The sequence below is a fragment of the Dermochelys coriacea genome, chromosome 5 (genome assembly GCF_009764565.3).
Source record: "Dermochelys coriacea isolate rDerCor1 chromosome 5, rDerCor1.pri.v4, whole genome shotgun sequence".
Taxonomy (NCBI): Eukaryota; Metazoa; Chordata; order Testudines; family Dermochelyidae; genus Dermochelys; species Dermochelys coriacea.
This window is the reverse complement of record NC_050072.1, coordinates 25,309,720-25,803,834: the sequence shown is the minus strand read 5'-3', so window position 1 is coordinate 25,803,834 and position 494,115 is coordinate 25,309,720. Positions and strand designations below refer to the sequence as shown.

General features: G+C 42.4%; 5 protein-coding genes and 5 long non-coding RNA genes across 18 annotated transcripts; 5 read left to right on the top strand and 5 right to left on the bottom strand.

Moving 5' to 3' along the window:
• The first annotated feature begins 10,420 nt into the window (after positions 1-10,420).
• LOC122460345 lies at positions 10,421-12,254 on the top strand. The gene is made up of 2 exons (XR_006281600.1): positions 10,421-10,560; positions 12,075-12,254. It is a non-coding gene; the product is annotated as an uncharacterized LOC122460345 (long non-coding RNA).
• Positions 12,255-19,264: 7,010 nt separating this feature from the next.
• Positions 19,265-57,017, bottom strand: LOC119856406. Its single transcript, XR_005293275.1, has 3 exons — positions 56,958-57,017; positions 34,778-34,993; positions 19,265-19,424 (listed from the first exon to the last, which is right to left on the bottom strand). It is a non-coding gene; the product is annotated as an uncharacterized LOC119856406 (long non-coding RNA).
• On the top strand, positions 27,935-48,530 carry CAPSL (calcyphosine like). 4 transcript variants are annotated; one of them, XR_006281599.1, is made up of 7 exons: positions 27,977-28,046; positions 32,604-32,740; positions 34,032-34,209; positions 35,035-35,244; positions 39,393-39,552; positions 46,466-46,469; positions 48,518-48,530. XR_006281599.1 is itself a non-coding variant. In XM_043515062.1 (5 exons), the coding sequence occupies exons 2-5, from the start codon at positions 32,604-32,606 to the stop codon at positions 39,492-39,494; spliced, it is 627 nt and encodes a 208-aa protein (XP_043370997.1). In that variant the 5' UTR covers positions 27,935-28,013; the 3' UTR covers positions 39,495-41,820. The 4 variants fall into 4 exon arrangements, 3 of the variants coding, with proteins under 3 accessions (XP_043370997.1, XP_038259807.1, XP_043370996.1); XM_043515062.1 differs by lacking the exons at positions 46,466-46,469; positions 48,518-48,530 and having other exon boundaries at positions 27,935-28,013; positions 39,393-41,820; XM_038403879.2 differs by lacking the exons at positions 46,466-46,469; positions 48,518-48,530 and having other exon boundaries at positions 27,938-28,046; positions 39,393-41,820.
• Positions 57,018-60,359: 3,342 nt separating the features above from the next.
• Positions 60,360-94,704, bottom strand: IL7R (interleukin 7 receptor). Of its 3 annotated transcripts, none has more exons than XM_038403809.2 (8): positions 94,500-94,703; positions 87,369-87,495; positions 77,573-77,724; positions 75,114-75,268; positions 67,507-67,681; positions 66,254-66,341; positions 65,028-65,103; positions 60,360-64,040 (listed from the first exon to the last, which is right to left on the bottom strand). In XM_038403809.2, exons 1-8 carry the CDS (start codon positions 94,600-94,602, stop codon positions 63,537-63,539), a joined length of 1,380 nt encoding a protein of 459 aa, XP_038259737.1. In that variant the 5' UTR covers positions 94,603-94,703; the 3' UTR covers positions 60,360-63,536. The 3 variants fall into 3 exon arrangements, with proteins under 3 accessions (XP_038259737.1, XP_043370994.1, XP_043370995.1); XM_043515059.1 differs by having other exon boundaries at positions 77,573-77,727; positions 94,500-94,698; XM_043515060.1 differs by lacking the exon at positions 66,254-66,341 and having other exon boundaries at positions 60,360-64,042; positions 65,029-65,103; positions 77,573-77,727; positions 94,500-94,704.
• Positions 94,705-143,032: 48,328 nt separating this feature from the next.
• LOC122460216 lies at positions 143,033-147,315 on the top strand. Its single transcript, XR_006281368.1, has 2 exons — positions 143,033-143,280; positions 143,395-147,315. It is a non-coding gene; the product is annotated as an uncharacterized LOC122460216 (long non-coding RNA).
• LOC122460214 (sperm flagellar protein 2-like) lies at positions 146,358-180,856 on the bottom strand. Its single transcript, XM_043514617.1, has 8 exons — positions 180,730-180,856; positions 170,888-170,994; positions 168,867-169,049; positions 165,064-165,156; positions 162,982-163,155; positions 156,426-156,611; positions 156,084-156,206; positions 146,358-146,498 (listed from the first exon to the last, which is right to left on the bottom strand). The coding sequence occupies exons 2-8, from the start codon at positions 170,906-170,908 to the stop codon at positions 146,421-146,423; spliced, it is 858 nt and encodes a 285-aa protein (XP_043370552.1). The 5' UTR covers positions 170,909-170,994; positions 180,730-180,856; the 3' UTR covers positions 146,358-146,420.
• A 1,387-nt stretch (positions 180,857-182,243) lies between these two features.
• On the bottom strand, positions 182,244-234,752 carry LOC119856156 (sperm flagellar protein 2). Its single transcript, XM_043514616.1, has 23 exons — positions 234,634-234,752; positions 234,294-234,367; positions 233,113-233,216; positions 232,315-232,571; positions 229,040-229,148; positions 228,101-228,258; positions 227,162-227,317; positions 226,599-226,664; positions 224,923-225,062; positions 223,628-223,755; positions 223,380-223,518; positions 221,206-221,343; positions 215,834-215,994; positions 214,790-214,976; positions 213,427-213,598; positions 210,019-210,141; positions 203,042-203,180; positions 200,116-200,345; positions 183,590-184,779; positions 183,259-183,476; positions 182,964-183,172; positions 182,746-182,869; positions 182,244-182,623 (listed from the first exon to the last, which is right to left on the bottom strand). The coding sequence occupies exons 1-23, from the start codon at positions 234,680-234,682 to the stop codon at positions 182,248-182,250; spliced, it is 4,647 nt and encodes a 1,548-aa protein (XP_043370551.1). The 5' UTR covers positions 234,683-234,752; the 3' UTR covers positions 182,244-182,247.
• Positions 234,753-241,954: 7,202 nt separating this feature from the next.
• On the bottom strand, positions 241,955-286,425 carry LOC122455345 (sperm flagellar protein 2-like). Of its 2 annotated transcripts, none has more exons than XM_038403345.2 (11): positions 286,221-286,390; positions 281,648-281,750; positions 276,437-276,689; positions 276,014-276,184; positions 273,721-273,861; positions 270,167-270,249; positions 265,791-266,007; positions 256,616-256,804; positions 255,398-255,585; positions 249,026-249,194; positions 241,955-242,454 (listed from the first exon to the last, which is right to left on the bottom strand). In XM_038403345.2, the coding sequence occupies exons 1-11, from the start codon at positions 286,276-286,278 to the stop codon at positions 242,158-242,160; spliced, it is 1,869 nt and encodes a 622-aa protein (XP_038259273.2). In that variant the 5' UTR covers positions 286,279-286,390; the 3' UTR covers positions 241,955-242,157. The 2 variants fall into 2 exon arrangements, with proteins under 2 accessions (XP_038259273.2, XP_038259274.1); XM_038403346.2 differs by lacking the exon at positions 241,955-242,454 and adding an exon at positions 247,300-247,477 and having other exon boundaries at positions 247,699-249,194; positions 286,221-286,425.
• On the top strand, positions 286,419-378,210 carry LOC122460215. Of its 3 annotated transcripts, XR_006281365.1 has the most exons (6): positions 286,450-286,543; positions 306,156-306,284; positions 309,257-309,318; positions 356,971-357,074; positions 374,928-376,561; positions 376,754-378,210. It is a non-coding gene; the product is annotated as an uncharacterized LOC122460215 (long non-coding RNA). The 3 variants fall into 3 exon arrangements; XR_006281366.1 differs by lacking the exons at positions 356,971-357,074; positions 376,754-378,210 and having other exon boundaries at positions 374,928-376,741; XR_006281367.1 differs by lacking the exons at positions 306,156-306,284; positions 356,971-357,074; positions 376,754-378,210 and having other exon boundaries at positions 286,419-286,543; positions 374,928-376,741.
• Positions 378,211-387,816: 9,606 nt separating this feature from the next.
• On the top strand, positions 387,817-402,118 carry LOC122460318. The gene is made up of 3 exons (XR_006281563.1): positions 387,817-387,886; positions 401,691-401,748; positions 401,934-402,118. It is a non-coding gene; the product is annotated as an uncharacterized LOC122460318 (long non-coding RNA).
• The last annotated feature ends 91,997 nt before the right edge of the window (positions 402,119-494,115 follow it).

Sequence of the window (494,115 nt, the reverse complement as noted above, 5' to 3'; positions counted from 1 at the left end):
GGGAGTTTTTCCTAATCTCTAACCTAAATTTCCCTTGTTGCAGATTAAGCCCATTACTACTTTTCCTGCCTTAGTGGACATGGAAAACAATTGATCACGTCCTCTTTATAACAGTCCTTAACATATTTGAAGATTGTTGCCAGGTTCCCCCTCAGTCATCTTTACTCTAGTGTAATCATGTCTGGTTCTTTAACCTTTCTTCTTAGGTCAGGTTTTCTAAACATTTTATCATTTTTGTTGCTGTCCTCAGGACTCTCTCCAATTTGTCCATCTCTTTCCTAAATTGTGGTGTCCAGAAGTGGACACAGTACTCTAGCTGAGGCCTTATTGGTGATGAGTAGAGCAGGACAAATACCTCTTGTCTTACATACAACGCTCCTCTTAATACACCCCAGAACTGTATTGGCTTTTTTATAGCTGCGTCATATTGATGATGACATATTCAGTTGGTGATCCACTATAATCTCCAGATCCTTTTTGGCAGTACTACCATCCCAATGTATTGGTTGTGCATTTGATTGTGCAGTTGTATATTTAATTCCTGGTCACCTACTGCCAAATTATCACAATAGAAGTCATGGAACAATCATCTGTTCCATCTTTCAAATGTAGATGCTTAAATACAATACAATCCCTACAACTACCGTTGCAACCATTCAGTTGCATCTGAAGAAGTGGGTTTTTTTACCCACGAAAGCTTATGCTCAAATAAATCTGTTAGTCTTTAAGGTGCCACTGGACTCCTCATTGTTTTTGTGGATACAGACTGACACGGCTACCCCCTGATATTTAATCCCTACAACTGTTCAATTTAATCAAAGTTTAAAAGTCAAATAATTGACTCAAATTAGAAAAAGAGCATAATCCTAAGTAAACAGCACCAATCCTGGGACCTGCTTCTGTATTCCCTATTCACCCAAAGCTCCCATAGACTTGAGAGATTTGCCTAAATGAGACTGCTGGAGTTATTATGTACTGTTTATGTTGTAGTCGGAACCTAACGTCCCAAACATGAGCATGGTCCCATTGTACTCAGTGCTATAGAAACACACAAAGATAAGGTCCCTGTCCTAAAGAAATCTCAACAGGCAGCAGTTAATCTTCTCATGAGAAATCACTGAGCCAGCAACTAACTTTTCTGGCTGCACTGCCTCAGGAACAGGACAAGGACCCCATTGTGATTCTAAGAGTTACAATCTGCTCCCCCAGTTTTGCCAGCCTTTTCTTGTGGTGTAGCTTGCTTTTTCCTCTGCACCACTCTTCTTCATGGGAGTATGATAAGCAGCTGCTTTCCCTCCTCCTGTGCAGAGTTTGCTGTGGGCAGTGCACAGCCGAGCTCACGATTGAGCCCTAAGGGGCAGGTTCATAATCATGGCCAGCGTCAAACTTCAGAGACCAGTTCACAAACACCAGGGTGCTACAACATTGTGATATACTCACAGAGCTCACACAACAGGGAAAGCTCAAAATCGGGACACAGGTCATGGCAAGTAAAACAAGGTAAAATTCAAATACTTTATTTCATGCTGTGTGTCATTGTTGAGTCTGCCTGTCTTGCCTGTTAATCACTGAGACTTCAAAACAGTTTTCTGTATTTGTTTTGAAATCATTTGGCTCATTTTTAAGTTGCAGGCTCAGAAGCTACTCTCCATTCAACGGTATATATCCCCTTTTAACTTCTCAGAAGTTACCTGGGATAGGAAGGATTCTGGTTCCAGTCATACAGCATCGCTCACACACTTTCAGAATCCCATTTAGCAAAGAAATAAATGCTCCAGACAATATCATCCATCCACTGAGGGCTCAATCCTGCAACATGCTGATCACTCTGGGTCCAGTCAGCAAAGCACTTACTTATTTTCTTCACTTTAAGCCAAGTGAGTAGGCCCATTGAAGTCAATGAGAATACCAACATGATTAAAGTTAAGCAAGTCTAAGTTCTTTTGATCAAAGCCTGAGTGCTAAGCACCTGGCAGGATCAAGCCTTAAGTGATGCCTTAAAAGAAGGAACATAAATTATACGTGTGAATTTAAAACAAAACAAACATGCAGCTCATTTTGTTTTTTCATCAAATGTTTATTACTTTATTCCATTACAGTTAGGTCATATAGAATGCTTGGATTATCCAAGAAATGTATCATTTCCCTTAGTTTCCTTCAAGCAAGTGAGTCATATCTACTAACAGCTGCTTATCATTTTTAAAATGATGGTGTTAACCAAATATGCAATGTTTAAAATTATGTTTGTTTCTGTTTCCCTGAACTGCAGATCCTAAAGACAGAAGTTCTTACGAGCTTAACACAAAGGTAGGTAACCCCCAGGACAGACCCTGACAGGAACAACAAAACATCCAGTAAGTATTTCTGATACCAGGACTGCTGAAAGGCATAAGGCTGGAGGTGAGCTCCTCCCCTTGCCTTGAGGACATGCTTTATCCATCGTCCCAGGCGTTGATCTGGCAGGCGCAATGAATTGTGCTGAGTGACTTTACTGCAGATTTATACCTCTGTGAAAAGATTAAAATGCAGAGACATGTGGTGATTAAATTATCGTAGTTTAAAGCATGGCCAAATGAAGTTCTAAGCTATTGCTCCTGGGCAGGGTTAAGTTAAAGCAACCTGGGCCCTAGCCACATCTTTTATGGGGCCCTTCATGGACTCACTCTTGCTCTGGCTCTCCTTGGGATGGCAGCAATCAGAATTCAGATGAATGGGGCAATTCACAGCTCTTGGACCAAGGGGTCATGCCTGCCTGAGTTTGCACAGTTATGTTTTGTAGGTTCTCTTTGCATCTATAAGGCAAGGTCTACGCTAAAAAGTTAGGTAGACCTAGCTACGTCGCTTAGTGGTCTGAAAAACTCGTGCTCCTGAGTGACACATTTAAGCCAACCTAACCCCTGGGGTAGACAGCACTAGATTGACAGAAGAATTCTTCTGTCTTCCTGGAAGAAACCCCTCCCATTGCTGTAGTGAGTGTTTACACTGGAGCGCTACAGCAGCACAGCTGCAGCACTTCCAGTGAAGACATAGCCTCGGGGTTAGAAACATAATTTAATAAACAAATTAAGGCTGCAATTCTGATCTCATCATGGAACTCCATGAGTGGGGCCCAAGGCAAAGGTTTGTAATGTCTGTGCCTTAATCTAGACCTACACAAGGCACTTTAGTTGGGAAAATATGTATATATTTATTCTGTTTTAACTTTAATGTTAACATGTATAGAAAATCTAATGTAAAGAATCATCATCTAATAACCCACTGGCCTCATTTCCCACAACGTTTGCTTTTAAAACTTGTAATTTTTGAGACTGTCTTTAACTCTATCCTTGAATGATCCAGTTTTGAAGGGGCATATATAACCAATAATGTGCAATGAAAATAATAACCAATATGTGCAATGAAAACAAAACTAAAAGCCCTGAAACTGGGGCACAGCTTTTGAACATCTAAATTGTTCCAGAAACAAATATGTGACATGTAATAACTTTACTGGCTACAGATGTGTACTATACGGCCCAATCCTGTGAGGTACTGACTCCTCACAACTTCCCATTGAAGTCAACTGGAATTGTGGCTGCTCAGGACCTCAGACTTAAATCAACACACATAGCTGACTGATATTTTTGGCATTGACTTCAGTGGGGATCAGGAATGAACCATAAATCAGCCTGCATCCTGTATGCATTTAAATCAATGGTTAAAGTTTCAGGCCTTAAAAACAATAGGAAAATTCAAATCCATAACTCTTTCTTGCTGCAACTCCCTTGGTGGTAGCAATGGTCAAATCTATAGTTAGGATTAAAGTACAGGGGAGTTGGGAGAGCAGAGTTTTCCTGCCTTTTCTCCTCCATTTGAGGAAGCAATGTTTCCCCACAACTCTCCCTCCTCGTTGGATGGAGATCTCCCCCATCCAATTTTGATCTACTTTTAACAACTGCCTGTAGGAGTAGACCGTATGGTAACAAAAGTGCCTACACCCTGTCTACACTAAACTGCTGCTTTTGTTAACAATATTAGAGAATTGTGGGTCCAAACTAAGCCAATATAGACCTCATACCACTGACTTCACAGGGAACAGGATCAAGGCCTAACTACGGACAGAAACATACCTTTTGTCTTCTATAACTTGCTTCATTATGCAAGTGAATTTGTCAGCCTTAAGCTGGTCTATTCGGAGAGCAATGCCCATATTTTTGGTCTCCCCTCAAACCAGGTTGTCCTACTGGTCTCCAGAAAGGAGTATTCCCACAACAGGAACCCCATGATAGATAGATTCCCATCAAACTGTTCAGCCCCCCATGGATAACAAGCAGACGAGCCATAGGATGTCCTGGCCCAAACCAACAAAACATGTTATGTCAGCGGATGAAATTTCACAGTGTTTTAAAGTTTTTAAACAGGTTTTAAAAGTAGTAATTCTTTTGATTTCTATTCATAAATATAGAATGTATAGCTTTATAACTATTATTTATGACTTGTAGTATAATAGTGGCTAGAGTCCCCAATCAAGATCAGGGCCTTGTTGTGCTAGTGTAACGCCGAGAGACCCCAGTCGTCGATGGGCGGGATCAAACCTGGGACTTTTGAATCTTAGTGCATGAGCCCCCCCCCCCGCCCCCCCACTGCTTGAGCTAAAAGCCATATGGCTGTAGAGCAGACTCATTAATCTCTAGTCTTGGTGCCACTTGACAGGACAGAGCACCACACCTAGGAGGTGTGTGGGTTACACTGGGTACTGTACAAACACAGTATGAGACAATTCCTTACCTTGAAGAATTAATAATCTAATCAGACAAGACAGTCAAATGGGGGCAGGAGACAGATAGAGGAACTATAATAGATAACTGTGACCGTTTGGGAAATCTGTCTCTGTAAAACTTGTGAACTCTAGTTAGATTTTATGAACTTTGTATCATTATGCCTCAGTGAATATTGAATCAGCCCTTTGCCAACAGGGACTGTCACCTACAGATAGAGAGCTGTTACAGGAACATCCAGGCTCATTAATATTTGAATAGGTCTACCCAGTGATGAGCTGCCAAAATCTTAATAATGGGTTCCCTCCTCACCCCACGAGGGGGTCGTTGCCCACCCCCGCCCTCCGGGACTCCTGCCCCATCCAACCCCCCCGGTTCCTTGATGCCCCCCCAGGACCCCTGCCCCATCCACCCTGTCCCCTGACTGCCCCCAGAACCGGGCAGGAGGGTCTCGTGGGCCACCGTAGTGGGTGCCCACCCCTAAGAGCCAGAGGCACCTGCCGGGGGCAAAGTGGAGAGTCCCTGCGATGCTGCTGCTTAGCCCGCCCTGGCTTCCTGTGCAAACAACTGATTTGCGGGAAGCCAGGGGGGTGAAGCAGAGAGGGGCGACGCATTCAGGGGAGGAGGCGGAGGCAGAGCGGAGGTGAGCTGAGGCCAGGGGTGGGCGGGGATCTGCTGGTGGGTGCTGTGCACCCACCAAATTTTCCCCTTGGATGCTCCAGGGCTGGAGCACCCCCGGAGTAGGCGCCGAAGGTGCCACTTTTGGCCGGTTAAATTTAGAAGCCCTTTTAGAACCAGTTGCCCTTCATGGAACAATTGGGTCTAAAAGGGCTTCTAAATTTAACAACCAGTTCTAGTGAACCGGTGTGACCCGGCTCCAGCTCACCACTGGGTCTACCTTGGCCATACAGTGGTTGGCTATAGAGAGTAGTTGAAAGGCAATAAAGTAGTTTTTCCAGTTTGGACTTGATCTGAGAAGTAACCAAAAAATGGATCACCTGATGGTTCACCTTGATAAGATGATGGGACTTTGAGGCTGACCAGGAAGTTCACCTGACAGAAGGGACAGGAAAGTTATAGGAGACAAGGTCTACTCTTAGTTGTGACACACTCTCACTGACCAGAACAAGACTCGACAGGAGGAAGGAAAGAGGAGAGAAGGGTCTTGGAACCCTGAAAGGACTGACCAAAACCCAAATGGGTCTTGAACAGGTGAGAACACTGAAGGCATGTTTTTTGTGTGCAGGTTTTGTTGTATTTCTGCATGGATCTGTAAGTCTCTATGCTTTTGTATGAGTAAATGTGTGTGTTTAAGAGTTTTTACTTTTCAAAGCCTCTGAGTTCCTTGCTTTACTTGTCACATGTCCCCAAATGGGGTAAGTTGTAAACTGGAATGTCCATGTGGGTGGAGCTCTGGGGAAGGTGAGTTTCAGCTATTGGAGAGACTTGAGTGGTTCAGCACCAGTCTCGATTTGCTTTATATAATGAAGAAGATCTAACAGAATAGCTGCTCTTTTTGTACTGAATGTTTTATCCTGTTCCATGCACTAAGTTGGAGGGAAAGATACTGCAGCAGATCTTAGATACTTTTGCATGAGCTGATATGTTGTAAGAGTGACCACCTCCTACCTGCCCCCCATGTAGCCACCCCATCTTCTCTGCTGCAGTGGCCACTCCAGCCTCTCCTCTGGGTTCCACTTGTATCTCATGTGTATGGAGGGAACCATAGTGGTGTCCTTCTCTTGCTTCTGTAAGAGTGCTGGGGGGAGGAGGGGTTGTAAAATATCAGGGGTGATAGAAACAGGAGCAGTAGCTTGCTCCTGCTCTCCCCTCCCCCTGGATCTGCCACCCCATTGCTCTTTTGCATTGGTCTGCTGGTCCCATGCCCACTGACGAGCTGAGTGTGGCATATTGAAGATGGTGTTGGAATTGCAATTTATCACTTTGAGGGTTGGGGTGTGAGGAGGATGGTGTTCCTTGTCCTGCTTGCAGGTTAGGGCACTCTGTAGTAGAGCATGCAATCTGGGATGGAAGCAGCAGTCAGTCTGGAAAAAAAATAGCTTCAAACAAGGAGAGGTGAGTTGTGCCTCTCTGCTGTACAAAGCACCCTGCTTTGTGTGTGTCAGTCTTTGGTCACTGTGTGTTCTTGTTCTGTGTTCCAAGAATAAAAGTAGCACAGCCTTCCAGACAGAGTATTTTGTGTGTTTTTTTTTATAATCTAATTTCTGTTTGTGTGCTGTGAAGATAATACTGACCCATGCCTGCCTTCCTCCAAATCAGTGATTTGCAGAAGAGACTTCTAGCAGCATCCTTCACTGTGCTCAGAAAGCCATAGGTTCTTCAAGTAGTGTCCCTATGGGTGCTCCACTTTAGGTGTCTGTCTGTGTGCCCTGCACCTCTAATCGGAGATTTTTGGTAGCAGTGTCCCGCATGTGCTCTTGGTCTGCCTGGAGGCTATTTAGCACTGCACAGGGGGAACCCCCCTCACTTCCTTCTCTGGCTTCCTTACCGGCTTTGGCCTTTGAGGAAGGAGGAGTCCTCCCTTCCTTATCTGTGTCATTAGCATAAGTAGTGTTTGTTTTGTTACCTTTGTTCTCCCTAAAAGTACTCAGGCTTGTGTTTTGTTTTGTTTTATTTTATTCCTTTGGTTTAAAGAGAAAAAGGAAAAGAACTTCACTTTCCTTCCCTGTCTGGGGACATTTTCCCCCCCTCCCCAGGCATCTAGTAGACTCATAATTATTTTCTTTTTCAGTTTAAAAAAAAAAGTAAAGACAATGTTCTTCTGCATATTCCTCCCTGCTAGAGGATGACAACCCCCTGTCCAGGGGCTTGCCTGGCTCTCTCTGCTCCAAGCCGTGCCTCTCCTGCCAGGAGTCAGTTCCTGCAATGGCCAGACACTCACTGTGCTTGGGAGACCCTCACAGAAGTGCTTTACCTGCCACACCTAAAACTGCAGCCTCACAGGAGCTGGGAGCTGAAGTCAAAATTCCTCCCAAAAGAGAAAACACTTCAGTGTGCAGGGGACTCCCGGTGAGTGTTGACCCCGGATCATCCCCGGAGCCTTCACTTCAAAAGGGGTCGAGTAGTGAAGAGGAGGGGGGGGGGGGGAAAGGCACCAGCAGACTCCCCCTGGAAACGAACAACTGGCCAGCCAGAGGGGTGTTCCCCAGTGCGGCCATCTCGGCACCGAGTAGCTGGCCAGCCAGTGGGATTCCCTAGAGCGAGCAGCCACCTCCGTAGGACAATACCAGCAGAGGAACCTCCTGCTGTGAGCTCAGCTGCCGCACAGTTCTGGAGGAAGCTCTGGAAGCTGAAACCTGAGAAGGGGCTTCCTGCTGTGAGCTCTGCCCTGCTCTGAGCTCTGCTCTCAGCACTGACAAGGGGCTTCTGTAAGCTCTGTGCTGCTCTGAGCTCTTCTCTGGGCAACTACTGCACCCAGAGGGGACAGTTACCGTACCATCTCTAAAAAGAAAAGGAGTACTTGTGGCACCTTAGAGACTAACAAATTTATTAGAGCATAAGCTTTCGTGAGCTACAGCTCACTTCATCGGATGCATTTAGCTGTAGCTCACGAAAGCTTATGCTCAAATAAATTTGTTAGTCTCTAAGGTGCCACAAGTACTCCTTTTCTTTTTGCGAATACAGACTAACACGGCTGCTACTCCGTACCATCTCTAAAAGAGCGACACAGAGAAGCCCTGCTGTCAACTCTGCTTTGGCACCAAGACACCGGAGGCTTCCACCATCATGCTCTGAGGCAATGGTACCATCCCCTAAGGAGAGGGGACAGTTACTGTACCATCTCTAAAAGAGTGGCATAGAGAAACCCTTTGGTACCAGATGCAACAAAACTCCCATCTATGAAGTGTTCTGCACCTCCCAACCATTGATACCAACTACAGACACTCCTCTGGGGTTCCAGATGAGCCCATGGTAATACAGGAGACCTGGAGACCTGTGGCCTCAGTACCCAAGGAGAGAAAATTACCATACCATCTTTAAAAAAGGGGGACCAACAAACTTTTTCTACTGGGCAAAACTCTCATTTAGGGAGTGCTCTTCCCAACCATCGGTACTAACAATGTACCACGGACCCTCCTCTGTGGTACCAAATGAACCCATGGTACTGCATGATCTCTGGTACCCTGAAGACCTGATGATTGGGGAAGAACCACAATCCCCATTACTTGGTACCAGGACCCCAGTATCAAGCATGTTCTGGCACCCAGAATCACTCTTAGCACTGGGCTGTGTACTGCCAATACCCCAGTCCTTGCGGCACCCTTGCCCACTGACACTGGCCAGGAGGAGATCATTCCCTCTCAGGGAGAGTCCACCAGATGGTTTGCTACAGCCTGGCACTTGAGCCAGGGCAGGAGAGCACCTGAGCCAGGACAGGAGAAAGCTTTTTCAGAACAGGAAAGGGGGGGAAACCCGGAAGAGGACGCTACCTCTTCAGCACACTTTTCCTCAACTCTCCCAGGTGAGACTGTGTTGCCCACTCCTCATCACTAGAAGAAGATTTAAGAACTTTCTGGATCTTACCAAGAGGGAATCTGCAGCTCATCTGCCACTTTTATAGGAGGTGGCAGATACACATCACAAGTTGGTGGAAATTCTGCACACTACCTTCTCATCTAGAACTGTCCTCCCAATTAATGAGCTGATTCTAGATCCTACCAAAATCATCCGGCAGAGCCAGACTCCATCGCACCAACCAGCACAGAGCATAAACAAAAAGAACCCTACATCTCTACCCAAAGAGGCAGACTTTGTTTTCAACATCCACAACCCAACTCCATCATAGTGGGTGTGGTTAATGCATGAAGCAAGCAACATAATGCCAAGTCAACTCCATATGATCAGGCTTCGCAAGATGGCGTATTCATCGACAACATTACTGTTTAGAGTCATAAATTACCAAACTGTCATGGCCAAAACAATTTTGTTAATCTTCGGAAACCCAGGATGTTTCTGAAACATTACTGGAAACACAAAAAGAACAAATTCAGACCATTCTTAGAGAAGGTCAGTTAAATGCCAGACCGGTCCTAAAGATACCACTGGATGTAGCTGTTACAGCTACCTGCCCAGTCTCCATGACAGTGGTACTGAGGTGGGTTGTAGTTTTTTTTCGTTTTTTGTTTTTGTTCGCTACACTTCTCTAGATTGCCCAAAGAGCTACAGACTTCCAATTTGAAGGGCCAAACTCTTTGCAGAGAAGACGGATTTTTCTCTCCACATCCTGAAGGATTCTCAGACGCACTACACTCCTTAGGAATCTACACTGTGGAACAGAAGAGAAGACCTCTCAACCACACCACAGATCACAATCTTCTCAATACTCACCATCTCTGTGCTGTTATGAGCCACAGTGTAAGAGGCCCAGGGCTCTCAAGTGTGAACAGTCTACACCCCAGTCCATGACCTCTCAAACTGCCTCTTATAAGTACTTGGATGAGCTGGTCGGGGGCCTGAACAATACCACCTTTCAGCATCAGCTGCCATCTACACACCTGTTATGCCACTCAGAAGTCACCTTACCTTATTTCACAGCAGTTAGGACCAGCTCTAGAGCAAAGAGATTGATTTCTAGCCCTAAACCTACAGGGTGCCTACTTCCATATCTCAATACAACCATCGTGCAAGAGATTTCCTACTGCTTACCTTTGGGGCAGGATCATTATACGTACAGACTGCTCCACACAGGGTAGTCTCCAAGGTTCACTTCATTGTAGTGGCATACTAACCCCGGTACAGTGACTGGACTTTATCAGCACCAACCTGATGCAGTACAAGTGAGGTTTCAGAGTAGCAGCCGTGTTAGTCTGTATTCGCAAAAAGAAAAGGAGGACTTGTGGCACCTTAGAGACTAACAAATTTATTTGAACATAAGCTTTCATGAGCTACAGCTCACTTCATCGGATGCATTTGGTGGAAAATACAGTGGGGAGATTTATATATATACACACACACACACACACACACACACACACACACACACACACACACACACACACACAGAACATGAAATAATGGGTTTTATCATACACACTGTAAGGAGAGTAATCACTTAAGATGAGCCATCACCAGCAGCGGGGGGGGAAAGGAGGAAAACCTTTCATGGTGACAAGCAAGGTAGGCCATTTCCAGCAGTTAACAAGAACATCTGAGGAACAGTGGGGGGGGGGGGAGAAAAAACATGGGGAAATAGTTTTACTTTGTGTAATGACTCATCCATTCCCAGTCTCTATTCAAGCCTAAGTTAATTGTATCCAGTTTGCAAATTAATTCCAATTCAGCAGTCTCTCGTTGGAGTCTGTTTTTGAAGTTTTTTTTGAAGGATAGCCACCCTCAGGTCTGTAATCGAATGACCGGAGAGACTGAAGTGTTCTCTGACTGGTTTTTGAATGTTATAATTCTTGACGTCTGATTTGTGTCCATTTAGTCTTTTACGTAGAGACTGTCCAGTTTGACCCATGTACATGGCAGAGGGGCGTTGCTGCCACATGATGGCATATATCACATTGGTAGATGCGCAGGTGAACGAGCCTCTGATAGTGTGGCTGATGTGATTAGGCCCTATGATGGTATCCCCTGAATAGATATGTGGACAGAGTTGGCAACGGGTTTTGTTGCAAGGATAGGTTCCTGGGTTAGTGGTTTTGTTGTGTGGTGTGTGGTTGCTGGTGAGTATTTGCTTCAGGTTGGGGGGCTGTCTGTAAGCAAGGACTGGCCTGTCTCCCAAGATCTGTGAGAGTGATGGGTCGTCCTTCAGGATAGGTTGTAGATCCTTGATGATGCTTTGGAGAGGTTTTAGTTGGGAGCTAATGGTGATGGCTAGTGGCGTTCTGTTATTTTCTTTGTTGGGCCTGTCTTGTAGTAGGTGACTTCTGGGTACTCTTCTGGCTCTATCAATCTGTTTCTTCACTTCAGCAGGTGGGTATTGTAGTTGTAGGAATGCATGATAGAGATCTTGTAGGTGTTTGTCTCTGTCTGAGGGGTTGGAGCAAATGCAGTTATATTGTAGAGCTTGGCTGTACACAATGGATCATGTGGTATGATCTGGATGAAAGCTAGAGGCATGTAGGTAGGAATAGTGGTCAGAAGGTTTCCGATATAGGGTGGTGTTTATGTGACCATCACGTATTAGCACCGTAGTGTCCAGGAAGTGGATCTCTTGTGTGGATTGGTCCAGGCTGAGGTTGATGGTGGAATGGAAATTGTTGAAATCATGGTGGAATTCCTCAAGGTCTTCTTTTCCATGGGTCCAGGTGATGAAGATGTCATCAATGTAACGCAAGTAGTACAAGTGAGAGTGCTCCTCTCACTACCCACATTCATCACCCTGGGACACATCTCCCGAATATGCTGGGGAGCTCACCTACACAACAACAAGGTTCAGGACAAATGGCCTTCCACAGAAATGACCTTCCATATCACTCTTTTGGGGCTAAGGGCTGTCAGGAGTGTCTGTGCACAAACTCTGCCTTTCATCAAAAACAACATGCAAAGATTATGATGGACTTAATGTGACCTGTATGTTTTGTATAAACTGCCAAGGAGCTGCCAGATCTCCCTCCCTCTGCAAGACAGCATTCAAACTTTAGAATTGATGCACCCATCCCCATGTGCTCATCTCAGCTGTCTGTCTACAAGGGATACACATTTGAATAACCAACAGTCTCAGTTGGAATTTTCTCACGACAATGAATGTATACTGAATTCAGAGGTGCTTCAAGATATAGCCACCCTTTGGGGAACCCGGCCTATGGATCTCTTCGCTACTTATCGGAACAAGAAAGGTCCTTATTACTGCTCCAGGGCTGGCTTGGGGAAACTGGCAGTTGCCTTCATCTTCCCAGCGGACAGGGCCCTCTTGTATGTCTTTGCCCAGTTTCCTACCCTGTCCAAGGTTCTGTTGAAAATTCAATGAAACAAAGCGAGAGTTATTGTGATAGCCCCTCTTGACTATGACAAGTCTGGCTCCCTCACCTGATGCAGATGGCAATATGCCCTCCTGTTCCTCTGATGTCCGCCCATTCCTCAGCTGCTCTCTCAAAACAATGGGCTGACCCTTCACCCCAACCCATGGGTCCTCTGCCACTTGGATCTTTCTTTGTTCCAAGGCTTAAAAGCAGAATGCTCTGAAAAGCTGAAACACATGTTGCACCACAAGTTGACCGCTCCACATAGCTATCTACAAAATGGAAACGACTCCAAATTTGTACCATTCCAAATGGACAGACCCAACCTCATCTTTCCTCCCTCTGATTTTTGCACTACATTTTAAACTCTGTCAGCTCCCTTAAGGTACATCTCATGGCGAAAATGGCTTCCCACTAGGAGTTTGCTCAACGACTAAGACGTAGATTCTTTAAGGGCATTGGGACTTTCTTCCCCCACCACCTGCTCCAGCCTGGAACTTTAATCTAGTTCTCAGGGCTTGGATTAAACCTCCCTCCGAGTCCAGGCCAAATTGTTCTCTCTCACACCTATCCATGACGACAGCATTTCTAATTGCCATCACCTCAGCTAGGCACATAGGAGAAATAGCGGCTCTGATGGCACACCCATCATTCACGGCCTTTGTCTTTTAAAAATAAAAGAATAACTCTAAGACCATATCCCAAGTTTCTCCTTACTTTTTCTGCACTTTCTATATGAATCAACAGATCCATCTCCCTGTTTTTCCCCAAAACCACATTGTAACAACTGAGAGACAATTGTGCATATGCTAGATATTAGAAGGACATGAGCATTCTACTTGGACAGGACTAAGGACTTCAGGAAATCCCCTAAACTCTTCCTTTCATTGACAGAAAGATCCAAAAGCTCTGTGATATCTCCTCAAAGATTATCAAATGGGTCTCTAGTTGCATTCATCGCTTAGCAAGGGCGCAACTTGCTCCCGTCCATACGTACTCCATGAGATCAGTTCCTACCTCAGTCACATTCCATAAGGATACCCCATCTCCCCAATCTATAGAGCACTGATTGTGGCCTTTGTCCATACTTTCACAGAATATTGTGATCACTGAAGATTTGGCTGCTGACACCATCTTCAACTCCACAGTACTCTATGTAGTAAAAGACTCCGCTCCAAAGTCCCAGCCTTCAGTGGTGGGTACTGCTCTGGAGTCACCCTCCCTCCTCCCCTCTACTTCGCAGTTCTCTATAGGGCTCTGCGGTAGAGAAGGAAATGAGTGGGGTTCGCCCGTGCAGTGCTAAATAGCCTCGAGGCAGACCATGAGGGAGGGAGAGCACATGCGCGGGCTCAGCGGGACACTGCTACCAAACATTTCTGATTAGAGGTGCAGGGGCACACAGACACATAAAGTGGAGCACCCGTAGGGACACACATCTCAAAGACCATCATTACTGCACAAGGTGAGTAATTTTCTCATTCTGAAGGGCTCATGTTTTTTAGTGTGGATTCACCTCAGCTCTCTCTCTTGTGGGGCCTCTGAAAAACCCACTGAGCTTTGACACAGGCTTAAAGAAGGGGAAGCATTGACAGACCCCGATTCCATTCCTGTGCTCCCCTACAAGCTGCAGAATGGAAGGCCCTGAGTCTTTACTCAAGCAAAACTCCCACCGAAGAACTTCACAACTGGATCTGGTGTGTTTGTAGTTGGTCTGGGTGGGGGAAAAGAAGATTGTGAAGGGGTTAATTTGTTTTTATCATCTCCATTCTTTTTCACTAGTTAGTACATGAAGTAACAGAGAGAATGCTTGCTGTTCCTGAGGCTGAAGTGAGGCATAGCCAGGGGATGTTTCCTTACAAGTCTAACTAGCTGATTATAGGTTTCAGAGTGGTAGCCATGTTAGTCTGTATCAGCAAAAAGAACGAGGAGTACTTGTGGCACCTTAGAGACTAACAAATTTATCTGGGCATAAGCTTTTGTGGGCTAAAGCCCACTTCATCCGATGCATGCAGTGGAAAATACAGTAGGAGTGTGTGTGTGTGTGTGTGTGTGTGTGTGTGTGTACACATACAGAGAAAATGAAAAAATGGGTGTTGCCAAACCAACTCTAGCAAGACTAATTAATTAAGATGGGCTATTATCAGCAGGAGAAAAAAAAACTTTTGTAGTGATAATCAGAATAATCAGAATTATAACATTCAAAAACTGGTCAGAGAACACTTTAACCTCCCTGGTCACTCAATTACAGACCTAAAAGTCGCAATTCTTCAACAAAAAACTTCAAAAATGGACTCCAACGAGAAACTGCGGAACTGGAATTAATTTGCAAACTGGACACCATTAAATTAGGCTTGAATAGAGACTGGGAGTGGATGGGTCATTACACAAAGTAAAAACTATTTCCCCTTGCTAATTTTTCCCCTACTAAAAAGAATGAGGAGTACTTGTGGCACCTTAGAGACTAATACATTTATTTGGGCATAAGCTTTCGTGAGCTACAGCCCATTTTATCGGATGCATGCAGTGGAAAATACAGTAGGAAGATGTATATGCACAGAGAACGTGGAAAAAATGGGTGTTGCCATACCAACTATAACAAGACTAATAATTAAGGTGGGCTATTATCAACAGGAGAAAAAAAAACTTTTGTAGTGATAACTGTCTGTTGAATAACTAAATTTTAAGATTTAAATCAACTAAGGTGATGGGTATGATTATTTAAAGAATTGTTTTGCAATGTGTTAGGATTGGTCAATGAATAATTTTGTAATATTTTAGTAAAATGATTGGCTAAGGTAGAACTAAGTGTGATTCAAGTTTCACTATATAAACTGGGGTCCAAGAAGGAGACCAGCTGGAAAAAGAATATGAAGAAGGAACAACCTGGAAGAACTCACCTCTAAGACACAGCCTAAGATCAGAGCTGCCAAGAATCCCCTGCACAGCTGTGACATGCAGCAACCAGAATCCAGATGAGACTGACCTTTGCCTGGCCAACAGGTGAAGTCCACCTGCATGATCAGGATAGGTGAGCATAGCATTGTATGGTTAGCGTGTATATTCTGCTTGATAATTGTTAATAAATAGAGGATAAGGATATTACTGTGTACGGCTCCTTCACTGGTAAAAGGTCCTGCAAACCCACAGAAGATTGCAGCCTGAGGAATTGGGCTCTAAAAAGGCCTCTGGTGGCTCTGGTCAGCACCGCCGAATGGGCCTTTAAAAGTCCGGTTGGCGGTGCTGCCCAGCTAAAGCAGGCCAGTCCCTACCTGTTCTGACACCACACTGTGCCCCGAAAGTAGCAGCAGGTCTGGTTCCTAAGCAGTGGGGTCACGGGGCTCCGTGCTCTGCCCCCACCCCAAGCATTGGCTCTGCACTCCCATTGGCTGGGAACCAGGACCTGCTGCTGGCCGCCTCTGGGTGCAGCATGGTCCGTGGTGTCAGGGCAGGCAGGAAGCTTGCCTTAGCACTCCCGCTGTGCCACTGACGGGGAGCTGCTGGAGGTAAGACCGTGCCCCAACCCTGCACCCCTAGCCCAGCCCTGAGCCCCCCAAACCTGGGGTTCCCTCCAGCACCCCAAACCCCAAAGTCTCTACCCAGCCCCATCCCAGAGCCTGCACCCCCAACCCAGAGCCCTCAGCACCCTGGCACCCCTACCTCAGCCCAGAACCCCCCTCCCACACGCTGAACCCCTCATCCCCGGCCCCATCCCAGAGCCTGCACCCCCAGCCCAGAGCCCATACTCCCTCCCACATCCCAACCCCCTGCCTCAACCCGCAACCCCCTCCCACATTCCGAATCCTTCGGCCCCACCCCCCAGGCTGGAGCTCCCTCCTGCACCTCAAACCCTACCCCAACCTGGAGCCCTCTCCCACACCCTGAACCCCTCATTTCTGGCCCATGCCCCTAGTTAGAGCCCTCAAACCCTCCTGCACCCCAACCCCCTACCCCTGCCCAGTGAATGTGACGGGGGGGGGGACAGCGAGCCCCCAAAAGAGGGAAACTGTAGTGAGTGGGGGGCGGGGCTAGGGTGTTTGGTTTTGTGCTATTAGAAAGTTGGCAACCCTAGGTGGCCCTGAGCCCTAGGAACTGGGTAAGGGTAGGTGCCTTTAGCCCAGAGCCCTAGGAACTGGAAATGGTGGGGGTGCCTAAATCAACTGGGTTATGCCTTGAGCCCTAGGTACTGGGTAAAGGTGGTGCCCTAGAGTGTGTGTGTATAGTCACCTCTTGGACCAAAACATGTGCTCCACTTAGGACTAAATAAAGAATTTCCTCTCCCCTTGTGGGTTCCAGGACTAGCTGCTTAAGAAGCAGTTATTAATGATGTCTAGGAATTGTATCTGATTAAGTTGATTAGTAAGTTTGTACTTTGGATGTGTGGTATACCCTGTACCCACTCCCTACGTGTGAGTCCAATCAGCTCCGTGTAGTTTGATATTATGCCACTAAAGAAACCTTAGTTATGAGTTTGGAGTTTAGCTGAGTTCTTAGGAACTGAGTGCATAAGGTCTCTGAAGCCACTCCAACATACTCCTGAATGAATAATAGGGGCTACCCCAACCTATTGTAAAATAACTTTAACATGAGGCTGCACTATAACAATTCTACCTTGTGGGAAAGAACAAAGCTTTAATCTTGACGAAACATTTGTAGGTATTAAGACACATTCTTCATGTTGTTCTGTTTTAAATTCAGATGCAAAAAAATCACATTCAAATATTTTTCTAGAGCTGGTAGAACATTTTCTGACTATGTTTTAATCTTGTAACATGATATTTCATTAGAATTGAAACTTTCTGAGGGAACATGTTGATTCAACAAACTCAGAAAAATTAATGAAAAACATTTTGATTTTTGTTTTGAAATTACTTTTCACTTATAATATAGAAAGTAAATATGAACTCAGTCAAATATTTTGATTTTATCATAATGAAATGTTTTCATCAGGAATGAAATTTTTTCAGAAACTTTTGTTGTACAGGAGATTTTGGATTTTTTTTTGTTTTCATTCTGATTCAGAATGCAAACAGAATTTGAAATGTTAGACTGTCTCATGGAATGGATATTCTGAATTTTAATCAGCTCTACATTTTTCATTGTAACATTTTAGCGAACTATCCCCTATGGGCAACTTCAAAGCAAAAGTGTCATAAAATACTAGGATTTTAGATGGCACTTGCAAATGAGTTAGTTTTTAAGCATTCTGGTGGGAGTTGGCCATTTAACTCCCTTGGGTCCTTTGCAAACCCCAGCATTTATGTTTCATGCATCCTTGCATCCAGAGGAAGTTGGGATTAAAATGTTGAAAGGATTGTTACTCTTTTTTATTGCTTGAGAAAGGTGCCAGACAATTAAATCTTGGAATGGTGGGCCCACCAATGCAACAAATAACTCACCCCCCATGTAAGGGAGAGGATACAGAACCCAGAATCTAAGTGATTACGGGGGACAAAAATGAAAAAACTGGGAGACAGTACAGGTCACAGTGTCAAAATGAGGGACCTAAAGGGGGACACCGAGCAGAAAGCATTGATAGTTCAGCCAATCACAATCCTTCCCATTTAACCACAGAATAGCTACAGCAAGGGCAGCAGCAGTACAGACTTTATTCTTTGCCAACCCAACATGCCTCAGCCTTAGCCTGGAGGGGTTAGCTGGTAGCTCAGTCACTGTGACCTGTGGGCCCTGTGTGGGGGTGTTACATTTTTGTCATCCTAAAGGAAACTATATTTTTATTTGAAGTAATTGTAATCATGAATCCCCAGGAAATGCCCTGAACCAATGGTTTTTATAGTTGTTGTAACAAAGATGCTCCAACGTTATCATTGTCCAGAGCTAATGATAGGAAAGAGCTCCATCATGCTGGGCATTATGATTATGTATGGACCACCTTCTATATACACCCTGCTCCTCCAGGGTTTGGTTTCCAAAATGTTTAGTTATGACTCTTGCAATGGAACAACCATAATTGGATCTATAAATCTGTGAATTACTAGGAAGAGCTCCATGGGTCACTGACAGGCCACAGAGCACAGTGTGAATCCAACTGTGGGTGGCACAGACCATGGAGCTGTCATTCCATTTGGTCATCTCCCTCTCTACCTTTCACTGCCCTGCTTGTGTATTACAAATAGAGGGAGTAGTTAAGTCATGTTGGGCCATGATGTGGTTACAGTTGAACTGAGTGCAGCTTCATTACAGGCTCTGACTGTGGTACTCTGTTGTTCATGTGTCCATCTCCCCCATCCCATGGAGCTATGGAAAGGACAAATAGCTGCTGCTGCTACTAGCCACCAAGCGGTTCATTGGCTGATAAGCTGGCTCGTCTTTTTGCTCGACATACACTCAAATTAAGAGTCCCCCTCTGAGGGCTGCTCCATATAAAAAGTTTTTGAATCTACTACTTGTGGCTCCATACAGCTATTGAAATGAATCCTTTAGATCAAGTCATAGCTGCACATGCAAGTTAACACTGAGGTCAAGCTCTGCAGTTGGCCCAAGTGGGGTTGTATATGCTTTCATTTAGATTCGGTCTGTTTTACACAGAGTTTAAAAAAAAAAAAAAGTCTCTACCTTCAGACAGTCTGGTCAGTGTGTCCTGTTTTGTAGAGGCCAAGGTGATGGGCCGCCCTGGAAGGCTTTGAGTCGGAGATGTTCTGACTGGGTATTTGTTTTTCCTCTGGTATTTTACCTGATGCTTTACTTGCATCCAGCGCCTGATCCTGTGGTGAGAGGAGCTCTATCAATGAGAGATGAAGGTGGTCAGAACCTCACAGAATTGGGCCCTCTTCAATAATTAAGCTTTACTCCCTTTGTGGATTTAGGAACTTCTCTCTAGCTGTGTTCGCAAAGCATTGTGTGCGTTTACAGCACTACCCTATGTAACTAGTTTGTAACAACAATGGAAGCTGGTTCTTTTGCTTTCTGTTCCTCTCTGTACAGTGATTAGAACTTTCTGCCCCATTCCATCTCAGATTTCAGCATTCCAGGAAGAGATGCTCTGTTCTGCCTGCACTTGGCCCTCCTCATAAGGGCTTTGCCTGGGTTGTGTCTCCTTGCTGACTCCTGGGTTGTTATTCTGAAGAAATTTCTTGACTCTCCCTTTTCTCTGAAATGCTTTAAACTCCTCACATGCCTCATCTGAAACTTATCAAGAAACTGGAATTTCTGATCACCGGCCAGCACAGGCACTTCAGGTTTATGTTTTATGGGAAAATCAGTTAAATGAGGCCTTGCTGATTCTCACTTGACAGATCCATTGAATTGAACAAAAATAATATTTTGGAGCAGTCAATTAACATTTTTTGTAGGTGTGCACTTGTATGTCAACACAGTTAATAGCAGTTAATCTGGGCTTTTACTCAAGTATTAGCCCCAAGCCTCCTACTGTCCACACAGAAAAACCTCTAACCCATTTGGAGATGCTTTTAAGCTTGGGCTAGCTTACTTGGCTGGGTGTACAGATTTGAGCTGGGCTCTGGTTTAACTCAGGTAGAATCCATCTACTTTGCAGTGAAGATGTAGGCAAAATCACTTACGTGCTGAGAATTCTCCAATGCTCATCCCCACAATTCCCCACAAATTCTTCTGCAATTGACTGTGAAAGAATCTTACAGCATCTCAGCACAAAGAACCATGGGCTATGTCCCCAGACACACATGGGTGAGTGCAGAAACAGTGAGGACACAGTAATTTGCGTAGGGGTTTGCAGTGGGGACCCTTACACCTGGGCTAGGCTAACCCAGATGTTCAGACCCTGGTGCCAATCACTGGGCAACTTTGCAGTGCGGACAGCCTCAGTCAGATGTAAAGTCATTCATTAATCTGTGGCTCCTGGAATCCTCCATCTCATTCTTCTCCATAATAAAGTGACACTCATTGATTAAAGCTACTGTCTAGATCTTTTTTCAGAGTAGCAGCCGTGTTAGTCTGTATTCGCAAAAAGAAAAGGAGTACTTGTGGCACCTTAGAGACTAACAAATTTATTAGAGCATAAGCTTTCGTGAGCTACAGCTCACTTCATTGGATGCATTTGGTGGACAAGATCTACATCTTGGCACTCTCAGGAAGCAGAACTCAGTGCAAACAAATAAGCAGGAGTAAAACAACACTTTGCTGAGCCATTATTCAACAATCCAACCTGGCTGTCAAATTGCAGTCATGAAGCTAAGGGTGGAGCAGTGCCAGCCAAGCAAATGCAAACTGGATTATTTATTTAGGTGCACAGTAAATGCCTCTGAACACTGGTAAGGCTGAGAGCAACCATTACAATAAGAACAACCCATCTCTTCACCCCATAACACAGCAACATCTTTTCTCTTTACTTACACAAGTTTCTAGATTTTGTGGAGGTGATCAGCAGATAGACCTGCTTTGCAAAGTGATCAATTTTGGCTGTTTTGGGTTAAAATTAACTTTAGCAGGAGGGGTAATGATGCCAAATTCAACTGGAAGTCATAGGGGGTGGAGACAGGTGTTCCTGCCTGGTGGTGTGAACTCTGTTTAAAGAGTCCTAAATACCATTTGAAACCCGCCGCTTCAGTGTTTTAAGCACAGAGCCAATCAGACTCAATTTAGAGTCCTTGCTTCTGCTCAGTGATTACTAGACCTAAAACCACTGATAAGCAGATCTAGGGGGCTGAACCTTAGACCTCATTTGGGGTGTGTGGTGGTGAAAGACAGTGCAGAGGGTGCAGCAGCAAAGCCGGCAGTGAGTGGCAAGAAGTGACGAAGACTGATGAGCGGAAGCAGCAGGGATGAGGGTGAACCCCCTTGAAAACACCCTTGAATTCTGGGACTTTGCTGACTTTGGACACCAACTTTGAATGGGGTGCAAGGAAAGGAAAGGGGAGTGGTGTGTTTAAAGGTACATTCACCTGTTGGACTTTCACACCACAAGCTGGGAAACTGAAGAAAAAGCCTACTGCCTAAGATACTGTAGGGTGCGGGTGTTTACTTCCGGCTTGCATACTTATGAATTATTGTTGCAGTGTTTTCCCAAATTAATGCTGCATTCCATCTCCCTTTTTAATAAAAGTTTTCTTTTGTTATAGACTGACTTGGTGCTAGTGAATGGGGTAGTATTGCCTTTTGGAGGAATCCAACGATGATGAGTTTTCCCAGTTTTTGGGGTGGGTCTCAAGCTGGTTCTGTTTTGCAATGTTACGAGAAACCTCTAGATACCCTAAATATTGAACCTGGTCCTTGTTGCTGCCAACACACCCAGGCAGAAGGGTTACATTTTGGGGGGGCTTATTCAGGATCCTGAGTCAATACCCCTCACAAGCACATTTTGAGTTAACCATTACTTCTGGGAAACAATTTTGTTATATTTTGGGGTAATTACAGTTTGTCTAATGGCGATGTACACGTTAGAGGATTGGTGCAAGGGGATGAATATTGACCCTGAAGACTGCATTCTCGTAACAGGAATATTTGAGGCATTGGATGAATCCATTTTACTAAGTGCCTGAGCAAGTGCACAGTGTGTGGGCAGGAGTTCATCAGGGCAGAGGGTGCCTTTGCAGACTATGTGGGTTGCCAGTGGAACCCACACAAGTTCCAAGTGAGACAGCAATAGTGGACGGCATGTGAAAGTTGATAGCTTCTGGAAGCCGCCACGCCACCCCCTGCCTCAAATGTAGAGTTTTTAAAGAAGATGTTGGCCTTCTTAGGAGCAGAGGAAAAGATCATGGCTGATGTACCAGGTTTATTAGGCCTTGACTCAGCAGCTCCAAGCCTGGGGGATGCAGCCTTCCCCAATGTGAGGGCAAAGGCTCTGGGACAAGCACTGGAAAAAGTTATGCAACACCATCCTGAGTGAAGTCCCTATCATAAATTAAGGTTATTCTCTAAGGATGTGTTTCCAATAGCTGGGGAAGAAGGCTTTGTACCCTGGCTGGAACACATCCCTGAAATGCTTCAAGAATGGGCAGTACCAGATGATTGACACTGCTGTACTAGAGAGTTCTTTTATCTAACACAAAACTCTGAACAATGCCAGTGGGCTAAAACAGTGATTTTCTGTGTGGACGTGAGACACACTACTGGTAAGTTACTGGCCTCCTCAGACTCTATAAATCTTTATGTTGTTCTTCTTTTTTATAGATCCTTAGATTCTAAGGCCAGAAGGGACCATTGTGATCACCTAGTCTGAGCGCCTGCATGACACAGGCCATAGAACCAACTCAAAATAATTCCTAGCACAGGTCTTCTATAAAAATATCCAGTCTTCATTTTAAAATTTTCAGTTATAGATAATCCACCACAACCCTTGGTAAATTGTTCAAGTGATTAATTACTCTCACCATTCAAAATGTACAGCTTATTTGCAGTCTGAATTTGTATAGCTTCAAATTAAATTGTTATAGCTTTCTCTGCTAACACATGCCGGTTGTAAAGCACCATATACACTTCCAGTGCTGTTCAGACATTTCATCTATGTATTGTATTACATTTAACTGTCCATGTGTCTTCTGCTAGATTATTATTACTATTAGTTGTCAGTGATTTTATCTTATTACAAGTTTCTTTTTGGTCCCATTATTGTGGTATCAGGGCTCTTTACTGGGCTAAACTGAGACATTCAAAATCTGACAAGGATCAAACAAATACCATGCTCTCTGACTGAGGGCAGCTTTACAGGTATCTAGGAGAGTAGGATTAATCAATGGGAAGGCTCAAACAAAGAGCTCTTTCTAAAATTAGACAAATTCTTGCTGAGTCCTATTTCTACAGGGAATTAATTCCATAGGTGGCGAATCTGTTACCAAGAGAACTGTGCCAGCACCAGTACTGTAATTGGCTGGCAGACTTGTACATGAGTGATCATCTCTCCATCCATTGGCTACATATTACCACAAAGCTACAGCCCTGACATTTCTAAGTATGTGCAATGACATTACTCCTATTTGCTGTAGCCTTCAGGGGCTATAAACCTTACTGCTGCACAAGCATGAATGTTTCATGGATTACCACTACTAATAGATAATAATAATAATTAATAATGACTGAAATTGTGAGGCTAGGAGGATTTTTCTTCTATGATTTTATATCAAGACTTTTAACAGCATATTAGTACTGCTTTGTTGGAGATCAAGCAACATACACTATTAGCAGAGTTTGACTTGCAAGCCTCTCACACTAACTCTTTTTAGATTGTAATTTTATAAGCTCCTTGAAAACATGTAACAGTTTCATAGCTATAAATTCCTCAGTTAAACATTGTAGTTTACAAAAATTCTTTCTATCTTAGTTTTTTATAATAACATCCATCACCATATTAGTATCTGAGCACATAATAGGCTCCTGAGGGAAATATTGAAGGAGAATTTTTCTCCTGTCCTAAAATAATAAACATGCTCATGTAGACCTCTGTAGAAAGCAATAGAGCTTGCCCATGAAGGAAGGCATTGGGATCTGGATGAATTTGTGCTCATTATTAGGGTGACCAGACAGCAAATGTGAAAAATCGGGAAAAGGGATGGGGGGGGGTAATAGGAGCCTATATAAGAAAAAGACCCCAAAATCGGGACATCTGGTCATCCTACTCATTATAGTGAACTTTGGATAGTCCTGTTTACAGCCAGGCATAGAGAGGACAGGCCGTAGGCAAGCTTCCCAACAGACATGTCAGTGCATCACAGCACATCCCTCTCTGAATCTTGAGCCTCTTCTGAACACCGACTCCCAGCTGTGCAGTGACTTTGTTACATGAGCAAATTTCAATCAGGGAATAGGTGGAGAGATTTTCAGACTCATTTCATTTGTGAGCTTTGGAAAGATTTAAATCCATCTAAGAACACATTGTGCCTCTCGAGCTTTATAAAATAATTTAAACAAAGATTTTGTGTGGGACTTTATTCTCCTTTGGTCATGCAGCCATTGTCTGTTAACCCATTGTTTAGGCTACTAGGCTAGGCTGGGACTCTAGTTTTTTCTGTCCCACTAACACAGTTTGTAATGTCTCCCTAGCTCTGGCCCAGAATCTGCAGTCATGGATTTCTCTTTGAAGTTTCAGGGTAGAAATTAAGGAGAGTGTTTGTTGCTGCCTAAAGTAGTGAGACTTGCTCATTGTGAGTAAAAATGACATGAGTATGTGTGTGCAGAGTTGTAGCCATGTTTGTTCCAGGATATTAGAGAGACAAGGTGGGTGAGGTGAATTCTTTTATTAGACCAACTTCTGTTGGTGAGAGAGACAAGTTTCCAAGCCTACACAGAGCTCTCTCTCTCACCAACAAAAGTTGGTCCAATAAAGTATATTATCTCACCCACCTTGTCTCATGCATAAAATATATGGCATGCAATGACTGAGAGCCAGATCCTGCTGGCTGCTGAATGTAGAACTCCCATTGACTCAATGGGAGTTGCACAGAGAGGACCAGCAGGGAGCTCACTCTAGTTCTCTGCCTGCTCGCGCTTGTGTGCAATGGTTAATATGTTGTCATAAATATAAAGGGAAGGGTAAATACCTTTAAAATCCCTCCTGGCCAGAGGAAAAACCCTTTCACCAGTAAAGGGTTAAGAAGCTAGGATAACCTCGCTGGCACCTGACCAAAATGACCAATGAGGAGACAAGATACTTTGAAAAGCTGTGGGGAGGGAGAAACAAAGCCTCTCTCTCTGTCTATGTGATGCTTTTGCTGGGGACAGAACAGGAATGGAGTTTTAGAACTTAGTAAGTAATCTAGCTAGATGTGCGTTAGATTCTGATTTCTTTAAATGGCTGAGAAAATAAGCTGTGCTGAATGGAATGTATATTCCTGTTTTTGTCTTTTTGTAACTTAAGATTTTGCCTAGAGGGATTCTCTATGTTTTGAATCTAATTACCCTGGAAGGTATTTACCATCCTGATTTTACAGAGGTGATTCTTTCTACTTTTTCTTCATTAAAATTCTTCTTTTAAGAGTCTGAGTGCTTTTTCATTGTTCTTAAGATCCAAGGGTTTGGGTCTGTGGTCTCCTATGCAAATTGGTGAGGATTTTTATCAAACTTTCCCGGGGGGGGGGTAACTTTTGGGAGGATTTGGGGGGGGGAAAGATGTTTCTAAATGGACTCTTTCCTAATATACCGGTTAGATGTTTGGTGGTGGCAGCGAAAGTCCAAGGGCAAAAGGTAAAATAGTTTGTAACTTGGGGAAGTTTTAACCTAAGCTGGTAAAAGTAAGCTTAGGAGGTTTTCATGCAAGTCCCCACATCTGTACCCTAGCGTTCAGAGTGCGGAAGGAACCTTGACATATGTATTTAGAGGTTGTTAGCAAATGAGGAGGAAAATCTCCAACATTTTGGTGAAATCTTTCCTTTTTTTGATGAAAAGTTGGAATTTTCCAGCTGGATCTGTTATAGACAGAGCCTACAATGGCAAGGCAGACAAGGCAGGTATGATGAGATACTTTGTCACAGCCAGGTCTTGCACAAAATACCATGTAAGCACTTTAGTAACTATCCAAATTCATAAATCATTAACTGGGATTTTGCTTTGAAACCTGGAATGTGCAAACTATGTGCTGAAGGTAGATAGAACAGCAGGGGTCTGGATGTGAATGTGTGCAGTAGTGTGCATTGCGGGGGCACGAGCTGTAGTGGAGGGGAAGAGAAGTCAGACATTTATTTAACTAGCACCTCTTATTGCCCTCCATCCTATTTAAAGGTCTGTTCCCTCTGTCCTAACACACTCGCAACTCCTATTGAAGCGAATGGGAATTTTGCATACAGAAGAATTGCTTTTCTGAGGCGGGGGCTCTGCATTTTATGGGCCATGTTCTCTGCCCGTATACATAGTGACCAGCAGAAAATCTGGACTTAAATCTTAGTCTCTCTCTCTATTTATTTTTTAACTCATGCTTTTGCTTTGATACTCCATTCACATGCAACACATGCTTGAAGCCATTTGCGGGCATTCCTAGTGCTGTGGCAGCTAAATCAATCTTCCTTTAGAGGTTTTTCTCCTCTGTCATATTCCCAGAAGATAAATCTAAAAATAAACCCAGAGCTCTCATGGAGGCTAAAGATTAAAAAAAGGTTTTACATTGACTTAGAATCAATATTTTTCTAACTAGTGAATGATTAAATGTGCATTCCTTCCTGGCTACACAACAACTTAAAATCAATTGCCAAGTGAAAAAACCAGGCATATTTTTAAGTCTTACTCATTGTGTAGCTTGGTACCAGGATGTGCATGTTGATGAAGGACAAACTATCTGTCAGGATGCAAAAGTCATCACACAAGTGTTTGTCCAAGCAGCCTAAATCATTTTCTGCTCTGGTAATTCGTTCTTAAAGTCTGATCCTCCACTCTTTACATATCCCACACCTGCATTGACTTTAAATGGCTTGCATTGCCTTCAGTGGACATGTTGGGGGGTTCAGAAAGCTATTGCAGGAGTCTATCAGCCCCCGAATATAGCATTGCTTGATCTGGTTCACTGGGTTGATTTATTTTCCAAACACTAGGTCTCTACTGTAACTTAGAATAATTAGGTAAATAGAATAATTGTGTCTAAATGGAACACAGCATGATTTTGTATCGTTCAAATTTTCTTTTCAGTTTTCTTTTTTCAGTGGATTAATGAAATCCCAGGATTTCCTTATACAGATTCTTCTTGAATAATTCGTGGAAATAGTGAAATAATCAACTGCAGAGAATACGTCTGCACCTTGATTTTTGTGAACCAAAATGACTAATTATTTATTACTTTCTCTCATCTTATTTGGACACAGGAATTACACCAGTGAGTTTTTTTTTAATCCTATCAAGTCTTGGAGATGTAATTTTTTACAAATGCATGTTTAGATAGAGCACTATCTTGTAATCTTTACATAACCCTTTTATTAAATAGGGAATTTGGATGGCAAAGAAAATGGAGTCAAACCCTCTATTGTTAATCCATATGCTGCAGGAAGATCTGCATACAGCCAGCATGGGCAGAAAGGAGAAGGGTGAAACAATTTAGCAGATTTGTTTGTTTTTTTCTTCTTTCTGTCTTCTAATCACACAACACAGGTGCAACACAGCTAGTCCTAGCTGGTGGCTCAGTCAGTAAGGGAAGGTTTGGCCTGTCACAGCTACCAACATCTCCTTGGAAACACAGGAGGGTAAACTCCAAGCTCATGAAAAAGTGGGGGCTGGGATATGTAAACAAGTAAAATGAGATAGATGGACAAGGAATCCCTCCAGTCAGTTTGGGAGCTTCCTAGAGCCCTGCTTCAGTTACCATGAGCCATCCAATCAAAGCAACAGGGGTGTGACCTGGAGGAGAGAAGGAGGAGGTGGTGGGGACAGAGACAGGACCAGTTTTCCAAGCTGAACAAGAGAGCGTCCATAGTTTCAGGTAGAAGTAACAGGTTGCAGATTAACGTTAAAGGTAAAGAATTTAATTTAGGAATTTAAAGATAGGGGACTGGGGAATTCAAACATTGCAGTTATATATGAGTCTATGGTTTCAGAAAGTCATGCTTTTAAAATGGCAAGTAAGAAACTTGGCAAGCAATTGTGAGGTTTGGACGTTCAGATTATTAGTATGGGTGCTATTGAGGAAAAAAACAAACGAGAGATTGGCACAAGTTTGATCTGTTACGTCTCCATGGAGTGGGACTCTTTGGGACAGTGTGTAATTATGTGCTTTGACAGAAACTAGTACCTTGTGGGCACTATTATAATCCAGAGACCGATGTGTTTTTTTACCTTTCATACCATGCACTTTAGAGTTTTTCAGAGAAATAAAGCAGGGGTTTTTAACGGGTTCTGTTGGGCTCAATATAGGGGTAACTGGGTGAAAAGTAATGGTCTGTGATATACAGGATTTCAGAATAAGTGATCTAATTGTTCCTTCTGGTCTTAAACTCAATGACTCTAAGGGGGTTAGGCATCCAATTTTCATTATATTTCAATGAGATTTGGGTGTCTAACTCCTTAAAGTTTCTTTGAAAAATCCAGCCTGAAATTTCATTTTTATTTTTACAATAAAAATAAATCTTATTTTATTTTTACTCTGGCCAATTTATGTGAAGCACCATAGTCAGTAAAAAGTTAACTCAGGCAACTGTAATTGCTAAAAACTTCAGCAATTATTCAAAACAAAACTCTGTTTCATGTTAAGGAATTAAACAAATCAATGACCAGGTTGTCCTTCTCTTATGAGAGACAGCTGATGATGATGTACAGTTGGGGTAGGAAGCAAAGACATATGAGGTTAGTAGATTGCCTTTTCCTTGCTTTATCAATGGCTATTAATGCATGTTTATAAGGCACCTGTAGAGCTGTTGTTTAGCATGTCTAAAGTGTTTATAGTCACTAAATCTTCTAGTAATCATGCATATTTTTAACTTTCGGAACTCTGGGATAATAAAGTTATGTGTTACCCATAAATCCTTGCCCACTCTGTTACCCCTTTTTGTGCTACATCAGGAAGGCAGTGTTGCAGCAGTCATGTGATTTTTGAAATATCTACAAGGCTGTGAATTCATCACATGTGCAGAAAGAGGTCATACTACTGAGTAGGCCTGGAAGATCCACCATAGAGAACAACTCTGATCCATAAAGGGTCAGATTTAGAAGGGCTTTCCTATCCTTCTCTATGCTACTATGGAATAAAACAACAACATGTCTAGTGTAAGGTCCTGATCTTGCAGATTCACTAACATGGACTCTGCATCTGCATAGACCTCAGTGGGAATCACATGGACATAGGGTCTACATCAGTGTCTTCAACTGCAGGTTCATGGTCTAAGTTGTCGTCATATTTATTATTCATTTGATCAGTTTTTACTGTGCTGTTACTTTAATCCAGTTTCTGCTGTGAATGTAAAAGGGCCAGATTTATCCCTGGTGTAATTTTACTGATGGTTGTGTCTGAAGGCACGGATTGCAAAGGGTGTTCCAGTAGCCATCAGACTGGATTGGCTTGTCTGTGGAAACCTGGTTTAGCACTCCTCCAGGTGCTGCAGAGGTCTGGGGAGCAGAGTAATTAATGCTGCCCTATCCTTACCCCGTCAGAGAGGAGAAAACTGATACAGAATAGGGGAAGGGAATGTGAAGGACAGAAGCATCAACTGCATTGCATGCATCCCATTTGGAAATTCCCTGAGCGAAATCTGCTCCTGCTCCATGCTCACTCCAGTGTATACATGGAGAATGTGACATAGACACAATATGAGTGGCCTCATGAAGAAGCCATGCTGACACTGGGGACGAGGCCAGGCAGTCTGCAGAGGGGTGCCTCTGGGAGCGACTGGAATTTCCTTTCCCCATGGAGGGTCCAATTTTGGAAGCACCATAATTTATTGCAAAATGGTATGATGTGGTCCTAAATCTTTCAGGTATCTCTCACCCCTCATCAGACTGTTGCTATGCCCCTTGATGGGTCACAAGACCCATATATAATATAACCCTTATATTATTTTTGGGGATTTGCACCCATCCAAACATAAGTTATTTTAAAAAGAAAAGGAGTACTTGTAGCACCTTAGAGACTAACAAATTTATTTGAGCATAAGCTTTCGTGAGCTACAGCTCACTTCATCGGATGCATTCAGTGGACAATACAGTGGGGAGATTTATATACACAGAGAACATGAAACAACGGGTGTTGTTATACACACCGTAAGGAGAGCCCCCCCCCTTCCTGCTGGTAATGGCTCATCTTAAGTGATCACTCTCCTTACAGTGTGTATGATAACACCCATTGTTTCATGTTTTCTGTGTATATAAATCTCTCCACTGTATTTTCCACTGAATGCATCCGATGAAGTGAGCTGTAGCTCACGAAAGCTTATGCTCAAATAAATTTGTTAGTCTCTAAGGTGCTACAAGTACTCCTTTTCTTTTTGCAAATACAGACGAACATGGCTGCTACTCTGAAACAAGTTATTTTAAGTATCGGCTAGTGGATACTTTAACAATGAGCAGCTATTGGCTTTGCTGCGATCATGTCTTTCAGAAGAGGATGGGGTTTTTTGTTTTACAGTGACTTGGCTCTATAACCTTTGTCCATTCAAAGATCTGGTGCTAGATCCTGCTCCCATTGAGGTCAAACAGAATGTTGCCATTAAGTTGAACAAATACAGGATTGGTTGCTTTATTTGCTACATATTGGGAGTCTGTGCAAAAGGAACTTTAGGAAGTAGCAGTGCATATTGAAAGCAATATTTTGAGAGGAGGGGAAGGATAAGGAGTTGTTTAATTCCTCTCATGCTAATGTCTTACTAGTGATTCAGAACCGGGCTTCTTGAAGGCATGTCCATGGGTTCCCAAAGGCAGAGCAACAATCCTCAATAGGGCAACAAAACTGCACTTCCTACAGGACTTTAGGGCTTTGTCTACACCATATACCAGCATGATGAAGCTGCACTGGTCCTAGCAATGGCATAAGCAGTAGTGTAGACAAGGTTCAGGCATTTTTACCTTTAACATCATCTTCTCAACTGGATACCTACTGCAGGATGTATTCCGTTGTTTTGATATATATTTATTGAATATGCAGTAAAGATTTTGAAAAGAATATAGTCCTAGCATCCTATATTACATGCAAGTCGTATCCAAGATGTAAGTGTTTTCTCAGTGTAATGTGTTAGTTATGCAGAAGAATATCTTTGTGAATAGAATTCAAACAATTGATTTATTCGGCCTTATCAATGTGTTGATAATTGTGGTGCTGTGAAATTATGTAAGTGTGTGCAGGCCTTACAAGTAATAGTAATATTTAGCACTTGCATTTTTAACTATAAATGTTAAGAGCTGGGAGGTGGAATTACCTCTGTATACAGCATTAGGGTGAACATGACTGAAATACTGTGTCCAGTTCTGTCCACAATTCAAAAAGATTGTTGAAAACTTGGAAAGGGTTCCAAAAAGAGCTACAGATTGTTTTGAGGTCTGGAAAACATGCCTTATAGTGAAAGACTTAATAATTTCAATCTATTTAGTTACCCTACCTAAGAGAAGGTCAACAAGTAACTTAATCTAAAATCTCTAAAAGAGATTTCTGATAGTAGACAGCTCTTTAAACTAGCAGAAAAAGCATAATGAGATCCAATGATTGGAAGATGAAGCTAAGCAAATTCAGACTGGAAATAAGGGTGTGTACATTTTTAACTGTGAAGGTAATTAACCATTGGAACAACTTACCTGGGTACATGGTAGATTCTCCATCACTTGAAGCTTTTAAACCAAGACATGCTATAGCTAAAACAGAAATTCTGGATGTGATGCAGAAATTATTGAGTGAGGTGTAATGCAGGATGTCAGATTAGATGCTTATAATGGCCCCTTCTGGCCTTGAAATCTATGAATTGTGTGACGTTTGTAATGAATGTTGTAATATGTGTTGTTGCTATGGTATATTGGAAATGGATCCCTTGAACAAGAAATGGTTTGTAGCACTAGTAGGGTCCATCTGGTTTGGCTGCCTGGTGGAGTTAGTAGAAATAACTTTGCATTTCTACACAGGGTACTAGAACCTGAGACCTGTTATAAACCTAAACAATTGCTATATATTATTGCTAAATATTTGCTCACATGTGGAAGTATTAACCTCATCTGAATGGCCTACATTTGTGTAGGTTTTTTCAGCATACCACACAGCTACATTATGTTGTTATTTGTCTCAGTGAGAGAGGTAGCATTTGCACATGGTTAATATAGATCAGACTCTTGCTAGCTGTTCATTTCCTCCCAAGGGCAGCTTGCATTTCCAGTTTTGTGCAATGATATTTTTGACTGATGATATCAAATGGCCACAAAAATTGTTCATTAACAAGCAGAAAGCTCTTACAAGTGAAGTATTTGTGCAGTCTGAGGAAGTAAGATGGGTTTCAGTATTCAAGAACATGTTTTAAAGACCGTACTTGGTAATCAGTGCCCATCAGATAAAGCCTTTTTCAGCTCTCTGAATCTTTGCTAAAGGGGGAAATTCTTGTTCTAGATGCCTGGTACAGCGAGGCATGACCGAGACATGGCAATCCAAGCCAAAAGAAACCTGGCCAAAACCACAGACCCAATTGAGAGGCTTCGGCTGCAGTGTCTAGCAAGGGGATCTGCAGGCATCAAAGGACTTGGCAGGTAAATCCAAGAAGCCAAATACATTATTAAAGCAAAGAATTTGAGTAGTAAGATGTTATATCAATATGGCTAAAATGGGCTTAAGCTGCAAAATATCAGCTATTGATTGAAGTCAGTGGCAAAACTCCAACGGACTTTCATGGAGCCAGGATTTAAATGCTCCAGAGTTCAGGGGTGTTTGGATTTGTGCAGTGCAACTGCAACTCCAGTACTATTTTTTTCTTCAAAGTTTTTTCAATAAAAATACAAAACTAACCAACTGAACAAAAGAGAGCAATGGAAAGAACAAGGAATTGAAATTAATGCAAGCATCTGCATCACCAACATCAAAACAAAGGGATGTAAAGGTACAAGGGCCAGATCCAAATCCTTATTCTTCATTGAAATGACACTGATTTGTACCTGCTGATGGTCTGGACAACAAGCTTCCTGCTTTGCACATTTTAACTTCTGTTTTCCTATTTAAAATTTTGATATGGGTCAGGCTTGGCTGTGAGGTAGGACCATTAGTGCATGGCCATAGGATCAGTGTGCACTAGTTACAAGTGTATACTAGTTAATGAGCTCACAATGGAAGTGGACTAGAAAGACAAAGGAAGTATTATCCCCATTTTACAGATGGGGAAGTGAGGCACAGAGAAACTAAAATGACTTGTATGCATGGCCAGACTTCCTTTGTGACCTTGGGCAAATCATTAAATCTGAAAATGTTGTTGCTTTAGTAATTACATCATGTATGAGTCATGTTCTGTCACAACTGCATCTATGTGTCACCAATTTTAATGTAGTTTTCTGTTTCGTCACTGATATAACTTTTTCTCCATCTCAGCTGATTTTGACAATTCTTTCAACCATTCCCAACAGCTATGATTTACCAGATGGCTCAGTTTCAATACAATAATAATAATTATTATATTGGGGTTGGATTTTTAAAAATACTTGAATACTTCCTTTACTGCAGTCCTGTTTAAAAGTAAAACATCTTCCCAACTACCATCTTAGTAGTTTGTGTTTTGTGAAGTTCACGTTTCATGTTCAGAGAGAGGGAATGGAAAATAGGCCTTGCCAAACTGACTAGGTGGGGTAAGCAATGCTGATTGACAGGCATTGCTCATTACCACCTCAATACCGCCTTTTCTCTGAAGAGACTTTACGAAGAGGAAATGTTATCCCAATAAGGTGGTGGTGTTCATTTCTAGTCCTAATAAACTGTATTCTTCTATGTAAATTCTGCCTCTTGTACTACTCTCATTCTTTATTTTATTTATTTTAAACACATGTTTTTTCACAGAGTATTTCAAATTATGGATGACAACAAAAGCAGAACCCTTGATTTCAAAGAATTCTTGAAAGGGTTAAATGATTATTCCGTGATGATGGACAAGGAAGAAGCTCAAGAGCTTTTCAGGATCTTTGATAAAGATGGCAACGGAACAATAGACTTTGATGAATTTCTTGTAACGTTAAGAGTAAGTTTCCAAACAATGTCCTTTTTTGTTATCTAAATGAGAAAAATCCTGTTCCATGACTAGCTGAACAGTCAAGTAATAGGTCAATGCAGTTCTATTTTATCAGTAATACTGGTATCTACATAAATATCAAAGGGACAACATCAGTTTGAAGAATTTCATTTCCATCTAAAAATGAGAAAGGAAAGGTGGTATTTTGGGTCAATCTCTGGACTGAGAGCCAGGGTTCTGGGATTCAGTTCCAGGGCTTTACTACAGACTTCCTTGGGAAAATCACCTACTCTCTCTAGGTCTCACTTCCCTATGTAAAATGGGGATGACAATACTTCCTTTGTCTTGCTTGTCTGCTTACACTGTAAACTCATTAAGACAGCATGGTTTTCTCTTTGCATGTGTTCATACAGTGCCCAGCACAATGTGTGTGTGGGGGGGGGGGGTATCTTGGTTTGGGCCTGTAAATACTACTAAAATACAAATGTAAAAAAAGAGAGATCTTATACCTATTGTTGTTACAAGTGACATCTAATAGAGAGAGAGAACAGAAAGATATTCTAAAAAACATTTTTACCTGTTTTTTCAGTTTGTTTTTCTACCTTTGATAGAAGTCTGAGTACAATCAGTTGCACTATTTAGTCAATGGTGAATTGCATTTCCTGTCTCAAGCACTTGTCCAACAGGATGACTGTCACACTCTTCTCTGGGTAGCATTTATGTGCACGCCATGTCCCAGGCTCTCTGAAAGTCTGTTTACTAGTAACAGCAGGAGCAGAGCTTGAAGCTGAAACTGGACAGACATAGGATTAATCTGTTAATATCTGCTTTCAGCCTCCAATGTCTAATGCCCGAAAAGACATCATCATGCAAGCGTTTAGGAAGTTTGACAAAACCGGTGATGGTATTGTAACCATTGAAGACTTACGGGGGGTGTATAATGCAAAGCATCATCCCAAATATCAGAATGGAGAATGGACAGAAGATCAAGTTTTTAGAGCCTTTCTAGATAACTTTGATTCACCGTATGAGAAAGATGGGAAGGTAAGTGGAATAGCCCAAGGCAACTAAAGGGCGCTCCATTGGAAAACAAGCCCAATATTCAACAATTAAAAGCATGTACAGCGCATCTGTGCCGTGCTTATTGATACATCCTTTGCATTAATAGTAAAATGGATGTACAGCCATGAGGATAATGTTCTTTTGTTTCTTTCCCTCCATTAATACCCAACTGCTTTTTTAATGCAGCGACCTATCTTTTTGAATAATTTGGGCAATCGAAGTATAGTGGGCTAAATCCTGTGTCCTGCACTCATTGGGTCAGGGCTCTGTTACCTGGAGTGAAGGATTGGAATGGAGACACTCTGCAGCTGTTTTTGTACCTCTGCTTTACCCATGGCACAACCATGCCAATGTTTGATGGTATCATGTAGCAGCAGATCCACTGATTTCACCTCTCCAGCCTGTCTCTGTCACACCCCCAAGCCCACTGCATATAGAACAAAATTTGACCATATGCAAAATCATAGAATTTGGGGTATTTTTGTAGTTACTTGTGATTGATTTGCAAATAATGGGATATGGCATCAGACTATGCATTCCACCTCAGGGCAACAGCACACTACATAATTAAGAAAAGTACAATTATTGCTAATACACAGGCCTTGATTTTCAAACCCCCTGTGAGGAGAAGATTCTCCACCCACTAAAAAACTGCAATGCATGGTCTAGTTTAAGCACAGAGTCCCTGATTCAGGAAAGCATCCCTATTTAGGACAGCATTTATGCATGTGCTTAGCTTTAAGCATATGCTTAAATAACTTTGAAATCAATTGGCATTGAAGTCAATCATGAATAAGGAGATGGACTTCATAGAAGATTAGGGTTGGAAGAGACCCCAGGAGGTCATCTAGTCCAACCCCCTGCTCAAAGCAGGAGCAACACCAACTGAATCATCCAAACCAAGGATTTGTCAAGCCGGGACTTAAAAACCTCTAGGGATGGAGATTACTCCCTAGGTAACCCATTCCAGTGCTTCACCACCCTCCTAGTGAAATAGTGTTTCCTAATATCCAACCTAGGCCTCCCCCACTGCAACTTGAGGCCATTGCTCCTTGTTCTGTCATCTGCCACCACTGAGAACAGCCAAGCTCCATCCTCTTTGGAACCCCCCTTCAAGTAGTTGAAGGCTGCTAACAAATCCCCCCCCTCACTCTTCTCTTCTGGAGATTAAACAAGCCCAGTTCCCTCAGCTTCTCCTCACAAGTCAGGTGCCCCAGCTCCCTGATCATTTTTGTTGCCCTCCGCTGGTCTCTCTCTAATTTGTCCACACCCTTTCTGTAGTGGGGGGCCCAAAACTGGATCCAATACTCCAGATGTGGCCTCACCAGTGCCGAAAAATGGGAATAATAACTTCCCTCGATCTGCTGGCAATGCTACTACTAATGCAGCCCAATATGCTGTTAGCCTTCTTGGCAAAAAGGGCACACTGCTGACTCATATCTAGCTTCTCATCCACTGTAATCCTCCGGTCCTTTTCTACAGAATTGCTGCTTAGCCAGTCAGTTCCCAGCCTCTAGTGGTGCATGGGATGCTTCCATCCTTAGTGTAGGACTCCGCACTTGTCCTTGTTGAACCTCATCAGATTTCTTTTGGCCCAATCCTCCAATTTGTCGAGGTCACTCTGGACCCCATCCCTACTCTCCAGCGTATCTACCTCTCCCCCCATCTTAGTATCATCTGCAAACTTGCTGAGGGTGCAATCTATCCCATCATCCAGATCATTAATAAAGATGTTGAACAAAAACGGCCTCAGGACCGACCCTTGGAGTACTCAATTTGATACCGACTGCCAACTAGACATTGAGCCATTGATCGCTACCTGTTGAGCCTGACAATCTAGCCAGCTTTCTATCCACATTATAGTCCATCCATTCAATCCATACTTTTTTAACTTGCTGGCAAGAATACTGTGGGAGACTGTATCAAAAGCTTTGCTAAAGTCAAAATATATCACATCCACTGCTTTCCCCATATCCACAGAGCCAGTTATCTCATCATAGAAGGCAATCAGGTTGGTCAGGCATCACTTGCCCCTGGTGAATCCATATTGACTGTTCCTGATCACCTTCCTCTACTCCAAGTGCTTCAAAATGGTTTCCTTGAGGACTTTCTCCATGATTTTTCCAGGGACTGAGGTGAGGCTGACTGGTCTCTAGTTCCCCGGGTTCTCCTCCTTCCCTTTTTAAAAGATAGACACTATATTTGCCTTTTCCCAATCATCCGGGATCTCCCCCATTCGCCATGAGTTTTCAAAGATAATGTCCAATGGCTCTGCAATCACATCAGCCAATTCCCTCAGCACCCTCGAATGCATTAGATCTGTAGCCATGGACTTGTGTATGTCCAGCTTTTCTAAATAGTCCTTAACCTGTTCTTTCACCATTGAGGGCTGCTCACCTCCTCCCCATACTGTGTTGCCTAGAACAGCAATGTGGGAGCTGACCTTGTCTGTGAAGATTGAGACAAAAAAAGCATTGAGTACTTCAGCTTTTTCCACATCATCTGTCACTACGTTGCCTCCCCCATTCAGTAAGGGTCCCACACTTTCCCTGACCACCTTCTTGTTGCTAACATACCTGTCGAAATCCTTCTTGTTACCCTTCACATCCCTTGCTGGCTGCTGCTCCAGTTGTATTTTGGCCTTCATGATTACACCCCTGCATGCTTGGGCAATATTTTTATACTCCTCCCTAGTCATCTGACCAAATTTCCACTTCTTGTAAGCTTCCTTTTTGTGTTTAAGCTTACTGAAGATTTCACTGTTAAGCCAAGCTGATCGCCACATACTTTAGTGCTTTCCTGAATTGGGGCCAGAGTTCAGATTTCTGTTACCACCTGTGCCACTAATTGGCCTTAACAATGGTTTTTGCACTTTATAAACACTTTCAACATACAAACATATTTAGGAAGTAAATATAATTGTCCCTACTTTACAAAAGCCCAAGATCATAGAAAACTCAGTGTCAGAACTTGCATCTCTTGATTCCAAGTCTTGTGCCAAATCCACTAGACCACAGGTCCTTCTGAACAACAAACTTGACCTCTCTGTGCTGGAGTCTGACCTAAGCCACACCACTGTTGTAAACTCATGGATCTTCCAAAACCTCCTGTTATCTGAAACAAGGGCATGTTCCCTGATGTTAGCAGCGGGGACCTGGGCTTGTTTTTGTTAACAGGTGGTTTCAGATAAGCGAGATTCATATAATGCAGCTGGTAAGGATATCTGGCTAGGACTGAGCTTCAGATAAAAATCACCTTAGCAAAAGCACCATAGACTTGCTGAGTCAACCAAGCTTGGGAAGCTGGATGCCTGTTTATAATAAGTGAAACAGGCTTTAAGGTCCAGATCCCCCAGTTATTGAATCATTTTGGGTGTCTCCCAAACACAAGACTGGAACAATGACTGGGAGATATATTTTTTGTAAATAGCTTTATTCAAAGTACTGCATAAATGGTCCAAAGATTAAAACGTCACAAAAACTATATGCAGTTTATATAAATAAGAGATTGGAAAAATATTTCTCCACATATAAAAGGTCATGCCAATCTAAAATGTGGATGAGCAGACTAGTTGCTTTTGTAAATGGTTTCAACCCAGAAATGCATATCAAAATAAACAAAACTCAGCTGGGATTTAAAAACTGCTTTCTCTCTTTTAGTCAGGTCTACTCTGAAGAATGGCATCTTTAGCTTGATAAATGGATATAAAACTACAATCTCCCAATAGCAGCAGGAACCCATTCCAATTCATTCATTACAATGTAATGAATTTGCTGTCCAAATTCAGATGAGTCAAAGAGAAAATTACATGGCAATATTTGTCTTTTTGAAGGACCAGAGCTTCACTGATTCTATCTTTTAGTTTTCAGGGAAGATGAGAACTGATTTCAACTAGGTTCACTTAGGGAACAGGACCTCTACATTTTAGGACTTTCTATTACTGAAGGAGTTGCACCTTCTTCATTTTCCCTCCTGTCTTAGGTTCCTTCCTAATTCAAGATAACTTGAAGCACAACAAGTATATGGCTTAAATCTTGCTCATTTACAGATGTTTATTTACATATAGTATGTATATGTTATGACATGAAGAATGAAGGTTTCCTTTTCTGTTTTAAAATTTTCTGCTTTAGGTTACAACAGAAGAATTCATGAACTACTATGCAGGAGTCAGCGCTTCAATAGACACTGATGTCTATTTCATTATCATGATGAGAAATGCTTGGAAATTCTAACTGTACGATTAAGGAAACAAGACATTATTTCCAGCTTCTTAGCTCCACATGATTAAATGTGCATAATATTGTGGGAAAGGTGACCATATTAGTACCTTGTAGTCACTGTGCTGATTTCAATATATCAGAAGAGAAAATGCTCACTATACCACATTGTTTTGGCAGAACCATGCTGAGCTGATGGACATCATAGGCTAAGAGGAGATTTGGTAACCCTGCGAATAATCACGCTCCTCCCTTTTCCTCCTGCTCCCCTTCTCTATGTTGTTTCTTCTCTCAGATGAGTAACCAGTTTCTCCTCAGACATGTGTGGTAGGCATCTTTCATTCCCAAACATGTTTCCAAATTCATGTCAGAAGCTGCAGCTGTGTTTCAAAGAAGGTACCATAGCACCAGAGCAGAGGATTCTGGGAGGTATATACTCAGTATAAATGTATAGGCATTTTTCTAGCATGTATACTGTCCTAAAGCTCCATAGATTTATCTTCCTTCTTTTTACTTCTATTCCTTTATCAAAGTCACCAGTGGGATAGATGCTTTACAATGTTCTCTTGTAACTGTGCAATTGGAATACCTACCAGTGCTCCACCCAGTGTCTATGCTGGACCTAAACTGAAAGACTATACATATTACTAAGATACTTCTCCTGGGAATTTTTTATGAACTAAATAACTTTATAATCTTATTTTTTCTTGGCTTTGCTGTTGAAAAAGACTGGACATTAGTTAACTGGAAGAGATAATAGGACTCTCCTGTCATGTCAGTGTCTGTGAGAGCTGATGTCTGGTCAACTACCTGTAAGAAGAAGGATGGTGAGAGAAGGGGCCTGTCTGAAAGCCATACTTCCTCTAATTATCCTTGCTTTGTTTCCTTTTCTCATTTCTCTTATGTCAGTTTGTCTTTGTCCCAGAGTAAATTGTTGTCATTGTGTAAATGGTTTACATGAAGCAGGATTTACTCAAATTAATTTGTGCAAGTGTCATATACTTGTGTTTTCAATCTCTCTATCCTTAGTAAAAGACTAGAGGTTTTGACAACAAATCGAGCCATGTTCAGAGCCAACAAAAAGTGCTATGGGCCACATTTTCACAAGCGCTTAACATCCAGAAGTGGAGCTAGATTTTCAAGAGCTCAGCTCTTATTTACATGCCAAACTAAGTGGCCTGATTTTCAAAAGTTCAGTGTGTGATTTTGAAAATCTGACCTTAAATGTCACAATAGCAGTTAGTAGCTACTGAGCACTTTAAAATCTGGCCCTGAGCTGTTTGGAAACCTGACCTTATGGGATACACACTTGCTATTTTGTTTAAATACAACCTATCATCACAACAGTAGGTATCTGGAATTCCTCACCACAGCTGTGCAATCTCAATGTTTTCCTTGATCTGGTAAGATTCTGCACACTTGCATAAATTAATAACTGTGGAAGTTGGTGCAACTGGAAAGGGAAATTATTTTGATTAGATAATGTGTCATCAAGGAAATGAGGGCTCTTTACATAATGTGATGCTGTTGTGGACCAACAAATAAATTCATGTGCATGAAGTAGAAAGGTGCCTTACCTGAATAATACATGTACCATTTCACATGCTGGCAGTTATATGTAGCCACTTTCTTATTAATTTATTTATTGGGTCTGTAACAGGTATATTGTATACCTTGCACATTTTAAATAAAGATGTAACATTAGTGGGCTGTGAGAGTCACAAAGTGAAAAATGATCCCACTCTGGCATATACTGTATCTGAAGACTCCCAAAATCCACAGTGATATGTTGTGCTGACATTTAATCAAGTGAAGTGAAAAGTTTTGTTTTACTAACCTTAATTCTTGCCCAGTTTGTCTGTTTAATACTAACTATATAAAATTCTAACATTTATTCAAGGCTAAGTGCAATATACCTTTTTCAAATGCAAATTTTTCTTTGTAAATGGATGAAAAGCTCTGACACTGCAAAACGTATTGTCCCTGATCCTACACTATTAAAGTCAGTGGGAACTTTGCCATTAACTTCAGTGAGCAAAGGATCAAGATCATTGTGATTAATGAAAGATCACTGCTTTGAGATTAGATTTCCCTTCTCTTTCTACACCAACTCTGAGTAATAGAACTTTGTGCAGGGAAATGAGTGAGGTGAACAGGGACAGAATTGGTACATCCTATTCTGCAGACAGCAGGACTCTGTGGCCACTATTGCAATAGGCTGAAAACCAGGTGATCTCCCTTTGGATTCTCTGTAAGTAAGTTCTTGGCCACTAGCGCACATGGTCTGCCACATCCTTTTTTCTGGAAGTCATTATACATGAATAAAGAACCCTGAAAACTTCCGTGGAACTGTTACTGATTCTAATCCCTCTGGCAATGTTCCCATTCACTACAGTAGAACCAGGCCCTCAGTCCGCTTTTTAAAACAAAACTTGTAACTTCAGAAAAGGTAGATTGTATGCTGGGGTGGGGGAAGAGCTGAGCTGAAATATTTTTTTACCCGCTAGCAAATATAGTAGAATTTAATGGGGATCTCTACAATAACAAATATAGTTTTATTACAGGTATGCAGAATCATACAAACAAGCACAGCACATTGGCAGCTAAATTGAAAAAGTTATATACTAAGGACGCGATGCAGCCATCCTTGACCTATGGGTAAAACTTGCATTGACTTTAACAGAAGCTCAGTGCACAGATCAAAGGCAGTGTGGACCTAAGGGCTTGAGTCTGGTCTCAGAAGCCATTATAAATAATGCTGTATGCTTGGAGCCAGCACAGTGTCTAACACTGTTGTATGCTGTACTGTAAACAGGGATAGCTATAAAACTGCATTGCATGAAGTTGAATCCATTAGACAGCATCTGTTAAATTATAGTTTCTTGTGCACGTTGGTCTATATGAAGTAAATACTGAAGAGATGCTGTAGAGGCTTCATAGTAGCAGCCGTGTTGGTCTGTATTCGCAAAAAGAAAAGGAGTACTTGTGGCACCTTAGAGACTAACAAATTTATTAGAGCAAATAAATTCCAATTCAGCAGTCTCTCGTTGGAGTCTGTTTTTGAAGCTTTTTTGCTGAAGGATAGCCACTCTTAGGTCTGTAATTGAGTGACCAGAGATTGAAGTGTTCTCCAACTGGTTTTTGAATGTTATAATTCTTGATGTCTGATTTGTGACTCCAACGAGAGACTGCTGAATTGGAATTAATTTGCAAACTGGATACAATTAATTTAGGCTTGAATAGAGACTGGGAATGGATGAGTCATTACACAAAGTAAAACTATTTCCCCCATGTTATTTCTCCCCCCCACCCCACCCCACCCCCACTCCCACTGTTCCTCAGATATTCTTGTTAACTGCGGGAAATAGCCTACCTTGCTTGTCACCATGAAAGGTTTTCCTCCTCCCCTCCCCTCCCTCCGGCTGCTGGTGATGGCTTATCTTAAGTGATCACTCTCTTTACAGTGTGTATGAGAAACCCATTGTTTCATGTTCTTTGTGTGTGTATATCGATCTCCTCTCTGTTTTTTCCACCAAATGCATCCGATGAAGTGAGCTGTAGCTCACGAAAGCTTATGCTCAAATAAATTTGTTAGTCTCTAAGGTGCCACAAGTACTCCTTTTCTTTTTGCGAATAAAGACTAACACGGCTGCTACTCTAAAATGAAAACCATTGTAAACAATGAGCTCTGTGGTGTCCTCCAGTCTGTGCAGGGGCCAAAGGCGCAGGCATTCTGGCCACAGGTTACACTGATTCATAGAAGCAGCAGTCTGCTCCCGTCCCTCTGCCTGAGCCCATAGAAGCCCTCTGGTGCATACAAGCACCATGTGTTTGAGCTCCCCTGGTGTGTGAGAAGTAGAGACCCAGGGAACAACCGCTCCACACAGCATATTGCCCAGGGGGAAATAGTTTTACAGGCAGAAAACACAGCAGAAGTTAATGCTAGTGCAGGCAGACTTAACTTTCATTCTTCACCTTGTACCGCTGTCAAAGATGAGAATGATAAGCAAATAGAGCAGTGGGGGGAGTGGTTACTGGGCTGCTAAACAAGCCATTCTACCTCTGGGGTGGGAGGAATCAGAAATTACATTGAGAGGCTAGGAGTATTTGTGGCACCTTAGAGACTAACAAATTAAGGTGCCACAAGTACTCATTTTCTTTTTGCGAATACAGACTAACACAGCTGCTACTCTGAAACCTGTCATTGAGAGGCTAGTCATCCACATGGGAGCCCCAGCATGTGCAGGTTTGGAGTCAGAATCCTCCCACTGGTCCTTGGTTCTTATTTGACTGACTTGCCATAGGCCCTAATTCCTCAACAATATCAAAACTTCCACTTCATTTTTCCTCTTTGTTAGTTTGGTTTGGGCGGGAAGTGCATGGGGGGCAGGGAGAGAGAGAGAGAAACATTTGGGCTGATATGATCAAAAATCCTTGTTTAATTCACATTAACCTCATGAAGCCTGCAGTTAATATGTAAATCATAAAGTTACTCCCGGTTCAAGATAATTAAGTTCTGAACAATTGGGTAACTAAACATACTCCTGAATGCAGAGGTAGAGTAGAGAGGTCACCGAGATATTCCTGGACATGGGGGGTTCAGTGATATAGCATAGGGAGATCTGTTACAATTGGCTGGAAGTTTCTGGAGATGAGGGAGTCCATTTGTCAGATGGAGGTGCTGACATATGGCTCCAGGATGTGAGGAAATGGATTGGACAGGAATTGTGATACCAGGCAGTGTGGCAGGATTTGGGAGGGGGAGTGACCAAGCTAGTCACTCAGGTGAACCTACCCTGCGTTATGGGTTATATGAAAAGGATCCTTGTAACCCTGGTGCCAGTGATGGGTTATATGATAAGAAGCCCGTAACCGCCCACACTGGAACCTATTAAATGCCTGGTACAGGAGAGTATGGGTGATGAGTGGATACTACCTCTCCCTTGTGTTAAAAGTTTAATAAAAGCTGTGGCCTGCCGCTTGACTCCAGGAATGTGCCTGTCCTCATTCTGTAGCTTCAATACTTTTGGTAACTGAAAAACAATTCTATAGCAGTAAATGAGCCCAGAGCCACAAAAGGATGTAAGTATTGTGATGTTACGCATCACAGCACCTAACTTTTAGGTGCCTAGAAAATTACAGAAACAGCACTATGATCCACAAAGCCTGCATTAGGCACCTAGGTTCCTAAACAGTGAATGGGGAGAGACAGGCAGCTAAAAATGTGATCCAGAAAGGCAGCATGCTGGAAGGAGCAGCCTAAGCTAGCCAGGGGGAGATATTAACCAGAGGCAGGGCCAGATGTACACCTTACACAACCCAAGGCACAGCATCTTCAGCACCTGCCCCCTGCATACAGGGGACCTTCGTGTTGCACACAGTTTTCGAGAGGTAAGGTGCCCCTTGAACACTGGCGCCCCCTAGGCACGTGCCTAGGGTGACCAGATGTCCCAATTTTATAGTTCAGATTTTTGGGTTTTTTTCTTAATAGGCTCCTATTACTCCCCACTCCCTGTCCCGATTTTTCACACTTGCTGTCTGGTCACCCTACACATGTCTACTGGAAATCCAGCCCCAACCAGAGGGGTGTGTGCTAAGTCCTTAAGTCCAGGCTGCAGGGAAGTGACTATCTCTGCTTGCTATTGGTGAACCAGGGAAAGATAGGCGGCTAAATGCATGTGGGGCCCTAAATAAAATAGCTAAGGAGGGCAGAAGTGGCTCTCTCTTAAAACCTTTAGCTTACTGGTTAGCTATTCACCCATGATATGGGAGACCCTGAGTTCAAGTTCTCCCCGCATAGGAGGGAAAAGGGATTTGAACAGGGATCTGTCACCTCTCAGGTCAGTGCTCTAACTACTAGCTTATAGTCATTCTAACTCTTTTGCTGGCCCAATTAATATTTAGTTTTTCAATGGCTTAACTAAAGTGGAACAACTTCAGTAGGAGAGATTGAGAGAGCCCCACGTCAGAATGTTCCATAAGAACCCCCGTCCCGTTCCGCTATTTTGTGTGCACTTACTTGAGGGATTCGATTCAGTAGGCAGCCTCTGAGCATGCCTACCAGATCAGGCCCCTGCATGTGACTTAGGCTGCCAAATGCCCGTCTTCCCCAGTTTGCTAATTGCTCTGGGACTTAGGCGGGAAATAGGTGCACAGATGCCTAGACTGAGTCAGCAGCATGCATTCACAGAGGCAAAAACCATAAGTGTCTAGAGAATGTTTACTGCAAAAACATAGGTGCCAAGTGAGTTTAGGTGCATACATGGTTAGACAGTGGTAGACTACAGTGGAGCCTAAACCTGTGACTTAGGCTCCAATGTATCTCCATGGATCGCACCCATGACGTAGAACAGGGGTCAGCAATCTATGGCATGTGTGCCAAAGATGGCAAGAAAGCTGATTTTCAGTGGCACTCTGTTGCCGGCCTGGGATCCCAGCCGCCGACCCCCTGCTACCCGCTGCCAGCCTGGATGGACAGAACCCCAGGCCAGCAGCTGGCTGAGCAGGGCCGGCAGCTGGGACCCCGGCTGGCAGAGGCCAGCGGACGGAACCCCAGACAGGCAGCAGGCTGAGTGGTCTGGGGTTCTGGCTGCCAGCCCCGCTCAGCCCGCTGCCGGTCTGGGTTCCTGCTGCTGGCCCCTTGCCAGCCGGGGTCCTAGCAGCTGGCCCCACTCAGCCCACTGCCATCCTGGAGACATTGGAAAACTCAGCAAGGAAAAGCAAGGGCAAGGATCACACTAAACTGCATTTTAATTTAATTTTAAATGAAGCTTCTTAAACATTTTAAAAACCTTATTTATTTTACATACAATGATAGCTTAGTTATGTAATATAGACTTATAGCGAGAGACCTAAAAACGTTAAAATGTATTATTGGCATGCAAAACCTTAAATTACAGTGAATAAATGAAGACTTGGCACACCACTTTTGAAAGATTGCCAACCCCTGATGTAGAAGCTTAGGCATTGTGAGCCAGATTGTAAAGATATGTAGGCGCCTAACTCACATTGAATTAGCAGCAAAATACCTTTAAAAACCTGGCGCTGTAAATTTTATATTGAACCTAGCCCTGAAGAAGGAGAATACTTTTTGAAATAGTGGTTTGAGCATTGGCCTGCTAAACCCAGGGTTGTGAGTTCAATCCTTGAGGGGGCCATTTAGGGATCTGGGGCAAAAATTGGGGATTGATCCTGCTTTGAGCAGAGACTAGATGATCTCCCTAGGTCCCTTCCAACTCTGATATTCTATGAAATGGGCACAGCTCTGCTACTGATCTGCATTCAAAACGCCCATTGACGTCAGTGGAAGTTCTGCCTGAGGAATGGTGGCAGGATCCCATTAGCTTTCAAAATTGGGGGGTTGAATAAATGAAATTTTTATGAAAAGTGTCTGTTCTCCACAGAAAAATATATTTTTGTTACAAAACAAAAAACCACCAAAAACAAATATTTGGGCTAAACTCCAAAATATTTTGGGTTTTGGCCAACATTTTTCAGAATTTGAATTTGTGCTGATTGTTTTTTTTAATTTTTGACTAAATTATTTTTGAGGGGGAAAACATTTTTGACCAGCTCCAGTTTTATACCATAATTTCTGTTCTTAAGATATTTCTAAAATGTATTTTCTCTTAATTGCTCCTTTTGAAAGGTACTGGGTTGCTGTTCTAACCTTTGAGCATAAGCGATGAAGTGAGCTGTAGCTCACGAAAGCTTATGCTCAAATAAATGTGTTCGTCTCTAAGGTGCCACAAGTCCTCCTTTTCTTTTTGTGAATACAGACTAACACGGCTGCTACTCTGAAACCTGTTCTAACCTTGTCATTTCTTCTCCATATTCCTGCTGGTAGTGGCATTACTATTGGCCCACTTTACTCTATTGTGATGTCTGAGTTGTGAATTTTATTCCTGTCTTGCTGTGGTTAATAACATCTGGTAACTTTTCTCATATTCACCATTTCAGGACAAAGTGTCCTGCTCCAGTTCTCATTGTAGGAACTGGGAGTGTTTCAGACTCTCAATTTTGATACCTATGTGAGCAGAGATTTTTGCAGACAAGCAAAGTTGCCAGTAACAATGAATTTCAATATTGAAATAGTTGACAATTGGACATAATCAGACATAGCTGAATGATACTAATCAAATGTTTAAAACATTTTTGGAATGTGTTAAACTTTCTGATTTGGTCTATAGCAGCGTATCGTGTCAGCATGGCAAGTAGTTAACTTTGGCTTTCTTGTTTTTAGGTGACAAAAGATGAGTTTTTGAACTATTACGCTGGAGTTAGTGCATCTGTGGATAGTGATGCCTACTTCAATTTGATGATGAAGAAATCCTGGAAACTATGATTTTTGCTGTTACTACTTTTTGCATCAGAGACCGTAAAGAAGTGCAATGTTTTTCAGGAGTTCAGTGTGGGTTTGATCTGTTTCCAGCTGATTCCTTGGGCTAGATTTTCAGAAACATGCAATGACATTGCACCTGCAAAATCAGCGTTTTCCCAATTAAATAACTCGACCCTTGCACATGCTTTAATATTTTCAGTAGGGGGCTCATAATAGGCAATTAACAAGCAGGGTTTAATGACAGTCAAAAGAACTGAGAGAGCTAGGAGATGTGATAATCTATTTAAGTTTGCAATTGCATTTTCAGTGTAATCGCTTGTCTGTTGTATGGCAATTTATTAGATTTGTAATGTAGATATTCCTGATATATATAAAAGCACTAATTTGTAATGTTTTGTTCTATTTACTGATCATCATAATAAGTGGTTTATTTGATTCTGAAAATAATTTTGAACAATTATTTTTAAAGTTTCCTTTGTATTACATTTTAACAAGTTTAAAAAGACAACCTCAAAAGCCTGCAACCGAAACAACGCATGCATAAAACAAAGAACAAATTAACTATCAAATCCCACCTGTGTAATCCAGTATAGATAATTTACATTTATGTTTTTACAAACAAGAGCCCCAATCCTGCAACTACCTTAGCATGTGAGCAGTACAGTGGGACGAGTCACATGTGTAAAGTTACCCATAGGCATAAGCATATGCAAGATAGGGGCCATAGTTATGGTAAATGTTCTTTAAGACTGCTTGTGCTTCCATTGAAGTCAATGGGAGTTTTGCTATTGAACTACAATGAATACAAGATTGAACTTCTTATCCAGGTTTGTTCCTCTAAAAGTATATATACTTTTCCATATAACAGGTAATGTATTTATGGAGAAAAGGCTCACAATCAAGTTATATCTCTGTGTAAGCAAATAGGAGAAGACTGCCAAATTTGTCTATATGATCCCAACAACCTCATGTATATGTTTCCATCATGGGGCTGATTCTGAGCTTTGAGAGCTAGTTAGGGAATGCTATAATGGTAAAGCCCAGCACTGATCTGGCTCCTGGATGTACCGTAACAAGTGCCTAGATTCTAGCATGTGTTGTGCAAGTGAGAGATAGATGTCATGAGGAACACTCATTCCTTTTCTGTGCAGTCCATTTTGCACCCATCTCAGATTCAAGCCCTAAATCTGACACACTGTTCCATCTTTAAGTGTCTGGGTAATCACCCTGTGGTAGAGACTGCGGTCAACACCACATATCTGTGAGGTACAGAGCACCTGCAGCTCTCATGGAAGTCAGTTTTGCTCAACTCCATTCAGGATTTGGCCCGTCAAATAGAATTTGCCTGAGGAAGGACTAAGTGAAAACTGAGTAAGGAGCTGTACTGACCCCGTGAGAGATGGAGATTCACAGCACCTAGCAAAATTGTTGGCTTGATTGTGCAAGCTGACGAACAACCCTTGGAAGTGCTGAATGTATACAATTCCCACTAACATCAGTGAGAGGAGACCAGGCTCAGTGCTTCCTTCTCTTCACCTGCAGGACTGAGACTTGAAACTATACTAAGCAATGCCCTCAACTCCCAATAATTTCAGTAGGAGATGGGCATACTCAGCACCTCAATGGGCGCTTACTCCTGTTTGTATCTCTAGGTGCTTTAATACCTATTTAAGTCTGACCCACAGTCCCTTGCAAGAGGGGGCAAGATTTTGCATGACATAGAATTTACTTTGCTGATCCAGACATTTTCTGCATCTCATCCACTTAAATGCTTCTTGGTCCTGTGCAGGATTGGCTCCCATATATATATCACCTATGTTAGAAGGCCTTTTATCCTCCTAATAAGGCATTCAGGCAAAGGTTTATTTTGCTATTGTTTCTGATGAACAAGTACAAGAGGAATAAGTTTGGTAAACAAACTAATAATGTCTGCTGGGAACAAATTGAGTCTTGGGAGGCAATTAACTCTTCTGGCTCAGCCACACTACAAACAGGCTTTCACTCACTATTGATCTTTTTATTTACAGAGGTCAGCATTTGTTTCACTGATAGGCAGGTGGCTCCTAGAAGTTGTTTACAGTGCAAACTAGGCTGCAAATAGATGGGAACATTGATGCACAAGGGAGCATTGACTGGTGCGTGGGATGTTAGCATAAAAAGTCACCTGAGGAGCCTGACAGATGTATGGCCCTATAAATGTGGACCTCTGTCAGATGTAGATGTGGCATAAATCTGCCACATACCAGTCAAACAATCATACCAGATCAAACTCTGCTGACAGGAGAACCAACAGAACATGTCTGCCCACAAGTATGTAGCACAGGAGAAAAGAGTGTGGTTTAGGCAGGATGTGCTGAAAAAAAGATGTACATATATTTTATCTAATCTGGCATATGCAGACCTATTTAGTACCTGAGCCTGTATGTGTGAAAAATGGCTAAGCAAACTCCTCCACCTTTCAGCTGAACTAAGGAAACTGCATGAATTATTATAACTGCTGTGTAACCTTGTTACACATTGGGGTTTGTGGGGACACACCCGCACGTCATTGCTGGTGGAAGGACGTTTTGTATGATGTCATCCAGAATTTGGCCATGCATCAAAAATGCTGATAGTGCCACTTTTTTAAGTGGATTTTTTTCCCAAAGGGGAACTGAAAAATGTATCTAAAAATGATTCCATTATATTTTTTAATAATTCTGATGATACTTTGCATGTCCAGGTCTACACCCCCCTAAATGTGCAAGCTCACACACACAAAATTTCAAATGTGAATTCAAGGTGAGCACCTGGGAAAATCTCTAATTTAGGAGCCAAAATAATGGTCAATGGCCAGATTTTCAAAGAAAGTCCAATGATAGCCATCAGGTGCCAAACACATCAGATAATCTGGTCCGCTCACATTAATGCCCAGATAGGGGCTGAGCTGTTTGGAAGATCTGTGCATAAAGATCTGTGCATCTGTGCCTGATCCAGCATGCCTTGTAATCAATGGGAGCCTTTCCATTGATTTCACTGGGAATTGGATGGGATGCTTATTTCGGTGCCGAGATTGGAGCTGTTGGGTGCTGGGCTCTTCTGAAAATCTTACCTGTTAGTGCCTAACTTTGGGCATCTGCTTTTTAAAATGTTGGGTACTGCTCTAATGGAACTAATTCCTTATCCAGAGCCTACATTTCCTGTTTCAGCTGCAGCTCATGGAAATGTAGCTCCATATGGCTAACGCTGATTGATGCCATGCAGTGATACATATAAGTAGCGAAGAAAGGCACTACTGATCTGTTCTACTGTAGGCGGTCAGTCGTAAATTTGTGTTTATTGGATAGCTGATTTCTCAGTTTACCTTTTAAATGTATTTTTAAAGTTAAAAATATTATAATAGGACACATCAACTAAGTATAGTCTATGAGCCCAGCATCCAGCGACAGAATGTACAACTTTCTAATTGCACAAAACCGAACACCCTTGCCCCGCCCATTCTCTGAGGCCCCGCCCCGCTCACTCCATTCCCCTCCTCCCACTCGTCACTCACTGTCCCCCACCCTCCCTCACTCACTCATTTTCACTGCGCTGGGAAGGGTCCCTTTTTGACCATGTGTTCTGGTTGAAAACCGGACACCTGGCAACCCTAAGAGCTGCATGCTTATTGCTATTGTTGGTTCATCTTGGTCCAGATTAACTTCTGGAGCTGCCGGCCTGCAGAGCCTTTCTGGCCCTCCTGAGCTAGTGCAGCTACAGATGTGGCAAGCCATTTCCAGGGAAGAGATTGCTGTTGCAAGTACCACTTAGGCCAGGACCATTACCAGCTCTACAGCAATTTTCATGTAGCACTGGAGGTAATGAGGGGGATGACTCTTCCCTGAGTGAGTGTCTTTCAATTAGGCTGGGAAGGAAAGGAAAGCAGGTTGTGTGTGTGGTGTTTGAGGTTCCTATCAGGATTGGGAACCCCTCCCCCTGCCCTCACCTGTGATTGGGGTGAGAGGGTTCCTAAGCATAAACCCTAAAATCAAAGTTTTTCTTAAAAGCATATCTCACAGAGACTGGGCTAAGATTTGTCCCTTTTCCCTCAAATGGAATCAGACAAAGGTGTGCAGGTGCAGGGGGAGGGGTGGAGGGAGATTAGATTATTACAGCTCTACAGTCTTTTGTTAATTTCATGTTTTTCTCTCAGATTTACCCTGTTCAGGTTAGGATCTTTTTGTGTATATAATAGAAAGATATATTATATTAATTTAGGATCTTTTGACTGGTTGTGTGTGTGTGTGTGTGTATATAGTGTGTATATATACACACACACACACACTAAATTAAAAAACTAGCTTATTTCAAACATAACATTTAACCTCATTTCAGATTTCCTTTGTTTTTGAGGGATTGGCTAATGTGCTGTGAACCTTATTTATCTGTCTTGAATTTTAATATTTTGACACGTATAAAATAATTCCATAGTAAAAAATACATTAATTTAAATACTTTCAACATTAAAATGAAAGTGATTTATTTCCCTGTAATTTTGGGTGCCAATTTTCACTTCTTCAGAGGCTTCCTCAGGCAGACAAAGCTGCTTCCTGCTGCCTTATTTTCACTTTGCACTCATCCATCAAGGCAGCAGCACCCTTTTTTGAGTAGCAGTTTAAAAGACTAGGGTAGTGTTTCTTAAACTTTTTTATTGCGCTAAACTTCTACAAAGCACTCTGTAACAGACTGTTTTGTTGTGGTACCTCTCAATCAAAAATGATCAATGCTACTTTTTCATGCTAGATTTTGCTATGATTAAAAATGGTATGTTATCAAAAGAACATAGCTTTAAATTAAGAAAAAAAGGCGGGGGGGGGGGGAGGAGAGTTGGGGTAAGGAGGGGCCTTGAGGCTGTTTCTTCAGATAACAAGGTAAACAGGGTCAGTCTTTATTTTACTCCTTTGTACAGTTAGAAAAATATAGCTTCATGACAAATGGGTACCTCTTTTTGTTTCAAAATGCTGCCTTCTCAATGTCATGTTTAGAGCCAATATAAAAGCATGTTAATAGATCTTTATTTCTAACCAAAAATTCTTTTGTTGCAAAAGATAACAGCTTCAGATAAGAAGGGTGGGCACTGCTGGGGTAGGGAAGGTAACCTTATTTTACTCCTACCTGCAGTTACACAATTTACATGGCTTTTGTCTTTTAAAACTTTTATTGTAAACAATGGGACTATCACATTCATCCCCCCCCAAATCTGACACCTCCTTGTCTATTACTGGGAGTGGACTACATACACCCTGATTGAATTGGCCCTGTCAGCACTGGCTCTCCACTTGTGAGGTAACTCCCTTCTCTTCATGTGTCAGTATATTTATGTCTGCATCTGTAATTTTCACTCCATGCATCTGAAGAAGTGGGGTTTTTAGCCACAAAAGCTTATGCTCAAATAAATCTGTTAGTCTTTAAGATGCCACCAGACTCCTTGTTGTTTTTGTGGATACAGACTAACACAGCTATCCCCTAAAAAGAAAAGGAGTACTTGTGGCACCTTAGAGACTAACAAATTTATTTGAGCATAAGCTTTCGTGAGCTACAGCTCACTTCATCGGATGCATTGGCTATCCCCTGACACTTTACAAAGGCTATCCTGTAAACCAGAGTTACAAAGTTTAAATTAAAAGGTCTGCTTACAGCTAAAGTCAACAGGTGCTAATTTCCAATAAATGTCAAAGGCTCTAAAATACATTACTTTAAGTAGATGGAATAAGGGAGATTGACATAAAGGTTAAACATGACTTTCTAATGACAGCTTATGCTCAAATAAATTTGTTAGTCTCTAAGGGGCCACAAGTACTCCTTTTCTTTTTGCGAATACAGACTAACATGGCTGCTACTCTGAAACCTTTCAAAATGGTCTTTCTACCATTTTGAAAGACCAAGGCTAGAGGGAGTTTAACTCCTAATACAAAACTAAAAACAAATAAGGATATTTGCTATATTTACATACATTTTGTAAATAAAGAATTCTATATGCATGCTCCTTTTGATTAGCGTTTTAAAAGTTTGTTAAAACTTTCCTTGGTTTCACATTTATATTAAAAAAAACAAACAGCAGGAAAGAAAACATCATGTGTGTAGAAGGGAAATTATATGGCGAGGAATGCTATAGAGCAGTTAACTACTCGTGCAAAGGTTGAATTTTTCCATAGCAGGCATTTGCTTTCATCTGCCTGAAACAATGGAGGCAGGAGTACGTTTAATCAGCCCAAGAGATTCAATGCACTCATTCAAATAAAAAAAAAATACACATGAGGATTTCTTAGATGCACAGTCAGCGTCCAGCAAGACTCTGCCTGCTTATTGCAAATTAATTTATTCCTGGTACAGAATTTATGTCCCCTGCAGATGTTTTTTTTTTCTTCAACAGAATTAAACATTCTGCAGGAGAGATCACAGGTTTCAGAGTAGCAGCCGTGTTAGTCTGTATTCGCAAAAAGAAAAGGAGTACTTGTGGCACCTTAGAGACTAACAAATTTATTAGAGCATAAGCTTTCGTGAGCTACAGCTCACTTCATCGGATGCATTTGGTGGAAAAAACAGGAGAGATTTATATACACACACACAGAGAACATGAAACAATGGGTTTATCATACACACTGTAAGGAGAGTGATCACTTAAGATAAGCCATCACCAGCAGCAGGGGGGGAAGGAGGAAAACCTTTCATGGTGACAAGCAGGTAGGTTAATTCCAGCAGTTAACAAGAATATCAGAGGAACAGTGGGGGTGGGGTGGGAGGGAGAAATACCATGGGGAAAGAGTTTTACTTTGTGTAATGACTCATCCATTCCCAGTCTCTATTCAAGCCTAAGTTAACTGTATCCAGTTTGCAAATTAATTCCAATTCAGCAGTCTCTCGTTGGAGTCTGTTTTTGAAGCTTTTTTGTGGCTATACTTCAACAAAAAAGCTTCAAAAACAGACTCCAACGAGAGACTACTGAATTGGAATTAATTTGCAAACTGGATACAATTAATTTAGGCTTGAATAGAGACTGGGAATGGATGAGTCATTACACAAAGTAAAACTCTTTCCCCATGGTATTTCTCCCTCCCACCCCACCCCCCACTGTTCCTCTGATATTCTTGTTAACTGCTGGAATTAGCCTACCTGCTTGTCACCATGAAAGGTTTTCCTCCTTCCCCCCCCTGCTGTTGGTGATGGCTTATCTTAAGTGATCACTCTCCTTACAGTGTGTATGATAAACCCATTGTTTCATGTTCTCTGTGTGTGTGTATATAAATCTCTCCTCTGTTTTGCATCCGATGAAGTGAGCTGTAGCTCACGAAAGCTTATGCTCTAATAAATTTGTTAGTCTCTAAGGTGCCACAAGTCCTCCTTTTCTTTTTGCAGGAGAGATGCTGCAATTACACCTTTTGCCCACCAGGGGCTGCTGTGGCACCAGAAGAGAGGGCAGCCCGCTCAGGAGCCGGAGCAGCCGCTGCTTTCTCACAGCGACGTGCTGCGGGGCCAGGGGAGGGGGACGGGCTGGGGGGGGCTGGGGGCGGGGATGAGCTGCCAAAATCTTAACTGCCGGTTCCCTCCTCACCCCACGAGGGGGTCGTGACCCCGCCCCGCCCCCGCGGACCCCTGCCCCATCCCCCCCGCGTTCCTTGACGCCCCCCTCCCTCGGACAACTCCCCATCTGCCCCATTTGCTCCCCCGCGTTCCTTGACGCCCCCCCTGCCCCATCCGTACTCCATGTTCCTTGACGCCCCCCGAGACCCCTGCCCCATCCGCCCCCCCGTGTTCCTTGATGCCCCCTCCCCGAATCCCTGCCCTATCCGCCCCCCCCACGTTCCTTGACGCCCCCCTCCCCCGGACACCTGCCCCATCTGCCCCCCCCCCGCGTTCCTTGACGCCCCCCTCCCCCGGACACCTGCCCCATCCGCCACCCCCGCGTTCCTTGACACCCCCCCTCCCCCGGACACCTGCCCCATCTGCCCCCCGTGTTCCTTGACGCCCCCCCCCACGTTCCTTGACGCCCCCCTCCCCCGGACACCTGCCCCATCTGCCCCCCCGCGTTCCTTGATGCCCCCCTCTAACCCCTGACCCATCCGCCCCCCCGCGATCCTTGACACCCCCCCTCCCCCGGACACCTGCCCCATCTGCCCCCCCGTGTTCCTTGACGCCCCCTCCCCGGACACCTGCCCCATCCGCCCCCCCCCACGTTCCTTGACGCCCCCCTCCCCCGGACACCTGCCCCATCTGCCCCATCCGCCCCCCCGCGTTCCTTGATGCCCCCCTCTAACCCCTGACCCATCCGCCCCCCCGCGATCCTTGACGCCCCCCCACCCTCAGGACCCCTGCCCCATCCGCCCCCCCCCGCGTTCCTTGACGCCCCCCCTGCCGCGGACCCCAGCCCCATCCGCCCCCCTGCGTTCCCTGACGCCCCCCTCCCCCGGGACCCCTGCCCCATCCGCCCCCCCGCGTTCTTTGACGCCCCCCTCCCCCGGGACCCCTGCCACATCCGCCCACCCGCCTTCCTTGAGGCCCCCCTCCCCCGGGGCCGCTGCCCTATCCGCCCCTCCGCCGTCCTTGACGCCCCCCTCCCCCGGACCCCTGCCCCATCCGCCCCCCCGCGTTCTTTGACGCCCCCCTCCCCCGGACCCCTGCCCCATCCGACCCCCCGCCGTCCTTGACGCCCCCCTCCACCGGACCCCTGCCCCATCCGCCCCCCCGCCTTCCTTGACGCCCCCCTCCCCTGGGCCCCTGCCCCATCCGCCCCCCCGCAGCTCCCAGGAAGCATCTGGCCGGTCCCTCTGGCTCCTAGGGGCAGGGGAGCGTAGCTCGGGGGAGCAGGGGGAGTGGCTGCTCCCCCACGGATCACATCCGAAGTGGCGCCTTAGGCACCGACTCCTGGAGAACCCACGGGGCAATTTGGTGGGTGCAGCGCACCCCCCGGCAGCTCCTCCCCCCACGGCCGGCCCCAGCTCACCTCCGCCTCCTCCCCTGAACGCCCCGCCGCGCCCCGCTTCTCCGCATCCCCTCCCGCCCCCGCGAATCAGCTGTTCGGCGGGAAGCCAGGGCGGGCTGGGCAGCAGGGGGCGGCTTCCCGCTCAGGCGGAGGTGAGCTGGGGCGGGGAGCGGTTCCCCTGCACGGTCCCCCGGGTTACCTGCTGCGGCGCGGGCGGCCCCAACGCCCAGCTCACCTCCGCCTCCCGGGGCCTGAGCGGGAAGCCGCGGGGGGAGGAGCGGGGCGGCGCGTTCAGGGGAGGCGGAGCGGAGGTGAGCTGAGGCCGGGGGTGGGCGGCGAGCTGCCGGTGGGTGCTGTGCACCCGCCAAATTTTCCCCTTGGGTGCTCCCGGGCTGGAGCACCCCCGGAGTCGGCGCCGAAGGCGCCACCTTTGGCCGGTTACATTTAGAAGCCCCTTTAGAGCCACTTACCCCTCGTGGAACAACCGGTTCTAAAAGGGCTTCCAAATTTAACAACCGCTTCTAGCCAATCGGTGCGAACCGGCTCCAGCTCGCCACTGGGTGCGGGGGAGGGACAGAGCGGGCACACGGGGCTGCTGGGGGGTGTCAGATAGACTGGGGGTCAGAAAGGCGAGTGGGGGGAATAGACTAGGGTAGGGGCACTTGAGCTAGTGGGGTGACACCATTGAGCCAGGGGCTGAATGAAAGTGGGAATGCAGGGACACACAAGGACAGGGGGAAGGGGGTTCAGAGACACATGGGGACTGAGGGAATGGGAGGTTCAGGGAAAGACAGGGATGGGGCAGATGTGCCTGAATGAATGGAAGAGCTAGTGGGGTGACACCACGAAGCCAGGGTCTGCATGGGAGAAGCTCCCCAACTCTCTAACAATCTCTCTCCATTCCACAAAAAAACCCTGTTCCATACTTCTCCATCCCCTCACCCAGCAACCCTCCAGGTTCACTCCCAGGCTCCCAGAAATTACTTCCCTCTCCCTCAGCTCCTGCATTACCCCTGACTCCTCCAAGCCTTTGCACTGTTTCTGTGGGATGCGGGAAATTCATTTCTGTGTTATAGTTTAAATGAATTATTACTCAAAGTTCTGTATTAATATGCCTAGTAAGAAATCTGTTTGTTAAAAAACATTTCCTGAATCTTTTTGTTGTCTGTATTGTTAGAGACATTCTTGCTGACAGGTATTTTTAAATAAATCAACAAAATTAATTGAAACTGGCATGATTATTCTGTGTTATTTTGACAAATAAAATATGCAGAATTTTGCAGAATTTTAAAATCTTGTGAGCAGAATTTTTAATTTTTTGGTGCAGAATTCCCTACAAATTGTTATATAATTAAGAATATGAATGCCAACATCAGCACAAAGGGATATACATGGAACTGTGGCACCAACCAAGGACCATGCTAATCTATATATGCTGTTTTGCATCACTGGCAGCTATGATATTTTTTCATTTAATAAGGAATCCAAGCATAATTCACTGTGCCCCTAGGAGCATCGCAATGCCAGAAGGCAAGGGGCTCATTGGTATCAGGTAGTGAATTTCAGCTGGCCTGACCAGTTCAGTGCACTCAAATTCACTGACGTCATAATCTGTATCCAATGGGTGTTGTGTAAGGTACCACAGGAAAACCAGTAACACACTGATCATTAATGTTCTTGCACAGTGCTGGTGTAGTAGATGCTCAAAGGACTGTACAAATGTGAAGGAAACATGGGACTAAAATGTGTTTGAACCAGGTAAGTCTGGGGAGTAGGTAAATAGGCTTTTTCCAGACAAAGGAGAGGCCAACACATCTATCCAGGTGCAAACACAGTCAAGTGGCTATTCACTGGCACATCGGAGGCTGCGGGGACAGATCAATTTGCATTGTAGAAAGCACCAGTGGGGAGAAACCAGGGTGAAATCAGTCTTCTTCATCAGACTCCCAGGCACCTTGCCTCACAGCAGAGGCACTGAACGCTGAGAAGGATATAGTCCACTGAACTGAACTGTAGAAGAAAGGAGCAAAGAACCCCAAGTAATCTTTCACCTATGAAGATAAAGGAACTGAGCTCCCTGGACTTTGTGGGAGATCCTGACCAAGGGAGAGGTCAGCTATCTTGCTGGAAGGAGGTGTGGTAAGAATCTTATCTTGAACCAAGACCATAGCTTTGTTAAGTCTTAGTCATTAGATAACATTTTGTTTTTTAACCATTTCTGACTTTATTCCTTATACTTGGCCTTACTTAAAACCACTCTCTTATTGATTAAATAAACTTGTGTTATTTTTATTCTAAATCAATCAGCCCTGTACTGTGTTGGCTTTAAATGATTATTAACTCCAGTTAGAGCAACAAGCTGCTATGCTTTTGCCTCTCTGAAGGGACAGCGGACCTTACTACTCTGCTGAATGTTCCAGAAGAGGCCCCTGGCCATTTCAGGGCAGATGGTTTTGGGGGAATTTGGGACTGGGGGGTGTTCTGGGCTCTTTTGGCAAGTAGTAACCAACGTTGATGGAGGCCAGAGTGTGGCTGTGGTGTAACAATCAGGCTGCTGGAGTCAGTTACTGAATCTGAGCTGCTCAATACAGAGACACTCAGTGCATGCTTGTATGCTGGCTGGGAGCCTCCATACAGGGAGCTACAGCAGCCGCGCACATATTAAAGCAGTCAGGTTACAGGACCGGTTGTGACTCAAGTTCTCACTTGTCAGAACTGCATCCCAAATTGTGACAGTCACTAATGCATTGCCATGGCATTGAAAGATTATTAGACTTTTATTAGATTATTAGTGTGTTCTTATCTTAGGAGGGAAAATGGGAGGTCAGAGCCATAACATCGACGATTCATTGTAATTCACCAACTTTTATTCACAAATATACAATTTGGCTGCTAACAGACTATGGACACAGTGTTGGTGACTGAAATCCATACATTTCAGGATTGTACAGTGTCTAAAAGTTGAAGATATCATTTCTCCTTGGACAAGTCAAAAGGTCTCCTTCCAGCACAACGCAGATACTTCTCACCTTGGTTGTCCCCTCTCCCCCAAGGTAACCTTTAGGTTACAACCCAAAGACTTTTATTAAATATGAGGTGAAAGCTGCTGAGTGTCCTCAACCCTCATTAACTGGGATCAAGCCCATGATGGTTACCAATATTAGACACAAAGCACATTCTATATAGAGAATTCTATAGTTATAGAGCCCAGATTCCCTCACGAGGGTGTAAATCATGAGCAAGGACTCTGAACTCCATGCAGTAACACTGCTGTAAAACAGGTTTCACAGGGTTAAAAACCGCATTTTCTCCTATTGCTTATTGAACAATGAATAGGGTATAATGCACATTTAAAAACCAGGCAGTGCACGACACTATGTAAGGACATACATACTGGGCCCAATTCTGATTTCACAGAGTTAACTCCTTTGACTTGATTAGAGTTATTCCTGATTTATGTTGCCTGAAGTAGGATCAGAACCAGGCGCACTGGAGGTAGACCCATAGAAAACTAGTTTCAGTAAGTGCAGAATCAGATGCAACAGCTTGTATGGTGGCAGACAGTTATAACATGACAAAGATGAGAGAGAGCCACAAATATATAATGCAAATAGACATCCTTTTAATAGACTAAAACGTTACAAAACAGGTTTACATGTTATTTCATTAAATAAGACAGAAATATGATGGTATTAAGACATTAGCAGCTATGCAAAAAATATATCTAATACATATGGAAGGTATGTATAAGAATTTGCTGTTAAGTAGCGTAGTGGTTAATGTTTACAATAATCCACTCTTACAGTATAAAATAGCAACATGGTTTTCTAGTATGAATAGTAAAACTATTCTTTCATATGTGCATTATTGTTTACAATTGCAGCTAGATGCTTATATAATCCTTTTACCTTTTAACACTGTGTATGTGTGAGTTTAAAATAAGTACCTACATGACCTACAGACAACCTATTATTTTACATGGCATTCTTTTTTCATGTTTTGTAATGTGGTAAAAGAACAGACTAGCTTCCTGACTCAATCTGGTTACATCTACATTTGCACTGTGCAAGTCTGCATATTTTAAGCATTAGCAGCCGTCTTTATGAAATAGAAGCATTATAAAGCAAAGGAATTAAAGTCCAGTGCTTTAGTTCAGTTTTATCAGACTATATCATCTAACTACTATGTGATAAACAGTCATAAAAAATACTGTACTACACTGACTACTTCAGGCCATATCCTTGGCCCTTTTGCATAAACAGACCATAAAGCTGTGCCTGGCTGAAGTTTCCCACAGTGTGGGGTGTGTGTCAGGGTTTGGCTGGGAAGATGGGGTTCATGACTGGAGTGCTGTTGTGCTCCGTTCCTGGCTAATGTAATAACCTTTCATGGGCTGTGACTAGCCAGTGCAAGTTAGAGCAGCCGTGCAGCTTGGAGTCACATTTTCCATCCCGTGGTTCTGTGCTAAGCATAACTCATGCAGACCAAAAGGTTCTAGCCCATTTACCTCCACGAAATTACTCCTGATTTGTATTGGAAAAAAGCAGAATCAGGACCATAAGGTCAAATTAAACATAGATGTCTAGAATCTAGTATCGCTGGGGTGGAACAATAACTGCTCTTCTGTTTCTTTAATTTAATCTGAGAAACAGATAAAAGGAAGATTTTTGTTTAGTCCTTCCCATCGTATTTAATATTGAAAAAGTAAATGGCCTGAAGAGGTTACTTATTATTGCACTAATCAGGTCATCACTCCCGAAAGGGGAATTTAAAGCAGCTAGAGGACATGATACCTCACAAAGGGGCAAACCTTTAGCCTAGAGCACAACAAAGCAGCTTTTCTCTCTTCAGGCCATATTCCTTGGCTGTCATGCAACCATGAGGCTGTAGCAGCTTCTGCAACTCCTGTGGACACCTGCGCCCCAACAGGTAAGGGCCAGGCCAATGGAACTACGTTGTGGATCAACCATCCCTTGGTGACAGAATATAAGGACCCCCATGGAGCTGTGGAGTTAGAAGAAGGGAAGGGACAAGGTTTTCCCTTCATGGAGAAAGCTAAGCACTCCTCTGACATTGTTACTGGTCAATTTACAAGAATATGGATCTTACAGCGGTACCAGCTTTGCCATGTAGTCAGGAAAATTTGTCAGTCCAGGCACAAAATCTAATGACTCACCCTTACCCACAATGACTGGTGATAATGAAAAAATATGGACATGTCAGGTACCCATGACAAGAAGATTGTCCTGGGAAATACTCACAGGCCACAGTAATGTATGCATTAGAAGGCAGAGAAAAAAGGTGTTATGCATGTCACCTATGCACCTGAAGAGATGTCACCTATTTATACCAGCTGAGGATCTGGCCCCACATTTTAATGCACAATCAATGCTGATCAACATAAACATAGCTGAGAGTCTCCCTTTGAATATCTTGCCATGTGTTTTGCTTAATGCTGTATTTGTACTACTCTGTTTTTACATGTATTTTTTTGTTTAGATTGTTAAGAAATAGGATGGTGACTTGGTTGTGCTGCAATTCTGCATCTTTGTAGTTGTGTTTTAATTGGCCCTGGGGACCAGATCCCCAGGTACCTTTTTATCTCCTAGGCATGGCGCAATAAGCCACACCCTCAGCTGGGGCAAAGCAGCATTGATCATTGGAAGTTAACGGAGATAAGCCAATTTACACTAGCTGTAGATCTGGCCCATTGTTTTGTCCAATAAAACCTGTTGGCACAGTAGTAATAAAGACAGATAATACAGCAAACTGGTGGCTGGGCCTGAGTTGCTAAGTTTGGCTCTGGGTCTGAACTTTCCCAGCGTCCAGGGGAGGGTCAAATATGGTGGGGGGGGCATTGTAAGGGGCCCATCCCTATATAAAACCACTATAACTCTGTTTACATGTGTTGGCCCTGGTTCCCTCCGGCCTTCTGCTCCCACCTTCTACCCTCTTACACACACAAGCTGCAGGCTGAGCGGATCTATTTGAAGCCTTTGAGCACCAAGACGTCTATTTTTACTCATTATTGTACACAGTCTCACATGCCAGGCATCAGCACAGTCCTTGCTGTGGCTATGGTAGGATGGTTCGCTTTCTTGAGAGTGTATCAGCACTCATTAGAAAGTGATGCTGTGTGTGCACTCTGTCCCCTGGGAGCTGAGTGCTGGATGGGGAATGAGTTACCAGGCTCAAATCCTGAATCCTAAACTAATACAGGCTGATTCTGATCTCATTTATTCTGTTTTTTAACACCTGGTATAACGCCACTGACTTCAACCAAGTTACTCCGGATTCATTCACCCAACTTAACCAATCTAGACTTTGCAGCCATGTTTCATGATAGGGATTTTATAACCATTAACAAAATCTGTAGCAGTGTAAACTGAGATGTCGATAGGACTGTTAACGAATGTGAAGCACTCACCAATCCTTGGATAGAGGGCAGTAGAGAAGTGCAATGTAATAGTATGTTGTTGTTGTAGGTTAATCACCTCCCATGATTAAGGTCTTAAACCGATTGAAATAAATTTGTTTTCAGTTACACTGGATTTACTCCGCATTGGCACTGGTGTAATTGAGAATGGAATTTGGTCCATTGTCCTTGGAAGCCAAGAAAAATCCATCCCCATTGATTATAGAATTGCACAACGGGGATAGGTACATTATAGAATTTATTATTCACTGAATCAACCAGCAAGAGGCAGGAGACCCAAACAAGAAGGACCAATAGTCTGCTCTGTTACAGCAAATCCTATGTTCCTATGGTTTTTGAGGTTTACTGATTTTTGCAAAAGCTGGACATTGTGACATATGCTTCGTCTTTATTTGATGATCTAACTCCATTATTGGGCTGTATTAGGGACACTGTGTTGGTATTTAGGGGACCTGATCTGGGCTGAACAGTGGAGGCCACTGAAGAGCTGGAATGGGTCATAGGACCACAATTATATAGTTGTGTACCATTGCAACTGCACACCTTATATGGGATGCCATTGCTGGATCCATCTAACATGGAAGGCTGAGTCTCACATAAGTGCCCACTCAACATGTCAGATGGCCAGATTCCTCCATAAGTCACAGGAAGCTTTAGGACACTTTTGTCTACAGCAGTGAGGCTCTTCTTCATATCTGATCCTTTGTTAACTTTTTCTGAAACATCTGCATCTAGAGGAGCCAATGGCTGCAGAAAACATTCCACTTCTGCTTTGGCTTGAATGCCGTCCACTTTATGAATATGAACATACCCAAAACTGTCTGGGTTAAAGCTTATATCAAAATTCTGTGTGACAAAGAGGATAATATGTTCAGTTAACTACAGGTACTAAGTTAAGGGAAGACACTTGCATAAGTCATCAGATTTTAGAAGAATTTTTATTTAGGTACTTTAAAATTTTCATAAAGAAAAAAAGAGAACTAACTTCTTTCCCTCTAATAACCAACCAACCAAAAGATCTTGAATCAAAATCAGACCCAGGTGCAATTCTGGGAACTAACTCATAACAGACACACCCCAGCCCCTTCTCAACTAGCTAGAATCGCCAAGGCCCTCTTTCACGTTAGCAACAAGGAAAGAGCAGGCTAGTCACGATGCCTTCACATCTGTTTTGACCCCAGGTTGAGCATCTATGACCTAGGGTAAATATGAGATGTGAGGCCAAAGGCTAAATGCCTCAGACTTTTGAGTACTTTTGTGTGCTTTTAGCCTATACTATACACAGGGGAGATTTCACAGGGGAGACCAGTGTTTCTCAACCTTGGGGTCCTGACTCAAAAGGGCATTGCAGAGGGGTTGCAAGGTTATTTTAGGGGGGGGTCGTGGTATTGCTACCCTTACTTTCGTGCTGCCTTCAGAGCTGGATGGCCCGACAACAGTGGCTGCTGATTGAGGGCCCAACTCTGCAGGCAGCAGTGGCGCTGCCTTCAGAGCTGGGCTTCTGGCCTTCAGCCACTACGCTCCAGCTGCCCAGCTGTGAAGACAGCGCCTTTGCCAGCAGCAGTGCAGAAGTAAGGGTAGCAGTACTGCAACCCTCCCTACAATACCCTTGAGACCATTGCACAATTCCTTTTTGGGTCAGAAACCCTACAATTACGACACTGTGAAATTTCAGAGTTGAATAATCATGAAATTTACAATTTTTAAAATCCTATGTCTGCAAAATTGACCCAAATGGACAATGAATTTGGTAGGGTCCTAACTCTAATGTATGAGTATTATTTATGTTTTCTATACACAGACTCAGGTAATCACAGCAGTGGAAGCACATACCTTTTTTGGCTTCTTGCACAATTGCTCCAAAGTTTTTTTATGATCCGGAAGTTTTGGCCACAAAACCGGCTTGATTCTGAAACGAGATCCGTAGCAACAATAAAAGTATTCAAGAAGGGATTATGGCAACAGCACTATCAAATCAAAGGCACTATATTAGTAGTATTGGAGTAGCAATAACAGACTTTATATATCATCATACTAATTCCTGTAGACCAGCTGGGTGTTTTGCATTATCCAGCATGAGATATTTGTTCTAAGAAGGCCATTTCTGGACTCTTATTCCAACGGGGAAGGTAGAGGAAGGACATGAGTGGTGTGGAATATATGTCTTATCCCACTGCCTCTGAATGATAACAATATTCTACAGTTAGGTGGACTTTTCATCCACAGTGTACTTCACAACCCTTGGCTAATTAACCCACAAAACACTGTAGCGATAGAGATAATTAGGTACATATTATTCTTATTTTCCAATAGGGATTTGAGGCAGAGATCCTAAACTCCCACTTTATTAACGTGACCAAGAATTTTGGATGCCTCTTTTATCAGATGTTTAACTTGTGACATCTAAGACCTTTTTTTCCAAAGGTGCTCAGTTGCTGGAATTTCAGCTGAAGTTCATGAAAGCCACAGATGTGCAGCACCACCGAAAATTAGGTGCTCAATTTGGGCACCAAAAGTTTGAGGCAACCAAAATTAGTGCCACTTTTCAACAGTTTGGTCTACAAGCTCTAGCTTGACCATTTCTGTTGATTTCAACTGTGGCAGTATATCATGGGAAGAGAGGTAATCTCACTGGTAACCAGCTCCCAAACCTGACTTTATAGATCAGGGCTTTATAGATTAAAACCTACACCATGATTTCCTCTCAGAAGCTCATTGGAAGCCAGGCCAGACCACAGAGTACTGGTCTAATGAGCTCCCATTACTCAATAAACAACCTGCAGTATTTTGCACCAACTTCAGCTTCTGAATGTTCCCAGGATGTAGAGCATGAGACAGCAATCTAATCTTGAGGTGACAAAGGCAATAGACAGTCTCCTTTTGCCTACCTCCTCTCTTGCCTTTCTCCCATTCTCAGTTCTTCTATGATTTGTACATGTTCATGTTGTGGGAGAGGCCAGGGAATGGGGTGAGATTGTTGGGTAGTATAAAAGGAGGAGATGGGATTTCCACAGTCTGATTGGCTTAATAGTCTTTTGATTAAAAGAGATTGAAATTACCTTGTTTTCCAAAATGTTAGGCTCAGACCAAGCATAATAATGAGCAAAATTAAGCCCACAGTAGTTATAACCACAACCATGTCAATGCCTAATCAAAAAAAAAAAGAATAAATACCATATTAGGTTTGTTTCTATATGCATTATTATTGTCCATTTATCATGACATACTCTTTTAAGAAAAAAACAACCTATGATTACTGGGGGATATTGACAAATTTTATACATTTGGCGTGATGTATTGATTCAACTGCCTTGTTTCGCCCATCTGTCTGAAAGTGGGAATAGGTGGCTTTGCAATCCCTTGATCCTTGGCTAAGCACCAGACTAGTCTCCTAGTCCAGATTAGAATAGTTTGAGGGCTGTTCTAAACTGAACTGGCTGCCTATGGCCTCAGGGAAGCATCACCAGCTCATCTGAGTTACAGCTCCATTGATTTATGCCCTGGCTGCCTGGGGAAATTGAAAGGGGGGTATAGCAACTTTTGCTTATCTGCCTCAGGGGTTGCACTGAGTATATCTCAGCCAGAACTGAGGATTGGACCCTTTGACTGAGGACATATTTTCAACCTTCCGAATGTAGGTCACCAGTCTGTATCTGTCCCAGATCCATAGATCAAAAACTTTGCTGTTGCACACAACTGAAATGGTGACATTTCCTCCATAATGTAGTCTGTGACTAAAATGAGGTAAATGCATGTTACAATTGGCAATATTAAAATGAATCTTTTTGTACTGCTCTAACTCTGCTATGGCTAAAATGTTTGATGCAAACTGCTCTTTATCTCTGGAGGCTCACAGCGTCATCAGCAAAACTGAATGGACCAGATTCTCTGCCCCATTCTGTCCACATTGTGCCACCCTGTTAGTATAAACAGGATGCACTCTGGCCCTATTGCCCCTGCTTGGAATTCAGCTGGCTTTGGGGAGTCAGCTGGCTTTGGGGACCCAGAACTGGGGCAGCCAGTTCCTATGTCACCCTCTCTCCAGCTGCTGGTGCAGGGAATAGGCAGGGGCATAGAAAGGGTGAAGAGGTGGCTGCAGTATGCAGCACTCTGGCTATACTCAGCAGTGGATAATCCCTGGAGGACCACTGGCAGCTGGCACAGGCAGCAGAGCTGGGGCTAAGTAGAGAATCAGGGAATCATTAGTAGCTCCTGATTCTCTGCTAGCCCCACACCTGATCTGCTGTACCAAGTAACTTGGTCAGGTTTTAGGCTTTTTGCAAACTTAAGGAAGTGGTTTCCCTTGCCTTACTTTTCTTTCTGGAGTGTTCCACTGCAATTTGAAAGTATTCGGAGGAGCTCCATTCACTCCAGATACCCTTGAAAAACTTTCCATTGGGCTTTGATCGCACTTTCACTTCATAACTTGCGCCCATCTGAAGGCTTTTCCCCTGTAATTTTATCCAAAGATATTTTGACTGTATTGTCTAAACAGAGAAAAATATGATTATTTTTTGTCAGAATGGAAAATTATATTTTTCAGATTCAGTAAGGGAAAGGTTATTTATATATAAATCATGTTTGTAGAGAAGATTTTCAGACTCTGAAACCTTAGTTATCTTATAGAGACAATTGCCCTGCTTTATATGTGAGTGCATCCCAGTAGCAGCGCAGGGAAATGCATAGGAGAGCCATACGCAATCAATTATTCACTGGGCAGAGCCTACTCCTGCAGATACTGCCCAGCCTGAGCATTTCCAAAGGGCAGGACAATAGGGCTGGAGGAATGGCCTCTGCTCTTATAGACAAATTTTATACAAAATGCTAGCTACTCAGAACATTCACACATGAGGGATTTGAAGCTGCCTGGAATAATCAACAGCAGCAGCAAACAGGGGAGTTTGGTGAGGGAGTTTAGAGCGGGAAGGTGAAAGCCAGATACACCTAACATTCTCTAAACATAGACTAATAAACATCCTATTCCCCACCCACCCACCCACCCAAACCCAACCCAAACCAAACCAAACCAACCAAACAAACAAAAAAAGCTGCAGAAGTAAAACAAATGCAAGCAGAAGTCCAGCAGCAGAGTGGGGGCTATTCAGTTTAATGCACTGAATGCAGCATGTATGACTACCTGCCTTGTGGACAAGTGGCGTAAATGTGCATTCTGTGCAAGGAGCTCATGGCTCTCAGAGCCCCAGTACGGGCTCTTGAGACCTGAGTGGCTGAACTGGAGGATAAGGGAGACAGAAAGGTACACAGATGAGACTTTCTGGGGTACAGTAAAGTGGTCCCACCCCCAGTCGGACAGCCTCTGTGCTGTTGAGGAGGATGAAAGTCTCAGGGAAGGAGAACATCAAACTGGTGCAGAGGGAAATGATCCCATAGTTGGGACCCTCCTTCCAGATGACGGTATCCTTTCTCACTTAGGATAGCTCTCTGGTGGGGAGGGAATCCCAGTTATTAGGAAGAGATGGGTAATAGCCAGGCGCCAAATTTTGTTGGTGCCAGTGGGAGCTCGCACCCCTGGTCCCACCCCAACTCCGCCCCTCCCTGCCCCTATTGGATCCCTCCCCAAATCCCTGCCCTGGCCCCACCTCTTCTCCAAGCGCGTCGCAAGTTGTTTCACGGCGCAAGTGCTGGGAGGGAGGGGAAGAAGCAGGATGATTTGGCCCGCTCAGGGGAGGAGGCAGAGTGGAGGTGGGGGGTGAGCTGGGGCGGGAGGGTGGGTCAGGGAGCTGTCGGTGGGTGCTCAGCACCAATTTTCCCCCATGGGTGCTCCAGCCCCAGAGCACCCACGGAGTCGGTGCCTATGGGTAATAGTACGGCAGAGCTGGTCATTAGAAATATAGATAGCTGGGTTTGTGGTGACTGGGAGAAACTCATGGTGAATTACGCCTCTCTCCTAGACAGACTTATATGTAGTAATGGGGAGGAGCCGATGGTCATGGTACACATACGTATTGTGGTGCAAGTAGAATTAATTTCTTATCAGTACGCTGCACTCATGGGCGGGACACAAAGGGGGAGCACCAGCTAAATGGGGGGCATGTGACCTCCCCAGATGACCCCCCCATGTGACTCCACCCCATCCTGAGCCCAGGGGCCCTGTGCTCTCCCTGTCCCTTCCCCAGGATCCATCCCACATTACCTGGGGGGAGGAGCCTCTGTCCTCCACCCGCTGCACCAGAGAATTCTGAACTGCAGGGCTCTCCACAACTGCAGCGGCAAAAGGAGCAGAACGTGGGGCCGCTGGGCGGCTCCAGCTGGCAGCTCCTGCAGTGTGGCTGTACCGCTCCCAGCCCCACCCCCAGCCTTTCCACACAGCTGTGTCTGCGGTCGTACAGCAGCCCTGCCGGAGAACAAGGCTGGGGGCAGTACAGCCATGTCGGAGGAGCTGACGGCGTGGGACTGCCCAGTGGCCCTCCGTTCTGCTCCTTTCGCTGTTGCTGTTCCTGGGAGAGCCAGCCCAGTGGCCCCACGTTCTGCTCTCCTGGGAACTGCAGTGGCAAAAGGAGCAGAATGGGGACCTGCCGGGCAGTCCCACGCAGCCAGTTCCTCTGGCATGGCTGTACTGCCCCCAGACAGGACTCAGGAGACACAGCTGTGTGGACAGGCTGGGGGCGAGGCTGGGGGACGGTACTCCTCCTATATCTTTCCTGTACAGAGTACTGGCTAGAAATATCTTATTGTTACGGCATGCGGGACTGCTGTACTAGCACCACTGTGTAGGTATCAGTGACATAGGGAAAGATAGGGAAGAGATCATGGAGGCCAAATTTAGGCTGCTAAGTAAGAGATTAAAGGTCAGCACCTCCATGGTAGCTTTCTCTGAAATGCTTCCAGTTCCATGCGCAGGGCCAGTTAGACAGGAAAAACTACAGGGTCTCAGTGAGTAGAAGAGACAGTGGGGTAAGGAGGAGGGTTTTAGGTTTATTAGGACCTGGGAAACCTTTTAGGAAGGCTGAGCTCCATCTAAACCAAAATGGAACAAGATTGCTGGCATGTAAAATTAAAAAGGGTGTAGAGGAGTTTTTAACCTAACGGCTGGAGGAACGCTGATAAGTGCAGAGGAGCACACAGTTTGGATGGAGACATCCTTTAAAGGAGGTTCTCTCAATGAGGGTATACCCTAGTAAAGAAGAGAGGGTAGAAGTTGATAAAGTACATGTAGAACCTGAACAGAAACAGTCTAATGAAAAAGTCCCATTCAATTACATCACATGAAAGTAGACAACTAAAAAGAGACAAATTTGATGAGTGCTTGTACACAAATGTTAGAAGTCTAAATACTAAGATGAGCAAACTGAAGTGGATATGTTATGAGGATATCGATATAATAGGCCTCACAGAAACTTGGTGGAATGATGACAACCAGGGTACAAAACATATAGGAATGACAGAGTAGGTTGTGCTGGTGGGGGAGTGACACTATATGTGAAAGAAAGCATAGAGTCAATTATAATAAAAAACTTAAATGAATCAAACTGTAGAATCTGTATGAATAGACACTCCAAGCTTGAATAGTAAGAGTATAGCAGCAGGAATGTACTACTGACCACCTGACCAGTATGGTGACGGTGATTGTGAAATGTTCCGGGAGATCAGAGAGGCTATAAAAATAGAAAACTCAATAATAATGGGGGATTTCAACCATCCCCATATTAACTGAGTACATGTCACCTCAGAATGGGATGCAGAGAGAACATTTCTATACACCATTAATGACTGCTTCTTGGAACAGCTAATTCTGAAACCCACAAGGGGAATTTGAAGAGCAACTAGCAAAGGACACAAAAACTAACAGCAAAAATATTTGTAAGTACATCAGACGCAGGAAGCCTGCCAAACAATCAGGGGAGCCACTGGATGATCAAGGTGCAAAAGGAGCACTCAAGGTAGACAAGGTCATTGCAGAGAAGCTAAATGAATTCTTTGCATTCGTCGTCACTACAGAGGATGTGAGGGAGATTCCCACACCTGAGCCATTCTTTTTAGGTGACAAATTTGAGGAACTGTCCCAGATTGAGGTGTCAATAGAGGAGGTTTGGGAACAAATTGATATATTAAACAGAATAGGTAGGTCTGTCGATTAATTGCAGGTAACTCACATGATAAATTCAAAAAAATTAAACGCAATTAAAAAAATTAATCGTTACTAATCACAATTTTAATCGCAATGTTAAACAATAGAATACCAATTGAATTTCATTAAATATTTTGGATGTTTTTCTCCATTTTTAAATATATTGATTTCAGTTACATCACAGAATAGAAAGGGTGCAGTGCTCACTTTATATTGTTTTTATTTCAAATATTTGCACTGTAAAATGATAAACAAAAGAAACAGTATTTTTCAATTCACCTCATACAGTACTGTAGTGCAATCTTTTTGTTGTGAAAGTGCACCTTACATATACAGATTTATTTTTGTTGCATAACTGCACTCAAAAACAAAACAATGTAAAACTTTGGAGCCTACAAGTCCACTCAGTCCTACTTCTTGTTCAGCCAATCGCTAAGACGAACAAGGTTGTTTACATTTATGGGAGATAATGCTGCCCAGTTCTTATTTACATTGTCACCTGAAAGTGAAAACAGGTGTTAGCATGGCACTTTTGTAGCCAGCATTGCAAGGTATTTATATACCAGATATGCTAAGCATTCATATGTCCCTTCATGCTTTGGCCACCATTCCGGAGGACATGCTTCCATGCTGATCACACTCGTTAAAAAAATAATGTGTTAATTCAATTTGTGACTGAACTCCTTGGGGGAAAATTGTATGTTTCCTGCTCTGTATTTTGCCCACATTCTGCCATAAGTTTCACATTATAGCAGTCTCAGATGATGACCCAGCATGTTGTTCATTTTAAGAACACTTTAATTGCAGCTTTGACAAAATGCAAAGAAGGTACCGATGTGATATTTCTCAAGATAGCTACAGCACTCGACTCAAGGTTTAAGAATCAGAAGTGCCTTCCAAAATCTTGTGACGCCAGCTATAGCAGTGTCATACGAGCGCCTGTTCTCACTTTCAGGTGACAAACAAGAAGCGGCAGCATTGTCTCCTGCACATGTAAACAAACTTGTTTGTCTGAGCCATTGGCTGAACAAGAAATAGGACTGAGTGGACTTGTAGGCTGTAAAGTTTGATATTGTTTTATTTTTGAATGAAGCTATTTTTTGTGCATAAGTCTACATTTGTAAGTTCAACTTTCATGATAAAGAGATTGCATTACAGTACTTGAATTAAGTTAATTGAAAAATACTATTTCTTTTATTTTTACACTACAAATATTTATAATAAAAATAAATATAAAGTTAGCACTGTACACTTTGTATTCTGTGTTGAAACAGAAATCAATATATTTGAAAATGTGGAAAACATCCAAATATATTTAAATAAATGGTATTCTATTATTGTTTAAGGGCATGATTAATCACACAATTAATTTGATTAATCATGATTAATTTTTTAATCGCTTGACAGCCTTAGTAATAGGTCACCAGGACCAGATGGTATTCACCTAGGAGTTCTGAAGGAACTCAAATATGAAATTGCAGAACTACTAACATAATCCCAATCATACACACATACTGATGGGGGTCTAAATTAGCTGTTACCACTCCAAAAAGAGATCTTGGAGTCCTGGTGGATAGTTCTCTGAAAACATCCATTCAATGTGCAGCGGCAATCAAAAAAGCTAACAGAATGTTAGGAACCATTAGGAAAGGGATAGATAATAGGACAATAAATATCATAATTCCACTATATAAATCCAAGGTATGCCCACATCTTGAATACTGTGTGCAGTTCTGGTCTCCCTAGCTCAAAAACAATATATTAGAAATGGAAAACGTACAGAAAACGCAACAAAAATGATCAGGGCTATGGTACAGCTTCCATTTGAGGAGAGATTAAGACTGGAACTTTTCAACTTGGAAAAGAGTTGACTAAGGGGGGATATGACAGAGGTCTATAAAATCATGAATGGTGTGGAGAAAGTGAATAAGGAAGAGTTATTTGCCCTTTTCACATAACACAAGAACCAAGGGTCACCCAATGAAATTAATAGGCAGCAGGCTTAAAATAAAGAAAAGGAAATACTTCTTCACACAACGCACAGTCAACCTGTGGAACTTGTCACCAGGGGATGCTGTGAAGGACAAAAGTATAACTGGGTTTAAAAAAGAAATAGATAAGTTCATGGAGGACAGGTTAATCAGTGGTTATTAGCCAAGATGGTCAGGGATGCAACCCCCATGCTCTGGGTGATAATTGTCCTGTTCTGTTCACTCCCTTTGAAGTGTCTGGCACTGGCCACTGTTGGAAGACAGGATACTGGGCTAGATAGACCATTTGTCTGACCCAGTATGGCCATTCTTGTGTTCTTTTGTTCTTAATGTATGAATACTACATGCTCTATGTTTCTCTGAGTATTGTAAAGATGTTTACTTTACGCATATATTATGTTAATTCAATAGCTTGGCGGTCAGGAAACTGCCCAGGATGTTAGATAATAGCCCACCTAACTACTCCTCAGCACATACCCAGGACTATTAGCTACAATATGATACCTTCAACCCCTGGTCTGACCGGTTCAGAGTCAGACGGCAGACAAAGAACTTTGGGAGTGGTGAAAGGACAAGCTGTGAACAACAAGGGTAAGAGGGGCAGAGACTGCTGGGAAGATGACTGAATCCTAACCCTAGAAGTGGGGGTGTCTAGAATAAGCAAGGCCTACATAAGCTTTAGGTAAAGCAGATACACATATAAGCCTTTTGTTGTTTTAATCCTTTTGTCTTGTTATTCTGTGTTCCTATTGTCAAGAGTAAACAAAACTTTGTTTGAAGAAGGCTGTTTGGGATCACTGTGTTATCCATTGGTCACAACTCCCAAAAGGAAGACTTGCAGGCCATGAAACCCAGCCAGGCCTGGTGAACTATCACGCTTGGCGCACAGGGAACTGTAGCCCAGGACCCAGTCTGAGAGTCAGAGAATTCTGCCCCAGAGAGGAGAAGATTGTGAGGCCTAAGATCTGGAGGCGGTGCACTCAGAAGAGACCAGAACAAGGAACAGAGGTGCAGCTAGCTCGGAACCATGACAGCATATTTAATAATAATTAATAATAATAATTATTAGTTAATAATGAATAATAAATTAATAATCATATAATATAATAATATCTCTCTAATTCATGTATGCCTTTCGTCACAAAATATCTCAAAGAGAGTTGTAAACTTAGCAAGCCAATATTTAGCTATATTATCCACTGGTTTTATTGTATCAGTCTTGCTCCAAAGCTCTGGTTGCGCTATATGCTTCATACAAGTGCATACAAAAGAACTAATGGATTAATAACTGTTTTCGGTTTCTCCCTGCAGCCCACTCTGTCAATTATTACTGACTCCTGCACCAGGTCAGCTGTGCTGCCCAACAGACACAGAATCTGTGCTGGACAGTAATGGGTTCCTGTATTCCCTTGTTTAGTCCAAATCACAATCTAGCCCACTGTAACTGTACACATTGAAATATGGTAATGAACAGCATGCATCTAATGTTACCTATCTATTGATATGTATATAACATAAAAATAAAAACATAATGATCACAATTACTAATATTTAGCACTGTCACGCTTTCTATTTTCATTGCAATAAGCATTAATTAATTAATTAATCCAAGACGCCCCTGTGAAGGAGGTATTGGTGGTCTAATTGATTCAGACCATTTTCAATCTCGAATGGATTTGAAATGGCAACCTAGAAGTGAAATGATCTAATAATAATTACTGCAGTTTCCCAAGTTTTCAGCTAAGGGACAATAGAAATGAAGTACATTTTTTGCATATATTATAAGTACTTCTACTAACATAGACTTTAGCAATTAATAAGACAATCATTTTCACTTACTCCCCAAGTTCCGTTTTCTTGCCGATAGGCTATTTCGTGTATTAATTTGTCCTTTAGATATTTCTTCTTTGAATGCGGTGTACTATATTGAATAAAATACTCGTTTGCATCCTTTTGGAATATGATATTTGTGCCAAATGGAGTCTCAGGCTTAACTGTAAATGATGAGGGGAAAACAAGTCAATGTATCACACAGTGAACAGTAACCTTTATGTGTAACTATCTAATAAATCAATATATTTATTTTTAAAAGACTTCAAAACAACTCCTAAGAAGTTCTCACTTGCTCCAGGGAAGCATCCTGGCACCTGGCTGGCCCAGGATTAGGGGAATGCAATGGAGAGCTTTATGTCAGCTTTGAACTTCCTTACAGAGCTGTGCTGTGTGCTTCTCATTTGTAGTTGAGAATCTGGCGTTGTAACTGGTGTTATGAGTAGAGATAATGCCCCATTGCACTGTGACATCGAATCATTGGAAAGTAATTCCAAAACACATAAAAGTCAAGTATGAGCTTTACCTGATCAATATCGTGAGATTGTGTCTCCTCTCCAGATTTTGAAATATCATATAATTTCAGTAAAGAGTATGTCATAAATTGCTATGCCTGTCTCTTCTGTTGTAAGTATAACTATATTTGTGGCTTCTCCATCCATTAGTGATAGGCTTGTAGTTATGCAGGCAGTGTAGAAGTGACAAAGTATTCTAAAGTATAAGGTGAAAAAAATCTATATCTTGCCAGATCTAACTAGGGCTACTCAATCACAATGGGAAAGTTTTGAATCTTCGATCTAAATTTCTTTTGCTGATCTCAAAGCTTCAGTACTCTTTCTGACCAATTTCCTTGTTATTGTTGGAATTAAAAATGATATGACTTTGATGGGAGCAGGATTGGAGCCCGTCCTGAGAGTAGCCTGAGAAGCAGCAGTTTCTATTCTAGCCTGGACCTTGCTCAGACAGAATGTTCAGATCTCTCAATGATATCACTTGGGGCTTATACTTACTAGAAAATGAGGTCATGTTAATTACTTGGACACCTCCAGTTGTGTAATAACATGACCTCATTCTCTAGTGAAGCCAAGAAGGGACAGATCTTAATTAGACTTAGCAGAAGCCCACTACTAAGCATACTAAGAACTGCCTAATAACTTCTTAAATTTTAACTCTTTCCCCCCAAAATTATCCAGCAGACTCTGTCAGTGTGGACTGGTCATATACCAAATTTGGAGGTGTTCTCATGTAGCTGTTTTCATGGTATGGATGAGCATTAATATTTTTACAATGGTTTTAGAAGAAAAGGTTATTCTCCACCTCACCCATACACACTATCCATAAAAGAAAAATTAGGAAAGAGAACTCTTTCAAACCATTCACAAACAATTTATCCCTGGGCTAAGGCCAAGCATGGAAAGTTTCAGACTCAAAGGAGAATATTTCAGAAAGATATGCAGGCAAATGAATAATAGGGACATCTGACCACAATTTTACTTTAAACCCCTGATCCTTCAGAAGAAAGTCTGACCTAACCATTACTTGAACAGTGTCTTGAGGATTAAACAGTTAAGTGCTTTCTCATACCCCTCATACTGTGCAGAATGTGGCATATAAAGCTGAACAGAATAGAATAGAAGTGAATTCAAGAATCAAGGGTCCTCACTTGAGAACACTCTGACAAGGTGTCCCAGATATTTAAGGGACTGTTAGCTTAACTGTACCAATGGCGCATGGAGAAAGAGGCCAGTTTCTCAGGAAGCTAGGCTCCAAATCATTAGAGCTCAATGCCATAACCTTGAATTGCATCTGGAACCAAATAGGAAGCCAATATAGAATATGGAATACTGTTGTAATGTGCTTCTGACTGCCAACTCCACTACAGTAGTCGGACTACTGCAGTTTGCACTAGTTGGAGTCTCTAGGTGATCTCCAAACACATCTGTCTGTACAGTGCATTACAGAATTCCATGTGGCAGTGATAAAGCAAGGATAACTGCAGGAAGGCAAGCATCCCAATTGGCTACTGTCATTGCACCAAACTCAGATGGAAGAAAGGCACTTGGTCATTGGAGCCACCTGGGACTGTAGGAGAAACTGATCATCCAACAACAGCCCTAAACTGCATAACTTCTTGGCAAAAGAGGGCAAACCCTTTCAGAGCAGCCTTTGCTATCCACAAGTCTCTCCAGTTATAGGGGTAGATTAAAAGCAAAGTAGAATAGGCCAGCACCTAAGCCCCCTATTCTGAACGCAGTTCAATCATGTTTGATTTTGCGGGGAGGGATTGGTAAGGAATATCCTCGTATTTTCTGGTCTTAGGGCCACAAATTACCTTAACTCACCATATCTTGATCCCTCAACCAGCCATCATTTCCTCCATTTTATCAAGAGTGAATGTTGGGTTTTGCACCATTTCCCCCCCAATCATTTACACTTTTTAATATTGTGTAAAGCACTTGACATCTTACCAATATGGGTTACTGTCACACTCCTGCAGTATTTTCTGCATGACTCAAGGACCACACAAACGTCCTTAGGCGAGAGGATTTCGTAGAAATATAAAAAATATGTGCTTTCCTGTTTCTCCATAGTCGAACATATCCGTTCTTCAGTGGTGGTGCTGTTGATCCAACATGACAGAGTTAGTTTCTTCTCAATCATAATGAAAAAATTCTTAAATATTTTCCCAATGATATTTGAGGAGAGATTTTCAGGTTCTAAGCACATCTAGTTCTATAGAGCGGAACACAAGCTCAATCCTGCAGGCACCTACTAAGCCCTTAGTGAAGTGGTTGCAGTCAAGCATCATTTCTTTGAAATCAAAGGGATAATACACAATAGTAAGAAATTTAGTAATATAGGTTTGAACAATCAGGCCCTACAATGGGGCTTTTAAAATTAATTCTTTATAGTTTATTTTAACACAGGTAATAAAGATAACAAAGAAAAGAAAGGTCTCTAACCTCAAGTAGAAAACTATTATCAGATTATACAAAAAGGTAGGTAAGAATCAAACTTCTTCATTATTAATGGCAAAGAATAGTATAACAAAGACAATTGTTAACTGGTTAAGGAGATTTGCCTGAGGAGTTATGTAACAATAATGCTATTTTTGTTATTCACCCCAGTGTGGGGTTCATTATCAAGTAAAATCGTAAACTAATCTCCAGAATTATTCCCTTTTGGGGTGAGGAAAGGGAGAAGCAGGAAAGAAAGAGGAGTGTTGAAAGAGGACCAAATTAAAACCTGAAAGATAAGTAAAAGAGGAGAGGAGAGGAATGATAGGTCAGAGATGGGGAGAGAGGGAAAAGAAAACAGAGGGAGAGGATGGGTTGAGGAGAACGGGAGGGGCTTAGGGCCTCAAGGGGACTGCAAAAAAAAAAAGTGTTCCACTGTCACCAAGCTGAACAAGTGAGAGTTCCATTCTTTGATAGTTGGCACATTTGGGATTTACTTCTGTCACTGTAGAATTAGACATTAGGCTATGATCAGAGTTCTACCCAACCAAAGTTTGTCAAAGGATTTCAGTTTCCAAGATAGATTGGCTCGCCTTAAGATGGCATGGCCAGCTTGAAGTGCCATGTTGTTGGACAGAAAGAAATTGGCCTAAATATTTATCTCTGTCCAAAAGAGACAGATGACAGGGCAATCTAATATGTGGTACAAATTACAGCCTGCTGCACTGAAGCACCAGCATTTGTCAGATTTTGCTGCTCTGGACCTGAAACATCTACATAGAGTCTAGTTCATCCTCCAAAGGATTTTCTGATGGATCAATCTTAATCCCAAATCCAGTGAGCAATGCTTTATGTTGGAACTGATTCCACTGGATGTTGGTAAGGGAAATTGGTAGCTCATGTTCCCATTGCTTTCTGATATTGCCACTGCTGATTGCCAGTTTGCTTCATAGGTAGAAATACAGACTGGCCAATGACCAGTAGGTAGGTAGGTAGGTAGTTTTACTTTTTCAGAAAGCTGTATGGGTCGGGGATCTGGTGCTGCAAAGGCAGGTAGGCCAAATTGGTAGTGTAGAGCATGTTTAAGTTGAAGGTGTTGCCATTCCTTCTTTGGGTCCAGTTGGGCGAGGAAAGGGCATGAAGGAATCATTTTCAGTTATGTGGTTTATGTTCAAAATCCCTTTGGTAATCCAATCAGGCAATAGAATGCATCTACAGGCAATTAAAATTTTGGCATTACCCCAAATTGAAGACTCGGAATGTCAGAAGGAATGACATTTAAACTTAGAAGCAACCAGACACCACACTTTCTTAGAGGCCAACATTGTGACATTGTGAGATTTCTCCCTAAGGTCTTCCTCTAAATACACCCATTGGTAGAATTTGGATAACTGTACATTAATATTTTTTTGATTGGTGATTATCCAGCCTGACTTGAGCGAACTGAGGGGATTTTAGCTTTTAGTGAGTTCACTCCAAGTCTATGCACTAATAATTTCCCAGCTTTATTGCCTGATTTCCAGTATGTCTGTTTTAATCTAAACAAAGCAAATTCAGCCTGAGCTGCAGTTATTTTATTGGTGTCATACCTGAGGTTAGTCCTCTCTTGGAGTTTACCCAAAGAGGATGAAATTAGCATAGCTGATGGTCTGCCTCCTTGAGATTTCCTCTGAAATTCAGCAGTGTGGTATGTCTAGTTCTTTTTTTGTGGGAGGAGTAGGATATTATTCTGCTTCTTAAGTATGCCTTGAAACTATCCCACAATATCACTTAGGAGACCAAGGTGTTCTCATTGATTTCAAAGAAAAAATGTATTTTTTCCTTCACAAAGTTTTTAAATTGTGTGTCTAATAGTAAAGAGGAGTTTAACCACCATCTTCTGGCAGCCTGCAGCTTTTCAGGAGATGAGAGCTGCAATGGCAAAGGTGCATGATCAGAGATCATAATCACTTTTATTTTATTGTTAATAACAGAGCTCACCAAGCCACTTGTTTCCAAAAAATAATCAATCTGTGAGTATGTGGAATGCAGAGGTGAGAAAAAGGTGTAGTCTCTATTTGTAGAGTGCGGCAATCTCCATATATTCTGTACATCCAGTTCTTCTATCTGGGCCTTAATAGTCTGCCTAGCAGAGAATTGGGATGGTTGGGGTCTGCTCAATCTGTCCAAAAGTGAGTTTTATGCTTTATTGAAGTCCCCTTCTATAATCAAATTTTTTAGGGAGGAGTCAATTAATCTTGAAAATAATTGATTGAGAAAGGAGGGATCATCTTTGTTGGGGGCATATAGGATTGTATGTAACATCAGAAATACAAACTTCAACAAGTAAGGGTCTTCCCTCAGTTTCTTTATCAGTTGGTAGGGTTTGTGTGTTCACTTTTTTATTGAACAAGATTGATACCCTCAAGATCTGATTGAGTAATTTCAAAAAACGCCTTCACCAGTCCACACTTTCTAAAATCTTTTCAGCCTCAAACTCAGTGAGGTGGGTTTCCTGGAGGTTATATCAGCTTTCAACTTTCTTAAGCAAAACAATTATTTTTCTTTTTATAGGATTACCAAATCCTTTTATGTTTCAAGAAACACTTTTAACTAAGTTAGCCATAGGTACTCACAAAGGTAAGTATCCCAACAAACATCTTACGCCATACTCACTGAGACCGAAGGGTACAGGTACAGTGAGGAGTCCAGTATGAAGGGTATTTGGGGAGTTCATAAGGAGATTAGAGGAAAAAGAGAAGCTAGAGTGGCAAGAGGTTAAGTGGATAAGAAAGAGTTGAGAGGAGGTAGGACAAGGGGGTAGGAGGGTGTAAGAAAAGGCAAAAGTATGAGAAAGCAGTGCTCTTTAGTCAGTGTGGGACAAAAGATCAGGAAGTTAGAGAAGGGGAAGCCCAAACAACCACATCCCCTTTGCCCCAAGTTGAATGCAAAATAGATCAATATTCCCAACTACCCTCCCCTGCAAAAGGCTGGGATGGGGGAGAAGTGATGCACATCCCAGAGTACATTTAAATAGGGTTTCTGGGCTAAAATACACATATAACTATGCATCAGATGTTAGAGGCTAACAAGACAGATATCTGCTTGGGGATCCACTGAAAAAATATGAGAGGTGGGAAACAAGAAGAAACTAATCCATCTTTTCTAGACAAATGGGTCCAAAATCTCAGTGTATGACCTTTCAATGGCTGGCTCTTAAAAGAGCCATAAGAATTGAAATATTTCCCTCATCCTTGGGTATGTCACCAAATAGCAACACCCACAATTTAAACTGAATACATTACTGGTATGCTGTTCTTAAAAACACTATGAGTAAGAAAAAGAGACAGCAAACCCCTTCCCCCTCCAAAAAAAACCCTATGAAAAACCAAACCAAACCAATATTCGAAATGGAAACCGGAGATTTGGATTGATAAATGACCAATCTCAATTTGAACAGTTTGTTAGGCAAATCAATTACCTCCAGTGTCTCAGTGAGAGGATATGATACAGTGACTGTCTCCACTGGGTTCTTGCTCAGAGGAATGTGGTGTGTTGATTTGAGTCTGTGAATGTCCAATGGTTCTGTCTGGCTTTACATATGGGAAAGATGGAGGATATCGGGGGTGCAAAGCTGTGGGCCCTTTTCCCAATCCTTTTGCCTCTGGTGACAACAACCCAGCAACACAAGGGTTGAAAAGCAAAGGAAAATATCATGGCCACATAAATTTGTCTGTTTAATTATATGGAGGCAATATAGTTTTCTGCTTCTGCCAGTTTGGAGTAGCCAAGGAGTTGGCCAGCCTGCTTGATTTTAAAAATAGCTGGGAAGGCTATAAAATAGGTCAGTCCTTTCTCCTTGACCATCTTCCTTGACATATTGAACAGGGCTCTTTGTTTAACTACATCTCAGATGTAGTTGGGAAATATTATTTTATGCCCATTCCAACTCAGGTTTCCTTTTTCTCTGGCTTTTTAAAGGATGGATTATTGCACATTGTATATTAGGAATTTGAATATAAATCCCATGCGTTTGGCATTAGCTGAAGGTTTGAGGGCTAGGGAGTGGAGAGGTCTTTCTATGTTCAGCTCTGTATCAAAGTATAAGGAAAGAATCTGAAGTAGGGTCTTAGACAATAATTCTATTGGCCTGCACTTTTCCCTTTCAGAGGGAGCCTGACCACCCTCAACTTATTTTTTCTGGACTAGCCCTCCAGATCACTGATTCTATGTTGTAGCTTTTTGATCAGATATTGTTGCTCTAGTGATCCTAACAGAGTCCATATTGTCTTCTAAGATACATATTCTAGTTCTGCCTCCTTGTTTCTGGAGGTTAGTCTCTGCAAACTGACTTAGTGTGCTGCAGTCGTGGCTTTAATTTCAGGATTAATTTAATGCTCTGGTATTTTCCTAAGCAGGTTCTGTTCTTTAGGTGTCTCCATTATCCTTTTATAGACTTGATATAGGCCTATTGGGGACCCTCTTCCTGGGCCATGCTGCTCTGCACAGGACGGTCAAGAGAACCTCTGTTTCTTTGCTATTTGTGGGGAGTTTGGGGAGGGGGGTCAAAATTGGATCAATTTGCTGCTATGATGTTAAACAACAAGATTAACCATCCAGAGACAAAAAAAAAACAGTGGCCTTAGTATTGTGGATATTGATGGATTTTACTATGGCTGAGTAGGAGCTCTAGACATAGGCAGCTATTTTCCCGTGCTGGCTCCCAGAATCTCGCACTGACATCCCTTATTAAGGAGCAGATTCTGTTACATAAGAACATAAGAGCGACCACACTGAGTCAGACCAAAGGTCCATCAAGCCCAGTATCCTGTCTTCTGACAGTGGCCAATGCCAGGTGCCCCAGAGGGAATGAACAGAACAGGTAATCATCAAATGATCCATCCCCATTCCCAGCTTCTTGCAAAAAGAGGCTAAGGACACCATCCCTGCCCATCCTGGCTAATAGCCATTGATGGACCTATCCTCCATGAATTTATCTAGTTTTTTTTTTAATCCTGTTATAGTCTTGGCCTTCACAACATCCTCTGGCAAGGAGTTCCACAGGTTCACTGTGTGTTATGTGAAAAAATCCTTCCTTTTGTTTGTTTTAAACCTGCTGCTTACCTTTATTTATATGAACTTCAGTGAACTCCTTGTGGAATTAGGTACTATGTCATGTAAATAATGGGATCACAATTGCTTTTTAATTCTGGTTCCATGGGCATACTGATCAAATGGTACATCTGTGAAATCACATTAGGAGTTAATGGGCTGTGTAAGGAAAACCGAGGGGAGATTTTATCATTTAATTTGAGATGTGAGTGTTAAAATAACTTTGTTTTTTAAAAATAAATTTTGTCACAATTTAAAAATACAGTTCAAATGAGCCTTGTGGGGGCTGATCCCATTTAAGTCAATGGCAAAAATTCCCATTGATGGCAGCAGAAGTAGAATCACTACGTTAATTAAATGATAATAAATGATAATAAGAGGGGAAAAGTTACATGGCACATGCTCCTCTATCCATGACAACCACAGCTGACATGACCAGAATTTAAAACCAACAATTTAAGACCAACAAATTATAACAACAGGGGAGAAAAAAGTAAACAGAGAATCACTGATTTCTGTCAGAAGCTGTCTGTGATCACACTTTTTAGAACCACATCTGATTATCTGTGCAGTTCACAGCTCAACAAAATCATAGAATGTAGGGATGTATTACAAGTGGTAAATGAGCACAGACTGAAGATTTTAAAGAATGGACATAGATGAAAGAATTTGTGGAAGACAGAAGAACAGTGGCGGAAGGGAGGGTGCAACGAAAATGCACGGCATAAAATAGGAAGTTTAGTCCAGGATATTGGAACTTGGAAAAAATGACGGTTCACAAGGTGGCTGGCCCCTTTAAGAGGGAGTGGAGTCCCGTGCACCAGTGACTAGTCAGTTGCCTCCAAGGGCAATTGGGTCCTTGGGGGAGGAGATTGGCAGGTGAGTGCTGCCTGAGACCAGAAACAGAGCATGAGAGGAGTCAGAGACAGGAGGCAGTAAGAAAGAGCTACAGGAGATCTGGTAGAGAGAGCTGATCTCTGAGTGAGAGTGAGGGATGAGAACTGAGCTGAGAACCAAAGCTGGAGACACCTGACAAGGAGAAGGCCTGGACAGTGGCCCTAGTCAAAAGGGGAAGATCCCGGTTGGTCAGTGGAAGCAAGAAGGTGGACCCTGGAGGGATGTGCCCTGAGCAAGGCTTGGACTCAGGCGGGGAGGTCTGGGAGGGAGCACTCTGGGGAGCATGCAGGGTAAAAGCCTGAGTAGAGGGGTGTGGGAGGTGGCCCAGAACAAGGGGTCGGTTCTGGAAAGTGGTTCCCTGAATAGGATTGGACTCACAAGCAGGAAGGCCTCAGGAAAGGAACAAGAGTTGCCATTTTTGAGGTACAAAAACTTGAGACATCCAAGATGATCCTGAGCCCATAGAACTGGACTGCTGGCGGTGTGTACTGAGCACCCTGACAGATTGCCTGGGACAGCTACCGCAAAAAAGAGACTATGCTGGGGAAAACCTGAGTTGGTGGCAACCCTAAGTAGAACTCTGGGGAGATCTCTTCTAGGGGGCTGTGGTAACAGTCAGGAGACTGGTCACGCTTTGGCAGTAAGGCCTGGTCAGAAAGGCCCTGGCTCAGGGCAAAAGAAACAGGGAACACAGTACTGCCATTGAGTCTTGGGTGAGGGACCTGGAGGTGCTGTCCCTGAAGAGGAGACTGGAAAAACTGTTGTGCGTTCATATGTTTACTGTGGGTTTACTGAGAATGGTTTTACTACAAGGGTTTTGAGGGGAATTACAGCACTGGTGTCTGTGAATATGTTATGCCCAGAGGTGAGCTTTCTATTGGACACTGAGGGACTCTGTTCCTTTCATGGGCAGAAGAAAGGTGAAACTGAGTCAGGGTATATGTCTGTCATACAAGTGACGATAAAGATGGTTATGAGAAAAAGCTTCCCTAATTTAACAAATTACATCCTGACAATGAGCAATTAGTGTGAATACCCTTGATCCATGGACAAAAATGCTATTTTTCAAAAAGTGAGGCCAGGAGTGTGATGTTGCACTCCATATGCTTTATGAAAATATGCTTGGAAAGTGAATATAATGTAACTGGAATATGCTTTATGCAAAAGGTCTCTTGTAAAGTATCATTACAAAGCTTATAATCTACTGAGTGTGTTCATCCTATTTGTATGAATGTATCATTCTTCTATCTGAAGCTAGAAATATGAAGTATTATTCTGAAGTCCTATTGTAATTATGCAAAGTGTGGGCCATTAATGGTGGTTTAGAATCTTGATGGTTCCCATTGACCAGGATAATTGGTTGTAAATGGCTCTGTTTACTTGTAAGCCTTCCTGTGTTCATCTGAGTCAAGCCGGAAATAATGGAGGCTTATAGTCTCACAGGACATGTGACCATGTCACCTGGTACTGGAATCCATCTTAAACGTTTAGAATCCATCTTTCCATTTAGAAGGAAGGGTGGGAATCCAAAATGAGACAAAGGATTCCCGCCTTGTGTCAAATATAAAAAAGGGGGGGGACAGAATAAAGGGGTTGCCAGTCATGAGAAATCCCCTAATTACCACCTGAGCTAGAACTAACAAGAACTTTACCAGGGGAAAGGACTGGGCCCAGACTAAGAAGGAGTCTAGTCTGTGAAAGAAATTTATTGGAACATCTCTGAGGGTGAGATTTACCTGTATTCAGTTTCTTAATGTATTAGGCTTAGACTTGCATGTTTTGTTTTATTTTGCTTGGTAACTTACTTTGGTCTGTCTGTTATTACTTGAAACCACTTAAATTCTACTTTTATACTTAATGAAATCACTTTTGTTTATTAATTAACCCAGAGTAAATGATTAATACCTGGGGAGCAAACAGCTATGCATCTCTCTCTATCAGTGTTATAGAGGGTGGACAATTTATGAGTTTACCCTGTATAAGCTTTATGCAGAGTAAAAAGGATTTATTTGGGATTTGGAGTCCATTGGGAACTGGGTGTCTGGGTGCTGGAAATAGGTGACTTGCTGAGCAGTTTTAGGTTAAAGTCTGCAGCTTTGGGGGCGTGGACCAGGCCTGGGTCTGTGTTGCAGCAGGCTAGCGTGTCTGGCTCAACAAGGCAGGGTTCTGGAATCCCAAGCTGGCAGGGGAAACGGGCTCAGAGGTAATTCCAGCATGTCAGGTGACAGCCTCAAGGGAGTCTCTGTGACTGAACCCATCAGAAGGAGAAAGAACTTGATCAAGCTACAGTATGAGATACAGTTCTGAAGCTACAAAATAATTTGGTAAACCAACAGTCCAATAGGTGCTGAAGGTCATGTCAGACGTCATTGTAAAATTATTTCCAGAAGATTCTTGAAGTCATGCAGCATTAGTGATCATTATGTATGTAGGAAACAAGAAAATATAATGTACATTACTAGACTTTTCTTATTAATCAAATAAGTTAATGAACCTCCATTTTCTAAAATGATACTTTTTATCTGATTATTTCCACGGATAGGAAGCACCATGTCTCAATTTTTATTTCATTTGTCAGGAAAATAGAAAAATTCTAACAAATAAGAGAAAACAAGTAAGGCAACTATTAGAAGAATTGGATGCTGAAAAATCCCCTCCTTTTGCTGATTGTTACCATACTTTCAGTTTCGGGAAAAACAAGCCAAAGGATAAAGCAAAAGTAAACCACAGAACCAAAAGTCTGACAAAGTCTGCCTCAGTGACAAAACCAGGGTTGAAAATATTGCTATGGCCCCATCTCAAAGCAAAGTTTTCTGATTTCATTGATAACTCTGCACATCTTTGTACAGAATATTTATTATAGTGCATGTTTTCTGTGCATGGAGATGATTGGTTAATTTCTATCTTGATTTAAATAATGGACACTTCCTCTTCACCCTCTTCAGTCTGTATAGCTGAATTTTACTAAGATACTTACAGTGACTCCCAATGAAGTCAGTGGCAATACTCCCATTCTGCATAATGACCAGGTAGACTCTGGCCTAGTGAGAGCAGGATCAGACCCATCATGTACATTACAAAGTTATTGGCATGTTTTGTACAAATTCCTTTCAGCTGATTAATTTTCCTATTTGGAGTTTGGATTCTGGCTCACCAAACTCTTGATTTTTCCAGAATATTGTATTCAAAACTGGTACAAAAATCAGAAGCAGAACTTTCCCCCATTCTTAGATCCATGCTTTCCAACCTATGGCATATTGATTATTAGTATTCAGGAATTATAGTACCATGATAGCTGACATAGAATGTAGGTTCTTACCATATTGTAAGGTTAATGTTAGTATTGTTAAGGTCCAACTCTGTAAAGTTGCATGTTAGGGAGTGACAGCATTCCTTAATTTCCAGCTGGCTGAAACACTCAATATCAACGTTCTCTAATTCATCATCTAAGGAGAAATATACAGAATGTTAATGAAGCAAATGACAGGGTTTGTTTGAAATAAAATTTAACAGTCTCATTATGAAACAGGCTCTTTTCTTGTAAGTTGCTATAAAGGAGAAGCATCCAGTAGTTTAAGCCCAACATTTCAGTTTTATAAAATCATAGAAAGGGGTTTTTGTTTTCTTTTTTCTGGGCTTATTATATGTCATCTCTCTGCCAAAGGGTGAATTCCATCCATTGTGACACTCACGCTCAAGGACACACAGGCTAGCTAGTGTATCAGTTATAAAATGACATCATTCAGGAGCTAACTTATTGGTTTAGACATGCCAGTCTTGGCTTTTACCATTAATTATAGTATAAAAGAGTGAGTATTGATTTGATCTTGGAAGCCCTCTGTACATAGAACTCCCTTTGATGCATGCAATACACATACAGTGTGAAGTTATAATATATAGTGTTAATTTGCATGAATTTGAGATGGCCATATTAGTCACAGGTAGCCATATATTAATTGTAAGAACCATGTACAAATGTCATACCAAGAGAAAAATGGGAACTAATCCATTTTCAAAAACTGTCAGCATTTTCTAGAAATCATGATATTGTGATTTTGAAGGTGTGATATCTCATGATATGCTAGGCATAGTAAGAAATGTGTATGGAGCACCAGTAACAAACCAGGATTCCCAGAATATAGCATCAATCTCTAAACATAAACCATATATGGAAAATTATCTTGGCACATCCTAGACTCCATTTTTCACACAACAGCACCATCACTCAGTTTGGCAAAAATAAAAGTTATTGTTTGAGAAGAAGGGGAGTTTCTGGCCAAGACTTAAAGGTTGTCTGTACTGGGGCTATTTGTACTGATGTTTCAAACTAAGCTAAGCACCTTATTACTCTGGTGCAGCACATCTACACTGGAGGATACACCAGCTAATTACATTATTGTAGCTAAACAGGTACAAATAGCAGTTGTCTAGACAGACCCCAAATTGTCTGAGAATATTCATAGACTACAAGGGACCACTAGTCTGACCTCCTGTATAGCCCAGGCCACAGGACTTCCTCAAAATAATGCCTACATCAAATCTTTTAGAAAAAACATCCAATTTTGATTTTAAAATGGCCAGTGATAGAGAATACACAATAACCCTTGGTAAATTGTTCCAATGGTTAATTACCCCCACACCTTATTTCCAGTCTGAATTTGTTTAGCTTCAATTTGTCCAGCTACTGGATCGTGTTATACCTTTCTCTGATAGATTGAAGAGCTCATTATTAAATATTTGTTCTCCATGTCAGTACTTATAGACTGTGATTAAGTGACCTTCTAACTTGTTCTCTGTCAAGCTAAACAGATTGAGCTCCTTGAAGCTATCACTGTTAGGCAAAGTTTTCTATTTCTGTAATTCTTTCTAATACTTCAATCATTCCTGTGGCTCTTCATTGAACCCTCTATAATTTATCAACAGCCTATCTCTGCACAATAGCTCAGGCCCTCCAAACTTATGTTAAATGGAACTGATACTTTTGCTTTGCTGCCAGATTATTGACAAGAGTTAGAAAATTAAGGCAGAATTTTTAGAGGTCTCATTTCATATCCCCTTATGCTGGCACAGGCGGTTGAGCACTGCGGCACATTTTGACTGTGCCATCCATTTCTGTCAAATGTCATACCATCAGGCTTGCAGGGAAATCTCAGACTTTCTGTCACATAACACTGATTCTTCAAAGTTTGCCTTGATGAGTCATAAACCAATTGCTATTTGACTGGATGATGCGTGTTTCAGATCCAAAGCTCTTGCATGTCAGACCAGGGAGAGCAAAATAAACAAAGTTCTGAGAGAAATATTTCCACCCCAAGTTCAGCAGAACTGATAATGAAGGGTTAGATTATGAAAGGCACCAGGGCAGGTCCACCAGGGAAGAATGGAAGGAGCTTCCTCCCCTCAGAACGTCTGCACGGAAGCTAGCTGAAAAGTGAGTAAGAAGCAGTGGTACTGTTCTCTGTAACGGTCCCTGTGAGCATTAGCTGTCTGAAAGCCAGCCTATATTAACTTCTGTTCCCTACTGCTTTCTGGGAATGAGAATGATGATATATGAAGCGTCATCCTCCAAGTCCCACCCATCTTCTTTTAATATTTAAGGGAATTGAATCTGGAGAAAGATGTAGGATTGATACCCGTGGAGAAGGAAGTTCTCTTTTTATCCACAGAACAGGTACAGCCTGGGCAGCATCTGTGCAAGCATCACTCCATTGCCCTGCCAATGTGCCTCAACTCTGAACTGAAGGGAGATGAGGTATTATTCACGGTTATTTATATTACACTAGTGACCTAGAGGCCTCAATTTAAAGCCAGGGCCCCATTATGCTAGACATGGTACACACATATCGTAAAAGACAGCTCTTTCTCCAAAGAGCTTACAGACTAAATGCCAAGAGCTCACAGGTGGATGAAAGAAACAAGCAGACAGGGAGGAGATGAGACAGGACAAGGTAACTATACTAATAGGATGTTTTCTCATAGTCTAGCACTGCACCCAATTTGTAGGTGCAATTGGCAATCAGTAGCAGTAATCACAATAATCATTCTCTATGTCCATTCCATTTTTGGTTCCTTTGCAGATAGAAGCTCCAAGGTTGCCATTTAGTGGCAATTGTAGAGGAAATATTTTTTGTTACATGGACACCTGGATCAAGACCATGACATTTATTTCACTTATACTATTAAAGAGAAACAACTTCTAATCAGTACTAGTCTAGAACTGGCTTTGAACTGGTTTAATAGAGGTGAAAGTCTATGACAAGTCCTCTGAGCCATATAGTGACATATAGACACTCATATCCTATATGATCAGAGATGCTAACTTTTAGATGTAATCCCATTAGTTCCCATCTGCAGTGAATTATATATTTATTATACCAGAACATGGCAGTTTTACTGGTTAGAAGAATATAAAAAAGGGGGAGGGATAGTTCAATGATTTGAGCATTGGGCTGTTAAACCCAGGGTTGTAAGTTCAATCCTCAAGGGGGCCATTTAGGGATCTGGGCAAAAATTGGGGATTAGCCCTGCTTTGAGCAGGAGGTTGGACTAGATGATCTCCTGAGGTCCCTTCCAACCCTGATATTCTATGATTATGCAACACTCTTAAGACTTCTGATACAATTACTTGACTTGAGTTATCCATAATACTGGCTACATATGGGTAACATTAAAATTGTTTTGAGCATAAGCTTTCGTGAGCGACAGCTCACTTCATTGGATGCATCCGATGAAGTGAGCTGTTGCTCACAAAAGCTTATGCTCAAATAAATTTGTTAGTCTCTAAGGTGCCACAAGTCCTCCTCTTCTTTTTGCGGATACAGATTAACACAGCTGCTACTCTGAAACCTGTCACTAAAATTGTTTTGAATTATTATTACTGTTCATTATTTATAATGACATTGTTTTGCATGTTGTTTATATATGTAAATAAAGGCCATGTCATAATACATATAAATCCACGGATTGTATCACATCAACAAGTAAAAAGAAAAGGAGTACTTGTGGCACCTTAGAGACTAACAAATAAGACTCTCAAATAAGAATCCTCTTGTCGGCTGCTACAGTTATCTGAAAAGTTGTATTTATTCAGTACCCATAAGAATGGGACTTAAGTGGCAGAAGCTGTAAATCAGAATCCATCCTGTTGTCCTAAAGACTGAAAAATCTAAGGAAGATGAGCTTCTTTGTCTAGCATTTGAACTGTTGAATGTTTAAATAGTAAAGGGGTTCTTCAGATGTTAGACTAGCATTAAAGGAGGAGGGCAGCTGACTTGCAATGTCTGGCACTGAACTCCTGCACTGTGAATGCAAATTTTTTGAACCATGAAAAGTATTTGTAACAGTAAAAAATGATCAGTTAAAATATTAGATTAGCAATTAGCATGATATGTGCAATTTAAAAAGAATTTTCATGTACCGTATTCTATGGCTTGAAATTAAATTTTGCTATCTGACAATCAACAATATACTTCTTTCCATGTTGGTTCCTGAACTTGCAAATCCTAACTCACACAAATAGCTGTTAATCATGGAAGTGGTTCCAGTGACCTCTACATGACTAATGATGTGAGTAAGGTCTGTTTACATCAGTAAAATTTGCAGGATCATGATCCTTTCCCCCAGATTTTAGGTAATTCAAACTGAACACCTAATCCTGATTTCATTTAAATCAGTGGGGAACTTTGACACTAATTTCAATAGGAGAAGAACTGGGCTCATAATCACTTACACTATAAAGTGTTTAAGGCAGTCTCTTTTCTGTGTTTGTACACCACTCAACACAATGTGGTCCCAATCCTGATAAGGGACTTTGGCACCACCACAATATCAATATTTTCAGAGACTTATTTACATTCTTAACTTTTTGTACTGAAGTCCATAGGACTACTCACAGTATGTACCCTTGATAAATTGTATAGTCAATTGCTTGACTACACTTTGGTCCATTAAGAAATATATTCAAGAGGCCAAATGACGAATATCAGTCAGGTTTATTGCTAAAAGCTAATATTAGAATGTACAGGAAGAAAGTCTCAGTAAGATACCAGTTTCTGGGAAGCTGTCTTGTGCAGCATTGTTAAATTCACCTTACACAGAAAGTGTGTTTCAGCTAGGAGTGTTTTTAGGATGATTTTACAAGTTATAAACTTTTACACGTCACTAAAATCCAACCCACCAGTTTGTCCCAGCCCCTTAACTTGTTTCGCTGTGCCTTGCCTTGTCTTTTTTTGGGATACTAGCATTCCAGGTACTGGTCCATGAAGGTACCTCCCCAGCTTATACCGTAGTAGAACATTAATATATTTTGCCTTTCCTTATTTTCGCATGCCAAAGCTGCCTTCAGCTTTGCAAAGTGTTATGGGATGCTTAGCATAAGTGAACAGAATTATAAAAAGATATAGGACAATTCAGGCCATGTAACTGCTAGAAATATAGATACAATATAATGCCATATTGATATTGTGGGCTTAATGCATATTAATATGTGTGACATCAATAATATATATTGATTAACAATAAAGTTAAGCACAGGTGTAAATGGCTGCAGGATCAGGACCTTAAATTGCCATGGAGCCAAAATGATCATTATTCTGGACAATGAGAGCTGTTTTGAGTAGTCTTTCTGGTGTTGCTGGCATCTGATTGAATATCTGCTATATTTAGAAGTTATCTGGGGAAAAAAACCCTTAAATTAAAATAGTTCTGATCTGAGCTGACCCCATCCTACAAACACTTACCCTGTGAGCAGGGCCATTGAAGTCAATGGGACTATTTACATGAGTAAGAGTTTTCAGGATCTGTTTTTGTTTCTATCCAGGGCCCGATCCTGTTCCCTTTGAAGTTGATGGCAAAGGGAGCGGGTTAATAATATATGTCAGAGATAAGTGGTCCCAGTGATTTCAGAGACATTGATTTCAATATATTTTTATTAATGTTGATGTCAATGGGATTCTGTAAATACAAGAAAATAGGGGAAAAACACATCATAAGCAGGTTTAATTTCTGTAAACCAATTTGTTTTTTATATTCTTCTAACCAGTAAAACTGCCATGTTCTGGTATAATAAATATATAATTCACTGCAGATGGGAACTAATGGCATTACATCTAAAAGTTAGCATAGGTACACAAGTAATTACTTCACCATTAAAAACAGAACCCATACTGCTACTCATCTAATAACAAAATGTTAGGAACCTAAATGACTGGTAATTGAGAGAGACTAGTCTTATGTCTGTAGTCCTTATCTGCATCGTCCCATTGACTTTAATAGGACTACTCATGTGAGTCAGGATTATTCACGTGAGTAAAGGTTTTCAGAATCGGATCCTAGGCAATTTAAAGGATCTGAGTCTCAAGTTGTATGTCAGACAATATTCTCATTAATGGCAATGGGAAATTTTCCTGAATGTAGTGCAGAGCTAGGTATAGAATGTCTAAATTGAGTAGAGTATTTACAAATTTGATGATTTCTGCTGAAAAATACTTTTAACTGTCTAAGCAAAATAATTCAGTTTGTTGAAGTAAGGTCATTTTACCGTAATGCCCCAGATGTAATTCTAGTGCCTTTATGATAAACATACGTCAGTGATGTGCTGCAGGTAGCTCCTAGAAGCTCCTAGTTTAAATGCTGCCCCCACCTCGCTGAAGGAGGGTGGGGAGGGGGCTAGAGAGCATCCCTTGCATCATAGAGCCATTCCCTGCTTGAGATAACTTATCTCTGGGGCTCAAAAATAATCTTCTGAATAGGAAATGTATTGCCTCTGGGGTGGAGGAGATTGAACTATTTCTGGCACTTTAAAACATTTTTCTCTACGAGGATTGTGAGAGCAGAATCAGTGCCTTATGCTTTTCATATGGCACTTTCATGTATTTGCAAAACATAATGGAATTAACTAATTCTTTACTTACCAGCCTTAAACAACTGTAATTCTTATACACAAGCTAACCATAGGTTTCAGAGTAGCAGCCGTGTTAGTCTGTATTTGCAAAAAGAAAAGGAGTACTTGTGGCACCTTAGAGACTAACAAATTTATTAGAGCATAAGCTTTCGTGAGCATCCGATGAAGTGAGCTATAGCTCACGAAAGCTTATGCTCTAATAAATTTGTTAGTCTCTAAGGTGCCACAAGCTAACCATAATGAGAGAGGCTAAATAGGCCCTATCCTACATTCCTTGTGCATCCCACTCTTTCTCTGGTTTTAATAGGAGTTTGGGGTGCACAAGGATGCAAGACTGGGCATAAGTATAGATAGATATCTGTGTAAATAATCCACCAGAATCACATAAATCCCATGCATAAAGAATATGAGAGAGGCAAACCTAACAGCTAAAATGTTAACCCATTGTGTTTAACGGCTGCAGTTGCATGTTGTAGAAATTTGAGGATCTCATTCAAATCATATTTTCAAATTATTCATGATCCTGAAAGCAAATGTGAAATGACTCACCGGAATCTTCTCCTGAGGTAGAACCACTTTCTCCAGAAGTGGTGTGAAGAAGAAAAAAGAGTAAAATGGCAAACGCTGTGCTGGTCTGTGTCATTCTGAGCATATTTGGTATGTGCGTGCCTGTGTGTGAGAGAGAAGCTCACTCGGTTGCTTTATACCCAAGGTGAAGTATGAACCCCCTGCTCTGATAAACCAACCGCAGGCAGGGGGAAGTGTAAACACACTGAAAAGGATGACAAGCCGTGGAGAGTGAGCCAGGAAGCCAGAGTGAAAATACTTGTGGAACTTTTATTTTGAAAATGCCTCCCACTTCCAAACTAAGGGCTTAATCCAAAACTCAGTGAAGTGAGTAAACAGACTCCCACTGACTTCAATGTGGTTTGGATCAGGTCCTAAAGGCCCAATTCTGTTCCTACTGACATCAGTGGGATTTTTAGTAGTGATTTTGGCGAGAGCAAGATAGGGCTCTTAGGTGAGATGGCTTGTGGTCCAGGAAGACCAGACACACCACAGAGCTAGGGGCCAAATTTTGCCTTCAGTTGAAGCTGTGTCACCTCACTGAGCCCAGTGTGGATACATGGTTGTCCAGGAGGGAGAATTTGTAAAGCGCCCTGAGATCTCCCAGATTCAAAGTGGTAGTTAAGAGCTATATATTATTATTAATAAATATAAATGCAATTATGTATTATTTGCTAAACACCAACAGCTTGCTTGATGCTGTACAAAACAAAAATAAAGAAACTTCCTGCTCCAAAGAGATTGCCATCTAAAGGGTCAGTCCTGCAAACCCTTACTCATGTGATTGGTCCGTAAGCGATCTGGAACTACTCACAATTTTCAGGATCAGGATCTAAAAGAGAGATGCAAAGCGAGCAAGCTGCAGAGACACACAGAAGAGGTGTTAAATATTTCCTCCCCCTCTTTTTGTGTCTCCAACGCCTCCACACCAACACATACCAAAATAAGTCGGGGCAGGCTAGTCATTGACTAATGTGGGCTAGTGTTTGTGAGCCTATGTGATGCCCTGCTTTTCCTTCCAGTGAACCACCACCACATAAACACAAATCTATTAAGTGACTGTTTATTTGGTACTGTTGCTGCTACCATCCAGTATTTATTCACTCCTTGTCTCTTCTAGCCTTTTAGAGTTAAACAGTTTTAGCCTTTTATCCCCCAGAACTGGAAAACCCAGAGCTACTTTGTTGCATGGGGTAATTATTATGTAACATCACTTTAAGAAGTGGCAGTCAAGAGTCTAAATAACTTAGTACCCTGTATCAGGCCTAAACATAGAGCTCATGAAAATGACAGATCTTACTTATTATGCTAAGAATAAATATAATCTAACATAGAAGCATTAAATAAATAGTTTTATACACTGAAAGCTCTCATCTTACTCTATGTTAGTTACTCTTGAGCTTCTTAACTATTTACAAATATACACACACAGCGTGCCATGACCTGCCTATATCTGATGTCACCTCTCAGTGCCAGCCCTTGATGCTGGGTTACTGGAATGGCCGTGGGAGTTCCTCACTTTTACTGAGGACTCTCTCCCCTCCAGAGCCCATCACAATCTAAGAGGTGAGGAGCTGCTGGGGTTCAGGACACCATGCTGAGCTCTCTTAAGGTTTTCCATCCTCAGGGCTCTATTAACCTATCTTCAGTCAGCCCTCATCTCCAGGCAAGTCTAGCCAGCCATTCTGTCAGACTCTCCAACTCCCATTCCCAGATCTCCCTCCTTGAAATCCTCCCTCCAATTGTCACTTTGGTGAACCCCCAAGAGTCTCCACCCCGTTTGGTGATGTCACCACCCTCAGCAGTTCATTCATGGTGGGATTTTGACAACAAAGCCATTATTCTAGTTCCTTCTTTGTGTTTCCATGGGGCTGATCCAAAGCCCACTGAAGTCAGATGGGCTTTGGATCAAGCAACCTTGAATTATACAATCTCCCCTCTTCAGGTCCTTTGGATGAGATTACTTCTTATATCTCTAACCCCAACTCTACATGCATCCCAGATCCAGGGTGTTTTGTCTTAGGAAACATTGTGTAAAGTTTCCAGAATCTGGCCCAACAATAGGCACAAAATTAGAAGAACATGAACCCCTTCACTAATATCAATTTTTGCTGCATTTCCAGATGCAACTATTAAAGCCTCAGACTTCACAAATGAATTATATTCTGCTCATGAATCACACAAAAATGACACCATCTCTCTTTAAATTCTTCTTGTTTATCATTTAAGTGGAGTATCATTTTGGTCATCGCTCTCTCTCTCTCTCTCTCCGGCAAAGCAAACTGAAAGAAAAAGGCTTTTTAGGCATAATATTTTGGTTGAGCTTGTGCAATCTTATTATCAGAACAATGTTGTTCAGGGGATTTCCAGTTTGTCACAGTTGTATTTTTTCTGGGTGGGAAAGCCGGGGACCACAATGAAAAGAAAGAAAAAAAAGTATAAAGAAATAAACCAAACATCTATTTTGTTTCACTTTCTGAGCTTTGCTTCAAAAGTCATCTGCTCTGGGACTTTATCTCCCTTCACTAAGGCCCTCATCCACCAAAACATTTAGGCAACTACTTACGTCCATCCCTATTCAATATGTACTTAAGCATGTACCTAAGTCCCATTGAAGTGAAGTTTCAAGATAAAAGTTAAAAGAACATTTGTCTTTTTGAGACAAACTTAAGTCCCTGGGTCTTTGAGTGCTAAAAGGTGGAAGAAAAATGTGGGGGAATTCATGCAGTTCTGAGCTGGATCAGGGAAATACTGTGGAGTAAACTTTTCTGGGCAGGAAGCTTGTGGCATTGGGAACGGTACCTTTAAGTGATTTAAGCTCCCAGACAGGAAGTCTGGGAGAAGGGCACTACAGACACCCATGATCTGTTACGTAGGGGCAGCTGGTAACTGTGTCACTGAATAAAGACTACTGCTTTCAAGAACCTTTGTTCCAGCGTGATTCTGAACACCATAGAGCTAATCTTCACCATAGAGCTAATTTGTTTGTATAGTCCTTAGAACAATCCTGACTGGGGCTAGGATCATTATCAGTAATAGTAAATTAATAGTGGTCTTTGGTAAACAGACATAAACTATACAAAAACGATTCAGTAAGGCCATAGAATTACACATATGCAGGATTTATATGCAGAATTTCTTTTTCTTGAACTCTCTGACTGGCTAAAGAAAAAATGGAGGGTGGTGAAGCAGTTGAAATAATTTAAAAATCTTTGCAGAATATATGTTTTTCGCATTTCTTGAAAATTTCTTGTCAACAAACTATGTGTGCTCATATTTCATATGTACATGCTCAGCATTATGAGAAAATTTAGGGGGCCCTTAAGAAAACCAGGCAACTACTTACGTCCATCCCTATTCAATATGTACTTAAATTGTCTCCTCCCAAATTGTCTCAGACTGATCAAGAACAGTGGTGGCACCCAGAATAACTAGTTACTTTTGACAATATATACCACATTGTATGTTCACAGACACACACATGTGGTGGTAATATCTCTCTGATAAATTGCAGATCTATGTGATTAGACACAATTTAACAGGTACCTTTGACTAACCTGCACTTTTCTCACTAATACATCTCTGATGGGATTACATTCCAAACCTCAAAACATCTACCATTATTTTTTTTTAAATCAGCTTGACAGATAACTATTTCCTTCTTCCATCTCCAAAATAAAATGGTTGCTCACCTTCTTGTAACTACTGTTCTTCAAGATATGTTGTTCATGTCCATTCCAATCAGGTGTGTGTGCGCTGCGTACACAGTCGCTGGAAAGTTTTCCCTTAGCAGCTGGATAAGGAGTTGCTTGTAAGAAGGGTCCCTGAAGAGGGACAGGGAAGGAGGTTGGTAGGGAGGGTAGGAGCAGAACTGGAGAGAATATCCCACTTCTACCATGCAAAGAACCCAGCAGTCTCACGTTATTTGGGACCAAGCATGGTAAAAGTGGGATAGATGATTCATAAAATGGGGAAGGAATCAGTGTCATGGCAGGTGAGCCTTCCTCAGGCGCATTTTCAAAAGGCCTGCTTAGAGCCCAAGGAAGGTTTGGTTGGGCCTTGGCTCTACCCAGAATGGGGATTGGAAGGTTTGCGCCTGCCATTCCTGCCTATACGCCTATAAAAATCCTGCCTCAGCCAAGGAGGATATGGGTCCTGCTGTTGCAGTTGGGGCTTGAAATGTTTTCATTGGGTTGCTAGAGTGTGCATGCCCAACGATTTCATAGTTGCCCTGGAGTCCTTTAAACTGTGCAGCTTGGAGACTGTTTGCTCTGAAAATAACCCCTCACCTTCGAACAGTAGGTCCTGCAGGGTTTGCTGCAGCTCCGGGGGCAACTTGGAAATCTATAGCAGTGAGCTCCTCCTCATGGCTACTCCTGAGGAAAGGATGTGGGTAGCCAAGTCCACCGAGTCCAGCCTAAAAAGAGGTCTGAACTACTGCCTTCCCTTCAGGCGCGCACACACCTGATTGGAATTGACATGAACAAGCTGTCGAAGAAGAATACATTATTCTGAAGAGCAGGATGAGCAATATTCAGTGAAAGGTTTAAGGTTCAAATACCACATGACACTGCAGAGATAGAAATAGGATCTTCATAGTTTTGAAAAGGGAAATTTCCCAACTTTCCATGTAACACTTACAGTTAGCTATGGAATATCCTTTAGTCTGTAAAGTTTTAAATGTCCTTTCCCTCTAAGGCCTGTAGGGTTGACATCATATAGATGGAGGGATAAAATGTAGCAGTAAAAATATGTAAAATTCTCTAAAACATTTCTAGGGTAAATTTCTGTAAAAGATGGGGATGAGGTGGTGGATGCTGTGCCATCTGCAGTATTGACAACCCAAAGCATATAAAAATCAGAAGTCCAGTGCCAAAAAATGATGAGATTGGCTTTAAAATAATCAGGGTTTTTTTTTTAAATAATTCATTTTGGGTTCTTTTTATTTGCATTTTGGTTTCTGCATCTTCAGGATGCAGTCAGGCTCATGTTTTCAACCTTTTTTTCTACAGCTAAGCAAGATAGAAATGTGCTCTTGGGGAAAAAACCCAAAAAAACCTGAGATTCTCATGAGCTCACCTGAACTGGGGCTTTAAGAGAAATATGAAATATTGCAAAACTCTCTATAAAAATCACAAGAGCTGGCAACACTGCATGCATCAGTAAAGCAATCATTTTAAACCTCTAAGTCTTTGCATAATTTTCTTGTTTGAGAAAAGCATGTGAAGCTTTCTCTTATTCAGAACTGTGCCAGAGCAAAGGTGACAGGAGTCTTTTGGTCATTTTAAGAACTCTCCCTTACAGAGTATGTATCTATCTCTCACCTGTGCTATCTGTTTGTTAGACCAAGCGGTCCAAAATGAAAATGCTGACTCACATGGAAAAGCCCTTTTGTTTCTGTGGCTGGCCATCTTCCCAGACAGTCCTCCAACTTCCTCATTTTCACTAGGACTTACAATAGTGAGTGACGATTGTACGTACTGCAGCTGCAAGTCAGCTTGCCAATGTTTCAAATGACTTCTGCAATGCTGTCACCAGACTTCTGCATTTATGTCAGAAGTCAAAGTTGAAGGTCTAGGCCCTAGCCAACAGGACCAAAGCTGGTTGGAAATATTAGGACACAATTAATAATTACAGTCATTATGTTTAGCTGGGCTCCAGTTCAAATTCCAAATGAAAAGGAAGAAACATGCCTAAGAGAGAATAATAATAAAGCCTCTCTACCCTACAGAACAAAAATCTGATAGAACAGGGCCAGCAGAAAAAGAAATATTGTTGCAGAAATAACATACAAAGATGTAATGCTAATCGGATGCTGCCAGAGTGCCAGGTGCCTGGAACAGATAGTATCAGAAACCGGTTCATATTGTTGATGGTTAGTAATAATTGTGAATGTTGTTTGACTATTTTATTGTTTGTTTGTTGTTGTCATTTTTGGTAATGCCTACAGAAATTATGCAAGGAGAGAAGTGAGAGCTGTCCCTTTAAAAGGAGGATGGAGGCACTTGGAGTGGGCCCTCGCTGCTATATTGGGACAGCAGCATACAGCTGGACGTGAGGGAGGACTGAGTGTGCAGGAACCCGCCAAAACAGGTCAGCACTCAAAAAATGAATATAATTATCCTTCAAAAATTAACCCTTATCACTGAACAAGTGTGACAGTGACAAGTGACAAGAGGCAGATGGGTGAGGAAAGCTCCATCCAGCTATGTTAGTTTTCACATCATAAACACAAAGGAAATTTTGCCTGTCTCACCCATGCCCCTGACTGACTCTGTCTCTCTTTCTATGCCTGGTTTCATTTAAAACCATGGCTCATAAGTACCTTACTCTTACTGTTGGCTAATAGGGAGAAAGATAACCCATACCAAGGGGGACAACTAACCCATCATAGGCACTGACTCCATGGGTTCTCTGGGGCTGGAGCACCCATGGAAAAAAATAGTCAGCTCCTCCCTCTCCCTTCCTAGCCTTCCCGCTCAGCAGTGGGCCCCGCCGATCAGCTCCTCCCCATCTCCCCCAGTGCCTCCCACATGCTGGTGATCAGCTGTCCAGTGGTGTGCAGGAAGCGCTGGGGGAGAGGGAAAGTGGGGGCAGGGCCTCGGGCGGAGCCGGGGTTGAGCACCACCCAGGAACTCAGCGCCTCTGTAATGCATAGCCACACTGGTATTTTTTGATGACACAGCTTACTGCTTAAGGTCATGTGGGTTGAATACAGTTTCGTCAGCCAAGCTAAACTGTGTTAAAATTTCCCCAAAATTTTTTTTGAAAATATTTTAAAATATTGAAGCAAATGAGAACTACATAAAAATTACAGGAAAGGTCACAATTAAAGGAGAATAAATAAAGAAAAATCATTCAGTGTTTAAATAACTCTTCCCTTGTGAAAATTCTAAGAATTGGAAGAAAAGGAAAATAATTGTTAAAATTAGAGAAAAATAAAGTTAAAAAGTCATAAATGAAAATACCAAATTGTAAGCAGACAATATCATATAGATGTGTAAAAATGTATATAATTTAGATAACACAGATGTGATTTGAGCAGATGAGAACTTCATGATCTTAGATATTGGAGGTGTCACTAAATGTAAAATACCTTATGCAAGAAAACCACAGGAAAATAAATGGGATTAACCTTAAGGAAATCATCCCTAACAATAAACAAAGAGTGGGCATAAAGACAGCCCTAAACCATATTTACAGTGAAAACAAATCAAATTTCTTCATCCCATTAATTTTGCTTTCTAAAGCAGAAAGAAAAAATAGATACATGAATATGAGGTTAATTACAGAGGAACACATAATTGCCATTGGTCAATCCAGTCATCCAACTGGTCTAGATGCTTCCAAGGATGGAGCAAAAAGCCCCAAAGTGGACCGCTATGATATTGCCTGCCCATAGGAGAAGTTTCTTCCTCATTCTCTATTTTTTCTGTATTTTTTTAGCAGATTAATATCCATTTTGGCTGAAGCAGATGATAAATCAAGCTGCATAACATTAGCTCCGCATTTTAGAAAAAGATTAGTCTTTGTCTGTGTCAAAAAATCTAAAAGTATTTCCTTGATAATTCATTCAGCATTTAAAAGGGGGGAAAAAAAAATGTCAGAGCAGCTAAATCTAAAATAAATGAACTGTTCAGCAAAAATCTCCACCTTCAGCCCAGAGTAGGACTACTGGAAATGGTACTATTTTTTCTCCATGGAAAAAAGCTCATTTAGGGGCTGCTGAAAAAGCGTAAAAGCTGGATTCTATTGTACAACATTAGGAAAGGCACTAAAAGGCTTGGTTCACTAAAGAGCCTTTATTAGGCCTCGTCTACGCTACAAGGGTAAGTCGACCTAAGTTATGCAATTCCAGCTATGTGAATAACTATACCGCACTGGGTCAATGGAAGAAACTCTCCTGTTGACTTACCTTCTGCTTCTTGTTCTGGTGGAGTCCCAGAGTTGATGGGAGGGTGATATGCGATTGATTTAGCGGGTCTTCACTCGATCCGCTAAATTGATCCCTGGTGCATCGATCGCCACAGCGTTGATTCCAGTAAGTGTAGACGCTGGTATAAATCAAACCTGAGATCACAGTTAAGTATCTGACAACTGTATCTGCCCACATTGTACAGTGAATGGTCCTGCACACTGCAGTGTGAGAGCAGACCATAGCAACACTGGCTGTGGTTAGTCACATAACCTGCTGAACCACTGCTAGGGCTAATAATAGAAACAGGAAGGAATTGCTTGTCTAACAAACAGAGAGCATTGTGGGGATCCTAAAGTCTCACTGAGATTGGGGGGGGGGTGTATAATTCACCAATGGAATGCCAAAGCAAGTTATCAGAGTGTGGGACTCTATGCATAAGATGATTGGGTAGCTTGAAGTCTTTTCTTCTGAAATTAAATATTTTCCTTTTTGTGGTTCTTTTTTTCCCTCTTCACTCCCTATTTTCTGTGTCTGTCACTTTTCTGTGGATTGGAATTACAAAAGTAGCATTCAGTTTATCATAGCAGCATTTAACAATATTCTTAAAGAGACAATGGCAGCGATTTCAGGCCCCACAATTCTCCTATCTAAGGGAGGAATCCAGGTCCTTATGTATAACCTGATTAAATGGGCTGACTTAAAAGGGGTGCTTCCACAGGGATTAGGGGATAGCCCCACCCTATTAGTTCATGGGATGGCAATGTTGCTCAAAGACTGCAGTAGTCCTTGAAGCTCACATAACCCGCTATGCAAGAGGTTTAAGCTGGTGTATCTGTGTTCCCCCTGCATGGGCTTTTTGCATGCTGCCCTTGAAGCAGGGGACCTACATTACTTCTGTAATTTCCTGGATCTTCTGTGTCCATGGTGGTGGACAGGATTTGTCCCTAATAAATTACAGGATCAGATTCCTAATGACATATCCCATCCACCTAGTATTAGCACTTGTATTCTTCAAAATGCTTTTCATTAACCCTTCTATTTTCCTACCTTTACAGATGGGGAAACTGAGGAAAAGAGGTTGAGTCTAAAGCAAAAAAGATGGAGTTAGTGCCAGAATTTGCTTCTATCTCTGTTGTGCTCCAATCCCACATATTCACCATCTGCCACTAATCTCAGATCTAATCTCCAAGTATACCCTGTGTTATCACCCCTGAGATCCCACCACAGACTGGACCCCTTCCACAGAGGGATGCTAACTGTGTCAGCAGGACATTTTGGTTCCAAGCTGCAGGGAGTATGCCTTAAACTTGCCACTTTCATAAACACCTTAGTTTTCTAAACTTATTGAGCTAGTTCCTCAGTTGTACCAATTCCTTTAGCTCCCAGTAATGGACCCATCCAGGGGGTCAGTTTGGCCCTGGCACAATTTGAAGACACCTTATGCTGCTCAAAATTGTGCTAGCTGTAACAGTTACCAATGGACCATACTGGCAGAAAGGGAGCATTCAAACTCAGCAGCATCCAAGTCCAAGTCCCTGCTCAACAACATGAGCAGGGTTAAAATTCAGAATAGGCTTAAATGCTTTGCTAAACTGGGGTGTCAATGACTAGAGGATAGTGACTTGATGGGCCAGAGTAAGGAAAGCAATCCAAGCATGGAGGGGCGGGGGATGAAAAAAAGTATATCATTTCTTAATGGAGAAACAAAGAGGATGTCAAAAGGGTCAAGTTGCTATTCATCTGTACAGTTTCAGTTTGTTTGTTTGCATGTTTCTCATAATCATGCTGCTATTGGTTTACACAATACTTCCCAGCATGTGCATCAGCGTAACCTGCAATAATACTGTTGTGGTTGAAATGGCACTATCATTATTATCTCACGTTTTTGCAGAATTATCATTTGGCTAAAGTTCGTTTTGCTTTCTCATAGGGTAATGCTGATTCTTTTGGGACAGTTTGGTAGATTCTGTGCAAAGTGGAATCAAATGCGAAAGAACAAATTACCCACGGAAAAGGAAGGACAAATGAACTCAGTGGGGTGTGTGTTGTGGGTGTGTATTTTGGCCGGTGTGCATAGGTGCTGGAACTAAGGGTGCTGGGGTGGGGGGAGGCTGATGCACCCCCTGGCTTAAAGTGGTTTCCATCATATACAAGATTTACACTTTAGTTCAGGTTTCAGAGTAGCAGCCGTGTTAGTCTGTATTCGCAAAAAAGAAAAGGAGTACTTGTGGCACCTTAGAGACTAACAAATTTATTTGAGCATAAGCTTTCGTGAGCTACAGCTCACTTCATCGGATGCATTCAGTGGACAATACAGTGGGGAGATTTATATACATAGAGAACATGAAACAATGGGTGTTACCATACACACTGTAATGAGAGTGATCACTTAAGATGAGCTATTACCAGCAGGAGAGTGGTGTGGGGAGGACCTTTTGTAGTGATAATCAAAGTGGGTCATTTCCAGCAGTTGACAAGTATGTCTGAGGAACAGTGGGGGGCGGGGGAATAAACATGGGGAAATAGTTTTACTTTGTGTAATGACCCATCCACTCCCAGTCTTTTTTCGAGCCTAAGTTAATTGTATCCAGTTTGCAAATTAATTCCAATTCAGCAGTCTCTCGTTGGAATCTGTTTTTGAAGTTTTTTTGTTGAAGAATTGCAACTTTTAGGTCTGTAATCGAGTGACCAAAGAGATTGAAGTGTTCTCCGACTGGTTTTTGAATGTTATAATTCCTGACGTTTGATTTGTGTCCATTTATTCTTTTACGTAGAGACTGTCCAGTTTGACCAATGTACATGGCAGAGGGGCATTGCTGGCACATGATGGCATATATCACATTGGTAGATGTGCAGGTGAACGAGCCTCTGATAGTGTGACTGATGTGATTAGGCCCTATGAAGGTGTCCCCTGAATAGATATGTGGACAGAGTTGGCAACAGGCTTTGTTGCAAGGATAGGTTCCTGGGTTAGTGGTTCTGTTGTGTGGTGTGTGGTTGCTGGTGAGTATTTGCTTCAGGTTGGGGGGCTGTCTGTAAGCAAGGACTGGCCTGTCTCCCAAGATCTGTGAGGGTGATGGGTCGTCCTTCAGAATAAGTTGTAGATCCTTGATGATGCGTTGGAGAGGTTTTAGTTGGGGGCTGAAGGTGATGGCTAGCGGCGTTCTGTTATTTTCTTTGTTGGGCCTGTCCTGTAGTAGGTGACTTCTGGGTACTCTTCTGGCTCTGTCCATCTGTTTCTTCACTTCAGCATGTGGGTATTGTAGTTGTAAGAATGCTTGATAGAGATCTTGTAGGTGTTTGTCTCTGTCTGAGGAGTTGGAGCAAATGTGGCTGTATCGTAGAGCTTGGCTGTAGGCAATGGATCGTGTGGTGTGGTCTTGGTGAAAGCTGGAGGCATGTAGGTAGGAATAGCGGTCAATGGGTTTCCGGTTTATGTGACCATCGCTTATTAGCAACATAGTGTCCAGGAAGTGGATCTCTTGTGTGGACTGGTCCAGGCTGAGGTTGATGGTGGGATGGAAATTGTTGAAATCATGGTGGAATTCTTTAAGGCCTTCTTTTCCATGGGTCCAGATGATGAAGATGTCATCAATGTAGCGCAAGTAGAGTAGGGGCATTAGGGGACAAGAGCTGAGGAAGTGTTGTTCTAAGTCAGCCATAAAAATGTTGGCATACTGTGGGGCCATGCTGGTACCCATAGTAGTGCCACTGATTTGAAGGTATACATTGTCCCCAAATGTGATATAGTTATGAAGAGGACAAAGTCACAAAGTTCAGCCACCAGGTTTGCCGTGACATTATCGGGATAGTGTTCCTGATGGCTTGTAGTCCATCTTTGTGTGGAATGTTGGTGTAGAGGGCTTCTACATCCATAGTGGCCAGGATGGTGTTTTCAGAAAGATCACCGATGGATTGTAGTTTCCTCAGGAAGTCAGTGGTGTCTCGAAGATAGCTGGGAGTGCTGGTAGCATAGGGCCTGAGGAGGGAGTCTACATAGCCAGACAATCCTGCTGTCAGGGTGCCAAAGCCTGATATGATAGGGCGTCCAGGATTTCCAGGTTTATGGATCTTGGGTAGCGGATAGAATAGCCCAGGTCGGGGTTCCAGGGGTGTTTCTGTGCGGATTTGTTCTTGTGCTTTTTCAGGGAGTTTCTTGAGCAAATGGTGTAGTTTCTTTTGGTAACCCTCAGTGGGATCAGAGGGTAATGGCTTATAGAAAGTAGTGTTGGAGATCTGCCTAATCGCCTCTTGTTCATATTCTGACCTATTCATGATGATGACAGCACCTCCTTTGTCAGCCTTTTTGATTATGATGTCAGAGTTGTTTCTGAGGCTGTGCATGGCATTGTGTTCTGCACGGCTGAGGTTATGGGGCAAGTAATGCTGCTTTTCCACAATTTCAGCCCATGCATGTTGGCGGAAGCACTCTATGTAGAAGTCCAGTCTGTTGTTTTGACCTTCAGGAGGAGTCCACCCAGAATCCTTCTTTTTGTAGTGTTGGTAGGAAGGTCTCTGTGGGTTAATATGTTGGTCAGAGATGTGTTGGAAATATTCCTTGAGTCGGAGATGTCGGAAATAGGATTCCAGGTCACCACAGAACTTTATCATGTTTGTGGGGTGGAGGGGCAAAAGGAGAGGCCCCAAGATAAGACAGATTCTTCTGCTGGGCTAAGAGTATAGTTGGATAGATTAACAATATTGCTGGGTGGGTTAAGGGAACCACTGTTGTGGCTCCTTGTGGCATGTAGTAGTTTAGACAGTTTAGTGTCCTTTTTCTTTTGTAGAGAAGCAAAGTGTGTGTTGTAAATGGCTTGTCTAGTTTTTGTAAAGTCCAGCCACGAGGAAGTTTGTGTGGAAGGTTGTTTTTTTATGAGAGTATCCTGTTTTGAGAGCTGATTCTTAATCTTTCCCGGTTTGCTGTAGAGGATGTTGATCAGGTGGTTCCACAATTTCTTTGAGAGTGTGTGGCACAAGCTGTCGGCATAGTCTGTGTGGTATGTAGATTGTAATGGATTTTTTACCTTCAGTCCTTTTGGTATGAGGTCCATCTGTTTGCATTGGGAAAGGAAGATGATGTCTATCTGTATCTGTACAAGTTTTTTCATGAAGTTGATAGCCACTTTAGTTTAGTGGCTCTCAGCACCCCCATTATACAAATTGTTCCAGCACCCCAGCTTGTGTGTGCAGCAGAACTTATTGCTTTGAGGTTATTCAGAAAGGGAGCGTGCCTCACAGAGGCCTAGACCCTGTTTAAGCTTCTTAATGTCGACGGGGATTTAGGATAGCATAAGCTGCTTCTCTTGTTCTCCAGTGGCCCCCGCCCCACCCCATCCTGTTTGGCACAAAGTGCATCCACAGGGCCATGTGGAGGGAGCAGTTTTTGTTCTCCCCAGGCATGGAGACTGCAGTTGTTCCTTGTCTTTACACTTTTGCTTCCCTCTAGCCCAGGTACCTTCAGAAGGATCAGGCACAGAATCCTTTAATACTACACATGCTGTTCAATGATTTATTACTTGGAGCTGTGAATACCAGTGAGTTTCTTGTGAAAAGAATATTTATTATCTTTACTTTTGATCTATGGTGGTTTGAGCGCCCCGAGTTTTGCTTTAAATTTCAAATTCAAATGAAGGGGGAAATCTTGAAGCATACCCATAAACTTATCCAGGTCATTCAAATCTGGGGCATGGTTCATTTGAAACAATGGAGCAATGTTGACGCAAAACAATAAACATAAGTTGGCTCAGACTGTTTGTGGCACTTGGCCAAACCTTTGGTGACCTTGGTCTGAGTTGGAGACAGTTTGTAACAAAACACGAGAACGGGCACGTTTCACCTGGTTTCACTTTTCTCTGCAAAGACTGCATGCACACAGCTTTGTCAGTGTGGCCAAGTTACAGTTTCGGCGGTAGTTATGGCTCTGCACTTCTATTGGCAACCATAATGTTCTAGTAACCTGCACTGTGTTACCTTAGCTTGAGAAAGAAGAGAGTGAGGAAATAACATATAAAAAGTGAGCAGCAAACAAGAAAAAAGCCAGGCAAACTGCAGCAGATGCTGAATTGTTGAAATGACCATGTTCATTACAGCGTGAGAGTCAGCTGGGAAAACAGGCAAGGAGAATGCAAAGATGCACGTCCGAAAAGAAAGACAAAAGGCAATGTTTTTTTCTTGCCCTAATGCCTGTGCAAGGGAGGGAGGAGGCAGATAGTGCCCCCTGACTTCTTACATGGCTACCAACACATTGGGGTGGAGAGCAGACTCTAGGGAGCTGCTACTCCCCTTCCTAATAGGGAGGCATGGAGTGAGCAAGTGTAACCCACACACTTTTGGGGTGTGGTGTTCTGTCCCATCTACTGGCACCAAGACCACTTAGAGCAGGGGTGGGCAAACTTTTTGGGCTGAGGGCCACATCTGGGTGGGGAAATTGTATGCAGGGCCAAGGCAGGGGTTTGGGGAGTGGGAAGGGGTGTGGTGTGCAGGAACGGGCTTAGGGCAAGGGATTGGGGCAGAGGAAGGGCACGGGATGTATGAGGGAGCTATGGGAAGAGGGTTGGGGTGCAGGAGGGGTGCGGAGTGCAGTAGGGGTGTGGATTGCGGGAGGGAGCTCAGGGCAGGAGTTTGGGGTGCAGGAGGGGTACAGGGTATGACAGGGGGCTCAGGGCAGGGAGTTGGGGAACATGGGGGTGCAGGGTGCAGCACGGGGCTCAGGGTAGGGAGTTGGGGTACAGGAGGGGTGCAAGGTGCAGGCAGGAAGTTGGGGAGTGGGTGCAGAAGGGGTTTGGGCTCCAGCCCGGCGCCGCTTACCTAAAGCGACTCCGGGGTGACAGCGGTGCGCACCAGGACCAGGGCAGGCCCAGCCACCCTGCTCCGGGAAGCGGCCAGCACCACATCCCTGTGCGGCCCCTGGGAGAGGGTGGAGGCACAGGTCTCGGCGCACTGCCCTTGCCACACCTCCAGGTACTGCCCCCAAAGCGCCCATTGGCCGCGGTTCCCCTTTCCCAGCCAATGGGAGCTGCAGGGGGTGTTGCCTGGAGCCAAGGGCAATGCACGGAGCCCTCTGTGCCCCCCGCCCCGGGCCACAGGGACGTGGTGCCAGCCACTTCTGAGAGCGGCACAGGGTCTGCAGCACCACGAGGGGCAATCCCGACGGGCTGGATCCGGCCCACGAGTCATAGTTTGCCCATCCCTGACTTAGAGAGAGATATAAAATGAGCCTGCTCTACAGCCTTAGCTAATAGCCAGTTGGCTTTTAGTTCTTGTGGTAGAGGCTCATGCACTAAGCTCCAGAGGTCCCCAGTTTGATCCTACCCACCGACGTGTGGGGTCTGTCACCGATACACAAGCAGAGATGAGGGCTGGGCAGAGCCTTAGCTCTGTCTCCACAGCACACTGGCCAGTGACACTGAGCCAGCACTGAGAGGGAAGTAGTCTGCACCTGCTGTAGACCAGTAGCAGATTACTTCTCTCTTGGCGAATGGGAACAGCCAGGGAATGAATTGTAACTCAGTACCACTGTTTTGTTCCCTGGTCCACTCAGGTGCAGCCTGCTCCTTCCTCAGGGCAGATTGTTACGTTACAAACTAACACAAAGAGAAGTGTGGGGGGGGCAGGAGGGAGGGGTTTTTTTGGGTCATTACAGGTTTGTGTCATGACTTTGTAATGTGGCTATAACTTATATGGTTCCATTCACACAAGCAACACCTAACATATTCTAGTAGAGCTCAGGCATTCCCCATGTTAAACAATAGTTCCCCTGTCCTCGCCCCTGCCTCAGTAAATTCTGTGGTGTTGCAAGATCCAAATACGTCCACACCAGCAACTTCCTTTATCATTTGCATATTTTCTCCTCTTTACATTTTTTCCAGTTGAGTTTCACATTGCACAGAATTTACCAAACTTTCCCCAGCTCTCACCTCTGTGCTAGGAAGAAGCATGAGACATTTTAGCTCAAAGGATGAATCTTCAGAATCTGCTAAACACTAGAACACATGGGTGTATGATGAAAGAGCCACCCCTGTAATGCTGCACACGCTGGTCTGTATTCTGTAGAATTGTGATCCTGTGATCATGAGCCATGTCTGTCTACAAACAAGCTCAAATGTAAAAGATTAATAGTCATCTGTGTTCCTCAGCGTCTTGCCTTCTTTCTCCCACAAGCATCATCCTTTGCCATTCCACACCACTCACCTCGCTGTGCCCTAAATGACACAGGGGAGCTCTATGCATGTAGACAGGGGGCTGAGTTACAGGTGCTAGGGGAACTATAACTTTGCATTTCCTAATGTATAAACTTTTAATTTCTCACCTATATTTTAGGTTATTGTAGGCCAGGATTTTCATAACTGGGCATTTAAAGTTAAGTTCTTAAGTCTGAGGGTGGGCGTTTCAAGAGTATTCAAGTGACTTAGGAGCATTGCAAGTCACCTAGGTCATTTAGGTGCTTTGAAGACCCACATCTTAGCTCCATATTTAGACATCCACACTCTTCAAACCTGATGAGCATCCTGAAGCTCCAGGTGAGGAGCTGCTGGCTACTCAGTACTTTTTAAAATTAAGCCACTTCTTAAGATGCTTAAATATGGATTTAGAAGCCTGACTTTAGAACCCATTTTTGAAATATTGTCCATAATTTCTTGCAAAGCTATCATTTCAATAACAGTTTCCATATTTTTACAGTACTTTTGCTTAACTACTTGTAGCAGTGCTAATGGTCACTACAGTTTGTCATTGAACTTTCAACAATATGTTTTCATTTTGCAGTTACAAGAAATAGTTGTACACATAGCAGTTGTTATGAGCAATGTCCAGGATTGGCAATAGTTTCATCTGGAATTACTGTGTACTGAAATCACGAGTAATAATGTCTTCCTTGTAGAAAGGAGAAGTCAGAAGTATTAGGCAGCAGATAGAAGGGGGCTCAATCTCATTCTTTTAAGCCTTAGGCCTGGTCTACACTATAAATTTAGTTGATGTAAACTGTGTTAAGTTGATCTAATAATGTATGTGTCTATACTACCGAGTCCCTTCTACTGACTTAAGTGGCCTGTAAAGTCAACTTTTATATTCCACCTCCACGAGAGGTGTAGCACTTGATTCGCCATCCACAGGTCAACATGGGGATAGTGTAGACACTGTGTTGTGTAATTCTAATGAATTGGCCTCCAGGAGGTGTTCCATAGGGTCCGCTGTGATCTCTCTGGAGAGCACTTTCCACTGCATGTCTGCCAGGTACACAGGAAACAGCCTCTCCCTTTTAAAGCCCCAGGAACTTTTGAATTTTCATTTCTGTTTGATCAGCTTGGAGAGCTCGCCAGCACAGCTCATCATGGAGGCTCAGGGCCACAAACGCACTCCAGCATGGAGTACAAAGGAGGTGGTGGAGCTTACTGCTGTGTGGAGAGAAGAGTCTGTGCAGGCAGAGCTCCGATCCAGCAGAAGAAATGCTGACATCTATGCCAAGATTGCACGAGGCATAGGGGAGAAGTGCTACATCAGGGACACCGATTAGTGCCTCATGAAAATAAAAGAGCTATGGCAAGTGTACCAGAAGATAAAGGAGGCAAGCAGTCATTCTTTTTCTGCCCCACAGACATGCTACTTCTATGAGGAGCTGATACGATTCTCGGCGGCAACCCCATCACTACCCCCAAAACACTCTGTGGATACCTCCCAAGAGCCCCGGGCGACCTTGAGCAACAATGAGGAGAACATTGTTGATGAGGAAGAGGAAGAGAAGGAGGAGAATGCACATCAGGCAAGCGGAGGATCCATTCTCCCCGACAGCCAAGAACTGTTTTTAACCCTTGAGCCCATCCCTTCACAGGACCAGTTGGTGGCGGAGCTGGGGAAGGCACCTCTGGTGAATACACATTGCCAATCAAACTGTAGGGGTTACATGCTGTATTTTTTTATGTTTAATCTGAACAAAAAAGTATGTGTAGTGGGTATTGGTGGCCATTCCAGGTACACAGAGGGTGCTCTTATGTGCATGGGGATGGCCTGGGAATTCTCCAGAGAGATCTCTAGGAAGCTTTCATGGAGGTACTCTAAGGGCTGCCTTATTTTGTCCACCACGGTAGGACACTTTCCCACGCCACTCCAGTATTAACTCTGCTGGCATCACTGCAGCACACAGCATTGCAGCATAAGGATCAGATCTGTACCCAGATGCTTGCAGCATCTGCTCCCTTGCCACTTCTGTTACCCTCAAGAGAGTGATATCGCATAGGATCACCTAGGGGAAACAGAGGAAGTTTTCAGTGCTAATCCTTAAACTACAAACAATTCAACAAGTAATCTTACCCCATTTGGTGAAATCTGGGTCACACAACCACGCTTTCCCAAACGTGCCGTGGTTGTGGTTGGAAGGAATCACTGTGTATTGCAAGCAGCACTGAATAAAAGGGATGGGGGGTGGGGTGGCCTCATCCTGTTTGTCTCCCTTCCCCCCCCCCACGTGGTGCCACTTTTGTAAAAAACAAATGAACTGGGGGGCTTTACACTGGTGCCTGTCCTTAAGCACCATCCATGTTGCTAAGGGAAGGAGGGCTTCTCTCAAGTTCCAACCTATGATCCCAAGGATGTCTTCATAAAAGTAGCAGCAGAAGACCTTTCACACATGCCCTGTAGCCTTATTTGCCATTGCTGGAGCAGCAAACCGACTCTTGCAATAGCCAGCAGTTGTGATTATGTTGTCGCTTGCAGTGGAGTGTATTGAGGGGTGTTTTTTTAATTAAAAAAATTAACCTTGCACCAGAAACAATATATGCACTGTCAGTGCTACCCTTGTGCTTTGCATTCCTTGCAGCTGAAACCTTGTCCATCAGCACATCCTCCACACCGGGACAGAGACTTTCCCAGATTGGAAGGTGGAAAAAGAAAACTTGGGAGGACATGTTCAATGAGTTAATGTGCACCTCCGAGAGTGACAAGGCAGAGCTCAGAGCATGGAGAACCTGGACACAGGAGGACAGGAGAGCATGCAGGGAACAAGAGCGTGCCAAGCAGGAAGAGATGCTGCAGATTATGAAGGAGCAATCAGACATGTTGAGGTTCAAGAATGGCAGCTGGATGCTAGAGTCCCTTTGCAGCCTCTGCTGAAACTGCTGCCATCAGCACCCAGTTCTACATCCTCCTCCCCCAACTGTCCTATGAGTCGGGAGGTGGGAGGGAGTTCGGTAACACCAAAGGAGGGTACAAGGACCAGAAGGAACCATTCCCACACCTTTGATTGTTATTGCAGTGCATCTGTAAGCAAGTTTTCTTTGTTTCTACCCCCCCCACAGTGTTATCAGCCCTTTTGCCCCAGGTTATCTTCCTTTTCTTTGCTGTCTCTGTGTGTTTTTGTGCATAATAAAACTTAATGGATTAAGGAGAAAAGGCTCTTTATTCATTCAACACATAATGGTTGGCGGGGCTGGAGTTTACAGGGGATAACATGCAATGGAGGAGTCAGTTTGGTAAGGAACAACACAGATAAGTGTCACATTATTCTGGCTCATTGCTGAAGCTGGTTTTCAAAGCCTCACAGAGATGCAGAGCCCCTCAATGTGCTCTTCTTATTGCCCTTGTCTGGCTGCTCAAAATTGGCTGCCAGGAGATCTGCCTCAACCCCTAACCCCCGCCGAAACTTTTCTCCCTTTGTTTCACAGGTATTATGGAGCATACAGCAGGCAGCAATAACAATGGTGATATTGATTTCACTGAGGTCTAACCTAGTAAGCAAACAACACCAGCAATCTTTTAAATGTCCAATGGCACATTCCACCGCCATTCTGCACTTGCTCAGCCTATGGTTGAACTGGTCCTTACTGATGTCCAGGTTCTCTGTGTCCGGCTTCATGAGCCATGGGACCATGGGGTAGGCTGGGTCTCCCAGGATCACGAGTGGCATTTCAACATCACCAATGGTTATTTTTCAGTCTGGAAAGAAAGTCCCTGCCTGCAGCTTTCTGAACAGACCCGTGTTCCTAAAGATGCGCGCGTCATGCACCTTGCCCAACCATCCCATGTTTATGTTGGTGAAACAGCCCCTGTGATCCACAAGCACTTACAACAACATTGAGACGTACCCCTTTTGGTTTATGTACTCTTTGGCAAGGTGGTCTGGTGCCAAGATAGGGATATGCTTTCCATCTATTGCCCCACCACAGTTAGGGAAGCCCATCGCGGCAAAACCACCCACTAAGTCCTGCACGTTGCCGAGTCACTTCTCTTCTTAACAGAAATCTGTTGCTGGCCCTGCAAACTTGGATCACAACAGATCCCATGGTAAATTTGCCCACTCCAAATTGATGCCCCACTGACTGGTAGCAATCTGGCACTGCAAGCTTCCACAGAGCTATAGCCACTCGCTTCTCCACTGTCAAAGCAGCTCTCATTTTAGTATTGCTGTGCTTCAGGGCTAGGGAAAGCTCTTCACACAGTTCCTGGAAAGTGACTTTATAAATTCAAAAGTTCTGTAGCCACTGCTCATCTTCCCATAGCTGCCTAAGTATGTAGTCCCACCAGTCAGTGCTTGTTTCCCAGACCCAGAAACGGCACTCAACTGTGTCAAGATAATGCGTGACTGTTGCCAGTAAATGTGAATTGCTCCGCTCAATGTCTTCCAGCAGGGCTGCTTGCATGGCATCATATTGTTCCGTGTGGCGGCTCCTATATCGGCTGTTTAAATACTGCAGGATAAGGTGCAAGATGTGTGTAATGCTCACAATAGTGTACAGCTGAGAGAGGTCCATGCTTTTCGTACTATGGCATCTGCATGGGTAACCTAGGCTTACGAAGAAAGGCGTGAAAAAAGGCTTGGTTTGTTTGTCACTGATTTCAGGGAGGGAGGTAAGTGCATTATGGGAATCTAATACCATGTTCCCATTATCACCCGCATCAATGTTTTGGACCCATAAGGCATTGCTCTAACCCAAAATTCCACTTGGCTATGTGCACTGTAGGATAGCTACCTACAGTACAGTGCTCCGTGCAGTGATGCAAGCCCTGCTCGTGAGGATGCACTCCGCTGACAACAATGAGCATAATGTGGATATGCAAGATCGACTTACTTAAATCGGAGGCTCAGTGTCGACTTACATGAAGTCGACTTAACTTTGCAGTGTAGACATTGCCTTAGTGTAGCAAAGCAGAAATAGATGTAATAATAAAAATACCTTAGTGGTATACAGTAAGTGGAGTTTGCACTAGCTTACAACAGCTCTAAATATAGCTCATTGGTAAATAAATATAGAACCCCTTGTGAGATAGGTAAGTATCATCATTTTCACAGATGGAGAACTGAGTCACAGAGGCATTAACTCTGAGTATGGAGCAGGACCAAACACCCTATCTCTCAGTCTCCCCTTCTAACCCCACTAGCTTGTACTTCAGAATTAGAATTAAGCAGATCTGAAAAGACCTGAAGGTACAGTTCAGATAGTCATCTAACAATACGGATGAGGGTCTAAATGATCCTGAATATCTTTGGTTTAGAAATCAGGATAGAAATCTCAGACAGATTTTATGTGAATTTTCTAGTATCTGTTGCTCTGTACCTCTGTCCAGGCTGGAAATTCCATGAAAACAGCCTTTTGTAGCAATAATCCCATTGCTGCAGAGAGCATGGGTGAAATGCTGGCCCTACTGAAGTCAAGAGGATTTTTGCCAATAACTTCAATAGGGCCAGGATTTTACCTCATGTGCTCTTCCATATTTTGTACAGCCCTGCACACACTTTTTGTGCTTAATAAAAATATGTAATAATAACTTTCATTTCCAGCTCATCATACGACTTCCATATGAGGAGATATTAATAAGACTGGGACTTTTCAGCTTGGAAAAGAGACGACTAAGGGGGGATTTGATAGACGTCTATAAAATAATCACTGGTGTGGAGGAAGTAAATACGGAAGTGTTATTTACTCTATCCCATAACACAAGAACTAGGGGTGACCAAAGGAAATTAATAGGCAGCAGGTTTAAAACAAACAAAAGGAAGTATTTTTTCACACAATGCACAGTCAACCTGTGGAACTCCTTGCCAGAGGACTTTGTGAAGGCCAAGACAATAACAGGGTTCAAAAAAGAACTAGATAAATTCATGGAGGATAGGTCCATCAATGGCTATTAGCCAGGATGGGCAGGGATGGTATCTCTAGTCTCTGTTTGCCAGAAGCTGGAAATGGGTGACGGGGATAGCTCACTTGATGATTACCTGTTCTGTTCATTCCCTCTGGGGCACCTGGTATTGGCCACTGTCGGAAGACAAGATACTGGGCTTGATGGAACTTTGATCTGACCCAGTATGTTCATCTTATGTGCTTATGGTTAAAACCGGAAAGTGCAGCAGTTCACATAACTTCAACAAAAATTAACTAGACTTTTCTTTTTGCATCTCAAAGTTTGGTTTGTGTTTTTAATTAAAGTTTGCATTTGTGTTTTCTCTAAACCAGTTCACCCATCTCAAACTACGACACAGCATTTGAATTTAATTTGAATATGTAACAGTACACAGCACTAAACAATGTGAAGTGGAAAAACCATTCTGAATCAAAACACGACATAGTCTCATTCTGCTTTTGCACTAACATAAAGCTTTTTCTCATATAGGTCTGCTGAAACTATCCCAGTCATCTTTGTTATCTTGAAGTGGTTTACACCCTCACAGAAGTGGTATTTTAACCAACACATGCAGCATCTTGATGTTTCCTGATGATTTATTCACATGCATATACAAATGAGAAAATGGTGTTCAGGTAGGGAACTTTACAAAAACTGTGTTTTCCTGTTTACACAGTTGAGTCAATAGTTAAGTCTTGAAAAGTTTATTTTAGCTTTGAACAACCCACAGCTATTTTTACTAATATCTACTTAGCCATTTTTGTGTGTTGCACACCTAAGACTTTCTGCTTCAGGGTACTAGTACTCAGCTGACCATGCAGAGCATCAGAACCCTAGTTGGTACATCGACATATGGCACTATTTTGATTCACAGCAGCCGAAGATCCGGTCTGAAGGTATCTGAAATAGAGGAAATGTAATAATGTGAACTGATTTTTAGTAACTGGGGAAAATAAAGGTTCGGTTGCTTCATTTCTATGTAGAGCTGGCTGAATACCACTAATACAGTGTGTGAAATCCTGGCCCCATTGCAATCAATGAGAATTTTGCCATTGACTTCAGCAGGGGCAAGATTTCACCCAGTATCCATAAAGTTCAATTCAAGCTCTGAGTAGCTGCTCACTTTATGTTCCTGCCTCTTCTTATATATTGTTCACAAACATTTGCAGAGATAGGGTTTCATTTGCGTGAGTATTTGAAGAATGGCTTTTTTTGTTGTTAGAGCAAAGACCTGTATTTGTACATGAAGAAGGGTTTTCATGCATAAATTGGAGTATTTGTTATTCACTATTCTCCTATTTAAAAAACTTCTGTTGTCTAATTAGAAATAGTCTCATGTGATTTATGCGACCAATGCAAATAACTGCAAACTTAGTGATCAATGCACACAATTTGTGAACCACACATAAACTGAAAATTGTTAGTCTGCATTATTTGGTGAATTGTTGTGAATTGCAAATACAGTTTGTGAATGATTTGCAAACAGGAAAACAAGGAAATTAAGATATTAAATTTATTTGTGGGTAATATATGGAATAACTGTAACTATACTGATGGATTTCAGAAGCATGGTAATAATGCTTAGCACGTAATTTATTCTGCCCTTCAGCTGGTGTAAATCCACAAAGCCCCATGAACTTCAAAGAAGCTACAGCTACAGGAGCTGAGAATGGCCCATACTATTCAGTTTGGATTTTTCTGTGTCTATCAGAAGCTCTAGTTTTATTACATCTATAATTTTGTATAGTGCTTTCCCATCTTAGAAAAGCAGTACTAACATTAGGAAATTTTTGCATGTTTTCTTCCACTCCTCTTTCAACCCACCACATTGTAGACAATTTGTTTGTATAAAACATAGAAAAGTATAGTGTTGAAGAAACACTGACCAATGCAGATTTTAACTACCCTAGGGATGTGAGAGTGGTTCCATTTTGGTGTGGTTTGATGTGACACTTTTGCCTGTGGTTTACGTGTGTTAAAATTGCTTTGTCTAGCTAGCGACTGGTACACAATCAGTGGGCTGTTGGTTATATGGCTTGAGAATGAATTACTGTAGTCTGAATGTTTCTCACATAGATCAGGACTCTGAAGTTGCTTAACTGCATAAGAAGAGGAATGGTCTTATGTCTCCTGGAGAAGTTTCAAATGTCAGAGGTGAAAACAGAGATGTTACATTGTCAGGTTATGAAACCTCCACCTCTCTTTTATTTTTCTTCAGAATAAAATAACCCATTGAGGATTTTTAGATTATATGTGGGCTTTTTGTTTTAAATTTTATATTCTATGTCACTGAAGAAAAAAAGATGAATATGACACATATTTGCTGCGGTGGGCTAAGAAGACCAAGATCCTAGGTAAAGGGACACCTGGTTTGTGCAGAGGAAGGGCAGGAAGCCCCACAAGCTGAAGGGCAGGAGAGGGAAGTAGCCTAGGAGAAGGAACCGCTAGTTCTAGTGGTTTACCGCTAACCCTATGGGCCCTGGGCTGGGACCCGAAGTAGAGGGCGGGCCTGGGTCCCTCCGTCTCCACACCCCTCCTCTAGGACACTAGTGGGGCAGTTAATACCCCAGTTCAGGGGCAAGATCAGTGCCCTGAACCCCCCCCCCCTCCCCAAGAAGAGAAAGCGTGAGACCCATCATAGTAGTGCTGGCAATTTGCCACAAAGCCTAAAGTTGAAGGAAGTGATAGGAAACAAACTGTTGAATAGACTGATGTAATGAAAACACATTTTTTCTAAGGTAAAAGGTGATTATTGTCAAGAGTGCCAAATAGTAAGATAAAAAGGATTTGTGCTCATCTCAAAGTGCAGAAAACCATTTTCTATGGATTCTTCAAGATCAGATATGCCATTGAATTAAACTTTGGCCAGGATTTCCATAAAAAGGGCATTCATTTTAGTGCCCCACTATGGATGTAGGTTCCTAATTTTAGGATTTTGTTTTTGAAAATATTGGTTTTAGTGGACTGAATTAGAAGAGCAGATGACTGATGAGTTTGAATGATCCTCCAAATGAGACATTCTTGTGCTATCGTCATCAGTGAAAAGTAGCTAAGAAGACAATTTGGATGTTACCCAAAGCCCAGATAAGTCAATAAGAATCTTTCCAATGATTTCAGTAGGCTTTAGACAAGATACTTATTTCTTGTTCAAGGCCTTTTAGGGTTCATCTACACAGCAATTAAATAACTGTTGGCCCCGGTCAGCTGACTCAGGCTTGGGCTGGGGAGCTGTAAAACTGCTGTGTAGATGTTCTGGCTCAGACTGGAGCCGAAGCTCTGGGACCGCAGAAGGGCAGAAGGATCCCAGAGCCCAGGCTCCAATCTGAGCCTGAACATCTACACTGCAATTTTTAGCCCCACACCATGAGCCCCGAGTGCCTTAGTCAGCTGACCCGGGTCAGATGCAACCATGCCATGGGTCTTTTATTCCATTGTAAACGTACCCATAATGGCTCTTTAACATCAGCCTCCTACAGGAGTAGGTTCTTTCATCTTTGGCATCCAAAAAATGTTGACCATTTTTTGGATGCCAGAGATGAAAGAAGATCAAGTGGCGGTTAAGCCATAAAACAGCTGAACAGCAAAGACTGGAACTGAAAGCTGCAGCTTCCTTTTAGGTTGACAACATCATTTTCAAAGAAGCAACAACAACAAAAACCCATTTAAAGAAAGATTGAATCATTCCACTGTCAGTATAGTCCCACAAGCAAATTTAGAGTTACAAACCCACGCTTTGGTTATGCCATTGACAAAACAGAGGAACAATTAAAAGATCCTTGATCGAAGATGAGAAATTACCCAATAATGGCTTCAAGCATCTATGCACAAAAAAAATGTTCCTAATTAATATGGTTGATTTTACAGCCGAAAAGAAATCATAGATTATTATTCCAACAATGCAGAGAAAGATTAGATAGAAGTTTTGCTATTTGCTCAGACAAAGTAATAAAAGTAGAAAAGATGAAAGACCTTCTCAGGTGAAATGCCTCTGGGAGTGTTCCACATAGAATTTAAATCTTATTCAGAAATAAGTAGCTCCTAACATGGTCATAAAGCAAATTCAAAAGATTGTATCTGTCACTGATTAATATGTTCTGTTTACGTCATTGCTGATACTTCATTTTTATGGGAATGGTTGAAGCAAGAATTTTTTCAGTTTTCTTTCTTTTATATGTTTGTAAAACTATATGACAAATTTCCAAACACAGTTACATGTAGGGAAGCACTAAGGTAAGGACAATTTCAGTGTCCTAATGCATGATCTGAATTAGGTCAGCCAGTATTTGTGAATGTTGTACAGTTGTGACCTACTCAGATCAGATTTGGTCAGCCTGCAATATCCTGCTTATGAAATACACTTTTACAGTGGGGGATACGGACCCTAAATACGGAGCATAAATTGATGAATCCAGAATGAGACAAGATAAAATAAAATTGTGGGCTAAATTCTGCCTTCCATTTCAAGTCAATGGGAGCTATACAAGTGTATCTGAATTTGGCCCTATAAATTAGAAGTGAAAAGTTGAACAGGTAACCTAAAATCTCCTCTGCCAATGAAGGATTATTCTTAACTGATAGACCAATACTATTCAATGGCAAAAAGAGTTAAGATTGCTTGTGGTGTGTTGTCCCCTGGCACTGAGTTGAGCAAAACTGAGATTTCTGAAACTCAGGAAAGGTTGCCTATGCCCTTTGTCAGCAATGCCCCATTAACACACTTACCTTCACTCTGCCAACCCTACAGGTGCTGGAACATACAAGCTCTTTACCTCCTTTTACAGCTCATTCACTCTCTCCCTCTGGATTTTAGCTAACACATACAGGACAAAAAGTGTGTGTGTGTGTGTGTGTGTGTGTGGTAGGAGGGAGAAAAGGTTACCCATGCTACCTTTCTTCTGTTCCCCTGAAGCTGGACGTAGCCAGTGGGAATTAGTTCCATACATTCCAGGAGCAGTCAGCATGTTAGGTGTACCTACACTAAATGGTGGAGGGCGTAGTTGGGCCTGCTTGTGCTTGGTAAATGGGTGTTTGTGGTAGAATCATAGACTTTGAGGTCAGAAGGGACCATTATGATCGTCTAGTCTGACCTACACAATGCAGACCATGGAATCTCACCCACCCACTCCTGTAACAAACCCCTAATTTATGTCTGAGCTATTGAAGTCCTCAAATTGTGGTTTAAAGCCTTCAAAGTGCAGAGAATTCTCCAGCAAGTGATATGAGAACATGTGTGGGTTATTTTGGAGTAGGGAACAGAACTAGCATTTTACTAAGCAGAAGGGCCATCTTACTTGCCCACTGCCCCAAATTTGAGTGGCATCACGTCCTGGTGCACAGGTTCACAATATCACTCCTGTGTCCTGGTTGCCCCTCCTTAAGTGACGTGAACTTTTTCTTAAATACTGTTTACCATTTGGGTCTGCCAAAGACTTAGTGGGTGCCAGGGACTACCTTGGGTAAAAACTGACCAAGACCCTGCATCATAGCAGTAGTTTGACCTCTAGCTCTGTTTAAAAAAAAAAAACCAAAAAAAAAAAACACGTAGAAACTTTTTAAAAAATATAGCCATTTCTTTGGGGTTTGTATCTCTGGAACCTCTTGCTCAAATTACCTCAAATTTGGGTCACTAACTCTACTCTGCACTTCCATGAGGCTTAGCGAATTTTAAGACTATCTGTGCAAGCATGTGTATTTTAAAGCACTGAGAAACATCATCCTTCAAATAGGAAGAATAGAGGAACAATGGCGAGAAGGGCTCCTCTACTCATCCATCTTCACTTTAGGAGGCTCTGAAAGACCTGAAGCTCTGAATGATGTGAAGGCACTGAAAGGTGGGAAGCTGAATGAGAACACCCCATGAAGATGAACACAACCTGGAACAATAGCTCTGAGAATTGTGAACTGTTTCATTCCTCTTAGATGGTGTTCCCATCCACCCCAAGTGTCTTAGAGCCTGTGATATGCATGAAGTATGCCTGTTCTCAGCTTCTATCCAAAGGGGCAGGACTTCCACAGATCCTGGCTTACATAGGGGGCAGAGAGGGGCCTCAGATACTCCCAAAATAGCAAGACCCCCCCAACTTGGTTCATATGAGGGAGGTGGTAGTGGTGGGTCCATCCCCTGTAGATGGGCACAGATCCTGGCATATGGGGGCAATGAGAGGGGCTCAGACACCCCCAAAAGGGCAAGGGCCCCATATCCCAACTCATATGAGGGGGCATATAAAATGGTAAGTATGGAAACCCTTTAGCATATGCTCACTGTGTAGCTTCTTAAATACAGTTTGTTTGGGTCCCCCAAAGGTTTAGTGGGTGCCATGCACTACCTTCAGTGAAATGTAACAGATTGAGACCTTTTTGACTCACATCACATCACCACCCAGCAGGGGTGGGTGGTGAGGGGACCCTACAGTGGCTCAGACATGGCAGGCAGTGAGCAGACCCCAGCCACTCTGGGTGCTGGACCCTCCTCCCTCCCCATTTTGTCAGGGTATTTTTAGTAAATTGTGGATAGGTGCATGGGCTTCGGTGATTTTTCGTTTATTGCCCATGACCAGTCCATGTTTTTTACTAAAAACATCTGTGACAAAATCTGAGCTTTACCAATAAGAACCCATCAGAGTAATAATAGCAATAGTGTTAAAATCTCAGTGATAAAATAGTTAGAAAGGCTTGTGTACCAGACCAGCTCCTGTCAATCCAATCTATTTATGAAATTGCAAAACCATGTTCTATGGGAAGAAGGTATCACCTCCTGGTGAATTGCTGGACTAAAATTGGAAAGGGTTCAGAAAAGAGCCACAAGACTTATGTGAGGTCTGGAAAACCTGCCGTACAGTAAGAGAATTAAGAAACTCTAGCCAGGTCTACACAACAGACCTATATCAGTATAACTACATTGATTGGGGTGTGAAAACTCCACACCCCTGAGTGACGTAGTTATACCAGCCTAATCCCCTGTGTAGACAGCGCTATGTTGGTGGAAGAGCTTCTCCTGCTGACATAGCTACAGCATCTTGGGGAAGTGGACTAACTACACTGTCGCATAGGAGCGTCTTCACTAAAGACCTATGGTGGTGCAGCACTGCACCGCTGTAGCACTGTATGTGAGGACAAAGGCTCAGTCTATTTTGTTTACCAAAGAGAAGGTTAATAGGTTTGTTGATCAGTCTCTAAGTACCTAAGCAGGGAGAATAGGGCTTTTTACTCTAAGGGTACATCTTCACTTCCTGCCAGCTCAGCGGGTCGTGATCGATCTATCGGGGATTGATTTATCGCGTCTTGTCTAGACATAGAATCATAGAATCATAGAATATCAGGGTTGGAAGGGACCCCAGAAGGTCATCTAGTCCAACCCCCTGCTCAAAGCAGGACCAAGTCCCAGTTAAATCATCCTAGCCAGGGCTTTGTCAAGCCTGACCTTAAAAACCTCTAAGGAAGGAGATTCTACCACCTCCCTAGGTAACGCATTCCAGTGTTTCACCACCCTCTTAGTGAAAAAGTTTTTCCTAATATCCAATCTAAACCTCCCCCATTGCAACTTGAGACCATTACTCCTCGTTCTGTCATCTGCTACCATTGAGAACAGTCTAGAGCCATCCTCTTTGAAACCCCCTTTCAGGTAGTTGAAAGCAGCTATCAAATCCCCCCTCATTCTTCTCTTCTGCAGACTAAACAATCCCAGCTCCCTCAGCCTCTCCTCATAAGTCATGTGCTCTAGACCCCTAATCATTTTTGTTGCCCTTCGCTGTACTCTTTCCAATTTATCCACATCCTTCTTGTAGTGTGGGGCCCAAAACTGGACACAGTACTCCAGATGAGGCCTCACCAGTGTCGAATAGAGGGGAACGATCACGTCCCTCGATCTGCTCGCTATGCCCCTACTTATACATCCCAAAATGCCATTGGCCTTCTTGGCAACAAGGGCACACTGCTGACTCATATCCAGCTTCTCGTCCACTGTCACCCCTAGGTCCTTTTCCGCAGAACTGCTGCCGAGCCATTCGGTCCCTAGTCTGTAGCGGTGCATTGGATTCTTCCATCCTAAGTGCAGGACCCTGCATTTATCCTTATTGAACCTCATTAGATTTCTTTTGGCCCAATCTTCCAATTTGTCTAGGTCCTTCTGTATCCTATCCCTCCCCTCCAGCGTATCTACCACTCCTCCCAGTTTAGTATCATCCGCAAATTTGCTGAGAGTGCAATCCACACCATCCTCCAGATCATTTATGAAGATATTGAACAAAACGGGCCCCAGGACCGACCCCTGGGGCACTCCACTTGACACCGGCTGCCAACTAGACATGGAGCCATTGATCACTACCCGTTGAGCCCGACAATCTAGCCAGCTTTCTACCCACCTTATAGTGCATTCATCCAGCCCATACTTCCTTAACTTGCTGACAAGAATGCTGTGGGAGACCGTGTCAAAAGCTTTGCTAAAGTCAAGAAACAATACATCCACTGCTTTCCCTTCATCCACAGAACCAGTAATCTCATCATAAAAGGCGATTAGATTAGTCAGGCATGACCTTCCCTTGGTGAATCCATGCTGACTGTTCCTGATCACTTTCCTCTCCTCTAAGTGCTTCAGGATTGATTCTTTGAGGACCTGCTCCATGATTTTTCCAGGGACTGAGGTGAGGCTGACCGGCCTGTAGTTCCCAGGATCCTCCTTCTTCCCTTTTTTAAAGATGGGCACTACATTAGCCTTTTTCCAGTCATCCGGGACTTCCCCCGTTCGCCACGAGTTTTCAAAGATAATGGCCAAGGGCTCTGCAATCACAGCCGCCAATTCCCTCAGCACTCTCGGATGCAATTCGTCCGGCCCCATGGACTTGTGCACGTCCAGCTTTTCTAAATAGTCCCTAACCACCTCTATCTCTACAGAGGGCTGGCCATCTCTTCCCCATTTTGTGATGCCCAGCACAGCAGTCTGGGAGCTGACCTTGTTAGTGAAAACAGAGGCAAAAAAAGCATTGAGTACATTAGCTTTTTCCACATCCTCTGTCACTAGCTTGCCTCCCTCATTCAGTAAGGGGCCCACACTTTCCTTGGCTTTCTTCTTGTTGCCAACATACCTGAAGAAACCCTTCCTGTTACTTTTGACATCTCTTGCTAGCTGCAGCTCCAGGTGCGATTTGGCCCTCCTGATATCTTTCCTACATGCCCGAGCAATATTTTTATACTCTTCCCTGGTCATATGTCCAACCTTCCACTTCTTGTAAGCTTCTTTTTTATGTTTAAGATCCACTAGGATTTCACCATTAAGCCAAGCTGGTCGCCTGCCATATTTACTATTCTTTCGACTCATCGGGATGGTTTGTCCCTGTAACCTCAACAGGGATTCCTTGAAATACAGCCAGCTCTCCTGGACTCCCTTCCCTTTCATGTTAGTCCCCCAGGGGATCCTGGCCATCTGTTCCCTGAGGGAGTCAAAGTCTGCTTTCCTGAAGTCCAGGGTCCGTATCCTGCTGCTTACCTTTCTTCCCTGCGTCAGGATCCTGAACTCAACCAACTCATGGTCACTGCCTCCCAGATTCCCATCCACTTTTGCTTCCCCCACTAATTCTACCCGGTTTGTGAGCAGCAGGTCAAGAAAAGCGCTCCCCCTAGTTGGCTCCCCTAGCACTTGCACCAGGAAATTGTCCCCTACGCTTTCCAAAAACTTCCTGGATTGTCTATGCATGATAAATCTATCCCTGAATTGATGCCTGTACTCCACCTCGGCAGGAGGAGTAAGTGAAGTCGACGGGGGAGCCGCTGCGGTCGACTCGCCGCCGTGACGTCGGCCAGGTAATTCGAACTAAGATGCTTCTACTTCAGTTACGCGAACAGCAAATAGTTCGAACCTCTCCCCCAGTGTAGCCCAGGCCTTTAACAGACAAAGGCATAGGAAGATCCAACAGCTGGAAGTTGAAGCTAGAATTCAAACTGGAAATGAGGTGCACATTTTTAATAGAGAGTAATTAACCTTTGGAATCATTTGCCAAGTGAAGTTGTGACCGCTCTGTTCCCTGCAGTCTTCAAATCTCGCATGAATGTAGTTCTAAAAGAGATACTCTGATTCAAGCAGATACAGTGCTTTGTACAGGAATTACTGAGTGAATTCTATGGCGTGTACGATGCAGGAGGCAAGGCTAGGAGATCAGAATAGCCCTTTCTGCCCTTAAAATGCCTGGTTAAAATTGTGACTCTACTGAAATATGTGACAAAACTCCTATTGAGTTCAGTGGGGCCATGATTTCACCCTGTGACCCTATGGGCCCCAAAATGGACTGTTGCTCGGAAACAATCTTTGATATTATCTAAGTAGCAAGTCTCAAAAAGAAGGTTGTCCTCATTTTGTTCCATTGTTTTGTTGTCTGAATGTTCAGATGTGGGTAGTGGCAGAGGAGAGGAAACTTGTTTCTTAGGTCTAGTTCAGCTGTTTCTGAGAAGCCTCCATTGCCCTCCCACTCTTCAACTTGGGCTCCTTTACACAGTTTGCTTTCTAACATTCACCACAGATATTTTGGGGAGGCAAAAGGGAAAATGAAGGAATGCAGGGAAAGGGAAGTTTTCAGTGTGCATCACAGCTCAGGAGAGAAACGTCAATCTGGATTACTTTGTCTGGAGGGGAGGAATGGGCTCTACAATGTAAAATTGCTCAGCTAATTTACCCTCCTCTTGGCAAGCAGCTGTCATGGTGCCAACCTTCCTGTGATATGGAATGCCTCTAATTTTAGCCTTCTTTTACCTGTGCCCTTTGCTAATGGGGAAGTGGTGAAGATAGGCGAGATTTTTTAAAATAATTAATTCTTCACTCGTAGTGCAGAGCCCTAACCACAAGACCATCTTTCTTCCCCTTCAGACTTCCTCCCAGAAGCAATGTAAATGACATGCCTGGTTTAAAAAATGCTAGGCTCATTGTCTTACTATTAATCACAATGTGAACTGTATGACATTTCAGCTAATGCAACATTTATTGCATGCTTGCCACCTGTGTAACTGCAATGCTATTGTACAACAAAAGGTTTTTATTTGTCTGTTTCCTGCCAGCCCTGGGTCTTCAGGGCTTTGGGTTCCAATTGATTTCAGTACCTTGGGAGCTTGCAGGACTGGACCCATGATCTTATTTTTGCAAAAATGTTTATTTATATGATCAATGCAAATCAAATTTAAAACCACTTAATAATAACCCTAATCTGGAACAGCAAATGATAATGCTTTAGATATTTCTATAGTAGCAATAATAGTGCAAAAGAACATTCCCCAGTAATGATCAAGATCCTACCCACTAAGTCCCCACTTTAGGAAAGACATAGGAAAACACACAGGTCGTGCAATGCTCCCTAAAGTTCAGCAAACTCAGGGCCTGGCTTTTCACTCTGTTACACAAGTTTTATGCTCATGTGACTCTATTGGGTTCGAGTCTCCTACAGCAAGATCCACTCAGTGTTGCAGAAGGTTCTCTAGAAGCCAGTCATAGCTCTCTGATTCTGAAGCCACTGCTTCTCTGCTCCAGCCTCTGGGTCAGGGCTGCTTTACCCTGAAAATTTTCATCAGCATAGCTCAGTCACATTGGGGTGTGAAACCTCGATGCCCCGAGACATGTAGCTATGCCAAACTGGTGTAGACAGTGCTAGGTTGACAGAAGAAATCTTCCATCAAGTTAGCCACCAACTCTTAGGAAGGTGGATTACCTAGAGCGTTGGGTCACTCCTGTCACTGTTGTATGTGTATGTGCACTGAAGCACTACAGTGCTACAGCTACAACACTGCAGCTGTGCCACTGTAGTGCTTTAAGTGTAGACACAGCCTCAGTCAGAGTTCTTTGGGGCAGAGACTGTCTTCTTTGTTATTCATAAGAACTTAAGAACAGCCATACTGGGTCAGACCAAACGTCCATCTGACCCAGTATCCTGTCTGCCGACAGTGGCCAATGCCAGGTGCCCCAGAGGGAATGAACAGAACAGTTAATCATCAAGTGACTCATTCCCTGTTGCTCATTCATCTATTCATCAACCCTATTCATGTACTCATCTATACAGCACCTTACACAAGGGGACCCTAATCTTTCCTGGGGTTCTGGGGCTCTTAGGCACTACTGTCATACAAATACACTAGGGGGTGTTCCACATTTCACAGCTTCTGCAGGCCAAGCCCATTGCACACACCAGGGGCTCCTTTCATCCCTCCATTCCCCGCACCCATAATCTCCCTGTGTGCCACCTTCCCCTCCCCCACTCTATTTCAGGAACTCCCTGAAATTCCCCCACTCTGTCCTTCATACTGGGGGCTCCAGGTGCCCACCCCATGCTGTTCCACCATCTCCACTGTTTCCCATTCTCCCCATCTCCTTGCTGGGGGTGTCTATGTGCTGTCTCATTCCCCACTTCTCTCATGCTAGGAGCTCTGTGTCTCCCCATGTCCCTCTCCCCGATACCATTGTACCCCCTTCTCCTGCCCATGCCAGCAGTGCTATATGCCCTCCCCTTTCCCTACCACATGCCAGGGGATCTGTGTGACTCCATTCATTCCCTCCTTCCCCCAATGCTCCCCTCCCTCACATATCAGAGTTTCCAAGTCTCCCCCTTGCCAGGGTCACTCATTGTGTCCTCCCCCCATGCCAGGGGCTCTGTGTACAACCCAGCATTTCCTCCCTGTTTTTTTTCCTTCTGTCTCAGAAAGAAGTCATTCAGGGGGTTAGACAGACAACGTGGATGAGGTAATTGGACCAACTCTGTTGGTAAGAGAAACAAGCCTTTGAGGTTGGTCCAATAAAAGATATTACCTCACCCACCTTGTCTCTCTAATATCCTTGCACTGACACGGTTACAACTACATTGCATTCAGGGGCGCAGCATTTGAAACTCTATCGAGATTATGGGCAAAGCTGAGGTGGGGCTATTACACCAGAAGGTATTAATGGTATCAACCAATTCCTTGGTCTATAGCAGGGGTGGCCAAACTGTGGCTTACCATTAAAGTGTGACTTGCAGAGTCGTCTTCCCCCCTTTCTCCACCTACTAGACTGGGGGTGTGGGAGATTGGGACCTCTGCTTTGCAGCAGGGTGGTGGGGTGGGGACTTCTGCCCAGCAGAGATGGGGGTCTCGTGGCTTCAGCCCTGTGGGCACACTTGCCCAAGCCCCATCAAGCGCCTCCCCCAGGACTGAAGCCTTGAGCCACAGCGGGTGCGCCCTGGCTCTCGAACTTCTGAAGATTGTCATATGTGGCTCAGAGTGTCAGTAAATTTGGCCATCCCTAATCTATAGACAATTACAGAGGTGGTTGAAGCTGCTGGCTGTGCTAATCAGATATTAGGAGCTCTGTGTGTCCCTTATTTCCCACTTCTGGTCTTCTGATTTTTCTCCAGAATCAACACTTTTACTCTGAAAAGTGGCTGTGGAAAAAATGGCACCTTTTTTCCTCAACAGACCTGCTACCTCCCTATCTGCTGACTTGAGAGACAAACATTAAGCATGCTTTGCTTTTTATTCTTGTTAGCATGGCACAGCCAAGGCAGGCTAAAGAGGGAGTTGGATTCTATGCCTTCTTCTGTATCATCATTGGAATTGTTTACTAAGGGCTGTCTTCACTAGAGGGATCCACACTGCTAAAATCAATGCAGCAGGGATTGGTTGACTCTGGTACTCCAGCTCTCCGAAAGAGTAAGGAAAGTCAACTGGAGAGCATCTCCTGTTGACGCAGTGCAGTGAAGACACCGGGGTAAGTCAACCTAAGCGATGTTGACTCCAGCTACATTATTCACATAGCTGGAGTAGCGTAACTTGGGACGACTTACCCCAATAGTGAAGACAAGCCCTAAGTTCCAATCAGTCACACCTGTGCAACCTCAATGAAGTCAATGAGTTTGTACTGCAGGGGTATAATTTGAGAACAATGAGATTGCCCAGATATGGTAGTTGGATAATTTCCTCTGAAGAATCTTTATTATAGGTCATGATACATGAGATGGAGAAAATAAAACAGTTTGGTTCTCCAAAGCCAGGCAGAGTTTGTAAAACCAACCATTTGATAAAAACATCATTACTTGTAATCCAAGCACATTTGAGATGGAATCCCTGACAGACAACAAACATAGAATCAACCAATGCCATTTTTAGAGTCACTTTCCAGCGTTGAACTACACTACAGTGGTTGGACTTTCCTGAGTTTTGTTTGATTTCATAGCCATAATGTTGCATTAATGTTAGTGATTCGCATTTAATTTTCAATTTTAGTTAACACACTATGTCCTTTCAAAGCATGTAGTAAAGCTGCACATAAAGATTAATTTACACTTTTCACTCATTATGGAATAAAACAGAACTAAGTGGTTTTTAATAAGCTGACATGCTTCTCTTGTGACTGGCATGAAGAAGGCAGTGGTTGAACCTCGAGTTCACTGGAAATTTTGAGGTATGACCCACAGAGCAAACTAAGGAACATTTCTTGCTAGTATGGAAACAGTGTGACAGCATCCAGTCACATTTTAAGGGGAGAAAAAGACCCTAATGTTTTGAAAAATAGTCCAGGTATTCCCTTTCAAGTGTTCTGCCTCTCACTGGGCCAGATGATGCCCTGTTAGATTTGCATGTGGAGGGAATCGGCGTATGCTGATCTCCTCTTCTCTGTGGGGAAGGAAGGGACCATCCAAATCACTGCCCCTGAGCCTGTGAAAGATTCTCTGCGAGCTGCGTTGGGCGAGGGGTGGTCAAAATTGGCCAGAGGAGGGTGGGAAACAGTGACAGAACTGAAGTTGTGAGTACCTCACTCCACATCTCCCAGTTTGGTGTGACTTATAAGAACCAGGCCAGGTCTACACTAAAAAGTGAAGTTGACAGAGCTATGTCACTCAGGGGCAGGGGCAGTGCTTGGGAGAGGGGGCTTGCAGGGGCTAGAGCCACCCCAAAATTTGCCTTAGCCCCTCTCTCAACAGCTGCCACTCTCCACCCAGCTCTGAAGGCAGTCCTGCTGCCAGCAGCAGCACAGCAGTAAGTCCAGGCAGGGATGTGGGGGGTCTGAGAGCCGCCGCCAGCCTGTGTCCCCACCTGCCAGGCATGCTGCCCAGGGCAGGTGGAAGGCCCGGGGCTACCCAGAGTGGCCCAGGCTGACTGGCTCCAACCCAGTTGCTGAGCCCTGCTCCCACAGTTGCTGCTCTCCGAGGGCTCTGCTGGCCCCAGAGCTGGGTCCGCCCTCCCCCCCCGGATGGCTGTTACCAGCTGTGAACAGTGAAAGGGAAGTAGGGAGCTGAGAAGTAGCCGCAGTCCCAGGGCCTCAGGCACCAGTGGCAGCAGAAGGCAGAGACAGGGGAGCACTGCAGCCACCCACCACCAGCACTGCAGCCGCCCTGCACTGCCCAGCTCTGGCTTCCGGCCTCTGACCTGGCTAGGGGGCAGGGTCGTGCGGGGAAGGAGGGAGGAAGAGGTGAGGCAGGCATTTACCTGAGGAACGGGGACAGGGTCATGGAGAGGATGGGGCCTGATGGAAGGTTGTCCACCCAAGTAGGTTGGGCACCCAGCTCACATTGAAATCAATTTCAAATCAATTGATTTCAAGGGGAGATAGGTGCCTGACTTCTTAGGTATTTTGAAAACCCCACCAGGTGCCTAACTGCATCTTTAGGTGTCCAAATACCTTTGAAAATATGGTTCCCCCAGTCACAAAATGTTGCCAGCCATAGCTGAAAGAAACTGGGCAGCAATGGACATGAACCGGGGAGAGGAGGAGAAGCCCTGATGGTCATTTGTAGTTTAGTAATATGTCTGAGTTACTAGCATGTGGTTTACTAAGCCCTGGTCTACACTACGAGTTTAGGTCGAATTTAGCAGCGTTAGATCGATTTAACACTACACCCGTCCACATGACGAAGCTATTTATGTTGACTTAAAGGGCTCTTAAAATTGATTTCTGTACTCATCCCCGACAAGCTGTATACGTAGGGGCATTGCCAGCAGATCAAGGGACGTGATTGTTCCCCTCTATTTGACATTGATGAGTACTGTGTCCAGTTTTGGGCCCCACACTACAAGAAGGATGTGGAAAAATTGGAAAGCGTCCAGTAGAGTGCAACAAAAATGATTAGGGGACTGGAACACATGACTTATGAGGAGAGGCTGAGGAACTGGGATTGTTTAGTCTGCAGAAGAGAAGAATGAGGGGGGATTTGATAGCTGCTTTCAACTACATGAAAAGGGGTTCCAAAGAGGATGGATCTAGACTATTCTCAGTGGTACCAGATGACAGAACGAGGAGTAATGGTCTCAAGTTGCAGTTGGGGAGGTTTAGGTTGGATAATAGGAAAAACTTTTTCACTAGGAGGGTGGTGAAGCACTGAATGCATTACCTAGGGAGGTGGTGGAATCTCCTTCCTTTGAGGTTTTTAAGGTCAGGCTTGACAAAACCCTGGCTGGGAAGATTTAATTGGGGATTGGTCCTGCTTTGAGCAGGGGGTTGGACTAGATGACCTCCTGAGGTCCCTTCCAACCCTGATATTCTATGATTCTAAAGGGATTAGCACTGAAATCAACATCGCCAGGTCGAATTTGGGGTAACATGGATGCAATTTGACGGTATTGGCCTCCAGGAGCTATCCCAGAGTGCTCCATTATGACCGCTCTGGACAGCACTTTCAACTCAGATGTACTAGCCAGGTACACAGGAAAAGCACCAGGAACTTTTGAATTTCATTTCCTGTTTGGCCAGCGTGGCGAGGTCATCAGCAGAGGTGACCAGGCAGAGCTCATCAGCACAGGTGACCATGCAGTCCCAGAATCGCAAAAAAGCTCCAGCATGGACAGAACAGGAGGTACTGGATCGGATTGCTGTATGAGGAGATGAATCCATGCTATCAGAACTCCGTTCCAAAAGATGAAATGCCAAAATATTTGAAAAAATCTCCAAGGGCATGAAGGACAGCGGCTATAACAGGGACCCGCAGCAGTGCCACGTGAAACTTAAGGAGCTCAGGCAAGCCTACCAAAAATCCAAAGAGGCAAACGGCCGCTCGGGTCAGACCCCCAGACATGCCACTTCTATGATGAGCTGCATACAATTCTAGGTGGTGCCCCTACCACTACCCCACCCCTGTACGTTGACTCCTGCAAGGGGGGAGTCTCATGCAACAGGGATGAGGATCTTGGGGGCGAGGAAAATGATGATGAGGAGGAGGATGAAACCGTTCTCCCCGACAGTCAGGAACTTTTTATCACCCTGGAGCCAATACCCTCCCAACCCTCCCAAAGCAGGCTCCTGGACCTTGAAGGTGGAGAAGGCACCTCTGGTGAGTGTACCTTTGTAAATATAATATATGGTTTAAAAGCAAGCGTGCTTAATGATTAATTTGCTCTGAAGACTTGGGATGCATTCGCAGCCAGTACAGCTACTGGGAAAGTCTGTTAACGTGTCTGGGGATGGAGCGAAAATCCTCCAGAGACATCTCAATGAAGCTGTCTTGGAGGTACTCCCAAAGCCTTTGCAAAAGGTTTCTGGGAAGGGCAGCCTTATTCTGTCCTCCATGGTAGGACACTTTACCACGCCAGGCCAGTAGCACGTAGTCTGGAATCATTGCATAACAAAGCAGGGCAGCGTATGGTCCCGGTGTTTAATGGCATTCAAGCAACATCCATTCTTTATCTCTCTGTGTTATCCTCAGGAGAGTGATATCATTCATGGTCACCTGGTTGAAATAGGGGAATTTTATTAAGGGGACATTCAGAGGTGGCCGTTCCTGCTGGGCTGTTTGCCAGTGGTTGAAGAGAAATCATCCCCCCTGTTAGCCACGTGGTGGGTGGAGGGGTGATGCGATCATCCCAGAAAATTGGGGGGGGGGTGACCTTGTACCAAAAGCACATGTGCTATGTAATGTTAACAGCTTGGTTCACCATGAAAGAATCTACCCATTGTTCTCTAAAATGTGTCTTTTTAAATACTACTTTCCTCTTTTTTCCTCCCGCAGCTGCAAATGTTTCAATGCTCCCCCATCATCTCCGTCCCTGAGGCTAGCGCAGATAAAAAGGTGAAAAAAATGCACTCGTGAGGAAATGTTCTCTGAGGTCATTCAGTCCTCCAGCACTGAAAGAACACAGCAGAATGTGTGGAGGCAGACAATGTCAGAGTCCAGGAAAGCACAAAATGAATGCAAGGACAGGAGGGATGCGCGAGAGGAGAGGTGGTGGGAGCAAGAGAAGAGGTGGCAGGATCAAGATGATAGGTGGTGGCAGCGTGATGAGAGGAGGTAAGATGCAATGCTGAGGCTACTGGAGGATCAAACTGATATGCTCCAGCGTAAGGTTCAGCTGCAGGAAAGGCACAGACCACTCCTGCAGCCCGTGTAATCAACTGCCCTCCTTTCCAAGTTCCATAGCCTCCTCACCCAGACGCCCAAGAATGCGGGGAAGAGGTGGGAGGCAGCCCGGGCACCCAACCACTCCACCCCAGAGGACTGCCCAAGCAACAGAAAGCTGGCATTCAATAAGTTTTGAAGTGCAGTGTGGCCTTGTCCTTCCCTCCTCCACCACCCCACCTGGTGCTTCCCTCCTGGCCCACCCCTCCCAGGCTACCTTGGCAGTTATCCTCCTATTTTTGTGACAAATTAATAAAGAATGCATGAATTTGAAACAACAATGACTTTATTGCCTCTGCAAGCGGTGATCGAATGGGGGAGGGGAGGGCGGTTGACTTACAAGGAAGTAGAGTGAACCAAGGGGGCGGGTTTTCATCAAGGAGAAACAAACAGAACTGTCATACCGTAGCCTGGCCAGTCATGAAAGTGGTTTTCAAAGCTTCTCTGATGCGCAGTGAGCCTTGCTGTGCTCTTCTAACTGCCCCGGTGTCTGGCTGCGCATAATCAGCGACCAGGCGATTTGCCTCAACCTCCCACCCGGCCATAAATGTCTCCCCCTTACTCTCACATATATTGTGGAGCACACAGCAAGCAGTAATAACAATGGGAATATTGGTTTTGCTGAGGTCTAATCAAGTCAGTAAACTGCGCCAGCACACTTTTAAATGTCCAAATGCACATTCTACCACCATTCTGCACTTGCTTAGCCTATAGCTGAACAGCTCCTGACTACTGTCCAGGGTGCCTGTGTATGGCTTCATGAGCCATGGCATTAAGGGGTAGGCTGGGTCCCCAAGGATAACTATAGGCATTTCAACATCCCCAATGGTTATTTTCTGGTCTGGAAAGTAAGTCCCTTCCTGCAGCTGTTCAAACAGACCAGAGTACCTGAAGATGCGAGCATCATGTACCTTTCCTGGCCATCCCACATTGATGTTGGTGAAACGTCCCTTGTGATCCACCAGTGCTTGCAGCACCATTGAAAAGTACCCCTTTTGGTTTATGTACTGGCTGCCAAGATGGTCCAGTCCCAAGATAGGGATATGCATTCTGTCTATTGCCCCATCACAGTTAGGGAATCTCATTGCAGCAAAGCCATTCACTATGACCTGCACATTTCCTAGAGTCACTACCCTTGATAGCAGCAGCTCAGTGATTGCATTGGCTACTTGGATCACAGTAGCCCCCACAGTAGATCTGCCAACTCCAAATTGATTCCTGACTGACTGGTAGCTGTCTGGCATTGCAAGCTTCCAGAGGGCTATCGCCACTCACTTGTGAACTGTGAGGGCTGCTCTCATCTTGGTATCTTGCGCTTCAGTGCAGGGGAAAGCAAGTCACAAAGTTCCATGAAAGTGCCCTTACACATGAAAAAGTTTCGCAGCCACTGGGAATCATCTCAGACCTGCAACACTGTGCGGTCCCGCCAGTCTGTGCTTGTGTCACGGGCCCAGAATCAGTGTTCCATGGCATAAGCCTGCCCCATTGCCACCAGGATGGCAAAATTGCCGGGGCCCATACTTTGAGAGGGGCTTTGTGCTGGGAGAGCAGCTGAGCCCTGATTAGGGGGTGGGGCTTCTGACTAGAGGTCCTATAAAGGTAGCCAGCCGGTCAGGCAGTGGCACAGACAGGTGTAGTGGCACAGGAGCTAGCAAACAGAGCTGTAAACAGGGGAGTTTGAGTGGGAGTTTGTATTGTGGTGCTTGTTTGGGGTTTGCTGTTGCTGGGGGCGGGGTGGTCTTTTTGGTGTGACTTGTGTTTCCCAGATTAACAGGATTTAGGTGGGAAGGCGATGACAGATACAGAGGCAGCTGTGGGAGTGACTCCTGTAGTGAAAGACACATTGAGGATGACTGGCTGTGGAAGCTGTGGTATGTACATGATCCTGGAGGGGGGACCTGGTAAGAGTTTTTTCTGCATGAAAGGCCGTCTGATAGAGCTGATGGAGGAAAAAATCCGAGGTTTGGAGATGCAGGTGGAAAGTCTGGTTGAGTTTAGGAAGGGGTTTGAGCAGATGATGGAGCAAAGATATGAGGTATCTGAAGGGAAAAGCTCAGACTCACAGATGGAAGCAGGGCTGGGGAATTTTGAGGGAGACTGGGTGAGGAAAGTGGTCAGTGGAAGCATGTGACTAAAAGAACCAGGCAGAGGAAAAGATGGGCTAGTGAAGGAGAAATAGAGCTTAGGAACAGGTTTGCAGAGTTGGAAAATGAAGAAGGGGCTCAGCAGGTACTTGTTGAAGGTGGAAGGGTAAGGAAGAAGAGAAGAGAGGCTAGTCCTATAGGAAAAGAGGAAGAGTCAAGGGAGACTACACCAAATATGAGCCCCAGGAGGATACAGGATGGGTTGAAGAGGATTGATAGGGAAAATCGGAATGGAAAGAACTTGCAGCCAGAGGGAACAGGGGAGAGACTGGAGAATAGCACTGTCACCAGGAAAAGGCAGGTCTATGTGATAGGGGACTCTTTATTGAGAAGAATAGACAGGCCTGTAACTAGAGCTGATCCAGAGAATAGAAGGGTGTGCTGTCTTCCGGGTGCTAAGATACGGGATGTAGACCTGAGGTTGAAAAGGATCCTAAAGGGAGCGGGAAAGAATCCCCCAATTATCCTTCATGTGGGAACAAATGATACGGCTAGATTCTTGCTGGAAAGTATTAAGGGAGACTATGCTAGGCTGGGGAAGACGCTTAAGGAAATTGAGGCTCAGGTGATCTTTAGTGGGATCCTTCCTGTTCCTAGAGAAGGGCAACAAAGGTGTGACAAGATTATGACTGTCAACAGATGGCTTAGGCAGTGGTGCTATAAGGAGGGCTTTGGGATGTATGGCCACTGGGAGGCATTCACAGACAGAGGACAGTTCTCTCAGGATGGACTTCATCTAAGTAGGGAAGGAAATAAACTTCTAGGATCAAGGCTGGCACAACTGATAAAGAGAGCTTTAAACTAGGAATTAGGGGGAGATGGTTGGGAGATGTTCAGGTAATCTCCACGCCAGATTTTAGCACTGAGAGGGAAGAAGACGAAGTAAGAAAGGATACAGCCGTGGGTAGGAGAATGTATATAAGGAGCGAGGGCGGTGAGGATACTAGTCTAATAGGTTATACTGGCTGTAGAATGACTGTGCCTAATAGGGTACAAAATGTGAGCGAGGCCAAACAGCAAAAATTAAGATGTTTGTACACCAATGCGAGGAGCCTAGGTAACAAAATGGAGGAACTAGAGCTACTGGTGCAGGAAGTGAAACCAGATATTATAGGGATAACAGAAACATAGTGGAATAGTAGTCATGACTGGACTACATGTATTGAAGGATATGTGCTGTTTAGGGAAGACAGAAACAAAGGTAAAGGTGGTGGAGTAGCATTGTATATCGATGAGGTAGAATGTAAAGAAATAAGAAGTGATGCAATGGATAAGACAGAGTCCGTCTGGGCAAAAATTACATTGGGGAAGAAAACTAGTAAAGCCTCTCCTACGATAGTGCTTGGGGTGTGCTATAGACCTCCGGGATCTAATTTGGATATGGATAGAGCCCTTTTTAATGTTTTTAATAAAGTAAATACTAATGGAAACTGCGTGATCATGGGAGACTTTAACTTCCCAGATATAGACCGAAGGACCAATGCTAGTAATAATAATAGGGCTCAGATTTTCCTAGATGCGATAGCTGATGGATTCCTTCATCAAGTAGTTGCTGAACCGACTAGAGGGGATGCCATTTTAGATTTAATTTTGGTGAGTAGCGAGGACCTCATAGAAGAAATGGTTGTAGGGGACAATCTTGGCTCAAGTGATCATGAGCTAGTTCAGTTCAAACTAAATGGAAGGATTAACAAAAATAAATCTGCAACTAGAGTTTTTGATTTCAAAAGGGCTGACTTTCAAAAATTAAGGAAATTAGTTAGGGAAGTGGATTGGACTGAAGAACTTATGGATCTAAAGGTAGAGGAGGCATGGAATTACTTTAAATCAAAGCTGCAGAAGCTATCGGAAGCCTGTATCCCAAGAAAGGGGAAAAAATTCATAGGAAGGAGTTGTAGACCAAGCTGGATGAGCAAGCAGCTTAGAGAGGTGATTAAGAAGAAGCAGAAAGCATACAGGGAGTAGAAGATGGGAGAGATCAGCAAGGAAAGCTACCTAACTGAGGTCAGAACATGTAGGGATAAAGTAAGAGAGACAGGCTAAAAGTCGAGTAGAGTTGGACCTTGCAAAGGGAATTAAAACCAATAGTAAAAGGTTCTATAGCCATATAAATAAGAAGAAAACTAAGAAAGAAGAAGTGGGGCCACTAAACACTGAGGATGGAGTGGAGGTTAAAGATAATCTAGGCATGGCCCAATATCTAAACAAATACTTTGCCTCAGTCTTTAATAAGGCTAAAGAGGATCTTGGGGATAATGGTAGCATGACAAATGGGAATGAGGATATGGAGATAGATATTACCATATCTGAGGTAGAAGTGAAACTGAAACAGCTTAATGGGACTAAATCGGGGGGCCCAGATAATCTTCATCCAAGAATATTAAAGGAATTGGCACCTGAAATTGCAAGCCCATTAGCAAGAATTTTTAATGAATCTGTAAACTCAGGAGTAGTACCGAATGATTGGAGAATTGCTAATATAGTTCCTATTTTTAAGAAAGGAAAAAAAAAAGTGATCCGGGTAACTACAGGCCAGTTAGTTTGACATCTGTAGTATGCAAAGTCCTGGAAAAAATTTTGAAGGAGAAATTAGTTAAGGACGTTGAAGTCAATGGTAAATGGGACAAAATACAACATGGTTTTACAAAAGGTAGATCGTGCCAAACCAACCTAATCTCCTTTTTTGAAAAAGTAACATTTTTTTAGATAAAGGAAATGCAGTGGATCTAATTTACCTAGATTTCAGTAAGGCATTTGATACCGTGCCACATGGGGAATTATTAGTTAAATTGGAGAAGATGGGGATCAATATGAACATCAAAAGGTGGATAAGGAATTGGTTAAAGGGGAGACTGCAACGGGTCCTACTGAAAGGAGAACTGTCAGGTTGGAGGGAGGTTACCAGTGGAGTTCCTCAGGGATCGGTTTTGGGACCAATCTTATTTAATCTTTTTATTACTGACCTTGGCACAAAAAGTGGGAGTGTGCTAATAAAGTTTGCAGATGATACAAAGCTGGGAGGCATTGCCAATTCAGAGAAGGATCGGGATATTATACAGGAGGATCTGGATGACCTTGTAAACTGGAGTCATAGTAATAGGATGAAATTTAATAGTGAGAAGTGTAAGGTTATGCATTTAGGGATTAATAACAAGAATTTTAGTTATAAGTTCGGGATGCATCAATTAGAAATAACGGAAGAGGAGAAGGACCTTGGAGTATTGGTTGATCATAGGATGACTATGAGCTGCCAATGTGATATGGCTGTGAAAAAAGCTAATGCGGTTTTGGGATGCAACAGGAGAGGCATTTCCAGTAGGGATAAGGAGGTTTTAGTACCATTATACAAGGCACTGGTGAGACCTCACCTAGAATACTGTGTGCAGTTCTGGTCTCCCATGTTTAAAAAGGATGAATTCAAACTGGAGCAGGTTCAGAGAAGGGCTACTGGGATGATCCGAGGAATGGAAAACTTGTCATATGAAAGGAGACTTTAAGGAGCTTGGCTTGTTTAGCCTAACTAAAAGAAGGTTGAGGGGAGATATGATTGCTCTCTATAAATATATCAGAGGGATAAATACAGGAGAGGGAGAGGAATTATTTCAGCTCAGCACCAATGTGGACACAAGAACAAATGGGTATAAACTGGCCACCAGGAAGTTTAGACTTGAAATTAGACGAAGGTTTCTAACCATCAGAGGAGTGAAGTTTTGGAATAGCCTTCCAAGGGAAGCAGTGGGGACAAAAGATCTATCTGGTTTTAAGATTCTACTCGATAAGTTTATGGAGGAGATGGTATGATGGGATAATGTGATTTTGGTAAGTAATTGATCTTTAAATATTCAGGGTAAATAGGACTAATCCCCTGAGATAGGATATTAGATGGATGGGATCTGAGTTACCCAGGAAAGAATTTTCTTTAGTATCTGGCTGGTGAATCTTGCCCATATGCTCAGAGTTTAGCTGATCGCCATATTTGGGGTCGGGAAGGAATTTTCCTCCAGGGCAGATTGGAGAGGCCCTGGAGGTTTTTCATCTTCCTCTGTAGCATGGGGCATGGGTGACTTGAGGGAGGCTTCTCTGCTCCTTTAAGTCTTTAAACCATGATTTAAGGACTTCAATAGCTCAGACATAGGTGAGGTTTTTTGTAGGAGTGGGTGGGTGAGATTCTGTGGCCTGTGCTGTGCAGGAGGTCAGACTAGATGATCAGAATGGTCCCTTCTGACCTTAGTATCTATGAGAGAAATCTGTGTCCATGTCCTCATCACTCTCGTCACCGCGCTGCAGTCGCCTCCTCACCTGCTTTTGCAGGTTCTGGTTCTGAACATAGTGTAGGATAATGCGTGAGGTGTTTACAATGCTCATAACTGCTGCGCTAATCTGAGCAGGCTCCATGCTTCATGGTATGGTGGCTGCAGGAGAGCAGAGTTGCAGCGGAAGTGGTGGCTGACAATGGATACCATGAGAAAAGATATTTACAACAAGAGGACCTGCGAGGTGGATTCATGAGAGCAGGAGAGCACAGATGCAGCAGAAGCAGCAGCCCATGACAGCCAACATGGAGAAATTCACTATTGAGACAATAGCAGCAGAGCAGAGCAGAGTTGCAGCGGAAGCGGTGGATGACGACAGTTAGCACCACGCACATTTCCTGTGGAAGAACACACGTACCCAGGAGCCCATGATAGACAACATGGAGAAATTCGCTATCAAGACAAGAGCAGGAGAGCAGAGTTGCAGCAGAAGTGGTGGTTCGATGACAACGGTTAGCAGTCCTACTGCACCGGCTGCTGAAAGCAGTATGGTGTCCACACGGAAAAAAGGCATCAAATGATTGTCTGCCGTTGCTTTCACGGAGGGAGGGGCGACTATCGACAGTGTACCCAAAACCATCCGCGACAATGTTTTTGCCCCATCAGGCATTGGGAGCTTAACCCAGAATTCCAATGGGCAGCAGAGACTGTGGGAACTGTGGAATAGCTACCCACAGTGTAATGCTCCGAAAGTTGACGCTAGCCACGGTACTGTGGACGCACTCCGCCAACTTAAAGCGCTTAGGGACACACAATCGACTGTATAAAATCGCTTCCTAAAAAGTGGACTTCTATAAATTCAACCTAATTTCGTAGTGTAGACATACCCTAAGACTGATAAGGCAGGGGAACTTGCCTAGGAAGGGTTAAGGAAGTAGCATGCATTTGCCTGTTACCTGCAGCCTAAGTAAATAGACAATAATTAGTAACATCTTTTACAAAGATTGCAGTGGGTGTTTATTGGTGCTCATAATGATCTCTAGGGCAGGGCTTGAGACTTTTCCCAGGGGCAAAGCAGGGGAACAAGAGGGAAGATAGTGCCAGGTAACAGCTGTCTCTTGTGTAGTAGCTTGAGGTTACACTTAAGCAAGAAAGGGTAGAAACTGAATAAGTTTAAAAGAGGAACATACAGAAAATGTTGGTAAAAAATCTTGTGCTAGCAGGAGGACCAGAATCTGGCTTAACTTTCAAACTGTCATTCAGCCTTAATCACCTTGACTCCATACTATAGCATGCTCTATAAACAGGGAGTATATTTTATTGGGGCTGTTATGAATGCTCTGAATCAGGAAACAGGCTTTGAGACTTTGCTCAGGAGAGATTGATTGTTTTGGTGTCTTTCCTCCTACATGATGCCTGAAGAGAAGGTTTCTGACCTTGTGCAGTAACTGTGGCTCTTCAAGGTGTGTCCCCCTATGGGTGATCTACTCTAGGTGCGCTCGTGTCCCCTGCGCCTCAGATTGGAGATTTTAGGTAGCAGTGTCCATTTGACCTGTGCATATACTCTCCCCATCTCGTGCCCTGCACCAAGCCTATATAGCAGTGCAAAGGTGAACCACTCAGTTCCTTCTCTATTGCAGAGGTCATTGGAAAGAACTCTGAAGCAGAGGGGAGGAGGGCAGATAGTGGAGCACCCATAGGGGGACACATCTCAAAGAACCACAGTTATTGCACAGGGTGAGTAACCCTCTTCTTCTTCGAGTAGTGTCCCTATGTGTGCTCCACTCTAAGGACTCTGCAGCAGTACCCTTAAGGGTGGGGTCGGATTTCAGAGGCGAGTCTAGGATTGAAGATAAGACAGTGGAGCCTGCTATGTAACAGCACCATCTTTACGTCCTTGGAGCAGGTCGTTTCTCTCAAACCAACCAGCCACACCTTGAGCTGGAGAACCTGGAGATTGGAGTGATGGATCTGATCAGACTCCTGGGAGAGGAGATGAGTAACAGGCTGGTGAGTGACTGGTTGGCAAATAGTGAGTTGAATAAGGTAAGGGAACCATGTTTGTCTTGGCCACATTGGAACTACATGTATAACTCTAGCTTTTTTTCTCTTCATCTTGAGCAGGACCTTGGATATTAGATGAATCAGTGGAAATGCATACATACTCTGTTCCACTGGAGGAGAAATGCATCTCGGAGAGGGAATTTCACCTTTGACTTCAGTGGGAATAAGATTGGGTAGTACCAAGGCCACATTGAAATCTACATACAATATATGGCAAAATGCCCACCTACCTTGCTCACAGGTTTATTGTTTGAAGATGGCTACATTTTCAAAAACTGGCACAGTTCATCCTGGCTGTCTTTGATAGGCTGCATGTGTCTTCTTTAGAATGGACATTCCTGTAGGGCTATTTTGACAACTGTAGTTTAGTTTCAATTATAATGAGACTATTACTTAATTAAAGCACTGCATTAGCTTTTGTAACAATAGTTGTCTGAGGAATACAAGGGCCTATTATAGTGCTGAACTATTACATCTTTGCTGAGACGTAGAAAAAGGCCATCACTTTTTGTGAAAATTCCAATGTATGTATATTTATGACTGGCACACTACAGATTAAGACTACCATTCAGCAAAGGACTGAAGCTTATGTTTAACTTTAAGTACATGTTGCAGTATTTTGCTGAGTCAGGGCCTAATGGAATCACTGTGCAGCCCTTCTGGATTTGCTCAATACAAAAGACTACCTGAAGATAACATTATAAAAGCAGATTGCGGAACATAAAGCAGAATAATATTTAGGAAAAGACACTCGACTGTAGAAATATAGGGTGTCCCTCAGAGAGTACATACCATTAGTTCAAAGAATTTCTCATCTGACTTTTCAAAGATGCTGAGTACCTGATGCTCCAATTGACCTTAATAGGATGTGGATGATCAGCACTTCTGAAATAAGGCCACTGATTTTTATAAGGAGAACCTTGGTGTATAAGCTTTCCAGTAAAACCACAGCCTTACCCTTTGGCATAACAGCTAACTTGTACCAAATGAAGCTAAATTTGGAATGAAAGTAATAGATGGAGATTCCCCACATTATGAAAAAGGAATAGAATTGTGTTGCAGGTGGAGGCTATTCTTTAAATGAAGGGGGGAAAGCCAAAAGCTTGCTATAAACATAGAAATTGAATGTTTTAAGAATACTGCATGAAATAAAATGATATTTTGACTGAGTTGCACTGTGGTAGGGAAAGAAAAGATGTTGGTAATAGAGTGGATTAGTTTGTATGCATCATACTGTTGTCATAAGTAAAACGAGGATGTGGAGGTTTCAGCATGGTTTGCGGGGGCACAACAAGGTTACGGCTGTTTCTATGATAGTACCTAGTTACAATATACCAGTGTGGTTAGTATGAAGCATGTAGACTGCAGAGACACAACATTATTTGCTTAAAGCTGATGAGCTTTGTATGTCACATGTATATGCTTTGATCTGCTACCACCAGTCTACAACTTTCCTTTCAAATTTGGATTGCCTAAAATCAGCTAAGAAACAAGAAGGGTCAGTGTTGTTATCAAGAAAGGCTAAAATATAAGGAAATATGTTTATTAAGTCATCATGACAGACTGATGCAGACTGTTATAGATGTCTTGTAAGGCTCTAGTCTAAAATATTGACAATTTCTGCTGGATCCACTCTGTATTTACTTTTTTTATACATAACTGCTTTACACTTCAAGCAAACCACTTCCCAAACCTTAAAGAGAATATTTTAATCACAGTTGGCAAATAGTGAGCTTCAGTTAGTACTACAAAATGTATAGGGTATATGGCCAAAATGCAATAAAGGTAGATATATATCAAAATTAGAGAGTATTCTATGCAGAGAGAAATTGCTTAACAGACGTCATAGACTTGTTACTCTGTGTTGATAAAATAGCCCTGATTCAGCGAAGCACTTAAGCATGAGCTTAATTTTAAGTTTATTAGTAGCCCTTTAGCGTTAAACTCATGCTTAAATACTTTGCTGAGGAAGTTTTGATGGTCACCAGGGCATTACCAAATGCAGAAAACATGACAAAATGACAGTGTGTTAGCCAGGTATAAGTAGACAGTCAGAAAGCGGATACTGCCTGTGCATGCTGCCAGGTTAATAAACCAATACAAAAGAAGGGCACTTTTATGTGTCATGTCCTGAAAGTGTAAGTTTATTGATCTGTGTGAGCTAGACAGTCACAAGTACCTAGCTGCTATAGTCATTAGTCAGAATGCTTACAAATGTGCATATGCCACAGGAATGAGCATCATTGGAAAATTAAAGAATATGTTTGCTCATTGGGGAATTCCAGAGAAACTAGTTAAACAATGGTCTACAATTTACAGATACAAATTTCATGAAAAAATACAGTTCCCTTCCTATTACTATTAGCTCTCATTACCCTTAAGAGAATGGAAAAGCTGAAAGAGTTAGGTAGCTAAAGAAATTTTGTCAGGGAAAGGCATTCTTAGCTTAATTAATTTACAGAGCAATGCTGAATGCAATGACTAAATTCAATTCAGCTCTATTGACACTCAATAGACAAATAAAAATTGTATATAGAATTTGCATCCTGCATGGTGAAAGTTTAAAACGTGCTGATACGAGAACAATAAGAAAATATAAAAAAAGTAATCTTGACAAGCGCAATTCTATGAGAACTTTTCCAAAACTTCAACCAGGAGATGCAGTAAAAGTCAAATTGGATGGAGAAAAAGGTTGGACATTCTGTTTTCATTTATATTAGTTTATTAACTAGAAATTGTGAGATGCTGTATACAATTAACAAATATCAATGTTTGTGTTCCATCAATATTAACAAAAGATGATTTTGCACATAGGACTGGCAGATATTCTATTCCTATAAAATTATTAAAGAACATATTACTAGTCAACAACTAAAAACCAACTTCATTTTATTTAGAAGTGTTATCAGAATATTTTATCTGAAATAACCAAACTTCTTTAATCAAATACACTTTTATTTAAAGCAGAGTATAGATAGTATGTAATATACTTAATTATTATAGGACTTGACCTGCAATCCTTACTCACATCAGTAGACCACAAGTCCTAATTCCTACAAATCTTCCCTTACTGCTTAATTTTTTTTTCATATTTTAACATCTTTATATATTTCTCCATCAGTTGATTGTGTCTGTTCATCTCTTTGTAGAATCACTTTAATATCCTACACACAAGAATATTGAAAACAAAGTTAAAAGGACGTGTCAGGTAACTTTTAGGTCACAATTAAAACTGTCATAAATTACTAAGTAACAATCTCTGCCTTTCCAGAAGCTGACTATCCTATTAATGAGCAGGAGATGTAGGTGTGTAACTTGCATTTTAATTGGGATTTATTCATGTAAGTCACTTTCCATATATCAAATAAGATACTCAACATATTCTATTTAAGAAAACATTGGCACTGTCCCTGGGCTCAATAGAAGGCTCAATGGAATATTTTGTGAAGAAAATTACAGCTTTTTATATCATTTGTATAATGCCAATATCACAGTTCCATACTACAGTAACATGATATTATCAGACCAAACAATTACAGGTTAACATGTCATGAATTAAAGAATAATGGTCTACGATAGGCATTAAATATTTGTATTACAGAATAAACCAGAAGAAAGAAAACTTCTTTTTCATTATGGAATTGTTATATGTATTGTTCCAAAGAAATCAGTATATGGTGTGGTGCTTCAAGCATGTGATGGGGATGTCAAGGATGGATTTTAAGTAACCAAATCCAGGAAATTCAGTGTTAAGGCTTAAATCTAACTTCTTATCTAGGCACTGGAGTGTTCTTGAACCAGTGTGTGTTTTGTACTACAAACGCTACAATACCTAGAGAAGAGCTTAGGAAATGGTGGCTGACTTAGAACCTTTCCTTTTGCTGGTTCAATTTTGACAGTTAATCTTTGTGAAAAGACTTTCTTCCTTATTCTATGTAATATGTAAATAAAACAATAAAAGAAAGTCCCATGTTGATGCCACTGATATATGTTCCATTACATATTTGATATAATGGTATGAATTTGCATGGTAGATTTTTTTACTCTCCATGGCAGTATCTAGGTGCTTCCCTGGTAAGTTAGGTCTGCATGGTGGCTTCATGAATCTTTTCCAAGAGAGGAGGCTCTACTTGGCATATGAACATATGTGGTTTTTGTTGCTGTTTTTGTTTGTCCACTCCTCTCTCCCCCATTAACTAGACTATAGTTAGGAACTCTTTCTCTTACTGTGTTTGCAGAGGCCCTAGCTCTTCTGAATCTTGCTCCTGATTGGAACATCTTAGTGCTACAAGTTACAAATAACACAGTAATAAATAATATGCCAGAGAGTAAGATTTTCCTTGAACCCTAAAAATGGTAATTTTCAGTTTAGCCTGACCTCCTCTAGAAGTTCACTCCACAATCAAACTTCTTCTTTGACTACGAGTGATTTGTTCCCAAAGCTCAGCAGTGCCGGCAGTGCATCCTATAGGTATATATATATGCAGAGGCCAGCTTGAACAAGAATGAAAGTTCTTCGGGACAAATTCTGCCTCACTTACTGTTTAACGCCTGTATCTTCAAGATTACATTTTCAGTGACACCTATGCAACCTTATTGCCTTCAATGGATTTACACAGGTATAGCTAATTGGAATTTAAATTGAACAAAGCACTTAAGCATGTATTTAACTTTAACAGAGTAAAGAGCGTTAAAAACTTATTTTGACATTAAACTCAGCAAGTGTGACTCGGAGCACACAGAGCAAACCTGTTGAGTAAGAAGTCGCCTTTTTTAGTAATTCAATTTACAGAGTGAAGCAGAGCTTCAAAGAAATGGAGGTGAAGATAAGGAAAATGAGAAACTGCAACAACATTTGGAGTAATATGTGTTTACATCAAGACAGCATGCATTTACATTTTTGTGCAGTTTTTGGTATTGATAATATATTAACTTATTAGTTTCCAGCTTTTTGTGTCAAGTGATCTCACACAAACTACTCCTCGCCCCCTCCCCCATTTTGATAATATTACCAATTGTGTAAAGAAGATGAACAATTAAATTAAAGACAGTGTACTGTGTTTTCAGTAAAAACATGAACAGCAATCTATTAGCCTTCTAGTGTTTGATATTAAAACACTGGCAATTACAATTTTATCTTAAGCAGAAAACATATGTGAAAAATATTTTTTCCAGGTTGTAGGCTAAATCCCCAGGTTTTATAAAATAAACCAGATTAAGTTCAAATATTTCTTTCTCAGCTAATATATTCTGTCCAAATTTTTAAAGTCCAGCTTTTTCTCTTTTTTTTCAACCATAAAATTATCCATAATTGTTGATATTCCACTAGAGAAAAAGCAATAAAGCATTTCACTGGCCTTTTGTTTTACAAGTTTGTGATAAAACTTTAGGATTAGCTGGAAGAGTGGTTCAGTTTAAAACGGCCCTTTTTCAGTAAAATGAGTCAGAAACAGATGTTTCAGTTCCGGCTATACAGAAATAAGTTAGCAAATGGAAGCTTCAGCAAGTTCATTATCAGTACTTATCACTACCACATGAGGTAAATGCTGATACTAGCTAATTGTAATGCTTCTGACACGCTAGAACGTACATTACTAAAAATATAGTTGTGAAAAATCAGTAAAACTGCAAGAAGTTACTATTTATTATAATGGAAAAAGGGCATCTCTGACATGCTGTGTGGGCAGGAAGCAGAAATTCTGCATACAAGATACACTATACAAATATATTTTAAACATTACTCTAAAAATGAGCAAGGATTCATATGATCCATGATCTGATGCAGTGAGGAAAATGACAGCATAGCATTTAAGAAAACGGTACATGTACAAAGGAAACCCAATTCAGTGTACGTAACTAACAATTACAAAAGAAACCAAGGTTCTCAAAGACCTCAAATATACTGCAGAGGTAACTGTTTCTGCTCTTGATCAGTAGCTCCAATAGACAGAAATGTGGTTTTCTTCAGTTTCATGCAAGAATGTTTCTTGTTATCTGAACCAATAATTATCATTATTAGCAACTGAAGAAAAATATTATTTTTTGACATATGTATACATTTCTTATATCCTCCTTGATGGTACACATGATGGAGTACATTTGAAAATGTACTTAAATTACCTTTTAGGAGCTGAGTTAAATTTTCCGCCCTTTGTGCACCACCCACCACACCACATAGAAAATGTTTCTCAAGTTTCAGAAGTATCATGAGCACGGGCTAAGAGCAGACAGTGATTCATCAATACTCCTCCTGCCCTGAGTATTAAATACCTTATTTACTGTGCACAGGAGGCCCCTGCTTGTAGTCCTTACTAAGTAGGGACTATAGGAATTGTCCTTACAAGTCAAAGCAGGGTATTTCTTCATTGTCAAATGTTGTATCAAGTGTTGAATCCATACTGAGACAAATGTATGTTTAAAAAACTGCTGCTAATGTAAATTTTACAAATATTACATGAAATAGTCTATGTAAACTCTTTGGGACAGGGACTATCATTCCCTGTACGTTAATACAATGCCTAGCACAATGGTACTCTGAATTGAACAAGGCCTCTAGGTGCTACTGATATGTAGATGGTTAATAATAATATTAAGTTACAATTACTTTAGGAGGGGCAGCCTGGAAGGAAGGGCCCAAATAGTTACATTTATTTATAATATAAATTTATATAAAATTTTATATATATGTAACATACACACACACACACATATATATAAAATACTATATAAATGTATTTGAAATCTATTCTTTGATTGCTAAACTAAGAGATTTGGAACAAAAAGGAACTTAAATAATCTTTATGCATAAATAACATAATGGTGTCAAATGCTTTAGAAAAACTGAGAGACGAGGTGGGTGAGGTAATATCTTTTATTGAACCAATTTCTGTTGGTGAGAGAGAGAAGCTCGCACAGAAGAAGAGCTCCAATAAAAGATATTACCTCACCCACCTTGTCTCTCTAATATCCTGGGACTGACACGGCTACAACAACACAGCATACATTTAAAAAACTGTACATTTTATTTTGGATGAGAGACAAAAAAAAAGATAATGGCAAACTGGGGAAAAAAGATACCAATCATCAAACTGTGCCCATTGCCCTCATTAACTAAGATCAAAGTATTCCACTGGAAATAAGTTATTATTTTAAACACTAAGGAGGTATCAGTAGATGTTAAAGATCTATTGCAGACTATTCTTGTAATTTTATTACAATGAAAAGAGTATTATTAAAAATATATTCAATAGAATTTTTTGACAGTTCTGAACTTAAATAAATGCTTACACACACACACACACACACACACTCACAGTCACAGTGTGTTTGCTGGTGACTGCTGTAGACTGACAACCCTAAAGAATAAAGTTGTCTGATAAACCAAAAAATGGATAGGTCATGACAGAGAGCTTGCTCCACAGTTCTAATCTGGACAGAAAAGGCCAGAGGTACAAGGGTAATAAAATCTTTGTGTCTAGTCAGTCCTTGGTCTTTGTGCTGAGGCTAACAAAGACGGTACCAAACAGAGGTGGTGATTTATGATATGGTTACTGGTCCACAAGGAATTGGACCAAGCCAATAAACTCACTTCAAATAGGTCAGCAAACATCCTATCAGAGGATAATTATTTTTTATCAAGATGCTATTGGTTTGATTTGAACTGGTGATCCAGAAGTGAAGGGCTTTCTAATTCATAACCAATTTCCTAAGCCAGTCAGTGCTGCAGCACATATATTTTAAAATCCTGAATTTTATATTTAAAAGCAAATATTTCATCTATATCTACCTAAATATTTTTCTGCAACTAGTGTTTATGACAGCAGAAGTAGCAACATTTTAACCCTAGGAACCACACCCTAGCTTTGCTATACTTATCTTGCAAAAGATCTCAAAATAGCAGCACTGCGGTTGAACTTCATTTTTTATAAAGATTTTTATATTCACTTGAGGATATATGGAAAATCTTTTATGTTAAAATGACTGTATTCTTAATTTTGCTTCCTTGGAAAAGGGAAGTTTACCTACCTATCAAATGTAGTTCTTTGAAGAGGTTGTCTGAATGGAACTACATTTCTGAGAGTGCATGTGTTTTGGACACTGTGGTCAGAATTCTATGGAAAGGATATTGTGGCCACAAGGATCATGAGTATGTTTCTTCATGAATATGCACAATTAAGGCAAAGTTGTATAAAGAGCTATGGCCTTAGTTTTTTCCCACTTGATCAGGATTTTAAAGAAAGATTCCAAAGAATTGAAGATTGTGGAACCACGCCTGTAAGTACTGTTACTGGATATAACTTCGCTTTCTTCTTCAGTACTATGAGTACAGATCACCATGTCTGTTGAGGTTAATTAGCAATAAAAACCCTTAAAAGAGAAAAGACTGAGGGTAATAGTTAAATAAAGATTTCAGGTCTGCATGATCAAGTCAAGTCAAGCTGCCAAGTCAAGATATGTATGTATCAGATCTAACTGCCAGATCAAGAGATAAATGTAGTACTTGAGCTCCAGACTGCCTTATGTATCTTCAGTAATAAAAGTATTCCTGAGACATGCTGCAGAAGTAATTTTGGACTAGAGAAACGATGTTCTAAGACCCTCGGGTACTGTGCAAGTTTGCATACACAGTTTGATCTTCTTAGGCAAACTTTGGAGATTGTGCCACTTCTGAACTAACCTGTAAGCTGCAAACTATGTAGGCGATTTATATATGTTTAGTACTATCAAGATAGCTGCTAAGAAATGTTAACGTATTTAAAAATCTGAGTGCTAAGCTATGTAACAGCTTCTCCTGGAAGTGACTGAGGTTTAGGTTAGACTACTGGGAGGTTAGCAGTTTAGGTAAGACGGAAGAAACAGTGTTGGTTAGCAATTTATTGTGCCCTTGGTTACTACAGTCCTAGCTTCCTATGCTCCTCCTTGCACAGATGGTCCAACAGTGGGAGAAGTTTGTCCCACAAACAGAAATAATACTTCATCAGCAATGTCTGATCATTTGCAATGCACAATCATCCATCACTAGCAATTTTTAAATCAAGATTGGATTGTTTTTATAAGATATGCTCTAGTTCAAAAGGAATTATTTTGGGGGAGTTCTATGGGCTCTGTTATATAGGAGATGAGACTCCTATATGGTCACAATGGTCACTTCTCGCCGTGGAATCTATGAATCGTAGACTTGCTGATGATTTGCTGCTTAGCGCATCAATATACTTTGCCTACTTCTCCTTTGGCATTGATCTGAAAGTTCTCCCTGGTTTGGTTCTTTTGTTGGCAATGAAGACTACTAGTGATCTAGAAACAGGATGCCAATAAATAGAAGAAGAGGTCTGTGTAGCTTGAAAGCTTGTCTCTTTCACCAGCAGAAGTTGGTCCAATAAAAGATATTGCCTCACCCACCTTGTCTCTCTAATATCCTGGGACCAACATGGCTACAACAACATTAGAAACAATGAAAAAACTTACATTTATTTTGGGATACTTGATACTACTTATCTCTCCTCTTTGATACAGCTGGCATATATGCAGGTGTGAGCCACAGTCTTAAGATGGTCCTCAGGAGACCTTTTTTTATTGCAAATGTTACTATGCCTTTATAGTTGAACTGTAACATATTGAGTGATCAGCTAATCTCACCTTGACCCACCAAAAATTCCATATTCAGAGCTTCCACATAATATCCACACAGGACTTTAAAGTTCTAGAAATCATCAGATGGTGTAGTAAAGAAGCTCCTACATTTGCATTCAGGGAGAAAGACACTGACTGGTCTTCTTGGGATCCTGATCATCTCCATTTACATCTGAAGAACCAGAATGCTTATCGATGTACTGTACTACAGACTGTAAATACACTCAAAGTTTTCTCAGGAGGGAAAGAAGTTGGAGCTGGCTTCTCAGAAATCTTCACAGGGAGACCTTCCCTTGGAAAACTGACTCCCAGTGGTTCTCACAACAAATTTTTTGTTTGCCTCAGAGTGCGACCACCAACTCCTGCTGGTGGCCACTTTGACAATTTTTCCTAAAATACTTAATTAGATTTAGGAAAAACAAATAAATATCCACATATACATGTCCAAATTGTAATTTATTTATGTGGGTTTTGTTTTTTCAGACTCAATAATAAAAATAATGTAAAGTTGTCTCTATTCTTTACTGGATCTAAACAGAACAGAAACACAAATAAGGCGCTTTACACGTTCTTGTCTTTTTTGTTGTTGTTTTTGTTGTTTATTTGGTTGCTTTTTATTTTTAAACTTGCTAGCTAGTAAGTCTGCTGCTCTGAAAAGTGATACTTGTATGTTAATATCACTTTTCACAGCCTCCCAGCTAGCTACTAAGTCTGTTGCGAAATGTGATATTAACAAACATACAAATATAACTTTTCACAGCAGATTTACTCAGCCCTGGAAAGGCCAGGGCCAAATTAAGCCCTGGATGGGGAGGTGGGTACAGAGGCAGCAGGTGCCAGAGGCAAAGGCAGGGGGGTGATCTTGGGGCCAGAGCCACCCTAATGGAGCCAGAACTGGGGTTGGGGGAGGGGCAGGGGCCGGGCCCAAGCCAGGGGGCCGAGCCTGAAGTCCCATGGCCAGGGCCTGAGCCTGGCAGCCAGATCCTGAAGCCCCATGGCAAGATCCCAGGGCCTGAACCTGAAGGCCTGTGGCCAGAGCCTGCCACTGAATGATGAAGCCCAGGGCTGGAGAAAGCAGTGGGGGCCAGATGTGATGGGGGAGTGGTGGTGTGCCTGGGGCAGGGTCCAACCCCTGTTGGCTGCCCTGGGGGAGGGGCCACTGCTTCCCCCCCACTGCCCAATCAGTACCCAGGAGGCTTGGCCACGAGAAAAGCCCCTGGTGGTTATATGCGGCTATGTTGGTCATATCTGAGAAACACTGTCCTAGAAGGTGGAGCCTATAAACTCTAATATGGCTGAAGAACACAGGTGAATAATCTCACCTTTCAATAACCTAGTTTACCATCAGAAATGTGAGACAGACACCAAACCCTAAGATTAAATGAGGAAGACTAGTCACTGGGGAGGGTCTCAGATATGAGAATCCCCAGGTGAGTCTCACACTCCATTGTATCAGGCAGAGGCTGATCCGGAGAACTCTCAAATCTAAACTACCAGTTCTGAAGAAGCATGCCAAATTGGAGACCCTTGTGGAGTAATGGACAAAGGAAAATGGAAAAAAATAATTCCTTCCCATAAATCAGCCACAGTCCAAAGGATGAATAGCATCTTCCAGTGAAACAGACACAGAGCCTAGAGCCAATGCACTTATTTAGCACCAAGAGCGAAGGCTGTAGCAAATCCACCCCCGGCGCTGAAATCTTGTAGGGCCATATTTTCACTTACTCTAAGGCCACTTTACAGCAGTCTGGCAGTGAAAAGTGGCTGGAGAGTCAATAAGAATCTGGCCTAAACTGTCCAAAGTTGGAGTTGACAGGAGGTCTTTTTGAACTAAAATATAATTATAAGAAAATGTTTTACTCATATAAGCACCATGGAGTCAACAAATTCCGTCTAATCAGTTAACTGGACCTACAGAATTGCTTATTTCAGGTTTTTGATCCTTGGGAACTACAAAATAGTTATAACAGGCCAAATTTTTTTTAAAATGGGAAGACATGGGGATTTAAGGAATATCAAAAAATACATTTATTTTAATTGGAAACTTCTAATGAAATAAGATTGCCAACCCTTTTACATTTTTCTGTTCTGGAGAGTACTTGGAAACTTACTGAGTGGCATCACTGCCAACACATTGACCATCATCATCATCACTACTTGTTGGGATGTGGGGTTTTATTATCACACCATTGGGTCTTTTCTATCAGCATGAAGAATAGTTTTACTGAACAAGATAAAGAGAAGGCAACTGATCACCTCCGAAGATGTGAATCAAAGGTTCCGTTTCCCTTCCTAATGTGCTGATTTTAACTAGTTTTTTTCTTGTTCATTTGGATAATGTGGATTCAGGTAAAGCATTCTGGTAGCTTTATGTACAACAATGAGATATCTCACACAGTTGTTTGTTTTGTGTTGCCTTACTCAAGACAGTGGCTAAATGCCACAATCTTGCCCAGTATTTAAACCTTAACACGACAGTAGCAATGTTTTTTGTATTTACATACATGTTTTTATTATACTTAATACTTAAATACTTAATTTTTTTATGTTATTTATAAGGTTTCATTCATATGGCATCCTATATGAAATAGAAATGGGTAGATTATCTCATCCTTAATGACTTATGGCCAGAACATGACATTAAGACACTAACTAGGTAGGAGGCAAAACGAAGTCACTCTACCCAAGGAGGAGCTCAGAGAGACTGTACCTTAGCAGGCACAGTCCCTCCATTAGATCTCAGGCATATGGGAGGAATGTGCATGTTGCACCATCCCTTTAGCGGGCCTTGCCAGCTCTACCTGGCCAACTCTAGGATCTAGTCTTTTCCTTGCTCACTTTTGTGTGACTTGTGCCCATGGGGGTGATCATCTCTCCTCTGAGTGCATATATGTCCCTTGTGCATGAGGAAAGGTAAAGCTCCTTGCACCTTCTCCCACACCATGCATCTATGCAATGGCCACACGCAATCTGGACTGAGCAATCTACAATGCCCATAAAGAGTCTATACTTGTGAATTTAAAGTATTTCTTACCATTAAATTTAAATTTCTAGAATAGTACACATTCCAGATTTCTGTACACTTACTAAGTAGACCCTCCCAGAAAAGAAATACTTACAGGAAGTTTGTACCCCTGGTAGTTGTTAATCAAGTCCTGAATGAAAGGATGCTTCAAAAGAATGGTAATTGGAATGGGTTTCAGATCCTCAGAGCCCAGTTCCTTGTATATTTTTCTGAAATACTTCAAGAAAAAAAATCTTGCTTCATTATTAGGAAAACTGAAAAAGAATCACTTCATAAAACAGATATTACATTGTGTATTTCTATAAGACATTCTTGCTAAGGGGTTAAAACATTAATTTAAAAATATGCTATTAACATAATTTACAATGATGTGTTTAATCTAAATGTTGTCCTTATATTGCAACAGATAGAACTTTCTTTAGCTTAACCAACCAACCTTATTATTACTGCCTGCCTTCTGCTGACCACTGAATCTATGGTCGTCACCAGTTTTACTTCCTTCATGATGGAACACTCTTTGTAGAGTTGCCATAGAAATTCTTCCCTCATCTGTGCAATACAAGATTTTTTCTTTTTCCACCAAAGGTTCCTCCTTTATCAGCATGTCAGTGTGGGAAAGAGACTGGGGAAAGAAAGTATTTATATATTATGATTCAGTGGTAAGTGGTCTAGCATTAGTCATACATTTCAGTTTGACATTTATTAAGAATCATTGAGGATGTACTTTCAAATATCCATTATTATATGGAAATCACCATATACAAACAAAATCAGTAACTGGAGTATAGGGCTTTTGAGAGTAATGGGTACCCACAACTCTTGTTGACATCAGTGGAAGTTGTGAATACTCAGCCAGGATCCGGTCCAAAGTCCTGTTATAGTAATACCATTCAGAACACTGGAGGAAGTAGCTGCTTTCAAAATAGTCTTAACTTCCTCAAGTATATATATAGATGTAAACTGCTATTTGCTTTATTGTGTTTTTAATATTGTGTTCTTCATATTAATCACTAATTTACATTAGGGACTGCTAGACCAATATAAATGACAGAATTCTGTAAATTAGACTATAGGGGAAGTCCTCTCCAGGCACTGGGGATGTACACATGGTGAAGATAAGAAGGGATTCTTCTGCTCCAGACCATGGAGCCACTCCATGGAGGTTACATTAAACAAATGGTTGCAGTAGCCTTGCCAGGCCTTTGCAAGGAAATGGGGAAGGAGAAAGAGTTTAGGAGGAAAGATCAGAATTTTTGGTTTTTGACAGGTTTAGTATAAAGGAGTGGTGGGACATCCATAAGGCAGTATCTGATATAGGAAAAGAGAGCCTGGATAAAGAGAGAAGGCCAGAAGTAGAGATTTGTGATAACAAATGTGATTGATTCTTTAGCTATCTCTAGATTAGACTGCTCAATACACTCTACCTAGGGCTAACCAATAAGACTACAAAGAAATGCCAACTAATTCAACATTCAGCCCTTTTTCTGATTAAGAGAGATTCCTGAGAGTATTTCACATTAGTGGTCTGGGCCCTATACTGGCTCCCTCTCCAATATAGGAGGCTCAGGGACTGTTTATCTTTGCCCTGAATAGCTTAGAGCCCATCTATCTTTCTCTCTACCTCCAATCAGCAGGGATTTTGTTACTAATAGAACCCTAAAACTTTTGGGACTTAATTGCTGAGTGTTTTCAGTGAAAGATCCTCAGCTGTGGAATTCATTACCACACAAAATCAAAATGGCAATCATTAGAATGTGTTGCAAGATGCAACTGATAGTTCAAGCCTTCCATCAGCAGCAACATTTGCACTATAGCACAGCAGTATCTCCTTGGAGTATGCAACTGCTGACTGCAAGTTCTTAAAATGCCAGCATAAAACAAATAGCTAAGAGTATGTTTTGTTTGAATACATGAGATACACTTGGATAAAAGATGCTTCCCTTAAATTTACTATGTATGTCAACTAGATATTGTGGAGATTGGCATGTTTGAAACGTCTAGCAGAATAGAGTGTGTTTCTGATTTCTTTATCCGAGTAAACTATTTTTCAAATTTCTGAACTTTCTTGCCTTTTAACTGGTGTCACAATTTAAATTTTTAGTTTTAATTTTACTTTTTTTAGTGGAAAGGGGGAAACAAATAAGTGGAAAAATTAGCTAATTAGAGTCTAACGGTTGACATAATCCTTTAACATATGTATCCATGTTTCAATACAAAGATAATTTACTTGATAGACTAAAAAAAGTATTTATTGAGTACATACATATTCCAGCTCATGTGTTTAAATCATAACTTCGACTAACTTCTCTTTATAAATGATTTCCGAATTAGACACAGACGCTAAAGCAACATCATTTATAATTGCTGTTGTTTTTTAAAAAGTTATGTAAAAACAAAGGACTTCAAAATTATCTTGTAAGCCTTTTTACTTCACAGAGTTTGACTAACTTAAATATATCCTTCTACACCACAACTATAGCTCACAATATATTTTTTATTCCATGCCCCTTGGTGGCTGTTGAACATATTGGGTGACATTTCGGACCCACAGAAGTCAGTGGCAAAACTCTTCCTGACTTCGGTGGAATAGGATTTCAGCCATTCACTCTTTTATATATTTAACACTACTAATAAACTGTAGATGTATGCAAAGAAGAACGTAAGATGAAGGGATATTCTGAAAGAATGTTTTTCCAGTACTGCAATTCTTTGAACGCTAACTCATAAAATAAAGCTGTTATAAAGTGAAACTGTTAAAAACCTGATGTTATCTAAAAGAAAAATATCTGTCTAGATACCTCTGTGCCCCCCTGCTATACTAATGAAGCACCTCACAAACAATAATGTAGAGCCTCACAAACAGAATGTATCCCTCAACATCCCTACCTATGAACATACACAATAACAAAGGAAAAGGGGGAAGGAAAGTGCTAATTAGAATTTTGGCAAGCCAGACTTCAGGCTTTCCTCTGCTTGATACCAAGAAGAATAAGGTACTGAGGCAGTAGAAAGTTCCCCCTCTGATTTATAACTACGAACATTATTGTCTTTTAGTTATACATGAAAAATTGAGTTACAAAGAGATTAAGTGACCTGTCCAAGTTAACACAGGAAGCCTGCGGCAAAACCAAGTTTGAACTTTGATAGCTTTAACCACAAAGCAATCCTTCCTATCTTCAACTAGCAGTTAAATAGGGACAATGTTAATCTTCTTTTACAATCTAAATTCTCCATAAATTCAGTAAAATACCATGTGTTTTACAAGATGTTTATCCTCAAATTACAGAAACTATAATTAAAAATGTATTATCATGCAACTATATATTTGGAAATGTCTATTTTATTTTAGTATTAGCTTTACATTTATTTAAAATGTAAACTACTCAGAGAAATAACTCTAAAAATGGGAGAGTATGGTTTCACATTTATAGTATCTCAAGGATTTTCATATTAAGTATTCTCACCTTACAAGTAAAAATTTTTTTCCCCCTTAACTGCCAGTCTTTCAGACTCTCCCTGGGATCTTAAAAGTCAAGCTGTGTTCTTTATCAAATGTAAGATTCTGCTGGGCAAATTCTGGCCTCAGTTATACTTGCACTCCCTTTCCCAAAGATGTGCTACAGTACTAACAGAGGTAAAGAGTACTAAAAAAACCTAATTTTTGTCACAAAAGTGAGAAGACGTGACTATGAATACACATGGGGTAGATCTGCGCCACAAAACAATGCCATTTTTTACAATAACTTTTCAGAGTAGAACTGCAGTTTAAGTAGGTTAAGGAAGTAGTAGTCACTGTGGTTGTGCAAGTGTGGTGAGAGATTTCATCATGTGTACAAGTATTGAGCTCTTTAAAAGGTATGAAAAGAAATACATTGTGGCATGCATACCTTAAAAGATCAGTCATGATTTTTATACTTTTGTAAAAAGAGTACAAAGTAATCAGTATTGTATTGAAAGTTTTGTCTCATTAAAGACTGGGTAAACAGCTCAGCACACTAAAGAAATATGAACATATTAAATGAAGTCAACATTTTGCAGTATGTCAATATATTCATAATGGTCTTGAACTTTCAGACTGAACTTTGCAATAAATGACTGAATTTACAGCAATATGTTACTAATCCATCTGACTAACAGGTGAACTGAAATATCTGAAAACCATACCAAAAATAAACTTTTTAAGATCCGAAAGAAACACACCAGAAGAGAAAGTTAATAAGAATGGTAATGATACTATGATTGGGGTCCTAGTCGGGGCCAGTTATGGTCACTCATTTAGTGTGAACTGCAAAGAATGGGGAAGCCAAACCCCCAAAAGTTGGTGGATATTCCAATACTTAGATTTACCAAGCCAGCATAAAACAGCTTCTTTATTACCTTACTGGTTACTCAGAAGTCCAAACAACACAGTTCCCTTAAAGTGATCAGTCTCAGGCCTCCATCCAGGTACCCCCGTCAAATATGATGAAAATTTCTGTAAATCTTATTTCATCATATAACAGAAAAGGTTCTACCAATCCCAAAGGATCGGACACATTACCTCCCAGGATAATGAATGTTTCAGATCTTACCCAAATACACGCTACAGAAAATTCTTATTAACTAAACTAAAATTTAGTAAAAAAACAAAAAAAAGAGAGTATGGTTAAAAGATCAATGTACATACAGACATGAGTTCAATTCATTTAGGTGCAGATTCATAGCAGAGATGGCGAGCTTTGTAGTTGAAAAGAGTTCTTTCAGAAAATCGTTCATATTTATAGTCCAATGTCCAAATATATTCAGGGCATACCAGCATAACTGGGACCTCAGTCTTGTGACTCAAACTTTCCCTGAGCAGATCTGAGATGACAGAATCAGGATCCAAGGATCTTTTATACAATTTCATGTCTTTTGACAAATTGGAGTTCCTCAGGGAACAAAAGGTAATTAGGATGACTTGGATGGAGGTCCATCACCGGTATTTAGCTATACAAATTAACAAAAGGCCATTTGCTTGTTCCTCCACCATTCACAGTGTGACACTATTGACATAAACTGTGACCGTATAGATCATTGTTGCAACCAGGGTCCTATGGTTGCACCAGTTCTTGTACAGAGGAGGCCAAGTGGGGTGTCAAGGGCTGGAAAGGTTGTAGTTTGCTGGTTATGATTATGCTGTCTGTATGTGTGTATCATTTTTGTATATGAAGTTATGAATATTAGCCATGTATTTGTTTGATTCTAAGTAGCCTCAATGAAAAATTTGGTCAGCTTCTTGAGAAAGGACTATTCTCAGTAAGTGCCCAAATCAAGAAACACTTAACTGACAATGGACTTTGGGAGACACTAATCCACATCTGAGCTTTCCTGAGAACATTCAAACTAACATGTAAACAATGGCGTCGGCCTGCAAAAAGCTGAATCATTCATAGACATGTGGCTTGTCCAGGTGGCTACAGACTCCATCTTGTTGCTATGATCTTGCACAGGAGAACAAAGGGTTTTTGCCCACAAGAAAAAGAATATAAAAGGCCCTGGAAACCCCTCCATTTTGTCTTCAGCTGGCTCAGAAGATAGCCTCTCCACCCCAAAGAGATGTCTGAAAGAAACTGGAACAAAGGACAGTAACTACAGGGGTGTGAGTGACTGCTGGACCCAGACTAGGAAAGAAGCTTATTGGAACATCTCTGAGGGTGAGATTTACCTGCATTTAGCTCACCTGTATTAGGCCTAGACTTGCATGTTTTTATTTTATTTTGCTTAGTAATTCACTTTGTTCTGTCTGTTATTACTTGGAACCACTTAAATCCTACTTTTTATATTTAATAAAATCACTTTTTGCTTATTAATTAACCCAGAGTAAGTATTAATACCTGTGCATATCTGAGCAAACAGCTGTGCATCTCTCTCTCTCAGTGTTATAGAGAGTGAACAATTTATGAGTTTACCATGTATAAGCTTTATATAGAGTAAAACGGATTTATTTGGGATTTGGATCCCACTGGGAACTGAGTGTCTGGGTGCTAGAGACAGGAGCTCTTCTTAAGCTGTTTTCACTTAAGTCTGCAGCCTTTGGGGGTCTGCGTTTGCAGCAAGCTAGCATGTCTGGCTCAACAAAAAAGAAAAGGAGTATGCAGCTCACAAAAGCTTATGCTCAAATACATTTGTTAGTTTCTAAGGTGCCACAAGTACTCCTTTTCTTTTTTGTGAATACAGACTAACACGGCTGCTACTCTGAAACCTGGCTCAACAAGACAGGGTACTGAAGTCCCAAGCTGGCAGGGAAAACGGGCTCAGAGGGAGTCTCAGCACATCATGTGGCAGTCGCAAGGGGGTCTCTGTGACCCAACCTGTCACACACAGTACATTTCAAAGAGAGATGAATACTGAGATATCCTGTGTTTACAATTCATTTAAATGTTAGGCTCTTCTTTTGACTTCTGAATTATCAGAATACAGCATAGAAGGGACTGTTGATTACATTGTGGACTCTACTCATACATATGTAAATAGACAAAAACACAAACATTATCTCCCCACATGTCTTTTGAGGGTCATTCATTTTGCAGGATATTTAACCCCTTCTAGCCATGCATCACAGATACATTTAAACAAATTTATTTTTTTTTTTGCTTATAATAGCAATAGTAACAACCACAGTGCAGTGTATCTACTGGGAATTAATAGCTAGCTGGCTTTAGTGGTCTGAGGTTAGACCAAAGGATGCTCCCAATTTGCCTGAACTGGACATTAATTACCAGGAAATGCTCTGCAATTGTGTTATTGCTCAAGGAATATATCCTCATACCCTTACTCATATTGAGAAGCACCTTATTTTGAGTATTTCTACTGAAGTTGTTATTGCATAGTCAATGGTACTATTTCTGAAGAAAGTTGCTACCCAAAATGAGTAAGGGTATCAGAATCTGACCTTAAGCCATCAGACAAGAAATTATAACTTGCCAGCACCATAATGGCTCTATTTACTAATTCATATAATCACATTTTACCACATGTGGAGGAGAAACCTCTTTTCTTCTATGGATGTATGTTCCAGTAGCAATACTAAGCGCTCGGTAGACTCCCTCAACAGCATCAGGATGCGAAGCAAAATAAAGCAGCATCTTAGTATAGTCAAGTTGAGAGGGATCTTTTCTGGCATCAGCAAATAAAGTAAAGAAAAACTAGAACAGGAAAAACATTTAAATTAATTCCTGCAAAAGCTATTTGGCCAATTTAAATCAAAAGTATGCAGAGAACAGGATTAAATGTATATGCAAGGTAGTGACTGCTGAAGAGAAATATACTTTCAGAAAGAGTGCTGAGATCCTATGAGAAAATCAAGAAAATCTACATTACAATATTTTGTTTTCAGCAGTGAGGATTCTCAAAGAACCAGTAGGAACCTGTAAAATCTCACAAAAAAATTATGACATTTTACCTCTTCTGTACACATGCACTGTGTCTCTCTCTGTGAATATATATATATCGGTACTACATTTAAAAGTAATGGGTGCAAGATTCATCTTCCTATTCTCAGGTTTTTCTTATTTTTTATAGTAAGTAGGTTTTTTTCTTTTCTTAAAAAAGTTATTTACTCAAAACTTTTGCTCCCACCAGTTATGTTAATTATCATTTTTATACTGTGCAACAATAATTTGTTGCAAAGCCCCCTTCATCAATAATGAAATGTATTCACCACAAACTATATTGAAAACAATATCCTCGAACAGGTGTCAAATTGGAAAAAGCAGTGGTAGTCTTCCAATGTCTTATGTAAAATTAAGTGCTGCCCAGTTCGGACACCAACATGAGACAGCATTCATAGTAGCTTCTACAGAAAGGATTTTCTCTTTTTGTGTGTGTGCTGTAATGAGTAGCGAAATAGTTAATTATTATATTTCATAGTTTCACAGAGTTTAAGGCAAGAATGGACTATTAGATAATCTAGTCTGTATACAGGCCATTACATTTTAACCAGTTACCATTATATTAAGACCAATAACTTGGGTTAGACTAAACCATTTCAACCTTCAGGGACTAAACTGCTGTGTGCCACAGGCAGAAAACAGGGGATTCTGAGGTGTCAGCAATGTCTGAGGCCCTTGCAATAAATTATCATAATTAGGTTTAGGAATGAACAAAACATTGAGGTACATGGGATTGTTTTTTTCCTCTCACGGCTACTGTTTCAGGCTGTCTGCAGATTGAACCAGGCATCACTGTGTCATTTTACACCAATTTACATTTTAAAGGGGTTGGGTTTTTTTTTGAAAATTTAAGGGCTAAAACTTGGGCTAAGGTGTCAAAAATGGATGCCTAAAATTATGCTATTTAATACACCTATAGCTGCCTAAATACATGGCCTAATTTTCAAACGTGTTGAGCATCAAGTGGTTCTGACTGATTTCCCTTTGACTTAGGTGCCTAAATATGGATTCAGAAGCCTAACGTTAGACACCCAGTTTTTTAAATCTTGGACTTAATTTTTAATAAATGAAAGCTTAGATTCTGGAGCATAAGATGACAGCCACCACAAAAAAATACTGATTAAATGAGCCATTGTTATTCAGCTCAATTCAATTCCTTATTATATTTTCATTACTGTTATTTAACACTTGTATTGTATAATTATTCAGAGGCCTCAAACAGGTCAGGGCCCTGTTGTGATAGACACTGTACAAACATATAGTAAATGACAGTCCCTGCCCCAGAGAGTTTAAAGTCCAAAAGACAAGACCTAGCAAAAGTGGAGAGACAAACAAGTGTGCCAAAGTGTTTCGGAGAAGTAACAAAAATTATAGGATGTCATTGTACATATTAGCTATGTGCACAATTTTTAGCCAATCATTAGCAGATATTTAGACTCAAATGTTTTTCACAGGTAACTCGTGTTATCAGTGATAACTGTGGTCATTTATGACTCAACTGCTCCCAAAAATGTTTTTAATAGTTTTCTGGGGAAAAATAATAGCTAGGTAAAATAAGTAAGCATTAACATTGCAAAAGAGGTCATGCAAACTGAGAAAAAGGACCACTGCGTTCAAAATGGCAAATGATACCTTAAATTCTTTACAGTTTTCAATAGTTACCGTTATAAGATGCTCCTGTCTATTAAAAGGCAAAGGCTCTGTAGGATTTTCTGGCATTTTAAAATCTTCACTGCCTTTAAACCATAAACCAACCTAAAAAAAAAAAGTTACTGATTTTCATCACCTTAAAAAAAAAGTGACTGGACTGTTCTGTTCTTAAATCACAGAAAGAGACAGGTTTCAGAGTAGCAGCCGTGTTAGTCTGTATTCGCAAAAACAAAAGGAGTACTTGTGGCACCTTAGAGACAAATAAATTTGTTAGTCTCTAAGGTGCCACAAGTACTCCTTTTGAGAAAGAGATAGGTTAACAAAGTATAAAATCTGTCTCTGCATTTATTCAAGTTCAGAATTTATTGTTGTAAGTAACAATGTACTTAATATGAATAATTTAATTAGATACTTGGACACTTTGCAACAAACTCTTTTCATGAGCAAGTAAATACTGAATGTTATGGTAGCAACTCGAACCTTATACTGCTACTATCTACATAAGAATGAATTTGTATCTAGAGAGTTCCCTGAAAATACCAAGTATTGAAACTTTATTCTTTTTGCCTGTACCTAGGGGTCAACTGTGGATTTACTAAATGCCTCTTCATATAGTTGCACTACCCTAAGAGCAGACTAGGAAGCTGTTTGTGATGCAGAATTGCAATCTGCCTCCTGGTTTTCCCCTTCACCAAATGAGGTGTACCCTTTGCTAGCTCTATAACTGACACACTGTACATCCTCCTGAGGTACCCATACAACTGTACAGGCTGGGATTTTGGGAGGCAGCTTCCCATTTCTGCCTCGCTCCCAGTTCATAATGGCCTAAGGATGTCAGCAGGTGCAAGAAGTAAGGGGACACCTTATAAACCATTCCTCTCCTGCATGGACATGCAGGACAAGCCACAATCGAGTCCCTACTCATTATGGACCAAAACTTGCACCTTTTAGTTAGGCAAAATTCCCATCAATATCATTTTAAAATTCATTTTGGTCAGTAGCCTGTTTATGGAAACTGTGTGTGCATATAGATATAACGTAAGAATATTCTTGTTTTTATTTTCACTGAGGTTTATTTTTTCATAGTTTGCTTCTTGGAATAGCAACATATAGAGTAAATAAATATGATTGTTATGACATTGTGAGAAAGAAATAGAGAATGAACCTCATTTAAAATTTTATAAACCTAATTTTCAATTAAAAATAATACTCTCAATATATTTCTCATTGGATTAATAGAACAATATGGGCATTTTCAAGCCGTCTAAATAATACCTGCAAATTTTCAGAAATGTTGACAAAAGACTATAGCCTATCAATGTATACACTGAGTTCAAAACCTATTGGGACTGTTTTTTTTATTAAAACTTCTTCATGTCCTTTTCTCCCATTTTAGGTGGATCACTACCTTTTCCACTATTCACAACTTACAATACTCTTCATTTTAATACAAATATTTTTGCAAGAGGCAGATTTAATATACAGTATTAAGCTGTTTTTTCAAAAACACAGGAAGTGCCAAGAGAATTTCAGAGGGGAAAAATTGTTAAAATATGTTTCTGTACTGGATGCCTTCTATAGACAGATTAGTAGGAAGAATTCAGAAGATAACAAAGATTAAGTGGATTCTCATGTGAGCTTTGCAGGTCCTAACAAAGAGTGCAGTGGCTTTTCTTTACAGATAACACATCCTTACATGGCTGAATAGTTCTTTTACCAACTCAGTGCTATTGCTCTTTTCCGGACTGTAACTACTGACTCATTAACCCTATAGTGCATTCTGTTCTACAGGTGATGAGTCAGTAATTCTACATCAAAGAGTTAAACATGTAAAAGTGACTACACATCTATAAATGTCAAAGAGAAAGATATGAAGTTTGTAATAGAATAGCTTTAAATGCAGTGAGGCAAATACTGACCTCCATTTCCCCTAGGGTGACCAGGTGTCCCGATTTTATGGGGACAGTCCCAATATTTGGGGCTTTTTCTTCCATAGGCTGCTATTACCCCCCACCCCCAACCCGATTTTTCACAGTTGCTGTCTGGTCAGCCTAATTTCCCCATACAATCTCATTGATTTCAACGTAGTTTCAAGGTGTAACTGAAAGCAGAAATGCCTATTATTTTCAAACTTCGTAAGTCTGAAAAACTCCTGGTTACATTTCCCCCCTATGTATTTATGTTGTAAAATTACAAAAATTGCAATATACAATGCTGTCAGTTAAAAGTATTGGATCTCTGTGGTAGGATTTGTGGGATTCTAAAGGTTTTTGGAGGCATTCTGCAGAATTAAATAGACTTTGGGTAAAGTTTTCAAAAGCAGCTAAGTAATGAAGTCCAAGTCCCATTTTCAAAAGTGACATAGGTACTTAGGCGTCTGGTACTGACTTTTGGTGAGACTGAGGCTCCGAAGTCACTTAGGGTATATCTACACTGCAATCAGACACCCGCAGCTGGGCTCTAATCTTTCCATGCCTATATACTGTCATAGCATTTACTGATGAATAGCTATTGGTCCATGCTATGTTCTCTGCAATAGAAAAGTGAGACAGGTGGAATCTAGGTCTGGAATAACACCTCTTAGCAGAAAATTTTATAGTGCTGACATATTAATTAATGGAGCTACATTTCTTAAGGGATTTTAAAAAAAATCTCCAAAGATCATTCCATGCAAGAAAGTACTTGGTGGAAGGGAGAGGAAAAGATCAGAATGCTACATTTTTAGCATTAAATTATTACAGGCTTACCCTTTGTAAAGAATACCTTCTTATCACAGTAAACTTGGTTTTGTTTTGCTATTCAGACACATTGGCATGGCTGCAAGGCAACTGCTAGAATGTTCATACTTTATAGCGTTCATATCAGATGCTGAGTTAAAAGGATGTTCTAGCATCCTGTGTCAAAAATGCTGCATTAACATTCTGTTGACTTTGGAGCTGTTGGTATATTTTTAATCTCTAGTACCTCAGTGAAAAATACCACAATAATGTGTAGGTGGGTGCACATCTATAGCTACACCTTTTTGCGGCTTTTCCAGCTCTGGCAGGGTTAGTTTCTTTTCAAATGTCTTGGGACACTTGCTGCTGGAAGGTAGTTGGATCAGTGATACTTTGAAGAAAGAAATTCTGAAAATCACAGGCTTCTGGAATTATATTGCCAATATTTAATTCTGCAAGAGGAGCAGTATAGATGCCCGTGAAAGGCAGCTGCTGCCTTCCCCAAAATTCTTTTACTTTCATGAAACCTCGCTGAACTTTGCAAAATGAAGACCCAAATTAAAATTTTCGTATGTATTTGAACCAAAGAATCTTGTAATTTCCCACTTGCTGCAGGATGAAAAATCAATCTTCATTTGCAAAAATTGTTTATTTAACTAAATAAAGATAAAATTACAGATATTTTACAGCCAAAGTAGAGCTGTCAAAAAGAAACAAAAAATCTGGATAAATTAAGAGAGCAAATAACAAGGATCAAATAAGAGTTTGTCAGTTTCTGATTCTCTAGAGCAGGAGGATTTTCATTAGAAACTGAGTTCCCGAGGAAAGAGATAAATGAATGTACAGAGTCCAGATTAATTAATCTGATTCTTGTTATTAAAAACTGTGGATGGGATCTGCAAATATTGGACTCGATCTAGCAAAATATCTTTGTTTTCTCTGCATAAGACTAATTTCACCAAAAGGGATCCCCAAAATACCAAAACTATTAAAATTCAGATTGTTTAGAAAACAGTGACCAAATGACCAAAACTAATAATACACCTTTTGAATAAAAAATACAAAATAATATTTTTCAAAAGAAGAAACAATTATAACCTGATTATAGTATTCCTGTGTAACAAAGCCTGATCCAGCTTCATCAACAGCCTTAAAGCTGTGCAGGGTATTAAGGAGCTGTATCACAGAGGGAACTGGCCATGGTTGAGCCGCTGTTAATAAGAATCTGCGCCAATCAATAAGTTCTGAGTTCACCGTTAATGTAGTTGCCAGATTTTGTAACTATAAAATAAAGTTATAAATAGTTTGGACTATTGTGTGTAAGAATATAATAATATAAGAATATAAACAGTTGTGTGTAAGAATATACATTTCTTACATAATTAAAATAAAACACAATACAATTCTATACAATTATACAGAAGGAATTTTCTTCACTCTGACAGAAGATAGCCATCAAACTCTGACTCTCCACTTTTAGACACTTAGCATCAGATTGCGCCATGTCTTAATGTGGTTTCACAGGTGTGTAAGATAAGCTCTCAGATCCTGAACAGTCATTTTAGGCATCCTTAAACTTTGAGTCCCCCTGCAAGATGAAAGCTGTGCACTTGGTACTCCACTCTAAGATGGTGGATGGGGAGGAGTATGTGGATCTTCAATTCTCTTCATACCCACAGAGAAGTCAATTATTATCTATTTGCAGTAGTGTCCACTATGTGCAAGGCAAAGAGGGGAATATATTATACCTAGTAAAGGGCTCCCCAGTAGGAGTAAGATCCTTCTCCTAAATTCCTAGGAAACTGGATTTGTAGCCGTACAGCATCATCTCCCAGTTCAAGTAATCACTGAGGTTTCCTGCAGTGAAATTTCTAAGAGATGATGGGATGAGGGTTCTTCCTATTTCTTCTTGGAGATGAGGTTTTCACTGTATTTTACCAAACAAGCAGCAATGTCTACTGGTGCACTTTAATGAAAGCCTGGTTTGGGAAATCTAACACCTGTAAGGACTAAAGATACTTAAAGAATGTGTTGTGGGATACATAAATAGATACATATTTTATATTAGTGATATAAGTAATCCTCCATTCAGCCTGCATGCATGTCAACTACTAACAATACTAACTACAAACTACTAACAACACTACTACTAACATACACTAACAACAAACTGAACATGTGACTCATATTCTATTTAATTTCTTTACTATGCAAAAAATATCGATTTATGGCCTGATTGCAAGAGGTACTGAGCATCTGCAATCCAGTTTAAGTCAATGGGAGCTCCTGTTGCTCAGAACCTTTTAGGATTGATCAGGTACTCAGTGAAATTCATCCATGAATGAAGAGTCCACACAAAGTTCTCTGTACCACTTAAGTCCCAATTAAAGTCTTAATGTTAACCCTCTTTCACTGTAAATGCATTTCATCCTCTGAGAGTAAGCCTTTTCCTAGAAGGATCCAAATTTACTAAGTTTGGTAAACCTCCTTATCCCATAGTCTTGGACGCATGTGCTGTTAATAAAAACATAATCATTTGGGAAATCTAATGGTATCACAGAACATTCAAGATTCTTGAAGAAACATATTTAACACTATGCAGGTCCAACCTCTGCCTACTTATTCCCATATTTTGGATTTACAGTTGAATAAAGAGCAAAAATGGTCTTGTGGTTAAGCACTGGATTGACTCAGGAGATGTAGGTTCTATTTGCAGCTCTGCCATTGATTCTACTTCAGTCTTGGGCAAGTTAATTAATGTAGCTGTTTCTCAGTTCCCCCTCTGCAGATAATTCCTATCCCCACAATGATGTTGTGAGAATAAATTAATTAATGTCCAAGACACTCATATACTTTAAGTGAGAAAAGCATAAATAAATACAGTAGTAAAATACGGATTAAATCTTGTCATTGCTGCATCCACAAACTTACTCTTATAGAAAGGAATTGATGGGAGTAATAACTCGGAAGGCCCTTTAAAAAATTTTTTTTTGCTTCTTTATGGTAAGTTTAAGGCCACATTTACTATGTATAGCCCAGAACTACATATTCACCAGGCAAACTGGCAAAGTGTTCAAGTGATGAGATCTACAGAAATGAAAACAGCAATTAAAACTTACATCTGAAACTGTAAGGCGCATCCATACATCAGGAAGGCTGTTTGTTCCAAGGTTCAAAGTAATCAAGTCAAGAAGAATGTCAAGAAATATTTTATTTGATATTAAACCTAGTGAAAAAATAAAAATGTGTCAAATGGATAGCAAAATACATATCTGCAATTTCTGAATCGGAATATTGGTATAAAATAAACTATATTTCTAGTATTTACTTTCTATAATTATAGAAAAATTACTTGTACTGTCAATGTAGTTCTTAAAAGGCAGTAGTATCCTCTTTGTTCCAACTCCTACATTTTTATATATAAAATATACATGTTATTAATTACACCTCATGTATGGTCCTGATAACCCATTTTATAGCCACCTGATAAACTTCAGAAGCATATGATAAATTGTATTTATTTTGCATGTTTGATCTCTTCACTTGTACTATGCTCACTAATCCATCTTTGACTAGACTACATTGACAGTTAATAAGTAGAGAGGCCATCACAAATGCTAGTTGCCACACACCAACATAGTCTTGTGCATGAATATCACCATCGCTACCAATGGTTTCTTTTTGCTTTATAAGACCTACATTCTTCAATTTAGGTTAATTAGAAAACATCAGATGCTTACTCTTGAAAGCAAGTAGATATGAGCGTGTGGAACTTCAGAGGAGATCACAATACATTTGCAGAAAATTCCAGCTATAGTTAAATAATTTAACTTTACTTCAAAACAAAAATTCTTTATACAGCCCAGCTTTTGGAAATTGTAGCTATCTAATTCAAAGAGGGTTTCTAATGATATTAAAAGAAAAAATGACTATATGTCTATTTATCTTTGATAAACAAGTAGGTACTTTTATTTGAATAAATAGAAAATTGAGATTCTATACAAAAATTTCACATGTAAAAAAGGAAGACTGTGGTTGCTGAGGTAAATAAGATAGATGAGTTGAGCTCCTCAGTTTAAAGTTGGACTTTGAGACACAGACAAGGTAGATTAGGATTTATTGTGCAATCACTGTTAATCCAATAAAGTTTAAAATATAGAGCGAGCCTCATATGACTTCAGTTTTGAGAGGCAAAACTTATCTTGCTCGTCTGGCTAGTATTACTGCCATGCTTCTAGAAGACTGGATTTTCATAGGGCCTCTCTAAGTGACATCTTCACCAAACACTATCAGAAAAATAGCTATTTCCTTACGATTCTCTTAGCTACAGCCTGGACTTCTTGTGCCTTTTTTTTTTAAACCACGCACGTAATTATATAGATTTTCTAGTTCTGACTTTATTCACTGCAGACAGAAAACCAAGGACCTTCTATGAAGGCAGTTAATAAAGAAAAATTTTAATGGCAATGGGCACTGAGAATCTGTTTGACTATGACATAGCATAACTACTGTGTTTTAGGAACTGATTCTCTCTCTCTATGCCCCTTCCTCCTTTCCAGCTGTGACTCCCCACTATTGCGGAGCTTACCCAGCTTTTGCGATGAGTGTTCTGAGCTTGATGAGTCAACCTTGAGCCTGTTGAGTCATACCAGATCCTGACTGTTCTGAGCTTGATAAACCATCTAAGGTAATTCCCTGTGAGTCCTATGAGTCCAGCCGATTCACAAGCAAGAGTCTAATAGGTGACTCAATGCAGGTATATAGGCTTTTAATGAAAGCAGCCACTCCAGTCTGTTCAACATCACTACCTTCTCAGGGATAATCCCAGCAGCCTGGTAATTCTGAAAGTCTGCTCCTGCTCAAGCCATGGTTGGTAGTCTGACTGTCCTGACAGTTTGAGCAGACTTCTCCTTACATGTATGGCTCCAGTGCCTGAAATGGAAATCCCCTGGGATGTTCAGCACTGAGATGATGAAGTGGGTCCAGAACATTCAGGATCAACTTGTCCATCTGCAACTGAAGAATGCCTTTGTTTGCTCACAAATCCCAGCAGCTCCAGTAGTGCTGGCTATGGTCCCTCTGGAAAGGTCCATCTCTGGAAAGGTTTGAAGGGAACTGCCAGAAATTTGTGATTTTGTTAACCGATGCTGCCTTTTCTTCTTTATGTTCCCATAATATATTCTGATGACCAGACCAAGGTGGGCTTATCATCAGTTTATTGACCGGTGAAGCCCTAGACTGGGTCTTGCCACTTCTGGAATAGGTTAGCCTAATTTTAATGAGTTCATCCACACCTTTTCATTGACATTCGACTATCTGAATTGCACTTGTAGTACTAAAGCCGCTGAAACAGCTGAAGTTTCTCTGACAAGGCCATTGGCCCATATTGGCACATGCTGCTTACTTTTGGCATCTGGTTACTGATATGGAGTGGAACCAGGCAGCCCAGATCTACCATTTCTGTCCCATTCTAAACTCATATATTGAATTGTATATCTGGACTACCAGTCATTTGTCTGAGCAATGCCAAGAAAAGAAGAGGACACACCCACATCCCCAGTCTATGTCTGCTCCATTTTGGCCATCCCCAGAAGCTGTTCCAGGGCCAGAGCCTATGCAGATGAAAGTGAGGCAAAGGCACCTCACGGATCAGGAAAAGGAGTATTGGTGGCAGAACAGACTTTGTCTACACGGTGGTGTACAAGGCCATTTCACTACTGAATGCCCCTTTAAATCAAGACTGACCCTTGAAAAACCTGGGAAAGACTGTGTCCAGCCCCATTAGAGGGTTTGCAGCTGGACGTAACCATGGAGTCAAGCCCTTCACATGAACCTCCTCTTCTGCCATCATGTATCTCGTATGCAGTATTGTTGTAGCTGTGTAGGTTCCAGGATATTAGAGAGACAAGGTGGGTGAGTTAAGATCTTTTACTGGACCAACTGCTGTTGGTGAAATAGACCAGTTTGCAAGCTTACCTGAAGAAAAGCTCTGTGTAAGCTCTGAAGCTTGTCTCTCTCACCAACAGAAGTTGGTCCAATAAAAGATATTACCTCACCCATCTTGTCTATCATGTATCTTGGCAGCCACAAATTGTTACCTTCCACACCTGCTGGTCTTGCTCTGCCTCTTTTAGGTGAACTGCATCCAACTCTGAGCTTGTGGATTCTGATGTTTAGTAATTTTATGGATGTGGAGTTTGCCAAAGCTAACCATCTTGCAGTGCGGAAGAACCTCACCCCAGACCTAGTGGAGTTGACTGACGGTAGCATGCTGTCCTCAAGTCCAGTCATGCATGAAACTGCACCCCTTCAGGTTGAAATCCAAGACCATCAGGAAACTTTGCAGTTTAATTTAATCAAATCAACACACTTCTTTGCATTTTGCTTTGCTTTGCAAGAAGCATTCCCTGGCTCTCAGACCATGGTCCAAACATCTCTTGGAAGATGTAAGAAATGATTTGAGTCAAGCTACTGCTGCTGACAACTGACACAGACCCTATGACTGCCCCATCAACCTCCAGCCAGAGGGACAGAATTCCATTTGGATGGATTTATTTCCTCTTGGAGCCAGAACTCAGGGCCTTATAATAATATGTTCTTGAGAAACTTGCACAAAATTTAATTTGTCTGTCCAAGTCTCCTGCTGGAGCTCCGATCCTGTTTGTTAAAAGAAGGGTGGCTCCTTGTGTCTTTGCATAGGCTATCATGCGTTGAACAAAATCATTATTAAAAACAAGTATCCCTTTCTAACCCTTCAACAGGTTGTTGGAAAGGATAGGTTATGTCAAGTTATTTACCAGACTTGATCTTCACAGTGCTTACAATCTAGTCTGAATTTGGAAGGGTGACAAATCAAACTGAGTTTCTCACCTGTTATGGCCATTTTCAGCACCTAGTTATGCCTTTCACTCTGTCCAGTGCCCCAGACACATTTCCAAACTTTATCAATGACATTTTCAGGGATGTTCTAATCTAGACCAGTTAATGGTGATCTACCTGGATGGCTGTGATGAAGTGGCATTTTTTGGGTAATATTTCTATAAGTCCTATGTGTGCCTCAGTTTCCTCCTGTACTTTGCATTGCCACCTGGGGGGAAAGGGTTAACACTCCTCCTGGAACAGTGCAGGAGATATGAGATGTGTGAGTATGTGTGTGTCACCTTGTTGTCTGGGTGAAATGAATGGGTTGTTAAGGAACTGGCTGAAACCAACCCAGATCAACAGAGAATCCAGCAGTACAATGGAAGCCCCAATGATTGAACAATCTATACCCAACAGTGGGAAGTTCCTTCAGGTGCAGTTGTGAACTCAGCAAGGCCCTGCCTGGAGAAGAAAGGACTGAGAGATGACCATAAGGAGATAAAGTGTTGGCTTCTGGAAGAGGCTTCCTGCTCTCACCTGGAACTGGAATAAAGAAACAGGGACACAGATGGAAACCATCACAGCTTGGCTGGCATTTACATTGGCTTGGTCAGAATGGACTATGGCTTAACTTTTGCCTGTCTGTGCTATCCCAAAGACATCAGCTTCTGTACAACGGGTAACTAAAAATTGTTATCTTCTTTTGAAAAGGCTGCTTGCTGTTGCTGTAAATACTAAGAGTATTGATCTCTGAAAGGGTACAATACAAGCCTCCTGTAGGAGTCTGCCTTGACTGGATCCACTGTAGGGAGCCATGAAGAGAGACATGGTTCGCTGGTGACTGAAGGCACAGCCTTGGAGTCCTGAGGCCCTACACAGGTCACAAGGGACTGGTTACAGGTTGACTACACTAGACCCTGTGGATCCATAACAATGACATCCTCATCTTTTCAGAAAATCAAGCCCTACACAACCAACATGTCTGCCTGGTACTTGAGTTTCTACAAGCAAATGGCTTGTATAGGAAACCTGAGAAGTTACACCCACCTTTCTGTGAACTTCTTAACTATGTCATTTTCCTCAGCAAGACAGGTATGGACCTCAGGAGTACCCACAATCATGGATTGGGTAGCCCCAAGAATTGTCTGTGATGTCCAGTATTTCCTGGGATTTGTTAATTTTTATTGGCGATTCATCCAGGGGTTTTCAAAGGTGGTGACCCTGATTACTTGGCTGCTCTGGAAAAATAGTATATTTGCTTGTACACAAGAAGCCCAGTCCACCTTTGATCAATTAAAGAAAGCGTTTACATCAGCACGCACCTTGGTACATCCAGACCCAGCAAAACCCTTTGTTGTTGAAGCAGATGCCTCCAATTATGTGACTAGAGTAGTATGGTCACAGCGGCATAGGGTATGCTTCATCCTTGTGCATTTTAAACCTGGAAACTGATGTACGTGGAGCAAAACAATGAAATCTGTGACAAAACTTCTGGCCATTGAAGCTGCTTTTGAAGAATGGTGCCATCACCTGGAAGGTGAATGTTTCCCAGTCCAGGCATATGTGGATATAAGAACCTAGAGTACTTATGAACCGCAAAAGCTCTCAATCAATGCCATATTCATTGGTCCCTTTTTTCAGGTTTCACTTCATCCTGACTTATCCCTCAGGTGCCAGGAATGGTTGTGTTGTAAGAGTAAGCACAAAGACAAAGGAAATGGGACACTCCAAAACCTGCCACAGTCTTGAAACCATGCCAGTTTGCTAATGTGGCAGTGAACAACACCCTTGCTGTCTCTTGTGAAGTCCCTCCTACACCTTGATCCACTTGCAGCTAAGCTTATGTTGACGGAAATGGACCTAGCTCCTGACTCAAAATTCTTGGTCAGGAACAAGATTCACTTGGTTAAAGACCAAATTTATATCTCTAATGGTCAACCACTTCTAGCAATACTCTGGCTATGTTATGATTTGTGCCTGGCTGGCCATTTCAGTCATTGGAAAATATTGAGGTTGGTGTCGAACTTTTGGTTGTCAAAACTGCATTTGTTCATTAAATTGTACATCAACTCCTGTGACATATGCACTTGAATGAAGACTTCCATTGCCAGACTTCCTCTGGGCACTTTGATTCCACTGTGAACTCTGTCTCAACCTTTGGCGTCTATCTACAAGTATTTTATCACTGAACTTCCAAATGCCAGTGCCACACAACTGTGCTAGTCATTGTCAACCTATTTACAAAAATGTTCCATTTCATGCTGTACCTTCAAATTCCCACAGTGGAAGTAACAGAATGACTGCTTTTCAACCATGTCTTCAGACTCTATGTTCTATTGTCTAACATTACATCTGACTGAAGATCACAGTTCATTTCACATTTCCAGCTAGAGTTGTTCAAGCTCTTGGATGTGGCTCTATTGGTCTCCTCAGCTTATCACTGCTAGACATATGGACAGATAGAATACGAAAACCAAATTCTTGACCAATACCTTCACTGTTTAATCAATTAACACCAGAATGACTGGGTTTGACTCCTCCCTTTTGCCAAATTTGCATAAACATTTCTGGTCAAGATTAACCCACCAGAGTTCTTTTTATACCGGCTATGGTTTCCACTCCCAGTTCCATCTGTCTATGCCACAAGTTTCCCATGTATCCATAGCCTCCAACCTAGTGGAACACCTACACTGCATCCAGGAAGAGTTGAAAGCCCACCTAGAACTGACCAAACAGGATATCAAATGGTATGCCACTCTCCATTGGCAGAGAACCTGTTACATCACAGCTGGAGATAGAGTACGACTCTCCATGCTGACTTTGTCTCCACCTGACTTTCACGAAAGCTGGATTACCGATATGTTGGCCCATCTAGTAGATCAGTCTCTGTAGCCTTCAAACTCCAACTGCCCAAGATGATGAAAATGCATCCAGTATTCCATGTCTCAAGAACTCCTTTTCCAGATGAGTTCAGCCTCCACCAGCAACCGTCTTGGTCCAGAGACATGAGGAGTACCTGGTTAAGCAGATCTTGGACTCCAAAGTTCTCTGAGGAAGCTTACGTACCTTGTTGATTGGGAGGTTTATGATCCAGCTGATCATTTGTGGAATGTACATGAACAGCTGACAATGTATATACACCTGCCCTACTTAAAGAGTTCCATCAATCATACCCCAATAAACCTTTTCAGGTGTGTGTGGGGGTATATTGTAATGAGCATTCAGAGTCAGAGGATGAGTCATCTCTGAGTCTGATGAGTCATCCCTGAACCTGAATGTTCTGAGCCTAATAGGTCATCAGAGGTAAGTCCCTGAAAGTCCTGAGGGTTCAGCCAATCCACAAGCAAAGGTCTAATCAGGTGATCTCAAGTAGGTATATTGGCTCCTAGTGAAAGCAGCCCTCCAGTTTGCTCAACATTACTACCTTGTTGGGGATACTCCCAGCTCCCTGGTAGTTCTGACAGACTACTCCTGCTCCAGCCAAAGCCTGTGCCTGCTCTTCTTCCAGCCTGTGATGGCTCCTGTTTCAACCACAGCATACTGTCCAGCTGCCCTGGCAGTTTTCAGTATCTACCTGATCATGGGAATCAGCAGGTCTGACAGTCTGTGTGCTGGGCTTCAATCTTGAAAATAGGTGAGCAATGCACTACGTAAATTCTAATGCAGCAGAGGTAGACTGAGGCCAGTAGTAAGTCACACACGTGTGTGTGTGTGTGTGTGTGTGTGTGGGTAAGGAAGAAACAGGTTGTGACAAGTATGAAGTCTGTTGGTAGAGGCCAACTTAAGAGAGGAAATCCAGAACTTGAACCCCTAAATGGCCCATCATGAATTTCAACACCAAAGGTGATTCCAATAGACTGGGGAACAAAGAAGAAATATTTGCAGGATAACGGACAGATATCACCTTTGGAATAAATCTGGATATATATTATGAGAAAAAACACCTTATAAAACTAGCATTTAGTGGACCATTTGCTAACATACACAGAATCCCAGGTTCGCAGATTTCATAATTTGAAGTTATTACTCACCAAAAAAATAAACTATGATGGAAAAACTCAAGGTTGCAAGAGTCATATGATCAAAAGGAAGCTTTATAAGTTTGGTAAGACCTACATCATTATCTGTGGCATGAAGTGCTTCTTAATGGGACGCTTCATATGCAGCATGTTCTTAATAAATTTAATAATCAGGTACTCTACCCCAATTTACTTTTACTGATTTGTGGGTGGGTGCAGGGGAAAGGAAAGCAAAGTCCCTCAGAAAAGCAGTAGGCAGACTGAGATAATATAGTATATTATTATATATTTTAATAAATTAAAATCTAGAACTTCCCAGTGGTTTGTCATGAACATTTGGAATATCACAATTCTTATTTCAGGTTGTTGATTTTTCTTTCCTCTTCCAGCATGGCCATGATTTGGGTTGCTTTAAGTAACTTTAAATAACCCATTATCAACTTTGTCCTAACCTTGATTTATGCCATTTTCCTCTTTTGGCTGTAGTCACTCCTGCTCTGGACATCTGCCATCTGTTTTCCCTTACATCACATCATTGCTTAGTTTGCTTGTCTCCCCCATATCTCCTCCTCACAGTGTCTCTGTGAAGTAAGATGTACAGGACCCTAATTGGCTCCATGTTCCTGAAAACCCAGTTGCCTCTTGCCTATCTGCAACAACTTCCCAAGATGTAGCTATCCCCTTGTTTCACCTTTTGTAAAGCTACATGGAGTTTTGTAACACCCCTTCATGGATAGGACTAGAATGTGATCGTGAGAAAAGGAAATTAAAGAAATTGAGTCAAGAAGTATTGGAGATACAAACTGGGATGAAAAGAGAATCAGAGGTAGAGAACATTAATCACGATTAATAGCACTATGACTGGCTGGTGAGATGTGGGCTCATGTGGTCCCTATGTAAGCAGGGCTATGTAATCACATTGTTCACATAAGCTAAAGCCCCATCTCTTCTGATGATTTCAGAACTGACTCTCTAAGCCACCTAAGTCTTTCAGTACCTCCACATGTAGCATAGCCTATTTCCCCCTCTCTTTCCCCCGCAACTGTGTCATTAGGAGAGAGATCAGCAGGGAGATAGGGAGAGGCTAATGTCCAGAGCAGGAAAATAAGATTAAAAAAAGATTTTAAAACATAGTTTAGTTTTTTCAGATAGCTTTTTCCAATTTTAATGTATTTCCTTGTTTATTCGGTGAATGATGAAACTTCTTCTGAGTATAAGATTATATTTTAAAAAACAAAAAGGATTTAATTATTTTTCTTCACTTAATTTTGAGATAATATTTGCACAGAATCATCTTAGAACCATAATGAAACATTTCTGAATATGCTTCATGTTGGGATAGCACCATTTCTTTAGTGTTCTGCAGCAATCCACCTAACGCAATGTATCCAGTATTGCCAATCCCCAGCATTCAAAAATCATGATCCAGGCCCCTGCAAAATCATGAGATTGACTTAAAAATAAAGTGATTAAAAAAAAAACTGTAAACTTCAGGAGGTTTTTTTTGTTTGTTTGTTTTCTGGTGTTTGAGCCCTTTGCAGTCAGATTTTCAGGCTTCCCTCCACAACCAAAAGGGCTCGAAACTTCCTTTAAAATAAAAATAAAATTAACACTGAAAATCTAACAACTCCAGGAGCTGATGCTTTAAGAAACATACCAAATGTCATGAAACTCATGATAAAATTGTGAGAACTGGCAACACTATATACCAAATAATGCACCTAGCACAACACATACCATGCCATGTTTTGTTCCTTAATAATAGGATTAGTAATGCTTAGCCAATTGAACGCGGTGGTTGTCTGAAAATTCACGTTTTATAGAAGATGTATCTTTCATAAAGGTACTCTACCATCTTCTGGTGCAGGACGCTGACCTCTTGTTCTGAGCCCGTTAATGAGCTGTACTTGATTAGCCCATCATCCATTAGAGTAAGCATGCATTCAAAGGCTGTATAACTATATTACACAATTGTGTTTATTATATTATTGAATCTGATAACTGTTTAGATCTAAAGTATTTCGTGTGTATACTACATATATACATTTGAGATACCTTCTGCAATTTTCCATTTGAGGTACCTTATATCCAGAGTACACAGTTGATCTTCTTGATTTAGAAGTGAGTGACATCTTGAAATTCCATTTTACCACAAAGTTGTTTCACCTTCTTAAAACCTGTCTGGGTCTTAGTCTCCAGGAAAGTTTTGATGACCATGAATATCATAAGTAATCTCACTCCATTTTTCTTCTGATACAAATTGGATGGCATTATTTGAGAGTAGAAACTCAATTTCCTGGAAGCTGTTTTGGATATTGGTTGTCTTTCCCCTTGACTGGAACTGAACTTTTAGTAGAAAGTTCCAAAGAATGAATTCTGTGAATTCTCTGAACAATCCTGAGTGTCCATCTGACAGAGGCAATCAACAATCAGATAGGTACAAATGGCTCCAATTTGGCTCTCTAGAAAAGTCTTTTGCAGGGTAAGTTTGACAAACGTTAAACTTACATGAGATTACAGTAGTTGTCAGCCAAGATAGAACAGAAAAAATAATCATCAATCCAGTTAGGAAAGATGTGGACAAATTGGACAGAATCCAAAGAGAAACAAAAATGACACAAGATTTAGAAAATCAGATCTGTGAGGACAGGTTAAAAAAACTGGTCATGTTTAGACATGAGAAAAGAAAACTGAGGGGTGACCTGATAACAGTCTTCAAATATGCTAAGGACTTTTATAAAGAAGACTGTGATCCATTGTTCTCCATGTCCACTGGAGACAGGACAAGAAGTAATGGGCTTAATCTGCAGCAGGGAGACGTAGATTAGATATTAGGAAAAACTTTCTAACTATAAGGGTAGTTAAGATCTGGAATAGGCTCTTAGGAAGTTTCTAGAATCCCTGTCATTTGAAAGTTTTTAAAAGTAGGTTAAACAAATATCTGTCAAGGATGGCCTAGGTTTACTTAATCCTGCCTCAGTGCAGTGGCTGGAATTGATGACTTCTCAAGGCACCTTCCAGCCCTACTTTTTTATGATTCTATACCACTTCTAATAAACTGAAAGACACATTTTTGGATGGGGTGTGGCCCAGATTCACAGGATACAGGGGAAAAGCATCATTTGACAGGAATGGTTAGTTAGTATTTCTCATTTGATTGTTTAAAAAAAAAGTAAGGGATTTACCAATGATCTTTCTTAAACAACTATTTCAAGACACTTATTTAAATCAAGTTTGTGGCTGAGATTACAGGTAACCATATTGGATGTAGTGTACTACAATTCAATCATGAATAATAAATGAAAAGAAACTACAAGACATCATACTGTCCCACAAATGAGAGGAGCCACTAATGGCATGAAGTCCTCTAGAGTAACATATCTTTGGGTTTGGTCCTGGTATTGGTTTTATATCAAGTGTATATGGGCAGATGGGAGAAGCTGTTGGAGATTCAGTAGTGGACATATAATGTCTGCCATCTTTGCAATGCTAAATTTTTGTGAATTTAGTGTAATTTTTGCTTTAGCTAAATTTTCAAGGAATGTCACAAAAATTTCCATGCATGATACAAAAATGAAAACTGGTTATGTTGCACTACTCTAATCACTCCCATAATGACTATCAAAATCAGAGTCTAAGGAGCAATCTGATCTTACATTAGTTATCATATAGACAGTCTGTAGTCTTCTATGTCTCTGCCAAGCACTATTCCACAAATGAATAGCCTTCTCTGGGTCAAACTTTTTTATGTCTGGGGAATTCAGCTGAATTATCATGAGATCAGTCACACTTTCAGACATTCCTTTAGAGTGCAATTGCATCATGGTAAGCTTCATTTGACTGAAGCCACGCTCTGCCTCAGCTGAACTTGCAGGAAGTGTTAGGATCAAATCTACCAGCATCAGGATGTTAGGATATTTGTGCGAGTAATCTGAGTTCACTGAATCCCATGTCAAACTCCGAATGTTCTGAAATCTAAAAAGCATAGCAAAAAATAAATTAAAAAATTGGCCATGTAGATTTTGCATAATCTTTAAACGCACCACTTCAAACATTTTTAGTTTGATGAACTTTCACAATTTCAGTATCTTTATTACCTGTCATATAGCTCTAATTTCAGCATGCTCCATTCAGTGTCAACCTCATCAACTTTTACATTGGCACCTTCCAGTATTGGTTCATAATGCTTAGTTAGGATGGACACCGCCCTTTCACCAAATTCTGTACCAAAGGTGAAAGAAAACATCTGCATAACTTAAAGAAAAACACAAATAATTCGGATTTATTCAGATAGCCAGTGCATAGTTTTCCATACCTTGTTTGATCTTGTCTGGCCAAAGTTTAAAACTTCCAATGGTGGTAGCTCTCAAAACATCTTGGCTGGCATCACAAAAGCAATCATGTAGCCTCCTCACCAGATTACTTAATACTTTGGTTCGTTCTGGTAAGATATTTCCATTTCCTACAAGTTGGTGACCATGAAAGTGTGTAACTGCATCAACTAGGCGTTCCTTTGGACCAGATCTGAAAAATGTAGAATACAAAACAAATATTAGTCTTTTCTTACGCTTTAAGGTAAAACATCTGGTGTAATGGTTAAACACACGCACCTTGTTTTATACATTTGGAGTGTTTCCAGTGTCGACTGCATGGTTGCAAATATATCTGCAATGGAAGAGTTACGATCCTGAGTAACACGGGATAGAATGTTGAGGACATTAATGATATCCAGCAGGAAATGAGAGAACTTGACAACCTCCATTTGCAGAAGAAGCTTTAGAAGGCCTTTGACTTTTTGGTGATTTGAGGCACTTGGGTCTCCTTGCATCTGGAACTCAAGAAAAATAATACATGTCAATGAAAATGGTGACAAACAAGTAGCCATGAGCTTGCTTTTTTTTTTTTTTTGGTCAAGATACATAAAAATTTTAAAGTACTTACCATACTCATATGCAGGAGAATTGCAGGGTAACCCTTAAGAAGGATCTGGAGAGCTGTCTGTAGGCGAGAAAGCCATTGGGTGCCTCCAATTCGAGAGGGAATCGCTGGACGTAGCTTAAGGGTTTCATATGTGGAATTGAGATTGCTCTTATTTAGAGGTGAGTTATGATAAAAGTAATATATATTTTGCAAGAGACCACTTAGAGTTGTGTATAGCTGAATGCTTTTCAGTGCTCCCTTATAAGCCAGTTCAAGTCGATGAGCAAAACAATGCACCGACTGCACACAAGGCTGAATTTCCTTCAGCAGCTTAGCTACCCCATTGTTTTCTCCTACCATGACATCTGCACCATCACTCCCAAACCCAACTAGTTTTCTTGACCAGTCTTGACTTGACAGATTGAGCTGAAGATTTATTTGCAAAGTTTTCACAATGGCATTTTTTATAGTTGAAGCATCAGACTTGTCAACTGATTGAACCCCAACAATCTGGCAGTGGACTTTTCCTTCACAGGCGAAGCGTACATATATAACTGCAGCTTCTTTGATTGCATTGTCTGCAACTCCATCACTAATGATGGAAAAGAACTTACATTTTTCGAGTTTTTCTTTCAAGGCCCTACGTTCTACTTCAGCAATATAATGTATAAATGTTCTTGCTGACTTGTCATTTCTAAACATAGAACCAATGTCCACACCTTTCATGTCATCCAGTTTGCACATCCAATCAAGGTCTGTAAAAGGACGTCCACACTTAGCTATAGCATGGCATGTTCTAAAAATATTTTCTATTCTTCCTAAAGTTACTTTGCTCATGCTCTTTAACATCTGCTCAGTAGAAGCTTGATCTCCTGTAGCATTGCTGGCGGCTTCCATGCAACTAGCCCAGGCATGAGCTTCACTGCTGTGATGTATATTTATAAATTCAAGCTTAAAGATGTCAGTCCCAGAACAAAAATTATGTATGTTTTCCCCCAAGTTCACATTATGCTTGCGACACAAGGCACAGAACATTACTCCTCTTTTACCATCATACTTTAACCAGGGGTATTTCGTAAGCCATGTTTTCAGAAACTGGTGATTCCCCTTTGCTTGATGTTCAAAACATTGTTTCTCTTTTCCTTCATCGCTGACTTTGCTCTTGTTAGGAGGGATAATCTTGCTTTTAAAATGCTTCAATGCTTTTATGGCTATAATTTAAAAAAATCATTATTTGGGGCTTGGATGTGATTTGAACTCATACACTCACAAACTTTAAGGCTAGACAGAATTATCATGATCATTTAGTCTGACTCCTGCACATCACAGGCCATAGAACCTCATCTATCTACTCCTATAATAGTGACTGACTAAGTTACTGAAGTCCTCAAATTTTGATTTAAAGACTTAAAATGACAGAGAATCCACCATTTTCTCTAGTTCAAACCAGCAAGTGACCCATGCCCCAGAGAAAGGGGGGGGGAACCAACAATCAAAAACCCAGGGTCTCTGCCAATCTGATTTCAGGTGAAATGCATTCTTGATATCACAAAGAGTTAGACCCTGAGCATGTGGGTGAGACCCACCAGCCAGGGAAAGAAATCTCTGGGTAACTCAGAGCCTTCTCAAACTAGTGTCCCATCTCTGGCCATTGGAGATATTTGCTAACAGCATTCACAGATGGGCTATTTGCCATTGTAGGCAATTTAATCATACCATTCCCTTCATAAATTTATCAAGTTCAAATCTTGAAATGTTAGATTTTTTTGCCACCACTACTCCCCTTGAAAGGCTGTTCCAGAATTTTATTCCTCTGATGGCTAGAAACATTGGTCTAATTTCAAGCCTAAACTTATTGATGGCCAGTTTTTATCCATTTGTTCTCATGCCAACATCTTGTGCCTTAACTTAATAGTTCCTCTCCCTTCCTGGTATTTATCCTCTGATGTCTTTATAGAGAGCAATCATATCTCCACTCATCCTTCATTTTGTTAGGCTAAATAAGCCATGCTCCTTAAGTCTTCTCTTGTAAGATAGGTACTCCATTCTTCTGTTCATCCCAGTAGCTCTTCTTTGCACCTGCTCCAGTTTGAATTAGTCTTTCTTAAAAATGGGAGACCAGAATTGCACACACTATTCCAGATGACATCTCACCAATGCCATATATAATGGTAATAAAAATTCACTCTCTCTATTTGAAATACCTCACCTAATGCACCCTAGAATTGCATTAGCCTTTTTCATGGCTACATCACATTCGCAGCTCATAGTCATCCTGTGGTTGACCAATACACCTTTCTCCTCCTCTTAGCTTCCAATTGATATGTGACCACCTTACAGCAGGAATTGTTGCTGTTGACCTATAAGTGCTTGACCGGCCACTTTGCATTACTAAATTTCATCTCATTTCTATTACTCCAGTTTTCAAGATTGTCCAGATCTTCTTGTATGATATTCTGGTCCTTCACCATACTGGCAATACCTCCCAACTTTGTCAACCACAGATTTTTATTAGTGCACTCCCACTTTTTGTGCCAACGTCACTAATGAAAATGTTCAAAAAGACTGGTTCCAAGACTGATCCTTGAGAAACTCTACTAGTAACCTCATTTCAGCCTGACAGTTCACCTTCCAGCATGACCCGTTGTAGTTTCCTCTTTAACCAGTTCCTTACCCACCCTTCGATTCTTGTACTAATCCCCATCTTCTCCAATTTAACTAATACACCCATGCAAGAGAAAGAGGTGAAATAAGCGCTCTTCTTACTCCCTTGGGTCTAGACTCCTAAGAATAATCTTGTGCTACATGCTTACTTACTTCAACCCAGAGCAAATAGATAGTGCAGAGTTTTGGCTCCACTTATGTTCCTTGCGGGCCGGCAGAAAAATTGCTGCTGGTATAGAGCAGTAGAAAATCACTACTCCCAGGGAACAAGGAAGAAGAGGAAATGTGACTCAAGGGGGTGTCTTGGAAGCACAACGTCTATGAGAACTACTCCTGGGATGGGGAAGCGTGCACATCACCTATTACTCATAGCTGTGCCTAAAATCACAATCTAGCCAATAGTTTCCTGTTCTAGAAATTTATTCTCCTCTTCATAGGTATGCATGAGGTGATTATTTGACTGAAATGACTAATATTTCAAGATATATATTGCAACACATCACTGTTCATGGAGGCAGGCTCCTGCATGCAGGCATGGTGGGAACCCCTCAAGCTTGGTTTCCAGAGAGGACATCTTGCACCATCCCTGCAGTACACACAATGCCACCAACCAGATGAAGAACAACAAGGCAGCAGGTCTAGATGAGATTCCCCACTGAAATCTTTAAAGATGGTGACCTGCTTATCCTTAAAATCTGGATAAAGGAGGAGATACCCAGTGAAGTGAGGGATGCCCTGATTGTCACCCTCTTCAAGAAAGGGGATAAAATGGATTGTGGAAATTATTGTGGTGTTTCCCTCCTAGCCATTGCAGACAAGTTCTGGCATGGATCCTTGCAACCCGTCTTCTGCCCCTGTCAGAAGAAATTTTACTGGAGTTAGAGTGGTTTTTGACCATGTTGTGGAACTGTGGATATGATCTTCACAGCATGGCAACTGCAAGAAAAGTGTCAGGAGCAAAACTGACCACTGTACATGGCTTTTATTGATCTAACTAAAGACTTCGATTCAGTGAATCGCCGTGCCCTCTGGACTGTATTTTATATGATTGGATGTCCTGATAAATACATCAATGTCCTAAAATTGATTCATGATAACATGAAAGCGACTGTTCTGAGCAGCACTAGCTCCCAGAGTGAACCTTTCAAAGTACAAACAGGAGTGAAACAGGACTGTATCATCGCTCTAACCATGTTTGTGTTTTTTACTGCTTTAATCCTTAAAGGGTTGGGAAGTTTACAGCTGGCATTGAAATCATTTGCATAATGGATGGAAAGCTGTTCAGGCTTAGCAGAGTAAGATCTCCACAACATCTACTGTGGAACTTCAGTATGTTGATGACAATGCAATCTTTGTCCACTCTGAGAAAATCTTCAGACTACCCTGAATGTGTTTGCCGATGCTTATGCATGTCTTGTTTTCACTCTTAATATAAAGAAGACTAAAATGCTCTATCAGCCCTGACCAAATGAGGTATTACATGCCCCTCTATCAAAATCAATGGAGTGGCACTGGAGAATGTCGATCATTTCCTCTGCCTTGGAAGTCATCTTTCATCCAAGGCAGATAGTGATGCAGAAATTCAACATGGCTTGAGCTGTGTCAGTGTAGCTTTTTCTCGTTTATGGCACAAGGTTTTTGAAGATCATGACATTCAAACAGACACCAAGCTTCTTGTTTATCAAGCCGTTATTCTCCCAACACTGTTGTATGGATCCGAAACTTGGACAACCTATAGACACCACTTGAAAGTCCTTGAAAGGCACCATCAACACTGCCTTTGTAAGATTCTGAAGATCAAATGGGAAGACAGGCGCACCAATATTAGTGTTCTGGAAGAGGCAAAGACCACCACTATTGAGGCAATGATAATCAGTCAGCAATTCCACTGGTCACATTGTTCGGATGCCACACCATCGCCTCTCAAAACAGGTCCTGTTCTCTCAGCTGAAAAAAGGGCACCGTAACATGGGTGGACAATGGAAGCATTATAAGGACTTGCTGAAGGTCAACCTAAAAAAGTGTAATATTGACATTTGGGAGACATTTGCCCAGGATCGCTTAAAATGAAGTGAAGTCCTACATGATGGGCCCCTGCATTTTGAACTTGCTCGCCAACAAGCTGAAGAGGACAAGAGGTGCAGGAGAAAGGAGGGACTGGCTTCCAGTCATGGTCAACAGCCTCCTGTTGAACCTGAAAACATCTGCCCTCATTGTAATAGAACTTGTGGTTCAAGGATTGGCTGTATTAGCCACCTGAGGACACATAATTCCCATGGAAGATGATCATATTCGGTAACAAGTGATTGCTCATCATCATCATCACTACCTTTTTGTAGGTTAGCTGCCAGTTCCTCCTTAGTGGGAAATGAAATACTTCTACAATTTATTAAAAAATAGCAACAGAAACCTCAAAATACATAACAGGAAGGCAGATTACTGGTGGCCTATCACAACACACATTGCTAGAGAATAGCAATTATAAGAAGCAATTTTCTCTAATCCAAATACATTTCTGGTACATTCCCCACTCTCCAGGGATGTCTCTAAAATAAAAATATAACATCAAAAATTCTCAACAAACTGTAAAATAGTTCCCCTATTGCAGACTAATAGGGAAAAGGGACCAGCTGAAGTAAAAGCAGGGTAAGGTTAGTGTTAACTTAAACTACAACCCCAGCTACAAGGAAAAGAGCTGGGGGACTCCTGTCTTAAGAAGAGATACGAGGGACTGCCTGAACCGCAACTCCAGTTCCAGGCAAACGGCTGCGAGGGACTCCTGTCTTAAGGACAAAGCAAGACAAAAACGGGCTTTATGAAGTACAATCCAGCTGCTACCAAAGAGGCTGGGAGTAGCCTTAAGGAAGCTCCTCAATAACTGGCTGGGGAAAAGCTACATGAGGAAACAGAACTCCAGAGCAGGAATAGGGGAATCTGCAGCCCCTGTGAAAGACAAGGACAAAACAGTAGGAGTAGCCTGAAGAAACAGCAAGGGATTAGAAGGAGCAGTTCTTAGCAGGCCTGAAAGAGATGAGGTCCACATGGGGGTCAAAGGCCTAGCATAAAGACCACTGGACTCTGGATTTTTTCCTCATTGGACTTTTCTGTTGCCCTCAGAAGGGGATTGAACTGAGAGGTGACAAGGGCAGGCTATGGAAGCTGCAGACTGCTACAACACCAGTATGATAGACAATATTGGGTGCTAGAGCAGAAGAACCCCTGCAATGCTGTGTCTTTGCACAAGGGGGTGCTCTGTAAGTTTGCTCCATAGCATCTTACATCCTATTGTAATGGTTAGTGCAATCCTATTCAAAGAGGAATATGATCTAAGAATTGATCAGTCTCAGTTCCTAGTGTCTTCTAGTGAGGAACTAAGGAACAAGTTCTGTACTTATTCACAGTAAGTAGGGGTCTTTTCCACAAGTAGTTCCACTGAAGAAAATGGGATTATTTATTGAGTACTTCTGCTGAGTAGTACTGTACAACAGTGGCAGAATCAGGTCTTAAAGGAAAATTGGTGACCTAGCTATCCAATTCAAAAACTTGGGAAAATATATTTGACCTCTGAAGAGTCACTAGTTTCCTCTGTGCCATAACAGCACTCCTCCTTGTCTTCTTCCTCACAGGTGTCCCTTCAGTCCCAAACAGCCATGCAGGCTGTAGTGCCAGTGGAAAAGTTGGCATTAGTAGCACAGGCAGTCTCAAGGAGCTGTTGAGTACACCATCACAAGGAGTGCCAGTGGTAAGTGTGCTAAGATTAGTACTGGCTGTGTGACAGAGGTTCTGATGGAATAGGGCACAAGTCTTAGCACTAAACACAGACAAAGCTCTCTCTGGTTCTTCTCTGCCTTGTCATCAAGACAGTGCTTTGAAGTATCGATATCAGTGCAAAGGTCCATGTTATCATCAGAGTAATTTGTCTGGAAGTAGACATCAAGTCATGTGATATTCCCTACTGTTACTTTTTAAGATCCACTGTCTCATATACCTGTATAGCACTATTTCAAGCACGGTCACCGGAAGTCTTGGTTGAGTGCCAGCAAATACACAAAGCTGGTCCCCTCTTGACATGGGCTGAAAAGCATAGTTTAAAGCAATGTCTCACTTCACAAGGAGGAACTGGGGTGAAGCACCAACAGGATGGTGCATTGAGTCACTCAAGGCAGTGCACTGTGGAAGAATCTGTTGTATAAACCAGTCCATCCTATGCCACAGAATTGTGAAGTAAAATCTAAACTTTAATTAAGAAGTTAAGTTTCTAGACCTTTTGATTGCCTTAACTCTTCCCATGTGAATAGAATTTAAACAGGTATAGTGTTTTTTTCTTAAGTCTTCAAACAGCCAGCCTGAAAAATGGCTCTGAGAGGTATGAACTGCCACATACAAGTCAGTGCTATGCTACTCAGACAGCGATGACAACTTAAGTTTCAAAATTGTAACAACTTTGCTGCTTAGCATTTACCAGAGACATTTAGCTAATGTACTTATCCATTTTTGTTGACACAGGGGTGGACAATGGAGAAAATAGTGGGGCATCTGGTTACTGTAACGAGAAACTCTGACTTCAAGTCCCTACCATTTCAATAGGGCCCGGAAGGCTTTTAAATGCTCTCTAGAACTTCTGACATCAGGTGACATACAATCACATACTCCAGTTAGTCATGGCTCCGCTGAGACTGCTGAGGTAATTGTGTCTGTCCACGAAGAATTTAATACAATTATAATATGGGCATTTTCTGAAACCACTGGAGTGTCTTCCTTTCTCCATCCTATAAGTGAGGTCAGCAAGACAAAGAGAAAATAAGGCAGCAAGCGTGTTGATATTCAGATCAAAAGAGTTGAACTGTGGGATGGGAGCAGATGAACACTTGGCATGTTGAAAGAACTGAAATCTAATTAGAAACAAGCTTTGTGCTGAGGAGATTCATGAATCAATGCTTAAGGTATTGAGTATTCAATGTGTTGAGGCCTAATCTCATTTGTAATCAGCACCATGAAAGCCAGTAAGTCAATGCCTTGTTGAAACACCAGACAATCAGGTGAAATAAAATCAGGCCAATGCACTAATGGCACAGAAATTACCTATGCTGTAAATGGAGCAGTAACAGGAACTAAGTTCCAAAAGGGTCAGTAGTGTAATTGGGTACCACTCAAAAAGTAGGAGCCATGCAAAGGAAAAATTTTTTAGACCAAAACTACTTTTTTAGGCCCTGATTGTGCAGCCCTTACTCAAATTAATTAATGTTTGTTCAGTAGTAGTCCCACTGAATTGAGTAGTCCCACTAAATTGAGTTCATGAGACTACTTACATGAGCAAGTACTATCCAATGTGAGTACCGGTTGCAGAGTAAGGAGCCTGACCAAGGAAAAACACGCTGAAAAAAATCCTGTACAGCATCACTGCAAAGCAGACCCTCACCACTGAAGTGCTGACAAATTCTGGGAAGCTTCTCTACTGAAAGATGTCAGAAAGAAACTCACCTTGGAATTTGGGCTGCAGCCTTAACTTAACTTAAAAAAGCTGGAACTTAAAAAAGGTGTGCAAGACACCCCTGTGCTCCAACAGCTCAGAAAACTTGAATGATGGGAATTTGTTTGGAATCACAGACCCAAGAGTACAAAAAACAGGACATCCACTGTAATAACCTATAAGTTTTCCAGTGAGACCTTATCTTGTGAAATAAATGGACTGGATTATTTGAAAAGGAGTACTTGTGGCACCTTAGAGACTAACAAATTTATTAGAGCATAAGCTTTCGTGAGCTACAGCTCACTTGAGCTGTAGCTCACGAAAGCTTATGCTCTAATAAATGTTAGTCTCTAAGGTGCCACAAGTACTCCTTTTCTTTTTGCGAATACAGACTAAAACGGCTGCTACTCTGAAACCTGGATTATTTGAAATTTCTATAGTACCTTTTGCTATTGGCTCTAACACACCTGCATTCTACATTAGACTGAAAGCTACACAACAGATTACCCTTAATAGCAACCTTTTGTCTTAAGATACACTTCTGCTTCACTTTAATAGAAGATTAAACAACTAGTCTCTGGCAGTCTGAATGGCTGTTCAGTACAGATTTTGCTGCAATTTTTAACTAGCTGTCAATTTCTACTTATTGAATTAACTTTAATTTTCAATAGTGGGATTTTAAAACTTTTTAACAGCTTTATTCCAGTTGTACATAGTTTATTATTTAGCTTTAACAATAGCTGTAAATGTAGCACAGGGATAGTCTCTCGTGCAGTTCTTCCCATTGATAATCAAATTAATTAATAGCTATGAGCGTGAGCTCATTCAGTAGTTCCTTGGACCACTGGACTACCTCCATCTACAACCTACATATCAGGATCTATACCTTCGTGTCTTGGTATTTGTGTTAGAAGATATCCTGGTATAGGCCCAATCCTGCAAATCACTAAGCATGTGTCTGCAGAATCAGGATCAAACTGGACTCCTCACTAAAGAAGTATGGCCCAGTGGTTTGGGGACTGGCCAGGTACATGGGACACCTGGGTTCAATGCAGAGCATGCCACAGACTTCCTGTGTAACCTTGAGCAAGTCACTTAAACTCTCTATGCCTCAGTTCCCCATCTGCAAATGGAGAGGAGAGGAGATGCGTACCACCAGGCTAAACCACCCATTGTAACCATGAAAAGGACACCTTTACAACCAAGGTGGTCATGAGATATGTAGATGTAGACTCTTCACTAAATTCCTTTCTTTATAGAGATTGTCTGATTTTCAAAATTGAAAAGACAATATAATCAGAACTTTTAGGAGGTAGCAGTCTTCTTTCTTTCCTGCTCATAAGCATCCATTAGCTGCTCTTAAGTCAATACATGCAAAATCTGCTGTTGGATGAATGAAATGCCCTACTGTATCCCTAATTGATTTGACCTTCAAAAATGTTCAGCAGAAGTACAATTTTATTACTGCTTTTGAGAGATAGAAAGAGCGTAGCACTCATCCTTGAACACATAACTTTGCTTAAACTTGCCTCCCATACTCACCAAATAATTTCATAGTTCTGGTATAACATGAGAGGTCATGGGAGGAAAGGCAATATCTCAGACAGCCAGAACCAGTCGTATGTAGGGCTCAGGACAAAAATCCTGAACTCTACACTGGCTCCCTATTGAATAGAGAGTGGAGCACTGGGGTGATGAGTTCATGACAACCTATATCTCACCTTGCATTTTTGGTGATGTGCACCTTTAAGGCAAATGGAGAGACCAGTACTTGCATTCACATAATTACAGGTGATGCATTTGTTGCTGATTCTTTCACAGGGTATGCCATAGGGTGAGAATGAGGCTTCTTGCACCGTATCCCACACCTTCACTAGGAACAGGGAAAATCTGGCCCATGGTATATTAGAGTACCTCAGAGCTCTGTTTTGAGACCCATAGTCTTCTGAAATTATATTCTTCCCGCTCAGTTCTAATTGTCAATATTATAAAAATTTTCATTGGTACATACATACATTTAACTTTTTATAATTTAAATCCATTTCCATTATCAATGATTATTTTAAAGAGCTGTTGCTACATTTGCTATAATATTTTCTGTTTTTCACCTCCCTTGTCCCATTCACCTCCCCTGTCCCCTTCACAGTATGAAGATGTGATTTTTTGTTTTAGCTGTTCAAATCCTGGCTCCTTGAGCCTTTGTGGCAAAAATGCAGTCAAAGCTATGGAGCCAGCTGTGCTCTACAGCCAGAGACACTGAAGAGCATCATGAAGAGATGAACTCCCCCTTCAGAAGCTGCTGCCTAGTGATTATGCCCTACCCAATTCCTTCATATACCCAGAGAGCGGAGACCATTACTCTTTTTCTATACGGGATTGTAGATTATATAGTTACAGCACTGAGTATGCTCAATGGATTCCTGATCTCTCGTCAGGGAGTGTGGAACTGATTCTTTCTGTCTAACAGACAACCAGAGGGGCCTTGAAGAGGACACACCTCCATAATACAACCCTCTTATCTGACAGCTCTGAAATGGTGCCATTGACCAGAAGAGAATGCAGGGCCTTTAGGAAATGAAAGGATGTGGTTTTCCTAGTGAATCTCACCCACCTACAAAAAGATTACCCTTTCTGATTAGTTTATAACTCCTCTTCCCTTGTGGAAGTCAGCTGCATGGAAAATATTGCAGACTTAAGGTCCATGGGCCCAGTGCAGGACTGGGACCCAAGTGATTCTGCACCTCATTCCCTATGACCAGGTGCAGGTCTTTTATTATTATTTCCATTATTGTGGCCTGTCTAGCCTCACTATTGATATGTAGTTGGCTTATATAGCAGTAAAGGAATACGATGCTCTTTACTGGCATTGCTTAAGCCAAGAATTTGGCCAAAAATGATAATGTCATTTATATCATCATACACTTAGATGGATCCCAAAACACTTTACAACTTTCAATAACTGTGTCAGGTTATTCACTCATTCACACACACAGACCCTTTTCAAAAAGAAAAGGAGTACTTGTGGCACCTTAGAGACTAACAAATTTATTAGAGCATAAGCTTTCGTGAGCTACAGCTCACTTCATCGGATGCATTTGGTGGAAAAAACAGAGGAGAGATTTATATACACACACAGAGAACATGAAACAATGGGTTTATCATACACACTGTAAGGAGAGTGATCACTTAAGATAAGCCATCACCAGCAGCAGGGGGGGGAAAGGAGGAAAACCTTTCATGGTGACAAGCAAGGTAGGCTAATTCCAGCAGTTAACAAGAATATCAGAGGAACAGTGGGGGGTGGGGTGGGAGGGGAGAAATACCATGGGGAAATAGTTTTACTTTGTGTAATGACTCATCCATTCCCAGTCTCTATTCAAGCCTAAGTTAATTGTATCCAGTTTGCAAATTAATTCCAATTCAGCAGTCTCTCGTTGGAGTCTGTTTTTGAAGCTTTTTAGTTGAAGGATAGCCACTCTTAGGTCTGTAATCGAGTGACCAGAGAGATTGAAGTGTTCTCCAACTGGTTTTTGAATGTTATAATTCTTGACGTCTGATTTGTGTCCATTCATTCTTTTACGTAGAGACTGTCCAGTTTGGCCAATGTACATGGCAGAGGGGCATTGCTGGCACATGATGGCATATATCACATTGGTAGATGCGCAGGTGAATGAGCCTTTGATAGTGTGGCTGATGTGATTAGGCCCTATGATGGTATCCCCTGAATAGATATGTGGACAGAGTTGGCAACGGGCTTTGTTGCAAGGATAGGTTCCTGGGTTAGTGGTTCTGTTGTGTGGTGTGTGGTTGCTGGTGAGTATTTGCTTCAGATTGGGGGGCTGTATGTAAGCAAGGACTGGCCTGTCTCCCAAGATCTGTGAGAGTGATGGCTCGTCCTTCAGGATAGGTTGTAGATCCTTGATGATGCGTTGGAGAGGTTTTAGTTGGGGGCTGAAGGTGATGGCTAATGGTGTTCTGTTATTTTCTTTGTTATTTTCTGTCCTGTAGTAGGTGACTTCTGGGTACTCTTCTGGCTCTGTCAATCTGTTTCTTCACTTCAGCAGCTGGGTATTGTAGTTGTAGGAATGCATGATAGAGATCTTGTAGGTGTTTGTCTCTGTCTGAGGGGTTGGAGCAAATGCAGTTATATCGTAGAGCTTGGCTGTAGACAATGGATCGAGTGGTATGATCTGGATGAAAGCTAGAGGCATGTAGGTAGGAATAGTGGTCAGTAGGTTTCCGATATAGGGTGGTGTTTATGTGACCATCGCTTATTAGCACCCTAGTGTCCAGGAAGTGGATCTCTTGTGTGGACTGGTCCAGGCTGAGGTTGATGGTGGGATGGAAATTGTTGAAATCATGGTGGAATTCCTCAAGAGCTTCTTTTCCATGGGTCCAGATGATGAAGATGTCATCAATGTAGCGCAAGTAGAGTAGGGGCATTAGGGGACGAGAGCTGAGGAAGCGTTGTTCTAAGTCAGCCATAAAAATGTTGGCATACTGTGGGGCCATGCGGGTACCCATTGCAGTGCCGCTGATTTGAAGGTATACATTGTCACCAAATGTGAAATAGTTATGGGTGAGGACAAAGTCACAAAGTTCAGCCACCAGGTTAGCCGTGACAGTATCGGGGATACTGTTCCTGACGGCTTGTAGTCCATCTTTGTGTGGAATGTTGGTGTAGAGGGCTTCTACATCCATAGTGGCTAGGATGGTGTTTTTAGGAAGATCACCAATGGACTGTAGTTTCCTCAGGAAGTCAGTGGTATCTCGAAGATAGCTGGGAGTGCTGGTAACGAAGGGCCTGAGGAAGGAGTCTACATAGCCAGACAATCCTGCTGTCAGGGTGCCAATGCCTGAGATGATGGGGCGTCCAGGATTTCCAGGTTTATGGATCTTGGGTAGCAGATAGAATACCCCAGGTCGGGGTTCTAGGGGTGTGTCTGTGCGGATTTGTTCTTGTGCTTTTTCAGGGAGTTTCTTGAGCAAATGCTGTAGTTTCTTTTGGTAATTCTCAGTGGGATCAGAGGGTAATGGCTTGTAGAAAGTGGTGTTGGAGAGCTGCCTAGTAGCCTAGCTCATGAAAGCTTATGCTCTAATAAATTTGTTAGTCTCTAAGGTGCCACAAGTATTCCTTTTCTTTTTGCGAATACAGACTAACACGGCTGCTACTCTGAAACAGACCCTTTTAGGACAAGAAATGAGGTAATCGTATTCTTTGGAGTGCCACAGAGGAGTTTGGTAACAAAATATTACTTAAACTGGAATTTGCTAAGAATATCAAGGTAACACTCTATTTGCAAGCTTTTAACACAGTTCCGCATGACATTCTCATAAGCAAACTAGGGAAATGTGATCTAGATGAAATTACTAGAAGATGGATACACAACTGGTTGAAAGACTATACTCCAAGACAGGTTTCAGAGTAGCAGCCGTGTTAGTCTGTATTCGCAAAAAGAAAAGGAGTACTTGTGGCACCTTAGAGACTAACAAATTTATTAGAGCATAAGCTTTTGTGAGCTACAGCTCACTTCATCGGATGCATTTGGTGGAAATAAGCGATGGTCACATAAACACCACCCTACATCGGAAACCCACTGACCGCCACTCCCACCCACATGCCTCCAGCCTCCATCCAGATCATACCACACGATCCATTGTCTAGACAACTGGTTTCCGATGTAGGGTGGGTTGTCCTCAATCTTTTTCTCAAAGTTCCCAGGAAGTAGTGTTTGGCAATTGCCATTTCTCCATGAAAGTGCTAACTGTTCAACATTTTTTTTTAGGAGGGTCAGTGAGATAGCATGAGCTGCATTGCTTTCAACAGATGGATGATTCCAATCTATTATTTCTGTTCCTTCTGCCCCAGATAGTACAGTAGAGTACTTTTTCCAGTGTTTGGCTGTATTGAGAGTGAGCTGGCTAAAGCTCAATCTAGATATGTTGATTGGTTGGGGAAACCAATCGGAAGATACGGTGAGGATTATATCTGCTTCTCTGATAAAGGTGTCTGTCTCTCATTTCTCACTGAAGTATTTGGTTAGATTCCTAATTACTGTAGGATGATCACATTCAGCAGGCACCAGATAGTTTTCTTTCATTTGTGTCTGGCCAGGAGGTTGAGATTTATTGATTTATTTTGGGGGGCAGGTGAAGGGGAAGATAAGTATCTTATTACCATGATTCATGCCTTTGTCACTACAGAATTTAATTACTGCAATGTGCTCTTCATGGGGCTACATCTTAAATCGATTCAATGCTGAACAAAGTGCAGAATGCAGCAGCCCACTTGTTAAGCAAGATATATATCTGTCAGGACATTACACCAGTGCTTGTTATCTTCACTGGGTACCTGTACATTTCTATCATTATAGAGTTTAAGGAGTTGTTTTTGATCCTGTGGGTTCCTGGCCACTAGCATTACCATAATACCAATAACGTAAAATAATAACAAAACGCATGTGGCCCACGACCTGCCTACTTGAGATCAGCTCTATTCCTGTGCTATACTGTCATTGCAGACATCAGTGGAGGCTCTTGAACTGCAGTCCCTTTGGCTTTAAAAGAGAGGGAACTGCTAGTAGGGCATTCTTGACTTGGCTTTGGAACTTGTTCCCCACTTGGTCCAGAATAGCTTGAGCCTGTTGACCTTTCTTTTACTGGAGGGGGTGCTACTTAGGGGCAACGTTGGAGGAAGGAGAGATATTCTACATTTTTTTTGCTATAAGATTTAACTGGTTGTCATCAATATATGATGGAAATTATTGCTGCATTTAACTATATAGAAATGTCAAGGGTGTTAAAGTCTGTGTTAGACACCTTTTTATAGTCTTATACATCTAATAAATAAATCTAAAACAAAAGCTCCTTGAGGCCATGACCAGCCATGTTTGATGTCTGTGAAGTCTGCTTTACTCCTATGGAACTTATAAATGAATGCAAATATAACATATTCCCTGCTTCTTATAATTAGTTATATGCACAATACTATCTGTTATTTTATTTGCTGCAGAGCACTTTGGAATGCTCTCTCTCACACACACATACACAAGACAGATAGACATCTCTTTAAAGGAAAACTGTAAACATGTTTCTCAGCCAAACAGTTTTCAAGTTCAAAAGGTGAGCTCACTTTTTTCTGTAAATATATAGTGAAATGAATTTCAACCTAAAGGACCAAATTCATCCTTAGTGGGCCTTCATGAACTTCAATGCATTACACTGGGTGAATTTGGTTATGATGTTTAACTACACAAGGTATTTCTTAGCGTACTGGCGGCATAGGGGCTGGAACTAGCAGTGCTGGGGGTGCTGCTGCACCCCATGGTTTGAAGTGATTCCCATTACATACAGAGTTTACAGTTTGGTTCAATAGCTCTCAGCACTCACACTATACAAATTGTTCCAGCACCCCGATTGGTGGTAGCAGTCATTTGCTACAAAAGATAATAATTTGTGACACTGCCAGTAATGAATCCTTGTGTAAATGATTGTGAACTATTTTCCATTTAATTTAATATTGATGTAACTAATCAGGAAAATATATATTTAAATAAAAGGTTTAATTTTTAAACACTTAAATTGTTTTGCATAATTCTAAAACCAGTATTAGATCATGCTGGAAACTAATTTAAAATCTTTTACCCAGGGTTCCCAAATTTGGAGGGTGTGTTTATATTAAGTGAAGAGACTCCTATAGGTTCACTAATTGCATGAAATTGTTGGTTGGCTCTACAGTTAAGCTGCTTGCAGGATAAACTATCGCTGAATCTAGTAACTGAACCACAACTGAGCTAAATGCTTCATCTACAAGTGTTGCAGGAAAAAAGAAACATATCTGACCTACTACTTGCAATTAAATGGAATGGTTGCTGTATATTGACAAGAGGCATTCTAGAAGTGTTGCAAGCTCAAGATATCTGAACCAATGCTTTCTTGCCTTTTGGCTAAAAAGGCACCAATGTCATAAATGATGTCATTTTTAATAACATGGCTGCCATCTGCACTGAACTCAGAAGTATTCATTTAATTAAAAACTTGTATTTGAAAATGATTCTTACCATATGAATTTTCAGAATTTCTGAATTAAGCAAGATGGGCACCACTTTTAAAAGCACACACAGCATAATGATAGTTTCAAAGAGTTGCTTTAGATCTGAGTATACAGGAACTCAGATCAATGACTCTTACAGATCACTTAAATTTAGATATTTCACATTAAGACGAAAATGGATACCAGCATTCTGACTTTGCTCTTAGTAACAGTAGCAGCATCTTTACTTACTAGTACAAATTAGTGTACGTAATGCTGTTGGCTAAGTATCAAAAATGGTTTAGTAGCTCCTAACAGTTATTTTAAATCTTGATTAGGTAACTAATTCTATTATGAATGTGTAAAAATATTCTTTCCTACCTTTAGGTGCCACCTGTAGAAATTGCTTATGGAGTGTGCTAAGTTGTGAAATAGTTAGGGTACCATTTACAGATGTCTCTACAGGTGGAGGCCGTGGTGGAGGGATAGGATCTGGAATTACTTTTACATCATTGCTTATGAAGAGGTCTGTCTCATCTAAAACCAGTTCATATTGGATTCTCGTAGAACATTCAATGTGGTGGCGTGCAATCTCAGTTAATTTGTCAACACTAAAAATTGAAGTGCAGGAAGCAAGTATTACTTTAAAATGTAAGATTGTAACAGAGTCAAATTCTGAAATATTTCATCAATGGGAGATTTTCTCTGTTCAGGATCACAAATCCTCTGTGTGGATCATGGGAAGAAGGGTCAACAGGAGGCCCTATGACAAGCTAGTTATTTCTCACTACATCCTAGCAGCAAGCTCTAATTGTGACTGCTATGGAAAGTCTACTTAAAGTGGAATTCCAGCCATAGAGAAAACCCAATGGAAAGATAGTACAGGTTACGATTTTCAGAACTCCATAAGGAAAACGAAGTGATGTGTATTTGCCTGACCTCACCTTGTCCACTTATAGATTCATAGATTCATAGATACTAAGGTCAGAAGGGACCACTCTGATCATCTAGTCCGACCTCCTGCACAGCGCAGGCCACAGAATGTCACCCACCACTCCTATGAAAAACCTCACCCATGTCTGAGCTATTGAAGTCCTCAAATCATGGTTCAAAACTTCAAGGAGCAGAGAAGCCTCCCTCCAGTCAACCATGCCCCATGCTACAGAGGAAGGCAAAAAAACCTCCAGGGCCTCTCCAATCTGCCCTGGAGGAAAACTCCCTCCCGACCCCAAACATGGCAATCAGCCAAACCCTGAGCACATGGGCAAGATTCACCAGCCAGATACCCAGGAAAGAATTTTCTATAGTAAATCAGATCCCATCCATCTAATATCCCATCTCAGGGGATTTGGCCTATTTACCCTGAATATTTAAAGATAAATTACTTACCAAAATCCCATTATCCCATCATACCATCTCCTCCATAAACTTATCGAGTAGAATCTTAAAACCAGATAGATCTTTTGTCCCCACTGCTTCCCTTGGAAGGTTATTCCAAAACTTCACTCCTCTGATGGTTAAAAACCTTCGTCTGATTTCAAGTCTAAACTTCCTGGTGGCCAGTTTATACCCATTTGTTCTTGTGTCCACATTGGTGCTGAACTGAAATAATTCCTCTCCCTCTCCTATATTTATCCCTCTGATATATTTATAGAGAGCAATCATATCTCCCCTCAGCCTTCTTTTAGTTAGGCTAAACAAGCCAAGCTCCTTAAGTCTCCTTTCATAAGACAAGTTTTCCATTCCTCGGATCATCCTAGTAGCCCTTCTCTGTACCTGCTCCAGTTTGAATTCATCCTTTTTAAACATGGGAGACCAGAACTGCACACAGTATTCTAGGTGAGGTCTCACCAGTGCCTTGTATAACGGTACTAAAACCTCCTTATCCCTACTGGAAATGCCTCTCCTGATGCATCCCAAAACCGCATTAGCTTTTTTCACAGCCATATCACATTGGCAGCTCATAGTCATCCTATGATCAACCAATACTCCAAGGTCCTTCTCCTCTTCCGTTACTTCTAATTGATGCGTCCCCAACTTATAACTAAAATTCTTGTTATTAATCCCTAAATGCATAACCTTACACTTCTCACTATTAAATTTCATCCTATTACTATTACTCCAGTTTACAAGGTCATCCAGATCCTCCTGTATAATATCCCGATCCTTCTCCGAATTGGCAATACCTCCCAGCTTTGTATCATCTGCAAACTTTATTAGCACACTCCCACTTTTTGTGCCAAGGTCAGTAACAAAAAGATTAAATAAGATTGGTCCCAAAACCGATCCCTGAGGAACTCCACTGGTAACCTCCCTCCAACCTGACAGTTCGCCTTTCAGTAGGACCCGTTGCAGTCTCCCCTTTAACCAATTCCTTATCCACCTTCTGATGTTCATATTGATCCCCATCTTCTCCAATTTAACTAATAATTCCCCATGTGGCACGGTATCAAATGCCTTACTGAAATCTAGGTAAATTAGATCCACTGCATTTCCTTTATCTAAAAAATCTGTTACTTTTTCAAAAAAGGAGATTAGGTTGGTTTGGCACGATCTACCTTTTGTAAAACCATGTTGTATTTTGTCTTACTTCAGCCTGTTGCCCTGTAATGTGCCCCTGCATGGACTCCTGGATCTATGGAGCACATTCTGCAGGGAAAGGAGTAATACTGTTGTGGAGGCATAAGTACTTGGATATTATAATGGGAAGGGTCTGATCTGCACACAGAAGATCCCCTCTACATGAGAGTCAGGGAGTCATGATTAGGCCCAAATCTAAACACCTCTTGGGCACTGGAGACTAATTTGTGTCACAAAGTAGGCCCTCATGTGCTTATGATCTTTAAAATAACTTCTGTCAACTGCTATACACAGTGGGTTTAACAAAAGGTGGAGGATTCTGGAATAGCAAACATAGCATAGCAAACAAGAGCCCAAAATTCCAAGGTGGCAGGAGCCAGACTTGATATTGTGGCTTCCTGTGAACAAAATTTCAGGTTCTCTTCTGGTGCTCATAAGTGTAACTGTATTTCCTAAGAAAAAAATAAGACTGAATAGTTGTATACAATATTGCAGACTACACTTTTTAACTTTCCATGGTATGCAGCACTATATGGCATATATCGTAAGGCAAGATCAAGTCCCAAGTCCTGAGAGTAAAATTAGCAAGCAAAATGATTAATTTTTGTACATTTTTACAAATTATTTGCTTATGTCACCTGTCTGAACAATTATTTTTACCAGCTTTACTATAACTTTTCTATTCTACTAAGATACCAGGTCTATTTAAAAATCAGCCATATATTACCTGGACATTTCTGCTAGGAACCTGGCTCCAAGCCACTTTTCCATATATTTGTAAGTTTCTTCTGCTTTCATTACTAGTTCATCAACAAATGTTAATGCCTTTGTCTTTATCAGATGTAGTCGAGATTTTGCAGCTTCCTCTGTTGAAATAGTCATTTCAGAATAATAATTTATTTATACAATCTGCAACCTATTTTCAAACTTACTTAGGCATCTAAAGTTAAGCACCAAAACCTGCACTCAGGCATCAAAATGCTTATTTAGGATTCCTGTGTTCATATATTACTTTATATTTTTTTAATTCACTCAGACTCCAGAATTTGTTTTACAAAATATACCTACGGTTGATACCAGAATGTGCATATCATAAGGATATAGCAATGTTAACCAAACTGATGTAGAAGGAAGAAGTGATAAGACATTAATTCAGACAGTACCCTCTGACAGAAGTGTTAGATTTAGAAGCTCAATGATGAAAAAGCAGATGGTCCACTGAAGAGGATTTCAAAACATTTCCCTTAGATCTTAAATATAAAATGTATATATTCTACAGAGGAAGTGTTCCTTTTATTTAAAAATTATATCATTAATATTTAGGTAATTTAAAAAATGAAATCTTTTCAGGGAGAGACCATTCCTTTCTCAGATTTTTCAAAAGGGGAAAAAGCAAATCTCAAATGATACAAATTTTATGGGAACCATAGCCAATGTTTGTTCTTACAATTCCCTCTTTGTGAAAATGGGTGGCATAGTGTGAGGAAAAAACGGTTACCTACCGTTTCATAACTGTTGTTCTTCAAGATATGTTGCTCATGTCCATTCTATTCTAGGTGTGCGCGCACTCACATGCACAGTCATCAGAGATTTTTGCCTTAGTGGTATCCCTATGTAGTGGTATCCCTATGCCCTCTCAGTTCCTTCTTGCCAGCAACTCCAACAGAGGGGCAGGAGGACAGGTAATGGAATGGACGTGAGCAAAACATCTCAAAGAACAACAGTTACAAAAACGTAGGTAACTGTTTTTTCTTCTTTGAGTACTTGCTCATATCGATTCCATTCTAAGTGACTCACAAGCAGTATCCTTGGAGGTGAGCTCAGAGCTCACAGTCTAGAGGCTTGCAGCACTGCTCTACCCAAGCCTGCTGGGTAAGTGCGTAATGGGACATGAACATGTGGACAGACAACCAGATGGCTACCCTACAGATGTCCTGGATAGGAACTTAGGCTAGGAAAGCTGATGAAGAGGCTTGCACCCTGGTTGTCTGAGCAGTTACAATCATCAGAGGAGGCACCTTTGCCTGATCGTAGCAGCAGCAAATGATGCAAGAAGAAATTATTTGATGGGACACTGGACGACCTTTCATCCTGTTGGCCACCAAGATGCATTGATTTGTGGATTGCATTGATTTGTGGAATGGGTTGGTCCTTTCAATGCAGAAGACTAGCACCCTCCTGATGTCTAGGGAATGCAACCTATGCTCCTCCTCCAACTTATGTGGCTTTGGAAAAAAGACAGGTAAGTAAATGTCCTGGCCCGTATGAAACTGTGAGACCACCTGAGGCAGGAAAGCTGGATGTGGCCGCAGCTGGACCTTATCTTTACAAAAGGCTGTATAGGACAGTTCCGAGGTAAGCGCCCTAATTTCAGAGACTTAGCAGGCAGATGTCCGTCCAGGAAAGGAGGAGAGAGCAGGAAGCCAGAGGCTCGAAGGGTGGTGCCATAAGCCCCGAGAGCACAAGATTCAAGTCCCACTGAGGAACAGGGTCCCTGACATGCAGGTAGAAGTGCTCGAGGCCCTTGAGGAACCTGGCAGTCATGTCCTGGGTGAAAAATGACCTACCCTCGAGTGGCAGATGGAAGGCTGTTGGGGAGGTAGACTGATACCAGCCATGCCTGCAGGGATCTGAGACAGAGCCGTGTGTGCCAGACCACGTTAGTGCTGGCCGCCATGTGGCCTAACCATCGCAGGCATGTGTGAGCGGTGGTGAGAGGGTGGACTGGCATCCACGAAATCAGATCCGCTATGGCTTGGAACTGAGCCTCGGGGAGAAAGGCTCTGGCCTGATTAGAGTCGAGGACCATTCCAATTAACTCTATGCGTTGCACTGGAATTAAGGTTGACTTTCTTGTTTATTAACAGCGCCAGGTCATGACAGGTGGCGCAAACCAGATCAAGATGATGCTGTACCTGATCCCAGCATTGGCCCTTTATCGTCAACGTATGGATAAATTTGCAACCCCTCGGTGCCTCAGGTAAGTGGCCACTGGCGCTATGCACTTTGTAAACACTCTCAGGGCTGACGAGAGACCGAAGAGCAGCACTGTGAATTGAAAATGGCAATGGCCTAACACAAAATGGAGGAAACGCCTGTGCCCCGGGAAGATGGAAATATGCATCCTTTAAGTCAAGGGTGGCGTATCAGTATCCTGGATCCAGGGAGGGAATAATGGAAGCTAGAGAGACCATGCGAAACTGCAACTTCTTGAGAGACTTATTGAGGCAGTGCAGGTGCAGAAGGGATCTGAGGCTCCCTTTTGCTTTGGGGATTAGGAAATAGCAGGAATAGAACCCTTTCCCTTTCAAGTCTGGAGGGACCTTCTCTACTGCCCCCAGGGTGTAGGAGGTTCTTGACCTCTTGAATGAGTAGTTGCTTGTGAGAAGGGTCCTTGAAGAGGGATGGAGAAGTGGGGTGGGAGGGAGCCACGAACTTCAGGGTGTAGTCCGAAGATATTATGTCGAGCACCCAGTGGCCCGAGGTCAACCATGACTAGGCCAACCAGAACTACGGCCGGATTAACGTTTTGTGGGCCCGGCACCAAACATATTTATGGGCCCCCATGTACTCAGCATGGGCCCCTTCCGAGTGTGGGCCTGGTGTGACGGCACCATTGTATACCCAGTACTGAATCTCAGAGACATTTTTCATTTTGATCACACACCTCTGCTTAACTATATGTATTGCCATACACAGCTTCCTCAGTCCCCAGTTTTTCTCGTTAAGCTGTACCAATGTGGGTTTCCCAGTGTCCATAGTGAGCAGAACTTTCATAATGATCAGGGAAACTCCACACAGATTTATCTCCTTCCTCATTCAGACATTCTATAGTCATATCTCCAGTACCACCCTATTTCACCTACCACTGGCTATTGGCCTCAGCTCAATAAAGTTCCACAGCCAGAAGATACCTAATCAGTTCTGACAAATCCCTCCCCCAGGACCCATCCTGCCATTTGAGCAAGCCACTTGTAAACATCATTTCTCCAACCTTGGCTCAGTGAGCACTTAGCCCCTGGTAACCTGCAGTCACCAGCCTTCTTTTCCCCTCTGCTCCCATCTACATGCTATTCCACTACCTGGTCACCAGCACCTCTCCCCAGGCTTATTTCCCTTCTACCTTGGACATGCTCCCCAAACAGCTGGTCCTATTCTCCCCATGCAAACTGGTGAAGTCCTCTGAGGGTGATATCTGGGCCAAAGTCTTCTACTCCTTGTGCATACATGTTCCCCATTCACAGTGCCACCTCCTTCTAGCAGCCAGCTCCCCATTCACAGCAAGCCCACCAGCCCTGACAGCTTCCCCACTCCCTCTCACTCCCTTTCCTGTTGATAGCGGCCATGGGAATGCTTGGAAATGTAGTTTCTTCCCTGCTCCAGGGCCAACTCTCCAGGCAGGGAGCTGGCCAAGAAACTGCAGCTCCCAGGGTCCCTTAGGCTCTCGGCTCCCGGGCTGGATCCCTGCAGGCAGAGGATGAGAGTTGGAGTGTTGTTGTCTCTGGACACGGTGTGGGTGATACAATGTAGCAGGGCCCTGGTATAGTGTCCAGTATATCCCGGGAGGGGCAGTGGTTGGCAGTCTGCCTGCCCTAGGGGCTGGCTTGGTGCCTGCGGTGCCGGACAACCTACTTGCTCTTTGGCCGCCAGGCCCACTTTGGGAACACATGACCCTACTAAGGCCAGGCCCCTCTGCCGCTCCTGGGAGCTGGAGGTGGGTGCCTGGCTGGGCTAAGGGGTCTGACTGCAGCGGTAACCCTCAAGTAGCTCCGAGGCGGGCACATGGCCTAACACAGGTCCTTTGCCCAAAGCCCCAAATGGTGCTGGGCAGATTCCGGTGCCAGTGGTGTGTTGTGCACTGATGCCTAACTGCCAGGCATGGAGTCCGACTAAGAGGGCTCCAAAGCAGGACAAAGGGCAGCCTCCATGAGGAGGCCCTCAAGCAGATATGCCATTCCTTTTGAATTTGAGGGTGAACTTTTTTGCATATCCTGCACTTGTCTTTTCTGTGGGACTCCCCCAAACACTTCAAACAGCTAGTGTGGGAGTTGCTAATGGACATGGGCCAGCTGCACAATAAGCGTGGCTTAAAGCCTGGGGAACGGGGCATGCCCTGCTCCGAGGCCAAGTTCCAGCCGGGATTATAACTCCTAAACTACTACTCTAACCCTTAACTTAATGGTCTAACTAAGTACCTATCAACTAAAAACAAAGGAGACAGAACAATGGACTGTAAGAACCACTAACGCTCTTGCAATGCAAGACAAGGTGCTCCGACCAACCATCACGGGCGGTAAGAAGGAACTGAGAGGGCGAAGGGTCGGCAGCACCTAATATACCAGCACATGAGCGTGGCACTCAAGGGGGCACCACAGCCGTCCCTACGGATACTGCTAAGGCAACAATCTCTGATGACTGTGCACGTAGGCACGCACAAACCTAGAATGGAATCGACATGAGCAAGCACTTGAAGAAGAAATATTATTGTCTACAGAGATCTATGAGTAAAAAATTCCATCTAACTTAGAAAAAACTGGCATTTCACAATGAGAGGACTGAAAAAAGACAAAGAATTTGTTGTCATTGAGATGTTAAGAGTAAACAATGGAGGTAAGAGACAGAGAAACAAGGTCTTTGGAAAAGATAAATGTCTTAACAAGGGTATGGAATGTGAGAAAGAGAAAGATATCAAACAGATAAATAGAGGAATGAAAAACCTGAAGAAAAAGAAAGAAGACCAAAGAGTAACACTGAACTAAGAGTATCTCAAATCTTGGAAGATCTACATAGGCATCCAACGTTCAACTCAATTTTTTATTTTGAGACCTGAAGAAGAGCTCTGTGTAGCTCAAATGTTTGTCTCTTTCACCAACAGAAGTTGGTCCAACCTCATCTACCCTGGCTCTCAATTTTTTATTAAATTTAATTTTACCTGCTAGAAAATGTTTTTCTAAACAAAACAAAATTTTAGTTGCTACTGACAGTGACTTCAATAGGTAAAACTGTAAAATAATTTCTGTTACAGACCTTATTCCCATATGCCAATAATAACTTTCCAAAACAATCATCTTTGAGGCTGAAACCTTCCTTAGGCAGGCTCTACAGAAAGATGAATGTATTTGGAAGGTCTGAACAAAATCCCTTTAAAGTCATCTTTGAGTTAAATGAGAATGAAAAAAAATACACAATTCCTATTTTCAGCAAAAACAGCTGACATTTGAAATTTTAAACTTGGCATTAACTCATTTTTCTCTGAGATCTGCTTGATTTGGGAGGGAAAGCTGTAAAATTAAAAAGGTAAAAGCAAGTGAAAACACCTCAGAGGATTTTTAGTGCATATCTATTAAGCTTTTCAGTACAGCTTAACAAACTGCTGCCTTCTTTGGAACTTCTTTGCACGTTTTCCAGGAGCTGCTGCTCTCAGTCTGCTACTGGGACAATGGCATAACAATCTGTAAGTATCAAATTGAATCACACAATTCTCAAAATATCCAGCAACAGAAAATATTCTCAGACCAGGAACACAACTGAAAATAAGGCATATACATGCAACTGCTAAATTCAGTGAGAAATCAAAATTCAAAACTCAGTAACTGCCTACAGATTTGCATGTCTCAAAATATCTACACACTTAATTGGTCGTTTGCATTTCCAGTTATTACAATTGCAGGTGTATCTGTGGTATCTGCATTTGTAAGTTATGTTAATAAGCTATTATGAAAATGTGGCCCTGTATGTTTTAGTTCTCCTTTGATACATACCTTGGCTGTTTTCTTAGGCAGGTCTTTACCTCTTTAAAGTTCCCCTTCCTATTTCCAAATATCTGATTTTAAAAAATATTGTTGTGCTGAGATTGGGTGAAAGATTGTTGAAGCAGGTGAGTGTAACAGTCACCCTTCATTCAGGATAAATGTAAGAAGCAATTAAGCTCCTTTGTAGAACAGATAGTTGAAACAATAGGAGCCACTACCCAAAACACAGGTCACCTGCAAGGCTGATATGGGAGTTGAGCCAGGTAGTGGGAGGGGTTCTCCTTGGAGTCTAAACACAAATGCAGAAGGCTGATTATGGTTTGATGAAGCTCTGTGTCTGTGTATATGTGCATGCAGGAGCAGAAACATGCCAGAAGCACATAAAGGAGGCAGGAAGGAAGCCCCAGAGACAGCCAGAAAAGCTCTTGTAGCATTATCTTGAGAAGCTGAGAGAGAGAGTTTTTGGGTAGAGTGCTGGCTGAAAACAGGCCTGGCACTGTGAGAAAAGGAACTGTCTCCTGCTGTTTCATTCCTACTGTATTCAGAAAAATAGGACTTTATACATTCTTTGTGAATAAACATGATTGCATCAAACAAATATCTGACTCCCTCTAACAGAAACAAACCAGAAGATCCTGAATATTGGTTAACTTCTCAGGTCAATATTATTTAATATGTTCTCTTACAATGAATAGCTGATAGTAGAAGGATGACAGGAAAGAGAAGAAAAAGGCTTAAAAGTACTTTCTCTTCTATTTTGAATATATTTATTTAAAAATGATTGTTTACTACCATTTTTTTATGTTTCCAGGATTCTTCAGACCCCTTTCCTCCCCCACTCACTCAGCAAACTTTCAACAGAACTTTGCAGACAGTTTCAACTATTAAAAAAAATCTAAATTGGGAATGATGATCAACTTCCACAATGTAGCCCACTGATCTAATTACATACCTTCATATTCAAGGGCACTAAAATATTCCTGTTTCATTTTAAGCTTTAATTCCCGTTTCTTTAGTTCCTCTGGTGTTAGAGGAATGGGAATGGCTTCAGCCACAGGTGCTGGAGAAGGAACACCTGAAAGAAAATAAAATATTTTTACCAAAAAGAAAATCTTATAATGTTTGGACTGCATATATGTAGACAACACAGCATAGTAAAATTTGTTTTATGGAAATAATTTCTTTTCAAATGAATCTGATACCATTTTTATGAGATTACAAGTTTGGTGGATAAATGTAATTGTTGACAATATCCTTAGACTTCTGTTAGACATTATTACTGCATGACATCCCAATTTAAAAAAATTAACACTATACTAAATCAGTGTAGCACCTATTAAATGGATTAAAACTGAGTAACTAATAGAGCTCAAAATATAATTGCTAAAGGGAAATGATTATCTAATGGAGTTGTTTCTACTGGGGTTCTAGATGGTCACAATGATCCCTTGTGGACTTCAAATCTATTGATCTATTGATAATTTGGAGGTACACAAAGTACCTTTTGAATGCTAAGTGTCAGTCAAATTCAGAGATGAAGTAAATGGTGATAAAAGTTCTATGATGATAAGTAGGGCCCTACCAAATTCACCACCATGAAAAATACATCACGTGATATCTGGTCTCCTCCCATGAAATCTGTTTTTTTGTGTGCTTTTACCCTATACTATACAGATTTCAGAGGAGGAAATACTATACAGAGGAGACCAGCGTTTCTCAAATTGGGGGTCCTGACCCAAAAGAGAGTTGCTGGGGGTTCTCAAGATAATTTTAGGGGGGTCATGGTATTGCCACCCTTATTTCTGCACTGTCTTCAGAGCTGGGCAGCTGGAGAGCAGCGGCTGTTAGCCGAGCGCCCAGCTCTGAAGGCAGCATCCTGCCAACAGCAGTGCAGAAGTAAGGGTGGCAATACCATACTATGCCAGCCGTATTTCTCCGCTGCTGCCTTCAGAGCTGAGTGTCTGGAGAGTGGCGGCTGCTGACTGAGGGCTCAGCTCTGCAGGCAACAGTGCAGAAGTAAGAGTGCCAATACCATACCATACTATCCTTACTTCTGTGCTGTTGCTGGCAGTGGCTCTGCCTTCAGAGCTGGGATCCCAGCCAGCCGCCACCACTCTCCAGCTGCTCAGATCTGAAGGCAGTGCCAACGCCAACAGCAGCACAGAAGTAAGGTAGCAGTACTGCACCCCCCCTGCAATAATCTTGCAACACCCCCCCCACAACTCCTTTTTTGAGTCAGGACCCCTACAATTACAACACAGTGATATTTCAGATTTAAATAGCTGAAATCATGAAATGTATGATTTTTAAAATCCTATGACCATGAAATTGACCAAAATAGACAGTGAATTTGGTAGGGCCCTATTGACAAGTCAGTATTAGTTACATTAGGACAGTACTGAAATACGATAAGGAGGATGTACAATGCATTAAAAGTAGGTCTTGTCTAGTTCATGTTATACTTTTTTACATCATCCTATTAGTTACTTTTACATGATGGACCTAAAGCCTGCAATGAAAACAACAACACTTTAATATTATAAAGCTATTTTATAATTTTGTTTTTTAATATTGTGTTGGCAGTTTATTTGTAGTTAAAGCACTTTTGACTGTTAAGTGTTGTTAAGTACAGATAATGATAACTTTTCTTCCCCAACAACTGACTTGCAGATGCTGTGGTGGTGCAACAGGATGATACCAGATCAGTATATCAGGTTGAACATGACTCTAATGATCAAATCTAAAGGTGACAAAATTGAGTGCAGAAAATTATATCACTCTTTCAGTAAGTATGCTGCTGCACTGCCTACAAGATAAAAAAAAATTGTATTGTGCATTCCTAGGATGTGAAAGCCAAAAATAAAAGTTGGTAAGCTCTTCCACTCTCGGGAGATGTACAACAGCACTATATTGGCATAAAATGAAAAATGTATCCATTAATATCTTATCTTGTATTGTGAGGAAAAATGGTTCAGGCACTTGACTTAGATTCAGGAGACCTGATCTCTGAAACAGATTACTTCTGTAACCTTGGACAAGTCATTTAGTGTATGTATACACAGCAAAAAACCCCAAACCCTGTGGCAGCAAGTCTCAGAGCCCAGTCAAAAGACTTGGTCTTGTGGTATGGGGCTGAAAATAGCAGTGTAGACATTCAGGCTTGGGCTGGAACTTGGCCTCTGAAACCCTGGTGCGGGGGGGGAGGGTCTTGGAGCTCTGGCTCCAGTCCAATCCCACATATCTACACTTCTATTTTCAGCCCTGCAGCACGAGCCCCACAAGCCTGAGTCAATTGACCTGGGACTTGCTGACGCAAGTGTATTTTTACTTTGTAGACATATGCTAAGTGACTTGCCCAAGGTTACACAAGTAGTCTGTGGCAGAGCACAGGTTGTTTTTTTGCTGTGTAGATATACACATACTTTCTCTGCGCTTCATTTGCCCATTTTTAAAATACGTTCTTCCCCCACCATTTGTCTATCTTCTCTATTTAGACTGTCAAGTCTTTGAGACAGAGACTGTCTCTTATTACATGTACATATGGTACTTATTACAATAGGGCCCTGATCTTGTTTAGGACTCTAGGTGCTAACAGAATGCAATTAAACAATACATTGTTTATACCTTGTCAGAATGATGATAGAGTAGGGACAGACCTGATTGAGCTATCATATTATAAAGATTGCTACATTATACTAAAAAGAAAAGGAGTACTTGTGGCACCTTAGAGACTAACAAATTTTAATTCCATACGGCTAAATTCAGTGCCTTGTATAATGACAGGTTTCAGAGTAGCAGCCGTGTTAGTCTGTATTCGCAAAAAGAAAAGGAGTACTTGTGACAAATTTGTTAGTCTCTAAGGTGCCACAAGTACTCCTTTTCTTTTTGTGAATACAGACTAACACGGCTGCTACTCTGAAACCTACATTATACTGTGGAATAATAGCCTTGGACTATTTTTATCCTGTTCCTTATTAATAAAATAAGAAGTATTTATATGGTTTTAGCTATATCAGGAGATTAATGTTAGAAAAGAACAAGCATTTTTTAAAAAGTTGACATAATTTGATAAAATGGCTGCAATGTGTACATTTCCAAAACAATGCACAGAAAAAGATTAGCAAATATTACTTTCTGGTATTACTTTGAACATTTATCCCTAAATATTATTTATGATTTAATTCACCCAATTATCCCTCAACAATCTATGGATTTCTTTATCACTACCATGTCAACACATTGATATATCATGTTTTGAACTATCAAAAGAGAGAAAAGAATTAAACTTTTGTAACATATGTTCATTTAATTTGAATAGTTTTATGCTCTATTTTTAAAAGAAAAGCACATGCTTCATTACCTTTCTTTTTGGTGGGTGATTTTGGAGGTGGTTTCTTGGCATCTTTGACATCCTTTCCACTACCTTTGCCTCCTGCTACCTGAGAAGGTTTTTGACGTTCTTGTTCTTTCTTTTCTAGCTGCTGGCGTTCTTTTTCTTCCTCGGCTTCTTTTGATTGTATTTCAGCAGTTACCTTAATGTTCATATTAATATTTTAACTTAACTATTCTGGATCTATAACATACAATTAATATTTTGAACAAGCTATCCTTTATTTTCTACTAGTGGTTGCTGCTGGATGTATAATATAAATTAGATATTTTGATTCTTGATTTCATATCTGATCAGTATATGATTATTAAATAAGGAAACAGTTGTTAAACCAAAAAAGCAAGAAGGAAAAAGATGGCAGCTTTAAATATTTCACAGAAGAAATTATTTAAGTATTAAAGGGAAGCAGGGGAAGTAGATCAACTGGTAACCAAAGCAGGGCTAGACTTCAGCGAAGGCTGAGAAGCTGAAGAACTGAGGGTATGTCTTCACTAGCAAAGTTAAAGCACTGCTGTTAAACATTAAAAGCTTTAACAGGGCTGTGTAGTCGCGGCACCAACCCTGCGAGAGAGCTCTCCCAGCGCTGTAAAAAAAAAAAACAACACCTCCATGAGGGGAGTGGCTCCCAGCTCTGGTGAACTGTCTACACTGCCACTTTACAGCACTGAAACTTGGAGCACCCCTGGCGTGGGCGGGGGGTGATGTTTCACACCCCTGAGCAAGAAAGTTGCAGCTGCTGTAAAGTGGCAGTGTAGACAAGACCAGAGTTAAGTTATCTTAAGGCATTCACTGTAGAGGACAACATGTCTGACTATATTGTAAAAGTGCAAAAAGGTGGGAAAAGCTATCAATCCTAGCCACTGATCCAGGACCTGCCTTTCGAAACTAGCTGTGAAGCAACTAGCACACTTTGGGCATTATAAAATAAAACTGGAGAAGTCTTGTGAAGTCTAATTTCTGCTTGAGGATTTATTTTTGGAAGGTTTAATAAAAACTGTACTAAGGGGCAAATACTGATCCCTCTTCCTTATTGCACAGGTCACTTCTAACGCCAGGATTGTTTGGTTCTACCATATAAGGAGGCGTGAGGCAGGATTTTAGTGGATATACACAGAGCAGGGCTCTGAGGAGGAACTGCTACTATGCTGATCCTGCCATTTCCCCGTTTATAGCAGGGATGTATTAGGGCTGCAGAGATTACTGAAACATCAGGAGTGGAATAGCAGCCATGGAGTTGAGATACTGGTGCATGGGTCTGGTATTTGGACTGGAAAGATTTAGATCTAACTATTTAACCAATCTGTGACTTTTTACTAAACAAAGCATTTCTTACCATATTTGATATTGCTGTTACTGCTGCTTGCCATGTATCAGTGATAAGTTTCTCATCTGCCCCAAAGTTAAATATTATACTTTCAGAGGAATTCTCCTCCTTATTGCTCTTTAGTTGAATTGCTTTGCTTTTCTGCTTGATGACATTTATTTCAGGAGAAGGGGGTCTACGAGGAACCATGGGAATCCTTGAAAACAAAATAGGAAATAACTCACTATCCCGATGGTGTAGTATATGTTTACATGGTGCAATTAAGTTACATTAAGAGAACCAGAATCCCATTTTCAAAGTCTGTGATAGCAATGGAAAAAGGAGGAACCCTCCCATGGATCACAAGTGGTAAAATTTGTGGATGACACAAAATCATGTTGATTAGTCTAGAGTAGAAAGGTTTATAAGGAACTCAAAATTGATCTAAACAAAACTAGGGGACTAGACAACAAATAATACACACTGGATGGACTGATATTAACTACTCATATATATGTATATATATTGATGGGGTCTTGATGGACTGTAACCATTCAGGTATCGATATAGGTATTGTTATGCACAGTATTATGCCACTGTTATATACAAGTGGTATACTAGTGGTATACATGGTATACTCTCACCTTGAATATTGTGTTTAATTCCACACACCCAGCAAGGCTGCTTTAACTTATGCTCAGTTGACCACAACCTCAGAGGCCATGCTCATGAAATTTTTATTTTGTCACTGATCCAGAACCGAATGTTTAATATTTAAGTATAATTAGTTGCAAGATTTGTTGGGGAACTGTCATAATTTGGGGGAAAGAAGGAACCTTTTATCTGGCAGTTTTTGTTGTTTTGTTACTGCACAGAGTATAGATGGGGCAGCCAAAAATGTATAATAAATTAAATACATTACAATACTCAACATCTATCATATGGCTGTGATCACCATCGTCTATCTGTTTAACAGTAACACATGGACAAACACACTTTTATGCTATATTAATTACGTTACTTTTTTTTTTTTTTTTTTTTTTTTTTTTTTTTTACACACAATGCAGTTTTTACCTTCTTGACTTGCTTTGTTCCACAGATTGGTCTACATTAACAATATCTAATAATGGGATTCTAGTGAATTCTTGACAGGCCTCTGTTGGCATTTTGCCTTCCATTCCCCTGTAATAGTCATGTAGAAATCTCTTTGTATCTTGGAAACGGTCCACTTCAACCTTCAGAACAGGATGGAACAAAGCAGTTTCTGTTTTTTTATACCCTAAAGTAATGCATACATCATGAGAATGCTTGATGGAGGCTAGAAAATGGGACTGGTTGATCATATGTATTTAAGTATCTTATAGTAGATACATACTACAACATGTACTGGAAAAGTACACTTTCAGAATGTGTGTTCAAAACTTTAATACAGATATTTCTAAGATTTAATAACAATATCAGCTATGAAATTAGAAAATATATTTAATTTGAACATATAAATATATTGATATTTAATTCTAACACATATATATACAAAATTAATTAAAACAAATCTACCACATGCTTCTAAACTGTAATTAAACAGATTTGAATAAATCTTTAATCCAAATTATTAAAAATCTTTAACAATAATATAAAGCAAAATAAATTTGTTTAAATGGCCAAGAAAGAATTGTAATTGTGCAAGCTATTTAAAGAAAAAACAAGTGGATTTTGTAAGGTTCAGGACATCTATTTATTTCAGAGTGAAGCCAAAAAGCATTAGCACCTGTCATGCTTTGATTTATTAAACCAGTAGTGTCAGAGTCTCTAACTGTCAAAACGGCACTGCATATTCATGGGAAAATGCACAAAACCACATTCACAAAAAGAATAAAAATCTCATAGTGTAAAGCAGCCAGTTGGCCATAAGTTAAAGATAAAAATTCTTCTGTCTGGTTACAGAAAATAAAGGAAGTGGATGGAAATCTGTTATAGACTAGTTAGGGATATCAGACCTCGCTAAAATGAGTATATAAAATCTATACTAATACAATAATATAGCGATGTGAAGAACATATTATAGAATCCTATAGTAAAACCTACACCAGAGGATCTCAGCAATAAGGAACTCTCTGCCTGTTTTGTTGCTATTCTTATTGCTTTCTCTGACAAAGCTGTTGAATGTAAAGGTATAGATAGCACAATTTCAGACTTGCTACTTTTAGCACGAATAATTTTACCCATTATTGTCAATGAAGGCGATAGTAGGTAAAATTATTATTAATCATGTTAAGTAACGTAGTGTCTAAGGGCCAACCAAGAATGCAGCCTCCCTTGCACTTGGCTCTGTACATACCCAGAGTGGTAGATGATCCATGCCCTGAAGAAACTAACTGTTGGGGAAGGGGTATAACCCACAAGCAGAGTGAACAATGTGATTGTAGCAAATATCATGTCAATTCCACAGAGGTGGAGAAGGGTTTTGGGTGAGGTTACTTAGGAGGTAACAGTTTGAGGGGAAAACTCAGAAGCAGCTCAGTGACTTCGGAGCCAAAATCCTATTAACTTTCAATGACACTTAGTGCTAGACTACACATAAATTTAGTTCATGGCAAAGTGGGTGCACCCTGCACTAGCCTACTCTGTGCTAACTGTCCGTGTGGACCTCGCTGATGCTTATTACCTATTCATTAGTGCATTTTGATCTACACTCGTTTCAAAGAAGGGTAGATCAAAGTGCACTAACAAACTATTAGTACAGCCTTGTGCGGATACAAAAATTTGGATCTGCATTTGCGGCAATTAAATTGTATCCAACCCGCAATCCACACTCCCCCTTTCATATGCATTTGCATCCACACCCGCACCCTCTAGAGCAGCAGTTCTCAACCAGGCCTACATGATCCCGAGAGGGCCACGAGCTGGTTTCAGGGGGTCCGCGGGCCCTGTGGGGCAAAAGCCCCAAACCATCAGTGCCCCATGCAGGGCTGAAGCCCAGAGCCCCGAGATGAAGTCCTGTAGCATTGTCTTTAGCAACATCTACTTGCCCTGGATCGTGTAAGTGCTGAATTGTGCTCCCTATGCTAACAGAGAGGTGTCCGTTTTTATAATGATCACTGAGGGAAGATGTGCAAATGGATTTTCTGTGCATATGTTGTGATGGTCCTTCCACCGTTGAGGGATTATTTCATGAAGGTCGGTACGGAAAGAAGAATATTTAGACTGTGCCTGGTGTGTGAATAGATGGTTCTGAGCCACCCCTGAAGGCCGCACATTCGAAGTCTGGCATGTTCCGTCATGAAGGTGGTGGCTGCCATGTGCCCCACTAGTTGAATGCAGTTCCTGTTCGTGGTTTGGGGTCTGAGCTGAATTCTCTTTGCTATGTTGGAAAGAGCCACAAATCTGTGCTGAGGAAAGTAGGCTCTTTTTATCATTGCCCCCATCAAGATGTGACCCTGTGAACTCTAGGTTCTGTACCCAAGTCAAGATGGATTTTTGTATGTACAGTTGTTGGCCCAATTTGAGAAAGAGGCCTATAGCCTTGGAAGTTGCCTGAGACGTCAGTTCCAGGGGGCAGCTGTTCAGCAACCAATCGTTCAGATAAGAGAATACTGAAACACCTTTCCTGTGCAGTTGCGTTGCTACCACCAACATGACCCTTGGGGCAGATGATAGGCTAATGAGGAGCACTCCCTATTGAAAGTTATCCTGGCCTACAATAAAATGCAGGGGAGTGGCATGTTGAAGGAACTGTTGTTTACTGGACTTCCTCACCACAAGATGAGAACTTGAGGCAAAGGACACTGCCCAATGTACTCTGGGGTGGGTGTTTTGCTCATGGTCATAAACTTCTGAACCATGCTTATGGGGTTTCCCCAAATTAATGCCAGGTTACTTCCCTCTTTTTATTAAGTTTCTTTTCTACGCACAGACTCAGTCATTGAGAGAGGGGAAGTATCGTCTCTTAGAGGTGCACAGGGGTGATGTGTAATTTCCCAGGTTACTGGGGGGGGAGCTCAAGCCAGTGCTCAGTTGTATTGTAAAAAGGAACCCCTAGATATTGAACCTGGCCCTTGTGGCTGCTGACTGCACCTGGCAGATGAGTTACATGAGTAAAAGAGAAAAATAGAGTTGAGGGAATCTCAACAGGATGACTGCTAGAGCTCCGTCTTAGGCAAAGGCAGTTAAGAAGGAACTGGGAGTGGTTCACCCATGCAGTGCTGTATAACAACGGCATAGGCATGAGACTGACTAACACCCACGAGCAGGCCAAACAGACACTGCTATGAGAAATCACCAATCAAAGCTGCAGGGGGCTCTAGAGCACCTAGAGTGGAGAACCCGTAGGGACATGACTCGAAGAAGAACTGGATAAACAAGTCATTGAAGACAGCAGATGAAGGGTTGATGTTTGACATAGTGAGAGACTAGCCCAACTAAATAGGGAAAGGCAAAATTACTGAGGATGTTGAAGCATAGACAACATTGATTTGATGTTGTGGAGAATGGAAGCCCGTGAAAAAAGGATGTTTTTAAATGTACAGCATCATTTGTCAGTGCATCTATGAAAAGTGATATTTAGAATGTATACTCTTAAATATGATACTGTAAAAGAGCTCCAAAAATATATATAATCAATGTCAAGCACTTAAAAGTTAGGAAATGACAGAATTAAGCTTATCTGTGCAACTTTAATTCAATCCCCTTCCATATAGGCATGATGATAGTTTTTAATTACATGATCACATGATATTTTTTCCATAGACGTCCTGCTTCATTCAGTGCACAGGATGGATGGTGCTCTATTAAGATCAGTTATTCAATATTTTGTTTTATCTGCATGATTCAATGCATAGCCTTTAGTTTATACATAGCATACTATTCAAACCCTGGTCTGAGTACAGAATTATGAATTTCCTCATGGGCTTTTCTATGGCACTGATCAGGGTGCTTCCCAAACATTTATTTATCTTCAAAACACCTCTGTTAGGGGAGGGGATGGTATTATCCCATTTTACAGAGGGTGAACTGAGGCACAGAGAGATTAAAGTCAAAGCTATCCACTAATTTTGGATGCCTAATTGAAGAAGCTTAGGGCCTCATTTTTCAGAGTACTTAGCATTAGATAGCACTTTATATTCAAAGCACAGCTCTCATTGACTTCAGCTGCTGCCATGAGTCTCCTTGCCCACCAAATCCCAGTCCCCAACCTGAGTCTCAATTTCCTCCATCCCCAACACTCACTCACAGTGTCTCTCCTCTCCTCCAGTTCCAGACTCACCAGACTCCTTGCCCCAGTCTACTCCTTTCCCTCCCTCCATCCTTCCCGGTATGAATCTTGTCCTCTATGCAGTCAAGTCAGACAGCTTCTTCATCCATGCTGCCTGGGCACTAAAAGGGAAGGATGTCATTGAGAGCACAGGAGAGGGAGTCTCTCCCTGCTCTCAGTTCTAGTGTCTGTCCATGTCCTGGCCTGGAGCAACTGGAAGTAGCAATTGCAGGGGAAGTCCAGTTTCAACCCTGTAGCCCTGGGCTGGAGCATGCTCAGTCATTCTGTAGTGATGGTGCATGAGCAGTCTGGTGAGCACTAGGAGCTGTGAGGGGCTGGAGTATGTTCACTAAGGACAATACTTTTGGAGATTTTTATCTGTTAAACTCTAGGAAGCTTTTACTGAATATGTGTGATGTGAGGTTTTTCAAAGGTTTATAACTTGGCCAAATGTGAGCAGAATTTCTCAGGATCAGCAAAAGGCACATTCCTGACACAAAGGCCAACCCCTATCAAATTTCAAGTCCATGTTCCAAAGAAAAAAAATGACCAGATTTTTTTACATAGCAAAACAATGTTTTTTCCCTTTGCTTCACTCTTAGAAATGGTTGAACTGTTTTGGCTGAAATTTTCCAAAAGACATCTGGCATCTACAATTTCATCCCAAATGGCTAAAATTTGGCAAAGTTATAAGGAACTGAAAACAAAGTCTTATAAAAGAAAGTGTTGGGCAATCTTAAAATAGGTGGGTCTGGTAACATTGTATATAATTACAGCATTTAGATGGCCAAGTTAAGAACAGAAGCCATTATAAATAGAACAGGATAACCAGTACCAGGATATTTCACTAAACTCATTTGATTGGTAAGCTGAATGCAAATAGCAACATCATACAATATAGCCCCCAATTTTTTTTTACAGGACTATGATAATGGTATTTTTCTCAATCTGCTCTGCCCAGAAGGTGATACAATGCTGGGAATGCACATGCATGTCTTCCTTGTTTTATTTTCTCACCCCTCACTTCAGTCAGCTTCTTTCTTTAGTAGGGTTGAATTAAAGGGATATTTGGTCTTGACCATGTAGTCTTAAGGGACCACATACGTGAAGTCCCACTGAGATAAATACATTAATCCAAGAGTCTGCCTGGGCTATTGCAGGATAAGGACTATATTGATTTAGCTATTTACCATACCTGCATAAGTGAAAAGAAATGGTTCATCAAGATTCCCATATGATCTCGTAACCAGCCATCATTCATGATATCACTACGTTCTTGCTCTGCTTCTTCCCTTCTGTTTTCACAAATATCCCAGAGACGATCCCTCAGATCCTAAATACAAATACTATTGCAAATAATGGATGTGTAAAACCTTAGGCTATCTTTCATATATTTAAGAAATTATATTGGTGTGCATGGCAGACACCTTACTTCAATCCCAATGTTAATTAAACTCAGTATAATAAAAGTATAATAAAAGTCAATCCAAAAGAACCTGGCCAAAAAGTAATCAACAAAATCTAGCTTTGGAGACCCACCAGGGGCATGGACTGACTGAGAAGTAAGAAGACACAACCAGTATTATTGGTACCAATGAATGCACAACTAGTACACGCTGTTTTTTCTCCAATACTGGAATGAGAATTGGTGGTGGTGGAGGCTGTAACCTTCACATTTCTGGGAACCAGAATATAATTTTGCTAGGCCAAAAGCCTCTTATGGCAAACAGGTCTTTGAAGCTGAGATGCACCTGCACTGGCCTTTAAACCTGAAAGAAGGTATCCATCATGCTTTGATCTTAAAAGGCACTCAGTCCTTTCTCTAATGGCAATTTCCCATATTTCTTTTATGTAAACACATCAAAAAAGAACAACATTGAGAACAGACGTACTGGTATACTGACCCATATTTTTGACAAAGGAAAAGAATGAACAGAAAAAGAAACAGTGCTTATTCCAAGTCTTATGCCCACTATAACTAAACTCCAGGATAGTTCCCTAGGCTTTTAGGATTTCATTGCAATGCACTGCAGAAAAATGACACTGCAATTATAACGTCTTGATCCAACATGATGCCAAGTACTTCAGGCCAGATCTAATCAATCATTTCAGCAAAACAGTTGGGAAATTATTTGCAATGTAATAAATTCATCTCTGTAACAGAGTTAATACAAGTAAGATTCACCAGAATACCAACTGCTTTGAAAAGATCTGCTGAAAAGATTTTGCCATGGTATATTAAAACAACTACCACTGTCTCTTTCACAACCACAGAGTATTAATATTCTCTATGCAGCAATAAGTCTGACTCAGGGTAAATTTTTTACCACTCCTACCAGTTTATCAGTTGCAGGCTGTCAATGTTAAAAAAAAAAAAAAAGCAAAGGAAGGTGAAATATAAGTGGCTAAGTTCAGTCCACTAGTAGTAGGTATTAATTTAAATTATTTTCCTACTGATAATATTATAATCACTATGGCCAAGAGGAGGCATTACTAAGTAACATGCAATATGAAAAATTACAATAGTTTTATTTCATTGTATGCAGATCTTCTAAGATGTACATTTGCATTCCATTTCTATTTAATGAAGCTGATTCTTTAGTAGCAACTGCCACAATTTTTTCCATCTTCTGGAATTCTGCACATAAAGTCTATTCTTCTCTCCATGTGACCTTAGGTTTTGCCACTGAGATAGAGCATCACATATGGGATATTCCAACTCCTGTATTTCTTTTTAGCTTCTTGAAATTGTTTTTAATTGGGTTTATGCTATTATCCTGGAAAAAGTACATTTTGACATTTTGATATCAGAAATCATTCTTTTTTTTTGCCAGTCATGTAATCAATTCTTCATTTTTCAGATATTCACCTCACTAGCTGGGCCGCAATTTTGATGGGGCCAGGAGTGGCAGAGACATTTTCTGGGGCTGGAGGAGGGGGGAAGAGGGTGAGAGCTCACCTGGAAAAGGTTGAGGAAGTGTTCCATGTTCCCTTCTACTTTTCTTTCTCCTTCCCCCTACTCCTTTTCTTTCAGCATGCGAGGGCTGCTTTTCCCTTCCCTCCTCTTTCTTCCTCATGCTTAGGGCGGGGAAGAGGGGACATACTCAATCAGAGGCCTACGCTGTGAGACCAGTACCACACACTGCCACTGCCATTGAGCAGCAAGGGTGGTGCCAAAGCTGGCTCTGTTTGGTGACAGATGCTGTTTGGTGGTGGTGGAGAGTGAGAAGGGTTCATATAATAGTTGCCTAGGCAAGGTAGCATTAGTACATTAGTAGTCATATTACATCAATCCTGTGTGAATTCAAATGCCCAAAGATGTACAAAGCTCCAGAGCTAGAAAAACTGAAACATTTGCCATTTACTCACAGTAACCCTTTGGTGTAATTCTGCTTTTGTGTCCTCATCTTCCCACAGATCATCAGCAATGGAGTTATAATCAGATTGCCACTGAGATACAAACTCCTGCTTATGGTCTGGACGCTTCAGGTAATCCTTAAAATGGTTTCTGTGAACAGTGAGTCAAAACAAAGGAGTTTTAGCACTAAAACATACATAGTGTGCTAGAGGAATAATATAAAATGAGAATTCTAATGCAATAAACTACTGTTACTCACCTAGTATCTGCTAAGTAGTGAATCACAGAATACCGTTCTTCTCTTAAACATCTAAGTATAGTTTTGATGGTATTTTCATATGTATTTTCTACCATTTCCCAATAAGGTACTAAAAATTCAGGTATTTCCTGTTAATTATTAAAACACACAAATCTTTACTTTATATACTTCCTACAGCCTGTCCAAATACACTATCAGCAAGTATAGGAAAGAGGTATCTCTGGACATCAGGTTAACAATATATTTCCTTTATTTTATTTATAATTAAGGCTATGATTATGTCACGGAGGCACAGAATTCGTGACTTCCATTGACCTCCGTGACATTTTCTGCCTGGGGCTGGAGCTCCCACCCAGCCCCACCCTCACAGCTCCCAACCTGCAGCTGTCCAGCCGCCCCGGGGCACGGGGGACTCCCCACAGCTGCCAAGCTACAGCAAACAGGAGACCCCAAGCAGCTGCCCAGCCACGGCCGGTGGCCCCCCTGCATCTGCCCAGCTGTGGAGGGCAGGTCGGGGGGATGCCGCGCAACAACTGCCCAGCCACGGCCAGAAGGTGGGGGGATCCTGCGCAGCTGCTCAGCCGTGGCGGGCAGCCAATGGACCCACTTTAGCTGCCAGTCACAGCGGGCACTCCCCACAGCTGCCCAGCTGCAACTGCAGCCACGGCCAGGGGATCCTGCAGCTACCAACTGCACAGGACAAGGGAACCCCACAGCAGCCCAGACCCAGGGGCAGGGAGCTCCCACACACCACATTGTTGGGGGATTTGGGAGCCCCAGCAGCAGTGGGTGCTGAACCCACCTACCCCTTTTGTGTGGAATATTTTTAGTGAAAGTCAGGGACAGGACACGGACTGCTGTGAATTTCTGTTTATTTCCCGTAACTGTACCTGACTTTTACTCAAAATATCCCTGACAAAAACTTACCTTAGTTATAATGTATTACAAATACCCTGCCAAAATATAATATTTACTCTGGATACACCTTTCATAATATTAAAGTGTTACCATTTTGTCAACCATGTGCATTGTCACTCTGAGGAATTATCCATAAATTTCTAATATATGTCATTATCAAATTATCAGATATTTTCAATACTGTACACTGAGTTGCAGCATATTTTTAAAATCACATCTCTTTAGGTATTTATATTTATAATTCATGCTACAATCTCTCCGGCATTCTTTATGTATTAGAAATATCTTTTATAATGAATTCATTTGTAATGGACAAAAAGTTATCTAGAACTCAAAGTACAGTCATATAAAAGATTCCTAATCTTGAACTGCTGCACCTTGGGAAGTGGCTCATCTATATAAACCCATTCATCTGATCCTGGTTTAATTGGCGGTGGTCCTACAGGGGTGGGAGGAGGTACATCTTCAGGTGTAGCTGGTGAAGATTTTTTCCCTGGTGACTTTCCTCGAACAGAGCCTTAAATATGAATGCACAATTAGTACCCTCAAATATATTTTAAATAACAATAAATACATGAACCTAGACACCTAAGCTGCTTAGTTGCCTTCAGATAAACTTTGCAGGTGTTCAAATGTGTCATTCCGCAACCAATATATAGCTGAAGTCAGTAGTTTTGCAGTTATATGATATTTTCCACTTTAGCTTTTATTTTATTCGACTTGCCAAAAAAGTTAGATTTCCTAAAGCTCTGCTGTGAAAGAAATAGAAAGATAATGAAACAAGTTACTTACCACGTTAACAAAAAGTAAATGGTATTGTTACCATTATGACTGACAGTACAGATATCATGACTTCAATGTATCACCATGTAATTTCTGTTTGATGGAGCTTGAACATTGTAAATATTTACAGTTTCTATATAGCAGGGCTTGGAAGAGCTGGAGTCAGACTGAAATAATTTCTAGGACCAATAATCCTTTGAGGTTACCCCATGATTTCATGGCAAGATGCTGTTTTTAAATTCAATTAACCCTGGGCATTAGGGTTACCCACAGAATGCTTCATTTGATATACACTCTACTTTTAACTTAACATGTACTGCAAAATACAAAGTAAATCATAGGTCATAGCCCTGCAAGTGGGGATACACAACACATAGTCTGAAAGGCTTCTAGCAAAAGGAAAAGGAAAGAATGGGTACTTACAATCACTCTCACTACTGGATCACTTTCTAAAGACTAGGTGTTTTTAAATCGTTGAGGAATGAGAGAGAAATGGGCAATAGGAGGGGCAGGAAGATGGTATGGCAAGATTCAAAGGGGGGAAGAAAAGGAATAAAAACAGAAATAGCATAACTAGTATTCCCCAAAGGAACACCTGCTTCTGAAAGTACTGACTTAGTATGACAGAAAGCAGATAAGCTGATAACCAAATAAAGCACTCAAAGGATATCTGTACTAAACATTGTGATGTTCCTGTTAATGCCCTAAAGCTCCTCCCAGTGCTCCCTCACTTAACATCCTACACTCATACCACCTCCTTTGCTCACATCATCCCTCTAGCCTCTGAGAACAGGATTGGACTCCATTTGGAATTCATCAACACAAACGCTGAATTGCTTGTTGTTGACTGACCCAAAGGATTATTGCCCCACGGGGTATGAGTGCTCTGCAGCACCTCCAGACTCCAAGTGTGAAATCCTTGCTCCATTCAAATCAATGGGAGTTTTGCTATTGACTTCAGTGAGGCCGGGCTTTCATGCCAAAGCTCATGCACATAAATGTAGAAGACAAAACCAACCACGTGGTTCCTTGGAAACATTTTATCCAATTATCTGTCATGTGCGACATTTGCAAGAATTCATCATGAAGTGGCTGAATCTCCCTTTGTTGGTATACTACACCAAATTGTCCATATCTCAGTGTGCCTTACAACCTAATTAACAGTTATCAACACTATTTTTAAAGAGAGGAATGGAAGATAAGTAAGAACTATACATCCTTATGTTAATTACCAAAAGAGTAAAAAAAAAAATGCAAACGTGTACTTCACCTGGTTTAATTGCTTCATCTTTCTTTCCCTTTTTCTCTTTAAAGGATTCTGACTTTTTGGGTGGCTCTAAGGAAAGTTTTAAAAAAAACCACAAAGACACACAACAAAGACACCTTTAAGATGCAGGGTTACCAGCATTTCTGAAGTGTTAATATACCAATTTCTCTCTAATGCTAATATGTTGATAATGAAAACTTGGGTCTTTCCTGTATATACATTGTGCTTTCTCAGATGGTGAGGGTACTAACTCTGAGGTTAAACACAGGAAGGAAAGGCTGAAATTAATACTCAGTTACCTCAAGGAATTAAATTATATCTGCTGGACAGCTCCCTTTGAACATTTTAGAACCTCTTCTCAAAATATCTTTGAGAAGGTGTAAAACTGACTCATATTATTGGAAAAAGGTAGACAGGCTGTTCAGAGGTTTGGGACAATTATTTAATAGGAAATACGCTCTAGTTAATCTTTTTGGAAATACACTGAAAGTATTTATTATTTTCCAGGATCTGTTCCAAACAGCTAAGAAAGAGCTTTACAAATAACTTTGCTATGGCTGACAAACCTTTGGGTGATTTGGATTTTGTGGACATAGGCTCCTTATCTTCAGAAGGAGATTCAGTTTCTTTATTTTTATCTGTTAGAACTGTTAGCGTCTCAGCTTGTGGCAAAGGGGTAGGAACTTCTTGCTTTTTCTCAGCTTTTTTTTCCAGTTCTTTTCCTTCAACATAATTTCAATAAAACACATATAATCTGATAAAAGAGGTACTGTAATCATATTATTAATTTTGAACCAATAAATCTTGAAGACTATTCACCATATATCTTATAAAATATCTGTGCGAACAACAAATATGTGTTTACCTTTGTTTTATGTATTTAAATGGATTAGCATTAAAAGAAAGCTACATTTAAAATGGGTGCATCCATTTGCATTTGCACAAGCTGTATATTTATAGAGACTTGCTGAAAATATGCCCTTTTAAATTAAACATAACTTGACAATTTTTTCTCTCAGTTATACCAGTGTAAAACTAGAGTAATATCAATTAAGTTATTCCAAATTTATACTAGTGTGTCTGGGAACAGAATTTGGCCCAGGCTTACACAATCCATATATACATCAACACACACACTACAGCCGAACAATTACCAAAATTCCAACTTTGGTATTTTTGTGAGTCTGATCCAAAGCAAAGTTTTGCCATTTCTGCAAACGAATATAGCTTTTCATGGGCAAAATAACAAAATTTCACCTAATGGGGGAAATTTGTTTGTAATACGGATCTTTGTCAATAAAGTAGATAGTTAGAAAATATTTTTGTCTATATAAAAAAATGTGCAGTGAGAATGAAAAATGTGTCACCTTTCCACAAACCTGCAAAAACATTACACCTTTCAGTGGCAGTGAGATATTTTTAAGCTCCCTTCTGAATTATAAAGGCCCAACCATATATTTTAATATTAAAGTCTCCATATGAAAAACATAAATTCAAAAACTTACTTCTGTTCTGTTTTTTAGCAATTTCCTCCAATATGATTTCCTTTATTCTTTTACACAGGAGGTTCTTTTCTGTCTCGCCATTAACTTTCACTAGAATATTTTGCTGTACTGAAAACCATTTCTCTAATTTTGGCCAGTTGTCTAGAAAGCCTGCAATTCTGTGAAATCATATCAATGTATAATTTTAAAATTAAAATGTTAAAACAAATAGTGAAAAATAAAATCTTATTCCCAACCCAACAAACACATTTAACAGCATAGTGTCTAATCTAAATCTAATGCCAATTCTGAAGATATTCCGGATGCAGAACTCCCAGTGTCGATAAGGCCACAGGTTAAACTAATCTTCTGTTACATCATCATTAAAAATCAATAATTATTAAAATATGAATATAAAACTAATTACATATTTAGAAATGATCAGAATGGTCCCTTCTGACCTTAGTATCTATGAATCTATAAATGCAGGTTGTTGTCTCTTTAAATTTGCTCATTATACAAAATTAAATATTTGGTGCAAATGATTTTAAAAAAGTACAGTACTATTTTTGTATATAAAAATAAAAGAGAAAGATAAAAGAAAGCCCAATTTTGGAAATTTAATACCCTAAGCCAAATTTAGACACAACATGCATTTATGTATCACATAATATAAATATGTAAATAGCTGTTTTGATATGAATTTGAAAAATAATCTTTTCAAGACTTTGAAAAGTAGGAGTATATGAATTATTATTTTTGGGAATCATTTATACTATAACAATATATGAGGAAACCTAGTTGGGCCCCACTTCAGCAAATTTCTTAAGGACATCCTTAACTTTAAGTACATGAACGGTGTCATTAGAAGTCAAGTATACCCTGACTGCTCTGTGCTTAAAGTTAATGTGCTTCAATACTCTACTGAAGTAGAGTCTTACTGTACTAAATATAACAAACCTATGTTGTATCTGGTCCCTGACTAAATCGATCTTCTTTCTTTCTTTGAGTTCAATATCTGAAGCTTGATCACTGTCTTCCAGTTGAATCTGTGATGACCCTGATTTATCTGTTGAGTAGAAAATACCAGAGACTACTGAAACAAGTTACTACATAACTTGTTTTGTGTTCCTGTTAAAAAGTTTATCAAAATGAAAACATCGACTGGCTACTTCACTCCTTCATTTTTAAAACTAGCTCCATACACTCTACACAAAGGAGATAGTAATACAGTACTTTATTAGGAATACATTCTTATTAGGTTCCTGGAACTATGGCATTTACTGTCAAATTTTTAAAGTGTTTTAGCAGCACAATCCCTTTAAATTATTGAGAATTGCAAATCTAAAATTCTAAGGCCTTGTCTTCACTGCATTGTTAGCTCTAGTTGTAACTCAACTTTTACCTTTAACCCACCTTCTGTTCACACATAAAAATCTCTAGCTGGAGTTAAGTGGTGCTTTAAGCTCGAGCTAACTGGCTTGAGATAGTTGGTCAAAGGGTATAGGTTGAAGCTCAAATGATGCTGGTGTTTGAGCTAGTAACACAGTAGGGATGCTGCAGCTCAGGTAACAGCAACTCATCTATTGCTAATCCAATCACTCAATGCTGCTAATCAAATCACTGTGCTTTCCCAGTGTGGCCATCTCACTCGAGATAGGGTAGCCCAAGCGGAGTAACTCAAGTATACTAACTTCAGGTAACTATGGCAGTAAAGACAAGCCCTATGTCATTCTTTGGATATTTAAGGGGCATTCTCCTTTCAGTTTGGACAACATAGGATTTCTTCAAGATAATATGTCCCTCCATATCCACCATGTGTAAGGTGACAAAGAGGATGTGGTCTGAGTGGAGCGTGGGGGTGGCCATTTGTTGCCCTCTTTATCTTTGACTCTACTCTATAATACAATGTGCTTTGGCTATTTTGTCAAAAACACTTATTCCTGCATCCTCAGAGGATTAAATGAACATATATACTGAAGGCAGTGATCAGCGTGGGGGGTAGTGGTGCCACTTGCTCAGGTATGCACCTTCCCTCTTCTCCCTTTTGCTTCTCTCCTAGTTTTCAGTCATTGCAATATGCGGCCCTCAGAGAATGATGTTGTCTGTATATCCATAATTAACTAGTCATATTTCTGCACTTGCTGTATCCTATATTTTTTCTACTTGGCACTTCATTAAATTATGTGGGATACTGCATATCAGCTGGTGCCAACATAATGCAGATTTAAACAAATAAACACAGCATTTTTTGGCTGCAGGCAGATCTCAAAAATTAAGAAAAAAATCTACAATAGTTTGAAAGTACCTGCACTAATGATACATAGTAACTATATGAGATCTAGTGAGATTCAGAGAAATTTGTCAGTAATGATTTTTTGCTCCATTGGATATAAGTTATTGTGAGACATTCTGGTAAATCTTGAGATAACTTCTGTAACTAGTGTGTGATTAGTATGAAATTTATATTTAGCTATACACTATAGCAGGAGAATATGATCTGAAGTCAGAGGCCACAAGGAGCCTGCAAAATATTAAAATACAGCCAATAGCTTCCCTCTTTTTATAACTGCACATAGAGAACAAATCTGATGATGAATCTAAACAACACACAATTCCTATCCATCATCATCATCATCAGGGAAGATAACAGTAAATTTTTAAGAGTTTCTGGTATTTGTGATAAAAATTATGTAAGTTTATATGTGATTTTAAAATTCAGCCCACAAACTCCTGGCACATAACTAATGTGATCCTTGGTATTGTAAAGATATCGCAAGCAAGCACTACATTAATGACTTTAGCTCTCTTGGTGTCATAACTACTTAGCATTTCCCATTTTATCGTGATATGGGTGTCACTAGCTTTTTTAAATGTATGTGTAAGCAGGGGATTAGTCCCACTATTGTGGGGAACTTTCCTGGTTTCTGCACTACCCCAGTGAAGTGGGCTAGCGAAAGTCCTCGCTCCCACTTCCCTTACCCAGTGGCCTCCCTCCATTCTCCTGTTTGGCAGAGTCCTCGTAACCCCAACAAGGCTGGGCCCAGGATTCCTGGGGGGCTTGACCCCCAACCTTGTTGTGGTCACCTAGGACAGGGGCTAGGGTGTCCCCATGCCGGGGTACTCTCTCTACACTGGGCACTTCTCTGACCCACTGACCATTACATACAATTGAAAGCAAATGCAAGTTATTTAATCAACAATTAATTTTAAAAAGAATAAGCAAAAATGGGAAAGGATAAAGGAAACACATCAACCCGCTCTGTTGCAGGGAACATCACAAACAGCGTCTCTGGAATGTCAGGGCAGTTCACAGTCTGTTCCTTGTAAGCCCCAGGCCTTCTTCTCAGGCCCTGGCTGTGTTGTACGGATGCTGTGGGTTGGACACTTGCTCTCGTGGTGGCCAGACGCTCTCAGGCTCTAAGGGATAGGACCCTTCTTCCCAGTGTCGCCCCCGCCCTGTCGGGGTTACAATCCAAGCCTGGCCTGCAGAGCCTCTTGGCTGAGGCATCTCCCTGTGCTGGGCCTGCTGCCCAGGGTCCCCCTCGCTCTTCCCAGCTGCTCACCGCACCCAGCTCCGAACTGCTCCAGCCCCAGCTCCACCATTCTGTCTCAGCACTGCTGCTGCTGCTGCTGCTCTGCTTCCAGCTCCCTGGGCGGTTCTTTGGCCCCTCTGCCTCTGGTTACTACAGCTCTGCTCCCAAGACAGGTCTGCTCTGCAGGCTGCTTCTGTGACTCTGCTCCCAGCACTGAGCTGCTTCCTGGGCTGCTTTTCTGGCCCCTCTGGCTCTGGTTGCTGCAGCTCTGCCCCAGGGCAAGTCTGCTCTCTCTGGGATGTGCCTCTAACTTTGGAGCTGCAGCTCTGCTCTCAGGACAGGGTCTGCTCTCTCTGGGCTGCTTTTCTGGTCCCTCTGGATCTGGCACAGCTCTGCTCCCCAGCTCAACTTGGGCCTGCTTTCTCGGCCCCACTCTGTCTGACCCAGGCAATTCCAGCTCACACGGACGGGACCTCCCTGGCCTCCTGACTCCCTGATTAGCCTGCCCACCCTGTCATTCAGGCTGACCTGGAGCATTGGCCTTTCCCCATTGTTCCTGGGGGCTGTCAGTCTCAGGGTCCTGATTCTCCATTAAGCCTTCCCCCTTTTTAGTACTGGGAGCTAGCTACTAAAACACCCTCACTGAATGTTAGTAAGGGGCCAACAGTCCCCTTACATATGCAGTGAAGTATAACTCACCTTTCATTCCAGCCACGCGCTCCAGCACTGTGGTGTCTGAAATGTCTAATAACAGAGCAAAATCAAATGCAGGTGGGGATAAAGGTGGATCTTTTGGGGCTGCTGGGTCTGTAACTAGGGAGGGCTTCTTAGACTTCTCATCCTTTGTTTCTGCTTTGTCCGGATCACTCCCTGTAAGTGCTTTTTCAAGTAGTTTTGCCTGGTTTATTGTCATTGGAAATCCATCCATGACCCATCCCTTCTTCTGGGGTGTTTGTCTAAACATAAACAAGGAACTATAAACATGTAAAGAAACTACTTTCACTTAGTATTAACATTTATAATAAAGAGTTTTCCTATAATTCTGTGATTTGAAATTAGGTAGAACAAAATATCATGAAAATTCTATAAAATAACAATGTATGTCATTAAAATTAACACGGCAAATCAAAAGATTTTCCAAACAGAAAACCGCAGAAAACAGGACTAAAACCAAACAAAACAAAAGGACTGCAATTTTCTGGAACAAACACTATGGGACTGATCTTTATACCATGAGAAAAGATGCCAATTTTCTGTTCTCTGCCAACATGTGCAACAGCAACAGTAACTAACAGATTTCTAGAGGGAGGTGCATGACCAACTTGCCTGTTAGTTCAGAGGAGGTGAAAACCATTCCATGAGTTGCTCTATTTCAATGGAACTACTCACGGAGTCAGGTATTATTCACCATGAACAAGAATGGCAGTATCTGCCCTAAGAAACATATAATTATTTAGCATATAATTATGTTTGAAAGCAAACTACACTATTTCATACTTAATAGCCTCCACCATGATGTCAACTAGCAATTCATCAGGAATATTTTTTCCTTTCTTCAACAATTTCTCTGATGCTGCACCAAGACAGGCACGAACAGATAGCTGTGGAAAAGAGCAGTTAAAAGGATATGTAGTACTAATAATATCATGTTCAGGAAGTAATAGTAATAATATCATGTATCATTTAGTACTAATATCATGTTCAGGAAGTTCAGAGCACTAAATGTTAAAGTGTATGCATTCCACTGCACATTTAAAGCACGTATTAAATTCCGGCAAGATCCTCAGCAGGTGTAAACTGGCCTAGGATCTTGGTCATTACATGCAAAAATTAACATTAGACAATGTTAAGGTTGAAAATTGAAGCATTTAAAAAAATCAGGAAATTTAAAGTTAAGAAGCCTGATTTGGATCTCACTCTGATATAGCTCTACTGAATTCAGTGGAGCCCAGTCCTGATTTACACTAGTATAAGATTATAATCAAGACTGAGGTTTTTACAGCAACATTTAATCTGGTTGGTGTCACCAGAGTCATGCTCTCTATAGGTCTTCAGGATATTCCCACATCCTGCTTGTTGAGTAAGGTACTACTTAGTATAAACCTAACATAATCTAGCCCTAAGGAATAAACATTTTAATATTGGTAGGACCAATATATTAACAAATTCTGTGAATGCTATGGATGTGGTAATAAGCAGATTTAAAAGCATGGAAAATACGCGATGAAGAGCAACGTTCCATTTAATTTTTGACAGGCCATGTGCGCAAAAAATTTCTTCTGTGGAAATTTTTGACAGGTTGTGTGAGCAAAAAATTTCTTCTGTGCAAATTGTTGTGCTTCTGTGCAAATTTTTGTGCACACCGTGTTTCACCGTGTGCGTGGGGTTTAGGATCTGTGTGCACACGCATTGCTTAGAGGGAACAGTGATGAAGAGGTATTTCTGGATAATTCTGATGACATAGATGACAACAAAGCCAACACAGAAAATAAATCCAAATTTGTGTAGTAACTTTGAGTAAAGTTATCACTTTTCATATTTTAGATAGAAATATGAGCCTGTGACATGGTCCATAAATTAAAAATAGTAAAAGAAAAGTTCAATATTAACCAGCTTTATTTAATAAACAAACATTTCATATATCTATACATGGTGGAAGTCAAAGTCAGTTTACATACTTTAGATACTTCATCCTTACTCTCGCTTGACTTCATTTCTTGATGAGAAGATTCTTTTCTGCCAAGACCATTACCTAGCAATAACAAAACATCCGCAAATATTACTTTTATTATATTAACATTTATTATTAATTATTATGATTATGGATACATAATATCATTACATAATATTTTCATTTAGTGAGTGCTGTCAGCCTTCTCTGCGCTGGTCAGAACATAGGGGGAGGCACAGAAACTATCCGCAGGAGCTTATTATCCGTAATTATTTTACTATAATTTCTCCTTTTCAGTCTATTTATTTGTTTATTTTTAAGAGACAATCCATCAAACTCTTACTTACATGAATAGACTTTACTCTTGAGAACTGACTTCAACAGGGCAACTTGCATTAGTAAGGACTACACATAGGAGAAATTTTTCAGGACTGTGTGTTTTTCAGGACAGAATTCTTGTCTTCTTACCTCTCTATAAAGCACCCAACATATTGTTGTCACTCTCCAAATATAAAATAATAACTATTTTGTTTTTTTTTCTCCTTCTCACACTATGTGATGCCACAAATAGTGAGTGAGGAATATGGCTTAGTACTGTTATCACTTCTCCATGTACTTGAGTTTATGCACACAAATAGACTCACTGATTTCCGTAAGACTACACATGTATCTGAAGGTAGGTATGTGTGTATGTGCTCACCGGTCTGGGGGCTATGTCCATGACAAATTTCAGGTTTCAAACTTCAAACAGTTTTTGCTGGAGTCATATTCAAAAAAGAGAGGTTAACATTTTCTGACCAAGGGAAAATACTATTTTCAACCACCATATCCTAATACAAGGAAACTGAAAAAGTTTCAACCTCAGAGGTGAACATTTCGGAAAACTATGAGTATGCGGAAACAATGGGAACTTTTGCAAAGCATGAGCTGTAATTGGCACTAACAAACACCTGCTAGAACATATAAGCAAAAAATCAGCAGGGGATGGAGAGATCCTCTTTTTTGCCATTCAAATCCAGATATCAAAATTATTTAAAAGAAATCTAATTAACTCTACACATTTTACCTTTGGTTCCATCAAGTGATGCGCTCTTTGGCACTGTTTCAGAAACCTTAGATGCTGAAGTTGAAGGGGGCCTCTTCAGGACCTTTTATAAATTAAACAATCACGAACCACATTTCTTAGTTTTCATAACATTAAGCAAGAATAGTTTTTGGATATTTTAAAAGTATTTTATTGAATATTCAGTTATTTAAACATATATAAACTGATTGTCAGGTGCATAACAGCAGAATAATCTATAGTAAAACAGTAAGAAAAAGTTATTAATGTCAGCCTGGAATGATGAGGGTAAGTAGTATATTGATATTGATGGTAACTTGAAAGCAAATGAAAAATTGGGGATGGAGTCACAGAAAAGAGAGGGTTGTTATTTACTCATGACACTACTCAAATTCAAGTAAACAGAGCAGGCTAGAAGGCAATGATCACTTCAGATGACCTCTGTTCACTATGGTCCTGGTCCTGCACCACTGAAGTCAGTGGGCATTTTGCCACTGACTTCAACGGGAGCAGGGTCAGGTCCTATATAAATCTAACCCCTGGTCTACACTACGAGTTTAGGCCAAATTTAGCAGTGTTCGATAGATTTAACCTTGCACCCGTCCACACAACGAAGCCATTTTTGTCGACTTAATGGGCTCTTAAAATCGATTTCTGTACTCCTCTCCAACAAGGGGATTAGCGCTGAAATCGACATCGCTGGGTCGAATTTGGGTTAGTGTGAACTCAATTCGACAGTATTGGCCTCCGGGAGCTATCCCACAGTGCTTCATTGTGACTGTTCTGGACAGCACTCTGAACTCGGATGCACTGGCCAGGTAGACAGGAAAAACCCCGCAAACTTTTGAATTTCATTTCCTGTTTGGCCAGTGTGGCAAACTGATCAGGACAGGTGATGGTGCAGATCTCATCAGCAGAGGTGACCATGGAGTCCCAGAATTGGAAAAGAGCTCCAGCATGGATCGAACGGGAGGTACTGGATCTGATCGCTGTATAGGGAGACGAATCTGTGCTATCAGAACTCCGTTCCAAAAGACAAAATCCCAAAATATTTGAAAAAAATCTCCAAGGGCATGAATACAGAGGCTATCACAGGGACCCGCAGCAGTACTGTGTGAAACTTAAGGAGCTTAGGAAAACCTACCAAAAAACCCAAGAGGCAAACGCCTGCTCGGGGTCAGAGCCCCAGACATGCTGCTTCTATGATAAGTTGAATGCAATTCTAGGGGGTGCCCCTACCATTACCCCTCCCCTGTACGTGGACTCCTGCAAGGGGGGAGTCTCATGCAACAGGGATGAGGATTTTGGGGATGAGGAAGATGATGAGGAGGGGGAGGTTGACGATAGCACATACCAGGCAAGCGGAGAAACCATTCTTCCCGACAGCCAGGAACTGTTTATCACCCTGGAGCCAATACCCTCCCAATCTGAGCTCCCGGATCTTGTACCTTTGTAAATATAATACACGGTTTAAAAGCAAGCTTGTTTAATGATTACTTTGCCTTGAAGACTTGGGATGCATTTGCGCCCAGTACAGCTACTGGAAAAGTCTGTTAACATGTCTGGGGATGGGGTAGAAATCCTCCAGGGACATCTCAATGAAGCTGTCCTGGAGGGACTCCAAAAGCCTTTGCAAAAGGTTTCTGGGGAGGGCAGCCTTATTGCATCCTCCATGGTAGGACACTTTACCATGCAGGCCAGTAGCACATAGTCTGGAATCATTACATAAGAAAGCTTGGCAGCATGTGGTCCCGGTGTTTGCTGGCATTCAAGCAACATCCGTTCTTTATCTCTGTGTGTTATCCTCAGGAGAGTGATATCATTCATGGTCACCTGGTTGAAATAGGGGAATTTTATTCAGGGGATATTCAGAGGTGGCCTTCCTGCTGGGCTGTTTGATTGTGGCTGAAAAAAATTCATCCCCACTGTTAGCCACGTGGTGGGGAGAGGGGTGAAGCGATCATCCCAGACAATTGGGTGTGTGTGTGGTCGGGGGGTTAGTTGGGTTTGTGCTGCATGTTAACCCGAAAACATCAGCCCTTCCTTTTAAATGGCCAAATGTGTCTTTTCCAATTTTACTCTCCCTTTTTTTAATCCCGCAGCTGCAAATGTTTCAACACTCCCCCTAACATCTCTTTCCTAAGGCTAGCGCAGATAAGAAGGCGAAAAAAAACGCACTTGCGAAGAAATGTTCTCTGAGCTCACGCAGTCCAACCAAACTGAAAGAGCCCAGCAGAATGCGTGGAGGCAGACAATGGCAGAATCCAGGAAAGCACAAAATGAAAGCGAGAACCGATCGTTAGAGCAACAGGAGAGATGGCAGCAGCATGATGAAAGGAGGCAGGATGCAATGCTGAGGCTACTGGAGGATCAAACTGATATGCTCCAGCATATGGTTGAGCTGCAGGAAAGGCACAGACCGCCACTGCAGCGCCTGTGTAATCAACCGCCCTCTTTCCAAGTTCCACAGCGTCCTCACCCAGACGGCCAAAAACACGGGGGAGGGAGGGGACATCCAGGCACCCAACCACTCCACCCTAGAGGACTGCCCAAGCAACAGAATGCTGGCATTCAATAAGTTTTGAAGTGCAGTGTGGCCTTGTCCTTCCCTCCTCCCCTCCACCACCCAATGCTTCCCTCCTGACCCACCCCTCCCGGGTTACCTTGACAGTTATCCCCCTATTTTTGTAACGAATTAATAAAGAATGCATGGATTTGAAACAACAATGACTTTATTGCCTTTGCAGTGATCGAAAGTGGGAGGGGAGGGCGATTGGCTTACAGGGAAGTAGAGTGAACCAAGGCGGCGCCATAAACATCTCCCCCTTACTCTCACAGATATTGTGGAGCACACAGCAAGCTGTAATAACAATGGGAATATTCGTTTCGCTGAGGTCTAACCTATTCAGTAAACTGCACCAGCGTGCTTTTAAACGTCCAAAAGCACATTCTACCACCATTCTGCACTTGCTCAGTCTATAGTTGAACAGCTCCTGACTACTGTCTAGGGTGCCTGCATACGGCTTTATGAGCCATGGCATTAAGGGGTAGGCTGGATTCCCAAGGATAACTATAGGCATTTCAACATCCTCAACAGTTATTTTCTGGTCTGGAAAGTAAGTCTCTTCCTGCAGCTGTTCATACAGACCAGAGTTCCTGAAGATGCGAGCGTCATATACCTTTCCTGGCCATCCCACGTTGATGTTGGTGAAATGTCCCTTGTGATCCACCAGTGCTTGCAGCACCATTGAAAACTACCCCTTTTGGTTCATGTACTGGCTGCCAAGATGGTCTGGTCCCAAGATAGTGCTATGCATTCCGTCTATCGCTCCATCACAGTTAGGGAATCCCATTGCAGCAAAGCCATCCACTATGACCTGCACATTTCCCAGAGTCACGACCCTTGATAGCAGCAGCTCAGTGATTGCGCTGGCTACTTGGATCACAGCAGCCCCCACAGTAGATTTGCCCACTCCAAATGGATTCCCGACTGACCGGTAGCTGTCTGGCGTTGCAAGCTTCCAGAGGGCTATCGCCACTCGCTTGTTAACTGTGAGGGCTGCTCTCATCTTGGTATCTTGCGCTTCAGGGCAGGGGAAAGCAAGTCAAAAAGTTCCATGAATGTGCCCTTACACATGAAAAAGTTTCGCAGCCACTGGGAATCATCTCAGACCTGCAACACTATGTGGTCCCACCAGTCCGTGCTTGTTTCACGGGCCCAGAATCGGTGTTCCACGGCATGAGCCTGCCCAATTGCCACCAGGATGGCCAAATTGCCAGGGCCTGTGCTTTGAGAGAAGTCTGTGTCCATGTCATCATCCCTCTTGTCGCCGCGCTGCCATCGCCTCCTCGCCTGCTTTTGCAGGTTCTGATTCTGCATATACTGCATGATAATGCACAAGGTGTTTATAATGCTAATAACTGCCGCGGAGATCTGAGCGGGCTCCATGCTTGCCATGGTATGGCGTCTGCAAGAGAGCAGAGTGGCAGCAGAAGCAGTTGTTCAATGATGATGGTTTGGAGACCTACTGCACTGTCTGCTGCCAGGACACAACAGCTGAGCGGGGTGTACGCTTTCCATGTTATGGCGAGACAAGAGCAGCCGAGCAGAGTTGCAGCGGAAGCAGCCCTGTGAGACCACCAGGAGAGCAGGAGAGCAGGAGAGCACAGTGGCATCGGAAGCGGGAGCCCATGAGAGACAACACGGAGAAATTCGCTATCAAGACAAGAGCAGGAGCAGGAGAGCAGAGTGGTAGCGGAAGCGGTGGTTCGATGATGACGGTTAGCAAGCCTACTGAACCGTCTGCTGAAAGCAGTATGGTACCTGCATGGAAAAAAGGCGCGAAACGATTGTCTGCCATTGCTTTCACGGAGGGAGGGGCGACTGACAACATGTACCCAAAACACCCGCGACAATGTTTTTGCCCCATCAGGCACTGGGAGCTTAACCCAGAATGCCAATGGGCGGCGGAGACTGCGGGAACTGTGGGATAGCTACCCACAGTGCAACACTCCGACAGTCGATGCTAGCCTTGGTACCGTGGACGCACTCTGCCAACATAATGCGCTTAGTGGGGACACACACAATCAACTGTATAAAATCGCTTTCTAAAAATCGATTTCTATAAATTTGACCTAATTTCGTGGTGTAGACATACCCTAAGAATGGTTTGCAGTTGAGGTTGAAATCATCATTTTGTTACACTGCACAAAGGGAGTATTCTGGCATTTTCTCATATCCAAAGGAAGCACTCTTGCATGACAACAACACATTAATCTACAGTTTTATAGATGAGGCTGATTTACTCTTCCAGTATGAGGCTAAGTTATTTTTCTGTCACCGCAGTTCTTAAAAATAATCTCTTTCTCCAGTGACTCAAGATTTTAGTGCATTAATATAATAAAGACAACAAGGAGTCCAGTTGCACCTTAAAGACTAACAGATATATTTGGCATAAGCTTTCGTAAAACCCATGAAATCTTATGCCAAATATATCTGTTAGTCTTCAAGGTGCCACCGGACTCCTTGTTGTTTTTGTGGATACAGACTAACATGGCTACCCCCTAATACTTAATATAATAAAGGACGATCAGGTCTGTACTCCTTTCCATGCCTATATTCAGTGTAAGGGTCCTCCTACTTAACAGAGCATCATAATGTGGGATTATTACTAGGCAGCTCCACACCATGTGGACTAGCAAGACTTTCTTATAGGTAGGACTGGTTTCACCACCTATTACTAAGGTTGCCCAACACTCCTCATTATCAGTCTTTTTTCAGTTTCTTATACCTTTTCGAAACTTTAATTATTTAAAGTTATAATATAATATTATAATAATATATATATTATTATAATATAATATAATATAATATAATTTAAAATTATTTAAAGGCTGAAATTTTCTATGCTTGGTATATTTGGGAAAATTTCAGACAAAAGGGTCCAGATGTTTCCAAGACTGAGGTTAAGGAAAAATACGTTGTGTTGCCCATGTTAAAAAATTATGGTAACCTTTTCTTTGAAATGGTCTGGCATCCTCATGCTTTGGAGAAGGGACTTGAAATCTAGAAGAGAGGTGGCCTTTGTGTCTGGGATGGACCTTTTTCCATCCCCATGACAATCCACCTAAATTTAGCCAAATTATAAGACTTTGAAAAATTACCTGTTCACATGCGCTCAGTAGAGACTTGCTAGAGCTTAACCGTTAAAACCTCAGAATACTCCCTCCTCTCTGAGCATGCTTGAGCCTCTCACAATCCCAGTGCTGACCAGACTGCGCATGTGCCATCCCCACAGAACAACAGACCATTCTACAAGGCTACAGAGGTACTTTCCCTGTAACTGCAGCTCTGGGTCAGGGTAATAGGGCTGGGGCCTGGAACTGACAGCAAGGAAGCTGTCTCTCCTGTGCTCTTAATGACCCCCCTTCTGGTACCCAGGCAGAAAGGGAGCAGGAAGAAGTCTGCTTTGAATATAGAGGGGATAAAGATGGACATGGGGAAATAAAAGGAGTCTTGTGATGATAAAAAGAACGCTAAAAAAACACTATTAAGGTGTCAAAGCCAACCCTTCAAAGTTAGGAAATGTCAGAATTAAAGACCTGTGCAAGTCTTCTATACCTGACTCATCTCAAAGAAGAGGAAGGAACATGACCAATATACTTTCCCCCAACCTGCTCCACTGTTCCTTATAACAGTTAAAACCAAAATGAAACTTGCACTTACTTCATTTTGCTTCCCAGAACCCTCTGCTTCTCGTAGACTCAAGCTGCTTTCACTTTTCATTTCATTCTCATGGAAAGCTTTGATGGTGTCCTGGACCAGAGTATCAATAGACAATACCTGAATGTTGCAAGCTAATAGACAGAAAACATTATTGTGATAGGTTTACATTTTGGAAAGAATGTGAAGAGATTATTAAATGCAATTAAATTAATTCTGACAAGGCAGCTTTATTAAATGCAATGCATATTTCTTTTGGTTTGGGTTTTTATTGGAGTTTGTTCCCACTGACACTACACTACAGCCTCTACAATGGTAACTGCAATTAGTCTGTTTCCATTTTATAACCATCTACAGAGAAGTTCTGTGAAAACATTTCTCACAGTTCTTTACTTAATAAATTCTGAAGCAGTAAAGTTATTAGATTCAATGAATTAACAGTAAACTTTTATATTCAGAAACTTTTAATTTGACTTGGAAAGGTGGAGAAATTACATGGAGCCAGACCTTGCAAGTTCTGATGCATCTGAGGCACTTATCTTGCAATGAGCTCTGCACAGGTGCAGGGATCTGACCACAAAGAGCTTATTGTAGGGACTGGGGCTTAAAAGAGTATAAACAAACAAACAACAAAAAAAAGTCCACAGAAAAAAACCTTCTACCTTCTTCCAAGAACTTTACACAGGTGCTTTTTCCACTAAAAAGCTTTCCTAAAACACATCCCTGGATAGGAAACGGAGGAAATACAGGTGGTAGGGGTTCAGGCGTTGGAGGATAGACAATGTCCATCAATCTATGAACCACATGACCCAATATATTATTATTAGGTGGAGGTTTGCTTCCACTGTGCTCTTCAGGTGGGCACCACTCACCTATCATACTCTGTATCAAAAACAAATCGGAGAATAATTTTGTGACTCTGCCGTGTATTTTATCTTTTAAAAGATAAATAAATACATACATACATACATATTTTGCACTTCTAGAATGCTGTATTTCATCCAAAGATATCACAGGGCTTTACAAACTTTATTAATTAAAACTCATTAAAACCTATTTGAGGTAGGCATGTATTATTTTACCCATTTTACAGACCAGTAAACCCATTCTTATCTGTTTTACAGAGAAATTAAGTAATCTGACCAATGCAAAAAACAAGTCAAGGGCAGAGTTAGGAGCAGAACTCAGGAGTCCTGACTTCAGCCCTCTACTTTAAACATTAGACAACACTGCTTCCCTATTACCATACACCAACGTCTAGCTAAAACTTTCAGTAACGTACTGTAAATTATTTGATTTATTTCATAAGCATTTAGTTAAGAAACTAAATTACACAGTGTTTTAAGGGAGGAAAATAACCATGAGAAATGTGGGCCAGGTCTATACTTCAAACTTTTGCTGGCACAGCTACATCATCAAGGATGTGATGAGGTATAATCTCTGACTGACACAGCTGTGCTGGCAAAAGTGCCTAGCATAGATGCAGTTATACAGGCAAAGCTGCATTTTTGCTGCTTGTGAGTGGAGGGAGGGCTGGAATAATCAATTCTGGCAAAAGCGTAGTTTTGCTGGTATGAGTGGTATCCAAACTAGAAGCCCTTTGTTGGTGCAGTATATGAGTATAGCTATAACAGCAAAGCACTCCTAGTGTTGACCTGGCTGTGGGTTGATGCTAACAAAAGAAAAAGGAACATTTTTATTAGGACTGGATACTTCTAACTCTTTAAAAAGACTTATTGAGAAGACAGGCCATTAAACAGCTTCTGGAGGACAAGTTTTGGCTTCCAACAACCTGGGCTAGATTCATGCTTGTAATCTAAAGGTTAAACGCTTCGTTATCAATCTTTTATGTCATCCAGTTCTCCCTCTGAGCACTACTGAAAGACACAATATGTATTCAATCACACTACCGGTAAAATATAATTATTTTTCCTATGTCTATTAATGAATAGATGTTGTCACAGTGTATTTCACACTCTTCAAATATAAACCTGATTTGTGCTTACTTATTTTCACATGGAGCATCCCATGGAAACTGTAACTAGATGTGATTACATATAACTATATTATTAGTGTAAATTAAAATGTTTCCTATTTTTTTAAATAGCAAAACTTATTTTGAGCTATAAAATGTGCCCTCTAACATATCTCAAGGCAGATAAAAATGTATGAGAGGAGACAGGATCAACTTACTTGAGGGAATTCCTCTAAGGGAATATCTACACTGCAGCTGGGAGAATGCCTCTCAGCCCTTGTAGACAGACACATTAGCTCCTCATTGACCTCCACTTGACCTAAAAATAGCAGCATGGACATTGCAGCATGGGTGACAGCACAGGCTAGCCACCCAAGTACTAGCCTACCTGACCCCTGGGTCCGAGTTCACATGGCTAGCCTATGCCGCCAAAACATCCAGCTATTTTTTAGCACACTAGATTGAACAGAGTTAGCACATGTCTGTCTACCTGGGATGGGAGGCAAGCTCCTAGCTGCAGTGTATACACACCTGTCAGACAAGGGGGAAAAGTGAATTCCGTACTGCAGGGACTCTCCATTAAGATCACCCAGTCACCAATTTTCTGGCCTTTAAATCTAAGGACTATTAGCTTTTGTGTCTCTGATGACCTAAATTGTCATGATGGCTCACAGGGGAGAGGCAGGCCTGGTCTACATTATACAGTTAGGTCGACGTAAGGCAGTTTACATCGACATAATTATGTCAAAGTACACACTACAGCCTTGTCCCACCGATATAAGTGTCCTACTACACCAACATAATAATTCCACCTCCACGAGAGGCATAGGGCTTATGTCGGTGTAGTTAAGGTGACACAGTGTCTGTCTAGATACTGCGTTACTTATATTGGCTGTTGGCTAACTTGTCAAGAAAGCCAGGCAGGTAGAGCCCGGCCCCCAGCTCTCTGCTCCCAGTTGGCTGCACACACCCCGCTCCCTGTTCCCAGCCAGGCTGCTGCCCAGAGGCCTCCCGCTCAGGGACTCAAGAAGCCCAGGCAGCTGCCCCCCACTCCCAGCTGTCAGTGTCCCTCACATCAGTGGAAGCACTCCTAGTAAGGACGCACACCACCAACAGAACGAGGGTAGTGTGGACATCAGCCACCGCAATGGCTGTAAATCAATCTAACATAGGTCGACTTAAGTCTGTAGTGTAGACATGCCCTGTCTTTCAGACAGCCAGGACCCAAGTCATATAGGGATATACAGATCAAAGTCAGTACCTTGAATTGCACCTGGAAGTTAAGTAAGATTCCATGTTGATCTAAATTTTTAAGAACATAAGAACAGCAATACTGGATCAGACCAAATCTAGCCCAGTATCCTGTCTTCCAACAGTGGCCAATGCGAGGTGCCCCAGAGGGGATGAACAGAACAGGTAATCAGCAATCCATCCCGTTGCACATTTCAAGCTTCTGGCAAACAGAGGCAAGGTACACCATCCCTGCCCATCCTGGCTAATAGCCATTTATAGATATATTGTCCATGAATTTATCTACTTTTTTAAACCCTGTTACAGTCTTGGCCTTCACAACATCCTCTGGAGAAGAGTTCCACAGGTTGACTGTGTGTTGTAAGAAGAAATACTTCCTTTTGTTTGTTTGCTGCCTATTAATTACATTTGATGATCCCTAGTTCTTGTGTTATGAGGAGTAAACAGCACTTCCTTATTTACTTGCTGCACACCAGTCATGATTTTATAGACCTCTATCAGTCGTCTCTTCCAAGATGAAAAGTTCCTGTCTCATTACTCTCCCCTCATATGGAAGCTATTCTACACCCCAATCATTTTTTGGCCCTTTTCCCTTTTCTAATTCCAATACATCTTTTTTGAGATGGGGCACATAGAATTCAAGATGTGGGTATATCATGGATTTATATAGAGGCAATATGATATTTTCTGTCTTATTATATATCCCTTTCACAATGATTCCCAACATTCTGTAAGGTTTTTTTTGACTACAGCTGCATATTGAATGGATGTTTTCAGAGAACTATTCCCAAGGACTCCAAGAGGTCTTTTTTGAGTGGTAACAGCTAATATACACCCCCATCATTTTATATGTATAGTTGGGATTATGTTTTCCAATGTGCATTACTTTGCATTTATCAACATTGCTCTAGGAGAACTAGTGTAAAGTGTTCCTTGTGACTGATTCTATTTAACAAATGATCAGCTGCAATCTACAACTGCTGCAGCTTACACATATTCTTCAAGGGCAGTCCATTGTAGAATGCACTGCAGTAATTATGTTAGGTGTTTGCCATAATTTGCTGTTTTATCAGCTATACTTCTTATATTGGAGTCACAATATTTTGTAGGCAATAAATACCTGCCTATGTTCTTGTCTTCACTTTTACTCTCTTAACCTCACTGTCTCAATTTCTGACATCAAAAGTTGCTGTGATAGCACAAGAGTTTGGGATATAATTCAAATATGCTGTTAATATACTTATTTGTGTTTGATACGATCACTGCAGTTCTAGAAAAATGTTTGTTAATCTGAACTGAAGAAGATATTCTAAAGGGCCTTGCTGATGAATTGATGACTGACAACTTCTTTATATTCTCTAACTATATAATATTTGTTCATATTGTTTTGTCTATCCATTGTTACTAGAAAGCTCATTTGAATTGCGTGAATTACTATTCAATCTCCTCGTGTATATAATTTTAGCAGATCAGCATTTTTCTTACTTTTAATAAGCACCATTAGTATGTCCAGCACTGTACATTACATAGAACTATAGTTCCTGTATTAAAGAGCTTATAATTTTGAGGTCTTTAACTCAAGCAAATTCATATTAATTTTAATTGGAGTTTGCCTAAAACCTCATTAAAAATTAGTATGGGCTTTAGTATTTTCCCCCTAACTCAGACAAACAGAATGGTTCAGATGCATAAGAAACTAGAAGATCAGATGATGGTGAAAATTCATGACTGTGAATTTTTTTTCCTTCAAGTATATGTTGTGATATATTATATACTTCTGGCAGCACTAACTGACATTGATAGGCTCTGCAAAAGTAGTATTTAAATGAGGGATTTTAAGGAAGGATTTGAACGAAAAGAGAATTTATGTTTGGTGCAAGCACAGGGGGTAGTGAAGATCAAAGCACAAAGATGATAGGGGAAAGATAAAAAGGGCGGTGAGATATACCTCTTTCATATCCTTCCCTCAATACCCACTTCTGCTTTGATGCTAAGTGTCTGAAGTTGGGCCACGTTGAAAATAAAAGGCCGTATTAGAAAATTTTGGGTTAAGTGACTTACCATGACCAAAGAGAGAGTCAGTGTTTAGACAGCAGACAGTCGTAATTAGAGAATCAGTGAATCGGGTTCTCAATCTTGTGCTGTCCTGCATAGATCATGCACTTCTTTCATCAACACTGATTTTATTTCTGTTTGCTCTCTGTTCAAATGTCTGTAACCAATTTGACTTGCTAAAGGACCCTAGTGAATAGTGACTATGCTCTTCTTGAACCAATGAGTTATTCTACATTACATCACTTGAATATAATGCAAACAGTTAAAAAATTGCTATCCTAATTATTAATGACTATTTTTGCAGAAGCTCAATATGTATTTAAAACAAAGTTCTATTGCTATCTGTCCTAATTCAGTACATGACTGCTTTGTTGATTGGCCTGTTAAGAGTTATGAAATTACTTTAGATATTTTTTAAAATTAACATTTATTATTCAAAATGTATATAACATTCCATAAATTTGCTTGGCATTTTAAACAGATATTAAAGCTATGGTCATTAATTTGCCATTTACTTATTACAAGTTAATTGCAAGTTAATTCGAAACTGAATTGAGAACACCAAATGTTTGGTGACAAGGAATGGAATAGGGGAGTAGGACTGGAAACCTAGAGGTGACTTTCCTTTACACTAAGAAAAGGAGTACTTGTGGCACCTTAGAGACTAACAAATTTATTTGAGCATAAGCTTTCGTGAGTTACAGCTCACTTCATTGGATGCATCCGATGAAGTGAGCTGTAGCTCACGAAAGCTTATGCTCAAATAAATTTGTAGTCTCTAAAGGTGCCACAAGTACTCCTTTTCTTTTTGCGAATTCAGACTAACACGGCTGCTACTCTGAAACCTTTACACGAAGGTCCCTTTATCCCACTTGCAATGTAAGGAGGCCTTAAAGGGAGAATAAATTAAATTTACATCAGTTTTAACCTCCTGCATTCTCCCAGAGTGGCATACAGAGGCCTTAATGTAAACGAGACTCTGGCCCAAAGACTTATTATGCCATTACTAAATCTCAACTATCTAGCTTCCTCCCTTCTTCCTTCCTCACAGAGTATATTTGTCTTTGCTCTTCTAAGGAAGGTTTTCAAATTTATCATGCATGTTAATGCTGTATGAACAGGTATCTTGTAAATAACTGTCAGTTGGCAAAGAACATACTCAAAGATTGAAAACAAAATAAACTGAGCTGTCAGACATACACCCCACCAACCCCTAACAAAAGTTGACTGCTTACTGCAAAAGAATATGTACCAATTGGTTCAGGATGTGGGTAAAAAGCACATATCGTGTGGTAATCATTTCTCAAACAACAAAGACAGAAATACAAGTTATTTACAATGATTGTGCTATATTATACTAAACAGACTGTCAGAAAAGATTCAAAGCATAAAAGCTTCTTTTTCAAACCAGAGAAAAAATAATACTGAATTGGGGGGAAATAACTATGTAGTGTACAGCCAAAGCAGTTCAACATTCTTACTTCAATTTTCAATTGTTAAATTACGTTGTGTTCTAAAACTGCAGGAAACAGATTATAGGATCAGAAAAATTGTCACTTAGATTATTATAGCATGGACATAACAATATCAGCCATCTCTCAAAACTTCTTTTTTAAAATGTTGTCTTATTAAAATAAACAGATCTCCAAATATAAAAGTCCACTACAAAGATTTAATTCACAAATTGTTGCAAACAGTATATACAGGACTACCAGATTTTGTAATAGGCACTGTTTTTATTTAGTTGGGGTTTTTTTTGCTGACTATTTTGCGTTACATTTTCTAATGTGGTGGCATTAACTACAATTTAATTTCCACTTAAAAATAATTGCACTAAAATTTCACATGTTGTAGTTATGTATTCTTGATAGTAACATCAGCTGTTCATATACAGTATGAAATGTGTTACTGCACTCCAGGCCAAACAAGGATTAAGATTTTCAAGGTTGCACAGGCTTTCAAATGCCAGCAATAGAAAATATTATTTACTCCTACACCAATATGGAGTTAATGTGAAAACATCTGTAACTACATAAACATTTATATCTAATTCTATCATCGTAAACCGTCAAAAAACCCACCCAAATGTATTATAACATTACAAAAAATTGTCAGCAATCATGAGGAAACAAGGTGCATTTTCTTCCATTCTGCCATGTTAGTTAGGGGTACCTTATATTCATCATAATCTGTCTCATCTAGCAAATTCATTTTATCCAACTCTACAGGTTGTTCTGGGGTTGGCTCAGTTGGCAAAGGTTCAATCAATGCTTGTTCATATATTGGTTTTCCATTAAAAAAAAGTTCTTTCCAATCACGCATCAGTTTAATTGGAATTAGGCTGCAGAAACAAAAACAAACCAAATTAGTTGTCAAACCAAACTAACAAGTCAGCTATTTTGAGAATTATGGACCCAATTCTGCACCAAACACGCAACAGAAGTAAACAGGCTCTACACTAGAACATCTGTGGGATTTGGGATAAAGACAGAACCCTCCCTAAAGACTGCGTAGTTGTACTCAATCTCCTCTGCAGCTGCTGTCATAAATACAAGGGCCGCTGTATCTCCACATATGTGCCAGTGTGCAGTATTTGGTTGGTGAAATTGTGTAGTAGCAAATCTATTGTCTCTGCCTCTCTCCCACTCCAAAACTTATATTCTCACTGGGGAAGAACTTATTGCAGGATCTGTGTAGATGTACCCTAGGCTACACAAGAGATGTGGACTCCACATCTAATCCATCCCTTCTGCAGTTTTTCTGCACTCAGAGCCTTCCACACCAACAAAGATCTGTCCAGAAATGCCTACTGTACAGGCTGATACTAGTTTATGATAATATAAGTAATTCAACCTAATTATGTTTCCATTAGAAAAGAAAGGTATTTATAGACAATAACAAATTAAAGTAGATATAAACAAGGAAAAAGTGTTTTTATTGTTAAACATAAAACAAAGAACCTGAACACATCATATGGAGTAATTCCATAGCTGCTAAAATCAACAAGCTGAGCAACATCAGGAACACAAACAGCCTGTATTCAACAGGTGTGCTCAAATTGAAACTGAGTTGTATTATTATCAAAATACATATGACTACTTTATAATTATCTTGCACTTTGTATTTAAAAAAAAAAAACAGCTGTGATTTAATTATATGACCATAAAAGGGCACAACTATAAAACTGCTAGCAAACAGCATCATCATTTTGGGACAACAACTTCATCTATTTGAATTTTCTTTTTAACACAGATCTGAGATAACTGAGTGTTATGCTATAAATATACTTTGCACATAATACTTTTGAACACTGAAAATAATACTGTTTGCATCTTGCATAAGGAAATGCATGGAAATACTGAAAAAATTTACCTCCTGTGGCAGTCAGGATGCTGATACAATCTTGATCTGTATATGTATTTGAAATACCTATATGGTGTATTCACCACTCAGTTCACATACGTTTTATACTAATTTACATTGGAGTCATGGCTGTATATTGACAAGGAAATCACGCACAAAATGCGAATGTGATGTTGAATATTGCAATGCTGAACTACGATTCATATTAAACATCTACTGCGCCATAATTTATATTTGCAAATTTTTTCTTGAATAACCTTTTGCTCTTAATCTTCTAACATAACAGTTATTCTTTAAACATAATGGAGTTTTAGATTTATATTCCTGGGGTGAAATCTTCATCACCACTCTAGCCCCTTTATGCGGTGTAAAAAGGCTGGAACAACATAAGGGAGCCCTTAAAGCCCCAAATCTGACCAGGGAGGTTTCCCCTGGGACAGACACTGTGGAGACAGCTGCAAGACTGCTTTCCGAGGATCATCTCACAGGCTCTGATGCAGGGGGCATGTCAGGGGTGGGCCACAATCTGTAGAGATTCCAAGCAGAGCCGTGGTCCTTAGGGCAGCCCAGGAAAGCTGCTGTAATGTAAACAAGCCCCCAGGGCTGTCTAAGTTATGCTATGGGCCATCCAGCCACTGGAGCAGCCTAGGATTGGGAGGGCACAAAGATTTAAGCAACTTTAGCCTCCCAGTACTCCTGACCTGTGAGTTCTGTGCTGTGCCTGTTAGAGGACTTTTTTGCTTCTCGATGTAGAGAGAAAAATATGAAACTCATAAGAAGGACATCTTATAAAACTTATACATTATTCATATTTTCACAGTGTAAGACTATTAATTCCAATTATACTGAAATGCAGTGGCCTCAGCCTAAGTACAGCGATACCCTACAGTGAGAAAAACAGACATTCAGTTCTCTCCTGGTCCTATCAATTATTCAATTCTCTGAATTCTCATAGTTTCTAAAGTGCTGATATGCACAATAACTGTATAGTTATTTCTTAATAATCATACAGTATGTTAATCTACGTACTCTGTCTCGATAAAAATCATAGTGCAGGGCTCTGCATAATCACTGTATAGTTATTTTTCAGGTTTCAGAGTGGTAGCCGTGTTAGTCTGTATCAGCAAAAACAACAAGGAGTCCTTGTGGCACCTTAGAGACTAACAAATTTATGTGGGGATAAGCTTTCATGGGCTAAAACCCACTTCATCAAATGCGTGGAATGGAACATACATTAGGAAGGTATAAATACACAGCATATGAAAAGATGGGAGTTGACCAAGTGGGGGGGGGGGAGATCAGTGCAACTCCCATCTTTTCATATGCTGTGTATTTATACCTCCCTAATGTATATTCCATTCCATGCATCTGATGAAGTGGGTTTTAGCTCACGAAAGCTTATCCCCACATAAATTTGTTAGTCTCTAAGGTGACACAAGGACTCCTAGTTGTTTTAGTTATTTTTCAATGTCTCTCAAGAAGAGCTGTACTGATCTGTAAGGAGAAAAAGGAGACGAGAGAAGGAAATGAGAAGGTGAGGCGAAAGAAGGGGAGAGCACTTTCACACTTCTAAAATGAGGGAAGGATCAAAAATATTTTAAAACATATTACCTTTCAGCAGTTTGACAGTTCATGTTATTTGTGGGCTTTCCCCCTACTTTCCCTTAAAAACTGAATATTTATTTTAAAATTTCAGTATAAAAAGATCAATAACCACCTGAAGTTGTATCTTATTAACTCATTATTAACCATCTCCTGAGTTAAGACTAGCTAACAGTGATTCCTTCAGGGAGATGGGTTGAGGATCCCTATGAGGTAAACAATGACAAAACACTGCCTTCCCAAAACCAGTATCTGCTCTTGATACCATGTCATGAAAATGGTGGTTTTTGAAGGTAGCCTTATTCAGTAGCCTTAAAGATTTCAAATAAAGGCACATTGCTTATACATGTTGTGGAAGCTGCTATCCCCTTAGTTAAGTGAGCCCTGTCCAACCATCTCATAACACGACTGAATGCACAATATTATCCACTTAAACAGGCTTCGAGCCAAGATGGGCTGACCCTTAGATTTTTCTCTGAAAGCCACAAAAAGGTTCCACTCTCTGAATTGCTTACTTATATACTAGTACTGTTTTCATGAGTTAGAACATTAAACTTGCTGTCCTGAACAATTCAAATTTGCATTATATTCACTTTGCAGTTTCAGATGCATGCAGTATTATTTCAGACTGTCACAGAATGTGTTGTCCCTTTCATAGCAGGCCTAAGTCCAGTTAAAACCTTTTAAGATCAGCAGTCTGTGGGTTGTACTCCTCAGAGGGATTGTGTGACTGCAAGTTACAGCAAAGCCTACTATGGAATGGAACAGGACTATATACAATTGCTTGTTTTCGCAATAGTGAGAGAAGGCTGGAGGGTGTAGCAGCTTGCTGTAGAGATGCTCCTAGGTGGACCAAACTGAGTTGTAGACCAAGATTGCCAATAGTGTTCGCAGAGGTCAGGGAGCTGAAGGAAAGGGGCTGTGGCCAGAAGCCAGTGACAGGGCCTAAGGAAAGTCCTAAAGGCAGGCAGGCAGAAGGAACTGGCAAGGAGTAAGAGAATGACTGAAAAGTGTATGAGCCATGGACTAAGGAGTGCTAAAGGTTTTCGAACCAAGGAGAAAGCAGAGGAAGAAAAAAGTATGACAAGAAAATAACAGAGAAGGCAAGAGACTCAGTGAGAAAACTGAAAAGGAGTACTTGTGGCACCTTAAGAGACTAACAAATTTATTAGAGCATAAGCTTTCGTGAGCTACAGCTCACTTCATCGGATGCATCCGATGAAGTGAGCTGTAGCTCACGAAAGCTTATGCTCTAATAAATTTGTTAGTCTCTAAGGTGCCACAAGTACTCCTTTTCTTTTTGCGAATACAGACTAACACGGCTGCTACTCTGAAACCAGTGAGAAAACTAGCTCTCTCTTGTCTAGAGGTCCCAGGCCAAAGCTTCCAGAGAGGATAAGGGGGAAGTTCTCCTTTACTTTCCTCCTTCGAGTGGGGAAGACCACAGTATACCCTGGAGAAAGGACTGTTTAGCCCAGTAAAGATGAAGGATTACTGAGGACTACACTGAGTGTGGCTGAAAGATTTGTTTCGCCTGTGGCAGGAGAAGTCTATCAGTGAAGCCAGTAGAGAAGGCTGAAGAACTGTGGACCAGGGAGTGGCAAAGAACTGTTGTGGAATCCTAGCTATTAAGGGGAAGGACTTAGCTAAGGATGCGTGATTTTTTTTTTTTGTGCAGAATTCTTTTGTTTTGCACTTTTATTTGTCTTAGAAAGGGAGGAATATTTGACTTGGCCAGAGGGCCAAACTGCCACTTCACTGAAGCCCCAGCTATCTGAAAGCAAAGGGAAACTGAAGCACCAGTCTTATTGATGGGAAACTAAGGCATGGCAGCATCTAATGCCAGACAAGGTAGGAAAACCTCTTACAGTCCTACAGCATTAAGTTGTGATTTCTTGACTTCTTAAATGGTTGCTGTTCACCCTACAAGTGGGTCCATTGCTGATGTGAGGGAAGTAATTTGTAAAGTACACATTGAACCTAATGCCTTTTAGCCTGAAGGATCTCAAAATGCTTTGCAAACTTACTTCTATTAGGGCTGTCAAATTATTTTTAAAAAGATAATTGTGATTAATTGCAGTTTTAAGTGCACTGTTAAACAATAACAGAATACTATTTATTTAAATACTTTTGGATATTTTCTACCTTTTCAAATATATTGAGTTCAATTACAAAACAGAATACAAGGTGTACAGTGCTCACTTTATATTTTTTTTTTTATTACAAATACTTGCACTGTTCATAGAATATCAGGGTTGGAGGGACCTCAGGAGGTCATCTATTCCAACCCCCTGCTCAAAGCAGGACCAATCCCTAATTTTTGCCCCAGATCCCTGAATGGCCCCCTCAAGGATTGAACTCACAAACCTGGGTTTAGCAGGCCAATGCTCAAACCACTGAGCTATCCCTCCCCCATTTATAGGGAAATAGTATTTTTCAATTCACTTCATAAAAGTACTGTAGTGCAATCTCTTTACCGTGAAAGTGCAATTTACAAAGGTAGAATTTATTTTTTCATAATTGCACTCAGAAACAAAACAATGCAAAACTTCAGAGCCTACAAGTCCTCTCAGTCCTACTTCTTATTCAGCCAATCACTAAGACAAACAAGTTTGTTTACATTTCTGGGAGATAGTGCTGCCAGCTTCTTATTTACATTGTCACCTGAAAATGAGAACAGGCGTATGCATGGCACTTTTGTAGCAGGCGTTGCAAGGTGTTTATGTGCCAAATATGCCAAACATTTGTATGCCCCTTCATGCTTTGACCGCCATTCCAGAGGATATTCTTCAATACTGAAGATGGGTTTTGCTCGATAACATAGCAAATGTTATGTAACCAAAAAATAAAAATAAAAAAAAATCTACATTTATAAGTGGCATTTTCACAGTAAAAGGATTGCACTACAGCACTTGTATGAGGTGAATAGAAAAATACTATTTCTTTTGTTTATATTTTTACAGTGCAAATATTTATAATAAAAATAATATCAAGTGAGCACTGTACACTGTATTCTGTGTTATAATTTCAATCGATATTTGAAAATATAGAAAAAACATCCCAAATATTTATAATACATTTCAATTGGTATTCTATTATTGTTTAACAGTGCAATTAATCATAATTAATTTTTTAATCAAGTTAATTTGTTTTGTGGTAATCACTTAAGTTAACTGTGATTAATTAACAGCCCTATTATCTATATAAAGTACATTGTAATCCTTTAGAACAAAAGGTTGTACTACAAATATAATATTTTATTATTATTATTAATACTTCATGTGCAAAAAATGTGAAAATATTGAAAAGTATTTCCAGTTGAAAGTAATTAATACTGTGAAGTTGGGATTAATTTTTCCATAGTAACATTAGCTCCAGTACATTGAATATGAGAAACAGAACTCATGATTATATAATAACCTTTTAAATTATATGCTTGTTTTCAATATTAACTACAACTGTAAAGCAGGTCATTCACAAGGGAACATATTTATTGAAATAATGTATCTCATTAATTTTCCTTTCCCTGTATTCTGTTTCTTATATATTTCTTTTCTCTGACTTCTGAAATTTACTTACTTGTTTGTCAACATTCGATATTCTCCTGTTTTGGTTGACAGATCAATAATTTGGTCAATCACTTCCCAACACATGGAATAATGCTTTTTATATCGAGCCTCTGCTCTTTCAGCAGCAATTTTCTCATGTAGGTCTCTTTCTTTGCAAATATGTTCCTCATAATCAATTTTTTCTTGTTTTGCAAGAGCCTAAGGATTTTTTTTCAAAAGCAAACTTTTTAATTAGATTGTAAATTAACTTGCACTGGCATAGCAATAAAAAAAGTTTAAAGATTACTCTAAGCATTTTTAAAAAGACTATGAAGTTGCTGAACTTGAGTCAAGAATTGAAAACATTTTTATCAGATTCATTAATCAAATGATATATAGCATGTAATAACAAATTAAGACCTGCAGAAGGTTGAATACAACCTCTGAAGACTCTAAGTCCCTGCTTTTTGCAAAATTGTTACTAATATACTGAAGTAAAGGAACAAAAGGTTACTTTCCCCATAGCAAGTAAAAAAAAAATTTCAGTGATTTCTGAAAAAAGGCCATTTTAATCTTAAAACATGGAGAGAGTAGATTTGCTATTCATGAAGAACAGTCATGCAGACACTGAGTGAAATCCTGGTCCCAGTATAGTCAATACCAAAACCCCTCTCAAAGTCAGTTGGGCCAGGATTTCAGCCATTAAATACATTTTAGAAGGTGTGGCACACTATTTAAACAGCAAGGGCCTAATCTGCAAAGAATTAATAAAAAGATACCGATGCTATTTGAACTTTAGAACCCCCACCTTCCAAAATTTTTGCACATAAATCGGAAAATTGCACATAAATCGGAGGAACAGAAGCTTGGCTATCAGCACTCCCAAGGGCACAGTGGGCCCTGGGTGTCAGGAGGTATAATTCTGGAGAATTTCTGATCAATACCTACAGACTCTTGGATGCATGAGATTCCTAATGAGAATTAAGTTTATTCTGGTGGGACTCGGGGGGGGAAGATAGAGTGAGGGGACAGGGCTAGAAAGGGTGAATGTGTGAATGCCATGCCCTGCTGTATGCATAACATTTGGCATAACATCTCATTCGGACTTAGGCTCCCAAGTGCTTAAGTCACTTCTGAAAATGAGACAGGCTGCTAAGTCACTTAGGCCTTGCAACACTTTAAAAATCTGGGCTCATGTATGGGAGGTAGACACAGCTATGCACAATATATTGAATAATTAATCTTTTACCGCCTCTCTGTCAAGAGCTTCCTGGAACTCTTTCAGTCGTCTTTCTTCATACTGTTTTTCTCTGAAAATTCTGTTCTGCCATAGCACTTCTTTTTCATGCCGAACATGCATGAGTTGTACAGCAATTCTCCGCTCCTGCTGGGATTGTCTCATTAATCGATTAATAAGTTGCTCTTCCCGGTAGGCCTCCTAAAAAAATATTGTAAACTATGCTAAATAGTGATTAACTATTTCATGGATTAGTGTCAGAAAATTCTATACTCTCAATATAAAATGTTTATTCAAAATAGCATGACAGTCTTCATCTATGCCTATTTAACATACATAGCCTAAAACATACATTTCTATTTATGATGCTATCAGTAATATAATATAGTTATGGTCTTATCAAGTAATACATAACCACTTAAAAATCTTTTAATGAGATACTCAACAGAAATAAATTTTCTTAAAATGTTGGCAGCTAACATTAATTTTAACACAGACTGAAGAAAATACTAAGTACAGATAATTTTGATGTGACTTTTCTGTGCTTCAAATAATTCTCTTTCTAGTTGTAATGATGCTCACTCCCCAACAACTAGTCCCAGTTTCCCTTTCTTCCCCCAACCCCATCCTTCAACTCATATCCAGTCCCAGTTTGCACCCTCTGAAGGTTCCTTGTCCTAATCTACTCCCTTGACATGCACATCCCCTCTGCTTTTTATTCAGGCAGCTTCTTCCCTCACAGTAGAGTGGGGGCATTGAGTATAGGTGACTCTCCATTCTAGTGGTGGACCTGGCCCCAAGATAGCCTGCAGTAGCCCGGAGCTTAATTGCAAGGAAAGTCCTACTCAGCCCTGGGCTCAAGCATGCCTCGTACAGATGGATGGAGTGCTGTAGTAGCCATATCAGTCCCAGGACTTTAGAGAGACAAGATATATGAGGTAATATCTTTTATTGGACCAACCTGTCACCAACAGAAGTTGGTCCAATAAAAAAAAAATCACCTAACCAGATGGATGGAGTGCTGTAGTAGCCATATCAGTCCCAGGACTTTAGAGAGACAAGATATATGAGGTAATATCTTTTATTGGACCAACCTGTCACCAACAGAAGTTGGTCCAATAAAAAAAAATCACCTAACCCACCTTGTCTCTCCAGTACAGATGGAATCTTTCGAGAAGATCTAGCAAGTCTCTAGTGAGTATGTGTGGACTGCAATTTTTTAAAGTCTTATAATGACAAATTTGGGTGGATTTTCACAGGGATGGCAACAAGCAGATCCCTGACACAAAGGCACACAACTCCTTCCTTTCCCTCCCCTAAATGCAAAAATAAGTCAGCATGATATAGATGCCCAGCCTGTAAAATTTCAGCCCAAACAGTTAAAGATGATAAAATGATAACAGGAAGTGCCAGGCAACTGCCTATTACAAATGTTAAGAAAAAAATCATAAAGGAAAAGGAGGACTGATTTTCTGTTTCTTCTTATTATCCTACTTAACTTAGGAATTTAAAGAGGGTTTAGGAGTTTGTCCTTGTTAAATACAGTGGCAACCAAAGTTTGTAGTATCTCCTCATTGACATGCTTACATTTTCAGTTTCCTTCTGCCCCTCCTCTGTTCTTATGAATTCAGATCTCTGAACCAAACTTTAAACTTCAAAACTTTTCAGCTGCTTCTTCAGCCCAGGCACTGCGCTTTGAGTGAAAGTTGCAGTTTCCCTTTGAAGTCCCATTGTCCTGTGGAAGGGCTTGAAAGGGAAATCACAGATTCCCTCTGCACCCCAGATACCTGCTCCAGAAGCAACGTACAGCTTTAAAGCTTAGTTTAGAGAACTGTAATTGGACCTTGTCTAAGAGTCCCAATTCAGTTTCTTCAGAAAAGAGGAGAGGAGTGGAGAAAGAGGCTAGAGGGGAAAACTGGCAGTTCTACAGACACTTTTATCCTTCATGAGCCTAGTTTCCCTTTCATCAGATGTTTGTAATGGAGCTGCAATGGAACAACACACTACATAAACCCACCTCAAATTTTGTCTTTGTTTTTTAAATTACTGTTAACATAAACAGACATACTCCAAAAGCAATAACCAACTCTAATATGCTATAGTGTGCCTCACAGTGCAACCAGGCATGTAACAATAACCTACTAACACATATCCACTGGGGTTTATGACTGTTCTAGAAGTACTGTAGAAAACTATGAGAAAGATGTCCTTTGTATTACTAAAAAAAAAAAAGGAGTACTTGTGGCACCTTAGAGCTCATGAAGTGAGCTGTAGCTCACGGAAGCTTATGCTCAAATAAATTTGTTAGTCTCTAAGGTGCCACAAGTACTCCTTTTCTTTTTTGTGAATACAGACTAATACGGCTGCTACTCTGAAACCTGTTTGTATTACTGCAAACTGTGATATACTGTTGGAGAGGAAAAAAAGCAAATACAATATTACTAATTCAAACCACTTTATTTGTTTTTTAATTCTTTTGACTCCTTGAATACTATAACAAATGGGCAGGCATGCTAGTGCCTTCTACTGACTTGAAACATCTAAAAAGATATACAGCACTATCACCCCCAAGGGCAAAAGTTTTCAACTGGCTAGTAAGCCAGCCTCTCAGGTCTCAATCCTGCAATGAGCTCCACATGGGCACAGGGTTCTGCCCACATGATCTGCAGGATCAGATCTGATTTTGCATGCACACATCCATTTTCACACAGAAATGTCATTTATGATTGTGAGACTTGTGAAAGAGATTGTGAGGCTTGTGAAATTCTTTTGTCCTAAAGCAGTAAGCTCAAGCTCTCTTAGTATTTAAAGTATATAGTTCTGACTCCCCTATGTGCGTGTGAGGTCTAGGAAAGAAAACTTGCAGATTAATCATTTGATTAAGGTCAAAGTCAGGTACCACCTTGGCAAGAAATGTAGCATTTGAATAAAGTATTTCCTTATTGTTGTGAAAGAGAGTGAATTTTCACAACAATTACCTTATTGTTGTGAAAGAGAGTGAATAGTGAATTGACCATGAGGGCATGCAGATTACTCATTCGCCTAGCTGATGTTATGACTATTATAAACATAATTTTAATAGATGGGTGGAATAGTGAACAATCTGCCATAGGCTCAAATGCAGACTTCATGAGCTGATTTAGGATGAACAGAGGTCCTTGAAGGAACAGAGTCTTTCATTGACAAGTCCCTTCATAAGTTTCTTAACTCAGAAGACAGATTGATTGTCAATGAGCACTTAGTGTGTCTCTATAGCTGCTAACTGTACTTTCAAAGAAGATTTGGAAAGACCTGAAAGCTGATGCATTTCTGAACTTTAACCCTAAGTTAAGGTAAGGGGCGAAGATAAAAGAGTCCAGGTAGGAGGAGGCCCAAGGAAGTAACAGCAACTAATCAAAATGAGAGGCACGTGGCTGCTGTTTATAGGCTCCCTGAGTTGGAACCTGGAGTAGTGGGTGGGCCTGGGCTCCAACACCAGCCACTGGAGAAGTGGTGTAAACCCCAAGAATGGGACAAGCCTCATTTGGAAGCCAAAGCAAGGTGCTGAATTTAACGGGCCAGAGCTGGGTCTGAAGACCCCGGTCAGAACAGATAGACAGTTTTGCTGTCCCAGAAGGGATTCATTTTGACTATGTGACATGGCTGAAGGACCAAGCCACTGAAGAACTGCCAAGTGAAACTGACAACCTACAGGGGGTGCCAGGAATGGAACAAGGCCTACAGTTCTGCACACAGGAGGTGCTCAAGAGGTAAGGGCTCCCCATTATAACATCCTTTTGACAGTCTGAAGCTTCAGTTATCTGTCTTCTAGCAGATAAGCTCTGCCCTCTTGAGAGTCAAGAAATGTGTCTACAAAAGGGACTCTCTATGTAGGAGGCAGAAAGGATTTTTTTCATATTTATCAAGAATTCTAACCACTTGAATATCTGTAATGTATATCGTTGAAAGGGGCATCTTTTTGTGAGGTTTTGATGAGCCAATTATCTAAATAAGGGTAAATGAAAAAACTCTGTTGTCTTAAGAGTCTCTACCACAGATAGGCGCTTGTAAATCACCTGGGAGCAGCAGACAGGCCAAAGGGTAGGACTTTGTATTTGGAAATGTTCTTGTCCAATCATGAAAGGGAAATACCTGCAGTGACTTGGTCTGCTAAAGATAGGGAAGCATACATCCTTTGGATCAAGAGCTACAAAGTAATCTAAAAAGAGGTACAGGAAGGTATACTGCATACTAGAGTCAAACCCAGAAACTGAATCTTCTAATAAAAGCTCTGAACTCTGTAAGATCTAATATCAGATTAATCTTTCCATAGGTGCCAATTCCGTGGTGCTCTGGGGCTGGAGCACCCACAGGGAAAAATTAGCGGGTGCTCTGCACCCACTGGCAACCAAGCTCCTCACCTCCTTCTCCCCCAGCCAGCACGCCGCGTCCCCACTCCTCCCCCTCCCTCCCAGCACTTCCCAGTACTTCCCGTCCCCTGTCCTCGTAACAGCTGTTTGGCAGTGCTAAGGACTTTCTGGGAAGGATGGGGAGGAGCGGGGACGCGACATGCTATGGGGAGGAGACGGAGAAGAGGCAAGGCAGGGGCGGGGATAGGGTGGGAAAAGGTGGGGTGGGGCGGGGACTTTGGGGAAAGGGTTGAATGGGGGGTGGAGCCAGGGCGGATGCAGGGCAGGGGCAAGGACGGGGGGGTCGAGCACCCACCGGGCAGATACCAGAAAGTAACAGGAGCAGAAGCCCTGACCTCTGAAATCCCTTGGAACCTCCTCTATTGCTCAAGCTTCTACAAGGGACTGAATCTTTGATTTTAACAAGCTTTCATGAAAGAGTCCCTGAATCAGGAAGAGGGGTTTGGATGGAGGAAGGGTTTCAAACTGAATGGAATAACCATGTTTTAACAAGGCATACATTTTAATGGTGAAGGTAATTAACCACTGGAACAATTTACTAAGGGCTATGGCAGATTATCCATCACAGGGAATTTTTAAATATAATCAAGATTAGATATTTTTCTCAGAAACTTCTTGTGCTTCAGACAGGAATTGTTTCAGAGAAGTTCTATAGGCTGTGTTATGCAGATGGTCAGTCTAGATGATCACCATGTTCCCTTTTGTAGTCTCACCCTCAGAACACATAGAAATGTAGAGAGAAGAGGTGGGAGAGACACATGAGAGTCCAACAGGCACTGAGCTGCACCTGCTGGTGCATCCCATGAGTGGGAATATGCAGAGACACTCAATAAAGAATTTGTCTTGTTCATGTTTGACACAATTTTGAAATGATTGCACTCTATGATACATAGTCATAAATCACACAGGTGACACTTTACTATGTTACTAAGGCTTCATTCAAGTAGTCATTTTAAGGGTGCCAATACCTGTAGCATACAGATTGAGTGGGAGGGTTAATCTATGAAAATAGTAACCTCTCAAGTTTTCTGAGGTTCCAGTATCATAGTTGGTTATTGCACTTTCCCCTTTGAAAGTTGGCTGCCATTTCTGCAGACCTGGGTATAATCACAATTTAATTTAAAATTAGTGTAGTGGTGTTATTTTAGCTCCATTCCACCTAATCAGAAAACTGTTAATCAACTGAATGATTCTATTCAAAGTAGACCCAGAACTAGAATACCAGTGATCTTGCCGGTCAGAACTGAAGTGTACTGACAGCACACAATGCCTGACCCTGCAAGACTGAAGTTGGGGGGTAGCGGGGAAGGAGTTGCCATTGACTTAAATTGGTGCAGGATCAACCCCACTTTGTGGAAACTTGTACAGCACTTACTTACTTTATCGGCTTCTTATCAACACTTGTAGCCTCTCTCTTTCTTAAGCACCAAATTTAACACAACAATTAATAGGAAAAAGGTAGTACAATATAGGAAGAATTAAAACCCATCAAAGCCTAAATGTGAAAGGAGACCTAAAATAAGGTACAGGACAAAAACATAACTTCAGTTTTATATTGCAGCATTTCTAAAAAATCCATAGTAAAACACAGAATCACCAAGTCACTGTAGAAAAGATACAATGGGTTCTTAAACAACAGATGGCTTTGTAATGGTGCTCATTTGAGAAATGTATGATAAGAGGCTTAAAATTATATCTATTTGGGACAACAGTGGCATCCAGTGGCCAAACACATTAATTCTATGTTTATGTATCATACCATACACCTATATATTACTACACATATTTCATGAATTACTATATTTCTATATAAAAAGAAAAGGAGTACTTGTGGCACCTTAGAGACTAACAAATTTATTAGAGCATAAGCTTTCGTGAGCTACAGCTCACTTCATCGGATGCATCCGATGAAGTGAGCTGTAGCTCACGAAAGCTTATGCTCTAATAAATTTGTTAGTCTCTAAGGTGCCACAAGTACTCCTTTTCTTTTTGCGAATACAGACTAACACGGCTGCTACTCTGAAACCTATATTTCTATCTGCATCTTTAATTTAAAGATGAATGGGACAGCTTCATGCTGCTTTATTTACATTGTCATCCCTGTGAAAGGAGATGCACAGAACCCTGAACTCAGGTCTTCACATGAAAGGCGCTACTTCTTCAAAGACTTATACAGGTGCTTAACTTCACGTACTATGGCTAGTCCCATACAACAAGTGTAATAACACATGGGTGTATGGTCAGTGTAGAAGAAATATAAAACTATAAAATTAAAGTTACTTTAAGTTTGGTGAAAGAAATGTGTGTTGTAAAGAAAGGTCATAATTTAGCAAGTGAAAGAAAGGCCTTGAAAATAGTGAGTTATAAGACCAGAATGAACAAAATAGGGAGGATGTTTGGTTCAAAAAAATAAATTAATGAGATAAGGGAAAGTTTCTAAAAAGATAGCTTCTGTCTGATAGGGGAAACTGCAGGTTGTTTTAAATAATCTGTCTTTAAAAGACCCAAATGGATTTTTACAGAGGCTATAAAAATAAAAGACTCAATAATAATGTTTGTGGAACGGAATCATTTCAGAGAATGCTATCATGGGATGGAGGTCCTGGACTTCAATCTCTTACCTAGCAGCCTAAATTTGGCCTCCTATCCTTCCCTATGTCATTGTTACTACATGTAGTAGTACAGGCTCCTCCCCAGCACTACATGTAAGTCTGTCAGAATGTCTCGAGAGATCTGCAATCTTCGCATCTGGCAGGCAAGTCATCATGTGGTTCTCCTGGTCATTGCAAACCCAGCTGTCTATGTTTCTAATGATCAAATCCCCTATTATTATTACTACCCATCTCTTCCTAATAACTGGCGTTCTCTCCCATGAAGAGGTATTCTCAGTGCAAAAAGATACCAGGACATCATCTGGAAGGAGGATCCCAACTATGGGATCATTTCCCTCCACTCCACTTTGATGTTTTCCTTCCCTGAGACTTTCATCCTCCTTAACAGCACAAAGGCTGTCAGACTTGGGGTGGGATTGCTCTCCTGCGTCCCAGAAAGTTTCATCTATGTACCTCTCTATCTCCCTTAGCTCCTCCAGTTCAGCCACTCTGGTCTCCAAAACGCGTACGCAGTCTCTGAGGGACACGAGCTCCTTGCATCAAATGCACACATACACCACCGGCCCATAAGGCAGGTAATCATACATGCTGCATTCAGTGCAATAAACTCTGTTTCTGGACTTCTGCCTGAATTCTCTTTTTACTCCTGCAGTTCTTTCCTTTATTGTTGTTTTGTTTTTATTGGGAGTATTTATTGCCTTAAGTTTAAAGAATATTAATGAAGTGTATCTAGCCCCTCCCACCCCCCACTCTAAACTCCTTTGCAAAACTCCCCGGTTAGCTGCTCCTGGTCACTAGCTCCTCTGGTCACTTGGGAGTGGGCTTTTTAAACCCCTGTTCTCTCTGTGTAGTCCTGCCCCCGATTAAGGGTTGATGGGTACTAAAGGGCATAGGGATCAAAGCCTCACTAAGAAACTCTCAGCCTTGCCCAGGAGGCTGCTAGCTCAGTATACAGTCCCCCAAACAAACAGACCATGCTATATACTTCAGTCAAGCAGCAAACACACTCACTAAGGACAACAAACTCACCCCAACTCTGAGGCTAAATAAACTCAAGGAGGTTGTGGGGATTAAGGGGAGTAACTGCAAAACCCATTTTGAGACACAGCATTCCCCTCCACAAAGCCAGCCACCTTTGTCTGCTCTCTACCCCTTACCAGCACCTACATCTTGTGCTTAATTTGTGCAAGGACTTGCCAGGGCTGAGCCTCTGCACCTCTAGGCTTGGCAGTTCCTAGCCCTGGCAGCTCTGGGCTTGCCGAATCGATTATGAAAGTAAAAAAATTGCTTGAGCCCCAGCACCTCTTTTATTACAAATTAAGCACTGCCCGGATCTAAGATCCGGGTAACTCTAATGCAGCCATGCAAGATGTTTGGGGAATCCTTGCCTTCCCCTACTTCCCAGCACAGCCACTTTAGAAAGTCACAATCTAGTTTTAAATATTTAACAACTTTTACTGAATGCACAAAAGCAAGATTTTAATCATTTAATTTTATTATTATCTGTTTTAAACTTACCAAGTGACTATGCCTCTTTGAGAGCTAGCTGTGTATAAAGTTTGAAGTTTTGAAGTTCAACCATTTTTGGGGAAAAGTTTTTTGGGGGGCCAGATCTTCAGCTGGTGTAAAACATCTTAGCTTCATTGACTTCAATTGAACTTCAATGACAGCTTTCACAATTTGAGGATCTAGTATGATTATTTCTCTCTATATATAGCTATATATTTATAGATATTATTTTTCTCCATTTACCTAATAAAAACATCTGAACAGAGTTTGTTCAAAGCCCCCCAAAACAGTAATGTCACCTGAGGGCTGAGATCAAACATGCAAAGTTCCAGCACACCAGTGACTTCCCACTTGATATTCCCAGCTTCCCAACATCATTACATGCCATAGCAAAACATTTGCCTCTTAGGACTGCTGCAGTAAATCACCCTGACTGCTACCATCATGTAAGAGAAATGTGAGATAAGGATGACATCTCTAGCTTTTTGAATTATAAGAAGTCGAGCTCTTTCTGTAATTCTGGGGGAAAAAATCAGATAGCTAAAGACTGCTGTAAGGGTGCAATTAAACATCAAATTGTTGTTTTATTTTTCCATTTAGATACTTGCAAATTGGTAATTCTGCATGCGATACAGAACATCGGCACAAATACCTCACCTCTTGTGCTTCGTGGGCTATTAGCTGTTCCATTAACATCTTCCGTCGTCTTTTTTCTCGTTGCTCCCTGGCAAAACTGTCTTCCTCTAGACGTTTTTGAATTTTTCTTATATATTCATCATCTGAATAAGTGCTCAAGAATTCAGTAGTTGTCTGGGCTGTGGTGTCTGGAGCTGTTGTGTCTAATTCCTGTATCTGCAAGGTGTCCTGTACAGTGCTAAGAAAATACATGTTGAACATCAAAAGAACAGCTACTTAACCTTACACTAAGTGTGATTCTTCAAGACATGTTGTCAATATGGATTCCACTCTTGGTCACATGAACCACATGCATACGAGTTTGGATTATTTTGGCCACCGGTGTCAGTTAGGTCCACACCTGCACCCTAAATATCCTTGTGTCCCCCATTTGAGGGCTTAGCAGGCCCAACCATTCCCTTGCCAGTACAGAATCCCAGAGGACAAGGACTATACAGGATTGGGGAAGAAGGGTGGGTCATGGAATCAAAATGGAAAACACATGTCAAAGAACCACTGTTTACTGTAAGGCTAGTAACCATTCTTTTTTCTTTGAGCTATTGTCCATATGTATTCCACTCTTGGTGAGTAACAAACAGTTGTCTACTTGGAGGTGGGTAGTAGGATCAGTCTCGAAGAGTCTACCAAACAGTAGTGTCTTGTAAATGTAGTGTCCATTAGCTGCCCTACGGATTTCAGAATTAAGGACATTCTTCAAACAGCCAGCAGAGGCTGCCTGAGATCTAGTGGACTTGGTACATCCCGTCAGCTCACTTGGATGTGGCCAAATGGATGCTGATGTATGCTACAGATCTTTTGAGGTGCCACCTTTTGAGGTGCCAACCATCCTTTGTTTATAGGCATGGTGAGCCTGCCAGGTATAGAGGGGTACATGATGTCCAGAGTTTCTGAGGTTTCACCTGCACCTTTTCTGATCTGAGCCTAAGTTAATTTTATCCAGTTTGCAAATTAATTCCAATTCAGTAGTCTCTTGTCGGAGTCTCTATTTGAAGTTTTTTTGTTGGAGAACACTTCAATCTCTCTAGTCACTTGATTACAGACCTAAAAGTGGCAATACACTGTTCCCAGATGTTCTTGTCAACTGCTGGAAATGGCCCACCTTGATTATCACTTCAAAAGGTCCCCCTCCCCCACTCTCTTGCTATTAATAGCTCACCTTAAGTGATCACTCTGTTTACAGTGTGTATGGTAACACCCATTGTTTCATATTCTTTATGTATATAAATCTCCCCACTGTATTTTCCACTGAATGCATCCGATGAAGTGAGCTGTAGCTCATGAAAGCTTATGCTCAAATAAATTTGTTAGTCTCTAAGGTGCCACAAGTACTCCTTTTCTTTTTGCGAATACAGACTAACACGGCTGCTCCTCTGAAACCTGTCATAGTAGGTATTGATACACTGGGCACCAAGGAACATGCTTCCAAGGTTCCCTGTACAGTACCAAAGGATTTGTACTGAGAGAGATAGAGCCTGCAGGTTTCGTGGGTACTGCCAGCACTTAATGGTCAGTACTGGGGTGCTAGAGGGACCATCTCAGGCTATTTTCGGCCCCTGCACTATTGAGCCTGACACTACTAAGACTTATAAGTTTTGTGCCTCAACTCAGTAGACACTAGAGAAGGTGATCTATTCTTTGGTTCAGCTCAGGAATAGTGTTTCTTCCTACCCTGTCAGAGGTCACTGAAGCAAGGAGGCGGCAGATGACTGGGGCTTCTTGGTCAGTTTAGCTTTGGGTGGAATCTTGACTCACCCGGGGGCTCATGGAGAAAGACTGACTGAGGTCGAGCTGCTTCCCTCCTTTTGGTGTCCAAGGAGGCTTACATATAGCACACCAAAAGGAACAATTTTAGGAAGACTTCTCTCACTTTTTGAGCCTGTTTAGAGGAGAAGTGACATATAGTACATTGTTCAGAAATACATCCCTCTTTTAAACAAAATAGGTACCTAGAGTGTCTATTGTTAAGTGGCACTGAAACTTCACATCAGACACAGGTCTTAAACCCCAGAGATTTTGCTTCTGCCATTTTGCTAGTGCCCACGAATACAGGGTGATTCTAGCTGTAAAGCAAAACCTGACTAAAATAAGATGTTTTTATTATTGTTATTTGTGTTGCCAATGGGCAGCAAGACTAACATTTAACCCTAAATTCACATAATGTGCAGAGAAGCAGGTGCACACTGGAGGGGTTCCATCTTCCTCCCACAGGTGCTAAAAAGGAATGGATGGATGGTTGGGCACACTCAATTCTTCATGGCCTCTGGGGTGACGGCACAGAGGGGGCAGGCAAGGCCTCAACAGACCCTGCTGGCCAAAAGAACCTGGTCTTGTGTGCCTAGGGTGCAAGAACACCGAGTGGAATCCTTGTGGATTAATCACTTGAAGATTATATATTGCTTTACAGTAATAAAGTTGCTGCCTCCCTGCTCTGCCCCTTCTGACTAACAAACAGTTGTCCCCTTAGTTCTGATTTTGGGGAATGAGCTTTTATCAGCTCTTTGAAACCAATATGTTGTTTTTGTCAGTGTGTCTATTTTTTAAAATAGACAGAGTGCCTATATCTTTAGTGGGTTTGGAGTGGAATTAATTAACAGAGAAAATATTCTGTTTTATACAATGCAGCTTTAATTTATGTTGGTTTTAACATATAGCTGTTCAAGTGGTCTGTTATGTGTTTGAAAGGTATTTTGTTTCCTCAATCTAAAAACCATACCAGAAAAATGTAAGCACCCCAAGTAGAAAGGCACTGAGTAGCTCTTGAAGCCACTTTATATTATTTTCAGTCTCCTGCTAAAGCAGAGGTAGGGCATACCAACAGCAGGTGTCTTTCTTTCAGGGCTTCTTGATGCCCAGTACATACAGTTTCTCAACCAGACAAATCATCTGCTGTTTCTATTTTATTCTGTTCTATTCTACATAGGTTCTTGTACTGTGCTCATCACAGCAGTATCTAAGCACCTGCTTCTATAGCTATTTTATGCAGGCATTAAGGTACTAGGAATATGAAATTGGAAGCTCCTTGCAAGGCCAAATTAGAGGAAGAAGTTCATGTTGAAAAACATCTTCAGATGACTAGTGAGAAATACAGTGATTAAGATCAATAATTAGATAGCCTGAAACAGCTCTCCTCTGTCGTAATTACACAAAAAGTTATTCTCCAGTGAAAAATAAAAGTTTTGGAAAAATCAACTAAAAATTAAAAATGGGATACTCATGTGCATAAAATATCTGCCTAAGTATGAAATCCGGAAACATGAATCTTAGTCTATCACGTTTAAGGAATTCTTTGCCCAAGAAAACAGGGGAACTGATGGATAAATTAGCTGAACTGATCCCTGTAACCCAATGCATGTGGGCAGTCTCATTGATTCACTGGGACTACTCACATTTGCAAAGTTAAACACATGCTTAAGTGTTTGCAGGATCATAACTTCAGTGAGGCAAGAGTTCATGTACACTCAGAAGTAGCCCTACCTCATTCAAGCCCCAATTGTCCACAGACTAATGCATTCACTTAACTTTACATCAGCTTCATGGAAGTAACTGTGTGCATAAGTCTGTGCAGGATTAAGGTTTCAATGTACACAGTGAAAGATCTCAATCTTTATGCATCTTCACACATAATGCAAAAAGAAAAGGAGTACTTGTGGCACCTTAGAGACTAACAAATTTATTAGAGCATAAGCTTTCGTGAGCTACAGCTCACTTCATGAGCTGTAGCTCACGAAAGCTTATGCTCTAATAAATTTGTTAGTCTCTAAGGTGCCACAAGTACTCCTTTTCTTTTTGCGAATACAGACTAACACGGCTGCTACTATGAAACACATAATTCAGTGACAGGAGGACACTGCTACTTTTTTTAAAGTCAGTGTGAATACATGATTTATATTTTAAACTCTTATCAGTTGGCCAAAACAAAACAGATTATCACAGTATCATGGGAAGGCATATGTCCAATTTACAGATTATTTCTGTCAAACATTAAGTTTCTACTCTAAAGCTTTTTTGAGAGAAGAAATGTGGGCTACTTTAAAAAAAAATGTACTCATACTTTCCAAACATTCATTGAGACGAGACCTGGAAAACACAAGCCTAAAAAGATGGAAGTTTGAGAAAGTTATAAGCAACTGAGAAAGGCTCTTTAGGGATATTAAATGTCTATTTGTCTGACTGCAAAATTTAAAAGTAGAAAATGCGGTATACTTCAAATTAAAAATGACAACAGTTGATAGGGAGTGAACGGTTTCATTAATAGAACTACAAAACAAGTGGATATTTCTTTTTTTTCCCCCCCAGTGACTACAGTTTCATTGATGTTAACTTGGTGCAAACATTACCTGTCAGTGACTTGGGTACTACCAGAAGTAGGGCTCTCTTTCCTCATAAATGTCTCAAACTTCTTAATTTCCATGTATACATCCTAGAGAAACAGCACAGACATTTCAATTGTCTTACCTTCCCTAAAACCACAAAAGATGGATTCAACTATTAACAATTTGAATTTGTACTGTAAATATTATATAGAGAATTGTTAATGTCATTTTAATGCCTTAAAACAAATTACATTCAGAACGTATTACATATCAGCTAGTCCAGAGTGACAGAAGACAAGCTTATGTCATGCTCCTATACACTCACTTCACTGTATTTTCCTCTTTTCCTTCATAGAAGTCAACCCATTGTAAAAACAGCATCTGGAGCTTTACAGTCTTCCATTCTGCACAATATAGTTTGCTAGACTACTAAATCAGTTCAAGTCCTGTGAAGAGTTCATTCCATTCAGGGTTTTTTAAGTATACTGTTCTTTGCCAAGTATGTTGTAATTTGGATTCAGTAGCCCAAACTTAGCCTTATTTTACATCCTGTGTAACCCAACTCATTTAGTAAATTCCAAAAGAGATTAGGACTAACTAAATTATCTCTCTTCCCTCTCCTGCACCCCGCCTCCCGCTGACTGCCTTCGAACTTCTCAGCTAGATTTGGTTGTATGGAATATGAGTGAGGATAAAATCTGGCCCACTTAGTCCTAAATGCAACATAATCCAAATTTCTGAATGGGAAGCAGTCTCCAATAAGCTTTAAATGTATTACATGCAGTAATGTAACATAAAAGAATCCAGCAAAAATATCTTCAGTCTTCCTTGCTTTGATATGAGACAGCTACTAGTTCTAAATCTTACTAGTGTTTTTGTTGTCAATGACACTTATATATAACATATTGTAAAAGAGTTAATAAATTGCAATGCAGAAGTACAACAGTCACAAATCGTAAGGAAATGACTAAGGGCTTGATAAACTTGCATTAAAGTCAACAGGAATTTTTCCACTGACTTCAATGTGGCTATAGTGGATCCTAAAATATTACCAAAGATTAATTTCAGGCCTGGTTCTGTACTACTTACTCTGAAAGAATTCTCATTTACGTCAGTGGGAGATTTCCCTAAGTAAAGTAGGCAGGATCAAGCCCTTAGAGGTTACTGGGCCAGATTCACTACTGCATTAGGCCAGTTTTATGCTGATAGAACGAGGAGTACTTGTGGCACCTTAGAGACTAACAAATTTATTTGAGCATAAGCTTTCATGGGTTAAAGCCCACTTCATCAGATGCAAGCAGTGGAAAATACAGTAGGAAGATACACACACACACACACACACACAGAACATGAAAAACTTTTGTAGTAATAATCAGGATGGCCATTTCAAACAGTTGACAAAAAGGTGTGAGTAACAGTAGGGGGAAAATTAGCATGGGGAAACAGTTTTTAGTTAGTGTAATGACTCATCCACTCCCAATCTTTATTCAAGCCTAATTTAATGGTGTCCAGCTTGCAGATTAATTCCAGTTCTGCTGTTTCTCGTTGGAGTCTGTTTTTGAAGTTTTTTTGTTGAAGAATTGTGACTTTTAGGTCTGTAACTGAGTGTGCAAGGAGATTGAAGTGTTCTCCGGCTCGTTTTTGAATGTTATAATTCTTGACTCTGATTTGTGTCCATTTATTCTTTTGTGTACAGACTGTCCAGTCTGGCCAATCTACATGGCAGAGGGGCATTGCTGGCACATGATGGCATATATCACATTGGTAGATGTGCAGGTGAACGAGCCTCTGATAGTGTGGCTGATGTGATTAGGTCCTATGATGGTATCCCCTGAATAAATATGTGGACAGAGTTGGCAAGGATAGGTTCCTGGGTTAGTGGTTTTGTTGTGTGGTGTATGGTTGCTGGTGAGTATTTGCTTCAGGTTGGGGGGCTGTCTGTAAGCGAGCACTGGTCTTCTCCCAAGATCTGAGTGAGTGAGGGATGATCCTTCAGGATAGGTTGTAGATCTTTGATGATGCACTGGAGAGGTTTTATTTGGGGGCTGAAGGTGATGGCTAGTGGCTTTCTGTTACTTTCTTTGTTGGGCCTGTCCTGTAGTAGGTGACTTCTGGGTATTCTTCTGGCTCTGTCAATCTGTTTCTTCACTTCAGCAGGTGGGTATTGTAGTTGTAAGAATGCATGATAGAGATCTTGTAGGTGCCTGGCTCTGTCTGAGGGGTTGGAGCAAATGCGGTTGTATCGTAGAGCTTGGCTGTAGACAATGGATCATGCAGTGCGGTCTGGACAAAAGCTGGAGGCATGTAGGTAAGTATAGCGGTCAGTAGGTTTCCGGAATAGGGTGGTGTTTATGTGACCATCTCTTATTAGCACTGTAATGTCCAGGAGTGGATCTCTTGTATGGACTAGTCCAGGCTGAGGTAGATGTTGGGATGGAAATTGTTGAAATCATGGTGGAATTCCTCAAGGATATCTTTTCCATGAGTCCAGATGATGAAGATGTCATCAAAGTAGCACAAGTAGAGTAGGGGCATCAGCGGACGAGAGCTGAGGAAGCGTTGTTCTAAGTCAGCCATAAAAATGTTGGCATTCTGTGGGGCCATGCGGGTACCCATCGCAGTGCTGCTGACTTGAAGGTATACATTGTCCCCAAATGTGAAATAGTTGTGGGTGAGGACAAAGTCACAAAGTTCAGCCAGTTGGCTTGTTGTGACATTAATCGGGGATACTGTTCCTGATGGCTTGTAGTCCATCTTTGTGTGGAATGTTGGTGTAGAGGGTTTCTACATCCATAGAGGCCAAGATAGTGTGATATATGCCATCATGTGCCAGCAATGCCCCTCTGCCATGTAGATTGGCCAAACTGGACCGTCTCTATGCAAAAGAATAAATGGACATAAATCAGATGTCAAGAATTATAACATTCAAAAACTAGTCGGAGAACACTTCAACCTCTGTGAACACTCTATTACAGATCTAAAAGACGCAATTATTCAACAAAAAAAACTTCAAAAATAGACTCCAGTGAGGAACAGCAAAACTGGAATTAATCTGCAAACTGGACACCATTAAATTAGGCTTGAATAAAGACTGGGAGTGGATGAATCATTAAACTAACTAAAAATAGTTTCCCCATGCTAATTTTCAACTGTTTGAAATGGGCCATCCTGATTATCACTACAAAAGTTTTTCTTCTCCTGCTGATAATACCCCACCTTTTTCAATTGGTCTCGTTAAGAGTTGGTATGGCAACCTCCAGTTTTTCATGTTCTCTGAATATATCTTCCTACTGTATTTTCCACTGCATGCATCTGATGAAGTGGGCTTTGAAACCATGAAAGCTTATGCTCAAATAAATTTGTTAGTCTTTAAGGGCCACGAGTACGCCTCGTTCTTTCTGCTGATACAGACTAACACAGTTACCACTCTGAAATCTGTTGTATGCTGATGTAATTGTTGAAATCAGTTAAATCAGCAGTGCCATTCGGTATGCATATCATCTCTAACAGTAGATTTCTACTATGAGTTTCCTTGCTTTTCAAAATTTAGTGTACTAAAACTTAAAGTTAACACTTACCTCTGCTTCTTTTTTCTTTTTTAACAATTTTTGGGCTTCAATAGCTTTCAAGGTACGGTTTGGTGGTGGTTTTGGAATTTGTATAATAGCTGCTTGAATCCTGGCCATTATCTCATTTTGTCTCCTTCTTCCTTTACGATGCTGAACATCCAGTATAAAAGCTGTTCAGTTACTTGAATGTATGTAAAAATGTACTATACAAGTATTGTAATTCATCCATAGAAAAATTCTTATAAGCAGAAAGTACTTGAACAAACAAGTTCCAATTTTGCATATAGTGCCATAAAAACTTACAGTTAAACCATTTTTCAAAAAGTAGAACATTTAAAAAAATGTGAAATCAAACAGCCCATCTCTATATATTGTGTATAATTAAGTCTTAAGGACTGTATTTTGAGTTCTCCTGATTTGTCATCCCCTATGTGCATGTGAGCAATCTTTTCTCTGGGCCAAAAACAGATCTTGTAAACTAACTTTCCAACTCAACAACAGTCATAGCAACATCCTAGCACACTATGGCTCCACATGTGGTTGGTCCATGTTGGGGGAGGGAGGTATACTATTCAAACAGCAGTATCAGAAGGTGTATGTCTTCACAATGCAGAACGCCTCCTGGGGCTGTTGGCGGTGGGGAACAGTACACAAAGAAATGTCCCTTGCTACGTTCTTCCAAAGATGCATCCAGGAGTCGTTATGCAGCTTTACTGGTATATTGGGATCAGGGTCTTCACCTCATCCCCTCCCTGTGCAGATAGGCACCCCCAGCAGCTTGCAGCACCACCAACCCTGCACTCCCAAGTGCTCACAGCCACGTCTTCCCTCCCCACCACTGTGAAGGTGCACTACCCTGTGGCCCTTCCCCATTTTGTGCCACCACAGAGGGAGAGGGATAGACCTCAGTGTCACACTACTTTTATTTACTTAACTCCATTACAGATAATACCAGTGTGCCTCCACAAAACATGACTACTGATCTGTCAGATGGAGGATTCTTTAATAATCAAAATTTGTAATATGTATATTTTTAAAATTAAAAACTGGTAATATAATAATTAAAGACTTTCTTCTTTCACTGACAATTGCATATGTTAACATTTCCCTTTTTTCATTTCTCTTCTTTCTTTGAGAGAAAGTTGCATGGACTCTCACCATTTTTCCTATGTCTCCTCTGCTTTTTCTGCATTTTTTTTTTGTCTTTCTACTTTCCCCTTTCACCACCCTTTAGTCCTCTCTCTCAAAAGGCTTTTAACATTAAATTGGATAAAATAATAAAAGCTGAATCTGAAATTACTACTCCTCATTCAACAATTGATTGATAAAGGACCGAAGAACCGCATCCCCCGATGATGTTGAAGTGCTGCTCTGAACTGAGGGAAAACAGTATGTTGAAAGGCTTCCTATTCTCTTCTAAAATTTACTTTTTTTCCTCTTTAGAAGCAACAAGTACCCCATGTGATATCTCTGAGTAGCATTTCAAATACAGTCAAGCACCAATTCTCCTGTCCCTTTTTGATCAATTGTTGAAGCTATCTTCAGATCCAATCTTTTGGCCATCAATTGAGATTATAAAGCAGGAAGAGGTGACGCTGCATCAGTGGGTCAGGAGGTGGGACAGATACCAAAGTGACACCTTCAAGCAGACTACATTAGAATAGGTATACATGGATAAGAGTTTGAGGTTGGATGGAAAAAACAATTTACCTCCTGAGATTAAACAAAAAACAAAACAAAACAAAAAAAATCAACCCCAAAAGGGACCATTATATCAAAGATAAGAGAAGCGTATTTTTATTTTAAATGTCATTTACATTTTTGGTAAAGAATATTTAGATGGGTAAGGATAGTTTTCTCTCTTTTCTTATACTGATAAGACCCACTTTATAATCATAGTAAGATTCTTCACGTTGTGTGTCATGTTTGGATATTACAACTTTTCATGTGATTGTGGCATTTGCCCTTTATCCTTATTCCTAACAATCCACTTGAGTGATGACAATATACAAACACACCAAACACTTTATTGTCGGTGTGTGTGTGTGTGTGTGAATATTAATATTTTAAGTGATTTATAAAATACTATTGGTTATACAGCCACATCTTTATGTTTGTCGAGAGAGCTTTACACTTTTTCAGCTTCTCCATCAATATGTACGTGTGGAGCAATATAAAGGGAATTAATGGCTTCAACAGGACTAATAATAACTAACAATAACAAATAAAACACATAAAGTTTACATAAGTAAACATCTGCAGGATTGGATTCTTGCTATGCAAAAATAAATTGGCTTTTCACCTTTTCAGTGTCTTGGGCTCTTTGCTCCTCCTGGATTTTTTGAACTTTCTGTTGTTCTGCAAACTGTATACGAGCTATTTTATTTTCCATATGCTTAGATTTCATTTCAAAATGCTCTGAAACCTGTTGCAGTCTCAAGTCAGTCTGCCTTGGCATTAGGTTTCTAAGACGCTATGATGAAATAATGTTTCAAGATACTCAGAGTTAGAAACAGTAACACAAACATTACATTTAACCACTTAAACATTAAAACTACTATACCTCCAAAACTCAAAACTGTCCTAAAGGGACATTTAAGAAAATAATGTTGAGTTAAATGAGCTGAATGCTTTTTTTTTCGTTACCCAAAAGGTATATGTAAATGTGATGCATTTTAGTCTGTTGATTATCTAGTGATGTATATGACAAACTTAATTAACCTACCTCTCGATACAACTCACTCTCAATGGCCTGGAGCTTTGCAGGTGCTGCAGGTCTCATTGCTTCCATGGCGACTCCCGTGAGCCCCGTCTTTTTCTTTTTTTCTAGGGCAACATACAGTTGATACAAAAGCTTGGTTGCAGCCCCATGCTGTTCAGTCATGATATTTTGGGCCTCATTTTGGTCAAACTGCACACCAAGGAGTTGAAGTGTTGGTTCCAGGCGAGAAAAATTGTTAAGTTTAGAGTTTGCGACCCTATATGTTTAAAAAACAAAACTATATGTAGTATGGTATTTTGCTACTATAAAGTACTATACATACTGCTAAGTACTATGTCACTTTGCACTTCATAAAGTTTATTTTCATAGATCTTAAAGCCAGAAGGGACCACTAGAAACACTACCTGAAAGTCCAAATTGCTGCAGTAAGCACTGTGACGATATATACCACTATATCAGGGTATATGGAAAAAAACCTGACTCTGAATAAGAGTTAAAAGTAGGTTGTAATATGCATGGTGAATACAGAAATAATGGATTATTCATTGATACACTCTCAAAAGAAACAATTCAAAATATGAAAACTCTACTGGAGTCTAAAAGCAATCTAGGATTTTTGATAGATTTATTTTAAAAAGGTATACGACTGGTTAAAAAAAGCTCTTTACTTAGATTGTACTGTGGATAGTGCTTTAATCTAGCTAGCATGGTTAATAGTGAAGACATGGCAGCAAGGACTTCACTGCAGGCTAACAACCCAAGTACGTACCCAGAGTCCCTGATGGGCTTGTATGGGGGCAGCTAGCCTGTGCTAAAACGTGTGCTGCCACGCCTTCATTACTACAGTAGACCCTCAGAGTGATGAACATCTCGGGAACAGAGGTTGTTTGTAAGTCTGAAATGTTCATAATTCTGAACAAAACATTATGGTTGTTCTTTCAAAAGTTTACAACTGAACATTAACTTAATACAGCTTTAAAACTTTATTATGCAGAAGAAAAATGCTTCTTTTAACCATCTCTAAACAAAACAAGCAGAGAAACAGTTTCCTTACCTTGTCAAATCTTTTTTTTAAAACTTTCCCTTTATTTTTTTAGAAGTTTACGTTTAACACACTACTATACTGTATTTGCTTTTTTTTTGGTCTCTGCTGCTGCCTGATTGCGTACTTCCGCTTTCATATGAGGGGTGTGGTTGACCAGTCAGTTCATAACTCTGGTGTTCATAACTCTGAAGTTCTACTGTACTGTTACCTGTGCTAAGTAGATTAAAGCTAGCACAAGTATGCATACCTGTGCTCCAAGCCCACCTTCATTTGCTAAGTGGATATGTCATTAGATAGAAGCTTCACCCTACTACTTTCTATTTCATTGGAAGATTTTATGACAATGTCTTTTGCCCAGTCAATGGGAAACTTACTGTAAATTCCAATTCCCTGCATAATTTACAGCAGAAGTGAATTCTGACTGATCCATTAAAAGAATGAGGAACATGCCTCTGACTGATACTTGGCCCCTTACTCCAGTCATGTTTTTAAGGAACAGCAGGAACAACTGCTTATCTGAGGAAGAGCAGCAGATCATTAGCTGGATGATGGTTCAGAAGCCTACGTAACTGTAGTACACTGAGATGCGGTGATGCCTTCAGTTTAATTCTGGGCTGCTACCATAAAGTCATCCTCTGGGAAGAAAACTCCCGATGAAGGAGACTGAAATGTTTCTGTTTCCACAAACCAAAACAACATTAAATCAAAACAAAAATTTTCATTTTAACATTTCAAAAACAAAATGAATCAAAAAAAATCTCTTTTGAAATTTCTGGTGAAACCCAAATTCTTCCTCCAAAAAATTTGGAACAATTATTATTCCATGAATTTTTGAGAGAAAAAAAATCAGTTTCCCCACCAGCCATACTGGCAATATATTACAAACATAAACTATATCTATTGTGACGGGGTCGGGCCAGATGGCTACAGGAGAGTAATCCTATTGGGATCCGGGAAGTGGGCGAGCGAAGCCCATCCACTGCTAAAGGATCCCCCCCAGACTAAAAGGGGGATCCACAGGACCTAGATACCAAATAATTCTGGGAGACAACTAATGAAATAACAGGGACAGGAGTGTGGTCAAAGGGTCAAACAAAGGGAACCGGACAGGGACACCGAGCAGAGAACAGCGCCCACTGCTCCTCAAAGGCGTCAAGGGAGTCAGAGGACGCCGCCCAGAGGAACTCTGCCCAGATACTTGAACGGACCGAGGATCGGAAATAGTCCCCACATTCACAGGAGACTCCATCGGCCAATCTCCTCACTCTGGTTTTATAGATGGCCATTTTAGTTAGGGCCAGGAGGTTGACCAGGAGATCCCGTGACTTTGTGGGGCCATGGATAGGGAGTGCATAAATAAGAAGGTGAGCGGAAAAGTGAAACCAAAAGTGTAATAAAATATTGGTGAGGAGCTGGAATAGGGGCTGCAGCCTGGCACACTCCAGGTATGTGTGTGCTAGGGTTTCCCTCACGCCGCAAAAGGGGCAGGTGTCTGGGATTGAGGTGAACCGCACCAAGAACACACCTGTGCTCACGGCTCCATGAAGGAGCCGCCAACTGACATCCCTGGCGGGCCTCGGTACTAAGGTGGAATATAGGCTGGCCCACCGGGGTTACAGGAGAGTAATAGAAGGCAGATATATTAGCCTCAGGCTAAGCAGGTCCCTTTTCCCTGCGTAAGGTAACAGGGAAGGTTCCAGAACAATCAGGTACCTTCTGGAGTCAATTAAGATAGACAGGTTGATTAGAACACTTGCAGCTAATCAAGAAGCTACTAGAATCAATTAAGGTCGGCTAATCAGGGCACCTGGGGTTTAAAAAGGAGCTCACTTCAGTTTGTGGTGTGTGTGTGAGGAACTGGGAGCAAGAGGCACTAGGAGCCAAGAGTGAGAATGCAGACTGTTGGAGGACTGAGATGTACAAGCATTATCAGACACCAAGAGGAAGGTCCTATGGTGAGGATAAAGAAGGTGTTGGGAGGAGGCCATGGGGAAGTAGCCCAGGGAGTTGTAGCTGTCACACAAGCTGTTCTAGGAGACACTCTAGACAGCTGCATTCCACAGAGCCCTGGGCTGGAACCCAGAGCAGAGGGCGGGCCTGGGTTCCCCCCAAATCCTCCCAACTCCTGGTCAGACATAGGAGGAGTTGACCTGGACTGTGGGTTCAGAAAAACGGCCAAGCTGAGGGCTGCCATGAAGCTCCAAGGCGAGCAAATCCGCCAATAAGCGCAAGACCCACCAAGATAGAGGAGGAACTTTGTCACACTACATAGATATGCAGTATGAAGAGCCCATAGTGTGAAAAAAAAAATCAGACATTAAAAGGGTGGTGGCAGAAGGAGGTGAGAAAGTTGAGAGGAAGGACAGAGCCAATATTTTGCTTGTTCATTCAAACAGGAAAAGCAATGTACTTTCCCCACCAACAGCCATGGAAAAGGTAGCCTCCACTCCATCCCCTTGTACCTTTCCCTTAAGTTTGAGAGTAGATGTTATAGGATGAGTACCAGCACAACTTGAGAGACCTGTGAGACCAAATAGGAGTTTTAAAGCAAACATTAGTCAAGTGGGTTTTTAACAAAACAATTATCCTACAAACATCGTTAAAGTGAACAGTACTGATTAGAGACACTACACTAAATATAAATTTGAAATATCTAGACCAAGCCACTTGAATTATGACCAGCTAAAGAGACAGGAAAACTTCCAAAAGTAGAGCACTTCATCCTTTAAGCCCCACAATACTTTGTTATAACACCTTGTCCATGGGCGGTGGGTCACATAGGTTGGGGGAGGCAGCTCTAGTCCTACGGTTCCAGCCCCTCAGTGCTCTCCACGTGACAGCTGTCTTCCTGGCACTCTGGGGCTGGGGAGGCTGGGGCCGTGTGCCGCCCACCTTCCCGGTGCTCCAGGACCGGGGAGGCCAGGGCCGCCTGCCTTTCTGGCGCTCCAGGGTTGCGGCCATGCGCCTCCCGCCTTCCCAGCGCTCCGGGGCTGGGAAGGCTGCGGTCGCGCACCGTCCGCCCTCCTGGTGCTCCTTTGGGGCTGGGGGACTAGCCGCAGGACTGGGCCAGTGGCCGCAGTGGGGGCTGTCTCTGCACTCTGGTGGGGGGAGTGGCTCTGGGCTCCGGTTGGGGCGGAAGGCGAGGGCTCAGCTCCAGCGGGAGGAAGGGGTGGGGGTTGGGGACTAGCCTCCCCAGCCAGCGGTTCATGCACCGCTCATGACCTTCTCATAATTCCTTCAAAGTATCTCTCCTAAAAATCATACCCTGTCAAATTTCAAATGGATTGGCTTTGATTTGGCAAACATAAGAAATGGAAGGAGAAAAATCAGGCTTATGACTTAAGCCTTGTTTCACAAATAGCTATAGAGAGGCTAAGCTCTTTCTGTAACATGGTTCAGTAAAGATATACTATACTGAAGGGTTCTCCTCAGAGGATCCTATTATCAAACAGACCTTCATTTTTACTCCAGTAGTGGTCTCACTAATGCCGTATATGGAGGTAGTATCACCTCCCTATGTGATGTTCCCATTGCTTACAAACCAAGGATTGTGCTAGCCCACTTGGCCACAGCACTGGCAGATCATGTTCAACTGGTTATCCATCATGACCCCTAAGGCCTTTTAAAAATCATAGCATTCTAGGATACAGTCCTCCATCCTGCAAGTATGACCTACATTCTTTGTTCCTAGATATATGACCTTGCACTTGGCTGCATCTGAACTTGTGTTTTAAAAAGCCCAGTTTAACAAGTGATCCAGATTTCTCTGTATAACTGACGATGGGTTAATTACCACTCCACCAATTTTTGCATCACCAATTGTTACATCAATTTTGTGCAGTGTTAATTTTTTAATCAGAAGTTCATGCAGTGCTAAATCAAATACCAATTTTCCATAGGACCATGTTGATTGACATTAATTGTGCTGCAATCCTTTATCATTCTAGTAGATCTTCCCAGGACATATTTAATGAATGTTCAGAACCTTTGGAAGTATGCAGCTAATTAATGCAGCTAGCGCATCTAATATGTCGCTAACTAATGACTGGTACGTAACTTCATCAAATCCTGCTAGGTATCACTAAAAAATCTTCAACGATAAACAAACATCTTGTATAAGTTACATAGGAGATATAATACATGCTGTAGCTGAGCCTTAAGTTACATACCTGCTTTGTGAAAATTGGTTAAAGTCATCCTGAAGTTCATATTTGTGCAGAATTTCTCCAATTAGGTAGCCAGTAGAAAATTCTTTTGAGAATGATTTTGGATCTTGGTTAAAAAACAAGAAACAGCAACAAAATACAAAGTACCATAAGAATAATATTAGAGATCATTACAGAATATGTATAATATCAGAGACTTATACTTAATTTTTAGTTCAACTCATTATTGCTCTTATAAAAATCTTTACATTGTAAGTTAACTTCAAAGTTTTGTTAATGAAACGACTATATTAAAATAACTTTAGGATTAAAAATGGTCTTCAAGTAGCCAGTACTTACGTTGTATAACTCTACTAAAAGCAGGTTTCAGAGTAGTAGCTGTGTTAGTCTGTACCCACATAATTGTGGCACCTTAGAAACTAACAAATTTATTTGAGCATAAGCTTTTTACAGCTCACTTCATCCGATGCATGAAGTGGAAAATACAATGGGGAGATTTATATACACACAGAACATGAAACAATGGGTGTTACCATACACACTGTAACAAGAGTGATCAGGTAAGGTGAGCTATTACCAGCAGGAGAGCGGGGGGGGGAGGGGCTTTTGTAGTGATAATCAAGGTGGGCCATTTCCAGCAGTTGACAAGAACGTCTGAGGAACAATTGGGGGTTGGGGCGGGAAATAACATGGGGAAATAGTTTTACTTTGCGTAATGACACATCCACTCCCAGTCTTTTTTCAAGCCTAAGTTAATTGTATACAGTTTGCAAATTAATTCCAATTCAGCAGTCTCTCGTTGGAGTCTGTTTTTGAAGTTTTTTTTGTTGAAGAATTGCCACTTTTAGGTCTGTAATCGAGTGACCAAAGAGATTGAAGTGTACTCCGACTGGTTTTTGAATGTTGTAATTCTTGACTTTGATTTGTTTCCATTTATTCTTTTACATAGAGACTGTCCAGTCTGGCCAATGTACATGGCAGAGGGGCATTGCTGGCACATGATGGCATATATCACATTGGTAGATGAGCAGGTGAACAAGCCTCTGATAGTGTGGCTGATGTGATTAGGCCCTACGATGGTATCTCCTGAATAGATATGTGGACAGAATTGGCAAAGGGCTTTGTTGCAAGGATAGGTTCCTGGGTTAGTGGTTTTGTTGTGTGGTTGCTGGAGAGTATTTGCTTCAGGTTGGGGGCTGTCTGTAAGCAAGGACTGGCCTGTCTCCCAAGATCTGAGAGAGAGATTGGTCGTCCTTCAGATAGGCTGTAGATCTATGATGATGCACTGGAGAGGTTTTATTTGGGGGCTGAAGGTGACGACTAGTGGCGTTCTGTTACTTCCTTTATTGGGCCTGTCCTGTAGTAGGTGACTTCTGAGTACTTTTCTGGCTCTGTCAATCTGTTTCTTCACTTCAGCAGGTGGGTACTATAGTTGTAAGAACTCTTGATAGAGATCTTGTAGGTGCCTGGCTCTGTCTGAGGGGTTGGAGCAAATACAGTTGTATCTTAGAGCTTTTGGCTGTAGACAATGGATCGTGCAGTGTGGTCTGGACGAAAGCTGGAGGCATGTAGGTAAGTATAGCAGTCAGTAGGTTTCCAGTATAGGGTGGTGTTTATGTGACCATCTCTTATTAGCACTGTAGTGTCCAGGAGTGAATCTCTTGTATGGACTGGTCCAGGCTGAGGTTGATGGTGGGATGGAAATTGTTGAAATCATGGTGGAATTCCTCAAGGGCTTCTTTTCCATGGGTCCAGATGATGAAGATGTCATCAATGTAGCGCAAGTAGAGTAGGGGCATTAGGGGACGAGAGCTGAGGAAGCGTTGTTCTAAGTCAGCCATAAAAATGTTGGCATACTGTGGGGCCATGTGGGTACCCATCGCAGTGCCGCTGATTTGAAGGTATATATTGTGACTTTGTCCTCACCCACAACTATTTCACAATATTGGGGACAAAGTTCAGCCATCAGGTTTGCCGTGACGTTATCGGCGATACTGTTCCTGACAGCTTGTAGTCCATATTTGTGTGGAATGTTGGTGTAGAGGGCTTCTACATCCATATTGGTAGGATGGTGTTTACACCACTTTCTACAAGCCATTACCCTTTGATCCCACTGAGGGTTACCAAAAGAAACTACACCATCCGCTCAAGAAACTCCCTGAAAAACTACAAGAATAAATCCACACAGACATACCCCTAGAACTCTGACCGGGGGTATTATATCTGCTACCCAAGATCCATAAACCTGGAAATCCTGGACGCCACATAATTTCAGGCATTGGCACCCTGACAGCAGGATTGTCTGGCAATTTAGACTCCCCTCTCAGGCCCTATGCTCCCAGCGCTCTCAGCTATCTTAGAGACAACACCGACTTCCTGAGGAAATTACAATCCATTGGTGATCTTCCTGAAAACACCATCCTGGCCACTATGGATGTAGAAGCCCTCTACACCAACATTCCACACAAAGATGGACTGCAAACCATCAGGAACACTATCCCCGATAATGTCACGGCAAACCTGGTGGCTGAACCATCACTCTCACAGATCTTGGGAGACAGGCAAGTCCTTGCTTACAGACAGCCCCCCAGCCTGAAGCAAATACTCACCAGCAACCACATACCACACAGCAAAACCACTAACCCGGGAACCTATCCTAGCAACAAAGCCCGTTGCCAACTGTGTCCACATATCTATTCAGGGGACATCATCACAGGGCCTAATCACATCAGCCACACTATCAGAGGCTCGTTCACCTGCACATCTACCAATGGGATATATGCCATCATGTGCCAGCAATGCCCCTCTCCCATATACATTGGCCAAACTGGATAGTCTCTACGTAAAAGGATAAATGGAAACAAATCAGGCATCAAGAATTATAACGTTCAAAAACCAGTCGGAGAACACTTCAATCTCTTTGAAAAAAGAAAAGGAGTACTTGTGGCACTTTAGAGACTAACAAATTTATCAGTTAGTCCCTAAGGTGCGTAAGGTACGCCTTTTCTTTTTACGGATACAGATTAATGTAGCTGCCACTCTGAAATCAATCTCTTTGGTCACTCGATTACAGACGTAAAAGTGGCAATTCTTCAACAAAAAAACTTCAAAAACAGACTCCAACGAGAGACTGCTGAATTGGAATTAATTTGCAAACTGTATACAATTAACTTAGGCTTGAATAAAGACTGGGAGTGGATGTGTCATTACGCAAAGTAAAACTATTTCCCCATGTTTATTCCCCCCCTTGCCCCCTTGTTCCTCACACATTCTTGTCAACTGCTGGAAATGGCCCACCTTGATTAGCACTATAAAAGGTTTCCCCCTCCCCGCCCCCGGCCATTCTCCTGCTGGTAATAGCTCACCTTAAGTTGTTACAGTGTGTATGGTAACACCCATTGTTTCATGTTCTGTGTATATATAAATCTCCCCACTGTATTTTCCACTGCATGCATCCGATGAAGCTGTAGCTCACGAAAGCTTATGCTCTAATAAATTTGTTAGTCTCTAAGGTGCCACAAGTACTCCTTTTCTTTTTGCGATTACTTGACAGGTTACAGTTACTAACTCCTCTGCTCCTAAAACACACACAAATAAAACCAGCCAGTAAATATGTTCTAATATGCCTGATTTTCAGTACGGGATGTCTCTCATTATAGACTAATGCTTCTGCCACGTACATTGGCCAAAAAGGACAGTCTCTACACAAAAAAATAAATGGACACAAATCTGTCATCAGGAATCATAACATTCAAAAACCAGTAGGGGAACACTTCAATCTCCCTGGTCAGTCAATACTAGACCTAAAAGTGGCAAATTCTTCAACAAAATAACTTCAAAAACAGACTCCAACGTGAAACTGCAGAACTGGAATTAACTTGCAAGACACCATTAGATTAAGCCTGAATAAAGACTGGGAATGGTTGGGTTATTATAAAACCTAAACCTAAACTTCCCCAATACTAATTTCCCTCTAGTGTTGCTCACACCTTCTTCAGAATCAGGGCGACAGTATTTTCAGTTGAACATAGTTATTACAGAGAGTGTGCAAAGCCCACGCCAGGTATAGTGAGTATATGAATAATACCACCAGGCCAAGAGCCCGACTGCCATCCCAGCAGCAGAACGCTCCTGCTACCCCCACTTTACCCAGTCACCACATTCCCAAACTTGCCTGCAGAGACCCCGACCACCTCACCCACCTGCCGGACGTCAAAGTCTCCCCAAAAGTGACTCCCACCCATGGCACATCGGAAGTCGAGCAGGGAACCCATCTCTCTACCTGTGCACTGATCCTCAGGCTGTCTTGCTGTGGCGCAGGCCGAGAGGCTAGTCCCCTGGGGCACTGCCCTCTGGGACTCCCCTTCGGGCAGCAACTCGGAAGCCCTTGCAGCCGTACTAATGCCCTAACGAAGAATTGCCCGGGGGCTCCTATCCACCGGCTCCCTGCGAACAGACACCCTGAGCGGGAGCCCCTGTAGGTGCGTAGGCACACGGTGGTGTGTGGGCACCCCCGGGCCCTGCCTCTCCAGCTGCGGCACCGTCCAGGACCCAGGAGTCGGAGCCCCTGACTCACCCACGGTCCGGGAGAGCTTCACCTCCCGGTTCAGCCACTCGCACAGAATCTCCGACATGGCGGCCGCGGGCTGCGGGCGAACCCCACTCACACGGGCCCGGCTCCGCGTCCCGTTACCATGGTGACAGGCAGGCAGCGTCTAACGCATGCGCTAGGAAGGGGGGGGCTCGGGAATACAGTGAGAACTGCGCATGCGCAGTGGAACAGCTACGCGGCCGGGGGGCGGGGAGAATGTGTTCTGCTTAGCGCATGCGTCCACAGCGGGGAAGAGCGCGAACTGGTTTGCGTTGGCCGCGTTCGGCCGCTGGCGCATGCGCAGTGAAGTAAGTCCCGTCCTCTGGCGGGTACTGTAATTGTGTTGCTCAGTGTTGAATGGGAGGCAGTTTGGGGCGGGGGAAGCCGTGGAAGGAGAGCTCGCACGGAGAAAGGATGGGGGGGGGGCTTGGGCTTAGGCTTAGGCCTAGGCCTGGGGCGCGGTTAGGGGAGCTGGAGCATAGGCCAAGGCGCTTGAGGGGGCAGGGCTGCTCGCGGCTGTGTTGAGAGGGGAATGGGAGGGATGCCCCAGTGCTGGTGGGTTTGGTGTGGGAGACGGGTGCGAAGCCCAGATGCGGGGTGGAGCGGGGAGGACTAGGGGGAATAGAATAGGAATTCTGAGGCTCTTGTGAGAGAATGCGAACAGGAGGAGGATGAAGCTTTTGTGGGACGGTAAGGGGAAAAGGCTCCACTGGTGCTTCCCCTGTAGGGAGATGAGGCCTTGGGAGTAGAGGGTGCTGCACAGCAGTGGGAACAAAGTCCTTAGGGCTGTTTGACAGCGATAGCCATGCGCCCCGATGCTGCATCAGGCTATAGAGGTGAAATTGTGCTTGAGGGCAAGGTCTGTATTTTGGGCGTTTGCACAGTGCCAAGTGCAGTGGGTCTGGGTCATGACACCATTTACATTGAAATAGCTCTCAAAGGCCCTGGCCAAGTTATTGATCAAGTATAAATAACACCACTACCAGTTGTGCCATGTAGTGATTCCAAAGATGGAAAACCTCTGAAAGATTGTGTCTTCATCTAAAGTGTGTCAATTTTTATGGGCTATGGACCCAATTCAGAGGTGATATTTATAGAGTATAAATTCAACGCTGGTGAGTAAGCACAAGTGAATATAAAATCCTATAACACTTATAAAGGTGGTGGGGAGGAGAAGGAGCACAGTGGGTTAGTACTGTAAATGGAAAAGCAGACCACAGGAGGACTATGGAGAAAGAGTAGGACAGATCTGGCTATCTTACACATTCTTACATCTTGTTGGTTAATTTTCCCGGCCTTCCATCCTCAGAAGAAGTTATATATGACATATACTTACTAATACTTAGGGTTTGTCTATATAGCTTGTTGGAGCAACCCTCCCAGCCTGAGTCAGCAGATTTGGGCTAGCATGGCTTGTGTTAATGCTCTAAAAATAGCTGTATAGACAGCCCTAAAAGCTGCGGCTCTGGATGGAGATTGTGTTCTGAAGCCTAGCTACCTTGGTAGCTACTTGGGCCAAAGGGGCAATGTTATTGTGATGATGGAAACTAAGAAATCATATCAGTATCCTATGGTCCTCTTGTTTGTGAGGTGTGGAAAATCAGGTATGTAAAGCCATAAAAACCCTGCATGGGTTGGCACCTAGGGCCTCTAGATCTACAGCACTGACCCCTTAGTACCTGAGCTTAAGAAGTAACTGTTAATTGGTAGTAGTGTTAAGATGGCCACTCACTCATTTTCAGAATACCGGACATTCCAGTACTTCCTGGAACGTCGTGTCGTGTGTCCCCCCCATGTGACCTCATGCACATGGTGCATGTGAGGTCACGCTGGAGGGGGTGGAGTGGCACGCTTTTAAAAATGGCATCCCTGTCCAATGCTGGACAAAACCACATTCAGTTTTGTTTCAGGATCAGACTGGGGACAAACATCTCAAAAAGAGGACTTTCTGGTTTATTCCTGGATGAATGGCCTCCTTAAGCAATAGTAGTTTATCATCTATATGGATCAGTCATCAGAGGGGTGACCTAATGTGCTCTGCCAGTGAGTTACAGAACTACTTTCAGAGTAGCAGCCGTGTTAGTCTGTATTTGCAAAAAGAAAAGGAGTACTTATGGCACCTTAAAGACTAAATTTGTTAGTCTCTAAGGTGCCACAAGTACTCCTTTTCTTTTTACAGAACTACTTGTTAGACAGCAGTAGAATGCTGTGATTTAGGATTCCAGGGTTATTTTCCTGCCTCTGATAAGGCATTGTTTAGAGGGCAATGATTAGACCATTCTTTAGAGCAGGGGAAACAGGACTCTTGAGTGTTGTTTTTTGTTAATGATACTTTGTGTTTACTTAAAGCTTGTTTGCCTGTCTCAAATTGCTGTGTGGGGGTGGGTATGCAGGGATTTCCCCATTTTACTGACTTCCTAGCAAGCACATAGATTTGGAAATTCACTCAGTCGCTGTGATGAGTTCCCTGAAGTCTGAGTAGTTAATTGCTCCCTGTGAGGGGTGAAGTTGAGCCATGAGGCAAACTCCAGAACAGCAAATGGCAATTTTAGAGGGCACAGCTGCAGATCCTTGTGATTGGAGGCAGAAGGATTTTGTGAGTGGTGTATTTGGTCTGTTTGTTTTTTTTTGTTGGTTCTCTGTGAGAGTTGTGTGGCTAGACTGTGGGAATCTGAACAGGCCCATTGAGACAGATCTGTTTGTGTCTCAGTGAGGCTGGCACTCTTGGATCTTTGAACAGACTCAGTGTTTGAAGTCTCTGAAAATTAATCCCTCTGTGATAACTAGAGGTGAAGACTAGCACTGAGGCTTAGTATATGATAGCTAACAGGCAAACAGGAGCCCCTGATTGCAGTTTCAGAGGGAGTTTAACAAGGGAGCAGGGGTCCATCTGTTTTAGGTATGGCTCCTCATCAAGTAGTGGATATGGATGATGAGGAAACAATTGCTTTTACATGCCTTGGAAGTGCTGTGTTTCTCCTTCTGCTGGAAGACCAAAGAGATTGCTGGTGCATTAAGTGCAAGCTGGCAAATGTGTTTGTCTGGAACCACAATTTTAAATACTGTGTAGTATTTGAGAAAATGAAGACTTACTGGCAGCCACATTTGGAAATCATTGCCACAGACATCAATAGGCCTTCATGGGGAACTGGAAAGATAGAAATCAAAGAAGTGATTTTGCAATTTATGACCAGGAGGGAAAGGAGAACCAGCAGCCATTCAGCCTGGTTAGAGGTATTGACGTGATTAGCGAGTGAACTACCGAAGAACCTGTCTCTAGAGGAAAGAAACAGAAATCTATGGGTGACATTTCTGATGCTTGCTGAACTGCAAGAACATGCAACTACCAAGAAAGGCTCTTCAACCATCCTGAAAAGGCTGCCAATCGTCACTGATAACTTCATATAAAGAAGAATGGACAGAGAATTCTGTAAGGGACACAAGGACCATAGGAAGGTGTGCTGTTTCTGTGACGTGAAAATATGAGATGTAACTGCATAGTTGGCTATGATTGTGAAGTTGACTGGCAAGTGTCCACTGGTGATGGTACACATTGGAACCAATGACTTGGGATCATGTGGCTCTTTACAGACTATAGAAGACTTTAGGAATCTTGGAAGGGAGCTGAAGAAGAGGAAAGTCCTAGTAATATTCTTGGAGGTCCTTCCAGTCCCACGAGAGAGATAAAGGAGAAGACAGAAAATACTGGACGTAAACGTTTGATTGATGTGAAGCTGAAGGTTTTGGTTTTTGGGACATTGGGTCACATTCCAGTGTAGGAGGATGCTATATAAACTCACAAGTGGGGATGGGAGTTAATCTCCACCAGAAACTAGCTGGAGCAAACAGGATGGGGTTAAACTAACAACGCAAGGGGAGGGTGCTTAGAAGCCAAATGCAGTACAAACTCAGTGTCACAAACAAATTGATGTGATGTGACCAAGAATATAAAGAGAAGAAATATTTCAAATGCTTATATACCAATGCTAGGTAACAAGAAAGAGTTGGCAATTCTTATCGATCATGAGAAATTTTATAACAGGCATTATTGAAAACCTGGTGGGAATATTCACATGAGTGGAATTTTAAAATTGCTAGTTATAACCTATTTAGGAAGGATAGAGTGAGTAAAAGATGTATGTATGCAGTGGGGAAGGGTGTCATACTCTACATTAAATACATATTACCTGTTATAGAGTTATTAATAACTCAGAAGCACAGGATCTTGAATGCATATGGATCAATGTGCTAACTGGAAAAGCCCAGCAATAGGTGCTGGTGGAGTTCTGTTCCAGACCATCAAATTAAACCAAAAAACAGGATGAGTTACTCATTAAGCACTGTCTGTCATGTGTGGAAAGAAAAATTGTGGTGTTATGGAAGCTTGAAGTTTGGGAGGACTTTGCTGGAGATCTCATGCAGCCAGCAATAAAACATAATTAGAGTTTCTAAAAATTACATATGATGCTTTTCTAAGACAAAGGTATTACACCCATCACAAGGGAGCTCTATTTTGGATAAATCACCCCCTGAGCGACATAAGTTACGCCAATATACGCACCGGTGTGAACAACACTGCGTCTGTGGGAGAGCTTCTCCCGCCGACAAAGCTTCTGCTGTTCACAGGTGCTGCAGTAGTTAAGCTGACAAGAAAGCACTCTCCCATCAACTTGGAGCAGTTACATTTCTTTCTAATGTAGCTGTGCCCTTAGAAACTAATATGAAAACATCTATTTTAACGTAATTTATTTCCCTCAGACACTTTATGTAAGAAAAAGAAATCCAAGTTGCAACAGTTTTCTGTGTCACTTTTTATGGCTTTGAATGCTCTGTCCCTCTCTCCTTTTGTTTTTCATTTTCCTACCCACGCTATTTTCTCTTAGCAAATTGCCTTGTGTTTCATTTAATTTAGGCCAAAACAACAAGCTGCCTGTGGTGCAGCTGTTGCATGATATCAACTAACACAGTTGTCAACAGATTACTGGACCTCAATTTGGCAATCTCCCTGTATGATTATATTTATGCACTGATCCTACAAGAGATTCTGTAATGTTAGTTTGTTTTACATTATATTTTATGCTTTAATTAAAGCACAGATATTTGCCTTCTTTTGCTTTTATGTAAGGCTCTCAGGTTTCCACAGATGCAAATATGTTGATTCCTTTACAGCAGAAATGTAGCTGTGATTTGGCAAATGAATCTGCTGAGGACATGTGCATTATAACAATTTTTATTTTCTAGACTAGAGGAAATTTATTTTTTAAGTACTGAGATTTTGCTGAGCTCTGTACAAGTCTTGAAATATAGATCACCTCTGCTCCATACTAAACCAGACATATGCACAGTTGTTAGGTTCCATTTTGATTTATTAATAAAACTTCAAAAAATCAGGCTCAATTGGAATTTATTAATCAAAAATTTAGTCAAGATTAATACAGCACAATACAGAATACAGATTGGTTTGGTATTGATAGCCTATCTGAAGACTGGAGAAGTGACTTTGCAGCTTGATTCAGTCCTAACTCACTCCCAGAAACTACCCTCCGTACATGTTGTACTTGGGACAAAGAAGAATCGCTTTCCTTAACTGATCTACATATGGAATTCCCCTTATGGTATCTCATTTTACCTAATCAATAAACTAAAGGTATCTGTGACTAAGTCCTTATTATAGACAATGCCTGTGGCATAGGTAACGAGCTAAAAACATTTCTTAGTGGGTGATCATCTCCTCGATCACTGAAGACATTTGCAATAATAATTATCCCTCCTCAATCATTAGTGGTCCCTTCCTGGACACATTCTCCATGAGTCAGTAGGGTCAGGGTAAAAATATTATACACATTCCATCATTTGGTCACACACTAAAATTCAACCTAAGTACAGAGTCCCTTGAATAATAGATACAAAGCACTAGAATTATAGTTACAAAACACTTTGTGCATGAACCAAAGGATCATGGGGGTTTTATATACAAAGAGTTATGGGAACACAAAGAATCATAGGGAGTCTAGTCCAGTAGAGGCACAGGGAAGCCCAGAATTGGGAAGGGTAAGGCTGTTTCTCTCACTGTTTATTTGGGTATGGCTATGCTTAAAACACTACACTGGCATAGTTGCACCACTGTAGCTCTTCTGATGGGAGGGGTTCTTATCAGTGTAGGTAATCCACCTTCTGAAGAGGCAGTACCTAGGATGATGGAAGAATTCTTCCAACCTAGCACTGTCTACACCAGGGGGATAGGTTGGCTTAATTATGCCACTCAACGGTGTGCATTTTTCACACCCTGAGCAATGTAGGTAAACTTTCATTTTCTAGTGTAGACCAATCCACAGTAACTGAACCTGTATTTTTCCCCCACTCTCCATGGTCCATTCCAGGAGTGCCCAATCAGGTCTCTGATCTCCTAACATCTCCTGTCTCTGGGAATGGATCTTACCAGGGGCTTCTGAGGCTGCAGAGCTCCCTGCCTTATATGCCTATCCCCAGCAAGCCAATATCTCTAACGGACAGATCCTGTGCATTCCTCTCCCTCTCTCTCTCCTCTTGAGGCCTATGAACAGTGTATTGCCAACAGATGAAGTTACTACACCTTTTTTTTTCCAAGCAAGTATATTTATTCTTAAGGTAAAAGTATTACAAAGAAAACATCATAAAAACAATCAACAGATTTAAACTCACATTAAACATACTAAGAGTCACCCATCAATCTTATGTGGCCCTTGTAGACTAAAATCTTTCCAACCATTCCACAAGCGGGGAAGCCTTCCTTGGGACGGAAGGTTCCATCTGTTTACTGGATCAAATAGAAGACCCTGAGTCAGTTTAAACCCAGTTTTTTAATATCAAAAGCCCTTTCTTTGTTAGTCTCTGGAAAACCCAGTTTGAACAAGGATATGTAAGCCTCCCCAGAAGATGATACCTTAATCACCCCCACCTTATTTTTGGTTTCATAGATTCATAGATAGATAAGGTCAGGCGGGACCATTATGATCATCTAGTCTGACCTCCTGCACAACGCAAGCCACAGAATCTCACCCACCCACTCCTGTGAAAAACCTCACCTACATCTGAGCTATTGAAGTCTTCAAATCATGGTTTAAAGACTTCAAGAAGCAGAGAATCCTCCAGAAAGTGACCAGTGCCCCATGCTACAGAGGAAGGCAAAAAACCTCCAGGGCCTCTTCCAATCTGCCCTTGAAGAAAATTTCTTCCCTACCCCAAATGTAGTGATCAGCTAAACCCTGAGCATATGGGCAAGATTCACCAGCCAGATACCCAGGAAAGAATTTTCTGTAGTAACTCAGATCCCACCCCTTCTAACATCCCATCACAGGCCATTGGGCCTATTTACCATGAATATTTAAAGATCAAATTACCAAAATCATGTTATCCCATCATACCATCTCCTCCATAAACTTATCGAGTTTAATCTTAAAACCAGATAGGTCCCTTGGAAGACTATTCCAAAACTTCACTCCTCTGATGGTTAGAAACCTTCGTCTAATTTCAAGTCTAAATTTCCCAATGACCAGTTTATATCCATTTGTTCTTGTGTCCATATTGGTTCTGAGCTTAAATAATTCCTCTCCCTCTCTGGTATTTATCCCTCTGATATATTTATAGAGAGCAATCATATCTCCTCTCAATCTTCTTTTAGTTAGGCTAAACAAGCCAAGCTCCTTGAGTCTCCTCGAGGAGAATCTATGATAATCCTCCCTTCTTGAAGTTGGTTACAGTCCTTGGCCCACAGTGATACATAAACTTAATACATTATGGTCCCCAAAGATATTGCATGGGGTTGCAATGTCTGTCTAAAAATTTATCCTTTTTTAATATAATCGATTGGTTTTTTGGGGTTTATAAAGCAGAGGCAAATTATATATGTAAAGTGTTCTGTAAAATCAAAAGTATAAACAGTTAAATTGAGCCTGTGCTATCTATAAATTAATTGGTTCTTTAAGCTTGGCGAACAGTATAGGTGTACATAGAGATGGCTTCAAAGCAGGCCAGCCCATTCAGCTGAAAGATGTTTGTGCTAGATGGTTGAAGGCTGTTTTATTGCTCTATTTATTGTTTTATATGCATCTCTACCTTCTAGTAATTTTGTCTTTGCTGCTCTGGATATGCTGAGCACTAGAAGCAACAGAGTGTGGTTGAGTTTAAAAGGTAAGTATGGGTGGCTTGGAGATCTGGAGTTTGCTCACCTTTACTCTTGTTGTTCATGGAAAAAAGTTGAAACATAAGATAGGAGAAAGAATACTTATTTTTATGCAGCACCTATTGCTATGGCATCTTTGATCAATTAAAATGATGAAATTTAATGAAGTATATAGCCTGTCTTGATATTTAATGGAAAGCCTGACCACACTAGGGATTGCCTTCTAACTTATCCTAAAGACTGTTGCAGTTTCCAGGTTTTTATGAATGGCTCCAGCAACCTTTTGTCCCAGTCAATGATCCAGAATATGTGCATAAACATGCACTAAAGAGAGATAAATGCACACACATTGAGGGATGGGTAGGTATATTTTGTTTTTAAAGTTTTGTGCCTACTGAAGCTGGATGGCATTATTGTTCAGGCAGTGGCAGGGTCTGGAGAGGCCAGAGGGGATTTAGTTGTAGGGCGCAGCACTAACTGATATGAGAGGCCAGTTACTATACCTAACAAGTAACTGAGTTTGGAAAGGGAAGAGAGAACTTGATTTAGGGGATGGGTGAGTGATTTGTGGGAGACTGGGAACCTTGTTAAGCAACATAGGAGTTGATCAGGAAGCACACAAGAGATACACTAATGGTTAGGTGAAATTCCAAAGCCCCCCACTTCCCTGGGCAGTGCCCGCTGCTCTAATGTCTTCTCAGAATTGTTCCAGGAATATTTTTTTGAAACGTTGGTGTGCATGCACTGCAGTTTGGACTCTCTAACTTCCCTGAGCCTGTAAAGAGCATGGGAGTGCTACTTTTGTTTTTCCCATGCTGTCAGACCCATTCCTTTCTTTTTGATCAGCCTCATTGTTATAAGCACAAGGGCAGAGAAGGGAGTATAGAACCAAAGAGAAGAGCACCTGTTCCACTACCTTTACAGAGACACTCCCCTGTTGTATAACAGAGTTGATGTTTCAGGGCAGAAAGAAAAGTGTGTGAGAATGTGGCTCTCTGGCAAGATGTCCAGAATTCCCAGGTTTTTCATTGGGTTTGACAGCAGCACCATGACAATATTATCATAGTTCCTGGGAACCTGCGTCAGGGACCAGGACCATATTGTGTTAGCTGCTGTACAAATACAAAACAAAAAGTCAGTCCAATAATCTCTCGTTTCTGTTTCTGGCCTAGCTGGATTACTGTAGGTGCAGAGACATAATGTGTAAAAGACAAAAAAAGTCAATCAAACCATTTTGAAATGTCAGTGTTCAGTTTCCTACATGGGTGAAGTTTTGTGCTGACTCTTAATTATTTGAACTAGCTTATCCATCCCTATTAATTAAGTGTCCTTAGGTTTGTCTTCAGCACAATGAAACAAATAATAGATAAATGTAAAAGAAAATGAAAATGCTGCAAAACCATGTTCATCTGACTGGAATAGGCAGCCTGGAATTTATTTGGATAAATGGGAGTTTCAATAAGAGATTTTTCACAGTGTATTTACAGTATTTCCCACAATGTGCATTCAACCTGTTGAATTCACTGCCTCAAGCAGAGATTTAAATAATTTATTTGGATTTTAAATGAATGGCTAATTTTATGTCCAGAAATAACCTTGGTGGTTGTACATACTAAGATAGATTTTATTACCTCTCATGCTTCAGGACGAAAGCTGGTCAGCAACAGGGACTGGGTTGCTATTTTTTTCTCTTCTATTAATTCTGCCATCCTTGCCTCGAGTAGCACTTTACCCTACAAAATGAGGGTAGCAGAATTGGGCTCTCTTTTAGTCACTTCTATGGCTTCTTTCATCTGAGGATCTGCTTGTTCTTTGCAAACAAATTAATGAAGCCTCATTACACCCCTATAAATTAGAAAAGGATTATATAGTGATCTGAGGTTTTGTTTGTCTTGTGAATTTTAGTGCTCAGGAACTGCGCTGGATTTTTGAGCCCTGGAGAATGAAATCTATGGAATATTTACAGCATAGGTAACAACCCAAAGTAACTGTTTCCCAACTCTGCCTTTGCAATGAACCTCAACCCTTTTGAATAAGAAGTTTGTTTGTTCTCCATCCTATTCAATTCTGTGTGTCTTTGCAGAATCTAACAGGCAATGCCAGTGTGGTGATGGCTTCTGTGATATGGACACTGTTCCAGTAGGGCCTAGACCACGTGTCAGCAACCTATGGCACGCATGCCAAAGACGGCATGCGAGCCGTTTTTTAGTGGCACGCTGCTGCCTGCCGGCTCCCAGCCGCCGCCCCCTCTCAGCCGGCTGCCGAACCCAGGCCTGCAGTGGGCTGAGAGGGGCCCGTGGCCGGGACCCCAGCAGGCGGCAGCATGCCATTAAAAATCCTGCCCGCCCCGGCCCGCTCTTCTCCGTCCCCCCTGTGGGGGCAGGGTGAAGAAGCTTGGTCCTGCCGGCTTCTGCTGCAAGGCAGGCAAGCTCCCCCATCTCTCGCCTCTTCCTGCTCCTCCCCCGCTCCCTCCTTGCCACCCATCAGCTGATGGGCCTTGCGCGGGAGAGGGAGAAGCGGAGCTGCAGCGCGCTCGCTGCTCTGGGGAGGAGGTGGAGAAGAAGTGGGGACGGGGCTTTGGGGAATGGGGGTGGAATCAGGGCATATTACCTCCAGCCCCCTGCCGTGAGCCGCTAAGGGCAGGGGGCTGGGAGCATCCCCATGACCCTAGTCCACACCCCTAGCCATCTGCCCTGACCCCTACACTCCTCCCTCACACACACCCAGCCCCCTGCCCGATCCCTTCACCCCCCACACACCCAGCCTCCTGCCCTGACTCCTGCACCTCCCCACGACCCCAGCCCTGACTCCAGCACCCCCCACACATACCCAGCACCCTGCACCCCCTCACACACACCCCCAGCACACTGCCCTGACTCCTGCACCCCTCTCACATACTCCCAGTCTTCTGCCCTGACTCCTCCACCCCCCAGACCTCTGCCCTGATTCCTGCACCCCCTCACACCCACCATTACCCCAGCCCTGACCCCTAAACACCCTTCACACACTCCCAGCTCCCTGCCCTGACCCCTACACCCCACACACACACCCCCTACCCTGACCCCTGCAGCCCCCTCACACACACCCAGCCCTCTGCCCTGACCCCTGCACCCCCCCAGGCCCCAGCCCTGACTCCAACACCCCCCACATATACCCAGCCCCCCCACCCCATGCCCTGGCTCCTGCACCCCCTCACATCCCAGCCCCCCCACACACCATGCCCTGACTCTCGCACCCCCCACATTCCCACCCCCACCCTGAGCACCAAATGGGAGCTCCTGTATCCCCCCTTCCCCCACATTCCCACCTGCACACCTCACACCAAATGGGAGCTGCCCAGGTAAGCACTCCACACCCAAACCTCCTGCACCACCCTGAGACCCCTCCCTCATTCTAGCTTCTGGCCGGACCCTGCACCCCAACCCCCAGCCTGCTCCTTCACCCCCAGCCCTGTGCTCAGTGCACTCCCACCCTCAGCTCAGTGCAGAGAGAGAGGAAGAGAATGGGCTAGAACCAGGGAGAAGGTAGGTACCCACTCTGTGTGGGCAGGGCCGGGATCCCAGACCGGCAGTGGGCTGAGCGGGGCCAGCAGCCGGGACCTTGGCTGGCAGGAGCCAGCGGATGGAACCCCAGACGGGCAGCAGGCTGAGCCGCTCAGCCCTCTGCTGATCTGGGATTCTGGCCACCGGCCCCGCTCAGCCCGCTGCCGGTCTGGGGTTCTGGCTGCCGGCCCCTTGCCAGCCGGGGTCCCGGCCACAGGCCCCACTCAGCCTGCTGCTGGCCTAGGTGAACGGAACCCCAGGCTGGCAGCGGACTGAGCGGGCCAGCAGCATAAGATCAGCATTTTAATTTATTTTAAATGAAGCTTCTTAAACATTTTGAAAACCTTGTTTACTTACATACAACAATAGTTTAGTTATATAATATATAGACTTATAGAGAGAGACCTTCTAAAAAACGTTAAAATGGCACGCGAAACCTTAAATTAAAGTGAGTGAATGAAGACTCGGCACACCACTTCTGAAAGGTTGCTGATCCCCGGCCTAGACTGTGAATTCCAGATTGATTTCACATAGGTCACAGAACAACCAGCAGATGGTGTAGTAACTTACAGTCACCAGAATGCACTGTAGGCTGGATTTGAACTTTTGACCTAAAAGTTTCCTTATTTCATTACTTGTAAAGAGAAGAACGCTAATGTTTTGTAAAATGGATTTAAAAGGACAGTAGGAAGAGAGAGTCATATAGAGATCAAACACTAAGGTGCTGAATAGTTAGTAATTCAGATTCCATGGATTCTGTTACTTTTGTTGTTTTAACCCCCTAAAATAAATTAGATTTAGAGCATTTTCCATTCAGATTAGTGCAGTAGTTCTCAAATTTTTTTGCTTTGGTGACCCTTTTCAGATCAAATTTCTGAGTGCAACTCCCCTTATAAATTAAAAACACATTTTTTTATATTTAACACTACTTAAATGCTAAATTTATAACCCTATTGTTTAAAATGAATTTACCTTTTCTCGGAACTTTTAAATTAAGACTAAAATATATCTTTTTAATTATTGTTGTAAGCATAAAAGTTATTTTTTTTGAATAGTTACTGTTTAATATTGGGGGGCATGGGCACAAACATACTTTGTCAATATCACTATTCACAGCAGACTTAGTGTCCCATTGCCATCCTTACTTCTGCTCTGCTGCTGGCAGCAGTGCTGCCTTCAGAGCTGGGTGGCTGGGGCACTAGCAAGTTTGTTGTGAAAAGTGATATTTGTATGTTTGTTAATATCATTTTTCACAGCCTCCCAGATTCTTGGGGCTCAATCTATTTGACTAACAAAGAGATGGTTAAGGGGTGACTCTAAGTACCTACATGGAGAACAAATGGGCTTTTTAATGTAGCGGACAACTGGGTAACAGGTCAAAGGCTGGAAGTTGAAGGAATTATTTTGCGGAAATTATATGCAAGGACATCTGTGTGCAGGCCTAGCATGGTGGCCAAAAAGAATCCAATCTTGTCCTCATGAAGTGCATGCACACCAAAAGTGAAATCCACATGGGCAACGCTTCTCGAAGAACCCCAGTTACTGTAAGGTAAGTATCACGGAGTCACCGGGTGATGCTCTGGAACTACTCCATATGAAGCCAGTCAGGACTCTGGAGAAGCCTCCTCTCCCCAAGGCAAGAAGCTTACACAACTTCGACCTTCCTGGGGCTGACCTTGGAGCATTCAGCATCCCCGTCCACACCGTACACTTCCCACAGCAAGTCCACAGAGGCGAGGCTCCTGGGGAAGCCAGTGGGTCCTGCATCCCAATTCCGCAGTCAGACGTGACTCTCAGCCAGCAAAACAGAAGATTTATTAGACGACAGGAACACAGTCCAGACAGAGCTTGTAGGTACAAACAGGACCCCTCAGTCAGGTCCCTCTGGGGGGCAGGGAGCTTAGACCCCAGCCTTGGGGCTCCCTCTACTTCCCCAGACCGCTACAAACTGAAACCCCCTCCAGCCGTCTCACCCAGCCTCCCCCTGGCTCCTCCTCCAGCCTTTATCCAGTTTCCCAGGCAAAGGTGTCACCTGGCACTAACCCCACTCCTGGCTCAGGTTACAGGCTCAGGTATCATCCCTCAAGTGAAGTCACCTCCTGCTATCCCATCCCCAATGGGGACAGTCCCAGTAAAACTCTCCTGCAACATCCCCAAGTCAATCCTCCCCACTCCCTGCACCGTCACAGTAAGTAACATTCTTTCTGTGGAAATTGGAAAGATGTTTGGTGAAAAATGGGCCTAGCAAATGACACTGGTAAGCCACCAAATGCTTTGTCAATAATCAATTGGTGTATCACAGCATTCCATCTATTACCAGAAAAAATTCTCAAGTGTCTACTTTGTATTTTTGATCTCTATTCTGAATTAAGCAAAAATCACTCCACCCTGATATCAAAGCTATGGACGTTGAGCATGGTCAGTAAGAATTTAGGATTTCTTAATTTAAAAAAAATAAGTGTCCTGGCAAAGAACCAAGTATATGTAGGAGTGGCTCGGCAGAATCACAGCTGTGAAGTAAAGGACCGCAGTGAGCATGTACAATGTTGGCAACTATTGAGCATATGCAGTAAGGTGTGACAGAGAAGTCAGTCAGTTATGCAGTTAGCTGGTCAGAACCTACTCATACTGGTAACAACACGTTTTAAAGGTCAGAGCAGTCAATAGAATTCGGAGGTAATGGTCAAGATTGAGCATGTGAAAGTGAGGTAACTGTTGCTAAGAAAAGGAAGGATATAAAGAAAGAGCTACAATGTAGCATAAAAGGCCAGCTTAAGTTTCTGAGTCCAGAGGCTGCACTGGAGAAGGAGAGAGCCGTGCAGGAAGAGCAGGGAAGCCAGCAAGAGAAGCTACAGAAAAACTACTGCAGAGAGAGAAAAGAAAGCTGGAGCGGGGCAGAGCTGCCTGACCAGGAGCTGAACTCTGGATATGAGTCAGCAGTGTGCCCTTGTTGCCAAGAAGGCCAATGGCATTTTGGGATGTATAAGTAGGGGCATAGCGAGCAGATCGAGGGACGTGATCGTTCCCCTCTATTCGACACTGGTGAGGCCTCATCTGGAGTACTGTGTCCAGTTTTGGGCCCCACACTACAGGAAGGATGTGGATAAATTGGAAAGAGTACAGCGAAGGGCAACAAAAATGATTAGGGGTCTAGAGCACATGACTTATGAGGAGAGGCTGAGGGAGCTGGGATTGTTTAGTCTGCAGAAGAGAAGAATGAGGGGGGATTTGGATAGCTGCTTTCAACTACCTGAAAGGGGGTTTCAAAGAGGATGGCTCTAGACTGTTCTCAATGGTAGCAGATGACAGAACGAGGAGTAATGGTCTCAAGTTGCAATGGGGGAGGTTTAGATTGGATATTAGGAAAAACTTTTTCACTAAGAGGGTGGTGAAACACTGGAATGCGTTACCTAGGGAGGTGGTAGAATCTCCTTCCTTAGAGGTTTTTAAGGTCAGGCTTGACAAAGCCCTGGCTGGGATGATTTAACTGGGACTTGGTCCTGCTTTGAGCAGGGGGTTGGACTAGATGACCTTCTGGGGTCCCTTCCAACCCTGATATTCTATGATTCTATGATTCTATGAACAGCAGCAGCAGCAGTGATTTGATTTTTAAAAGGAAGCAGCAACGGATTTATGGAATAAGCTTAATATTCTTTTAATTATATTTTAGTATAAGGATAGGATAGGATATAGAGTTAGTATGTGTACGCTTGAAGCATGTGTGTGTGTTTTTAATTGTATTTTATTTATGAAAAACTTAAAGTATAATTTAAGATCTGCTGTCAGCAATTTGTTCCAAACCGGCCACTTGCAACAAATTGCTTCGCTTAGTATCATTTGAACTATATACTGTTGTAGTTTGAATGCTCTTTAACTTGCAATAAGGAATTGGTGTCTCAGGGATTTTGTCCTTTATTTAGGATTCTTAGATAATATTGTAGTAGGGATTATTAGACACTTAATTAAAAAGATACTTTGTTTTGGAAAGAATACTGACTGTGTCAACTACTTTATTGGAAGGTTATATCCGTGTCCTTTGGTGTTTTCCTTAGCACCCTGGGAACTTTTATCTCAAGAAGGAGATACTAGGGGGCCAATAGGCAGCTTATTATAGCAGCATCCTAAAATCCATTTTTCAGGATAGCATATTGTGACATCCTGGCACCCCCATATTCACTACTGTTATATAAGTATGATATGTTTTGTACAAAGTATGCCTTGTGAGGTATCATTCTAAAAGTCTGAACTTATGAAGTTTGGCTAAGTATGTGCTACTGAAACATGTTGTGAGATTGAGAACATCCACAAGCAGCCTTTCAGGTACAACAATAAAAAGGCCAAACAATGTTGATGGAAATACACACAAGCACAAGAATTACCCCAGGAACTGTGTACGATAGAAACCTCTCAGAGATAGCACTACACAATGGGAACTGTTTAACCCAGATCACAGCAAAAGAGCTTTCTAGCAAGTTAGAAGAAGATATAAAAGGGAGAAGTAACATCATTACTGGACCTCACTCTCTCTACAGCACAAAACCTGAAAGTACCGGAGGAAAAAAGACTGAACTGGCAGGGAAGTGCTGGTCCCAGGCAGGAAGGAAGGAAGCCTGCCTGTGTATACAAAAGCTAACCTGCTTGTACTAGCTGGCTAAAACACTGCTTGATTCAAATCCTAACTAGTATATTAGGCTTAGATTGCAGTTTTGTTTTATTTCTTATGGTAATCTACTTTGATCTGTTTGCTATCACTTAAAATCTATCTTTCTGAAGTTGTTAAACCTGCTTTATGTTTTCTCTTAACCAGTGTGGTTTTGAGTGAAGTGTTTGGAGAAAAATTTCAGCTCAGTTTACAAAGGCTTGTGTATCATCCTCTTCACATCAAGGGAAGGGTGGCTGGGTAATAAATTCATATTGGTCAAGTTTTGACCAGGGCAGAACAGTACAGCTCCATTTTCCTAAGATGGGGGCTGAGAGTATTTTGGATGGAGCCTTTCTATTGTTGCTTCATGCAGTGGCTGGTGGAGCATTCATGAACACAGCTGGGTGTGGCCCCTACCTGTGGATGTTGGTATGAGCGGAAGCTTGGAGGGCTTTTAGCTTCTCACACTGACTGGTAAAACAAAGGGCTCAGCTGTACCCCAGGGGACACTCTGGAGGGGACGTAACACATACATCCACTCCAAACAAAAGGTATAAGGACAACTACATTTTCATCTACAAAGCTCATTAAAACATTAATTGGCTAACAGCTTCCTCACAACATCCATGTGAGGTGGTGAGATGCAGAGGTCCATTGGTTCCAAAGGAGTTGGTTTCCAAAAGAAAAGGAGTACTTGTGGCACCTTAGAGACTAACAAATTTATTTGAGCATAAGCTTTCATGAGCTACAGCGTAGCTGCATAAGCTTTCGTGTAGCTCACGAAAGCTTATGCTCAAATAAATTTGTTAGTCTCTAAGGTGCCACAAGTACTCCTTTTTCTTTTTGCGGATACAGATTAACACGGCTGCTACTCTGAAAAGGGTACACTGCTCTTTACAAGCAACTCCTGCCTCAGACATGACAAACTCACTACACTTAATACAGTACTTTCATTTTATTTATCAATGAAGGATAGTATGGGAGCTTTCTATTGAAAGCTTATAACTTATCAATACTCATTATTGTGAGATGTGTGTGTTGGTAATATTTAAGGAATAATGTAACTATGTTGAAAACTATGCCTTAAAGTCTTAGAGTAAAAGTTAGGCACCAGGAATTCATACATCTAGGTCAGGGGTTATCAACCTTTTTCTTTCTCCCCCTCCCTCCACCCCAACATGCTATCAAAACTCCATGGCCCAGCCAGGGAAGGGGACTCAGGGTTCTAGCCGCTGGGTGGGTTGAGGGGGCCCTTGGGCATAGGCATAGTTAGACATCTATTTTCAGGGAGCAGGGCCCAGCGGGGCTTCGACAACCTCCACACAGTGGGGATTGTGGAGGGATCACCACTTCCACCCCCTGATTCACCTCAGGCCATCCAGACCACCCAGCCTGTTTGGGTTGAGGAACTGCCTGGAACTCTGCCAGAGGATGTTGTGAAGGCCAAGACTATAACAGGGTTCAAAAAAGAACTAGATAAATTCATGGAGGATAGGTCCACGAATGGCTGTTATCCAGGATGGGCAGGGATAGTGTCCCTAGCCTCTGTTTGCCAGAAGCTGGGAATGGGCGACAGAGGATGGATCACAATTCCGTGTGGAGTACCTGGCATTGGCCACTGTCGGAAGACAGGATAGTGGGCTAGATGGACCTTTGGTCTGACCCAGTATGGCTGTTCTTCTGGGGGCGGGAGGGTGCAACCAAAAATTATAACTCAAAGTGGGAATCAGCTCAAAAAGTTTGACAATGGCTCAGAATGCAGGCAGGCAGTAGCTAGGGGCTGTGCGCAGGCAGGAGGGTAGCTCAGGGTGCATTGAGATGGTAGCTAGGGGATATGTGCAGGCAGGGGAGTAGCTCAGGGTGCAGGGAGAGGGGTAGCTGGGGCTGCGTGTGGTCAGGGGGTAGCTCAGGATGCAGGGAGAGAGTTGGCTAGATGCTGTGTTCCACCCGGGGCACTGCTCCCCAAGGGCTCTGCCAGCTGGGTCCCCCTGCCCAGGCAGCTCTTACCAGCTGTGCAAGCAGTCAAAGATGGCAGGGAGCTAAGGAGCAGCCCCGGGTACCAGCAGAAGCAGGATGCAGGGGAGCGCCATGGCTGCTCGCTCCATGGTAGCAGCCAGAGCAGCAGCTGCCCTGTACTGCCCAGCTCCAGCTTCTGGCCTCCGACCTGGTCAAGGGGCAGGGCCTCGGAGAGGCTTGGGGAGAGAAGGACGGCGGGGAGGAGGCAGGGTGGAGCTGACCCCGGGTTCCACTCTGGATAAGGCACTGCAGTTTGGGGGGGCAACACTCCCTGTGACCCCACAACTCCACCTAGGGGCTCAGGGCTTCTGCCCTGCAGGAAGCGTCAGGGTACCAGGACTCCAGGATTCAGTCCCACAGCTCCCAGCTTCAGACCGGCTGAGGCATCGGGGTTCAGGGCTTTAGCCCTGTGGGGGGCACCAGGGCTCCAGGCTTCAGCCTTGGGGCCCCACACACCCCTCAAATGGCTTGCGACCCCTACAGGGGGCCAAGGACCCCCCATTGAGAACTACTGAGCTAGGTGATGCCCACTCAATCAGGAGGGAGTTCTCACTCCTCTCTGATCAGCCAGTGATGTAATGCAAGGTTCAATGGTCACCCTTGCCCCATCCCAGAACAGTCACTGGAAAACCATCAAAGACAACTGTAAAGAATCATAACCACTTGGAGGTAAAAAGGAACATTATAACAGACAGGGGATCGCCCTGTCTGAATAAAAACAAAAGACTGACTGAGTATATCACTGGGGGAGAAAGACACTGCTTCCATTCATGGAAGAGGCATCTTATTGAAAGGGGGTGTTTCATGAAAGAGCGGATCCTGGTTCATGTGAAATTGGATAGGTCTGCAACAGACTGAACTTTGTGGGGGGAGAGGGAGAAATCTACGTTATTAGATAAGAAACTATTAATAAAGATAAGGTCTAGAACAGTGCTACTCAAAGTGGTGGTCTGTGGACCGGTGCCTGTCCACAAGCCATCGGCTGCGGTCTGTACGCACGTTGGGGAAAAAAATTGCCGGTCCCCCATATCAGATAGCTTGAGAAGCATTGGTCTAGAAGACCATATTTTATTGTTTTGTTTTGTATTGTAACCATTTTCTTCCTTTACTGTCTCTTATTTCTAAGGGAACCTCTACTTTTTCTTAAATTACCTTTCTTTTGTTTTAAATTTAAGAGCTTATAGGTACCGTGCATTATACAGGAGCGGTGATTTGAGGTACAATTGGTAAATTGGGGTATGCTGTTTCTTTGGGAGCAGAGGATCAGGGATTTCTGAGACTAGCCAATGTCAGGGGCTGGATATCACAAGGAAACACTTCAAGGGGATTCAGGGCCTAAGATGCACCTCTGGTTAACCTGCAAGGCAAAAACAGTGCTGCCATAGCCTGGAGAAGAGTGCTTAAGTGGGTGACAGGCTGGTGGTGTTAAGAATCTAACACCCAGGTACCAGAGACCAGGGTCCCTCTCACTAGAAGCAGGGAGTATCGCAGTGACTCGCAGACCTGGGTACCTCAAGAACCATGACACGTGGGTAAATATTTTTATATCAATTTTACAGATAAGGAGATTGAAGAAAAGAAGTTACAACTTACCCAAGACTACTGAAGGTGTCAATGTCAGAAGCGGCATTAGAATGCAGGAGTTCCTACTGTTTTATTCAGCCCATTTTGTGCCTCCCTCTAATTGGGTATAACAGTATGCGCATCATGTCTCCATATAAATGTGATTTTTGCACTAACTAGACAGAAGAGCACTCTTAGCCTGGATGTGTGCAAGTCATAAACCAATTGAAACTGCTTGTTCAGTGTGCTTTTAGGTTTTCTGTCAGAGTCTAGGTTTTTGGCAATACTACTGCATGAATTCAAACAAAATAACTTGGGATGGAGTTCTATGCAAATGTCAAGAAAAACAGTTTTAATAAAACTATATCATTTGAGTACACCTGTTACAGCCAGATATTTTGATCTGAAAAGAGTAAGTTGAAACTATCAGTGCATGCCAAGTGAAAGCACTCTGGGTTATGGGAAAGCAATAATAATTATGCTCTACACATGGACCTTTGGGTGGCATGGACCTTCATTCTGTTTTTATCCAGACTGAAAAGTACATTGATTATGAAGATCGCTAGAAAAAGTAGTCTAAATTCAATAGCAAACATTTTAGTCAGAGACAGTATGCTCCAGCTTCTCATGGTACAGCTGCCATGTTGAGTTTTTAGAAAGGAGTTCTGTATTTACCTCTGCTTGTCTGTGATCTGGAAATGTCATTTATACCTGCCTGTATTTCAGAATTAGCTCCTTTCTAATGATCGGTGCATAAATTTGGGAGATGGTAATTTTAGATGGGGAACTGATCTCCAGTTGCATGCAGAAAAATGAGTTTTTCACATTTTTATTTTCATGCTAAAGAATGGGAATTTAACTTTATTCCTCAGAAAGAAAGAAGTACTTGTGGCACATTAGAGACTAAAAAATTTATTTGAGCATAAGCTTTCGTGAGCTACAGCTCACTTCATCGGATGCATGCAGTGGAAAATACAGTGGGGAGATTTTATATACACAGAGAACATGAAACAATGGGTGTTACCATACACACTGTAGCAAGAGTGATCAGGTAAGCTGAGCAGGGGTACTCTATCTGCTACCAAAGATCTATAAACCTGGAAATCTTAGACGCCACATCATCTCAGGCATTGGTACCCTGACAGCAGGATTGTCTGGCTATGTAGACTCTCTTCTCATGCCCTATGCTATCAGCACTCCTAGCTATCTTCAAGACACAACTGACTTCCTGAGGAAACTACAATCCATTGGTGATCTTCCTGAAAACATCATCCTGGCCACTATGGATGTAGAAACCCTCTACACCAACATTCCACACAAAGATGGATTACAAGCCATTAGGAACAATATCCCCGATAATGTCATGGCAAACTTGATGGCTGAACTTTGTGACTTTGTCCTCACCCACAACTATTTCACATTTATACCTTCAATGTATACTTTCAAATCAGCAGCACTGCTATGGGTACCCGTATGGCCCCATAGTATGCCAACATTTTTATGGCTGACTTAGAACAACGCTTCCTCAGCTCTCGTCCCCTAATGCTCCTACTCTACTTGCGCTACACTGATGACATCATCATCTGGACCCATGGAAAAGAAGCCCTGAGGAATTCCACCATGATTTCAACAATTTCCATCCCACCATCAACCTCAGCCTGGACCAGTCCATACAAGAGATCCACTTCCTGGACACTATTCTGCTAATAAGCGATGGTCACATAAACACCACCCTATACCGGAAACCTACTGACCGCTACACTTACCTACATGCCTCCAGCTTTCGTCCAGACCGCACCACACGATCCATTGTCTACAGCCAAGCTCTATGATACAACCGCATTTGCTCCAACCCCTCAGACAGAGACAAACACCTACAAGATCTCTATCAAGCGTTCTTTCAACTACAATACCCACCTGCTGAAGTGAAGAAACAGATTGACAGAGCCAGAAGAGTACCCAGAAGTCACCTACTACAGGACAGGCCCAACAAAGAAAATAACAGAACACCACTAGCCATCACCTTCAGCCCCCAACTAAAACCTCTCCCATGCATCATCATAGAGCTACAACCTATCCTCAAGGATGACCCATCACTCTCACAGATCTTGGGAGACAGACCAGTCCTTGCTTACAGACAGCCCCCCAACCTGAAGCAAATACTCACCAGCAACCATACACCACACAACAAAAACACTAACCCAGGAACCTATCCTTGCAACAAAGCCCATTGCCAACTGTGTCCACATATCTATTTAGGGGACACCATCATAGGGCCTAATCACATCAGCCACACTATCAGAGGCTCGTTCACCTGCACATCTACCAATGTGATATATGCCATCATGTGCCAGCAATGCCCCTCTGCCATGTACATTGGCCAAACTGGACAGTCTCTATGTAAAGGAATAAATGGACACAAATCCGACGTCAGGAATTATAACATTCAAAAACCAGTCGGAGAACACTTCAATCTCTGTGGTCACTCAATTACAGACCTAAAAGTTGCAATTTTTCAACAAAAAAAAAACTTCAAAAGCAGACTCCAGCGAGAGACTGCTGAATTGGAATTAATTTGCAAACTGGACACCATTACATTAGGCTTGAATAAAGACTGGGAGTGGATGTGTCATTACACAAAGTAAAACTATTTCTCCATGTTTATTCCCTCCCCCCCCCACACACACACACTGTTCCTCATACTTTCTTGTAAAGTGCTGGAAATGGCCCACTTTGATTATCACTACAAAAGGCGTTTTTTCTCTCCTGCTGGTAATAGCTCAGCTTACCTGATCACTCTCGTTACAGTGTGTATGGTAACACCTATTGTTTCATGTTCTCTGTGTATATAAAATCTCCCCATTGTATTTTCCACTGCATGCATCCGATGAAGTGAGCTGTAGCTCACAAAAGCTTATGCTCAAATAAATTTGTTAGTCTCTAAGGTGCCACAAGTACTCCTTTTCTTTTTGTGGATACAGACTAATGCGGCTGCTACTCTGAAACTTTATTCCTGCTAACCATAGTTTTAGCTTGTGGTGATTGTCTAATGACTACTAAATCTAAAATAGTAACCAGACTCTTTCTCCTTTTACAGTAAAAGAAACATGAGCTGTGTGGATGCAAAGAGCCAAAGGATTTGGGGAGCTTGTTGAAAAGGTAATACAATACATTGCTGGTTGAATGTGTGTAGGGAAGAAACTGTAAATGCTAGTTTGGCTACATTGCTGTCCTGTAAGAATACGCTATGGTTACTATACAGTAAAGTGGACCCAGACATCTAAATGTGTAGCCTCTTAACATCTGCCATCCAAAATGACTTAATTGTTATGTTTTCTTCAATTAAATCAAAACTTCTCCTGGCTTTTTTTTAATTGTTTATGAGTGTGTGAGTCATTAAATTTAGTGGGTCAGAATACAGAGTGTTGTATATTTATAAAACAGTAGTGAGAAAGTGATTCTCTTCTCCCCATGCCCCAATGAACCTTTCTACAAAGCCAAATAACTAAATATTGGTTTCACTGTTGATGCACAATATTTAGTACAACTCTATTTAGACCTGTCTTGACACTATTACCACATAGCTTTGTCTAAGGATCTGATTCTGTCCTCACTCTGGTGTAAATTGGGAGTAACTCCATTGAGGTCAATTGAACTACACTGGTGTAAGTGTGAGAAAAATCAGATTAGGTGTGAATGTGACATTGTCAAAATTTTCTTTTCCGATGAGCTTTTTTCCCTATACCATAGCATTTTAAAATTGTCTGTTTTATACTCTCACTTCCTCCCCCTGTGACTGACCTGTCTTTTTATTATTATTATTTATTTATTTGTTTTATCATAGCACACTATGAGCCCCAGCCATAAACCAGGGCTGCAATGTGCTAGGCACTGTTCAAACACAGAACAAAAAGACTTACTGGTACTCTGGGGCCAGCTCTGGTCCCCGGAAGGGTCGAGAAGGGCGGAAGGGGCAGGGTTGAGGGGGTCAGAGCCAGCCCGAGCCCACCCTGTAAGGTAAGTGCCCCCCTCCACCGGGGTAGCAGCAGCAGCAGCCCGGGGCTCCGGGGGCTATTTAAAGGGTCCGGGGCATCCCCCTTCTACCACCCTGGCCCTTTAAATAGCCGCCGGAGCCCTGGGGAAGCGGTGGGGCTCCAGCGGCTATTTAAAGGACTGGGGCGGCAGAAGCGGCTGGCGCCCGGCCCTTTAAATAGCCCCTGGAGCCCCCGCTACCCCAGGGCTCCGGGGGCTATTTAAAGGGCCCGCAGCTCCCCTGCTTCTACCGCCCCGGTCCTTTAAATAGCCGCCGGAGCCCTGGAGTAGCGGGGGCTCCAGTGGCTATTTAAAGGGCCCGGGCAGTAGAAGCAGGGGAGCCCCAGGCCCTTTAAATAGCTGCGGGAGCCCTGCAGCCGCTACTCCAGGGTTCCAGCTGTGGGGCTCTGGAGGTAATTTAGAGGGTGTGGGGCTCCAGCCACTGCTGGGAGCCCCAGGCTCTTTAAATTGCCCCCTGGGGAAGCTGGGCTCCCCCAGTATGGTGCACCGGCTCTTGCCAGTACGCCGTACTGGGGCGTACTGGCTTACTTTCACCTCTGCCCTACACCAAAGAGCTTACAATTTAAATAGATGAGACAGAGACAGGGTTGGGGAAGGGGATGTTCACACAAGTAGAATGAACAATATAATGGCAGCAAACATCATGTTTAGTTCCACCCTTTTTTCTTTCTTTAGGTGGGTTTAATTAGGAGGTGATAAGCTAAAAGAAAGGGAAAAGAGTATATTGAAGGAAAGGTGGGTGAGGAGGATGAGACACATGTGGAGTGACCAGGAAGTGAACAAATTTTGGGAGTGGGATGGAGGGTTGGAGCAAACAGGCAGTCGATACGTGGCAGAGGGAATCCAATCAGAACTAGAGAAGGTTCTCCAAAAGTCTCTGCTTTGGCAGCTACTGTCCCTTCTGGCTGATTCATCTTTGCAGCTTTCTCCCAAGCCCACACAGTGGAGGAAGGGGAGGCAGGATGTGGGTCCTAGTGCCACCACAGTGTGCACTGTTCTGCCTGAGCACAATTCTGGATCCAGAATGGTACTGGGGAGAGGTGTGGCTTCATCAGGCCCCCATTTTCCACCCTCCACGCAGTACAGCTAACCCTGCTTTGGCTGCTTATGCTCCTACCTCCTGACATCTCTGGGATGGCTCCATTTAGTCTGTGCATGTTATCCTGTGTCAAATATCTTCACTTTGAGAAGGTAGCTACAAAGATAAAACGAGAGGCAACATAATCCAAAACACCCTGGGTGAATCGGCATCAGTGTTGCAAACATCTGCAATAGCACTTGTATATTCAGTAGCTGAATATTGTGGACTGCTATGGAGCAGATGCAGCCACATGCGACTTGTTGACACCCAGCTGAATACAGTGATGCGGTGCATCACTGGAACCCTTAAGTTGACTCCAACACCATGGCTACCTGTTCTGTCTAACATCACTCCCCTGCCAACACACCGAACTTCTGTGACACTCCACAAAGGTCAGTGAATCCAGGAAAACAGATGTCTTCTTATCCACCAAGACCTTGACAATGCCCTCCCCCAACATCTTAAATCCCGCAAGCCTTTCTGGGAACATTCGTTTACCTTCATGCAATCAGGCTACACTCAGAAGGAAGCTTGAAAAGCAGATTGGGCTAAACAAGACTTTAAAAATAAGCACCTTGTGCCGTATCCCACACAGAAAGTTCCTTGGTTCAACCTTCCACGTTCATCTTAGTAAACTATGAACTGAGTCCAAACTAACCATGGTAGATGTGGACATCTGATGCACAAATGGAAAATCAAGGACTCCCCAAAGTGCAAGTGTGGTTCCCCACAACAGACCATCTAAAATTCACTACCTACTGCCCAATTTATAAATATGAAGGAGGCATTACTCCAGTACGTTACTCCGCTACTCCTGCTGTCGCCATTTGGCTCAATCAACTTCAGGTGAAATTGTTGCTGCTCTACATAAGCCATACAAAAGAAGAAGACGACCTCCAGGTGGAGGCACAGCATAAGATACCCTTAAAACACTGGTACTCTTATGCCCTGGTTTGGCCACTCTGCAGAGTGGAGTGTGATTTGATCAAGTTCCAGTCAAAATGAAAGCACGTAGGGCATTGTCTTCCACACTGGTGATAAAAAAAAAAGTGCACACGAGAGCCTTTTCTAAGTGGCAGTGTTTAACTGAGGATCTTTCTTGGTATTTATAAGGCCCAAAAGCACTGTGTATGTAGACACTAAGTAAACCTTCCTATTGAAATACAGGTGGGGAGAGGGAAGTTAAAGTAGCACTCCTGAGGCTGGATAGATCACTTCCCTTACTTCCAGGGTATGGTCTGCTCACTGGGGGCCTGCATCTGCAGCTCTTCACATTGAGTAGTAATTGTGATGCTACACCCCATATTCTTCATAGAAATATTGTTATAATATGATTATAGCATAACTATGCTATGTTTTGTGCAAGATAAGGCATGTGAGGTATCATTAGAAAGGTTATAATTTGCTGAATATGTTTATCCTATTTGTATGCCTGTATCATTTCTGTATCTGAAGTTAGGAATATTGACTATGTATCAATTACAAGTCGGTTTACACCTGGGGAATGCCCACCTTCCTGAGAAGTTTCCTGGGATGCTACAAACAATCTTGACTCATGGCTGCTTTGACACTGCAGGGTCATGTGATCCTGTCACCTGGTACTGGACTACATGACAGAATACCAGTATTTTTCCACTGGAGAGAGAGGGTCTGGAAACCACACTGGAAAACAAAGGGTTCCCGACATATGTAAAACCTATTTAAGACCAGGGAGTGACTTTATCAGGATCTTTCTTCACTGAATCCCCACCCAGGATGAGTTCTGAAAACATCTAAGAAACAAAGACAAAAGAGGGGAGAGAAGAGCTGAGTCCAGGCTGGAAAAGGTGTCTGGCCTGTGAAGGAAATGTCTAAAACAACATTTAGGGTGAGAAATTACTACTTGTAACCAGTTTCTTTAGTGTGGTAAGCTTAGCTCGTGTGTTTGTTTTATTTGCTCAGTAATCTGCTTTGATCTGTTTACTATCCCTTATAATCATTTAAAATCTACCTTGTGTAGTTTATAAATTTGTTTTTCTTTTCTAAAACCACTATGTGGAATTCATAACTGGGGGGCAAAAAGCTGTGCATAATCTTCCTCCACATTGAGAGAGGATGTGAATTTCATTAGCTTATGTTGTACAGCTCTCTGTGCAATGCAAGATAATACGATTTTGGGTTTGCACCGCAGAGAGGGTGTGCGTTTGAGTGCTGGGCAATTCCCAAGCTGAGTCTTCCCATGCAGAGCTGATGTCTTTCTGCAGCTGGGTGTGTCTCCACCTGTGTGTGTGCTGGAGGAGCTTGAGGGCCTGGCTCAGCAGGACAGTGTAAGGGAGCCCAGACTGCTGGAATAGGTGGGCTCAGTGGTACCCCAATACATCAGGTAGCGCCCCAGAGTGGAGTGGGGTGGGGTAACTCATCACAGTAATTACCTGAGCAGTCCTATTTGCTGAAATGGGATGGCTTTTGTGAGTAAGGATTACATAATGAGATCCTGAGTGGAATGAAGGGGAACTCTGGAATACCAATTGGCTGCAGCTTCTTTTGTTGAAGAGGGAAGAAGAGCAAATAATGTTCTTGTGATCTGTTGACCTGTTTAACAATTTAGTCTTACAGTAGCTTTGTATATATTCTTTTTCTCCTATTTTTCCTGAGCACTGTGCATTATTTTTCCCACACACCTGTTTTTCTGTGGTCTCATGTTTTATTAAATACATTTATTTTTGACTTTATAGCAAAATATATTAACTTAATTTCCTTGACCTACAACATCACTGCAGGGCAACTGTGCCTCAGGTGAAAAGATTCTTTTTCTTGCGTTAGGTTCATAGGCGCCAACTCTGTGGGTGTTCCAGGGCTGGAGGGGAGGGGTGGAATGGGAGTGGGGTCTGAGGCTGAGACCCTGGGAAAATTAGAAAGTCAGCGCCTCTGGTTGTTAGTGCTGCAAAGTTATGAGGAAAAGAGTTAGCGATATTGTAATTAAATATTCAGCTCAGAAAATCAAATGGCTTGTTTATTTTTGTTGGAAATCAATGGCTGACATATGTAAAAACATCAGCAACAGAATACACACCTCATTCCCCGAGACAATGGAAAATGCCTGCGGCAAAGAGCGGCCCTCCTGGAACATTGGCTGTTTTAACTATTCAAATAACCTGCAATAAAAAAAAAAAAGAGATCCCACTTTAGCAAATAAATTGAGTATGGGGCTGGGAGTCAGGAACTGTTGTTCTAACTCTGCTGCTGATGCACAGTGTTTCATTTGGCAAGCCTGTCTGGGCCTGATCCTGCTCTTACTTCAGTTAATGGGAATAGTATAGAGCCTTCTGAGAGTATTTATTCATACTGTATTGAGAGGATCTGGGACGCACTATAGATTAGTGTGGGAGTTAGAGACCCTAGGCCATAATTCTCTTGGCCCTTATATTCATCCAATCCAACTATGGAAGTAATTAATCAGACCTTAAATAACAACAAACAGGAATACGGATTATAATGAAGTAGTAACAATACAAAAATGATCTGTAAGAAACAATCTGTTAAGGATAAGAACTGGCTGAGGGTTTCTTTCTTGCTCATTTTAAGCAGAGTAGCTATTAACTTGTATTTTTAATTTTTAAAAAGAATTATTCTGACTCACATTTTCCTAACAATATATGCAAAAAGCTACTATGACACTCAGTAACCAGCATAGCACACATAATGTGGAGTGATAGAAAACTGAGCAGGAGAGAAGAGACACACCCGCAGATGCAGAACTGAGGGGACAAAAAAGAGATGAATAAAACCATTGTATTAGTGTACATTCTAAACACACATTATGTACACATTCTGTCAAAAACACTCACTTCAAAGATCTGGGAATTAGAGGGATTGTAACTGGCTGGATAAAGGAATTGGGACTACAAACTAGTTGTGGGGTGGGGAAGAGGGCAGAGAGGCAGAGACAGATGTGACAAGGATGTGGGGTGCTGAGCGAGAACTTGGACTAGCTGGACAAAAAGACTGGGAACAGGAGCAAAGGAGGTGTGGGAGAGGAGGTTGACATGAGGTATCCAGGGAAGGAGAATTGGGTCTGGAAGCCACTGCTGAGGGTGAGAGACAGATTAAATGAGCAAAAAGAAAAGGAGTATTTGTGGCACATTAGAGACTAACAAATTTATTCGAGCATAAGCTTTTGTGAGCTACAGCTCGCTTCATTGGACAGAAAGGGGAACTGGAACTGGGTGTGCAGGGAGACTAGGAGTGGGTGTGGGAGGGAGAAAGACTGGGAGTCAGGAAAGACTGGGACTCAGAGTGATCCCAGTGGGGGAGACTAGGCCTAGCTGGGTAAGGAGACTGGGACGAGATGCCTAAAGAATGGAGACTGGGATGGGCATGACTTGGACATGATGAAGGGGATGGGGCAAAAGGGGTGAAGCTTCTGGAAAATGGGTAGAAGAATCTGTTCCAGCTAGAGCACATTCCACTCCAAAGCCTGAAGTGGAACCCAGGACTTCTGAATATCACATTCCTCTGCTGTCAGCATATATCTGTAACTGACAAAGTGTGTGTATCAGATCCCCTCTAGTGCTTGGTCCACATAGTAATATTGGGTGTCATCTTCTATCATTAGTCTATTAGGTCAAGAAGCAGTGGTCTGTGGAGTGGATTGAAAGGTTCCAGCCCTGCTGGTGACCCACATGGCTGTCATTATGATGCCACATGATGGAATTTCTGTTTTTACAATTTGCTTTATTAACAATGATATACACACAACTATGTTAAAAAACATTATTAAGGTGGCAAAATTAAGCACTCAGAAGTTAAGAAAAGCCAGAATTAAGGTTGCCTGTGAAACATTAATGTGGCTCACTTGTGTGTATGCATTATGATATAGTCTTCAATTACATGATCACATAATGTTTTTCCACAGGACTCCTGCTTTGTTCCGTGTACAGGCTGAATCTGTCCTGGGGGTGAAACAGGGTTGTGTAGTAAAGAAGGCTGTTACCTGTAGGACTCCTGCCCCATCTGTTGTAGAAGTTGGAAGGTTTGTAGCAAATAGACCACAGGAGAAGAAAGGATGGTCTCATGGTTATGGCAACTGAATGGTGCACTAGAGACTTGGATTCAATCCATGTTTCATAGAGTTCCTGTGTAATGACAAGCAAATCACTTTCACAGGTGAACACTAATTATGTGTTCCTCATTTTATGAGTGCCCAACTTGAGACCCGGAGGCTGGATTTGTAGAAGTGTTGAGTACTCACAACTGCAACTGAAGTCAATGGGAGCTGTGCTTGAATATATAAAGTGGAATATAATGCAAACTACTCTGAAAACTCGGGTCTTAGGCATCTCAAATTGGGCACCCAAAATTAGTGGAAACTTTTTGCCTTAATTTCTCCATGCCTCAGTTCCACATTTCCCTAACCCCTCACCTCAAGGGCTTTGTGAAGATGAATTAATTAATGTTTGTGAAGCAATCAGGTACCACAGTGGTAAGCACCTAAAAAAGCCCATGGGAAAATTAATAATTCGGTCTTCATAGCAGGGTTGTAACAGTGTGTGGTAAACAAAGCCTTAGGCCACACACTGAAAAATGAGGATAAACCCAAATATTTACTAGTTGTTCATTAATTGAGCATGATCCATCCTGTGTTCTTTTATTGTAGTTTTTAATCTGCAATTATTATTAAGGATCCCAAGTTGTTTTATAGAACATATTTATCTGCAGATGAAATTCAGCCTTTTCATGATAGAAATAGGACAGCTCTTAGAATCATAGAGTATCAAAGTTGGAAGGGATCTCAGGAGGTCAGCTAGTCCAAATCCCTGCTCAAAGCAGGACCAATCCCCAATTTTTGGCCCAGATCCCTAAATGGCCCCCTCAAGGATTGAACTCACAACCCTGGGTTTAGCAGGCCAATGCTCAATAGCCACTGAGCTATCCCTCCCCCCTCTTCACAATCACTGCTGCACAATTTATTTTTAGAAGATAGAGTGAAGAATAACATATCCATTGTAAACTGGAGAGGGAATGCGAGTAAGCACAATGTAATCATGTGAGTTGGAATTTGCCCAGCGCCCTGGAAACTTACTCTAGTATCTGAAAGTCTAGGGAATTTGTTCTCTCTCACCATATTGAGGAGTGATTGGCAGTGATTAGAAATATTCTTGGGTGATCTACATTTTCAGAATCATTTTCTAATCTGCAGTCCTTAGCTAATAAAGGTAAAATTGATGCTATGAATGGGCAAATAAATAATTATTAGGCTGTTCCTGTAGAGAGGCAGAGTTGAGACTGCAGAAGAATTTGTCCTACCAGGCTTACTTTGTTTATAACCAACTGATTAACAGAGGACTCATGAAAAGAAAAGGAGTACTTGTGGCACCTTAGAGACTAACAAATTTATTAGAGCATAAGCTTTCGTGAGCTACAGCTCACTTCATCCGATGCATTTGGTGGAAAAAACAGAGGAGAGATTTATATACACACACACACAGAGAACATGAAACAATGGGTTTATCATACACACTGTAAGGAGAGTGATCACTTAAGATAAGCCATCACCAGCAGCAGGGGGGGGAAAAGGAGGAAAACCTTTCAAGGTGACAAGCAAGGTAGGCTAATTCCAGCAGTTAACAAGAATATCAGAGGAACAGTGGGGGGTGGGGTGGGAGGGAGAAATACCATGGGGAAATAGTTTTACTTTGTGTAATGACTCATCCATTCCCAGTCTCTATTCAAGCCTAAGTTAATTGTATCCAGTTTGCAAATTAATTCCAATTCAGTAGTCTCTCGTTGGAGTCTGTTTTTGAAGCTTTTTTGTTGAAGTATAGCCACTCTTAGGTCTGTGATCGAGTGACCAGAGAGATTGAAGTGTTCTCCAACTCGTTTTTGAATGTTATAATTCTTGACGTCTGATTTGTGTCCATTCATTTTTTACGTAGAGACTGTCCAGTTTGGCCAATGTACATGGCAGAGGGGCATTGCTGGCACATGATGGCATATATCACATTGGTAGATGCGCAGGTGAACGAGCCTCTGATAGTGTGGCTGATGTGATTAGGCCCTATGATGGTATCCCCTGAATAGATATGTGGACAGAGTTGGCAACGGGCTTTGTTGCAAGGATAGGTTCCTGGGTTAGTGGTTCTGTCGTGTGGTGCGCGGCCGCCGGCGAGTATTTGTCTCAGATTGGGGGGCTGTCTGTAAGCAAGGACTGGTCTGTCTCCCAAGATCTGTGAGAGCGATGGGCCATCCCCCAGGACAGGTTGTAGATACTTGATGATGCGTTGGAGAGGTTTTAGTTGGAGGCTGAAGGCGATGGCTAGTGGCGTTCTGTTGTTTTCTTTGTTGGGCCTGTCCTGTAGTAGGTGACTTCTGGGTACTCTTCTGGCTCTGTCAATCTGTTTCTTCACCCCAGCAGGCGGGCATTGTAGTTGTAGGAATGCATGATAGAGATCCTGTAGGTGTCTGTCTCCGTCTGAGGGGCCGGAGCAAACGCGGCCATATTGCAGCGCTTGGCTGCAGACAATGGACCGAGTGGCATGATCCGGATGAAAGCCAGAGGCATGCAGGCAGGAACAGCGGTCAGTAGGCTTCCGATATAGGGTGGTGTTTATGTGACCATCGCTCATTAGCACCGTAGTGTCCAGGAAGTGGACCTCCCGTGTGGACCGGCCCAGGCCGAGGCTGACGGTGGGATGGAAACTGCCGAAATCATGGTGGAACTCCTCAAGAGCCTCCCCTCCATGGGTCCAGACGACGAAGACGTCATCAATGCAGCGCAAGTAGAGTAGGGGCATCAGGGGACGAGAGCTGAGGAAGCGTTGTTCTAAGTCAGCCATAAAAATGTTGGCACACTGTGGGGCCATGCGGGCACCCATCGCAGTACCACTGATTTGAAGGTATACATTGTCACCAAATGTGAAATAGTTATGGGTCAGGACAAAGTCACAAAGTTCAGCCACCAGGTTAGCCGCGACAGTATCAGGGAGGACTCATGGTATCTTAACCTTAATGCATAGAGTTGAATTTTATGAGGACAAGATATCCTTGTGTAGATTTTCTTCTCTAACAATAGGCCATTTAAGTACTTTTCTCATGAGTCACACATTCCTCTGATCTGTTGCCAGAATCAGTTTGTACTGAGGCTGAAGCCAATACAAACATTTGTTTTCACCAGAGCACTAATTGAATATTGATGCTAGTGATGGCTGAATTAATGGTGTGCTTGTGTGCAATAGCCACTGGAATACATGCATGGTTAAGCATTTCATTGCTTTACGAACAGACAACAGTTTCATTCTTGAATACTTGAAGTGAAGCTAACATTTTTTTCATGAGAATCAAAACACTGCCAGAAGTAATAGTTGAAATTATGTAAGGAATGACTAATGTAGAAGGAACAAACACTAGGCAATAGTGAAAGATGTGAGAAACAGTGGACAAAAGTTAGGCTCTGATTCAACAAACCATCCCTAATCAGCAAAGTGCTTAAGTGCTTTGTTGAACCAGAACCTTAAATTGGAAATTCAGACAGAATTGTTTCTCCCTTTGCTTCTATGCCCTCTCTCAAACTTATTCAAATAGCATAATTGCATTTTACAGACATTGGGGATATTGAGGGAATGAAGCATTAAGCACTCTGTGGAAAGGGTTGTCTCTTCAACTGTCTTCATACAGTGCTCAGTCCAAAGGAGGCCTGATCATGAGGGTAATGCCCAAAGAATCCAGTAATATAAATGATTAAAAATGACTTACAGTGGATAGAGCTGTTAGGAAAAGACTACTTTGTCTTGAAATACATCCTGTGACAAAGTTCCTCCTCTACCTTGGTGGGTCTTGGGCTTATTGGCGGATTTGCTCACTTTGGAGCTTCACGGTAGCCCTCAGTTTGGCCATTTTCGTGAACCCATAGTCCAGGTCAACTCCTCCTGTGTCTGACCAAGATTTGGGAGAATTTGGGGGGAATTCAGGCCCACCCTCTACTCTGGGTTCCAGCCCAGGGCCCTGTAGAATGCAGCTGTCTAGCGTGCCTCCTGGAACAGCTGTGCGACAGCTACAACTCCCTGAGCTACTTCCCCATGGCCTCTTCCCAACACCTTCTTTATCCTCACCATAGGACCTTCCTCTTGGTGTTTGATAATGCTTGTAGTCCTCAAACAGTCCATGTTCTCACTCTCAGCTCCTAGTGCCTCTTGCTCCCAGCTCCTCACACGCACACCACAAACTGAAGTGAGCTCCTTTTTAAACCCCAGGTGCCCTGATTAGCCTGCCTTAATTGATTCTAGCAGCTTCTTGATTGGCTGCAGGTGTTCTAACCCGCCTGTCTGTCTTAATTGTCTCCAGAACGTTCCTGATTGTTCTGGAACCTTCCCTGTTACCTTATCCAGGGAAAACAGACCTACTTAACCTGGGGCTAATATATCTGCCTTCTATTACTCTCTTTTAGCCTGGACCAACCCTGTCACATATCCCCCCACTCTACTCAACACTACGGGGTTGGACAACTTGGGACGTCAGGCAGTGTACTCGTGACAAGCCATCTGCATTGCCATGGTGGCTTCCAGCCCAGTGTTGTATGGTGAATTGGAAAGCTTGTAGGGACAGGAACCATCTGGTCACCCTTGCGTTCTTCTCTTTATTTCGCTGCATCCACTGGAGGGGTGCACGGTCGGTCACAAGGGTAAACAGTTGTCCCAGAAGGTAATAACATCGTGTTTCCATGGCCCATTTCACAGCTAGGCACTCTCTTTCAACCACAGCATACTTCTGCTCTCTCGGGAGGGGTTTCCTGCTGAGGTAAAGGATTGGGTGTTCTTCATCTCCGACCATCTGCGATAAGACAGCTCCCAATCCTACGTCAGTTGCATCTGTTTGTAAAATGAATTCTTTGTTGAAGTCTGGGGCTATAAGCATGGGGTTACTGCGGAGGGCTGTCCGTAGATCCATGAATGCTTTCTCTGCGGCATCTGTCCACTTCACCATGTCTGAACTCCGGGCTTTTATCAGGTCTGTCAGGGGACTCGCTCTGCTAGCAAAATGGAGAATAATCATTGGTAGTACCCCACCATACCCATGAATGCCCGTACTTGTTTTTTCCGATTCGGCCAGGGCCAATTTTGGATAGCCTCTAGTTTGTTTAGTTGGGGCTTGACCATGCCCCTTCCTACAATGTAGCCAAGGTATTTAGCCTCGGCTAGCCCTATAGCACACTTGCCTGGGTTGACCATGAGGCCAGCCCATCTTAGCCTGTCCAGAACCGCTTCCATCTTTTCTAAGTGGGTTTCCCAGTCGGGGGTGTGAATAATCACATCATCCAGGTATGCCACTGCATAACTGGTATGGGTCATAGGAGCTTGTCCATAAGATGCTGGAGGGTGGCAGGTGCCCCATGCAGTCCAAAAGGAAAAACAGTATATTGAAACAGACCCTCTGGTGTAGAGAATGCCATCTTTTCTTTCGCATCTTTGGCAAGGGGAATCTGCCAGTATCCCTTTGTTAAATCAAGGGTCGTCAAAAATCGGGCATTGCCCAGGTGGTCAACTAACTCATCGATACAGGGCATGGGCATCGAATTTAAATATCTCATTCAGCTGGCGAAAGTCATTACAAAACCTAGTGGTGCTTGACAATCGTGCTTGACCACTGACTGTGGGACTCTTCGATGACTCCCAGCTCCAACATCCTTTTTACCTTTGCCTTGATCTCCTCCCTTTTTGCCGCTGGGACCTGATAGGGCCTTAAAGTTACCTTTGCCAGAGGGTCTGTGATAAAATGGTGATATGCTTCAGTGGTCCAACCTGGTTTGATTGAAAACACATCCTGGTATCGGTTGATCATCTCAGTTACCTGCTTTTTTTGGTTTGGTGTCAGATGAGTGTATATACTAATCTGCTTCTGCATGTTATTTCCCTGGATCGGGATCTCTTGGGCCACTACACACGCCTCTCGTTGGTGCCAAGGTTTTAAGAGGTTAATGTGATAAATTTGTTCTTGTTTCCAGCGTCCTGGCTGCTGCACCTTGTAGGTTACTTCCCCCACGAGTTCAACCACCTCATAGGGCCCCTGCCATTGGGTCAAAAGCTTGCTTTCAGCTGTGGGTGCCAACACCATCACCCGATCCCCTGGTTGGAACTGTCGGACTTTTGCCTGGCAATTGTAATAGGTTCACTGGGCCTCCTGCGCTTTTTCCAAATATTCCCGTACAATAGGGGTAACCCGGGCTATCCGTTCTCGCATCTGCAACACATGGTCAATTATATTTCTCCCCTCATTGGGTTCCTCTTCCCAGATTTCTTTTACGATATCTAATATGCCACTGGGGTGATGTCCGTATAATCATTCAAAAGGGGAAAACCCAGTTGAGGCCTGAGGTACCTCCCGGATTGCAAACATAAGGTAGGGCAGTAGGGTGTCCCAATCCTTCCTGTCCCGACTTACCACTTTGCTTATCATTGCCTTGAGGGTTCGGTTAAACCTTTCTACCAGCCCATCAGTCTGCGGATGATAGACTGAAGTTCTCAGGGTATGTATATGGAGCACTGTACAGAGGTCCTTCATTAGCTTCGACATATGTGGGAACATGGTGTATTTGTGAGCTAGTTAAGAATATTTATGAGCTAGTTAAGGTCGCGGTGAACCTTTAATGAACTTTGAGAAAGAGTTACAGGCTGGAACGTGACCCAGGCAAACTGGCAACACCAGACTTTGTTGACAACAGATAGCGGACAGCTGTGCTCCAATCAAGAGGAAGGACACACGTGCATAGCCCGTGCTGAGGGTGCTCGACCAACGAGATGTCTCCGTGACCGGGTGATGGACTTTGGAGGGGGTTGAAAATATTATGTAAAAGGAGTGTATAAAAGCAATGAGAAAATAACAGATAAACGGCTTAGCTACCAACCATATTGGCTGTTGTGCTTTGTCCGGCTCGCATGAAAACCCCACAAATGGTGACCCTGACGTTATCCCTTCTGAAAAGGTGAGGGTTCTAGCCGCAGCAGGAGGCACTGGCTTTTCGGCTCCTGGGCGTCCGAGAGTGACGCAAGTGCGCACAGGTGAGCGGCTTTAAGTAGCAATGGGTACCGCTGTATCAGCTGAAGAGAAAACCGTGCATGAATTTTTACTTCGTATCATAGAGAGACAGGGCGAGAAAGTAACTGCAGAATCCTTGTCTCATCTGCTGAAATGGGGACAGAGGAGAGGGTTTCTGAAGAGGCCAAACCATGCTTTTGATGGACAAGTGTGGGAGCGATTGGGACAGGATCTTTGGGACTCTGTTGCCCATGGGAATAAGGAGGCTGTGTCCCTTAGCCAGACCTGGCGCAAGGTTAAGAAAGCTATAGCGGCCCTGGCAGCTGAGGCGGAGGTGCAAGCGACGGTTTCTGAGATGTTCCGCCCCAAACCTAAGGATGATCCCCCACAGGTTCTTCCTGTGGGGGCTCAAGACTTTTTCGGTACCCCCGAGACCGTGATTCCTGTGGCTCCCTCCGCGCCCGTCCCGGCGCCGGACCCAAGTACTGTTCCGCTCCCACCAGATGATGTACCTATGGATGCCACCGAGCATGTCGACCGTTCTTGGGTTAGAGATATGCCTACATATGACCCCCACCCTGTCGTTTCGGATACGCTTCAGTGGGATCCGGGGCAGTCAGTGCCCTCTGCAAATACTTCTCCCGCTGTTGTTCCCCAACATGCCTCCCAGCCTGCCTATCCCGATCTTACTAAATTGACTAAATCCGACGCGTTTCTGCAGGAGATGCGCCGGCAGGGCCAGCAACTGACTGACATGCTTCGGCAGTTGGCCTTTATGGCAGGCGATCCGCCTCCTGGCCCTTCTCAGGTGGCGAAAGTATTAGGGACTCGGGGTGGTTTTCCCCCACCCCCGATCTACTCCTCTGATGAGGAGAAGGAATCCCCTGAGTTCCCAGGGCAGAAGAGGGGAAAGGGCCCCCCAAATCCGGCAGGATGCTGGCACTGGGTGATAAAGGATGCGATTATCGAGGGGGAGTTTTTCCCTTCGGCGTACCCAATAGTGCTTGAGTCGCCCGTGCTTTACCCTGTTACTACGGAGGCCAACGGGCGCCGAAGGTGGGCCCCCCTTGATTGGAAATTGATTAGAGAAGCACAGAAATCCGTTATGGCGTATGGCTTAGATAATCATTATGTCCAATCTCTAATTGAGCAAGTGTTCACTAGTCAAGTTATGTGTCCTTATGACGTGCAAAAATTTGCAGATATGCTGTTGACCCCGACCCAGCGCCTGTTATGGAAGGATAGCTGGCGTCGCAGGGCTGAGGTGGCGATTATTCGTAATATGGATCAGCCGGACGACAGCCCCTTATGGGCGGTCACCTTAGATGTTTTGATGGGAACTGGGGAATATACCAACTGGGGAATATATCAACTCCAGGCCCGCCTAGACCCTGGCATCCTGCAGCAGGCACAGGGTCTGGCGTTGGCGGCGTTTAAAGAGGTACCCCAGATGGGAAAACCTTCCCCTCCTTATGCAAAAATTGTTCAGGGCGCGTCGGAGCCGTATTCCGCCTTTTTGGACCGCCTTCGGCAGGCCTTAGAAAGATCTCCTAACTTAATGGAGGATGCCAGAACGCTGGTGGGAATGGATTTAGCAACGCAGAATGCTAACCCTATTTGCCATCGCATTTTGGCCTCATTGCCAAAAACAGCCTCCTTAATGGAGATGATTGAGGCATGTAACCGTGCCACGGCGGTTGAGGAGGCAGAAAAGGCTACTATTCATGCGCAGGCCCAAGCGACAGCCTTAGCGTCGCTCTTAAACCACTCATTGGCCGTGCCCCTGGGGCCCGCAGGCCCGTTCGGCCCCCAGGTTCGTGTTTTGCCTGCGGGCGCCCCGGCCATATGAAACGAGACTGTCCCAACAGAAACGACAGGGGTGGGCAGCGGGTTGTGCCTTCCATCTCTTCTCGCCCATTCGCTGGCACATGCAATCGCTGTGATAAGTTTGGGCATCGTGCTTCGGAATGCCGTTCTCACTATAAGAAGGATGGAACCCCCCTACCGGGAAACGGACAGATGAGCGCTCAACGGAGGGGCGCGTGGATACAAATGCCTCCCCCTCGTCCGGCTGTCTGGAACACCTCACAGGAGCCACTGCCGGCAGTGCCGGAGTGGACCTGGCTCTCGCCACTGACACCTCCATAAATGATGAGCAAGTGCATGTTCTCCCGTCCACAGTCACGCGATATGGGATATGGACTAAGTGCCCTGATAATCGGTCGCTCCTCCGCCTCCCGACAGGGTATTTTTGTTCTTCCGGGCCTTGTCGATGCAGATTATACCTGCCCGATAAAGATCATGGTGCGTGTTTTTTGTCCTCCTGTCCTCATTTCAGCAGGCACTCGTATCGCACGATTAATCCCTTTTCAGAGCGCAGTTCCCCATACTAATCCAGTTCGTTGAGGCTCTGGTGGTTTTGGGTCTACTGGAATTCCTGAGATCGCTTTTGCAATGAGGATAACTGCCAGCAAACCGCTTCGAGCCGTATGTTATAAGGGCCCCGACGGACACTTGCTTTATCATGATGCCCTTTTAGACACCGGGGCCGATGTTACTGTTCTCCCACTCCAATCATGGCCTTCAAATTGGCCCCTGCAAGAACTTAACACCCCCGTGCGTGGCATCGGGGGAACTCAGAACACCCGTATTAGTACCGAATTTATTGCTGTTACTGACACTCAAAACCCCTCTACTGTTGCGTGGGTACGCCCATATGTTATTGCTACTTCTGTTTGGCTCCTAGGCCGGGATTGTTTGAACCAATGGGGCGTCGCGCTACAAAATGAACCCCTATTTGCTTAGCGGCCACTGATGGGCGACCGACCCCTCGACTCGAATGGTTGACCGACTCTCCTGTGTGGGTTGCACAGTGGCCGCTTACAACAGAAAAGCTCGCCCATGTTAAAAGACTTGTAAACGAACAGTTATTGGCGGGTCATTTGGAGCCTTCCACTAGTCCCTGGAACACTCCTATTTTTACCATTCCCAAAAAATCTGGACAATGGCGCTTATTACAGGAGCTCCGTGCAGTCAACGCTGTTATGAAAGATATGGGTGCCCTGCAGCCTGGGCTGCCAACCCCTACCATGATCCCCCGTGATTGGCCCCTTCTTATTGTCAATTTGAAAGATTGCTTTTTTACTATTCCCCTATATCCAATGGACCGCGAGAAATTCGCCTTTTCGGTCCCGTCACTGAATAAAGCTGAGCCCGCTGCTCGTTTTCAGTGGACCGTACTCCAACAGGGCATGAAAAATTCTCCTACCATTTGCCAGCTTTTTGTGGCCTGGGCCATTGCTCCCCTTCGCCACGCGCACCCTCGCTGGCTTATTTACCATTATATGGATGATTTCCTATTTGCTGGTATTGATTTGTGTCCCGATACAGCTATTCAAGAAATTCGATCCACCCTCCAGGTGGCTGACCTTGTAGTTGCCCCTGATAAAATTCAGCAGAGTTCCCCTTTTCAATACTTGGGCATGGAAATTACTGATGCCATTGTGCGGCCCCAAAAGCTTACCTTTCATGATATCCGCTCCCTTTACATGTACAGCGTTTGCTCAGAGATCTCCAGTGGGTCCGCTCTATATGCGGTATTACTAATGATGATTTGCAACCCCTTTTTAGTCTGCTTCAAGACGGACAAACTCCTACCGATCCCCGTTCCCTTTCTCCGGCTCATATTGTGGCCCTTCAAAACATCGCAGATAAGGTTGCGTGTTGATATTCTGGCCGTATTGCTCCTGATGACCCCTTTTGTATCGCCCTACTCTCCCACGATGCCTCCCTGGAGGCCCTTTTATTTCAGTGGGACCCCAGTCTCTCTGATCCTCTTATTGTGATAGAATGGATCTTCCCGCCCTCACGTTACTCCTGTACAATCACCACTCGCGTCGATGCTATTGCCTGGCTTCTCGTAAGTGCTCGAGACCGCTTGATGTCCCTCGCGGGTTGTGACCCATTTATTATTTATCTCCCCTATGATTCCCGCACCCTTACTCGTTTACTTGCGGAATCTTTGCCTTTTGCGTTGGCCCTCTTAAATTACACTGGCCGTCTGGACAATCATTACCCCCCGCACCGTCTTTTCTCTGCTCCCCTTCCGTTGGAACGCTTGCCGCTTCTTTCTCTGGCGCCCCTCTCTGGCCTTACGGTCTTTACTGACGCCAGTGGCCGCATTGCCCGTGCCGGTCTTTTTTGGCGTAGTGCTGACCGCTGGTGCCATGAGGCCGTTGTAGCGGAAGGTTCTGTCCAAGTTCTCGAATTTTGTGCCGTTATTCGTGCTTTTGAAAAATGGCCTACCACACCTCTTAATATTGTTACTGATTCCCTGTATGTTGTTGGGGTGGTATGCCGGATGGAACGTGCCTTTCTTCGCCGCGTTCCTAATCCTGTCCTCTGGCGTGCCTTTTTAAGATTATGGCACCTCCTTAATGCTCGTTTGGTCCCCTATTTTATTATGCATATCCGTAGCCATTCCGGTCTTTCTGGGCTCCTCGCGGAGGGTAACGCGCGAGCCGATGCGTTTGTTAATCCCCCACAACTATATGCTCAGCTTCCTAACTCCTTTGCTCAGGCTCGCCTTTCCCATGACTTTTTTCACCAATCTGCACGCGCTCTTGCGCGTCAGTTTCGATTGCCCCATGCAGATACCCATGCGATTGTTGCCTCTTGTTCAGATTGTCAGAGGCATTCTCTACCCCTTTCTTCCGGTGTCAATCCTCGCGGTCTTGCCTCCCTCCAACTATGGCAGACCGACATTACGATTTTCCCTGAGTTTGGCCGCCTTCGCTCTGTTCATGTGTCTATTGACACTTTTTCCGGCTATGTCTGGGCTACTGCCCTTTCTTCCACCGGCACTCACGATGTTATTCGCCACTGGCAAAGTTGCTTTGCCGTTATGGGCATTCCGACTACTATGAAAACGGATAATGGTGCCGGTTATATATCTTGCCGCACGGCTCGTTTCCTTGCTCGTTGGGATGTATCCCATATCACCGGGGTTCCCGGTAATTCCACGGGTCAAGCTATTATTGAACGTACTCATGCTTCCCTTAAATCTTTATTACTTAATCAAAAAGGGGGAGTAACCCCTGACCCACATCCAGATGCACTTGAGCATACCCCGCAGGCCCGTCTGTTAAAGGCATTATATGTTTTAAATTGGTTACAGCCTGGCCAACATGACACACCCCCCGCGTTCCGGCACCTCTTTGGGTGGACCCGGGATGAATAGATCGCCCGGCCCCAAATGCGCTGGTTTGACTATCGCCAACAGATGTGGAAAGGGCCGGTGGAATTGTTAACCTGGGGAAGGGGATATGCTTGTGTTTCTACTGATGCAGGTCCCCGGTGGATCCTGGCCAAGTGGGTACGTCCGTGGCTACAACAACCTCGCTCGCCCTTGAACCCGGCGCCTGGAGAACAAGATCCCGCGCTTGGAGAGGAAGCATCAGAGGAGGTTGTGCTTGCGGCCATATCCTGTTTATTTCCAGAATGAGGATGTGGGTTGCCAAAATTGTTATAGTATTATTGCTTGGGTTGCAAGGGGGGCTCCTTGTACCCCTACGTGTGCGAATGACGTATAACCTATGGGAACATCTAGCATTGATAGCCAATGTCATACACTTTTGTTTGTCTGATTCTGTGGCAGCCGAGGAACTACTGGGCACTTGTCTTGTGCCCATATGTCATCATCCCGAAGAAATTGGCAATCACACCATGCTTGTAGCTTATGCCAATTTGTCTTCACAGTATTCGACTATGGCAAATTGGGGCCCCGCTAATTATTCCTTGCCCCCTGGGGCCCTATCCTTACATACCCCATATCCAGCTGGGGCGAATAATGTAACGTGTGCGCGAGTGGTTAATTGCACACACACAAAAGTACCCTTGGGCTGCCAAACAGTAAGCGCCCCCTTTTTGAATTGTACTAATACGGTTAATGTTTCTTTTAATTATGGACATATTATTTTGCCGTCTGGTTGGTTTTTTACCTGCGGCGCACGGACTTTCAGTTATATTCCCGCTAATTTAAGTCATAATACCTTATGTTGCCTTAGCCGAATGACTCTTTTGTTGCCTGGAATAAATCAGCAGCGAAGTCGGCGAAGCACAGCCCTGCAAAACACGTGTTCTGCCGATGTTACCTTATACAGTCACTCGGAATATTTGCCCTTAATGAATGCCGTTGCAGGCATTCCTGGTTTTTCAACTTATTACACGGTACAAACCTTGAATGCATTAGCTTGTTTTGCTGTTAAAGCGCTTAATGCTACTTCACAGGCTATTGCTCTTTTGAATAGGGAACAACAGGAATTGAGAGATGCCATTTTAGATAATCGAGCTGCGATTGATTTTTTATTGCTTAAGCATCATATGGGATGTGAATCTTTTAAAAATATGTGTTGTTTTAATCTTATGGATAATAGCCGATCCATTGAGGAGCGCCTGGATGAGTTGACTTCTCTCACTGAGCACATCTGTCAAGATACCGGGTTTGCGGGATTTTGGGACTGTCTTACAGGGTGGTTGCCTTCTTTGGGGTGGCTTCGACAGTTATTTGGAATTATAGCTTTTGTATGTATTGGTCTTATTTGCCTTTGATGCTGTCTGCAATGTCTCCCCTCCTTGTTTGATATATTCCGTAAAATGCATCGCTCCGCCCCCGTTAGGTCACCCCTGTTAATGAACGAGAATTGGATGGAACTACGCAAGTGACCGGTGGTCCATGTATCATGTAATAAAAAGGGGGGAGATGTGGGAACATGGTGTATTTGTGAGCTAGTTAAGAATATTTATGAGCTAGTTAAGGTCGCGGTGAACCTTTAATGAACTTTGAGAAAGAGTTACAGGCTGGAACGTGACCCAGGCAAACTGGCAACACCAGACTTTGTTGACAACAGATAGCGGACAGCTGTGCTCCAATCAAGAGGAAGGACACACGTGCATAGCCCGTGCTGAGGGTGCTCGACCAACGAGATGTCTCCGTGACCGGGTGATGGATTTTGGAGGGGGTTGAAAATATTATGTAAAAGGAGTGTATAAAAGCAATGAGAAAATAACAGATAAACGGCTTAGCTACCAACCATATTGGCTGTTGTGCTTTGTCCGGCTCGCATGAAAACCCCACAGACATAAATTGGGTACCTTGGTCTGTTAATATCTCCTTTGGTAGCGCCACTTGGGCAAAGAGCTCCATCAACTCTTTAGCTATCGTTTTAGAGGCCGTGTTCTGCAGGGGAACGGCTTCTGGGTAACAAGTAGAATAATCCAGAATGACAAGTATATATTGGTGGCCCCAGGCTGTCTTCTCCAGGGGTCCCACTAAGTCCATGGCAATTTGCTCGAAGGGGACCTCTATGATGGGAAGGGGTACTAAAGGTGCCCTCAAGTGGGGACGGGGACTGTGCAGCTGACACTCCGGGCAGGACGCACAGTACCTCCGCACTTCTTCATGTACTCCAGGCCAGAATAATCATCGCAGGACCTGTGCCAGGACCCCCAAATGCACCCCCAAAAGATGATTATGGGCCAGACTTAATACAGTGTTCTGGTGTTTTTGAGGTACTAGGATCTGCTGTACCTTCTGCCCCTGTACTGGTGCAACCCGGTATAAGAGATTCTTCTTCATTATGAAGTAGGTCCTGGTCCCTGGGTTTTCCCTTCTACAGGGACCCCATCTATTTCAGTCACCTCTTTCCTAATATTGTCGTACCTTGAATCTTCAGCCAGGTCCCATCCAAAATTTCCTCTCCCGGGGCTAATCTGCCTGAGATCTAGGGGGCCAGTCTCTGTTGCCTCTCCTGGTTCAGAGGCGTTACTGTGTGGGTCAGACTCGGGTGCTTCTCCCTCCTGGGTGGCCTCCTTTTCAGCTGCTCGGGTCCGCCTACCTACGAGAGTGACCCTCTGGCTTTGGGCCAATATTCGGGTTCCCAAGGCCTTAGCTGCCCTTCTCGTCTTTCTATCCTGTCTGGGAGTGGAGAACAAATCTGGGGATATTTCAGAGAAGATTGAGGGTGGACAGTCTACTGTGGATGCCTCACTAACTTCAGGGCTTCCCCCTTTCTCCAATTCCCCTACCGGGAGTAAGTCTCCAAAGTCCCTCCCTATGAGCACCGGGTATGGGAGTTTAGGGACTACCCCTGCTGCTACCTCAGTAGTGTTCCCCTGAATCTTGATTTTTACTGGGATGGTGGGGTAATAACCAACTGTCCCATGGACGCATGTTATCCCCATACACTTTGCCCACAGCAGCTGACTATGCTTCATGAGCTTCCCTGAGACAAGCATGATAGCACTCCCTGAATCAACTTGTGCCATGGTCTCTACCTCATTTAGCTTCACTGGTCTGGTGTCCATATGTGGGGTTAGTGAAACCCCACAAGGTGGATTAGGGAGCATGGGTCTGCCAGTTCCCCAGGTTACACTGCATAGACTCCTCAGCATTGGGACACTGTGCAGCTATGTGTCCCCACTCCCCACAGGCGTAACATCTGTATGGAGCCCTAGGCGTTCCCCAGTCTCTTGGTTTGGGTAGTCTAACATCACGATCCTCTTCCCTCTCAGTGCTCCGACTCTTTGTGGCTTCTGGTGGGCCTTCAGCCCCTCTCTTTTTCCATCTGGGCTCTCCTGGTGGCCCAGTCACCCAAGCTCTAGGCTTGGTGCTGTTAGTTTAACCCGGGGTGCGTCTTCCTTAACTAGTTGGGTCAGCTCCCTCACCGTCCTTCGCCTTTCTACCAGCGCTACAACCTCGTTGTAGGTGGACGGTTTGTTCTGGCTTACCCAGGCGCGAAGATCGGGCAGTAGTCCTCTCATGTACTGGTTGATGACAAGAACTTCTAGTATCTCCTCTGGACTCCGGGACTCAGTTCGTAACCACTTGTGTGTGAGATGAATGAGGTCATATAATTGGGACCTCGGGGTTTTGTTTTCCTGGTATCTCCACTCATGATATCGCTGGGCCCGCACTGTGGTCATTACCCCAAATCTGGCCAGGATCTCTGCTTTCAGCTGATAGTCTGCTGCAGCCTCCAGGCAAATCATAGTAGGCCTTCTGGCCCTCTCCACAGGAGGATGGAATGAGAGAGGATGCCAGACCACTGTTCTTGAGTCCAAGCCTCCCGCAGGGCTGTCCTCTCAAAGGCCAGGAGATATGCCTTTACATCATCCTCCAGCCTCATTTTCTGCAGCCAATTGCTGGCCCATATGAGCTGCGTCCCATCGTGACCGCGGTTCAGCTCTGTAAGGGCGTTTATCTGGTTTACCAGTTCCCACAACATAGCTCGGTCTTGAGCAGCCTGGTCCATCAGCAGGAGATTAGTCTCTTGCTGCAGCCACACTGCCTCCTGTTGGGCGGCTGCCTGGACAGAGGTAGCCTCCTGCTGGGCAGCCGTGGCTTGTATCAGTGCCTGCACTACCTCCTCCATTGTGGTGAAAAAAAAAATAAAAATAGACCCTCTCCCCCCCCTTTTTTTCCCCCAAACACCCTCCTTCTTCTGCCTCGCTGTGTACACCAAATCCCACTTCTGAAACCAGTTGTGACAAAGTTCTTCCTCTACCTTGGTGGGTCTTGCGCTTATTGGCGGATTTGCTCACTTTGGAGCTTCACGGTAGCCCTCGGTTTGGCCGTTTTCGTGAACCCACAGTCCAGGTCAACTCTTCCTGTGTCTGACTAGGAGTTGGGAGGATTTGAGGGGAACCTGGGTCCGCCCTCTACTCTGGGTTCCAGCCCAGGGCCCTGTGGAATGCAGCTGTCTAGCGTGCCTCCTGGAACAGCTGTGCGACAGTTACAACTCCCTGGGCTACTTCCCCATGCCTTCTCCCAACACCTTCTTTATTCTCACCATAGGACCTTTCTCCTGGTGTCTGATAGTGCTTGTACTCCTCAGTCCTCCAACAGTCCACGTTCTCACTCTCAGCTCCTAGTGCCTCTTGCTCCCAGCTCCTCACACGCACACCACTAACTGAAGTGAGCTCCTTTTTAAACCCCAGGTGCCCTGATTAGCCTGACTTAATTGATTCTAGCAGCTTCTTGATTGGCTGCAGGTGTTCTAATCAGCCTGTCTGTCTTAATTGTCTCCGGAAGGTTCCTGATTGTTCTGGAACCTTCCCTGTTACCTTACCCAGGGAAAACAGACCTACTTAACTCTGCTGTATTCATCTGGCCCAACCCTGTCACAGTCCCTAAAGGAAAATTGAAATAGTATAGGAGAACAGCATATTGTGTGTATGCATACATTGATATCTAGAATATATTGTTGCATAAAATCACAAAGTGCTAAAAAATCTAGTATTTGAAAGACTTGTAATATTTTTTTATAAAAACTAGTCATTTGATTTAAAAGGTTAAGTGTAATGTTAAATATGCTTTAAAAGGTGTAGAAAATGGTGATAGGTCTACACAAGACATCTAATCTATGAACTAAAAGCTAATTATTAAAATAAACTGTTAGCTACCTTCTCCTGAACTAATATTTTTATGGTATTTCCTTAAATTCATGAGTAACACATGTAAGATATGTCACAGAGAGAAACTTGGGTACGTTTTATTATCATTTTTGTGTTTGCCATTCTTTAAATCTCATTGATTTTAATATTGTGTAATTGTACAGATATATTTCAAACAGTTGAAATAAAATTGCTTAAATTGTTTTTTCATTTCTTGTTTTCTTGGTTTTCTACCTCTGAGAATAAGGCAATAAAATTATATGACTAGATTCACTAGCAAAATCAGTGATTGACAAAGATGATGGATTGAAGTCCTCTCTCTAATCCCAGAAAAAAATAAAAAACAAACAGTAGTACGAGTAGTAGTACAAGCTTCCCTATTATGTACAACATTAAGGTAATGGAAGTTATGTTTCCACCTGCTATGAAGATGTATTAATACTGTACTTAAATAATACTTAGCTCTGATTCAGTGCTTTTTATCTTCAAGACACTCAATGAACATTAACTAATTCATCCAAAAACAATGAGGAGTCCTTGTGGCACCTTAGAGACTAACAAATTTATTTGGGCATAAGCTTTCATAGGCTATAACCCATTTCATCAGATGCATGGAGTGAAAAATACAGTAAGCAGCACATGAAAAGATACAACACATGAAAAGATGGGAGTTGCCTTACTAAGTGCGGGGGTCAGTGCTAACGAGGCCAATTCAATCATGGTGGATGTGACCCTTCCCAACAGTTGACAAGAAGGTGTGAGTATCAATAGAGGGAAAATTATATTTTGTTGTGACCCAGCCACTCCCAGTCTTTATTCAGGCCTAATTTGATGGTGTCAAATTTGCAAATTAATTCCAGTTCTGAAGTTTCTCATTGAAATCTGTTTTTGAAGTTTTTTTTGTTGAAGAATGGCCACTTTTAAGTCTGTTATTGAGTGTCGCTTGATATTGAAGTGCTCTCCTGCTGGTTTTTGAATGTTACAATTCTTGATGTCTGATTTGTGTCCATTGATTCTTTTTTTGATAGTAACAAAAATGACTGTTTTAATGGAATCTTAAAACTAATCCCACAGCTCTTCTTGAATGTTATTGCAGTAGGAAAGATGCTAATTTGAATTTTTCATATAGTTCAGATATTATAAATGGCAACGTTGTTCTCAGTGTTTTAAAGCACTGTTAGACCAGAATAATATCAATGTTTGTGAGCCAAGCTGGCTATAGAAGTCTAGTCAGGATTGAGTAATAGAGGTCCAAAGAATTCAGAGGAACATGTGCAATTCTCTGTGAATTATTTGCATTGAATATTTTTATAACAGTCTTTTGAAACAACAATTCAGAGTTTGTTTTCTGTTTAGGATCTCTGTTTCATTTAGCTCCATACTGGGTTTTTGGTGAGTTTTCATGTTACCAAGTGGTTGTTTCTCCCAAAGAACTCTCCAGACACAATAGGCTTCAAGTGGGAATTTTTAGCAAGGTCTTGATTTGAATATTGTGTGTTTGCTGCAAGTTGATCATGTATCAGAACTTTTATCATCTTAAATGATGTTTGACTAATAAAGACAGATTTAGACAGTGTGCCACCTCACTGAGGAGCTCCAATCAATTTTTTAATGAGATGGTAGATTCAAATCATTCACATAGCAAAAAAATGGAAACATAACAGAATTAATAGGTTTTGCCATTAATATTGTAAATAATGTAATTTACCATTAATATTGTAATGTTTCTTTCTGAGAGTAAACACATCATCAGTCAGCAGAAACCAAGTTATTTTTTTCAGTCTAATTATCTTACTTTTAATTACTGAATTTCATTCTTCGAGTTTATTATTATGAAGGGCATTCAACTGATGGTCTATAGATAAGGTTATTACTCTTGTTCTGATTCTCATTTCTTGTACTCTTGATGTAGATAGCCTATCACATTACAAATAATACTGGAGAAAATGGTCATTTATGCTTGACTGATTCTTTATTAAAATATTTTATGAGGGCTGCCTGCTTTATATCATCACATTCTATTACCTATCTGTACTTAAGAAATGGAAACTATACTTGATTTTAATAAAAGTAATTTGGTAACAGCAACTATATGTTATTCTTCTGATATTGAGTATTATTAGTATGTAATCTTATTTTGGCGGTAACATTTTACAGCTTATTTAAAGCACTAAGTGAACACTAGCAAGTATTGTTAAATTATTTATTAATTATTATTGTTTAATCACATTGATCAGATTATTCACATATTATTGACCAACAGGATCAGACTTGAAAGTTAGATTTAACAATTTTTTAACTGAAGCTCTGTTTGTGAGTGTAATAAAACTATAGATGATTTAAATGCGAGTCACACAGGGAAATAATAATTCTGCGAATATCATTTTTTTTCTTATACCCTAAATCTAGACATTATTCTAGGCAGTTTCTGGAAGCTGCATACCCTTTCTCACTTTTAGACATTATTATGTATGTCTATACTGCAATCAGAGGAGTGACCGAAGCATGTGTGAACACACCCAAGCTAGCTTTGATCAAGCTTGCTTGAGTAACAATAGCAGCAAAGCTACAGCAGCACAGGCACTATTGAATACCTGGGAAAACTCAATACCTTTCCTGGCTGCCCTTCACAACCTACTCCCACCCAATCTATTATCTCTCATTCACTACTGAAATGTTGACTCCAACATCTGATCAGCCCAGGATGCTGGCCTCCATCGCCCACTTGTTAAATTTTCAAACAAGTATGTTAGTGCTTTCTCCCGTGCTGCCTTTCACGCTTCAGAGGAGCTCCCTGTAAACATCTGCAAAGCTACTCTTTTATCCACCTTCAAAACTTTGTTTAAAATTCTTCTCTGCTGTAAAGTCTACAAAAAAGTTGACAACAATTAGGCCGCTAGTGCACTGATACCACTGCCTATCATGGTGATCAATATTGTCTCAGTTTCCTTGTGTTCCTCTGTGTCCATCTGTTATATCTTATTTTATATTTAGATTCTAAACTCTTTGGGGCAGGTACTGTGTCTTTGTTCTTTATTTGTACAGTGCCAAGCACAATGGGGTCCTGGTCCTTCCTGAGGGCTCCTTGTTTCTACACTAATGCAAAATAATAATACTTTTTGCTAGCACTGTCTGTGTATTAAACAAGGAAAGCATTATTAACGGGGAAAGGAACACATCATTAATTTCGGAATATACAGCAATAATAAATCAACAGTATGTTTATATGAATAATAAGTAAGACACCAGCCGCACAGGATTATTAGCAGTAGTTGTTTGCCTCAGTTTCCCTACCTGCCAGTGTGAACATCTGATGGACAAATGTCCCTATCACGTGCCACTGCCCTCCTTCCCCTATACTGCAACCCACTCATGGCTTATTTAGAAGGACTAGTGATGTCCTAGAGTATGGGAGTGCAATAGGACAGGTCCATCTCCAGCCCCAGGTTGGTGGTGATGGGAAGGAATGTTGCCTGACTTTGATCAAGATAGGCCTTGCTACTGTCTCTGCACCATCACCTTTGAGTCTTCTCTTGCCGCATTGTTGCCTCTAAACCATCTCTCTAGCCGTGATGCCAAGTCTAGGTCCTCAGGCTCTGCACCTAGACCAGCTATAGTGATTATAGCTCTAGGGATGCTGGAGAGTTGCTCGTTGCCACCACTTTTACATCAGCTCTCATCACAGTGCCAGATCCAGGTCCTTAACAGAGTTCATTCACTTCTTGTCATTAAATTGAGGAGGGGGTTCAGTGTCATAGAAGACCCTCAAGCAGAGTGCTTGCCACCAGGGATTCACTCTTCACCACAACATGGAAGCCCCTTTCATTTCCTTCCCTGTCTTGTCCAACTCCACTCTCCAGCCATGCAAAACTGAAGTTTTGCTTATGGTGACTTCTCATCAGGACATAGTAAGTGTAGGTTTGTTAACCTTTTTATTATCCCTACACACACAATTGAATCTTAACTTAAAGGACCAAAATTTTCACAGGATGTTGGATAACAAATACACAAATAAAGCCTCAACTCAGTGTATCTCTTATTTATGTTGACTGTTAGATGGAGGCAGAAAGACCCTCCCCACTGCTCCAGTGCTGCCACAGACTTGCATCATAATATAAATAATTAATAAATCTTGTACCCAGCAGGAGAAGAGCCTTCTAAAAACCCAATAATTTTCATTCAGCATCTAAAGCAACATATGTACAAAATTTAGACATGGTTCTCCCAGATCCCCTGAGAGCAGAACCCTTTTCTAATCAAGTTGAGAATAATAGGCGTTCCAAACCTTTAAAAGGCTAGGAGTATCTGTTGTTCACTTTGAATAAAGGAAATTCTACACACTGGTTTGACATTTCTGTTTATAACATGAGTGTCTGTATCTTCCTCTGGAATGCCAGATAGCTCAGAGAAAACAAGTAGCTTTTCTTCACAGACAGTAAATAATTTCATCAATATTTGGTAGCCCTTATTTTACAACTCACTGTATGCCAGCCTCACATCTCATATATGTCTCTCTAAACAGACTCAGCCATGGGATTTATTAATAGACTGGATGTATATATTGTACGTAACCTATGATAAACATTCGTATTACTCTGTTAATTAAATTACAGCAACTTTTTCTGGGCGATTATGTTCAACAATCCTTGTTGGTGGAGATAGTCTAAGAATGTACAACATAATTAGCTTCTGTTGTATGATGAGAAAAGAATTTGAGCTAACAAAAGCCCAAGAAACACAAGCATTAACAAAAAGCAAGCACACATTATCATAGTATTAAGTTTACAATCATGTATATCAGGCAATACAAATATTAAGTTAACAGAAACATTAAGTTGTTCACACTAAAAATACCTAATATTTTAAAATACTAGCTCTATTATGAGTAATCACTATCTTGAATGTTTTGCAGTCTGATTTGGGGAGTATTTTCCCATCCTTGCCAACAGTCCTGGTTTAGCCTGAGCTGCTGGCTGTTTTACTGAGTGAGAGAGGAACCATTGAGCAGGATGACTTGAGCTACTTGTTCCATTCCTGAAGGAACCAGAGAGCAGGAAGCTCTGGAGGAACCAATAGCGGGCCCAGACTTATTAAAGGTCCGACTGATTGTAGGTCCTGTGCTTTCCTACATGGGGCATACACATGGAATCCATTGTTTGACCTAAGCGCTGCTCTGCTGCACTTTCTAAGGTCAGCCTGCAACTCCTGCAGCCCAGGCCCAGCCAACTCCTCAGGTGTAGGGTGACCAGGCGTCTGGTTTTGGACTGGAACACCCGGTCAAAAAGGGATCCTGGCGGCTCCAGACAGCACTGCTGACTGGGCCGTTGACTGCACCACAGCGGGGCTGGCAAGCTCCCTGCTAGCCACCGCACCACGGCCCATGCAGCTCCTGAGTTGGGAAGCAGCCAGCATGTCCAGCTCCTCGCCTTAGGGGCTGTCAAGGGGAGTCCACGTGCTGCCCCCCCCTGCAGGCATTGGCTATTGGCTGGGGCAGGGCAGGGGAGGAACTAGCGCCACTCGTGAGCGCTCAGCAGGTGGCTGTTGAGGGGCCGTGCAGCGTGCACCTCTTCTGCTGCTGCCCGGCCCTCTTCTCCCCATCGCGGGTCTGTCACCCCATCGCCAGCACCCAGGAGTTTGAGGTATGTGTATCCCTGTCTCTGAGTGCTGGGAATGGGGCTGCACCCCCATCCCCCTCGCTGCATCCCTCCCCGTCCCACCCCCCTGCACCCTAATCCTCCTCACTTCATCCGTCCTCATCCTCCCGCCCCCCATCCTCCTCACTGCATCCCTTCCTGTCCCACCCCCGCACCTCCTTCCCCCTATCATTGTGCCCCCCGTCCCAACCCCCCGCATCCCCATCCCCCTCACTGCATTCCTCCCTGTCCCCTCCTCACCCCCCCGCATCCCCCTCACTGCATCCCTCCCTGTCCCATCCCATCCTGCCCCCCACACCCACACATCCCAGCCCTGTATCCCTTACAGTGCTCTCCCACCCATCCTCTCCAACTCCCAGACCTGCCACCCCCATGTCTCTCACCCCCCACACCCCATTCACCTTCATACACTGCTGCACTCCCATTACGTCCGTATACACCCGTGCCCCCCACATCCTAATGCACCTGTAGCCTTCTGCCTCCCCCTGCATTCCCATCCACCCCACATACCCCACACACACAACCCCTCCTCTCTCCTTCACTGACCCCTTTCACCCTCACCCTGCTCTCATCCTTGGCTCTTTCCCTCCTCATCCTCTCTCCTCCACCCTCCCACCATCTTTTCCCCTCCAGCCCACCCTCCTCCCTTCCCAACTGAGTGATTTAGGCAGCCCCTGGAAAAGCTAAAAAGTGTCTCTGTGTAGGCAAGTGTGTGAATGCATGCATTGTAAGTGTGTAAGAGACTGTGTGTCTTTGCATAAGGAGGTGCATGTATTGCTGCAGGTATGTATATCTGTGTGAATAAAATTTGCAGCCTAAATCTTCAACTTTTATTCCTTTTGCTGGCTTGTGCACAAAAAAATTGAAGACATAAAATGTGTGTATTCATTTCATAACCAGTTTTTAAAAGAGACGGGAACTCTAAAAGAAATGTATTATTTCTTAAAAAGTGAATGTTGTTGACTAGTAATTGAAGAAGAATCAACATATCAGACATGTCTAGCCACCTTATAAACTCTTCTTTACAGATTCTCTCTTTTTATGTGTATGTCCAGCACCTACCACCCTGGAGCCCTGATCTTGGGGTCTCTAGGTACTAAACAACAATTGTAATAATAAATAATGTGGAAGTATATGTGTTAGTGCATGCTAGATGTGTACACATGAATACACATGTGTATCTGCATGTAGGCATGGGAGTCAGTTTCTACAGGTTTATTTAGATAGGCATATGGACAGGTGTGCATTTCTGAGGTTGTGCTCTATAGATTTGTATTTGGGCTCAGGAGTGGGCCTTTAATGGGACCCATTGCAGCTATGATAATGTGTGGTCCTAATTCCACACATAAAATTACAATAACTATAGTGAACAAAAAACATGGAGCTGGTTACAAAAAATGGAAAGAGGGGAGGGAAAGAATCATTTAAAAATTACCCTGTTTGACTATTTTGCTGCCAGCTGTAGAGTCCTGTAACAAATAAAATCTGAAATTAGCATAATACATCTGTCAAAACAATAAATATGCCTGTTTGGGTCTTCAGTGAAAATGAGCCGTGAGCAAGGGTGGGGGAGAGCAAGCGACTGAGGGAGGGGGGATGAGTGAGCGGGGGACATGGCCTCAGGAAGGAGTGGGGGAAAGGGCAGGGCAGTGGGCGGGGCAAGGGTGTTCAGTTTTCTGGAATTAGAAAGTTGGCAACCCTACTAAGTTGGCAGGTAAGTTGGTCTAATTTAACAAGTCACATTGGTGGTGGACTGGTGGTGTAGAAGAAGCTCGGTAGATCAAAGCTGTGATGCATGGATGGAGAAGGAGGAGATGCTGCTGCTGACAGAGTTTTTGTATATATGAGCCTTAGTGGTAGTTACAAGATGTGGTCACATGCAATCCTATTCCTGTCCCAATTTACTATGCTTTGCTTTGCAAACAGTACCTATTTTTAAAATGGGGCAAAAGGAGGACCTGGAGAATTATAAACCAATCAGTATAACTTCAATTCTTGGAACAATACTGGAACAGATTATCAAACAATCCGATTTGCAAGCACCTAGAGGATAATAGGGTGATAAGTAATGCCCAACATGGATTTGTCAAGAACAATTTCCTTGTCTGACAGGTATACTGGCCTAGTGGATAGGGGAGAAGCAGTTGATGTGATCTATCTTGATTTTAGTAAGGCTTTTGACACATTTTCATAAGCAAAGTAGGGAAATGTGGTCTAGATGAAATTACTATAAAGTGGATGCACAACTAATTAAAAAAATACTTAAAAGAGTAGTTGCCAATGGTTCACTGCCACACTGGGAGGACATATCTAGTGGGGTTTCGCAGGGTCTGACCTGGGTCTGGTACTATTGACTATTTTAATTAATGGCTTGGATAATGCAGTGAAGAGAATGCTTATAAAATTAGTGGATGAGGTTTAAGCACTTTGGTGGACAGGATTAGAATTCAAAATGACCTTGACAAACTGGAGAATTGGTCTGAAATCAACAAGATGAAATTTAAGACAAGTGCAAAGTTCTGCACTGAGGAAGGAAAAATCAAATGAACAACCAGAAAATGGGGAATAACTGGTGAGGCAATAGTAGTGCAGAAGAGGATTTGGGAGAATAGGGGATCTCAAATTGAATATGAGCTAACAATGTGATGTGATGGCATAAACAGCTAATATTTTGGGGTGTAGTAACAGTAATGTCATATATAAGATGTGGGGTAATTGTTCCACTCTACTTGGCACTGGTGAGACTCAGCTGGAGTATTGTGTCTGAGTTTGGAAGCCTTATTGGAAGAAAGGCGTGGAAAAATTCAAGTGTGTCCAAAGGAAAGCAATAAAAATGACAAAACATTTAGAAAATCTGACCTATGAGAAAAGGTTAAAAAAAGCTGGGTATGTTTAATTTTGAGAAAAGAAGATGGAGGGGCCACCTGAGAAGAATTCAAATATGTTAAGGGCTGTTATAAAGAGGATGGTGATTAATTGTTCTTCATGTCCACTGAAGATAGGACAAGAAATAATCAGCATAACCTGCAGCAAGGGTGATTTAAGTTAGATATTAGGAAAAACTTTCTAACTATGAAGATAGTTAAGTTCTGAAATAGGCTATCAAGAGAAGTTGTGGAATTCCCATCACTGGAGATTTTTACAAAGAGGTTAGAGTGGGGTTCTCAAACTGGGGGTTGGGACCCCTCAGGGGGTTGTGAGGTTATTACATGGGGATTTGCAAGCTGTCACCCTCCACCCCAAATCCCGCTTTGCCTCTAGTATTTATAATAGTGTTATAAATTAAAAACATTTTTTATACATTTAAGGGGGGTTGCACTCAGTCTTGCTATGTGAAAGGGGTTACCAGTACAAAGGTTTGAGAACCACTGGGTTAGACAAACACCTGTCAATAATGGTCTAGGTATACTTGGTCCTGCCTCAGCATGGGGGCAGGACTAGATCACTTCTCAAGATCCCTTCCAACCCTACTTTTATATGATCTATGCCCTGGTCTACACTAGGCGTTGAGGTCGAATTTAGCAGCGTTAAATCGATGTAACCCTGCACCCATCCACATGACGAAGCCCTTTTTTTCGACTTAAAGGGCTCTTAAAATCAATTTCCTTACTCCACCCCCGACAAGGGGATTAGCGCTGAAATCGGTTTTGCTGGGTCAAATTTGGGGTACTGTGGATGCAATTAGATGGTATTGGCCTCCAGGAGCTATCCCAGAGTGCTCCATTGTGACCACTCTGGACAGCACTCTCAGCTCAGATGCACTGACCAGGTAGACAGGAAAAGGCCCGCGAACTTTTGAATTTCAATTTCCTGTTTGGCCAGTGTGGCAAGCTGCAGGTGACCATGCAGAGCTCATCAGCAGAGGTAACCATGATGGAGTTCCAGAATCACAAAAGAGCTCCAGCATGGACCGAACGGGAGGTACGGGATCTGATCGCTGTATGGGGAGAGGAATCCTTGCTATCAGAACTACGTTCCAGTTTTCGAAATGCCAAAACATTTGTGAAAATCTCCCAGGGCATGAAGGACAGAGGCCATAACACGGACCCGAAGCAGTGCCGCGTGAAACTTAAGGAGCTCAGGCAAGCCTACCAGAAAACCAGAGAGGCGAACAGCCGCTCCGGGTCAGAGCCCCAAACATGCCGCTTCTATGATGAGCTGCATGCCATTTTAGGGGGTTCAGCCACCACTGCACCAGCCGTGTTGTTTGACTCTTCAATGGAGATGGAGGCAACACGGAAGCAGGTTTTGGGGACGAGGAAGACGATGATGAGGAGGCTGTAGATAGCTCACAGCAAACAAGCAGAGAAACCGGTTTTCCCAACAGCCAGGAACTGTTTCTCACCCTGGACCTGGAGCCAGTATCCCCCGAACCCACCCAAGGTTGCCTCCCGGACCCACCAGGTGGAGAAGGGACCTCTGGTGAGTGTACCTTTTAAAATACTATACAAGGTTTAAAAGCCAGCATGTTTAATGATTAATTTGCCCTGGCATTCGTGGCTCTCCTGGATGTACTCCCAAAGCCTTTGCAAAAGGTTTCTGGGGAGGGCAGCCTTATTCCATCCACCATAGTAGGTCACTTTACCACTCCAGGCCAGTAGCACGTACTCGGGAATCATTATAGAACAAAGCATTGCAGTGTATGTTCGCTGGCGTTCAAACAACATCCGTTCTTTATCTCTCTGTGTTATCCTCAGGAGAGTGATATCATTCATGGTCACCTGGTTGAAATAGGGTGCTTTTCTTAAGAGGACACTCAGAGGTGCTCGTTCCTGCTGGGCTGTTTGCCTGTGGCTGAACAGAAATATTCCCCGCTGTTAGCCACGCTGGGGGGGGAAGCAAAATGTGACCTTGTAACAAAAGCACATGTGCTATGTATGTAATGTTAACAGCAAGGTTTATAGTGAAAGAGAGTACCCATTGTTCTATAAAAATGTGTCTTTTTAAATACCACTGTCCCTTTTTTTTTCTCCAACAGCTGCATGTGTTTCAAGGATCACAGGATCTTCTCCTTCCCAGAAGCTAGCGAAGATTAGAAGGCGAAAAAAACGCACTTGTGATGAAATGTTCTCTGAGCTCATGCTGTCCTCCCACACTGACAGAGCACAGATGAATGCGTGGAAGCAGACAATGTCAGAGTGCAGGAAAGCACAACATGAACACAAGGAAAGGTGGCAGGCTGAAGAGAGTAAGTGGCGGGCTGAAGAGACGGCTGAAGCTGAAAGGTGGCAGCAGCGTGATGAGAGGAGGCAGGATGCAATGCTGAGGCTGCTGGAGGATCAAACTAATATGCTCCAGCGTATGGCTGAGCTGCAGGAAAGGCAGCAGGAGCACAGACCACCACTACAGCCCCTGTGTAACCAACCGCCCTCCTCCCAAAGTTCCATAGCCTCCTCACCCAGATGCCCAAGAATGCGGTGGGGGGGCCTCCGGCCACCCAGCCACTCCACCTCAGAGGATTGCCCAAGTAACAGAAGGCTAGCATTCAATAAGTTTTAAACTTTTAAACTGCTGTGTGGCCTTGTCTTCCCTCCTCCACCACCCCTCCTGGGCTACCTTGGTAATTATCCCCCCTATTTGTGTGATGAATTAATAAACAATGCATGAATGTGAAGCAACAATGACTTTATTGCCTCTGCAAGCGGTGATCGAAGGGAGGTGGGGAGGGTGGTTAGCTTACAGGGAAGTAGAGTGAACCAAGGGATGGGGGGTTTCATCAAGGAGAAACAAACAGAACTTTCACAGTGTAGCCTGGCCAGTCATGAAACTGGTTTTCAAAGCTTCTCTGATGCGCACCACCCCCTCCTGTGCTCTTCTAACTGCCCTGGTGTCTGGCTGTGCGTAACCAGCAGCCAGACGATTTGCCTCAACCTCCCACCCCACCATAAACGTCTCCCCTTTACTCTCACAGATATTGTGGAGCGCATAGCAAGCAGTAATAACAGTGGGAATATTGGTTTCGCTGAGGTCTAACTGAGTCAGTAAACTGCGCCAGCACACTTTTAAACGTCCAAATGCACATTCTACCACCATTCTGCACTTGCTCAGCCTGTAGTCGAACAGCTCCTGACTACTCTCCAGGCTGCCTATGTATGGCTTCATGAGCCATGGCATTAAGGGGAGGCTGGGTCCCCAAGGATAAATATAGGCATTTCAACATCCCCAATGGTTATTTTCTGGTCTGGGAAGAAAGTCCCTTCCTGCAGCTTTTGAAACAGACCAGAGTTCCTGAAGATGCGAGCGTCATGTACCTTTCCCGGCCATCCCACGTTGATGTTGGTGAAACGTCCCTTCTGATCCACCAGTGCTTGCAGAACTATTGAAAAGTACCCCTTGCGGTTTATTTACTCGCTGGCTTGGTGCTCCGGTGCCAAGATAGGGATATGGGTTCCATCTATGGCCCCACCACAGTTAGGGAATCCTATTGCAGCAAAGCCATCCACTATGACCTGCACATTTCCCAGGGTCACTACCCTTGATATCAGCAGATCTTTGATTGCGTTGGCTACTTGCATCACAGCAGCCCCCACAGTAGATTTGCCAACTCCAAATGGATTCCCGACTGACCGGTAGCTGTCTGGCGTTGCAAGCTTCCACAGGGCTATTGCCACTCACTTCTCAACTGTGAGGACTGCTCTCATCTTGGTATTCTTGCACCTCAGGGCAGGGGAAAGCAAGTCACAAAGTTCCATGAAAGTGCCCTTACACATGCGAAAGTTTTGCAGCCACTGGGAATCGTCCCAGACCTGCAACACTATGTCCCACCAGTCTGTGCTTGTTTCCCAAGCCCAGAATCGGCGTGAACCTGCCCCATTAGCACCATGATGCCCACACTGGCAGGGCCCATGCTTTGAGAGAAGTCTGTGTCCATGTACTCATCACTCTCGTCACCGTGCTGATGTCGCCTACTCGCCCAGTTTCGCTTTGCCAGGTTCTGGTGCTGCATATACTGCTGGATAATGCGTGTGGTGTTTAATGTGCTCCTAATTGCCAAAGTGATTTGAGCGGGATCCATGCTTGCTGTGGTATGGCGTCTGCACAGAAAAAAGGCACGGAACGATTGCTGTTGCTCTGATGGAGGAGGGGCGACTGACAACATGGCTTACAGGGTTGGCTTACAGGGAATTAAAATCAACAAAGGGGGTGGGTTTGCGAGAAACTGAATGGCCGCTTCAAGGATAGAATTCAAAACCTCAAGGAAAGAACTCAAAACTGGGTTTAGCAGGCCGTCGATTTCACAGAGGGAGGGAGGAGAGAATGAATACAAAACAAATCTGATCTATTTCTTGTTTTGAGCCACTTCATCTGTCTTTATACATCATGCTGGCAGCAGACTGTGCAGTACGACTGCTAGCCATTGTCACCTGGGTGCTCGGCAGAAGACGGTGCAGTATGACTACTTGCCATCGTCTTCTGCTGGCTGCAAATTAAAAGACAGTGCACTGCCGGTAGGACTCAATCGCCATGAGACGAAACAAGAGAAATGATCTGGCTGAGTCACTCCCATTTTGCCCAGGTGCCCAGTTAAAAGAGCACCCAGGACTACGTCGACGACGGCTACCAGTCATACTGCACTGTCTGCTGCCAAAAGGCAATACACTGCTGCTGTGTAGCAATGCAGTACCATGTCCACCAGCACCCAGGAGACATACGGTGACGGTGAGCTGAGCAGGCTCCATGCTTGCCGTGGTATGGCGTCTGCACAGGTAACTCAAGAAAAAAGGTGCAAAACGATTGTCTGCTCTTGCTTTTATGGAGGGAGGGAGGGAACGGGGGCCTGACGATATGTACCCAGAACCACCCGCAACAATGTTTTAGCCCCATCAGGCACTGGGATTTCTATCCAGAATTCAAATGCACGGTGGAGACTGCGGGAACTGTGGGGTAGCTACCCACAGTGCAAAGCTCCGGAAGTCGACTGTTGCCTCGGTACTGTGGACAGTCCGCCGACTACATGCACTTAGAGCATTTGTATGGGAACACACACGCTCGACTGTATAAAAACGCTTTCTACAAAACCGACTTCTATAAATTCAACCTAATTTCGTAGTGTAGACATACCCTATGATACACTAGCATACATGCTCAATTAGTGGTGGGAAAGGGTCTCGGTGGCAGTAACCGTTTCTGACTGTTTAAAATGGAAAAAATGAAAAGACATTTTGGAGAGTGAAAGTTCATCCCGTCGATCTCGGGACCTACTTTATGGGATCCTGAAAGACTGCACAGGTCTATCAGCAAACTGACTGGAGAAATGTAATTCCCTGTAATTCCCACTTCAAAATATTTTAAGAAAAAGAACCCCATGCATTTGAAAATTACATATGGCAAACAGCCATGCTTATTGCAAACATTCTTAGTGCTGCTTGTATTGTCAAATCACAAATGATGCTTAAAATAGCAATTCCCTTCTCACTGCTGAAAAGCAGTGAGCCCATTGCTTCAAAATTCTGAAAGTATGTGTTGAGGTTAAAAACTCTCCCTCGCCCCAAGAGACAATTACAAGAGTAAATATTTTTAGTTTAAAATAGAAATAAAGACAATAAATTACATCAAACCTATTGCTTCCTAATTCATCATTCATTACCTGTTTGGCACAAAGAATGAATATAGCAACCTTAGAGATTAACTAATGTCCAATATCACAAAACTCCCATTTATTTCTCCATCTCAGTTTCTCCACCTGCAAAATGAAGATAGTAACGTTTGCCTGTCTTTGTATAGTGTTGTGAGATTTAATTAGTTCTATCTGACTTTTTAATGGTGTTCCTGTAGTCCCTAACACTGTAATATCTATGCATTAATATTTATAACATTTTGTAGTTGATAAATGCTGATTCACACGAACGACCATTGCAAAGTTCTGAATTGTGAATTAAGCCCTGATCCTGCAATGCACTCGAGGTAGGCAAACCTTGAGTGGTTTCATTGTGTTAGGGGGGACTATCTATATGGGCAAAGTTACTTATCTAAGTAGCTGTAGAATTGGCGCCTAAAATAGCAAGGATAATATATTGTTAAATGTACTTTGTTAATTTTCATTGACTATTGTACTTTCGTTTTAACATTCATGATAATACTTCATGGCACACAAGTAAACAAATTTGTGCAAATATACATTCAAGTAAAGATACTGTATATTTTGTAAAAATAGGGATATTTAGAAGTATGAGACCTCATCATAGCTCTTTGCTGTTAGATATTTGTTTAGCAGTGGAGAGAGACTACCAATTATTTGTGCAGTTTAGTGTGGCTCTTGTATTATTATTTCAAAATATCTTCAGTCTGTTATGAGTAAATAATTATTACTATTCTGCGTTTGCAAACCTGTTTCCAGAATTTGACATGGGTGCATTTCATTTCATCTTGCATTTCATTTTCATTTGACATAAATCTCAGATGGTATTGTTCCTTTTCCACTTTTTAATGGACACATGTAATTATAAGTCATTATCTGCTTCAGCCTCTTTGACAGTGCCATTATTGAATAATCCAAGATACCCTAATTACAGGGACCCCATACTAACCTGCGTAATCTAAATCTGTAAAATATGCTGAGTTAGCATTGTGAAGCTAAAGCAACATCTTCCCCTCAGCGAGAAGAAACTACTTCCAATTTGGAAGGGGTCAGGAGTTGTGGCCTATAACAGCAGCAGAGCAGTGGGGAATGTTACAGATTCTGGGTGATCCCAGCAGAGTACTCTTTCTTCTGCCTAGCTCTCCAGTGTTCCCATTTCCAATAGCCCTGGTCTACATTTAAAATTTATATCAACTTAGCTGAGTTGCTCTGGGGATTAAAAAATTCACACCCCTCAATGCCACAGTCAAGCTGACCAAACCCCTGATGTACACATGGCTAGGTGGAATTCTTCTGTCACCCTAGCTACTGCCATTCAGGGAGGCAGATTACCTACATTGACAGTAAACCCCCTTCCACCCGTAAGCATTGCTGTAGCAGCCGTAGTGTAGACAAGGCCATAGAGGAATAGCTGCTAGTGAAGCTGTGCTGCCATTATCCTCCATTATCCTCCATCCTAGCAGTTGCTCCCACCCACACAAGGACCTGAAAGCATGGGGAGGGACCAGTAGAAAATGCAAAGGAAAAGTTACAAGTGGTATCGTGAAAATCCAGCTAATCCCAAACTGTCGTGGAGGGCAGCTGCCACCTCCCACCACCAAAGCTTTAGAAACCTAGCCATGAATGTTTAAAGTGAAAGGATCTCCTAACAGGACAGGGTCAGGTAGCAGACCCACTGTTTCCCTTGTCAGCTTGTTTGGGGACTTTTTTCCCCCATGTTGCTCCCTTTTTGAGTATATAATAGATTGGAGCATGTGGCTCAAGATGTGCAATCTTTTAGATCCTGAATATTACCCTGACATATCATAAAACCATGAGAACAGCCAGAGTGGGCGAGACCACAGGTCCATCTAGCCCAGTGTCCTCTCTCCAACAGTGGCCAATCCCAGGTACTTCAGAGAAAATGAACAGAACAAGACAATTATCAAGTGATCCATCCCCTGTCGTCCACTCTCAGCTTCTGGCAATCAGAGACTAGGGACAGCCAGAGCATGGTTTGCATCCCTGACAATCTTGACTAATAGCCACTGATGGACCTATCCTCCATGAATTTATCTAATTCTTTTTTTAACTCAATTACAGTTTTGGCCATCACAACATCCCGTAGTAATGAATTCCATAGGTTGACTGTGCGTTGTGTTAAGAAATACTTCCTTTTGTTTGTTTTTAAACCTGATACCTATTAAGTTTTGTGGATGACTACAAGAGTTAGTTTTACATTCATAGGCACATACTTGTCTTTTCCTGGAACCTGCATCCTACCATAACTAGAATAAATATGGTTTTACTGTGCTTTCTCATGATGACTCTATCATTTGCTCTGAGTCACTTTAAAATATTCTTCTGAAATTACATTCACTTAATTACTTAGCAGCATAACTAGCATGAACATGATTGTGGTGTAAAGAAAGACTGATGGTTTCCAGCTACATTGCGATGACCTTTGTCATGTGACTATAGTTCGCTTTTGGATTAGGTTGAAGCCCTCAGACCTTTCACATTTGGTGATAAACACATTTCAGAGCTTGTTTTTTGTGTGGCACCTTTTGTACCAAACTCTACATTTTTGTATAGTTTTGGTCACCATCCATATGGAACTTAACACAAACAACACCATGCCAGCAGATCAAGGAAAAAAAATATTCCCCTCTATTCGGCACTGATGAGGCCACATCTGGAGTATTGCATGCAGTTTGGGCCCCTCCCCCCCCACACACTACAGAAAGGATGTGGACAAATTGGAAAGAGTCCAGCAGAGGGCAATGAAAATTATTAAAGGCTTGGGGCATATGACTTATCAGGAGAGGCTGAGGGAACTGGGTTTATTTAGTCTGCAGAAAAGAAGAGTGAGGGGAGATTTGATAGCAGCCTTCAACTACTTCAACTTGTGCTGCTGTGCTGGGCAACACAAAATGGGGAAGAGATGGCCAGCCCTCTGTAGAGATAGAGGTGGTTAGGGACTATTTAGAAAAGCTGGACGTGCACAAGTCCATGGGGCCGGACGAATTGCATCCGAGAGTGCTGAAGGAATTGGCGGCTGTGATTGCAGAGCCCTTGGCCATTATCTTTGAAAACTCGTGGCGAACGGGGGAAGTCCCGGATGACTGGAAAAAGGCTAATGTAGTGCCCATCTTTAAAAAAGGGAAGAAGGAGGATCCTGGGAACTACAGGCCGGTCAGCCTCACCTCAGTCCCTGGAAAAATCATGGAGCAGGTCCTCAAAGAATCAATCCTGAAGCACTTAGAGGAGAGGAAAGTGATCAGGAACAGTCAGCATGGATTCACCAAGGGAAGGTCATGCCTGACTAATCTAATCGCCTTTTATGATGAGATTACTGGTTCTGTGGATGAAGGGAAAGCAGTGGATGTATTGTTTCTTGACTTTAGCAAAGCTTTTGACACGGTCTCCCACAGCATTCTTGTCAGCAAGTTAAGGAAGTATGGGCTGGATGAATGCACTATAAGGTGGGTAGAAAGCTGGCTAGATTGTCGGGCTCAACGGGTAGTGATCAATGGCTCCATGTCTAGTTGGCAGCCGGTGTCAAGTGGAGTGCCCCAGGGGTCGGTCCTGGGGCCCGTTTTGTTCAATATCTTCATAAATGATCTGGAGGATGGTGTGGATTGCACTCTCAGCAAATTTGCGGATGATACTAAACTGGGAGGAGTGGTAGATACGCTGGAGGGGAGGGATAGGATACAGAAGGACCTAGACAAATTGGAGGATTGGGCCAAAAGAAATCTAATGAGGTTCAATAAGGATAAGTGCAGGGTCCTGCACTTAGGATGGAAGAATCCAATGCACCGCTACAGACTAGGGACCGAATGGCTCGGCAGCAGTTCTGCGGAAAAGGACCTAGGGGTGACAGTGGACGAGAAGCTGGATATGAGTCAGCAGTGTGCCCTTGTTGCCAAGAAGGCCAATGGCATTTTGGGATGTATAAGTAGGGGCATAGCGAGCAGATCGAGGGACGTGATCGTTCCCCTCTATTCGACACTGGTGAGGCCTCATCTGGAGTACTGTGTCCAGTTTTGGGCCCCACACTACAGGAAGGATGTGGATAAATTGGAAAGAGTACAACGAAGGGCAACGAAAATGATTAGGGGTCTAGAGCACATGACTTATGAGGAGAGGCTGAGGGAGCTGGGATTGTTTAGTCTGCAGAAGAGAAGAATGAGGGGGGATTTGATAGCTGCTTTCAACTACCTGAAAGGGGGTTTCAAAGAGGATGGCTCTAGACTGTTCTCAATGGTAGCAGATGACAGAACGAGGAGTAATGGTCTCAAGTTGCAATGGGGGAGGTTTAGATTGGATATTAGGAAAAACTTTTTCACTAAGAGGGTGGTGAAACACTGGAATGCGTTACCTAGGGAGGTGGTAGAATCTCCTTCCTTAGAGGTTTTTAAGGTCAGGCTTGACAAAGCCCTGGCTGGGATGATTTAACTGGGACTTGGTCCTGCTTTGAGCAGGGGGTTGGACTAGATGACCTTCTGGGGTCCCTTCCAACCCTGATATTCTATGATTCTATGATTCTATGATACCTGAAAGGGAGTTCCAAAGAGGATAGAGCTAGGCAGTTCTCAGTGGTGGCAGATGACAGAACAAGGAGTAATGGTCTCAAGTTGCAGTGCGAGAGGTTTACGTTGAATATTAGGAAAAACTATTTCACTAGGAGTGTGGTGAAGCACTGGAATGGGTTACCTAGGGAGGTGGCAGAATCTACATCCTTAGAGGTTTTTAAGGCCCAGCTTGACAAAGCCCTGGCTGGGATGATTTAGTTGGGATTGGTCCTGCTTTGAGCATGGGATTGGACTAGAGGACCTCCCAAGGTCCCTTCCAATTCTAATATTCTGTGGTTCTATGTGTCTTGCAGGAACAGAGTTTTTCAAGGTTATGGATTGGAAGTCACTGTGGAAGGGCAAAAGTACCCTGCAGAACAGATAGAATTTTGATTTTTCTTTGTTTTCTTTGCAATCAGGTGACATAGAGGGACTGGTTATTTCTATTACCTGGAAGCGTTAACCAGAGTGTTTTCATGGGACCTATTGCTTTCCTTTCTTTCCTTATGTTTTTCACACTTGTTCCAGCTCAGAACCCATATGGTTATTTCCTGTGTGAGTGAATATGTTAGCCTGATTAACTCCAGAAGATTGTATAAATGGTCCGCCCCTGCAATTCTTGTTCAAGCAAAACTCCATTTGAAGACAAGATCGGTTGTTTATAAGCAATGCACAGCATAACAGAAGCAAGGCAGAGGTTCTAGAAGAAATTAAGGCTAGATCCACAAAGGTAAGTGGTGCAACCCCTACCACAATGGGATCCTGATACATGATGAGGGCACCTGGGCACTAGGGTAGTACAAATAAAAACCAGTCGGAGAACACTTCAATCTCTCCGGTCACACGATTATAGACCTGAGAGTGGCTATCCTTCAACAAAAAAACTTCAAAAACAGACTCCAACGAGAGACTGCTGAATTGGAATTAATTTGCAAACTGGATACAATTAATTTAGGCTTGAATAGAGACTGGGAGTGGATGAGTCATTACATAAAGTAAAACTATTTCCCCATGTTATTTCTCCCCCCACTGTTCCTCAGACGTTCTTGTTAACTGCTGGAAATGGCCCACCTTGATTATCACCACAAAAGGTTTTCCTCCTTCCCCCCCTCCTTCCTGCTGGTAATAGCTCATCTTAAGTGATCACTCTCCTTATAGTGTGTATGATAAAATCCATTGTTTCATGTGTATATAAATCTCCCCACTGTATTTTCCACCGAATGCATCCGATGAAGTGAGCTGTAGCTCATGAAAGCTTATGCTCAAATAAATTTGTTAGTCTCTAAGGTGCCACAAGTACTCCTTTTCTTTTTGCGAATACAGACTAACACGGCTGCTACTCTGAAACCTATAATACTAACTGCCACTTTAGGTGCCTAAGTCCAAAATTTAAATATTCAATATCCCTGCTCAGCTGCTGCCTAATTGTGTAGGCAACTAAATTTCTGCCACTGTGCATGTGCAAAGCCTCCGGAGTTCTAACGCAATAACACTGTGAAGTTGCTCAGTGCCTAAACCCTGGGATTCATAAACTAGGCATTCCCCATCTATCTTACCTATGCAGCCTGATCCAGTATCTGGGCTTTGAGCATGCCAAACCCCAAAATGGGTTAGTGGTCTTTTATACCCAATAACCCAGTGGTTAGAGCACTCACACAGCCTGTGGGAGACACAGCCAGGTTCAAATCTGCATTCTGCGTGATTTGGCACAGAGACTCCAACTCTGGTCTCTCACCGCTCAGGTGAGTGTCACAACCACCGGGATACAAGGTATTCTGGAGTGAATTTTTCTCCATCTCTCCTGTTGAAACTCTTCCACTTTGTATAAAATACTTAAATATTCATTGGGCCAGAGAGAGAGTGAGAGGCTCTATAGTCTAGTAGTTAGCATGTTCACCTGGGAGACCAGGTTCCAGTGCCTGCTCCATGAACACATGACTGACCACTGGACAGCCAGGTGCAAGAGGGGGCATACCATCACCTCTTCCTCAGTTCCTCACAAGGAAGTGCTGACCTGGCTTCGGGACCTAGCTCCAGGAGAGGGTTTATGGCTGTCAATCCTGAGTAGAGATAGGCACCTCGCTCCAGCCCAGAGTTAGGTGCCTAACTACCTTTGAGGAACGGGACTTATGCCCTACCCCTGTCCTTGGAATTTTCTACTAGCCAGCTTAGCTTGGTGCCTTCTGGGAATCCCATTCTTAGGCGCCTAACTATTCGGATGCATTGTAAAAAGCACCTAACTTGGGCACTTAACTCAGGGTTCTGAGCTCCACTGCGTGGTGGGGTGCCTAAAAGTTAGGTGTTGTAATGTTGATCCTAACTCCCTGGATCTAGCCCTCAGCTTGCAAGATCTATTCCTGTATTGTACTGATATGACAACTCTGTACATGGAGGGTTATTCTAGCAGACACTATTTTTATGTATTTCAGAGTAGCAGCCGTGTTAGTCTGTATTCGCAAAAAGAAAAGGAGTACTTGTGGCACCTTAGAGACTAACAAATTTATTAGAGCATAAGCTTTCTTGAGCTACAGCTCACTTCATCCGATGAAATGCATCCGATGAAGTGAGCTGTAGCTCACGAAAGCTTATGCTCTAATAAATTTGTTAGTCTCTAAGGTGCCACAAGTACTCCTTTTATTTTTATGTACTATATCTTGCTTCCTTTGGCTGACCCAGCATGTAGCTTTTTCTTCACCATCATTAATTTGTTTTCAGGTGAGATTAATTTTTAATATATTCTACACACTGTATGTATGTATTTACCTATGAAAGAGCACTCTGAGATGTAGAGGAATCCTTTTAGAGAATTCAGATAAAGTGAAATTCTGTTTATACTGAAGTAAAATAAACATCCCTATGTGTTTTGGTATGTTGCAATGTGTGTGTTGAAATTCCAGTTACAGTATATTTTCACTTATACTGAGCTAGTTCGGGGTGGGTGGGGGAGAGGGAGACTTCACTGTAACATGGTGTCACCTATCTTAGGGACTGTGACCACACTCTCAGAGAGCAGATCTTCTGTCTGTCACCTCCAGTCTGAGAGTTTAGACCACATGCTCCACTACCCAATCCCTGAGACCAGTGCCTACCCCTCAGACTTCCCTCATAGCTTAATCACATCCTCTCTCAGAACTCCACCCGAAGGTAGGAGCCTTCTAGTTTACTTCTTTAAGAGGAGCATGTAAAGGTATAATGCTTAACATGAACACAGTTTCTGCATAAGTTTCTAAGCCACAGTTGCTCTTTCTTTAATAGCAAGAGAAAAACCCAGATCTATACAAAAATAAACCCTATCTGCATTTCCCTGCCTTAATTTCCTCACTGCTCTGAAGTATTCTTTGGGCTAGGGTCAGAATCATTTGGGGACATCCAATGCCCTTTATTGAAATGCATGATGTCCTGAAACTTGAGACTTCTGACCCCAGCTCACCTCCTCTGACCTTGGCAGTTTGTCTCCTTCCCCTCTCCTGCCCAAACTTCCTGTGTGGCTCATAGCCTTTCCCCTGTATGTCCTTTTATAACCTTTAAATACCTTGGTCTGGTGATTTCCAGATCAGTCTTGATAGATGATTGCAGACCTCTACCAGGTGACATTGTTGCCAGCTGTCCTCTCCTCTGAGAAACCAGTTCTTATGGCTAGAAGCCACTCTCTTGTCTTCCTCTGATCCATTACTCTCAGATCTGGATGAGCCAGTTCAAGGAGCTGGTGAAGCAAGAGCATACTCTGGCACTGATGGCTGATAGCAGAGCATCACAGCATATAATTGTTCAGGCACAGGTTCATAGACCGTATCCAACCTCGGGTCCACCAGATATGGAGTCAGTTATGTTACTCTGGGGCAAGGAGAAACCACACTCCAGCAGTCTCAGATATGTCCATCTCCAGAAGGGAAAGGAAATGTAGAGGAATTTGGGGATTCTCCTTTTCTTCTCTCCCTTTTCTTGAACATACAGGTCAAACATTTCATATTACATTAATTTTCATTTTGGGCCTATCTTTTTTCCCCAGGCGATAGTAACCTTGACATGAAAGCTACCAGCTGTCCCTTTTGTAGAAGTGATTCTCCAAACCCCGTCTTACTGGCATCACATTGGATGGTTGCCTCTTCATTCACAACATAGTATTTCAGGAGGGCATAGTTGGTCACTAGCTCCTTTATCTGCGTGATGGCTGCCTCATATTGCGATAATAACCTCCATGCAGCATCTTTGTCCAGGAGTTGCCTCAGGGGCTTGCACACATCTGAGAGGCTTGGGAAAAATTTTGTTTGATAGTTTACAAATCTTAATAGTGTGGATGTCTTCTGTGTTGCTTTACCTTTTGGGGGTCAGGTCATATCGTCTGGAAGGTCAGCAGTATGGTATTGTAGTCAAGTGCAATTTCGTCTTGGTTTTATTCACTTTTAGATTTACTTCCCCATCTCTTTCTAGCAGACAAATGAGGTTGTGCTTGTGATCTGCCATAGCTTCTGCCGTGATCTCCGCATCTGTACACCAGAATGGCATAAGATGTGATGCTGATCCCTGTGAATCGAGTTAGTACATCTTTATTACTGGGCTTCTCCAGCAAACTCCCTTGTGGTCTGGGGTGGCTCTGTAGCAGCCCTGCCCCAGTTTCCCATTCTCTGCCTGCTTCAGTAACTGTCATGGCTTGCTGTTGTAACTTATTGCAGTGATGTGGCTAATTCCTTAACAAAAATCCATCCCTTAAAGGGAAACAAAGTTCCTTACTCCAAGTTGAAAACAAACAAAACACAAAGTCTCTGCCCAGTCTCAAACTAGGTCCAGCCCCTCCTTCCCAAGGGATCTGACTCATGGGTGGCAGGTATCAAAGGCCGGGGAAGGCTGTGCCTCCCCAAACAGCTCTGTGTGGTTCCACCCACGCTCCGCCCCAGGCTCCCTCCTGCTTCCTGCTGGCGCTCTGTGCTCTTCCCTTGTGGAGCCCCAGGGCCAGGGCCAGCCTGAAGTCAGGGACTCCGGGCAGCTGGAGCCGGTGCTCACATGGCCAGCATGGTGTTCGGGGGCTGGGGGAAGGACAGGCTGCCCACCCTCCTGGTGCTGGAGTCTGTGCCACCCCACCCGACGTTCCAGGGCTTGGGGGGGCCACACTGCCTACCCAGCGGTCCAGGGCTGGGGGTGCTCAGGTGGCCCGGGACATGGGGGAAGGGTTCTGAGCTCTGGCAGGGGAAGGGGGATGGGAGGGGCAGGGCCTCGGGCAGAAGGGGTGGGCTGGACTGGGGGCTAGCATCTCCTCTGCCCAGGGTATAACTTCTCTCCTGTAATTCTTCTGCCTGACCTCTGGGCTCGGCTCTCAGCCCTTCTCAGGCTCTTTTCTGTCCCTCAGCCCGTCCTGGCTTCTTTGGTTTTCCTTGGCATTCTACTTGTGATTTACATTATCCTAGTGGTATTATGATTGTGCCATTGTACAATTTTAATTTAACTTTGCTTGATTGTAGTTTTGCTTTCTTCTCTTCCATAATGCTGAGGAAGGCTTTGTAGCCTAGCACATTCACTGAAGCCCCACCATGAATTTGGAATGTTTTTATGTGTTGCTGCCTTGTCTCTCATGCTAGTCTGAGCTTTATTTTTGCTGTTTTTCACTGTATTAATGTCATGTATATGCAAAATTTCATCCTCTGAGTCACTGCTGGCCTCCTCAATATGATGATTTTTTCTTGTCTACTAGATTTTGCATAATGATTTTTCTTGCCACAATTATTGGGTATGATGCTATATATAAAGTATTTGCAACTATCATGTTTTTCTTCATAGTTCCCAGAAGTCATCCTTTACATTTAATCTTCTCTGCTGTGTGCTTGTGTATTGGATTTTGCTCAAAGTTTTGGTGTATTTTTCCTTGTATTTCATGTTCTCCCTGTGTTACTGGGTGAATTATCCCTGCGTCTGCTCCACTTGTTCACTAAATTTGTACGTGTCCATAGCTTTTGATAGAGTTAATGTGGGAGTTCTCATTAAGCACCTACAACTTCCATTTCTATTATTCATCTATCACAAATTAGTTAATATTTTAAGATTTAATCATTGCATGAATCAGCTTAGCAATATTTGTTTTCTCCAGATTCTTGATTACACTTGTTGAAAAGATACCTTTTGTATATTGTAGACCTGGCTTGACATGACTGATTAAACATGGGGCAAGTTTTATTTTTTCAAAGACAGGATTAGGGAGGTAGCTAGCAGGCTGAAAATGGAATGCTTGTGCTAAAATAAGTAAATGGGTTAATAAGCTAAAAGATAGAATGTTCGAGTTAGCTAAGATAAGAGAGGGAACACACTGGGAACCATTTACTAGGAACGGATAAAATGGACAAGAAAAGTTGAGAGCATAAAGATGAGATAAAGATTAAAATCGAACATGGACAGCATGTGGACTGTACAGGGATTGTTTTTTATAAAGTAACTAGGCCAATCCCAAAACATGCGATGCAATGTATAGTGAATGTAATGTGGTGTGTAAATGTATGGAAAGCAATGTTTTTTTGTATAACTTTGGATATGTGGTATACCCTGTACTTATTCCCTCTGTTTGAGTTTGATTAACTTAGCATAGCTTTGCTGTATGCTAAATAAAGGAACTTGAGTGATGAGACCAGTGTTGACTGAGTGCTTGGGGAACTGAGTGGAAGAGGTCCCAGAGGCTACCCCAACATACATGACATTTTTTGAGGGTTGAAAATACTTTTGGACTACTTTTAGGATTTTACATAGGTCCTCCTATGGTGACATATCCAGACACTGTTGGAACAGATTTCAGCCTTTGCCCATTACAGGTAATAGTGTAGCTGCTCTCATTTTGTTCTCCTTTTTATCCAGCCCCATTGCATTTTCATATTTTTCCCATTGTGACCTAAAGAAAGTCCAGTTGCTAAACAAACCCTCTTTCACATCCAGCTGCTTAGGGGTAGGAAATGGTATGCTGCAATAATCCTTATTTTCTGAATAGTTTTGGGTTTTGCAATGTTCTTAGTTTCTGATTTCACATATCTGTAGAGGCTGACTCACTTCTGATATATTGTGTGTTCAAGTATAACATGAAAGAGAGAAGACAGTGCAACACTGAGGCTTTATTCCTTCCACCACTCTACTGTCTCTGTTTTATTCCATATACTCTACTGTCTCATCAAGCACCTTCTGAAAGCAGAGTCCTCTAAGTTCCTAGACATTATCCTATTTGTATAAGCATACTGCCATACTATAACGCATCCTGGTGGGAAGCTGTCTATCATAATATTGCAGATTCAGGCAGCCCTCACAGCATAGGTTATCCTTGGTTCACTTTTTTAAGGTTATCTTTGTAAACATAGGGACTAGAGAGTAGAATTTTATAAAACGATAGTTCAAATTCTGGAGCAAAAGATGGCAGCCTCCACAAGATGGCAGAAAAAAGTATGAGATGTTCTTATTCAACCCCTGGTCAACTCCTTCTCTCATTACTCCAGCCTCTCTAAATTGTCCATACTTATCGTCATACTTCTCAGTTCCTTCTCTGTACCCCACTTGTTGTTTATTTATATATCACATTACTGTGCGTCAGAACTTTGAAGACTGCATGGCACCTTAAAAACATTTCTGCTATCATCTCCTTATACATCACATCCCACTTTTTATGTTCCACCCAGTTATCCCTTCTCGTTGACCCATTTGTTTCCTTCATCCGCTGCTTACTCTATATCTTCCCATACACTGTACCACATGCCTCAGATAGCAGTGCAGCTGCCTAAATCCCTCCACATCTTCCTTTGAAATTTTAAACCCTCACTTTTTCTGTGAAACATTCAAGTTCTAGTGGCCACCCCTCACTCTGTGTTTGGTCTTGTCTTCAACTATTTGTCTCTGTCCGATTAGATTCTTATTCCTTAAGGGCAGGAATCCTTTTTCTTGACCAGCACTGGCCTCTTACCATACAGTGCTATGTGTTTACAATACTGTAGGTAAAATTGTAATTATGAACTACCTAAAGTTTTGACAGGGTGCGAATTTTGAATCACTCATAGAAAAGAATGCTCAGTAGTGTCTCTAAGGATATCATTCAGATCCATTTGCAATTTCAAATGAAGATGAACAAGGCTGTGTGAGCATTGAATCACTTTGGACTCATCTTAGCATCACCAGTTATTACTGCAGTTAGAGACAGTTCTAGGAATTTTATTATATTTTGAACATGTGATCAACTCTTTAATCTGAGCGGATTGAATACCTCAACAAAAGTAACTAAGGAGCTAATGTGTTAGTTTCTTTATGGAAATGATTTTGCCCTAGCTGTACAAACTTCAAAAGACCTCCAGCACCATCAAGTTTTCCGAGGAAGGTAACAAACTGAAGAAAATAGAGTAAATGTACATAAGATCTTACATATATTTGCCAACTTTGTGAACAGTGATGCCAAAATTAATAGAATAAAACATTTCACTTACCTTGGACAAGTTTTGTCAAAATTGCCCACACTAATAAAAAGTTTTTAAAAAAAGAGGGGAGTGGGGAGAGAGAGAGAAAGAGAGAGAGAGAGTTACCACACACGGTAGGCCAAATTCTTTGTTGCAAAATAATTCCAATGAAGTCAATAAAGTTATGCCAGAAAAGAATTTGACCCAATTAGTTTGCTATTATCACAGTATACTCATATACTATGTTTACCGTACTGTGGTGGTATCCACTTTATTTTCCAGCTGTGAAAAATGTGCAAGCTATTGCTGGAAGATCAAAGGGCTGGGAAAATTTCATCAACACCACTTTCAAGCTATTATGAATGTAAAGCAGCAAGATAAAATCATTAATAATCATGATCTGCAAAGCGATTGCACAACCATTGCTGATGCAATTCTTGTGCAACTACAGCTTCACTGGACAGGACACATCCTAAACATGGAGATCACCATTTTCCCAAAGAAGATGTGTTGAATAATTAACGTTAATGCTGAAAAGATCAGAGGAAGACATACAGAGATGTTATTATGAAAAAGTACCTTGCCCATTTTGACATTGATTATCAGCATGTGTGCAGTTGTAGTGTCAAACAAGTCAGTAACATGCCAAAGTAACATGGGGCAGAGAAACTTTTAAAGCAAAGACATATTCATAAACAACAAAAGAAGGTATTTTGCCAGGAAGAGGGGGTGGGGCAGAAATTAAAGACACAACTAGGGAATGTTACTATACTTCCTTGCCAACCTGTGGGAAGGTCTATAAATCAAAAAAAGTTTCTTTAGACATCTAAAAGCCTACAAAATCTCTTGTGAAACCAGTAATCTCTGACACAAAGGATGACTGAAGTCTATTTTCCGTATATAGCAATGACAAAAAACAAAGTTTATCTTGACCAAACTCATTGTGTCACTCTTTATATGCCATTCAAACAACTCAGATTAACACCAGACAAATTTCCTCTCCCTACTACTCTATGGCTGACATACTTTACCATTCTAGTGCAGTGGAGTCTACTTATAACTGACTCTTAGTTTCTTTAAATTGCTAAAGAAGCTATAGACTTTTCAGTCTAGAAGTTTTAGTTTCAATAAAAGCATAGCTTTGGGGGGGGGGGGATTCAGACTTGTGGATATTGGTGGTTTGTTTTCATTACTACAGAACACATATTTATTCCTTTTCATTCATAATTTGTCACTAGGTATAGTGATTAGCTTTTAAAACAAAGAGCTCTTGCTTTGGGGGATTTAGTTGGTTTGCAGATGGTTCACACTGTGTTTTCTTCCCAATCATAAGTACTAGGTGTTAGGGGGCTTATTCCTTCACCCACTTACTTCCCTGGTCCTTCTCGCATGAACAGAGAGCAACAATACCCAAAGTCCAAAACTTCAAACAATTCGATGTTTATTCGGGTGAACTTCCAGCAAGCATGATTCCAGTTTCCTTCCTTAGTGTCCCCCTTCCCAGCTCTGACACCACAGAGCCTTACCCATGTCTCTGTTCCCATTTCCCCCCTTATCAAAACTTGATTCCAATTTTCCCTGCCCCCCCCCACTTCCTGATTGACTGCAGACTAGGTAGTAAAACTTGAGTTCTGCTTAGCTATACCTTAACCAATCATTTTACTGAAATTTAACTAACCAATCCTAACATAGTGTAACATGATTATTTAACCAATTATATCCCACCACCTTAATTAGTTTACACCCAGCAAAATTAATTATACAGCAGACAGGAACAATCAGAGAACCAGACAGAGATTATACAGACAAACAATGGGAAATGGAGACTACAATGATAGAACAACACAGAAATGAGGATTTCACATCCCAGCAATTGATAAGTGAGTTCTTGTCAGACAGGATGCTATCAAATTAAGTTTCGTTTTACATCTTCTAGACACTTCCCTTTCTCTGGAGGTGATAGGCATTATCAGGACAGCATTGTATTCCTAACAGCCCAATAGCACCTTATTATAATGTGACTAGTTTGGAATGTGAGGATGTGACCATTCGCTTCCCAGTTTATGGCTGCCTCTACTGCTTAGACAAAAGCCTTAGCCAAAGAACAGGGCCTCAGACTTTCACAGTAAGAGAAGGCCCTTACACCAGCAGACAGTGATTTGATTCTTTCTTTTGTACCTCTATAACTAGCTAAGTGATAAGAATACACACTTTGCTTCTCTACAAAAGAAAAAGGACATTAAACTATCTAAACTACTACATGCCACAAGGGGCCACAACAGTGGTTCCCTTAACCCACCCAGCAATATTATTAATCTATCCAACTATACTCTTAGCCCAGCAGAAGAATCTGTCCTATCTCGGGGCCTCTCCTTTTGCCCCTCCACTCCCACGAACATGATACAGTTCTGTGGTGACCTAGAATCCTATTTTCGACGTCTCCAACTCAAGGAATATTTCCAACACACCTCTGAACAACATACTAACCCACAGAGACCTTCCTAACAACACTACAAAAAGAAGGATTCTGGGTGGACTCCTCCTGAAGGTCGAAACAACAGACTGGACTTCTACATAGAGAGCTTCCACCAACATGCACGGGCTGAAATTGTGGAAAAGCAGCATCACTTGCCCCATAACCTCAGCCGTGCAGTACACAATGCCATGCACAGCCTCAGAAACAACTCTGACATCATAATCAAAAAGGCTGACAAAGGAGGTGCTGTCATCATCATGAATAGGTCGAAATATGAACAAGAGGCGATTAGGCAGCTCTCCAACACCACTTTCTACAAGCCATTACCCTCTGATCCCACTGAGGGTTACCAAAAGAAACTACACTATTTGCTCAAGAAACTCCCTGAAAAAGCTCAAGAACAAATCCGCACAGACACATCCCTGGAACCCCGACCTGGGGTATTCTATCTCCTACCCAAGATCCATAAACCTGGAAATCCTGGACGCCCCATCATCTCAGGCATTGGCACCCTGACAGCAGGATTGTCTAGCTATGTAGACTCCCTCCTCAGGCCCTACGCTACCAGCACTCCCAGCTATCTTCAAGACACCACTGACTTCCTGAGGAAACTACAGTTCATCGGTAATCTTCCTAAAAACACCATCCTGGCCACTATGGATGTAGAAGCCCTCTACACCAACATTCCACACAAAGATGGACTACAAGCCATCAGGAACAATATCCCCGATAATGTCACGGCTAACCTAGTGGCTGAACTTTGTGACTTTGTCCTCACCCATAACAATTTCACATTTGGGGACAATATATTCCTTCAAATCAGCGGCACTGCGATGGGCCCACAGTATGCCAACATTTTCATGGCTGATTTAGAACAATGCTTCCTCAGCTCTCGTCCCCTAACACCCCTACTCTAGTTGCGCTACATTGATCACATCTTCATCATCTGACCCATGGAAAAGAAGCCCTTGAGGAATTCCACCATGATTTCAACAATTTCCATCCCACCATCAACCTCAGCCTGGACCAGTCCACACAAGAGATCCACTTCCTGGACACTAGGGTGCTAATAAGCGATGGTCACATAAACACTACCTATACTGGAAACCTACTAACAGCTATTCCTACCTACATGCCTCCAGCTTTCACCCAGATCACACCACACGATCCATTGTCTACAGCCAAGCTCTATGATAAAACCGCATTTGCTCCAACCCCTCAGACAGAGACAAACACCTACAAGATCTCTATCATGCATTCTTACAACTACAATACCCACCTGCTGAAGTGAAGAAACAGAATGACAGAGCCAGAAGAGTACCCAGAAGTCACCTACTACAGGACAGGCCCAACAAAGAAAATAACAGAACACCACTAGCCATCACCTTCAGCCCCCAACTAAAACCTCTCCAACGCATCATCAAGGATCTACAACCTATCCTGAAGGATGACCCATCACTCTCACAGATCTTGGGAGACAGGCCAGTCCTTGCTTACAGACAGCCCCCCAACTTGAAGCAAATACTCACCAGCAACCACACACCACACAACAGAACTACTAACCCAGGAACCTATCCTTGCAACAAAGCCTGTTGCCAACTGTGTCCACATATCTATTCAGGGGACACCATCATAGGGCCTAATCACATCAGCCACACTATCAGAGGCTCATTCACCTGTGCATCTACCAATGTGATATATGTCATCATGTGCCAACAATACCCCTCTGCCATATACATTGGTCAAACTGGACAATCTCTATGTAAAAGAATAAATGGACACAAATCAGACGTCAAGAATTATAACATTCAGAGTCAACAGTCAGAGAACACTTCAATCTCTCTTGTCACTCGATTACAGACCTGAGAGTGGCTATTCTTCAACAAAAAACCTTCAAAAACAGACTCCAATGAGAGACTGCTGAATTGGAATTAATTTGCAAATAGGATACAATTAACTTAGGCTTGAATAGAGACTGGGAGTGGATGGGTCATTGCACAAAGTAAAACTTATTTTCCCATGTTATCCCCCCTCCCCCCACTGTTCCTCAGACATTCTTGTCAACTGCTGGAAATGGCCCTCTTTGATTATCACCACAAAAGGTTTTCTTCCTTTCCCTCCTCCCCCGATCTGCTGGTAATAGCTCATCTTAAGCGATCACTCTCCTTACAGTGTGTATGATAAAACCCATTGTTTCATGTTCTCTGTGTGTGTGTATAAATCTCCCCACTGTATTTTCCACTGAATGCATCCGATGAAGTGAGCTGTAGCTCATGAAAGCTTATGCTCAAATAAATTTGTTAGTCTCTAAGGTGCCACAAGTACTCCTTTTCTTTTTGCGAATACAGACTAAAAAGGCTGCTACTCTGAAACCTAAATTAGAGTATAGGCCTTTACAGACAGGCCTGAATATCTATATCCTAACACTAGGCACCATTTTAAAATAAAAGTTTTGATCTTGGAGCACAAGATGGCAGCCACCACAAACAAGTGCCAGCTTGCCAAGTCATCGTGAGTCAGCCTGATTTGACCTGTGGCACTCCTTTGATGGCTCTACTGGGAAAACCAAGTAGGTGATCCAAATTCAGTTGAAAATAATGATTGAATTTTGGATTGCTGAGCATTGCCGGTAATTGATAAACTATTTATTTTGCCTAGCCTTAGTTTTGGGATTCATTTGTTCTAGGATTAAAGTAACATAAGGAGCCAACTCTGTTTGAGGCAATATAGCAGAGTAAGACTCTATTGCAAGAAACCTGATTCATTTTCATTTTGAACTTTAGCTTTGCATTTGACTTTGGACACAGGAGAGGCTTGTATTTTATCTGTAGAAAACAGTAAATAAATATCGGCTGCCAGCTAATTCCCACCACAGACGATCAGCAGTCACGCTACACACACTGTGACTATTTTTTTCCTCACACCTAAGTTGTTTTATGTTGCTTTACTAAGGGATAGTCTCTGCAAATCACCACCACTGGAATTAGAGAAACAAGGTGGGAGAGGTAATATCTTTTACCGGAACAACTTTAAAAGATATTACCTCACCGAACTTGTTTCTCTAATATCTTGGGATAGACAGGGCTACAAGAACACTTACCAGACATCTGTGTGCTCCTTATGTCACCCATGGAGCTATGTTGTTCAACCAGTCTTTAATGTTGTCAAGCCACCTTTTCTTTCCTCTTCCCTTTAAGCACTTTTTCATTACAGAACTGCCAAATTGACTTTTTTACCCTTTAGATTACAGATTTTTGGCCTTTGCTCAAGGTTCCTCATAGAATCATAGAATATCAGGGTTGGAAGGGACCTCAGGAGGTCATCTAGTCCAACCCCCTGCTCAAAGCAGTCCCAATCCCCAATCAATCTATTGGTGCCAAGTTGTTCTCATTGGGCTCAATGCAGGGCATATTTCATATGAAATCAGAATGTGGTTTGTAAGTGTTGAGAAGTAGGCCTGACACTTCTTTCAAAGCAACCTTCTGTTTTTTCTGACTTCTTTCCTAATTTAGATTATCCACATCCATATTTCCCAGGTTTTCTAACAAGGCATAATTCTGTACAAATTTTTTTTCTGTCTTTTTGTGTGTTCAATTTCCACATTTCTTGTGTCAGCCTGTTCAAGATTGAAATTTGCTCTGACAAGCAAGCTGTTCTCCAATGGCAGAGAGAAAACATTTTAACAGAAAAAATTATTTAAATTTTTTTGATCTCTGACTTTACACAGTGTACAACCTTTAATACATCATTGTCAGTTCTTCTCAGACCAGCACAGAGTTGTTGAAAATGGCTTGACTTTCTGCATTTCCTTTTGACAATTAGTAGTATTACTAATGGGCTATTCATCCTCTCTCTCCTTTACATATTTCTCTTTTGGATATGTGAATTTCTCAGAATTCCCTATGAATATAGGTAATGAGCAGCGAACAGAGGAGAGGCAAACAGAGGGAATTTGTCTGGAACCGTCCGAGAGGACCTATGGTGAGCGCTGCATTAGTGGGGCTGTGTTGTGAGCTGGTGGGGTGAATATCTGAGTGTCTGTCTGCTGTGATCATTTGTTTGACCAGAGCTAGTTGCAGGGACTGTTTGACCATGTGGTTGTTTGTTTGAAAAGTGAGAATTAAGAGTGCTTTGTTCCAGGTGGTCCTAGGTTGATTCGAGGGAAGGCTTTGAGCTGGAGCAGTTGCTTCGAGCCAGCAGCCTTATAAAAAAGCAGCCAGTGAGTGAGCAGAGAAGAGGCAAACAGAGGACAGGGAGTTTGCCTGGGAGTTCACCTGAGGGGAGTTCCCACAAAGTTTTTGCCTTTTGGGCTTCTGTGAGCAGTAAATACAACATCTGAAGAGACTCTTAGAAGGAAGATAATATGGATAGTGAGCGATCAGCTATAGGATGGGCCATGTTTGTCTTTCTCCCAGAGGATAGAAGAAATTTCATCTGTACGAAGTGCAAGCTGGTCTCCATATTGGAAGAGAAGGTTAAAGGACTAGAGACCCAAGTATCAACCCTGCATTGCATCAGAGAAAACGAAGACTGTCTGGATAGAAGTCAGCATTTGGTACTGCAGGCACAGCATGCTGAAGAATCAGAGAAGGCAGTGCAGAACGGGGAAGAAAATTGGCAGCATGTGACCTCAGAAGAAGAAAGAGGAGAACTCATGTACCCCCAATGCAGATAGAGGTAAGAAACAGTTTTCAGGCTCTCTGCACAGGTACTACGGCAGAGAATGGTTTGGAAGAGTCATCTGAATGAAGGGATCAGAAGGAGACCCCATTGACTGGAAGGCCTGGGATGCATTTTCCTATGGATGGGGACTCCACAACCACCACTCCCAAGAGGAGGAGATGGGTGATGGTGGTCAGGGACTCCTTTCTAAAGGGGACGGAGTCATCCATCTGCTGTCCAGACTGGGAAACTCGAGAAGTGTGCTGCTTGCCTGGAGCTAGAATTCAGGATATGACAGCGTGTCTGCCGAGACTGACCAAGCCCTCAGACCGCTACCCCTTCCTACTTCTCCATGTGGGCACCAATGATACTGCCAAGAATGACCTTGAGTGGATCACTGCAGACTTTGTGGCTCTGGGAAGAGGGATAAAGGAGTTTGAGGCACAAGTCTTGTTCTCGTCCATCCTCTCTCTTGAAGGAAAAGGCCCAGGTAGGGACCATTGAATTGTGGAGGTAAAGGCATGGTTATGCAGGTGGTGTTGGAGAGACAGCTTTGGATTCTTCAACCATGGGATGTTGTTTCAGGAAGGATTGCTAGGAAGAGATAGGATCCACCTAATGAAGAGAGGGAAGAACATCTTCATGGGCAGGCTTGCTAACCTAGTGAGGGAAGGCTTTAAACTAGGTTCACCAGGGGATGGAGACCTAAGCCCTGAGGTAAGTGGGGAAGTGGGTAATGGGAGGAAACACAAGGAGGATGTTGCAACAGGAGAGGCCTCCTGATTCATACTGAGAAAGTAGGGCAATTGGCTAGTTATTTTAGGTGCCTGTACACGAATGCAAGAAGCCTGGGAAACAAGCAGGAAAAATTGGAAGTCCTGGCACAGTCAAGGAACTGTGATGTGACTGGAATAACAGAGACTTGGTGAGGTAACTCACTGACTGGAACACTGTCATGGATGGGTTTAAACTGTTCAGGAAGGACAGGTGGGGGAGATAACGTGGAGGAGTTGCACTGTATGTAACAGAGCAATATGATTGCTCAGAGCTCCAGTATGAAACGGGAGAAAAGCCTGTTGAGAGACTTTGGGTTAAATTTAAAGGCAAGAACAACAAGGGTGATGTCATTGTGGGCATCTGCTATAGATCACCAGACCGGAAGGAAGAGGTAGACGAAGCTTTCTTCGGACAACTAACAGAAGTTTCCGGATCATAGGCCCTGTTTCTCATGGGCGGACTTCAATCACTCTGACATCTGCTGGGAGAGCAAAAAAGCAATGCACAGACAATCCAGGAAGTTTTTGGAGAGTGTTGGAGACAACTTCCTGGTGGAAGTGCTGGAGGAACCAACTAGGGGCTGTACTCCTCTTGACCTGCTTCTCACAAACAGGGAAGAATTGGTAGGGGAAGTAGAAGTGGGTGGCAACCTGGACAGCAGTGACCATGAGATGGTCATGTTCAGGATCCTGACAAAAGGAAGAAAGGAGAGCAGCAGAATTCAGATCCTGGACTTCAGAAAATCAGACTTTGACTCCCTCAGGGAACTGATGGGCAGTATCCCCCATGAGGCTAATCTGAGGAGGAAAGGAGTCTAGGAGAGTTGGCTGTATTTTAAAGAAGCCTTATTGAGAGCGCAGGAACAAACCATCCCAGTGTGCAGAAAGAATAGCAAATATGGCAGGTGACCAGCTTGGCTTAACAGAGAAATCTTCAGTGAGCTTAAACACAAAAAGGAAGCTTACAGGAAGGGGAAACCTGGACAGATGACCAGGGAGGAGTATAAAAATATGGCTCACGCATGCAAGGGTGTAATCAGGAAGGCCAAAGCACAAATGGAGTTGCAGCTAGCAAGTGATGTGAAGGGTAACAAGAAGGATTTCTATAGGTATGTTAGCAACAAGGAGGAGGTCAGGAAAAGTGTGGGACCCTTTCTGAATGGGGGAGACAACCTAGTGACAGATGATGCTTTTTTTGTCTCAGTCTTCACAGACAAGGTCAGCTCCCACACTGCTGCACTGGGCAGCACAGTATGGGGAGGCGGTGAGCAGCCCTCAGTGGTGAAAGAACAGGTTAAGGATTATTTAGAAAAGCTGGACATGCACACATCCATGGGGCCGGATGCACTGCATCCGAGGGTGCTGAGGGAGTTGGCCGATGTGATTGCAGATCCGTAGGCCATTATCTTGGAAAACTCATGGTGATCAGGAGAGGTCCTGGACAATTGGAAAAAGGCAAATATAGTGTCCGTCTTTAAAAAAGGGAAGAAGGAGAATTCAGAGAACTACTGCCTCACCTCAGTCCCTGTAAAAATCATGGAGTGGGTCCTCAAGGAATCTATTTTGAAGCACTTGGAGGAGAAGAAGGTGATCAGTACAGTCAACATGGATTCACCAAGGGCAAGTCATGCTTGATCAACCTGATTGCCTTCTATGATGAGATAACTGGCTCTGTGGATATGGGGAAAGCGGTGGACGTGATATACCTTGACTTTAGCAAAGCTTTTGATACCATCTCCCACAGTATTCTTTCTAGCAAGTTAAAGAAGTATAGATTGGATGAATGGACTTTAAGGTGGAGAGAAAGCTGAGTAGATTGTCGGGCTCAATGCGTAGTGATCAACAGCTCGTTGTCTAGTTGGCACCTGTTATCAAGCAGAGTGCCCCAGTGGTTGGTCCTGGGACCAGTTTTGTTCAACATCTTCATTAATGATCTGGATGATGGGATGGATTGCACCCTCAGCAAGTTTGCGGATGATACTAAGCTGGAGGGAGAGTAGATATGCTGGAGGGTAGGTATGACAGGTTCGGTCACAGAGACCCCCCTTGGGACTGTCACCTGATGTGCTGAAATTACCTTTAAGCCCGTTTTCCCTGCCAGCTTGGGACTTCCAGAATCCTGTCTTATTGAGCCAGACACACTAGCCTGCTGCAACACAGACCCAGGGTCTGGTCAACACCCCCAAAGCTGCAGACTTAACTGAAAAAAGCTCAGCAGGTTACCTATCTCCAGAACCCAGACACCCAGTTCCCGATGGAATCCAAACCCCAAATAAATCCGTTTTACTCTGTATAAAGCTTATACAGGGTAAATTCATAAATTGTTCGCCCCCTATAACACTGATAGAGAGATATGCACAGCTGTTTGCTCCCCCAGGTATTAATCACTTACTCTGGGTTTATTAATAAACAAAAGTGATTTTATTAAGTATAAAAAGTAGGATTTAAGTGGTTTCAAGTAATAACAGACAGAACAAAGTAAGTCACAAAGCAAAATAAAGCAAAAACACGCAAGTCTAAGCCTAATACATTAAGAAACTGATTAGAATGTGGACAAATTGAAGAGAGTCCAGCGAAGGGCAACAAAAATGATTAGGGGGCTGGGGCACATAACGTATGAAGAGAGGCTGAGGGAACTGGGCTTAATTAGTCTGCAGAAGAGAAGAGTGAGGGGGGATTTGATAGCAGCCTTCAACTACAAAGGGAGGCTCCAAAGAGGATGGAGCTAGGCTGTTCTCAGTGGTGGCAGATGACAGAACAAGGAGCAATGGTCTCAAGTTGCAGTGAGGGAGGTCTAGGTTGGATATTAGGAAAAACTATTTCACTAGGAGGGTGATGAAGTACTGGAATGGGTTACCTAGGGAGGTGGTGGAATTTCCGTTCTTAGAAGTTTTTAAGACCCAGCTTGACAAAGCCCTGGCTGGATGATTTAGTTGGGGTTGGTCCTGCTTTGAGCAGGAGCTTGGACTAGATCAGGGGTGGCCAACTTGAGTCTGAGAAGGAGCCAGAATTTACCAAAGTACATTGCCAAAGAGCCACAGTAATGTGTCAGCAGCCGCCGCATCAGCTCCCACCCCCCCCAGCGCCTCCCACCCATGGGCAGCCCCACCAATCAGTGCCTCCCACTCCCCCTCTGCACCTCTTGATCAGCTGTTTCATGACATGCAGGAGGCTCTTGGGTGGGGGGGAGGAGCGAGGGCACGGCAGGCTCAGGGGAGGTGACAGGAAGGAATGGAGTGGGGGCAGAGCCGGTGGCAGAGCCAGGGGTTGAGCAGTGAGCACCCCCCAGCACACTGGAAAGTTGGCACCTGTAACTCCAGCCCCAGAGTTGGTGCCTATACAAAGAGCCGCATATTAACTTCTTAAGAGCCGCATGTGGCTCCCGAGCCACAGGTTGACCACCCCTGGACTAGATGACCTCCTGAGGTCTCTTCCAACTCTAATATTCTATGATTCTATCTCTTTGAACTGCAGTTTTGTCAAAGCATAACTTTAAAATGAAAAGACAGATGATTTGCCTCTGAATTTATGTGAATGTATGGCATATGCACATTTGCATTTTAATATTTTTCTGCCACTGCTTCACTTGGTCTTGATCTGTGCCTTACTTGCTGTGAGGTTATCTGATTAAAATATGACCATGTAGATATATAATCACAACAAATCTTATACAAAGTATGTCAAGTAAGATATCTATGAAAAAGTTATGATTTGCTGAATATGATTACCCTATTTGTATGCATGTATCATTTTTACATTTGAAGTTATGACTATCAGCTCTATACCTGTATTTCAAATGTGCTTGCTTCTTGGTAACACCCACAAGGTATTTAGCCTGTACATTGTGAAGGAACTGTTCAAGTTGAATGGCCCATAAAAGAACACTTAACTTACAATGGACCATGGAAGACACCTATCTACACTTAATGGACTTTCCTGAGAACATTTTAACTAGAATTTAGGGAAATGGCCTTTGCTATGACTTAGGACTAGTCTACAATGGCAACATTAAAGCGCTGCCATGGCAGCACTGCCATGGCAGAGCTTTAACCTGACTTGTGTAGTTACGGCAGAGTACTGGGAGAGAGCTTGTTACCTGTAATTTTCCACGAACTAGACCAGAGGGTTTCCCTTCACTTGGCAGAATTTATAAAAGGCCCTGGAAATATCTCCATTTTACCTGTTTCCGGCTGAAACATTTGGACTATGAACTTTTACTAATGGGAGCATTCTAACCAAGGGACCGAGGACCTTCCAATGATTACTACAGAGAATTCTTTCCAGGGTGGCTGGCTGGTGAGTCTTGCCTACATGCTCAGGGTTTATCTGATCACCAATTTCCCTCCAGGGCAGATTGGCAGAAGCCCTGGGGGGGTTTCACCTTCCTCTACAGCATGGGGCACAGGTCACTTGCTGGAGAATTCTCTGCACCTCAAAGTCTTTAAACCATGATTTGAGGACTTCAGTAGTTCAGACATAGTTTAGAGGTTTGTTTCAGGAGTGGGTGGGTGAGATTCTGTGCCTGCGTTGTACAGGAGGTCAGACTAGACAATCATAATGATCCCTTCTGACCTTAAAATCTATGATTTGGAAGCAACCAGAGGCTTAATGAGCCAGGGGTTTAAGCCATTACTGCTACAAGCCTGAACCAAAAACCTTGCAATTATTGTATGTATTTGATTCCTTTAACCAATTTTAACTCTCACCTTTCTTTATTTCTTTTTCTTTTTATAAATAAACCTTTAGATATTAAATACTAAAGGATTGGCAATAGCGTGATTATTGAGTCAGATCTAAGTTATATATTGACCTGTGTATGTGGCTAGTCCTTTGGGATCAGAAGAACTCTGCTTGATGAAATTGGTTTTAAATAACCACTCATAATTAAGTCTAGTGTTTTGATGGTGATACAAAGACTGGAATACCTAAGGAAACTGCTTTTCTGACTTCTTGTTAGCCAGGGAAGTGAATCAGAAGTTTACTTTTGTTGTGGTTTGGTATATCTTATGGGAGAAAAACCACCAGTTTGGAGTGGATCTGCCCCATTTCACAGCAGTTTGTCCTGAATTTGGTATTCTCAGTTGTGACCCACGGAGGCACAGTGACACTTGCATGTTTAGTAGCAACCACTGTAACGGCAAGATGGGCAAAGGAAGAGGAATGTCAGAGGGAAAACTTTAAATAGGCCAAAAAGCCTGTTTGTTTCATTTATCTACTTTTTCCCTTTTAAAAATGTTTTGTTGCATTAGAAAAGGGAGATGCTCTTTGCACTCTGTTTTAAATGCTTCAATTTAATAAGCCCATATTTGGCAGGAGATGTGGTTTGGGGTTTGTGTGAAAAAAGTGTGGTTTAGGAGATGGTGAATAACAAACGTATGGAGGAGGCACAGCTTAAGGGGTGATGAACCAGTTGAAAGTGTGGAGAAAAATGTTAACAGAAGTATTCCTACAACTTGAAAGCATTTGCTGTACAGTGAAAAGAAGGTGCAGAAATGGCAGGAACAGCCATGAAATTAGAACTTTATCTAAGGTGTCCTTTTAATATTTATCCTTAGCTAAGGTTATTCTACAGCTTTATGAATCCAGTAACAGAAGAGTAAAGTATGATAGAAACAAAGCTAAGTAGTGTCATATTCATATCAATTATGGGGCAATGATCAAATGGTGGTTTGCATTTCAGTAATAGTTTGCATGCTCTGACCTAGACAGACGAGTTCAGTTCCACCAATGTCATAGGAAACAGGCAATAGTGGTCATTGGAGCTGGTTAATTTTTTTTTCAATGGAATATTTTTATTGGAAAATGTAGTTTCATAAAATAAATCAAAACATTTCATAAAACGATGTCAATTTTGACAAAATGTGTTGACTTTCATGTTTTCTTTTAATAATATTTTCACTCATTTTAATTTTACTTTCATATTATATTAAAATACTGACTTTGATACTATATTTATTATAACATAAACTGCTCATGCAGCCCCCAAACCACGTCTCCTGCCAAAGTAATGTACTTATTTCAATGAAATGTTTAAAATTATATTCTTATGTTTCAACATTATTGTGACAGGGTGAACCAACCCCGCACTGGGACAACAGGAACAGACCAATCACTGTGGGCCCAGAAGGCCATTCCCCCTTTCCCCTTCTGCACATGCTCCAGGTGGAAGAGCCAGATAAAAGGAGGCAGCCCAGCTCAGTTGGGGCTGGCTGTGGAGGTGGAAGGATGTGTACTGCAGGCTCCTCCAGAGGTGCTGGTGGTGCTCCAGGTGGCAGAGCCCATGGACCCAGACTATGCTGTGGATGACTCATGGACTGTAGAGACTGATGGGGATGCCAAGCTGCCACCAGCTGAGGAGCTGCCTGGGACACAATTTATGGTAGGAAGTGATCCAGGATGTAGTAGAAGCTGATGCCTAAATCTTTAATGGGGAAGTCTCTGACTTCATAGGGCCCTGGGTTGGAACCCAGTGGCGCAGGTGGGGCTGGATTCCCCTACTACAGGCCATTAGGCTTGGCTGTTTGCACTCAGCCCCAGCCCAGAGGCTCAGGGGCTACACGCTGTTTGATTGCCCTGTCCTGCTCAGTGGCTACAGACTGATTGTTTTTCTGCCTTGCCCAGAGGGCCAGAACCCCAATTGCTACTGCCTGCCCCCGTGAAGAGGCTTAGGGGCCATAGATTATTTGTTTGCCTAGCCCTGCCTGGGGGCTCTAGGCTGATCATTGTTGTGCCCTGCCCAGAGGGCCAGATTGCCAATCATTGTTGTCAGCCATATCCCAGAGGCTCAGGGGCTACAGACTGTTTGCTTGACCCCACCAGAGGTCCGGAACTCACTGTGCTGCAATTACCTGCTCTAACAGGCAATCCTGACAACGGGGTGTACCAACTGGGCTGCCCAGCTGGACAAACAGTCGTCCCCCTGCCTTGTCATAATTATCAAAGTGAAATGCTTCACAATATCAAAATGAAACATTTAGATGGCTTCAAATTGATTTTTTTTTTAATTTCCAGTTTGTGGCAAATTTCAGAATTTCAGCCTTTTGTTATGATTCTAAACAAAAACAAATGTTGAAATATCAGAATTTACCACAGAAAGAAAAACTTGTTTTCTAGCCAGCTTGACTGACTTTTTTTTTTAAAGAAACATTTTGATCAGTTTTCTGCATACACATTTCAGTATGGGTTTATCCCCGTCTGAGTGCTGAACTAATTGTATCCATTAACAGTGCCAAGATTTACTGTGCAGTAAAAATAGTTGTTATACACATCCCATGCTCTGCACATTTACTTAATAAACTTGTTTTACATATGATAACAAAGCTATTGAAAACATAATAGAAATATCAAAGTTTTGCAGATATTTTTCTTATTAAAATTATGAATTAAATCCCCTTGCAAAAATGATGGGTTAAGCAATAGATATCAACTTAAAAATCAAATTTCATGTCCCATCTGCATGAGAGACCTTGGTTACAGACTTTTATTGACTAAGTCTGAGATTAGAAGAAATATGATGCCCTGGTTTCACCCAACTGCAACCAGTCTGCCATGAGTTAACATCCTGCAGTGACTGGAAATGGAAACTAAGAGGTGATGATAATGAAAATATGAGTCTTGTGCTACCTGTTATCCAGCACCAGAAAAAAATGTGAAGTGATTTTTAAAATCAAAGGAAACATTACTGCAGATGTACTGGTATAAAAGTGAGTTTCTAAACTATCCTCAATTTCCAATAATTGTAGAATTTTTCAAAAGGAGTAAGATGTATGTCAGAATATAAGTTTATCCTCCTCTAAGATTGAGGGGCAAGATTAATACTCTGCTTGAACCACAGGTAAGCATGTATTCTTTTCACACAAATTACTAGATCATGTTGTTTTTGTTCTCTTCTACAGATCAAATGCTTGTAATGCATGTCTCATATTTTTTTTATTTCTTCTTGGAACCACAGTGAGTAGAAAATGAACAAGGAAATGGGAACAGGTGCATTATTTAACCCCTCCCTCCAGCAACGGCAGCACAAATCATTGGTGTACTAGTTATGCAAATACTGATCGCCAGATAATGCTGTTTGTTATTCAAGTGTATGTTGATTAGCCTACATGTTTGTAGAAACAATTTATAGGAGGCGATACATATTTGGTTTCAAACTTTAATTAAATCAAAGTATGGATTAGATGTGCCCCTGGGATCTGCTACTTTGTCACCAAAAAGACTATGAGAAGCTTGATAAGTCTTTAAACAAATATTTTTAACTCACCAAAACATCTGTGAAGGGTTTGGCACCAGCTTTTGAATCCTATTTTGCACCTCATCCAAACCTCCCAAAGTTCCTTGTTGGCCTAGTAAACCCCTATATCAAGCCACCTTATCAGGCCCCTACTCTTTATTACTTTCCTTTTTACAACATCCCATTTGGCTTGCGAGAGTTTGTCCAGGAAGGAGGAAATTAACTGTAACTTCATCAACCAACTGGGCAGGCTTCAGCTGCAGTCAGTTCTATTTAAACAAGTTTAAAAGTTGATCAAGCAAAACAGGCTAAATGAAGTTAGTTACCATTGATGGGAGTTGCAATCAAATCCTTTTCAGGCAGTGATTTGCATTCATGTGCCTAGTGATGCTAGGCATTGGCCTATGAAGTCTCATTAGATAACTCAAACTGTGCCCCTGGATTTAGGGAGATACAGGGTAGTCCCTGGTGGAACAGTGCCAGACTCTCATGAAAATGTGCATGTAGCTTCTTTTTTTTGGAGTTGGGGCAGAGAGAGGGCAGGCCTGAAAAGATGTAGTGCCTGACCCTCTTGTTGTTTTTAACCAGAGTAGATGGGATGAAAAATTCTTTTATAAATTAGTTCAGAAGTCTGGCTGTCGGGAGATTCTAGATTGGTGTTGCTAGTAAGTATGGATGTACCTCAAACCCTGGAATCCTGGGCCCAGGAGCCTGGTGACAGTGAGATGCAGTACAGAGAAGACTGTTACAGTTCTCCCAATACCACCTCTGAAGGGATCTGTTTCTAAGAAATTTTGGGCCTGAGATGGTGGTGAAGGAAGCAGCCCTCCACATTCATCTCCTTCTCCTGTAGATGGTATGATTGGCCCGCAAAACCTTTAGGTCACAAGGGACAAACCAGATGGTGCTGATTGGTGCAGATAACACAGCAAAGGTGTCGTAAATTAACATGCACAAGACTAGCCCATGATCCTGATGGGCTGGGCAGAATCCCATCTGATAACCCTCAAAATGATATGCCTGGCTAGCATGCACAACCTCGAAACAGGCTAGGTGAGTGTGAAGGGGTCAACTCACTGGTGGCACTTCGTTGTGACTGGCCATGGCATGGCAGTTCGCTCTCTACTGGAGTCTACTCCCACTGGCTGGCAGGATCCTAACAAAGGCAGTCAGGGCCAAGGGTCAGAACAGGGACAAACCAGAGGCTAGGAGTAGCCAAGGAGTTTGTAGTCAGGTCTAGGCCAGGGTTGATACCAAGGATCAGAGTTTGAGTCAGATTTCAGGGTCTGAGTCAGGAGGCAAAATCCAAATCAAGCCAAGGTCAAGCCAGGAATTCAAGAGCAAGGAGCAGGAATGGTCATGACAACTACAGAAGATCCACACTGTTGCCTGAACACTTCTTGAAATACCCCTTAGGTTTATAAAGGTCAGGGAGCCAATCAGGAGCCATGGGGCTGATGTCTGTCAAACCTTTGAGATGGAACTGCCTGTGATCTATGTCCACAGTGTTTCATGGGAAGTGGAGCACAGGTTGGCTACAGCTGCCACTGGATGCCAGCCTGAAGCTGTCAGATGCCTAGTAGCTCTACAGGCCTGTGGGGCCTTACATTATGTTCTCCATCTCTGTGGTGGTCTGCCTCTTCTTGTGACTTGGTCACTACAAAGACTCTCCCCTTCTGGGGTAGTCCATTTAAAAAAAATGGCAAGGGGAATTGACACAAACAAACTGAGTTAATGAAAGAGAAGGGAATACCTCCATCTTAGGGTGGATCAGGATTAGGCCCTCCCTTCTGTCAGGGAGGGACCTTCAGGCAGTTGTTGGGGCAGTTCCTGCCCTTCCTCAAGAGTTGAGGGTTACTGGTCTGCCCAGAGATGAGCTTTCTGCTTCCCTTTTAAATCCTCCTCCAGCCTGTACATGTCTTGCAAATGTAGCAGGGCAGAGCTGAGTGAGCCCAGACCAGCTCTTTAACCCCTTGTTGTCCAGTGTGAGTTTAATGTTTAATGGAGGGTACTTTGGATACTTATTTGAGATGGTTTGGAGTTTTTTTGGACAAAGTATGAGGGAGGTCTGCTGTATTCCACTGGAATTTTTTTTTGGAGTAAAAGATCTATGGGCATCCATGGAGACAAATGTTTTACTGTCTTTTTGAACAGTCTCACGGTAAAGATAGCACAGGTTAAGGCAGCTATGTGGCAATAATTGTACTTGGTGGCTAAGTTGTTACAGACTAATTGCACTACCTTAAAGAACTAAATGTAGGAGTAAGTGATTTAGAGAAGTGAGTGAAAAATTACAAATAGCTTTTGCAAAAATTAATAGAGTTTGGAGGAAAGTAAACATTTAGGAGTTGTGGCAATGGTAAAAGGTAATTGTTGTGAAGATGTTAAAAGAGTAACAGTTGTGGTGGTACAAGAAGGAAGTTTTTGTTTAATGATAAAACCCAGTTATATAAACGTAACTGTATGTACAGCTCTGTGCAGTCACATTGGATGAAGCTTGGTAATTAAATTATACAAAGGGGTCAGGTAGAGTGGCTACTACCACCACTATGCTCCTGTCCCCAGAAGCCTTTACAGCTATTCTGAGGGAAAATGGGCCCTTTTCCCTCAGAAATGGTCTATAAGGGACTGCCGCAGGTGGAGGGAGAATCTGATCAAAATTATTTTACTATTGGGTAATGTAATCAAAATCACTAAAGGAATGTAAGAGGTTTCTATTGGAACTTGGCTGCCCCTTGTGTCTAGTTGTACAAGATGGTAGTGTAATTGGGATACAGTTGTGTAAGAGTAATCACAGTGCAAGGGATGTAAGGCAAAAGAGAATTGTGTGTGCGCACAGGAAAAAGAAAAGGTAAAGGGGAGCAATGATGGGAACACTGAGCCTTGGAATGGCTCTGGGGGATCAGACTGTTGCTTTGGTGGGTGTGCATAAAAACTTTGTGGGCATGGGGGAGGCAGTTACACCTTGTGTAAAATTAATATGGCTAATGTTATGGAGGTTAAACTATGGAAGGAATGTGCATTTTCCCAGGATGTGTGCAGTGTATATTAGAGAAGGAATTTAAAAAAAAAATGCAAACAAAACATGGTACTTAATTAAAATCCTATTAGGGTGCCAAAAGGAGCCACAATAGGTTGTGCTTTCTTTTTCAGATCTGTGTGTGCTTTCGAACAGGAGATGAAAGTGGAATGTAATCATAACTCTGGTGGAAGTAAAATGTTTCCCTTTTAAGACAGTCTCTGGGCTGTTAATAGCTTTGGATCCAAAAGCAAGTCAGAAAGCCTCTGTGTAAATGCAAATTACCTAGCTGATGGGCACAAGAGCTGCAAATAATGAATACATCTGGTCAGCAAACAAGCTACTAGAAGACTCAGATTATGGCCCTCCAGGAAAGGGAGGTGAAAAAAACAAGTCAAGCTTGAAAATAAGGGGAACAGGTTAACCCTAAGGGGGGTGGATGTGTGCATGTATGTACAGTGCTAAAATCTGAAGCGGTGTCTCAGCTATTACCTGAAAATAAATTTAAAGCTTACTACAGCAAAGAAACTATTGCAAACCTGGTCTATTGTACAAGAAGGGAAACTGAGGTACGCCACCTCATAAATATCATAAATAACCAGTGAGTGGGGTAATTCACTACCCTAACTATAGAACAAAATAAGGACAGCCTGGAGGTAATTCTGTTTTTTCTGCAATTAGCAAGGAGATTTGTAAAAGGAAGTAGTAGTATTATTAAGCAATAACCTGTCCCCACGAGGAGGTGGTGGAAATTTTTTTTATTTTTCAGACACTCTACAAGCAAACTGGCACCAGTGGAAGAATAACCCAGAATACCATGGATCTATGGTTTGTGTTTGGCTGTGGTGTTTGTCTTGTTGCTAGCATTGTTTTGTTTCAATGAACAAAAAACCTCATGACGTGGGTGGGGGATGGCTTCAAAAGGCTAACCTTCAGGGGAAGATGTATATGGGAATGCAAAATGCTCAACTAGGAGGCCAGCACCTGTGTAATAGCTACCGAGGTACCTGGAAATGGAACAGCAACTAAGGTGGTCCCCACAAGCCCTATGGAAATAATGAGAAGGGAGGAGCTCACTGGGAATCAATGGGGGCGGTATGTGAAATGGTGTAAATCAAGAGAAGATGTTTGGATGTGCCCCTCTCCTATGACTATGGCAAGGGGGCAACAAATGAGTGTATTGTATATGAGATGTTTTGTTGGGAATGTACATATCACTAGGGGCACAGTTACACCAGCCCATAACCAAACTACACGCATCTACATGCTGCTATCTGGACTTCATTGCACAAACGGATCTGTGAATCTTATTGCTGTGAATAATCAAACCAGGACATATGGCTTGATTCCATACCGAGTGGTTAAGTTGGTTTGGACAATAACCCATTTCTCTGTGAACATTCAATGGATTTATAATATGGACAAAAGCACGCAAAACCTGCAGGGGCAGCTTGTTGCAACTGGACGCATTAGGATCTTGACCCTGTCGAAGGAGGAGAGGCAGTGTTTTGGTGATGGCTCAGAAGCTAGACCATATTGCAATGGTGGGGACTCTCCATGCTGCTGTGAATTATCATAGCAACTGGTGTATTAACTGTACTTGTGTTACGTTGCATATGAAGATAACATAAGTAATGTAGTAAGCCCTCCCCCCCACCACAGTGTGCTAGAAAACCCAGACCTAATCTTTTCGGGCCCACTATAATGGGAAGTCTGGAACACTAATTGAAATAGGTGTGGTATGCCCATACGAGAGAGAGTGCAAGGCACTATACTACACAAGGAGCAGTGGGACAAATGGAATATTGACACCTTCCACCTGATGCTTGGCCCTATCAGGAACTGTGTTATATGTCCTATGCTTTTCCAGGGATATCTGGGCAGAAGGATCCCAAAAGAAAAAGGGGTGGATGTTAGGATATAGATATTCAAGCCTGTCTGCAGAGGCCTATACTTTAAGAATTTAGGTGTATTCTTATCACTTAGCTAGTTATTGAGGTATAAAAGAGAATCAAAATCACTGTCTGCCAGTGTAAGGGCCTTCTCTTACTGTGACAGTCTGAGGCCCTGTTCTTAGGCTAAGGCCTTTGGCTAAGCAGCAGAGGCAGCCATAAGTTGGAAAGCGACCGGCCACATCCTCACATTCCAAACTAGTCACACTGAAATAAGGCAATCTGGGGCTCTTAGAAAGGTGATCTGATCTATTACCTCCAGAGAAAGGGAAGAGCCTAGAGGATGTAAAAGGAAGTTTAGTTTGATAGTTTTCTGTTCAGTAAGAACTCACTTATCAATAGAGACAGCTGGGAAACCCTTACATCTTTATAGATGTAGTTGTGAAATCCTCACTTCTGTATTGTTTTATCATTATAGTTCCCACTTTGCTAGTGTTTGTTTGCATGGTCTCTGTCTGGTTCTGTGATTGTTTGTCTGCTGTATAATATAATTTTTGCTGGGTGTAAGCTAATTAAGGTGGTGGGATATAATTGGTTAAATCATGTTACAATATGTTAGGATTGGTTAGTTAAATTTCAGTAAAATGATTGGTTAAGATATAGCTAAGCAGAACTCAAGTTTTACTACCTAGTCTGCAGTCAATCAGGAAGTAAGGGGGAGGGAATGGGAATGGGGATGGGGGAATTGAAATCATGTTTTGCTAAGGGGGAGAAATGGCTCTGTGGTGTCAGAGCTGGGAAGGGGGACACTAAGGAAGGAAACTGGAATCATGCTTGTTGGAAGTTCACCCGAATAAACACTGAATTGTTTGCACCTTTGGACTTCAGGTATTGTTGCTCTCTGGTCATGCGAGAAGGACCAGGGAAGTAAGTGGGTGAAGGAATAAGTCCCTAACACCCAAGAAAGAATTCTCCGTAGTAACTCAGATCCCACCTCATCTAACGTCCCATTACAGGCCATTGGGCCTATTTACCATGAATAGTTAAAGATCAATTAATTGCCAAATTCATGAACCTATTACAGTTCACCATGGATACCCTTGATCTTCTCCACATAGATTGATCAGACTAGGGTTGCAACCTAATGAACCTTAAAGTCCATCAGACTCCTGTCTCTTTGACCCTATGCTACTTTAATTTTGCAGTCAATAGCATCAGGCAGGATTATGAAAATTCCAGTGTGTTGGTTCCACCCACACCTCCAAAAAAAACCCTGTGGTTTTTTTTTCTTCCAGGTTTTTTTATTTTTTGAACTTCTATGTCACCCTGAAGTATTTATATGGGCATAACTTGTATTGGAAAGGTTTTTAATACTAGAAACATTAGCTTCTGATGCCAGACTCTGACTGAAACTTTAAGTATTCTGAAAAGTTGAAAGAGAAGTAACAAGAACATCAAGGTTCTTTTGCCCATGAGAAAGCAATAAAAAAGCTTATAGAAATGCCTAGAGGGGCAGAGGAATGGGTGGAGACAGGTGGGTAGGTAGTGTGCAGAATCAACAGCCATTGGGTGTTGAAGGGGGGAAGCATTAGGAGTTATAAGCAATTAGTAGGGATTCATTTACTAAACTCTAACAGCTGGAAAGGGGGCAAGGCCTCTGATGTAATTTTTTTATGAAGCTGGCTGGTATCTAGTTTTTCAGTCTTCAGTGTTAAATTCCTTAGGTAGTTATTTTTCATTCTAAGTGGAGCAGATGTGAAAGCTGCTGATCAATCCTGCAAACAGATTAGTCATTACCAAACATTGATTTTTGACATTGCATTCCTAAAACTGAAGGAAGTGGCAACAAATAAACAATTAAATGGATTGAAGTAAATAAACATATATTTTCCTCCTCTTGGCTTGGTCTTTTTGGCTAGCTTCTTTTCTTTAGTGGGAGATCCCAGGAGGAGAATAGAGAGGAGTTTGGATTTATTATAAATGAGAACTCTTTGACTTCATTCAGCTATTAAGATGTTTGAGGAATAATTTATGTGAGTTACTTTATGTGGATGCTAATATGTCCTTTACAGGCAACTTCCTTTATTTTTAATGATAGAAAATTTACTTGAGCAAAAATAACTAAATTTTTTTTTGAATGGGATAGATTAAAAAGATAGAGCCCTGAACTAACTTTTATTAGAGAATTCTCACCCCCTAAAAACAGATATAGGACAGGGTGGCTGACCCCTGTGATTAAAGCAGGTCTGGCTCCCTGCACTGGAGCAATTCTTCCCATTTGGCTAATTAAGAAGGCAGAGCAGCACCTGAGGGGTATGAAAGATCAGGGAGTGACCCCATGAGACAGAGACCCAGTGAATCAGTTGCTTGTGGGGGAGTCAGGGACAGATGAGAGCTGCTAGAGCTCATGGGACAATGGAAAGTTCTGGAAGGAAGTAGAAGTCTTTCCTGGGGGAAAGGCTGAATTCAAAGAGAACAGCAAGACAGCCAGGGCCAGAGGACTCAAGAGTACTGAAGGCAGGAGGAGCAGCAACAGAAGATGCCTGCTGGCTCTGAGCTCGAGCCAAAGCCCACAGAGGGCTGAAAGCATGGGAGCCGCAGAGGGCTGGGATGACATACTTGCACTGTCTCTGTCCTATAGAGCTGTACATAGAGGACCCAGGGGAAGTGAAGGATGCTCCCCTTATAAAGATGACCACCCAGCAGAGAGACTGTAGGGATTCCTGTTGAGAAAAGGCGGGTTGCATTCCAGGTAGATGAGCTGGGGTGGCTGTCCTGGTATAAGGATGGGAGAAGACTGGCAGAGAGCCAGGGTGTGATGAAGGATGCCAGAGTTGTATTTGATGTGATGTCTGGATTATGGTTGTGGGACTTTGTGCTAGGACTTGTTTTCGTATAGCTTGTACATGGGACTCTTGTAACAAATTTAACCCCACAGGGCAAGACCGTTTGGACTGTTTTGTAGGACCCTGAAAGGGGAAATTGAGACAGGTGCACCTGTCCTGCTTGGTCTGGCACTCCAGGTGGGGCTGTCCTAAGGCAAGGATGCTATCTGTGTTACTAATAATCTTAAAACAATACATCTATGGTTTTTAGGTAAGAAAATTGAAAATATCATGAGGGAAAAAAGTCTAAAATGGATTATTTTTTGTCTCAGTCAACTGTTAGCTCCCTAGAAGGAGACTGATACAACAAAATGTTTAATACTTTAGACACTTCCATTAACTCTGCTAAACTCTCATTAAAACTTGTATGATGTATGCTTTGCTTGTACTGTTGAGTTTAAGCACTGTCTTCTGAGTTGATGGTGTTACACCTTCTCTAAATTAATTGACAAGTAAGACAGAATTTTTTACATTTACAGTAAGCCTTTCATGCAGAAGGACTTTGAAATGGCTAACAAACTATACATATACCATACTTGAAAATTGTACATATGCCACCAGGGAAACCCTGCATTTGAGAGAATCACTTGAGAGGAATGGGTGAAGCAGGGTTAGAAGGTAGAGTAGGAGGTCTGTATCTTCTCTGTGAGTTCTGGGCCTATTTGAGGCCCTCATATTTTACTGAAAATGTCTTCATGAACAAAGATAAATTAAATAACATCCTGAAAACAGGTTGGCTGTTGCTTCATGGAAATATGGTGCTATACAGAAAAAACAGATACCATATAGATACACAAAGATGTGTTAAATATGTATTAGTGCCAGAAGACAACTAAGGTGAGTGAAACCTTCTGCTTTGATGTCTGAGCTTTGAGAGTTGCCGTAATGAAGGGTAATTACGGTACAGTAATTGAAATTGTAATTGTGGTAACTGATAACTCTGACAGGTATTTAATCTGGAAGTTTGAGGCTGTCAAATTTTACTGTTAAGCTCATGGTAATTAGGGTTATTTGCAAAAGTGGCTGAAAGTGTTTGAAGATGCAACATTAAATTTTACAATATGAAAAACATCTGCAAGTACGTCAAAGCGTAGTCAGAACAAAGATGGAAACTGGTAGTGAATGGAAAGGAGGTTTCCTCTTGGCATCAGGTGCTAATCCAGCTTCTGTGTTAACTTTTTATTTAGCTTATCTTTCAGGCATTGTGGTCTGGAGAAATGGGCACAGTGTTGGGAAGCAGGAAGTAATGATTTCTAATCCTGGCTCTGCTGATGATTTGGTGTGACCTTGGGCAAGTCACTTAACCATTCTGTCTCAGCTCTAAAATTGGGATATCACTGGGTATTCATCTCACAAGGCAAACTTCTTACTGTCTTTACAATGCTTTGACCATGTACAGAGCTATATACAAAGGGTGGTGTTGAATACAATTTTATAATCTCATTACATACATTATTGTATCATATGTTTAACCATTTCTTGGAGCTGTGACAGTTTGGCAATGAAATGGCTGTTTGGCTGTTGAGGGTTGGCTGATACTGAATAAAGGGATATGTAAGACTCTCCATACAAACAGAAAGGGAGGATTAGAGGATATAGGGAGCCTATGGTCACAGGGGAGATGGCAGGAGAGTGCAAAGGAATTTATAGTGTGAATTTGCATAATAGGTTTCAGAGTAGCAGCTATGTTAGTCTGTATCCGCAAAAAGAGAGTACTTGTGGCACCTTAGACTAACAAATTTGAGCATAAGCTTTCGTGAGCTACAGCTCACTTCAGCGAGGTGCCCCATCTCCCCACAGACCCAACAAGCTTAGGTCCCCCCGTTACACACTCACAGGGAGCACCTTGTCTGGGTGGGGCCTCCCTGCCCCCTCCCTGTGGGGACGCTCCCTCCTGAAGTGTCCCAGTTGCCCACAGGTGAAACAGTTCTTGAGCCCAGGCCCTGGCCTCCCACCCTTGGTGCCTGGTCTCTTTTATAGGGCCTGGGTGCCCACCTCCGCAGCAGCCAGAGCAAGCCTCTCTGCTGCTCGGCAAGCTGGGCCGCCCAAGCCCTCCAATAAAAGTCCAACTTCATTTTCTCCTTTCTTTGTTCAGGCAACTGTCCCACAGTCCATGCCCTGCCCCTTGTATCGGGACTGACCACTAGTGCCTGCATTCTCCACCACTTGTGACAGGGTTGGGACTCACCACTGCAGTGCCTCCTGCTGTTCATTCTTGGGAATTAGCTCAGTTCATGCAGAGCACCCTCTGCCAGTGGTGTCCTGTCAGTCTCACTCTAGATTGGCATCTCAACCCATGTTGCTCCCAGCTTGCAGTGTCCTCTTCAGGACAGTGCCCTCTGGCAGTGCTCACTGCTCCGGCCTCACCCCCTTCCAGGGGTTTGGTGTTATCAGAAGTCCTTCTCATTGCCCCAGCCACAATGGCCAACCACACCCCAAAGTCTAACCCCTTTTGGCAGGGGTCTGGTGCAGTCCATGATGGCCACTCCAAATGGCCAGGTGTAAGTGCAAGGTGGAGACCCAGGCCTGCCCTCTACTCTGGGTCTCAACCCAGGGACCCTTTGGCGGCAGCCTGCCTGCCCTCTTTCTCTCCCTTTGTCCATCTCTCTCCCAGAGCCGTTTCCCCTTTGGCCCCCTTACACCAGCTAGGTCCTTTTTCTCAGGTCCCACAGCCCAACAGGTAGTGGGTGGGAGTTCCCCTCTGCTCCCCCCGCCTGTGCTATTCCTGGTACTAGTCTTCTCATGTAGGAGACAGATCTTCACCCTCTGAAAGACTGCCTGCTCCCTTCCTGGGCAGCCTTTATATAGGGCCTAACCTACCCCTGATTGGCTGGTTGTAATACTGGCCCTGATTGGCTCTCTAACAGGCCCTCCCTGATTGGCTGCTGCCTTGCACAGCTGCTCTGGCCTGTTGTAGCCCAATCTGGCATGGGGGTGGGGCACCGGCCCATCACAGCCACTGATATACATGGTACATTACAAGACAAGCTCCATGTTCCAAGGTATTTATAATCTTTCACAGAAATAACATCAAAAGAAATGGCAACCGACCTGGGGAAGTGGGGGGGGGGGGGGAAGGAAGCCATTATAGTTTGTCATTTGGCTTCATGGGCCTTCAGATATTCATTGCTTCAGTAATACTTGTTTCACTTACTGCTTCATTTTTTTCATTAGAGCATAACTTAGAAGTATATGATCATTTCAAATCTGAGAGTGAATTGTAAAATTAGCCAAGGGTTGCAATACATTTTGCAAAAGAGTTCTGCTAATATAAGTCAATGAAACACCATAGAACTGGTTTTATTCTCTACCAATTAATTCCAAGGAACTTATCTGGGCTGCTGAATCTTGTTTTCAGCCATTCTTCCTGCAAAGCACCTGTGGTGGATGGAGGCTTCTTTTTAAATTTCTTTCTGTCATCTTCTTCCAGTTGGCTAAAGTAGGCAGGCCCTTTTTACTTTTGAACATTAAAGCAGCTGAAAGGTGCATAGACCTAAAATAATTTTAGGGCCCCCTTGTTGACAAGCATTCCTTTAACATTCATTAGATGCAGACTCGTGGTCCCCTTTTCCCCTACTGTCATGCTCTCTTCTTAGGATGGCATTATGCACCTTATAAATGGCTCACATGCGTGCCATTAACTTAAGTGTACTGTGGGTGCCAAGCAACAAATGGGCTTGAGAAGCAATATGAATTATGTTGTGTGCCATCTTATCTCTAGAAAATTTCTCCTCTGAATTAACAGTATATTCCACCTCATTTTTGATGTCACATTTTGACACGCATTTAAAAAAACTCGGGGTGAAATTCTGCCTCATTGAAGTCAGTGGAGTCTGGATTTCACCCTCATTGTCTAAGTAGTTCATATTTCTCATGTTCCCTGGGAACACTGGCTTTAGGAAAACTATAAAGTCCTCATGGGCTATCAAAATCTAACAGAAAAGCATGAATTGCAAGCTGAAGAGATCAAGCTTGTGATAAGTTAAAACTTTGTAGTTGGGAATCATTCCTCATTAACTACCATCCCTGACAACACAACATTATTCTAATTCAGCGCACATCCTCTATTAGACACAACACTACATACCCTAAAACATCAGCTAATACAGATAAAGCTTTCTGGATCAGCTGTCATGCATTCTCTGGCTATTTCTGTGGGCACACACTTCATATTCACTCTCCAAAATATACTGATCACATTTCACATGTACTGTAGCTCTAGTTGTTGTTGTTTAGAATAAATCATTCCTCCCTCTAGGGGCACCAAAACAGAACTGTGTGGAAATATTTACACTCAAAGCCTCAGCAGCAGTTTTGGGGTGTTTTGCTGATTTCACTAGAAATAAGGTTGCTTCATAGCAGAGGGCACTACATGAGGCCTCAGGCTTATGGACCAATGGAAGATTTCTCCCCCCCCCCCCCCCCCTCCTTCCACACATACTTCTGTGAGCCATGCATCACTAGATCCTAATATTTTGGATGGCTATTAGTGTCCCTTGGTTTTATAATCAGCCAGCAGTCTGCTCTGGGTTTCCTGGAATGGAGCTAGATAGTGGAGTGCGCTACCACTTTTATAATGTAGCCTCAATAAACAGAGAAAATGAATATACAGCTGTTTGCTCATCTTAAATCCCAACTAGGGGTGTTATTACAAGTTATATGTATATCTAGCATTTTGACTAACCCTTGTTACTGCCAAGAAAACATCTTAACCTGGATTACTACATGAGCAGTGGGGAAGAACGCCAAAGTGAAAAATGAAGGGAACCTGTAGGATTCAGTTGGCAAGAAGTTACACTCCTGTTATGAAAATAAAATGCAGAGAAATTTAACATGTCAGGTAATCAGTGATGGTGTTTTGAGCATTTACGAGACAATCTACATGGAGTGAGCAGTAATAAAATAGTAGAAAAGAGCTACTTGAACAATTTCCCAAATGAACTAGCGACTCCAGTACAGAAGGGATACACAAGGCCCTCTCTGTTATTTTAGCACCACATAAGCTTGTAGGGCCAAATTCTGGTCATGTTGAAGTCATGTGGCAAACCTCCCATTGATTTCATGGAGACCAAAACTTGGCGATTAATGTGGGTCTTGAGGTAAAGCTTAAGTAATATATTAGGCCTTGTCTTTCTACACTATGGTGAATTTCAACCTTGAAGTAGTATATGAACTACAGTAGCTATTAGTCCGTGCCTGAAGACATTTCTGTTTCTGTAAAAAATACTTTTTGGCTATGGCTACAGCCCTTAGCATAAATTATTTGGTACTACATTGATCCTATTTCTCCTTCCCAGAATATTGTTGCATTTCTGAATACAGTTCCTAATGTCTGTATTTTTAAATCTCTAGTTGAAAATTAAAGCACTTTATATCTTCAAAGAGAATTACAAAAAATAACCAAACTGTGAACTCCCCAGAGCAGGAATCATGCCTTCCATGTTTAGTGGCTGGCACATCGTGTAAACTACTGTAAATAAATACATAATAGCTAAGTGCTTAAATCTGGACAGAGGGGGAACATATTGGAAGTTCTCACTGATTTTCATTTTTAATCTACAAGATTAGAAAATAGCATTATGTAAATGATTTTTATGGTGGGCCATCCCAAAATCTTGACATCACTTGTGGCTGTGGATGCCGTAGCAACTGCAGCTGTGTTGTCAGGGCAACAGCCTTGTGCTCAGTAGGCAAAACCAATGAGATTAAGCATTGCTATATTCTAGCTAAGCCTCTGTGACCTTATCAGAGAGCAACAAGATCTGTCTGTTCTTTACCGTGCAGGTGTCCGTTTAGTAGGGAGGGAGATATGCACAGATATACTCTCACAAAGTACCTGATTTAAATGTCAGACCTGGACTATTCAAACAAGCAAATGCATTTTCTAGTTAGATGGATTAAAGGGCTCAATTTTTGTAAGTAACTTTTGGTTTTTAAATGCTACTATATTATCATTATGGAAGAAACCAGAGAAAAGTGAAATGTACAGAACTCTGCACAATGGAATTTGTTTAGAACTTTGGTATGTAAGTGAAATATTTTTCTGGGATAATTTTGTATATAAGACAAAACTCAGTAAGTGTCTCGTTTCACAAAATAATATTCATTTGTTTGCATGGCAAGAAACAATACTGATAGACAGAGCATGAAATGCAGTAGAGTTGATTATCACTGCTTTTTAGTATGGTACCCTTTTCATTCTTAAGAGTTAATTGGAACAGACAAAATACTGAAGTAAGTTTGTATAGCAACATAGGTATATGTTAGTTCATTTCAGTATTTACAGATCTATATTTCTAGTAAGAAGAATTAAAATACAAGTGGAACCAATGGGGAGAGGACAAAAATACTGAATGTTTTTTCTGCAAGGTGGGTGAGGAAGAAGGAGGGGAAAGTTTGGATAAAGTGCCACCAACACCTTAGTATTGTCTCACTTTCTCTTCAGTGTTTTGTTTTTTTTTCTAAGGCACAATAAAACACTCCTTTTTGGTTGAAGTTTCAGAATGCTGAACAACTGAATTTTGCTTTGTTGGAGTCTCTGTAGTTGATTAGTGTTGTTGTGATTTACAGTAAAGTACAACGAGAAACCATAAAGATTATTTAGGTTCTTTACCTATTACGCCCTAGGCGATATGTTAACGTAGACTCATTCATACTAGCAGTTTTACCCATCTTATTTCAATCTCTCATGTATTCTAAAATGCCTCTTCCCTCAGCAGGCATCAGTAACAAGTTATCTGTAGGTTTGCCAAGTGTACTTTTATTGGTTATGTGATACGCTAACAATCCTATCCTTTTGATATTATCATGTGTCTGATATAGATGGTGGGAAAATGAACGCGCAATCTAGCCACATAACTGATTGTGGCAATAACATCATGTGATTTCCCTTCTAGGTATTTTTTCCCCCTTCATTGAGTTTAATTTAAATTTTCACTAGCCAAACTTATCTTGGATAATTCTTTCTTATTTTCTGATGGATTTTTGGCAAGTTTTGATGCTTCCGTTCTTGCATTTCTTATGTTGTCTTTTGCAGTGACTAGAATGCTTTTTGTCACATTTGACTGTCTTTTAAAAATAGCTTATTTAGTTATACCAAGATTTTGATTATCATATATACCAGGTGTGACCAAACTTACTGATCCTCTGAGCTGAATACAACTATCTTAAGAAGTTTGAGAGCTGGGGCACACCTGCTGGGGCTCAGGGCTTCAGCTCTGCTCCTGCTGAAGCCCTGGCAGGTGCACCCCATGGGGCTGAATCACCAAGACTACCCCTCCCCCACTGAAAAGAAGCCCTTACCCCATCACCCCACTGAAAGGCAGAGGTCCTGAGCTTTCTCCCCACCCCCATCTGGTAGGTGGAGAATGTGGGGACAGGGCCCATTTTAAAGGTAAAAGAGCTGCATGTGGCTCATGAGCCACGATTTGGTCACCCCTGAAATATACAGTACTGGACCAAAATGAGAAGTCTTTACTATGCAGTGCTATTTTTGACAATTGCATGAAATTTAAAATTGAAATTCTGTTTTCACAAATTGATTTCTAAAGCAGTTGCCATCATAATAGATAACATTTCAGATCAAACCGTTGGGGAAATAAACCAAAGGTAAAAGTGGTTGGGAGATTTTAGGCCACTTAAGTGACTAAGGAACAGTGTCCCCAAAAGGACATCATTGTCCCTAATCTCTTTAAAGTGTAGTGATGTTAAGCTTCAAGAGGTGAGAACCTATGTAATGCTGAACCTCATCTAAGTATCACAGCTGTTGAACTCCATAAATCTGTGGATTAAGTCCTTGAGAAAAGTCCAGTATGATCTGAGTATACTTAGAAGCACAGATGCTCAGAGATTCCAAATGAATCTGTCAAGAAATGTGATGTCCTTTCCTTATTTCCTTTAGCCAGTTTTATTTTTAATTTTCTCTTATTTTTAAATTACTCTCGTATCAGCCATGTGACTTATAGAGAATTTAAAAAGGGGAAACATAATTAATGCTAATCTACATGGATTTATGGAAAAACAATCCTGACAAAATAACTCTTTTTTTATAAGATTACAAGTTTGATTTGTAAAAGTAATAGTACTGATGTAACATACGTAGACTTCTGTAAGGCTGTTATGGTACTGCATCACATTTTGATTTTAAAAAAAAAAACTAGAACAATATAAAATTAATACGACACATTAAATGGATTAAAAGATGGCTCACTGATAGGTCTCAAAATGTAATTATAAACAGGGAATCATCATGGAGCGGATGTGTTTCCAGTGAGATTCCACAAGGATCAATTCTTGGTCCTATTCTATTCAACATTTTTATTGATGACCTGGAAGAATACATAATATCACTGATAGTTTGCAGATGACACACAAATTGGGGGAGCAGCAAATAGTGAAAAGGACAGGGCACTGATACCAAATGATTCAGAAAGCTCTGTATGCAGGGCACAAGCTAACTATGCATTTTCATATATTTTTAATATGTATATATTTAGGAACAAAGAATGTAGGCCATGCTTATAGGACACTGACTCAAAGAAATTTGGGGTTCATGGTGGATACTCTGTTGGACATGACCTCCCATGTGATGCTGTAGCCAAAAGCCTAATGTGATCCTGGGATGCATGGACAGGTGAATTTTGAGTAGGAATTTTACCTCTCTATTTAGCACTGGTGCAAATACTGCTGAAATAGTGTGTCCAGTTGTGGCATGATCAGAAAGATGTTGATAAATTGGAGGGTGTTTAGAGAAGAGCCACAAGAATGACTGAAGGATTAGAAAACATGCCTTTATAGTGAAAGACTCAAGGAGCTCACTCTATTTAGCTTAACACAGAGAATGTTAAGGGGTGACTTGATTTACAGTTTACAAGTACCTACATGAGAAACAAATGGGCTCTTCAATCTAGCAGGCAAAAGTATGTGATCCAGTGGCTTAAAGATGAAGCTAAACACATTCAGACTGAGAAGTTGTACATTTTTAACAGTGGGAGTAATTAACCATTGGAACAATTTATAAAGGGTCGTGATGGATTCTCCATCATTGCAATTTGTAAATGAAGCTTGTATGTTTTTCTAAAAGATATGCTGTAAGAATAATTTTAGGGAAGTTCTATGGCCTGTATTATACAGGAGGTCTCACTAGATGGACACCGTGGTTCCCTTCTGGCCTTGGAATCTATGATTTTATCCTCTTTTGCTGCTATTAGTTCCCACTGCCTTTGGTTGTTTTAGAAGCAGTGCTACCAACCAGGACGGACAAGAGGCACAGCTTTCAGCAGGATGGATTTTTCTACCTTTTTTTTTTTTTCTTTTTTTTTCTTTTCCTCATCTTTCTATCTGTATTTGTATACTCTGCATCCTTTTTGCTCCTTTTTTTTAATCCAGCAGTTTTGTCTTTTTCTTTAAGTAGCCTTGATTCAGTAAGCAATTCGATTTTGATTTTATTTTGAATGTGAAGCTCACTGGTATGTATGAGCTTGCTCAAGCCATGAATTCTTTGAGGGGGGAGGTTAAATAGTATTTCTTCCTTTCCCATCTTTTTTCCAAAAAGCTTTTATGGCTATGGTTCACAATTACAAAAGTCTTTCATCAAGGACACTTAATTTAGTGAGTCAAAATCAGAACTGAGACTAATTAAACCTAATCTGCCTACCTGTATGCCAATGTAAATCAGGAGTAGTCGGTGGAAATAAAGTGCTGTAAAAACAGTGCAAGTGGAATCAGCATTGAACAGAAACAAGTCTAAATGCGCCTGATCTCTTCTCCCCCGCCCCGTGTTTTCCACCTTGTGTACATATTTACCTTTGTATAAAACTTTGCCAAATCAGGATGGTTGTACTTTGAATAGAGTTTGAATAGGTGTTAATGACTATACAAGATGCAAGTCAATGAACAACCAGGCCCTGTGTATTGGTGCAACTTAAATGGTGAGAGGCCAGCATTTAAGAGAAGCCTGTAGCTTGAAAAGCAACTAACAGGAGTGTACAAGAATCTGTAAGTTAAAGTAGACTTCTGCCTACTTTAATTTACTTATGGTTGTGTCTTCTTCTAATTCCTTCTCATATAAATTACATGAATTTTGATTTCCTTATACTTGCTTCCATGTATTGTGACTAGGTAGCAAGTGAAAAATCAGGACAGGGTGGGGGGTAATAAGTGCCTGTATAAGACAAAGCCCTGAATATCTGGACTATCCGTATAAAAATTGGGATATCTGGTCACCCTACTTCTTTGTCAGTAAGTAGTTTAAGGGTCACTGAGCAAAAGGACATCTCACAACACATCACCTGAATTTGGCACCCCTTTCAGTTCTATTTGCATAGACTCGTAAGCAAAACTGTGCTCCAAATTTTTTGCTTTGCAAATTAACTTTAGAGTTATATTTTGGTTTACCTGTTTCTCATAAGGGCATTTTGGTAACTAAACTTTGCTCTGTGAACAAGGATTGAGCTTTGCGGCAAATAGATTCCACGGATTTGTGTGTCTTCTCTAGCCACAAGACTTGGAATTTTTGGTGGCTAGAACCCTATCAATCTTTATAGGCTGTCATTTATTTATATAGGACCACAACTGCACATATTGTGGTTTTTTTTTTAATTGTATAACACAGTCACTAATCTATTTTATATGGAAGGCAGATACACAGCGATGTGCAGCAGTACAAAACACTAAAAGTACCTTTATCCAAAAGCCTCTGTTTTCTACAAATTACACAAAACATTTTATTTTTCTGTCATGAAACACATGGCTATTTACTTTACTTTGAATTTTGAAAAGTGTATTTACATCTAAGTTTTTCATATTCTTTAGCATCCTCTTCTGTGCATATTTTATGCTTATTTGACCCTTTAATGTTGTTAATATTTTTTTTAAAAACCACAGCATTGTGGTTTGAGTTTATTTTTAAAAAGGTAGAAAAGTCTGTGCATATGTAGTTTTTATACAAATGTATATAATTTGCAAATCTATCCTTGATTTATCCACTAATTTAAATATATTAGCTGTGACACTAATAGCTAAACTTGCAATTACAAGGCTGTAGCAAAATATTAGAGATCCCATCTCTTTCCTAAATTCAAATTCTTTTTGCAGAAGCAGTAAGTAATCAAATGTTAAGTTTATTTTACTATAAAGCTTTCTGTGGCTTAGTTGGTCATTTAAACTACTGCTCACCCTTCTGGAAACAGCTGCCTTTGAACTATTTGTTTATGAGCCTTGTTCTCCTCCTTCTTAAAATCAAATCAACCTCTGACATGCAGCAGCTGCTGCTGCTAAGGATGCAAGGTTCTTAGAGTAGACTGTGTCAGCTTCAGCTTGACTGAGAAGTTAAAGGGTTGCTTGTCTTTCTGGCAAAGAGAATCTTGAATGACCTGACTGACTGTAGCTGAAAAATCCTTACCCAAACTCTCTACTCCCCAGCCATTACAGTCCTCTAAACCAGGGCTTCTCAACCTGTTTCTTTCTAAGGCCCCCTGACATGCTATAAAAACTGCATGGCCCACAGCAACTGTTTTTCTGCATATCCAGTAGCATTAAAGCTGCATTAAAGTAATAGCTATACACTTAAACACACAAATGTGTAAAATACAAAAGGATAATATAGGTACAAAAATAAAAATGATTATGTTCAAATATTAATATGCCTGCGCTCTGCCGCCCAGGGCTGAAGCCAAAACCTGAGCCCTCCCTTGCAGGACTCCCTGTTGCATGGGGCCCCAGGCAATTGCCCTGTTTGCTGTCTCCTGAGGCCAGCCCTGCTGAAGCCAATAGCTTTCAGCATATCATGCAGGAAAATTAACATGCTCTCTGCTTATTAAAAATGTTTTAAAAATTGTCCAAATAGCATGAGGTGAAATGACTTTTTGGGGGGGGGGGGGGAGTATAGTCTCTAGCTTATTTTGGCAGACCCACTGAAATCTGGGATGGGGGGGGTGTAGAACCACACCTCTAAATAGAGCAGTAACAGATCATTCTGCTTAAGGCTCCCCACCTGTAACACTGACAGACCCCAGTTGTCAGCAGGCATGATCGAATCAGAGATCTCTGGAGCTTTGTGCATGAGCCAAAAGACAGCTGGCTATTAGCTAAGGATGTAGACTCATTTTTGTGTCTCTTTAAATGGTCTCAGTGCCACTAGATGGGTCAGAACATCATGATCGTTAGTCTGACCTCTTCCACATTGCAGGCCACAGAACCTCACCCACCCCTGAAATAGACCCCGAACCTCTGGCTGAGTTACTGAAGTCCTCAAATCAGGTTTAAAGATTCAAGTTGCATAGAATTCACCATTTACACTAGTTTAAACTTGCAAGTGACTCGTGCCCCATGCTGCAAAGGAAGCCCCCCACCCCACCACCACCACCCAAAAAAACACCAATGCAGAATCTCTGCCAATCTGACTCAGCCTGCCTCCAGCCTCTGCAGTTCTGCTTGTTAAAAGGCAAGAAACCTGACACTTGCCCAGATAAAACTTTTCCCAGGCTTCTTGGCATTAGGACTTTTCCCATCCTGCCTCTGGCTGTAAATAGCAAGGGTGTTTGTTTCAGGACTACTTGTGGCCCCTTAGAGACTAACAAATTTATTAGAGCATAAGCTTTCGTGAGCTACAGCTCACTTCATTGGATGCATTCCACGAAGCTCACGAAAGCTTATGCTCTAATAAATTCGTTAGTCTCTAAGGTGCCACAAGTACTCCTTTTCTTTTTGCAAATACAGACTAACACGGCTGCTATTCTGAAACATGGGGAAATAGTTTTACTTTGTGTAATGACTCATCCATTCCCAGTCTCTATTCAAGCCTAAGTTAATTGTATCCAGTTTGCAAATTAATTCCAATTCAGCAGTCTCTCGTTGGAGTCTGTTTTTGAAGCTTTTTTGTTGAAGGATAGCCACTCTGAGGTCTGTAATCGAGTGACCAGAGAGATTGAAGTGTTCTCCAACTGGTTTTTGAATGTTATAATTCTTGACGTCTGATTTGTGTCCATTCATTCAAGAATTATAACATTCAAAAACCAGTTGGAGAACACTTCAATCTCTCTGGTCACTCGATCACAGACCTCAGAGTGGCTATCCTTCAACAAAAAAGCTTCAAAAACAGACTCCAACGAGAGACGGCTGAATTGGAATTAATTTGCAAACTGGATACAATTAACTTAGTTTTACTTTTTGTAATGACTCATCCATTTCCAGTCTCTATTCAAGCTTATTTCCCCATGTTTCAGAGTAGCAGCCGTGTTAGTCTGTATTCGCAAAAAGAAAAGGAGTACTTGTGGCACCTTAGAGACTAACAAATTTATTAGAGCATAAGCTTTCGTGAGCTTCGTGGAATGCATCCGATGAAGTGAGCTGTAGCTCACGAAAGCTTATGCTCTATTAAATTTGTTAGTCTCTAAGGTGCCACAAGTACTCCTTTTCTTTTTTTCTCCTTACAGTGTGTATGATAAACCCATTGTTTCATGTTCTCTGTGTGTATATAAATTGTCCTCTTTTTTTTTTTTTTTTTTTTCCACCAAATGCATCCGATGAAGTGAGTTGTAGCTCATGAAAGCTTATGCTCAAATAAATTTGTTAGTCTCTAAGGTGCCATAAGTAGTCCTTTTCTTTTTGCAAATACAGACTAACACAGCTGCTACTCTGAAACCTGTTTCAGGACTGAGATGATTTGGTGCAGTAACAGATGGAAGCTTGTCCAACACCTACCAGCTCAGTCCCTCACTTTTATAAAATCTAATTTTCAAATATTTAAAGGAAGTGTTTTAAGGAACCTCATTACACAGTGAAAAATTAACTCTCTTGTCAGATATCATGCCCCTTTCTCAGAAAGCAGCTTGTTGATGAAAACGCTCCCTATGTAACAGTGGTGGGTTTTTTTAAGCATGTACATACTCCACATACTAAAAGGGTACCAACATGGCATTTGTTGGACTACGGGCAGTTACTCGAGCTTTATATCATCCTAACTTTGGTAATTAATACAGTTATAAATTTTGTTTGTTATTGTTTAAAGATCCCTGCATATAGATTGAACTTTCTTCTAAACCTTTGGGAGGGTACCAGGGCTGGCCTGACCATGAGGTGAACTGAGGCAGCTGCCTCAGGTGCCAGACTGTGTGTGTGTTGCGGGGGGGAAGGGCGCCGCTAGGATCCAGAGTGTAGAAAATTGTGTCTGCCGCTGGCGAATATGGATTCTCTCTGCTCTAGATGCACAGATATGGTGGGGTGCTGTGCTGGAGGAAGGAGGGCACAAGCGACATAACAGGCAGGCAGGAGAAAAGATGAGAGGGAATAACAGAAAGCAGCAGGAGCTGCAGGGAGAGAGAGGAGGAGGAGGAGCCTCTTATGTACCTCTCTAGCACCCCCCAGGAGCCTGGAGTGAGTAACACCAGCTTCTCAGGGAGCTTCCTGTTTCTTGCTGCTTCCCTGAACCCACTTGAGGAGAACAGGCAGTTAACTGAAGCAGTAGGAGCCAGTTAGGCCTTTAAGACGCTGATATCTTCCCTTACTCCGGCCCTGCTACCAGCCTGCTTATTTGTTCCCTTCAATCGGGTGTTGAGAGCCACTAAAGCTGGCACAGAACAGCAGTCATGAGTGAAAGAAGAAAACGCCCCTCTGGGGCAGCATTCAGAAAAAGAAAGAAAGCAAAGGAAGCTTTTCTTTCTAAGCAGGAAGGAGCTCTCCTGAGATACATAGACACACATGTTCATGGTGAGCCTTCCGGCCCCAGTAAGGATGGGAGTGGTGAGGAGATGCCTGATCTTCCAGTTAGAGTGCAGGTGACCAGGCAGCTACTGCAGCATCCATATCTCCATCTCAAATGGATGTAACCATGCACATTCCTGAAGAAAAGTGTAGATCAGAGAAGAGTGTGGTGGAGGCGCAAGAAACAGCTGCTGCTGCATTTCCTTCCCCCTAAGGCCTTGCCCCCAGCTAGGCTGGAAGTTGCCCGGCTGTGGTAGGTAGGGTTCCCAAATTCCTCCGTGCTCCCCCTGTATGGAGCCCTCCCGAGCTTTCCACAGGCACATGGTGACTCACCACACAGCTCGGCTCTAGTGAGTGACTCTCAAACCCAGCTCACGGGACCCTGTACTCATCCTCTCAGTGGCATGAATGCCTCAAATGCCCCAGGAGCTGGGAGTAATGCCAAGGTCTTCCCAGCCTTGTAGCATCACCAGCAAGAATGATTCAGCAGGCCACAGCCTTATCTTGTGCAGTCCCCACCCCAACTGTCCTGTGACCTTCAGGTCACACCCTCAGGTGATCCATGTGCAGCCACATCCTCCTCCCCCTCATCACCTTTGGGTCCTGCCCCGAAGTGAGCCCTCCATAGCCCTAAATCTTGCCTTCATTAGATTGCCCTTGTGTAACCAAGAGCACTTGGTCCACCTAACCATCCCTGTTGGTGATGTGAGTCAGACTAGCCTCTGATTGCCTCTCCCATCACTGGGCTGAGTCTGTGGCGCTAACTGGAGGTTTTGTTTCCCTGAGAGCTGGCAGCTCTGACTGCTTTCTCCAAGGGGCATTCTGTGCAGCACAAAGGGGCTGTTATGCCAGAGGTACTTCTTGCTGTTAACCGCAACTGGTAGCGGAGCTGACCTCTGTCCCCTCCTGTCTATAATGCCAGGCTTTTGGGAGCACATGGCTCTGGTAGCCCCATAACCCCTCTCAGCAGCTCTACATGGAGGTTCCTTTTAGTGTGAGGAGCCCCTTGGGTTTCAGCATTTCCAGACTGAGTGTTTTTTGTAGGGTTGGGTGATTGGCTCCTGCATGGGGGAGATGTCTAGCTTGCTATCTTAAGGTTTTGTCCTGCTGTCCATCACTATGGTATCTGAGCACCTTCCACATAAGATCAATATCAATAAGGAAGTCCCTAGTGCCAGGCAGTCTAAGTAGGGAGTTAGGTAACGGGAAGGCCTCATGGGTGGGGAGATCAGAATAGGCATTCTATAACTGATTAGTGGACTCCCTATACTTCATGAACTCATCCTGGCCTCCTGCATAGCAGCAAAGAGACAGGGAGAACACACTACTACACTACATGGACTGGCCCATGGTTTGAGGAGGCTGAAGAGATGGGAACTAATGATGTTGGGGGAAAGGGCCCTGGTGAGGAGAGTCTGTACAGAAGGGGAAAATAAAGAAAATGCTCTAAAAATAATGGGCAGCAAGTCCAGAGCCACTTGTTCCTGGGGTGGGGCCTTGAGAGAGTCCAGGGGATCGGGTTTGATAGGGAACTCTAAAAATGCTAAGTTGTCAGGCTCAGTAACTGCAAGAGTCCCTCATTGCTACCCTCCTAGCAACCATAATGTTCACTTGTTGTGTTGACTTTTAAGAAAGATTGGAGCTCTTTGGAGTAGGAACCATCCTTTATTCTGTGTTTGTGATGTCTGTGTATTCTTGTGAAATGGAGCCCTGAACCACAGGGTTAACCCCCTCCAGAGCCAGAGAAGGAGAGATGCTGAGATTGTGGATCCCTTAAGAGCTGCCCAAGGAGCCCCAGATCCTCAACCTGCCGTGGGTGGGTGGGGGCCCAAAAGCAGCCCCCAGCCCACATCTCTGCCCCCCCAGAGCATGCCATCCAAGGTAGGTTGAAGATCCAGGGCTCCCCCTAGCAGCCTAGACTCTCTCAGCAGCTCTTACCATGGCCAGGCTCCAGCTTCTGGCCAGGCCAGGGCGCAGGACCTTGGGTAGGAAGGGGAGGAGCCCCATGGTAGCAGGTGTGGGGGGCCCAAATGTTCTTTGTGCCCAGGGCCCCAATAAATCTTAATCCACCTCTGGTAATTTGCTAAATTTTGTTTCTGCTGATAGAGAAGATAAAGAATGTGACATCTTCAAGAGTACCAGGAAACAGAGTCATTTGTACCAAGTTAGTATTTGATAAGTATAGCTGTTTGTATTATAAATGCCACATCATTCTTAGTGCTTATATAGTTTTTTTTTTTTTTTGAGATGGCTGGGTAGTGTTGCTATACACATTTAAATCTTTAATAAATTACACCTAAAATATAAGGACCAATTACTGATGACATCTGGTTACATTTTTTTTTCCAGATTACAGTATGACATCAGGAGCTGCTTCTCCCACATTTGCACAGGAGGAGAAAGGAAAGCAAAGGGAGAAGATAATGATGTGGTAGGACAGCTATCTGCCATGAAAGTATTTGCCATGTGTTGTTAAAAGAAACATTTAAAAGGAATAGCACATTTTTATTTGACAAAGTACAATTAAAATTTGTTTAAATAAAATGTTTTAATATATTGTACTTTTATCCAGGGATCTCAAAATGCTTGTTATACGATTAACTAAGCCTACAACACCCTGTAAGGTTGTGGTGTTCTACTCTTTTTACAAAAAAATTTTGGTGCTTGACATTATTGATCCCCATCTTCTCCAATTTAACTAATAATTCCCCATGTGGCACGGTATCAAATGCCTTACTGAAATCTAGGTAAATTAGATCCACTGCATTTCCTTTATCTAAAAAATCTGTTACTTTTTCAAAAAAGATTAGGTTGGGTTGGCACGATCTACCTTTTGTAAAACCATGTTGTATTTTGTCCTATTTACCATTGACTTCAATGTCCTTAACTAATTTCTCCTTCAAAATTTTTTCCAGGACCTTGCATTACTACAGATGTCAAACTAACTGGCCTGTAGTTACCTGGATCACTTTTTTTTCCTTTCTTAAAAATAAGAACTATATTAGCAATTCTCCAATCATTCGGTACTACTCCTGAGTTTACAGGATACTTTGCCTCAGTCTTTAATAAGGCTAAAGAGGATCTTAGGGATAATGGTAGCATGACAAATGGGAATGAGGATATGGAGATAGATATTACCATATCTGAGGTAGAAGCGAAACTGAAACAGCTTAATGGGACTAAATCGGGGGGCCCAGATAATCTTCATCCAAGAATATTAAAGGAATTGGCACCTGAAATTGCAAGCCCATTAGCAAGAATTTTTAATGAATCTGGTTTTGGGCTGCATCAGGAGTGGCATTTCCAGTAGGGATAAGAAGATTTTAGTACCATTATACAAGGCACTGGTGAGACCTCACCTAGAATACTGTGTGCAGTTCTGGTCTCCCATGTTTAAAAAGGATGAATTCAAACTGGAGCAGGTACAAAGAAGGGCTACTAGGATGATCTGAGGAATGGAAAACTTGTCTTATGAAAGGAGACTTAAGGAGCTTGGCTTGTTTAGCCTAACTAAAAGAAGGTTGAGGGGAGATATGATTGCTCTCTATAAATATATCAGAGGGATAAATACCGGAGAGGGAGAGGAATTATTTCAGCTCAGCACCAATGTGGACACAAGAACAAATGGGTATAAACTGGCCACCAGGAAGTTTAGACTTGAAATTAGTCGAAGGTTTCTAACCATCAGAGGAGTGAAGTTTTGGAATAGCCTTCCAAGGGAAGCAGTGGGGGCAAAAGATCTATCTGGTTTTAAGATTCTACTTGATAAGTTTATGGAGGAGATGGTATGATGGGATAATGTGATTTTGGTAAGTAATTGATCTTTAAATATTCAGGGTAAATAGGACTAATCCCCTGAGATGGGATATTAGATGGATAGGATCTGAGTTACCCAGGAAAGAATTTTCTGTAGTATCTGGCTGTTGAATCTTGCCCATATGCTCAGGGTTTAGCTGATTGCCATATTTGGGGTTGGGAAGGAATTTTCCTCCAGGGCAGATTGGAGAGGCCCTGGAGGTTTTTCGCCTTCCTCTGTAGCATGGGGCACGGGTCAGTTGAGGGAGGCTTCTCTGCTCCTTGAAGTCTTTAAACCACGATTTGAGGACTTCAATAGCTCAGACATAGGTGAGGTTTTTCGTAGGAGTGGGTGGGTGAGATTCTGTGGCCTGCGTTGTGCAGGAGGTCGGACTAGATGATCAAAATGGTCCCTTCTGACCTTAGTATCTATGAATCTATTATTAAGGCCATTTTGACAAAGGTCCAGTAATTTGGGGTTGCTCAGTTCCTGAGTGCCTAACTTGAGACATCTAGGACCTGATTTTTAAAGTAAAGGACATATGAAAGGGAAAGATGAAAACTCTGTAAACAACATGGAGAGTTTCCTGCATTACTTTGTGGAAAGGAAAAGACACAGAAATGAGGAGGGAAGAGGGAAAATCAGAGAATTTATAGGAGTGAAGTTAGATGAAAACTGATCTCATACTTGAGTTCATACTTCCAGCTGCAAATGATTACATGTAGGAACAGTGGGTCCAGTGCAAACCAAAGATGGCTTCAGAATTCACAGGTAAAAATATGAATCTTCACCACTTTTTTTTTTTTACACACAAACCACTATTTTATCAAATGAGGTAGAAAAGCAAAATAAGGATACAGAATGATCTGAAGTAAGAGTGAGCATTTTAGTGCAAATATTTGTAGATTTTTTTTTTTTCCTCAATTCTTGTAGAGCTCTGGTAATATGTTATGTTCCACAAGGAGGCTATGATTCACGCAACTTTCAATTGCTACATAAATCAAACAGCCCAAAAATCAATAGTTGGATCGATTTTTAATTTAGAATGTTAAGTGGCTGGCACACGATAATGGTTGTGAGCATGTGTGTCATTAAGACTTAATCATTGCTCTTGGTACAACAAAAAGTCATGTAATTACATACATTAGAAGTCATGTATCAGAGGGGTAGCAGTGTTAGTCTGGATCTGTAAAAGCGGCAGAGACCTGTGGCACCTTATGGACTAACAGATGTATTGGAGCATAAGCTTTCGTGGGTGAATACCCACTTTGTCGGATGCACTGACAAAAGCTTATGCTCCAATACATCTGTTAGTCTATATGGTGCCACAGGACTCTTTGCCATTAAAAGTCATGTTCCAAATAGTTGTTAATAAATGAACTACTCCAACCTAGTCTCCTAAAATGTACCACTATCCTTGGAGTTATCATGCCAGCTGTGAAGATCATGCAGTATTATGCTGTAATCCCAGAAATACTACATTGTGCATAACTTCTGCACATTAACGCGCATCTCCAACAGAGAACTAACTAGGATATGAGTTTCAGCACAAGTCCTGTTGCATGTAATTGATTTCCTTTTCAAAACTGTGAAGGTTTAGTTCTTTCTAGGAGATGTAATTATTAACAAGTTTCAGCTGGGTCACTTTATTGACAAATGAAAACCTATTGGAATGCCAAAAGAGTTATAACTGTGTATGGTTCTATAATGCAAAGTAGTTTTGCAGAATATGGTAAGACTAACAGATCCTAAGATTAATCAGAAATGACAGATGATTGAAAGATTAGTATTGTAGTCTCTGTATCAGCCAGCAGTCAAAGGAGTCTAAAAATTTCTTAGATCATATATTCTTAGATCATGACGTATATTACCTGGTCATCATGATTTTAATCTTCTGTGGAAAAAAAATGTGGCATGATATCCTAATTCCTAGTCAGCATCACAAAACCCACCTATAATTTTAGTACAATTGTCAGTGTCTGGTCAAGAGAGGCCCAGGTCAGGAATGGGAGGGGCTTTGTGGATTATGAGTGAGGTGCAGTACTGCAAAACTTGCACATCACTTGTCCACACTTTCATGAGGACCAAAAATACATAAATCACCAAGCCACATCAATGAAAATGTTAAGGTCCTGGAAAAGTGAGCTGAGACTGTTATGTCATGTGATAGACAAGAATTCTGAGCTACATAGAACTCTTCTTCAGTCTGGGAAAGGTACTCAGGGTGTCACAGCTAAATAAAAGTTTGAACAGATAGTTTTGCATAAGTAATTGGTACATATTTTAAGGCAGTAGCTCTCAACCTTTCCAGACTTCTATATCCCTTTCAGAAGTCTGATTTGTCTTGTGTAACTGCTAAGTTTTACCTCACTTAAAAACTACTTGCTTACAAAATTAGTGTGCTGTGACACTTTTGTATTTTTATGTCTATTACTGAAAAATTACTTACTTTCTCATTTTTGCCATATAATTGTAAAATAAATTGATTGGAATATAAATATTGTACTCACAGTTCAGCGTAGAGCACATTGCAGGAATGGCCAAACTTACTGACCCTCCGTATACGATAATCTTTGGAAGTTCAAGAGCAGGGGCACACCTGCCAAGGCTCGGGGCTTTAGGTCTGTGGGAGGCACCTGCCAGGGCTCAGGGCTTCAGAGAACTGAAACAGCTTTAGTGGCACTGATGAATGATCATTTGTCAATGGATGAAGGACAGACATCCATTCTCATCCTCCTGGACCCCTCTGCAGTGTCTGACAGGTAAGCATGAGATACTGCAGTCTTGCCTGAGAGAGGTGTCAGGAGTCCAGAGTAATGTGATAAAAAGGTTTAAGTTCTTCCTGGAGAAATGTACCCAGAGAGTAGTAATGGGAAATTGTATCTACACCACTCGACCCTTGTCTATTCTATCTCCTATGCTTTTCAATATCTTCATGCAAACTCTATATAAACTAGTCAGATGACATGGACTGAAGTGCCAGCAATATGCAGCTCTACCTGTCCTTCCTCACATACTATCAAGATTACCCAGTGCTTGGATGATATCCACTGATGGATGAAGAACAGCTGGCTGAAGTGGAACTCAAACAGAACAGGTGATGCTGGTGGATAGAGGAAAATATTCTGAGGGGTTTGCAGCCATGGTGCAGTCTCCTTTGAATGAAGATTCTCACACACACACTCGATTCATTCCATACTCTAGGAGTACTCTTGAATTCTTCATTGTTGCTGATGAGTAATGCTTTTTTTACCATCTCTGGTGAGCTAGGGGACTCTATCCCACCCTAGTAGATGAAGACCTGGCATCAGTTATTCATGCCTGTGGCAGGGTGGACTAGGTCCAGAGGCTCCTTACTGGAGGCCTTGTGGCCCTGCATCACCCTGCCCCAGAATAGAGCAGAGAGAAGTCCTCTACACAGCCTAGAGTGGCTGCAGAGGAGTGATCAATAAGGGGCCAGAAGGGCCAGATAAAAGGACAGCAGCAGAGCAGTGCCTTCAGTTGCTGGGTGGAGCTTGATGAGGGAGGCCTGGCTGGCTAGAGGAGCAGCAGGTCACAGACAGCTCACTGCAGAGAGCTCACCAGGCAGAACTGAGCCCAGGGAAGGGTGCCAAAGACCAGGTGCCTGGCTGGCTGGATAGAGTAGCAGCAGGACCGTGAAAAGGTCAGTGTGGGCAGGCTGAGCCCAGATCAGGCGAGGGTACCGAGATCAGCCCGGATGATCTGGTTGCAGACTAAGCCCAGAGAGGGCTGCTGAAAAGGACACCAGATGAGAGTACTGAGATGGCCCTAACTGCATAGTTGAAGAAGGCAGTGCCTTGGGGAAGAAGCCGTAGAGCTACAGCCCCATACCAGGGCTGAGAAAGAACTTGGACTTGAAGGGGGGACTGTGTAGGCGGCTCGGCCAGAGGGCTGAGTTGCTGAAGATCCACCAAGAGAACCATCAGCTTGGGGGGGTGCTTGCAAGAGGTGGGTGCAACCCTGATACAAGAACTAACATCAAAAGCAGGCTTATGCCTAATAGAGAGAAAGGGGGCCATCCACAACAGGTGGGTGTCCTCCTCCCAGAAAGAGCTGTGATGACAGGTATATTGACCAGAGAAAAGGGGGTACGTAGGAGAGGCGGGTGCTACCCCATTACAATGCTTTCGTCTCCTCTCAGCTGCACTACAGCAATGTGATATATCTGAGCATGAAACCTTCAGTGCTCAGGAAACACAACCTAGCACTGAATGCTGCAGCATATCTTCTCAGTAACAGGCTACCATGAGCACATCACACCTGTCCTCCCCTCTTAGCATTGGCTTCCCATAGAATTTTGAATCAAATTGAAGGCCTCGGTCCTCATCTTCAAACTACTCCATAGCATGGATCCAGGCTTTCTAAAAGACTGTCTAAAGCTCCAGGACAAAGACAGTGGTTGACCACTTTGCTGCTCTGGCATAATAGAACTCCAAACAAGAAGGGTAAAGCTTGTCCATGCAGGAGATGGAACCATCTCCAGGGGTGATCCAAGACTGGAATAAACTCCCTTAGGAACTAAGGACCATCACAAACCTCACCACTTTCTGTTCCAAGCAGAAGGCACATTTCTTTGACCTCCTCTTCTTGAATGTAAATACATAGCAACGGGTTTATTTATTAATAATAAAAACAAAACCTACCCAAACAAAACACTCCACTGCAGACACTTCTCTCTTAGGGGAGAGGATGAGAGAACAAACAACATGTGACAGCTGTGTGGTTGTAGCACTGACAGACCCCAGTCATCGGTGAGATTGAAACTGGGATCGCTGGAGCTTAGTGCATGAGCCTCTACTGCATGAGGTAAAAGCCATATGGCTGTTAGCTAAAGCTGTAGAGCAAACTCATTACTTTTTTATTTTTATTTTTTTGTCTCTGTGCCACTAGATCGGACAGAACACCGCACCCAGGAAGTGTGTGGGCTACAAAGTCACATTGTTTAATACACTACTGGAAGGCACTCTGATATGATGGTACTAAAACCCTGGATAGAATATATTTTTTGACCTTGAGTAAAGCTGATTCTCTCCAGACTTTGCATACTACTTTGGTAAACTTGCAGAGCTTTTAAGCTATCTAAATCTGATTGGTTTGTCTGATAGCACTTACAATGTTCATTTTTAAGCTCTATAGACAGTTCTTGCTCACTTTGGTCTAGTGTGTTTGTGACCCATTTGGGGGGAAATCAGTCAGCCACACCCAACTCCTCTTTTAGCCTTCTACTCAGGCTCTCTTATTCATCTGCCACATAAACACAACAAATATGGAAAAGTAACAAAAGTGATAGTCCTGACCTGGACTAATATTGCAGGGTCCCCTATCCCTCAGTAGCTGAAGGGTCTCAGCCAGAAGGACTACAGGACCTACCTCCCCTCTCAAACTTTTGCCCCTCCTTCCCCTTACAGCTGGGAATCCGAGCTAGTCATTAGCTGCTTCTCAGCTAGATCAGCTGCTTCCCCAACACCTACCTACTGGGCTTCTCCTTAGGCCAGTGCTTTCTGCAATCTGGCTGTGCAGGCTCTTAAAGGGGCAGACTACCCTATTCCACTCCCCTTGTAAGAATAAAGCTTTCAAGCTCTGTAGATTGTGCCAAGCTCCACAGTCCAGGGTTGCAGACCACATATGCATCCTACAAGGTCCTCAGACATCATATGGTGGTTATATTTACAGCTGGTTAGGAATTTTTTCAGAGCATTTTTAATTTTGGAGAGTGGGGGTCAGGGCCGGCCCACAACATTTTGGCACCTGAGGTGGGGAGCTCAAATGATGCCCCCATGCCCCCTTGCTTGGGCCAAAACATTGAAAGGTCTCAGTTCTGCCTTCTTCTTGTTCTACTCCTCTCATGGTACTGCTTTGCTACCCACCCCAATAAAGGAGAACTAACAACTTAAAATGCCTTGTTCAAAAATTTTAAGTAACACTTAACTTTCAAACGCCTGAACAGCAGATGTAACTTTTCTTGTCTGCATAGTAAACACTGTCATTTTTATCTGTTTGAATAATCAACGTGGTGCCTTCTTGGTTGCAAAGATTTGAACTGCTTCCTGAGAGTCTGGGCCAGCTCATGCTCTATTGAGATGGTTGCAAGGCCAACCAGCCTCTCCTGTGTCATTGCGGAGCATAGGTGTGTTTTTATTAACTTCAGCTTGGAGAAGCTGTGTTCTCCACTGGCAACTGTTACAGGAAGTGTTAGAAGTATGCGCAGAGCAACAAAAGCATTTGGAAAGAGGGTGGTCATCTTATTTGTGCACATATATTTCAGAACAGCCTTTGGAGTTGATCCTGCTGAAATGTATCTTGAAAGAGCTTTCAGTTCATCACCTAAATCACTCACCTCAATATCATGCATGTCATCATGTGTCCACACTGACTCTAGTGCCCTGCATTGCTGGTGTAGGTCTCCTTCAGGTATAGTGAGGAGTTTTGGAATATCGTACAACATCCCAAATATATTGCTGTGTTCCTTGAGCTGCATGAAACATTCTTCAGCTGACTGTATTGCACAATCTAGCACCTGGTTAAAGAATTCAACTTTGAATTGTTGTTTCAGGTCTCTTATGGGATTATCCTGTGCCTCATAATCAAAATGTCTTCATCTTCTGTGACTCTTGTATTCTTGAATGAGTGGGAAAATAGCTTCAGTGTGAAGTTCCTCTGCCAACTTCTGTGCACTCTTCAGAACATTTTGAAATCCCTCATCTGACCGGTAAGACTGTATGTATGACTTTGCCTTGTCCAGTTGTTCTATTGCTCCAGATATATCAAGGTCAACACCTTGGAGTCTCTTGCTTACAACATTTATTCAAATAGTATGTCATGCCACAACACTAAGCCACATAGAAATTTGAAGTTATGTATGTTTCTGGTGATTCCATTTCCCCCTGCCACTGTTCTCCCACGAATGGTTCCTGTCATAGCATTATCCTCCATAATGGCAACTATGGCATCATCTGTCTTCCCAATTTGGTGTTTGATAGGCTTTATTGCGGCCTCTCGACTTTCCCATTGTGTGGCACTCAGTGGTTTCAGTGTCAGAGAGGATGTTCCCAGATGTTGCTTCAAAATTTGCCATCGATGAGTTGATGCAGAGAAAATACATAGATGCTTTGAATTACATTAAAAACTTCATCAGCCTCACTAGAAGCTGATGCTGCATCACTGACCACTAAGTTCAATGAATGAGAACTGCATGGGACAAAAAAAGCTTGAGGGTTTAACTCTCAGATCCGAGTCTGCACTCCTCTGTTCTTTCCTCTCATGTTGGCACCATTATCATAGCCCTGACCTCTCATGTCAGCTATTGCAATTCCTGTACCTTCCAGCTTTTTAAGAAGCATATTTGTCATACCAGCTCCTGTAGTATCATCAATGTCAATAAACTCTAGAAAATGCTCTCTGACAGTCACCATTGCAGGGACGTTTTCACTATGTTCTGTTGTTGTTACAAAATGCACCATTAAAGTCATTTCTTCCGTATGGCTGATGTCAGCTCTGCAGTCCAGAATAACAGAGTAATATCTTGCTGACTTCAGATCTGCCACAATCTTCCATTTGACTTTTGTTGCCAGTAACTGTATGATCTCATATTGAATTGTTTTCTAAGGTAGTGGTGTGTGTACATTTCTTGCGTGGTGACTCTTCTTAGATGCTCCTGGAGTACAGCATCAAACTCTGGCATCTGCTCCACAATTTTAAGGAAGTTTCCATTGTTTGGCACATACAGCTGATCTGAAGTGCCATGCAGTGCTAGGTTTTGGGTAGCAAGCATTCTCACAATGACAATGAGCCTTTTCAGAACATTTTTCCAGTGAAGAGACTCTGGTGCAATCATCTCTTGATGCTGATCATCTATGGTGGCCTTTAACCCTTAGTCTCATCTCAAGCTCTTTTCACCTATGGAATGCTCTCTGGTGATTGGCTGTCTTCTCATGGCATGCTAGATTTCTAGCCAGATTTTTCCAGTCCTTTTGTTCCTGTAGAACCCAATGTGGCTGGAACATTAGACTGGAAGAGTCTGCCACAAAAACAGTATGCAGCATTCTGGGTTTTTGAGTACATAAGCCATGGCTCTCCACTTTGTCACCATTGGGGATTTCACACCAGTAATGTGTTGGATGGAAACTTCTATTTTCATTGTCTTTGAGGAACATGAAGTTTTTCACTTGCTGTGGCCCATGCAATACAAGGAAGTGCCTCAGGCTACTGCTCAAGTGATCCACTGTGCTGGATCATCTAGACTTAAGGAACTAAACTCAGCAGCAGCTGTTTCTTGCGCCTCCACCACACTCTTCTCTGATCTACACTTTTCAGGAATGTGCATGAGTTACATCCATTTAAGATGGAGATATGGATGCTGCAGTAGCTGCCTGGTCACCTGCCCTCTGACTAATGGAAGATCAGGCATCTCCTCACTACGCACATCCTCACTGGGGCCGGAAGGCTCACTATGAACATTTGTGTCTATGTATCTCAGGAGAGCTCCTTCCTGCTTAGATAGAAAAGCTTCCTTTGCACAAATCAGACGTCAAGAATTATAACATTCAAAAACCAGTCGGAGAACACTTCAATCTCTCCGATCACTCGATTACAGACCTAAGAGTGGCTATCCTTCAACAAAAAAGCTTCAAAACCAGACTCCAACGAGAGACTGCTGAATTGGAATTAATTTGCAAACTGGATACAATTAATTTAGGCTTGAATAGAGACTGGGAATGGATGAGTCATTACACAAAGTAAAATTATTTCCCCATGTTATTTCTCTCCCACACCCCACCCCCCACTGTTCCTCAGATATTTTTGTTAACTGCTGGAAATAGCCTACCTTGCTTGTCACCATGAAAGGTTTTCCTCCGCCCCCCCCCCCCCCGCTGCTGGTGATGGCTTATCTTAAGTGATCACTCTCCTTACAGTATGTATGATAAAACCCATAGTTTCATGTTCTCTATGTGTGTGTATATATAAATCTCCCCACTGTATTTTCCACCAAATGCATCCGATGAAGTGAGCTGTAGCTCACGAAAGCTTATGCTCAAATAAATGTTAGTCTCTAAGGTGCCACAAGTACTCCTTTCCTTTTTGCGAATACAGACTAACACGGCTGCTACTCTGAAACCTTCCTTTGCTTGCTTCCTTTTTCTGAATGCTGTCCCAGAAGGGCATTTTCTTCTTTCACTCATGACTGTTGTTGAGAGCCACTATAGCTGGCACAGAACAACACGAGATAACTGGCTCTGTGGATGAGGGGAAAGCAGTGGACATGTTGTTCCTTGACTTTAACAAAGCTTTTGACACGGTCTCCCACAGTATGCTTGCCAGCAAGTTAAAGAAGTATGGGCTGGATGAATGGACTATAAGGTGGATAGAAAGATGGCTAGATTGTTGGGCTCAACCGGTAGTGATCAATGGCTCCATGTCTAGTTGGCAGCCGGTATCAAGTGGAGTGCCCCAAGGGTTGGTCCTTGGGCCGGTTTTGTTCAATATCTTCATTAAAGATCTGGAGGATGGTGTGGATTGCACTCTCAGCAAGTTTGCAGATGACACTAAACTGGGAGGAGAGATAGATATGCTGGAGGGTAAGGATAGGATACAGAGGGAACTAGACAAATTAGAGGATTGGGCCAAAAGAAATCTGATGAGGTTCAACAAGGACAAGTGCAGAGTCCTTCACTTAGGATGGAAGAATCCCATGCACCGCTACAGACTAGGGACCGAATGGCTAGGCAGTAGTTCTGCAGAAAAGGATCTAGGGGTTACAGTGGACGAGAAGCTGGATATGAGTCAACAATGTGCCGTTGTTGCCAAGAAGGCCAGTGGCTTTTTGGGCTGTATAAGTAGGGGCATTGCCAGAAGATCGAGGGACATGATCGTTCCCCTCTATTCAACATTGATGAGGCCTCATCTGGAGTACTGTGTTCAGTTTTGGGCCCCACACAAGAAGGATGTGGAAAAATTGGAAAAGTCCAGCAGAGGGCAACAAAAATGATTAGGGGACTGGAACACATGACTTACTAGAAGAGGCTGAGGGAACTGGGATTGTTTAGTCTGCGGAAGAGAAAAATGAGGGGGGATTTGATAGCTGCTTTCAACTACCTGAAAGGGGGTTCCAAAGAGGATGGATCTAGACTCTCAGTGGTAGCAGATGACAGAACGAGGAGTAATGGTCTCAAGTTGCAGTGGGGGCGGTTTAGGTTGGATATTAGGAAAAACTTTTTCACTAGGAGGGTGGTGAAACACTGGAATGCGTTACCTAGGGAGGTGGTGGAATCTTCTTCTTTAGAAGTTTTTAAGGTCAGGCTTGACAAAGCCCTGGCTGGGATGATTTAGTTGGGGATTGGTCCTGCTTTGAGCAGGGGGTTGGACTAGCTGACCTCCTGAGGTCCCTTCCAACCCTGATATTCTATGATTCTCTGATTGAAGGGGACAAATAAGTAGGTTGGTAGCAGGGCCTGAGTGAGGGAAGATATCAGCGTCTTAAGGGCCTAACTGGCTACTACTAGTCAGTTGACTGCCTGTTCTCCTCAAGTGGGTTCAGGGAAGCAGCAGGAAACTGGAAGCTCCCTGAGAAGCTGGTGTTACTCACTCCAGGCTCCTGGGGGGTGCTAGAGAGGTACATAAGAGGCGGCTCCTCCTCCTCCTCCTCCTCCTCCTCTCTCTCCCTGCAGCTCCTGCTGCTTTCTGTTATTCCCTCTCACCTTTTCTCCTGCTTGCCTCTTATGTCTCTTGTTCCCTCCTTCCTCCAGCACAGCACCCCACCATGTCTGTGCATCTAGAGCAGAGAGAATCCATGTGCACCAGCAGCAGACACAATTTTCTACACTCTGGGTCCTAGTGGCGCCTCCCTGCAACACACACACAGTCTGGCACCTGAGGCGGCCGCCTCAGTTTGCCTCATGGTAAGACCAGCCTTGGAGGGGATGGTGTCAAAAATGCCAGGTAATCAAAACTAAACTGCATCAGGTAAAGCAGGGAACTGAACCTGTGTCACTCATATCTTGGACAACTGCCCTAGCCTGCGGTCTGTTACCTACTCTGGGCACTTTGACACAGTAAAACTTTGAAAGGTCTTGTTTTCATCCCACTGCTGAACAAAACCCAATACTGAAACGTCTAAACTTTTCATGAAATAGAATTTTTGTTTTCTAGCCATTTATGATCTCTATGGAAATGAAACTTAACAAAATTTTGTAGAAATGGTTAAATTAGGCCTGTGCATTAGTTTTCATTGGTGCTTAATGTATAAAGTACATCTGCATTTTTTTTTTGCTAAAGACATGTTTTGAATTATGCATGAAAATAACTTTCCATTTAAAAAATACCTTAGAAACTTTTTGAAGTCCCTTAAATGAGAAAATTCTTCTCTCTTTCATGTATAGCAAAAGCGGAAACAAGATAATATAGAACATCTGTTACATTTCTGCTTCTTATTATGGCTTCAGTTATTTTTTTGATCTTCACCAAGGGAATATGAGTTTCGATTGTTTCTTATCAAGATGAATTTCTCTCCTCCACCCTCGCCACTATTTTGCACCGTAATAAATCATCTTTGTTGTGAGCTTGTACACCATATTGCAGAAGATGACATCTCATTTTCAACTCTGTATTTTTTGTATTGTATCCCAAAGCTTGCACCATGTCATGTCATGCCCCTATTTGAATCCCTCCCATAACCTTTCACATTAAGCTTCTACTTCTCTTCAGGACTGCACATCTCCTTTCCTGCTTCCATCTCTAATCTCATTTCTTCCTGCTCTCCCTCTTGCTTTCTTCATTCAATCCAAGCCATGTTCCTGTCATCTTCCTTATCCATTTCCCATTCCCTGAGTCAAGTGCCTACTTTCAAGAGCACCCAATAACCATTTTGAGGACTAAAGGGGACAGTTCTATGGACCACCACTAGAGGGTTTATTGAGTTGTCTCTATCTATGTGGGTGTCTTTGCAATTCTAGACACTGACTGGGGAACAAACATCAACCCACATAAGTTTACAATTTTAAATAATTTATTAACTAAACTAAATAACTAAGCAAAATACATGTGACAGATATGGCAATATTCTGGCCAAAGCTTATTGGATTAAGTTAAATCTTACTGTATTAAATTTATGCCCGGTTTCAGAGTAGCAGCCGTGTTAGTCTGTATTCGCAAAAAAAAAGGAGTACTTGTGGCACCTTAGAGACTAACAAATTTATTTGAGCACATGCTTTCATGAGCTACACCTCACTTCATCAAATGCATTCAGTGGAAAATAGAGTGGGGAGATGATTTATATACACAGAGAAAATGAAACAATGGGTGTTCTCATATACACTGTAAGGAGAGAGATCACTTTAAGATGAGCTATTACCAGCGGGGGGTGGGGGGAGGAAGAAAATCTTTTGTAGTGATAATCAAGGTGGGCCATTTCCAGCAGTTGAGAAGAACATCTGAGGAACAGTGGGGGGTGGGGGGGAATAACATGGGGAAATAGTTTTACTTTGTGTAATGACCCATCCTCTCCCAGTCTCTATTCAAGCCAAAGTTAATTGTATCCAGTTTACAAACTAATTCCAATTCAGCAGTCTCTCATTGGAGTCTGTTTTTGAAGTTTTTTTGTTGAAGAATAGCCACTCTTAGGTCTGTAATCGAGTGACCAGAGAGATTGAAGTGTTCTCCAACTGGTTTTTGAATGTTATAATTCTTGACGTCTGATTTGTGTCCATGTATTCTTTTACATAGAGACTGTCCAGTTTGACCAATGTACATGGCAGAAGGGCGTTGCTGGCACATGATGGCATATATCACATTGGTAGATGCGCAGGTGAACGAGCCTATCATAGTGTGGCTGATGTGATTAGGCCCTACAATGGTGTCCCCTGAATAGATATGTGGACACAGTTGGCAACAGGCTTTGTTGCAAGGATAGGTTCCTGGGTTAGTGGTTCTGTTATGTGGTGTGTGCTTGCTGGTGAGTATTTGCTTCAGGTTGGGGGACTGTCTGTAAGCAAGGACTGGCCTGTCTCCCAAGATCTGTGAGAGTGATGGGTCGTCCTTCAGGATAGGTTGTAGATCCTTGATGATGCGCTGGAGAGGTTTTAGTTGGGGGCTGAAGGTGATGGCTAGTGGCGTTCTGTTATTTTCTTTGTTGGGCCTGTCCTGTAGTAGGTGACTTCTGGGTACTCTTCTGGCTCTGTCAATCTATTTCCTCACTTCAGCAGATGAGTATTGTAGTTGTAAGAATGCTTGATAGAGATCTTGTAGGTGTTTGTCTCTGTCTGAGGGGTTGGAGCAAATGTGGTTGTATCGTAGCGCTTGACTGTAGACAATGGATCGTGTGGTGTGATCTGGGTGAAAGCTGAAGGCATGTAGGTAGGAATAGCGGTCAGTAGGTTTCCGGTATAGGGTGGTGTTTATGTGACCATTGCTTATTAGCACCATAGTGTCCAGGAAGTGGATCTCCTGTGTGGACTGGTCCAGGCTAAGGTTGATGGTGGGATGGAAATTGTTGAAATCATGGTGGAATTCCTCAAGGGCTTCTTTTCCATGGGTCCAGATGATGAAGATGTCATCAATGTAGCGCAAGTAGAGTAGGGGCGTTAGGGGACAAGAGCTGAGGAAGCGTTGTTCTACGTCAGCCATGAAAATGTTGGCATACTGTGGGCCCATTGCAGTGCCGCTGATTTGAAGGTATATATTGTCCCCAAATGTGAAATAGTTATGGGTGAGGACAAAGTCACAAAGTTCAGCCACCAGGTTAGCCGTGACATTATCGGGGATACTGTTCCTGACGGCTTGTAGTCCATCTTTGTGTGGAATGTTGGTGTAAAGGGCTTCTACATCCATAGTGGCCAGGATGGTGTTTTCAGGAAGATCACCAATGGATTGTAGTTTCCTCAGGAAGTCAGCGGTGTCTCGAAGATAGCTGGGAGTGCTGGTAGCGTCGGGCCTGAGGAGGGAGTCTACATAGCCAGACAATCCTGCTGTCAGGGTGTCAATGCCTGATATGATGGGGGCATCCAGGATTTCCAGATTTATGGATCTTGGGTAGCAGATAGAATACCCCAGGTCGAGGTTCCAGGGGTATGTCTGTGCGGATTTGTTCTTGTGCTTTTTCAGGGAGTTTCTTGAGCAGATGGTGTAGTTTCTTTTGGTAACCCACAGTGGGATCAGAGGGTACTGGCTTGTAAAAAGTGGTGTTGGAGAGCTGCCTAGTAGCCTCTTGTTAATATTCCGACCTATGCATGATGACGACAGCACCTCCTTTGTCAGCCATTTTGATTATGATGTCAGAGTTGTTTCTGAGGCTGTGGATGGCATTGTGTTCTGCACGGCTGAGGTTATGGGGCAAGTGATGCTGCTTTTCCACAATTTCAGCCCATGTATGTCGGCGGAAGCACTCTATATAGAAGTCCAGTCTGTTGTTTCAACCTTCAGGAGGAGTCCACCCAGAATCCTTCTTTTTGAAGTGTTGGTAGGAAGGTCTCTGTGGGTTAGTATGTTGTTCAGAGGTGTGTTGGAAATATTCTTTGAGTCGGAGACGTCGAAAATAGGATTCTTAGTCACCACAGCATTGTATCATGTTCGTGGGAGTGGAGGGACAGAAGGAGAGGCCCCGAGATAGGACGGATTCTTCTGCTGGGCTAAGAGTGTAGTTGGATAAATTAACAATATTGCTGGGTGGGTTAAGGGAACCACTGTTGTGGCCCCTTGTGGCATGTAGTAGTTTAGATAGTTTAGTGTCCTTTTTCTTTTGTAGAGAAGCAAAGTGTGTGTTGTAAATGGCTTGTCTAGTTTTTGTAAAGTCCAGCCAAGTTTGTGTGGAAGGTTGTTTTTTTATGAGAGTATCCTGTTTTGAGAGCTCATTCTTAATCTTTCCCGGTTTGCTGTAGAGGATGTTGATCAGGTGGTTCCGCAGTTTCTTTGATAGTGTGTGGCACAAGCTGTCAGCATAGTCTGTGTGGTATGTAGATTGTAATGGATTTTTTACCTTCAGTCCTTTTGGTATGATTTCCATCTGTTTGCATTTGGAAAGGAAGATGATGTCTGTCTGTATCTGTATGAATTTTTTCATGAAGTTGATAGATTTCCACTCCATACAGCTAAATTCAGTGCCTTGCATAATGACAGGTTTCAGAGTAGCAGCCGTGTTAGTCTGTATTCGCAAAAAGAAAGGGAATACTTGTGGCACCTTAGAGACTAACAAATTTATTAAAGCATAAGCTTTCGTGAGCTACAGCTCACTTCATCGGATGCATTCAGTGGAAAATAGAATGGGGAGATGATTTATATACACAGAACATGAAAAATGCGTGTTATCATACACACTGTAAGGAGAGTGATCACTTAAAAAGAGCTATTACCAGCTAGCGGTGGGGGGAGGACGAAAACATTTTGTAGTGATAATCAAATTTATGTATCATTGCGGGCCAGGAATTTTTATGTAAATTCATGGGAGAGGGTGAGCCACAGCCAGGACTCCAGGAACTGAGGAACAGTGTGTGTGCCGGGGGGTGATTAGGCAAATTCACTTAGGTTGTAACGCCTCCCGAGGAGCACCACCACTTGGCGAGTCTTGCATATATTGCTCTGTTCTATTCATTCCCTCTGAAGTGTCTGGCAACTTCCCCCTGTCAGAAGACAGGATCCTTAGCTAGATGAACCATTGGTGTGACCCACTGTGGCCATTCTTAGTTCTTGGGTACTGGTTCAAACTGAAGTCTGTAGAGAACAGCAGACAAAGAAAGGACTCTTGGATAAATAACCTGAATTTAAACTGAATCAGGGCCTTCATTTTGATCCAGAAAATGGACAGGACCTTCTGTCCAAGGGTGGGGGCAGTCCTAAGGGAAGGGCTGGAAGTAATGACACCAACCAGAGCCCTTGTGGTGCTGCGGGTGGGGTGATCTCTGGTAAGCTTATTAGCATGTGTATTGTTTTTCATATGTTTGTTCTGTAATGCTTTTTCCTTAAGAATAAACCTTCTTGGTTTTGTTTTCTTTTTTCCAGTTTTTATTAGTAGAGGGATGCCTCTGCCTCAGCATCCTTGCACTTCTTGTTTTTAGACTCCAGCAGGTTTATACTCTTACAATGTGACAGCTGCGACTCTTATGGTTTCAATTGGCTTCAGGAGGCTGATGGCTGGTTGAAAGATTGACTGGTGGTTTTCTTGGCTCAGCAGGATAACGCTGATGGACAGGGCTGGCTGGACATGTGACTCCTGTGCCAAATCATATTTAGAAAACTTGTCCATAACATTTGGTCTGAGTTAACAGTAACCACATAGTCATCATTTCCATCTTACGCTCAAAACATGCTGGGCAAAATTAATCCCTGGTGCAAGTCCACTGAAGTCTTGTATTAGCATGAGGGATGACTCCTGTTTCCATTCTATTAGTATAAAGCTTTTCTTTTCCATAACAAACTCTTTGCCTTGATTGTATCCTTCTGGATGTGATTTTTTGTTTTGTGCCACGGCACAGCAAAATAAAACACATAAATACAGGGAAATGAAACTTTATAGTGGTAGAAAAATCAAATGCAAAGTACTGACATTTCTGCCACCACTTTTAATTAAAAATGTGTCAAATTACAATGAAAGAGTCCTTGTTTGAAGCAAAAGCTGCAGTTCACATAATTGCACATTCTATATAATGTATAGTCATTACCATAATGAAAAATCCATCATTTCTATTCTGAAGCTGTTGAGGGGTCATAATTAAGTGGGCCTGCCAGCAGCTTCAATTCATGCACCTTTCAAAGAAAATTATACCCTATATTCAGTAAGGAAATTGTGTTGTTTTTTTCAGTCTGCCACTTACAGATTTCTTAACAGAATGTGAACAGATGTTTTTCTTATTTAAAGCAAAGCAAATTTTGTAATACTTTCAAGAAAGCACGAGGTAACGCAAAATCATTCATGTTTCAGAGTAGCAGCCGTGTTAGTCTGTATCCGCAAAAAGAATCATAGAAGTCATCTAGTCCAACCCCCTGCTCAAAGCAGGACCAATCTCCAATATTTGCCCCAGATCCCAAACAGCCCCCTCAAGGATTGAATCTACAACCGTGGGTTTAGCAGGCCAATGCTCAAACCACTGAGCTATCCCTCCCTCCCAAGAAAAAGAAAAAAGAAACTAAATGGCCCCTCAAGGATTGAACTCATAACCCTGGGTTTTGCAGGCCAATGCTCAAACCACTGAGCTATCCCTCCCCCCCCCCAAATTTTTTTTAAAGATGAACTCACAAGTTTAGTTCCTGGCCCCTTTTCATAGAATATCCTGGTTGGAAGGGATCTCAGGAGATCATCTAGTTCAGCTCCCTGCGCAAAGCAGGACCAATCCCCAATTTTTGTCCCAGACCCCTAAATGGCCCCCTCAAGGATTGAATCCATAGCCCTGGATTTAGCAGGTCAATGCTCAAACCACTGAGCTATCCCTTCCCGTTGAAAGTTAACATTTTCACTGCGTTTCCCCAAATGTGTCTATAAGAGCAACAAGATAGGTGAAGTAATATCTTTTACTGGACCAACTTCTGCTGGTGGAAGGTACAAGCTTTCGAGCTACACAGAGCGCTTCTTCAGGTCTGGGGAAGGAAGCAGAGTGTCTGAAATAAATGCAAGTTGAGACATTTTGTTAAGCAGAAGGGGTAACATGTTGGAAGCAGTCACTTGAACTGAAGCGGACAGTTGGGGGTTAGATTGTTATGCACAAAGAGTTTAAAGTAGGCAATTAAGGATACAGGTAGTTGGTGAGTTACAAATTGTTGTAATGAGTCATAAAACCAGTGTCTCTGCTAAGTCCCTGGCTTTTAGAATCTAGCATAGTTATGAATTTAAGTTCCCAGGTTTGCCTTTTGAAGGTGTTGTGCAGGTTTCCCTTGAGGACAAGTATTGAAAGAACAGACATCCAGAGATTGCTTTGTGAAAATTGTTCACCCACAGGTGATATGGTGTTTTTGTATCTTACCATTTTTCTGTGCGAGTTCATTTGAAAACATAGCGATTGTCTAGTTTCACACACACAATGGTAGTAGGGGTATTTGATGCATTGGATGAGGTATACTGCATGTTGTGGTAGGCATGTATAGGACCCATTGATCTTGAAAGGTGCGTGGCGGGGGGGAGGGGGAGATGGATCACTGTAGTAGTGGAGATATGTCTGCAGGTTTTGCATCTGTTGTTCTGGCAGGGTCTGGTGCCACTTTGAGTTGGTGTGTCCTGGTCTGTGGGGAGCTTGCTTCCGATGATGTGCTTGTGCTTGGAGAGGTTGGGGGCTTGTTTGAAGGCCAGAAGAAGGGATTTGGAAAGATTTCTTTCAAGATGTGGTCCCCGTCAAATATGGGGTTTTATAGGTATTTACAACACTTGACTCTGCCTGGTCCATAAAGGAGGTTAAATTGCAAAGTATAAGTATGACATGGAATGATTAAATCAATAATATTTTTAGTTTACAAAATACTTGTGTCCAGATGTCATTTATTTAATGTCAAGGTAAATAATCTAATATTATCTCTAAGTGCAGACCTTAAGTACAGAGAACTATGACTACATGGGATGTCTTTTGTACGCAATTCACACTAACTGTGAAATCTTTGGGAGTTTGTTATAAATACTCTTTACAGAATACAGAAACATATTACTATCATTTCCTTATATTTTTAATAGTACTGAAATTCCCAGTTGGAATCAGGGGCCCATTGTGCTAGGTGCTGTAAAAACACATAAAGACAGAACTCCTGCCCCAAATACTTACAATGTGAATTAAGGTCCCTCCGACCCCTTGAGTATAACAAACAATAGAATGGAAGGGCAGAATGAGGGTGAATAAGAGTAAATTTAGTGATCAGATGAACTTATACAGGCTAGCAATGACTTCTTTGATTATCATTTGAACTTCCCTATCAAATCTCCTATGTTCCATTAGCACCTCTACACACACCAGAAAACATGTCCTTGGTCTTACTGCCCGTTTTTAGAACCCATACATAACTTATACAGAATGTGAGAAGTAATCTCCATCCACCCTCTACCTTCCATTATTAGTTCTTTAAAAGAAAAAAGTTATCCCCATATTTCCTTCAAATATTAGGCCCTCTCCCTAGGCATAGGTTGTTTTTCCCCTACGTTGTTGTCAAAGTGGGAATGGAAAGACACCATGACCCCAAGGTTTTGCCACTCTGCTGCTGTCCAGGAGGTTAAATGAGTCAGAGGCAAGAGGACAGAAAGTCTATTGATTACTTATAGAGCATATACTCAGACCAGATTGGAATCCTCGGTCTGTGGGGATGTGCAGCTGGGGCATCTCTGCGATGTGGGGACTAGGATATGGCTCCACCCCAAGAGTTGCTGTTTGCCCTCCCTCCAACCTTTTGACCATTTTTTGTTTTTAATCTCTGGACTCCCTCCCACTTGTCACTATCTTTCTGAAAATATGGCTCCCCAAAGTAAACACAATCTATTCCAGGTAAAGCTGAACCAAACCTAATACAGATAGAGCATTACCTCCCGGTTCTGAGACATGATGTTGCTTATGTTGGGTTTTCTTGCTGCTCTATTGCATTACAAACTCAATTCTGATTTACTCTCTGCTGTCACCCCTGGTCACTTTCAGTACTTCTGCTTCTCAGATTTCTTCCTTCTCCCGAGTATACGTGTTTCGTATTATTTTCCCTCAGATGTGTCAGTTTATGTTTACACAAGGTGATTCTAATTTTATTTTGTGCCCATATTTGTAATCTCTGCCTTGGTCCCTTTATTTCTCTATCCAAACTGGTATTCACAACTCCTGATAATTTAAGTGTTATATAAGATCAGACCTGAAACTGATCCCCACAGTATCTCACTAGACACAACAAACCAGGCTGTACAATATATAACAGTTTACAGGATCTTAGCCTTTTTCCAGTCTGTGTGACTGTGTTCCTCTCTTAACCAGTTGGAATTAACTTTTAAGTAAGATTAGAGACACTGTATCATTTTTTATTATTGGCATATTTACCATTTTGTTTTAGCTGTAATGAATGTCTTTGATCATATGGTTAGGTTGAAAGGGCACTGTCAAGATGTGAATCACCAAGGGGCAGTTGGGATAATCTTGTTTTTATATCAATATTTATTCAGGACTCTTCATATAAATAATTCAGCCACTTTGCTCTCACACACCTGCTAGATAATCTTTCTGACAATGGTCTAAAACCTGTTTATAAAATTAAACTGTGAATGTATCTAGCGCTGCAATGATACTTTACTGAGCCATAAATAGAATCACATAGAATCACAGAAGAGATACAAATAAATGTACAGCATGCACACACAAATCCTTCAACATTCTTAAATTTAGTTAGTTTTAAGAGTTCACTGCAAGTACTCCTGGCTTTTAAGTAAAATAAGTAATCTACGTTTAGAGCTTTTCAGACTAAGATAAAACCATGTTGCATGAATTACAAATATAGTTGAAAGTTTTTCTTGTTATTTGGAACATCCCTTCCTTGTTTAGAGTTATTTTTAAAAAAATTAAAATCTTGACTGAAAGATCAGTAATATAGTAATGTAGTATGCTTACACTTGATTCCTGTAGGCTTACATTATATTGTTCAGCGCATCATGTTAGCTTATTCTTCAGGAGCTTCAGAAAAGTGTTGGTCCCTATTGAAGTAGGAGAAAGGAAATCTTTCCCTGGTGCTACCGATTCTGTACATTCATGGATAAGTACCAGATTTTAGTCTCCGAGGCTATCAACCTCTCAGTAGCACTAAAGTCACAGGTTTCAGAGTAGCAGCTGTGTTAGTCTGTATTCGCAAAAAGAAAAGGAGTACTTGTGGCACCTTAGAGACTAACAAATTATTTGAGCATAAGCTTTCGTGAGCTACAGTTCACTTCATCGGATGCATCTGATAAAGTGAGCTGTAGCTCACGAAAGCTTATGCTCAAATAAATTTGTTAGTCTCTAAGGTGCCACAAGTACTCCTTTTCTTTTTACTAAAGTTACACAGTCAAAGGGAAGAATCAAAAATATAAATAAAACTCAATGGAACTGTTTTCCTTGTGCCTGCCAGGACTTGTACACATACCTTGTTAGAGGAGATAAAATTGGTTCCAGGACTTTTAGCTGTAATAACAGATTTTAAGTAATGAAGTGTGTGTACAAAGGAACAAACATTTCAAACTTCAATCCAATAGAAAGTAGAAATAGTTTTCTTCTTGCACACTGCTTGGTTGAGGATAAATATTTTCTTTTCTCATTTTATCTTCCCTTTTCTCCCCTTCTCTTCTAGAGATGATGGATGATAATAGGATTTAATGCAATAGTTAAGGGTGAAAGTAACCTCTTTTATGTCTTCTAGTCCAGTGCTTCTCAAGCTATCTGTTGTGGGGGACCGGCAATTTTTTCCCCAATGTGCGCACAGACCGGTGCGCGGCAGACGATGGCTTGCGGACAGGCACCGGTCCACGGACCACCACTTTGAGTAGCAGTGTAGTTCATCTGTATATCTCTCGGCATGACTCCCACCCTAAATTTTCTCACAACTTGATTTCAATATGATGTTGATTACAGCTCTTCTCTCCCCTTCAATGCACATGTTCCATTGCCTACACTTTATTTTAGTGTTAAACAATTACTGCAATTTAACATGTACTGATCTTGTTTTGGTTTCATTCTGTTGTTTCTTGTTCTATTTTTCACTCATGAGGACAGCCTGTCTCCATTGCCCTTGTACAAACTTCCCCAGAGTACACAGCAGTATATTCTGAATTCCTTTGATCTTTCCTCTCTCATTTGGGATGTTATTAGCGCTGTTCTGAACACTGGAATGGAATTGCCCAACAGAGCACTTTGAGGCCTTATGCCCCCTGGAGCTTCCTAGTATCCAGGGGAAGAGTACCTGCTACATCACAGTGGCTGGTAGAGGGAGTGGGGCCTAGTCCTGGACTCCTCTCTGCCCTTTTTGAAGTGGCTTGCACATGAGGAAGTGCTAATGGGATGCAAGAACTGCAGCTGTGGTCAGCCCTGTGCAGGAGCTCTTTGGGGAAAGCTCCTTTTGAAGACCCAGTCTGACTCTTACAATTTACTTAAGATAACTATCATGTGCCATTTCCAATTCAAGTTTTCTTTCCATAACCAATGAGCATTGTGCTGCTCATTATAAATTTAGATAAGACTGAAAAAATGAAGTGACCAGGTCCTGCTATATTCTTTCTAGATCTCAAACAATTAGGTTATGCCGTTGGTTGTCAGGCCAATGCAGACTGGCACCAATGGAGATTACTGAAGCTAGACGGACACTGGAAGACCCTTCAGTGATGTAGAGATTTTTAGGCCATGTCTACACTAGCATTTATGTTGGCCAAACTTTTGTCACTCGGGGATGTGAAAAAACACACTCCAGAGCAACATAAGTTTTGTGGGCATAAGCTCCTGTGTGCACAGAGCTATGTTGGCGGGAGATGCTTTCCTGCCAATATAACTACCGCCGCTTGTTGAGCTGGTTTTATTATGTCGACAGGAGAGCTCTCTCCTGTCAGCATAACATGAGCACTCTTACAGCGGCACAGCTGTATCGATACAACTGTACTGCTGTAAGCTTGTAAGTGTAGACATGGCCTTTAGACTGTCTCAGTCAAAGTCTTTGAAGCCGCATACAGAAGAGAGGCATTTAGAGAGATCAATGGAAACAGTGTCTCTTAAATTTTTTACATAAGCAGAGAGAAATAATTAAGGAGCCAGTTGAAATCTGCGGAGACAGGATATCAGCTGTTCTGAGTGGGTGTCATTTTCTCCCTGCTGAGCAGCTTATCTGATCTCGGGTCTTTCTTGGGCTGATGGTGATGTTATGAATACAGAGAAGGAGTTTCCCTCTCCTCCATGTAGCTCTTTGACGCATCTTGGGATGCCACATGGAACTTCCCTGGGAAGAGCTCATCCCCTCCAGAACAGGGTTGACTGTGTACACAGTACTACTGTTCTTTGTAGTCCGGTTCTGGCATGCTAAAAAGTGGAGAGTATCATGAAAAGGTCCATTGTGATAGTTGTTCAGTCTTCCTCATGCATAGCAGCTATGCCTTCTGGAGATTCCAGTATGTTGCATCCATTTACTCTGTGGGGAACAGGTTTACATGGCCCACTGGCAATAAAAAATAGAAGGAAGAAGAAAATTTGAAAAATCATCAGGATACAGTGTAGCACAATGAGTGTGGGCATTGATATTCTTAAAAACATGAACATGGCTAGAAAACTGCAACACTTATCAGAAACACTTAGCAGAATAGAAGAAATTAAGTCAAAGAAGTTAATGGCCCTTGGCATTCATCAGGATTCAGGAAGATTGGAAACAACTAAGGATATTCATGATTTATTGAAGTTGCATTTGGAAATTAAATTTGAATTCCTTTGTGTACTGATGAGAAAATGATTTTCAGTGCACATCAACATCCTGAGATTTTATCAATGGCTGTTAATAGTCCATTAATGTCTGACAAATGTAGAACAATTGTGGCTGGCTGGTCTTTCTGGTAAGCACAGTAGAGACTAGATTCATCAAGATGATAAAAGTAAGTGTTCTTTTTCAACAAAACACTTCATCTGTTTCAGGCCAGACAAAGGCAGACAAGTGAGATGCTGAAAGCTTTTGAAACTAGAATTCATGCAAACTGGTGTTCAGGCAGCTGTGTTTTTTCCTCCCAGGCAAACTGAGTTATTTTTAGAAGGAAACAATATAATGGATCTGACTGTGGCTTTATCAGCCAATACCATATAAGGGTTTTGGAGGTGCACATGCTGATTGGCATTCTGCCTGTGGAGTAGATAGACAAGCACAAAGCTCCTGGATGCACTGATGGAGCAACCACTGATATTTCCTGTAACATTCCCCCACTGCCAGCCTAGGTCCATAAACTGATGCAGAAACTGGAGAATACAAGTACAATCTCCCCACTGTATTTTCCACCGAATGCATCCGATGAAGTGAGCTGTAGCTCACGAAAGCTTATGCTCAAATAAATTTGTTTAGTCTCTAAGGTGCCACAATTTATTCTTTTATTTTTTACTGTAAGGAGAGTGATCATTTAAGATGAGCTATTACCAGCGGGGGGGTGGGAGGGGGAAGAAAACTTTTTGTAGTGATAATCAATGTGGGCCATTTCCAGCAGTTGACAAGAACGTCTGAGGAACAGTGTGTGTGGGGGTGGGGGGAATAGTTTTACTTTGTGTAATGACCCATCCACTCCCAGTCTCTATTCAAGCCTAAGTTAATTGTATCCAGTTTGCAAATTCATTCCAATTCATCAGTCTCTCGTTGGAGTCTGGTTTTGAAGTTTTTTTTGTTGAAGAATAGCCACTCTTAGGTCTGTAATCGAGTGACCACAGAGATTGAAGTGTTCTCCGACTGGTTTTTGAATGTTATAATTCTTGACGTTTGATTAAAACCAGTCGGAGAACACTTCGAGGTCACTCGATTACAGACCTAAGAGTGGCTATTCTTCAACAAAAAAAACTTCAAAAACAGACTCCAACGAGAGACTGCTGAATTGGAATGAATTTGCAAACTGGATACAATTAACTTAGGCTTGAATAGAGACTGGGAGTGGATGGGTCATTACACAAAGTAAAACTATTTCCCTATGTTTATCCCCCCCCCCACTGTTCCTCAGATGTTCTTGTCAACTGCTGTAAATGGCCCACCTTGATTATCACTACAAAAGGTTTTTTTCCTCCCCCCTTCCCTCCTCCCCCCGCTCTCCTGCTGGTAATAGCTCACCTAAAGTGATCACTCTGGTTACAGTGTGTATGGTAATACCCATTGTTTCATGTTCTCTGTGTATATAAATCTCCCCACTGTATTTTCCACTGAATGCATCCGATGAGGTGAGCTGTAGCTCACGAAAGCTTATGCTCAAATAAATTTATTCTCTAAAGTGCCACAAGTACTCCTTTTCTTTTTGCGAATACAGACTAACACAGCTGCTACTCTGAAATCTGTGTTTATAGAAAGCTTTAAAGCCAAGCTAATAAAAAAATCAAAATAAACATGAGCAAAGAAAAAATAAATAACAATGTCTTGGGAGAGTCTCTCTTCTTACTTCCTTGTTTAGTATTTGGATATATTTATCCTGGCATAATCTTGAAGTTAACCTTTTTGCACATTTCTCTCCTTTGTTTTATTATAATGGTTAAGAATTTTTAAATTGACTTGGATCAAAAATGCGTAATTTTTTTCCTGTGCTATTTTGCTGTAACTAGAAAGCACAGGGTTTTTTTTTTTTTAAATTAAAATAGTTAATCAATCTTTCCTAAACCTAGATATTCAGGAGAAGTTTGGGTTCTCTCTTATTTTACAATTACAAACTACAATTGCAGCTGATGTTAAGTATGGTAGAGTTTCAAAACAAGTTAGCTAACACCATTTGTAAAAACCTCTTGCAACTGAATTGCTTTTGCTTTGGAAGGCAGCCTGTAATGGGGTCTAGAAATCCGGCTTCTGAGCAGAGGCAGAACGGGGAGGGCAGCCTCTCCTGTCTACAAGCTGAGGCACTGACTTTCTCATTTCACCAGGGATGCTCGACCCCCTCTCCGCCTCGCCTCACCTCTTCCCACTCCGCCTCTTCCCACCCCATTCTGCGCCCTCCCTGAGCAGACTCTGCCCCCTAACCCTCAGCGCTTCCTGCCTGCCACTGAACAACTGAGCTGTGGCGGGAGGCGCTGGGGGATGAGGGGTGGAGCAATCAGCAGGAACTGCTGGTGGGTGCTGAGCACCCACTGTTTTTTTCCATGGAAGCTCCAGCCCTGGAGCATCCACGGAGTCGGCGCCTATGCCTACAAGCAAGCAGCGTGACCGCATTTCCACGCAGCTTATACAACTGTCAATCATGCAGGCAAGCATCCACAACTGCAATCAATAGGGGAAACAAGGCCTGCTACAAAAGGAGACAGCTTGGAGTAGGAAAAGTAGGCAAAAGGCCTAGGACAGTGAAGGTATAACACCCCTGCACCAGGCTGCCTCCAGAAACATGGCCCAAAGGTACTGAAACCGATCAGTAGGCCTAATTAGTGGCCAGGGGCCAAGAACTGTCCTGATCAGGGGCTAATCAAAGAAAGCCAGTCAGGGGCGATAGAGACAGCTCAAAAGACCACATCAAGGACTGGTGACACGGCCACTGTTTTTGACAGCTGCACCACTTAGGATTCCCAGGCGTTTGGTTTTTGGAATGTCCAGTCAAAGAGACCCTGGTGGCTCCGGTCAGCACTGCTGACCAGACCATTAAAAGTCTGGTCAGCAGTGCAGCGGGGCTAAGGCAGGCTCCCTGCCTGCCCTGGCTCTGCGCAGCTCCCAGAAGAGGTTGCATATCCCTGCAGACCCTAGGTGCAGGTGCGACCAGGGTAGCTCTGTGTGCCGCACCCGCCCTGAGTGCTAGCTCTGCAGCTCTCATTGGCCAGGGATCGCAGCCAATAGGAGCTGTGGGGACGGTGCCTACTTCTCGAAGCAGCGTGGAGCCAGGGTAGGCAGGGAGTCTGCTTTAGCCCTGGTGTGCCACTGACTAGGAGCTGCCTGAGGTAAGCGCTGCCTGGCTAGAGCCCAAACCCCCCACCACACACCCCAATCCCCTTCCTGAGCCCCCTCTCAGAGCCCCCACCTTCTCCCAACTCTCTGTCCCAGCCCAGAGCCCCCGCCTACACCCCCAGCCTGAACCTGCACCTGAGCCTGCTCCCACACTCCAACCCCCTTGGCCCCAGCCTGGAATGCCCTCCTGCACACTAAACCCCACATCTCCAGCCCCAACCCGGAGCCCACACCCCCAATCCAGAGCCCCATTCTGCACCTTGAACCCCTAATTTCTAGCCCCACCCTGGAGCCCAAGCCCCTGCCCAGTGAAAGCGAGTGAGGTGGGTTAGCGAGTGGGGGAGTAAGTGGGGGGGGCAGGGCCTCAGAGACAGGGTGGGGCAAGGGTGTTCAGTTTTGTGCGATTAGGAAGTTGGCAATCCTAGCACCACCATCAGCAGGAAGAGGAAAACACTGGGCAGCTGCTTTTGGATACGCTTTCCTTGAAGCAGCTTCACTCAGTGCACCGTTGCTTCTGGACTTGAGAAACAAGCACTGACTGCTGGGAAAGACTTGTAGGAGGATCAGTGGTATGTCAGGGGCCTAGCCTGCAGCAGAGCCAGTCTCCTAGCAATCTAAGGAGTGCAGCTGGCCCTGACAGAAGCTGTCTGACTGTGCCACCTGATTGGCTGAAGGACTCAGAAGGCTGATACTTAAGCTCAATAGCAGCAGCAGTCCCATGGCTGCTCAGTGCATTCCTAGCTCACTTCTGTACTTGGTCCTGTGTCCCCCAATTCTGTCTCTTGACTTGCTCCAGCCTGTACCTGCTCCAGTCCCCAGCTTTTCCTGATACCTGCTGCAGACCCACAGCTCCACCTTCTGACTGTGCCTCCAGTTAACTATTTGGTTTAGGCTTAGGTTTCTGACACCCAGTTATGACTCTTGGCTTTGTTCCTGGTCCCACCCTATTTGGATTCAGCTCTACTGGTAGGCTGGTCTCTTGCTCCAACCATTAGACCAGACTGCCCACAACTCGGTTGCCAACATAGTGGCTGCAGAATTTTAGGATGTCAAAGGCCACTTTCCTCGATCTGCTTGGAGCTCAACACAGAGCTGCAGTGTCAGGACACCAGCATAAGATCCCCTAAATGTTCAGAAGCATGTGACCATAGCCATCTGGAAGCTCAGTACTCCCAATTACTACTGGTTAGTAGCTAATCAGTTTGGCATGGGCTGTTGTGATGGAGGTGTGCGCTGTTACAAATATATTGAGGGTGCGGGCATCGTAAAGTTTGACAACACTGGGGAGGTTATTGACGAGTTTGCATGTTAGAGTTTCCAAATTGCATTGGGGCAATTGTTTGGACTCTTGTACGTGTATTTTTGTCCTCCACACCAGGCCTCAAAGTTCATAAATAGAAAGGAGTATTTCTCCATTGTGCTCAAGGCCTGATTTAAATACCAGGGGATGTTCACCAACATTAATGTAGAATAGTCAGGAAAGGTCCATGATGCTAGGCTCTTAGGAACTTGTTTGTTTTCATAAATGAAAAAGGCAGAACTTGCTCTCAGGACTGGTATGGTCATTAATGATGTTGAAATTCCCCTGGCTATGCTAGGAGACCCAGCTTATCCTCAGCTTCCCTGGCTGATGAAGCCTTTTATTGGACACTTGGGTAGTAGGAAGGAATTATTTAACTATAGGAAAAAAGTGGAGTAAGCATCTGGCAGTTGAAGAGGAGATGGTGTTCACTAATGACAAGACTAGTGGCTGCAGAGGAATATCTGTTTTGTGTTATAACTGTTTGGCTGCATTTTGCACAACATCTGTGAGAACAAGGCAGAGCTGCAAAGACTTTCAAAATGCTATGAACAGCCAGAGAGCCTGCCTCTCCAAAATGGTATTTGCTAGGGCCATGAAATCAGGGCTGCCTTGTGCTTTTACTTTGGACCCATTGCTGAAAATGTTGTGATGTGTTTTTATTTGGAATGCTGGTGCATAGGAATTTATTGTATGACGACTTTGGGGGATTATTTAATGATTTGTGCAATGCTCTTACTTGGACTACTGCACACTTGGTGTGGTCTCTTTGGCTTATATATAGAGATTTGTTGTCTGATGACTTTGCAGGCATTTTCCAATTATTTATGCAATGTTTTAAAAGGGTTTTGTGTTGGAAGTGTGCTTTCATGAAATTTTGATCTCCTGTTAACACAAATTGTCTACTGAACAAATAATGCACGCGTACACACACAAATAGAATAGTGCAAACTTGAAAACATATTCAACAGCAACAGCAATCAAAGTAAATTGATGCAATGAAAACTCTAAAAAAGGGATAGAGTAAGTGCATTCATATTTAAACTGTGCTGCTCACAAATGTGTGTACTGGGCACGCCGTCTTTCAGGTGCAGTGCGGTAGGAGAAAGCTGTGGGCTTCTAGAACGCACTATTCTCAATATTTTGGGGTGTAATATGTGGAGGGAATGGGCTCTGGTTGGCCAGCTGTGTCCAGTAGCAGTGCCTCCAGCGTAGGGAGAATATGACTGGAATACGATGCTGGTTGAGGCCGCTGTGCTAGCTGGGAATATTGCAGCAGCATCCTCTCCAGTAAAACATTCCATGTTTGACTTGTCTCCAAGAGCTGCAGTAGCAGCTGTCCCTGTCCTTTGTTAATCGTGTCATGGGTCAAGTCAGTACTCTCCCAAGTCATGACAAGGCACTGCTGAGTCATGTCTCTGGTCAGCTAACTGCCTTTCTCCTTCTCCAGGAGAACATCCTTCCAGTCCTCAGTGGTCTTGTGTGTCTTCTGTTGGTAACTGTCGAAACACTTTATCCTTTATCCTTCCTTTCTTCCCCCTCAGATTAGCCAGGTGTAAGCAGGGGAATTTGTCCCACTGTAGTAGGGAAATTTCTCTCTGGATCCCAGCTGAACCAAGTGATGAAAGGATCCGAGTCTCTGCCCCAATTCATTTCCCCCCAGTACCTGCCAACCTTGACTTTCTCTCCTGGCCCTATGTGAACAGGACTCGTGTCACACAGGGAGGACTGAGCCCAGAGGTTTCTGGGAGTTTACCCCAGTCTCTTCATGGGCAACTCTGGCTGGAGACAAGGGTACCCCTTGTTATCCCTTTAACCTGTAATCACTGCAATTCACTTAAGCATATATACAATATATTTACATCAAAAACTGTTTCTGTGGGGTCAATGAGCACACACAGTGAAAGCACTGTGAGGAAATGGCATGGGTAAGGTTCAATAATACACAAATTTACAGCACTTTAGAGACTGCAACTGTAGAGTTTATAAGTCCAGTGTTGTCTTCCTGGACCTGGATGCGCTGCTGTGATGCTGCTGGTGTGGCACTTCCCCAGGATGGGTTTGGACTCATTGTGACAGGACCTGTTTTCTACCTTCAGTTCTGGCCCTCCTCTCAGGCCATGTCCCCCCTTGGGGTCTGGCAATTAATGGCCTTCTGATACGCTTTGGGAAAAGGGCCCGTCTCTTCCGCTCTCCCTGGACAGCACACACAACCCTGCTAGGAGAGCAGGAAATTCAACCCACTCCTATTGCTCTGATGCATCTCCAGCTCTGGTTGCTGTTCTAGCTCCCCTGCTCTGGGCTGCTGCTCTGATGCCTCTGACTCTTCGCTACTGCTTGGAGGTAGGCCTGGCCTGACATGAGTAATTAAACATAGTTGGGGGAGGCCTCATTCTTTGAAAGATAGGATTAGGGAGGTAAGTGAATTGTCCAGCTGAAAACAGGACGTTTGTGCTAAGATAAGTAAATAGGTCAGTAGGCTAAAAAAAACCCCAGTATGTCTGAGCTAAGAAGGAGAACACTCAGGGAAACGTTTACTAGGAACAAGGTAACAATGGACAAATTAAATTAGGAATGTAGAGAGGTACAGAGTAGGCCAAACATGGACAATGCTGGGACAGAGCATGTTGTGCAGGGATTGGTTCCTGCAAAGTAACCAAGTCAATCCAGAAATGTGTAATGCAACGTATAGTAAATGCAATGAGAATGTAATGTATGTAAGGGGACTGGGTTTCTGTGTAACTTTGGAACTGTGATGTACTCTGCATCCACCCCCCACCCCCCCCCCCCATTTGAGTCTGATCAACTCAGCGTAGCATCACTGGATGCCAAATAAAGATACCTGAATGATGAAATCTGGAGTTGAACTGCTTGGGAAGCCGGAGGGGAGGAAAGGTCTAGGACTCTGAGGGAATCCCAACATTGCAGGGTATGTCTATGCTGTAATTAAAAACACTTACCTGGCCCATGCCAGCTGACTTGGGCTCAGGCTAAGAGGCTGTTTAATTGCAGTTTAGATGTTCAGGCTTGGGCTGTAGCCCAGGCTCTAGGACCCTGCAAGGTGTGAGGGTCCGAGGGCTCGGGCTGCAGCCTAAGCCCAAACATCTGCATTTTATCTCAAATGCAGACAAATAAGAAGTGTGCTGCAAAATGAAATACATTTTGCAGTGGTTGCTGTTCAGAACATTAAGGGTTTACAATGTTCTGCTGTGACACGCATCTCCTAAAATGCTATAAAATATACCTCAGCCATTTGCCTTAATAACTCTCTGCAATTATAGGGCTGTGAAATATTATGCAGTTACATATACTTCTGTGATCAGGCAAACTAACCTGACACTGAGCCAGCAAGGATTAATGAACTGCTGTGGGCCCACTCAGCCCTGGCTCACTACACCTGCATTTCCTTACCCAACAACAAGGGGCAGTTGAAAAGCATGGAGGGCAGCTCAGTAGATGGCTGATCAGGGAAGAGAACAGAGCACCTGTCCTTTGTTCTCTGAGAAAAGGATCAGCTCAGACCTGCTTTGGGATATGGGGTAGCAAAGAGATCCTGGCTCTCCAAGGTGATCTCTGCAGAGACTGTTGACTACCTGAGCCCTTGGAGGAAGGTAGGCCTGGCACAGGATTATTGAGTTCGCATTTTGGGGGTGTTTCTGTGTTTTACTACATAAAGGGTTATTGGGCAGCTGTCGATGCTGCCTGGAATAAGCCTGAAGGGCCTAACAAAACTGTTGCAAGGAACCTCTACTTGGGGTTGTGTGATCAACTGCCTCAAACTCTGGATTTTTTGCCCCTACTTGAGTCTGCCCTGTCACTTGTCTTGGACCCTGAAAGCATAGGCACACCACCTGGACTGGAATGCAAATGTGCTATGGAGTGTACTTCATGCTATGGTATGCGTAACCTCATGCAAGGCTTAGATCAAAATGTGAAGCAAAACACTGTCATTTCAGTTGTGCTTTTTTTAAACAGTATTGCATGTCTCAAATATATTCACAGTATAAGGTTTAGCTATCTGAATCTGCCATGCCAGAATTGGGGCAGGAGGTCCTCAGGCAGTAGTGTGCTGAATGTGGTGGTAAGGAGATGGGAGTCCTGGCTCCCATCTGTCCAAAATGGCTGCATTCATCCGGCACCCAGAACCAAACAATCCCCATAGTGATAATATTACTTAATAATAAAGATTAATTAAATGTATAACAAGAAGATGCTTACACTGGCTTAGGTCCCCTCCCCAGGGCTTTCAGGGAGGGTGTCCATGTGGATGTCTTCAGGGTCTGCTTTGGGATACAGTGTAGCAAAGAGATCCTGGTTCTCCAATGTGATCTTCTCATCTTATTCTTGTTTGGTGTCAGTGTCCTTCGTAACTTTGGCGCTGCCCCTCCATACATTGGGGTTTGGTGGTGGCGGTGTCCTGGGAAAGAAATCCCATCCAGCCCTTCATAGTAGGGACAGTTGTATGAGCACTGCTGGAGGGTCTGTTTCTGCCCTGGGCTTTATTATAAGAGCTGTTGAAGTCTTTGTTTTTGTTTTTGGCATTACATAGAGTCCCAGGAGTGACTCCTTTCAACCATCCCCTTAGAAATGGCTTTATACACCCCTTTATTGTGAGGTTTCCTGGTAGGGGCTGCCTAGACTTTCACCTGTCCCTGGAGGGATGAGAGATCCAGGACCTCTGTATAACTCCAGGCAGCTGCATTAGGCATGATGTAGTGATGATATAGCCATGTATACAATTCCAGGAGCATGTAGCAGCAAACTGACTAATCGTGGCTTCACAGCAGGATTTAAAGGGGGCGGTGACATGCAGTCAAGATGACCCTAGAGCAGTGGAGGGCAAACAGGCAGGCTGGTCCCGGCATAATGCAAAGCAGTGTGGGATAGCTGTTGGAGGACTGCCAAGTTAGTGTGAAGTGGAGATACGTCCACATGAATACTAGTCTGCGCTATTTCAATGTGCAATGAATTGCGATAACTGGCTAGTTAATATGCTTTAAGAATTGTTATGTGAATGCAGGTAGGTCACTTCAATTCATACAAAGTAAGGCTAGTGCAAAATAATCCCTTCACTCCCACATATAGACAAGGCCTTAGATCATCTGACTGAAATAACCTTCCGCTATTAATTGCTTGACTTTCACTCTCTTGGCTGTTGTGATGTCACCATTTCACTAGTTCTCCAATCACTGCAGGGACTACCAGCGCTTCAAATTCTAATGTTAAAAAGCAAGAAGAAAAGCAAACCTTTCAGGCCACTCCATTCCTTTTCCTTTCCCATGCTTAAAAATGCTTCTAAAATTCACTGTTAAGAATCACGATGATGTGGGACGGAAAATACTGGTTGCTATTTATCCCTATCTTGTTGCAGCTGATATCTGGGTAACTGGAGTGAAAAGCTCATATTGCCATACATTGTGTTTCATATGCTTAACAAATAGCCTAATTTATTTGTTGAACATCCAAAAATGTCAAGGCTCTTAATATTCTAGATTAAGGGCTGTCAAACTTCATTGCACTGTGACCCCCTTCTGACCACAAAAATTAGTACACCTCCCCAGGAGGGGGGACTTGAACCCTGAGCCTGCCCAAGCTGTGCCGCTCTGGGCAAGGAGCCCAAAGCTGCCCAAGGGTTTCTGCCAAGGGCGGGGGGGCATGTAACCTTAGCCCCCCTGCCCAGAGCTGAAGCCCTTGGGCTTCAGCCCTGGGTGGCGGGACTCGGGCTTTTGCTTTGGCCCTGGGCCCCGGCAAATCTAATACCAGCCTTGGCAACCACATTAAAATGGTATCACGACCCACTTTGGGCTCCTGACCCACAGTTTGAGAACCTCTGTCCTAGATGTTTGGGGTGAAAGATGGCTTTCTGGTGAGTGAAAATTATTTTAGGCTTTGACTTCTAGTGCCAAACAGAAGGTAAATAAAATTATGCATGACCCCATTTTAGGACATTATTCAAGTGCTCAGAATGGCTCCAACAGAAGTGGAGCGGGAGGGCAGGCACTCAAGACACTTACAGGTTTAGGTCTGTTGTGCAGCGCTTCTGTTGCTGTACTGTAGTTGTAAGACCCAACATTTTCTACATACTGTTTACATCTTTAGCAGTTCAGGACTCCTTCTGTAATCAGATTGTACTAATAATCTTTTTAGAGTGCTATATACTGTACAGATATTCTCATCATCCCATTGCCTGTAATACTGGAATAATTTGTCAAGTGAGCAGTAATGAACATCAATATCAAGATACAGTACGGTTTGACCACAATCCCCACTTCCTTGCAGACTCAGTGCAGAGGTTTTGTCTCTATCAGTAGAGGAGAGAAAATCTTTTGGTCTTTCTAAGTATCGGCACCCCACCACACACACACTCTTCTTCCCCTCCTTCTGGGATGGCGAACAGGGGCTTCTTGGCTGATTGGTTGGACATGGGTTAGATATAGCATAATCTTGCATACCAAAGGCAAGGATTTATAAGCCCTTCTGCCACATGGGACCATGATTCTGAACCTAGAAGGAAAGCTGCTGCAGCAAGCAAGTACCAGAGGAGTCAGCAAGGTTGGGGGATCCCCAGTAGCATCAGGATGACCAGTGGGGTCCCAGTGAGGATGGTGTGGAGGTCACCCCCAGTGACACAACAGACACAGCCAGCACAGCAGTAAAGAGCATGTGGTCAGCCTGGCAGCTGTATAGTGGTTTGGCCCCTAAGGGTATGTCTATGCTGCAATTAGACACCTTCAGCTGACCCTTGTCAACTGATTCTGGGTTGGGCTAAGAGGCTGTTCAATTGCAGTATAGATGCCTGGGCTCTAGGATCCTGTGAGGGGAAAAGGATCCCAGAGCTTGAAGTGCAGCCCACGCCTGAACATCTACACCAACTTCTCCTGTTGCACCTCCCCTGCCCTCCCTTACTAGTAATGGAATTTACCTGCATTCTCCCCCACCCCCCTTCATTACTGCACAGCCAAGGCTTCCTCAGCAGAGGATCTTTGGCTGAAGGCAGACTTGGGGTTAGAACTGGGAAAGGGGGAGGAGCTGGGGCTGGGGCAGAGCTGGCCTGGGGTGGGGAGAGAAGAGGAATGAGGGCAGAGCTGGGGTGGGAGTGGGTGGTACTCTCTCCCTCCCCCCCCAACCTTCCTCAGTGCCCCCTAGGGGGTGTGCTCCACAGTTTGGGGACCACCGGTCTACATGATCATTAAACATCCCCTTAGTCCAAGCTCCACAAGCCAGAGTCAGCTGGTATGGTCCAGCCACAGATGTCTAATTGCAGTGCAGACATCCTTTAAAACGCAAGGACACAGAGCTTTTCCCTTGTGGGGGTGACATCAACCTTGCTTGTCCCAAGCAGAAGCAGTGGAGGATGGCACTAAGTGTTGGACTTTCGTCCTCAGGAAACTCTGGGGGTGTCCCCCAAGCTGTGGTGCCCATGAGGTTTTCCTTTAATGGGGTTATGGGCTTCCCCACACAGAGTGTCAGAGGGGTTCTCTTTTTTTCCCCCTGGATCCTCCAGGAGCTAGCAGCAGCCCAGTACAGGCTCCATGGCCTGCCTGTGGCAGAACTGCCAGACCAGGATGGGATTGTGATTTCCTGGGTCCCAGTGCCCAGACATTTGTGAGTGGCAGGGTATGCAAAGCAACCTCTCAGTGGGGAAAGTGGGCATTGATCCCTTGTAGGTTATGGATGGTGCAAGATTAGGGTAGTGACAGCAGCCAATAGGGTGTGGGTCCATTCAGCCGGCATAATGTTACAACTCAAGCCACTTTGAATCCAACTCAGAGGGAATACAGGGGCCAAGGCTATTGAGATGGCTTCCCCCTGCATGGTGGCATTTGGTGTGGTGGGTGCTCCGGCAGGTAACAGTCTCAAGTTTTTCAGTGAGATGGGGTTACGTAGAAGTGGCTGCTCTAGCCATGCTTCAAAGTCAATAGAGACCATATTTAAAGGACAATATAAATAATCACCCAATGTCATAAGAACGCCAGGATGAAGTTGTGGCAGAGAGAGATTAGAAGGGATCTGGGAAACAGGTTTACCATCTACCACATAGGTGCAGGCCTCTCAAGATATAACAAGTTAGTCTGTTGAGCCCATTGTGTATTTAGGCCTATGGCATGATCTAAGTCAGAAGAACTTGGACTAATGGCTGAAGTGGCACCAGACTGGTACTGAAATATGGTTAGAATGAATGGCTTTGGCTTATCTGGTGTCTTTCTGTTTATTGACAGTGGCTTATGGATTTCATGATAGTCAGTCTGGGGACCTGATCTTAGCAAGCAACTATGCTGAGCTTTCTTTAGGGACAATGTTGTCTGTGGGTTGGTTTGTTTTAAATTACCAGCACTCATGGAGCACCTGTTTGCCCAATCTCTGGGGTAGGTGAGCCTCTACAACAACAGAGCGGGGTCAGTCACACCCTTCCCAAGTAGGCACAGGACTAGTAGAAGGATCATGGGAATGCCCTCATCAGCATTTGAGCCCAAGATGCTATGGGTACTCCTGTGTTACTACCAGGACGAGGGCGAGCACAGTGTGGGAAGGGTGCTCATTGAGATTAAAGATATCAAGTGAAGGGTTAGACTTGATAGAATGATAACAGACTGCAAACTCCTTAGAGGATTTACATTGCATTGGAAAAGGTAAGATTTATTTTTTTAAAAGCTCCAATGCCTTTCAGGATAGTGGATCTGTGAATCTCTCTTTTGAAGCAGATGCCCAAAAAGGTACCTCTGAAGGTAGTGACTCAAGTGACATTCTTATGAGGAAACTAGTAAATAGCATAATAACAGGTTTCAGAGTAGTAGCCATGTTAGTCTGTATCTGCAAAAAGAAAAGCGCTCATGAAAGCTTTTGCTCAAATAAATTTGTTAGTCTCTAAAGTGCCACAAGTCCTCCTTTTTCTTGTAGCATAATAATGTATCTCTTATTCTTCTCCCAGCCCTCCCATCCCCAGCTTAGGTCTGGCTCCAGCCATGGCCAAGTTGTGGTTTCTTGGTGGCTGTTTGTTGTATAACATGGAAAAAAACAGCAGCAACACACTACACATCAAAAATCCCAAGTGGGCAATTTTTAACCTTCGAGAAGGTATTACTGAAATTGTGCTGAGTATGTCTGTACACCTTTTAGCTTGATTATTTTGTTATAAAATAGTTTTTCTTTTGACATTATCTTCATTTTGATGGTTTCTGACCCATTTCCGCTCCATTATACAGAGGGGATATAAGGTCTCTTACACAGTCTTTTATGGTATAATAGTTTCAGCTTGACACCCTACGTTAGAATCAGATTTTTAGTGGATTCTTTGCTCGAACAAGAGAAAAATATGTTTATGTACTTGCAATTGTTTTTCTCATTTTTCTCTCTCTGATGTAGATGTGGTAAGTGCCATCAGTAGTTAAAGTGGGCAGGAGCTGATGGGTACATAGTTTCACTTCCTCTTTACTAGGTGCAACCCTCTACTCTTACCTGCAACTCCCAACTTCATTCTCCATATTCCCATTAATTCTCTGTGGCCTACAATACGGTGACCAACCAGCTGCCACTTGTGGTATACCAGCACCTAAAATCCTGCTCAGACATCTTAGGGTTCAGCTACCCTTCTGCTGAAGCCTGGTGACTTCTTGAATTTTTACATGCTGTACACAATACATTATATACTGCATCAAACTATGGTGTGCACCAGGTTCTGTGAGAACTCAAAACGCATGTGTTCAGAAGCAGCCTGACATCCTACATCTTCCTCCCACCCCCATCTCCCTGTTCAGCTTTAACTTGTGCACACTGATGGCAAGGAGGTGTGGGCTGCGAGAACGCTGAGAGCTTGTAGGCATGGTACATTAGGTTGGGGGCAGCTGACCAGAGGCTGTAGGGCAGCTCACTGTTTGCCATTAGAGGATGCCAGGGCTGTGTCTTTGGTGCAAGAACCAAGACAGTAAGAATTAAAATAGATGGAGCATAAAGAATGGAATGGTCAGCTGTCCTCTCCAGATCTACTCCCAATCACCTGGCTTTGGTTCTCTTTTGGAGGCTGGGAGAGTGTTTTGGCAGTGCATGAGCCTTGGCAGCACATGAGCTCTACCTCTCCCTGCTACCTTGGCCTACCTTCTTTGCCTGCTTTAGTTTTCTTTCTTAAGCAGCCAGTGCTGCTGTGCCTGGCTGAACTTACTGATGTCAGAAGTGGGAGGAGGGGATGCGGAGGCTGTCTGAAAAAAGCAAGAAGAAAAGGATAATATTAGAGAGGATACCAGAACTTTCTAAAAATCTTTAAAAAGCCTTGCCTGATTAATGTAGAACTTTCCTAAGAGGACCAAACACATAAAATTTCAGTTTGAAGAGAGAGATTCATCACAAGAAAGATTTCTAATGGAAATTCTAAATAACCCTAGTCATGGAAAAATTAATACAACTCCACAGTTTGGGGGTAGGTGGGTGCGGGTTAAACAATGACGGTTGCTGTGTAACTCAGATTTTCTATAAGTTGAAGCTTGCTGAAGAAAATCTCTTTGCATTTTATAAAAAAGAAAAGGAGTACTTGTGGCACCTTAGAGACTAACAAATTTATTTGAGCATAAGCTTTCGTGAGCTACGGCTCACTTCATGCATCCGATGAAGTGAGCTGTAGCTCACGAAAGCTTATGCTCAAATAAATTTGTTAGTCTCTAAGGTGCCACAAGTACTCCTTTTTCTTTTTTGTGAATACAGACTAACACGGCTGCTACTCCTGAAACTTTGCATTTTATCATTCACTTTAAGCAGCTTGTGTCAAGGATTGTTTTACTGTAGTTCCTATTTAACCAGGAGAATTGCAAATAGTTTTGCAGATATTCATCTTTTCAGGGCCTAGACCCTCAAACTCTTGACATATTTTGCACTCTATTTGCCATGTAAATCTTATTGCATCTTTCTTTCTAATAAATGTTGGTCTTCAACACTTCAAAAGGACTAAGTCAATTGTTGTAGTCTGGCATAGTCTTATTTATATGTGAAGTTGGTGTGTTGCAACATGCATCTGCTTTAGTACTGTGAAAAGACAAGGGGCTAGATTTATGTACCTAAATTTGGTATTTAGACAGCTAAACCCCAATTCCAGCACTACTGCAATTCACAACTCCTGGCGAACCTTAAATGGACTTAAATTCACTCAACACCTAAATTTTTGCAGCAAAAAGTTCTCTCTGCTCTTAAGTTTCTGCCTCTGATAATGCGTGCTGCTGCGTCTTTCTAGGTGTCCATCTTTTGCCAAAGCCCCAGAATGATTCATAAAGCCCTCAGGTGAGTTCATATCCAACAGGCAAGGGTTGGGGGGAGGAGGCCCTCCCTCAATTTTTAACCCAGTAGTTAGAGGATATGCACGTTGGCGCCTCCTGTGGAAGCTGTTACGCTCAATAAATAAATGAAGAGTCATTGGGCCAGAGAGAGGCTGACACTCTTGCCTGGGGGAAAGAACACTCACTCAAGATATGGGTGACCCAGGATTCAGCTGCTTTGGATAAATAATTAATTAGTCATTGCTGCAAAGTGGAACAGTTGCCTCGGGAGAGAGTGAAGTAGCCCACTTCAGAACATCCCAAAGACCAATGGTTAGGGCACTCACCTGAGAGTGAGTGCCCTTTCAACTCCCTTCTTCTCATCAGGTGGAGGGGGGACTCGAACAGGTGAGTACTCTAACAACTGGAGTAGAAACTGAGGGAGCTGGGGCTGCTCCTAAATGCCATAGGGTCTAACTCCAAAGAGGGCTCACAGCTGAGAATTGCTAGCAGTGATAGGTCCAGGCTGTAGGAACCCCCTATCTCCATGAGAGGGGCAGGGCTTAGCACACACCTCTCTTGTCAGCATCTCCTATTGGCTAGCTTAGGCAGCTCCTTGCCTAGTGTGCGGGCTTTTGCGACTCTTAGTCTAAGGCACCTGTCTCTGCCCATTCATTGTATGGGGAACCTAGGCACCTAACTCAGATTTAGTGAATCATAGTGTGTGTTCCTGTGATTCTTTTTGTCTTTCTAGACCTAAAAGTTTGCTTAGGTGACTTTGTGAATCTAGGCCAAAGTGATTGATTGTGTGTATTTATGCCACTGTCTCGTATACCAGTTTATGCTGAATTTGACCCACCTTCTCACCCCTCAAAAATGAGATCTTCGAAAGCAATGATTGTTTTCTATTATAATTTTCCTCAACAGCACTTCTTTTCTATGTACGAAATACAAGGGATTTGCTATGTAATAAATACAAGCTGGACCTCTGAGAAGGGTGGCAGCAAGTTTACATTATGCTATGTTTAATGGAAACAAAAACTGGTAAAATATTTATGGGTTGAGCTTCTGCATAATCTATCTTAATTTGAAAATGCAAAGAACAGATTTTTGTTTGCTTTTAAAAAAGCATAATTGCTTAAACTTAATGTGAGTGGAATTTACGTATTTTAGCACAGGACTGTCTTGTCTGCATGCAACTTTGGTTTTTATATTTGCCTTTAACAAACACATGATATTAATTGTCCTAAATTCCTGTTTGCCAGTTGCTATGCTGTGTTAGCTTGTGAAAGGATTCTTCTGTAGTCTATTACGAAAGATTGCAATTCTTTACTAAGTGGTTGAATAGCTGGGGAATATCTCCCACTGAACAGTGTCCAGTTGGATTTCCACTGACATCATGCTCCAACCTCAATTGTTACACTCAATTAATATAGGCACTTTCCCACATCAAAAGGTGGGGTTTGCATTTGTTGTTCTGCCAGGCTCTGGTGTGGCTTTGAGTCAGCATGTCCATCTTGTCTCTCTAATATCCTGGGACTGACATGGCTTCAACTACTTTGGATTACCAGACAGTTTTAAAATGGTTATAGTATAGTAGTTTCATGTAATTGGGAAAAAATGCTGCAGGTTAATCCGCTGTTTCCAAGGTGCAGTTAAATTTTACTACCATAGTGTGATTTGATTTTTTTTTTTTTTTGAATTAACATTGTCAGCTCCACAGTTCTCCATACCCCTGAGGTTTTGAGACTATAATAACTTTCATATGTTTGGTTGTTTAACTGGATATGTTACACTGACTGCAGTGTGTTCGATTGTAGCTGTCAGCCAGATTGGTTAAACTCCCTATCTGGTACTTTCAAAGGATTTAGATTGAATGTGTTTAACTGGAATACTGGGGTGGGGAGAAGACCACAAGGACCTTAAAATGTGGCTATTTACTTTTTGACAAGTGTAATTTGGTTTTAATTATTTGTGACACTCAGTGTGTTATAGTATGCTACCATAATTTTGCTATTAGCAATGAAGTCTAAATAGTACAAGACCTCTGCGGAATCTTTGCTGAGAAGTGGTGTTAGACTGTTGGGTTTTGGGGATGATAATGGTCAGGTTTGTGCACTAGTGAAGTGATACCATTAGCACTGTTCTACCCAGTTTTTTTTTTTTGTTTTGTTTTCTTGGCAGGCAGTTATTTGGTGCATATAAAGAATCGATGCCTATTCAGCCTACAGGGCATTGGTCATTCCTGGTTTGGAACTACCCAGTTGTGCGTCAAATCTTTCGGCAGATGTGGAAGGGAAGAGAGCTTCAATTACAAAATAGCTTTAAAAATGCAGTCAGGCTTTCAGTTCAGATGCAGTGTCATTCCATCTCGGTATTTGAAACGACTTTAACCATTTGAACCTATTATTGATTTACACAGAGCTTAAAAGTTTGGTAGATGTGCAGGGGGGAAGATTCCTGCTCTGAAGAGCTTACACTGTAAGTCAGTAACATGCAGTTATTTAAGGACAGAGAGATGCATCACAGGCTTTTTTTCTTTTTGCATTCTAACCCTTTCCTATTTTTAAAATTGCATTTTAAAATTATACTTCCCTAATCATATTTATTGTTGTAAATGCACTACATGCAGTATGCTGCGTGCATACTGGAAATATTGCTTTTTTTTTTAATTTATTTTTCATACATGGGTGTCCACTGGTCTAGAAATGACTATTACTCATGGGTTAGACATTCTCTTTCCACCACAATGGAGACCCGTTTGGACTTTCCCTCTCCGTGCGTCCCTTTATCCTAAATACACTCTGACTCCAGTTTATTCTTTTGACCTAAGAAATCCGCTTTGGCCCACTACTCTCCACAGTAGAAAGCTTGAGTGTAAGATTTTCCTCTCAAACTGCTGGGAGCGTCTCATGACTTCTTCGATTTTTGAGTAATTGGAACCTGTTCGGCTTCCTTTTAGCAAAGCCTGAGGTCCTGTGTGCGATAGCTGCATTCCTTTAAACTCCCTGTGAGCAGCTTATGTCGAGCTTCAGAGTAGCAGCCGTGTTAGTCTGTATTTGCAAAAAGAAAAGGAGTACTTGTGGCACCTTAGAGACTAACAAATTTATTTGAGCATAAGCTTTCGTGAGCTACAGCTCACTTCTCTGCATCTTCCAATGTCTGTCTTCGGTAACCCAGCAGACTAGTTTCCCCAATGCAGTGTCAGCCTTTTTGATACCAGGGACTGGCTTGCTGCCTTCCTAAACTGCAAAAAGAATGAGGAGTACTTGTGGTTCCTTAGAGACTAACAAATTTATTTGAACATAAGCTTTCATGGGCTAAAACCCACTTCATTGGATGCATGCAGTAGAAAATACAGTAGGAAGATGCAGAGAGAGAGGGAGAAAACATGAAAAAATGGGTGTTGCCATACCCACTATAACGAGTGATCAGTTAAGGTGAGCTATTATCAGCAGGAGGAAAAGAAAACTTTTGTAGTGATAATCAGGATGGCCCATTTCAAACAGTTGACAAGAAGGTGTGAGTAAGGGCGGGGGGGAAATAAGCATGGGGAAATAGTTTTACTTTGTGTAATGACCCATCCACTCCCAGTCTTTATTCAAGCCTAATTTAATGGTGTCCAGTTTGCAAATTAATACCAGCAGTTTCTCGTAAGTGTGTTTTTTTGTTTTTTTTAAAGGTTTTTTTTTTTTTGTAGTATTGCGACTTTTAAGTCTGTAATTGAGTGACCAGGGAGATTGAAGTGTTCTCCGACTGGTTTTTGAATGTTGTTCTTGATGCTGTGTCAGGGAGATTCTCAGAGATGAGCACTGGTCCACAGACCAGTCATTGAGAAACACTGAATTAAAGAACCATGTCTTCATATTGTCTCTGAAAAGAGTATACTCTGTGCAGTTCCTGACTCTGATCATAACCAGAAAGAAACAAAGTTCTAAAACCCACTCTTTTAATTTTGGCCAAAATGCAGATGTCATTAGGAATCCAGCCTCATATTTTGGATATGAAGTGAATTTTAGAATCTATATATGCTCTATCAAAAAGTGAATAAGATACCTGATATTCTTCTTCTTTCACAGATATTTTAAAAGAAACAATACTTTCTGCTGTAGTTAGTCCCTCCCAATGCTCATTCTTTCAGTGGATCAAAACAAATAGGTGAGACATGTAGTAAGTGCCCTCCTGGGGTTATCAAAGTACATACCAAGGGTTCCTCAATATCAAAGGAGAGAGAAACAGTCTTGTTCAATGAGAGTAGCAGTGTGGCTACTTGTGCTGGGTGAAGGAAATACAAATCACAAGATAGATATTTTGTCATTGGCTGACGCAGCCTTTGGTCTTCCCAGCTTTAAATGGAACAAATAATTTTAAAATCACAAAGTAAAAACTTTTTATTTCATGTGGAGAAATGTATATTTCTTCTCTAGGAGTTAGTTCACACTGCTTCCCATATGTAAGAACTAGCAGTGGATACCCATGTGAGACACTGACAGACAGAGTTACTTTCCCTTTCTATAGCTTTTATTTATTATAATGGAGGGCATCCATTGGTCTGGACAGACGATCCCTATGTATCAAATGTTCCTTTTGTGATGTTACACCTTTCTTTCTGTTAATTCCATCATCTACCATCTCTTTATTGGAGTTTGTCTACTAATTTATATAGCTTCTGTTTTGGAAGTCACCTCAGGGATGAGATTATGGTGCTGCAGTAGTCCACCATAGCGAGGCTGAATTCCAAGAAGGAACAAAAGGGAAGGGGGGGAGGGGGGAACCAAGCTGCCTCTATTGTGGTGTAGTGAGCGGCTCTAAGCTCTTTATGTCCAGAATAGTGGATAGGATAAAAATTACTTGTAAGGAAATTAAATTTTCTCATATCTAGATTTATAAAAGTAAAAACAGGGCCTCAGAGCTGCCTTAAGTATCTCTGATACCTGATTAGTTGCTGGATTTCTCTGATTATTTTAATCTTCACCTGCATAATAAAAATAAACCACTTGGAAAGTACCCCACCACCCACAGATACCAACTCTGATATCTCATCCTAATCCCCAAAAGACGGCATAAAATATGGTCTAACGCAGTGGTTCTCAACCAGGGGATACCTCAACTCATCTAGATATTTGCCTAGTTTTACAACAGGCTACATAAAAGGCACTAGCAAACTAAAGTACAGTGCAAACTAAAATTTCATACGGACAATGACTTGTTTATACTACTCTATATATTATAAACTGAAATGTAAGTACAATATTTATATTCCAATTGATGTATTTCATAATTATATGGTAAAAATGAGAAAGTAAGCAATTTTTCAGTAATAGTGTGCTATGATACTTTTGTATTTTTATGTCTGACTTTGTAAGCAAGTAGTTTTTAAATGAGGTGAAACTTGAGGGTACGCAAGACAAATCAGACTCCTGAAAGGGATACAGTAGTCTGGGAAGCTAGAGAGCCACTGGTCTAAAGGCTGCAAAATCCAATACATTGGCTATACAATCCCAAGGGGGAAAGAAAGTTCCAAAATCAAGAGGCCCTTTGCAGAGAATGACCTGCCAATAGCTCCTTCCCTTCTAAAAGCTGAGGGATGCTCTGTGGTGTATCTAAACTCAGTCAACAAACCCCTGTGTTTTTTTTTTTTTTTTGTCATTTTCCTCATTAAGTAGAGGATATGTAAGAGTAAATAGGAAAATGGGGTAAGTTAACTAGTGGTGCAATGGATAATGATTCCACTGATTCTCCATACTATCTGTTACTTGAATAACACAGGTTTCAGAGTAGCAGCTGTTTTAGTCTGTATCCGCAAAAAGAAAAGGAGGACTTGTGGCACCTTAGAGACTAACTCATTTATTTGAGCATAAGCTTTCGTGAGCTACAACTCACTTCATCCAATGAAGTGAGCTGTAGCTCACAGAAGCTTATGCTCAAATAAATTTGAATAACACAGTTGGTGTACATAGATGGATATCTAAGAAGACAGACTACTACCTCAAAGGGGTTACAGTATAAAATTAGACTAAACACAGGACAAAGAAAGGGATCTATCATAAAGGTAAAGCAAATTGGTTTATTTAACAAAAGGCACCATTTTAAAAGTTCCAATGTCTGTCCTATTTTGGATTAAACAACAATTTACCACTGTAACATAATACAGGCAAGTTAGATGGATGTGAAGTGAGGCTTGAGAGCAGGGACTTGTGGTGGAAGGGAGGGTCAAAGAACCAAGCCTTTAAAAATAAAGTGAGGGGGAATAATGAATACAATGAGGTGGATTGCATCAAGAAGCAATCAGAAGCAACCTGATAAGAGCGGATAATTGAGTGGGAGAAGTGAGTTAAGGACTTTAGAAAGGTGGAAGGAGTTGACAGTACATAATACTCAAGCCAGGGTATACAAAGAGATTAGGACAGATGTAGTACTGTGCAGAGCTTTGAAAATGAGAATAAGAAGTTTAAGTGTGTTGTAAAATTAGACTAGAAGCCAGTGAAGGGTGGGGACAGTTGCATGATCAGAGCAGTGATCAAGGTAGATTAATAACTCTGTCTTGTTGAAGGGTATGGAGAGGGGAGAGATGAAAAAGGCCTGCTAATAGAAGGTCACTGTAGTGCAAGATGTCAAAGGTTTAGATAAGAGTTCTGGCAGTGGACATACTCCAGTGTGTCAAAGAAGAAGATTTACTAAGTTACTCAGAGGTTAATGGCAGAAGTCAAGGAAACTTCAAAAAGTAGCATATGGTTAAATATTGTGCAGTGAATTTTCTGTTCTCTATAGATATTGTCAGGATGGATTTGATTTCAATCACTAGTCAGGAAAACTCTATTTAATCATGGATTTCTACATAAAAGTGCATTCTTGTTATAACCTTAATACATATTCTTCACAACTCAGAGATAGATGTAGGTTTCATTTTTAGAAGGTACACACTATACATTTTTAAAGTGATTTATTTTGAAAACTTTTCAGATTAGTTTTACAGCAATATCAGAAAATGAATGTTTAGTTATTTCATTTACCAAAGGTAATTGAAGCAGATAGTTCACCTCTCAATGACTTCAGAAATATCTCCAATTCAACAGGTTAATATTTGGAGGATTTTCTTGCCGTGCTGTATTAGGAGGAGAACATCACCAGACTGACACATACATTAGTTTATTTAACTAAAACAATGTTATGTATTCTGGATTTTTTTTTCAACAGCAAACACATAATATGTTAGCAAAACAAGCATTGAATTTTTTAATTTTAGTTAAACATTCAAGTTTTGTAAAATCAGGTTTGTTTTTGTTAAAATTGTTTAACTAAAATAGTTAAATGAAATATTAAAAAAAAAAAATTAAATAGACTATGTCAGCCAGGTCAACTTGAGAAACTTAACATACTGGCTTCTGCAGCTAACTCAGTTGTCTTCACCTTCATTTTCCTGTTTGTTCAGAATCTGGAAAAGAAAAAAAAGCTTTCCTGCTTTTTCAGGCCCCAAACTATCTTTAAGTAGGCTTTTTTCTTCAAAAAAGCATTTTTATCAAAAAAATCTGATTTTAAATTTAAAAAAAATCATTTTTTTTTAAATCATTGATTTTTATCCACCCTGGATATTGTAATTCAGGTGTGTGTCTCATGAGTGTTAGCTTCTTAGGAACTGTCATAGCTCTTAAACAATTTTGATCCCTTAGGGCAGCAGTAGCAAAGTTAGAATGAACCAAGCTCCCTACTAACCATTGTGCATAACTGTGCCCAGGGAGTAAAACATTCCAGTCGTTTTTGCTTCCTGGCTAGCAAAGGAGTTCCTGGTTCTCTGCACTTCTACTTAAAAACACCAAGGGGAGAGAGTTTGGGACTCCTGTGCCTGGGGTTGAAGAAAGAGGGAATTGGGCACCTCTGCTCTGCTGCTTAACTTTGAAACAAGAGGCATTGGGAAACTTTGAGTGAGGAAAAACAACGAGGAGTCCTTGTGGCACCTTAGAGACTAACAAATTTATTTGGGCATAAGCTTTTGTTGGCTAGAACCCACTTCATCAGATGCATGGAGTGGAATATACAGGAGCAGGTATAAATACATGAAAAGATGTGAGTTTTCTTACCAAGTGTGAGGTCAGTCTAATGAGATGATTCAATTGACAGTAGGATAGCAAGGGAGGAAAATAACTTTTGAAGTGATAATGAGAGTGGCCCATTTTGGACAGTTGACAAGAAGGTGTGAGTAACAGTAAGGGGAAATTAGTATTGGGGAAATTAGGTTTAGGTTTTGTAATGTGAAGAGACTCTTTGAACTGTATTGTTAAAAGTCCTAGAGAGATTTATTTTGTGATTTCTTTACCTTGTTTTTTTTTTTTTTTTTTTCAGGTAAAAGGCCACTTGCTTGTAATTTCTTTTGAGGTCCCTCAAACCATTTGCTGTGCAAGAGTGAGAATCCTGGAGTGATAGATACTATCTGTAAAGAAGGGAAAGCTATGTCCTTCTGCTTCTCTGACTATGCCGGTGAAACAGGATTCTCACTCGCCTAACTACCGCTCCTTGGAGGCTGTGGGTTATTTTTTAATCATTTCACTGCATACACCTTTTCTACTTTTCCCCTGATGCTTTTTTAATTTAATTTGGTATTGTCTTATTTTGGGAGCTTCCTCTTCCATATTACGGAAGGCACTATTTGGAATGTCCATGGGGCAGCATTTTATATCTTGCAGAGACTGGCATGTAGTGGGCCTGGACAGTTCGGACTGTACCTTGGTACTGCTGTCCTTAGGGTTAACTGTCTAATTCTAGGGAACGCTTTAATACTACTGCAGAACATGGGACTACTGCAGAACAATCTCTTCAGAGAGTCAGAAACACAAACGAGTAGTTCTCCTATCTGTGCATCAAAACAGCTGTAGTTGACAACTAGAGTGCTGAGCAGATGGGTAAGATGGCAAAAAGATTATCTGCTTTTAAGTGTCTGCTGAAATAAGCACTTAACACATTGAGCATCTGTTGCCACAAGCAGTGAAAATGTGTATTTGGCACACAAGTAATCACAGAAAAGCTTCTGTTTAATGTACCATTATCAGACAACCACTGTGTTATGTGCTCTTGTTATTGGAGAGACAGATGGTTCAATCCAGGCCTTTGTATATAAAATGGAAACTATACAGTACATAACATGAACTAATAGCATGAGTCCCCAGCTTCACTACATATCAAAATGTAACTAATGAGGAGGGCTCCAGGAACCATTCCAGCTCATTAACGAAAAAGGGGGGAAAGCAATAAAAATCATTTAGATTGAGACCATGCCAAGCATGAAATATTTAAGTGAATTCATTGTCTTTACCAGTGCACACATGAAAATCTAAAATAAAATTGGGTCAATGAAACTATGTAGTAGGAGAGTCCTCTTCAAAGCCAACTTCCTAACATCAGAGAATCATCCTCTGACTGATCTTATGACTTGGACTATCTGTATCCCCAGTGGAAATTTTTCATCCTGGTTCCTTGGGATATTGTTGGCAGCTGCTAGAGCAAAAAGAGAATGGAGACTGGAATGTGTGACGGATGTGGAGCTGTTCTGCAATTTATTAACACAGCACACGACCTAGTTATTGGGATGTTCACTGTATGAATATTTTGGTTTAGTTTCATAGAGGGCTGTAAGGAAAACCAGCAGCAAGGAAGAAGAACTCAAAATACGTCACTCCTCAGCATATAGTTGAGGGTTGTTACAGGACAATGGCAAAGCCACTGTGTTTGAGGATTCTGTCTTGAGCTCCTGCAAAGCCTACTAAACTGATTTTTGACGAGCAGGACCCAAAGCCCAGGGAACTGATGAGAACAAAGGCACTCTAGCTGTGTAAAGAGAGACTCTGTCCAGAGGAGAGGTAGTTATTGGGCAAATCCTGACTGACACTAGCACTTGCTCGGGTGGCTGTAGGATAGTAGGTAAGATAAACATGCATGTAGAGTTTTTGTTTTAAAATCTCTTGCTCTTTGTTCCTACTGTTCTTTGGTTTAAGAAGGCTGTTCAGGAGTCTGTGATTAACAGTCCCTAGATATACCAAAGGGAAGAATCTCAGGTGCTGACCTGCAAGGTACTGTAGATAAGCCCTGATCTGAGTGGGAGAATTGTAGAGTCCCAACCCAGGAGAGAAAGGCATGAGTCCTGACCCCTATGGGGGTGCACTCAGACTTGGAAGGGGACAGAAGTGCAGCTAGCCCTGAAAGCATGATGGAAGGCAAACTGACATGAAGTGTACTGTATCTGGGGTAGGGGGAATTTATACTGTAATGCCTTCAATTCCAAAGGCTGAATATATTCTGAACTATTGCTATACACGCAGAAAAGACAATGAGAGAAAATCATGCTATTAAAATCCTATTGCCATAAAACTCAGTTGTTATGCTACAATGGAGTGAGCGGTTGTCCAGGATTGTAGCAGACTGTGATAAATGGAGGTGGGGGAGGGTTTACTCCCTTTTATGGACACCCAGCCAGCCAATAGCTATAAAATCCCTCTTAGTAGCTGTTCTCTAATTGTCCTACCTGTAAAGGGTTAAAAAGTCTCACTGCTATGCATAGGTAAAAGGAATTGAGTGGGCACCTGGCCAAAAGAGCCAATGGGAAGGCTAGAACTTTTAAAATTTGAACAAAGGGTCCCTTGTTGTCTGTCTGTGCTAGTTCTCCTGGGGAGTGGCAGACAGGGCAACAGCTATGCTGTAAGAAGTTTGGGGCCAGGTATGAAATCTCTCATACCTAGAAACTACACATTTGAACCCCAGAATGCAGGTAGATCAGGAAATGTCTAGGAAGACGCGATTAGGTTTATTTATTTTTTTAATTTCTTTATGGCTTGTGGACTCCTCTGTGCTAACCCTAGGTGCTTTTGTTTTGCTTGTAACCTTAAAGCTGGACCTCAAGAAAGCTATTCTTGGTGCTTAATTCTTGTAGTGGCTTTTTTAAAATATAGCAGTAGCCTGAGCTCCTAGATGTATTTTCTTTTTTTATTAATAAAATTTACCTTTTTTAAGAACAGAATTGGATTTTTGTGTCTTAAGAGGTTTGTGCACATGTTGTTTAATTAGCTGGTGGCAACCGCTGATTTCCTTTGTTTTTCTTTCTCAGCTCTTCCTCAGGGGCGGGTGTGTGTGAAAGGGCTTGAGGGTACCCCACAGGAAGGAATTCCCAAGTGCCCCTTCCTAGGGTCTCAAAGGAGTTCTGCACTTGGGTGGTGGCAGCATCCACCAATCCAAGGTCAGAGAAAAGCTGTAACCTTGAGAGTTTAATACAAGCCTGGAGTAGCCAGTATTAATTTTTAAAATCCTTGCGGGCCCCCACCTTCTGCACTCCAAGTGCCTGAGTGGGGAATTAGTTTTGAGATCCTGGCAGAGCGGTGGGATCATTTTGAATTAGAGGCATAGATCTCAGGATTTTAAAAGGACACTTTTCCTTTTGGCAGCCTGCAAAGCCAGGGATTTTTTCTTTTCTTTTCTTCGCTGCCTGAGGGGCAACAGGCATGCAAAGGGTTCAGCCTGCAAAGCCAGGGAGTCCAACAAGCAGTTTTGTTTTGTTTTTCCAGCTTCGTGGCAACAAAATAGCTAGGCTAGAGTAGGGCAACCCTGTGCATGAGGTTGCGATCGGGCATCGAAACTCTAGAGCAACCCGTCTTCCCAAAGTGGCATGCCACAGAGAAGACAGACCCAGATCAAGCCCAGACATCCAGTTTCATGATAGAAATGCAGGAGGCTATGGGGGACTGGGGATTTCCCTGGAGGGAATGGTCAGCCCTCCCCAACCTGAAATCCAGGTGCCAGGATGGAGAAATGCCCTTAACCCAGACAGAGTTCTGACTGCGGACGACAGGAATTTCTTCCTACAGATGAAGCGCTTGGAGGTGGAAGTGGAGGTGAAGCGCTTGGAGGTGGAAGTGGAGGAGAAGCTAGGTCAGCCAGGTAGCCCTACCAGTCGTCCTCCAGGTACAACTCCCCATTCCAAGAAATTCCCCACATAAAAGGTAGGCGATGATACAGAGGCCTTCTTGGAAAATTTTGAAAGGGCCTGCCTTGGATACAACATCCCTACAGACCAGTATATGGTGGAGCTGAGGCCACAACTCCGTGGACCCTTAGCAGAGGAGGTGGCAGCTGAAGTGCCTAAAGAACACATGAACGAGTACGAACTTTTTAAACAAAAGGCCAGAATTAGGATGCGGCTAACACCCGAGTGTGGCTGTTGGCAGTTCAGAGCCCTAAGGTGGAAACCAGACGTGGTATTTTCCCGACACACCTACCGCATTGTGAAAAATTGGGATGCCTGGATATCGGGAGCAAGTGTTAGATCTCTGGAAGATCTGTCTTTCCTAATGCAAATGGAGCAGTTCTTAGGGGTGTTTCTGAGGAAATAGAGAGGTACATCCTAGATGGGAAGCCCAAAACTAATCGAAGCAGGGGAGATCAGAGCCAAATGGGTGGAGGTGATGGAGAAGAAAAAAGCTAGTAGCAGTTGGTGGGGATACCAGAAGGGGCAACCTGAGATGACACCCCACCATCGGGGTCAGCCCAAGGCACCACTTCCAAAGGAGGAGCCCTCCACACAGCCAGGGAGACCCCAGATGCCCACTCATCCCACCATCCTACTCTCCAACCACCCACCTCACCCCAGCCCACAGTCAGCTGGGCGATGCTTTAAATGTAATGAGCTGAGGCATATGAAGACCAACTGCTCCAAGAGTACCAGCTGACTGCAACTCATCACCCCAGGATCCCACTGAGAGCCTTCAGGCCCAGATGTCTTGCAGATAACCCCAGAGTGAAGAAAAACTGAGTGTGGTTGGGAGGAAGATTACTGTGTGGAGAGACACTGGAGCGCAGGTGTCAGCTATCCATCAATCCCTGGTGGACCCCATATTCATCAACCCAGAGGCCCAAGTGACAGTGCAACCCTTTAAGGCCAACTCTTTTAACTTGCCTACAGCCACATTACCTATCCAGTACAAGGGCTGGTCAGGAATATGGACTTTTGCTGTCTGTGATGATTATCCCATTCCCATGCTGCTAGGAGAAGACTTAGCCAACCATGTGAGGCTAACAAAAAGGGTGGGGATGGTCACCGACAGCCAGGCTAAATGGGCCTCCACACCCAAGTCCATTCTTGAGCTTCCTACAAGGACCCAATCTGTGTTCCATGATACCACAGACCCGCGGACCCAGCCAGAGGTGGTGGAACCAGACCCCAGACCAGAATCTCTTGCAGTGGTTGTAGATCCAGTTCCTGGGACCCAGCCAGAACCAGCCCAAGGATCAGAACTGGCGGAGCAGTCAGCACTAGAACCCGTGCTTGCAACCCCACCAGAGTCAGGGGAGCCAGCACCAAAGGGCACCACAGAGCCTGCACCTGCAGCAGCAGCTAAATCAGCACAAGAAGCTCAACCGGAGTCTGAAATACAACCTAGTGCATCAGAAGAGAGCGGTTCACAGTTGACGGAGACAACCCAATCACCTGCATTGCTTCCAGTGGGACCAAGCTCAAGTCCACAATCCAGCGAGGAACTAATATCTCCAGCATCAAGGGAGCAGTTCCAGGTGGAGCAGGAAGTGGATGAAAGACTCAAGGGAGCTTGGATGGTAGCACAAAACGACCCACCGCCTCTCAGCTCTTCTAATAGGTCCAGGTTTGTTGTAGAAGGAGGACTCTTTTATACAAGAAAACCCTTTCTGGTGGGCACAAGGAGGACTGGCATCCTCAGAGACAGTTGGTAGTTCCAAAGTATAGGGAAAAGCTCTTGAGCTTATCCCACAATCACCCTAGTGGCTATTCTGGGGTGAATAAGACTAAAGACCATTTGGGAAAGTAATTCCACTGAGAGGGAATGGGCAAAGATGTTTCTACCTATGTCCAGTCTTGTGAGGTGTGCCAGAGGGTAGGAAAGTCCCAAGACCAGGTCAAGGCCCCTATCAGACAGCTGCAGCGGCACAGGAGCTAGCAAACAGAGTTCTAAACAGGGGAGTTTGAGTGGGAGTTCTGTTGGAGGAGAAGGTAGTTGTACTTGGTTTTGTATTTTTAGTATTTGTGTGTGTGTGTGTGTGTGTGTGTGTGTGTGTAGGGGTTTTGTGCTGGGAGAGCAGCTGAGCTTGATTAGGGGGTGGGGCTTTGTGCTGAGAGAGCAGCTGAGCCCTGCTTAGGGGGTGGGGCTTCTGACTAGGGGCCCTATAAAGGTAGCCAGCCAGTCAGGCAGCGGCACAGGAGCTAGCAAACAGAGCTGTAAACGGGAGTTTGAGTGGGAGTTTGGCTTGTGGTGCTTGTTTGGGGTTTGCTTTTCCTGGGGGGGGGGGTCTTTTTGGTGTGGCTTCTGTTTCCCAGATTAACAGGATTTAGGTGGGAAGGAGATGACAGATACAGAGGCAGCTATGGGAGTGACTCCTGTAGTGAAAGACACATTGAGGATGACTGGATGTGGAAGCTGTGGTATGTACATGATCCTGGAGGGGGGAACCGGTAAGAGTTTTTTCTGCATGTAATGTCATCTGATAGAGCTGATGGAGGAAAAGATCCGAGGTTTGGAGATGCAGGTGGAAAGTCTGGTTGAGTTTAGGAAGGGGTTTGAGCAGATGATGGAGCAAAGATATGAGGTATCTGAAGGGAAAAGCTCAGACTCACAGATGGAAGCAGGGCTGGGGAATTTTGAGGAGAGACTGGATGAGGAAAGTGGTCAGTGGAAACATGTGACTCAAAGAACCAGGCAGAGAAAAAGACGGGCTAGTGAAGGAGAAATAGAGCTTAGGAACAGGTTTGCAGAGTTGGAAAATGAAGAAGGGGCTCAGCAGGTACTTGTTGAAGGTGGAACGGTAAGGAAGAAGAGAAGAGAGGCTAGTCCTATAGGAAAAGGGAAAGAGTCAAGGGAGACTACACCAAATATGAGCCCCAGGAGGATACAGGATGGGTTGAAGAGGATTGATAGGGAAAATAGGAATGGAAAGAACTTGCAGCCAGAGGGAACAGGGGAGAGACTGGAGAATAGCACTGTCACCAGGAAAAGGCAGGTCTATGTGATCGGGGACTCTTTATTGAGAAGAATAGACAGGCCTGTAACTAGAGCTGATCCAGAGAATAGAAGGGTGTGCTGTCTTCCGGGTGCTAAGATACGGGATGTAGACCTGAGGTTGAAAAGGATCCTAAAGGGAGCGGGAAAGAATCCCCTAATTATCCTTCATGTGGGAACAAATGATACAGCCAGATTCTCGCTGGAAAGTATCAAGGGAGACTATGCTAGGCTGGGGAAGACACTTAAGGAAATTGAGGCTCAGGTGATCTTTAGCAGGATCCTTCCTGTTCCTAGAGAAGGGCAACAAAGGTCTGACAAGATTATGACTGTCAACAGATGGCTTAGGCAGTGGTGCTATAAGGAGGGCTTTGGGATGTATGGCCACTGGGAGGCATTCACGGACAGAGGTCAGTTCTCTCGGGATGGACTTCATCTGAGTAGGGAAGGAAATGGACTTCTAGGATCGAGGCTGGCACAACTGATAAAGAGAGCTTTAAACTAGGAATTGGGGGGAGATGGATGGGAGATGTCCAGAAAATCTCCACGCCAGATTTTAGCATTGAGAGGGAAGAAGATGAAGTAAGAAAGGATACAGCCGTGGGTAGGAGAATGTATATAAGGAGCGAGGGCGGTGTGGATACTAGTCTAATAGGTTATACTGGCTGTAGAATGACTGTGCCTAATAGGGTACAAAATGTGAGCGAGTCCAAACAGCAAAAATTAAGATGTTTGTACACCAATGCGAGGAGTCTAGGTAACAAAATGGAGGAACTAGAGCTACTGGTGCAGGAAGTGAAACCAGATATTATAGGGATAACAGAAACATGGTGGAATAGTAGTCATGACTGGACTACAGGTATTGAAGGGTATGTGCTGTTTAGGAAAGACAGAAACAAAGGTAAAGGGGGTGGAGTAGCATTGTATATCAATGATGAGGTAGAATGTAAAGAAATAAGAAGCGATGCAATGGATAAGACAGAGTTCGTCTGGGCAAAAATTACATTGGGGAAGAAAACTAGTAAAGCCTCTCCTACGATAGTGCTTGGGGTGTGCCATAGACCTCCGGGATCTAATTTGGATATGGATAGAGCCCTTTTTAATGTCTTTAATCAAGTAAATACTAATGGAAACTGCGTGATCATGGGAGACTTTAACTTCCCAGATATAGACTGGAGGACCAGTGCTAGTAGTAATAATAGGGCTCAGATTTTCCTAGATGCGATAGCTGATAGATTCCTTCATCAAGTAGTTGCTGAACTGACTAGAGGGGATGCCATTTTAGATTTAATTTTGGTGAGTAGCGAGGACCTCATAGAAGAAATGGTTGTAGGGGACAATCTTGGCTCAAGTGATCATGAGCTAATTCAGTTCAAACTAAATGGAAGGATTAACAAAAATAAATCTGTAACTAGGGTTTTTGATTTCAAAAGGGCTGACTTTCAAAAATTAAGGAAATTAGCTAGGGAAGTGGATTGGACTGAAGAACTTATGGATCTAAAGGTAGAGGAGGCCTGGGATTACTTTAAATCAAAACTGCAGAAGCTATCGGAAGCCTGTATCCCAAGAAAGGGGAAAAAATTCATAGGAAGGAGTTGTAGACCAAGCTGGATGAGCAAGCATCTTAGAGAGGTGATTATGAAGAAGCAGAAAGCATACAGGGAGTGGAAGATGGGAGGGATCAGCAAGGAAAGCTACCTAATTGAGGTCAGAAGATGTAGGGATAAAGTGAGAGAGGCTAAAAGTCAAGTAGAGTTGGACCTTGCAAAGGGAATTAAAACCAATAGTAAAAGGTTCTATAGCCATATAAATAAGAAGAAAACTAAGAAGGAAGAAGTGGGGCCACTTAACACTGAGGATGGAGCGGAGGTTAAAGATAATCTAGGCATGGCCCAATATCTAAACAAATACTTTGCCTCAGTCTTTAATAAGGCTAAAGAGGATCTTGGGGATAATGGTAGCATGACAAATGGGAAGAAGGCTATAGAGGTAGATATTACCATATCAGAGGTAGAAGCGAAACTGAAACAGCTTAATGGGACTAAATCGGGGGGCCCAGATAATTTTCATCCAAGAATATTAAAGGAATTGGCACCTGAAATTGCAAGCCCATTAGCAAGAATTTTTAATGAATCTGTAAACTCAGGAATAGTACCGAATGATTGGAGAATTGCTAATATAGTTCCTATTTTTAAGAAAGGAAAAAAAAGTGATCCGGGTAACTACAGGCCAGTTAGTTTGACATCTGTAGTATGCAAGGTCCTGGAAAAAATTTTGAAGGAGAAATTAGTTAAGGACATTGAAGTCAATGGTAAATGGGACAAAATACAACATGGTTTTACAAAAGGTAGATCGTGCCAAACCAACCTAATCTCCTTTTTTGAAAAAGTAACAGATTTTTTAGATAAAGGAAATGCAGTGGATCTAATTTACCTAGATTTCAGTAAGGCATTTGATACTGTGCCACATGGGGAATTATTAGTTAAATTGGAGAAGATGGGGATCAATATGAACATCAGAAGGTGGATAAGGAATTGGTTAAAGGGGAGACTGCAACGGGTCCTACTGAAAGGCGAACTGTCAGGTTGGAGGGAGGTTACCAGTGGAGTTCCTCAGGGATCGGTTTTGGGACCAATCTTATTTAATCTTTTTATTACTGACCTTGGCACAAAAAGTGGGAGTGTGCTAATAAAGTTTGCAGATGATACAAAGCTGGGAGGTATTGCCAATTCGGAGAAGGATCGGGATATTATACAGGAGGATCTGGATGACCTTGTAAACTGGAGTAATAGTAATAAGATGAAATTTAATAGTGAGAAGTGTAAGGTTATGCATTTAGGGATTAATAACAAGAATTTTAGTTATAAGTTGGGGATGCATCAATTAGAAGTAACGGAAGAGGAGAAGGACCTTGGAGTATTGGTTGATCATAGGATGACTATGAGCTGCCAATGTGATATGGCTGTGAAAAAAGCTAATGCGGTTTTGGGATGCATCAGGAGAGGCATTTCCAGTAGGGATAAGGAGGTTTTAGTACCGTTATACAAGGCACTGGTGAGACCTCACCTAGAATACTGTGTGCAGTTCTGGTCTCCCATGTTTAAAAAGGATGAATTCAAACTGGAGCAGGTACAGAGAAGGGCTACTAGGATGATCCGAGGAATGGAAAACTTGTCTTATGAAAGGAGACTTAAGGAGCTTGGCTTGTTTAGCCTAACTAAAAGAAGGTTGAGGGGAGATATGATTGCTCTCTATAAATATATCAGAGGGATAAATATAGGAGAGGGAGAGGAATTATTTAAGCTCAGCACCAATGTGGACACAAGAACAAATGGGTATAAACTGGCCACCAGGAAGTTTAGACTTGAAATCAGACGAAGGTTTTTAACCATCAGAGGAGTGAAGTTCCAAGGGAACCTTCCAAGGGAAGCAGTGGGGGCAAAAGATCTATCTGGTTTTAAGATTCTACTTGATAAGTTGATGGAGGAGATGGTATGATGGGGATAATGGGGTTTTGGTAAGTAATTGATCTTTAAATATTCAGGGTAAATAGGCCAAATCCCCTGAGATGGGATATTAGATGGATGGGATCTGAGTTACTATAGCAAATTCTTTCCTGGGTATCTGGCTGGTGAATCTTGCCCATGTGCTCAGGGTTTAGCTGATTGCCATATTTGGGGTCGGGAAGGAATTTTCCTCCAGGGCAGATTGGAGAGGCCCTGGAGGTTTTTTTGCCTTCCTCTGTAGCATGGGGCATGGTTGACTGGAGGGAGGCTTCTCTGCTCCTTGAAGTTTTGAACCATGATTTAAGGACTTCAATAGCTCAGACAAGGGTGAGGTTTTTCATAGGAGTGGGTGGGTGACATTCTGTGGCCTGCACTGTGCAGGAGGTCAGACTAGATGATCAGAATGGTCCCTTCTGACCTTAGTATCTATGAATCTAGCCACTCCCCATAGTTGAGGTTCCATTTCAGTGTGTAGCTGTGGATATTCTGGGTCCTTTCCCTAAGAAGACACCCAGAGGAAAGCTGTACATATTGACTTTCATGGATTTTGCCACCCGATGGCTCAAAGCAACACCAGGGCTAAAAAGCATGAGCCGGGCATCGGCAGACATTTTTGCCAGGGTAGGTTCGCCCTCTGACATCCTTATGGATTCGGAACTAACTTCCTGGCAGGGACCATGAAACATCTTTGGGAAGCTCATGGGGTGAACCACTTGGTTGCCACCATCAAACAAATGGCTTAGTGGAGAAGTTTAATGGAACTTTGGGGGCCATGATTGTAAATTCATGAATAAGCATTCCAGTGATTGTGACCTCGTGTTGCAGCAGTTGCTGTTTGACTACAGAGCTGTACCACATCCCAGTTTGTGGTTTTCACCCTTTCAAGTCGTTTATGGCCACAAAGTTAAGGGACCATTACAGTTGGCGAAGCAGCAATGGGAGGGGGTTACATCTTCTCCAGGAACTAACATTTTGGACTTTGTAACCGCCTGCAAAACACCCTCAAAGACTCTCTAGCCCTTATTGAGCATCCTGTAGGTTTTCTTGAGCAGAATGCCTGGTATGATAAACATGCCAGAGAGGATTCCTTTAGAGTAGGTGGTGAAAGCGCTCTAGGCCAATAAGATGGAAGCATCATGGGAGGAGCCATTTATAGTCCGAGAGTGCCTGGGAGCTGTTAATTACTTCATAGCATTGTCAAAGCCTACCCTAAAACCTAAAATATACCATGTTAATTCTCTAAAGCCTTTTTATTCCCAAGAAATCAAAGTTCTCCAGTTTACAGCCCAAGAGAGAGACTCTGAGTGGCCTGAAGGAGTCTACTATGAAGGGAAAAGCAACGGTGGTGTAGAAGAGGTGAGCCTTTCCATAACCCTTGGGCGTAACGAGCAGAAACAGCAAATCCAGGAGCTGTGCATCAGCTTTGTGCCAATGTTTTCAGCCACCTTAGGACAGATAGAACAGGAATACCACTCCATTGACACAGGTGATGCTTGCCCAATTAGAGCTCAACCGTACCGGATGGCTCCTCAAGCCAAAACTGCAATAGAAAGGGAAATCAAGGACATGTTACAGATGGGGGTAATCCGTCCCTCTGAGAGTGCATGGGCCTCTCCAGTGGTTCTGGTTCCCAAACCAGATGGGGAAATCTGCTTTTGCGTGGACTACCGTCCGCTAAATGCTGTAAATCGCCCAGAGACCTAGCCAATGCCATGCACAGATGAGCTATTAGAGAAACTGGGACATGCCCAATTCATCTCCACCTTAGACTTAACTAAGGGGTACTTGCAAGTGCCACTAGATGACCCAACCAAGGAAAGGTCAGCCTTCATCATCTATGTAGGACTGTATGAATTTAATGTGCTCCCTTTCAGTCTGCGAAATGCATCTGCCACCTTCCAAAGACTGGGAGATAACTTTCTGGCTGGATTTGGGGAGTTTGCAGTTGCCTACCTTGATGATGTGGCCATATTCTCAGATTGATGGGCAGAACACCTGGAACACCTCCAAGCTGTCTTCCAGTGCATAAGGGAGGCAGGATTAACTGTTTAGGCCTATTTGACATTTTTTGGCCTTAACAGGCTAACGTACCTTGGACACCAGGTGGATCAAGGAACTATCAACTCCCTACAGGCTAAAGTAAATGCTATCCAAAATTGTCCTGTCCCTAAGTTAAAGAAGCAGGTCCAGTCCTTCTTGGCCTGGCTGGGTATTACAGACTATTTGTACCACACTACAGCCAAATTGCCACCCCACTGATCGACCTAACCAGAAAAAAACAGCAAAATGCAGTTCAGTGGACGGAGAAGTGTCAAAATGCATTTAAACAGCTTAAGGTGGCCCTTACATCTGATCCTGTACTAAGGGCCCCAGACTTCAACCAACCTTTCATCATAACCACAGATGTGTCCGAGCATGGTGTAGAAGCAGTTTTAATGAGGAAGGACCAGATCAACAATTCCATCCTGTTGTGTTTCTCAGTAAAAAAAACTTTCTTAGAGGAAAAGCCACTGGTCAGTCTCAGAAAAAAGAATGTTATGCCATTGTGTATGCTCTGGAGAAGCTATGCCCATACATTTAGGGATGGTGGTTCTACCTGCAAACTGACCATGCTGCACAGAAGTGGCTTCACACAGTCAAAGAGACTAACAAAAAACTCCATTTCCCCCCCTCCCTCCATTGCTCCCTCTCCCCCACCCTCACTCACTTGCTCATTTCCATGGGGCTGGGGAGGGTCCCTTTTCAACCAGGTGTTCCAGTTGAAAACCAGACACCTGGCAACCCTAGACAGTGCACAAGTGCACTGCCCCATCCATGAAGCTTGTAGCAAAGCCACAATTCAAACCTCAGCCCCATTTATTTCTATGGCATTAGTTGCAAAGTGAGATTCAGTGGCTTTCAGCAGGACACTAAACAAATTTGAATTACAACAAAGTATGGATTCATATAGTGAATGAATTCCCCTCCAATTCTCATCAAGGACTCAGTCCCAACAGGTGCTAAGAAATTTTAACAGGACGCTCCACAGAATCAGGTCTATGTAAGAGGTTGTTTTGTGTCTTAAATTCTAGACAGTCCGGAGCTTGGGGGAGAAACTTTTCTGACCTTCAGAATTCTTTAGTCTCATTACTTCTGGAAATTTCAACTTTTTTTTTTTTTCAGGTTTTTTACAGTGTAGGGATTACACAATAAAATAGAACCCTTGTGATAGGGTGCTGGGCAAGAACTGCTGACTCAGCCCTCTGTCACACCAGTTCCCATTAAGGGAAGTAAATTGGAGCTGGCTAGAAAAAACCTGCTCCTAATTGGTCAATGGAGACAGCTGCCCATCCAATTAGGATGGGGCTGCAAGGAAGGGAAAGAGGAGGAGCAAGGGAGTGGAAGGAGAGCGATAGCTCTTCCCTCCTGGGTGCAGACATTGGAACCTAAGCTGTGTGTGGTAAAAAGGTGGTGGGAGCACAACCTGTAAATAAATGGCACCAGTGGTTACTGAACCCTAGGGTATCTTAAAAAGAAAAGGAGTACTTGTGGCACCTTAGAGACTAACAAATTTATTAGAGCATAAGCTTTCGTGAGCTACAGCTCACTTCATCGGATGGTATAGGGTATCTTAGTGACTTTGTCAGCACAGCAGGGGCAGGAGCCAAGAGGGCCCTGTAGCAACCTGCTACACCCTATAATCAAGAATTTTCAAGAAGTATAAACAGTGGCATCACTACACCATAAAAGCTACATCTACACTACCTGCCTCAACCACCTGAGTACATATTCAGCATAGCTACCCCATGCCTCCACTCCTGCTGCCATGGCTGCACTACTGTTTTTAGCATGCTAGTGTGGTAAGAGCTAGCATGATTATGTCTGTGCAAACTGGGAATCACACCCCTAGCTCATAGGGTAGACATTCCAAGTGACAAGCAATATTGCTCATAGAAATCCATCTCAATATGGCACACTGGCAGAAATTAGTCTAGTATACAAAGCCTATCAAAGCAAGGTGAGATTCCAAATGTTCTACAACATCGCAGGGATATGCTGCCAAATTTTTAACGAGCTCTCACAAAAATTTTCCCCTTACTCTGTGATATTTATATTCCACATACCAGCAGAGCAGAGGGCCTCAGAAACCAGCAAATCTATTATTTTCCTTATTAAACAAAACAGTTTTTCAGAACTAACTAAGGAAGGCGGTAATGACACTTATATAAATGTTTTGGCTAAAGCTCTACTTTGCAGGAAATGTTTGGACTTTGTTCGTGAAAGATGTACAGAATATATCAATAATGTAGAGGAGGGCTGAGCCTGGAGAGTTTGGAGGAAGATTGGGTGAGGGAAATGTCTTGAAGGGTGTGATTGGGGAGCCAACTGAGGTCACTCAATTAGGGTGGACTCCAAAGAATGGGGCAGACAATCCCCAAAGCTGGTGGATATTCCAATACTTAAATTTACCAAACTAGTATAAAACATTTTCTATAATACCTCACTGGTTACCCAGATAGCAAACAACACAGTTCCCTTAAAGTAACCCAGCCTCAGGCCTCCACCGAGACATCCAAGTCAAATATGATGAGGACTGCTGAAAATCTTAGTCATCACATAAAAAAGTTCTACCAATCCCAAAGGATTGGACACATTACTTCCCAGGTTAATGAATATTTCAGATCTTGCCCAAATACATGCTTACAGCCAATTCTTATTAACTAAACTAAAATTTATTAAAAAAGAAAAAGTATGGTTAAAAACTCAATATACATACAGACATGAGTGCAATTCTTGAGGTCCAGATTCTTAGAAGAGATAGTGAGCTTTTCAGTTGCAAAGAGTTCTTTCAGAAATAGATCATAGGTTATAGTCCAGTGTTTGTATTCAGGGAGGTCCAGTCAGGCCTGGGATCTCAGTCCTTATGCTTAGGCTTCTCCTTCATGAAGCTTCAAGCAGATCTGATTAAAAAAAAGAATTGGGACCCAAAGATCTTTTATAGAGTTTTCAGGCTCTCTTGTGACAGCTTGAAGTCCTTTGGCGAACAATAGACACTCATGGGGACTTTGAAGTGGATCCATTTCCTAAGCATTGCTGGTAATTATCTCCACAGATTAACATAAGACAATTGTCTGTTTTTCCACCATTTGCAGATGATTTGCTATACATTTCAAAGAGAGATGAATACAGCAATATCCTATGTTTACAGTTCTTTTAAATGTTAAAATGTCCTTTTGATCTCTGAATTAACAGAATACAGCATAGACAGGGATTGTTTGATTACATTGTTAATCATTACACATGATATAAGTAAACACGTACAATTAGTATCACCTTTAATTTCTACCAATATAGATTTGCGTTTCAGAGTAGCAGCCGTGTTAGTCTGTATTCGCAAAAAGAAAAGGAGTACTTTTGGCACCTTAGAGATGCTCAAATAAATTTAGAGACTAACAAATTTATTAGAGCATAAGCTTTCGTGAGCTACAGCTCACTTCATCGGATGCATTCGTGAGCTGTAGCTCATGAAAGCTTATGCTCTAATAAATTTGTTAGTCTCTAAGGTGCCACAAGTACTCCTTTTCTTTTTGCGAATACAGACTAACACGGCTGCTACTCTGAAACCTGTCAAATAAATTTGTTAGTCTCTAAGGTGCCACAAGTACTCTTTTTCATTTTCATTTCAAAGTTCTAGCCTATCTAACATGTCTCTAAAGGTTGACTCTGGGTCAACCAGTCTGCAAGCTGCTTAACCCTTTCTGGCTATGCATCACAAAGGAGAAACAGAAGGATTTTTTTTATTATAATTGTGATGGTTTGAACACTCCTTCTAGGATGCCACCTGATGTACTGGGATTTCACTGAGCCTGCCTGCTCCAGTAGCCTGGGCTCCCTCTCCCTGTTTTGCTGAATTAGGCTCTCCAGCCCTGACAGCGGGTGTACACACACAGGTTGGACTCATCAGCTATAGAATCACACAGTCTGCAAACGGCTCTCTATGAGAAGACTCAGGAAAGTGCCCAGCACTCAAGTGCAGCTCCCTTCTGGAAAATACCCCCAAAATAATATTGTCTTGTGCTGTAGAGAAATGTGTACAACATAAGCTCATAAATTCATCCCCTCCCTCACTGTGGAGGAAGATGTGCACAACTTCTTGTGTCCTCCACTCCCCCCCATTATAAATTGCACAAACTGGGTTTAATGATACACAAAAACAAGTTTATTGACTATAAAGGTTGGTTTTAAGTGATTATAAGGGATAACAAACTGTGATGGAAAAATTAACCACGCGTTGTGTTTGGATCAGAACAAAGCCTGAGGTCCTCTTTATTTAAGCATGAGCATACAGAGAGAGTCAGCCAGAGCTGCTCTGCAGTGAACAGAAAATACAGGAGCTTATATAGCTGAAAATCACAATCTGTTAAGCACACTTCCTTTAACAGCATTTTTCCTTATTTGGCATATAGTGCAAGCTTCAACAGTAGTTTTGCCTTATTTGGAATATAGTAAAAACAAGTTTTATCTGTTATTGACAGGTTCTTCCTTTGTGGTTAACAGTCTTTTCTAACTTTTAGCAGTTGTGGTTACATTTTTAAGCTGAGCTGTTGCTATTTGCCTCTTAATGGAATTTTCCTTACCCTCTTCTTATGCTTTATACACAGTTAGTTTGACCAAAGTTTTAGGCATATTAGTTTAGGCCTACTAAACTTTTCTTTCACATTTTCCCCCCCCCCTTTGGTGCCTTTTTTTGGCACCACTAATTGGGCCTAAACTTCCATAGCCATGAGCCTGTTAATTTCCTCCTTTTCATTTCCTGTTCTTCTGTCCAAACTGTTATACATTTCATTTATGATCATTAGTGCCACCTGCTTTTTGGCACAGAGGCTGGCAGGTTGAGGGCTGGATAGGCAATGGTAAATACATCTTTCATAGCAACAATAACACAATCCTACACTAAACAGCAGTAAAAGCAACAACATTTCCATGGCGATAATATGATGTGGTTGGGATTGTTGGAGTAGCTTTAGTCACAAAACACAATTCTTCGGTTTTGGTACACAAAGTAGACATTTTGTAGGCAGTATAAAAGGCATTTTTTCCGGCTTGATATATATATATTTTGGAGCATGTGAATTTGTCTCTGTAATTCAGAAATTTTCTGAACCTCAGGTAGGATTGAAAGCAAATTTTGTAATCGGTCAGGTACTAAAGCAGTCCAGTTAAAGGGTATCTGGAACCTGAGGGCTAACTGTAGAGTTTTATCCGCAGGCCAATAAATGATATGATTGCCTGCGGCTGTGGTGAGATTAAAATGTACATCATTTAAGGTGGTGGTCTCAACATGCACACAGCTATTAGCATGGAAAAGTAAGCATCCTGTCAGGGTAGTCGGTGTTCCATACCCTCCCAACAAATGTTGTCACGAACAGCGACAACCTCTCCTGGTTTTAGTTTATGTACAGACTGCAATTGAGGGGGTTCTAGCGGCCAAAGAATCCATTGGCTTCCAACCCCTAGCCAAATGTCAGGCGTTACTCCAGGAGCACTGACTACAAATCAGTTGGGCAGATCAGGTAGTTTAAGTTCCCAAATGTCTTGGTGAATTATCCAATCCCACATGCATCCTCCTCACGGACCTGGCAGGATTCAGTACGTGAGCCCATACCCCTCCGACCAGCCCGTATGCTTGGAAGGAGCACTGTGAACGTCTGGCATCTTTACTAAGAAAATCTCCAATTATGACTCCACAGCCACAGATTAGGTGGAACTCCTGAGGTATTTGTAAGGGCAGTACGCCATGCCTGATGTTTAAGATCTCTTTGAACGGCTGTAAGCTGGTCATTTAGAAAATCCTGAACCTCCGAACAAGCCAGATCTCACTGCTATACCTTTCCAGCATTGGTGACACCCAGTACCATTTCTGTTAACAGCTTTTGGGTCATTGAACTAAGGGCAGAGATAACATGTAATTCACCAACAACAACCTGAACCTGGGCTAGCTGTGCTCCAGTAATAAGGCCCGTGGCTTTTTCCAACTGTCCCAATTTTTCCTCAGGTTGCTGACTTCTATAGATATTTCAGATTGCAGCTATGCTATTTGCCCCATCCCATAGGTGTCCAGCTAAGTCCCTCTTCTTTTTAGCGGAAATCCAGGTTTGTTGCTGTGCCAACCGAAGGGCAGTTCCTTTTGAACAATTAGGATATACAGAGGTAATCTGAAAACTAGATAAGGGTAATGTAAATTTTACAGTCCCTAGTGTAGCATTAATTACAGTCCATCGAAACTCCAACCCATCTTTTTGATTAATTATTATACCACATTTGATGGCTGAACACCCTTATATACTTTTGAGAGGCCTCAGAATTAATATTCTAGGATGGGGGTGTACTGCAATATGGTGCAGTTTAAATTATTAGTTATTGGGACATTTTCAGTACAGGAAATTTTTTTAGCAGTGGAGCAAACTTTTTGGGTATTTGTTTATTTACTAGTTGGGTAACCAAACAACAATACTGGCCTTTTTGATTTATGCTACAAACTTTGGGAATGGCCATCATATCTTCCCCGCCATGGGCCCCATCAATTTTAATTTTTGATTTTTGGGGCTCAGTGGGCGGTGATGTGATATATATTTCTATTTTCACCATCCCATCTGTTTTTCACTCAATCCTTTGCTTATATAAACGGTCCTGAACCTTAAAAAATAATTTCTCCAAACAATATTTCCATAAATTACTTAAATGTGAAGGTTTTGGCCATTGGGCTTCATTTTAATATATGGTATCTTCTACATTTGGGTAGGTTGTGGGGTCGGTGGTGAGGTTAATGGAGGAAGGGATGGTGGGTTTGGTGGTTGTGGTAGCAAGGCATTTTTGATATTCATTGTCTTGAAGCCAATTAGGGAGGGCAGTGCAAGGTGAAGGCACTTGTTCAAAAACACAGGGCGCAGCCTGTGGAATAAACCCCAATATCCAATCAATACCGCATTCCCAAGAATGGGACCCACAAGTTCTTCCTTGCCAGTTTACAGCATTTCGTCTTTTTCACCAGGGCCAGTTCTTAATGTCTTTTGTGGTCAGAAATTTTTGTACCTTGGCTTCAGCAGAGCAGATGTTCCTTTTCCTTTCTTGGAACGTCCCTGGTTTAACATTATACAAGGGAGAGGTTACTGGCACTGCATCTAGTTCCTCAAAGGGGTTTTTTATTGGGGAACTGCTGGTGCATCTTTGTGCATCCAAAAGAACATAACAGTATCATGAAAATTCAGCAATAGTATCAAGAACATAGTTACACATGTGAACCAAATAGAAGGCATTAGCCATTTTTGCACCATGGCTGACTCCTTTTATTCTGATTGCAGGGTTGGTCATGGCTGTCAGGTGCCAGTGGGTACTAGGCTCTCCACTGGACTTTTAAAGGCTTTATTCTGGCCTTTGATCTCTGGTGTCCCCTTTACCAGCAGGCCTGAAGCCTTAGCTGGCTATAAGGATGAATCACTGGAGGCATCACTGTCTCTTCCTGAGGTTGTACCAAGGTCCCCTTTTGGGGCCTGAAACGGGGTTGTCGTCACGACCATTTTGGTTGCTTTTGGGAACTGTATCTGGTAGTTGGAAATCCTCAGTGTCTGGGTCCAAGGTGGCGTTATTTTCTTGCAGTGGGAGGTGTGGATCCAGCTGACGAGTCCCTTGCACTTGACCGCTGTATGGGTGGTCAGTAGGATCTGGTAGGGGTCCTTCCAGCGAGGTTCCAAAGAAGTATTTCTTTGATATACCTTAATATAAACCCAATTTCCAGGTTGAAGGGGATGGCATGGTATATCAGCTGGTTCCACCAGGGCACTTTGGACCTGTGAGTAGATGGACTTTAATGCAACGAATTAGTGTCTGACAGTATGTCAGAACAGTATCATCGTTTAGTTCCAGGTCCAATTGGCAAGGGAGTGGGAGAGGGGACGGGTAAGGGAGACAAGTTCTGCGACTTGGGCTGAGTGTGCTCCTGGAAGGGAGTGGGCCTCCACAGGCTTGTGTTGGGAACAAACAGCATAGCCAGCCACGAGCAGGTCCGCAGGATTTCTAAGGCAGGACCCATCTACATAGAATAGTAGATCAGGATTATGAAGTGGGATATCCTTCAAATCTAGGAGTGGAGAGTTTTGCTGTCTTAGCTAAACAGTCATGACGTTCTCCCTCAGCTGCCATGGGAGGTAGGGAAGCAGGGTTAAGAACAGGGCAGTGAGTAAGAGTTACATTTGAGGCATTTAAAAGCAGCATTTCATACTTAGTTGGTCTGGAGTTAGAGAGATGCTGGGTTTTGCTTTTTAGAAGCAGGGTGGTCACAGCATGCGGGACGGCAACACATAAGGGGGAACCTAAAATGAGAGTAGCAGAAGCCTCCACAAGAGAAGTGGCTGCAGCTACTGCCCGAAGACAAGGAGGGAGTCCAACTGCTACAGGGTCCAAAGGTGAGCTATAATATGCTACGGAGTATCGTTTGTCACCATGAGTTTGAGTAAGGACCCCAAGCCTATTCCCTCCTTCTCATGGCAGTAGAGGGTGAAAGGCTTCTGGTAGTCGGGTAAACCCAAGGCGGGGGACCTGGTAAGAGCCTCCTTAATTTTAGTAAATGGTTCCTCAGCTTTTGGGGTCCACGGAGGGGGTTCAGGGACCTTGTCAAGGTTAATTCTTGCAGGGGCCTAACAATTGCTGTATACCCAAGAATCCACTGTCGGCAATACCCGGCCATACCTAGGAAGCCGTGCATTTGTTTCTTAGTGGTTGGTTTAGGGACCTGGAGGATGCCTCTCCAGCTGAAATATCATGTCCCAAATAATGGACCTTGGGCAGACAGAGCTGCAGTTTAGACTTGGAGGCTTTATTACCCTTCTTGGCTAGAGCTTGCAATAGTGTAAGGGAATCAGTTTTAGAGGCCTTTAAAGACAGCAATGCCAACAGCAGGCCATCTACGTATTGGACTAGAGTGGACCCCATTTTGAATTCAATATCATCCAGATCCCTTTTGAGGATCTGCGAGAACAAGGTGGGCAATTCAGTGTAACCCTGGGGTAACCTGGTCCAAGTGTACTGACACCCTTGGTAGGTGAAAGCAAACAGATATTGACTATCTTTGTGGACAGCGATAGAGAAGAAAGCCGAGCAGAGGTCAACAACCGTGAAATAAACGGCAGAGGGAGGAATATAGGAGAGAATAATAGCAGGGTTCAGGATGACTGGGTAGGTAGGGAGAACTGCAGCATTGATAGCACGGAGATCCTGGACAAAGCACCAAGTCAGCTTGCCAGGTTTCCTTACAGGTAGAATGGGGGTGTTACATTCACTTACTGTAGGAATAATAACTCCATGTTGAATTAGGGAGGTAATTACTGGGCTGATTCCCTTCTTGGCCTCTCTTGGGAGAGGATATCGCTGAACTCTAGGAAGGAGCTTTGTCGGGTCTAGGCGAATTTGAACTGGTTGGGCAGTCCTGATGCATCCTACCTGGTTGGTGTGCTCGGCCCACAAACAGGGAGGAACCTTGGCCAGCAATTCCTGTTGCAACAGGAAGGACTGGGGTCGGTCTCCTCTTCTGGAGCGCCCAATTGCAGGACTGCCAGGACCTCATTTTGACTGGGGTCAGGGACATCCAAATGCACACCGTCTGGGGTGCAATAAATTGTACTATTTAATTTGCACAGCAAGTCTCTTCCCAAAAGGCTAACAGGTGAGCAGGGGCTGAGGAGGAAAGCGTGGTGCTCAGACAGAGGACCGAGTGAGGAGACGGGGTGGGGAATAGGAGTGTTGCTAATAGTAAATCCTACTGCATTTACTATTTCTGAGGTTACTGGAAGGGAAGGGAAGTTGCCCGCGCGGAGGGTGGACCGCAAGACACTGGTATCTAGCAGGCAAGAGGTAGGGGTGCCGTTAATTATACAGTTTACATATGGTCCTGTTTGGTTTAGAGGGACAAGTGGAACAATGATGTTACCCGTCTCCTGGCTATCCTAATGGTTTTGAGGGCATAAAGGAACAGGGGAAGAATATTGCGGTGCAAGGGCAGGGTCGATTGGTCGGTTAAAGCGATTGGGACAATTACTTTTCCAATGGCCCGCCTGTCCACAACAGTAACAGGCATCATTGCCTTGCCCCTGAGTAGGGGGACGGTGGGGACCTTTGTTGGGTCTCCCTCCTCTTCCCCTTAATGGTTGGTTGCTGTGGGGTTTCTGTATATTCTGGATCTGGAGGGTCATTAATTTAGTTTCAATGTTGTCCTTATTTTTTTTTTTTCTAACTGACGGTAGTAATGCTGGGCGACTGCCAGAATTTCGTCTGGGTTTTTTTCTTCCCAATCCATGGTACCAATTTTTAATTGGTCCCCCAATCATGGATTGAGTCCTTGTGCAAAGGCAGCCACTATGGCTTGTTTAGCATCTTCCTCTGCATTATTTATGCCAGAATATCTTTTGAAAACCTGCTTAATGCGCTGCAGGGTTTTCTCCTTTATTTTGTTCCAGTCTGCCTTTTTTGGTCCAATCTGTCTGTGTTTAAGTTCCTATTATGGCCTTGGTCATCGTTGGGCCACTGGGTCTCTTGTAGGAGGCGATTTAATGTTTCCCTGGGCAGGACTCCTCTTAGGAGTTGATTTAAATTTGCCCAGTTAGGGTTGTAACAGCTTATGACTGTTCTTAATTCTTCTTGAAATTTGACGGGGTCTTCCCTTATTTTAGGAAATTTTTCAATTAAATTATACAAATTCGTGGGAGACCATATGGCATCTACAGTCACCAGGGTCGCCTGACCCGAATCATCAACACTTGGGCCTGGGAGTTGGCGCAAGGGGAATGTTGTTTCATGATGGGGAGACGGGCTGAGGGCTGAACGTGAAGGGCCCCTGGGATCGTAACTTCTGTTGTTTAGTATTCCATGCCGGCGGGCTGGATGAATTTTCCGGCAGTCCATCTAATCAGTCATACAGGTATTGGACCGAGTCTGCTAGGATAGTGATCGGTCTTTTTGTGGAATCTGAGGGTGATTCAGGGGAAGGGGGTGAAGTAGATCCTGACATTGGTGTTACTGCTTGGAGCAGGGGTCCCTGGATAGAGGAGTCGGCCTCCAGACTGTAGTCTGGTGGAGACAGGTGGGGTCCACTGCCCTCTCTCTTTGTTCCGCCCTGTGTGGACGGACCTGCACTCATCTGTCTAGGTGATGTAGGGGCAGTTAGCTGTCTGCATTCTAACTATAAATCTATAAGATCTCCAGATGGGGCCAAGGGTTTTTTTTTTTTTTTTTTTTTTTTTTTTTTTTTTTTTTTTTTTTTTTTGAAGAGGCCTTGAAGGGTAAAGGGGTATTTGCTGGCCAGCTGGGGTTTGGGAAAGAGTTAATTTCTCCTTTGCCTCTTTTAATTGTGTTTTAATTTTCTCCTGGGAGTCCTTGAGACTCCTCATTTGAGATTCACGGCGCCGTTTTTCTGTTTTCCCCATACCAATTGAAATATGCATCAAACTGACCTTGTCCGACATTATTGGTCAGAAGTGCACCTCTGAGGTGGACAATCTTGTCAAGGTCAAAACTTCCCTCTAAGGGAAACTGTAATTTTGGATCATCCCTGGTATACCAATTCCATTTCTCTTAAAAAAAAAAAAAAAAAAAAAAAAACTTGCAACTGAAAGGACTATAATTTGTGTACATGTAGTACGCCGGTGTGCCTTTTGGCCGGACAGTGATTCTTTTTGACTCACCGGCCCTCATCTGTACCTAGTGAGAGGGGAATCCTTTTGGATCCTCTGGCCCCCAGTACTTCACCTGGTGAGAGGAGAATCCTTTTCGGATTTCCTGGCCCCCAGTACTGAACTTAATTCACTCGTCACACTCACACAGGGAAAGTTTTGTTTAGGGTCTCCACGACTGTCTTACAGCCTCCCTTCAGCAAAGATTGTCGGCTGGCGCAGCATACTCTGTCGCTTCAGGCGAGGTGATCAGACAAGTCAGTGGCTCATAACTAGAGGTAAGGGAGGAAAGAGGGTACGGAAACAAACTGTTCGAGGATGGAAGAGATGGGATCACACGCTCCTAGACCCAGACAGGCCCCTCGCTGGTCATGCCATGCAGAGGGGAAACTGCCGAGGTCAGGGCATTTATCACGATGCCTGCTAAATGGATTCACAGGGCTTGCTTTAGAGACACCTCTGACTTTGCAGGGCGCTCTTATTATGCAAGACCCATCTTGCATAAAATATGTCTATTATGCTATATCCATGTCATAAGCATATTCCCATAAAGAATATGGGGTGTAACGTCACAGTAATTACCTGACATTTGGTGAAATCTGGTCCATTCCAACAGTAACACTAAAACTGTTTTTGTCTGAAAATTAGAAGCAGTAAGAGGCTTGCTTTTTTTTTTTTTAATGAGCATCAGGAGTTTAGTCATCTGGCAGGACAATTTAGCAATAGCCAGAGAAGGGATGACTCCACCACAGGCAGGGAAAATCAGACCAATCTTCCTTCAGTTTGTGATGGGATTTTAACAAGGGCTCCCTTTATCCTTCCAATATATAAGTACAATATAAATATGCAATATACCAATGAATGAAGAATAGTGGAGTTCTTTAACATGTTCAGATTGCATATAAACTCAATTAAAGTAGGTTTCTAAAAAATGACATGGTGAGGGAAAAAAAATCCCTGCAGACCTCATCCCACAGTCAATGAAAGGGACTGGGGAATAGGTGGTCTAGCCTAGTGATCACAGCTGGACTAGTGTCCACAAGCAAGGATGGCAATGAGGAAGTAGTCAGTGAGCAGGGATGGGAGTAATGGCTAGAATGAGGATCAATAAGCAAGGGTCAGAGACTGGAGATCAGAAAGCAAGATGAGGTCTGGTGTCACAGCAAGCCAGTTGTGGTTACCCAGACAACTTCCTGGTGCACCTACTAAGGTTAAATAATGAGCATGGGCCAATGATAAGGTCACAGGGTGCTGTTACTCTGGATCCTTTGGGCAGTTCTTCCTTTGCTGCCTAATCTCCACCAGGCTCCTTGGAGGTGGTTCTGCATGGCTTCCTTGTAGCAATGTATGAAATCAGCTGGCCCAGACTTTGCAAACCTGGGTTTTAGTCCCACAGATCCTTACAATCAGCAAGGCAGTGAACTTCTCCACAACCTACCATGTTTACAACAACAAACACAGGGAGAACACAACAGTGGGTTCTACACTAACATAAGCATATGCCAAAATGTACTGGATGCAGATCAGACTAAGCAATTAATTGCCTAGGGCCCTGAGCTGCTAAAGGGCCCTCCTGTTCACTTCTTGTAATAACTTGCCTGTTTTAGTATTGGGGAGGGGGAAAATATTCCTGCTTAGGGTCCGCAATGGGCTATCTGATTGGATGGTATGTGCAACATTTTTTAACCCATTTTAGCATAGTGGATCCTGATCAAAGCCTAAAAAAGGGGGAAAGGCTTGTCTGTAACATGTGCTTGGAAAGGCCACCTATTTTCTAGATCCTCATTGAAGTCCCTCCTAAAGACTCATTTCTCTCATGTAACCTACAAGAAATGAAATAATTAATATATTGAATTAAAACTAAAAAAACAGAGTTGTCATTTTTCATATGGAAATAGCAACATTTACAAGTTAATAGAAAGGTTTGAAATCCATTCAAGGGCTTCAGAAGATGCAAAGTGCACCTTTGTTATACATCTTGAAAATGAAAAGATGGGACATTTTGTTCATGTGTTTGATGGTTTGGAGTCTCTGCATTCACACTGGTGAATCCTTGATTCTTCATCTGTTCATCAGGTGTGGTGGGCACCTTCCATGTAATGACCTAATATGGATGACTGCAAGAAACCAGGTGGGATCATCTATGTGATGCTTGTTGTTTGTCAGAGCCTGCCCATTGCATCAGCCAGGTGTCTTCTGAGTTGATGTTGGATCACAGAAGAGCTTCTCCAGCAGCCTGCAGAATGGTCAGTAGGACTTACGGCAAGTGGAAGGTGGGAGAACAAGGCTGTCATGGAGAAGAAGCTTTTGGTTAGTGAGAGCTTTGTTTTACTCATGCAGCATAACTATCTCTCGCCCAAGAGAAAAGGTTGAAGGAAGGATGTTTCTGAGGCCTGGAAGCCAAGGCAGTGGAGTGGACTTATAATTGCGTTTAGCTGGATATCAGTGAGATCCATGTGTGAACTTTTTCCCGATCAGCTATGCAGTACTCAGCAGTGGAATAAACTAAAGCCAGCATTGCCATTCATAGTATCCAAGCATCACAATCCCAGCTAGAACCTGCTATCTTTTGAATGATATTGATGCAACTCTTCTTTTTATGGCTCACCTGCTTCAGAGGATTTTGATAGGTAAGGCTGTGATTGAAAATGACTGATTCCTAGGTAGCGGGAGTTAGGATTGTGGGTGATTGCCTTTCCACCGTAGTTTGTTTAGCATCCTTTTAGCTTCAGAATTTCTAAGCAGTCAACACCACTTTTTTTGGTGGATTGGGTTTGAGCCACCAGTAGTGAAAATAGATTTCCATCTTCTTCAGATTATCGTGAAGGTTATCTTTTGCTTCCTTGAGTGTTGTGCCTCTGTCATTTAGTGCCAGGTCATCTGCATAAATGAACTTGCAGCATGTCATTTCAGGCACATCACTTGTATGTTAAAAAATGATGTGCTAGTACTAATCCCAGTGGGAGGCCATTGTGCAGGCACTACTTTTCACTAACTTGACTTCTGAGATGGACAGGGAACCTTCTGTCTGAAAGCATTGACCTAATGAGTCGAAATGTCCAGTTGCATTGAAGCAGGTTGGGTAGCTTCAGCAGTAGGCCCTTGTGTGAAATGGCACATAGGCTGATAAGTTGATAAAAGCTGCAGCCATTTGAAGCTTCCGCTGAAAGCTGACTTTAATGTGTAGCCTGGGCAAGCATTTGGTCAAAACAGCTTTGCCCTGCCCTGAAACCTCCCTGTTGCAGGCAGATTGCACTCACCAGGATCACCTACTCCAATAATTTGTAAGATGTGTACGTGAACTGAGTCTCCACATGTTATGCAAACCACCTCTCTCATTTGTCTGTACTTGTCTTCACCTGGCATGTCTAAATTCGAGATGGCAAATTCCCAGGGACAGCTACCTGCTCTCTGAGGAGCCTAGCATACCTATGGACATGGTTTAAATAGTAACAGCAGTAAATAAAGAATTTCCAGAGCAGAATAGAATCTATTCAAAATGAGTTTGAATATGGGCTGGAAAACAGAAAATGAACAGCTAGTTTTAGATGATTAAAAAAAATATAGACCACTTTATAAAAAACAAACAAACAAAACCAACCTTGAGCAGTAATTCTGTCATAGTTTGCACATCCCAATAGGAATTAAAACATTCTAGAAGCACACTAATTAGACCTTTTAAAAAGACCTTTTAAATCTTCTGCTAGTGGGAAAAATGATTCCCGTGTGTGCGTATACACATGTACATTTCCCGCATTCCTATTTAAATCTCTTGAGTGATACAGCTTGCCTTGGCAGATTCCACAGTATAATTTGTCAGCAAATTTTCATATCAGCAGCAAATTGCCTGCTGGAATTGATTGAAAAAAATGTCTTTTCTGGAGAAGAATTATTTGGAAGGGATTTCAACGAAATAAAGCCACCAATATCCATCTAATATCCAAACCATAGGAACTACAGACAAGAAAAATGTTAGTTACAGCACACAGTCCATATGCATTTGACATATAGGGACAGATTTTCAGAAGTCAGTTTTCATGTTTACATCTGCAGTATGCAAGGGACAAATAATCACAGGTGTACTTAGCAGCATAGCTATGGTACTCAGCGGCTTTCAGACAGTTGTGTGCCATAGATATACCAACTTAAAAAAAGTTTAGGCAAGGTCTTAGTTGCTTTGTATATATTTTCTTTGAAGTGTACTGTACTCTGTATGGTGAGGCTGTAGCAATACTTTGAGCACTTGAAGCCGTTGCTTTTGTTTCTTTGGTGTTCTATTTTCTGTCATTTAGCTGGGCTAGTTCATTTTTTTTTCTTATTGAATTACTTATTATGCTGTTGTTGTTTAGATAAACAATGTATTAATTGCTTCTCTCAACTTGTTTCGAATTGTCAGAAAACGATTCATGAATAATCCCACATTGCTTTTTGTATGTTTTTTAATGGAATTTTATTTATCGTTTTTTTCCCCAAAGAAAGTGTTTAGATGGAAGAGACCATTTAGTTTTCATTGTTACCATACACAAAGAGCAAAACAATGTAGATTCAATTATTTTAGATTAAAGAAAACTATAAAACAGAACAAAAAAGCTGCTGTCCCTGCAGACGGGAAGAATTCTTAGAATTTTAAAACTTCAGTACACAGAAACATAACTGCAGAAAACTGAGAAATAACAGTTTTGGTCTGATTCGACTCAAAGTTCTGTTTGTTGGATTGCTTCTAATCTACACTTCTTAGTTCATTTGGCTTGAATTTCAATTTTTCTTTTTTTCTTTTGCAAAATTCTTCTATGGAAATGTAACCCACTGGTCAGAAAGGAGATGGAGTAGGAGCTGCTACACTGGATCTGTCATCACATTCCCTTATGGGAGTGACACTATTATGGTTTCAGAGTAGCAGCTGTGTTAGTCTGTATTCGCAAAAGAAAAGGAGTACTTGTGGCACCTTAGAGACTAACAAATTTATTTGAGCATAAGCTTTCGTGAGCTACAGCTGACTTCATCCAATGGATCATCATCATCATTCGTTGGATGAAGTCAGCTGTAGCTCACGAAAACTTATGCTCAAATAAATTTGTTAGTCTCTAAGGTGCCACAAGTACTCCTTTTCTTTTACTATTATGGTTGACTATGCTAATCATATTGCAATGCAGAATCTGGGCTATTGAGCATATCAGTTCTTTGTATTAGGACACACACACAAATTACAAATCAAAGAGATTTCTGAGCTAATAAAGTACTTCTGCATTGGTGAAATATTGCAGTAGAACAGATTCAGTTAAAAAAAATATGGTGTAGGCATTGTATAGAATTCATTTATTTATCTAATTCTAATGTTTTGTTACAGAACTTTACAGACAATGTTATTGACACATAGGAGAAAGAAAAATATTAGCAAGTAACAAGAAAAAAAACTTTCCATAAACTTGTGTAATAATGCCATTCCCACCATCCACTCCTTACAAAAAATCAGACCGGATAATAATGGGTAATGATTAAGGCTATGATTATATCATGGAAGTCATGGAATCCATGACTTCCAGAGAACTGCATGACATTTATTGCTTAAATCCCGGGGCCGCGGGGCTGGAGCTGTCAGTCAGCGGGAGCACAAGAGCTCTTAGCTGCAGGGGCCCTGCAGCTCCCAGTCTTGGAGTTCTGAGCTGTGGAGGGGGTCCTCGCATAGTTCCCAGCCCCTGCGGGGGGTGGGGAGCCCGGCACCTCCCAGGTACCTGCCTGGAGCTCTGAGCCACAGTAGGCCCCCTGGAGTCCCCAGCCATTGCAGGCAGCCCCCCATAGCTCGCAGCTGCCAGTCCTAGAGGTCCGAGATTCCACAGGCAGTGGGGGCCCACAACTTACAGCTGCTGTGAGCGGCAGCAAAGCGTGGGTGCTGGACCCCCTCCCCACCCTCCCTATTTTATCGGGGTTATTTTTAGTAAAAGTCACAGACAGGTCATGGGCTTCCATGAATTTTTGTTTATTACCCATGACTTGTTTGTGACTTTTACTAAAAATTACTGTTACAAAATCTTACCCTTAATAATGATACATTTAGTATCAGCATAGACATTGATCAACTACCTTCAGTATCAAGGTTTATACATTGACTCATCTGTAAGGGGACTGGAGTAGATGGGCCTACTCTTTCCTGCTTCATTCCTGTCTTGGATAGGGATCCAGAAATTGGTTTTGATGTATGTTTATTCCCTGAAGAATATCTTGGTGGCAAGGTTTAATGTCACCACGACATTAATGTGTATGTGAGACAGTTATAGTTAGCAAGGGGAGATGGGCTAAAATGTTTTCAATATGCTGATGACACTCAGCTCTATTTCATCCAGCCCAGAGAATGCATTGGTGTCTGTCCCAATGGCTGGACCTCATTGGGATAGGAATGTGAACAGTTGCCTGAGACACGTTCTGAATAAGACTAAGACTGAAGTAACTACGGTTGGGTGGTAAGGCAACAGGAAGACTTGGATGGTATTATACTGGCGACTTGACTTGACTTGACTGAGGGAAATCACTAAACAAACATATCTTTGTCACTAAAGTTTGCAACTTGGAGCCCAATTAGATTCCCAGTAGCTTCTAGTAGATCAAATAGCAACCATGACCAAGACTTCTTTTTTTCTTTTCGATTTGCAACTGGAAATGATTTGCATCCTTTTCTTCTGGGTGGAGTTTGCTTGTCATGATGCCTGCCTTTGTCACCTAGATTGGACTACTGCAATACACCCTTCACAGAGATGAAACTTCAATCAATTCAGAAGCTAAAGCTAGTGCAGAATATAGCAGTTCACCTGTTTAAGTAGAGTATCTTTCTTTGAACACATAACGCTGCTGCTCTGGTATTCGGCTTCTATTACAATAAATTTTTCTGCCTGTGATAGTTTGCATGAGTAGTAGGAAATATGCTACTGTTTTGGTTCTTAATGATGAATTTTCAAATGATGGCAAGGAATTTTAGAATTTGGGAAGGATGTTTGTGTTTGTTTGTGATATGCATCCAAATTAGAGATTTGAATATATAAATTATTGGGAATTATTCACTCAGCTAAAGCTTTCATTTAACATACAAATATACCATGTAGCATGACACATGATTGTTTTCTTGGCTTGGGAAACTCCTAATATGAAAAATCAGGAAGAAGACACATTGATAGAACTTCCTGAAGAACTATAGCCTTTGCTCACAGAAGACCTGATTAATACATTGTAATAGAAATTTCATGTATGCCAGTCAGAAGGGACGATTATAGCTATCTTGTCTGACTTCTTGCATAATATAGGTCTCTGAATTTCACCCAGTAATTTCTGCATCTAGTAGTTGAATTTGTGATTGAACTAGCCTATCTAATTCAAGCCATGCTCTAAATCTTCCAAATGGAAATTAGAGGTAGAAAAGTGAGAGAGAGTGATATTGAATGCCAATAAATGGGAAGGTGATACTTGCCTCTTATATTGTATGTTGTTAGAAGTAATCAGAAAAGTCAGAAGTTAAATGTCCTATTTTTAGTTTGCATCTTTATAAAGTGGAACATGTGCCTAGAGCATTTATTAGTATATTTAAATAAAATAAATGGACCAGTCAATCATCATAAATAAGTAGGAGATAAAGCCCTTTGAAAGGCTTTTGTCACTATTGCCTCTTTTTTTCTATTTTATAGCTTGTTCACTAACAACCTAAGGTTCTTTTAGATACATTTAATCTTAGAAATGTAGGACTGGAAGGGACCTTGATAGGTCATCTATTTCAGTCCTATGCACTGAGGCAGGGCTAAATATTATCTAGACCATCCCTTACAGATGTTTGTCTGACCTGTTCTTAAAACCCTCCAGTGATGGAGATTCCACAGCCTCCCTATGTAATTTTCTTTCTAGTGCCTAATTATTTCCTAATGTCTAACCTAAATATCCCTTGCTGCAATTTAAGCTTGTTAGTTCTTGTCTTTTCCTCTGTTAATAAGCAGAACAATTTATAACAACCTTTTTGTAATAACCATTTATGTACCTGGGATACAAGTCTTCCCCTCAGTCTTCTCTTCTCCAGACTAAACAAACCCATTTTTTCAATCTTTCCTCATAGGTCATATTTTCTAGACCTTTAATAATTTTTGTTACTGTTTTCCTCTGGACTTCCTCCAGTTTATCCACATCTTTCACAAATTGTGGTGCCCAGAACTTGACACAGTACTCCAGTTGAGGCTGCATCAGTGCTGAGTACAGTGAAAGAATTGTCTCATGTCTTGCTTACAACACTTCTGCTAAAGCAGAATTATGTTGGCTTTTTTTCTTTTTTGCAACAATATTACACTGTTGACTCATTTTAGTTTGTGATCCACTATAACCCCCAGATTCTTTTCTGCAGTACTCCTTTATATTTGTCCAGTTGACTATTCCTTCCTAAGTGTAATACTTTGCATTTGTCCTTTATTGAATTTCTTTCTATTTATTTCAGACCGCTTCTCCAGTTTGTCAAGGTCATTTTGAATTCTAAACCTGTCCTCCAAAGCACTTGCAACTCCTCCCAGCTTGGTGTCGTCCCCTTTATAAGTATACTCTATATTTTATCCAAATCATCTATGAAGATATTGAATAGAACCAGACCATCCACAGATCCCTGTGGGACTCCACTTGATATGCTTTTCTGGCTCAATGGTGAACCAGTGATAACTACTCTGAGTACAGTTTTCGTACTAGTTGTGCACATACCTTATAGTAGTTCATCTAGGCTATATTTCCCTAGTTTGCTTATGAGAAGGTCATGTGAGATAGTATCAAAATCACATGTTAAGTTCTCTGGAAATGCAGGTACGTGGTGACTGCTGTGGCAGGTATAATACCTGACTTAGTTTGTAACAGCTTTAGCTATAGATTAAAGAGAGGAACACGAAGTCTGAAAAGTTAGGCAGATCTGTCACTTGCCATCTGAATGGGAAGGCTAAGACATTCCATATTTTTAGGAGAGTGCTACCTCTTATTCATATCACCACAGATGATACATCAATCAGCGGTTAGTCGGCTGGAACATACTTGATCATGTGTTAGTGCAATAGCTCTTTTCAGCTTCTCTAAAAATTATAATCAACCTGCAACATTTTAACTAGGCCTCTGAACACTGGATTTTTGTATCAAGCAATGGTACCTACTTAACCTACACAGAATGGATTATATGCTATATTTGTATCACCTTGTACTATGATTTAATCAGATCTTATGAATTAAGCAGGATTTGACCTGCGTCAGTCCTCACATGTGAGACTTCCAAAGGAAAATGAGGCACTGCAAAAAGTGGAGCTTGCCAATTACAAATTTACCTTCTTCTCACTGAGTCAACACAGACTCAGAACCACCCTGTGGTGATATGGGTGCTGTACTGCTAAAAAATGAAATAATTTGGATGAGACATGAGATCAGCCTCCTTACAACTTGGTTATAAAAGATTCCATAGCACTTTCCACAATGGTCTAGTGCAGCGGTTCCTGGCCCGCATGTGGCCCAGTTAGCACATAGCTGCAGCCCAAGTGAATGCTAAAAAAAAATTCAAAATTTGCTGCTCTAGTCTGGCATGGGGTGGGGCTGGCTGAGGAGGAGAGAGTGTAAGGCAGCCTGCAGGATCATTCCTACAGGCAGGGGGGCTGGTGAGTGCTGCAGGAAGGTGGGGGAGTGGGTCTCTGGGCACGTTTGCTGGGGCATTGGACAGTGAGGGGATTGGGCGCTGAGAACTAGGGGTTTGCAGGGGTTCTGCAGCACCCCCAGGTTTTAGGTGGGACTCCGTTCCTCGCCTGGCACCTCGGGTCTTGGCTGTCGGCTCATGCCCAGTGCTTTACTACTGGCTCGGCGCTGGAGGTCCTAGCTGCCGGGCACAGCGGAACTCGGGTCCCGGCTGCCCAGCATCACATGGTGGGGGCAGAGTATGGGTCCGGCTGCCAGCTGCCCAGGGTCCAGGTCTGGCTGCCATGTGCGGGGGGGTCCAGCTGGCAGGATCTGGCCCTGCGCTGCAGGGTTCCCAGTCCGGCTGCCCGGCCCCACGCGGTGGGTCTGGGTCTCGGCTGTCCAACCCTAAGCCTAGGACTCTGCTCTTGGCCCCGCTCTGTGGAGGGGTCTCTGGGTAGGGAGGCCCTGGGGCTGGGTGGGAGCATTTGGGGTGGGGCACTTTGATTCTCAACCTGCGGCCCACATAACACATCATTGAGAATCAATGGTCTAGTGTAACCCTCAGTGTCCTGGCCAGATTCCAACTTCAGTAATGCAATTCTAGTTACCTAAATTCTTCTTGTGATATCAGTTAGATATGGTGGTGTTGCTGTAGTTTTGCTGCAAGTTACTAAACATCTGTTGCTTTCCACAAAGAGGTTGGCTACATTTCAGTAGTGGTTGAAATGCGTTCTATATTCCATAACAGTTTGCAATGCTGTTTTTAGTTGTTGTTAATGTTTGTAAAACACTTTAAGGTTCTTGGATGAAAAGTGTTATAAAGTGCAAAGTATTTATTATTATTCACAAAATGTGCTTTGCAGAAACTACTTAAACCAATGATGTTCTGTCTGATAATCACTCTGTAAAATGTGAGGGGCACAGAATAAGATCTGAGAACAGTTTGTCCATTGCATTAAGGCCAAAAATAACTTGATCCAGTTTCAGGAAGAAAACAGCCTTCCAAACCATCATCATAAGTAGGAAGCTCGAATACATTAATATTCTGTACAGTGAAATGAGCTTTTTGTGATGCTTTATGGACAGCAAAAAGCCAAAGGCAGATAGTAACATGGTGTCAGGTTCTCGAACTCTGCATAAAGATGATCCATCCTTATGTCAGGTTTAGGGACCCTACACAAAATGGCAGTCATCTACCTACTTGCCCTAGCAGCCAGATCAAGTGGGTCCTATGAGCTCTATTCCAGGAATATGAAAAAGTTTGGGTATCTCTCTGAGGCAGAGTGTGGTGGGGGAGGGTTCTGTAGGAACACAGAGAAGCAACAGCAAGTTCAGGAGAAAGCTTACACACAGACATATAAGGCATACCTGTGGCAGGAGAGTATCTATGGCAGGGGTTTTCAAATTGGTGGTCGTGACCCCTCAGGGGGTCATGATGTTATTAGATGAGAGATCTCGAGCTGTCAGCCTCCACCCCCAAATGTACTTTTAATCCATCTTGCATAAATAATCACCAAAGGTTCCCAGCTGATGGTTCTCTGGTGATGTACAGTAAATGATCTTAGTGATTTTAGTTCATTTCCCTTTGCAGAATTAGGTGTTCATCACAATAAGCACCACAACAATAGTCACTACATTTTCAATAGAGACGCCAAATAGAACTGAACTACCCTCTCGAAGAGATGGTACCTCCAAGTATGAGTTGAAGGATACTGGTGGATCAGTTTGGGGAAACTTCTGCTGACTGTTTTACCTGTGTTGCAGATTTCTAGATGACATATGTGAGGATTGCTGTCAATCTCGCATCTTGCCATCAGAACCATCTCCCAGTGCATCAGTGGGAGTCTTTTCATTGACCTAAATGTGGACTGGATCAGGCCCTTCATGAGCTCTAAGTTAATTCACACACACTACTGAGAAATAAGGGGAGTAATCATGAAGATAACTGAGGCATAGAATCATAGGCACCATGAAAGGAAGTCCTGAGGAAGGGTCTAACTTGGGAAGAAGTGGCTGAGATGGCCTCTTCAGCTTTCAAGTGTCACCACCAGGTGGTGCTGGATTTGACGGTGGGTAGAGAATTGATTGGAATTGAAGATGGAGGACTGAAATATATGCTAAATCTTATGGCTCTCAACGTCCTTTGTGTTATTCAAAGTATACTGATTAAAGTGTGTGTGATACATTGCCACCCTTACTTCTGTGCTGCTGCTGACGGTGGCGCTGCCTTTAGAGCTGGAGAACCCGGGAGTGAATGTGGAGGACAATTTAAGAGTCTGCCTCAGCTCCCTGGATCCACAGTTGAAAAAACTGTGTGCTTCAAAATGGCAGCATCCCTTGCATTAAGTGTCCAGATACTTGTGTGTATACAGTTTTGTGTATAAAGCCACAATCATTGGACAAGTATGATTATTACCACAAATTGGACAATGTTATGATTGTTAACACAAGGTTTCCAGCTCCCCAAACAGTATCCTGTTGGGTTCTTTTCCAGAAAACCTGTTTCTTAAATGTCCACGTATTTACTCCTGAAAACTGTTGCTTCACATTTTTTGAAAGGCTTCAGCGCTTTTTACTGCAAGGATAATTACATGCTTCATTTAATGCTCCAATGAATATGTACAGTAATTTACTATCACTTTTTTTGAGGGGGAAAGGTCATCACAGCCTGAAATATTTTCAAAAAGGGGGCAGTAAAAGAACTTTGAGAATCCCTGTCTTAAAGTAAACAAAACAAATTCCCCTAGAATACTGTTGCCCTATTTTTCCTTGATTTGGCTTCATTGGAATTCAATGACCGAATCTGGCTCTACATGCCTGTACCACTGCTGGGAAAACCCTGCACCACCTCATTTCCTAGCACGTCCATTTCCTTTGCACCACATCCAAGCCATGTCCAAATGCTATGATCTCTTCTCCTCAAGGTTTAAGGTCTTGTCTGTACTACATATATTTAGAAACTGATAGTTAAAACAGAGCAGCTGTTCAATATCATAGGGGTTTTGGTTCAGCAAGTCTGTCAGCAGATTATCATGTACTCTTTTCCCCCCACTGGTTCTCTCCTAGCATTTTTGGTCCTGTCTGAGTACCTGCAGAGGGAACAAAAACGGTCTTGTCCTAGGGCCCAACTGTGCTCCATTGAAGTCAACAGGAGTCAACACTGAAGTCAACATGGCCTGTATGCAGAAGAGCTTTCAGTATAATTTGACATAGATTGAAGAAGAGTAGCATTTAACCTGGTTGCTTCCATAATTTAAAAGACTTGTACCCTACTGCAGGTCTTTGCTGTTATCTCCCATAGTTTGGTGTACATGTTTTAAAGTAAGCAGATTTCATGCTCTGTACATTAGCATAAGTTATTGACAGTTTGAGAATGAGATCGCTGGCTGGATCTACATTGGCTATGGGATTAGAAAAAGTTAGTATTTTAGTATCTGATTCCATAACAAATGGATTTGTCCCCTTCTTAGTTGTATTAATAATAAACATTAATAGCGTGAGTATGATGTGGTCAATGAGGCAAGATGTAAGACCTACAGGGTGATAAAGTTTTTTACAAAAGGTCAAAAGTGACAGAGTTAATTTGACTATCTTCTAATGAATCCTTTGATCAAGCAGAGATAAAATAAAGGAGGAGGCATTCCCATTGTATTAATAATCCTAAACCAGAAGCAAGACTTTCCCCCTTCTTTTCTTCTATCCTCCACACGTTCTTACAGGGTAGTGTCTGAACTTACAGGGGTCATAGACAAGAAATGCACAGCTGCGTCCCATCAGTTTACTCATAATATTTTGCCCACATTTAGAGATGGTGTCATAGATACATAGAACAACATGGCAGGTAGGACTGATCCCAGGAAGATGCTGCATATAACATCTCATTGATGAGAATTTACCATTTAGTTTTTATTTATATAAATATTTATTTATATATAGTGCCTCATGAGCAAATATGAACATGTGGGGCCAGCTTTTAATTTCAATTACTGCAGTGTAACTCTGGAGTAACTATTTACTTCATTTGCTCAGATTTTCTCTAACATACCTGAGATCAAAATGTAGTTTGAGGTGCCTGGCTAATAATGTTAAACTACACCATATTGATTACAAAAGTGATGACAGACCAAATTAACTTTAAGCACATCCTAAACTCCCAATTTTTTTTCTTATTAAGGAGATCAGCTTATAAACCCTTAAGACATTAAGTTCCTAGGAGCTATAATAATACAAATAATAGTCATCGACTATATTAGTTTGATCTCCTGCATCATGTAGTAAGTGAAGTACTTTCTATGCAGTATTTTTCTTTCCTGGCTGTATTTTTAAAAGCCTTTCTTAGTACCCTTAACTCCTTTGGCATCATTAACTCATTATATGTGTATCATTTTTGTAGTTAAAGTTACAAATATGGGCTCCACACTGTCTGTATTTCAAACATGTGTTATGCTTCTGGGTGACATCCTAGACAAGTTGGTGTCAGCTCTGCCTAGCCTGCTTGATGGCCCACTAAGGGCCATCAGCTATGCAACTGACCCATTGAGAGAATGTAGATGTACCTTTTTTGGGAGGCGGGAGGGGGTGCCCTGATCTTTTCCCTGAACTTCACACAGATCACTGATTCTTACCCCAAAGCAACTCCATGACTGTCCCAGTGAAGCCGACAGTTTTATTTAATAATGGAAGATCGTAATCACAATGAAGCATTCCATCTGAATGCCCAGTTGTAACGATGCTGGTTCTGGCGAGACCCAGCTGAGAGTGCCAATTCAAGACAAATTGCTTAAAGCAGGGCAGTTACAGCCCAAGGCTGGGATTTTTCCACCTCTAAGGCAAACCAAACCAGCCAAACAGAGAGGACTTTGGTTTTACCCTACTGGCTAACCGCAAGTCACATAAGCAATTCCCTCAGACACTCCAGTTTCCCAGTATCACCATCAGTGCCACTTGTTATGGGGATGAATGGTTATGAAATCCAATACCCCAGACCCAGGTCAATATACAAATTAGATCTTACCCACAAATCACGCTATTGCCAATCCTTTAGAATCTAAAATCTAAAGGTTTATTCATAAAAGGAAAAAGCTATGGATGAGAGTTAGAATTGATTAAATAGAATCAAGTACATACAGTAATGGCAAATTTCAGAGTAGCAGCCATATTAGTCTGTATTCGCAAAAAGAAAAGGAGTACTTGTGGCACCTTAGAGACTAACAAATTTATTTGAACATAAGCTTTCGTGAGCTACAGCTCACTTCATTGGATGCAAAGTTCTTGGTTCAGGCTTATAGCAGTGATAGAATAAACTGCAGGTTCAAATCAAGTCTCTGGAGTACATCCACAGCTGGGGTGGGTCATCAGTCCTTTGTGTAGAGCTTCAGTTTGTAGCAAAGTCCCTCCAGAGGTATGAAGCAGGATTGAAGACAAGATGGAGGAGCTGCAGCAACATTTTATATTCTCTTGCCATGTGGTCTTTGCTTTCTTTGTTCCAAAGATAAGCTGACCATCACATGGGATGGAAAAACCTCAGAGTTCTGTCCATAGGCATGTCCCTGCATACCTTGCTGAGTCACAAGGTATATCTACATTCTCTCAATGGGTCAGTTGCATAGCTGATGGCCCTTAGTGGGCCATCAAGCAGGCTAGGCAGAGCTGACACCAACTTGTCTAGGATGTCACCCAGAAGCATAACACATGTTTGAAATACAGACAGTGTGGAGCCCATATTTGTAACTTTAACTACAAAAATGATACACATATACAGATAGCATAATCAGAACCAGCAAACCATAACCTTGTCTTAGACATCTTATTTGACCCCTTTTATACAAGATTTGTGGCCACTACAGGACTTTAATTGCAACAATGATCTGTAGGGTCCCAGTTCATGTCAATAACGTCACACCGGTACCATAATTGATAAACATGCTTCTAAATTTAAGCTAAGAGACTATTAGGAACTGATGGATTCAGACAGCCATATCAAATAAGTATTTTTTCCCTTCACTCTCAGATAAGAGGCTTCAGTTTGCTGCTTGTACCCTGCTTAGGCTACTCTAAAGTCATTCAAAATACTTTGTTGAACTTCTAAGCTTACAGGGGATTCATGCCCATGAATTCCACAAAAAATCACTGGGACCTGTAACTTTCACTTAAGTTGGTACAAAGATTTATAGGACTCACATCTTATCTTATAGGATTGAGGCAAGGACTCCGGTACCTTTGTAGAAGTGGTGGGGAGGAGAGGGGTGGCGCGCAAGACCAAAGGGCTCGCTCCCTCTCCGTGGCTGGCTGCTCCTGTGGTGAGCCATCTGCCTTCTCTTCTGACACCATAGCAGCCCCTGGTGGGCTAAAGGTGTAATTGCAGTGCCTCCCTGGCAGAATCTATTATTCTGCTGGGAGGGGGAAATCTGTGGGGGACATAAATTCTGCACTTATGTTTATTTTTTGTTAAAAATAGGGGGGCATGGGCCCCCTTGGTTCTGGTGCTGGTGGATTGAGGTGAAACCATCTTACTTGTACTGAAAATGCAACGGGTTGCCAGGTGTCCAGTTTTCGACTGGAAAGTCCAATCCAAACTGCTGACTAGACACAAAAAGTCTGGTTACCAGAATAACCACTAAAAAGAAAAGGAGTACTTGTGGCACCTTAGAGACTAACAAATTTATTAGAGCATAAGCTTTCGTGAGCTACAGCTCACTTCATTGGATGCATTTAGGAAGAGCAATAGCTGCTGCTGCTGACGGAGAGAACTGCCTGGCTCCCAGATGCTATTCTGGCCTCTCCGTTGGAGAGGTAGGTACTGCCACCACCTGGGTGGGCTCCTGTCTCCCCTTGCCCCCAGCTGTGCCTTGATTTCCTCGCTCCAGTGAGTGACACACACCCCCTACGCTGCAAACAGAGCATGCCCCCTCGCTGCCCCTTACGCCTCCCCCACACACACAGTGTGCACCCTCCCCTCGCTGCCCATTACTCCATCTCCTCCCAAGCTGCCAGTCAGTGGTCTCCCAACTCCAGTGCTCCCTCTCTGCCAGTTACTGCCCCCACCCACACCATGCCCCATCAATTCCAGTTAGTCCTTCCACCTTGCCCCATCAATGCCAGTTACTGCTCCCTCAACATCCCTCAATGACACTTACTGCTCTCCCCAAAATACTAGTGACCCCCACACAGCATTCCTCCTCAATGCCAGTTAGTGCCCCTACAGACCCACCATCCTTCAATGCCAGTTACTGCCCCCCCCTCCAATCTTTAGGAAGTAGGGCAAGGCTACTATTTTGTGATTTACCAAGAATGTGGATTAGTGCATTTCTATACAAACAATATTCTCAGATGCTTATTCCAGTGACAATTTAAAAAATAAGTTTGATTTAAAATACAATACTTTCTTAACCAGCCAAAAATCATTTGCCAGCTTTTCAAAGAATGGTTTAGACTCTTAAAAAGATGTAATTTCTACAAAACAAATCTTATTGTGCACAATATGCTAGAAGCCATAAAATTTGTACCAAATTTAGAGATTCTAAAACAGAAAGAAAATGATTAGGACTATGGAAAATGGGGCAGGTAACTAGCAGCAGCCTGGCAAATGGTTTGCTGCATTTTATAGCAGAAATACATATGCTGCCAGGTTTATTTGGCATTATTTTAGGATACTGTGGTTTTTTAGCAAGGCATTCTCGTTTGTATAGCTGAAACTTTCCTTTTCTAAGTTTGTGGAACCGCTCATTTGCCCTCACCCCAAGAAAAAACTCACATTCCTATACTCTTTGGTATCTAATAACACATAGAAAAGAGGTGAGTTGGATTTTAAACTCTTCCCAAGTTATAGGAAGAGTTTAAACTTTGTTTTTTTGGATATTAGTCATGGTGGTACTTTTCACTTAATGTAGATGCACTTAAACCTGTTAAACCCATTTAATCCTTGTTTAGCGTGTACTAGTAAATTACTAAATTAAATTAAACTGATTTAAGTGAGGGTTAAAGTGCATCTACTTTAGGGGATATCACATATTCAACTTCACAGACTTCAAATTAATTTAGCTAAGACTGCACAACTTTTCTGATATAGATGAGCCCTAAGTATTAGGACACAATTGCAAATAGATACACATTGGGTAAATGTCAATGTGCATTTGTATAATACCACGCTGAATCTGCTCGTTAGGTTTGCTTTGTTTGCGTGTGCAATCAGTTTTCTCTTTTTTAAAAAATAAAAAAAAGTCCCTGAGAAGGTGTGTGGGGAAAGCCTACCTACAGAACAGGTGCGGCATTTAATGAACACTCCTTAGGATAAAGGTTTTTTCTACATGATTTTTCTGTGGAGAATTTTGTTGTAGGAAGGAACCAAGTATGAGGGAAAAAAAATTCTAAAAGGTAAAGAACAAATACTTCTTTTAAACCTCTCATGCTGTTCTAAGTCATATGGATCAGCACCATCTTGCTCTATCACACCAGCCTCCTGGGAGTGGGGGAGCCAGCAGGGGGCAGGACCTTGGAGGAAGAGCTCGGGCATGGGGCATGGCCTTGGGGAAGAGGTAGGGCAGTGGTGTCTGGTTTTCAGCCATTAGAAGGTTGGCAAGCCAACATTATATAGATCTTGGTTTTCCATGGTCACAGCTATCTCAGTCATGCCAAGGCCCACTAGTGGCAAGAATTAGTCTTGGCTGGGCTCATCTCCACTGGCATCCAAGCATTCTGTCTAAGCCTGAGTGTGATCGTTGTGGTCGTACCACCACCACACACCACTAAGCGCAGTCATTTTCTACCTGTACTGGTTAGCTTTTCTTTTACTTTACTGACTGGCTGCCTCATTCTAAGCTCTTGGGCATTTCAATTTGCCCTGCTAACACTTGGTCTCGTCCCTGGCTTGGCCTTTTTGCAGGGTTAAATGCTTTTTCTCTTGCTTCTCTTCCCTTTGCTTTTTGGGCCCATCTTTGTTGGTCAGCTGCCCATTTCACTTCCTGTCCTGCTTAAGTTTGCAGGGTAAACTACAAATTTGGACTAAGTTCAGAGGCAATAGGAGAGGGGTTCATCCATCAGTGTCTCATCCCTAAAGATCCTGCTTATTACCTTGTAATGACAAAGAGAACAAAACTGTGAGAGTGAGACTGGGTAAAATGGCTTCCTTCTAGTTACCTCTTTCCATTGGTCCACCTCATGTTGCCAGAGAAAATCTGAAACCAGCCCAGTCCTGAGCACTGCTGAACACACAACTCCCGCTGAAGTCAGCATCAGTTGAAAGTGCTCAGCATCTTTGAGGAGGAGCTCAACATTTTGCAGGGTTGGACCCTTCAGTCTCATTTGTGATAGACCATTGTTTTAGGACTAACAGATTTGTTAGTCTCTAAGGTGCCACAAGTACTCCTTTTCTTTTTGCGAATACAGACTAACACGGCTGCTACTATGAAACCTGTTTTAGGACTGTATAGTCTAACTCCTGAGGCCAATACATCCATGAATCCTTGTGTTTACCCAATCCCAGCACTAACAAAGGTTAAGGCAGGCTGGGACAGATTGCACTGTTTACACTGGCCTTTTTTTTTTTTTTAACGTTCATGAAACCAAATCGGCAGCTTCTTATTCCTTGTATTCATAACATATTTTTATGTTGGAACTCATCTGCTGTGCCTTTTGATATTAGTGATCCTTTTTAGGTTTCTCAGCCTTCTTCAACATTAGTAATTCCTCCCAATGCACTCTACTAACCAACGGCCTGATTCTCCTCTGTTACACTATTGTAAATCAGGAACTAAGTGGTGGAAAAGTGGTGCAGTGGTGGAA

What these genes read in the sequence shown, in the direction of transcription:
- CAPSL (XM_043515061.1), top strand. Translation starts at nt 32,604, where the DNA reads ATGCCTGGTACAGCGAGGCATGACCGAGACATGGCAATCCAAGCCAAA. An exon ending in GGCATCAAAGGACTTGGCAG is followed by an intron (nt 32,741 to 34,031) that starts GTAAATCCAAGA and finishes GTTTTTTCACAG; the next exon opens with AGTATTTCAAATTATGGATG. An exon ending in AATTTCTTGTAACGTTAAGA is followed by an intron (nt 34,210 to 35,034) that starts GTAAGTTTCCAA and finishes ATCTGCTTTCAG; the next exon opens with CCTCCAATGTCTAATGCCCG.
- IL7R (XM_043515059.1), bottom strand. Translation starts at nt 94,602, where the DNA reads ATGCTCAGAATGACACAGACCAGCACAGCGTTTGCCATTTTACTCTTT. An exon ending in TGTGACAGTAACCCATATTG is followed by an intron (nt 75,269 to 77,572) that starts GTAAGATGTCAA and finishes CATCATTTACAG; the next exon opens with TTAAGCCTGAGACTCCATTT. An exon ending in GGAACACTCCAGAAAGAAAA is followed by an intron (nt 66,342 to 67,506) that starts GTAAGGCAAGGG and finishes TTTTTTGATTAG; the next exon opens with GCATTGACATGGTTGTGGTT.
- LOC122460214 (XM_043514617.1), bottom strand. Translation starts at nt 170,908, where the DNA reads ATGCGCCTTACAGTTTCAGAT. An exon ending in TGCGCCTTACAGTTTCAGAT is followed by an intron (nt 169,050 to 170,887) that starts GTAAGTTTTAAT and finishes TTTATTTTATAG; the next exon opens with TTACAAAATCTGGCAACTAC. An exon ending in GACAGGAGCATCTTATAACG is followed by an intron (nt 163,156 to 165,063) that starts GTAACTATTGAA and finishes TTCCTGTTCTAG; the next exon opens with TTTTTCTTTACTTTATTTGC.
- LOC119856156 (XM_043514616.1), bottom strand. Translation starts at nt 234,682, where the DNA reads ATGCAAGTTGCCCTGTTGAAGTCAGTTCTCAAGAGTAAAGTCTATTCA. An exon ending in GTAAGGATGAAGTATCTAAA is followed by an intron (nt 233,217 to 234,293) that starts GTATGTAAACTG and finishes TCTTTTCCACAG; the next exon opens with CTATCTGTTCGTGCCTGTCT. An exon ending in ATTTCTTTTCACTTATGCAG is followed by an intron (nt 215,995 to 221,205) that starts GTATGGTAAATA and finishes CCTGTTCTGAAG; the next exon opens with GTTGAAGTGGACCGTTTCCA.
- LOC122455345 (XM_038403345.2), bottom strand. Translation starts at nt 286,278, where the DNA reads ATGTCGGAGATTCTGTGCGAGTGGCTGAACCGGGAGGTGAAGCTCTCC. An exon ending in AACCAATTTTCACAAAGCAG is followed by an intron (nt 276,690 to 281,647) that starts GTATGTAACTTA and finishes TTAAACATATAG; the next exon opens with GGTCGCAAACTCTAAACTTA. An exon ending in TATCGAATGTTGACAAACAA is followed by an intron (nt 249,195 to 255,397) that starts GTAAGTAAATTT and finishes TTGTTTCTGCAG; the next exon opens with CCTAATTCCAATTAAACTGA.